We start from the raw sequence: 563,265 nt of genomic DNA, 5'->3' as shown, positions 1-563,265 counted from the left end.
TTTCATTGCATCAGCCCTCAAGTATGGTCAACTCCTTGCGCCTAGTCGAAGGCAAATTTAGTGTGAATTTGGCCAAAACTTTTTGTTCTGGCCATTCTGTTATTGGCGGAAATTAGTCAGTTTCATCGCGTTTCGCCACATATGCTAATCGATTCTATCGATCGATCATTAAAAATATTTTGAAATTTTAACAGCGTTAAAAGGTCAATAATGTACAAAATAAATAATTAATAACTATCAAATGTAATCATAATGTACACTATATTAAGAACTCATATTTCATGAAATATGATGCATTGAAAGGAATGATTGATTGCATTGAAAGAATTGATTTTATACGAGTATCAATAGCTGTTTTCTCGATGTAGGTATTTAAATAGATACTTATTAATATGAGGTAATAATCTACTTTTGTTTAACCGTTCTACGTTGATTACCAACTACAAAATATCATTTCAATGCCTACGATTCCATTCGAAAAGAACCTCAGAAAAATTAATTAAGGAATAGGAGCATGATATTAGTAAAATAAATTGCAGTGGAAGGGGTTAATTTGGTCACGTTATGCGTCGGATTGCGCTGTATTTTCCGCCGTTTGAATAGTGGACGATACGAAAGGTTTTATTTACTCCTATTCATAACGTTCCACCATAACTCGCCAGATACAGTTGAACTATGACGTGCATTTTTCAACGAACTTCGGTGGCGGTGGAGTGAACAGGTTTGGCGAACCGAAGTTTTTGAGGCACTGATAGACATTTGCTTGCCAAGTGTTACCCTTATTTGTGTCATTCCTCTATTTTATGACCTGCTTTCTCAATTTTACTTGGCAATCATTCATAAGCCGCATTTGAATTTATTATCAACGTGATCTCACAATGTTTCGCACGCTTTCTGTTTACTCAATCCTATATCCACTCTTCTAAAGCGGTAGTCTGGCATTTTCTTTCAAGAAATGTGTATTTTGACTACGCGTCATTTTCACAGGTTTCTTGATTTTCTTCAAATTTCTTGTCTCTTAACTTTATATTTCTGCTATCTTCTTGTGTGAGGAGTGTGAAAGTCTCGAATTTTTAAGGAAACCTACGAAGCTACCATATGCGTTGGTAGGAATCATGTCTCAAGTAGAACACAGCATTGAATTACGAAGTCGATGGATCCAAGGTGTTGGAATTTTTCATGTGGGTGGTGGAAGTAAAACTGGGAGTATTTTTAATTCATTCCCAACGATGAATGGTTAATGTGCATGGGCGTACCCAGCGAGGGGCAGGTGGGGGTAGCTGCCCCCCCCCCCCTAGAAGCAAAAATCGCAAATGTCTTAAAGGAAAATAATGTATTTTCAAGCAAATAATTTTAAAAACTAATAAAGAACTGTTACAGTTTCCTTAAAATGTTGATTTTATTCACTTTTTCCATGCTTAAATCTTACCTATAACTTGAACAAGCATGGCTTGCCTTCCCCCCCCCCCCCCCCCCCTAGTTTTGATCCTGGGTACGCCCTTGTTAATGTGTAGAAATTTATTTCCCCTTTAATTGTATTAATTATTCTTGTGTTACGCGCATGAAAGATACGGAAGGGATTTACTTCATTTATTTCATTGACCGCGAACAAATTCATATTTGTGCTGAGTAATCATTCTAGAGAAATAGGTTTAAACCTTCCACTGAGGACCGCCCAGAGACATTTGGGGACCTGAGGCAATCTCTGGTCCTTTTCCCCCTCCCCCGCCTCTAACAGCTGTGGGAAAGTTTATTGGGGTCCCCCAAGGGCTCCTTCGAAGTGGCAACCTGGGGCCAAGTGCCCCTCTTGTTCCCTCACGCCTTTCTCCCCTTTGCAGGTCCTGGTTCTCCCTGCTTGTTAGGATTCGGGAATTTTTTGGTGCGAAAAATTCATTTTTAGATTCAATGTCTGCGTGAAAATGTTCTGCCCAAAATTTAATAGCCAATAATTAAGGTAGGCAATTTTAGTTGCATTGTATTCAGGATAAAATGCACTCGAATTCCGACGTGGTCAAACTAATGGTTACATATGTAATATAAGCGATTGTGGTTCGAAAAGTCCCGTTTTTCACCTCGGAAAGGGAGTAAACCAATATGGCACCGATGATGCGTAGGGCAATGGTAGACTTAAGGATTGAAGTAAACCCTACGTATATATTCCTTTCCTTTAAATGTAAATGCAATCATTTCGAATACGGCTCCACTAACGAGGCTTTTATAAGGCACATACGGAACGTAAGAAACGCATTTGATCTTCTGTGGAAAATTTCTTTTGGGACCGAGTTATGAGTAGCGAAAATGTAATATGCTATCATAGAAATCTTATGGGGCTTCCCCGAGGGTGGACGATTTAATTTTAAGAGTGCCAAAATGCGCTGAAAACGCGAGTTTTGTAAGCATATTAAATGCTGCGGAAGTGACCGAGTCATGACCATCCAATGCGGTCATCCGTGATGTTGCGTAAATTGGTATGTTCAGCACGTAAATATTATTTGGATTATGGATTACCTTTAATAAAAGTAATCCGATAAACGTAAAGGTTTTTCTGTACTGTCAGGAAACCCGTCCTCACTTGGAACAATCGTATATGATCGTTTTAGTTGTACAATAGAGAGCTATTTAAAACCGTTCACCCTTTTATAAATTCATAAATTTCAGTGAGTGATTTCCTTAATTTTAGTTCCCTCAGTTCTGAACTGGACTCTATCCAGATTTATTTTATTTGGGACTAATTATTTTACTACCTAAGCAATAATCATATGGTAACTGATTCGTCCTCATATGCCACGCACCGCAAATTCTGTATCAGTTTCTTAGATATCCATGTTTTTATCAATTATTATGTTACGGACCACCTATGATGGTGGTCCGTAAGCTGATAACTTTGAAAATAGTTATCAGCTTGAATGGAAAGAAAGGAAGAAACCATGATTTAACAGCTTGGAATCATATATTTAGGGATTGCGGGGAACCATGACTATAAATAAAAGAGCTTATGGAGTATATACCGAAGTCATGGATTAAAAGCTTTTTCTCGCTTCAAAATTACTTCAAAGTATAACGGTCTATTTATTGAAATCATATCCGTAACATCTTTTTAATTACAGTGTGTGAATATTTTCAGTGGTCTGCATATTATATCAGCGATTAAAGTTTTCATCAATTCCTCCGATAAGATTTAATTTTAAGAAAGAATTTTAAGCTTCCAATAATCAGGTAACGGTAGATTAATTTAAACTATTTTTATATTTTAGTAATCCAAACAAAATCTCTCTATTCCGCATTATAATTTCAGGGATTAACTTTTCTCATTTTATTTACATGTTTTTCATCTTATTTTTCTCTTTATTTTTCTGCTTCTATTTGGCATGGCATGGACGAGTAATTCCTTACCCTTATTGGGCTCTCTGCGTGCTCCAAATTGCGGATTATCTGGTGGAAAAATATGACGCCCAGTTGCTGAATTTTACGCTGATCGACCTCCTTTAGAAGATAGAATGGAAATGGCAACTTGATAAAAATGGATCGTTCAGTCGCTAAACTTATTACAGCCGGATCATGAACGGTTCAAGCAACCAGCTGGATAAGGATATATCCTAAAGAAGAAAATGAACGGTTACGAACAAGATACGCTCCCGGAGACTGTGTGCGCGGTTGAATTTCGCCCTCTCCTCTTTCCCTTAAGCTAACGGCAGATATTCAATCATCTGCCGCGCATCAATTTTTCGAGCGTTAAAAGTTTTATCAGCTCGCGGTTTTGCAACAGCCGTCCGTATGCTTCGGACGCAGCGCGGCTATCTGCAGGCTGCCTGCGGCGGTGGGCGTCGTGATTGGCACTGGCCATCATGGGAAGGTTATAGTGCGCTCAAAAGCCCGTTTTAGTGGTGCGGTGGAAGAAACCGCGTAGCAGCGCCGTGGAAACCGAGCTTCATCAAATCGAAGGAAAATTGGTGCGGGAATCATTGGGCTGTAGGTGATAAATTAGCTTCTGTCGCGCAATTTTGTCATCATTGTGCGCTGGTGCGAAATTTCTCAAATCGTGACTGCGGTTACTTCAAACCATCTATTCAACCCATCTTTTTCATCGGGCCCGGATTTTGTTTTGTCTCGCCGCTATCGTTCAGCCTAATTTTAAACTTAACTTCGGATGTATGAATGTGAGAATCCGGTTGCGAAAGACATATCTCAACTGCTCTTCTGCCTCAATAATTAGATCACGAGTATAGTTACTGGCATATTCATGCTGGCAATCGTAGCGCGATAACTATAAAGATTGCAATAAAGCAGTCATTCTTGGCGTGTTCTAAGTGTAAAAGCGTTTGAAAAGCACCTATTTTTTTATTGGTTCCAACAAGAGACCACTTCAAAATTACTTAACCAGCGTTCGTGTACACTAGAGGCTGTCTTGGTACGTTTGCAAGGTTAAAAAGAGGGAAATAGTGGCACCGGCTTTTGTTAAGGCCGTTTTACACGGGGCACGTACTTGCACAATCTGACGTGTGTACGAAGGCGCAGTCAAAATTGCGTCGTGTAAAGCGGTGAATTGCTAGAACACATGCGAGAATGCGTGGACGTGAGATGGCAAAATAGCCGCTGTTCTAATTTCGTTCATGCATTCGCGCAATTCCACCTCATTTTAGAAATTAATGCAGTTCTAACCTGCGCAGTGCTGTGCCCCGTGTAAATCGGCCTTTTCACCATGCGTTTGATTCCCCTTTACTTCTGATAAATTTTGAAGGATTTCCGAAAAATTGTCGTAAATTACAAATAATTTAGGCGAAATGAAAAAAATGTAATCTTTCTCAAGTTTTCCTATTTCGTATTTCAACCGAAAAAATAATCGTTCCTCATCAAGATAGGAGAGAAAGCTTTCGTTTGCTTCCTTAATTCGACACAACCCGTCCTAACCGTTTAGTTGGCCAAGATGTATGATTAATGGTGTATTGATCCCTCCTCCTTCGTCTTTGTTTTGCGCGGACGATGGTGCAATGCTCTAATGGAGATAGCCCCCGGCTCATGGGGCGGGAGGTTCTTTTTTGCTCTACGGGTCTGCGTCCTCTTACAAGATGCGTGCCCTAGAAAAATCCCATCAAACATTTCCCCCACCACGACCGTCGTCACCGAAGGACATCTTGCCCAAAAGGATGGGAGGGATGACCACGCTGGTGGGTGTCGGGGAAAACCGTGGCTGGCTGGACGTGTATCCTGGAATGCGAGCTATGAGGAGAGGCTTATGAAAGGGGTAAGTGTGGGGGATGGGGGTGGGGTGCTTTCGCCTCCCGGATAGAACCAACTCCTCCTCCCTCACATCCTCTTACGGCGCCGCGATCTTAACGCGTGCGTTGCGCAACTCGACTGTTTCGCTCCATTCGAGTTACGGCTTAAACGCGGTGGGAAAGAGAATTTTTATTCTCGGCGCAACAAGGTGAGGTAGCGAGGAAGAAGGATAAAAAAATCTCGCTAGGATTCAAAACCTGATGGTTGGCCAACGTCTCGTCTCGAGAGAGTTCCCCCATTCTTTCAACGCCCAACTTAATTCCCAGCCATTGTCTGAATATTTTTTTCCTTCTCCCTCTGGAAGCCTCACCCCCTACCTCTGTCCCTCACCTTACGCACGCTGCCGCGAGGAATATGTTATCTTCATCCCCTCTCGCCTTATCGCCAAGTGTCCAGAAAGAAAATGAAGAAAAAATATCGTACCCACTGTGGGGCTGGTGAGAGAGACTCACCAGCGTGCGTAATGACGGAGAGCGCACCGTCGCTTTTCTTATGTTCGCGCACAGCTTACTATTACGGCAGATCGAGGGCGCGGACGCGGTTTGTAACGCTGATGACGCCGCTGTGGGAAGGGGGGGGGGGGGCTGTAGTAATGAAAAGCGGAGCTAGTCTCTCCTGGGAGAAAAGTGTGTAGGCTGTCGCCTCCGTGCGCGTAACAATATTTGGTCGTACATGAGAACTCGAAAGTGGCGCCGCCTAAAACAGTAGCGCGCCCTGGAATGCTGTTCGGCGTATTTGTATACTGGCGCTCGTGCCCCATGGATTAAGAAGGGGTCAGCCGAATCCTTATTAGGTCCCACGTCGAATTTCTCTTCAATGCCTTTCTCAATGAGTTTGGATAATGCAAGCACTGGGGAATGTTCGCTGTTGAAGTGCTGTAGAACTTTGACAGTGGTCAACTGTGAGTGAAATAGTATGAGAGGAGTTGATAGATACTCATGGTAATCGTGTTTAATAGCAGGAAAATCAAGAAAAATGGATACATAGTAATGTTATTTTGTCGCAGAGATGGGAGAAAAGGAGAAGTGGGGAGCGATTCCTCAACGAAGTTTAATGGGCGATGGTTAGCAATGGTCTGTGGCGGATCCAGATTAGGGACAAGGGGGGGGGTTAACCTACTAGCCAAGCTAACCTAACTAACCTACTAGCTAAGCTAACCTACTTGGCTAAGTGGGGGTTAACCTACCAGCTGTAGTGGGAGTCCGAAAAAAACTACAATTCCATCTAGTGTAAATTGGATACCCAAGGGGCAGGCTGTAGCCTCCTTAGCCCCTCCCATAGATCAACCCTTGGCAATGGTCACTAATAAGTTGAAGTTATATGGTTCGCAGTAAATTCTACAGCTGACACCGAAAGGGTGACGATGGGGTAAAATTATCACTGAGGACCGTGACGTAGTATATGCATGAACCATTATATAAGATTATAAGGCTAATCAAATGAAATGATACCCAAAGATATCGAACTGCCCACTCAATTTCATAAACTCTTCTACACGTGTATTGGCTTGGTACCTGATGATGATTACAAGCCAATCAAAACACGTGTAGTAGAGTTTTTGAACTTAAAATTAAGTGGGTAGTTCGATATATTTGTGTGTAATTTAATATGCTGTTCCGTGATATCTCTCCTGAAAAAGTTGATTTCAAGGCTAACCAAGAAAAATCTGAAAGTGACAAAAACTTTCAAATTACCGAGGCTGAAAGGGATTAACAGGGGTGAAATGGAATTGATGAATTTATAGTTCCTACAATCGAAACACATTGAGTTACAACATCAAAATACTGTCATAACTGACAAAATAACTTCGTTTTCTCCACGGGCTTATTTTTTTGGTACAACATGTTTCAACCTCAAGAGGTCATTTTCAATAACTTTTTTGTACTTGAAAATGACCTTTTGAGGTTGAAACATGTTGTACCAAAGCAATCTTCGTTTCAATTGACAAAATGACTTCGTTTTCTCCCACGGATTTCCGTGGAAGAAAACGAAGTCATTTTGTCAATTGTGAACTTCAACCTCCACAAAGTTGAGCCGGAAATCATTGGATCAAAATAATTTATTCAATCCGAACTTCAAAGCCATCTCGAGTGCACGGCTTTGTTTATGGGAATGAAAAGGGGCGAAACTGATATTTTGTCATTGTACTGAAATCTCAAAGCATGCTTAGGACCCGGCTTCAAACTCAGGCATAAGGGAATGAAGGAGACGTGACATTCATCTTGCGACATCGCGACAAAATATTAATCGCAAAACCATCTCCAGGATCCGGGTTCGAATGCTACAGAGGAGGCACGACAACAGAAACGGAACCCATGGCGGGCCCGAGGGGATACACTCCAGGGGATAGGCTCATACGTCAGAGACTTCTATTCCCGGGCATCGAGGAGGATGTAGGGAGAAGAGAAGAAAAATGGTCGGAGGAGCCGCTCAGTGATTCCAAGTAGAAAAAAGCTGGTCGAAAGTGTTTTTTTTTTACTTTTTCCTCGGAATTTCTGATAGTATTATTCGTATTCTGCACTCTATGGCCTATGATGTTGGCTATTACTATGGCATTTCGTTGATCAATGTAGCCGGTGGAACTCGGCAAACATGGTTTCTGCGTGATAAAAACGCCTTTCGCGTTAAATCACTCATTTTTAGAGAAGTTCACCCTCATCAAAAATAGCTTTCAGGCAATTTATGGACATTAAAAAAATATAGAGCATAAATGGGCATACATATAGAGCATAATAGAGCATTCATTCGTGTAAAAATACTGATGATTTGGTTTACTTCCATTATTTTATAATTAGAAAGAAAACTATTTAAGCTTTATGCTATTTTTAATTGAATTTTGAAGTATAAGTAGCAATATCGTTTTGGTCGCCGCCGAGTCCCCTGGAGATTTTGACATGAACTGAAAGCGTTGTCAATGGAAAAAGAAAAATCTTCGTTTACAGAGACTTTTACCTAGATAGGCGGCTCGATACTCGAATTTTGGCATTGTGACAAAATATCAGTTGCGAAATGTAACAAATGGGTACACCTGTGTTCAAAAGCAGGCTCATGCAGACGCCGGGTTTCTCTCCATCCTTTTGCCATTCACTCTTTCCTCACAAGCACGCCCTTCTATATTCGATGGGGTAAATGGCCTCAGTTGACGGATACCTACACGAGAAGCCAACAAGCAATACGTACGTACACGCATACTCAAAATAATTCGCGCAATTCAGTACGTACACGCTTGCTAAAAAAACTTACGCAATTCACAAATTTACATCGGTAGATAAGATCGCGCAAGACCTTTTAAAACGATTTTTCCCGGTACATTCTCCCCACGGTCCATCATTTGTTTACGCTCACCCCCATCAGTCACGCATTTCCGTTTTTATTAACTGTGATATCTATCTGTAGCACAGAGTATACAGAGAGGAACGAGGGCGCCCTCAGCTGCAATCGCGTAATGCGCTTCCGGCAATGTTGTAAGCGCGTTAATGATCTGAAGACTCGAGTGTTCTAACGTGGTTTGAAGGGTTGAAGGCTTGAAATTTAGAATCTTCTTCGTATTTCGAAGTGAGAATCGCATAAAAATTTCATTATTTGGTGAGAACTAATTACGATGGCGGATAATGAAAGGCGAGGAGGATACTCTTGGTGTTCTGCAATTAATTGTAAAAATAATTCCGGAATGCCCAACAGCGAACTAAGTTTTTTCCGTTTCCCAAAAGATCCTGCAAGGTAAGCTTGAAATTATTTATGATATCAATATTATTTATGTTCTCATAATTGTATTTAAATGCCTGATATAGGTATGGTAACGATTGAGAGAAGTGTTCTACTTAAGATTATGACCACGTTTTTTTTACAGAAGTAAGTAGTGGGTTAACCGGTCTAGTCGGAAAGATTTGGAGGACAGAAGTCCATCTTATTTATGTAAGAATTGCGAATTATGTAGCGTGAATTTGGAAGATTGTATTTTCTTAATATTTTTAAAGAGCAGATTACCTAGTTATGCGGTGCCGACGAAATTGAATGTCCCCAACATCGCCGCCTCTTGTTGGATCTTAGAGGAAACCGATAAATGTTACAGATATTGTGGCCTCATTGGCAACACCAATGGAAGGTAAGACACATATTCTTACTGATTTTCTACTACCTTAATGTTGAAATAGTGACCCAAGTCGTTGGATAATATATTTTTCCACTCGTTCTCCTTGTTTTGTTAGAAAAGGTGATGGAATGTGTTTGTGTAAATTATTTATCAATGATTTAGGACACTTTTATCTTCATTACTTCCTTGCGCTTCATTATGTTAGATATTGAATGATAATTCATGTTTTCTTACCTCATGTGCGCCTTGAATCAGTAAACATAACCTCGTCGGTCGGAGAGTAACAAGTATAATTTACTTCTATTGTGAATGAAAATCGCTGTCATTGAATACTAATGGGAATGATTCAAGTATTTAAGTTGCCTAATTGCTATACGTACCGAAAATGTATTCATGAATAGTGGCGCTGTTTAAATGAAAAACGGATATTTTCCGAATTGTAGTTATTCGAGAAATTTTCCTTGACAAGTGAAAAAACGTAAACAAGCAACGAGACATTTCCTTTTCAATGAAAACATTTCTTTTGATTAATTATAGAGAATCAATGTAATGAAACTGCTCCGATTGATTTGAACATCTCCACCACTTCACCACCAGGAATCAGTGTGTCTGAATAGGAATTGCAACGCTTGAGGAAGTTACTCAACAAGAAAAGAGTGGAAATTCAACGCTTAAAGAGGCATAATGAGGTCCTGAAGTAGCAGCTGAAGGACTTGAAGGGCAAGGGGTCGTTGGAGTCTCTTTGTGACAAGTATCTGTAAAGATGAAGGGGTTTGTTAAACTTTTTGATTAGAATAATAAATCGAAAAATATGCACCAAATTAAAACAGTGGCATCAGGCTTTTACTTTTTGAGTCCAAAGTTTCTTTGAGTAATTCCTCCTCTTACGCCAAGGACCTTACGCCGAATTAGGATAGTACTTACAAACCTGCCTGTAATTACTGGAATTTCTGACTTGTTTTAAGTAACTTCTCTGCAAAAATGACCGAATTGGGGGACTTTAGTAAGCACTGTGTTATTTGTATTTACGAAATGACATTGAATCCACATTTCAACTACACTATAACTAAGGATGCAGTTATAGAGGCTGTCAAAAGAGGTGAAGAGGGAAGTGTGACTGCTACTAATGCTGCTCTTGTATTGATGGTCTGAGGTATAATCAGTGAATGGAAGCAGGCTATTGGCTACTACTTCATGAAGAATTCTGGCCAGTCAGAGGCTTTGAAATGTATTCATTTTGATGCAATTGAAGAACTAACCTCTATTGGTATGGATGTCCACTGTGTGATGTCTGATATGGATACAAATATCCAACAGTTAAATAAAATGTTAGGTGTCGGTCCCAGCCACCCATTCTTCACAGTCAACTGGAAGGAAATTTTTTAAATTTATGATGTCCCCCACTTACTTAAATCCCTCCGCATTAATGCTATGTCCTATAATTTTCACTTTAATTGCATGATTACTTCGTGGGATGATATTGTTCAATTGTACATATCATCATGATAAACATCAAAGTTTGAGGTTAGCTGGTACTGTACTCTGTGTCCGTAGTATCTATATTATACTGTAAGCAACACATCAAAGGTCCAGTGGCTGTGCGGTGGCTACAAATTCAAACCGCACATAATAATATTTATCCCTTTTGGCTTCTGTCCAATGTTATGTCGTAACTCGTATGTAAACCGTAGAGCCAATGCACTATTGCTGTACCGAATTGAGTCTTCGTTAGATCACAGTATCCGTGTAGCAGGAATTCACGTAGAAACTTAGGAATATATAGTAGTTCCCGTTTTCTATTAAATTAGTAAGCTTTATCCATAAAACTAAAACATAGCATGAGTTGAAATGTACGCAATCGCGCGCAACTAGAGGCAAATTGCGATGCGGAATTAGACCGCAGTTGAAGCCTATTTCATTGAGTATTTCCATGAATATCGATAAGGAATCGCATTTAATTTTTAAAATAATAATTAATCACTTGATATCATTTTATACGTGTATATTTCATGGGTATAATCATCTCAATCACCTCGTTCATCGCATCATAGTCATCTGCTTCCATGGTTTTCAGCAACTATGAACTGCGCTATCCTTATTCCTCACGATTTTCTGAATCGCATCGGAATTTTCCCATTTCAGTAATGTATTCCTCGATTTTTGTTTTTTGGGGGTTCATATAGGTCACTTATCAGAAAAAACAGCAAGAAATTATAATGAAAGTAAAACTATAATAGAAAGCTATTCTATCTTCTCAGATCCTCCACTTTCTCCGTCATGTGGCAAATGAAAATTTCAACACGATAATATTTTCTCAGTTATTAAGTGAGTTTATGTTTAAGAATAGTCTGAAATGAGACGTATAAGTAAGGTGAACTATGTATGAGAGAAATATCTGATCACAGTGGGAATCGATGTCCTTCGAGAGCCCGCAAGGATCACTTCCTAGAAGCCCGGTCATAATCTCGGTGGATTTTCACCGAGACCACCAAAGAAGGGGTGGAGTTCCGGGAAGGAAGAAGGAATTCGGTAACGTAGCCGAGATAAGCAAGTTGCATCCCCGAGGGAAAGGATTGGGACGTAAGGACAAGGAGGGGAAAAATTGACCCTCCCGAGGCATTGGGAAGGTGGCTCGACCGTTCTGGCGAAACCCAGATTTGTTTTCTGGAGATAAATGTTGTCATTTATTAAACAATATGCCTTTGATTATTCTTTCGCTTAGATAAAATCACTATATGAATAATTAGTTATTGTTTTTATTTCTAATTGTTGCAACTTTATCGCTTTAAGTAAGTTCATCCGTCCTACTTGCAACACATCTAAGGTTTCTTGATGGGCCTCTGGTCGACCCAAGTTTGCGAATCCTATCTTTATTTCCCTTAGTAAGTTATTTTGCACAGAAAATATTTATGTATTGGGACGTAGTGGCGGATCTAAGTTTGAACAAAAGAAGGCACACCATGAAAAGTAAAATTTTTTATCTTTATAATGTCGATTTGTCCGTGTTGAGCGTTTTCATAATGTCGACGTGTTTAGCTAAATTGATACCCCGTTGCTGTTGCGCACATTCGTGATTATTTTTCCGGTTTCGCTTCCAAGGTATCAAAACTGTGGTACCAGATGCGTGAAAAATGGGTGCTAAGTTTAACCCGAATTTGTGCTTTAATTTGTTATTGCAGGTCAATGTGCTCAAAATTTACAAATAAATATATATATCCAAAGGGTTATACCGACATAGAGTGGATTTTGTAAACAAAAGTAACTTTTAACTCAATCCAGGTTAAAATATTCCTACACCACCGTCAGCGCGACCGGCGCCGGCGGTAAGTAAAGCTGAAGCTCGGCTCTGTAATTAAGCGTTAATTTTTTTGTTGATAATTTCACATCATTGCTACAATGTAACGAAATAATTGCGAAAAGTAGTACCCTATAAATATTTCGATTGCACGTAGCGTAAGTTTATCGAAATAACAGGCTAACAGATGGGTTTTAGCCCCTTTCTAGATCCAATTCTAAGTCCTTCCCCATGCATTTTTTCCTTTTCCTATTATGTAGTCTAGTCCTTCCCCATGTGGATTTGCCACCGCTGTGACGCCCAGTTACATACATGTCCTCAACTATTTAATAGGTGTGGGAGGCCGACTCGTTGACCGCGCGATGAAGTGAGCGAAGAAAGGGAGTCGGAGGAGACGAGCTAATTAGATCTTCCGGTCAGAGCAGCGCCGCTCTACCTGCGAAAAAAAATTGGAGCGTTAATCGGCGCACGTAGGATCCTTTCACGCGATGGAGTCAGCGGTGGGAGCCGTGGGCACTCGCCGGCGGGAGCAAGGGGCGGGAGGGGAAGAGGCCGGATCCGGAGTGGGTGAAAGTGTTTGCCTCGCCCCACCTCCCTCCCAGAAAAGAGATAACGGAATTCTTCCCTCTGTCTCAGAGTGATATTTTTTTGTTTCTTTCTTTTTTGAAACTCGCCGGTGAATTTTGAACGTCTCGTCTCGCATGCTTGATGAGGTACGGAGAGATCTTGACTGAGGAATCATACAAAATAAAAATAATTTTTTTATAAACAACGTTTTAGTGAATAGTGAAAGAAAAGGCACACAAAAATTTTATATGAGCCCAGGGCTGGCTCTAGACATATTTTCAGTCTAAGCGAACGAATTCTGTCCTATTCCCCTCAAAAATTACCTGAGAGGTCGTAGGGGCTCTCTTTAGGTACATTTTAAAATAAATACCGATACTTTATATATGGGTATCCAATGAACAATATATTCTTACATCTACAATAATTTTTGAAGTAAATCATCCCGCAACCTTTAATCTCCTTGTTTGATTAATACTGATATTAGACTGAGCGCTTAGACTATTGCTTGGTGCCCTACGCAGCCACGTACCTTGCTTACCTCTTTAACAGGTCCTGTATGAGCCTGAGAGAATCTCTAAATTATTTGCTTCACATACAACGTAAAGCGTTGGACGCATGTTTCACTATAACATTCAATTTGTTAACAAATTGGTTGTTATGTCTCTCTATCATTCTCGCTCCTTTATACGATCGCAGCGCTGCCATCGGATTTTGGTGGCTATTTTATAGACCAATCTCTGTATATAATATTAAATGCTGAGTAACAATCAAGATACAGTTAAAATCATATCAAAAGTGTTAGACTATTGCTTTTTCATCTGATCGTGAGATAACCTTATAATGTCAGCTTCATAGCTAATCGGAAAATGGGTTAAAATTAAGTGGCAAGATTTGATCCGGTCAAGATGACAAACAACGAAGCGAGTTTACGAAAACGTTATAAAAATAACTCAAATTTCGGATTTGGCGACGATAGTGCGGTGATCATTAGATGATGTTGCAGCTCGAACGATTTAAATTAATGCATTCGATATCTATAAATATCTTCACTCCAGAGGAATATGCTTTGGGGGGATGGGATGGACACCCCCCAGGCATTCGGGAGTCAGGGAAAATTTTTGAAAACTGACATACCTGGAAATACATTTTACAGCATTTTGGCGCTAAAGATTTTACTTTAAGCGGATGCAGTTAACATGTCAAAATTAGACAATAGCATTAATATTTTTTTTATTCCTATGAGGCTTTGGGGGGTATCTATCCCCTCATCTCCCAATAGTTACACCACTGCTTCACTCTATATTTATTGAAATATTGCAGAATTTAAAGTTTTAAACGTTGAGGCAACTTAAAATATTGAAGGGGAGGAGGGATTAATGTGATGATAAGCCTTGAAAAGAGAATTATGAAAGCAACGAGATTTAGTTTATAAACGAAGCTAAAGAACTAAACTAAGGTTGAAGTACACCACGTAAACGAATACAAAACCTACATGAAGAGATATATTTCAGTGTAGGACTTCGATTTTTAGAATTATGACTACGGCAATTCAAATTAGGTACGAGATTTTTACCCACCTTGCATACTCGACGAGGTATTGAGAGTCCATTGGAGGCATAGGTTGAAAATCGGTTTTAGGTACTTTCATCCGTGGAGAAGATTGTGCGGTGATCTGCGGAAGATGTGGCAGCTCGATTTCAAACAAGTTTTACTGCAACCAAATACTACAAATAACTTCTCTCGATGATTATTAAAATATTGCTTAATTTAAAATTTCATTCAGCGAAACATCGTAACATATCAGGAGGGGAGAAGGGTTGGGAATAAATCCTGCGGTTGTCGACTAAGGGGAAAGGAGGGGGTTAAAAACGTTACTGAAGAAAAGTACGTACTTTTTACGCCTAGACGAGAGAAGTCGAAAAGTATTGGAATGTTTTGAATTACTAAAAATAATGGAGATTAACAATAGTTGAAATGAATTGAAACAAATAAAACCCCTGCAATATATGAGATATTTAATTCCTGCGTCAGACTACAATATTTCGAATTTCGGCTACGATATTTTGATCTTGAGAAATTTGGGAGTCTCGCATGCTTGATGAGGTATAGAGTCCTCGGTTTAAAAGATAAAAATAAAATTACGGCTATAGAAACGATATTGCGGTGATCAGCGGAAGGTGTGGTAGCCAGCATGGGCTTGTATGAGATGAGATCCGACAAGACAAAGCTCGTCCCTCTTACGCGCGTCAAAAGTCTTCACTCTTCGGATTTTTCCCGTTCGGAGATGATGCAACGCACTCCTCCCCCGCCTTGTCGTTAACCCTTTTCGAGCTTTTAAAAGGCTTTCTCCGCCATTTGGGAGTTCCGCTTCTCATGCGAATCCGAATGTGTTGCGGTACAGGTCTCATTACAGCTCCTGCGAAAATCCGGGGTTCTCTTCGTAAAGGGGATAAAAGATGGTCACTTCGCGCCTTTTCAATTCACGCGAAATCATGATTGTGTAATACTTAATTACACTGGAAACATACGCTATCAAGCGAATTTATCCAGCATATTCAATCGTTATATTCAGAAATTGATTGTAAATGGAATAAATTATATATTATTATATTATTATATTATTATAAAAATCGTTGTACTCAGATTACTTAAAATGGTCAGTTCACTTTGGCTTTTCATAAGTTGGACGTAATATTGTCGCATATTCCTGAAAATGAGAGGTTGTAGACAAATTTGATGAATAATCGCAAACTTATGAGATTACATTTGGCCTCAACTTTTTCGGAAACGAATAGGTATTTCTTCAGCATTACTTGATGTTGCTTCAGTGTCGTAGAAAATAAATGCTTAAGATGAAATCCTCACTGTTCTCCTTCAACAGTTTAAAGCTTGATACCTGATTAGATGATGAATTGGATTTAAATGTATGGTTTGGTTTCAAGTTTAACGGAGGAATTTAAGAAAAAATGAATCAATAAGTTGACATACTGTGAGATGCAGATTATGATTACCCTCTGATGTACTGGTACTTACAAGGCTTCAAAGTAGCATAGTTTACTTACTGCTTTTTTTCTGAATAGCTGTAGTAATTCTTGGTTGCCTACTATCTGCAATTCACTTGGAACCACAGTGTGTTGTTTCAGCTATGTATCAATTTTATTACCAGAAAGTAGATTGAATAAATGAAGGTATCACTGCAGTTTTTTAATATCTATTTATAAAGAAATATATACTATAGTTCTCATCAATATTAGGAATGTTAAGGCGAAGTATGTATTAGAACTGCATAGGCTTTGATCTAATGATCTATGTATTGCTGTGTTGAAAATTCTCAAAATATATATTTCAATCTTTTATTCTTTGATCTAATCGCTTCATTATTTTCTTTTATAAGTATTAAGATATTTATAATTTCATTGCTTTACCTAGTTTAATAATTAAGTCTTTTGCATGATGTTTGGGATATCCTGACTTACTTTGCATCGCAGTTCTCTTATTGTAAGTGTGGTTGGCAACAAATTGAAGTTCTATTTTGCATTCTTCAAATACGTATCCCACGCGTTTCTTCCTCATAACATTTTTTTCCTCTTAATGTTTTATTTATTTTTAATTGCAAGTATCAACATCCTTAAACACTTCCAGATCATTAATTCGTAAGAGCATGATGGTGTGCATAGCCATAAAGTATATTCCTGCACCACGAAGCAGGCGGCATGAGAATTTCTGGAAACAGTAACAACCGATTCAAAGCCGAAATCTGTGAACTTGCTTCAAAATAATGGAAAATTAATACAAAAACAGGGATGAAAAAAATCATCTCTTTAAAAATATTTACCAATTTTGGCGCAAATATAATTCATTTGCAGAATATGTAATGAAAAGCTAAAAAAAAGAAATAAAGGTCTCTCGATCCGTGTCAGCGTGTAAACGCGTGCTGCGTCGTGACTGCCTCTCATGTCAGAGCTCTGCGAGACAATGAAGACGGACACATCTGTGCGGAAGTTCTCGTCGATTCGCTTTTGTTTATTGTTACAGCACCCCGGAAGGATAGGTATGTATGAGTGCGTTTTCGGAGGGACCAGCGTGATGATGGAGTTGATGGAGGAATAGGAGGAGGAGGAGGGGCGAATGTGCCAGGGAAAGGATTGTGCCGATTGGTTGGCGGGGGGGGGGAGAAGTAGAGGGGAAGAGGGGTATGGGAAGGAGGGAGGCGAGAAGGGGTAGAGCAGGTGGAGGAGGCGAGAGAGAGAAAGGGGGTCATATTTTGACCCAGTTCTCATCGGACGGAGAGAGAGAAAGACGCAGCGAGAAAGCTCGTGGAAACGGAAGCTGCAGATGCCTCTTCCTTTTGTGTCTTTCCCCCTCCTTTATTCTCTCCCTCTCTCTCTGTCTCGTTCTTCGTTCGCCGTTTTGTGTCAAAATCCTTGCCTCGTAATCCGAAGGTAGCGGGTTCGGGCTCGAGTGGCTATTTTTTTTTACCAAATCCTAGTTCGTAGACGTTCGTGCGTAGACTATTCCCTCATGGTAAAAGCTAACCTCAGACAAATTTATTAATATTATTTCTTAGTGACGACTCCGTCGTTTTTTTTATTGCGATAGCTTACGCTGGCCTCACATAAAATGCCTCATTATTTTTTATTTCTAATTTAACTGGTATCCGGTAAATGCACCACAATAGGAAGCCTTCTGCCGCTCTCTTTTTGACTTGCTCATCAATTTGGAGAGGTAATTCAGTACGGAAATGACTTGCGTCGTTTGGGTTTTCTGAATGTTGAGGGAGGAGTTATTTACTGCAGCGAGCGAAGGATGGAAAAGTTATGGCGTCTAGATGAGTTCACTATTTAGAAAAGGCACAAATTGGTCTGCAACATTTCCTTTCACCCAAGTGGCGCTCTCAACTTGTAACCTAAATATCTCATTGGAAACTACGGCGACAGCCAACATTCGAACCCGGAACTGTGACTTCAAGGTCCATTTCTCCCATTCCTTCATTTATTTACAGGACTAAGCAACTGCCAACATTTGAGCGAGGAAGTGTGACTTCAAGGTCCATTTCTTTCTGATAGGCACATTCCAGAATTTCCCGGAGTTTTTCCCGGCGATATCTCATTTCATTACAGGAGGGTTGCCCTCTCATTCCTTACTCATATATTCCTCATCTTCTCAGCTTAATACCCAATTAATTTCCCCTTCGAAATTCCCTCTTTTCGCCCTCCTTTCCCGAGTTCCTCTTTTCCCTCCATCTCCTCTGTCTGCTTTTAAGTCCGACAAAGCACTCCGAGGAGGCTTTCTGTCTGCTGAAGCATCGCATCCGAAGGTTGGGGAGGGAGAGGTAGGCATCTTCTTCTTTTCTTCCTCTCCTCCGCCGCACCTTCTCCGACCAAAAACTCCCCGCTTAAACTCACGCACACTAACCCACTCGCACACTCCACAGTGAAACGGCTGACTTGCCGGCGAGTTCAGTCGGTGACTGGGACGTCGACTCTGCGCGGTTTATATTCCCCCCCTCCTCCCTCCCCTTTTTCACCAGGCCCCCTTCGGGCCGGACGCGTTCCGAAGCCTCTTAGCAGGTATTCCCTTCTTCCCCCCTTCTCCTTTCTTTTCCCTTCTGCTTGCTTCTTCCGACTCTCGCCCCCACTCCGCGGCGAACACACCGTGTGTCTCAGAGGGGAGAGTGAAGTTTTTTTTTCTCTCACTCGTGGGAAGTCAGCGACGCGAGGGACGGACAGTCAGTCAGTCTTCTGACAGACATCGGCGCGAGAGGACGAGCAAGGAAGCGTCTCTTACTGAGCAAAGGTGTATTTGCACGTGTGCTTTTGAAGAGGAGAGCTCGAGACCGGTGTTTGCGGAATTGTTTCCGGAACTTGGAAAGAAGATATTATTCAGTTCCGTGATAGTCTCGCGGTGTTGGTGATTTTAAGTCGGTTGGTGGTCCACTTTGGTGTTCGGCGGTGAATCTCCTTTGTTTTGGGCCTGTACTTGCGCAGTGATGTTGTGACTCAGGGACAGGTTTTGATAACGGCAATTGTCTCAGTGATTGTGATTTTCCTCTATAATTTTGGTGGCAAAAGAAGAATTCCACTGTCCCATAGAGAATTTGGATTACTTCTGTGAAGGATATTCCATAACCGGTAAGAGTTTTCCTACTTTTACTTCCTATGATTATTTACGATGAAATGACTGATGTGTAAGTGAAAATAATTAGTCAACTGTAGCATAAACAATTTTTCATAGCATTTTTTTAACAAGTTATCATATCAGTGTTCAATTGTTTGAGCTCTAAAACTCAGTGGATCAGTTTCTCGAGTGTATCTCAGAGCCAAAATAGTCATTCTATTCCGTATGAAATGACACAAGAGGTGTAAAATACAAGGAAAATCAATGCCTCAAAAATTATTAATTTTGCTGATGCTACGGTTTACTCTTATTTTGCTTTGAAATACAGGTGTTTGGTTGCATGGTATCGTGATAACTTCTTAAACTTTGTTAACGTCTCTTAGAAATCATGTCATACTTCTGGAATTATGATGCAATGTCATGGGTGCAAGATGCATTAGAGCAAGTAACACGAATATATATTAGGAAACACAGGTTTTAATGTAATGTTCTGACCGGCAATATTACTGTTCGTGGTGGGCAAAAGATTTTTTCCTCATCATCCTCGGCTCGTCCCATGCATTGGGAACGCGGAACATGAATGAATCACACGACGAGCGTTCGTGGTGGCCTGCGGCGTGCATACGAAAAGCCGCTCCTGCTATCTGGCCGGCGATAAGCGGTCACTTGGTTGCGGGAGGTCGACTTTGACCAGTTTGCCTGTTTTCTTGCCGGTCGAGACTGTGGCCATACAGACCCAGCTGCATCTTGGAACGAAACGTAAACATTTGTTTTGATATGATGTCTTTGTCATACTCGGAATTTGAAATGAGGCTGTGATAATAATTGAATTGCCTATGTCACGAAAATATTTGTGAAACACCGTCTTTACTGAGTGATTATGATGTGGATATTCTACGCATCATGGTAATATCATTCGTCCCAATCTCGGTGACTGCGTAGTAAAGTCCTCGCCTCCCAAGCCGAAGCTCGCGGGTTCGATTTCCGCATGGGTAGGCCACGCTTGACGTATTTCCTATTCACGGGGCTTGTATGCCTGTGATCGACTGATTTTTTTGTCGATCTCCCGGTGCGTGGGGTTAGTCGTGCTCTTTTCCGTCTAATGAAGATTGAGAAGGAGTAAAAATATAAATCGTATGCAGATTTAAAAAAAACTGTTATTATCTGTTCATGTTGTATTTGATGGTCAAGTCGTGTCATCCATGCCTTCATACCAAGATCGGAATGAAGGCATGGATGAGTGTATTCGAAAATATTAAATATCAGGAAAGTTTCTTTTGAAATAAAGCATAGTTATTGTAATTTATCAAAGGACTGCTTGGTCTTACGTTGCAAGAGCTTGAATGAGCTCATGCATGGTCAATCATTAATGTATCATGTGACCACTGCGTGTTTGAAATCATAGAAATTAAGTCATAAATTAACTTTGTTAATTTTATTAAAAAATTGCGCGATAATTAGCACACTAATGTTATATTCTCTAATTCTTCAACTAACCAATTGGTATCGTTCAATTACCGAGAAACTTCAACGGGACGATGGTTTTCGGTTCACTTTTTTTATCAGGAATGCTTCTTCGGAAAATTTTGATTGTGCTATAAGTTAGATTATATTGAATTTACTTTATTGACTCGATGTGCATGGGTTGATACAAAATCAGTCGTTTCGAAATCGTTTATAAGAAAAATGGAAACTTAGAAGTCGATCATTAAGACATATCTTGTTGACTCATGTTTTTACGGGTTCTTCTTTGTGGAATCACTGCGAAACATGAGCCATTACTGGGTAATTGCGTACCTTCTGGAAAATATTTGATTTATCCTACTCTACGTTAGGATTAATATAAAAAATGTAACATTTTGTTTCCTTTTATTTTATACGACTTTCAAATCGAGTCTGACCATTTTTCCTGTCGCGCAGATTTGGTTGTTATTTGTAATTTTTGCATTACTTTCAAAATTGTAATAAGTTTGCATGCAGTAGAAGGAATTATTGACCCGTGATTCAGTTCGTAGACCGAGCTTTTGAGAAGAGTGGGCCAAAAGTCGAGGGAAAGATGAATGTCACTAGTGCTATTGTATAATTTTATCTCGCTCACTTTACGTATCCCCTTTTTTCGCGATCATATTCTTTTAAGAGAATTCTTGGAAAAATTCATGCTAAATTAAGCTTTTTTTTTATGAATTCTCAGTAAAAAAAATTCATTAGAATATGCAGTAGAAGTTGAATTTAGAAGCTGTCCCCTACTTTCGAGCTGGAGACTTCAACGCTCGGCGGAGTCATGGATTTAATGAAGCTCCGTTCCCAACGACTTAGCGTGGCGAAAATTGCATTATTATGAGTTAAATCTTTAGCTAATATATTCCTTGAATCAGAGCATGAACGACCCATCAATCGCGACACCTATTTTAGAAGATTTCAATAGTGATTATGTCTCTATGTTGACAATGCTGGATAAAAATTTGAGTATATCTCAACTAATGGTTATTCCAAGTGGAGTAATGCCATTTCAAGTTGTTATGAAGCAACACACACTATTTATGAGTTTTTATACAACCATGCCAACTCAATTTATGTTAAGTTGGTGTGAAAAAGGCGAAAGATTTAAAATTTAATCGCTCAAGCTTTTTATCACTCGATGATTTTTCGGGTATAATGTAAGGGATACCGAAAACACCCCCACTGCGTGTCCATTATTTTTAGGGAATACGTCAATGATGCGGGACATTATATTTCTCCCATCATATATAACCGTCGCGTTTTCCAACCATGAAAAAGTATTTTAAATCCATGTTGCTATGTGCAGTGCACGGTTGCAAATCTGAAGTGTTGCTCAGATGAATCCTAGTCATGGGCGTGAAAAAAGATCATGCAACGCAAGCTGATTCAGTTTTGGCCCACGCAGAAAATGTGTGGTTGGAGGCATTTCTATTTAAAATATTCAAATCGTAGGTTTTTTAACATAATGTAAACCCCAATTTGAAAATTTGTAAATAGCTATAAATTATCGAATGTGGTTACTATGGTGGACTTATTTTCATTAAAAATGGCATTTTCATATCTATTACGCCATTTTATAAAAATTGACAAAAAATGAAAAGGGACTCAGATGAAATTTTACTAATAAAATGGTCTATTTTTTCTATTAATTTTTATAATCATTGCCACATTTTTTATTTTAGTTTGTTTAGATTTTCTCCTTTCTCTGTGGATATACATTTTGTTCTATCGGTGGAGAGGTCTTAGTTTTAATATTATAATCCTAGCCTTAAAGCTCTGTTCCCGGGAAATCGTCCATAGTTGAATTTATTGCCATATTTTGACTTCAGACAATGATGCTTTGCTGGAAATTGTTTTTTACGAGAGTAATACACAGACGTTTTCCTTAATCGTCCATAGATTCAATTAATGCTTACTCGAAAATTTTAATACATGCACCCTTTCATAATTCGAAATATAAGTTCATGCTAGGCATTTGTTATAATTTCAGTCGCAAGATTTTGACCACCATGATATTCTTGCTTGTTTCAAACAGGATAACTGATTTCCACTTGAGAGAGGGTTTCCGTTTAAGTTGATTGACGATTTTAATATCTCATGAAATAATCTAAAGTTTAATTTTGCAGCAAGACAAAGGGCTTTTCATAGCATAATAAAATCAATAAATAAATATAATATATAAAATAAATAAATAACACAGGCAATATAAGTCCAATAAACGAGTGTGGTTTTATTTGACGATTGATTCGCGCCAAGAAAAGTTGATTAGGTAAACGAGACGAAGTTAGGGGTGTGGCGAGGATACTGGTTTCACTTAGTTAATTACAATTTTAAAAATTTACGGCAGCTGCTGTCAATTTTAGCTTCCATAATTCAAAATGATATAAAATATCCTTTTCTGGATTAATATAAAAATGAAAAGTGTCAAAAACGTTAAAATAATTATATTGGCATTTTATGATAATTTTAGTTAAGATAAATGTACATAGTGCACGTGGTATGCAGTGATATAAGCTTCATTAGAATATAACGCTGCACAAACAAAGTCTGTATGTTTTTCAATGATTGGGCAATGAAGTGCAGCTAACGATTGGGATTTTGAGTAAGATATAATCGACGCAGTAAGAAAGGTTTGAGCTGGAATAGTCCTAACCCTAATACCGGATTAATATTGGTGTATTTTCCTGAGTTTCGTTACTACGATGCAGTGCAAGTCAAGGAACATAGGTAGCATATAGTCCTACAGCAACACCAGGTTTAGCATTTATTCTGTTGGCTCAAAAGTATCTTCATAACTGCCTCAAACATTCCAGAAAAATCAATCTTGCAATTCGTTTATAGCAGATATAACAAAATGCTTCTTGGGAATTTTTAAAGGATTTGTGATGGCAAGTTTCTTTACCTTTCAGACTACTATTGTCAGAATCAAATAAACGAATGCATCTTTCGTGAAGCGATTATTAAAGAAGTGAAATACATGAATTTTAGAAACACACATATAACTATTTCTAGTTGTGATTGCTAATTGTACAGGAATTTTTTATACCATTTCAAATTTCATCCTTAATTGCAGCAATAGATCTTGATTGAGGATAAACGTTGATTGAAAAGCAAAATTCTTTTTCGGAAAATATAAGTGTCTGCTTTAAAATATTTCATCTGCCTATACCGTGTTGATTCAATTTAATCGAGTTATTCTGTGCAATGATAGCACTAAGCGCCGTTTTTTTACCTTAAGAACCCCTAATGCTACCAATATGCAAATCAGCTATTTTACAGAAATATATATTACTTCAGTATTACGACGCCAATAAAGGCTTTACACATTGACAAAAAATATTATTTCCGCTTTGAACAAAACTTTCCCATCATTTTTGAAAATTTTACAAAAACAAAAGACTAAGGTGTATTTATAATCATAGATAGTGAATGTTTTTTCCAAAAGTAATTTACTCGCGCGCCTTCTTCGTTGAATTAATCGCAACTCATTTTCCATTAGATCACTTACTTCTTTGCTGACGTAAGATGATTATTAGAAAACTCTGATAACTAGTTACATTTACTGATATTTTTGTCCCAGAAAAATGTGTTATGGTTTACCAATTTTATGGTGAGATATTATTAATCAATTATTATGCAATCATGTATCACTATTAAATATTTTTTCTAATATAGGAGTATACATTCGCAAATGCAGCCACCTTTTGTCTTTTTTTGCTTTTCTGGGTGAATATACCATTTATTTAGCCGTAGTTCACAACATACTTGTTATAACATATTTTATAATGGCTTGAATCCCTAGTCATAAACCCTTCACACTGCGTTATGATATTTTACGAGGTACCTTTATTGAAATAATTCCTTGCCTGATTTATTGCATGGGGGAAATGGTCCAGTGTAATTTTGAACGCTTGTGTGCGTCTTTAAATGAATGAACAGATACATACAGCAGCCTTTAATAGCCCATTCAGACTAGCTTCCAAATTGTATTAATTTGTCTTTACGAAACATTACACTTCGTGGATTGTACCCGCAGATGACTTGACTTTCTGACTTTGGTAGTTTTTTATTTTAAAGGACAAAGAAAACAATGTGGCGAGCCTCCAGTTCCTATCGCATATTTGATTTATTGAAAATGAATCCATTATTACAGTATTTGTGTTAACTTGGACTCCCGAAATATTTGTCTTTATTTAAATGCTGCACATATCACTCAGTCAGTGCTTCAATCCTGTTTTTTCAGATAGGTAAAGGTTAAGACTAAGAATTAGCCAAAGGTGAGTGATATTAACACTTTCAGGGTAGTTCCTTTTCCTTAGCCGCCTGGCACTTGGAGGATTTTTCAGGGGAATGTAGGAGGTATTCACACTGAAAGGTTCGGTAGAAAAAAATTCATTGAATTTTTGCATTTGATTGAATGGAAATTGTGAAGGTTCTAACATGTAGCTCCTTCATTCAGGGATTTGAACGCGTAGCATATGTAGAACCCATCCCTACCATTTTTAGATTTGTGCGCTTATTTTCTTATTTTCCGGGCGTAAACTTAGCGCACTGGTGGTTTTCTTAACTCCTCCACACTTTATAGAGAAATCATTAGTATTTGTGTCTATATACACGAAAACAAACTCTCAGTAAAAGATTCTTTTTGCGGAATTTACGTTGTCACATTGTCATGGGGTGCCATCTTAAGCGGTGAGGGTGTGATGTGTAATCAATGGGATGCCATACATACCAGATATAGGATTAAAGAAAAGATTCAGGTATTTAATATGTATCGGGACATTAAAAACTCATCCAGGCATGCTTCGTGTACATTATATTGTTCCATTATCTTTCAAAAGGAATATAGACGAAAGGCTGGCGAGTAAGAAACGTAAACAGGCGCACTTCAGTCTTAAAGTGAAGAGTTTACCTCCACCCTCCTCCCGATAGGGTGACGCCCCAGCCACTCATAATTCATTAACGACTGCTAGTTCTGGTATACACACACGAACTTCCTCATTATGTTCCTGATTTTGAAGAATTTGAAACATATGGAAGCAGTTTTGAGTAGAATTTTAAGTTAGTGAATTATTCATTGGACCCAATCGATTCTTCTATGTCTCTGTATTCTGTATTCAGTAATGTGTGGCGACATGAGTGGTAAATTTTTACTTGTTTTGAATTGAGAATGCTCACACTTACTCAAATGAGTGCAGGCCTCACTTTCTGGGGCTAAGAGCTACAAATTTCTATTCAGCGTCAATGCAACGCTTTTCGTGCGGAGGCTGAATTAAAAGCACCCTGTAAAAATGTACGGTGACCTGAATTAACACGTATGATGCATCATAAATTTCTGTTAACAGAAGATGTTAGGTTAATTGGTGATCCATGCTTTTTCATATCGGGTGGAAGGTGTGGTTATTGCACCCCACATCCTATCATTCCTCTAGCATAATGGAAATGATACAGTGTGAACAAATATATCGTAGTTGAACCTTTTCACAACTGATTGGTATCGCTTGTATACAAATGCTATTTTATTTCATTGATAACTTAAATATTCTCTGTTACGAGAGACCATTATTCAGCGCTAAAAATCCTCCCACGTTGCCTTTCTTCCGGGCCTTTCGGCAGGGAAGGCTGCATGCAGCTCCTGTTAAACCTTTATGAAGCTGCTAGGATCACTCGACTTTACCATTGTAAAATATCTTACCCAATCAGATTAATTTTCGCTCTTTTTTCTTTAGATCATCTGAATTATCTGATTATTCCATTTTACTGTAAACAAAACTGTAGCGATAACCCGGTAAAGAGGGCTGCTGTCGTTCATTTTTGACAGCGGAAAATAAAAAAAATCCTTTAGTATCTAAAACCATGGATAATACAGTCATGTAGAGTAATTTATTGATATTTCATATATTTTTGAGGATTATAATGCAGGTTTTTGCATTGAAGTGTAATATTTTTGCTATTTTTTAAAATATTTTCAAAATATTCTATGGGTGTATGAAAAGGTACGCCTTGGATTTAAAGTGCTGAAAATAATTTTTGACTCACGACGCTCTTAGGAGCTTCAGCTTTCTTTCCAGTCTTATAATAGAAGCAAAATGATGAAATTTCCTGTTTTTTATTTCCCTTCCTATAGACCCACCATTTCGAGGGATTTTCTCGACCGTGAAGATGGACGGGCGGCACTAACTGGAACGACTAATTACCCGCTGACCAGAATGCTGGGATTCACCTGAAACGAGAGGGATAAGGAGATCATACCATGCTCCAAAAACGACCATCCCCCACCGCCCCCCTCCCGCCCCTCGTCCTCCTCCTCGCACTATTCGTCTGCCCACCCTCCCTACTCGCCACCCCCCTCTCCCTCTCACACTCAAACCTCGCCTATGGCAATGGCACCTGCGACGAGCGGGACTCGTGCTCTTCGGGCACCAAGTCGCTCGACTGGCGGGACCGCAACTGCCTTTGCGATGCCACCTGCAGGACGTACGACGACTGCTGCCCGGATTCCAGGTACAAGCCCAGCAAGAGCGTCGTCGGGCAGTTCTCCTGCACGCCGATGCGCCACCTCGGCGGGGTTTACATGAAGTCATCCTGCCCTCCTGGAACCAGTGCAGAGGTCAGGAGGAGGTGCGAGGAGAAGGGGGGAGCGGACAAGAGGGACGTCGTGTCGATACGCATGCCTGTGACGTCACTCGTGACCAACGTGACGTACTCCAACGCCCACTGCGCCCTCTGCAACGGAGACTTGAACGGCCGAGCCCCGGATGACTTCGTTGTCTGGACTCCTAGGTTAGAATGCCCCTCGATCCAGCATTTCCCTTTCGGCTCCACCACCGAGCCTCCGATGCCCTCCAAGTGGCTCCCCATCTTTGACGAATTCCGGGGCGTCTGGGGTGTGATGGAGAAGGGTAGATTCCACGCATGCACCGCGGACCCCATGGCTCCTCCCATTGCTGCGTCCCTCGTGCGGAGGTGTCGACTGGGTGTGGTGAGCTCCTGCGAACCCGATTGGCCAGACGACTCCGTTGGACTGCGGATGGCCATCAAGAGACGCTGCGGCGCCCCTGGGTCCACAGCCCACGTCTTCCTCGGAGCAAAGACCTACCGTAACGCCGCCTGCGCCGTCTGCAACCGGGTGCCCGTCCACGAGCTGTCCTGTGCCCCACCCCTGACGAGGTCCCTGGGAGCGGCGGCCAAAGACTTCAATCCCGTCGCCTTTTCAGTCCTCTTCGACTTCGGTATCCCCCAGGGCGAGTATTTCCAGGGCGGGAGGGGAGGCGTGGATCCCGGGCCCCTGTCTGCTAGGCTGACGGCTCACGGTTGCCCCGACGAGACCCCGCTCTTTGATCCCTTCCTCAGGCGGTGTCGTGACCTTCTCTGTCCCGAGATGGGACAGCGATGGGTTCGTAATAGGTGTGTAGAGGTCGGGAGGGGTTACGAGGAGGATGAGGTGGACACTACGAAGGACGAGCCTTCCTCAGGAGTAGTTAGGGTCGTTGGTCTGGGAGGCAAAGCCAAGGAGCGTCCGAAGGGAAAGAACTTTACTACAGTGCACCTGCACCCATCTTCGGCAGCCATTGCGATGGGATATCTCACTATAATTGGAGTCGCAGCATCGGCTTTGTTCTTGATCATACATCTCGTGGCTTTTGCACTACTGAAAGAGCTACGCACGGCCTCCGGCCGTAATCTGGCGTCCCTCTGCGTTGCACTGCTGATTGCTTACTCGGCTTTCTTTGCGGGAACTTTTAACACCACTCCTATAGGCTCGACGGACGTGTCCAGGGGCTGCTTAGCGGCAGCTACATTAGCTCTCTTTGGACTACTGTCCGCATTTTGCTGGTCTTCCACTCTAGCTTTCGATGTGTGGAGAACGTTGAGACGTGCCACTGTGCATTTGCACGCTCCCAGCGATTCCGTCGGGGGCTCCGGAGGAAAACGAAGGTTTGCCCTCTACTCCATATTTTCCTGGGCCATACCGGCGGCCATCGCTGCCATCGCACTATCCCTAGACATCCGTACTGGAGGCCAGGCCTGCATATATTCCGTCACCGCATCAGTCTCCTATCGCTCCGAAGGAAACATGTCAATTGGGCTCCCTACCACTCTCCCCCTTACTTCTGTCACCCCCAAAGACGTCGCGAACGAGCACTGTCCCCTCTCTCCCGTGCTGACCATCTTGACCCCGTCCTTCGGCCTGCATCCTAGCGGCGCCTGCTGGTTCGGTAGACGATCCTCCCTTCTCATACTTTTCGCGGCTCCCTTGGGCATCACCACGGTCGCCAACGCGCTGCTCTTCATCCTCAGCGCCCGCACCATTTCCCAGGCCACATTCAGGCAGTCCATGGCCCCCACCTCGGCCGCCCCCGTCAAGCACGGCCCTCCGCAGGCGGTGCGCTCTTTCCGCCTTCACCTGAGGCTGGCCCTACTCTCCGGGCTGTCGTGGTCCGCGGGTCTCCTGGCCGGGTGGCTGGACATCCCTCCCCTTTGGCTCGTGGCCGTCCTCCTCACGTCCCTCCACGGCGTCTTCCTCACGGTCGCCTTCACGTGCACCAGCCGCGTCAAGAGGGCGATGAGGAGGTTCCTGTCGAGGTGCAGGAAGAGGAGTAGCTTCCAGGGGAGCGGCTCTACGGGAAGCAAGGGTCCGCTCACGCCGGCATCTCCCGCGTCGCCCGCCTCGTGGTCCTCGACCTCCTCCAACGGGGAAAGCAATGTCACCAGGAAGTCCGACATATCATCGGCTGCGGCGAGGCAAAGGACTCAATCCGTGGATACCCTGTATTGAAGGATCGATGTGTTAATCAGTTGAAATTCACCTCGCTTGATCGATTGTTGGATAGTGAAGTGGGTTTTGAATCAACGGATACCGCCTTAATTCTTAAGGCCTCATTAATTGCAAAGCGAGTGCATAGTTGCTCAAGTTTAGAGGTGTTTACTGGTTGATGTTTTATGCATGAAGCCTATTACTATAACAATAATGCCACATGCAGATTCAATAATTTTATTGAAGTCACTTTCAGATACATTACTTAGTGTGATATTTGCAATAAACTGTGGCATGACGTATGCGAATTATATTCTGTGTTTTTGTTTGCATGGAATACGTATTTTCTTTTTAAATTGTGCTCAATCTGTATTGTATGAGAATAAGAGCAACGAAATCGTGTCGGTTTATATTTAAACCGTACAGTTTTCATATTACCATGTTATTTCTACTTGCATGCAAAGTAATGCAAAGTCATCTATGCTAGGTTATTGTATCGCCAAGCATTTTGAAGTACTTTTTGTCCCCAAAAATATATGCTTCAATCTTTTTGTGTTTTGTATATAAAAATTTGATAGTTTTTTGTGTTCGAATGTAAATATAGCATTATATCTATGCCTTACCATATCTGTAAAAAATAGAGCTGTGATTATGAATCAAATGTACGTTGTTTATCGAAAATACTTCCAGTTTTAAAGCTTTTTATTCTAGAACATTTATTCAGTAATGCAGCGAAAGAAGTTTGTATGTGTCAGACAACGATAGTTTAACCAAAGAGGTAGATGAGGAAAAGTTATTTCTCTTGGTCCCCCCTTTTAATTGAATTACTCCATCTCTATTTTGGTATGAATTCTATTTTGTTCACTTCGTTACCATTTTGACAATCTTATTTTTGATTGAATGAAAGCTTTCAATGCCGGGAGAGGACTGGAGTGTTTTCTTTGAGCTAATAAAAATAAAATTAGATACAATATAATGAAAAGTTTAAATTTCCATTTTTTATGTAAAAATCCAGGTTTTTATGTTACCATTTTCATTGAAAAATTGTATTTATATTTTGCAATAAAAATAATCCAAACTTAATTTTTATTATGCCTTTGTCTTCGAGGTTCCTTACATGTAGTTGGACGTCTTCAGGAAATAATTATTAAGGCTCATTGTTCGCTTCACTTGACCGAAAAAATAGCGTTCCTAGTTGTAGCATTAGTTACTAACTTGAAGTGAGTTGTGTCTTATGCTTAATATATCCAACCCTGTTGAATATTTTTCAAAGAAAATCCCCCGTGGATGTCAGCTCATATCGTATGTAATTAGATCGACTGAGAGGCACGTTTATTGTACAGTCACCATAAAAACATTTTAAATTCTTGTCCATCCTATTATGCGTGTCTTTATTTTAAATAATTATTATACATTTTCCTCTTTTCTGTGTTCTTATAGATAATTAATGGCTCATTTTACATGTACCATTTTGAGTAATTCTGTATACATTTTAGAAAGTGACAGTCTTGAATGGTTTTAATAGAAGATCACCCAGGGACAACAGTTCGAGGTCGTATGAAATTCAGCAGTCTTGCTGATCTGAACTACAAGAAATAAAAGAATTTTCGGTATAGTATTCACCTCATACGTTGCTCAACATCATTGAAATTCATTGTTTATTTTTTTCGTTGGTTAATATTCATTTATTTCAAACGCGATTCAACTTTTGAGTAGCAATTTTTACTGCGCGGCGATGGAGACAGTGCCGAGAACGAGAATAAAATTATTTGAAAGAACTTTTCTGATTGTACTGTACGAATGAAATATTCTATCCGCATAAATGATGATATTATAATATTAGTAATCCTTATTGAAGTCAGCATAGTCTCAATTCTTAAAATCATAACAAAATTCAGGTAATAGGACGAGAAACGTAATGCCACAAATGCATTTAATTTCCTTGAACGTAGCCGCCAAAATGTTTACCAGGCACAATTAACTTCATAGTACGGTTTGTGTGGCGGGGTCAAAAGTGAATTCATTGAAAATTTATGAAGTTTATTGAAGATATTAAGGGAATAAAATTTGATATTTTGTGGAAAGGGACTGCTTAGTAACTTCTTCAGAAATTGGTGATAAGTTACAAGAAACACTCATTTCAATTTTCGTTTTGGAGACAGTTTTGCTGGAATAGGTAACCCAGAAATAGGCCGTAATAGACAAAATGTTTTATAAGATATGATACACTGCATACATAGTTATCGATCTTTCATTTCGAAAAAGAGCGTTGCCGAGGCCTTGAAGTTTTGTTTAGACAACTTTTCCTCGTTAAACGGTCGTGTATTTCCAACAAGTCAGCCCAAACGTGGCGATCTCTTGTATAAGTTTTTACGATCATTTTTTCAAGACATGGATCAACAAAAGGCGTAAGAATGAATGAGATCTCTAGTCACGCAAGTTTCTTTAAGGAAAGAGTTTTCCAAAAGACATCCATGTAGAGTTCATCGCCCTTTTTTTCCATTAATGGTGGATAAAACTATGTCAGCACCAAAATACTGCGTGGTACGCACTGACCGGCGCAAGGGTATACGCTGCGCGTCCGAATGCCAGAATGTCGGAAACTATTGGTAGAACAATAAAAAGGCGAATTCAAGGAAGATTCTTATCAATCGTTATTCTTTTCTCAAGAACAGGTTCTTCAGGATTGTGCAATCACAAAAGTTGGACGAAACCGCTTAGGCAGGGAACCGTTACCTTATAATCGACGAGGCTTTCTAACTCACTGCTACCTGGTCGTGAGCAAATTAATGTTTCTTCTATCAAAAATCAATGGTCCCAAAAAAGAAAGTAAATTTGTTTCCTTGACGATTTTTTTACGGTTTGGCTTGTCGTATTGCGCCATTTTTTTGAAACCCCATTATGAATTTTCACGCTTCTACCTCCGTTTGTATTAAATAATTATTTTTCTGGCTCATTGACTTGAATATGACCACAGGGGACCTATCAAAACAAGTGGAAGGTTGTATCTTACTCTGAAACCTGAATTTATAGAATTTTTTTATTTCGAAAATGAAGAGGATGAAATGCTAGCGCTTTCATTTCCTGTCATTTGCTTTTTGGAAGAAGAAGTCACGGATAGGAAGAGCTGTGTCGAAATAGAAAACGTGCATGTGATTCGCTTTTTCATGTCTAAGATTACTAAAAAACATCATAAAACTTGATGTTGGCTCTGCCAAGCACACTAACTGGTGCCTAACGGTTGCAATAATGCGGAATTGCATGAACTGAGGGGATGTATAACAGAATCGTCGACTTTCTACGCACCTCTTCATCTCTCGACTTCGTAAGTACATCATTCTATTGCTCATTAACAACCGGAGATACTCCTTTGTATCTGCAAAACGCATTAAAAAATTCAGACTTTCGTGAACGAAAGTTATTCAGACCTTACACTGTTGACTTTGGTAGTTACTTTGCCTTTTACTCGCTAAAATATATGTAAATTTTTCTCTCTCGTATTAAAATCACGAAATTTTCGTGAGAAAAAAAATCCATCCATAATGCATCCATAACCTTTGAAATATTAAAAAGATGGTGCCCCAACAGAGAATGGTGACCAATATTTATAATTAAAAAATATGATGCATCGCTTTTAAATGTACTTGAACAAACAACCACTCTTCCTGAGACAATTTTAAGCATACATGTAGTTTTCCCAAATTCATGCAAGAGGTCACCTGGTTAAAAATATTTTTTTTTTAAACATGGGACTTCTTTTATTGATAATGATTCTCTGTAGACGTTTACGCACTTCATTATGGCATATCAATGATACATTTTTTAAATTTTTTTCTCCTGCAACATCTATGCCTGATGTTTGTCGTATGGAAGGGCAACATTTTATCGGAGGTAAGTATGTAGCCTGTTGGCTCATGGTCGAGAAGTGGCTAATTTGGACCTCATCATCCTTCATTTGCAGGAAATCTCAAATTTCTCTGAAATTAACCTCGCCTTTTGGTTGAAGTTTATTTTGGTGTAGGGAAATCGTTGCTCTAACTACTTCAAGTTTTTCGAAAATGGCACTAAAATGACTTTTCCGTATTTCAAATTTTGTGGTTTGCCATTCACTTTTCTACTTAAACATTTCAATTATATTCACACTATAGTTATTCTGTATTTAGAAGAATTACGCACAGTTCCTCTCTTTTTCAATGTGAATTATAAAACAAACTATTAGGTGTCCTGTGGCTCTTGAAAAAGTTTGGTCGTTCTATTTAATTTGAACCGCTGCACAGTGGGCGGAAATCGGAAAAAGCAGGACAAAATTACAAAATGGCTTTTTTTGAGTTATAAACTTGAAACTTCGCAGGTATACTTAAAAATGATTGAAATTTATTGATATGTACTTCATTTGACATAGATCCTACCCGTTACTGAGATACAGAGGCTCAAACGTGAGCAAATTTCCATAAAAACGACCGTCTTCAATTTTCTCTGAAAATCTTCCAAAGTAAGTGAATGGTGAAGTTATGGGTGGATTCTTGCCGAATAAAAAACCACGTAATCTGTTAGCATGGTTTTTTTTCTTAAATTTTCCGTAATCTTAAAGAATACAGTCCATAAATTCTTACCGTGCAGTAACAAAATGGCGGATACTGTTTTTCGACGAAGTTTTACATTTAGGTAGAGTTTCAAATAGGTTTTCGGCAAGGTCGCGCAGAGTAACTTATATGAGAGCATTGTTTGAAGATTTCTTGAGGTCTTTATGCAAATTCGTCGTCGGAAATTACATTGATTTTTCGATCGCGCGGCAGGGTTCCTCTCCGCGCGTCGGGAATTGGATTAGCCGCGCCGCGGTAAGGTTATTGAAGCTGTATGGGTTTTAACGCTCAACATTCACCGTTTTTATGTTTTGCTTCAAGACACCGATTCTCAAATGGTCTATGGTGAAGACAGTGGAGGTTTTTCATGCGATGTACTTGCACGTTTCATCGAAGTTCATTTCGTTATCTTTGGATACGATCGAAGACCACGCTTCTATTAACAGCGTTCAAACCTCGACAAAGTGAGTTGTTTTCCTGGGACTCACACAAAAAGACCTACCAGAAAGATACCAGCTGAGACCCTCATACCTTCTTCAATCACCGATCCCTGACCCTCAGGATTCTAATTTCGAAAACGGTCGTTTTATGACACCCTGGAGCGGAGCCCTTGGCCGTCTTAACGGAGGTATTTCCATGGAAACTTCTAGCTTTGCCATCTTCCACTCAGTATTAAGTAGAAATTTTCTAAGTGTAATTACTTTTCATTGGTTTATATAGTTGTTCCAAGCCTTTATGGGGATTTATGCAAGTGATTATGTTAACTAAATTAACGCTCAACAAAACCTGTTTCACATCACTCGTTGTCGAGAGTTAAAAAATAAAACTTTGCAGAAATTTCATCCCATGGATACTATATTAAATTTTATGCCGATCGCAGTTAAGCCCTTAAAATACCCTATGTTCAAGGGTATCTTTCTCAATATAATATCAGCCAAAGGGTAGAACATCAAATGGAGTCAAGCTCTGGAGAACTTCAAATAATAGCTATTGACCGGCAAAGGATCAATTTCTCAATGCAGATTTATTCAACTAAAGGTGGTTAGCTTAAATAGCCTTTAACGTGTAGTAATGATAGTGACTGACAGGAGAACTCTATTCTGAGATAATTCTAAGATATTGTTATTCTCTTTATTGTTGCGGGAGGCTTTCGATGTATTCTTAAATATCTCAGGATACTTACCTGCGATGACATTTAAGAAATATAGGTTTGAGTTGTGCTAAAATTTATTCAAATTCAAACTTTCCAATTTTTTCCAGATATTAAAATTTTTTGCTTGTTCACTTCTTTAAATTTGGTAGTGGATATCCGTGGAGAATCTCTTCTTATGTATTTCCGATCATATACCTCCTTGGCGGTTCCTTTAGGCAGTACTAAATCAACTGTTTTTAAATTTTACAGTATATAGTAGCCGTGCATTTACAAGTTTAGGTAGTGAGTAGGCATTCATATCTAAGATATGCTCGTCCTGGATTTATGGCGAAAAAATATTTACCATCTTAGTTCTCAAGCCAGAACCCGGAAAAAGAAAAGTTTTACGCTCAAAATTGTTCAAGCGTAAGGCATTGTAGAAAGCCGAGTACATCCGTGTGTATATCCTCGTGTTTTTTTAAACTGGTTTTTTAAACTCATTTTTTCTGTTGAATTAAACGTAAGAGACGCAATCGCTGAAACGTCTTAATAAAAATGCATAACAGTGAAAGTTGTTCTCAATGGTAGTAGTTCGTAATTACCGAACCCAGTCGCTTCAAGTAGCTCTCAAATTCCCTCTCTTGCACCCCTGATAAACTCCACTGTTATGAACCGCTGCGCCTTTCGTGCCCGACGGCTAACATTCTCCCATTTCAAGGGAAACTTACTGTATATTCCGAAGTTTTCGCGAGAATATATCGGTAGAGGAGGCGTAAATTTTGTTATGCTATAAGTAAAATTTAAAATTTATCGCAGGTAAAGCATAATTATATGTAACGAGGAAGTTCTAAAAAGAGATATATGAAAATGAACTTTGTTTTTCAACATAAATATTTATGTGGAAAAACAAAGTTCATTTTCATTCAACATGAGTAAATTCCACAAAGTGACGCCTCAAACCTCCAGCTTCTAAGAAGAGCGGGAGAAAAGAGAAGTCTTCTAAAAACCTTAAGCAGAAGACGGGAAGACTTAGTTGGCCACATTTTGAGGCTTGATGGCCTGATGAAGACAATCGTTGAAGGGCAAGAGGAAGGGAAGAAGGGCAAGGGACGGCCCTGAATGAGTTACATAGGACAGGTTGTAAAGGATGTAAAAGAGAAGAAATGCGTAGGTGTGAAAAGATAAGCTGATAGAAGAATTGAGTGGAGAGCTGCGTCAAAGCAATCTTGGGATCGTTGAATAATGATGATGATTAGTAAAATTGGAAATTGCAATATTTCCACTGGATTTTATTTTTACACGACGCGTTGTTTGTTGTTAAAAACAACATTATCAAGTGCCATGTTATTGTAACAACGAAACGCTTCGTGTTAAAATAAAATCCAGTGGAAATATTGCGATGTCTAATTTTGCTAATATCAAGAACTTCCACCACATCGTGGCTCATATCATACAAGATATTTGTTATGCTAGCTGCCGTTTCAGGAAATAAGCTGCGGTTTTTTTCATATTTATTTGCAATTTTACAGAAAATTTCAAAGGAGGATGTTTTCGGATTTCTGTGAATGCTAAAAGAAAAACAGAGAACAGAAAATCGATATCGAGAACAATTGTGTCTATGCTTCATGATAATAATTTCCCTACTGTAAATACTCCTTGGCAATAGATATGATATGCTGATTTCCGTAGTGTGGTAATTTTAAAGACATTTCCGTGGAAATTTTGATTTAAATTTACTACTTTAATGTAATGCAGAACTGCTGGTATAGTTTTGTCACCACTAAGCACCTTCCCCAGCCTAGAATTCTAGTTAGTTTTTTGGGTGATTGATGGATGGCTTCTTTAAGTTTGCAGTGAATGTGCTCTACCATGAGAAATGGTGCTTTTTTGCTTCCTTTTATTCATGAGATGTTGAAAAAATCGTGGCGTGACTACATGTGCGACCTACAATTGACTCCAGCTGAGAATAAACTATGATGAATTTACATTAAGTGGTAAATCGTTGATATAGGGAGAATTCGATCTTGTTTTTCAATTTTAATACACCCTCACACTGTAATTGAGCCGAATTTTTGTCTTATTGATGATAGTACGTATTAGATTGTAACCCGCCTTGACTTGAAGTGCATAGTGGCTGTTCTAAGAACCTCCGGCGGGATATGTCTCCAGATGAAAGTATCTTTTGATACGCACCCTATTTTCCAAGAGAATTTTTCTCCCGTTATTAGCCAATTAATTGCTAATCATGGCATAACTTGACATAAAATCATTTACATAACAAATGCTTTGTGGGTGACATTCCAAAAAATTTAGTAAAAACGCGGGGAAAAATGTAAAAACATTATTCATGTAGTGTACAAGTGTAAATGAATTATCATGCGAAACTTATATCTACATAATACCCTGCGAGCCACCTCTTGGGCGTTTGGCAGGAGGTGATCAATCAGCAGGGGCGCCGACTTATAAAAAATATTGGGGGGCCCATATCGGGGTCTTGCCTTGGGAAGAGTTTATATTCAAAGTGTGTCGCAGCACCGTAACACTATCATAATTCACACCACTTGTTTTCAGTTAACCTGCTTACTGTCTTATAATTATTTGTTTTAGCACATTGTTGAATGTGTTTTAAAAGGTAACTATCGTCAAACATGGGAAATAAAAAATACCAATATATTTTTGTGATTTCACCAAGCATAATATAACTTATTATTATCTTGAATTATTGAGGGGGCTCCGCCCCCCCTAACGAAACTTTGAGGGGGCTCGGGCCCCCTCAGGTCCATGGAGTCGGCGCCACTGTCAATCAGCAGCATGTAGCATTTGATAGGATTCCCATATGCACACCACGCGGTCAGAAAAACGTTACGCATAATAACAAATTATACGACCACATTCATGCAAAGGCCAACTACTCACGAAAGTAATCTGCAAAAAAACCTATAACACAAAAAACATGCTATTATAAATAATAAGAAAGTTTAGAAACATACATTAATGCATTCAAAAGTTAGTAAGCTACAATACAAGTCATCTAATCTATTTGTGAGTTCTAACGCTGCCGTTATAGTCTCTTATTGATCGTGGAAAAAACGACATACTGAATCTATCTGTTCTACTGTCTATCACTCTTATTTAAGTCATATGATCTGATTTATCGTAGTATGTTGGCGTTCGTAAGATATGATTACTCTTATGCTCTTACTTCATCGGAAAATACACTGCTCTTGAATTATCTAATACGTTTAGTCTATTTTTCAATGTACGGTCTGACAGAGAATCCCATCCGAATTTATCTAAAAGGTCAGTCACACTGACAAGACTATCGTATCGATTTTCCACGTTCCTGTCGGATCTTCTCTGCACGCGTTCTATGTTTTTGAGCGTATTTCATGAGGATCCCACTGGCAGCGTATTCTAAGCGAAGTCAAACGAGGGAGAAGTAGCTAATTTCTCTCACTTTGTCGTCGCACTTTCCTAGTATTCTGTTAACAAAACCCAATTTACGATTAGCTTGACCTGTTATTTCCCGAATATGTTTATTCCACGATAGACCATCATTGAGTCTAACACCTAGACATTTTACGGACTCCACAGTGTCTAATTGGGTACCCTGAATGATATAGCTAAACTTATTGCTTAATTACTGCACGTTACTACCGGTTAGGTATACTACCGGTTAAGGTAGGTTTACATGGAAGACGAAACATCAATTTCACCAAGCACCCTCGTCGTTCTCAAGATTACGTTGTTTATATACCAATGCATAACCCCGATTCAATTTATCCAATAACCCCGGTGTTCTCCTCTCCGGTACCCATTCACCTAAAAAGTTGTGGAATATCCTGGATTTGCCACTTTTTTTTACCACTTATTGAAAACAGTTAAGAAGGGCTAAAAGGGTCTGAAGTTGGGAGCTTAGAAATCATCAGTTAATACGAAAAACTTTATTTATCTTGTATGTTTAATTCAGTACAAACTCTTGTTGAACTCCCACTACTGAAAGTTTGAAGTCCAGTCAGCATTTAAATTCACCCATATTACTTTGTATTCATTAATAACTCCATTATTATTCACAAATGACGAAGCTTATTGTTCGATCAATAACATTTACTTACATGCATTGAAATTAACTCTTCTAAAAATAAACAATGGAAAGTAACCTCTCATTAAATGAGAAATATTCCAATCATATATGTTGGATAGCCATGCTTCAGCAACACGATACAGTATTGTTAACAGGCAGAGTGTAGTCAGAAATCGTACCTTTTTACGCAATATTACGGGAAATTGCCAACATGTCAAACGTGTCCAAATTTTTTGTATCTCGGAAATGACTAGGGTTCACCGCTAAATTGAATTTCTTTTCCCTCTATTACCGTGGGATTCCTATTTCCTAGCCGCAATTTTCATCGGATGTTACTTAATGCGCAGTGCAGTCTTTCCTCTCGATGGGTGGATTTCTCCGGTGAAAGTGTCGCTAAAAGCTTCCATCTTCAAGAGAATTAGCGGATGATCACGACTGCGTAGCGGAGAGGACTCATGTGATTTCGGAGGATAAAGATTTTGAGGAAATCAGGAGGAAGAAAGTTGGGGCGAGAGGCGAGATCTCCATTGCGGCGAGCAGAGGTAATAACGAACCATCTCGGAATACATATTTTTTTAAATGTGCGTATGAATGAGGGAGGGAAACGGACTCGGAAGCGCATAATCAAGAGCGATTACTCAGATGAAACAATCGCCCGCCAGCTCTCGCTATTTCGGATGGATGCGCTCCGGTAGCGACACTCGACTTGTCCCGACCGAGCGATAATTAAGGTTTCGCGTAACGGTTTCGGGAAGGTCGTTCGTTCGCCGGAGGACGGGGCGGGAACGAAAGAAACGTCGCACATTGTCCTCTGGGCGTTTGACATCCCCGTGCCAAATGCCTCCTTCTCACTTTCGAAGGCGCTAAAAGGGAAAGGGAAGGCGAGGATGAGTGATGGGACGTTGCGCGAGAGGTGTCGCGCCTCTTCAAGGATCTATCTGCTCCTATGTATACAATTGGCAATCTTCAGGCGTTAGCTGTAATCAGAGACCACGACGGAGTTTTTATTTTTTTTTAAGTCTTCTCAGTTTGAAATTCGGATGGGCTTTCTCCTCGTTAAGAAAATCTTTTGCTAAATTGCCAGCAGAAAAAAAAAATAAATGGGACTAAATGCTGTGGAGCCGTTCGTTGAATTCATTCACCCGAAGGACCTTTGCCGGTGGAGAGAAACTTTGAAACGTACACTGTTGTTTGTACATGTATGAATGACGCATGTGGAATCACCAATCACTTTCCTCTCCTTGGCAGGCTTTTTTCTGGGACTAATTTAGTAAATTATAATGAAATAATTTATTATAGAAATAATCCAATTGCAACCATTCTCAATGCATAATGGCAAGTCTAATTTTTTGAATCACCAAAGCGTCTCATTTTAAACAAAACCTATATTAGTCTAAATTTAACGGCAAAATAATAAATGGAACATCAGTGAATGGTCGAATGACAATGTACAATGGTTGTTGATTTGAATGAATATTCTGGAATTTTGCCCTATAGCGTTTGAAGAGAGCAAAATACCAAGAAATAAGAAGTTTAATCTTCGTAGTGACTAAAAATGCCTGTAACTTCATCTGAACCTATACCTTCGATATACTGGGAAATAACAGCGCATTTAAAGAGTTTCCGCCATTTATAAGTTTCAGTGATTTAGTGAATCTTCGTATCCACGATCTCTCATAAAAAGTAAAAAAGAGAAAACGTAATCATAAAAAATATGTTCATTATTTGTTTGCCACAGTCAATGAAGTCGTCGTCAGTAACTCAGGCGTTACTTCCATCATGAGAGAAACTTTGCACGGAGAGGGATGGGGCAGAGGAAATTGAAATAAACCCTTCATATTTAAACATGCCTTTTTCCATCAAATTTGTCGTTAAGTTATCCAATTTCAGTAACTATCATAATCTATTAGGCACTTCAAATATACCAGAAACGATTTTACGTGAAGATTTGTATTCAGGAGCATTTATCGATGTTTTTTTATTTCTTTCGAAGAAATTTCTGATCGAAATGTATTCTTTTGCCATGATGTACCTACCTAATGCGAAATTTTGTTTATTTTTAACTCAAGATTATAATTAAGGTGAGAAACATTCAGCAGGAGGCGGGAATTCCATGTAAAACGGATTAGACATGGCTCCTCTCAAAAAATTGGATCTCATAAATATGATATTGAAAATGAAAAATTGAGTCCATCGAACTTGCATCATCAGCAGTAATCAGCATGCTGTTTCGTGTCTCCGCTGTTCCAAACCTGTTTAGAATCATGTGCAAAGTTTTAAATCAATGAAGTCATTTCAATTAGTAATCAATTTAAACTATGTTTTAAATTAATAATTACATTAAACTCAATGTCAGTTAATCAAGTTCTAGGGCCAAACACATTCTTCATTACGCATATCAGATTTTTGCATCGATATTTTTGTTATTCTACATTGCAATTGAAACAATGGCTTTTGTTCATGTAATATTTGAAGGTTTCAACTACAGTAAGAAGCATTGCTGGTTCTAATATTGAGAGTTTCATTCCTGATTTATTATATCATGTGAAAAGTTCAACCTTGGTCAAGAAAAAGACAATAGATAGCAATATTTATTCTGAAACAATTGGTGAGTAATTAGCATGCATCAAGATTAAGGAACATATGGCACGTATTTGGAGATAAAATTTGGAAATTACAGGGGTGCATTGTGGATCGAAATAAAATTATGTAGATAATAAGGAAGTAATTCATATCATGAGATAAAAACTTGAAGTGAAAGCAGATTTTTTTTAAAGGAAAGAATTTCGAATGTTTAAAATGAGCTTCTTTCTTTGCGTGAAGAGCGGTGAAGATATCCTGTATATTTTCGGCCAATGTACCACTCTAATCACTGGGTTTCTCTTTAAGATTTCGGATTTTGAAAGTCGAAAAGTTATTCCGCAAGATTGCTATCAGTTAAACGAACAAGGATCCATCTATCCTCGAAATTATATCCGCTTAAATATTTAAGCGTTCATTCTCTACTTCTCGAATATAGCCATTTATTTAATTTGGCTGTGAGAATTTTTTACCTATCCATCCAGCCTCAGTCCGAACGATGTGTGCGGTGAGGAAACGTGAAAACCCATTACCGAGTGTGAGTATTGATTTCACGGACATTCGCGTTTTTTCGGGAATTTGAAGAGCGTACCTACTCACCTCCATTCTAAGGCTTACGTGGAAACTCTGGGAAATGGCTGGTTGGCTCCAATTGGAGAAAGTCCGTATCGATGTCTTTACGCAACACCTTTTGGAAGACGTCAACAGGAACGATGAGTCTTCGAATGCAAGGTCGTTCACGAATTGAAATTACATCCTATCAAGGGTTAGAAGCGCCGCAAGGTCGAAGAATTGATTTTCGAGAACTTTTTCCAAATGTACTTCGGACGAAAAAGTGCAAGCAATTACCAATGTTCCTCTACTAGATTTACATACTCTTACTTCAAGTTAAAAATAAAGATATCTATGTATCGTTTTTACTATAATGCTGAATTTGCTTTATATTTTATTTACACTGCGGTGGAGTATGATAGCAATCGAACAAGACTAGCCAATATAGTTCAGCAACTCCGAATAGTTTATCAAACCTTTTGTGAGCGTTGAAGCATTCGACATCCTCATAACTGATGAAGAAAGAATAAAAAAACGATGCATTTGCGCATTATGCTTAGATATTAAACCTCAAATACGATAAAATTTAGACGAAATTGCATTACAATCTATACAACCTGCCTTTCGGGGCAGGTGTGTGTTGTACTTAGACATTTCTCAGTCCTTAACAGTTGAATATCATATTTTCTCAGATTTGGGTAACCATTGATCAGAAATATATTAGATGAGAATTTAAAATGTTCCTGTACTTGAATTCGCATTACCCGATTTACCATAGCCTTGCTAAGCTCGCAAGTTCAGGAACTCGCGAATTGCGATGCAGCTGCAATTTTACTCGTAGCAAAAAGTTTATTAAAATTGTCCACTGCATCAATAGGACCACTCACCCATCCCATCTAAGTCCGTGCCCATTCCTGATCACCTTTCATAACGTGATGCTGTATTTAATTACGTCTATTTCATCCACTCTTTATGGTCTGTGAGGGAGCTCCGTTCTTTCCCTCGACCAAGTTCAAGCATTAGCGAAGTTCTGATGGTCATATATGATCAGATATCATCCGTGGATAATTTGGTCCGCGAGGCTTCTCTGTAAACTGCGCCTTAAAAAAAACGTCCTTAGTCGCATTGATCGCATGGGATATCTGTGTGGCCAATTCGTCTACGCGGTCATCTCTGAGCTTCAATGCAAATTCTAATGAAAATCAGCTCGTATTCGTGCCCAATCTCTTTCTTGCGAATCACGAGGGATCTCTGTAAAAGGACATGAAGAATTCGAGGACATGGTGGGATGATGGAAAAAAACCTCCTGCTTTTGGGTTTCTTTTGGGCTGTTATTATGAATTCTCAAGCCTCATTATTCTGCCTGATCCAAAGTCTTACGTTTTCAAAGAGGTTGAAAACTAATTTAGTAACCTTGCATGGCTATTGTGATTCGTTACGGAGGTGGAGATGGATTATTTAATATTCCAAGGTCGATTTCGTTCGGCTGACATCCGAAGTTTTTGTATATGGCCCGCGAAGGAGATTTGTAATTCTGAAAAGAATGCATCATTAAAGAGATAAAAAAAGGATATAGAAATAAATTAATGAACAATGTCGTACATACATTTTTAACAAAATTTTCAGTCGCATGCAAGAATGCTTGCATCAATAGATCGATTTGCCGTTGACTGAAGGATATACCGTAATGGATTACTAAACATTTTACATAAACAAAAAAATTTTAATAATTTTTAATTTGAAAAATTTCGTTTTAAACTATAGTGTTCTTAAATTCGGTTATGGTGCGTTTGGTGGGGCCATGGACCAGGTAGTCCCAAGATGGGCGTGGCATACCCTCCGTAAGGTCCTTAATGCCGAACCCTTTCCTCGACGCGTTCACCCTCGCTGGCCCATCTCTTGGACCCTCCCAGCGGGGGACCTCCCTCCCGAAAAGTGACCGCTATGACGGCAATTTGGAAATCAATCAATCAATCCAATAATCAGAAAATGATTGTTTGCATTGTACTCCTGCAATCGTGCGATCAAGTACGTCTTTCAACTGTGTTTCTGGGATGAAAAATAACGATTTTGTTAACTTTGCTAAACACGTGGCTGCGGACCACCGGAAAATGGCAACAGCGCTTTGGAATGGGCAAGGTAGCGGGCTGTTTGAATGAGTTACGAGCATTATTTGGCCATATGGTACCGCTCATTTGCACGCCTAGGCTTCATTTAACTTTATTATTGCTTCTTGAAACGCGGGGAAAGCATTCACAGATAAATCTTAAACCGATCAAAATCAGCTCTTTTAAAAATGAAAACTTTACGTTCTTCTTTAAAATTTTCAGCGGTATTTTGAGAAAGCTTTGCAGTTACTACCCTTTGGTCACCCATTCCTTCGAGTGTGCTCACGTTTATTACCTGATGAGGTATATTTGTCGCCAATAAATCGAGAATATTTTCTCCTCGGCTGCGTTCGGATGCCATTTAAGACAATGAATTTTGTGTAAAGGTGCCTCGCAAATTAGTTTATCACTCCCACCAGGAATGAAGCTATGCGTCTCCAATCTTCAGAAGGTACGTTGAAATCTCGTCCTACAATTGAGTTTCTTTCAGGATACTTGGATGCTATGCTGTTTATTTGGGTTTCAAAATTCAACATAAATGCTATATCTGAGTTGGTGGTCTGGAATACGATTTTGAGTAGGTAACTAATTGAGTACCACACAGATTCAACGCTGGTCTCAGTTACGGTTACCCCTTGGCTAACGATTAAATTCTTTACAGCTATAAATACTTCACCTCCAGCTAGATTAGTTGTATATATTAGATAAACGGTGAACGAATTCGTTATTATGCGTCACGATCTTTGTACCATTTGATGTGCATGTGGGAATCCTGTTGCATACTGCATGCTGGTGATTGATAACCCCTAGCCAAACACCCTAGAGGTGGCTCGCTGGGTATTATGTATAGATGTATCCAAATGACTTAAATTTACTGATATCTTATATTCCCTGCCTTTGAAATAATGACTGTAGAACTTTTTTTCTCCAGTAGAACTTTTGCCTTCGGGGCCCCATGGTCAGGCACCTAGATTAGCGCAAAGCAATGCGGCTCGCGAATTTTGAACTTGCTTTTTAGAACTATATTTTCATTCGATCGAAATCTCACCAGGATCCGGGCAACATTGGTTAGTATCAATGTAATGTATTGATACTATTGTACTGTACCAATTAATGCTCAGAATATCGGTAAAGACTATTACTTAAAGTTCATTATGCCAATGGAAAATTAAGTAAAGTTTTGAGTAATCATTAAGACCAGCTAATTTTTTTGTTACCTGCTCGAAACCCAAGCTAGTCCTGACCGACCGTCATTATATAGGCTGAGAGTCCAGATCGGAATTTCCGATATCGCCTTCATTCCTGCGACCCTCCCTGTACAATGTAAATTGCACGACCATTCTGGATGGTCATTAATGGGGTGCATTTTTTTAGTGCTTTAGAGTCCATATCTACCAAGAACTTTGCCGCAATGGCTGAAAGAGGACTGAGTATTAGATGGGTGCATTTATGTATGACAAATTAAAAAATTACACGTCAGTGCGATAGTTAACGTATTCTCAAGAAATGTTTCTTTCCTTCCTCTGGAGAAAATACGTAAAGAGACTCGCAATCACCGTCTAAAATTCACACAGCCTAACCACCTCTAGGGTGTTTGGCAGGTTTGTCCATGGCCCCACCAAACGCACCTTAACCTTAAATTCGTGTAACTCCAAAAAAATAGAGCTTCAGAATGTGTTGGTGCAAGTATTTTGTTCGAGACAAGTTGTGCATTCCTAAAATAGTTCTAACGCAATGAAAGTAACAGAAGCAGGCGAAATGTAATGGAATGAAATCCTATAAGTATTAACAGAAAATAGAGATGGCACTTTTCCACAGGTTTATTTAAAGTACGACGCGTTTCAACCGTTAGGTCGTTATCAAGTACAATGTACAAAGTCATTGTACAAAGTACAAAGTCATTGTACAAAGTACAAAGTCATTGTACCTACCTGACCTAACGGTTGAAACGCGTCGTACTTTAAATAAACCTGTGGAAAAGTTCCATCTCTATTTTCTTTTGATACTTTAATGCTAATGTAATGCTGATATTTGGTATGTTGATAATCGTACATAAAATTAATTCATTTAGAGATCTCACGGGTTTTGAGATGAGTGAGCCCAAGGGTACAATCACTGCACCCAGCCAATAATGGAAACCAATGCGCACCGCTGGAAACCCGAGTGCACACAACAGTAAATATTTCGGGAAACTTAATCGGTGGCCTTTCTTAATTTTTCTTTCTTAGAGGCAGGCTTTCAGGTTCTGCTGCGTCTTGAAATTCTTGGCTCGAGCTACGCTACGTTGCCGATCGCCAGACATGTCTTTGGGAAAGCCTCTGTTCTGTACGACTGGGTCTAAGCATATCTACATCAACACCCCATAATACCCCGCAAGCCGCCTAAAAGGCGTGTGGCAGGGGGTGTTAGGACACCAGCCGTTTACAACTGAAAAAAAATTAAGTGTTCTAACGTGGTTGGGACTAGCGTTTATTAACGGCCTTTATGGTTCGGGGGAAAAACGAATTTCCATATCTATCCTATTCGGCAAAACTCTTAATTTATCGCTTCTATCAGACCTGGAAATATAGTGTGGCTCTAATATTATGTTCTATGTGTCGCTCTTAAAGATATCCATTCTCAATTGTTCAAGCAATCTAAGCGCGCGTCAATTAGCGCGCGGCCTTCGAGTCTCCAACGGCTCCCAGCATAATTCGCTTAACATCTGGGTAACACTGTCTGTACGCCCGTAGCAGTTTTTGACGAAACGCGCAGCCTTCCTTTGTATTTTATTCAGTTCGCGGATTAAATATTTCTGCACCGGATCCTATACGCTCGCTGCGTATTCAAGGTGCGGCATATATGTATAGCTATAGCATGAAATCTCATATCTTATCATGCCGAGACATTTCTATTAATTTTTTAATGACTCCGATGTTAGAGGTAATATTTTCCGGCTTTTCTCTTGATCTTGAGCTCTTTTTTCTTGAACTCTTCTCGCATCTAAACGGAATGTCCTCAGTATGGCATTCTTTCCGATCAACCACCGCTATCACATTCTGAATGAAAAGTACTCTGAGACACGTCGAAAAATCTTATGTGGTGTGTTTTTTCATATTTACGCCTTAACTGTCACAACCCCGAAATATACTCGTCGGTTGAATATTGAAATTCTGGGTGTTTTTTATGAAGTAGATTAGATTTTTCATTTAAAATCTTACCTCGGTCACATGAAGTTATTTATTTCAAAATTATTAGGTCCAATTTTTAATTAAAAGAGATGCGTATATAAAACTCTATTTAGATGCTCATGAGTGTTTCTATACACCAGGTCAGAAAATGCGCGCAAAATTTGTTTTGACCCATATGGTAAATAGATTGTGATGCTTTTCCATTCATTAGCTTGAGGCTAACGCCCGGGGCTCACAACAACCAGGCCTTAAGCGAACCATAGAGATCGGACTCGCAGATATACCTCATCCGCATATCTGTGGTTGGCATCACACACTTATGGAATGGAGTAGGCCATGCTATCGGTAAGAGGTGTTCGGCTGAGTCATCTTTTCGGCTGAAATAAATTTGGCCGAACGACGGGCTGATCTATATTCAATGTGCTTCACCTGAAGCTGTGTTTCCGGAGTACAATATTTATTGTTCCCATAGTTCTGCTGAGGATAGTGCAGCTTTCATTGTTTCCTTGTTGTATTCAAGTATTCTAATATAGGTACTCGATTGCCCAAATTGCTACTCGTTTGCTTATTTACTCGACTACCTGGAAGAAAAAAAAATAGTTAAGTGCCGGTTTTCATCCTGACGCGGCGTTGTATTCGCTGAGGTAATCAAGTGGTCGTAGAGGCATTGAAAGCCTTCATTGTTGCTACATAACTAGATTTAACTTGGAGTTACTGTGTTGTTGAAAACCAAAAATAGTCTCTTAGTTCACAATAACTTGAATTGGCATAACTCGCCAGAAGATAGTCGGCAGAGGATTTGAGAAAAGCTCGAGCTCGAATTTATCTCTAAATTTGCAAGTGTTAAGGAAAATGATTTATTTTTATCGGGAGATATGAAAACTATATAATTTCTCTAACATTGATTTCGCGAGTGTTGTGCTATGGTTGAAATAATATGCCATTATCGGGTCAAGTCACCCCAAGTTACTTGTTTTGACCTGGGATTTAGTAATCGCTTCTGGTTGGTAGTTATTTTTCTACTCGTTTAGGTATTCGCGTATACGTCAAGGTACAACCAATATTTGAGTAGATTTTATTACCTCTGCTGTAAAAATATAGATGATATGAAATGAATAGTAAGTCGTAATTGCTCGAAATCGTTTTTGAAATACGGCTTCAAAAAGCTCTCATTTATGGACTGATATTCTTATTTTACTCCGTCAATTAATGCCGAATGATCTTGCCTCCATAGATGGTCGAACGTTATTTTCTGAGTTCGGATCCATCAGTGCATGACAGCAAAAACCTGACCTCTTACTGCATCACTGAGCAAGATAAATAAGATCAGGTTTTATACTGTTTTGCGCAACTTCATTTTTTGATTTAATTTGCGAGAAAAGGTTAACGGCGTTCGTGGTGTCGTGCCTTTGAAACGGCGACTGCAGCAAATGAAAAACAAGTTTCATCTACGCAAAAGATTTTCTAAACTAATTTGAGTAAAAATGCACTTTTTGTCGTGAGTTTAATTTCCAAGCCCTTGTTTCTTAGTAAAATTGAAATATATTATAATAATTATTATTTTAATTGTTATGCGTTAATCTGGCTTCATATGATCATCTTCAGAGTAACCAATTATTTGTAGTCACACTGACGCCTATAGCGCTGTAATTGGGAACAATCATGACAGGCTGATGACAAGATATGAGAGTTCTCTTAGTGGGCATAAATTCGAGTATCTAATCAATCAAAGGACATTCAATTTGTTTGGCCTTTTCAAGGAATCTGAGGATATCTTGATATTTATAATCAGCGCTACAAGTAAGCATAGCGGGCTATTTTTCGCACTTGCTAGAATGATTGACCTAGGCCCATAATATGCTGGAATAATTAAGTTGCGTCACTAATTGGCTAAAAAGAACAAGTCCGAAGACAATAAATCCGAATTTCAATTAGAATATTGATGAAAATATTTTCGAAGCCGTATTTTCGATTGCCTTATGCAATCATTAGCGGGAAGGATTACTTTTGTATGTTAGAACGTAGGTTTCCGCGGCGATGGTTTGATCTCTGCATTTCCTCAGGGTTTTCTTCCGCGTTAGCTTGTTTATGGACAACAGTTTCGCCGGCTATCCTGCCAGGGTCTTCTAGTCGATCACAGTGCAGCTCTCATCCAGCCTACAGTATATAAGCGAGGCAGAAACCAACAGCCGACACCTTCGACCTGAAGACGCTGGCCGGATAGCCAGCGACATTGTTGTCCACAAACAAGCTGACACGGAAGAAAACCCTGAAGAAATGCAGATATCAACTTTTGTATGTATTTTCTCTGTATCTCTTAGGGTAGCCTCGGTGGGTTAACCCCTGTTATCCTCCCCGTTAATGATTGCGTAAGACAACCGAAAAACTTGTTTCCGGCATATTTTACCTGATAATTTAATCGACATTTATATTTTCTGTCTCGGTATTATTCTCCAAAACTATGCTGGAATGGCTATTTACACTAAAACAACAGAATTGTTATCGAGTGCGCTGTACATTTTTATTTTATTATTATTACAATTATTTTCGTTGTTTGAAAACTTTTTATATGTTATTTATCCCATTTTACTTACAATTATAAATTGCATACCTTATGATAGAGCAACTCAATTATTTTAACTTGCAAGCATTCAAGATGTGCACTATTTGACGGAATGCACGCATTCAGTCAATAAGCTAGTTATACGCTGTTCAGAGTGCCTGGAGTAATTAATGTTACGACTAATTCAATGCAGTTTTTTGAAATGCTTATCTTAGCTGGTAGTATAGGCTCATGCACATGAGTTTTAATGAGCTCCTGAAATATGTGAATCACTTAATTATTAGATCAAGAAAATGTGGAGGCACGATAAACAAGCATTCTGTTCAGAATTCGCCATTTTAGCGACTAAAGCATTTATACGTAAAATAGAGGAACCACCATTTAAAAAGAACAAAAAAAGTTTGAGCTTTTCATTTGGTGCATCATTGATAACTATGAGTTTAGTAGAATTGACCGGTTGAGAAAAGATTTGGTGGGACGGAATGAAAATTTTGAGGGATTAAAAGATAAAGAAGGTTTTGAGGGAGAATTAATTCTTACTGGATATGAAAGAGAATGATCTTCATTTTCCTCTTAAGAATTTAAATGCCAATTCTACATGCTTCATTGTAACTCTAAAGTCCTCATTTAAGTCCTGATTATGCTGAAATACAGTGAAGCACGTGCACCGGGGAAAGGCTGCAATAACTTTTTCCTTCGAGTCTCCGGTGGACCCCATAAAATTCACGAAAAACGAGTCTAAAGGCCTAATTCACCAATAAATTTTACGATTTAAAAAAAAATATCCTGCCACTCTGATGTGAAACAATGTGGCATGCTATTCAATGACTTACCACGCATACCTACTTCATTCTTTCATCACAGGAGGCGGATGGTCAGCTGCGAGCTGCTGGTAAGGAATGAATGGATGTAAACTCCTAGTTTAAGTGACTCAAACACACCTAAAGTTTCAATTAAATTCTAGATTGGTAGATAATAAACTATAATAGCGAAATTTTTCGTCTATTTCCTTCTTATCCGGTATGATTTATTCTTCAAATTAAATCCAGAGACAACTTTCTTGCTGCCTATGGGGATTTTTTTAGGTATAGAGAAAAGTGCTGTTCTTGCAGATGTCACATTATTTGGCAGAGAACAGTTCAAGAGCATCAAAAATGCACTTATTCAGTACAATATCATTATTTACTGGCGAAAAAGATATTTTTTTGAAGGAAGAAATATAGAGTATTTTTAATTTCCAAATATAAAAAAATCTATTAATCTATGTTAACATTTTTCGCTTTTTAGATATATTGCTGTGTAATCAGTTGATATAATTCCATTTAGGATGTGAGTTAAAATTCCAATTTAATAAGTCTATTTTTCATCGTAACCTTCAGCAAGTTTGAACCTCTTGCGGTTCTCACCCGACATGCATGCACCTAATGGCTCGTGTTAATGGAAGTCACTCCTTCATTGAATAACTCCTCTCGTTTTAATGAATATATGTCAGCGGACACTGTGTCACGTACGCGAGACTTGTAAACGAGACCATCCGAGGAAAGGGATCTGGTATTAGTATAACGCCTTGTCCCGGGGAAATTTTAATAACTTTCGCGTCTTAAGATAGTCGCGACAGCCCGCCTTGTTCGAGGTCCCAGTGCATACATCACCCGAGGCGACACTTTCCCCTCCCACTCTGACCGCTACTGACCTTGTTAACAGGAATAGTGGCTCGCTCACTGCCAGCTCGTCCTCCGCAGTACCCTCAATTTCTACGCTCCGCATGGATATCATAGCCCACAGACACATATCCTCCTCCTTCTACCGCTCTAAAGATAAAGGTTTTTGATTTGTTCTCCAAGGTATCCGTCGCGCATGAAATTTAGGTTCCGCGGGCGCGGGTTCGCTCATTAAGGCTGTAAGGCGGCGGCGGCGGCGCCCAAGGTCGCGGGGAACATTCCCGGCGCTGAAGAGGCGCCTTTTCGGCCGGGACGGTAGAGGTGGTTTCGATTAAATTTGACAACTCGAATGATGGGTGGCCCATTTAGCGGAATGCGTAGGCGGTCGCCACTTTTCCCACAACTCTTGTTTTCTGCCCATCGCTCAAACGCGGGTCAAGAAGTCACGTACGAAATTCACCGGACGATACCCTCAAAGTCTTGGTTGCATAACCGGCAGCAACTCTCCGAAGGCACCCTGTTAAAGACGGGTATCCGAAACCCATCAAAGATTCCACATGTGCTCGGCATGTTATTCAAGTATCGTATCCATGTTGGTATAATCTTCATGTATTTTCCAATTCGAAAACACGAGATCTTAAATTTACTCGCTTAGTGCTTAAACCCGACGGTTGGTTTCTATGGGTTAGGGTAGAGATGACCACGAAATAAACCACAGGCGTGTGCATTCACATATTCAGGGGCCATTTCCTCTTTTAATCCAACTCTCTATTCTTTTAAGTCATGTAGGTTTCCGAAGGATTTAACCGGGATTAATCCCGGGACCTTTCGGTCAACAGCTTTACCCATCAGATTATCACGCTCCCCCTTGACAAAGCAAATGAAATATATTTTTAATCGTCGGTAAAACTTTAAGAAATACCATTTATTCTCTCAGCCATAAGGATTATTTTCCATTTCAAAACCCGAAATCAATGGTTGTGGTAGGGTCGGGTCAGTCAATGGTGTCCTACGAGAAGACCATAGCGCAGACGAAAGAAAACGAAATCGTGTCGCGCGTCTGGAAAGTAATCTTCAGCGTGGTATGCAACAGGATGAATGGGTAGAAGGGTTTGAAAGGTTTTTGAAAGGCTCCTAACTTAACGAATGCGTGCGTCAGAGGCTACCTTCAAAGTTTTTATCTTAGCGACCTTGGGAGCGATTTACTGCCGAAATCCTAAGTGATAGCATGTAAAAGCCACATTTTGGAGGGGCTTTAACAAACGTTGGGGGGGGGGGAGGGGGGGGGGGTTAATCCTCTCTTATGTGCCTAGGTGATAAGAGGACGAAGTGTTTTCACACTCTTTAGATATATATATATATATATATATATACACAGTAGATTCCGGTTAATTGGGACATATCGGGACTTGTGCACTTTGCCCCAATTAAGCGGCTGCCCCAATTAGACGAACTCTCTTGTACATGGACATAAAAAACTTTGAAATGGAAGAAAGAAGACTAAAGAATGTTTATAATGCAACATACGTTTAATAAACTATTAATTTGATTAATAAATCAGCGAGTTTAGTTAATTTATTATCATTTTTAAGAATTATAACATTTTTGTTTAAAATATTTTTCACAGCCTCGGGCGACGCTAAATGAATGTCTTTTACTAAGTCCTATTAAAGAGTCCTATCCTCTTGCGGATAGTATAACAACAAGAGCTTTCAAAATAGGGCAAGAATAGGAACACTTGTGATAAAATAAGAGTAAATCAAAGGAGGAAAAAAAAATAGTATTCTGAAATCAAAAAACTTTAATTTGGTCACGAGTATAGAGTCTATGTCGCCGACTCATGGGCCGGCATGCTGCCCCAATTAAGCGGAAAATACTCTGGGATATTCCTCTATTGGGTTCTGTTCTTCAAGATCTGCCCCAATTAAGCGGCTGCCCCAAATAACCGGTGGACCCATTAAGCGGCATCTACTGTATATATATACTTATTTATAGACACACTTGCTTAGTTTTTATTCATCCCCCAGATGGAGAAATAGAGGAAGAGAGAGGAGATAAAAAAACAAACTTATTGAGCTAATTTGGAGGAACTCTCTTTTTTCTACTCACATAATGTACACATCGGCAGCAGTTAGCAGCGAAAATAGGTACACTTTTGGAGGGGGGGGGCGGAATTAATATAAGATTTGTTTAATTAATTTTAAGTAAAAACTGCGTATAATATTTAATATGAAAAGTGTGAAATAAAAAAGCAAGGAAGGTCGATCGTACTATTAGATGCATGGGGAGTAAAAGTTTGCTATAAGCAGCGGGCGGTAGACAACTTCAAAGCTGAAAATTTTCTTCTTTTCGGGGCAGGAGGGTGAGAGAGGGGGAAGGGATCCCTTATACATGCCCCTTGTCAGTGGCGCAGTGGGCCCTTTTCGCTCTGTAGCGTTAAGGTGTTTTTCCCCGTCACTCCCTTCCGCTCCTATCCTTTCCCAGAGGCGTCGGCGGGCTCCCATCGCGGCGGTGCCTCTATCCTTTTTCCTTCCTCTCCAGCCCCTCCCCGGGTGATCGGGCGTATAAGCCTCGGGCTTGGGTCCCGGCCCCGGTGTGTTGTATCCTAGAGAGGGTTCACCTAGAACCCTCATGATTCTTGTCAGTGGCGCAGCAAGGGGAAGGTTTGGGGGATAAAACTCCCCCCCAGAACTCAGTGAAATTTTTAAGTTTAGTTCATTTTACTTAAATGGATTGATATTACTAATAGAATAGTGTAAGGATTAATAAAATATCCCTCAGAAAGCCGTAAAACTCACCATTTTGAACCATTTATCTTAAAATTCCGCAATTTATTAATCTCGCACCTAACAATTAATTAATTTATCTCGCAATTTATTAATCTCGCTGTTATCCTGGTATCCTGATGGGTATTCCATTCCCCCACACACACCGGTATCAGTTGCACCTAAACCCACCCAGCCTTGATTCCTAGCTGCGCCCCTACCTATGGTAGCCATTGTGCAAATCCCGATGAAAAAAACCATGGTGACTACAAATGACTTCTTTTTCGTCAAGTAGGTATAGGAATTTCTACAAAACTCATCAGGATTCTCATTTAAATGATGAAGTGCTTTTTAATTTCGCCATATTTTGTGCCGTTACTCTCTCGAAATCGTGTATATATCTAAGTTTCGCCGTCTCGGCTGGAGATTCATCCGTCTTTGAGTTTCTAAAAACCCGGAAATCCCAGCGATCTCTCCGAATCTGACGAAATTCCTCGTGTGCGTAAGTGAATTCCCGCACTGCGAGAGGAGACTGGGAAAATCTTTAATTATTTTTGTGGAAAATTTCTCCGCTAAGAGTTCATAGAGACTGCTCGAAAGTCGAGCCATGGGTTTGAATTATCACCATGTAATTAAAAAAAGTATTTATTTTATCAAATATTTATATAGGTTACTGAAAATGCATTTCGTCAGTTAAGTACCAGAATTTTTGGATGATCCTTGGAGTAACTCGTTATAGGTAATTATTAGTTTTTGGAAATTGTTCAATTGAGTGGATTGGTTAAAACTAATTGGTATCACTTAAAATATAAATTGGAGAGACAGATCATAAGCATCGAAAAATGGCTCAGACTGTACAATTGAAGTTCGCTGACAAGGTCGTCCTGACGGGTATATCGAGAAGTCGGTAAGGTTGACTTAAGGACGAGTCTGGTGTATGAGTTTGATTTGACAGGATTGATTAAAAAATAACCTTTCTGATTTTAACTCATTATTCAGTAGGTTCGAGGTTTTATGAACATTAAACTGTTTTATTCGTCAATATAGGAATGACATATTAGGAGACGATGGATCTTGCTCTATACTTCGGTTAACAATTTACTAGTCACAGAAAATATAAATGTAAAAAGAAAGGAAAATATTGGAGGCTTATGTCAATGCAAGTTCTTAGAGTGAAACGCAACTCCATGAATCTGCGTCGTGCGATCTATGAAATTAACTTGTTCCTCCTGATTGCCTAAATTGGCATTTAATCATGAGGAAGAATTTAAAGTTAATTACTGTGGAACAAAGTCTTCATATGATGCAAACCTTTGGGTGGTTAAGAGTTCTCAATTTTTTTCCGCTGTATAACGCGGGGAATACGTAAACTTTAAAGGCGATAGAAAATCCAACAGATGTAAGCAGAGGTAGAAATCAAGGTACAATAAGAAGGGCCGGATCAATGGGCCCAAGGGGGACCAAGAGGACCGGGCCCTGAGCTACTCACCAACCCAGGGCCACCCACCAAGCATGAGCCTTCCACTAGTATAGAGATAAATCCAACAAAATCGAAGAAAAAACATCATGTATAAGGGGATTAGAAGTGAAGCTGTTTTTTTGTTAAATGTAGTCGTCAACGTGGCATCAACGCCGAATTTGCAGCACAAAAATCAAGGAAAGTGCCTGGATTGTAATACATTAGTTATATGTATGTATGTAGCCAGTACATTTGTCGAAAATTAAACAGGGGGTCTCCCACCAAAACGGGTCCCGGGCCACCCACTTCCTAAATCCGTCCCTGACAATAAAACCTGAATCACACGATAGTTTGTTCCATCCCTCCCAGCGATCACTCGAGGGTTCACTTTTCGCGACCGGCAAAGTGATCGCTCGAGTGATCAGTTTTCTGAATCACACGGTCCCTCCCGCCGTCGCCTTTCGCATCATTTCCGATTTCACAGCTCGTTGTCATAGGACCCGCATCACGAAAATATATAGCGAGTTTACGTTTACCTATGTCGTTCCCACGATTGTCAAACGTTGCGCTGCCATCGCTACATACTGGCATGCGTTCTGATTGGCTGATATGGTGTTTCAGTGTCGGTTTCAGCGACGAAAAAAGCGACCAGACGAGTGATGAAAAAATTGATGCCAATCCTCATCATTGGAGTGACCGCGAAAAACAATTGCGTGCGACGATTATTTCCGAGTGATCACTCGAGTAATTGCTGGAGTGAGCACTCGAAAATGACGAAAAAAATCATCGAGTGATTCAGGTTTAAGCTAAGCTCAGCGGCTCTTTTTCCCCAGGATAAGTTCATATTTTTTCTGATTCAATCGTGGCAATGCAGTGCTGCATTTTCCCCAAAACCGCTGGGGCTCGATTCACCAGCTGATATGTTTTCACGAGGTTGCAAATAACGATTGACCAGAGGCATCGTCATTTTATTCACCAATGGCGAGATTTACTACTTTGCAATGCGTAGTCCAGTTATCCAATTTGATTTACGCTGGAGTCACTTGCCTCGGATCATGAACATCGTTAGAGCAGTTTTTTGTGCAGTTTTCGAGTCAGTGTGGTTCAATTACGAGGCGCATTTCCCCTCGGATCTCAGTCTGAAACTCAAGTAACGCCAATCTTTCATGTCATTTGTGTGCGGGAACTTTCTAACGTGGAAATTGTTTTGCTGCAATTGAATAGATAGTCACATATTTCTGTTGGCATGGATAGCGAAACGGAAGATGATTTATGACGTTAAGACATCCTTCGATGAAGTTCGCGAATGTGTAGCAAAAAGTGACCTCAATTTTCAAATGGATCTTCGCATCAATGCGACGACTTGTGCATATTTGGGTATTATTTGTTGTTCTCCTTTACTTTGGGAATAACTTCCTATCGAAATCGAGAGAGGCAATGACCTAAAATAAAATCCCAGATGGCTATTACTTCCACAGCAATGCATGGCAATCGTTAAGTGTCAAACTTTGAGTTACTGTCACGCTGCCTAATTTTGTTCAACCACAGAGATATTTTCCGTGTACGCTATTCAAAATGACATTCAAACGACTGCAATCCATGCGCAGCTGTCTAGACGATTCGTAAAATACAAATGGTTGATGGAGAGGGAATTGGAGAAGGCAAGATGTACTTTTCCTTTAGCTCTGGTTCTATTCCGAAAATAACCTGACGCAGTGCTCAGGAAAAGAATTTTAATGGTTTTGTCGTATCTTTTGCCTTCAATGAAGCAACTTCACATGAGTGAAAGACTATGAGGCATTTACGACACAAGAGCTTTAAATACCTGCCACCATGCCTATTTATTGGCTCCTTAGTACAAAAAGCATTGTCGAGCGAGAGTGAAATCACATAGGCATAAATCAACGCGATCGAATATTTTCAATGAATTTCAAGGCCGAAATCCTTTTGTTATCAATTTCCTGTGTCCGAAATTCATTCTGCTGGAATTGGTGTTGTAAAATAATCAGAATAATTGCACCGCAATTTAATTTTATGGAAGTGAACCACTCCACCTTTTCAATACATTTAAAGTTTAAAAAAAAAAAAAAAATACAGCTCACTTTCTTGCAGTACCATGACCTCGATTTTGAAATATATTTTCACGGGATTCAATCAATTGGATTCTGGATCACTAATCATCATCACAGGTTAACAGTCGTAAGATTGGTTTGACGCAGTTATCCACTCAATTCTACTATCAGATAATCTTTTCACACCTACGTTATTCTTCTCTTTCTCATCCTTATTTTCCTGTTCCAAATATTTTGTTGGAGGTCTTTCTTTTCCATTATCGCCATCTACTTGTCCCTCGACGATTGTATTCATCGGGCCGTCATACATCAAGATATGACCAATAAGGTTGTGCCATCTTCTATTCACAGTTTTCATGAAGCTTCTCTACTCTCCTACTCTTCTTAGGACTTCCTCATTTCTAACTCGTTCGATCATTTGATCTTAATTATTCTTATTAAATTTTAAAGGCTGCGAAATTCTCACTTTTCAATTTTTTTCCTAAGAAATTGCTATTTTCAACTAAATTTTATCTGGCTGTTAAGAGCTAGAATAGAGTCAAACCCCATTTCCAGCCATTCAATTTCTGAAAATTTTCCGGGGAAAGGCCTCCAACTCTCTCGGAAATCCCAGTCTGCCCCTGTTGGGGGGATAGATTAATTTGGCGGGGTGTTGTATTTCAGTTAAGGACCTATTCACATGGAAATAATTTGCATGAGATGGATGTCATAGATTAATGCAAGGGCTTTAGGAATAGATAATAGAAGTTTTAACTGAAGGCTGTAGGAGGATTGGGGGAATGATTATTAAGGAGGAAAACTACTGCACTGAGAATACTGGATGAGACGTGGAACGTACGATCATTGATGGAAGTGAATGATGGGTCTCACAACTTCCTTGAAATTTTAATTTTTTTCTGGTATTTAAGTTTTGCGCCGTTGCATAGTCATAAAACAGCAAAGTATCAAGGACAGCGGTGGTCTGGGGTGATTGATTTTAGGAAATTCCATGCCTGGAAATTGATGTTGACGCTATGCAGGCTTTTTCAAAGCTAGATAAAAGGCAATAAAAATAAGAATTTCGTGATAAATACCATGAAAATTGAGAAATTCACACCTTTTAAAATTTAAGAAAGTATTATGGTTCTCTCATCTATTTAGTGAATTATTTTATTTAAACTTCACCTAAATAAAAATGACCTCTGTATAACCTTTTCGAATAACGCTTTCAAAAAAGCATCAGATTCTCATTTATTTTCTGCTTCACCTTTATTTCATTTATTTTCTAATGTAATATTTTTACGCCGTGTATGTTGTAAATTCAGCAACTAATGAAAACGTAGAATTTTATAATTGCGAAAAAGCATTGGTTCTATAATCTGAGTCATTTTTTATGTCGCCTTTCGTATATGCTTTACGATAAACGCGAGCAGGCACGAAGCTAGGAATTAAGGCTAGGGGAGTTTTTAGGAACAACTGATACTGGGAGGTATTGAATTCGGGAGGTGCGGGTGCTCTCCCCCAGAAAAAGTTTTAGGAGAAATGGTTTAAAATGGCGATTTTTACGGCTTTCTGAGGGATATTTTATCAATCCTTACACTATTCTAATAGTAATATTTATCCAATTAAGTAAAATGGATTAAAGTTGAAAATTTCTCTGAGTTTTGGGGGATTTACCCCCCCTCGCTGCGCCACTGGACGCGATTGTAGTGAGGGTCCCCTGAGCTTGGGGCCCTAGGCGGGCCATGTTTCATTTCATTTCACCTGGGAATCACTGTTGTTATTGCGAGCATTTGAGTGTTTTCTTAAGCTATACATTTGTTGAAAACATTAATCTCCAAAATAGACTTGGAAATGTTCCTTTACTGAATACGTATACCAAAATTCCGAATGCATGATCTTAGGTTTTCCCGGCGTATCAGGTGCAGAAAAGTTTTTCGGGTTTTCCACCGGTTGATGTTTGTCCATGTCTCCCGACGTTTCGAGCAGCGACTTGCTGATCATCCTCAGGAGATATTCCGAATGCCGTTCTTCGAAATTTGTCCTGTATATATGCAGTGTATATATACTCAATCGGTGGTAAACATCAACCTATAACAGCAAAATATAACATCAACCGGTGGAAAATCCGATATAATTTTCTGCGCATAAAACTCCGAATTCCAAAATTTCACGCTGTTTGTCTTTCGTATAGCTACCCCGCAATATTTGCATTCGATTTCCATTTGCATTTTCTGCCCCAAATCGCAGAGTTCGATCGGTAGTCCGGAGGGCGCTGCTGGAGAGCGTTGAAAAGGGCGTGCATTCGCGGCGGATCCATCGGTGGCTTGGAATCGCCAGATGCGCTTCAGCGAGAGAAAGACTCCGCTGACCCAAATCTCGGCCACCCATCTGCCTTGCCTGCCTCCCCCGATAAAACGAAACGGCGCGATTCTCGGGAGAGAGGTATCTGGAGCGGAGAGTTCCGCGCACAACAAGATAAAAGCGAGTATTCCCTCCGAATTGGCCCGTTCAATTATTCCATTCCACCCACAGCCGTGAGCGCGGGACAAATTTCATTCATAAGCATACGGAGCGATCAATACGGAGCACGCGCGCGAATCACGTCGCTTTAATTCCCTCCCGACGCCACGTGTGAACTCGTGAATGCTTTCCCATTATCATTCGTGAGGAGTCATTATCATGTTCAGGCTGTGAGTCTTTTTCCATTAAGGCAGGCACGTGGCCAATAATTCGTTCACGTTCTTTTTACTGGAGAAATGAAAAATTCATCCTTCATCAAGTCACAAAAGCGAACATATTCCATTGACCCGTAGACTACTATCGTGAGCAATCGCAGCAATTGCAAAATCACGAGTTTATTGACGAACTTCTTTTTTAACTAATGTTAATAAACGTTGGGATCGCTCAGAACAGAATATATTATGGGCAGTTTATGGTAGAATATGATAGATACATCTCTTTACTGTCGTACGCATTACTGTGGAGAAACTTGGAGACATCTCTGTGCGTCATGAAGCACGAACAGTTCCTTCCAGGATAAATACCAAAAAAAAGGGGAGCCGGATGGGTTCCAGAATTCTTGTATCTTCCAGCAAATGGCGCGTCAGCTGTTGAATGAAAAAGTATGATTTAAGCATAATTTGATAATATATATAAGAATATATTTTCTTATGGGATATAATAATGGAAATTCAAGCCCTCTAATTTAATCTGATAATCTAAGCCCCTTGAAATTTCTTTTTGAATACTTACAATGAATGGCTGTATCTTGCAAGAGGCATATTAGCTCAGAAAATGTGTATATGACGCATTGAAGATGTACCCGTAATCATCACATACTGGTATCTTGACTCTGGTTCTCTCACTGGATGTTTTAGAAATTTTGAAACCTCATTTCAAAAGTTTAAATCATTCCACTAACAGTATTATTAAAATAGGACATTGCAATATTTCCACTGAGTCTTATTATTACACAACGCGTTTCGTCGTTACACACGACATTATCAAGTGTCACACTTTGACACACACACAAACGTCATTGTCGAGTATTACACTTGATAATGTCGTTTTTAACGACGAAACGCGTTGTGTAATGATAAAACTCAGTGGAAATATTGCAATGTCTTATTTTAATAATATTAAGAACTTCCACCATATCGTGCCCAACATCATACAAGACATTCCACTAACTTTTGTGAAATTATGAAATGGATTCGATTGCCATGCATTTTGAGAGTAAAGAATGCACAGTGTATAAGTAATTTTTTACGGGGGGGATTCTACTGTTTCTACCCTAGACCATAAAATCATCGATTGGTTCGTGCGCTGATTAAGTGAGTTAATTAGAGTCATCAATAAATCGAATTGAAAGAATACAATCATTGTATTACATTGATGAAATTACTTCAGTTAACTTTAAGAAACAGAGCATAGGATAACGCATAAATATATTCATACTTGTCCAATACCAGTAACGCATGACTGTTTTCATCTCATAGAGTAAATAATAAGTTTTCCGCTGATATCATTATGAAGAAGTTAATTTATTCAATACTTTGTTCCGAGGGGCCTAAGTAGAGTAGGCGCAACCGTAATAAGCAAGCTAGTTTGAAGCACACCGTTAATCATGCAGGAGCTCGTCATTTGAAAATGAAATCCATTTCGCGGCGGCAGCCAAAGTGCGTGACTTAATTCGTTCAAAACACATTGCATCCCCTCCGCCTCACCCCTTTCCTCTCGTCGTTAGCGTCGCGTCGACTGCAGGGGGGAGCGTAATGAGGGCGGCGCCGCGACGACCCGCCCCTCTCTTTGCAACCCGTGACGTCACGCATCCAGTTGCACGAATCGGGTCATCCCAGTGTTCGATCTTGGATGAGGGGGTGGTCTTTACAACGCGGGGGGTGGGAAGCGTTTAACCCGCTTTTGCATCAATACCGCTTGGATGTCACCCCTTCAGTTTCACATTCTGTAAACCTGCTCGTCGGATATTTCACGCTACTCCCGAAATAGAACTGCGTGTTAGTAGTCAATAATTACATTTTTTAAAGAGAAATTTTACCTCTTCGTATACTGAAATTAGCTGTTTAGGTAATCGATCTCAACCTAATGTGGGAAAAACACATTTGGTACAACCCTGAAGAAGCTAGGATTCGTCAAACGTGGTGCGGGAAAGTTTTCGGATGAAAAAGCGAACAAAAGGTTTCATTTCAATTTTTTTCCGGCCTCACCATAATGCAGATTGAGCAAAAGGGATGTGGCGCTGGAAGACTTCAACCGTGAACTCAATAAACTACCTCACTGCATTTCTGGGTCCTACATAGACGATAAATTATGGGAGATATAGTACCGAACGGATAGGCTTAGGCGCTCGTTTCCCCCCCAATAATGAAGAGTTTAAATAAACGCGGGGTGGGACACAGTACGCGCATCTCCGTTTCTATTTTTTTGTCCTCTATTTTTGCTAAGGGCTGGTGTCCTAATACTCCCGCCACCCGCCTATTGAGACGGCTTGCGGGGTATTATGTGTAGATGTAGGCATAGATAGTATATTTGCATTTGAGGGAGTAGGTCGGTCTAATAATCTCACATGATGACCAATCGCATCATTTTTGTTGCACATATCAAATTTGTGTGATAATGGAATACATTAAAATTGTGGCTAATATTATATCCTATTTTATCGAGGTTCATCTGATTATTTTGCATGCGACTTCTACGGAAATTTCATCTCCTTAAATGACAATCATCTTCGTAATGCAAAATTACGTGATTTCTTAACCCTTAACCATGAGCGTACCCAGCGAGGGGCAGGAGGGCGCAGCTGCCCCTCCTAGAAGCAAAAATCGCAATTGTCTTTAAGAAAAATAATATTTTTTCAAGCAAATAATTTTAAAAACTAATAAAGAGCTGTTACAGTTTCCTTAAAATGTTGGTTTCATTCACTTTTTCCATGATGAAGTCTTACCTATAAGTTGAACAACCATAGCTTGCCCCTCCCTAGTTTTGATCCTGGGTACGCCCTTGCCCTTAACTACATGAATTTCTAAATACATAAAATTTTATTTATAAAATATATCCAGAAACGCTTCAATTACTACAGTTTAAAAACGTTTTCTGTTTTTTTTTTTTTAATTTTTAAAAAGGCATTTTAATATGCATCACATCTGATACATCATGGTAGTAGATAACTTTGACATTTTATGGATATGTATCACATATTTGGCAATGTTCCTCAAAAAGTTTTCATTTCCAATGTTCATTGAAAACTTCACATTGGCGCCCGCGCCTTTACTAATTATGTATTATATTAAGATATCACTCGGGTAAATCCTCTTACTTGTTTCTCATACGGGGAGCTGACTTTCTCCAGCATAATTAGAAGCTGATCAACTATGGTACCTAATGACTGCTTTGAGAACAACATAGCATAACGACAGGATGCATTATATCTGATACACCATGCGTTAGAGAGGAAGAAGTGTGCCCTTCAGAAATAACCCGCACTGAGTGTAGTGTGTCATATATGATACAAAGTGCTTTGAAGGGTTATTACAACTGTAATATTCAAGCTTCAGAATGCTTGAGTAGTTTTAGGAGGATAACAAAGAAGAATTGAATAATGGACATTCCGAACGGAGTGGAACGGACATCTCTTGGAACGATGAATAAAAATCATGGATTTGAATTTTATTATCGTATTATTTCCGTGCTGGCAGTGAAGTTGCCTGAGAGAGAAAACTTGATGGACATATTCAGTCTGTCTCTTCTGAGAAAAATAATGAACAGAAAGCGAATGGGAATTATTTAAAATGAATATGGAACATGTCAAAACAAGGAGATAGCGCGACTTTGAGGTTCTGGAGGCGCAGACGAAAATATGAAGGCAGAGGCATTGTGCTACCCGAAAAGAGAAACAGTGGAGAAATTCTGCGCGTGTACTAATTGCATTCATGAGTCTTCAAGTAAAATCAGAATGATATAGAAGAGAAGATGGAAACCTTTCCACACCCATGGGCCGCATCTTCATACTGCTAAGGCCACGTGGGACGAATATATAAGTATTTTCCCTAGATATTTTCATAAAATTATAATTTATGGACATAACTAGAGAAGTAACTACTCTCAAAAAGTAATCACATTATCGAAAGTACATGATGATTGATTTCTTTTACCTTATTATTTCGATGTACATAAAATTGCTGTGATTAAATTTCGAGGAAGCCAAGATAATTGCGAGAGAAAGGAGACATTAACCAAGACTGTTTAGGGAGCCTTTTGACGAGCAAAAAACGCCATATAATTTCAAAAGAGAATATGAATACCCCTATCGGGAAATTTTAAAACTACTAATAGATGTTCCGAACAAAAAAAACTCAGTGACAGGATAAGGCAGTAATTTCACGCATTTTGTGGCTGAGACATGTTATATGAGATAAAAAAAAGACTCATTATTTTTCGCCGGAAGACGTTAGCACGAGAGCTGTCAAAACTGTTGGTTAAACAAAGAAATCTGCTGTCGCAACCCTTAAAGCCTGATATGTCATCCCAGTACTACCGCGGAAACCAGAGGTTGAATACAAATATTATACATGTGCGATCCGCGGGTTGCTCACCCCTGGTTTAGTAAACGACATTTCAATCGATGGTCACCACAAAGATATTTTAACTATTCATAACTTGTTTCTGTGAAGGAAACACTCTTATGTGGATGGACGTAATTATACGTTCGTATTTACCTTTTTTGAACTTCCACTGAGGACTAAAATAACCACTACCCTCATTATACGTGATTAAAGACGAGTGGAGTGGCCCTGGTGGCCATGGACGCTATCGGAATAAAGGAAAGTAAACAAATAATGTACAAGTCGATGACATATAGGCGTAAAAAATAAATAAATGAACTGTTTAAAATTATCAATAAAACAGGTGCTCAAAAATATTGCATTTCAGACGATTGTGCCCGTTTTTTCAAGTTTTTCTAAGTTCTAAACAAATAGAACTTGACATTAATGTATGTATTGGATGATAAAATACCCACCTTGACGGGAATATTACACTATCTCCTCAATAAAGAGAAGATGGTGAATCTGAGAGGAACATTTCCTGTTTAGGATTTTAAATAGACGATAACAGCAGAACAAACGCATTGACAAGTAAAATAGGTATATGTGGTTAGGTAGTAAAAATTGGCCTAAATCTCGCCATAAATTATTCTTAATTTACTCAAAACATAAAATTAGTATCTTGAGCAAAATAAAAATAGGCATTTTAAGCAATGCCCTCAGATAAACAATAAAGTAGCGCCGTATATTAGTTTAATGAATCATGCGCATGGGCGTGGCCGCAGCATGCAGCGATACTCCGCCGTGTATATTATTCGTTTATTTTTAAGTATAAAATATCATGGAACGTCCTTCTTTGAAAAAAAAACTAACTTAATCCTACATTGATCATCGATCCATCCCCCTAGTTATCGATCCATCTCCATTTCTGAGCACTATTAGCTACAGTACTTGCATCAGATAGAGATAGTCAAACCTGAAGGGATGAAATTGCCAAACTGATTTTGACGAATATTCCAGAAGTGTCCTGACAGGCACTATTGCCTTTCGTCACGTCTTCGTTATACACTCTGCATCTGGGCCAAAGCAATCTGTAAGGTGGCATTTCGCAGTTCCGTCAGGGTTAAATCTTAAGTTGCCGAGTATCCCTTCCTCCGACTGGAATGAGGATCCAAATACGCCTCTGATTCAAGCACCAGCGTGGAAATGAAGTTACCTCAATACATGTTCCCATCGCGTTTGACTCCCCCGAAAGTCCGTCTCAAAGCATTATGTTGTGGGTTTCTCACTGGGGAGGTTGTTAACGGTAGCGGACCAAGTTTAAATATTTATATTAAAACCACGCGCATTAATTTAATGATCTCCAAAGTGCTATTCTCCCACGCGCCAAATTTCGTGGAAAGTTGTCCAACGTCTTCTCATAACATGGCGCGGAACAACGAACGAAGCATTCATATTCAAGTGATATTTTTTTGTACAAGGGGAGGATATTTGCACTACTTTGAAGAGGACTCATGTGAAAAGAAATACCTCTACATTCAAGCCGCTTAGTTGGATGTGTGGCGAGAGGAGTGCGGACGTCAACTATTAAATCATGAGGGAATGCAAAAAAATACGCGTACGCGTTGCAAGTGATATAACTGCCTAATTTCGACCTTTCATTTATTAAAGTCCTTCCTTTGCGAGGGAAAAATCAGTTTCCATAATTCGTTAGGCAACATATTTCTCTTATTTCATTCTTACTTTTACGAGTACTTACTTGTATTTGTCAGAGTCACCATCTAACGAACATGGAAGTACGGCGGGTTTCCAAGGTACCGTTCATAGCGCCGTTATGAAAGATATCTATTTGCCCAATCTAATTTATCAATCGATCAAAGCCTTTTGTGTCGCCTCAGATCACCTCCTAACTCCCGACCAAATTCGTGCAAAAGCTAGAAAACAAACAAAAATTCAGTACAAGAAAACAAACCCGGAGTCGAGAAATTTCGGAAAAAATTAATTTCTTCCATCTGGGCAACCTAGAAAAAGATGCGTGAACATGGTAGCATGGTCCAATTTTTCGAGGACTTTAGGGGACAAATTTAATCGCATTGGTGGGAATTCTGCTCGGAGCATCGCAATTATTTAGAAAGGTAAATCGAGGAAAAGGGCGTGTCTCCAGCTACTCGCCTGGGAAGTGGGTTAGCGTCAGACTATCCGTCCGTTTGCTTCCATGGGGACTCTTTTTGGGGGGGAGAAAAGTCTCTCAAAGGCAGGATACGCGACATTAGAGGATTTTTAACACTTTCTCCGGCCGCTTAATAACATTCGGACCGTGAACAGGATTTGGGGAAGAGCATGGGAACGGGTCGGCTGAGGCGATGCTCCGACGGCTTCGTCGTCGTCGTCATCTCCTTTTGTCCAGCTGCAATGCTTTCCCTCACGCCTTTATTATCTTTCACTTTCCGATTTGGGCCGAGCTATTCCCGGCGAGCGGAAGTGAAACACTTGAAGAAGATACGTCGGGCCCTCCAGGCGCTGCCATGTAAATATTTTATCTGGAGAGAGTTTGCATTCGAAGATCGACACCTCCCGTAAATGGCTTCGGAGCAGTCTATCTTTTGAATTGCACTGTAGGTGTGTGCATGGAAGTTCCCACACTTTCAGTTGTGCGGTTGATATTTCGATAAAAACTTTTCTGAATGTCTCATACAAAAAGCAATAAAATCGGCAATCATTGAATTATCTTAGTTTTTTATCTCCTGTCTTTGTACTTGCTATATTAGGAGGCTAGTTTCGTTGCTAATGGAGGTCCTTGGATACAATATATATTTGAAAAATTCAAATTATGATTCAAATAAGTATTGCGATCATCGCGAACGAGATAAATTAAGATAAAAAGAAATTGAAATAAAAAATAACTATGCAAAACACAGTTCACACAATTCCTAGTGATTAGGTATTTTGTTGATGGTGTGAGGCGTTACTTTGTGGAATTAGTTCATATTGAATGAAAATTAAACTTTGTTTTTCCACATAAATCTATATAACCATAAATCTTTACAATAAAGGTTTATGATTATATAGATGATCCACATAAATATTTATTATAAAAAAGCAAAGTTTAATTTTCATTAAATCAGGTATTTTGTTTCATTAGTAATGCATTCACTGAAAATATCGATTATAATTCGCTCTTCCTTGTAATCAAAATCTTTATGTGCTATAGGTTTTCAGCTCTGATCTTGTGGATGATTTCGATATTCAATATTCCAAATCAGGAATGTATGGTTTAAATATTGGGTTTTGAACTAGTCACTATCGTAATTTTCGTCAGTAAAAATATATTTTATAAAAAATATTAAAAAATAATTATCCTGAACGTAATTTCTGTTGTTCTCCAATCTTCCGAAGATTAGTAATGAATAAGACATCAAGTGAGACAGAGAAAAAGTGACTCGCGCTCTTATTGTCTCGCAAAAAAGATGTTTCGGTGCGGAAAATGTTCCATGGGACAAAAGAATGACTGAAAATGCCTTCATTTGAAGTGGTTTTCGGTTGGCTGGTCGGAGCCGATCACAAGGAAAAAAATTATAGCAAAAAAATATGATTCTAAAAATCATCATATTTTCAAGGTAAAAAATTAAAAGCGAAATTATTTGAAGTCGGTGACGATGAAAATGACATTTAAATTCTACTGATGTTTATCATGCCTCAGTGTATTGAGTTTCCTTATGAGAATTTAAAGTGTTTAATGAGAGCGGCTTTTAATAATAATTGTGCCCTTGGTGCCCTCGTGCCAAACACCAGTGGACCCGTGTGGACTGACTCACCATTCTCTTTTTTAACTCCAACTGAATTGTTTAGCCCTCAACACTCTTGTGCTGCGTCAATTTTTTCCTCGATTGGCTCGATCCATCGTTTTACTAATCTAGGAAACCAATTGTTCATTAGAACAATCAACTATCTGATTTATTAAAAACCTTAGTAAAATTACCTCTTAGTCTCTGACTTGTCATTGAAGGCCTGTTGAAATCATCCACCACCTTTTTGTTTTATAAGATGATCATTTTCATTTTATTACTTAGATGATCTAATAAGTTAATGTTTTATCCAAAAGAATTGAAATACATATACTGTTAGTAGAGTATCAAAAGTATGGAAATATCTTTTTCTGCCATTCCGTATATGCTCCATTAATATTGCACCTGTAGTGATAAATGAGGCATCATTTTAAACTTTGAATTACCGACTTCTGACGAAAAATATAATTTTAAATTTCACTATTCACCCATTAATTTGAATTAAAGTTTCGATTTTTCCATGTCGATTATCCACTCGATTTATACCGACTCCATACATTTTTTTAATTCTAAATAAAAAAAAAGGTTTAAAACCCGTTAAATCCATAACTAAACCAAAGAAACGTAATATGAGCAGGCGAAAATATAAAAAAATAATTCTAAGACAATGAAAAATGTTTAACGTTCTCTAAAAGAGGCATCATGTGTAAGGATCTTTTAAGATAAGGTGTATCACGAATAAATAAAAATATCGATTTGAAAGTATTTAAGAATTAACGGGACTGGGCATCAAAAAATGAAAATAGTAAGATGTGCAGATAGAGATTGTACTTGGATGAATGGTATACAATTGTTATGTATAAGAGTGATAGACTCGTTTTTTCGCATGGACTGTAGTATGCAACATTTTATATAGTACGCAGTTTCCATGATAATTATATTTGAAACTAATAACCAAATACTTACAGACGACAATAATGCTACTTCTAATATTGTTTTTAAAGAAGTTTTGTGAGTTGTGGGCCATTATTCGGTAACAGACGTCATGATTACTCCTACTGGCACCAAACTCTGTTACCAGTATTTTATTCATATATATATTGCGCATTTTTGCAAGAAACAAGTATAAAGAAAGTGCTTTATGGTACACCTTCTTCTCTTTTTAAAACCCAATTACACCCTTTCCTTATCATACTTATTCCTTGATACCAGGAAAGTTGGATATTTTCGCACGGGTTACCTAATAATGTAAGTAAGACACAAAGAATGGTAAAATTCATTGGGTTATGCGAATAATTGGGAGGAAAATACGATGGAAATGGTGAAAGATACAAAAGGATAGAGGGACAAGGGATAAAAAAGGATCAAAATTTGAAAGAACCAGCACCCATTTCGGTTCGGTGCTGAGTGAGCGCCTGGGATGATTTAAAAAAAATTAAGCAATAAAATTGAAATATCTTTCAAATATACCTACTTCATCCTAATTTCTTGGATGAATAAATATTTTTAGTTGCCACAGAGTAGCATATTAAATCTAGTGTATGCCATAATAACACCAGCCGTTAAACATTATTTTCAAAATATTATAGATAATATAATGTTTTTTTTTCTACCGCGGATACCATTTCTTAAAGTTTGCTAAAAGTTTGAGTGCTGGGAATCGCAAAAGTGATAGTAATATCCGAGATTTCAACTATACTTTCAGGCTCTTGTATGCATGTAACTAAGGTCACGATGATGCAAAAAGACGTTAAATAACCTCAAATTTTCGTTCACTTGGTGTCCTTCCTTATAATCGGTAGGAATGGCTTTTCGCAATTTTTATCGGTGTAATTTTATACGAACGTCAGAAAATTCCTAATACGATAAAAAAAATGCAAATATGTGCCAACAATGGAGAAGAATTTGTTTTCGGATCATGTGTAGGGAAAGGTATAGAGAGGTGTGAATTAATGTAATTCAAGGATTTCACATGGTAATAAAAACCTTTCACTTTTAATTTTTCACGAATACGGATGTCATACTCTGTAGGCCTTGGATTTTTATATGACGCAATCGCATTTGCATGCCGCCAAATGGAAATGGCGGTCATTAGCTTTTGTGGAATGTGTAACAGAATCAAAACACTATTTTGTTTCACAAATGATGTTTCGTCGATGAAATTCTACGTAAAAAGTGAGTCTCTTAATTGTCGTGTAAAATAGGCATTAAAGTTTCATGATCATGTTAGGAGGTTGGTTCATTATAAAGGAAGGGAACGGCGGAATGATCTTCTACAAAAACGCAAAAGTTAACATGAATGTGATGGTTAAAACCTTGGACAGCATATGATTAAAAAGTTACCCAGTGTCTTCTGTCTTAGAAATTCAACTTTATTTGTCTCTCAACGCGTAGGTATTTGTTGATCAATCTCGCTTCCTTAGGAATTTAGCCTTACTTCCTTATTTCATTTTTTTACCCCTTTCTCTGGAAATGTTTTGTTCCAGATTTCAGCATCTAGCAAAAATGGTTTCACATTTTAAAAATAAAATCGTACTCTTGGATAGAATTTATACTCCAACCGAACATTTTCTGCTGAAAATTTCTGAAATATCACAGGTTTGTCGGCCACGTAGGTTTTTCAGTAAGAATGTATGAATTTTCTAATGCTGAGGCAGAAAATTCGAGAAAATGTTGATGATTGATATCGATTGATGAAATTACATTGCACTTCGGACTGAAGACTACCGGGTTCCAACCTGGGTAAAGATTTGAACACTCACGAAATCCATAAAAAAATTCGTGGTAGATTAGCCGAGGAATTGGAACTTGCTCCTTATTCTAAGCTTGTTATGATACATTCTAAAAGCTTATTATAATTGAGCTTTTCCCTTGCCTATTAAAACCAACCTTCGGGTTGATAAACTGGGTAGAGCTTGGGAGAGGGTTAGAACTTTGGCTTTTTTCTATTTTTTTGTCGACCGTTGATTATAGATAACCATTGCCAAAGTCCGTATGATCCTTAGAAATTAAAAATGAAACTCAATAAAAGATTAAACTCAATAAATTAATGGTCAAACGTAAGATATTATTTTTTATTCCCTCTGTTATAAATATTATTATAAATATATTTTTCTATCTTCTAATAACATACTAATTTCATCTAAAATCTACTTTTATCACTATAAAAACCGAATGCAAATGCAAATGCAAAATGGATGGTTGCAGTTCTAGGAACTAAATAGTGTAGTTATCCGTTTAAGACTTTAAATATGAGGACATGATTAAAATTTGACCAGATTTTTGACACCTTGTGCTCAAATGGTGTTTCTTTAAACTGTTTGTGGAGGAGAGATAGTTGGGAAGTGTTTCCAAGGAAGACAAAGAGTGGGATGCGTCAATGAAATCATGACGATTGTCCATGTAAAGAATATCTGAGTCTTGATACTTCACGTGTTTTCTCGTCGCACTTGCTTTCTCGAGTTATATCTCGCGCGGGCTCGGTAGCTGTGTCCTCAGCATGAACGCTCCCCTTGTTTGCTTATCTCTTGCACCACGGCGCTTCCTCCACCCAACACCGCCCCATGGCTTCCGCGGTGTATAGTCGGATGATTCCTCGCGGTCTAATTTCTACATACCGAGTCGCTCATGAACTTTCATCTTTTCTCGCCCGAGTATTTTCCCGGTTCCGTATTCATTATCATGTTTGATTCTTTCAACACTGATGTAGTTTGATTAAAAAAGGCTAAGTCATCCATTCATTGATAGTCTTGTCCCTTTTGCTGTGTATGGAATTTCTCTAATCTGTGATCTAACATGCATAAGCATTTTATCAGTTACTTTGATCGAATACGTTGATAGTTAACTGAATAAATCTTCAATGGTAAACTACATATTGGTGTCTCTAATTCCAATACTTATGGAATGAAACAACACTTCATAATTGTGGCATGATTTGCAACGAATAATCACTCATATTGCATATTGACATTATTATTATGTTACACAGTTGATTGCAGTGTCTAGGATATTGTGTCATCTCGTGAGGTATTTCATACGCCAGATTCGCCACATTTAAATGACTTTAATGAATAAGGTATTGATAGATTTATCTTAGCCGATATCAAATTCAAATTTTTTCGTACCTCCTTATCTTTTGAACGGTATTCCTGAGTTATTTCAGGATCCTGTCGTAAATCCTGTCGTCAGAATCCTGTAAAGTTCTTAATGTTCACTTCTACGTTGTTTCGGAAATTTTAATTTTTTTATCAGCGAGCACAATGCATTTCTGGGTGCCATTACTCAGGCCCTAACGAAGAATATTTTAAATAGATGAGTAGGGGAAGGAGAGGACAGAAAATGACCCAGGAATGGGGTGCACAGCTAAGGAAGATTTCAATACTGGATAATTTGGAGATTATTTTGGTCACTTGGCGACGATAAAATAATCTTAGCTAACTGTCGGTCTAGTTATACTAGTTAAGTTATTTCCTTTTCTTTTCCAATGGAAGGGTTTCCCACAATAGGCTAGGAAAAGTTTTGTATAGTTATCGATTACCCTCTAAATTTTGCGTTTTTGCTCTCCCCCTGGTTAACTGAAGCAACTCTCTGTGGTTGAAAGTAGTGTTCTTGTGTATTTATCAATGTAAGTACTTTTCTTTCTCATGTGAATCAAGGTCAACTTTGCGATTTTTCTATCCTTCCTTTACATATGCAGTATCATTTATATTGCCCTCTTTTTAACTGTGTACCTTGACTTTAAAAAAAGTTCCATCTTCAATGTTTAATTCAATATTTATTTATTACGGTATAGATTTTTAACGGTTTGTTGATTTCGTTCAGTAGACTTTCACTTGTTATGGGTCATATTAAGGCCTTCTCTGATGACCTATAGATCTTCATTGAAGCCTACTGACCCGACTCTATATATATATACTGCATCAGGGTGATATCACAAGAGCGCAGGTGTTCGAAGGTTTTATTCTGGGGAGACTTCCCCCAAAGAACCTCCGTCAAGGCCGTGCCCTAACACCGGAATGAACGCATAGGAGAGAAAGCCCGGAACAATTTCGACTCTATTGAGCGCGTTCGTAATGACGATGGGTGAGAGTTGATTACTTTAATTGCCTAGGTCAGGTTATGCGAGGGTGACGACTTGAACAATGTCATTCTCTCGACCGCAATGTTTTTTTTGTGCCCGTGTTACATTAGAAATGGTATTAATTTTCACTCAAATTCTAGAGGATAAAATGACGACAGGTAAAGAATAGGAGATATTAAAATGAACAATTGTAGTTACCATGGGCGTATTTCCCATAATTTCAGGCATGGTTTTTAAAGCAAGTCGACTCAATTATATACTGTGTGCATCATATCACTGACTTGGAATCTCATCTTTTATTCCTGAAATGTGCATAGTAGCGTTACACCGGAAATGCAATGCCCATGGGGAGATAGCCGGTAGAAGTTGCCCTATAAATATTAATTTTGAGGGAAAATTTGGGATAGAGTTGGAAGACACTAAATTATAGTCATAAAACCATATTTTTAAGGGTTAGATGCGTCATCATCATCGTTGGGGGTGGGTGCTCCTCCTCTAGTGTATGGTAGTGTGTGGTAGATCGTGCGAAACAGTATTTCAAGCTTATCTGTTACTTTTAGTCAATAAAATCGAATTATTTTCCAAATGAGGCGCCTGTAACTACCTCAAAAGTCCCCTCCTTCCGCCAAAACTACCCCTGGGCAACCCAAAATACAGGAGTAGCTGTCACACAGTACAACAGTCTATGGTTTTCATCAAACGGCTAACCCTTCGTTTTACTATTTACCACTCATGTCAAATTTAACCTCATGAGAACTGATGTTCTTTCCTCTTTCCTGATAATAATAGATGAGGCAGGTTGCTATGCAATCAACCAAAAAATTGAATATTGGGGTTTCGTATAATACTTATCCCCGAACAAGCTCATATATACACAGGAGAATAATGTAGGCTCATTAATGGGAGAGGTTTTCTTTGTAGCAGATATACTCAAATAATAGGTGAAAAAAACCTAAATGCCCTACTTATGAAATATTAGATGTGGAAAGGGAAACAAAGCCCTCGAAACAATAAACCCCTTGAAAGCTTTGGAGCTTTGTGTACGTGCGCATTGGGAAAAGAAAATAACTAATAAGGGGGGGAGAGAAATACTGTGGCATAAATACGCATTCTAGAAATCCTTGGAATCCCACTTTACTGCGGCGAAATGAGGCCACCCTCGGGGAATTTGACCCCTTTCCTGCCCCCTGACTGGGAGAGAGAGAGAGCACCGAGCCCCGGGAAACATTTTGGTCGTCGACCCAGTTTGGGTCGTCCACGTGCACCACAGCAGCAGCAGCACCAGCGAACCCTTTTGCGCAGCATCCGCGACCTCGGGGACCCCTCCTCACCCCTCTCCTCCCGTCCCTGAGTCCAGGGTTTTGGTTTGCGGATGTTATTTCTCGGAAAGGAAAAGGGGGGAGGAAGCTTATCAGTGGGAGGTTTTGATGCAGCGAGGGGTGTGTGGGGGGATTTGTTTTTTTTTTTTTGAATAGGTTAAGGAGAGGATTATGCTGGGAGAGGGATAGTATTAAGATGGGAGGGGCCTAGGATAAGGAAAGCTAGGAGAGGGAAGGGAGAGGTTTTACTTGAGAGGCATAGGGTGATATTACGTATTTTTTTAAAGGAGATTTGTATGAAAACCGTTGAAATTGTCTTGATGCCAGACGTCTCTAAAACGAACTCAATTCTTTAATTATTTAAGTTCAGCGTAATCTTTAAAGTAAGAAAGTAACACAATCGGTATCGTTTGCCATATAATTATGACAATCCATTTAACAAGATATATGATGGGGTGAGAAGTTAAGGGGTACACGTTAATTTTTCTACACACAGACACAGAAATTGATAGAAGAAAGATACAAACAACTTGATTGGCCTAAGGAAACGAGTGAGTCTTTATTCTCTACTGACATCGAGTGGAAAATCAAAGGCACTACTAAATATCTCGTTGATCTCGTTTGTATTAGTTTCCTAATTTATGTTCCTAACTCTCTCAAGCAAAAAATCACTAGTAACACTTGGCTTCTCACCCTCTCTCATAACAAATTCGTTCATCCAGCGTAAACAATAGGGGAGGAACAGTAATGGGATAGGACTGAGGGGGAGTGGATTGAGATAGGACCGAGAAAGGATTAGGATAGGACAAGGGAGTGAGAGCATTAGTTTAGGAGAGGGGGAGAGCTAGTATTGGGGGAGAAGGGGATAGTTGAAGGATCGGATGAGGATAGGGGAGGGAGTTGAGTGGGAGAGAGTGAGGGTGGATTGTTTATGTGATGAAGAGGATGGAGAGGATCCCAGCTCTTGCGGCGGCCTTGACACACTTTCCGGCCCCGACCTGCTGCAGGGTTCCCTCCCCTGACCTCCGCATGCTGCGAGGCCTCGAGCCCTGGCCGTCGCAACTGAGCAGGATGAGCAGAGGACGTGAACTTGGGCGCATGTATCGATCAGCTGACTTGGACAATCCAATCCACATGACTCCGCACACTCTGAAGTCAGCTTCTCGAGGAAGCGGTCGAGTAGCACCGGGTCGCTCTCTGTATCCTCGAATTTCAGGAAAAAAAGTAAGGAGAGTGCGACAAGGGTCCGTCTTCTACCTTCTTTGGTGATTAAACCTCCTTCTGAGTGAATAAATAAAGGTGTCAACCCCGCCAACTACTCAAAGTCATCGTGGCGAGGATTGTTTACGGGAAGCTTCGTGGGAAAGAAGTTGCGCAGGGTCGCGTTTTATGACCTCGAAAAAAGTGAGAGTACGACAAGGGTACGTCTGTTGCCCTCTGCGGTGATACATCTACTACCTTCTGTGGCCGAGTCGCCGTCGTCGACCCATAAGCCTTTGAGGGAGGATTTTTTTAGGAAACTTCGTAGGGAACATTGCACAGGGTTGCACTCTTGGGTGTTGGAATAAAAGTGATCGAGTACGACAGTCCTCTGCCCATTTTGGTGCTTAAACTACATTCTGAGCGCAGAAATTCGGGTGTTACCTCGCGACTACCTCAAAGGCCGTGAGATTCTTTAAGGACACCGAGGCAAGGTTATGGGAAAGAGTTCCCCCCAGGATGCTTAGCAGGAAGGAGCGAATCCCTGTCGCGTCGCGTTGTGCGTGCGGTACTCGGTCCTCGCTCTCGTCGACATTATCATAATTATCGCCGCCGTCATCTTAGCAGCGGGGAGGCGTCGACGCGAGTGGAGACCGCCCGCGGCCTGCCGCCGCCATCGTAAAAACATCCTCCGAGGCAGGGGTCGGAAAGAGGTGGGGGGCGGAACACCCCCTGACTCATCATCAACGGACTGAAAACATATATATATATGGATCGATTTTAATTTTTTTCGCCCGGACAACACGTGACGTAGGCCCGTGAGGAACTCACGAAAAAGTGTAAAACCACCTCACCAACCCAGGACTCGCGCGGACTCTTTGATACCCTTATTACGTACACGCGGAGGGGATTTCGGGGCAGGAGGGGAGTAGGATACGCCCCTGGAGGGGAGTAAGTTGGAAGTGAGTTCGTATAAAGGGAGGGGGGAAGGAACGATAGGGGAGGGGGTTTTGATGGAGGGGGAGCAACTGTTCGGGAGCGTTGTGTGAGCAAGGGGAGTGGAGGGGGGAAGGGGGTTTGCGAGAAGGGATTGCGTGGCAGAGGGAAGGGGGGGGGGAGAGAGGGAACAGGGAACGAACCCGTGTTTCGGGCGTTCGCCGCTAAGAGGACGCACGGCGTCGAAAAACCCTGCTCCTGGCAGACGTAGAGTGGGAAGGAGCGGTGCCGAGCGTCTCCCCAGGTTACGACGCCCCCTGGATACGGAGCCGAGAGATACGAAGATAGAGAGAGAGCATCGCATCTCCGGGATATATAGTACACATCCGCCGCCGGTGACGCCTTATCCTGGACAAAAAAATACCCTCCCCTCCCGTATCCTGCCCTCCCTCTCTCCCCCCTGGACCCTGTATCCATCTCTCTCTCGACATCCCTCCAGCCGATCAACATTGCCCCCAGAGTGTAAACCGACCCGAACCGCGACAGACCCTGGGTCTCACGATAGACCCCTGTGGCCATTGTCCTTAGTAGGAACCAGCTTCCGTCTAGGACTAGGGAAGCGGGTCACAATTCTTGGCCACTTATCGATCTATTCTCTCATTGAAAGGCGGCTGGGAAGGAGTCGGGATTTTTTTCACAGTTCGGGTGCATGGCCACATCTTGTGGCCGGTAGCACAGGGGCGGTTTCCTATCGGCAAAGCGGATACTATTCCGTTTAAATCTAGCCCCGACGCCAGACCGCACTCCAGATTTTGACGCGATTCGCCGCCTGAAAGTGACAAAATAGCGCTGATAACATTGGTAAATAATCCTTCACGTACGTGGGAAGTTAACCTGATAACTCCGCGAAAATCCCGTGTGGGTGAATGTTTGCTGTGGATTCGTGAGGGTGGTGGACCGGTAATGTTGACGTTCGTCCCAGGCCGTAACGGGCGTGAGTGAGATCAGCCGGTGTCCGTGATTACGTTCTGCATCACACGGGGGGCGCGTGAATGAACGGGGAAGAGAGATAGGGAGAGAATGAGCGAGTGTTTCTACTCGTAGTTCCTTGTTTTGTTTTTTAACGAGAAAGGGCGCTGCGAGGTGGTATTTTAAGTGAGTGCATCTGTGGGTGAGAATTACTCAAAAATCATAAGGGAATCTGGGTATTGCTCCGACAACACGACAACCACGACGTGGTTGATTCGTTTTATGCTGCGAGTATAACCCTGAGTGTGTGTGTTTTTGAGTGAGTGTCTCTGTGTACGGAACTCGTCCACCTTTTGTTTTCTTGGTCATTAAAAGTGAGAAGAACAATAAAAAAATACGAGAAGGCCTTCTTCCCTTTCCCTCCCTTGTTCGATCAGGACTCCTTCTCGCTTGCCGAGACAATGGCTTCCAATTTGTACCGAGCGAAATGCTCCTTCCGTCCGAGCGACGGGGGCCTAACCGTCGCACCGGCCATAATGACCCGATCCACGCCTTCGTCCCCTTGTGCGTCCGTCAGGGGTCGGGTCATAGTGGAGTCAGCCTCGCCGCCTCCTTCGCCGTCCGCAGCCGCGCAAGGAAATTCACAGTGCAGCGGCGGCAACGGCACGGCCTCCGCCGGCAAAAAGCCGCTGGCCTCCCCGTGTCGCCATCTGCCCATGCCGAGCGATAAGCTGGAGAAGGCGAGCTCGGAGCCGTCCCTCAAAAAGGCTGCCAAGAGGACCGAGGGAGGAGGAGGAGGTGGTTCCGCCAACAACCGCAAGAGCACGCCACTGGACACTCTCCTCTCGTTCGAGGAGGGAGATTTGTTCGAGGTAAAAATAATTGATGTACATTTCAATGAGGTCCTTTGCTTTTGTATTCAACCCCTTTCCCCTTTTCTCCTCGTACGTGTTTCTATGGTTTTTTTCCCTCCACTCAGACGTTGATGGTTCATTTTGAGATGGAATGCATAATTAATAATGACCCTGGAAATGGGTCGCCTTGTAATGAATGATATTTTTCTCTCTGAAAGTATAATTGCGAGCTTCCCTGTCGCTTGCGGGCTAGTTTTGCATAGTATCAAGGCCGTTTCTGAAGCATGGAAGGATTGAAGAAGCATATTAAGGGCCAATGAAACTATATTTTTTGCTGAGATTTTCATCTGTGAGATCGGAAGACAAAGACCCTACCCACCAATCGCTTTTGTTTTCCCTGTCAACAAGTGGAGCTCCTAAATCTCCTTATGATGTGCATTGCGTGTTTAGCATTGCCTGAGCTCTTTTTTTTACCCGTTGAATAACTTTGTAGCTTTCAATGTGCTTTATATGTGCTTATTTTTTAAATTTTTTTTGCTCGCTCGCTTGCTTAGGTGTTGAGCAAGGACGGCCGAATTTGGTGGGCTTGCAGAGCCCTTGGAGCAAATGATGCTGTGGGATATGTTCCGGCAAAATGCTTGCAGGTACGAAAAATACGATATGTTTGATTATCATTGTAAACGGCCTGCACCTTGAATTAAACATCTCGGCCGGGGCATTAACCATATGTTTCAGTTTGATGTAATGATGATAAGAGCATAATTTACGATACTTTTCACAGTATCATAACTTATTCTTACGTTATACTGTAGTTTAATTAACTATTTGTTGCTTAAAAATGGAGGCTTGGTGACTCAGGCGTATTATCTCACGACTTGTTGTGTTACTTAAGCGTGTATGTTGTTGACTTATCAAAACTTGATATCTTGCCATTGGCTTTTCATGCAAGTTTCAATTCTTTTTGATGATTGATTCAATTTAAAAATTTTACTATGGTAAGTCAAATGCATGCATCTATGTTTAATTAACTTTGTCTAAAATCTCATTAAATTTTTGGGGATTTTAATTAAAAAAATACTTGAACAAAAAGCAACAAATCTTCTCTTGCACTTCTTTCAAATAGGAACGTGTTTCAAAGGATGAATATTTATACCGTTTTCTTTCGTTCATTTCCAGCCAGCTCCACCGGAGGATTCAGAAGAAAAGAAAACGGTGAGAGGTTTTCACTGTTGCTTTCAGCTAATGCCATTATATCGAACAGAAAGGTTATGTTTAGAACTAATGACACGTCTTGATAAAAATGATCGGGGTGCAATCATTGATGTTACATTTACTCCGGTTATTGAGAGATATATTTTCATAAATGCGAATATTTCATCCTAAAAGAATTCGTAACAATAACATCCTTCTGTGCGCCTTTCTGAATTCCTGAAAGCCAATGATCATAAAAGCACTTCGTTGCTTTCAATGCATAATTTTATGAAAACCGACTGTAATACCTTGGTAGAAGTACACAGTGCCGAAACAACGGTCTGTTTTCATTTTACCTAGCTATGATTAAAACTAAGCGGCTATTTAACAACGAGTTAAATGAGGAGAAAATATTTTCACTGCGTGCCAAGCCGAAATTCATGAAATTTCTTTAAAACATAGCGCCATTAACTGTAATTTATTGTACCGATAGTTACGAAACTGTCAAAAGATACCGATGTAGGCAACGAAATTCCTCTGCCACCAAAGATATGCAGGAGATGCTTCATCTAGCTAAGAATGAATTCCTCGTGAGATTTTGGGGTCGTTCTTGAGAATTTTCTTCCCAATGAAGTTTAATTGTGTTCCCACGAGCATTAAATGGTGGAGCGAATCAATAGAAATAGCGCATTTCCTTTCGTCAATCGAGGAAGACGGAAATTTCTCCGATGATTTTGTAGTTGTTCCGTGCACTATCCGGGAATGAAACATGAAATCAACAACACAGCACCGTGATGTCTGCGAGAGGCACAACCCATTCGGATAAAGGTAAATCAAAGAGGGTACAACTTCCTCTCTGCGGGAACTCCGCTCACCTCCTCCCGGTAATGTCTGGAATGAGTTTTCGAGGAAGGGGTAAATGCAATGTGCTCGGGAGTGTGACATTTCCGCTTTTGTATGTTTTTTGTCCGACCCTTCTAATTGCGGGGTTTGAAGAGGCGCACGTGACCACGACTACCGTTGGATGGTTCTGCCCTTCCAATCTCCCTCCCTCACCCCCATGCATCCTTCGAAGGAGACTTCCTCCGAGGTTTATTTCAACTCTCTCAGTCATGAAAAGCATCCCGGTACTCATTTTGTTTTTGTGAAGTTTTGGAGCCACTTCACATTTTTAAGTCGAGTCGACTTTTCTGAGAAATGCAAGAAAAGTCCAACATCTTCTTCTCCGTGCGGGGTTCATGCATGCAGGTACTCTCGGACCACGCGCCCAAAAAAAAACGAGATTCTCCCCCCGCGCTGTTTGAGTCTTGCGAAATGAAGACGCCTCTTCTAACAAGTTCCCGAGTTTGAGAGAGTAAGTTCACCCTCTTGCCTTGCGAATTTTAATTAACGCGAAATGATGCGAGAAATTAATTTCCCGGAGATGAGCAATCGTTACCATATTTGAGCCTAAGGCAATCCGAGACGAGTGGAGTGAATGGAGGAATTAGGGAGAATACCTTTTCCCCACGTTCTTACGGGGTTATGTCGTAACCGCCGAAGGAAAAAAATAATTAATTATCTACGCCATTGATTCCCATAACGTTTCCAAATTGAATTTTGGTTCGATACCAAGAATCCTATTGTAGGAGTTAGAAAAATTTATTCTCAGGAGGTACGGTAGATATTGTAATCAGTGGCAACATTCTAGCAGTATTGTTAACTTTCGTAAAGTTAATGACTACTTCTGTTGCTATAAATACAATAAAGCACCTCCTTCATTTTTATTCTCTCCTCAAAAATAGCTTAATAAAGCTCGTTAAGATTAGTGTAGTTTTACGAATTTTATCTGCTGTAAATATAACTTAATAATAAAATCTCTGGCTACAAAGTAAATGCGGAAAAAAACTTTTTCCATCTACGGTAATTCAATTCCTCATTTGACACAATTTGGAAATAAATGTGAAATCGAGGGAAAAATGCAGTATTATTAAAAGAAATGTGAACAAGCAAAAAGAAAAATATGGCGATTACTTCTCATATTTGTTTCTTTAAAATGGCAGCGAGACAGTCAATACCTTGGACGTTCCTATTCCTAAAGGTACATTTAATTCGCTACTCAGTAATTCAGCAATACGTACGCAATCTACTGGATTCCCTACTCCGAACATTTGATGTTAATAGTGGCAATAATTGGCTGTACAAATTAGTTTTGCTCATAGGATATAAGATGGATATTTTGGATCAAAATAAACTGGATGTTAGCTGACAGGAACCCGGTGGTGGAGTAAGCCACCGGCAAAGCCGCGAGTGGACGACGAGTGCTAATGAGAATCTTAATATGGCATCCGAGAATTGATCAAGGTTGTCTATGGAAAATTTCGGTCTGTGCTGGTATAAGGACTCTATCTCTGAGGTTAGGAAGCTGTTTAATTATTCTATTAACGAGCAAATTATTTTTCCCTTCTGCTTTTCATTAAATTCTTCAACCCCTATTTCCCTGGACAAGTTTGAGAACACCTCCTGCCGTGTGCTCCTGTGGTGTTTTATGGGGTGAGGTATGGATGTGAATGAGTTCATTACCTTGGTAGTTCTCCGTGGATCTGCCTTCGGTTTCAGCATTAAAAGAGGGATAAAACCAGGAGTAGAAATAATGCGATAGAATCGAATGAAAAGATATAACCTTTTTTAATGAGTGCACATTTTCTGCACTACATCGAGACACTCGTGGAAAAACTTACTTTCCGTAGTTTTAAAAGGAATCTGGAGTCTGAAATATTTTTTGGGATGATGAGGTATTAAGGGGTGATGGAGAAGGGGGATTATCTAGTCTAGGTGACGCAATGTTAAAAATCTATCATCATTTTCTTTAATTGCCGGGAGTTGTTTTACTATTACCGTTCTTTTTCCCATATTTTCTCACTGTACAAGTTCCCTCCATAGCTTTGATTTTCCTTCGGACAAAATTTCTGTGTATGGGTAAAAATTAAGTTTAAAAAATTTGAAAATTACCGCACGCATGAATTGAAATTAAATTAAATTTATATAATTTTCTCGACACTTTTCCTTGTGTTATCAGGATTTTTTTAGGCGACTGAATCAACACGCCTCATCGCGAAGGGAAAATTTTTCGGGGAAGGAGTGAAACAACCCCTCCCATCTTAACCTGGGTTCCACTATAGCTACCTAGGTGGCTATGGTTCCACCCCCGCCGGGATCTGTGTCTTACTCGATAATATGCATTTCCACTGAAAAAAGGCTGAAAAACTGCTTTTAAAATTTTCTTCGTGGAAAAATTCTTCATCGCTCCTCCGGTTTATATTCTTTCATTCCTTTTATTACTATTCTTCAGAGCCAAGGTTTATCTCAGTCAGGTATCAATTAATGAAAAATTACCCAAATAACACGTATGCCTAGGGTGTTGCTAAGGAGGTAGTAGTCCTCCCAAAATATGGTATTCTTTTAACGCTGTGCTTTTCAAATCTATTGGAAAGGGCGATAGGGATGATTGGGTGTCCTACTGGAGTTTCTAATTTATATCCTGTCATCGACGGTGATAAGATTTGTGGTAATACTAACATTTTTCTCTCCTAATTCCAGTGAGGTAAATGCAAATCAGTGTAAAGAAAGATCTGAGGTTTTCACGGCGTATGCTGTTGTTGAAGTTTATTCGGGATTGCCACCGGATAAGGTTCTCCATCTCTGCCGACGTTTCGATGGCCGAGTCGTCCATCGTCATCAGGGCTTCTGACCCTGATGACGATGGACGACTCGGCCATCGAAACGTCGGCAGAGATGGAGAACCTTATCCGGTGGCAATCCCGAATAAACTTCAACAATGCAAATCAGTGTGTTGCGATCTTTGAGTTTCCAATTCGGTGTCATTTAAGTGCATGTATGATTTATTCAAAATCAAATATGTTTTAAGTTCCTTGGGATTCTTCGTAGCCTTTCATGAATTATTTTCTGGATTTAGTTTTCAGCATGGTGAATTTAGTACAAGGATGAAAAAGTACACAATATGTCCCCATCAACTCTTCCTTTTCATTTTCCATAACCTAGAGGCAGTTCTTGATAGGAATAAAGTTGGTAAGGAAAATATAAAGGCATGTAGTGTTCATTCTCAGCATCCGAAACTTTCTAATTCCCTCCAATTTCAACAGGCATTTAACTCGTTGAAAAAGTTCTAAAAGATTTCGCCAGAGGCCTCTGCGGCGAACCCCTTTAGTAGTGGCATCTGGCGGCGAACGTTGTAACTAGTTCGGAACTACGACGTTGTGTGCGCCTCGCCGTCTGCTCTCACATTCGCATCACATTGTTTGGGACGTATCGAAGCCGTTCAAAGGTAGTGTTGTGCATCCCAGCTGTAGCTGCCGGCACGCGTTGCAAGGCGAGTGAGTTTCTCAACGGTTTTGTGCATTGACGGATTGACTAAATTTTACCTCCTCAAGTCTTCTGCAGCTCTCGGAGGTAGCCATCGATCCTAACCGGTGAGTAATTTTGTCATTTTTACTAAAATTCACCCTAATCTTTCATCGGCGTTTTCCGCAGGTGAAGTTACATGCAGTATGGGTTGTTGAGCTGTCCTCCTGAGCGAATTGGAAGTATAAGGCTCTTTCTGTTTTGCTTGGTCATTCATGACCTTTAAGTTAAGATTATGGTAATTATTTAAGGCGATCTCTTAATTAGACTGTCGATATTATACGTGCATTATCGCTTTTATGGGATCGAGAGTGATATTCGTGATGTTGTGGTAAATATATTTCGAAAAGCCATGCCTGAGGTATTCTTGCATAAGCACTTGAAGTTCTATCTGTATGGATCACTCGGTTGATAGTTGGGAATGTTTATTTGCCGCCAGAATCCACTAGGAGTTATCTAGCGCATGTGCCTGTGCGAATGTTTCTGTCATGCCGATTTACAATCTGAAGGGCTCTAAAATAAAAAAAAATATTTCTCTGTTCTTAATTGATGATCGAATGTTTTCTTATGCCAATTTTTATTGAGAGTATGATTAAAATCCTATTTTGTGTGTTTGACGTTCTCTTTTCATATTTGAAGGTCTAGTTTCACTTTCACCTTTTTTGGGAGTTGAGCATTCTCTTGTTATATATGTTGTTTACAGTTCAGAAGCATACTTTAATCGTGGGTAGTTTTCTTATTATACTGTCGTACGTATAAGAACAGATTCCATAGTGCAGCATTGTTTTTTCATTGCTTATCGTCCACCTGTCATTTCCTAAGTCTTTTCCATCGTGCGTGTCTTTGTGGCGGACCCTTATATCGAATTACTGGCGTCAAGTAACAGTAAATAAATCTCGAAGGAAGCGCATAATGTGTTACTACTTCAAACCATTATAATCGTGGAAGAAGAAAGCAAGAATTTGGAAAGTAATATTTTCACCCACCTAGTGTACCAAACCAATTAGTGCTCTTACCTTCTCAGGGTGGACGTGAAATCACTCGTTCCAAATTTCCACTTGCAAATTGTGTTTGTGGGAATGGGAGTAATTCATTTCTGGAGGAACAGTGCGAGACTGAATGCGCGAACCGCCTAATTGCTTTGAGTAATGTTACCTTTCTTTCTCGTGTATTTGGACGAGGGAAAATGGTTTGTATAATTTAGGGAGCTGCATGAGTTGACTGGTTTTTCAGTCCATCCGACGACAGAATGTAGCAAAATATCCCATCTTTCAGTGGCTTAGGTACTTAATGTCTATATGCTAGTTTAGCGAGCTGCCGGAAAAGAAGGTTCTGTGTGCTTGGAATGGAATTTGGCGTCTGCCCGGGCCACTGCGCCGGCGTATGACACCTGTTAAGGCTGAGGAGGAAAGTTCTTTGCCGATTCAGGTCGATACATATTAACTCTTTATGTTTGAGTAGTGTGCGTGTGATGTTGTAGGGTTGGAACGATTTGTAAATCACCTCATAGTGCGTAAAGTTGATACGGCAGTTCTTTCGTTCCGGCGTCTAGCATTATTTGTCAACTGTCTATTTGCTAGTGAGAGCGATGTGATAGGTTAGATCGTCATAGGAGCATTATTGTGCGAATCGTGGTGTTAATGCTTTGTATGATGAGTTTCCACTTCTCTGCCAGTAAAATGGGGACCGTTATCGAAGGGAACGTTTCGGTTCTTTGTACACGATTATTAATAATTTATCAGTTCAAGATCGTCGTGTGAGATCCACTCGAGTTGTAAGATATAGTCATAGGAAGTGGATCAGTGGCGTAACTATGGGGGGGGGGGAAGAGGGGGACAGATCCCCCCAAAGCCTCAGAGAAATATTAAAAAATTATTTAAAACTGTTGTCTAGTTTTGACATTTAATACCTGCGTCTGCTTTAAGTTAATTTTTTGTGTGAAAATGATGTGAAATGTATTTCCAGGCATGTTATTTTTCAAAACTTTTCCCAACGGGGGTGTGGGATCGCCACCCCAGGTTATCCCATTTCCCCCCCCCCTCAAAGAATAGTCCTAGTTACGCCACTGAAGTGGATCCTTCTTCTCCTTTGATAGGGTTACCTGAATTTATTTCAAGAATTGCATTCGTATTATATTGGGGACGGTTGTCCATTTGAATACCAACTAGGATTGCAATATTACAATGTTAATACTACCGATATTTGGAAGTATAGATCCCCTTTTTTTGACTTCACGTTAAAAATCAAGTCGTACATGATGAAGCGGAAGAATATTTGTGGGGTCGTTCTGTCAAGGTTCTTCTCGAGGTCCAATGGCAACCGCCTTATTTGATTTATTCCACCCTGATTGGAAAGTTAATTGATTTTTTATGACGGAGACTGCTATTTATGCGCGGCTCCATATAATTGATATTCAATTCGTAGTTATAGGGCCTCGTATCAATTATTTCTGATCCGTCGATAGGGTCGTCAGTATTCTGATCATGCCGTTTGACTAAGAATGTATTAGTTTATATTTTAGAATTGCTGCTGTCCCGAATTGGATTGTACTATAATTTTTTTCATTCGCAAAGTAGAATGTTCTCTCTTATCTCATGTTAGAAATGAAAATAAATACCATCGTGTTTCGAATAGGGTGGTTTCCTATTATTTTTTTACTGTCTAAATCGAAAGATTATTACTCCTGGAGTACGTATTTCACGCTTTTAGATTTTTAAATGACGATATCTATTTTTCGCGATTAAATGAAAAGTGAAAAATTTCAAGCGCGCGAAAACTCGACGCGTAAGTATGAATGCCGGGAAATCTCTCCGTGTGACGTATTTCTGGTTCCCACTGCCGCCCTGTGAGGTGACCTTGAGGCGAGTTGAGCGCTGATACGACGCAGGCTGCTAGCGGGTAGCTGAGTACCCTGCTGGCTGGTAGCGCTTGGCTTAAATAAGGATTATTAATAACTTATCAAATGAAGAAAACTTTCTGACCTTAGCCAGTTTCAATAAGTGATTATTAAGACATGTTTCCCTGAGCTCTGCGCCTCATGCATGCATTGGTAACCTCAGGCGATGTATAACTCCTATCTTCTCGTATAGAAACAAGGTCCCTGTGATGTCACGTGGAGTGGCATCGCATGGGCGCCAATCTGGCCCTTTTCAAATGAGGATAAAAGTGGACCATTGCCATTCGTCTAAACCGGTATTTTTTAAACGAAATGATTTGTATATTAAGAATACACTAATGGTGGGTAACGAATCGCAATCAATGCCTTTCGTTTTCTTTGATGAAGGAAACTACTCTATTCTCGATTTCTTTTGTCCCAGCTCTTGGTTTGTCTGAATTTGCCTTCCCTGAGTTGCGCAATTTTCCTCTTCTCCTGCACGTTCTTGCAATATTTACGAGCGCGAGTTTCGTCATTGTCGATCCTTTGGCTTTTCATACGAGTCGCAATTTACGTAACTGCTTACTTGTCTTCGGTGGGAGGGAAAAAATGCCGCTCAAGGTCACTTCCCGTGCATGCTAAGGACGACAATGAAAACGTTTGCTCCACATCCATCTTGCATCTTCGACTTAATAAATGACCCCCAGGAACTTGTGATTGTTCCGAGACAATGACGCAGAAGGCTCAGCGACCCCTTCTTTCCCATTTTCCTCATCAGAGAGAATTAATGCTGACACGGTCTCATGCAGGAAAAAGTCTATTATGTTATTTTTATTTTTATTGGATCATCTATTGTTTTTTTTAGCTATACCTCTGATTTATTATCACATTTTCGTAATTAATGTTTCGTTGGTAAATCAAAGTTAGGGAACTGGACTTCAAGGTCTCAACGCGTGATCAGGGGTCCCATTCCCCGAAATATTTTGAAGACATGGTATTAAGGGAACCCCCTTTGAATGATTCTGCCCGAGAATTCTCCTGGCTATGGCCCTGAATTACTTCAGTATCCTCCGGTGTTTCTTTTTGGTCTTGCTCAAATAATAAATCCTCAATGTGTTTTTGGAGTATATGTCCTCCAAATATAATTAGTGACACTCTCTGGCGATAGTTTCTTCCATGGCATAGCTATAGTGAAAGTAAAGCGTAAGTATTTATCTCAGTTTTGTGGTGGGTTGATCGAAGATTTGATCATAGTCCACTTTGGCGAAATCCACCGGAAACTGACGTATTCTTTGATACTATTTTTTATGATCACTGAAATTTCGGCTCCAATTTATTTTTATTGTCGGCTTCTAAATTTTAAGTTATTTTAATGAACTATCGGCGTCAACGTCCGAGATCCGAAACACTTTCTCCTCGACTGAAGATCGCTTCATTTCTTTGGAATCGCTGGAACTCGTTGAGTTCGATTCAAATCTCTCGTTGGGAAATCCTTTCCATATAAGATGACGCTCTGATCGGGTGGTTCCATGTCGTATAAAATAGGTAGTTCTTTAAGGCACGTGTATGTCTACGCTCTCTGATTCTGCGAATAGCATTATTTTGCATCCCGTATTTGTCGATCTTTTCAAAGCTCTGTTAAATATCAACAGTTTAAAATCCTGGTCTACATGTACTCATTACAGTTGGTGTGTGTTTTTAGTTCATGAGCATCATTGCTAAGAAAGATTGGTATAAGTTTTCTTGACGTCATGTTAGTCAAAAGTTCAGTTCATTGCTTTCCTATTTTTTCAACGTTTTATTCTGTGAGTCAGCTATGCAGTTTCAAGTACGCGATGGAAGCATGTCGGAAAAGGTATCAGTTGATAAGTATTCAGGAGCCTCTGTGTTCATTTTTGTCTGCATGTCGAGTCGAATTTCTTGCATCCACTGGCGGAGAAAGTTCAGATGAAGATAGGTACACACTGGTGTCCCAAGGTCTCTTTATCCTTCCTTTTCTTTTCTGGTGATGATCTACGCACCTGGGAGAGCGTTAAATGTTATGCATCACTTCATTCTCTCCGACGTTTTGCCACTCCATCGTTCGTTATCAATGGGGATGTGTATTTGGAAATTTATGATCTTGGCTTTCAGCCATGCGATGCAATCACACAAGGAATGCCTCTGAATACTATCTATGCTTCAGTCAAGACTAGTTCCGCGCCGCTGAAGACTTCGCCTTCTTCGCGAGTTTCTTAAGATTTATTGGTGTCATTAATCATGGCGTGGTGTTTTACGTGCGTTGTCCATTCTTTAAGGTCTTTGATGCCCCAAGCTCTTCAGTTTCTAGTCATTTGAAGAAAACTTAGCTGCTCCTCAATTCTTGCTTATGAGGAATGTATGTATACAGCCTGGAGAGATAACTTAACCCTTCTCGGAAAAAGAGGCATTTCTCAAGAGCTTGTATAACATGTATTTTTATACTTTTGATATTGTTAGTATGTTATATATCATGCTTCTACTATTGATCTTTCAAAATCAATCAAGAATCAAATCACATTGGCTCATCATCTATAAAAGACTAGTAGGTGCCTGACTGACCATAGCTGCAAATAAGTAAAGGCCTAAGTTATTCGGTACGACTACTTACCCAGGTATTGTCATTTTCATGCTTTAAATTTATTTATATCTTTGTCAACCTTTCATTCATAATATTATGCTCCTTTGCCGCTGGTATATCTTAAATTTTTCATTTTATCGCAATATTTTCATCACCTTTTCTTCATAGTATTCACTAATTTTTACTTTTAAACCGCATATTTTGACATCGCGGGCGTGTTATTTCTCTTTGGCTTGCTTTCTCGCCGCACTTCATGGACTTACTTACGACATGGCATTCGTGTTGCGCTTTCCGAGAGAAGTTCTACATTTCGGTGCAAGAAAGGAAACGGAAAGATTCTCTACCCTCTTTCGAGAGCTCCTTATCGTGGTATGGACACAGTCGTAAGCTGTGAGTTTGGCTCGTCGCCGTCGGAATTCCCTGCTTCCTGTGCTCTCTTCGCCACCTTGCCTCGGCCTGCTGAAAGGGATCGGAAAAGTACTCTCACCCACCCATCCTTGTTTACTTCCTTACCCCCGGGGACGGTTGGAACGGTTTTTTCAGGGACGACCCTCTTTCTGGGAAATTCTCGTTAAAAGTGGATGAATGTTTCCGACAGATGTATCGGGCCGGCTTGAGAAGGAAAAGAGAGGAAAAGTGGAAAACCGTGGCGGAAGGAGGTGGGAAGAGGGAAGGGGTGGTGCCCACTGTGAAGGAAGGCTCTCCATTGGGGAGTGCAGGGCGATGATAGGGATGGTAATGGAAGGGAGGATAAGGGCAGGGTCCAAGCGGTGAGTCCTGCCTCCATTCTGTTGGAGATTCGAATGACTGGAACCATTCCTTTTGAAAGGACTGAAGATTTCATTAAAAAATTCGTCAAATATTTCCTGTAAAAATTTACCTGAAATGTATTCTCACCAATAATCCATTCGCTTCAGGAATAATGAATATTGGTCGAGGTGCGCCGCTGGCTGAACGCTGGGGATGGGAATAATATATATTTAAGTGTGAGAAAAAATATTTGGTATACTTAGTTTGAGTCATTTAGCTCCTAACTTACTATTTCTTTTAACTCTCACGATTTACAGCCCTCTATTAGAGTGCACGATCACCCAAATTCACTGTATCAGCTATGCTTTCTTAAATACTGGGAAAACTCTAATTAATTATTGAAGGCAACGTGAACGGTTACGCCTATGTGATAAAAACCTGGATTTTGGGTTGATTAGAGTATTGCGTGAATAGATAAAAATAATATCATGCTGATTAATTAAATATTATCGCATTTTTAGCTGAAAAACGATGTGCGTAGTATTTATTTTGCAAACCATTTGGCGTCCAATCCTTGATTAATTAGTTTAGAGGTTAAGAGAACTCTCAATAGTATGCATTTGCAGAATGCATTCCTCTCCTGATGTATAGATCAGAGTTATCCCTATGCGTAAATGCCGCGTGATTATCATGCTTTATTAGTTATTCTAAAAATTCTTCATTATTGCTACTTATACTGAGCCATGGGAATTTTAGTTGTTCTTGTTGGTCACTCTCCGCTTTAGAGGAACGCACGCATAACTTACCGTACACCCCTCACATAATAACACCTTTTCTCGCCCTTCAAACTTCCTTCCTAATTTCCTCCGCCAGGTGTTTGTCGTTCTCTGCGAGGCAGGGTTGTCTCTCCTTCTTGGCCCTCGACGCTGCTAAGGGGAGGGGAGTTGGGGGTTGGAGGAAGTGAGGTATGGGGAGGGTACCTACCCCTTGGTGGCAGAGGGAAGTCGAAGGTTTTGAGGGATGAAGAGGAAAGGGGGGAAGCTTTGTGATGTTACCGAACCAGCGCTCGAAAAAAAGAAGGAACCGGCCTGCTAGTAGGTGGTAGTTTGGAGGAGTCGGTGGTAGTAGGAATGTTTTCTTTTTTGTGTGTGCGTTCCCTCTCCTTAATTTTCGTGAGAAATACCTGCGACCTCGTCCGAGGCCGCGCCTGCCCTGTTAAATGCACCTGCCCAAAGGAATGCTTGCTTCAAAGACGGATCAAAAGAGGGGATCTTCATTCTTGCATTCAAGTTTTTCCTCCTTCTCGTTCCATTCAACTTTTCTGTTCCTCCACTGCGAGCTTCGCCGGGCAAAAATATTTTTGTGGTGTGTATTTTAGGACAAAAGATCGCTATGCTCAATTTCCAAACAAATGACTTCAGTTTTGCCAGTTCTCTCGTTCACATTACAAGTATGCGTCCATACACGAACGGGAAGTGTTGTGCTCGACTACTTGGCGCTAAAAAAATTGAGGAAAATGGAGGTTAATCCCTGAGCATGACTCTGAGGGGTCGCGAAACTTCATTATAAATTAATATTGCAGTAGGTTTCTAGTCCCGGATTTAGTACTATACGTACATTTAAATTAATTAGTGATAATGTTAATGCCCGCTGGAATTCCATGTGCCTATTTTTCAGTTTTTATTTATTTTCTACAGTTTCCTCGTTTTTCAGGGATCGTTTGGTCATGTGATTGACTTGTGGCAAAACATTTTTCCAAAATTTTGAGGAAATAATCAGCGTTCCTTGTTAAATGCATTGGCGTAAAACTGTCCGGTCAATTGCTCATTTAGTGTGGTGGCTATGATTAATTTAATTTAATTTGAAAAAAAAAACAATTAAATTTTTATCCCTCCCACGTCGGCTCAAGACAAACCTTTCGGCGCTTTTGCTACCCTTAGGTTTTCGAGCGTATTTGTACAGGTTGTCTTTCAAAGCTGATGATGTAATGATGTCCCAAGCCTTAGTCTTGAAAGGTGAATTTCCACCGTTTTCACCACTAAATATCGTTATGCATATCTTATGGCCGCCGTACACATTAATTGGTGATATACTTCGGAAAAATAATGTACGTGTAACGATTATATTTAGATTTTTAGCCTATTGCGGTCTCTATTACGCTTATTTTTTCCCTCGCGGTAGCTTAGCGGAAGAATGCAGAGGAGGCAAAAGTTTCTCAAAGCCGGCCAACACATTTCTTTCCGTAGTCTCAGCAAGTCTGATAATACTGCTTCGACTTTTTTTATAGGGCTGAGACGGCAACAAACTGGAGATAAATACGGGGTTATATCTTGGACAGTCCCTTCTGCTAGGCTTCAGTCTCCCCTGGTTTGGCGTTTATTCAGGTGCCCCAACGAGATAAGGTCCAGCCCTCTGAGAGATCAAGGCGATGTCTGATTTTAATACCTTCTTTGTTTCGTCTTATTCGAGCCAGAGTGTTCCGTTGGAGCATGTACTGATGCATGGGTTACCGCGACAGTGTTGTCAACGATTACACTCTATGTAGAATGAGAACTTTATCCTTGACTTTTGAGTGAGAATGTGCTTTGTGTAATCAAGCCCTAAAAAGAAATTTAATGTTCATCAGTCCTTTTAATTAATATTTTTATTATTCTCGTTAGTTACTAATTAAAGCTTCACTCTTCATCATTCAGTGGAGTATTATACGATGACTATTTTAGGATTTGCTCTTCGTTGTTAATGGTTAAGGATTTTTAGAATAGGCATTCTAGCTTCTGGTTTGACGCAGATCTCCAATCGATTCTACCTTAGGTTAGCTATTTCACATTTTCTTTTAGATCCCTGATAACCTGTCTTGTATGGCTATTCCTTTTCTTAACGTCCTCTTGTCCTCCTACAATTTTCTTCATCAGAACACAATGCCTTATAATGTGACCGATTTAGTTTCCCATCTGCTTCATTAGGTTTTTTGGAGACTTCTTTTTCCTCCACACTTCTCCGCCTATCGTAATTGCTCCTATCTTTCTATCGATTTCATTTTAATTTATTTAACTTCATATTATTACATAGTTGTCAGAAAAAACGTATCATTCGCTTGATTTTGTGTGGTTTTATGCCAATAGCGAAAGTGTCTCTCATTGGAAAAGGGGCGGGGGAAATTTTTCCACCACGGCCTACAGATTTAATAATACTTATGTGTGAACTCTGTCTGTCTGTACCAAGTTTCAGCCTCCCATTCAACTCGGTCCTTTTTATTGAGCAATGGTGTGAGAAAATACCGTTTCTATTACCAAACTCTTCGCTTTTCCCCTCCGTCGTCTCATCCCTCTGAATCGTTCTAGTCGGTCGGGTTTATAAAACCGATTGTACCGCCTCCGGTATCCCGTTGTTGTCCTTAATCTATCCGACCCTCCGTTCGGGCGGGCGGGGTTCATCGAACTTGTCACACCGGGGACTGACTGACTGTCACCGAGGGAGGATCCTCGCTGGAATGTACGCTTCGCCACCGCTACCGCGTTTGTTCCACTCTAGCGGAAAAATGGTCTCGGTCCGATGTTGCAGCCTGTCAGCGGGATGCAATCTTTGCGAGCGTGGCTTATCGGGGAGGATTGGGTACCCTTTTGATGATGTAAAGGTATAGTGTGATGTTTTCGTTGGACTCCAATCGCAGATATGACTATTTTGTCATAGAATTATTGATTTATTTGTATTCAGTATGCATTCATCTAGCAGTCTATTTCCCTTGTTTTATGGAATTTTATTTTTTCGTAAGTTTTTAGCAATTTTTGCATTTCATAATATATATTTTGTGAGCATATAAGTATTAAAAGCTTACATAGAATTTCTACTGAAAAAAATCGGAGAATATTGGGGACGCCGTTGAATATCTGGTTCAATGCGATGGCGCTTGACCCTTTTAGCTGACCTTTTGACCAATAGGCTGCTTTTAAACAGTTATGATTTATTGCTTCTTTTCTGTCAGAATTTATTTTCCCAACACACCTTACCATGTTGTAAGAAATTTTTATTTTTCATTTTATTTGAAGTTTTATTGATTTTCGCCAAGTTATAATATCTTGTTAGCTTATCTATTTTGAGAATACTTAGCCCTATAACTGAAAATATTGCTAAAGATGGGGTACATCTTAGAAGATTTGGTTGATGTGAAGGATCCGCGGGACTTAAACCGTAATAGTATAATGTTTTAATCAGAATTATTTCCTGGATCATTATTTCTATTATGTGAGAATGTATTTGTCAAATTCTTCCCATGCTTTTAGGAATTGCTATAATTTTATTTGAACTCATGGCAGTTTAGCTCAACGATATGTTATATTATTGATCGGATTGAAATAACGAAGTCCGCGATCCGCGTGATGGGTATGCCTGGCTAGCCGCGTCTATAGTGTTTGTTCTCATGTTGTTTATATCATTTGGACGTTTTAGTTCCATTTCATTTATTGATTAGGAAGAGGGATAACAATCAGGACTATGATTAAATTTATTTTTGAGCATTTCATTTGGTAACGTTTTCCATTTCCAATAACGTTGATGTTGGAGTTTCAATGTTTGCTTCAGCTTTTGGTGATTGAGCAGACACCTTGAGCGCTCCTGTCCATTATTTGCTCTTGCTTGACGCATGTTGTTCTCTTGCCGTTCGTATTCTTCTGCTCGGTAACCATCTTCGTCTAGCTACTGCTAATTGTGCGTATATAGCGAAAGTCATCGTCGAGAGCGGGAGGGAGCTTGTCTCACCGCCAAGGAATTTCCGCGCCTTTCTCGAGACTGACCTACCCGTTCGGTGACCATGGCCAATCCATTTTAAGAGTTCGCGCGTTTTTTTTTCGTTCTTTGATGGCCCTCCCATCGGACGAGCAATTAGGAACTGGTTCGATGAATTCCTTGGCTCAGACTAGTAGATTCTCTCCCCACCCGTCATTTTCCAGTTAACCTCGTTGCCTTCTGACGAAAGTAAAACTTTATATCCCTGCTTATTCGAGTATGAACAGTATTTTTTTGGGAACAGGTTCCCTCAAGGGATATAGTCTCCTTGGCCGCTCGTTAAAAACGCTTGAGTAGTGTGCCACATGATATCTTGCATTAATTCACATAATGTATGCTTATAGTAGCAGGAAGAAGGATGGCCTGCGCTGAGCGGTGAATCCCTTCCGTAGAAGAGGCGCTGCCTTGACAGTTTTTCTTTCTTTAAAAAATGTAATATCGATCACCCTATTGATAAAATAAGTCAGGAGCTTTATTATTTGCATCAAATTTAAAGCGTAATTAACAGAAATAATCCATATCATACATTTTTCATAGTTAACAAATAGTTAATAAATATTTTTTCCGCGTCAGTGTACTATGGTAAATGTTAATGAAATAGTCCTTTTCAGCGGAAAGATTATCCCTTCCTTAGGTCGGAGTTGACTTTGTTTTGCTGATGTTTTAGTACCAGCAAATTCTTACCTATTTGGCTTTGAATCTTCATTATTGTATATTAAAAGAAGAGGATATTTTAATTTTCTAGTGAATCTAAGTAGTATCGTCCACGGCTTGAGTAAACGGTTTTTTTTCAATCAAAATTATTTGACTCCGAGAAACTATTGGAAAAAATAGCCTTCTCTTGATGCATGTTTTTCCTGCGCGCGATTATTTTTTCCTGAAGTTCAAGGTTCAAAGATAGTGACTTCAATTTGAAACGGAAAGTAGGTAGTATTTTTCACCATGGTGCCGGCAACACTGCTGTTGCTGCGACTTACAGACCTCTAGGACTGACCTATCGCTATTAGATATTCATTTCCATATGTATTTTGGTGAAAGTGCGTTGGAAATGCCTGCAGCCGAGAGAGGAAGTGTCGTCGTTGAACCGACGGGAGAGAGACAAAGAATGCGGGAAGTCGCGTGTGGATGCGTAAATGAATCGATTCGTCTCGGTCTTAGATTGTTGCCTATTCATGAGAAAAATGGAAGAGGGTTCCCATGGCAACGTTGCCATGGTTTCGCCATGCTTGGCCCGTAGCAACCCAAATAAAAGGGGCTACCCACTTGATACACTACGGTCCACGTAGAGCGTACTCATTGCTTTGTGTAATCGCTTTCCATGGTAACCTTAGGTGAGATTTCATAAAGTAAAAATATGTATTATATGTGGCCCATTCATCATTTTACGGGACTCTATTTATTTTTTTATTAATTTTAATTTCATTTCGGAGAGGATATAATACTTTCCCAGAGGCTATTTTAGGCAGTTATCACAACAGAAACGTTAATTTACGAAACAGAAATCCTTTTTCCTGCAATTTTTACCTGATAACTTTAGATAGGTCTATTTCCGCTCCCTACTTTAATTCAATTGACTGCTATTTTCTTGTTGTATTTAAGTGATTTATTGGGATAAAGTCTCTTAAAAACGCTTCGTGAAATATTGAGGATCTCAATATCCCTATTGTGGATGTTTTCCATTAGACCTATAAGAGCACAAAAAAGGACTCCTTGCACTTATATTCGACTATAGACGTAAATAGATTTAGCACTTTATACGCTTTTCCGTCGAGGCAGTTGGTCCCAAAATCAACGCGGCCCACTGACGTCACGTCGTTTTTTATTTTTACCAGAATAGTTGCTCGCGGTTGCGCATGCCTAGCCCGATTCATGAGGAGTGTGACGCTAGTGGCCCAAGGGAAGCTTTTCACGAGGCGTCATGAATATGTTTTTTCGCTGGAACCAAGTTATTGTCCCCAGCATGACCCTGCCGGTGCGCCATTTCCCTCATGGCGACTGCCCGCGATGCATCCGTTCAAGAGACCACTAGCCCTAGGGCACCTATCGTCTGACCAAGAACCCCACAAACGTTTTTTTAGCCACTGTGCAATAAATTAATATCTGTTGAAAGCTGCTTGGTTCGAATATAAAAAGGCAAAATTGTTAAAGGGAATTTTTTCCGAATTTCCGAGCAGGTTTATTAGTTTTCCAGGCAGGTTTAATTAATTTTTGAATATCTAAAATTGGAATAAGAGTGAATTTGTTGAGCGAGAATTTCTAATAATATAATTTTCAAAAGCGGGTAACATGAGCGAATGCAGCTGGAGCCCTGAAGTTTAAAATAAAAAAATTGACGAATTTCGGGATCAAATGCCTATAAGGGAGACCAAGCCATATGAACTACAGCTGCATCCCTGGTATATAACGACCAATTTACCTTCCAGCATCATGTGGAGGAAATTTATTGATTATTCGATGAATGTGTAGCTTGGATTGTATGTATGATGTAGTATTCATCAATGAAGTATGGATTCACCATATGTGCGAATTGATTATTTTATTAATATCGAAAACCTGCATACCACCCAAAGCCTCCCCGAAGCAAAATACCTGGCTACGAGTCGGCCCTCTTCGAAGGTTGTGGAGGGAATGAAAATGGTTCGCTTGCGATGAGATGAGTGGTTTGGGAGGGAGGAGAGGAGGTAGGGAAGGGGTGAGGTGGGTAGGCATTTTCTTATTCGGGGGAGTCACTTTCGCGAGTCCTTTCTCTCTTTCCCGGCGCGGCGTGGAAAGTTGACTATTGAACACCTGTCCCCGTGGGGGGAGTCCGTCTTCGGCGAGATGGGTTTCTCTCGGCCGGTGGGAGCGACGACGCCGCTGGAATTTTCAAGCCCTTTAGTCCCGTCCATCCGATGGATGCCGGAATTTTCGGGTTTGATTGGAATGCATTGAACTGTGAGCGGCGACTCACCGTCTAATGGGCCGCATCGGCAACTCTCCTCCTCCTCCCGAGTTTTCTACTCACCGTCATTTATTTGAAATTCGAATAGTCATGCAGTCACCATTATCTATTTAAGCAAAACCTTTTCTATGGGGATAAACCACACGTAATGTTGATTATTTTGCATATTCTTATACTAAGAGCTTACCGGGGGAAAATGCAAGTATGGAAAATTCCACTGTTAACTTGATAGTATCTAACGACTTGATCGTTGGATTATTCTTCCTCATAGGGTAATCCTCCAAAGTTGTTAGAATAGCAATGGCTGATGCCTGGTTTCGCTGATGGTAGGACCCTCCCGCCTTGTCACGGTGCGGGATTCCTCGTCCCTTCCCTTCCTTACCTATCCCGTCCCAGGAGGCGTCGTCGGGCTCCTATCGCGGCGGCGCCTACTTCCTTTCTCCTTCCTGTCCTCCCCCTTCTGGGTGCAGAGGTGAAAAGCTAGCGCTTACAGACCCTGCCCCGGGAGTGTATCCTCGCGAGCCCGCCCTAGGGTTTCGATCCGTTTGTTAACTTGATAGTGGGCATTATTTACTTACAAGTGCATTTTTTGAACTCCTTTGATTATTTTGTAGTGAAATCGCCATTTATTGGTCAATTCCTTTGGATGATCCTATTTCCTACTTTTCTTTTAAAAATGTGCAATCTTTAGTGAGGTATTTTATTAATTTATCAAAACGGCCCGCTCAGTAATATCGTAAAAGTTAGCGCCATGAACCGTTATCTCTAATTTTTCTCGTCGGACTTAGTAATCAGTTTCTAACCCCCTTATAATTACTTATGTTTTATTATATTTTCTGTGAGCTGTCTCATATCTTCCCTGATGAGAACCTGTCGTTTTAAACAACTCGTGTTATTATTCTACATGTCTATAAGATCAGAAATCTCATCATTTCCAATTTTGCTTCGTGAAAAAAATCATGTGTAATTCTCTTTACTTTTCCGAGATACCGGTTTGTAGACTGCATTCCACGCATGTGGAAAAGATAATGTTATATATACATATTGAATTCTAAAACCACCCGCGAGCTGCGAATAATGTCACTTAAAAATACCCCTTCTTTCAGAATTCCGTCCATCGTCCTGAATAAAGTAATTTCTACTTGGGAAATAAAATTTTTTTTAATTGAAAGGGGTCTAAAGTCTTCTTACCTGAACTGCTTTATTCACATGTAAGCAGGGAATAAATATCCTTCTTTTCGTATGTAAATATTCACGCCATTTTCAGTCGTAGACGTGGTCAAGGATATGGAGCTGTAGTCTCTAGGCTCTTCATGCATTCGAGAGATTAGTATTGGCCATAATAACTCGTTTTTACTTGCTTCTATGTTGATTACATTTATTTTCAATTCATGAAGCAACTTTGAAGAAACAGTGGAGAGGTAATTTTGATTTCTGTTTGTTGTGATTGTAAATTTATGAATAATTGGCGGGCTAATGTTTGTTTTTTTAACATGCTGTTATGCGATACCTTAATTATATATAGAAGAAAAGATTGTGTATAGAAGAAAACGTTGTGACAAATTTGGATCCTCAATGACGAAATTGCTCTTTTATCAGGGCTATTTTTTCTATTTCCTGACAAAATAATATTCAAACCACAATTTGAGTTTGTTATCGGCATTTTATTTCTCTATTTCTGTTTCAGACGTATTTTAGGACGGTAGAGGAAAGAGGGTGTCGTGTTGTAGTCTGTCCTCTCGGGTGCCAATTTGCAAATCTGTAATTCGATTCTACCGAACGCCTGATCATGTGGTTCAGTGATCTCCGCCTTTGTCATCATCGGCGACGCTGCGAAATGTTGTCGCCCACGCTAATCACACTTGGCCTCCCGGAGCCTTTGGCTGAGTCCCTGGCGGTATCCCTTCGTAGGGCCCCACCGACTCCTTCTTCCCCTCGCCCTCACTGCCATTCCTCCATTCATTACACGCCCCCCCCCCCCCTTGGCGTCTCTCCCCTCCCTCATTCCCCCTCCATCTCTGCCGGAGTTTTGATTCCACCCTCAGTTGGCTGTAGCGCACCCCTTTCGCAATCAAACGGGACAGGGCGCATGGCATCCACCCCACGTTGTATATCATCCCTGGCAGTCTCTTCGTCATGCTTCGGTGGTCATCCTTCTTCGTTCCTGCTCCTCTCTGTTCATTCCAAAACCATCTCTCATCAATCCAGGAATCGGCGAAACTTCTTTGAATTATGTACATTTCCGATAAGTTTTATTTTTTTGGGAGTTTGCGGTCGTAATTGATGCTCATATGTGGTATTTTGTATTGCTTAAATTAAAAAATACATTTTAATGATGCATATAATTTCATACTGTTTTGGTTTTAAATTCGTGTTGTTGGTATATTTCCATTATTATTTTTATAGATTCGAGGAAATAATGATTCATTATTCGGTTTATCTGTAGGTCATTTACGCTGAATATAATTATTTTAATATTTTTTTTCTAGGTCAGTATGATCAAGATAATCAAAATCATGTGACAATTGAATTGATTCCGTATTTGTGATATTTCATTTGTGAGATTTCGTCTGTTCAATCGCAAGCCTCCAAAATATTTATAGTCCGATTGTCCCGTTATTTTTTATGAAATGAGTTGTTTACCTCTCATATATGTCCGCCCACTTCCGTCAAATGATTTCTTTTATCGTATCATACTACCAACAGCTTTCAATGACGAACAGACACCCTCGTTCTTAGTGAGTAGTTACTCCTAACTCTTCCAATTACAACTCCCTTCGCGTCCGCTGGTTTCCCGCCATCATGCTCGGTAGGTATTTTCCCCTCCTTTACCTTTTCCCCTAAACGCGAACATTGCAAGCCCTTTCCTCAATACGACTCGCTCGTGTTTCTCTCAATCTTTGCATCCTGCCTACTTTCTCATGCCTCCGGGCCAGCCAAGTCACGTCACATCGCTATTTTCCGCGGGTCCTCTTTCCCACGGGGTTGAAGGTGAACCGTCCCTCCGGAATACTGTGCTGTGATTTCCGTGCAGACTCCCACTTTCCACTCCCTCCTTTGCTCCCCGACATCACTTCCTCAATATCCATCTTACCACGCGGTCGCTCTCCCCCAGTGATTCTCTCCTTACCCTTCAATCTCTCTCTCTCACCCACGTTTTCATCCCATTCCACCTTTTCTTTTCTCGTCCCTGTTGCCGTTTCTCTTTCTATGCCTCGGAACCTTTACCTACCCTACCCGCCTTCCATCGTAATCACTTTCATCTTTCTCGTTTGTGCCTTTCCCTGGGATTTATTTTTTTCGTTTCATCTGACGAACCGCTTCCCCCTATCCTAATGATTCTAATTCGTGCCCACCGATCATTATTTCATCCTCTGCCCGCCTCCTATCCGCCCCACCCTCGGGTTTTCCATCTCTCCCCTTCTACCCACCCGTGTGCGAACCCTTTGCCGCGATACCCTCCTTTTTTCCCCCTCGGCAAATCTCTCCCTCCATTCCCATGTCTCTGTGCAAACTCCCGTCCTTTTCCATGTTCTCTGCGGTCCATCATTTACTCGCACCCATCCCTAAAGCACTCACTTTCACGTTCCTCGTATATATATTTTTTTCTCTTTTTCCCTTGATAACTACCACTTACTTCCTGCAGATAGCCTTTTGTCATGTCTGGGTTTGAATAAGGAACACACCAAATTTTAAAAAACAATTTATGCGAACTTTAATCTTGTGCAAGATCTTTTGCATTAATTTTTTTCCTGGCCATAAATCCAATTCTTTCCTAGTTATACAGCTACTGTTGTAGTCGTCAGATTTTTATAATTTTTAATATAATTTTCTTGCTTCTATTTTCAATATTTTTTCTTACACGTCTTATTATTCCCTTATTACCAAAAAATCTCCAATAAAAGTTGGACTGGTGCTTTACTTAAGTTAATTGAGAATTTTCGTTGATAAATGACCTTATATCGTGGTCATTTGTGGGCTAATTGTCGAAGCACTCTCTGAATCTAGGCAATGCGTGGATGTGGTGTATCATGTTTGCGGTTGGTACCTGTAAGAGCTAAGCGATTCCATCGTCTCCTCATACCTTTCATCCTGAACCATTATGACACGTTTGCTTTGTTGCAAAAATTGAATCTCCCTTCATCTGTTTTCGAGTTGTACTAATTTATTTTTCTTTTGTCCATCCTATCATTCCATCCTGAGTCACTCACAAGTTCACGTATCAAATTAGTTTATAACTCTCTTGAACTACTTATTTACGACTGTTTGAAATTACCTATTCGCCTTAACACGAGCTCCATTTACCTTTTCCAGGAAAATATTTCGCCAACTGATATCTTTTCTTCTACCCCTTTCTCTTCAAAGTTACGTGTTGACCTTCTCTCGATCACCTTCACCCGGAAAGTTTTAATTCAGTTTCATAAAAATATTGGGGTTCGTGTGCCTTTCTTCCGCGTTGACCGATATCACGTTAACCTGTATCGTCATCGTTTGTTTTTGTTTTTCTCTATACCGTTATGCACCATTCTAAATGTTTAGAGTCGCTTAACTTGGACTGGTATTCCCGCGTCGCTTTTGTGTTCGATTTCTTCTTTTTTATTTCGTATTCTGTTTGTACCAATTTATCTCGCTCCACATTCCATTTTTATGTGTGCGTGCATTTTCCCATTATATTCGATCTTTGGATTTAATTATTTTTTTTATCCCTTTCCCCTGGAATCGCATCGTGGCATTTTGAATTGATGCAAATGAGACTGCTTGTTTTCCTTGGTCGGTTGCCGTGTTTGTCGAACGTGAGCGCTTTAGTTTCCTCGCTCCGCGTCCGCAGTAAATTGCGAGTCGATTGGGAGCGCCATAGTGGACGACTAACCCGATTGCGGCCTAGGGAATGGAGGCAAAAAAAATCAGCGGTTTGCCCTCTGCGAGGGGGACGAGTGACGTATTCAAATGCACTCTCCGGATTATGCGCGGTAGAGATAAGGGTTTAGAGCTGGTGGGATTAAATTGCGAAGTAAGTACTATAGGGTTGCCAGCCCTGGGTCGTAGTGGAATACTTCGAGATTTCAATGAATTCATTGCGTGTGGTTTATGAGTTGAAAGCGTTTAAAAAAGACACCGACTGTTACGTTTGACCCATTTATAAACTTTCTTTTAACCTCGTTTTACGAGCAATATTTTGGCGACTTATTTGTAACTAAGCTTGTTTTAATTGATTTTTTTTCCTGAAATCGGTTCTCTCTTGCTGAGGATTGTTTCCCGTTACATTTGGCAGTCGTATATTAGTTATTGCACTTATCATGCATTTGATCAACTTGCAACTGCTTTTGGTAATCAATACGGGGCAGTGCGAGATGTATTATTCATTTAGATATCGTTTGAATCGATCGAGCCGATTCGTGTAGCGGTTAATTTTTTGAGAATCATAGAGAACGAATTTTTATGATGGAATCGGAGATGAAATGAGGAACACGCCTCTATACTTCTTTCTCAAGGAAAAATTTTCGGTTTTATTTCATTTTGTCTGTTTCTCACATGTTTAATGTAGAAAACCTTACTTCCTGGAGTTGGAACTCAAAATATTTTTGATCTTTCTATAGTTCTAATTTTATTTATTCCGTCACATTTAGTTAGTCTCTTCGAAATCTATCCCTCTGTTATTGGATTTTTTCTTGAAAAAAAAACAGACCAAGTAGGCATTATTAGGCGCTCATTGATTTTTGATGGTAGTCTCTGTAGCAATAGTAGTAAATTTAAAAACGCCCACGTCGCCCCATCGTATTGGTCTGCTGTGGATTTTGTTCAACGCTTTCTTTCTGTGTTAAACTTATTAGCGAAGCTCTTTCCTATCAAAATATATGGCTAAATTCCCTAATGTTTTAATTATGATTTGAATACTCGCTTAAGATCTCTCAGATAGTTCTCATGGAGGATGTACCGTCACAATTTTCTATGCATTAGAGTGTGTTGCTTGCTTGATTCTATGAATGGTGGTATTTGTAGGAGAGAATTTTATGTTTATTATAATGTCAACACTCTAGAAAAATAATTAGTTTATATTGACACCTCTAGAGTATGCAAAGACGTACCTGCCTTCGCCTTGAAATTCACTTCGAATAACCTGCGGACGTTCTTACTCAAATTTAATTTCACTGAAGTACAGATCGTTAAGTAGGGAACTCGTTGGAGGACTGTTGACTGATTTTCGGTCCATTTGTCACCCATGCCAATGATTTTATCTGTCGTCTTGCCTAACTTGGCGATTCTCCCTTCGCATGCGCGCATCTAGATGGGCGTGATCTTCGTTGCGAACACGTTTCCCTCGTCCTCCTCTAATTCCCAGAACTCGTCCCTCGACCGTCTGCGATTGACAGCTCACTTGCTTAAGACGACAAGCCTTTTGTCCCCTTCCCCTGCCACTTCCACGGCGTTCACCTGTTTGCTCGGGCCATTTGTGATGCATTGGCCTGTCGCGGGGGTCGAGGAGGCTGGATTTCGTATTCCGCGCGGAGTGCGCCGGAAAAGTCGTGCTGCAAATGCCAAAAGGCACCTTCCTCCTCTGCACATCCGCAATACCTTCCGTCTCCTTCCGCCTTCGAGTCGAAATCTCCCGCGGTAGCGCTCGGAATTGGGCCGTTCACTATTCAATTTTTAAAACTTTAACTATGGAATTTGCATTTTCTGTAGATGGAAGCGTGATGCTGAGAGAAAATTTTTTCCTAAGTTATCTAGTACTCTTATACTCTGAAATATTTATATCCTTGTCCAAAGGCGTTCGATAGTGAAATTTTTACACGAATTTGATTAATAAATTGTATTACTTAAGAAATTTTATTGACATTGTTAAATTTCCTTTCTACTACGGACCACAGGACTGGATAACTGTTGTGCCCGCACTATTTGATATTTAGAATGTGCTTGGAAGTGGGATATTTTTACCCCAAATTTAAGAATTACAATCGCATCATATGATAATCATAAGAATATGTATTTATTAGTGTAGTAACAGCTAATTAGGTAGTATGTGTTTCGAATATTTCGTAATAAAAATCAAACGATGGTGTTAAATGTTCATTTCCTATTTTGCTTTTTCCGCTTAAAAGTTTCCTAGAACCGCACGTCATTGTTTTCGGAATTTAATTAACGACCAATGGCGTTGCATATTAGATGAACTTGAATGCGTTAGCGTAAGTAATTAGCTTTAGATGCCAACTTCGCTTAATTGAAACGAAAGTGATCACATAAAGCATGTGGGTGTGATGTTTAATGTAATAGTTTTCATTCAAGGACCGCAGAAATTTGTTTCTCGCGCTCGACGAGTGGTTCAGCATGCTTACAATAAAGCGTCTTGAAAATCCACACAGTCGTAGGTGATCTAATGTTATTCTCCCAGTGTATTCAGCAGAGCTCTCAGGTGTTCTAATGACGCCTTCAAAGTAAGATTTCTTCATCGGGACGTCATCGTTTTTCTTATGAAAAACTCATTTTCTTTTTGTGAAGTGCTGGTAATTTTTCTCCTATTTTTGTCAGTTCTTATATCGTATCATAATATTCATGAAAACGGGACATTGAGGCTCAAAAACATCTCGGAGTATTCCAAAACCGATATTTATGATGATAATGTATGTTTACATGTTTTTTTTTAAGAATTTAATTTGCGTTGGACTGCATTCCATGGAGATAAATCTTTCTATTGTTAGGATCGCGAAATTTTGACTCAAGTAGATACTTCTTGGGGTTAGAAGGTAAATGCTTAAAATAAATTTTGTCCTCGATTAGATAATTAAAGATTAACCTTGTTTATTCTCTGTCAACGTTGTATTAATTTGATTTGAAGTCCATATCCCTCGTCGTATGCGTTTTGGCTGATCTGAAGTATTGTGATACAACCAGGAGGATATTAAGTGTTTCGGTATACAAAACTTTCTTTTATCTTTGGAATAGTAAGTATTTGCAAAAATAGCACGTTGAAACTTGCTCCGGTCAAATCTCTTACACCTTCACGACAATGCCTACTCTGGCGTTCGTGTGGTCTCTTTTCGCTCCTAAGGATTTGGGCATGAGTGGCAAGAAGATCACTTTTCTCGGGAGTGAGCGTTTTAATGCATTCACGAACGAGCGCGATTTGTCTCAGTGGACGGATGTCCGTCAGCCAATTCGAAATCCCTCGACTTCTCCTTCTTGGGAGTGGAGGGTGGTGGTGAGGAAGGTGAGTGGAGGAGGACTCGTGGTAAGTGGTGCATTCCCTTAATGAGCGAGAGAGAGGTTCATTAGGCCTCCCACTAAGTGCGGAGTGAGTGGAGGACGGAGACGATTGGGAACCATCTCTTTTCCCCGCGCCTTTAATTGCAGTCTCAAATGAAGTCCCTCTCAAGTCTTTGCATTGATAGACCCAGGTTTAGATGGAGACGTTCGTTAGCCTGCGTGCATATATTTCTTTTGGTATCGCGCTTGGATTCAAGGGCTCACCGTTTTGGTTTCCCGCGATTGTCCGTCGATTTCGTCGCGGTGGATGGCTTAGGTGCTGTTCTTTAAAATTTTAATTTACTTGCAGGCGGGTAAGTTGATTCCTTTTTTGGCTCCTCCTTGTCTCGCACGGGCTATTTAGTTTGACTTTACTGTTTGGCATAATCAATTTTGTAGTTTGTTATAGACTACAATTCTAAGAATAACTGTAATATACAAACAATAGCTGCGACATAAGGAGGGCACGCGATCACTAAAAAACAGTAATTTTCATAATAAATTTGTAAATGTTTGGTGGCGGTGTCCTAAACTTTGAGTAAGTAGTGAATGGAATGTCTCATATGCCTATTTTTTTACTAAGCTGAAATCCATTCTCATTTTTATTACAAATATATTTTGTAAATACTTAAATCTAGTGTTATTTAATAACGGATAAGTGGCATTGGTTACTTCGGAGTAGGGTTAGGTCCCTCCTTAATCATAACCTTCTCTTCAGGAAAGCGATAGTATTTTCTCCTTCTTTCAAATTTTAATTTACTTAATCAGAAAAATTTCTTTGATTTCATTGGATCAATAAAGCTTGGAAAAAATTGTTGGCTTATGTATAGAGACGGTGTTGTAAGGCATTCTATTTAAAAGTATTTAGAAGACACTTTATGAGGTATTTCGGAGGCTAGATATCAAATAAAATAGGCATTGATAGTAAAACTTTTTCATTTCTTAGTATTTTCAGAATAAAGCACCTAGAAAAGATATGAGGATTTGAGAAGTTCTGAGAAGGCGGTACCATTTTTCCCAAGGTGAGAGGCTGCTGATAGGAATATTGTCTAATTGTAAGAGTACTTACGTAGGAAGGGTACTTTTTCGGAAAGGCAGCCTAATATGGGATGAGGTTATGGATGAGGATGGCAGTGGGATGGATGAAGGCGATGGGAAATAAAATGGGTTGAGGTTGTACTTGATTTGATAATGGGAGGAGGTGCCAAGTAAATTGCAGAGGTGTGAAAGGGGGAGTGAGGGACTCGTGCACTGAAAGGAAAGAAATACCGAAGATCGATCGATAGGGAAGGATGGTAGGTGAGCATTGAAAGGTGACAGAGAGAGAATATGGGTTCAATAAATGTGGATAAAGTTCGTGAATGTGATGAGGTAATTAGACTAACAGATTAAGGCTGCAATACAGCCTTGTTGTGATTATATTTGCTTGTGAAGATTTAGGGAAGAACTCATCAGGGTTTCAGTCAAGATCATGTTTTTTTTTGGTTCGACTCAGAGAGCTTAGAGTGATTGACCCTTTGTATACTGATTATGGGTGCTTGAAAGTCGCACATTTTAAATTTACCCTGTCTGTGTAAACGGAAATTTATTCGGTAACTGTAACTCGTTTCGGCTAATTCCAAAGAGTTGAGTTATCTGCCGTTTGCAATTAAAAATCGCTTTCGTTCCACGGGAGTTTTTCCCCTTTCCGTCGGCCCTAAATTCAATTCCAGTTTTCCATTTCCATCGCCATGGCTTCGTTTGTCGTCACCTCTCGTTCACTTCGTTCGTTTGTGTGTGCACGGTGGAAAGATCCGAGGAACAGATAGAAACAGAGCGTAAACAGTCACGCTGCGCCCACTCTTGCTTGTGTACGTATATTCCCGGGGGACGTCAAAACGTATATATACAAACGTATGTATACCACTTGCATAATGCATGCGTGCTCACCTTTCGTGAGCGTGATAAAGTGCGCAGGAGACGGGATAATGTCTGCGTTTCTGTTTTCTTTATCCCTCTCCGTTTTACTTTTTTACGTGGGTCGTGCCTTCAAGGCCTCGTCTCCTTTGACTTTTAATAGTTGGCAGAGGGCTCAGGGCTTTTGTTTTGTGACGTTCACTTTTGGAGCGAGGGGAATAAGGGTATACAACGATGGGGTGGAGTAAAAGGGGATAAGAAGGGTTTCTCCATCCCCATCTTTGCATTGCCTTTATATATGTATATCGTGGGGTGAAGCGGAAATAGGGTGGGGGCTGCAGGCTTAGGATAACGGAAGGAGAGAGGCGGAAATGAAGCCGTTCATAGATTGGAAAAGTAGCCGAGGGAAACTAATTATGTTGAAATATTGTCTTCATAGTCGACTAAGCATTTTTTGAACTGATTACGATAAAATATAAGCATTCTGGACGCCCATTATTGCGAAAATTGTTTTTTTTTAAATGGTTTGTAATAAATTAATGATTTGGTATTCATCCGCGGAAAATATTGCGGGTGGTAATGAAACGCCACGTTTTTTGACTGCGATTCCTCAGCTGAAGTTAATACAATTCGAGTTGTGTAGCAGTTTTTACTTTCAATTCGATTATTCCGCTACATAGACAATCGCAGGTCGAGGCATTGTAAAAATTGGATGATTTTACTAAGCTAAATCAATGTTTTTCAGTTGTCCTTGGATGATAACCATTCGTTGATGCTGTTGAGATTGCATCCTCTGTTTTAACGATGCAGTCTCACAAAACTATAATGCGAAGTTAATGCATGAAAATGAAATGAACAATTTTCTTGTACTTATTGGCTCAGTCTTCCACCGACGTAATCACTTGGATCCTGCTGGTTAGGTTGCAGATTATATAGGTCATTCATTCCCGGTTGTCTCAGGGGTGATCATTAAGCAGTGCAGTTGTTGATGATAAAACAATCTCTACGGCACTTTTTTCTATAATCGCATTTTTTGTAAGCTTGCTTCAAGCTTGCAAATAAATGTGCTAATATTTAAGTTTGCATCAAGCTTAATCTACGTCAAGTTTCAATTTTCTGTCATTTCCCGGAATACCACATTGACAATTCGAATAATCTTTTATTTTTGATTTCTTAATCACCTTATTTATGGATTCCATCTTCAAATGCCGTAAAATCATGATTTGCTATCCTTATTTGCTACAGCGTATTAATGTAAGTACCTAACGATTTCATTTATTGTAACCCTTAACGAATTCCCGTAGTTTCACTGTTCCCCTCAGGAGAGGAAATGATTTGAGTCACTTGAGGAGATAAACAATGGAGGAAAGAAGAACATTTTTGTGCCAGATAAAAGAAAGGGAGGAAGGAGTCAACTTTACGGATAGAATGTTTGTTCGGTCCTTTTTGCATCCTAGAACAGGCAATTTCTTCTATTAGCTCTTGCTCTAGCTAAGTAGCTCTTGGTGGAAGTCGGACCCCACCCAGAGTATTAATTTCATTTTCTTCCTTTGATACCATGCTGTTTGCTTTCATCTATGTTCTTCGTTAATCCTTGGGAAAGGATTGGGACCCCAGATGTGTGCTTGGGAAGAGAGTAGAGCTTTTCGTGATTCCGGAAACGTTAAGTCTGTACAACACAAAGGGATGCGTTTGTCGTCGGGGCGGGTGAGTTGAGTGACTGGAGGCGATCCTCTACGTAAAGCGCTTGCACTTTCTCCCTCTCTCCACCCCCTCTCCGTTTCACGAATGCACCCCCCACACTGAAATTCACCCCTCCCAAAGCGATTACTCCCTTGCCCCACAGCCGAACCCACCCCTTCTACTATAGGTACACCCTCCCTTTAAAACAGCCTTGCGCATCCACCCCAACTAAACCACTCTTGTTTTCGTCGGAACTGGGAGGGTTGGATGGGAGGATGCAGGGCGAGCTATGGGGTGGATTTTAAAACCCTCTCTCTCCTTGGGGTTGATGTGATGAGCACGAAATCATCCCCCTTCCCCCTCAGCAGTTGGGGGAGAAGTGGTGTGGTATAGGTGTGGGTGGGGTGCCCAGGGGGATGAGCCGCGTGACGTGTGGGTCATTGGGGAATGTGAATTTGTTGGGTGGAGGGGGAAATTATTGTGTGGGGCGGGTTGGTTGGTCGGCGGAAGTACGACACGAGGCACTTCCGTGGCGGCGGCGGCGCTTCTCTGCTCGCCTCACCCCACAACCCCCGACCCCCATCGTGCACCGCTTCTCAAACCCTTCCCTCCACCCTCAGATCCTTAACCCCTTTCCGTTACAACCCCCTCCCTCCCCGATGTCAGTGGGCACGCAGTGCTAAAAACGTTCCCTACGCTGCCATGCGTCGATGGTGAAGTATTGATCGCCAAGCATGGACATTTTATGGGATAGAGGAAGCTAGTGAACGTACAGTGCACCGCATCAATATTTCAGGGCATGTTTTAACTGCTGTCGAATAATAAAAGAGGGGATCTTTGTAGGGGTGCACGTATTAAAGTGTCGTATCATGCTAAGGATAGATATCAGAGGAATAAACGGAAGAGAGGAGAGGAAGGTGAATCTTAATGGGAATTTTCGTGGGCAAAAAATTTCAATTTTTATTCCGAGTTACCTACTGTCTAACAAAATGATATGATAAAGATCGAGTTTGAAGGTATACATTCTGTTGAAACGTGAGAGGAGGCAGATTATTTAAAGAGAGTACAACTGGGGAAGCTGTTGAATAATTATAAATTAATAACATGGAATTAAATGACTAAATTTTGATCATTTTCTGAAAATTGTTGTAAAAATTGAGAGTGAAAAGTTTTTCTAGTCATTTCGTCTTTTAGCCTGGGTTTTAACAAAAGGAAAGCTCTTTACGCTCGTAAATGGTTGTATTTATCGTGTGTTTGAGTATATACTCTCATTAAAGATTTCTCATTAAAGATAATTTTTCCTTGTGAATAATATATGCAGGAATCCCTCTCGGGCTCTTCACCATGTTAATTCAACCGTATTCAGCCGAAGCGTTGGCCAAAAGTACTGAATTAACCCGAAGGACCCGAGAAGAATTCTTGAATGGATTTCAACTTTCTGCATGAAAATGCTTGTTTTTTCCTTGTAATGGCTGTGGTGGTCATATTTATGCTTGAGATGGATGTAACACGTTAGTGAGAAATAAGTATGCCTGCATGCGAACTCTCTCTCCCCATCTCTTTTCACGCCGGGCATCAAGTAGAACACTCTCCGGCTCGAGGAGAGCAATAATTTTGTAATTCAGAAGCGCTTGTGGTAAAATGGGTGGATTGAAAGCGTCGCGGATGCCTGAGGTATGTGGCGGAGAGGAGGAATCACTTGCAGTTGCGGTCGGAGTCGTAGTTAGTAGGTCGCGCTATCATTCATACGCATCTCGTCGATTGAGGCGAGGCATAGCCAGCACTTTGCTCGCGGCGAGATTGTCTTGCGGGTCTTCACCATTTACATTCGCTCTTCTTTGTGATAATGTAACTGCATTAGTGGCGGATATCTGTGCATTGAATGACTCTATTCTCTATTCCTATGATAGACTGTGGCCGTAAATTGATTTAACCGCCGCTATTCTCTTCCAGCTGCGATTTGTCGTCGAAATAGAAATCTCTCGTGGTGAACTTTTTGTGCCTTCTTCGCACCACCGCCAATCGATGCAATGACTGCCACCTTCGAGTTTTACGATCAGTAAACGGTGTTCGAGAATATCGGCTATTACTGGTATTCACGTAAAAATGTGTGTAGTTATTTATTTTTCACTACTTTGGGAGGAAAATTTATTGTATTTGTCTTTTGCCCTTTAAGCTCAGGACCGTATGTTTTCAACGTTGTGGCAATTTTATTCGCAAGAATTCATGGCAATCAGAAGAAATGATATTTTTTTGATATGCGAACGAAAGGTCATGTGGTCTGTTATTTTGATCACAATCTTGTAAATATTTCAATCAGTATTCACTGTGGGAAATGGGATTTAAAATGAATAAAAGCAAAAACTGAAAAAAAACTGCCCTTACAGACTTAGACTTACACTCTCTGGCAGGGAATCGTGAATTAAAACTAGCTATCGCTTCAGCCTTTTTATAATAATGTCGTCTCTGCAATATAGACGATCTCGTAGCCTTTTGCCGTATCGGCATCCACTTATTTTTTGGCTCAATTTTTTCGCTTCTCATAATTTCAAATACTTTGGAATTGACGGTATTCATTCCTAAAGTTAGGGATCGATGAGATGTGGTACTTTTTGTGTAGAATGAAGTCAGAAAAAGTGTCTCTAAATTTCTCATGCGGTTGAACAAAGTGCAGAGTGAATCAAGTCTTCATTTCGTAAAAGATATAATTTATAAGAGGCAGTATTAGTGGCCATTTGGTTTTAAATGAATTCCGAATAAGATTTAATTATATCGAATTGGTTATTTGTTGAACTCTTCAGTCATGTCGCGTATCCTGTCTGTGAATTATCGCGGAAAAATTTGTGGCTATTCATCCTCGAACTGTTTTGAGGTTGTAAGTAATTGGCTATGTGTACGGCTAGTATCACATCGACGTCAGGTTTCTTTTGAAGAGTCGAGGAATAAAGATTATGGAAAGTTCGTTCATCGACTCGTCATCGCTTTTACGTGGATGACCTGACCTGGTTGGTAAACCGAGTAGAATCATACCGTACGATACGCCGGCGTGCGGCCGCGGAACTTTCATTGTTAAATTATTCGCTCATACATTTGCAGGCATTACCTTTTTCCCCGCCTCCTTTCCTTCACCCTCCTACCTGTCTTTCTTTGTCACCTTCTCCATCTCGCGCAGATTACTAGTCTTTTTCAGCGCGGATATAATTTCCACGCCACCTCATGACCGCGAGATAATGGCTCTTTCTGGGCCACTCGGTTTCACTCGAATTTCCATGCGGGCGCTCAGTCACGCGTGGTGCGCCACTAGCGCCATCCAAGCGTCGACGACGAACGAGGGAAGGAGGGAGGTGAAAAAAAGTGAGAACTCCACCCCGCCTGCCCCCCCCCCCCCCCCAATGGCCATCCTGCCATATCACACGGACTGCCCCCTGGTGCAGTCTCCTCGGGATATGACGGTGCACCTCCCCACCCCTGGGTGTGATGCACGCAGGGCCGTCACTCACCCTCCCTCACCACGCCTTCACCCCCCCCTATGCACATCTTTCGCCGTGCTCTGTTTGCCCCGGCCCTCCTCCTCCCGTCAGTGTGGCGTAGGACTCGGCAGCAAGTCATTCGAGTCAGCTGAAGGGAATGAGGGGACTGACTGTTTATCTCTCTCTCGGAACGATTTTTCTCTATTCGGAAGATGCAGTGCCCGAGATTTTTCGTGTAGGCTGTTAGAGGAGCGAAAGGGCTTAAAGTAGGTCTGGATTCACGAAAAACGCCTTGCATAGAGGATAAAATAAATTATTGAGTTGTGTGTGCGGTAGAAATTAACTGCCTGCAGGAAAGGAATAAGTGTGACTATCAGGAAAGAATAAAGTGGTATGGTATTTGGAGGAGGCGACCAACAGCTGAGGTCATTTTGGTAGGTAAGGATGGGTGGAGAGAAACCCGGCGTCTGCATCAGCCTGCTCTTAACAATAGGCACCTAGAGTACCACGGCTTAACGTCACATCCGACGGACGGAGTGTTGCGCATAAAATGTCCTTCACACAACTTTCAAGCGGGGATCAGGCAGTCTAAAATTTTCTACCACCGCTGACATTTGACCCGAACCCACGGGGTGGGAAGCCATCGCTCTGGCCACCACACCAACCCGAACTCAGGAAAGAAAAAACATTGCCAGTTCATCAATTATTAATTCACTCACAACCTCTAAGCGGATCTGGCTAGAAGATAATGCACTGTATCGAAACCTGTCGCGGGTGAATGTATTATTATGGAACTAGCAAAGTTTTATTCTTTCTTGATAGTCATGAGGGATTTCCATCAAGTTACGCCTTAAACCATAAGGTTGTACATTAAGGATTTATTGCATGTTAGCATAGCCTCGCCAACCGATTTGGATGCCTATATCTTCATTTTCAAAAGCATTAAGTATGAGATCTTTTTTGATGTTATGCAGAAAATACTTGAGACCGCCAAATGGTCTATTCTTAATGTTTACAAGAATTTTATGAAACGCAGGGTAAGAAAGTTGGTCCTGGTATTGATTCATCGATGCGTTCTCTTCCCTCGCTTCCATTATTTTTCTAATTTTCAATCAGTCTATCGTTGCTGTCCATATCTTTTTTCCATCAACCCAAGTTTGTAAGTTCCTCCTTCCTCAATTGCTATCTCATACATCTTACTCCAGAATCGAGATTTTTGGTAGCTAGTATTTGTGCTATCCCGTTCATATTAGGGTATTTTGCGGAATTATCTTCGCAGCGCTATGCTACAAGCTTCAGACGTTGAACTGCAGGCTACTTGGTGTCTCTGTTTGTCATACAGTGCTGGCCATTACTCTTGTCGAGCTTCTCTCCTCCAATTCGTCGTTTTTCATGTATTCCTTTCCCCCTCTTTTTCCTAAAGAGGACGAATGACCTCAGACATAGCTTTCTTTCTTTAATAGCGTGCTAACTTATTCATTGTCAGTCACGAAGCGATGAGGAAGAGGGGCGTTTTTTCATATCAACAATAAATGGCAGTACTTTTCCACTGGAATATTTTACTGAAAAGTGTTCTTCGGTATGCTGTCATGTGTTACCAAAATAAAGCTAAACGTGAAAAAAACGATGGTTAGGAATATTTTTTCGGGTACGATACGCAATTACGGAAAGATTGTATTCCTGCGAAAAAATTATGCGGCATATTCTCAGAACTTTGACGAAGTACCATTATAAGCTTTAACGTATAAGAACATGATGGTTATCGTATGACAAGGGATCATATAATGGAGGTAACGGGGGGGGGGGTGATATTCTGGAGTATGGTATAAATGACCTGGATTGCATTGCGGAAGTGATTGCTGGATATAATGTATGGGAAAAGGTCTGCGATTTATTGAGGACTAAGGGTAAATGAGGTTATTTCGTTAGTACTTGATTTTACATGTATTATTCGATGCAAACTTTATGTCTTAATACGAAATTAAAATTTCCAAATGAGTTGGGTATCGTAGCAACTGATGGGGATGCAGAGTAAAGGAATTGTTCCTGCACGAATGGCCAGTTTGAAATGTCACGTTTGGAACGGCTGCGATATTAGCTCCGTTTTTGGGTTGTCGAGGGGTGATGATGGGGGAGGGAGAATGAAGTGGTGATGAACCATCCGCTTGCTCGCCCAACAAAAGAGGCGATCGAGAAGAGCAAGGAAAAAGTACGTCTCTCGGGGGGTGGTGTCTCGCTCAAATACCATGTATTGCCATTACATATAGTGGAATGACTGCGGAATATAAGCGAAGAGCATTTGCTTGCTAGTTAGAATATGTAGTTGGTAACCATTATTAGGTCACAAATATATAAGGGTCTCCTTGTGTTGGTTTTCTGGAGGATGATGCAATGGAAGCTCTGTTTATTTCGAGGGTCTACTCCGTGTATATCTATTTTCTGAGACGACAGTTTCTCTGGCATTATAGTCTGCTTCGTCAGGTCTGTGGTGAGGTTCTTTAGAACGCCGGCTACAAAACGAGTGAATATGTTCTCCTAGAAAATGTAAATACGCGGAGTGTAACCTGGAAGAAACAGTGTTTCAAACTAAGGGGATATCACTCGGCTTGGAAATATCATTAATTAAGATAAGTTCAACTTTCTCTTCATACATGGTTAAAACTTTAGGAACCATTCTCTAACGTTAGCCCTAACAGCCATGGAGAGCAAAAAAAATCGATTTCATGATTTATGGGCAATTATTGATGTAATTGGTGAGGAGTTTCGCTTATTGATCTGGGGCATAATAAGTCAAGTTACGCCGAGTTAAGTGGTTGCTAACGGGGCGTAAAGAGGTGGGGGGGTGGGAGGATGAGGGGGATGATTGCTGCTGTCTGGCAGCCAAAACCGAATCTTCGTAGCGTGTCCTCGGGGAATCTGATGGTGTATGGGAGGGAAGCGGAGCTCGAACCCGTGACCCCGTGGTTGTCGTGAGTACAATGCAAGGAAGAGGGGTTGCATGGGGGAGGTTATCCTGTGGAGAGGTCTTGTGTTGGGGGTGCTATGGGGAGGGAAGGCAATCGTATTGTGCTGCTGCGAGCGGACGTGTTTCCGAGTGAAAGGGTTAGGCGTCGCTCAGAGGCGTAAAGGGCGGTTGTGGAGTCGTCTGGGAGGGAGGGTTTCCGAAATGGCGCACTCATTGTTTCGTTTGTTTTTTAAAATTCGGTTCATGGAAAAAAAATATCTTTCCCAGTGAGTTTTATTTGAAAATGCATTCGGAAGGGGTCATTCGGAGAGAACTTATTGGCGGTGGTGTGGTTCGGATAAAAGGAAGGCAAGCGCTCTGTTTTTCTTTTTTTGCGAACGGTTGCGTTTCGGCGCTTTAATTTTTTTCCCCAAAAAGAATATTAGCGTTGAATTGATATGAACTGCGAGGGATGCGCGTTGTAAAGACACTGAAGTGGTGGAGAAAACCCGTTGAGTTTCCGTACATGATATTACGGCCCATGTTATAGGGTGATAATATTTTTTGCTTATTTTTGCTACATCCATTCGAAGCTTGACATGGAATTCTTTCTTGCTTCATGAGCATTTAGAGCAGGCCATGACTGTGGTATTCTTATTTTGATGGCACATATATCTGGCAAAAATTGTTCTCCCTTGAAATGTTAATAGTCTGGAGCCTGGTAGTTAGTTTCTTTTGCTTGAAATTTTCATGTTTCCCTACGCTTACGGAACCCTATTCGTTAGCTTATTGTAATGATGTATCATTTAATACATTATATTTGGTATGAGTGTCATATCCTAATTCAAGCCATGATTCTTCTGGGTAGCAATTTGGGATAAGCAGTTTCTATGTATCACCATGGGGCTTCATAAATTGTTTCAGTGTTTTAATTCTATAAATAAATGTAAGATCTCGTAAGGTTTCTATTCAGGGAGAGAAGTTGAAGTAATGGTTCTGGTAGCTTTGAAGATGTTCAGTGAAAGTTATTTGTATGAATACTTATGTGATTGAAGCTGTGCTATTAAGTAATTCATGGCATCAATTCACGAAATTAAGCTGTAAAATATTGGCTGTGGCTGTGCTGAATATTAATTGAATATTGCTTAACTTATTTCTTCTTTGGTAGCAATAATGTTAACTTCAGAATATTCCTCGGCATTCTCTGGCTAGATTTTCGGGAAGTACATCCGTCAGAGGCACTGTAGTCAAGGACCAATTACCACTTCCCTACTTGCGACTGTTTCCGACTGGAAACAGCGAATCGGAAGCAAGTCAAGGCCGGAACGTTTCCAAGTTTAATGATGGAATCTCGCTCTTTTGTATTGAAGGAGAGTGAAAGGAGACTAACGCCGCGGCATCTCTCCGGCATTACTTCGCTCCAATACCGCTGCGGCGGCGCCCCTAATTGAATGCTTTTCACTGGAACCCCTCGCGGATTTCGCACTCGTTTGCCTTCTAGATTAGGAAGTTTTTCGCCCGCAAACCAATCCACTCCCTACCCCTTTTTGCCACGCAGGGTGCAGTGACTTGTTCGAAATTGAAGAGGCATGCATGCTTTCGATTGCATGAGATCGATGAAATCTCAATGGTTTCATCATCATCATCATCACTGGTCAACAATCCTAGGATTGGTTTGACGCAGCTCTCCACTCAGTTCTCCTATCAGCTAATCTTTTCACACCTACTTATTTCTTCTCTTTCACATCTCTCTTTACTTGTTCCATATATTTTGTTCGAGGTCTTCCTTTTCCATTGTTGCCTTCCACTTGTCCTTCGACGATTGTCTTCATCAGGCCATCATGTCTCAAAATGTGGCCTATAAGGTTGTTCCGTCTTCTTATTAAGGTTTTCATGAGGCTTCTCTTCTCTCCTACCCTTCTTAGGACTTCCTCGTTACTAACTCGGTCGATCCATTTGATTTTCATCATTCTTCTGTAGCACCACATTTCAAAGGCCTCTATCCTTGCTTTCTCCGCTGCGGTCATTGTCCATGCCTCACTTCCGTATAGGAGCATACTCCAGATGTAGGTTCTTATAAATTGTTTCTTTACTTCCATATTTAAGTTTCCCGCTGTAAGCAGGTCTCTCTTTTGGTGGAATGCTCTCTTCGCCTGGGCTATTCTGCTGATAATTTCTTTCTTGCTTCTCCCGTCACTAGTTATCTTATTATCCCGTTAGTTAGTTAGTTATCCGGTCAATGGTTTGTATCTATCATATTCTGTGGTCACCTACTTTGCTTCCTTTATATTTTTCCGTTTTCGGTAATGATGTAGGTTGCTCGAACTTTCTCTAAAGTGATAATAGCGGGGGTATAATTTCTTTTCATTTTTTCCCCACAGTCAATCGGACTTTGGGAAATGACACTTAGAGAACTATTTTTCCCCCCTTTTTCTGGCTTAAGATTATAAAGTATTTCCTGTAAGTCGTGCTACCTACTTGCTTTTTTCTATTTCCGACATTAACGGCAGAAATCTATTCGTGAGCACATTGAAGTCTTGTTCAATTGTTAGGTTCATGATGCCAAGCAATTTTTTGTAATTCATAAATACAGCATATTTGGTGACATTTTACAGTTTGCTTTTCATTTTCAAGTCCAGTGTTAATTGTCAATTTAGGATTATTTTTTGCAATTTTTCGGTTTAAATGAATGATGGAGGAATTAGTTTGGTTTTAATTTTAAGTGCTATTTAGAGAATTACGAATTTATTCTAGTTGAGTATGCTTTATGTTTAAGTTATTCATTAGTGCAAAATTGTGTTACATCCGAATTTCAAAAATTTATGAACATATTATTTGTGAACTGTTCCCGACATATTTGTTAGAAATTTTATGTGTAGGTGAACTAGCCACAATATTAATGAAGCAACACAATTTTTTTACCTAAATTAGGGCATCGTCGATTCGAATTATTTTTATCGAATTTTCGATAATTTCCTGAAAGGTAACGCAAGTAACGGAGCGGTTATAATCCGAATCTTGATTTCTTATTTTGAGGAGAGGTGGTCGAAGAAGTCTGATAGTGAAATGTACAGTCCTGAGTGTTAACTCCGGAAGCAAATAATGTCAAGTTAGAATGAGCAATTACTACCAGCATCACGGAACGATCGTAAGCATTTGTAGTTAAGTTCGCGTGAATCTCATTTCGAATGGTTTAAGCTAGGAAATGTGTTTTAAAATCCACACACTCTCTCTCTCTCGGTGTGAGGAAAACAAGTGAAAACGCCAGTCGTGTAGCTCGCGGGCTCATTACGAGTGTGTCCTGTGTTGTTCGAACGGGGGACTCCTGTGTGCACGGCCTTGGGGGAGAGGGGGACATGGCGTCGTCGCCGGTCAAGTTCCGTGGTCGTAATCACGCTCGCTCAGCTTGCTCATTATATTTCACTCCCTCACTCGCCGCTGCCGACGTCGCTTGTCCTTTTTGTGGGGAAGGTACAAGAAGGGTTGGCGCCACGAGTGGGTGAGGAAGGAAGCTGAAATGCATCGAGACTGTCTGGAGCAAAGCGGGCGGAGACGGCGACGAAAGGTTTTCCTCCAGACAGCCGGGTTGATGGGAGGGCAACAGTTTTAGCTCTGCGGCAGGCAAGAGAGAAAAATGCGAGGATAACTGGGTCATTTCGCATCGCGAGAGTGTGCATCATCAAAACGTTCTCGACGGCTCCCCAAGCCACTTCACCCGTCTCTTTCTCACTGCAGTTTCCTCTTCCCTCTTTCCTATCCTTCGCCTCTCTCCGAAATCACTTGAAAGCCTTCAGGGCGCCACCGGGACTAATTTCGCCAGACGAGCGTCGCGCGCGGAGCCTTTTTCCAATTGCTCCCTCTCCGCTGTAAATTCGACGCCAATTTCATCCCTCTCTACGTTCCGAACGTCCTCTTCAAAACTGCCCCTATCCGCCGGCTCATCCTTTCTCAGGACTTCCCTCTTCCTTCCTTCCCCTGACGACGTTTGCGTTCCTCTATGGTGTCTGAGGAAGGATCGGGATGGTCACCATTCTCTTCCTAATTGGGATGATATCCATTCGATGATGACTCGCCCACTTTGGGTAAATTTTTTAGACCCGGAAATCAGATTTGCGTTGGTATTCATCGTATTATCCACCCAATCCCCCATTAAATTGCTCTCAGGAGACCGTTCATTGGGGCGATGTCGATTGAATTGTGGGGAGGATAAATAGAGTTTGAGTTTTTGGTAAATTTAGAGAATGCTACTTCATATATGTCTATGGAATATTTAGGGAAGCTCGGACACCGTAATCTTTTCTTTCCTTTTAGAATCAAGATGCGAATCTGTGGCTAATTCGTGACGGGTCAAATTTTTATGTTTTCACTCCAGTGAGATACTAATTACAATTCGATTAGATAATTATAAGCTTCTGCTGGGAATTATATGAGCTTTAAAAATGAATCGAGTTTCTTAACTTTTCGATCTGCGATGACTTATAGTGTGAAAGTATAGTGTGTTAGTTGCGGCTGAAACTTGGATAACTTTACTTTATTACTCATCGCTTTCGGGTTCGATTTTTCATTTATTTTTGGAATGTTAGGTACAATTGCGGTAAAATCTTGTTACAGGCCGTCTATTTTAAGGAAGTCTAAAAGAGCTAAGGCGAATGAGGATGGATAGCGTGTGATATACATGGCTAGCTTACTGAGGACCTCATTGCACGGCCTTGCCTGCCTTGGTCATCATTTCCTGATTTAATAGTAACGTTTCATATCCCTGGCATGATGCTATTCATCAAGTTATCATATTCTATCTGATATTTGTGTTACTAAGACTAGGAAAGTAAAACTAAAAGTAGGAGACAGAAAACTGTCAAAAATATAACATTTGCAACTTAACCATTTAGATATCAATGCGCTCCCTGTGTGATAGACCCTTAACAAGTAATGAGGAAAATTAACCAGTGCCTTTTTTATTTTGGTTTTGGTTTCCATGCCATCCATGGTGGTACACCTTTTTTCTAAGACGAGTGGTATCTTTACGGTAGGAAAAGGAAAATATTACTTCTAAAGTACTGTATTTTAATGCCTTAAAATCTGGCATGTGTTCATAGCAAAATGGCCCACTCAATACTAATGAGAGAATATTTAATGAAAAAATGTATAATTGTAGTTTCCTTCTGCCCGTCTGGTTATTAAGCATGCCTGCAATATGTTAGCAAATTAATTGGGGTGAAGAGCCTTTGGGTGCTTGAAATAAAAATGAATGTACGTTTTGTAGTTATAAGACATCAAATGGCAGTATATACATCGTAGCCTTTTATATAAAATTTTTAAAGCAATTGAACTATTCTTCTCATTATTTTTGTAAAGAAAATTTCGAATCGAATGGGATTGCGTCACAGAAAGGCGACTCAGGTAAATCGCATTTATTGGTTTATCTTCTCTGTCACGTCACAGCGAAGGATTATAAGCGGAAGCTTTCTGAAGGTTTATATTAATGAGTCCAATCAAATTAGTCCGCGATATGCTCTTTGAGAGCGGATTCAGAAAAGAAGGGATGAGCTTTAGCATTCATTTCGAGAGTGAGGCAAAAATCTAGATTGTGGGAAACATCTCTCTCTCCTCGTAAATCTGTCTTCCATAGTCCACAAATTCTTTTCAAAAATTTTGGAAGCCGAAAAGGACGGACTCGAAAGAATTCATTCTATTCTATGGGGAAGGTTCTTTTTTTTCCAGGTCTTCAATGCGGAAAGATTTGCTTCCCCCTTTTATCCCTTATATTCTCGCTCATTCTAACTTCACTCGAGAGGAAGATGACGACTTTTGCTTGTACCACTTCCTTTTTTTCCGATTTTTTTTTAAATTTCAAGTGTTGTTATTTTTTTGAGGACGTAACCACAGTTTTCTTGAATGCTGGCTTTTCATTGCCATTACCGAGGTGTGGTGGTCCGCATTTGCATGGAGTTTCCAAGCTGGCGTTGTTTTTATCGCCATTTTTCTCCGTAAAGAGCGAAATTAATCGGAGAAAGGAGTGATAAAAAATGGGCGTTGGGGAATATCGAGTGAATAAGGAGGAGAGATTACAGAAAAAGGGCTGGAATCGAGACAAGGGTTGGCTCTTTGTCCAGTTGTGGATCGGGATGGGAAGGGGAGGCCTTTTCGATTGGGGGGTGGGAGTGGAGGGGAGTTGGGGATGTCGCATGCGTAACAATGCCACGGCCAGGGTTGTTCCCTTTATTTTCTCCTCTTCACCCCCTTCATCCCTTCCTCTTGTACTCAGTATCTTTGTTCTTCCTCTTCCATCTTTTCCAATTCCATATTCTCTCCGCCCATATGGATTGTATTGATCCTTTCCAGGGTTGTCATGCCAATGGATAGCTTCTTTTTTTTAAGACTTCCATTCTTTCACATTATTGAGATTTCGAATCGTTTCCTCGTTTTCCATCCGTGATGCATATAAGCTCTTTGATGATTATTTTGCGTGTTTTTTCTCTTGTGGAAAAAATATCTCTTCCGAGAAAATGTACAAACACACTCATTTGTCGTTCAGGTTGTGGGCGCATAGTTGTTGCTGAGGTTATTTCTTACGTTTTATAGCGTGATAAACTAAAGCTTTGTCTCTCCACACACTGCTTTACGAGGAGTGTTTACAGAAATGTAACCTGAGCTATATTTTTGTCTTTGAATCTGAGAACTCATATTTTGTTTGTCAGCGTCGAAAATATTATTTTAATTTAAGTAGAATTGTATTTTCTAAATGAAATTTATATTTTTCTCGTCACAGTGGAAAAGCTCCTTGATTTCATTTTTTAAGCTCTTTCATTTTATGTTCATTGATACGAAATTCAAAGCATAAATCGTTGAATTTTTTTCCCATTCAAAAATCTTTAAATTTACTCTTTTTCCTGTGGTTGTTCCGTAATTCACAAAGATGTGATTATATTTCTTTGAATACCCAAATATTTTATCTTCAGAGAAACATCGGAGGCGAGAAACATCTCATTATGTAGCTGTGGTACACGTTTACGCGACTCCTTTGCATTTTTAAATCAGTGAATTGCTTATTCTCTCTGCTTCTTCTTCTCTGAATATCGACTTTGTTTGAATAACCGTCTTAAATTTCAGAATATTTTGCAAATCACGTCACGGATCCGTATTCATCATTATCAGCGTTTTATATTTTTTAATTCTGGTAAAACATGAAGGGTTTTTCATCCTAACCACTTTCAACATATTCGGATGCGTAAGTTGTTTCCTGTTACCTTGGAGCGTACTTTTAATTGAAAATTTAAAGGTGCTAGTTACCGAAACTTCATAATTCACTGTTATATTCTCACGGACCTATGCCGCATTGACGAGTATTTTCGAAATTCACAAAGTGGTTGCCCCTTTATCAATAAAGCATGTTGATATTCCTGCAGTAATTTGTGTGCTTAGGGATTCTAGAAAATTTCTTTCAAACGTCGTTGACTGCAGTTGATGTGGTAGAATGATTTATCCGTCTCCAACTTCTCGCATTATCACTTGTTCTTTCGTAATAATGTACATATTCCAGATTTACTTCGAAAATTCATTCGTCTTAATTTATATTGGTTCAAATTTTTAATACTAAGCTAGAAATACCTTATATTTACAATTTTTTATAGAATTATAAATGGTGCACTTGTTCATTTCCCATATTGTGGAAGTGGTGCATTCTTCGTGAGTGGATATCAACGGCATTTTTCAAAATGTTGCATTGAAATCTACTCAGTGGTGTCATTGGTCATGTTTCAGAAATTAACTTGCCAAACTATCATGACGTTAGAATCGCTTTTTTCCTTTGGATGTGTTACGTTTGTTAATAACGAAAAGGGCCCTAAGATAAGAAATTTTGGAAAGATAGGTTGGCGTATGTGAGGATGGGGAGTGTATTCTATGTGCCATCTCGGAAGAGGGTTGGGTGGGGTATGCTATGTATACGTGCTATCAAACATGAGAATTTTCCGCGTATTCCATGTTTCCCATCCTCGGCTATTCCTTACTGGCTAGGATTTTGGGTAGGAAAGGCATTGGAGTAAGATATCCAAGACGTTTTTGGCCAGTTCTGATTAGCTGCTTGTGTTCTACATCTATGTAATACCCTGCGAGCCTCCTCCCTAGTGTTAAGCTGAATGAATACTCATCAAATATTGTTATTGCGAGAATTATACTTTTATCTTATAATTGCACTGATATGAATTAATTTTCACTAACTATTTTTATTTTTTATGTTCATTATTTACTTTCAATTTATTATCGTCGTTGCAGCCGCATACTTTTGTAAGTAACTTACTTTACTTACTTGATCGATGTAACATTGCTCTTACATTTTATCTTTCGCAATATTGTGCAGATATTGTGGGAAACCGAGTTAGGCTTCTAGAGTTGAAATATACGTATAAGTACAGGGATTACATCTTTCGCGCCTACTTTTTTTTCTTGTTGAAAATTTCATTTAGATTTAATGACTCCACGAGTCTGTGTCTGAACTCGGATGCAACGATGAGTGACTTTTAACGAACGGGAAATATCTCATGTCGAGAGAGACTCGGAGTACGGGCAAAAATTATTTTCGTGCCAATAACCGCATCACGTAATGATCTCATTTACACTCTTGGGATAGCAGTGGATGCGAAGTCGTAATTTCCTGGACTCAGTCAGCGATCATTCTGACGACACTGCTACTTGAAATCGAAATGAATATGAGCAAAATTCCTAGTGAAGAATTAATCTGATATAATTATTTTGCTTTAGTTAAGTCAAAATAAATATACTGAATTTAATGCGTTAAAATTATGGGTTATATCAGCGTATCATTTTATTATTCAGAGTCATATTTTTTCCATAGAAAAATTATTTTCCGTTCAATTATGGAAACATTTCTGAACTTCTTAATATAATGAAAGAAGGACTTCGTTTCGTGAAAATCCTCACTGACTCTTAAACGTAAACTTTATACATGAGATGAATCCTATGTAATAATGAGGTATTTCTTCGGTGAAGTTTACTGCAATTCGTGTAAGTTTGTCGGCAGTTATATTTATTGTGTATCTATACATTGAGTTGAATTCCATTGCCTTCAAATTCTTATGCGGACTGCGCATATCTCACCTTTAATTTCACTATCAAAAATTTCAATATTGTTATCAATTAAAAGTAAAGTATTATGATGTAGTACTTGTTGGGAGAGGACCGTAACCGTATCCATGTCATAGTTATGTGCATTTTAATTATAATGATATATTATTCATTAGGCTTTAAGTTATTGACGGACAATGAACACGAACATTTTGAATCTAAGGCTACTTATTCCTGGTGCAATGGAAATAGTCATGTAATGTAAGATAGCGAACGTAATATTTTCTGAAAAATCTAGTAAAAATGCGCTGAATATCGGTTCGGTTGTTGTAGTTTTGGTTTTTCTCACCGCCAGTGCAAAAAAGGAAATTTCTTGCCTTATTGGGTGATGTATTCGACGCAATTGGTCCATTACTCTTTGAAATGTCGAGTATTGCGAGTAATTCCTCATTCATTACATTTTGGCAATGCCTATGTCTTATATCTATATATAATTTGATTTCAACTTACTAAAACTCGTATTATGTAAGGGAAAATGTCAAATAACGGAGAATTGATTTCTTTGTATCGAAAATGATTAAGCCATTATATCTGCAACTTTTCATAAAAAGTTACGTTTCTAGTACGTTAATTCTCTGACGCTGGTAGTAGATTATTTCTTTCAGTTCTCTGAAGCAGCTTCAGGATCTACTTCATAGATACACATTTGTATACTAACATTAATATATGTTTGTTTTATTACAAACATTGATTACGGTTTCGCGCTTTCCAATCTGGACGGGATATTCTCATCGTGAAAATATTTAGTGGGAATGTGCTCAGACTTCGCCCGTATTTTATCCGGCATTGTACTCTCCAACTAGACCAAATCCCTGTTCTTTAGGTTCAACAGTTCGTAAACCCTCTCGGCGCGAATAACTTTGGATTTAGTGGGGATACAGTTTCAAAGCCTTCATTGTCTCATCCATTTCATAATACGTAACTTAGGGGAAAATCTTGACGGTATGCGTTCTTTTCTTTTTCCGGAGATGGCAATCTCGTGGGAACTCGTCTCCTAAATTATGTAGAAGGCGCAGAGAGGGGAGGGAGAGGTGTGGAGACATTATAAACACACACGCACACACTTTCAAGTGATGACGCAAGCGTGGACCAGTGGGTCGCAGTTTCCCCGTCCACCCGGCAACCCCTTTTAGCCCTCCATCCATCCGTTCCCCGAACTGCCAACACGCTCGACCATTCAAACCCCTTCCTCCCTCGCCCCTTTTCCCTCTACTTCATCTCGGACACATTTCGTCATCTCCCGCGCTATATGAAAGGCGCCCTTTCAGAAGGGAAGACGCGCCTTCTCCTTCACCACCGCCATATTCCTCTCGGGGGAGTGTCAATGTGCAAACACTTCCCTTCTGGTCGTGTCCTCCCACTCTCCGTGCGCCTGTTCATTTCTCCAAGGACCTTTTATGGCTTTAAGACGGAGATAAGAGCGCGCGGAGAAAAGAGAACTCATCTGGAACGAGCGAATAAACGTCGACCTAATTGAATTTTTTTCTTTCTTTCTCCGACCGGACGTCTGCGTAGGTAATGGATGCAGCCAGGCTGCTGGATTCTCTCATGATTGAAGTTTTCTCGGACACCAAATACGGCGCAGTATGGGGTTTGGTGCTCCAAGGCTGGAAGTCCAATGACTTCATAGTGTATTCTTTCCTTTTTGAGAATATTAATGACATATTTGTCTTCGTATCAGCCATAGGAACAGCTCTTCATTGAAAAGACTTCTTCAATGTGATTGCCGAGTTTTTATTGCGTAGACGTCCAATAAGTTTATCGCTTCATCCGGCTAGACAACTTCGTAAGTGGAAGCTTTGAGGTGTACTAATGATTTCTCTTTTTTCCATGTATGTTAATTAATAAATTCTGTCACACACTTGATTGCATTACTCCCGGTTTCATAGGCGCTGCTGAAAATCACATCCTCCTTTTCTTTTTGTTCATCATTGAATGTTGCCGTGTGAAATATTTTTAGAATCCATTACTGCTGATGTCAAGTACGCTAAAGATATATTTATGTGAAAATGTAGTGCTTTTCTTGTATCTCAGTTTATTTTTACGAAAAAGGATTGTTTTTTTTAATTAAAACATGCGTAGAATCTAGAGTTATCGACGGTTTATATATTTGAATGCCACCTGTAAATTTAATTGGCAATGCGTATGAGTGCAAATCAGTTTTTTTCGGCGAATATTGGTAACTAATTCTTTTAAGATCTCCTGCAGGGATTTTTTATGAATTGTTTGTACAGTGAAAATATTGTATGAGTCGCACTCAGAAGCTTTGGCGCGAATATGAACTTTCTTTTGGTGGAGGACCCATGATGTCTTATTTCGTAGCATTCCATGGGATGAAACTAGGGATTATAGAAAAGAAAAACTTCTTTGAGCGAATTTTAGATTATATTTGCGGATTTATATAAAGTTTTATTTCTCATTTAAGTCCTCCACAATTGATCCAGTAAAGGGAAAATGTTGACGCTGTTTGCTTTTTAATCATTGAATGGTGTGAGAGAATGACTGAGGGAAGAATGGGTTTTTGTTCCGTTGAAAGATGCTGAAAATGGTTTTACCATTGTGCTGTTCACGGCTTATTGCCAAATTTGTTGGAAGATTTTTATCGTTGCCTCGGATGGAAACCCGCCTTCATTATCACTTCAATCTATTTGGTTGAATTTGTCCTGAATCTGCTCATTTTTCCTTTTGGTTGTTTCTAAATAGCATACTATTATTTAAGTTTTCACATTGCCTCCTCTGCTTTTTATATACTTAATAGTTATAAATGTTAAGAGAAATAGAAGTCAATTTCAACACGTATGTTAAGTTTGACTAATGACGTTATTTAAGGCAAGTTATTGCATATAAATTGTAATAATTTACAATGACGACTCCAAAGTATGACAATAATTTTTCGTGTTTACTTTAAAATCATGATTTATTTGATTCTATCTTTATCAATTTTTGCGGAAGTATTCATCACATTTTAAACAGAATTTATGCTTATTTTTATATTCCTAATTTTGTTATTATATATTATTTATTATGAATAAGTTTATGCATTGATCGTTTTTAGTTTCAATCCATGCGTCCAAGCTATGTAAACATTTCACGAAGAACATGTTTATTCCAAGATCTAAAATTAAAGTCGAGATTTTTAAATAAATCATACCGAATTATTTATTCCGGCAGTCTTTCAAATTTTCGTATTGTAGGTGTGCTTTAAGGACAAGGTGTTGTGTGTCTTTCGTTTAATTCTGACCCGGACAGTGTGGGCGTAGGTGAAACCTCGAAACAGTCTCATTGGAAAAACAATAGCTGCGAGGCAGAGGGAAAACAATTTCAAATATCACTGACCTCCTTAACATTTGTCATGAAAAAAAGCAGTTTCCCTGCGAATGATTTTACTACTAGGCTTTTTCTTTTAAGTCTTGGCAGCGGTAACCGGTGACTCGAACGTGACTAGACCTCCGTTTCCTTAGAAATAACTCAATTTCCGTGCAGAGGAAAGCGTTTCGCCCTTATTCACTTTTTCTCCGCCCATGCCTGTGTTGCCCGGAGTTCGTAAACCCTTTGTGTGGCTAGAGTTCTTCTTCGTGCGGTGGGACGGAGGAATATAAATGTAGCAACGTCAGCGTTGCACTGGCTGGCGATCTTGGTCTGACTCGGCGTTCTCCGCAGGGTTGTGCCCACGGCCGTGGCGACGGTGGAAGGAGAGGGTCATTTTCGTTTCCGGAGCACGTTCAAATTTCCATACGCGAGATGTGGTTGCCGTAATATCTCGAGATCCATTATCCTCGTTCGAATTCCTTGATAGGGAAGTTTGAGTCATAATTATCTTCTGTGTGTTCCGAGAGGGTGAAATAGTTTGATTATATCTGGTATTTTATTGAGCAGATTTCTAAAAAATGCGCTGACGGAGTTTTGTATATTATTTATTACTAAAGGTGGATTAAAATGCTCATTTTGACGAACCATTCATTTTCATCCTGTTCAGTAAAAAAGTTCTAAATTTATGTTCTTGACGAACATTCAAGTCATGTTATTCATGTATCATATTTTACATTTTATTTCCTCTCCCGTTTAGCCTCTGCTTGAAAGAACGATAAGGTTTGATGGAATTCCTATATTTCACTATGACACCCGGTAAATTAATCTACTTTATAGAAGTATTTTTGTATTGAGCCTTGCCAATTAGAAAAATCTGTTCCTATCGCTCCAAATAGCATATGCGATTCTTCTGGGTGATACTCACAAGTTGTCAGTGATCTCCCGCGTTCTTTCCCAGGGCCCATGTACTCTAATCTTAGCATAGGAGTGTATATTTTGCCCACAATGATCCATACAGGGTATATTGGTCACTTAAAGTGGCATGTTGATCACTCTCCAGTCTTCGGGATCCGGAATATGTGGAAACCAGAGCATATTTTATTCGCGCTCAGGAAATTGGCTGCCCTCATAGTATCATTTTTCCCCAGTCCACGAGTGAGTCCAACTCATATTTTGGCTATTCTCAATACATTGATCGCTCGTTCCATCTCCTCCTCTCAATATCAACTAGTTTCGCGCCAAATAAAGAGTATCCATGGAGAATGAGTAGTATTAGATGCTCGTAATATTCGTTTCCTTTTGTGATTGATCAATATCACTGACGATTTTAACTTACCCTGCAACGATGCTTGATTTGATTAAGATTAATTAATTTTCCCCAACTCTGTAAACGTCATTTTTGAACATCATTTATTTTACATGATGTATTTGCTTGATTAGATTGTTGATAAAATATCATTATTTAGATTTTATTCTCGGATAAATGGGAAATACAGAGGACATTCATGCGAAAATCCTGTGGTGTGAAATAGGCTTCTCAATGGTTTCTATGAATGGGTTATGGGTTAAGAGGCGATTACTTAGGCATACCGCCTCCCAGTTCTTTTCTTGACGTTGAACTACAACATGGAACGTTTTTGCTTTGGCTTACCCTTAACGCGCGGTACTCCCTTCCTTCTTTGAGGCTACTAGTGCGGGGACCTTCTTCTTCGTTCTTTGGTCATGCCCTTCTCTCTTCTCGGTAACCTATCCTCTTCGGAATATTCCCGCAATTCCCCGTGGACCTTGACGTTCGCTCCAATCACCTCAACCGTGGTTTACTTAACTTCTGCCTCATTATAAATTTAGCCCCCCAACGTCGGCTTCTTGGTGGGTTTCCCCTAAATCTCTCCCTCCCGTGTTCCCTGTCACGACTTCATGGTTATCGCAGGAACGAGGTGGCTTTTTAAGGTCGTGTGGCAGAGCAAGCATGTGATCTCGGTGGTCAGCGGTCAGGGTGGTGGGGAACTGACCCGGTTCGACCGAGGGTTGGTTCTGCGGTGGCGAAGGCGTGGAGGCCAAGGGGTCCTATTGGGGGTTGGACGGCCTGGTCTCAGGGGGGTTAGTTCCTTCGTGGTCTGTTTATTTGGGGAAGAAGACCTGCAACAGAGGACACTTATGGAGTGAAAAGTGGATTGCTTGATGGGGAAGAGTATGTATGTTGTCGCGAACCGCATGGAATGGGAGGGAATGAAACCTGCCTGCATATCATTATAAATACATTAGCTGTGATACTAATACATTTTACCTCCACTGCAAAAACGCTCAGCAACCGCCCACCGAATCAAATCCCCTTATCTCGTAGCCCAACAATTCGAATCCGCTCAGCTGGCAGTGTCCGAAGCATAAACGCTCATCTCATATTCTCAAAGCTTGGAGGTGAGCGTTTATGCTCCGGACACTGCCAGCCGAGCGGATTCGTATTGTTTGGCTACTTGATTAGCGGATTTGATTTGGTGGCTATTGTTGAGCGTATTTGCAGTGGAGGTATCGATTACTCTGTGCGATAGTAATTCAATTTCATAATTTCTGGTATGACGGTGGAATATCTCTCGTGAAATTGATTTTAATCAAGAACTAGAGAGAAGATTGGAAAAGGTTTTCTGATTTTTCTTGGATTCCCAACCCACCTGCTGAGATGGAAACTTGGCATTCGAGCCGCCAAACTACGCTGTTTTTCCATTTTCTCGTAACTATTGGCCTCATTTTTAGCTCAATTGCCGAATCTTTAAGGAAAATTTCGAATCTACTAAAGACTTGCGTGAAATGCCTTTGATTTTGTGGCTTTAGTCGTTGCATGAGTGTGGGAAAATGAGGTCTAGTAACAGTGTTGTAAGAGAATCAGGAAGTTAGTAATGAGTAAAAACTTGAATCCGATGGCAATGTAGATGTCATTAACCGTCCCATTTTGGTAATGAATTGTTCGAAACTGGTATTGAATCTCTTGAAAATGCCAGTCTGTTTATTGTAGAGAATTATGATAGTATTAACCTTTTGAGCGACATGAAGCTGTCATCTATCGGAAGGTTATTTTGGTGACGCCTGTCAGCGGCGCAGCGAGGGGGGGTTTTGGGGGATAAACCCCCCCCCCCAGAGCTCAGAGAATTTTATAAGTTTAATCCATTTTACTTAATTGGACTGATAATACTAATATGATAGTGTAAGGATTAATAAAATATCCCTCTTAAAGCCGTAAACTCACCATTTTGAACCATTTATCTTCAAATTCCGCAATTTATTAATCTCGCACCTACCGCTTATCCTGGTTAGTATTCCATACCCCCACACACCCCGGTATTAGTTGCACCTAAACCCCGCCCCCCCCCCCCAGCCTTAATTCCTAGCTGCGCCCCTGACGCCTGTATTCTCTTATGCTCATCATTCTCAGCTATATTTGAGCTCATTATCCTCTTTTCATCTGTCAGACTAACGAAAAACGGCCTTATGATTATTACTCGTCACGAAAACTCGCTGCAATTGTCAAGGTTCAAACCCTGACCGTCGGAACGAGAACTCTTAATCCTTGCGGCCAAATCGAAGGCCATGTGTTTTATTCATAATTTTCGGAGTATGGGGTGAGTTCAGAGGGAAGGTCATGGGGTTCGTGATTCCCTTAACTTCCCTTATATCAGTGCCAGGGAGATATTAGGCACTAAACAACTGACAGTAAGTGTCAGCCGTGGTGTGGAATTTAAGCAAGCCTCTTTCGTTTCCTGGGATTCCTCATCCTTAGAGGATTCTTATTTGGAGTTAAAAGAAGGCTTCACCCAGGTTTTTACCTTGTACTCTTTGACCAGTAGCCAACCGCTCCACCCGTTAAACCACCACGCGGCCCTCTGATCACTAGGGGAGGGCAAATTCTATGTGAATAAAGTGTTCAAACTTTGTTGTGATGTGGCTAAAAAGTTATCCAATAAATTGCCGGATGAATGCTATTCCAATACCTCAGTGTAATCCAGAATGCTGGCCAGTAATGTTTTTAACACGCAGGGCATGCACTAAACCCAAAATTTTCTGCGTAGAGCTAATTATTTCTTAATCTTCTTCTTCTATTTTTTTTCTTTAACTTTTCCCTTTAGGAATCGCCCCTCCTAATTAGTCGCCTCGAAGTCATTCAATCCTGGGCATCCCTTTCACTCAAACCCTTCTTTCTCAAATAATTCTCCACACAGTCCATCCATCTTCTCTTTGGTCTTCCCCTCTTTCTCTTCCCTTCAACCTGAAAATCTCGAATTATTTTCCCCTCATACTCCTCAACCCTTCTTAATATAATATGACCGAACCTTAGCATCTTTTCCTCGCACCTTTCTTGGGATCTCAACGACTCCTGCCGTAATCCTTAACGTCGTATTCGTAATCCTATCTCTTCCTGTTTTCCCATCATCCACCTCAGCATTATCATCTCTGCCTCATTCATTTTATTTTCGTTAGCTTTCTTAGCAGGCCAGACTTCACTTCCATATATCAGTGCTGGCCGCACAGCGGTTTTATATACTTTTCCCTTGATCCTTCTCTCAATCCTACGGTCACGCAACATCCCTGCTACTTTTTTCCAGTTTCTTCACCCTGCTTGGATTCTGTTGTTCACCTCTCTTTCCAGCCCCCCATTCTCAGATGGATAAGAGCCAAAGTATTTAAATTCTCTTTACTTTGTTCAGCCTCTCTCGTTTATAACTTCATATCCCCGATGTTGCCTTTTCCTCCAAACCACATGTACTTAGTCTTCAACCTGCTAATCTTGAGCTTTCCACCTTCAGTCGCAGCCCTCTATTTATCCAGTTTTTCCCTGACAATCTCTTTGACTTTTCACACCGACACAATATTGTCCGCAAAAAACATTGACCACGGGGCATGCTCCTTCGCCTCCTCTACGAGGACATCTTTGAACAGGTTGAACAGATAAGTGCTGAGACATGACCCCTGGTGAGAGTCCTATCGTCACTGAAAATCGCTCCCTCTCCCTCGCATTTGATTAAACTCGGGTGTGTGCTCCCTCGCACATATCCATGTATATCCTACGTACTTCTCGGGTACTCCTTTCTTTCTCATTCACCACCATATTATTCTCCTAGGAACTGTATCGAATGCCTTTTCCTAATCTGTGCATATGAGATGTAGTTCTTTTTTCCTCTCTCCGTGCTTTTCCAACGGCTGACGCAAGCATAGATAGCATCTGTACTCCTTTTCCCTAGCATATGACCAAACTGTTCGTTCGCTACAGCTTTCCGTAATCTCTTTTCAATTAGTTTTATCCCGCTGTAGTTATTACATTTCTGGATGTCACCCTTTTCCTTATGCAAAGGCACCAGCAGATTTTCTTTCCGTGAGTCGGGGATGATATCGTCGCATTCTTCCCCTAGGGCATTCCATTCTTCAAATGCGATTCTTTCAGGTCCCACTGCTTCTCCTTTCTTCATTTTCCGAAGTTCCCCCGCAACTTCTTCCCTGCTTATTCCTGATGTTACATTTCCTCTCGTCACTCCACTACCTTGATCTGTCGATTGTATATCTTCATTCGACAATGTATAAAAATGCTCCATCCACCTTCTTTTGATGTCATCTTCTTCTGGAAACACATTTCCAGCTGTATTCTTAATCTGATGAATGTGGATGAAATCTGTAGAACTTTAAATGTTTGTCCCTTACTCCGGCCATGCTGTTAAATCGCGTGGGAACTTTTGATGTTCCTTATCTGTCGTAGAGCTCATCCACAGCTCAGCTCGCCTTAGCTTCCGCCACAGCCCCCTTTGCTTCCCTCATTGCTTGTTTATATGCTTCCATATCCTCTTGCCTTTCCTATTTATTCCGTTCTACTTTACTGTCTTCTTATCCTTGACTATTTTCTGCACTTCCTCATTACACCACCATTCTTTCTTGTTTTTTTGGTGAATGCTTGAATGAAAGGTTTTTTTAACGGAGAGCTAAAATTAATTTATAAAGGATTTGAAGATATATATCAAAGACCCTCATCAAATACTTTCCTGCGTCATATTCTGTGTGGGCTAAGCATTAGGAAATCGAGAAACTCGTGCAGAACGAACTCTACTTGTGTTACATTGGAAAGGGACAGAAAATAAGAACGCCTGAAATGTACATTAAAATAATATTCGTTTTTAATTGATGGATACTCTAAAGTATTAAATACATCAACTTATCATCTCAACATAAATTCTGCAGCATCCGCCTCTGCGTGGGCAAGGCGTGAGGAAGTCGGAGATGACGTTGGTGGCCGTGGTGCCAGCTGGATTTAGCCGTTGACCAAGAAGAGCGAGCGGGAGAGAGAGAGAGAAGCACGGCCGTGCCGAATCGATCTGCTGGCCTGTTTCGATCGAGCCGTGGGAGGAAAGCGCGCGCGTTTGGGGAGAAAATATAGGGGGATGGAAGGGGCGGGAGTGGTGTGGGAGGAGAGGGGGAACCAACCATCCAACCCATGGTTGGTGGGGGTGAGTTTCGGTGTGTTGGCGTCACTAGAGACCACCGATGAACACGCCCTCTACCCTGGGTCTCTTTAGGAAGGGGATTTTAGGGGAGGAGTAGGGTAAGAGTGGGGACTTTTCCTGCGTGCTTGCGTTTCTTCAATGCGTTTCCCGCCGTGATTCACCGGGTCCGTCGACCCTGATGTAGGGTGGGGGACCTCAGTTAAAAGACATAATTTGGAATTTCGTCGTTCCGCGCGCAGCATGTAACCGACGAGGAGACTGATCATTATATATTAGTTCCAAAGGTACTCCGCTGATTTGTGTGGAATCGAGTATTTTCGTAGAATTATCCAATTAGGCAGGCTTCATTTCTTAATTGAGAGGGGAAAAATTGAATCTGGTGTTACTATTTACACTGGATATTTTGTATGCTAGCCTGGAATAATATGAAAGTTTTGTTGAAGATATAAGAAGAGGCTTGAGACAAATTGTCGGATAAAATCTTGATAGGTTGAGTGAGCGTTAGCTTTGTTCGTCACATCCCATTTGCAGACAGGTTTTTACTTGAATATCATTTTTTGGAGTCAGTGGTTGTACTTGTACTCGATTCAAGTTTACGGAATATTACTGAATGGGGAGAGGTAATAAAGGGTCTTCGGATATCAAAGTTCTTTGATTTTGAAAAAAAATTGATAAATTACTCGGCCTCTCATTTATAAACATGTTGTAGTCCAATATTTATATTTCAGAACGAATGTTTCTTGGCTTTGTCCCGACTATTACTTTTGGAGGCTCAAGTGTTCTTTTAACTTCTCTCAGAATATCCCAGAATCATCAAGTTTTCGCATCTATCCAACTTTCTGATTTCATTCGTGACCTTTTCTTCGTTTCTCTCTCTCCTTTCGCACACACTATTTCTCTGCGGTTACCAATTGAGAAATCTCATGCGTGCTTTTCAACTTCCCTCAAAACTATGCATTTTATCACGTTCAGTGCTGGGTGGTGTCGAAATCAGTGCCTCATCAACCGATCATTTATGGGGCAGAAGGTGTTGACTCGTTGAATTCAAATTTTTCCACGGTTCAAGGCACATGGTGGGTGGCCGTCTGCTGAATAGCTAGTTTTGACGGACTTCCAATTTAAATTCCAACTTTTCCTATAGCTGCCCTATTCTACGTGTTCCGTGGTTCTAAGTCGCTTCGCCCCTCTTTACTGCCCCCCTATCTCCCGTCTCTTTCTCTCTATTATCCCAGCGGAGAGTCCCTAGAATGAGCGCCCTCTATCCCGGGGTGTTCGTGCGGTTGCCTTTAGTCACGACGGTGTCCGCTTCCCTCGATTTTTTCCGTCTCAAATCCGTTTTCCAGTGCGTTTTTTTCCTCTCTCTCTCTCTCATTTTCGTCTTCTTCCCTTCAGGCGACTAATCTCGATCGAATACGTGCCTCATCCACCTTTTTTTCTGAGCGCTGATATTTCGGTTCCTTAAAATCTTTCGCGGAGTCCACCTGCTTCGCCCGGTCCATTTTTCATCTTTAATGATCCCGACCCCGTAACATTTCTTTCCGTATCCCTGCGTGTGAGGGCTTTCGTGCCTCGATGCCACGCCTTAGTACTCGTATTTTTTATCGTCTACCTTAAGAACATGTTAGTGGAATTTTGGTCCATTTCCACGATTCTTTGAGTGCGAGAGAGAAATTAATGATGGCTAACCAATGGTTTTATTGCCTCTGGGAACATAATGAAGATTGGAACTAGCAGAGACATGGATATTTTTAGTAAATCTTCTAGAGCCTATGGTGTTGTACGAAGTTGATCGGGGCCTAGTCCTTTTTCTATTTTGTTATATTGTGTTATCTTCAGGTTGAAACCAAAGAAGTAAGGTCATTAGTGAAAATCCGTATTATGCGAATGGAAAGCTTTGAATTATAAAGGGTATTGCAATAATAATTAAAATTAACTTAAAAGTCTCCGAGAAACATCCAAGACATTTTACATTTAATTCCGATATCTTGTGGAACCTAAAACTTGATTTTCACCGCAGTGACACTGAAGAGCAGCCTTATCAAAATCATGTTCGATCGAATTTATGATTTTTTCGGCTAAAACGTTTGATGTAATTCTCTTAAGAGGACGTGTCACTCCCGCTCAATATTTTATTTTTTCTTGACGGATCATGCTATCATCTTGAAGCTTTTCGCACGTACGAAGTATACCCTCGATAAAATTATGTCTCAAAGTTGAAGTTTACTCGAATGTTTCCTCATATGCACATTTTCTCTATTTGAGGTACGGGAAAAAGATGAAAAGGGCTGTTTTTATGCGCCGTAAAAATATCAAGGTGATAAAATAACTTGTGAACGAGTAGTTGGTCCAAATATAAACAGCATACCTCGGAGTATGGCTTCGAAAAACACGAAGTATGACCGATCGAGAAGAAGGGATGCGTCCTTTTGTATTTTAATGTAGGTTTATTAGCAATGGCTGGATCATGGATCAAATCTGTGTCCTTTTAATATGGCCATATGTGTGCTTAATGTGTATATACCTATTCTAATGTTTGCTTTTTCACAAAATGAATAGTAGAGACGCCAAAATAATAGCAGTGACGCCATTTTCACTGTGCGCGCGAATCTATTTCTTGATGAGTAAAAATTAAGTTTGGTTTTTGGGTGCAGGTGTACAAGTCTGGAATTGGTCGTTATTGCGTGCTTTTTTGTCACCCATGATTAAGCTTGTTGAGAGCCGTAAATATGGTGGAAAAACACACTCCCGTTATTGCTGCCTCCGAGGATAATCTGTACTTTATTGCCATATTTTGGTGCTCGAGAGCGACGGAAAATTACTATATAGCTTGCTTGCCGCAAATCAGTACCTCTGAATCACGTCTGTTCTGTTTTGCTGTGAAATTTTTTTCCCTTTCTCTATTGATGAATATGAAGCGTTTAATTTTTGTGAAAAGGAATACCCTTTGAGGGCTTAATATAAGCTGGACCGTTTTACATCGAGCACTTGAAGTCACCTCATTGAGTACTTGGTTTTTTTGTATTCATATTTTAGAGCATCATATGATTACTTCATACTTCTCCTGTATAATTTCAACTGTTGTTGATGTGTCTTTAAGTTACAGTTGGATGTAATGTGCATTTTCGTATCACTTATTCGGCTTTTTTAATATGCTTGAAAGGAACATCCATCATTTTACTTCCGGAGATACTTCCGCAGATTCTTAGTGGCAATTACACCAGATTTCATTCACGTCTTTCATCACCACATTAAGTTAGGTATGTATTTTGCTTTTTGTGATTTATAAGTGGGGCTTATCTTGAGTTAATGGGTCTCGAAATCAATGATGCGTTACTGTCCTACTTGTGTCAATCATTTAATGACACCGAACGCGGTTTTGATCCGGGATCTCCGTTGTGATCCAGTTCTCATTTAATTTGGATCTCTCTCTCTAGCCTCGAGTATGATTTGGGCAATTCATTGCTTGATTATACACTAAGAAGTAAATAAGGTTTTATAATTTGTTTGACGAGGTTCTAAAATATTTTTGAACAAATCCGGTAGCAAAACTCTTGTTTGAAGTATGATCTCAAGGAAAATTAAACTTTTCCTGAATATTGGTGGGAGATAGGAAACTAATAATATGATTATTCCGAATTTATTTCAACTATTTTCATTAATAAAACAATAGTTGGAAGACAAATTTTTTTTATAATGTTATCTTCACAGTGTGGTTGAAAGTAGAGAAATAAGGTGATTTGTGAAAATCCGTATTGTGCGAATGGAAAGCATGGAGTTATAATGTTAAATATAATGTTATAATAATAAAGAGAGTAATAATAATTAAAATTAACTAAAAAAATTGCTTTTGCGCAATGAACGTGGTTGAATTTAAATCAGTAATGTTAGGTCAGTACAGCGAGATGTTGAGTTTATTTCAGTGCTTTATAAGAATCTTTTGTTCCTATAAATTACATCTTAAAACGATATTTAATATACTAATTGTGCACTTGGAAGTTGATAATCATCTTAAAACTGGTACTTACGTTTGAATATTAACTTTTTTTAATGGTTGTCATTCATGAAGCCTATAACGATATAAATATATGACTTGTTGAAGAATTAGACAATTTTAGGAATCATTTACTTAACATTAATTGTATTTTTCCCATAAAAGTAGTGCGTGGCAACAGGGTTGATCTAAGTAGCCATTCTTAAGATTATAAAAGAGAAGCAAACAAAACATTTGGTTTTTCTTTCGGTGGTTACTCACAAAAATATACCACGTATGTCCTCAATCTCTTCACACTTCCGATATAATTTGTTGAAAATTAATTTATGAACTGAAAAATGTCTTATTGTTAGTATACGAAGTATAAAGTACGTATATGATTGTATTTAATGATATCGTTAAAATTTTGATAAATACCGAGCACTGTCAAGATTCTGTTAAATTTCTTCGAAATTCTATTAAATTTGTTGTTGCTGTGTAGCTAATGATACGTTTTGTAGCTATTTGGCTTATTCTGTCTATAAAAATGTATGCACCTCGTTGGTGACTTTGGTTTTTTGGGTGATTCTATTTTCTTAATTTTCGGAGACTTAAACCATAGAGTAAGGATAGTAGAGTAAGTATAATAGAATATTCTTACTCTATGCTTAAACTTAGCCTATTTTGAGCCCATTCACATTTCGTACTTTCGTAAAAACCTTGAGCTATTTGCGAGTTATTTTGTTAATTTACCTGTAAATATTTTATTTTTCGTTGTATTATCTCTCCAGTCCAAGCAGTTTTTTTTCTCCGCTCGACTTTGCCGCCTTTCCCGTGCGAAATAAAATTTTAATGCTTTCTCCGCTGCCATGAAAGCTCTCTTCGAGTGCGTCATCGGCGGCTGTTGGGCGTCCAGCGGTAGCGAGCGACTGCTTTCTTCTGACGCCCCAGCCAAGTTCAAGGGCGGAATTATACGAGGCGCTCACGTTCATGCGCGCGCGCTCCATGAGACCTTGCAATATTTTCCCAATAAATCCAACAGTGAAACATGTGTTCCTTCGCGTGTATTCGATTGATTTTTCGCTGCTGTCGTTGAATGCCCACTATTGCTTCGTAAATCTTATCTCTTTTTATCTTATACTCTTTGCGGTCGGTCTATTCGCTGTTTAATGCTCAGAAATGTTGGTTGAATTTTTTCCGTACTATTTTTATCTGAATTTAGTATTTCCGCTCTATGGATTTGCTCCTGTCCTTTGATGTAACAGAAAAAAATCCTAGTGTTAATAGCATTCTTTTCCTTATAAATTATTCTTAAATAATGAGTGCTGTATGAAAGTTGAATGTGTAATATTGACGATTAAATTGAAGTGATTTGAGGTAAAAGTAAGAATAAAGGAAGCAACGAATTAACAGGAAGACAAGAGGAGTAGGAGAGTTGTATGCCGCGTCTTGAGACATGGTGGTCTGATGAAGACAATTTTCGAGGGACAAGAAGATGGAAAGTAGAGGGAAAATGAAGGCCTCGAATGAAACATATAGAAAAGGTAAATAAGGATGTGAACGATAATAAATAAGTAGGTGTAAAAGATTAGCTGATAGGTCAGTTGATCGGAGAGCTGCGTCAAACTAAGCTTAGGATTGTTGATTGGCGAATATGATGTATCGATTGTATTCATAGATGTTAATAACTCCTCCCTTGATCTTGATTGTTAGTTCTCACTTTTTTCCGTGCCATTTAAGCTTTTAGGAGTTTTGGAAAGCTATGCGGTCGTTGAAGAGTTTATCGTAAGTTCAAGAGCATGCTTAGCTTATATTAACATCTACCAATGGTGAAATATTGGGGGAAGGTTTAGAAATTTTTCGGTGATCTAGCCAATGCCATGCAGAATTTGCCAGTATTTTAAAGCAGTAGGCACGGTCGTAGGCGGCAGAAGTTGTGTCGTTGGGGTAGAAGATTTATTCATCGGGTCGATCCCACTCGAAGGCGAAGGGGTAGGTACCTACTGCCTACTTGTCTTCGGGATTCTTTCCCTTCCCACCAGAGGGCATTGAATGAGGAAGTGAATGCGTCCTCCACTCTCTTTTCCCGCTGCAATCGGCGGAATGTCTTTCAAGTCTCCCCTCTCTCCGCCATGAGTGGCTTCAGCAATCTCGTCATTGTGACTTTTTTCCTCGAGAGACGAGACTAGTGAAGAGGAGGAGTAACGGTGATCTTCCTTTCCTCATTCTTTCAAGAATTTGGAGGAAGAGAGAAAGAGAGAGAGTGAGGAGAAGATCATGCTGCTCTTTCCAAGGGGGGAATGGAAATGGTTGCCACTCGGTATAGTGCGAAAGAAAAAAAAAGTGAACACGGCGACGCGTCGGCCTGGATGGTGACTCAGTGTGACGCCTCGGGAGCGCGCATCTTTTGTCACTGGGTCAAAGCACGAGCGACGCGCGTAACATTCGTTCGTGGCCTTTTTTTTCTCTTCTCTTCGGTTTCTTTTTTTCAGACCGCGCGTCGCGTGTCCCTCTTGGGCATTTTTCCGCTGGCGTTTTGCCTTTCTTTTCACCTCATGCCTACATATCAGCGGTGCAGCCAGTTTTCGGCGTTAAACCTTCCCCCGACTGCTAAGTAGACTTTTGAGCAGTGTAATTATTGAAATGAGGTTCTGTCGAAGATTTGAACCTGTATTATCTTAAATATTAATATTTTTAAATAGCAATACATCTTTTATGAAGTCAGTATGTCGTGCAATGAAGTGCAGCCATTAATTGTCTTTGGTAAAAATACCATAATGCAGAAAAATTCGGTTGCCAACTAAAGTTAAGAAAAATTTCAACCCAGTCAATATTGGCAACCTAGTCTTTGGTATATTAAGATCTATTCTACTTCCTGTAGATAATTACCAACTCAGTTGAATAGTCGGTGTCACAGTTATTTTCCCCAACTCTAATGTACTTTCTGACTTCCTGGAAATATATCCTCTTTAATATTTACCTATCTTTTAAATATACTTACTACTAAAACTCACTTGTTACAACTTCCTGTCGGCGAAAAAATACTTCACGGCGACTCACATTGATCAATGTGGATCGCCGTGAGATGTAAATGTACGTAAGATGTAAGTACTGCAGAGCGTCTTCCGCTATCAAGACTTCCTTTATGGGGTGGGCGGACATTCCACTAATCATGAGGCACCCATGTAACCATACTTACTGCCGATTTTTCACCAATGTATCGAGACCTGCCAATCTGCTAGGTGACCGGACCTGTCAGAAGTGATTTTGGGAGACCTATTATCAGGAGACCAGTCCCGCAGATTCTTGGGAAAAAATGCCGGTGCTGGTGACCTCAGAGGAAATATATGTTACCCTGAGCTGGCGACGAAGAGAGTGAACGTGGGGGCAAGGGCCGTGTATATGGTGCTGGATGTGGACGAACGGGCGTGTCCTTTCTTGGGTCCCCCGAGGCTCGAGAAGTCAGGCTTTCCCAGAGGCTGGAACTTTCCCTCCTTGAACACAGTGGTGAGGAAAAGGACGAGCAGCTCGAGTCGACGCGACGACGGGTGGGGGAAAGTGAGATGGCAGAGGGACTGGGGAGGGGTGAGGGCGGGAAAGGATTTTGGTTAAAGATTTATAAAGGGCCGTAGGAGGAGAAAAACTTGGGGGGAAAGGATTGAGAGAGGTAATGCATTTCGGAAGGGGCTCAGTTGGAGGCATTACGCTGAAGATTTTATCTCTCAAACATTTCTTCGATGGCTTGAACATTCTTAATATCTTCCCCCCCCCCCCTCAATTCGCTACGTCCTTGAGTAGCGAGGAAAGAGGTGGGGGCTTTTGGGTGGGGTTGGGAGTCATGACATTTGTTCACTCTACAAGTGGATGTTTTGGTTCATTTTGATGATTCGGGTTCATGGGAATCCATGCATGGCAATGGTTCGGTTCGTCGAATCGTTCATAATGAGAGAGAAATGGTGACTCATTATTCAGCGGATAAAATCGAACCAATTTAACCGAGCGAATTCGTCTATTGCCTTAACGGTCATTGTATTGACTATTGATATCTTTTGACTTATTTCATTTTCATGAAGCTAAAAAAAATTGACCACCATTAATCTCATCCTTCCACTTCCCATGTGTGTTGTGAACATTCACTATCAAGGCTGGGGAAAGTAATTTATCTTTTTTGCCTGTGAAATTTTCGAAATGTTATTCACGGAACATATGGCGCACTTTCAACTGGGACGGTTCGTAAAATATTCTGTTCATTAATTCACTCCCTTCTTCTACTCTCCTTTTTTTACTGCTCGCCAGCCGAAGGCTACTCTTTGCTTTCGATTATGCGTGGTCGTATCTCTGTCTTTGATCAAGCTGTGAATACATGTGTTTGCTTGCATCTTTCTTAGCTAGGGGGCACGGGGGAAGTTACTTTCCCTCTCTGACCCATTACTTACGATATATCCAGTTGAACTCTCGTGGACCAGGGATCACAGAATAGTGAAACTTCTCCGAAAGCGGTGTGGAGCGGTTTCCGTTGGAAGATTGTAGGAAGTGATGGGGAAAACAATTGGCGAAAAAACTACCTCCCTTGAGTGAATCTAATGTTTTCATTGAACGCGTAATTTGTATTATTGGCAAGCCTGTAAAGTAATGGAGGCAAAAGATTTAACAACTTTTTCAGAACTGTATGACGCAGTAAAATCTCTCGCGTCAAAAATAATAATAATGATTGTTAAACGCATTGTGCACTCTAAGAAACCAATATGGTTATTATGCAAGGCGTATAACTCTTTCTTAAATGATTTAGAATGCTCTTTACGTATATTTTGTAAAATTCCCTGAGTGAGTTTAGCCAATAATGAATCTTCATATTTCCATTTGGTGATACTTCTTCGAACTTGGATTTGTACTACGCAGTTTACTGTCATACCGTAAATCGTGCGCTCGAGTAAGTTTCACTGTTGGATAAGTGGTGTTTGTTAGTGACATGAAGGCATTAATTGCTTAAAATGGGGATACTCTAGTTTTCCGATAGTCCCATATGACCGCGTTCATGAATTCACGGAGCCTACGGCTGTGTGGCTCTGTGCTTCCGAGGGAGATGAATTACCTGGAAGAAGTGAACCTTAAAGTTTTCTGCTCGTAACTTTTCTAGCAGCTACCACTTTTTTATCCGATTGGCTTTTATTGTTATATGTTTGCCTCACAGGCGGTTTTTATCAGTTACAATAAGCTTATTTATTTTTATATCACCTCAGTTTTTTTCCAATTAAAATCTTTCATCCGTTCTAACGAGAAATATATATCTCATGCCTCGTAATATTCGCGGATTCGATGAGGAAGGTGTTCGAGGGAGAACATTTTAATAACGTTTTTATAAACTTTATAAAAACTTTTCGCTTTGTTGTTAGTCATCTTGCCCAGGTTTAATCTAGCAACTTAAGTGTTACCCACTCTCCGATTACCTATCGAACTGATATTTTCAGAATAACTCAGAACCAGAGGATACTTTAATATTCTAGCACTTTTACTATGATTTTAACTGTATCTCAATTGTTAATCAGAATTACGGAAATTATTTTTTTAATGACCACCAAAATCCAATGGCAGCGTTGCGATCATGAGAAAGGGAACGAGAATGAGAAAGAGTCATAACAACAAATTTGTCAACGTAATTTCCTTGAAAAACTGATAGAACAAAAATTTACAGCATTATTTTTAGTTCGCGATAAAAAAGTTGTCTTTTTATTAAAATTTATTTTAATTTTGTATTATTAAGATGCGTCCTTCAATTCCTATGCACATCAAGTGCTTTGACTGGGGATTCCTATGTGCTTCACGCATGCCCGCGTACCATATCCGCGGCCGTTACCTCGCGAAGCCTGTGACACTCACTTTCCAAGGAAGTTGGGAGAAGTGAACCCTCTATACATAATTACTCTCCATCTCCCGCCGTCCTTTTTAGACTCCGAGGATGTGTGTGTGGCGTGACTTTCGTTTTTCTCGTGTCATTGTTGCTCGTGTGGCATCGGGAAATGGAAGGTATGGGGTAAGGATGGATGATGGCACTGAAGGGGAAGGAAAGTTAACAAAGCAGGGAAGGAGAAATGGTAAGAGAATAGGCTTGAGAGAGAGAGAGAAATGAATTAAAGAGGAACGTGAGGAGGAAAGTGGAAGGATAATGGAAGCAAGAGTGCAAAAGAAAGTAAAGCCCGAAAGTAAAGTCCACGATCACGTTAACTTTGCGTTACTTGATTTATAATGAACCTGACAAATCAGTGACTTATTCCTTTGATCTCAACCCAAAACACGAATTAATTGTGGGATCTTTGATGGAAGACGTGGGACAGATTTCATATCTCTCAATGGACAGAACCATCTTCCTTGCTATTGGTCAACTTTGGTCAACACAATAAATTTTAGTTCTTCTCGAATAATGACAGTGTTAGTCGAATTGCGATGAGTCACTTTGAACAAACAGACCCTCTTTTTTAGTTAATAATTCTATAGTTAAGCCAAGTTAAGTCATGTTTTAGTATACCGGGACGAGCCACGGTTATAACTTTTACGGGAGTCACCCACATCGTGCGAAAATTCCACAAAGGAAAAAAACATTCGCCTTGACCAGGATTCGATCCCGGATCCCCCGATTTCCGGTCGAGTGCTTTAACCAGTTAAACTACCAGGGCGTCATTCCACCCTGCAGATATTTTTGGACACAACATATTAAGTTGTCGTGGGCAAAATTCTATACTAGTTTTTCATTTTCGCTTAAAAAGGCGCCATAACCCTCGACCATTTCTTTGGCCATTTTAGTAATGCATTAGTCATTTATAAGTTACATTATCATCTCGAATTTTCCAATGCATGTCCAGTTGACCTTTTCTTGGTATGTTCCTGTAACTCAAATATGAAAAAATTGCACCCTAGAAGATATTGGGATAGAATTTACAATCGTGGGATGGATTGAAATATTGAAAAGGGCCCATTTGATATGTCCTGAAAATCTCAATACGATTCCATGGTAACGATAAGTTATGTCGAGTTAAGTCGTTGTGAGCAAGGCTCAAAAAGTGTAAGGAGAGAGTCGGAAGAGGGTAAGGAGAGGAGGAGGATATGATGGTGTTGAGCACGAATTACGCTCCCCCCCTCTCTCCAGCCTTCTCCAACTCCTTTCCCATCTCCTCCTCCTCCTTCCTGGCAGAAGTGGTTGCGAATTAGGGAGAGTGAGAGAGATGGGTTATGTGCGAATGTATGTGTGCGAGCGAGAGCACTTTTTTCAAGGTATGCACGCGTGTGGGTGAGTTTGTGTTCGTGAGTTTCTTTATTCCTTTTGTTTTTTCGTCATTTTTTTGTTTTAATTTTTCCTCGGATCGATGTTGCTCCGCTCGCACTCCGGCGGGCCTTCCCCCCGAGTGCAAGGGTTCAGCGCTCGCCAGGGTTTGGCTCTCTCTCTCTCTCTCTAACGCCAGGGTTGGGGGTTTTTACTCCCAGCGATCATTTTTTTCTCTCCCCTCCCTCTTTTCATTATTTCAGGGCCCCGACCTCCCTCACCAGCGTCAGCGTCTATCCTCTCCTTTCCCTCTCACAGGGACCGTCCTTCTTGCTTTCTCCTTACGAGTTTACCCCGAATATACTACAAGATATACCTCCCCCAAGTTTCCTTACAGTTTAAGGTTTACGATTGACGTTCGTTTGCATTATTATTAATTATCATGTTAATGTAGTTCCACATAGATACGAGATGTTGTAATTTTGGACTTGCCTTAGCCTACATGCTTGCAAACTCACGCACTTTCTTGAGACTTTTTTTTTCATCTTCCAGGCTTTCATTTTATTCTTTTGATCAGCCCTAACTCCTCCTCCCATCGAATATTTCCTCGTATTGATATTATTTATTCGTCTTTGCGTAGAATATTCTCCTTATGACTTATCATCCTTTCATCTAAATATAAGGCAATTGTAATTTTCAAAGGAAAAATTTTGTATAAAAATTGTAAAATTTTACCTAGTATTTATTTTGGTTGTGTCACCTATATTCTCTTTTATTTATTTGAGTGGTTTATGTGTAAATTGACCTAACGAAATCTGATCAGTGGCCCACGAAGCTAAGAGTGCGGCTTCTTCATTCTTGTTTGCTTTATGTGAATGTTTGAAATGTCATATTTTTCGCTATACTAATACGATATTATTTTGTTTTTGCCGCGACATAAAATTGTTCCTCTTTAAATTCTCACTCTAGACTAAAGTACCTAATGCTAAAATTGATAACAATTATTTACGCAAAAATTAGCATTCGCGAAATCCAATGCGTAGAGAGTAAGTAATTGTGTCGATATTGCAATTATTTTGTAAATTCCCTCATCGGGCTGTAGGAAGTGTTGTATTTGTTTTTTTTTGTTATTTTAATAATTTATCAATCCGTAGACGAGCTGCATGATAGCTTAATGGTCAACACCGCAGTGAGTCAAAGGTATCCTCCCAATTAAGACCAATTTTTAATGAAATCCTGGACATATTTTCCATTCCTATTCATTTTCCACCCACGCTTTTTCGTCTCCCTCATCTCTCTTGTCTTTGAGACAACTCCAGGCTGAGCGTGCGGACCGAGCTAAAAGGGAGAGAGGGAGGAACGGAAGTAAAAGGAAAAGGGTGAAGAGGATGGTGGAGGGAGTTGGTTGGTTTTCGATGGCGGGGTGGTTATGCTGGAGCGGAGGAGGAGGGGATGAGCTGGTTGGGAGTGCGATGGAGTCGGGTTGGTTTGCAGGGGTTGGTTGGATGGCTGTTGCCACCACCTCGACATATCGATTCCACCGGAGAGAAGGTATAAAATGCGTTCTGGGTGAAGGGAGAGAGGGAGAGAAAGAGAGGGGGGAGGAAGGAGGAGAGGAGGGAGGGTTTGCTGTCGGAAGAGAGGAGGGGGCAATGAGGAAGGAGGGAAATGCGAAGAAGAGACGATAAACGGAGGAAGAGGAGCAGGACGCTGTTGAGGGCGTGAAGCGTGTTGCTACCTGTTTAATCCAGTGCTTGTTGCTCTCTAGATGCCGAAAGGACATGCTTTTCTCGTCTTGCGGTAGGTAGTGGTAGATATGCCTTCGTTTACGGAGTGGATAGGTGTATAATTTTTTTTCGAAATTAGAAGAATTTCATATCCAGGGCTTTTTTTGAGTTGAAAGATTTCCAGCTGAGCTTACCTCTAGCATTCCGAACCGGATGGTCCTCTGTGATATTGGTTGATGATTTTGTTTCTTTTTTTCCAGCTTTCCCGCATTATTTTCAGCTTCTTTCCTCATCATAAACTTATGAATCTCGTCTTTGTTCTTCGAAAACTTACTAATAATAAATTTACTCTTCGTTGACTGTTTTCTTACGTTTTGTTCGCTGCAACTCATTAGGGCCTATAATCGTCGTAGCCTACAGACAGCTTGTAATATATGTGATAAAAAGTGAAAATGTGACCATCAGACTGAAATATACATATCATATTTGTCAATAGAGCAAATAGGTCAGGTTTTCCATTGAATCTCACTTTCTTCTTTGGTTAGTTATAATAATTAAATAAAAAGCCTAGACAAGTGAATGTTGCCGGTTGATCATATTTTTTTCTGGCTCATCAGTAGTTGTAGAATTCTGAAATATTCGAATCATTCGCGGATCATTGAGGTTAATTTCGTTTATCATAATTACTGCCAGTTGCTATGGAAGGCTAAAAGTGGCGAAAAAATTTTCTCGAGTTAATTCCGGACAAATCAAACGAAATCGGAGTCGCTTTTATTCCCATTTTCCCCGAACACCCATCTTCATTTTCGATCCTATAAAATCTACCCCTCGCTCTTTCCCCCGTAAAGTCTTCCCCTTTTGCCGGCGAGAGAGAATCGCGGCGTTAAAGGCCTCGGCTCGCGCACTAATCATCATTTCGTTTTTCCTCCCTTTCATCCCCTTTCCCGCGCACGCTGCGAGGGACCTCTTTATATTTCCCTGTCGCCACATTTGACGGGATCGCTTCCCACGCCCGAAATATTTCTCGCGGCGACCCCGCCCTCTCCCTCCGCCACCTCCAGCCGTCTGGGACTAGGGTACTGCGGTAGAAAATGTGCGTGAGACATCCCCCTTCCTCAAGCGTCGTCTCCTGGACTCTCTCGTCCCTTCTGTTATGTATCTGCGGATCGTCTCGCCATATTCCTCTCTCACTCCATTCCCTAGGGGTCGAGTATTTCTCTGCTTTGTTCGATAGTGCATGCGCGCGTGTTCGTAGGCAGATGACTTTTTTAGTAAGGGAGCGGAAGTGTTGAACTTTCACTGCAGGATGGGTGGGTGTGGGGAAGAGTGGCAGACATTCAGATTGCTGATCAAATGGCTGTCCTGAATGATATTATTTATTTTATTTTTGTATCATTTTGTGTGGAGAGGGGAAGGGACGGAACCTTGCAGTGGGGGATGTTTCAGTGTCTGTATTTTGTGTGACACGAGCGCGGGGAAATGCGGGACATATTTTACATCGAAATTTAAAAATTTTTGGATTCCCCTTGATGTTCAAATTTATGTTTATTGCAATTTGTATTAAGGAATATATTGCTAGATCAGATAATGCTCTACTTTTTTGTATTTGCTCTAAATTTTGTTTTTGGATGAAAAACAGGTCTTCCCTGATATTACATCCAATTTTACTGCCAAAAACTGTCTTCAAGTATAGAGAGGCCTTATAGATCTAAATTTTACACCGTAAAAGCTATTCAGTAAACCTATTATACAATCAAATGAACAGAACTCTTTTTTGTAAATTTTAGGTTTATCTTCAAATCTATCTAATAATATTTGATAATAAATTTTACCCCATAGTGTACTGCTTAAATTAAAAATTACTTAAAAAATAATATATCGATTAAATCAATTTAATGGTTTTTGAAAACCTTTGTTTATAACACTTATACGTGAATACTTACAGATTTTTAATTAATCAAAAATTAAAGTTAATTTTTTCTATAAATTTAATGGATAGAAGTAATATTTTGCTATGTGCGGGTTCCACGATGCTATGCATTAAAATTTTGCTTCCAAAGCTGTAGAAGTTTTGCATTGTACTTGTATAATTTAAATTTCAGTTTCTTGAGAAAAGCAATTTTTTCTTACAGCTTGCTTTACTAATTCCTTTATAACAATAATTGCGCTTGGATTTGGTCAAGTTGTGAATCGATGTAATTCAATTCTAATTTATTTTTGCTTTGAATCAATCTGAAGTAACTTTGAATTTTAATTCATATGGTATTTGCCGTGGTTTTTATGCTTATTATTGGACTTGAATTAGGTGTGAAAAGGTAAGCTGATTGGAGAATTGAGTGGAGAGCTGAGTCAAACTAATCTTAGAATTGTTAACCGGTGATGATGATGATTGTAATTGAATTCGAGAGTACCCGCCTATTTTTGAAAATGGTTGTGAATAGCTATTGGAAAGAAAAATTGGGAACAAAATTTTTGCATTCAAATACCACAGTTTGGATGGAAGAAGTGTTGAAATATAGAAATCTGTGGCGAATCGGTGGCTATTTAACGTTTATTTACCAGGAGGATAACATTGCCTTTGATGCTCGCAGTTTCATGGAGCTTTATCGTTCCCTATATAATGATGCTTACATTGAGGCGGATTGAGAATCTGGTAGCACACGATACCTATGCCATTTCAGTCAGCTCTTATGATTCAATCCTAGTAAGTAACTTTATCAAGCAGTAAATTTGTTATTCGCTGAGCGCTCAGCGAGCATATTTTTTTAGTTGTCCTACTGGTTAGACCAGTCGGTATCGTGCTCACCTACTGACCTCGGGATACAGTATTATCATATTGCCCGCCATGATTGCTTACAAAGTGGATAATACTTCGGTTGGAATTGAATTCGTATGGATCATTGGTACTAGTTTTTCTCGTTTCACTAGTTTTACCATAGAAGATAATAGAAAAAATCTCTTTCCTCACAAAATATCACGTCGGCTCTTCGACATTTTTAGCTCTTCCGTCTATAGAATATTCACGGAAAGAATATTTTTCAAGAACTCGTTCGAAAAGTGAGGAATAAACTAGTTTAACGGCGGTACGATGAGTTTTCCGGTCAGCAACTTCTCTCCCCCCTTTGAGGCCTGTGGTTTGTTGTTTTTTTCTGCTCTCGTTGGTGGAAAGTGAAGCGCCCTATACCGCACGCACCCGAGTGGACGTATTAATAAGCGGAGATGGGATGCCGCAAGAGTGTTTCCTCCTTCCTTCTCGATTTCAATCTGGGTTTCCAATTCAACGAGAACATCGACGCGTTCCTTAGAGAGAACACGATCCGACCTTTTGTTTGCGCGTGGATGTTGAGAATCGCGGCGAAAATGTGATGACGGGCGTGAATCCAGAAAGCTACTCAGCGATCAAGTTTTTGTTACGTGGGGGGCGAGAGGAAACTGTTGATTGAGTTCATAAATCTCAAGCTTAGGATCATTCATCATCATCTCGGAGAGAGGATCTTCGACAAAGGAATGGAGTTGGCGATTGTATCTCGGATTTTATGTTGTGGTCTAGGGAGAATTTGTTCAAAATTATTTCTCTTTTCGTACTATGTCTATTTTCTATCTCTTTCATTCAACGTCTATACTTGATTTTCAATGTTTTTTTCTCTATCACAGTCATGGGTTTTATGGTGAAAACAATTATTTTTTTATGCGTTTGTTACCCTTGGTTGGTGTCAAAATTATGTGCCACTCCTTTATAAATAATTATTGCAAGTCATTAATGAATTTTGTGGAAAGAGTGATATATGCATTATAAAGAAATATGAAGGCAATGAATGAGCGATGGAGGACTTAATTTGTATTTCCTTGGATTATCTCAAAACTCGAACGGTTTCTCAGCAAGAATAACATTTTGCCTTCAGAGGCTATTTTGTCAAATGTTTTCCTCAAGTATGCGATGCTGGTTTTTTTCCCGACAGGTGATTAGGTAAGCTCACACCTCTTACTGAGTATCGGACATGTTTTTTTCACTTGTTTCGACTTATTCGCTTATATCTGCGCTCCTTGAAGCAGCTGAGCGAATGAAATCTACTTAGTGGATTGTGAAATTGGGTTCAGCAAATGAAATTACATTTGTAAAAATTTTCAAGCTCTCTCCTATTCTACTCTGGGTTTCCTGCTAACTGCATGCAATTCCTAAAAGTTGTTCCGTCTTCCTTGAAAGCCTCACTCTTTGTTTTAATTTAGAAGATAGGATTCTTCGCTATTCAATACTTGGCTTCCAATTCTCCGGTTTCTTAGTTATGGATATCGCGGCTAGGTCGGTAAAGGATTTCTCCTAGGTGTAATGTACCTAAATAGTTATATTCGTAAAAATTGATATATTTATGAGCAGCGAAGATATTACCCATGGCACGTATAAAACCGAATTGAAGAAATTTAAACTGGGGCAAGCGGGGTTACATACAAACCGATTACTCTACTTATTTACACTGAAAATGCACAATTTCCTTATTATTCCAAATGAAACATGACCCGAAATAATAAAAATATTGAAAATTTTGGCATTTTTGTATTGCTTAACATGATTTTAAGGCAAAACTTGATGAATCCGTATCAAAATATGCTGGTGACATGACCTATATTTCTACCTTGTGACATTCCCTCATTGGGATAAATTATTGATGGAATTATCAATTATTACGTTGAATATATAAAAATATTTGCTAAGTGCAATTAACGGCAAAAAATGCAAATCATATTGTCACTAGGTTACCTCACACAAGTGTGATGTCATTGTAGGTTTTCATTTGTTTCTTCTGCAATTTATAAACCACACAGCCCTTCTTTTAGGATCGGAAGGAAGACGAAAAAATCTTACTCCTTTTTTCGTGGAATTGGAGCAATGCGGAGCACTCAATTTTTAAAAATTCACACGCTCTATGTAAACACAATATTAACAACAGACAGGCGGGAACCAAGATGGTCAAACCGTAATGCACTATGGGAGCGTGAAATGACCTGTCCTCACGGACCTTGTATCGCGGGGATGAATGGTGTCGCCATCTAACGAGTATAAATTTGGATTTTTGAGGGACTCTAAATTGTTTATTATATTCCTTTTCATGCTTAATGATGTGAGGTATCTCTATGCTCAAGTGTAATCTTGGTTTTTGTTTAATTCGTTTTTTGGTGATACAGTCGTAAATTATAGTGTTTGGTGGAATGTTAGTCTATTCATGGTGGCTGGATTAGTTTAAAAAAATTAATTTTCAGTTTCACTCAAGTTCCAGTTTGTCTGTTCACGCAACTAATATTTTTTTCCTTTTCAGGTGAGTCAAGAATTATTGTGACTTGTTGTTCATACGGTTTGAAGCTCTGTCAATCATGTGAGTATAAAACTATATTCAAATTCCAGAACAGGTATGTGTTTTGAACGTATTTCAAGTCTTCAAATGTGTTCGTAGAATGATGTTGCCTAGTATATGTTTGTGTATTGCTTTCGCTGATTTTCCCGTTCGGCTCATCAATATCAGAAATGAATCTATTCAGCGGAAATGAGCCGCTCACTCTCGGCAGTTTTACATGCGGAACGTTGTCCTGATTTTTATGGGCGTTTGCAACTTTTCCCGCAACCGAGCAGAACTCCTTTGCCTCTTGCCGTGTTATTGTTTTGAGAATCGCGCCTGCGCCGTGGACGATTCTTTTGTTCGCTCAACGAAAGACGAGCCTCCAAGTGTGACATTAAGAAGTGCCATTTTTATGGGTTGACTGATGCCAAGCAGAAATCAAAAATTTTGTTCCTCCTTGGCGTTCTTTTGCGGAGATTGTTTTCCACGGGGCCGCCTCAAGGAAATTTTATGTACAGGCAACCGTCACAAATGTCCTCAATTTCCTCTAATTGTCTTCGAAAATGTATTCATTCGAGGCGGATTGAGATCCTAGTTTCGTTGGAGACTGTTGGCTATCCTCCAGGCTGCTTGGTTTTATAAAATTCCTCTTTTTTTAGATTAATAAAAAGTACGAATCGCTCATAAATTAGTCTTGAAAATGATAAAGATCCTCTTTTTCTGTTTTACAACAAATCAGACACATATATTAGTATATCTCCGTGGTAAATTTTTTAACAAAAAAAACAAATGTTGATTTTCATGGTCATAAATAACAAAGTTACTGTGGTAAACGGTAATGGAGTTCTCTATTTTCTCCTTTTCTTAAAAAAGTTTCGTGGCTGAATCAAAACAAGTCTATGCAATGAGTAATATAGTTTTTTTGGCTAAGTAATGCCTCGCAGAGGTGACAATTCTAACGATGATTATGTATCGTAGTGTATTTCGAATCCCAGTAAGGACACATTTTCATCCTATGATTTTCTACTCACACAATATTCCAAATCACCGTTGTCTTTGTCCAGTTTGCGTTGTGTTCCTATCCCTGATATTTCCCCTACTGTCAATTTATTATGACTTATTCTGTTAGCCTTATGGCGTTGGCAGATAAATTAGAGATCAAGTGGACGGAGAGGGTGGGAAACAGGAAGGTGTATCGATCAATGTGATAATAGAAGGGGAACGAAAGGAACTGTGGAGCATCTTATTACTACAGAGGAGGACGCGATGAATAGGCCATGCCTCAAGAGAGCAATTACGTGAGAAACTTAAATAGAGAGAAATATTGGAGAAAAATCCTCATATGGAGAAAATAAATTATTAATTGGCCCATTAAGAGAAAGAAGCAAATTAGGGAAATAGATGAAAACAAATGAAAACTTAAAATCTTAAAAAGCTTTGGAAAGTAGGGCTGTGTTATACCAATCTTTGGATTGCAGTACTTTGAGAAGTATTTCATATACAGGTGTTTTAAGTAAAATCTAATCGGAACTCTATTCCTGATGAACGACCCGTATATTATATATATTGAGAGTAGGTGTATATTGATTTGGCAGCCGTCCGATGCCTAAAAAAATGACTTTGTGTGAATGAGTGAATGCATGCATGTAAACAAGGTTTCCTTCTCAAAGGATTCGGAGGAAATGCACTCGTCTGGCTGTAATCTGTGTGAGTGAATCCTTTGGCATGTGTCCGCGTCCCAATTCCCGCGATGATCGATCCCCTCGAGTGATCCTCAAAACGCTTCGATCACGTATCTAGGGCAACCGAGTGAAAAGACTGCGGGAGGGAGATCCCCTGAGCCAGCACCACCCCCCCCTTTCGCCTTCCTCCCTTCCTTCCGCCCACTCCCCTCCCCTCCAACTAATCTCATCTTCTCATTCTGGGAATATACTATGTTGAAGGGGAAGGGGGCAACCCCTTCTCATTTTCTTTTGACTGCCGGGTTGCATGGAGGACCACATCCCTCTCTCGTCGTGTTTCATCCCCACTTCACAAGGGCGACGCCTCCTTAGCCCTTCTATTGTGTGTGCTCTTCCTCCTGCCTGCCAAACCTACCCCCTTCAAGCCGCTCTTCACACGCGCGACGATTTTGCGGGTTTCTGTGCGGAGTAAGGGTGCGAGACGCGAGTAAATAGCACGATGAGATTCCTAGCCTCACTTCGTGCCTTCCCTTCCTTCTCCTCTTGAAGTCCTCTTGCCCCAGTGAAAGAAGAAAAAAAAGAAGCGAGCGGTGCGGGCTAGGGTGGCGGAAAGGCCCCTTTCAGCGCGGATCACGCGAGCCGTCTTGCGACCTTCCACCCACACGTGCATAGCCCTCCTCGCGGGTCACGGAAGCGGGGCACCAGCTCCCTCTGCGCACACGCCCGTTCCTCCCCTCAACCCTGTGCAGTGCACCTGAGTTGTGAGCCTCGGAATGCCTCCTACAGTCCCACCGCCGTAGCAGTGGCGCTACCAGATGAGTGTGGATTTGGGTGCTAGAGCCTCTCCAGTTTGAGCATGGGTTTTTAATTTCAATCTTCTATATTGTTTCTACTGTATAGATACCTTTTTCTCAACTTATACGCAACCAAACTCTACAAATGATGTACCAAAATGCACAGAATTTATCAGAGAACATGCGACGACATTCCTTACTTCCTAGATATTGCTACTGTTTCCTAAAATTGGTTTTTAAATAATAAAAAAACAATAAAAAACTGTAAATATTCCTGACGTTAACGGCGCACAAACTGATACATTTGTTCATTTGCAACAATATCTCGCATTCATTAAATAATTTTTATCAAAATGCGGCTGATTCCACATTCAAGTCTCCTGTTGATACGTAAGTATGAGTCATCATGTGCGTTTAACAGAGGATAGTGTAATTACTTCCAATGTTGTGTTTAAAGAGGTCCTCTGACCTCAATTTGTACATGAACATTCCAATTAAATTTGTACATAAGGCCCAGCCTTTTTTTCTACATTTTAAAATTAGAAACGCGCCCATCCCTCTGTGGACCTGCATTGCAAAGAGCGGGGGAAGCCCGCAGGGAGCGGGCGCAGCACGCTCGTCATACTAAATGCGGTTGAATCGTGGAAAATATCAGCGTTCCAGTATTTGCTCAATGCGAATCAAAAATTGTATCGATATAATTGGCATAATCAACCTTTTATAATACTAATTTTTATATCGCAATGTATTATTTAAAGATAAAATACGTTTGGAGATAAGTGATCATGATAGAATAAGCATCTCTAAAAGGCATCCCCAGAATTTATTGTAGCTGCGACATTTATTCGATCTTACAGCGTCATGTAGCATGTATTGCTACATAACGAATTGAATGGTAGCAAGTCCTAATCAGGAATTCGCTTGCTTCCTCTTGTCTCAAACCTCTTCTGTAAAAGTGCAAGTGAAGTCTAGTCCCTTTTAATATTTTGAATTGCCTTGCCGATGGGATAAATAATTGATTCGTTTTCTCCACTCATTAAGCATTTTTCGACAATTTTTGGAAAGTCATGTCGGTACGTAATAAAATTAGAAAAAATAATCTGTGGAATTTACCCCATTGGAAAGCAACGTATTCCTAATAAATTTGGTCGGCTGGAAATATAATTGGAAGATAATCATGGAAAAAAGTTATTATATTCAAGGAGAGATGGAAATAAGAATGAAATATGGCACAGCGCGGTGTTGCATGTGGTATCCTAAACCGATAGATGGACTACTGCAAAGCGAGGCCACTTGGAATGGTTTTTCAGGTCACAATGTGGGCAGGAACGTTGAACGTTTCCATAGCATGCATATTTCTCGTGACCCGAAGACTTCACCCTTTCTGGGTAACCTTGGTTGACGTGGGGAAGGTTGGAACGCTGCTGGGAGACGCGGAGAAAATCACGAAAGCTTTTATTCCCGTCGGGACTGGAAACAATAAGCCGCGATGGAACATGCAGATCTCCTTTTAGTCTAATCGAGATATATGTTGGGCACGCGGAAAAAGGGTTAACTTAATCCCTCTTAACTTAATAGAATGAAAAAAAGCATTGTATAAAATCAATAAATCATCGGATTTCCGCGAAGCTCCCTTTGTCGGCCTTTGTCACGAATGCTACACGCGATAAAAATTTATGACGCAGATGCTCACTCTTATTTACCCCACACAATTTTGACGTCACATTTCGGGCACTCTATTAATCTGTATCCTCTAAATCCAGGATTAGAGGAATGCCTTAAAATATTTTAGTCGCATTCCGTCTACTATTTCTTCGCTTGACTCTTGGGAATGTTGATAAAAGATTATTGGTCATATGTTTACTTGGTTTCGTGTTTGATGAATACGATATTTTGTTTGGATGACCCCTTGTATATTACTCATATAATCAAATATATTTATTTGATGGCCAATAGTCCCTCTTAATAATTAGTCCCTCTTTCCAGAGCGTGTTAGAGTATTTTTGAGCGAGTTAAATAATTGAAGCACTTATGGTACACGCGGCGGAAACACTAAAATGGAAGAAGGGTTGCATTTTTCCCCTTTCTGTAGAATGGGAAAGCACAATTTAAAGGCAGTAATTTATCATTGGATTTCTTTGATTATTTTATTATTAAAGTTCAAAACTTTATATTGCTCGAGATTGAGTTTAAAATATTCCTTTTTTGTTGACATTTGTAATTTTCAGTTGTGTTTTGTCTCTGTTGGTTGGTTACCAAGATTGTTTATTGATCTGTATTTGTTAACAATCCTTATGTGTGTGAAGTTAAAATACGGTACTACTAAAACTTTTAAAATATGAAGAGTTATTGCATTTAATTCATTTACAACTACCAGTGCTTTCCAATAAAATACCAACAGAGGTTATGGGCCCAGCACGCTTCCACTGCAAGGATATCCAACTTGGAAATTTAAGCTGAAGGCGTATTTAATAGATCAAAACTTGTGGCATGCTGTTGATGGATACCCAAATGATGATCATACTGATGCTGCTTCAAAGTCCAGGAAGGATGAGCGTGCCCTAGCTAAGATTTGTTTGTGCGTGGACGATTCCGCTATCATACATGTAAGAAGATGCAAAACAGCTGCTGAAGCATGGAAAGTTCTTGCCGATGCATATGAAGATAAGGGTTTTGCCCGGAGACTTAACCTTCAAAAGACTTTGTACCGGTTATCCCTCGGAGATTATACGTCCATTGAAGAGTACCTAACTGCCGTAATGGATACCGCTCAGAAGCTTGCTGATATTGGGAAGGAGATTCCTGATGAGGATTTAGTTGCTATTTTGCTTGGAGGTCTTCCTTCACATTACGACCCCCTAGTAATGGCACTCGAGAATTCAGGAGTTGAAGTAACGGTGAACATGGTGAAAACTAAACTCTTAAATGAAATGTCCAAAAATGATGGTGCAACTGAGACTGCATTTGCATCCAATGCGTCTCGAACTATTCCGAAGAAAAAGAAGTTCCCGAAACGCAACAACTCTCAAGATGGTATCGTCTGCTATGAATGCAACCAACCCGGCCATAAAAAACCAGACTGTCCAAACAAGACCAAGAAAACGGCACAGACATCGAGTTCAACCCACAAGCAGCTACACAAGAAACAATACACTTTATTCTCGGATTTAGGTGTTGGTGGTTGTGCTCAAAGCAATAAAAATGATTGGTTTGTGGATTCCGGGGCAACTGCCCATATGACTCCTCATAAAGATATTCTGTTCAATGTTAAAAGTAACTCTGGTTTGGAGATTGTGTGTGCTGATAAACGTAAGTTGCAGAGTGACAGAATAGGTGATGTCATGATTCACAAAAGTAATAACAACAACAGTATTAGTAGTATTTCTGAAGTTGTTCATGTGCCTAATCTTGCTACAAATCTTATATCTGTGTCAAAATGTGTTTCAAAAGGTTTTGTTGTAGTATTTACGAAAGAAGGTGCTAAATTTTTTCATGATAATGATTGTAGTATTTCAGGGAATGTTTTAATGACTGCTCTTCCCAGTAACGGGTTATATAAGATAGAGTCACAGGTAGCAGAAAAGTCCCTGGCTGCTACAACTAACCCTTCTCAGCAAACTCTTTGGCATTGGAGGTTGGGACATCTCTGCCGCTATGGTATGAATCTACTGAGAAATGGATTAGCTGATGGAGTTGATTACGCCCCTGAGGAAAATAGAACTGTATGTACTGCATGTCTAGAAGGGAAACAGAGTCGAGAACCTTTTCTTAAAATCAAAAGTAAAAGGGCGACTAAATGCCTAGAGTTGATTCATTCTGACCTCTGTGGACCATTCAGTGTAAAATCATTAGAAGGAAATAAGTATTTACTTGTATTTATAGACGATTACTCTAGAATGATATTTACCTATTTCATTAAAACAAAAGATCAAGTTAGAGTAAAGTTTCAAGAGTTTAAAAACCTCATGGAAAAGCAAACTGGCCAGAAAATTAAAATTTTACGATCAGATAATGGTTCTGAGTATGTTAATAGGGAATTCTCAGATTATCTTAAGTCAGAAGGAATTATTCACCAGACTTCCATACCCCGTACTCCTCAGCAAAATGGTGTTGCTGAAAGGGGAAACAGAAGCATTGTGGAGAAGGCTCGTTCCATGTTGCATAGTGCCAGACTACCTAAGTCATTTTGGGAAGAAGCTGTGAGAACTGCTACGTATCTCAAGAATAAATCACCTCATAGATCCGTTACAGGAATGACTCCAGAAGAAAAATGGACAGGTGAGCGTCCCAACTTGACACACTTAAGAGTATTTGGCTGCCGAGCTTTTGTACATATTCCAAAGGAGGAACGCAAGAAGTGGGATAGCAAAAGCAAGGAACATATATTTGTAGGATATAGTGAGAATAAGAAAGCTTACAAATTTAGGGATCTTTCTAATTATATGAAGGTAGTCCATGCTAGAGATGTTGTGTTTTTAGAAAATAATTTTTCCGGTGAGAGCAGTACTGATGCTCAAATTCCTTTGGATTCTTACAATGAAAATGCAGATTCAACAAAAGATGAAGCTGCGGCTGCTGTTAAAATTTTTTTGGATTCTCCTTGTGAAAATGCAGACTCAACAGAAGATAAAGCTGGGACTAATGTTCAAGAAACTGCTAAGAGTCCTAGATATCCTCAAAGGGTACGTAACAAGAAACAATTTCCTGATCATGTTGTTTTACAAGCAAAAAATTTCTTTGACAAAGAACCTACCACATTTGAAGAGGCTATGCAAAGTGAAGACAAAGAGCATTGGATGAAAGCAATGATGGAGGAATTAGAGTGTCTTAGAAAAAATGAAACTTGGAAGCTAGTGCGAGTTGCAAATAAAAGTGTAATACCATGTAAATGGGTTTACAAATTGAAAAGAGACAATGGTGGTAAGATCATCAAGTACAAAGCTCGTTTAGTTGCTAAAGGTTTTGCTCAAACTCATGGTATAGACTTTGAAGAAACTTTTTCTCCGGTAGTCAGAGGTTCAACTATCCGTTTGCTGTTGGCTATGGCAGCAGAACTGAATCTTGATGTTGAACATCTGGATGTCGAAACTGCTTTTTTAAATGCCACTTTAGATGAAACCATCTATATGACACAACCAGAAGGTTTCATAGCTGTAGGTGAAGAGAAGAAGGTTTGTCTATTACAGAAGTCTATTTATGGACTCAAGCAGGCTAGTCGTGCTTGGAACAAAACAGTTCACAAGTTATTGTATGAGATAGGGTATATTAAATCAAAACATGAACCCTGTGTCTACTTTAAACATATTGGAACTAAAATAGTTATTATTACATTATATGTTGATGATTTCTTTATATTCTCCAATGATGAGAAAGAAAAGAAGAAATTGAAGGAAGAATTGAAGAAGAGATTTGTCATTAAGGATCTTGGCAAGATCAAACATGCCCTGGGAATGACTTTTACAAGAGATGAGAAGAGGGGAGTATTCAAGATAGACCAGAAACAATACATTAAAGATGCTTTAAAGAGTTTTGGCATGGAAGATTGTAAGATTGTTTCGACCCCAGTTGACGTTAGTCAAATGAAAGAGAAGGGTAAGGATATCATAGATGTCCCGTACCAGTCATTAATTGGAACTCTCATGTATCTCTCCGTCAACACGCGGCCAGATATTTCCTTCATTACTAGCTATCTCTCCCAGTTTAATAAGAAGCATACAGATATACACTGGAAGATGGCCAAGCGGGTACTTCGTTATCTAAAAGGTACTATGGAAATGGGACTCACATACAAATGCACTGGGAAGCCTATTTTTGGTTTTTCTGATGCAGATTTTGCAAATGATCTAAATGATAGGCATTCATACTCTGGATATGTTTTCACTTGTGCAGGTGGACCAGTCTCCTGGAGTAGTAGAAAACAAAAATGTGTTGCCCAATCGTCTTGTGAGGCAGAATATATTGCTCTTTACGAGGCTACTAGAGAGGCTATTCATCTAAAACATCTTATTTCCGAATTATTTCAGGAACAAGAAATTATTACTATTTTTGAGGACAATCAGAGCGCTCTCAAGTTAGCAGAAAATCCTGTTTTCCATGATAGAATGAAGCATGTAGATGTGAAATACCATTTTGTTAGAGAACAAGTAGAAAACGGTAATATAAACGTAGATTTTCTCTCCACTGAGGAAATGACAGCTGACATACTTACCAAGGGCTTAAATCGTATAAAACATGAAAAATGTATGAGAGGTTTAGGCATGGTTTAAAAATAATTTTTAAAAAAATTTGTAATTCATTTGATGGAAATGCTAAAGAGCTGTTTCAGCACATCTTCAATTACGGGGGGGTGTTGACATTTGTAATTTTCAGTTGTGTTTTGTCTCTGTTGGTTGGTTACCAAGATTGTTTATTGATCTGTATTTGTTAACAATCCTTATGTGTGTGAAGTTAAAATACGGTACTACTAAAACTTTTAAAATATGAAGAGTTATTGCATTTAATTCATTTACAACTACCAGTGCTTTCCAATAAAATACCAACATTTTTAACCGATAAAAAAGGAAAAGACCAAGTCTTCCCTAAAAGGCCTCTTCTCGATGGTTTGATCCAGCAGTGAGCATTGATATTAATTTTAAGTAATATATTTTGCCTGTGTGTTTGAGCTAGTCCTAATTGCTTTTCATTTCGAAAACCTTAAGCTAAAATATGTATATATTCTGAATGGAAGCATAAATTGAAGTGGGTCGGAATCACCTAATGTCACTAATATTCTTGATCGGCAAATGGCTGCACCCATGTGTTCAATGGACCAGAATCTTACTTTGGCGCTTTGAGCACGACATTGGTGACAGCTTTTACGCCATATTTGCGGTTTATTTGCCTCAAGAAGAATAATTAAGTTCCCCTGACTATGAAACATTCCACTTTAGGGGCTGTGCAGTTATATACAGTTTTTATTTACTTTTTATTTTGTATTTTTATGCTTGTCCGTTTAGTAGTTTATCACCTTATTTCGTGAATAATTAGTTGGAGCCAATCAAGCTTTAACTGCCTGCGATTCGATTAGCGTTTGCGAAAAAATCACTAGGCTGCTGTATATGACCACCTTTTCGTCTTTTTATGACTTTCACTTGAAGGATTTATTTGTAGTCTTATAGACAGGCAATCAGACTGGTTCGCCTTTCCAAGGTCCTCAGGCCAATTACAGTCGCGTCGGTTTTTTTATATTTTTGATCTTGGGAAAGTTCTCATCTCATCAAACTGCTATTTTTTTCTTGCGTTCACTCGGCGCTTACTTTGTTCACAATGTCAAAGTCTAGAAGCAAAGCGGAAATTAAGGTCGTTCGCTGCGATTAAAAATTAAAAATGGGTTCACGAATATATTTGCGGCTAACTGGTACAGCATGCAACTTATTTATTGGTTTAAGGCAAAAATTCGTGAAAAGATCGTGGTCTCATTAAGTTCCGACTTTATGCGGCGGATGTCGAAATTTTCGTGACAATGACGACTTAACTTCCAGAAATAATAACCTTTTCAATGGCATATTTTGAAAGATTCAAGGTGAAGACGTTAATATTTTCTAATTTCGTGGTTCGCGTATTTCGAAATTGCATAGTGCGTGCCTGCTCTCGGGCTCAGTACTTAATCTACTTGCTGAAAATCGGCGAGGGAAGGGGAAGGCTTTACTGCTCCCATGATGATTGGACGGTAGGGGTGATAAACGTCATTAGCTTTCCAAGACCCCATCTGTTTTAGGTATTTCTTATTTTGTATTATTATTTCTATATGGGTAGTTTTATATTTTATCGCCATTAAGTCGGGATCTCCCTCTCTGTGTTTCAAGCCAAAGATTGCTTTTTGATAGGTGGGTGAGGAGCTCGCCCTAACTGTAGTAGATATTTTATGAATAGGGCAGATTCATGGTAGGTTGGACCAGTTATTTCTTTTAGTCATTTGTAACTATCAAAGAGTTTCAAGTCGTAGGGAACAGGCTGGAAAGGGTTTTATGGGGAGGGTGTTCATATGACTTCACCCTCATTTGAACCCGATTCTCAGCGGTTCTTAGCTGGTTGTCCTACCCGCTAGGCTCTCGATGCCTTCTGCATGTACACAGCGTATCAGAAAAACGGAATTAAATAATTTTATTATTATTTCTCCAATTATCACATGTGACAGAATAAAAGTATAGGCGAACTAGCCCATAGTCGGATGAATGTATCCGTCGGTGAGAACGACTGATTGTGCGACGATCGCGTTTGCTGAGAGAGGGAAAACGGGGACAAGAGTGGTGGGAAGGGTGGAGAAATGAGAGGTGTGCTCTCCTCCAATCACGGTCCGAGTGCGCTTTGTAAGAAGCGGGAATATCTGCAAACGGTCCGTTTTCGCTCCTGTTGCCTTTAGTGGACGCGGCGTGACATGAAGAGAGGCGGGAGACGCCTCGCCACGGCACATTGCTAATCCCTCCTCCCTCCTTCGACTCTCGTTTTTCTCATTCTCCCGCTCACCTTCCTATTTCGCCATTAATGGAAATGCTGTGTTGAACTCTTGGGCTGCAGCAAAAAATATAACCATCCTTCTATCGGTGACAAATGGTCGAGGCGTCTACGAGCCTTGCGACCGTCGGAAAGGAAAAGGGACAGGAAAACGGCAACACGTGAAGCATGCCACCTTCCTTTTTTTTCATTACTGCACCCTGCACTTTGGGTCGGCGACAGCGTGTCGCGGAATATTCGTGAATGTGGGAACGCTCGTTGGGCTCATTAACTTGACGTCTGGCGAATGTATTACTTTTTTATTTGCTGATGTTTTTCAGGGTTTGCGAGGATCAAAGCGAATGAAAGTGTCTGCCAGTTTATCAATGGCAGGTGGAAGCACACTTCGATGATATACTACCTCTATCATTGAAGAGTGGAAGTTAGTCTTGAAAAGTAGCGGTTTACTTCCCACATGGTGTTTTTTTTAAATTCATCTGGATCGCTGAAAAACTATTTTTAAATATTTTACCGTTTTAACCACGTTGTCATTTTTATCATGAAATGCAGCGTAAATTAAATTTCTACATATAACGGGCTAAAATTGAATGTTGTCCTCCATTAGTTGCAATTAAAACCTTTTTTTACATTCGCCGCTTTTATCCCAAGCATAGCGAAAAAAATGTTTTCAAGGGAAAACGGTAACGTAATTTTTCCGTGTATCCCTGATTATTCCCTTAAGAACAACGCCAATTGACTTTATAATTACGGAAAAATACTATTGGATCATTCTTAAGAGGCATGCTGGTTTGACAATTCAGTTAGGTCCAATGTTTTCGCTGGTTTCCTTCATCACTATCATGGCAGTCATCAGAAATTGAAGGTCGCGGAGTGAAATGAATACGAATCTAAACTTGGAGGAGGAATAACATATTCGGGTAGGTTTCCACTTGTTTCGTTCGCCGGAAAACGTTATGCGAATAGTTAAGCCTTCATCAGGGTTTGAAATGAAAATGAATGTATAATTTTGATTTGTTAACAAAATAAGGGCTATTAAATGTTTTTACAGTAATTTATAGTGTAATAAAAATGAACAAATTTATGCGTAAATTTGCTAGAGAAGAAATTAGAATTTTGAATTTTGTTGTGTCAAAACGTTTCTTCTTTTTTGTTAATTAAAAAAATTATTTTAATTATTTGTCCCACGTGTCTCGTTCGCCGGAAAACTTTAATTCTTAAGTGAATAAAATTTAATTTGATATTAAATTTTAATTACGATATAACTCCACTTTGAGGTGAAAACTCCCTTAAATTAATAAGTATGTGGGCGAGAGAAAGAGGCAGAAATTAGCAAGGTAAAAAAAAACAGTGAAGAGGTGCAGGGAAATTCCCCTGTGTCATACACTCAGGTCTCGTTCTCGAGGCTGGCGCTCTTTATTGGGAGGCGCTGGTTGCCTCTTGCGGTCGCCAGGTATTCTCCCTACACCACCACCCCCCTCTCTCCCCACCCCGCACAATCCCTCTCAGATTTCTAGGATGTCCGTCGATGGAGATTTCCGAATGGTGGTGAAAGTTGAGTGAGTCTGATTTTATTTTCGAGTGAGTGAAGGAGGGAGAGAGTCTGAGAGGAGAGCTTTATATGTGTGTGCAGGGGAAGGTGTGGGTTCTCCCTTCAGGATGGGAGCCTAGGCAACGGCAGCGGCGCCGTGTTTTGTTGAAAAGGAAGTGAGTAGTGGGTGGGGAAAAGCTGAGCTTACCGGCGATGGGAGATTATGGATTCCTTTCCACTCTCGCCCGCCTAGCTGTGTGGTTCGATTTTTTTTCAAGCGGGTGGACAGGAGAGGCTTTAGATATTTCTCTCTTGTGTGTGTGGCACGTTCTTAATAACCACGCGGAATGGGGTTAATCTGGTTATCAAGAAGGGAAAGGTGGGGGCTTTTAATCTAAGGAGAGGGATTTTCTTAAAGTATTTTCTTGTCGAAAAAAATTTTTACCCTCTTATTCCGAAACAAAAATTTGTCCTCGGTGGCTTAGGTATGAAATTTAAGTTGCAGGGGGATAACATGTTTACCCCTTGATACGAAAAAAGGTCACTGTCTGATTATAAGAGCAGGCCGCATCTCGAAGACCCGTGGGTACCTTTTTGTTGGAAATCTTCATTCATGTATTTCTTTTTTCGTAATTTGGAATAGATGATGGACTAATGAGCATTAAATTGTTAAAATACAAATGAAAATCTGTACACAGCTTCCTAATGCATCATTTTCCAGTTTCTATCGAAGCATGCCAGCAATTATAATGCCACATTTTCTCTGTAGTACTATTTTAGTATTTCACCGCAGCTTCATCAGGAAAATGTGTGTTTATTCATTCAATCTCAGTATATTCTTGATAGATATTCCTGAAGAAATCAGCTTTTTTATTTTTTATCTATGAGCGTATTGTGTCCCTCTGAAAGTGAAGCTACCTTTATCGAATTCGAAATCTTATAATGTACATCGCCTTTGTTCCATTCTTTAAAATTTTTAATGGTATTAATTAATCTGAAATTCATTAGCGTACTCATCTTACAAACCTTGAATGTTGCGTGTCAAAAATATTCCCCTTCGATCATCGTCACTCCCCATTAGTGAGAGAAGCGGTAAAGAGCAAGGTCATGACTCCTGAGTGAACTTTTCTTTCGTGCATGCAATTATCTCCCACCGAGGGAATTGCTCTGAGATGGAGTAAGTGAAGGGCGGCGTAAATGCTCAGACGGCGGGGCTTTATTCATTTGCGATGGTGTTAATATTTCACGGTCACCTTATACCTACCACCATCTCCGCAGATACATGTTTTATGTGGATATGAGATCATCCTAATGGCATAGCCTTAATGAGTAAAAACTTTCATCATTACGTGATAGATCTCCGTGTTCACAGCTGCTGCACATAAATTGATCGACGATCTAACATCTATCTCATTTTAGGTTGTATGTACTCTGTAAATTGCGGGCGATATAATATATAGCCCGGCCGAATCATTGATAGGCTTTCATCATTGATCAATGATAGCCAAATCATTTGATACGAAAATATTCATTTTTAGGAAAGTCAAGAATTTAATGCCGTCGTAGCAAAACAGTTACATTGTGTTTTGATATTATTGAAAAAAAATCTTAAGTAATTTTCTTGACTCTGGGACACGTAGCTATTTATTATTTTAGACCGACTTTTCAGACAATTGGCTTCAACGTGGAAGTTAAAGTATGTCACTTAGTTATTTCAGGGAATTTTATTCAGAGGAGATGCACGACATTCGTTAAAATTTATCAAATGGAAACCATAACGCCACTCTATTGCAGTAAAAAAATATACGTATGTATTACCCTTTGTGGATAAATAAACGGTCTGGTAGACTATTTTACGAATAATGACGAATAAGTTGTATGATATTCGGCACGATGAGTAGGAAGCTCTTGATAATAGTTAAATGAACATTGCAATACTTCTAAAGGATTTATTCGAACACAAAGTGTTTCGTTTTTAAAACAAATTGATGTGATTGCACTTGATAATGTTGTTATAACAACGAAACGCCGTGTTCTAATTAATCTTGTGGAAATATTAGTGTTTCGTTTTAACTAATAAACTGATGAATTCATTTTAATTGACTTTTTCTCCTATATGGTCGGTGAAAACCCCGCAAATGTGCTCTTGACCGCCAGGGAAGTACTTCGGATTCAATTCAAAATCATAAGTGCTTCACTCCTGATGGGTTTTATAGGTGAAAAAAATCTACTGGTATGGGCTTCAGTTGAATCACCGCCATCTCTCCGGCAGTCACGAAACACTTAAACGTCGCATTCTCGTTTTGGAATGATGACCACCGCGTTTTTGTCCACTTTCACGTTTGAGTTACTTTCAATTTCGAATTCGTGCACGAGTTTCTCGTGGCCCGTGCGTAACGATCAGAAAAGGTTTCCTTCGCGCTCTCCTCACTTCTTTTCTTTTATTCGTGGGGATGATATCTCATATTCGGATTTTAAAAGCCTTAATCCGCCTGTCTCCATTCTTCATCACGAGTCGAGATGGTGACAAGGTTTTCAGCCGGAGTGTTTTCCTGAGTCCGCGCATGCGACGGACATCGAGTTTTTATTTATCCGTTTTGTTTTTCGGCCGGACTCGTGATATTTTCCGTTCCCTTGGGATTAATGGTCGGAAGTGAAAGTTGATATTTATGTATATGAGCATGCGTGAATTTTGTTCGTGAGTCCGTTTAAAAAGAATTACAAAAAGAATATGAATCTCTCGGTAGCCGAGAATGGGGAAAGGAAGGAAGGAAGAAAGGTGAGGTGGAGGAAGGGATTGACAACGAGGAGGAGAAGAAACCAAGACAAATAATACTCAGAAAGGAGTCGCGTTTTGTAGGTGAGTGAGGTGGGCTGTGAAATGCCGTCTGGTCTGATCCCGTGAGTGATGGAAAAACTGTGTGGTATCAGGCCCCGCGGCGCCCTGAAGTTCGTGTATGCGATTTAACGCTAGGTTTAGGTCAATCATAGCTATTAAAGCCTATGAATGTACTTATATCTTATGGTTGATACTATCTGCATTAACTTTTTGGCGCATGTTATAACTCGGTTGCGAGTGACCGACGACCGACTCCGGTCGCGAATGATTGACGTGATAAATAGGTATTAAACGACCCAAAAGAATTTTGTCGTTATTCGGTTTGATCCGGTTCATCATTCGATCACACAGATGATCTCAGTCGCGCATGTAGGTCGCTCATACGTACCCATCACAAACTGCCCTTATTTTCTCCCCTTCTCTAGTAAGATCCCTGATTTTCTTCTTCCCAATGTCCTTTTTTCTGCTCAAGTACTTATCTCTTGGCCATCCTCGGGGAACTTTTCTTTCCGTTTGTCCCTCCAGTTGATTTTTTTGCGTTATCAATGTGTCTTATGACATTACCATTCCATCGAGTCCTTCTCTGGCACATGATTATCCTGTTTTCTTTATTTATCCTGCTCTTTGGTCAATCTTCTTGTTTCTCACCGTATCCGTTATATGCAGCGTTCAAATTGAAATATACGTTCAATAATTACATTTCAGGCGAAAAACTGTCTGTCTACAAAATTGGCTAAGCGTGTCCTGGTAATGTGATCGAGACAATCTTGGAATCGTGCAATTATTTTCGATGTACGATACTCTCTCTAAGTCTCTAATGCTTGCCGTGCTTTCTTGGCGGGCAATGTTTTGGCAGTTTGTTCATCCCGGATGACAATGGCGGAGGTTGCCATCGATAGGTTCGCAACAGAAAAAAATACTGATCTGGCTTGAAACCCAAAATAACTTTTAACTAAACGTTTGCTCGTAACTGTATAAAATTACCCTTAAAGTGTAGTATACTTAGCAATGTTGAAAATAGCTGTAGTGAGGGGCATCAATAGAGGAACTTTACATTGAGATAGGGTAATGGCCAAAATTGACCATTAGTATGTCAGCTCCGTCGATATATATTTGATGGCTGCAAATAAATATTAACATCGCCTCTCAGCATGCGTACCTGGTACGAATGAAGGAAGGTGACATAAATTAACGGCATACGAGAAATTAATCCACGTCAGCAAAATTTGCAGACTGGAAACAAAAATCCCACTCACATTTATAGTTGCTTTCTAAGCGTATGCGACACTTACTTAAAAGCTATTTTTAAAAATCATTTTTTTTTTTAAGATATCCGGAAATGATTTTCCTGGCGATAGTATTTTTTTTTCAACGGAATGCAGATTAAGCTCGCGACATTTCCTTTTGAAGTGCAACAAGTGGGAGAGAGAGAGAGAGTGAAGGCCTTCGTTTGCCCTCATCTGAGGAGTCGTGGGAGGTTGAAGACATTCTCTTACTACTCAAAGAAAGTGATTGATTCTGAAGTTACTTGGTGGTGACATTTTCCTTGATTGGTGACTCCTTGTGGATGTCGGAGTCGGGTACATGCATGTTTGCGTAAACATAGCTTCAATATCACTTGAGAGCACAAAGGCAGTGGTTGAATTAGACGGAGAAATCAAATGTTTTGTTGTTGGGACTTCTAGCTAGGGTATATGTCGTGTTCATTGAACGTCGTCTCTCCATCCTCGGTGATGTTGACTTTAGAGAGATTTCTCAGTGTTAAAGTCATTACAGTTTTCGCCCAATGCTGAAGATTCCGATTTTCCGATTGAAACATGTCGTTAATACAGTTGTCGCGACGCCTGGCGACAACCACGTGTCGGTGACGCGGGAGTGAGATCCACACCCACTAAACTGAAGGCTATGGGTTCAAGTTCCGCCTGGGTTGGTTGTTCCCCTCCGAGGCATAGGTGTATTTCATTCTGAATTGTTGATTTTCACAGCCCCTTGTGATAAAAATCCCGAATGGTAGCTGTATTCTGCAGCTAGGATATGAATTAAATAATATTAATAGAATAACTTTTTCTCAATCAGGTAATGGATATCATTCACTCGGTGATTCCGCTCCAATGCTGGTTTCAATGAGTGATGGTGAGTAGAGTTCACCCCAGACTAAGACACAAACGTTTGAAATGTACACATTAAGGGTGAGGGGACCCAGCGTCTTTCTCTGGGACGCCCATCTCATTTAGACGATTTTGAATTGGAGATTTGATTCCTGGATACTTATCTCAGTGGCCAGGTCTACCCGCTTTACATCCATGTTCCCCATGACTTTAGCTTATGACTTTAGTTCATCTCTGTCTTTTGCTTAAGTATGTTTCAACGGACATGTAAGTACCGAATTAAATCCAACCCAGTGCCTTCTTGATAGATTCGTCTTACAGTTATTGATTTTTTATGAAGTCAAATAAAGCTATGACTCATCGCGATTCTAAATCCAATCTCTCTACAAGTGGCTCATCCTACGTGATTCATTATCCTCGAGTCAACATTGCCTTTTGAAAAAAGTCTGCTTTGCTATTTCACTCAAGAGCTGCGTAATTGCGTAAGTAGGTGGACGTGACTGTCGCCCTCAAGACGGTGCTTCTTCCTACGACTGCTCAATCGAACCGTAATCCGGTCAGAAGCACGTGGCAATTTTCAATCTGCATCGATACGTGACTGGTAGTGGATATTTGATAAAAGCAATTATTCCTTTGTATTCCTGTGTATTACTTCTATACATTGTCTCCTTAATCATTACAATTTCGTCTTATAATTCTTTTCATGTAATGGCTGAATTGGCGTAGTTTGGCATAGCTACCTAAATAGTTTTGTTATCTTCAAATGTTGGTCATAAGGATGAAATTCCCGTGACACTTTTTTTACGACTAAACTGTATTAGAAGCAGACGCTCAGCCGGCTTCAGTTCATAATGGCATGCTTCAATTAGGGTCACTCTGTGCGTGCGTTGTGCGGAATAATTTCTTTTTCATCGGTAAACTAAAAAAAACAGGCATTTTCTCTAATGACCATTCTCGTTAAGTGTTTACTCCTTAAAAAGTTATTGTCTTTAAAAAGTAATTATCTGCCCATATATCGTTAATCTATAATTTAAACAGGCAAGCTTCAAATAGAAATGTTTTCTTGGAATTGCAACTTAGGTTGCCGTAGACTAGGATAATCTTTACATATCCAGGAGTCTTAAAATTTTCAATGCAGAATTGTTCTTGCACTTTGAAATTAACAGATGTTGGGTTTCGAACCTCGTAATTTATATGCAGAATGCTTATTTTTAATTATTTTATCCCTGCTAATAATAGCGTTCTAACTATCGCATGGTCTCCCGCCAGACCCGAGGCATCTCCCAAGCCACAACACAGAAATCCTGTAGATGTATGGGAAACATATTGCAAATATGTTTCTCTACGATACCCATAACTGCCAATCGAGGTCTAATGACACCATATTTTATCTTTAACGGCTTGAGTACGTTAGAAGTTCATGTTCCTTGGGGTTTTATAAGGTATACCCGTAATAAAAAAGTTAATGGCTACGTTATCCACTACAAAAACAGGGGGCAACAAAAAATTGAAATATCTTCGGAAATTTCTCGCGGCCATTCGAGTGAGTTCAATTTTCTTTAGTCTTTGATTTATTTTTTTGCGACTCGTAAATCTCAACTCGTGGTGGATGATGAGGCTCTCTCTCTCTCCCGGATAGCCGCTCTCCGACCGCGCTTTTAATTGCTTCCGCGTCCCTGCGTCGCGCAGTTAAAACCCTCAACTGAATTACCCGTCCTACGCTCGTGCGGGACCCTCTCTTCGATCGCACTCTCCCCGGCGCATAACGACGTCTGCCCCAGTAATTGCCGTTCCAGCGTCTCCCTAACCTTAAATATCCCGATACTTACGGACCTACCTCCCCAGCTGATGATGAGCGTTCGTCATTCCATTATCCTATTTATTCTCTCTCCTCATCCTCATCCTTTTGGGTCATGGGTTACACCACAGGCCTCCCCCCCCCCCCTCTTTCTCTCTCTCGCAGAAACCTATTATTCCACCCTGTTTGAATGAGTGAATCTCCTACCGCTACTTCTCTCAACGGCACATAATCGAGAATTCCTGGGGGACAATGTATTGGGAGTGATTATAAAAAATGACTGGCATCTCCTTGATGGCCATAACAAGAAGGCCATATGGTCTCAGTAGGCATCAGCAGTTGAAAATAATTGAAATATTTCGTCGACTAGCCGATAGTGTAATCATTTCATGGTAGCAAGCCCACCTGTTATGTCATGTTTTTTTACATTGTTTTTTGCCCGACAATCATCAGTAATTTTTCAATATCGCGTTGGTTATCTCTGGGGGTGTAAGTCAATGCTGCCAGGGACCTCAAGAAACCGCATCCAAATGTACAATCAAAACTTCCTTTTATTTATTTCTTATATAGCTTTATTTTCGCTGTGGAGTGATTGGATATTCATTAACTATTATCTAAATGGAATAGCTTTACTTCCGCTGTGCTATTTTTCTAGCTTTTGGGATTCTCACTTCGACGGAAAAAGCTGATGAAATACTTACTATGTTGCAAGGTATTAATAAATGCGATCATATTGAGTGCGAGACTTCAGAAAAGTATCCTAGTGTCGCGTCCTTTTTTGGCCTCTCAATCCTGTGTTTCCCTTTCGTCCCCAAGTTACGTGTGTTAAATGTACTTTCACTATCATTTCCTGACAAAGTTCATAATAATGGCGAAAATTGCTCAGATGAACAATGAGACTAGGTTAACTGGTTGCAAACTGTTGTCGGGTTTGCTACCAGGTCTGCTTCTCCATTATTAGTTTCGGAGAGATTTACCCGGCCGCAGACCCGACACCAATTTATCAACATTAAACACCGGGAAAACTTCGTATTTTTTGTCACAACCTATTCTTATCCGGTCCCTTTCAAAGAACCAATGATTATCTTCATTAAACATCAGTAGCGTAATTTATACTTTTAGAAGCGCTATTTTTCATTGTCGATAAAATTAAGCCTTACTAATTACTCTCGGGGATCGAAATGTTTGTGTGTTAATTGGAAATAACGGCACCAAATGATTTTGATTGAATAAATATATCGTCATATTGTCAATGGCAGTCTTTTTTTTATATGTTACGGTGCATTTAGTGTGCTTCCTTAATTTCAATGAATGAATGAATAGTGATGTATTTTCTATTCGTTGGTATCATAGCCTGAGGGATGTAAACTCGTGGGTAAAATGTTTCTTCACGGAGTTGAAGACTTGTGCTCGTGTCATTAATTACCTGCTCTCGAGCGCGTGAAGATGATAGTTCTGCAACGATTCGACTCTTATATCGGCATGTTGCATCTCAAGGTTATCGTTCATTCTACGCCTTTGCCCTCTTCATCGTACGAACAGGTTTCTCCGTCGAATGTTTTGAATGCTGTCACGCGCACCTGCCCCAGATCATGTCTCGTGCTTCTTTCGATGCAGTTCCTTCGGCGAAATAAAGTGCTTGTCGTCATGCTCTCCTGGCCTGCGCCTTGCTCTGCACTCTGCCAGCCATCCAACCGGATCGTGCGGGCTTACGTGATTATTTTTCTTGTGCTACAACTCTGTTAAGTATAATTTTTAATTAGCTGTGGAAGGAAAAAAAACATAGCATTCTTGTCAATAGAGCACATAGCTGTGTGCGGGTCTCCAGTATAAAAAGGTCGAATGAAGAAGAGCAAGTATTCTTTGTCAGTCTTCTGTTTATTACCGTATCGTCTATGTAGGTCACGGAATGCGTAATAGTATGCTTCTTAATGCATTTTTTTCGTGTTAACGCGATCCATCGGGTGATGTACACTCCTGTTCTGGGTGATTCGCATCTGGCTATGGCGGATGAGTGGGAGCTCTGACTTTTTTATGGCATTCACGGACTTAAAGACTTTTTTGAACATCCACATTTGAAGCTTAGCTTTTCATTGAGTCCCTTTTCTCAATTTATGAGTGAAATGATGGCCCCTTTCATAATATATGCTGACTTTGTGGCTGTAACATGAGTGTGAATATTTTATAACATGACTTGAATTTATTCAGGACGTAAATTGTGGTTATTATTATAGCTTAACCTTCCTTTTGATGTGCTGCAGCCTTGCATTTCCCAAGCTAGTTCTATCACTTCCTTCCTTCTCCTTTCTTGCATCCTCTTGTGTCTGTCCGAAGTACTCCTCTTTGTACTTTTCCTTCACTTTTTGCCTCCATTGTATTACTCACGTTACCCACTGGTTATTGTATTAATCAACTTTAATTTCTCATAACAAGGGCTGTCCACCGGGCCCTTTGCTGTGGTGTTCCGCAGTGCACTCTCTTTTCCTATTCTATGTTGTACCTCTGCGTTTCTCACCCTATCAGTGCGATTTGATCGTCAACACCCGCAGCCAGCGCCAAGTGTTGAAGGCTTAAAGTTTTTTCTAGTCAGATTTTCCATTTTTCCAAGTTTCTCATCCGTAGAGGGCCACTGTTCACTTGAATGTAAGGGTTCTTAGAACTTAATTAAAATATTAGCCTGGAGTAAGAACACACAAACTCAACTTTAAATACAAATCTGACAATCAATTTTTATTTTTTTAAATCCATTGCGTAGCAACAATATAAAAATTACTATTTATAAAATTTTAAACTATAAAATAATGAAGTTAGACGTATAAACCATACAATAACGAAGTACGGACGCCGTAAATGTCTTCTCATACTGTTATATTGGTCATTCCATTATACTATTTAGTGCAGTCTCTCCTCCACTTCTTCCTATGGGACGTGGGTTACACCACAGGCCTCCTTCCTCTCAGAAACGTAGTTATTCCACCCTGTTTAATGAGTGAATCTCCCACCGCTGCTCCTCTCAACGTGTCTTTTTTTCGTGTCTCCATTCTGACGCTCTTTTTGCAGAATAGCGGCCTCTTTGCCATAACATCGGACTCAGCTTGGGTTATACGACGCTTTATTTATGTTGTGCTTCTTTCATCCCAGGTAATGGTACTCCCGAGATTCGCTACTTACCCGGCGGATTCCCTACTTGTTCCAAAATCTCTCTTTTTTTGCTCTCTGATTTCTCTATACCGCATACCTTGTGTCTTGGGTTTTTAAAATCAATTTTCACGTTGTATTCCTGAAATACTTCTTCAATTATGTCTCGTTCAGATTACGATTGTTCCAGTAATCGTTGGAACTATCGTGAATTCACACAACGGTGGTTAAAACCTGTGCTGCCCTCTAGTGCTGGCATCTAAAGTGAACGAGAAAGTGACGGTTAGCAAACCTGTTGACGTATGCAGGGTCAAGATATTACTGTGTTCAACGAGTATTTAACGAATACTTTTTCTTCCGCCCATATTCTTCCTTGCTTGGACTAATCCATGAGTAAGAAATAGAGCGAAGGGAGCTTCACGAACTTTTCGTCTTTTTCTTGTCGCTTCCTGTTTCGGTCTCCCAGCGCGTAACCATCGTAAAGTGACAACGTTCGGAACCACGGTAACTATTGTCAGAACATGCATTCAGACTGCTAATTCGGTCAACTATCGTTAGGACGATCGCTCGGACAATCGTAATCTGATCGAGGCATTACATTTATTAAGTTCTGTCGCTTCCAGCTACCATAGCCAAAATACAGCATGTGGATTTTATTTCCAAACACCTCTATTCGATGTTGTCCTGTTTCCTTTGTTGTTTCGTCCATGTACGTATTGAGTTGTGCTGGTGATAGATTACATCCTTGTGGACCACTTTAAAATTTTTGCATCTATATTCCTTCCGTCCTACGTTCATATTTTGGCCACCCAGTCCCGGTAGAGGCGGTAGCCATCTTCTGCCATTGTAGCCCAAGCCTTTTTTGTCCATCATACTGAGCATCTCATTCCAGATTTAAATATCCTTATGTTAAATCGCAAGAATTAAAAATGTGTTTGAAGTACTGATCTGCAAGATTTGTAGTAGAGAGGGTCAATTCTTAGTCGACTAAAGTCACTCTTCATAAAATTAAAACCTTATAGGACTGCTGAAAATTCCCCGTTGGCTATTTTCTTTTCTTATTTTAAAGGTGACTCAGTGAGATGATATTAGGATTGTAATACCCATTTGTAGAATGTAATAGGCCTCAAATTTTTATGTTTAGTTTAAATTTCAGACTGGGGAAAATATAAAGAAAACATGGTTTTAAATTCGATTTAGTTTTAATATAAAAAATTCTTATTTCCTTCAAAAGGAAAAAAAAACTATCCTTTCACTCGCAAGTATTTCTATTAAGCCGGTCATTTTCCTTCTTGGTCCACCGTGGCTACATTTAGCGGCCAAAAAATTAAAATTTCATGTCGCATTAACCGTTGGGCGGAAGGGATGTGCGAAAGGCATCAGCAGTCTAATTCAATAAAAATGGGTCCTTTCCTTCAGCATTTCAATTTCGAGGTGCGAGATGGAATCGTAATTCGAATTCTTTCCATTTCCGGCGCCTCTTCCTCCTCCCTCCCTCCCTCCCTCCATTTCCTCCACTCTCGCTTTTTTTAGCCCTCTGTGGACCTTCTGCCTTCCCTCTTCTCCTTTTCCTCTCTCCACCTGTCCTTGAATCTCTCCAGGTCTTCGCACTTCAAGAAGCTTCCACCGAGCTAACGAAATAAATGTAATTTTCACGAAAATTCCAAAAGAATATCATCCGATTGTTCTCCATCGACTGTGCATGAACATTAGAAAGTCTATCTTTTATATATAAAAAATTGTATTATTTTAAAATCTAAAAGGCAAAAAAATTCCACAGGGGAGAATGGCGCCTCGGTAGCTTAACTGGCTAAAGCACTCGGCCGGAAATCGAGGGATCCGGGTTCGTATCCCGGTCAAGGCAACTGGTTCTTTATCTGTGGATTTTTCGCATAATTTGTGCATTGCGGGTGACTCCCGTAAAGTTATCATCGTGGTAAGTCCCGGTATACTTACATTATAAGAGGCAGGCTTCCGCGGTTAAACTTAATCACTACACTACCTTGGTCATCGGGGTGAGGCCGTGTCTAGTCGTCACTATTCACATACAGGGAGTTACATTGCTGACAGAGATAAAGGGTATCCCGAAGATCGAGTTTGAGAAGTGTTTCAAGAATAGGAAGTCGCGCGGGCGAAAGTGCATAATATCAGAGAGGAGATAACATCTAATAGGCGACATTGAATATTGATAACTCGACGCAGTTTTACCCCGAGGACCATGATAGTGTAGTAATTATTTTAAAATCGTTTTATTTTAATATTTTCATATAGTCGCGCTTGTCATGGCGTATATTAAGTATTGCTTGGGTGAATGTCTAGTTTTGTTACGGAAACTGATACAAGGCACATCGTGACGTAAAGTAAGGAAAATATAAACCTCACACACGTCCCTATTCTGCTTTTCTTTTAGCCATCAGCGCATCCTTAGAGCAATTGAAGTCAAATTGCTTTTATTAATTGAAAATAGAACGGTGGTTGGTCATAAACTCTGTTAGCCTCGGTTTTATTACTTTTCCTCATCAATAGATTAATTTTTATCAGTTTTTCTACCTCAGCCAAGTTTTCAATTGGTTTTGCTTATGCACCCCTAGATTGCTTTGGGAAACCAATGCCATAGATCCATAATACTATATTCTGGGCTGGTCATGTCTCTGTATCGGTATATATTCCTTCTGCACATCTTTCCTAGTCACGCCAACAGGTGAGGTGAGTAAGGCGAGGTGAAGGATAAGAAATAATCTTTTTCTCTTGTCGTCCATCTGTTCAAGTACACGAAATATGCTTGGGTAATAAAATAACTTCCACTCCCTATTGATTAAATTTTTCTTGCTATTTTTACTGAAATGTGCTCCAAAATTAAGTATTCATTATAGTTTACTGAATGTCTTGTGCTAACATTATGCAGGTTAGGTAGGTACCTAACGACTATGCGGAGTGCTCGCTTCGTCGGCAGCCATTTTCTGATTGGTAGATCTAACCATCAGTTATCGCTAATGTGTACGGTACAATAATATGAGAAACTAATTTATAAAGAGGACGCAATAAATCACATTATTTTGGGGTGTTGTCTCAGTTTTATATCCTTAGGGTCTGGTTTACCCTTCCTATGTTGTTTTCTTACTTTTACTCCACCCATTCATAATGTTGCAATCTTAGGATTGTGGGGCTGCCCTCCATTTTTACATTTCATGCCAATTCCCTTTTTTCCTTATTGTTCTTTTTCTCCATATCCTCATCACCATAATCATACACAGTACTCGCTAACTAGCTAGTACTTGCTAGCAGTCTCTTTCCCATGAATATCGTTACAGCGTGGGCTGTTCGACTCCTGATATCTGTCGTGCTATTTCTCTCCGAGTTCTTAGGAGACAGTAAATATTTATCCCCACTGGGAGATTCCTTTTCCTCTCCGTTGTCTCTTCAAAAATTCTGCCTCTTCTTCATATTCGCCTCTTCTCCCTTTCCTGTTATCGTTTCTCACCCCTTATACATTTGCCATTCCATCTTCTTCTATATAGTCGCCTCCCGCTCCTTTCTCCGGGGCAATTTCCTTGCTCTTCCGGGGCCGAGGGAGAAACTCTTTTTCTTGCCGCGAGTCCTCCTTCCTTCGCCCTTCACCTTCCCATCCCTCCTCCCCTTCCCCTCCACCCTCATCCCTCCTCGGAAGGCAGTCACTCCCATCCATCGCCTGTCGGAACCCTTTCCTTCACCCCACTTCGGGAAAACACCTCACATTCGCCACCCAAACCCTTCCCGCAGACCTCATTTCCCTCTGCAACCTGTGCCACCCTCCGCCCGCTATCTCTCATCACCTTAACGCTGAAACTCCCGCGAAGGCGAACCGAGCAGAAGTAAGTGGCCTGATTGGAAAGGCGATCCCCAGGGTACGCCGCGTTCTTCACGCTCCCTGCGCCTGGCCTACTACTCGCTGACTGATGGGGTGGGAAAAGCGATAGTTGCGTTGAACTCTGACCTCCTTCAAGGAGTGCGGTGATGCGCGTTGAATACCTCACGGTTTTCACGCGCATTTGTAGCATCTTAGAGATAATATCAGGACCTCGAAACCTGTAATAAGGATCCCAAGGAAAGGTCTAGTCTATAAGATTAGCTTCAATGGCTGAAGTGAAAATATTTCTCCAGTCTAAGGAATAGCCAAGTAAAATTACTTGGCTCAAGCTTTCTAATCACGGTGCTGGCGCAAATGTTACCCTTTCGTCACGTTCGACCGTCAGAAGCCCCAACTGTCAAGGTTTCCATGCATGCATCTCTTGAGTGTTAGGTTGTTGGGAAGGCGAATATTTCACTATCTTTAGTGTTGTTTCCCTCTCTTTTATGCTTTTTTTTACCAATCACAAGAAATCATTACCTAATAATTTATATTTGCGATTTGCATGAAGTTCGCCTTCCAAATTTCAATGCATTATCTTAGTCCTACCCCTTGTACAATCTATTTGATACCATTTTACTTGCATGCTATTACAGTAATCTTTTACTTCGCATCGGGTATTATCAATCGCCTCCCTCCCTCAATAAATTGGTTCTATAAATTTTCCACCTCCTTTTTCTTATGAAGTTGTGAATTTGATGTCGCACAGCTCTTTTACGAATTATCCGAGTCATTTCACGGATTGGAGCCATACTTCCAGTATTATCATCATTGCGTTGTCAGAATAAATTTGATGTTGTGAGAGCTGAATACCTTTTTAGCCTGTAAAAGTAAGTGCAACAATGTGTTTTTATTAGCCCTTGACGGCAAAAAAATTTCATTGCTATGAAAAGGCATGGCTAAAATTTATTTTCATCTTCTAGGAATGTTTAAGTACCTTCTCTAATCGTTCCAAATTCACTGTCTCTGCGGACTTAATTCGTCGAAGGACCGCGAACCTTTAACCGATTTGTACTGAGCGGGTATTCTGCCAGGATCACTTTTTTCTACCAGCTAGTCTAATTTCCTCGTCCATTTGAATGAATTTAAATCATCTTTCGACCCAAAAACTTGTGTAACTGTTTTGAGTCTTATTTCTTGACATTACGTTTCCTTTAGTGCAAGTCGAGATCGAATGATAACAGAACTATCAATTACACACTAACATGTTATATTTTCTATCCATTCTTCACTAACATTTGTCAGTCGGGCATACCACGACTTAATTACACAACAAGTTATAAGGCCAACGTGTTTCGCCAAGTCAGCTACCCTTGGAATGTCGCAGAAATGCGTTTAACTGCTTGCTGACCTTAATTGTGTCGTGCCGTCTGCGATCCAATGTGATTCGGTTACATCAGCAGCCTTGCAGCGAATTTATGGGAATGAGCTCTTCGCCCCTGGCAATGTCATCGACATTGATCCTTTCGCGTAATGTATCGGTCATACTCATTTGCCGCTCCAAAAATGGAAATACCAACACACCAACGCCCTTGAAGAAATCGTAAGAGGAATAAATCATGTTATGCTCTGCTTAAAAATTATCTTTATGGCATCTATTCCAAAAAAATATCGATTTGTATTTTTTTAACCTCACCATATCATATCCATGTGGCCGTTAGTTGTCTTAAATTGACCTTTGTAAATTTCCTTGCCTACTTTAACACCATTTTATCATATCTTTTGATATTGGGGTGCATTTTAACATGCGTGACAAAGGTTTACCGCGTGCTGCCCTTGCAGTTTCTCATGTAATATTTATTGTATTTCTCGTAGGTGGATGAAAATCTATCTCTTACCTTGGTGAATCATTTACTTATTTTTTATTCGTTAATTCCTCCCACTACCTTCGAATTTTCTTCTACATTTTTAAACGTCTTCTACTTTTTTATTTTGGTGGTAACTTTTGCTGCAAGTATATCATTTTAACTTATTCTGTTCTCATCCTCTTGGCGTGAGAAATTGTAACGTTGTATCATAGCCTTCATATTATTTTATGTCGGTGAACTTGTGAGTGAGCTTGAAATTTTCAAAGAATAGAAGCAGGTGGAGCTTCATGCAACTGCGACCTAATTACATGATATATATCAGAATTTCATTCTCGTTGAGGTATTTTGATGTCAGGGCCGTCCGAGAGAAGGGACTGAAGGGCCCCGGTTGTTCATTCTAGTTTCATTGATTAATGGTTTATTGCCGTGTATACTTGTAACGCGCGAATAACACGATACTACTTACAATTAGTCACATATCTTTAGATGCAAAACGCGGGCGTTTTAGTAGACGTCTATTATTAGACCACGGGTGGTAAAGAGAATGCAAATTCAAAAAAAGACCCATCGAAATATATTGAGCTCATTTATGCGTTTAAATTAGACTAAAATTTTATATTCGTGGAAAGTTTGTGTGGCTGTTTCTACAAACTCAGTGCCCGTCGTTAACTCCAGTAGGCATACCTTTCCTTCTCGAGTCACTCCTTTTCCTTATCGAGCCCCAGGGAATGTTTGCACAATTAATGATCGAATTTACTTTCACCTCCCCATTTTCTTATGTTAAGTCGTGTCTTTAGTAATTTTTAACAGTTTCCCATACACATTGCATCAATATTTTTTCGGTTTCTTGAACAGCGTTACGTTTATGCCCATCATTAAAGGGTGTTGAACTGTGTAACTATGTGGTATGATAAAAGTTTAATTCTTAGCATCATTATAGTAATATCGGAGAAATATTTCTCTAAAACTTCAAACATTTCTATTCCTTTTGCGTGGTATTAATTAGAAAATTCGTAATTGTCAGATTGTCTTTCCCCGGCAATGAAATCATACTTACCTATTTCTGACGTTATAAGGAAATTACTATTAGGTGCGGAAATATCCTAAGCTATGTGCTAATATTTTTTGGATTTTCAAATCCTTCGTACTAGTTAATTATTATAATTATTACCATTATTCCCAATTACCAAGTATCTTTTTTATCAAGTTTATTCTTAGAAACTTATCCGTCCAGCCATTCACCACCTCAATTAAATCGTGGTGATCGGTGGCCTCGGTGCCGTATATCGGATTTTCAGCACCCCTCATCGCCATTCTCAGGTTATTCTGAGTTGAAGTGAGGGCGTTAAAAGCCTCACAAGTTCCTATCTCTTGATGTTGGAATAACAGATCGTGTGTTTCATTTTGCGCTCTTTGGAGTGGAAGCTTACTTTCCGAGTTCTCCGGCTTTCTGGCATCTCTGAGTGAATCAAGAGTAAGGTTATTACTCGAACGAGCAATTTTCTGTCGTTGTCTCCTGCCTGCAATGCACTCTTTTCCGAATGAGATCTCTCAGATGTCAGATAATAGCTACTTCTAAATCAGACGTTATTTTCTTCATTTCGCGGGATTTCCCTTAAACGATTACTTCTCTGTTGCTAATTTACACGCATGCATTTTTTAAATGCCATTAAAATTTGATTATTTCGGAATAATTATAAAGACTGAATAATTTTAATATTTCCAAGTTATGAAAAGATTGCTGCCGATGTCATTCTGAAGTCCTTTGCTTATAAACGCGTCATGTCCATGATGCATTAGCATTTTTAAATTTCGGTATGATAAGGAAAAATATCAAGGTCAGTAAAATAAAATTGTAGGGTGTAATTTTAATGGGTATATAGGGCAATTTTATTTATCCTCCTTACTTTATTTTTATAATCATGAGAATCAATATCATATAGACACGATAAATAGCGTGTTGGATTCGTTCGTAGATTAGATTTTGACATATGCTATCATTTTTTTCTCTTCTGAAAGCCTATTTATATACTTTTTACTTCCCTCATAAAATTCCCCGAGATATTAAGGTGAATGATTTTTTCTTTGTGGATTTTTCGCACAATTTGGTCATGTTCCTTATTTTTGCATATGAGAAAAAGAGGTAATTAGAGAGTATTTTTTAGTGATCAGTGTTTTAATTTAAAATCACGATGCTTGTTATTATTCCTTAATTTTACATTTGGGATGAAAGAAATTAAGAATCTTTTAAAGTGATCGGTTTATTTTACTTAAATCTCAAGATGCGTTTCTTATTCCTTAGTTTTACTTGAGGAATAAAAGAAGTTAAAAACCTTTTATAAAGTGATCGGTTTATTCTTTAAATTTCACGATACATGTTCCTAATCTTTAGTTTTAAGTATGGAAAAAGCAGAAGTTGAGAAGTATTTTTTCAAGGGATTGGTTTTGTTATTTAAATTTCACGATGCTCGTTTTGAGCATATGCTGTCCCCAAGGACGCTGAGAAGCGAAAGTGGTCTTAAAACCTTTTCAGAGAAAGTCTCCATTGCGTTCGATGGTCGGCTTTGAGTGGGGGTGGTGGAGGGGGTGGAAAAGAGGAGAGTGTGGGCGGCGTGTGGCGACGTTTTACGTGGTGACCGAGAGACATCCGTCGAGGGACGGGAAAAAAGGACAACATCACTTTCACGTCCTGAAGAAGAGATTCCCTCCTCCCGCGGGCGTTGGCGCTTTGTACTGAGAGTTGAGTGAGGACCGCTTTGCTCGAGATCTCATCCCTCCTCCTTGCTTTAATCCCCCACACCCGTTCTTTTTCTCAACCCCCTCTCCCCCATCCTCAACCTGCTGTGAAGGTAATCGACCGTTGGGCTGAAAGGCCTTCGGCATCATTGCCGCTTTCGGTTTTACTGTGCAGCAGCGAAAGAGCAAATTCTGGACGTACCGAATTTCGATGAGGGGAGGGGAAGACATCGGTGCGAGTTTACGGGCGGAGTAACGACCGTTTTTTTCTTTCAAATCGCACTCAAGTGGTGAGGAATAAGGGAGGGGTGTGAATGAGACGGTGGAGGCATAGTGCTAGTCTCCGAGTGGAACTCTATTCATGCCGCTTGTCCAGCGTTTTACTTCGCCTTTTAAGGAAGTGATCGGTAAGCCGCGGACCTTGACCGCCTGATCCCAAAAAAAAACAATAGAGTTCAAGCGAGCGAAGAGGTCCCTCCCCACTTTCGTTAAAAACCGCGCGTGCCATCAACCTCCTTCTACTAATACTCGTCCTACCGTGTCAAGAGGTCTCCAAATTTGTTGACTCATCCGAATGCTTTTGTATGGATTCCCTATCTCGTCGTACTTTCACTCACGAAGTCCTCAAGCTATATTTACTCTCAGGAAAGTGACCAGATATATCCTACTTCCCATTTAAGGTGGTTGATTTCTTTCTCCCCATCTTATACTCAATCCTCATAGCTTTTTTTCAATGGTTTACTTTATATAAATATTTGTTTCGCTCTAACTATTTTTAGACTTTTTTTCAATGTTTAATTCACAAGCGTTAACAAGTGTGAGTGATCTTTGTACAACCGAACTCCAGTCGTATAAGTGTAAGGTATGAGTGCAATTTGAGGGTGGTGTTGGATTACCTTCATTCTAATCCTTAAGTAGGCAATAAAATCGTCCGTCAAAACCTCACCTGTACAAGTGTACGTTGCTGTTCCCATTTACTTAATTTTCTGGTTTAGTAAGGCCCCTCCTTAGAGTAGTTGTATTGGCTCAGTCGCCTTGAATTATATATTAAAAAACCATTAATTATCAGATGCAAAAGGGAACTAAAATGAAGTGCCGCAAATCTCAGCCAATAGTGCCAAATTTATTGCCTTTAATGACGTAATGTTAGCCCAGTTATTTTACTTTTTCCGTCACAGTAAATATCTATATTTCTCTTATGCAATATTTACTTATAATTATTTAGCTATCAGGAAATTTAACTCTTTAAAAATATTTCAGTTCTATTTGTAGATCATTCAAATGCTTGCTTGCATATAAATTTTGCATGGCTCTGTGCGTTAATTTCACTTCCGTAGTTTATCCTCGTCATCATAATGTCCAAGTCCATTCAAATATCAACTGTTGGATCTTCACTCTTTAATTGAGTGTATTTACCTTAAACATCGATCTTCAGCGCTTCGTGAATCTCTTGTCTTATCCGAGATCGAGAGAAGTTGCGATGAGCAATGTGATAATCAGTTCAGCCACCAATGCCTATTTCACGGTGTCAAGAACGATCGTGATGTAGAATCATCGTTGTGGGTCAGCGGTTGTCCTTCATGTTTCATCCATTGACGTACCTTGGGCGAATTTCATTGCGGCTTGGTATGAGGATAGACAAATATCTACTACCTTTTTGTTTGTGTATCTTACTCTTATTCTCATAATTCACATGTCCAAGTACAATTAATAGAGTTTTGAGGTGATATAACGCAGAATATATTACAACCAATTTGTTGCAGATTAATTAAGGTTGTGACATTGTGCTCTTTTTTAGTGCTCTCGCTGATTTCAAGTCAGCATCAAGGTAAAAATTATATTTTTGATTGAGGACCCTAGAAACCAAGGGGTACAAGTTCAATTTTATAATTTTGAAGATGATTGCAGATAATGGTCGGCGGTTTACACAATATTGCTGAGGCAGAGGGATAAATAGCCTGAAGCTTGGAGCAAAATGTATTCAGTGCACAAACTGCAAGCGTTGGGATCATTAGACATGTGTCAACTATGAAATCCGCGTACTATGTTACAAGAGCGTGCTGATCCTTTGTATCTGGACAGTCACAAAAATTAACTGGTTTGTATTAACACGCTATAAATCCTAATAATTTAAAGCTTTCCCGTTGCCATAGTTAAATGGTTAGCATTTAAATCAATATTTTACTTTATTTTACATACGTTGAAATATGTTTCTTGATAACTATTAGTTTTATTTTGATGTCGTAAAATCATACTAGTTAAGCTTATTAAAAAAAAGCACATGGGCCAACGTTCCCCAGCCGTTGGTCCAACTTACCCCGATGTTGGGGCAGATCCTGGAATCAGGCAGATCAGAATAAATCCTGGGCACCTGGTATGTGCCCAGGATTTATTTATTTATTTAATTTATGACTCATATATTCAAGTTTAATTATTTCCATCCAGATTCAGAAAGACTGTTCTATAATATAGCAATGATTTCATAAATTTAAAGATTGCATGAATAAACAATATTTAAACATTTAAAAAAATCGGGCTAACGTGCCCCGGTCTCCCCTACTAGTGTATCACAGATAAGTAAGTATATGTGAGATTCTCAGACTCAGTGATTCACTTGTATACCTTTATCACGGCAATACTGTGTGCCCCGCCAACTATGGCCTGCGCTTATCTCCCAAATTATAAAATTGCACTTATACCACTCAATTGGAAAATGTTCGCAACTGTGAAAAACATATTGACCCATATTATTCAATATTCAAATTCTTTATCAAGTATACACCATTCCATCAGTCACGATAGGGATCCATAACTAGTCTTCATTCAGCGGGTATTATTGACAATCACCTATGTAAACTGAAGGGCTGGTTTTAATAGTTGTGATCATAACTCACTACAGACTAGCCACAGACATTCACCCTTTCCGGTCAGCGAGGCCAGTTCTTATCCGCGTGATACCTAGCAATGCGTATGTTTTTCTTTAATATCCGAAGGCATGAATCAAGATTTGAATCTGAGACCCTTCGATCAGTAGCCAAACCTGCTCCAAATATAATTTTTGGTTTTGTTTCAAATATTTGTAGATATCATAAGTGCAAGCTTATAATGCATAGGCTCTGTGGAAACAGAGCAGCTCTAAGTTTGCAGATACGAATACATCTCTGTTTTGGACCTCGGTGCGTGCTTGACCTTGTTGAGGGCGGCGTGCGGGTCTCTGAGCCTCGCTGCGTGAGCTGCTGCTCGCTTGGATGAGTGAGTGGTGGGCATCGCGACGCTTAGGCACGCAGGCTGCTTGCTGTGGCTGCGTCCCCGCTCCGCTTTGGCCGGCCCAAGCGAAGGGACGCGACGCATGTTCCAGCACAGGTGCGCGCCTACGCTCCGTGCGTGACTACGAATGGGTTATGCTGTTTGCATCGGCGGCCGCTGGGGAACGATTGAAACCGATAAGGCCAGCGCGGCTGTGGAAAAGGGATTTGTGTTAGATGAATTCTCCCGGCCAGAGGGCTTGTTTTTGAGCGTTAAAATACCTGGCATGAATGTAAATTTTTGAGCCAAACAAAGCGATGGAAGTTGTTTTATATTTGCATAATAAATTATATCCATATTATATTCAAACCCAATGCCATTTCGGAATCCATTTTGGTATCTCTTAATTCTTTAATGCCTATATCCAAGTTTTCGTGAATTTTCGCCGTAGGAATTACTGTCTCTGTTTAGCGAGATGTTTCAGTGGAACGATATTAGTTTCAATGGAAGAAGAAGATCCGATCGGATAACGCATTTTGAATCCTGGCACAGTGTTTGAGGTCTCTCTTATTTCCATACGTTGGGAATCCCACCATCTGGTAAAGCTGCGGCAGATGCATTTGCCGATGTAGATTAATGTTGGCAAGGGAAAATAAATTAAGAGTAGTAATTCCCTGCTCTAAAAATGACTTTTGAAAGTATTACCTGTGTGTAGTTATCATTTTTGAAAGCGCAAGAAGCAAATGAAGTTGTTTCTGTTTCATTTCTTACTGCTTCGCCTACACCCGTTTCTGTATTGTGGGAGTTAATATAATTTTAACTAAGGTGAATATGTGCTACCCGCGCATCACTTGCCAAGGATATGGTGGCTCAGGGAAATTCACTCCTTTTTCACTGTCTCACTTTGTTCTATGCCATGTTTAACACCTTTTGAATTCGACGGTCTCCTCCTTAACGCGTTGAGAACAGCTGTTGCGCCGACCAAGCGAAAACTTGCGTGCAGCTAATTGCCTGCCTCCAATTTTTTTCTCGGACTCACTGGTTTGGTTTCAATTTATCCAGAAGTGTTCGCGGGTACTTGGCTGTAAATTTTCGGGAAAATTTTTCTGTGAATTTCAATTGAAATGTTAAACTTTCAATGCTGATGTATTCAATAAAAATAAGAGAGAGCTTGTGAGAGAACATGGCAAATTTAAGAATTTTTATTGTGTGAGAGACTTTAATAAGATCCCCGAATATGGGAAGAGAAGATGTGCTCTCAAAGCAAATCACGTACATGATTCAGCGTACTCACATGGTGTATCGTTACAATGAAAATGCTTCGCCGAAAGAAATATTTATAGTCATATTGTGAAGCCATTATTGTATTTTATTATTATTTGACCATTGGAGGAGATGATGGGATTCTTGAGTCATACGTTAATATAAGTCTTATTTAGAATGCAATCATATTTATCTGGGATTGCAAATCCAGTTTTGATCATTGAGCATTTCGCATCCGCAGGAGGGGAGTAGCTTGATTCGAATGGAGTTTTGTGTACACAAAGGACGGCATTGTCAGTGAAAAACTCCTTTGCCTTGATCAGGATAAGATCCCGGACTACTAGCGCGACTGCGGCTATATCTGTCCGGCAGTTCGGAGATTCGGGTTCGTATTCCGGTCAAATCTAATGATTCTTTCCCAGAAAATGTTATCCATCATGTATGTATCATTCAACAACTTAAATGAGTACATATAATATTGACAAATAAGTGATATCTCAAGTGATTTTTATATTAGTTCTAGCGTTCAATCATTAAATGTGACCTGTGCAATTCCATAATAATCCCAGTGTGCTAGACATAGCATTCTAGTTTAAGATAAAAAGCAGTAAATCACATCTTAAGTGACCAAACTTGGGTAGGGTCATTTTGATAGGTAAATCTAAATTAATTGAGGCGAATTAAGGGCGTGTGTTAAGCGATCAGGTGCTGGGTAGGTGGAATGTCGCTAACCGTGGATGCCATATAAGTAGTATAGGCCAAGCGGGAGGGTGAGGCAGGTCGCGATAGGGGAAGGGAGCCTAAAACGGCATCTCATTTATTCAACCGTCGTAAAATAGACGTTCACTTTGCTTACTTGCCAAGACAAATTCAAAGGGAAGAGCCTTGAACTGCAAGAAATTAATTGTCTCTGGTCGAAGGTTAATCGTTGAATACTGACGTCAGCGCTCTCGATTAACTTATGCAGGCGCAGCAACCTCATTATATAAACACTCGATCTCCATCTGTCAACCTAGGCGAAAGCTTGGGGTAGCTGTTCGCATTTCGCTTCGTTATGATAGTTCCTTTATCCCAGTTGGCTTCGCATTGTTGGAATATCGCCTATCCTTTGTTTAGTTGGGCGCGATGGCGGAACTACCTACGACCCCCAGGCGAATATTGATCCTCTGACAATTCATCGGGAATCTTACATATTTAATAAAAAACGAAATGCCTATTTAAATCACTCGCTCTATATACTAAAATTGGCTATGTTCAATTCCCTATAATTTATAATTTTATCTCTCTCTTTATTTTCTATCCCCACCAGCCGCGAGACCCCGAGGCATTCCCCTGGCAACAATCGGGAAGCAGCATTATTGATGTATTTGTGACGTAAACTACTTCTTTACGTTTCACGAAAAACACCTTCAGGGACACCTTTCACCAGTTTAATTTTCGGTTAATGTCTGGGTCTTCCTCCGTCCTTCCTACACGCACGACCATCTCAAGATCAATTAGGCAGTCAAGAGACTAATTACTAGAAATTCAGCATTGTGATATACAAGCAGCGCGTATATCGGAGGAAAAATTTAATTCTTCCTTGCTCTATTCTGGGATTGTTGCCAATTTTATTTATATTATGAGTTATCAAATTTAGTTCTCATTGTAACCATTATTTGCTGTGATCAGAGTTTTAAATGCTGTAAAAGCTGAAGTTGTAAAGAAATGCAATGAATCTGTCACTATTTTTTTATTGCCTGAAAATTTTCAAATTAATCAACTTGAGCATTATTTACTTTTTGCAAAACTGACACTTTTATTTATCAGGTTAAATTTACATTTCGTGTGAGTGTTAACCGTTATTGTTTGTTTACAGCCTTAAAGGTTAACGCTTATTTGTCGGAAAAATTTAACATATTGTTGATTTTTGTTTTTTGTTGATTTCGGCATGATCTGATATGATATGGTAAAAATATATATTCAGCCATCTGATGGCCATATTACTCTAATAGCCTATGAACGTCGCTGCTTCGATTCATGAAAAACATCTAAGCCAAGGGCGGGAATCCATTGATAGCTTTTCGCAGTCACCGTTCACCCTAGAGTGCGCTTCCGCTACTGGTGCTGGCGAAACTGTGCGTGTTCCCTCGCCATACGCTGGCGGCAGCTGCGCGTTGTATCGGTGTCCGAGAATTCGATACGGATCCCCTTCCTCGCGCTGTCACTCCACTCCCTTCCGAACTCGATGGATGACACAACCACTCACTCTGCCCGACTAGTGCATGAGGACCCAGTGGCATATTAGCGGGGGCAATCGCTCTCCAGGGGCGAAGTGGCTAATCAGGGGCTTCAGCGCTGCGGCGAAGTAATGAAGGGGTCCCAAAAGACGAGTTACCTCGTTAATAAAGTAATAGAAAATATTTAATTGGGCGTTTTTTAAGTATCCAAACTGAGTAGTTAAATTTACAATTTCAAGTAACAGTGCGTTCAGATCTCCTAGCCTTGATCTAAACATGCCCACAAACGTTTTCTTGTACGCCTTACTTCTGGTCTTCACTTCTGACCTGAAGACGCCATCAGGATGGCTGGAGAAACTGCCGTCACCCAAGGACAACTCAACGCGGAGGAACGCCCGAAACCCCGTGACTCATATGGCAAAACGCCGCGGATACCTAAGATCTAACTTATTTCAGATTGCTTAGGCTGCATGTGTAGGATGAACATTTGAAAGTGCCAATGAGGTTGAATAAATTATCCCTACCTTTTCGCAGTGATTTACTACCGCATTATTCAGTTCTTTTCCACGTAGCGTTCATCTCAAGGCAACTATTATTGCCGTCATCTAAATATGAAAATATTGTCTGGAATATGTCTCTGGCTGTATTAGCTTTGCATCAGATGAATGCAACGCTTGTTGTAATGCGCTTACTGTTTTTTGAAACATGTCCCTTTATGATGCCAATATCCAATTAGGGATGTTAAATTATTACCCACTGAAAATGCTAAAGCGATTAGAAACCTGTACTTTTTTATTTGATTGTCATTCCGTTGAAGTATGGAACTAATAAATCTACAAATCGTGAATAATATGAACGAACAAGTATAAACAATATTCGGTTGTACTGCTGCGTTGAATGATCTGAACGGGCTTAAAAATGCTGGAGGAACGAAACGCTGGGCATTCATTATAAGTTCATTCCACGCAATATTTCACCTGAAAAAGGTTTATACCAGTGCATCTAATCGCTGCGAAGCAAAATTATCGAAACCTTGCCGTGTATGTGTGCCGGGAATACCCATCGGTTGATGTGTTTTTTCTAGGTTTTATTACGCATGTATCAGACCTCGCTCGAGAATATTGAATGAATTCATCTCGGTTATTTAATGAGGCATTACTAAGTTTGGTCATCAGCCTTGGAATGATTGTCTACATTTTTTCTGCCGTAGCATATGTTGTATTATCAACGATTAGTCACCATGGGGAAGATGAGTGTTGACTTTGGCTGATTCACGGGCTTGGGGCAACGACAAACTCACTTATGAAATTATACGTCGATGTAAATTTTTTCATGCATAATCTTAGCGAAGTTTTGTTTTTTCCCAGTCCTACTTCCATCTGAAGTGGTGGAAAGTGCCATCTGGAAATAATTAGCCTGTACAGATGGGTATGTAAACTTTGTACAAAATGAATAATACCTACTCGATAGTAATTAGCTCTCAATGTTTTGGACTATATTACTGCAGAGAGAAGTTACTGAAAAATTATTTGCTCTGTACGCAAAAATAAAAACTGAAGTCTTGCACATTGATGGTCTTTTAAGGCTAAATTATTGCAGTGTTCCTTTTTTCGAATATTTAATTCTTTTTACATTCTGTTACGTATATCAGGTTTATAATTAATCATACACTAAAATGTTTTCACAAATATCCATTTATTATTTGTAGCGACTTTTGAAAGAAAATAATGACATTTCGAGCCCTTAATTAGATAAAATTATGAGTTAAAGATAATTTGACGCGCTTAGTGATGGGATTTGCATATACTATGATTTTTGTAGCGTAATGTTAAAGAACCTAATCCAGTTCTTATCTGAATATCATTTCTTCAATCCATCCAGGACTTGATGTCATGTTAATCCATGTTTCCTGATTTATAAGCCTTTTCTTTGCCCGTTTCCTCAATTTTTGTTCACTTTCGCAATTATGTCCACTCTATTTTCCTTTATTTCTTCTTAGAACTGTATTCCAGGGTAAATGACCCGAAATATGGCCATGCTCAAGAGTAATTTCCTTTTCGTGAGTTGCACAGTGGTGCTGTTAAATTTCTTCGCCTGTTTTCTTCAATTTCGGAGCTAAACGGAGTGGCACGTACGTGTCCATCGTTTATTTTTTTATGCTTAGCTCTCTCCGTGGGTTGTCACTCTCGCCATTGTATTTTTTTTAATATTACTATTTTTCTCGACGCCTCATCGCATTCCGTTTCGTTTCCCTTGGCATCCGTCCCTGCTTTTGTGTCTTTTTTATCTTCTCTGCCATTTCCGCCTAAACATGCGCGACTCGAAGTGGAATATGCAGGAGTCCCTCCATCTCTCGCCTCCAGGACGTACTCAAAAGGTCGTTTACTCTGGCCATAAATCGCTATTTCATGCAAAAAGTTGTTGGGTAATCCCACAACATGGTTTTTGTTGATATTTGTACCCAACAAGAAACAAGTATGAAGAAAACTATTATGTCCTCTAAACAGAAAGGGATGACTGCTTATTAACAGAAATGAAAAATATAGGTATATGTCCTAAAACGAATAAAAATGGAAATTAAAGACTCTGTAACCGGTTTCCGGTTGGCTAGGCAACCATCATCAGGGAGCAGAATGTGTCTTATCCTCTCCGAAGAGGGTATGATTGGGCAGATTAAAACACGTTATGCTCCCTGATGATGGTTGCCTAGACTAAAAAGCATGTTTCGAAGGCTATAAGTCCTATTTTTATTGGCTTTAGGATATAAACTTCTAATTTTTTATGTCCTCTAAAATACAAGTCTGTTTTTCCAATTAAAATCTGATTTTTTACGAGAGAGGAATATGATTCGTTCTTATGCTGCTTTTCGTAGGGCCTGGATGGTTTGCTATGCCTCTCATTAGTTTGGGATTTGCATCAATTCGACGTTCTTTAAAGGACATTCGGTTGTCTCCAGCGTTATTGCGTGGTATTCGATAATATCGAATGTAAATAAGTAATTTCCAATGTGCCACTATAAAAAAACATATTTGATTTCTACCCAAGTTTCGATTACATTGACGCAAAAGCATTAGGAGACATCAATGACATTTTTTAATGAAAAAATATTTTTTCCGTAAAAATAATTTTTTGTTGCGAAAATTCCACAGAGCAAGAATAATTCGCTTTTGCCGGGATTGACTTTGATTTTCTCTTCGGAATTTTCGTTGAATTTGTGCATTGCTGGTGACTCCGTAATGTAAAGTAAGATAGGACGCTTTCCCGGCGACTATAATCAAAGAATCATCATCCTTCACTGAGAAAGAGTCATCCCTGAGGATGGAACACGACTTAAGTTCCGAGACGTCGCGTCGCGTCGGTAGAATGGAAAGAGATCACCCGGCTGGAAGCCCGAATAGCCTTCTTTGACTCCGTAATGTTATCACCGTACTAGTTTCGGTATTTATAAATTCATTTTTTATTTGTTAATCAGCGAAAAGATTCAATTTGTCCTTGAAAACCGGGTCGAAGGTAAAGTTTCTTTTTAATTTTTGGTAAAATGCACATTATATCTATTCAATTCGATTTATAAGTATACTTTCCCGAATGCCTTTCTCTCGCTCCAGCAATCTAGATTATGAGGTCTATAAAATTGTCGAGTAGTATAAAGATTGAGATGTCGAGGGTTAGGGTGTCCGCGTCTTTATTCCTGTCGGAAGCAGATGTCACTCACTCCTCCAGCCTAGAAGGGCGGGGGCGGGTGGCGCGTCGGGCGGTCGGAATTGGGGCATCAGGGAGGGCGCCAATAATAATCCGAAAGTGGGAATCGCTGTCGGATCTCGGGGGCGCGCAAGGTCAAAGATTTCGCTCTTCGATGGACTCAATTGGGAAATGTGCCAGCCGCTCCCTTAAGTGGTGGGGTGTTTTTATTCCGTGTACTCTCTCTCTCTCCTTCTCTCTCACTCTTGCGATGTCTGCTACAAATGGGTGCCCTCTTCAATTTTTTCATCTTGGTTATTTTTTTAAGAATGGAATTGCGTAATTGAAAAAAAAACTACCAGAAAACTATGATTGCGTATTTTTTTTAAATCCAACCAATTTATTTCAAGTTAATTGAGCATTTTTTGCACAATACTCCTTCGCTAGTTCTTTTCAACGCATGAATGACTTCCTCCATCAATTTATAATATTCCACTATTCTTAATTAAAGGATATAGCGAGGTATGTATTGAAGTGTTAATTGTTGAATTCTATAATATTTATTATATAAGATTTATATAATTGTACTAGGAGACATTTTTTGGACAATGGCATGCTTTTTAATGAAAATTATGTTTTTGTTCTCTTCTTAGCGAAAGGATTTGATTTCTCCTACAAATAAGCTTTAGATAATTTGCCGATTCAGATAATTTCCCTCTTATACGATATTTTGTTGTCTGCCAAGCCTGACGTGTTTCTCCAGAAATCATACCTTCTAAAATAAACTCAAGTATGAGTTCTTTCATTCTTCAGATTACATCTAGAGAAGATTAATAAATATTCAGACATTGTTCCCCTCATTGTAGAGAATATCAGAGAATTTGCAGCAATGAAAAAAATCGATTTAAATAAATGCATTTCTACGAGAACACCATTACAATACATTTCATGTTTGAATGGCTGCTACTTGCCTGGTAAAGTCGTGTTCGGATTAATGAAGAGATTTTCTTCTCGAAAACATTCATTGTCGATCGCTGTGGGAAATTCTCTTTGATGAAAATGTTAAGTATTTAATGGACGAGGTGTTGTTGAATAGTATTCTCATCAAGAAATGGATTTCGACATGAGCAATATGTTTGCGTCACGAAACGTCAAAATAAGTCACCAAAATGTGACATCCGATCCTCTTCCTTTGTGTGTATACATACTGAGCCTGACTTATTCGCACTCATCACGAAAGATGACTCATCCATTCGTCACCCAATCTTTTCTTCTCCTTCCGGCCTTTCCCAATGCGTGGCATTCTTCACTTGACCCCTTGACCTCTTCCCTCGCTGATTTGGTGCCGTGTGGGGAGGAAGGATTTCTCTTGCATTCATGGTTTCTGCCTTTATCTTGATCGCGAAGAAAATGCGCCTACTTCGTGTGCTTTCCTCTGCGGGTTCGCCTGATCATGCATGGATTTTGAAATAAATGTCTGTGGATTATATCGGTACCTATTGCGACAACGTCAAACATAGAATTTAAAGTTGGGATTATTTACTGCTCCTTTGGAGATATTTTAACTGTATCTTGTTTCTTTAATTGACAATTTTTTGTGATGACACAATTTTTCCTATGTTTTTCTTCTAACTTTATTATAAATATCCAATGAGGGTCATTAATATTTGTTTATTCCGTGTTTCATTAAAAGGTGGTGGAAGAGTGATTCTTGTCCAGCATTTAATTCAATAGATTCCAGATTATTAGTATGTAGAAGACAAGACACTTCCTCGCCAGCTATTTACTATTACATAATCTCTTTTTAGCGGAACTCCAACCCACAATTTGAGGGATGATGAAGAGTTGGGACATGCAAGGAAGCTTCTCCTGTTATGGAGGTTTTCTTTCTGGTTGAGATTCAAAATCTATTTCTGATGCCTACATTGAATAGCATTTCCAACGCTCATTCATGAAAATAGTTGATGATTCTTTACCGTTTGTGGGGTGGAAAGGATGGGTACTCGTCTGCTCAGTCATGTGGGGATTTTTAAGGTGGACATCAAGAAGGTTAACATAAATCATGGAGGCCACACTGCTGCAACCGTTTTTTATTCCTGGCAGCTGTCACACATTTTGGCGGGATTAAATTAATTCACGAGATATTCCTCCCTTATTATTGTATGCAGGCGAAAAGTAACTTGCGCATTTGGAAAATAATAAATCGGAGAGATGCTCTTAAGCTATGTAAATAAAAATGTATACAACAACCAACTTTAGAAGAGTCCTCTGAGAATATTACAATTGTGCAGGAATAATCAATATTTAGGTTTTCATAAAAACATGAATCTATTAAAAGCAAAAATGCGTCCACTTCGTTAGGATAGCAGCCATCACAACACCCTGCTTGTATGAAAAATGAATGTGCCGACCTCGCAATGTAGTCGAAATTTTAGCGTAAACATGTATAAGATACACCCGTCATTCGAATACTTTCAACATTTTTGTTTCTCTGCGAACATGATGTTTCCGCAAAAAATGTGGAAATACACCATCAAAAATGTTAGTAAGTGGTAGTAATTCAAGCACGTAATCCACCATGACCGTGTTATTGACCGCACCCATATGGAACTTGTGCGTTTCGGATCCCACGAGGCAGGATACAAATTGATTGTCGTTATCGCTATCGATGTTCGACCTGCGAGTGAGTAATCGTCCCGTTATGGTCGAGGCATTAACGATCCGTGATGATTGGCACGCCATGACCCTCGCCCTGTAATCCACGCATCTTTTCATCATCGGCGCTGTGAGTGTGACTCGAAGATGTTTTTCTGGGAAAAGTTTACAACGGTGTCATAATCAATCAGTACTGCCTCCGTGATTTCCTAATTGGATTGTCGATCCTGCAGTGCCAAATGAGGCTGAGAATCATTTTTCGACGATGCATTAATTGCATCCGCTTGTTTGCCGACGACGACGGATGAGAATCATTTGATTTCATGAATTACAGCGTCACATTTTTTGAAATGTTGAAAACCTAGATCAATTTCTAGGCATTGGGGTGGTAAGGGGTACGATTGGCACACACAAAGCTTCAAACACTTTAAAATTGCTATAAATACTTCTTTAAAAAGAGACGCTAAGTTCTCTACGAGGACTTCCTGGTTACCTGGTTTTCACAGTATTTCGATTAATTAATGGAAACGTTTTCCATATTATGGACTATGTTACGCTAAAAAAAAACTTTATTCGGATGTGAAAAAAGTATAAAAAATTAATGGATACACGTGAAAGATTTTCCAAATAATGCATTCATTTTTATCCGCAGGATTTACTATAATAATGTATGGTTTCACCAATTATTGCCTTGAAAAGGCATAAATATTTGGTTCCGTCCATACATTTTAATGAATACTCTGATTTTTTCTTTGTAATGTGTTAATTCTTCATGCGTGCATGTGAGGGATACACTTGCATGTGATATGGTGAACTGACTTCACCGAACTCTACTTCACATGATGAACCGGCGCGGAGGAAATTCAGGAAACCAAGTTGCCCCATGGATATGCTCTCTTCGGAACGCCGTGCGAGTTTTATCATTTTCACGCATTTTTTCAGTGCCTCGAGAACTTAATGAATGGCGCCCTCTCGAAAATATTATAACGGCGAGCGCGAGCCGCGCGCCAATGAGCACATCGGGCCGTCACGCGTGCCCGGACTCACGCCGCTTTTCCTCCGGATATACATATGAGCGCGGTGGCGAAACTTCGAAGCCCATGGTGTGAAATCAGTTTCATGGCTGCTCCGTAATCATTATGCCTTCCTTTGTGTGTATTCATCCCCCGTGGGCGAGGTACTCGTTCGTGGCTACCGGAAAAATATTGCATCCAATACTTGTGAAAGTTTCTAATGTAAATGTGAGATGCATACGCCGTGCACGTCACTGGGAAATAATCTCATTTTAACGACTTCCTATTATTATTTATAAAAAAAATAAAGTCTGCGTCCTCGTTCAGAAGATTGCATGACACCTGGAGGCGTTGTTATGAACCGCGAAGTGTTATAATGAACTCGTTGATAAATTATTTGTTTCACCCCATGTAATTAAGAGCGCGCTATATCTTTTTTTGTTAACTTGCGTAATAATTTATTTCCTGGTACCAGATGTCTCAATGAGCTTTCATTTGATGCTGGTAATTATTTTTTATATCATCATCATCTCAGCACTATCGAGATTGATTTGACGCAGCTCGCCACTCCCCCTTCCTATAATCTAGCATTTCACAGTGATGTTTTTCTTCTCTTTTACTCCCTCAATAACATTTTTTGTGTGTGAATCTCATCATTTGATCGGTTTAGGAAGCACGCATAACCCGTTTAGTAAATTTACGTTTGTGATTATGCAATGAAAGAATTGTGAACATGCTAAACAATGATTTCACCTCTGGAATGAATCATAAGAGTATATGGCATACTGCGTAGGAAAGTGAAGAGAGTTTTGCATTTCCAGTTCGCAGCGGAAAGATTCGCTCCTTGCATTGAATGGTTTGTGGACGCGTGTTCTGCGAAGGGTCTTGGTGGAGACAATGAAGGGACATGGCGTCTAATTGGGACTCCTCTACTACGGTGGCATATCACTCTCGCTTCTGCAATATGGCGCGGGATTTGATTCGATTGTTGGGTCGCGGGGAGAAGGGAAGAGAGTGAGTTAGTTTTCACTTTCAACTGTCTCGCCACGGCACGGCGGAGTTGCATTGGAGGGGTGTTCACGCAGCGAAACTCCCACGGATATATTGTTGTTATTATTATTCAAGGGAATAGGAAACGGAACCTCTTTTGTTAGCTTTTCCGCCATATGTGTCTGGAATACATTATGAGGGCGAGAATGTGATGGAGTCACGGTTTCTTCCCATGGTAGTCGAGCCATAAGGATCGAGAAACGTTGGATTTCGGATTATTCGGGGTGGGTTACGGATGAGGGTGTCCCAGAAATTCTTTAGGATTTAAATAAGTGATAAATTAATGGTCGTGATTAATTTCTCAGAGCCGTATTATGTTTATTGTTGTTTGTTTTACTCATGGATTTATCCTAATATGAAGGTAAACATGCATCTCAAGTAATATGTCAAATATGCCTGATGTCTTATCCGCTTAGATGATTACTTGTCATTACTCCTAAATCTCATATTATGCATCTTCGCCAACTCTAATTGCCTAAAATCCCCTTGCCTTTCATTGCTTTAGTACTTCGTCTTCTTCGTCCTTGAAAGGAGCTGCGCTATATCGCTTGTATTTCTCGTAAATGTTTTACAATTTGAGCGCTTTCCCTTTCCCTTACTTCAAATGAGCGTTTTGGTGGCAACATATATGCTTAAAAATCTATCGAAAGTAAACTATAATTTCACCTTCATTTGTCTCTCCAATATTCAAGGGAAGGTTAGGCATTATGCTCTAATTACTTATTAATTATGTTGGAGTCATTTATTAAAAAAACAGCTGTGATTCCTGTGCATAATACAGGTATTATAATCAATGGTCAAGTTGGTTTGAAGCAGCTCTCCACTCGATTCTCCTATCAAATTACCTTTTCACAGCTACGTATTTCATCTCTTTCATATACTTTTATACCTGTTCCTTATACATACTTTATCCGAGTTCTTTCTTCTCCGATCTTGCTATCTCCTTGACCCTCGAAGATTGTCTTCATCAGGCCATCATGTCTCAAGATATGGCTGATAAAGTTGTTTCTTGTATAGGTTTTCACGAAATTTTTATTATTCTTAGGACTCCGTCATTACCTACTCGGCTGATTCATTTGATCCTCATCATACTTCTGTAGCACCATATTTCGGAAGCCTCCACCCTTGATTTCCCCGCTGTTGTCATTGCTATTCCTCACTTCTGTGGAGAAGATTATTCCAAATGTAAGTTCGATAAGTATGCACTCGGTGGCTTAAATCTCAGCCGCGATAATACAAATATGTGTATTAAATTAAGTGATGATTATAATCTTGAAGAATACCAGCTTTGTTTCTATCTCGAAGTAGATTATATGCGTAAAAAATTGTTTCGAATGCTACTTTCTCAAGTGGACGGAGGCGATGTGTTAGAGTAGAGTTAGCATTTAGCAGCTCGGATAAATCTCATAACTGTTTCAACATCATCAGTTTCACAGAATCTGGTTCTTCCTTATGTACCATAAATAGTTATTGGGTTGTCACAAGGTGCAATGCTTTAATGCCTCAATGCATTTTGATCGAATGTGGCGAGGATCAACGTAATATGATGTCAGCCTTCGCAGCGAATTGCCATTGGGAAAATTTATGAAGTCACACCTCAGCCTACCTAGTCTGCAGTTGTTACACCCTTGACCTGTTCCGGTTGAAATTTCTACGCCTACACGTTTTGCTTTTACGCAGATATTCGAGTGTATTTCTTCTAGGGTAAAAACGAACACCCTTGGCATGACTTTTACATAGAACATCGCCAAAGCCATGGTTGGATACGATAGATCTTTGATACGTGGCTTATGATTGATGAAACGTCAGTTGCCTAGATTTGAGGCACCTATCAGTCTAAGGCTATGTATAAAATCTTGACACACGACGTGCGCTTTGCTCAAATGGTTGAAGAATTAGAGGTATGTTTTTTGTTCCATGACAAGAGTTAGATATCCTAGTTTTTAAAATTTGTCATATTGAACGCGAAGGTCTCATAACTGGCATGATAACAGCGTAAGCGAGTATTGAGCATTAATAGAGACATTGGTAGTGATAGTTACAGTGTGAAGGAATGATCAAATATCGATCACCGAACCCATCTAAGCTTTTTTTCTCATTCGTGTTCCAAAATAAACTTTTAGAGAAAATAAAATATTATATTCTAATGCAATTTAGTTCAGTCTTATCCCATTTAGCTTAAATGGGTTGGAAGGTAGAAGATACAAAGAGAGAATTTTAGAAGGTTGAATTTCGGAAAATAATAATGATTTGTGTTTGAAATATTCTCAAATAATGCACTTATTATTCATAATTATAAATCGTACTTTTCCACCAAATTTTAATTTTAGTACAACATGTTTCAATGATGTTGAAATTTAGTGGAAAGGTACGAACATCTAATGTTGAATTCAATTCACTTCCACGAAGCGAAGCCTAATGTGGTTAAGCAAATACAAGTATCGGTATCCTCGAAAGCATGAATTAACGACCCTCATCGTTTTCTCTATCTCCGGGCGCGAACGCTTCTCTTGATTACCCCCTCCACCGCTCCTTCCTATCCCCCCCCCCCCATTTCCCCTCCGCAGCCCTCATCCCCATCATCACCTCAGCCAAAACCGTGGAAATCTCATCCGAAACCCATCTCTCGCATGATGAACAAACGTGAGCCCATGCGATCCGGTGTCATCCTCACACCGAAGGTGGGAAAGTCTTTTTTTTCCTGCCCACCCCCCCTTGGTAACATCCGCGGCTTTCAATCGGGCATGTCGGCTGGAGCTGCTTGCTGCTTCTCTTTCGTTACTCGGGGCACAGAACCCCCTGAAGGGGTAGGTGTGCCGTGAGGCGGAGGATGGCTTAGAGGGGAGATTGAGGTAGGGGTACTGTACAAGAGGTGCCTGTTTCATCGAGGGGATTATTCACGGATTTGCCGTGTTCGCTCTCGGCTGCGGTGCGCGCCAAGGTTCGACCGGGTTCCTCGCGAAAGCGTGGCTATGAGCTTTTCGAAAGCAAAAGAAAAAAAAATTAGACCGGACCCCGAGATCTCTACCATACCATTCCCCGCGTTTAAGTTGCCGTTCCGCGCTAACAATGCTTGTCGCCTTTCGGACGGCGTCGTCGAATGAAAAGTGTTTCGGCTCCGTAGTCAGTGGTGCCTGGAAAAGGTAATCGCCCCTAGCTAATAGGAACGAAGCAAAAGACGCGGTTCTAGGAAAAGAAACTTGGGCCGTATTCGATCGGAAATTTTATTTGTGGTTTCATCTCCAGCTCTCAGCCGATCCCGATGCCGAGAAAGTTATGTGCTCGGTATTGGCGGGTCGAAATGTAAGGCTCTGCAAGCGGCACGCGACAAAACATAAAATTTACGATCGCAGGTTTTCCCGGCGTATTTTAGCGTGGAAGGTTATTTGGGATTTCCCCCCGGTCAGGTTCTCTATCACAGCCGATATTTCGATCGCGTTTGCCCTGATGACGATGGACGACTACTTCATCGAAATGTAAGCTGTAATGGAGAACCTGACCCGGTGGAAATCCCGAATAACCTTTCACAATATAAAAATTTATCCTTCAATTCATTCATCTAATGCCTTTTCCGTCATTTCCATGGCAGTTAACATACAACGTGAAATTGAATATGTGTAAATACACTCTTGTATTTCTGTTTCTACCATTTCTGCTAAATTATCGTTGAATCACTTCCTGGCATAGAGACTGTGATACCTCTCAATCATTGATCATTCATCGACTGAAAATTTTCTAAATAGAAATGTGTTAATGAAATATGTTTTTAAAATAATATCCATTGTAATTTTTGATCAACAACAAGTTGAAAAATCTAAAAAATCGGATAAAGAGTGTTATTAGGCTTATGTTGGTTAATTACAACGTAGTTATAATAATACGTAATTCCAATCTCATATATTCACCACGTGTCCCTAGCTATGTGACAGCTAATGGAGATCTTTCATTGCGTAGTTCAAGTAAACATTTTTTGGATAGTGGAATTTAAATTCTCCTAAATCAACTTTGTTTCCCCATTTCATATCTTTGATCCTTTTCTATGACCTAATTCATTGTGAAATGTACGAAAACTTATAGTGAAGCATTAAATCATGGATTAAAAACATTTGCCCTCGGCTCCAGCATCCAATGAGCTTATATCAACAACCTATTAACTTAATAGCGGAGTTGCACGAGAAAGAACGCTTTATTTAACCTTAATTCAGCTCATATGGCGTCTAAATCGAAAGATATCCCATATTCGTTCAAAATACGTCATATTCCAAAGTATATCGCTGCCAACGTGTACCGCAAGATGGGCGTTCTCAATCTGGCCGTTGATACGGCATTACCATAAAAGCACCATTAAGGTAAACGTATGCAAGATTCATTCTTCACTGGAAAGCTGTATGCCTATTTTTTATCTCTTTTTTTCGTGGTGACACGAAGGTCATCCAAACGTTTCTGAGCCTCTGCTCATCGCGTGAATGCAGTGAGATTACGTGGTGCTTTGTTACTACAGCCCATTATATTATATCCCAAAAAAAACCCTCCTCAACACGGTTCCGTTTCTTTGTCTCTCATTTGTTTGTCTGGTCCGCGATAAAAGTCTTTTATTTTTCGAGCGGGGCGATGCTTTCGCGATTCCAGCTCGTATAAAAGATGCTTCGCGCCCGCCCGTTTTTCCCTCGTAATCGTCCTTCGCCTATCTGCCGGCGATCATCTCCGCCAGATGGGCTCTCTCTCTCCCTCCGCCGCTTGTGTCGAGACGCCCGGCGCAGCGTATCACTCTCCGCAGAGGAAACCGTGCCTATCAATCTGCATCTGGAATGAGAGACCACCTCTCAGAACACTTGGCCATCCGCGATTCTCATCTCTGGTAATATCCTTTACGGCGGTTTGGAGGACGAAGACTACACCCTCCCACCACCATGCCAGGTCCCTTGCATAACCTTGGCCCAGCCCTCCTTCCCTCGAGATGGTCGCCCCTCGTGCCCAGACGGACGACCGAGGAACATCGACGGAATTCTGGTTGGTGGCTGGTGGCCAGGTATACTCGAGTGCGTCCCATACGTGAACTGTCAAGAGTCTTCTTTCATGCCAAGAGGGATGAAACCCGAAAGAAATCGATCCGTAGACTGAAAAAATATCGGAAGCCTTGTCAGCGAAAATTATTCTCGAGTCTTACCTCTTTCTGCTCGACACTTGCGTCTCAAAATCAATCGCGTCAGGCGAGAATTTGTGTAAAATTATTTCACCTGATAATTAATTATTTTTTATCATCTGATAATTTAATTATAGATTGATACTGTTTACATTTTTATTCAGTGTTGTTAATGGCGTGGAATTGCGCGAATGCATGAACGAAATTAGAACTGGGGCTATTTTGCCATCTCGCGTCCACGCATTCTCGCATGCCTTCTAACAATTCACAGCTTTACACGACGCAATTTTGACTGCGCCTTCGTACACACGTCAGATTGTGCAAGTACGTGCCTCGTGTAAAACGGCCTTAAGAGCTTCTTAACACACATGCATAAGCAGTTTGTGTTAGGTTTTGAATAAAATTTCTTCGTTTCTATCCATCCAGATAATTCTCTGTAAACCTTTATAAATATCCCTGTCAGGGCCTCCTGTTTTCCCCTTGTTCCCTCACTGCGCCCTTTTTAAAATAACTCGTCCATATTACTCGTAATATTTAATTCAAAACAATGATCAAATAACGACATCAAGATAGTATTTGGAATCCAACTATCATATGTGCTTCTCATTTGTGAATAATTCTTCTTCTGTACGCTTCTTCCATTATTCAAATTACTCTTGCAATTGAGTTCCCATAACTTGAAATAGCGGCGGTATTTTAGAGGTAAAGTTTAAAAAATAAGCAAATACTATTTGAAGTTACCGGAAAACTTTCTTTCACCTACGTATCTCGATAACTCTCTTTATCCTCCTCAGTGAACGTCACATGACCCGCCCGTTTCTGCCTTCCTCTAGTTATTTGGGTCGCCCTTCCTTGGAACTCCACCATATTCGCAATCATTTGCGCTTATGAATAATCTTCATTTACTCGAAAAACCTTCACAATTGGAGTCCCTGCTTTTTGAAGGAGCGGCAATATTTTGAATGAAGGATCATGAAATGAATGGTCGATGTAGGTCGAAGACAATTCGCTCACAAAGGCTAGTCTCGATACCCTATTTATATCCCAATGCACGCCCATTCCCATCTTCCTCTGGTTCCATCGCTCTACCCGTTCTTTTAACTCTTCAGTATTGCTCATAACGTATCCTGTAAATCAACGGCTGGAAATGCTTACGAAGGTGACCTTGGCAATTCAACTATGTAACTATTACCTGCTGAAAATAAGTATTCCTTTATTCAGATGATACGTATAAACCAATTTCCTATTTATTAAGGAAACGAATTTATATTTGTTTTAGTGATCATAAAATTATAATAGAATTGTTTAAGGGGATGAAATTTCCCTTCCGTCGTTGCTTCTCGATATTCGTCTTTGTCTACGAATGTAAACATCCCTACATGCGCTCCCCTCTTTTTCATCTAGTTTCATCGCACAACCCACCGTTTTAGTTCTTCAATATTTCTCAATTTCACCAAGAACGAATGATTGAATATTCCCGGGAAAAGGAGCTTAGAAATCCAACTATGTATCTTCCTGGCGCTTACTTTAAGTTCTTATTCCTTTACTGAGATGTTATTTTGCGACTGATTTCTTATTGTTGCATGAGGAACAGGTATTATTTTTGGGGATATGGGATCATGAAATTACAATCGGGGAGTAGTCTAAGGAATTGAGGAAGGTTTACTCCCGTCGATGCATATCGATTACTCTCTTTATCCACCAGTGCAAACATCCTCATGCCCGCCCCACCCTATTTTCCTACAGTTTCATCGCATCGCCCATCCTTTTTTAACTCTCCGATATCGCTCATAACCCACCCTATAAAACCCGACCTCTCCCACACTTCGCGGAATCCCCATCTTCCAAGCCGCCCCTCAAGTCCATACTACCCCTCCCTCTCTCTCTTTTTGTCTCTCTCGCACACGTAAACAACCCCATCCCCCACAACAGATCACCCCTCCAGCCGCCTCTTCCCATTCCATCCCCCACGTCCATTACCATGGAACTACTACTCATCCTCCCACTGTGGAGACGCGGCGGCCTTCGCTTCCTTTCCTTCCCTCTCCACTGCCCTCTTCCTCAACTCACAGCTCAACCCCTCCTCCCCTCCCTTTCTCTCGCGGGCCAGTCTCGTGCTTCGAGTCCGGGAGGCGCTGCAGTCGCTCGCGTGCGGCCGTGCGGGCTAGTCGTTCGTATCCGTGACTTGTGCTGCGCTGATCGACTCCGCTCCCCGGAGGTTGTTGACGGCTCATCGAAGTGTGTTCGCGTTCCCTCAGCGCCCGAGTTTTTGTTGTTTCCTGTGCGTCCTAGAGGATCTTTCTTCCAGTTGCACCTCAGGTTTTGCGAGTTGTCCAGGCGATTCTCTTCGGCTCCAAGAGGTAGGTGTCATCGAGGAAAAACGATCGCTTTCGCTCTCGGATTTTCTTAGTGTGACAGCGAGATCGCTCGGATTATTTCCCATTTGATCGACTCATTCTCCGTTTGTGAAAGCGCTTTATCTGGTGGTCGATGATCGATTATGTGGGAATAATTCGCTGTGGATACATTTGAACTCTTACCCTCATGAATGAATTAATCTGGCGTTTTCGCAAAATATAAATCCTTTCATGACAATTTTTGACAGTTTAAACATCGTGTGATGGTGACATAATCGCATAAATTAATCGTGAGTAGGAATTACAGTAGTGTCACCTTGTGTTTTTCCGGAGTACTTACGTCTAATTTCTAAAATACCTGAGGTCGAATACCTTGGGTGATAATTTTACATTGGTATCCCTTTTCGATTGCTTTTCGTGCATTAATAATGATCAGTCCGTGATTATTCCTCTCTTTTCTTCAAGTTGTGGTATCTTAATTCAGAAGGTATCATTCCAAAATACTGTGTTGCGGCGTTAATAAGTGATTTGTCGGAATCGCATCTCTGATGTTTCGCCAAGAGCGATTGCTTGGTCTTTGAAGCGGGCGTAGGATTGTTTCTTATTGTGTGCATTTCATCTTCAATCGGTGATTAAGGAACGAGGTTCATTAATCAACCTTTACTTATGTGGTGAATGAGAAGCGGTTCCTTTCTGATACCACATGAATTTACTTCAACGACTAAATTTCGCCGATGTACGTCATTATTAAGTAAATAAAAAAGGGACACAAATAAAAACATGCGGAAATCCTAAGTCACTGCTAATCGCAAAGCAAAATTCTACGAAATCACGCCTGAGACAACGTAATTTTTCACATCCTCTGAATTCCTTAATGGAATCTTAACCGTGAACACCCATTCTCCGATGGGGCTGATGACTCCGTCTTTTTGATACTCGTCTTTCTTTGATAACCTACCGTAATCCAGGTCCAGCTGTCATGCGGGAAACTTGACGTAGGTTCAGGGTGTCATTTTTAGGACCTTTCAGTTCTCGTCGTCGCTCGAAAAAACTTTTATTTCTAAGCGTCTCAGTTTGTTTTACTTGGAGTGATACGATCCAACCGCAGTGCCAAATCATTGTCATGATTTCAGGACAGTTGAACTATCATTTATGAGGGTGTATGTAGCTTTCGATTCTCCCGTATCTTCGACTACCGCCTTTGCTTCCCGTATACCTTTTTCTATCTCGTGTGCATGCTTGCATCCGTGCTTCCCACTGATACAGCGCGCTGTTTCTCCTAGAGGACTTTCCCTTTTCCCTCCGGCGATTTAATAATTACGCGTCTGCGTTGATTGTCGAAGCTGGGTTTATGGATGTTCGAAATTGCGGATTTTAAATACTATTTTTAGCTACAGAGAGATCACTTCCTTCCATTGTACTACAATTGCTTGGATATTTTGGAAGCTGGAAAAAATAAGTATGGTTATCGACTTCATTTTCCATCCAACTTCTGAAATGTTAACATAGAGATAAAAAGAGGAAATTGCTGATATACCAACGCTTACATATAACTGATAAAATTGTGCAGTTAAAAGCTAATTTAAAAAATTTTCGTCAGGATTATCTTAGAATAAAGTGTAATTTCACGCTTCCTGCACCCCTCTATGCCAGGGGTATTTTTTTCGACTGACGGCTACCTCAGAATTGCATTACTTTAAAAAAAATAAAAGGATGGCAGCACTTGTCCACAATATTGTGGAAAACTGCTACCATTTTTTATTTAAATATGTGAAACTTCTACCATATAACACCTGAATCGGTTGAAATTATTGCATTACTTCTTTAAAAGAAGCCAGGGCAAGTAGTAGAATCGCACTTTTATGGATCAATAAAATATTATTGCTATTAATTTGAATTTTACATGAATAACTCGTTATTTGGGGGAATATTCTGCTTTTGCGAATAGAAGGAACCACCATGTCGTTCATTGTAGTATTAAAATGCTAAAATCTATCTCATCCCCTTTTCAATATTATATTAGAATAAATAGTATATTTTAGTACACCTACTTGTGGATGGATTCAAAATACTGAATGGTGGTAATCTTTGCGAGAGAGCTTTCTTTGCTGATCAAGTGAAGTCATCGAAGCATGTGAATAATCTACAGCAGTGTCGTTGTGCCGGCGAGAATCTACCCACTGTATTCTAGAGTTCATTCATAAGCAAGACGTTTTCTGCCGTGGTGTGTGTTTGTCTGTATATATCTTTGGCGTTGTCGTTGGAGACCATTTTATTTATGGATGCTTTGTTACGTCCTCGTGGAAGCTCGAATGTGAACGCTTAAAACGGCGGGGGTTATTGGCAGAAGGAGCACGTCATCATCCGAGAAGAGGACAATGAGTGCACACGTCGAGAATATGGCATCGGTGAAGAGCGAGCGGAGGACAGCATTATGAGAGCCGTCGCCATGACGTCGTTAGGAGAGAGAGAATGAGAGGCTGACACTACCGCGGAAGCACCGACTCGTGAAAATGAGAAATTGGACGCAGAGGGCGTAGTGCGAAAGATTAATAGATGCGGGGCGGAGGTGCGATGCTGCGTTTTATCCTCCTGCGTGGAGCTAATGGATGCATGGATGATCGATAAATGTACGTAAGTAACCTCTTCACGGTAGACGAGACCTAACGGTTATTTTCGCGACGTATTATACTTTTGAGTGTTTAACCTCACATTTCTCCGTAGTTCCGTAAACAAACAGCAACCGCAGTTGTATACAGCCCTGGTTTTTCTCTGTAGTCGTCATTTTATCCCCTTGAAGTATGTTTTCGATATCATTCTAATATTGGCATAGGGTGGAATCCATTATAATTTTATTATCTTGCGATATATACCGATATTGATAGCAAATTCGTCTTTGTGATATTTCCTGCCAGGAAAAACTATAGAGAAAACAGTTAACCATAATGTTATAAAAATTGCTTAAAATTTTTATTTGCATTTTCCCTATCATATTTAATTCTCATATACACCTAAAACGAGTTGGCATGATAAGGATTTTTGGGGTTTCTCGTGCAAGTTTATCGGCTCAATACTCTGGAGTTATGCCTTTCGTTGACAATTCTTTGTGACGAATGATAGTAGATTTTCAATGTCATTTCAAATTAAGTTAATCTAATTATCCGTGGCGCAAATATCGGTAATATCTGTCGATACGTTATTTTATCTTGTGCTCTTTAATGGTCCTTTTCTAATGCGCAATATTTTTAGACTTGCCACAAATGAAACCTAAAGATGAAAACTAAATGATGCCCATCACTACACCATCATGATTACGTGGCAGATACATAAGCTATAAAAGTTTCGTCGTGATGAAATATTATCTCCAAATTCAAGCCAAGAAGATCATTACAAAAAGGGATATATTTTCCAGCAGTACGGCGGAAGATGTTGAATGTCACCATCCTATTTTCTGAAAAGATTGGCAGGAAGTAATAATTCTCCCTATCCATAAATATTCCTAATATGTACGGATTTTTAACTTGTCTATGAGAATGATATAGAAGAATTTATGGTATTTTTTATTATCTTATGATATATACCGACGATGATAGCGAACTCGTCTTTGTGATATTTCCTGTCAGGAAAAACTAGAGAGAAAACAGTTAACTGTACTGTAAAAAACATTTTTATTTGTATTTTTCCCTCTCAAATTTAATTCTCATTTCCCGTTAAAACAAGGTAGCATGATTAGCGTTTTGGGATCTCTCGTACAAATTTATCTACCTTCGTTATAGCCGTTATGACCTGTGGCGAGGTGAGCTAGTGGCCAAAATTGGAGAATTCTCCTTTCGACCTTCCTTTTGTGTTCATAATCCCCCTCTTGAGAGGACTTGAAAGCACCGGTTAATACATATAGCCCCAATTCACTTGGGATATTCTGTCCACTGGGATTAACGGACCTTTCGGGGAGCTTAACGATAAGGTGCTCAGAACACGCCGTTGTGGCAGTTGGTAGACAAGAGGACCTCTCCTTAGGTTATTTGAAGATTTCTCCTGCATTTTCAGCACTCTGCCCGTCAATTTCTTGGGTTGTTGATAGAGATTAAAACTGCCTCAATGCCCAAATCCTTCCTTCACTCAAAGGGATCTTAGTTATATTTTTATCAGATTCAAAAATTATCATAATTTAGATTTTCGTTACATTGCATTATTTTATCCTATTACGTTCACACTGTAAATTTTTTATGTATATTTCGTAATTGATAATAGTTTTCTCAATTTTTATTGTTTGCATTCTTTTAATTAAATTGTGACTTCAGTTGATTTAAAAAATAGTTTTCTCAATTTTTATTGTTTGCATTCTTTTAATTAAATTGTGACTTCAGTTAAAAATATTTTTAGCCCAGCAATAGGGTAGTTTCCTTCATCAAAGAAAACGAAAGGCATTGATTGCGATTCGTTACCCACCATTAGTGTATTCATAATATACAATTTTTTTGTTTTAGAAATCCCAGTGTAGACGAATATTAATGGTCAATTTTAACCTCATTTTAAAAAGGCCAGATTGGCGCCCATGTGATCCTACTCCACGTGACATCACAGGGTACTAGATTCTATACGAGTAGTCAGGAGTTTTACATCGTCTCAGATTACCAATGCATGCATGTCGCGCAGAGCTCAGGGAAACATTTCTTAATAATCACCTATTAAAATTAGCTAAGGCCGGAAAGTTTCCTTCGTTTGATAGGCTATTAATAATCCTTATTTAAGCCAAGCGCTACCTACTAGCAGGGCACTCTGATACTTGCTAGGAGCCTTCATCGTAGCGGCGCTCATAACCTCGCACCAAGGCGGCCTCACATGGCGGCAGCTGGAACCAGAATGACGTCACACGGGCTTTTCCCAGCATTAATACTTAGCCGGCATGTTTTCTCGCGCTTGAAAATTTTCACTTTTCACGTAATCGTGAAAAATAGAATTCGTCATTTTAAAATCTATAAGCGTGAAATACATACTCCAGGAATAATAATCTTTCGATTAAGGCAAAAATAATAATAGGAAACCACCCTATTGTTATGACTTACGTAACGTCTCTATCCTATCGCTTTAACAGACTATGGCTTACATTTACTGGTTGACAAGAAAGCTGTGGTTATGATTTTCAGGCTTTGACCTTCAGATGATGTTGATCATAAGTTGTCCTAAATTTGTAACATGTGATTCAGTAATTGCCACGGAATTAAAAATTCGTGCACTATTGCTATATATTCGTATCTCTCGTCAATTAACATGCATAAACGATTGATGTAGTTTACGTACATTCACAGCGGGCCGCTGGTTCTCAAATGATTAAGAGAAGGGAAATCAACTTATTATAACCCAAAATAATAATGCAGTTATTTTCAAAATGGCTTTCCGAGGTGTAAGTTAGAATCTGGGTTGTAGTTAGAAAAGTCTACTTCTGGCTAATCTCGTTTCCCTGAATTAGAAAACCACAAAACTACTCATCAGAAGATTAAATATATTTATTGATTTTTATTCAATTGTAAGTTTTACGTGCATAAATTGGAACTCAGTTTTACCGTAAAAAATGCTAACTTAGCGCAGTAGTCAACGGATGATGACTTCTCGTGGTCTCATGACTTAGATGTCCGAGCGACGACGTGGTTTTTCCGCTTACCTATTGGGAGGAGAGCGACCGATTCGTCTCTACTCCAAGCGGGAGGTCCTCCTTCCCCCGTGACGCCTCCACTATCTTCGTGCCGTCGCCTCGTCTTCATTCCCCTCGGACCCTCTCGGCAAAGTCCGTAGGCCCACTCCCCCTTCCCTGGACACCACCTCACATGGAGATTACTTTTTACCGATTATGAGGTGACCTGGATGATGCGTGATGTTATTTAAGAGATTGCAAAGAAGGGATAAATCGATATTAATAGGATTTGGCCATACAAATTAAGTATGTAGTCAAAAGGTAGTTAATGTTACTCTATTTATTTTACTCTTTGCATGCGTAAAAAACAAAAATAATGAAAAATGGAATATTTTCATGGTTTTCTTTATATGATGCGTGAGTTGTGATTCTTCCATTTAAAAGGTAGAAAATGCTAAATTTTTAATGAGACCACTCCTGTACGTTAATTTCGTGAAGTAGATGTCGACCGAAGATTTTGCCCGTTCAGCTACGTATGAGATGTCAAAAAAATGAAGCTTTCATGTTTACGAAATAAAAGTTTCATGAATCGGGCTATTCCAGGATTTTATCACTCATATTTATCAATCTGTTCCAGGGTTTGTCAACTGGCTCCATTTTTACTCATTGATTTTATAAATGCGTTTTGATTTTCAACAGTTTCATAAGTTAATATCCCTTTTTAGAAAGATTATCCCTGGCTTAATTTAGAAGGTTAATTTTTACAATAAATGGAAGTGTCTTAAATTAATGTTAAAAATTAATGGATGGTGTCTTAAAAGCTCCCGTGGCACTTGCTGTAAATATGAGAGGACTAAGAGTTTTACCCGTTTGTCTCTGATTATTATTTATTATATTTTACCCACATTATTGTTCTAATAATTCATGTAGGTTTTAATTAAGCTCTCGTGGTTTTTAACAGAACCGCGCACTGCCCGTTGGAGTGTTGGATACGCGTTTTAAAAGGTTGTGACCCCACGTAAGAAGTACAGCTTCGGTCTTGGTTTGAAGTGCATCTTTCAGTCTGAGGGAAGAGCATTAACGTCTCACGGAGATGCTATTCATTACACCTTGTACCGCTTTGGTGACCCCGTTGTGAACTCTTAATGTATAAAACGTATATACTCATACTTAGAAAATCTCTTTAAAAGTCATCGATGCGAAAATTTTTCCTCCTTGGGACTTGTTTTCACTGAGTTTGCTCATCCTTGAAATATTTTTTGCCGTGAAAAATTGTTGAATACAACGAGGAGCGTCCGGGTTAGGGGAAGATGGATCAACAACATTTTCGCGTACTTTATCAGCATCAATTGGTTGGATCGAGTCTGCCATTTAATGCACAATCACTGATGGTGTTGGCTAGATGCAGCCGAAGTGATAAACTAACTAGCGGTTCAAATCATTCCCACCAGGAATGCGATAACAATCACAGAAGTGCGAAAATACTGCTAAGATCGTCTCCATCATCATCAACGTGTTTTCGCTCGACGAATCCCTGACATATTGATATCAATCAATCTCTGGTGCTATCGTGCCAGCGAAACATTCTGTATATTCGTTTGATTAAATGGATCCCTATCTATTGACCTTTCCTTTCCGGTGAAGGATTTTACGAAGATAACATTTGTGGATTCCCCTGACGGCCACGAATTGTGATCACGCCCACCGTGTATTTAAAGGGAGTTTTAATAGTCGTTATTTGCGACGCTGACGGTAGAGAGATCCGGATTTCACGGGGAAATATCGTATAATTAGGACTCCCAATCGAAATATACTTTCGTGGTTGTGTAATACAACGAAGTCATAACTTTAAAGTGCTATTCCTCGCGAGTACATATGTTTTATTGCAAATAGTGAGAATAAATTTTTCGCTCTGCGCTGATCGCCGCTATGCGGGTATTTTTGATAAGCTTTGATTAAAAGGCGAGGGAATTGGCAACATAGACAAACCCCTATGGGACGGACTTGGGCCTCCTCTATGTAGTATACCATGGTAGTACCCTTGGTTCTTAGCGAGTAAAATTATGGAGTGGGTAAATGAGTGCCTCCTAGTGGAAACCTTGCTGAACCAAGACGGGCCAAGCGGTCCGATAAAACGCACTCTATCTTGGAATGATCTTATTGTCCTGCGCTTCCTCTCTTTTTTGTCTTGATGATCTTGAGCGTGCAAGTGAAGTCGCTCAGCTTAAAACGACCCTTTCCCTCCCCCCTTTCCCTCCGGCCCGGAAGCTTGCGTTTAAACTGTGTCCGAGGCGACTTGAGCGCCGCCGGCAAGGAAGTGGAGGTAAATGTTCCCGGAGGAAAGGTGGTTTGGGGATGGGGAGGGAAACAAAAGAACTAGAGGGCCCGAAACAAAAGACTGTCGATGAGATACCGGACTGTTGTGGGCTAACATAATTCGCACTCGAGGTTCCGCTCGTATCGAGGTCAAGAGATGGGGAAAGAAGGAAGGAAAAATAAAAATCATTCTGCTTGATGGCATTTTGTCCGTTGACTCCCATTATGTCTTAAGCGAATCGTGGAGATGTGGGTAGGAATCTGGATTTTTCGCATTCGAGAGACTCATTTCCCTTAAGGTTGAGTTGCCCTTTATTCCGAGTCCAAGAAGCTTTTGGCCGGTGACTAGGTAGTACTATTGTGAAAAAGTTGAGGGCGTGTTTGTCGGCAATTCTCCTCTTAACAGGCTCACGCTATTTAATTACTACAAAAAAACAAGTCCGCTGTTTTTTTCTTTTCAGTTCCTTATTTGAGTAATGCACCCAGCAGTAACCCATCCTATTCCATTTATACAAGAGAACTGTTTCCTGACCTCGATGGAACTGTTTACCTCCCTAATGGCTTGAGATACTCCGTGACTACATTCAAGTGTGCAATATATTATTGCGGTTAATATATTATTCATTGAATGAGCTTCAGGCTTGAGTTATTTCGATCAAATGAGCTGTCATACGTTTTGTATTCTCGAGCGGTGGAAAATCTTTTCCAACGGATGTAGTCGATGGCTGGTGATGGTTCTGTTTGTGAAAGCTCTTTCCCAACACCTACTATAACGCGGAGTTTTCAACTTACATAAATATTTTATCCTTGATTTATGAAAACTTCTAGGAACATTCACAGTCATCCAAAATTTCTTCACGATATGAATTCTTTATCAAAAATGCCAAAAATTCGAGATGACGCTACGGTGGCTGTTGATGAACGGATTGTAGTTCAGAAATTCTCCAGCATTAGCGAGAGCTCAAAATAAGCGAACCTGATTTCATTTGCTTTAAATGTGACTGCTCTATCCCAAATTATTCCCGTCGTACTATTACCCATTAGGGTTTAAGATTGATGCCCCTGTGCTGGTATCACCTACGTTATGAGAATAGCTGTTTTAAAACATCTTGAGAATGGATATCTTTTAGAGCGACACGGAGAACATAATATTAGAGCCCCACTATATTTCCAAGTCCGATAGAAGCGATAAATTAAGAGATGTTTTGCCGAACGGATAGATATGGGAATTCATTTTTCCCCCGAATCATAGAGGACTTTAATAAATACTAGTCCTAACTTCGTTAGAGCACTTCATTTTTATGTGTAAACGGCTGGTGTCCTAACACCCCCTGCCACACGCCTTTTAGGTGGCATGCGGGGTATTATGTATATGTAGACATTTCGGAATCCGTACTGGTCCTTCACCATTATTGTATCGCTCGCAGATGGTCAAAATGTCTTTTCTTTTTGGATTCTAAAAATTTCCTACAACATACAACTATTATAAGGTACACATTAATGCTGAACCATAGTGGAATGCGCTTTAATTTTTTTAAATTCTCTATGCTTCTTTGAAATCAACGGAACAAAACAATTGAATTGAAGGAAACCTTTTGTTATAAGCTGGTTATTATTATTATTTTTATTATTTAATTATTATTATTATTTTTATTGTTATTATTATTTAATTTCTCACAGGATTTTTGGTGTATTCATCATCAAAATGCCAAGTACCTCTCGTGTAGGTATCGGTGATCCATATGATTTAATTGAAGAAAACATTGCCACTAACCTCGAACTGGATGTGACAATAATTTTTATTTACTCATATCCAGTTGTCTTATCATCCGATCTCAAATTACTTAATGGTATTCTTTGGTACAAACATAGCAGTTAATCATTTACTAACTCTACTCTTAGATACTCATTCAAGCTTAATTTCTTCTTTACTATGTAACTCATCCTTCCCATAATGAAGATCGGATATGAAAATGTTGTATTCTGTCTCACGTGCGTGAAGATGGTCGGTGAAATACTACTTTTCGAAAAGTGTTCTTTTATTATATCTGTTACTACATTGTGTGTCGGAAAATAATAATGTTGATACAAAGCGTATTTATGTTATGAGTCATCAAGTTGGTCCTAATTATTTTGTTACTCCTATAGCAGCAACTTTCGTTTCATTTGTTGGAATTCAGTTACGTTATACTGAAATTTAAATTCAATTAATGACATAAATCCGTTTTTCTTACCCGTGGCTTACGAATTCATTGCTCAATCCTCTTTGATGTGAGTTGTCTTTCTGTTTCTAAGTTTAAGACACATTGGTGGCATAATCTTTCTGGCCACCTATAAGCCGATCAAAAATAGTTAAGTTTAAGCCCTCGCGGTTTTGAATGAAACCCCACGAAAGGAAATACGAGTCAAACAACGGTTGTGGTGATGGCTTTGAAAGTCCTGTTTACTGACAGCCGCATTTCGGCCGCAAGTTGGAATTTGATAAAAATTAAATCTTGGCGTTAGAACTGCCAGGTAGTACCATAATGTTCCTTGGTCCTCGCTGAAGACGACTTCCTCATCGCCGAATCGTCGGTCCATCACCCGGAAAACGACCTCTTCTTCGTTTCATCTTGTAGTCCAGTTAAGTAGAGGAACGGGTGGATCCGTTTGCGGTGTGGTCGGCAGAATTTTTTAATTTAAAACTGTATATATTTGCGAGAGGAATGGTGTCCTAGAAAGGCACGGATCTTGTTTCTACGTATTTTCCAAAGTGAGCCAGGGGATGTGTTAAAGTTTTTACGACTTCATCGCGTGGGGAAAAATTGTTGAAAATTACAGTGTTTTAAGGTATAAGTGAATTGACTCGCAGCGAACTTATGATCATGAGAAACGTTCATTAAAATACATCAATAATTAAACAATTGTTGAGTTTTTTAGTCTAATTATTGATACTGATCATAATATCCTTCCATTTCGTGTCGCTTTGGGCACTCAATTCCTTCAATAAAGTTAACATGCTTTAGAGAATATAGATCCTCTCGAATAAGGTTCTAAATAGAGATATTTGCCGCTCTGGGAGACAACATTACGATTGATTAATTCTATGTATCTTTATTGATTGGAGGGCTGGGAGAAATGAGGCTTGTCATCCAAAGATGGCGCTCGCTTTCAAAATCGTAAATCATTAGCTCAAGGAAATAAATTTTTTTTCTCGTATTTAAGGAGTGGGGGACTTCTCCCGCGGTTGCTCTACCCCACCCTTGTTGATCCTCCACTGAAAACGCGTTCGTCGCCCTTCCCCGTTATATTCGCGCCCTTTTATTCAGTGGATTGAGCTGGACGGAGGGTGGATGGGGAGGAGGGGTAGTTGAGGGAGAGGAGGGGTAGTTGAGGGAGAGGAGGGGAGGGTGGGGCGAGGATGGAGAGGGAAATTAAAATAAGACCGTGTCCGATAACCTACCCCAAGGCAGTGGGGGATCGGGCTAAGCGTTTTTTATGATTCCTTCGCTCGCATTCTCTTCCTCTCTCCGGCAGCAGTGGAAGGGACTCACACTTCTTTCTTCTGCCCTCTTTATGTCCCTTGGCATTGAATATCGACACGGGGAGGCCGCCAGGGGTTGAGTGACGCTCGGCGTCGTCGGTCGTCGTACCCGGTTCCCTTTCTCTCTCTTTGCAGCTCAATGGCGTGGCGTGGATCTCTTTGTGTGAATTATTTAAAAGCCATAAGCGTCAATCGTCAATTTGAGGCAATATGATTGCTATGGTCACGCGTCGATTTAGTTGACGACTGCAGCAATACGACAATACGTTTGATGCCTTTAACGTTTACATTTCTCGTCAATTGCTCTCTCGGCGTCGCCGCGCGTGGAAGGAGGGTCAAAGGATTAAAACGTGGCCATAATTGCGAAAATTAGTGATAATCAGTAACCGAGATTTGGGGGTAATTATGAGAATTTTCGTCAATTCACTCCAAAAATAATATTTCATACTCTTTCGAAACTTTTACATGCTTTAAACCTAATTTTAAACTCGTAATGGTTGTCCTAGAATCACCTATCCTCGAGAATTTAAATATCTGTAGTTTTTAAACGTTTATTATTAATACCACTTTTAATCCCGGCTTTAAGACGCCTTAAGATTTCACCACACTGTACTCCCGGAGCAGATGCATAATTTTTTCCCCCAATGAAACCGGAAATTCATGTGATAAGTTAGCTTTAAGTGAGATAGAGGTATTACATAGTAAATAGGTTTTTCTGGTCAAATTTAAAATCAGTACCTCTATCAAACAAAATTTAACTGGGAAAATATATTTTGAATCCTAATAATTAAACTTATAATTGGTCGTAAAAACATTTCATTAAGTTACAACTATATGATCGTTGTAAACATTATTCCATCGAGTGAAATTGAATATGTTGTGCCTGTATTAAAAAAATAATAATTTTGTATCACATAAAAATTCAATCTCACGCTACCTTAAAGTGAATAATTTTTCCTATGTGGACATAAAAACGAAGATAGAATAAACTATGACTCATTAACGACTAAAACATCGGTGAAGTGGAAAATTCTAGAACTACGTGGCAAAGTAATTTTGGCAAATATTGGTTGGTTCCGGGACCCCGTCGAACCACAATTTCACCCTCTCATTATTTGCTCTCCTCACTACAGCTAATTTTTTTTTCCTATCCATCATGAATGATTGTTTCTTATCTTAATCCTCACTCTTCCGCCCTCATTAACGAATGTGTTTTTTGATTTGATGATAAGGCTTTGCCTCTCAGGATGGACGTCCCATGCTTTCCCCCCACACTGCCGAGTCATCCATCCTTCTTGTTTCCCACGTCTGCTCCTCGCTCTGCGAATTTCTCTCTCGCGCGTGCGGCGCAGCAATCGCGGAAACAAACGAGAGGAAGGCAGCGGAATCATCGAGAACCTATCCTGCTGATGCGGCGTCGTCGATGCCTCATTTGCCGCCCTTTTATCGAACTCATTTGCTCCTCGATCGCTCGTTTCCCCGGCTTCGCCTTCGAATGATCGCTGGTGTCTCCGATTCCGAAGCCTCCGTTTTATTCCCTCGCTAATATTTTTTCATCCACCTATCCAAGTCTCGATCATTTCTTCGCCCTCTCCGTTCAGCAATGTTAGAAAATTTTACCTTCTTTTCTTAAGATGAATCTCAAACCAATCACTCGCTTGTCTCTCCCTCCTGATTCCCGATTGTCTTATTATCTTTGTAAAAGTCTTCGAATAATGTAACTTCTGTAATTTCAATGCCGTTATCTCGGGGGATTAGTCTACATTTTTTACTATCTTGGTTCTGTGGCGACTCTCCTTCCTATTCTTTCGTTTCATCTTCTTATTGGTTCCACATATGGACTATTGTTCCCTTGTTTTTTTTCTGACCTAACTGGTGAATTATATCAGAAGTTACAAATATTGTTAAATTCTGTGATTAGATATATATATGACAAATATCCGGGAGCATGTCACCCCTTACTACACGAAGTTGCAATGGTTGAAAACCCAACAGAAAACTAAATTCCTGATATCTGTGTTTGTATATAAAAGCTTGTCATCCAAAACACCTGATTATCTTTATGAAATGATTATATGTCACCAGAGTGAAACTTGTAGAATAGTAAGAACTAGAAGACGTTTTAAAATTCCGAATTGCCGAACTATGGTGTACCAATTGTCAACCTTAAACTCTGCCATAAGGATATGGAATGAAATACCGGACGACATGGTTAACTGTAACACTGTAAATCAATTCAAAATTAAAATGTTTGCTTATTTACTTGAAAAATATAATTGTAGTTAAAATACTATATATCATTAATACTGTAAAATTGTATTTTCACTTCGCTTTGATGTTCACTGCTGAGACTTATTTGTAAAATGTGATATGTTCCATAGGACTATGTCTTAGAACAATAAACTTATTATTATTATATCTGCACAAGAAGTGATCACGCTTTCGATCCCTCACTTTGTCAACATTTTCTGGCGATGAAGTCGTTATAAATCCCAACGATGAGCCACAAACCGCAGTTCGCAACGCGTCTACGATTTTTTACCTTCTACTTACTGCTCTTGGAATCGACAGTTTGTTCACCGTTGAGCGTACTAAGTTGCCCGTATCGGACCCGACCGTTTTCTTCTCGAACTAAGGAAAAAAAAGTTGACTCCGCATGGACACCTTTGCTGCACCTCTCGATTCGTCGGCGGCTAACCTGTTTCCCTTCATCGCCCCGACCCGGGCGACCTTCCCCTGGCTGTATGCACCGGGACGAACTCGCCCGTCTGAAGAGTAGTTTTCTCTCATCCTTTTTTTCCGTCGCGGAGGACGATGGCCAGGTGAGGTTGATTGTGAACGAGATGCGGAGGTGAAGGGAGACGAGCGCATGAGTTTGCTCCTGGGTGATTTACATTTCCTGTACGTACATACATTTTTAATTCCGACGAGCGACGTTGGATGCCGCTCGGCTGCCGGATGGTGCGATTCGCCTCGGACAGATAATGAAGATGAAAAAGAGAGAGGCTGCTTCACTATCTTCTCCACTCTTTTCAAACTCTTTCCCCTTCCTTTCGGAATTTTTCCTCTTAGTTAGTTTTCCGTCCCACCGTGTCAGGTGGACGGAAAGCTAAGTATGGAGGTAAACAGACCGAGAGATAGTTGCATATTGTTGTCCGAGATTATGTATTATTTATGATATTGAAATTTATTGTTTTTTTTTTGGAAATTTCGCGAGAAAAAAAAAGCCATATATTTTTTGTTTTGCCTTAATATTCGTGTTATATAAAAAAATCTTCTCATTACACAAAGTGGTTGTTTGTTAGTATTTTCAATATTAAAAAAATAACAATCGTTTAGTCGTTGTTTGGGTAATTCAAGCACATTTCCTTAGAGAATTTTAATTAAAATGACAGCAAAAATGGCATTTTATATTTTTTAAACACTTTAATGCTGCTTGACGTTTCTGATTTTGGCAGCATCGAATTCCTGAAAACTAACGAACTGTCAAAATTTGAAATAAGTTTGAATTAAGCTCTTCCCTTTTGAAATATTCTAGTTCTAAGGAAATAATTCAGTTATATTTGTTGCATATTTTTTGTGATTTTGGTGATAAAGTCAAAATCTGCGACTATCTTCCGCTCTGAAAGGGAGAGTTGAGTGACTTGCTTGGTCGTGGAGTCATTCCATCGTGTGCGAAGATAGAGGAGACGAGTCAAAAAAAAAGGAGTCGAAAATGGTCACGAATTGACAGAGTTGGAGTTGGGATGGGTTAGTCTTACAGTGTCGCACCCGCTCCACTCATCACTCCCCTGTGTCGAGAGAATCCAGTGTGCGATCCCTCGCATCTTGGCATGCAACCCGCCCCCCCGCTGTGCGCTCTTCTTATTTCTCTCTTGCATCCGTCTCCTCGAACAAATACCTTAGTTACATGGCTGCTGGCAGGAATATGAGCATGGTATGCGAGCATAGTCGAGGAAGAAATGCATCCGTGCCTGCTGCTTTTTTTCGTCGAAAAGAAGCTAGCTGGTGCAGGATTATTCTTGAAGGACATGAGCAAAGAGCTGGTAAGGAGCCTAGCATGGATTGTATAGGTGGCTGTGTGCTTCATATACTTGGACGCTGAAACTTGAGAAAGTAGTGAGGAAGTAGACAAATTGGTCGTATTTGACTGAACAATTTCGAGGAGAGAGAAGATGTAAACATAAAATTAGAGTGATTGGAGACTCGTTTGCCTGGTGTAAAGAGGGTATTGTGGAAGGATTGAAGACTGGGGAAGAATCGAGCCCATACAAGAGGTTATTGGCTGTTAAAGGACGTAATATAGGGAATTACTAGGGGTGATTTTGGAGTGAGGCAAAAGGCTTACTGTATGGTTAAAGTCAGTTTAGACTTACCCTAAACTGTTGATAGGAATAATATTTTTACGCTTTTGAAATACAGAAATAAGAAATTGTGTCTGTAACGATTTAATTTCTTTTTCCTTTAACCTGGGGTGAAAAATTAAACCATAAAATTACGCAATATTCCTCTGAGAAAATTCCCATGAAAATATGTGAAACTAATGATGTCGTTGCTTTCCATGATGTGCTGCGTAGTTTTAATGATGGATTTGTTTTAAAATTAGTCCTGACTGAAGTGAGGAGTGCGAAATATCCTTCCCATCATGTCAGACTGTCATATTCTCCAGCGAAACTCATACTTTGTAAGTTACTGTTCTTTTTGCGCGCAAACCTTGCATCTCGGAAATTACTTCATCTAAGTCCATCTTCGTTCCCGCGTTGTGGCTCGAGGGTTGCATACGGTTCCGGGGGCGATTGTGTTTCTTCGCCTCGTCCATCACTTCCAATTAAAATTTTCCCGCGCCAATGTCCTGCTGCAGCGAATGGCTAGGCGGGATTCTCCGCGTCCTTACTTCCGCCCCCTCCGGCTTACCCCGCTGTTTTTCCACCCCATGGAGATATTCCGCGAGTGGTGACGCGCGTTCATCGCCCCTGTCTCTTCCAACCCCCGCTTCCGTTTTCCACCCCCAATCTCTCCATGCTCCAACCCCAGGCTGAAAATACGACGAGTAAGATCTAGAGGAAATGAGTTAATTAAAATGATTTTACTGCTATGAATTAATTCATGTGCAATCAAATATGTGTTTAACAAGAAGTTATTTATTCCTGGAGCGTACTATTAGCTTAAAATTTCAGCATTTCTTTGCGATTAAATCAGCTGTATCAACTGCCGTACTTCATCGAAAGCTCCTTAGCATATTCTTATGCAAGCGGATTTATTTACTTAATTTGACAGCATAACTGTATTTACCATGCATTCAAATAGAAATGGGGCAATTTTCAAAGCAATACGACTGGATCCGATCATTGTCCTTCTCCTATGATTTCTCTCCAACATTCTCAAGACTCACGGTTCCACCTTATCTCCATATTCCTCTTTCGGAGGGAATATAAAAGGAGGGCTCAGGGTGACCACTTTGATACTCCCTGCTTAAATACCATCATGGACAATGGAAAATATACATTAAATACTTTGAGTAGAATTTATTAAAATCATATGCCTACCCCTCCTCCTTCATGAACATTAAATTCGATAGAAATCAAATTTTTTGTCGATATAGCCTACGTATTAACAAAATTTATCGTCGGAATCAGCAAATTAACCCTATCAGGCAATCCCGTGATCTGAGATTTTGAAATATCTATCTTGGTCACAGGCTCAGTCGTCAAAAGTTTCTCGTGTATAACATGCGCAGCTAATTTTTGTTTTTATCGGCCTCAGAAAGGGGGTGTACGTCATACACGGGAATGGGCGGGTCATTCAAGCATATGCATATTTAATAGTATTCATTTGAAGTTCGCATAACCGCGATGCAAACAACAAGCTCTTGCCGAGAAATTACTTTGTTTCTCCGCCGGTTGCTTCGCCCCGAGTTGCTGTCCTAGCCGTACATCTATCTTGTGTGAATGATGCGCAACCAAGTTTCTGAGGTTGGTGGAAATCATTTGTAAAATCCATGATAAAAAAATCTTAAAAATTACATAAAGTGTTGTAACCATGGTCGGTCGTTGAGTGTTGTATTAAATAGTGTGGAAATTACCATGTGAGTTTTTATCATGGATATAGCAAAATTCCACAAAATCAAGCCTGAAACGATTTTATACGTTTGTAAAAGCAAGTCCGTTCTTTCTTGGAGAACATTATGGATTACATTATATGTTATATAAATGCCGTCTTTTATCCAGCAAATAATACACGTTGTCTCGTGCCGATTTTTTCGAAATAATTATTTTCTACACTCGTTGTCCACAAAGCAAGGTCTTGCAAGAGGTATTGTGGTACTTGAGTAAGGTACCTTGTACGTGCGATAACTTCTCTGAGATTCCACCACCCATCCCTCAAAATACCACCCTCGGCGTTGCACGAAGGTGCTCCCGAGACACCTGAGGAACTCCGGAGTGAGAGGAGGCTGTCTCCCTCTCAGACGCACTCTTGTGGTTCGCGGAGTTCATGCGAGCGCTGTTGTGCAATTGCTCTCACTCTCACGGGATGGGCGAGAATGACGCGTCTGGAACGGAAATGTCTTGCTTCCAGATATAAAAAAGGGCGGAGGGAGGTGTCTTGTATCTTGCGGTGAGACGAGATGGTGACACCGTTTGGAAAGAGTGCTACGAGTAAACGTGTCGATTTCGCGAACACACCGCGATACCGATTGCGATGGTGTACGATAAGGCGGTGCTTTTGAAACGCTACACATTGCGTTCGGAAGCTTATCAATGAGAAATATGTATCTTGTTTTCCGAAAGTGTCGTGCAGATTCACATTCCGATCTGTAGATAATGTTCATCTTTTACGATAGTCTCATTCATGAGTCGGAGTGGTTCCATGGCTCGCACTTTTTTTTGGGCTAAATTACGTCGCCTTCTTTGACGGTCTCCCTCTTAGAAATGTTGAGTAGTCATCGAACTTCAGTTGTCGGGGTATTTCCTATTTCCTGATAAATGAAAGAAAAAATTTACCCACCGTAGGGAATGTGTGTCGTGTTTTAATGTGGACCATTTTTTTGTCTATCTGGAAAAAAATGTATGGCAGCAGTCAACTCTTAATCAAATCCACGGGTTAGTTCAATAACCGCCAATCCATTTTTAATCATCCATGTCCATATTTTCTTTAATGGATTGGAAAACTAATTTTTTCGGTACGGATTTGATTCTGTGGAAATTTCTTGTAAACCATGAATTTTAAACTTTCCTCGTACTCGTTCTAACGGGATAAGGTACAAAGTTCTATCGAGATACAGCATGAAGCTCACACTTGAATAATTTAAATGGGAAATAGCAGGTTAGGTATGGTCAATTGTAATGATTAAGATAGAGTATTTTGGAGATACTTAAGTTGAACATTATCTACCGATTAGTGTAAAATGTTAAAATTAATTCCGCCAGCCAATGTGACTACACTCGATAAGATGAGATGAACCTTTACGTGAAAAGCAGGAGAAGCATTTTGGGGTGCTGAGAGCCACGGATCTTAAGACCTAACACGTGTTTTCGATAGATGTGATATTACATTGTGGTTCGGTCCAGGATTAATGGGCATTCTTTGCATAAATTATTTTGATAAATTTTTTTTATTACTGTTACTATAAAATTTTCTATTCCCCTCGTGTGTAATAGTTTTCATGTGGAAGTTCCTTTCGACTTTGATGATCAGTATAGAGGGCCGCTTCATCTATATATTCCCCGATGACCCGAGTTCTAGCCTTAGTATGCTACTTCTGCTTGCATGTATTCATTGCCGAAAGTTTGTGAGGTAGCGTCTCTCCCGCTCGATCGGGACGATTTCCTAACTTATTAAATTTTCTTCTTTTGTTCTTACGCTGCCATCGTGAAAATTTTAGGTTCATGGAATTGACTCCCAGGTCAATTATCACTTTTATTTCAAATGTGGAAAGTTTATCTCACTTTTTTCTCGGAGTAACATACATGCAATAGGTCAGAAAGTGGATTTAGAATACGACAAGACGAGGGGGAGCAATGCTTCGTCTTAGCACTAGGACGGGAGTTTCTCGCTACCTAGAAGGACGGCTAGGGGTCATTTGACTACAAAAACTTTTTTTTAATAAAACGCCTCGTGTTCAGCCGATATTCAGTTTTCAATTCTTGGTATAGCGTGTCATAAAAATTAAAAAAACAAAATATTATAGTAGAATTTGCGCTAATTTATCAAAATTTAGACCAAAATGAAGAAAGTGAAAAGAATTTCGATATTTAAAAAAATTAATTTGAATTCTGAAAATGGGTGAAATGCCGTCCTTCTAGTGCTAACTACGTGACCTTTCCTCCTCTTAGATCTGTAGATTGACGACTTATTCTTAGAGGTATTTTCGAACTCCTTTTTTAAGTGAAACAATCTGTAGTTAAAAATTCGACGCCCATTTTTACCGGACGATATAACAGGAAACATGATGGCTATTATCAGGCGTGAAACCCTATCTACGGTTCTTATTTTATTTGTGATCTCCCTCATCCTCCATCACTCACTCTTGACCAAGCCCAATGTCTGCGGTTACCCTTGATATTCGTCTCATGTGGCTGCCATATACAGTTAGTGGCGCTTTGGATTTTTTGTGGGTTTGGTATAGTGTGATCCGTTATACGAGTTTCTAGACTGTTATTTTTTGGGATCACATCTCTTCTCCGTTGATGCTCAAGAAAGTGGTTCTTTCAGCCCTAGGTCGCCAATCTCTCGTTCCAAACGCATTAATATACACCATTCGATCGAGTTCTCGTTCTACGCGGCCACTCCGCCTTCTTTCGAACTATATAATTTTACCACTTGCTGACTTGCCTTTATTTTATACCGTGAGACGAGGTGAATGTAAGTGCCAGCCTTGTTATCGGTGATCGTAAAAGTTTATCTAAGCACGAGTGTGACCTTAACCTGCCTGTTGAAGTCCCGTTACCAAGGGCGAGGCGAATAATATATCTGTGCGGGAATAATGCCGATCAAAAACATGCTTTTAATTAATTTTTTCAGAGTGGGAGAAATTTCACCTCGAAAAAAGTTGGATTGTTATACGTACGCTCCCAGCCAAAATTTTATTGGTAGTTGAATCTCGCCTACATTTCCGCATAGGTTGATGCATTGTTAAGGTTTTCCTCTTTCTGCAGAGGTTCATGCGCCGGTGGCTTAGTTTGATGCTAGCTCTACATTTACCTAACCCAATCTAAAGCGTTGAAGCACTGAGTTAAAACCCTAGAAGTTACTGCGGAAGGCCAGGAGAAATTAGCTAGGGAAAAAGGAGGTACAATGATAAATGAAGAGCAAAATTAGTGCATGTCCACAGTAATTTTATTTGGTACGACGCGTTTCAGCGACCTTACTTCGCTATCATCAGGTACAAAATGCATTTTAAATATGCATTTTAAATGCAATAAATTACTGTGGACATGCACTAAGTTTGCTCTTCATTTATCATTGTATCATTATGTTCCACAACATCTCGCCGAACACCGTTGAATAAAAAGGAGGTAATTAACTAAGACTTCATGAAGCTGATTGTGATATTATTTCATGCTTAGAAATTGTGAATCGGCAGGTCTAAGGGTCAGCGATCCTGTCTTTGTGGCAGCGAAATAACCAGGGAGATTCTATGACCATTTGTTTCCGTGTCGATATTACTTTTTATCAAATCGTGAAGACATATGGGCTGGGTTGTGTTATATTTGCGCTTTGATATCACGATAGAGATGGATCAGAGAGATTTATACTGTTCTAGACTTTAATATATATGCCAAGAAGTGTGGTTATTGGCCGTGTATTTCTTTTTAGCCAATATGCCATGGGGGTAGCCAGTTAGGGAAGGAAGGAATCATCGACCGAAATCGTCTATACAGCATATTTATAATGTTATGCATCAATAAGGGGGAGGGGCTATTCTATAGTATCAGATATCCTGTTTTCTCTCCGAGGATGTGTGTAGTAACCCGGAGTAAGGGTATGAAATAATTTTGTATCTTCTGCAAAAGGGTTTTTTTTAAGTTCAGTAAAGTAGTTAGGTCGTTCCTTTTTAGGCTGTAAACTTTAGTGGAATTTGCTGGTTTCCATAAAATTGTGCTTACGTTCGGGAATCGAAATGAAATAGGTATTGGCTATGCTGAAATGATTTACGATTTTTCGATGCACGGATTAATTTACCTTCAAGTGTGGCTAGTAGTAGTTCAAAAACTCTATTTTTTCCCCGAGTTTAATATTTGTGATTTGATTGAGGGACGCAGTAGCGTAGGGGAATGTTTTGGTTTTTTTCGAAGCAACTGAACGTCCGTAGCTTGTTCTAATGACAGGTACTTCACGTCGATCTTATTTCGTTAAATTCACTCATTATTTCATTAGCAGCTCAATTCCCTCAGGGGATGAGTTATTACCTAATCTTGTTAAACGCCCTAAATATTTCCTCTCGTCCCCTGGAAATCTCACCTAACGCATGTACTTTTGTGTGATGACGTGGAGCTAATCGTTGCTGGAATTAAAATCACCGAAACATTTGGTTGTGTTGATTGTTGTCAAATGTTTTCATTTTGCTGGACCACCTCATTTTGCGAAGATAATGGCCAATTTTTTTCTTAGTAATCCTGTCGAAATTATATCTGCACCTCTTTAAATCCGAGATGACTAATTTTAGAAGACGAGGGGCGTGCGCATGAACTCATCTGCGTGTAAAAAAAATCTTTAAAAACGTGGCCGAGTTTCCGAGCATTTATTTCGAGGGAAACCGTTCCAGGTTGGAACAGAACTCGTACAGAATCACGATCCGCTGGATTCCGTCCGTTCGTGCCATTGTTTTTCCGTGTGTGTGTGTTAGTGCTTCTGGCTTGTCCTCTCCTGGCGATATCCTCTTTCTCCTCACCTCCACCTCCCGAGCAAGCGGTCCCGAGTTCAGTTCCCTTCACTCCCACCTCAATCCTCCCTCCTTTCGTTACTTTCCTCGCAATCCGTCCTCTCTCTCATTCCCCACACTACTCCCTCACATTCTCTCTCTCTCTCACTCTCTGTCCAACCCCTCCACCACCACGTGAATGTATGAGCGTAGATATTCTGCTTCGCCTCGTCTCTTACTCGTGTCCTTTTGTCTCTTTCCCTCTCCGCTCGCTCAAGTTTTTGTTGCTCTTCCTCCTTTCTTTTTTCCTCTCGCCTCCCTGCTTCCTCGTCCTTTCTCTCTCTCTCTCTATCTCGCTCTCAACAATCCCACAAACCAAGTAACCGTCGCCCCCGAACAACGGATTATCAACCCCATGCCAAGTATTCCTCTAAGGCGCCTCCTCGCCTCCACAGCTTTTTCCCCTTCTCACACACCCTTATCATTTTTTTCTTCCGGTCATTTTTCCTCTATCCGACTTGTCCCCTCTGAGAAATTCCTCCAGCATCCTCCCTCCCATTTCTTCAAACCACCCTGGTCGCTGCTCCACACGCCTCCTCGCTCTTGTTCCTTAAAGCGGAGTTAATGCGGGGAAAAAAGGAGTGGAAAAAATATTACGGGGCGTTTTAGAGGAAAAAAAATAATCCTCTTCGTGAGGTGGAAGAGAGAATGTGAGGAGAGGGAGATGCTCTCAAGTGCTCCGAGAAACTCTTATTCTCCGCCGAGGTTCGAGGCCGGAGAGTGGAAAAAAATGATGCACCAAGTGTTTTTATTTCATTATTTTTCCTGGACCGAATTTGGTTATTTATGTGAAAGTAGTGCATTAAACAAGGTTCGTAGGTTAGTCTGCTCTGAAATGCATCGCAGCGTAACGTTTCCATTCAGTGTTGCGCGTTATTTATGCCCTTCTTATGTCAGTGTGCCTCTCACCTGACGGGGCTACCTTCCCTTGTCTCCGTACTTTTTTTTGAGATGTTGGGTAAACTCTCCCGAGTCCCTAAGCTGGTTGGCTCGAAAGAGTGGAGATGGAGAGAAATGGGCAGTGACACCTTTTCAGCGATAATTCTCGCTCCAGAGTGTATGATGCTGGGTCTGTCCACTGCATTTCCTCCTCCCCTCCTTTCCGTCTCACCCTCTTAAGCTGTTTGAGGCTGTGAGGATCGATTATTATTATTGTCCATTTTAATAACTATGCCCACACCATACTAAATCCGTGTTGCTTTTGATGTCAGACAATCACAAGTTAGGGTAATCTCATCGTGCAGCAATGGAAACAAAGAAAGAATTACATTTTACATTTTTGTTTTCTTTCTTTCATTTTTTCTTCAAAATATGATTTGAACTGATGTAAGGACTCAACAAAAATTATATTGAAGGGGCGAAATTGGTGTGGTGCTGGCTACAAAACCCGGCTGTCTCAGTAAATTTTCAGGCACTCCCTTGCCTATGCTTCGCGAAGAGCTCTTCAAGAACAGAACTCCTTCCGTCAGGTGTGACGTTTAGTCGTAGTTCCCGTCGCACCTTTCGTGTTGAGCAAGATAGAGCCGTCGCGTCGCCCGGTATCTCTCCACTCTTCTTGTCCCACCCTCCTTAATGGCATAAATGACCTGGCCTGTCGATTCCTTCCTCCAATGCCTACGTACATAAAATATATTTATTTTTTTTTATTTTCTATTCTAGTGGTCGTGAAATATCCTACAATTTTTTGGTACAAATTTCAAGGGTTATGATTTAATCAGAAGATCATTCGTTTGTTATAATTGAAGTATATAATCCTTTATATCATGCTCCATAAGGGCACGTTTCAACTTTGCATCGGATATCTTTTTAAGTATCGTCAAAGTTTGATTTTTTCACTTTTTATTCTTGGACATCAGAGAACAAAACGCATGTGCTAATCTTTACGCACGTCAGCGCGTTTTCAGTGGAAATCTCAAATCGTCCGCGACGGGGAGTGATTGCGTTGCGAAGTCGTGATCACGTTCAATCCCTGTGGCCTCCGTGAGTTCATTTGCCTCTTTCACTTCGTCCTCAATTCCTTCCCGTTGGAAACACATTTACATTCTCGAGGGTTGGTTACTTGCTCTACTAGGTGTTGGTTGACCTAGGGGAAACAACAGGCATTATCCTTACTCTAGGTATTATGCTTACTCGGTCAGTGTGGCACCGTTTTTCGCTCAGGGTGCAAATACTTCATTCTCAACCGCGCGGTAAACGAATGCACGTCACGCTTGCCTCCCGAGATTCTAGGATTTCATTTTTGCCATGGAAATAATGCTGGTGACAGAATTACTTCAGGAGCTACATATCCATATTCCTAAGATATGGAGTTCCTTATATAGTTACATATTGCGCGATTTCTCGGTGAGAAATTATTTTCTCCTCTCTGATTTTATAAAGTGCCGGTCTCGGAATGACGAGATGTAATTTTCTACGAGAATTGTCGTATTAGGAAAAATTTTAGTCTGAAATTCCAATGTGGAAAAATTCCTCGTCGTCACGTAATAATTGATTTTATAAAATTACTTATTCCATAAATATTATTTTCTTCATCGCTGTCTTCGGACCTTCTCCTTCGTCGATTGATATCCTTGCTTTAATTGCTTCAACCAACAATAATTTTTAGTTTGGTATTCCTCTATATATGCTGCACTACTTCTATTTAATGTCAAATCACCTCACAGTACATAATATTTGTAGCTATGGAAACTATAAAATTTCGACCTCGTTCGAATTTATGTTCCATTGATAACAAGTAACCTTCTTTAAAAATTAATTCTACGGTTAGTTTGTTTCTATTTTATCATGAAAAAGTCAATTTACGATACGGTTTAAGCAAAAAGAGACCTTAATTGAAATAAATTGTTGTCTAAGAATAATGAGAAGTTATATATTGAGAGCATGTGATTAATTTTTTTAACCTAAGAAAAAAATGCTTATAGCCTGCAAAGCTCTTTTTCGTCCTTTCAATGGTCATTGTTACTAATTGTCGAGAGAGTGGAATAAAACTTTAGATTGACGAAAGTGTGGCGTTCCTACTGAACCCAAGTTGGTGAAAAAAAGAGGAGCAAAACATTAGGTCATTTCACGGTAGCATGCGAAATACACACGCGCCATCTGCTTCCACGAAAGTCGTCTTCCTGATATGGAAGGGCGAAATTTGAATTTTTGCGGCCCGCTGGCGGTGTAGCGGTCTTCCCTTTGGGCCTCATCCATCCAACGATCCCGTACAGCAGGCAGCAGCAGCTCTGTCATTATGCCCCAGCGAGGCCGTTGCCAAGCGAACTGACTACCACCACCACTGCGGTAGGCATTAGTTCAGGTGCCTCTGTGCTGTCTGTGTTGTGGGGAGAGAGGCGAAGCCATTTTTTTCGCTAATATTTATGATGCGGCCCGGGAGGGAATGGGAGGCAGAGACAATTCGTGGATGGATATGAATGGTGCCGGATGAACGGACTGGAGATGAAATTCTTAAGCCTTGCTCACGGACAGCAACTTAACTCGACTGAAGTTGGCGTAAGTATGGATATGGAAACTCGAAAAGAGCATCTTGTTGGTTTGTAAGTTCTTAAAATGGCGTAAATCGATTTAAAATAGTCATCAGTCGATTAAAATCTTAAATTTATCTTGAAATTAACCATTAACAAGGAAGAGATCCTCTTAAATCTATTTCAAGATTAATTTTCAGTTTATGAAGAGCTTGACAGAATATGTTTTGGCCTCGGTGGCGGCGCGCCGCGGCGGTGATAAGTTCTCGCCTATCATACCGGTAAGGAATGATTTTCTCGGCGTATCAAGTGCGATCAAACGTCGGAATGCATGGAGCCAATCACCTGGAGCTAAACCGAGAATCCTTTCTGCATTTGATCGTCCATTCTTTATTGCAGAAAACCCCGAGGTAAACGCCTCATTGTGCTGTGTTCGGTCATAATTGAGATAAATAAATAAAATGAAACGTTTCTAATTGGTCACGTTCGTGATAAGTCAAGTTGCGCCGAGATAAGTTATTTTGAACTAATTTACGTCATTTTTGAGTGCTACGCCGAGTTGATTCAAGTGAAGTCGTCTCTTAAGTCTGGGAAGTATTGGTCCTTTCCCGTTGTCGGACAGTCATATCACCTCCTGTCCAACAGTTTTTTTTTCCTGCCCTGCCTTCATCCGGATTATGAAGGAGCGAGGAAGGGCTCAGGAATTTGGTATTTCCGTGTGCATGCGAAAAACACCTTGCTGATCCTGTCCGTTGGGACAGGATTGTGGGCTGGGGTGGGCGGTAAGGTAAAAAATAAACATGCGCATGGATGGATATGCGACGTCGTCTGGGGGAGGTCAATGATGGAAAGCGCCATGTGGGTCAGCGGTGATGTCCTTCTTTTGTTATTTGCCCCTACCCCTCTGCCTCTTTACCTAGTGGATGATTTGCTCTGGGAGCTGTCGCTGTCTGGGTTTGCATATTCCACGGAAGGATTTGCGGTCGCCTTTCACTCGCTCCTTTGTTCGTCCCTGATGTCGTGTGGCGAGTTCTTTTCGACGATTGCCAATATTTTGGTGACAGTCGTGCGGGTATTTCTCCAATCCGAACTAAAAGCCATTGCACATAATGGCAAGTGCTGCTCCGTCCTGAATAGAATTGTGTGTCACAAGGCTTGTAAGTCTTGAGTGTCGGTGTTTTTTTTGTAAAATCTTTGAAAAGATGTCTTCTTTTCCTGAGCGCGGACTTGAAGATTCTTGACGGAAATTATCATACTAGTGATTTTCGGGAATGGCTCGAGGCTATCAAAGCTGTGAAATAAGCGTTTTTATATCCTCGTGTAGATAGATTGTTTTTGTATTACTAAATATGCTCTTCCTTATCGATTCAAGTAGATGCCCTTAAGATGGCGTTATTTGCCAGATAAGAGTCTTAGGCACTCATTATCAACTATCCTCTTTGAGGTGACTCCTTTGATTGTGGACTTTTCCTTTTTCCAAACTGATGAAGTGAGAGCTAATGAAAAATATTTTCGCTCTCCGCTTGCCTTTCACAAATCATACATGAAAGGCCTTCGGTATCTGTGTGAAAAGCTCCATGTTGGAAATAAGTAACGTAGGATGTTTTCTCCGAATATTACTGCTGAAGATGCAATTAACTATTGAAACGCGAGTCATGGACCAAATATAGCGAGGATATTTCTCCAAGGTTTTTTTTTCCTTTTCTTCATTCTATTACTGTACTGAATTATAGAATTTACTGTTTTCAGACTCACGTTTGCCTCGAGTGATCCGTTCTTATCGCATTCATCCCTCCAATAGAATTAAAATATCTTGTCAGCGTATACTTACAATTAGTTTTTTACCTCACACAGGTATAAAAATGTTTTTTATGGAATAATTTTGATCTAACTATGCGTTTCATTTTTTGCCTGATAGTCGAGTGAGTTTTCGACCGAGTTTTTAACCGAGACTTGAGCTGAGTACTCGTGTAGTTTTAACTCATCGGTTACCTATCGGGTACCTACCATATGAAGACAATATAGGAATACAAAGCGAGCTTTATATCATAAAGTTTATTTCTTCAATCATTTTATGCTCCAGTATTTAGCCTTCATGTTAAGTGAATTGTTTAATTGGTATTTAACTCTAAAGTACTTATTTGGAGACATTTTTTTATAATTTTGCATTGATTTCCTACATATTTTCATTTCTGATTATCTTTTTCAGGTGAGTCAGTGTCCTGGTGTGTGTGAAAATTGCATCGGAGCGAGTGACCACATGTTTTGGAGAAGCTGTGTGAGTTTTATGGCATTAAGTGATTATTGGAAATAATTGTTTTTCGATTTCATGTACTTGGATGTGTTTTGATCACTCGTGATGCTAAGTTCACTCACTCAAGTTATTCACTCACAAAGCAAAGAACTGCCCTTAATTTTAGTTGAAAAAATTCATAAAATAGCGTATTCATTAGCCCCAAAAGTTAATTATATTTACCAACCACGATGAAATTGCCTGTGTAGGAGAATTAAAGTCTTTTATCTTGGACAGATCTTTTTATTCCGTTCTGAAATACCTACATACCGATTTTATAGTTGCGTGATTACGATCGCAATGTGGTAAAATTACCACAACATCAACTTTTACGACTGAAATAAAAATTTTATGCATGCATGAGATATCTATATTTATTCATTAAATTAGCGATGAATTGAAATGGATACTACTTGATGTTATTAGTGGGATCTCTCGAGGCATCTATTCCTGCTCATGGCTAAGAAATAATAGAAACATATTAAATCTGGGCGTTAATCCGTAAAATAAAATACAGGGTGGTTTTTATGTTAATAAGTCATTTTAGTTGGGAACCCCTGTACAAAGGTATGTGCATCGCGAATGGTCTGCTGTGATATTCTTCTTTACGCTCCAAATCCACATTTCACGAACTATGGCCAAGGTGGCGTGACGCGTGGTGGGCACTTAATTTTTTGCCTCTCTCAATTAATTAACTTCTTCGCTGAAAGTGTGCGAAACGACTTTTTAAGACCCACGAGTACCATAGGCCTTTCCCTTTTGATTTACGAATCCATGCGTTCGTCGCTAGTGGATAGTATTTTTGTTCTAGGATTAATTTTGCACATCTGTCTTAGTCCGAGCAAGAATATTTTCCTGCGTCATGTCACCGCTCCCGCCACGAACGTGTTGTGGTTTTACTACAGATGTCTGTAATGCAATGATGATTCGTAAATTCCAAAATGAACGGGAAATGTCTTTCTAAGCATTGGTCTCTTAAATATCGTTCTGGATTAATTAAACCTATTCGCCTGCGTAGCAAACCTTGCCGAAAAGAAATTTCTCTTGCATGATCATGAAACTACTTTCTATCGTTATCTTACACTCATGAGCTATATTTGATTCCACTTATCGTTTTAATTCTTGCCAATTTATCGCAAGATTTACTTTCCTTTGTGCTCGTAGTTTTGGGGAATATAATAGAAAACTTGGCGTTCAATATGTTACAGTGTTGCGTACAATAGGGTGGTTTCCTATTATTTTTTTACTGCCTAAATCGAAAGATTATTACTCCTGGAGTACGTATTTTACGCTTTTAGATTTTTACATGACGATATCTATTTTTCGCGATTAAATGCAAAGTGAAAATTTTCAAGCGCGCGAAAACGCGGCGCTCAAGTATGAAATATCTCCGTACGTCGTATTTCTGGTTCCCCCTCCCGCCCGGTGAGGTGACCTTGAGGCGAGGCATAGCGCTGATACGTCGCAGGCTGCCAGCGGGTAGCTGAGTACCTTGCTGAATGGTAGCGCTTCGCTTAAAAAAGGTTTATTAATACCTTATCAAACGAAGAAAACTTTCCGACCTTAGCCAGTTTTAGTAGGTGATTATTAAGACATGTTTCCCTGAGCTCTGTGCTTCATGCATGCATTGGTAACCTCAGACGATGTATAACTCCTATCCTCTCGTGTAGAAACTAGGTCCCTGTGACGTCACGTGGAGTGGAATCGCATGGGCGCCAATCTGGCCTTTTTCAAATGAGGATAAAATTTGACCCTTGCCATTCGTCTGAACCGGTATTTCAAAAACCAAATAATTTGTGTATTATGAATACACTAATGGTGGGTAACGAATCGCAATCAATCCTTTCGTTTTCCTTGATGAAGGAAACTACCCTATTGTGCTCAATGTCACAGTTCTCCCTTAGAGAGGGTTTTTTTATTTTATCCATGCTGAGTTTTGGTCAACAGTATGTGTATGAGTGAGACGCATTTGTAATTATGTCGTTGAACGGTCGCCGTCTAGGGCATAACTTATCATCTAGATCGTAATTATGCGTCTCTAAAAACTCCACAGAGAGAAATTCATTTCACTTATACACTAAATTAAATTCATTTCTCTCTCATATTTTACTTCTTTAATTTTCTTCGTGACTGGACATCATTTCATCGCTGCATGTTTCCAGTCTGTTGTGTTTATGAACATAAAGAGAGAGGAGAGAGTTTGTAACAAGCGAGGTCGTCCCTTCTATTTATAAAAGTGAAATAAGATCTTCCAGCAACCTCTGATTTTTCCCTCTCTGCAAGAAGAAAATGATTCGCGAGTGTTGTTCCGCGCGGTTTTACTTTTTTTTTTTGTTGTTGCGAATGTTCTCCGGTGTTTTGGCGCCGTGGATAAGGGACTAAAAACGTGCCCTGAGAGAGACCTCGTCGGCAAATAAACCCTATTTGCACGGATGACTCATGGAGAAGGGGAGAGTGAGGGAGGGAAAGGGCTTTTTCCCACTTCCCCCTCTTCTGGCCACTGCCCTCCGAGCGGCCGGCTTCTCTCTCTCTCTCTCTCTCTCTAATTGAGCATCTCTCGTGGCGCGGTCAGCGGGTCGCCAGCTTTAACGCCCCCCGTCCTCCACGGGTCATCTAGCATATCACCCTGGGTGGGCAGAATCTTCTTTTTGATATAATGGTGACGCAGTGCGCGTCAGTCTCGGCCTCATTTTTTATCCTCCCTCCTAAAGATATCTCTCACTCTCTCTAGGTTATATTTGGCCATCCATAAGCGGCAGTGTTGGGGCGACAGTAACATACGCATCTTTCGTCCCCAAACGCCTCGTTAGCCCACCTGTTTTATCATTCACTTACCCAGGAGTACTCTCGTCTATCCGCATACGCCTCGCATTCGTGGTGCTGAATTCACTGTTTCTCTTTCCGTATGTTTTTTGCGTCTTCTCTGTCATTGATTACGACAATCCAATGCATAGGTTTCCATATACCTGCAAATGTATTTGTTTACGAATAAGTACTTGTTCGTATTTCTTTGTAAGCCAAGCCATGGTTGTAGATAGACCTGATGTGATATTCGCCTTGAAATACTCATTCAATCATGCTATTTTCATGTGCTACAAAGAATTCCTCTGAGCATGGTGATAGTTAATGTGAGAGAAATAAGATAGGCAGATACCCACGCAATTCCATAACAAAATAAACCTCTTTTAATATCCCATTGACTATTCCATTAAGTGGATAAAAAAAACAAACTGATCTAAGGTATCTGTTATGTTTCGTTTGACTTGAAAGCTTAAATACTAGTATTAGAATTAAAATGATAGACAGAATAGACCATATTCGCTCAGTTGATTCAATCTGCCCTTTCAGTGTTTATCCGTGATTGTATCTTTAGTTTTAAGCATTTTATTGTCGATGGTCCTTAAGTCGCTTTTTGCAAAAATCATTTCTTACTCTCGTTCCCTGCTGTAAGCGTCTATTTCTTACTCAAGGCAGTGATGTGAATACGTTTTCTAAATTTAAAATTAAGGAACCAACATTTCAATTTTAGCATGAAGACTTCATGATGATAATGAACGGTTTTTTATTAACGATAGACTTACACTGCCAAATCTAGAAGCATGTTTATGTTCATCTAAAAAATCTGTAATTTGAAATGAAAAATCATACGAAATATGAAATGAATGTTTTCAAACTATGCTTACATCCTGTAAAATATCAATTATAGTGCTTTAAATGTTAAAGTATCCATGATTAGTAACAAATTTTATGTCATTTCATTTTTAGCTACGGGATTTTCTGCCTTTCCAGTTCAATATAGCTTTTACATCATATAAAGGATAAATATATCTTTTTATACACAGGCTGAGTATTTTTCGGAAAATAGGGAAGCAATCATCTTCTGAGATGTATGGGTGCTTGTAAAGTTTTTAGCACATTTTTTTTATTCCGCACACAATTATTTTTTTTATTTTTTACGCGTTTCATTCTTGAGGATTACGTTTTCTAATCAGAACAAGTATGATATTTTTTCGAGGTTTTGGGTAAATGGTGCTCACAGCTTGTGGGAAAACATCGGTCGAGGTAGCGGCTTGCCATTCTGGAAACTTTTAAATATTGACTCTTCGTCGCATCATTTTTAATTCTCAAGAGATTTTCTTAGAGCGCATTGCAAATCTTCTCGAGGGCCCTTGTTCTTTAGAAAAGCAAAAGCCTCCCTCTCTCCCCCGCTCACTCAAGAAATCTCGAAAGAATGAACGAGGGGCGGAGGGCGTAAACTCTCATTCTTTCTTTTTCTCTCCCTCCCAGCCCTTTTCTCTCCCGTCTCACTTTGTTTCCCTCCCCGTTAACTTCGCCTCTCGAGTCTATCTTCTTCTTCTTCTTTTTCGTCCTTTCCACGTCCCTTCCTTTGGGCCCATTTTCGCCTCTCATTCGTCTTCTCTCTCCTCTTCCTCGCGAGGTTTTATCTCCTCCTTGCACTGTTTTTCTTCTCCACACTCGGATTCTTTTTATTCTTCCATTTCTTCCAACCCTTCCGTTCCTTCTCTCTCAGCTCCCCCGTCAGTAAAGGCGTAATCACGGGTTGAAATTTTGGGCTTGACCCCCGATCCCACGCAGTGACAAAATGCGGTTAAAGTCTTCCAGGCTGCGCGGGAAATGAAATGAGGATATAATTTTGTTATATACTGTATTGGTTTTATTTTTGCATTGCTGCGTAAGGTTTAGCGTTCATTATTTTCCTGCCGACATTTTAGCACTTTTGAGTGCTTTAAGGCACTATCTATTCCAGTTATGAATAATAATGATGGAAAATATTTTGAATGGGTCGATAAATGGGAATTGGATAGTGGAAGGTTGGTGAAAATTTGGTGGTCAAATTTCATTTGCAAGGGTAGGTAAATGTATGTCAAGTTGAATAAATTCGTTCAATGACGTGAGCCAATTCTTGCACATCTGCAATGAGTCTAGCCTTCTCTTAGTGCGCGCTTGCATAAAATTAATTAGTCCGAAAGCTTATTTTCTATTTAACATTTTTTCATAGGATTTAAATGGTGTACATAATCTCAAGCGCTGTTGCCGTAATAGTAAAACTTTTTTAAATCAAACATCCCCCACCCCTCATCCCAGAATCATTTTCTGGCTACGCGAGAGCCTCGTCCGTAATGTAACCGCCCTCAATTTTCCCCTCTTGCCGCATTCCGACCGAAGGATTGCATTTTGCCGACGTGAGGTAGATTCCGCCATCGAGTCTGACGTTCTGCATGAAAGGAGGTTTCTCATTTTTCAATTTCTGGCGACTGGCCGCCATAGGAATCACAAAAAGCGTAATCTAGTCCGCAAAATACATAATATTGTCTGTGCAATTGGGACTAGAATAAATTATGGCTACTATTGAGTACTGTTGTTCTTCTAAGGCAAATAAAGATTTTATTAAACTCGATAGGGTGAAAATAATGTAAACATTTGGAAACATTTCATGATTTTGTTCATGTTGGTCATTAGGTTAAAAAATATGGTTGTAGCATTTTTTTAATGTATTAGATACGTAGAAAATAGGAAATCCAAAATGATGACCGATCCAAATATCAGATTAATAGATCTGAGTGTTAGATGTCTTTTACTTGGTAGTTCGCCAATTTAACTATCAGATCACCAATGTGGCTTACTCAGAACAATAATATGAAAAAGTAGTTTAACAAGCCTACCTGAGAGATCATGTAATTTTTAGCTATTCTTCTTAGGTATTCCTATACTTTTTCTGTGATCAATACTTTAGGTAACAGTATTTTTATATCATTGTTAGTATTCTTAGAAAAATAGATTTTCTTTTTCTTAGCTTGACCTCATTTAATTTAATGATTAAATAATTTCTGGAGTGTAGTACCTATAGTAGTAATCTAACTGAAAATCACTTAAATATTGTCCTTTGACGTCTAAGCCTTCGTATGTTTTCAACTAACAGTAATAGTAAGTAACAGTATATCATTGTCGCCATAAGTATGATCTTGGTAATTTTTAGCAAGAAATGAAATCGCCGGCTTACGCACGTGACTACGTGTCCATTCCATCTGGGATGAGGAACAGTGAAATTCATCAATCGACCTTTTACTCTTTTTCCCCTTATCAAAGGTACCCCATCATCATTTTTCCGTGTGGGGGAGCCATACTCACGTACTGTCGCTATCTCGGGAACGCGTGACGCCGAGATGCACGTGACATCTTCCGCGGTTCGCGTGCATACTTTCTGCCTTAGGTCAGGCGTGACGAATGCCTGTCCCTTCGCCATTATTAGCGCCGAGTGCTTCCTCCGTGTCACTTTCTCGACTGTCTTTTGTTGCGTCTCCGTCACTCTCTAAAGATTCAAACTATCACTTCTTGAACTGTGCGTTATGTATACACTTTGAACGAATTAGTTTACTTCATTGGTTTCATTTTGTTGTCAGATCACCGTGTGGTTTATCCAGAACAATAAAATGAAAAAGTGGTTTTACAAGCTTGACTGAGATGTAATTTATAAGTAATGTAACGTTATGTATTTTTTAGTTTGCTTTCTTCAGTATTTATATAATATCTCTGGGATTTATGATTTAGGTGCCTATATCTTCATATCATTGCTATTAATTAAAGAACAACAGACGAGTGTTGCTGTATATGAACGTATTCAAATTGAAAATTACTGAAATATTTATCTTTCATCTCTAAAACTTTTTTCATTCTGTTGCGTCTATTTCACTCTCTATTCATTCAATTTATCAGTTTTTCAACCTTATGTATACTCTTTTATGGGCTGTTTTATATTCAAAAATTTCTGTATGTAAGAATTTGGTGATCTGAAAGACTAATATACTATGTTTAATTCAGTTGATCGAGAAGTAAATAGCAAGATTCTTGACCTAATGCCTGGCGTTTTCGTTTTGGCGAAGAGATGAAATGAAAAGCGCTGAAATTGTGACTAAGCTAATTAAATCCCTCGATATGGTTTACATTGGCCCCTCTGCGAGCTATGATTCATGACTCTCATAAATGAACAATATATCTCACAATTTATTTCTTATCATTCAATAATGAGTGGCGCAAGGACGTGCTTATGAATAGTTTTATTGGTACAGCAGTCGTCTATTACTCTTTGCAGTGGTGATTAACCAATTGTTGACTTAAGAATAAACATGATTTCATATCCTTACATTATGAGTGACATTTTAAAATACTACTTAAGTGGGAATCAGGGGTGAAGTATTTTGTAGTGTCATGAAATGTGGTTTAATATTTATTAAGATATTAATTCTTAGTGTAAATAAGACGAGCTTTTGATCACTTGAGCAATTTTTTTGTCCTGGAATGATGTATCTGCATTGTGTACCGTAGCCCTCTTGAAAACGCATTTACTGTATGGTAAATTTCTTAATTTGGGTTTTTTATAAAATAGTATCTCTCTTGGTTAAATTCACTTTTTTGAATAAATTCCCTTGGTACGCCGTTAGTACTTCTCATTATTTTTTTGCAATACGAATGAATTTGAAGAGGTTTCAATTAATGCAGGAGGAAATCTCGAGGTCTAGTTGAGGACGCGGTTTACTTTTTGACTCACGACGAGATGAAAAGTGCCGCCCTTTAAAAAAATCCCCAGTATAATTTTCATGACTTGGTCGGATGGTCCAGGCTCTGCTGCTGAGGAGGCTTGTTCGTCTTCACAACAGAACCACCGCGCCCCTTTCCTCCACCCCCACCCCCTTGTTCTCTGGCGAGCGGCTAATTATGACTCGACATTTCCCTCCAAGGGACATCCTTCCTTCCACCCTCACTCGTCATCTTGAGGACGTCCTCTCGACCCAATGGGGGAGTGTGACCCAAACCAAGCCTCCCCCTCACCTTTGCAAGACACTCATTCGCAACCCTCACGTGACGCGCACCTATCTAAACAGCCCTTCTCTCCTGCCATCCTCACAATATATCTGTTTACGGCGCCTCATTTTCGCCCTCCTCACTGTCTTCCCCCCTCTTCCATTAAAAAAAAAACTCAAATAATAATCCTTCTTCGTTTCCTCTTCTCATCTCTTCACCTCCACCCCCACACTATTTCCTACAGCATCCTTCCCCTTCGCACGATTCATTTTTTTTCTGTATGTTTTCCCTCAAGAAAGGAATTTCCACTCCGATGGATTTTTATTTTTTTTCTCCTCGTAATTTTTCCTAAGGAATCTTTTTCCTTCTTATTGTTCCGCGTTATTATCATCGCTTTCGCCCTCGCTCTTCTGCGGCTCCAGCGTAATTATTGTCATCGGCGGGCGGCGGTGGTATGCCATATTCGCGATGTGCGGGTGGGAGCGCTCGCTACGGGATATGAGAAAAACGGCGAGAGCGTATTTCCCTAGCCCCCCTTCCCCTCTTCCACAACACCCAACCATCGCTCGTTCAATCGCGTACCTTTGCAGTCATTCCAGTTTTCCGTGGAAGCGTGGCCGTCTTTGATGTTTCTGCATCTCCGTTTTTAATCTATCTTAGTCCGTTTGTCCTCTTTTTTGTGTGTAGGTGTATATCTTCTACCTCTCCACCCCCTTCCCGTCATCCCTCACCTCCCCCATCCCTCTCTCTCTCTCTCTTTCCTCTTTTGTGTGCTGCATGCATTTATTTTCGTTCTCCTCAATCCCTCCCATACTCCTTGTTTCTTTCTCTCTCTCCTCATAAGGAGGTGGCTTTGCAGCTGCATGAGTCAAAATAAATCCTTTTCAACTATATTACTAAAGAAAAGCTTTGCTATCATGCACGCCCACCCTCGAGGTTAAAAAGCAGACTAAGAGTGCGGTGGTTGCGGAGATGTCAATACTTGTAATTTTAAGGTAACACTCATTCCAGCTATATCAGCCTTCCGTGGCGCCAATTTCATGCAAATAACGTGATGTGATTTCAATCACGGCACTCAATTAGCTAACTTTTCAAAAAGTTACTCGGATGCGTGCCTACAATTTATTTTTAGCGTAATTTTCATGGTATATAAAGAATTATATTTGTGTCTTTTCAAAATTATATTTATATTCCAACAGCTATCAACTTTGTTCATTTTCTTCTTCGACTACTACCATTAAATTTCCTTTGTTGACATTGGAATTTTAAATTGTGATGTTAAAAAAAGTTAAGCAGGGAAAGCCAATATTTTTTGGCTATCAGTCGATGAGGCCCAGTGAGAGAAGAGCATATTTTGAAATTTTTATGAAAGTTTCATGCACTTCGTTTGTCGCAACAATTGCTCATTAAATATTTCCTTTATTCCCTTCGCGATCGTTTATCGGGGAGTGTAAGAGGCAAAAGCTGGAAGAGCGGATGGGTCTTGAATGAAAGCGTTGCACACCCGTATCAAAGCGGTGGCCTAGTGATGGATAACGGCCCCCCTTAACCTGTGCCGTATTCACACAACTGTGGCCAAGTCTGGGGTCGGCCCTACATCACAAACAAGGGTCGTTACCTCATGGACCAATTAAAAAATTAAATCTGAATTTAAGTTAGTTTCTCCCTGGCTTTGCCCTCAACTATCCACCCCAATCTTCTGGTTTTACCAATGAGTTGAGTTCGGTCCGTCCCTGCCACGGTTGTTAATATATTGGGAAAGTATGGAATATTTGAGACTCAACGAAATTTCTGCCAGAATCGCAACTTTTTGGAGTTATGAGAAGAATGTAAATAATTATGCATGCACTTACGTACATACTTACATTAGTGAAGTTAATATTTGTTTTTTCCCTTCGTCACCGTTAACTAGAGACGATCGCTGATGGAGGAGATCCCGGGAAATGCTGGAAGGTTGGCTGCCTCACTCCCCGTAGTCCGTCCCTGGCTATCTATTTCAATGTCTATGATGTTTATCCATAACTAGAAGCAATTCCTTAGAGATTTATTTTTCTGCTTGATGCAGTAGCTAATCTTGTGATTCGGTTGTTGTACCATCAACCTAGGTATAGAATTCATGTCCGGTAAATGCTAAATACTTATTGCACAATGGTAAGGTTTAGTGAAACTATAGCGCCTTAAAACTTTAGGGCACTATTTTCTTTTTAAATCTCTATTGGTATCATCTTTGTGACCTAGATGTCATAAACTGTCTTATTATTCATTTTAATATTGGGTAACTTTTATATGCACATTACTTATAGTGTATAGGTATATAAGTACATTACGTGCATATAAAAGTTTCATTGAGTGAATTACCGCGGAAGCTTCCGTACTAATGGAATCATTCCGTAATTTGAGATTAAAATTTTCGCATATTTTGTCCCCCATAACTCATGTTGAGATGGGATTCCAGCTAAACCGTGTCGCTCATTTAAATTATGGATCGCATGAAATAGCTTAACTATGGCCTTTTGTTTAAAATAAGGACATAGAGATGTACTGATCTCGTAAGAAACTGCTCGAACAGTAGTTAGTGAATGATCAATAACCTTGATGTCATAAACCGTCTTATTATTTATTTAAAGATTGGGTAACTTTTATGTGCACGTATACATATACCTATATTGTACATAGGTACATATGTACATTAGAAGGTCCTGGTATTTTGGCTCTAAAGGGGCCTGTAACCAAAGATATTAATCAATTATTTTCTTACTCTTCCCATATCGTTATTCATCTCTCTCTCCTTCGTAATGGAATGCGTTCATGTACACTCTTCTTTCTTTTAACAGCTCCCGTCATCAGGGTATTCCATCCGCTTTTCTCGTGTCGTATACCCTCTATCCCTCACCTCATTCCTTCCCGCCAAGTATTTATGCCCTCATTACCCCCTTCTCCCTCGCTCTCTCCCTTTCATCTCCCTGAAGCCTCAACTTAAAATCCACCCACTCGTAAGTTCTCTTCCTCCGTGATAGTTCCACTTCTGCGCTCTTCCTGCTCGCGCTGGGGATTTTACTGTTACTATTTTTTGCCGCGCCTTTTAGTGTCATTCCTGTACGCTCGTGGAAGGATTTTGTGTATTTACTGAATTCCTTCGCTAAAATTTGGTACTGTTTCGTATGGTATTAATATTTTTTTTGGATTTCCTGGTAACGGGAAGGGCTTAAAATGCAGATGGGTTGTACGTCACTGAATTTAAGTAACCCATACGTTAAGTATTTATGCTTTTAGCAATATTTTCTATGTGAGCTTTAGTTGATGTAATTTTTTTATAATGCGTTGAATTTTTACCCCAATATGCTAGAAATAGGTACTTTTTTATTTTTAAAAAGTCGTAATTAAATACATGAGTGTTAAAACTGCCTCTAAAACGGTTTAGTTATTTATGTTTGGCTTGCGAATGACCATATATCTGAACAAGCTGGTATTGATTTAAATATTTTATTGCTCTAAAAAATAAGTTTTTTTACTGTGAGTTTGTCGTTATAGGAGCTCTGAATGATTTTGGTTATTTTAGAAAGCACTTACACACGCGGTCATCGGTCGTCTTGTGCGTTTAAGTTTCCTCTCCGCCTGTATTGGTAAGGGAAAATAGGATAGTAAGCTAGAATGAGGGATTGATGTTTTTCTGTACATATCAAAAAGTGAAGTTAAAATTTACAATAGGTATGTTGCAGAATGAATAGCTTCAAAAAGTGCTGGCACAAGGCATGGAGAGGAATATCAAATGCGCGTACGACCTTGGCGATGCTCACCTGAATTCCGCGCTGCTCGCCCTTCGATTGTTTCCACTCTCCGCCCCAGTACATGTATTATACGGAAAAAAGCGGAGCATTCCATGCGCTCATTGAAGCATTTCAAAGGTGGAGTTGTATGCATGCGAGCACGTACTTTTATTTTTTTTATTTTTATTTTTTTGGATTCGTCGGTGTGCGAATTCGGTATCTTTGCTCGGGGAAAAGCCCTCTCGAGGCCGGAATTTGCGTTTTCCAATTTTTAGCGTATGCACGTGTATTGCAACTGTAATATCCATTTCGCTTGAATTTTTCCTTCCATCCTTTTTTTCGCCATTACATCCCTTGCCAATCTCTTATTTCGCTCGCGCTTTCCACTGTTTGGTGCTCGCTTCTACCAAGTGGGAATATGTTTAAATGTTATTGTGCAATCATATGTCACTCTTATTATCATTTTAAGTATTCCAAACTTATTTAATTTCTTTCCCTATTACTCGAAACAATTGAAAGTTTCCTCGTTCGCAAATAGCTTTCTTTTTGTCGTTTTTGCTTTTAGCTCCATCGCTTCTTCATTCCGTAATTTTGGGTATTGTACCACGGCGTGGCAAAATTTGTTTCATCGGTCTCCGTTGAGTCAAGAAATATTACCGTACGGTATTAAATTTGAAGGAAATGATGTGGAATACATTTCTTAATTAATTTTAGTCATATTATGTTTATACCTACGTGTTAGTTTAATTCTAATGCGCAAGCATTCTTCTACTTAGGAACCATTGGGTTATCAACTCTATTTCTGAATTCATTTTAACCTGAGTTCAATTTATCTTAAGATTCAGAAAGTTCTGATAAGTTGATTCACGCATTAATTACTTACGTACTGTAACCTCCTTGAGTATGACGTATACTGTATTCATTACTAATTAAAGCTACTGCTATTTTAATGGCGTGCAAGGTCCACCAGAAACCATTGTCGTTAAATTGTAATGCGTACAAGTATATTGGCTTTCTATTTCTTATTTATCGCATCTTTTTTTCATTTTATGCAGCCTGAATCAGTATCGTGCACGTAAAGTTTCTTTGATCCGTCTTATATAAGACCCATTACCGTGACGAAATTAGAATCTACGACCTTTTGAGTGCAAGACCCGAGGTGTCAGCCGCTATCGGGATTGAAGATCTAAAAAAGAAAATCGCGTCCAATACTTGAACAGCGGAGAAAATTCCTCCTCGTGCATCTCAGACCACAATTACACCACGGTAGGTGTTCGTCTTCCTCTTTTTGTCTGCGCAAGGTCTTCAATCGGCACGACACCACATCCGCGCGACCGGGCTCTAAAGGAATCCAACAGGCGGATTCTCAAGGCGGTCTGCGAGGCAGATGGCTGGGAATGGTCGCTCTTTTCTTTTCCTTGATCTTCGGGGGAGGCGTGCTATGTAAACGATCTCTCGGCGGAATCATCCTTGCAGCCGTAAACCTCGCCCTCCAGTTTAAAAAGTGAGATCGATAGCTCTCTTTCTCCCGAAGGAACGTCCCGGAACTTGTTCTTGAGACGCGTTTTCACGGTTCAATGAAAAGAATTGAGACAAATATATATATCCATGCTCTCTCGAAGCGATCAGTCCCTGTTTTTGTCGAAAACCAGAGAATTGTGTCTTTTGGAATGTGATCATTAAAATCATACACTTAGTTGTCGTTCGACCCGAGATGTACACTCGGATCTTCGCCTTTTATCTTTCATCTGCGTTCGCGAAACTATGGAATTTTTCGTATTTTCTTTGATTCCTATGCTTTCTGTGCTTAAGTACTGTTATCATTTGGTAATATTAAGCGCTGTGGATGGTAAACATGGCATTATATCGAATGACGTGTAATAAAACGTTAAAATTACAATCGAAGAGTAATGACTTGAAATAAAATTCGCAATGCGTGAACTGGAGCTTCGGTAAAATGAAACCTTGGTAAATGAGAGTCACAGTTGAAATGGGGAGATTCAATTTATGTAATCGTTTTTGCGAGCCTTTTATATGTAATTTGATCAATTTTGCGTTCATATTTTCATGTATGTTCGTCCGTATATCCGATCTTTCAGCCATTACATCAAGCGATTTAAGTTATTTATTTAAGTCGACGACCGAATAGATCGTGGATACTCCCTTGTCGTTTTCGCAAATTCTAGCGCCAATTTTCTTTCTCTCTCCATTCTCTACTCTTCCCTCACTGCACAAATGATATTAGCTCTCCAAATATTCAATTATAATGATATCGCGTACAGGAGTGTAAGATGCGATCCTTCTCCTGCGACCCTTCGGGATGGAAATAAATGGACATCCATCCCTTGTCCGTCCATCCCTTCTTTTCCCCCGATCCACTGCCCTCTCTCTCTGTGAGCATCATCATCCCCTCGCGGCATTGCACGGCCCCCACCCCCTCCCTCCCGTCGTCTACCAGAAATAGCGCTCCTCGGCGGCACAGTGGATCCGCCCATCCACCGCGCCCTCATGACTCAAAAAAGGGAAGACGCCGAGCGCCGTCCACCCCCGATTCATGACGCCACATGGCGGAGCGTAAACTGTTGACTTTTGGGGGCAATGCTTTTCTGGTCCGGGGGAGGGGCGGGCGGAGATCATCGTCACAGATGCCCTGTTTCTACTACTCTCAGCTTACCCCCGGTTAGTGCCGACTTGGGTGCCTCCTTTTCCCAGTATTTTTTTCGGAGCGAATTATAATTGTTTGCAAAGCGTTGCCAATCTTTATGGACATTACAGATATGTTATTCATTTCCAAATCGATTAATATGTTCCCTCGTAAATTTTGCCAGCAGCATAAGTTTCGATATTGCTCGAAAAAAATTGACAAATTACTGTTTTGCCGAAGGGCGCCATTATTTGCGGGCAAAGAGACGTCGGTTATGATTATAGATGGCATTCGTACCAGAGAATGACAGCTTGAAGTCCATTTTGCACCTATTATGATTCTCTCGGGGGTCCTCTATCTAGTATCTTAGTAATCAACCCGCAACGCACGCTTGTTTGAAAAAATTTCCAAGGAAGTGGTAAAACGAGGACCTCTACAGGTCTACTAGTCTAGTAGACTGCTGAAAAAGGTTGTATAATTGTGGAATCGGAAATCAGCGCAAATTCTGTCAATGAATTTAGATTTGGCAGAATGGTAGAATTAACGGTAGTCATTTGACTAGGGCTCTTCTGACGAACGCTTATGCAGTGCATAATAATATGCTGTTAACTAATTGGGGGATGCATAAAAAAAATTATGCTGCTCAAGTTCATTTCGGGCTACTTGTGTTACTCGGAATGCTGGAGGGGTCAAAATCAATGCTAGGCTCTCTCGGCAATCTCGAAGTAAAGATTTACTGCAAATTTCTGCGAATAGTTCCCACTCAGTGTACGAGGGACTCAAGTTTCTACGGGCGTAATGTGGGAATTTTTTCTGTCATGCATCTCGTTTGTTGAGGAGAGCGATAGCGCCTTTAGAAGTCATCCTTTGTCCACTTCTAGAAAAATCACCACATGCTTGATGAGGGCCTGACATCAATGGTCGTAGCACCTGCAGCCATTCTCTATCGCTCGCACCTCCGTGATTTACGATTCTAGTAATGACATCGGCTTTGATTTCCAAGATAATGGATATGAAATGGCTATGGAACTATGGAAAACTTTAACTTTTTATTAGATTGCGTCAAATTTTAACGACTGTCAAGCAAAATTAATAACCTCAAACCACTTATGCATCTGTGCAGTTACTTGACGGGTATTTGAGATTTAAAAACATAGGCATTAATAACCGTGTATAATGCAGAGCGAAATTGTGCGACAAATTTTCGCGGAAAAAATGTTTACCTATTGCGGAAATTACATGAATGGCTCATGATATATATTTTGTTATATTCCACTCTTAAGATGAGCACATACCCGTCTCGACTATTACCAATCTAGTGACTTATGCATTTATTTTAAAAAGACAATTATTAGTCGAAGAAGGTACTGTGGTCACTAAAGCGTTTAATACGACTAATTTAATTTTCCATCATCTAGTCGTATCCCCCATCATAATCTTAACCCCTGAGGGTCTTAATCGGTGCAAACGAGGCAAGAGGTGCAGTGAAAGTGAACTCACCGTATTTCCTTCGACCACTCTTTCCCACAGCCATCATCTTTTCATCCAACTTTTTTTTCATTTCCCTCTTGCTTTCCAGTGTGAACGGGAACTAGGAGCAGCTGGTGCCCGAGATAATGTGTGCGTTGAGAGAATATGCTTCTCTCACGAAGCACCTCCGATTGTTTGCATTTTCAGAGCGAAGCAAAAATTTTAGCGCATCGGTTCTTTATCGTTAAATCCATAAAATCGAAAAAATTCCTTTTCGGGATGATTTTCCCTTTATCTCATCGTGTAGCCCTGTTGTGTCACATTAATGAATAGAAGTGCATTCTTAGCGTGCAGTTGAGGATAAGGGTAACTAAACTTTCTTCCCTTCCTTCTTGGTTTTTTTCTTGAGTCGTATTTATTAATGTATCTCTCATATGCACACTTATGTTTTACTCAAATATTCCAAGTGAATTTCTCTGTTGAATATTCTCAAAGGGAAGATTTCTGAATAACGAGGGGGGGGGGGTATTTTGAAACAACCCCTTCCTTTTTCCTCTCTGGTTTGAAGGAATAAGTTGAATTATTTTGTTCTTTCGGGAAATATTAAATACCGTGTTTTGAACATGTTAAAGGGATATGCTATGAACATTTTTCTTTAGTTATTCGGATTCAACTGAATCAATAGTCATATTATCAGCTGTGGTGGGTTATGAAATAATTTCTCGCGAATAGATTTACAAGGCATTCAGAATTCGTCGAGAAGCGGGCATTACTACGTCTCTATCGTATGAGCATCACTATACTTGAACTCGCGTGATAGGTGTGGTGGATAGAACGACCATAAAAATTCTCCTCCTCGTCTTTATCAACTTAGAGGAGTGAGAGAGATACCGAGAACGGAAGTGATAGGCGACAAAGACGATCATGGGTGGTGTCGCTATTACAGTGAGGATGGGTGGGTGATGGTTTATCTGTTAAGGCGTGCAGGGATTAAATGATTTGTGCACCCAGGGGCTAGGATTGTTCGAGTAAAGTGGAGGAAGGTTCCACTCCACCATGATCGTGAAGAGAATGTGTACAGCCTTTTCTATTTTCTGATTCTATCGACTTAAACTTACTCGTTTTGGAAGCCCTTCATCTTTCTTTGTTGCGTTATATTTTAATTCAGGGTGATATCTCTACTCATATATTTGGACTCTCACTTCAATTTTGTGTCCTTATTAGGCGTTATTAATTTCGTTGAGTAAATATAACGGTGGAATTGAAACAGTCAAGCCTGCAGAACGTCCAAGTTCTTAGTGAGTGTGTGACATTTGATTTGTATTTCATGACATTTGAAGTGAGTGATATTTTTTTATATTTTTGCTGTAATTTGTTAACTTTTTACGCTGTATAACAAAACGATGTGTTTGGGAATTCAGCCAGCTTAAATCATCCAAGAATGACTTCTCCCAAAATAGCTTTCATAAGTGCAGGTAATATTTTTCTCGCCCTGCAGATAGAAGTCGCAATTGTAAATTCATCATGTCACGATATATCGAAGCTAGATATTTTTTGTGTAAAATTCCATTCACTGAAGCAAAAGTGGATGCAGTTAATTATTTTGTTCATGGAATTAGTGACATTGCGTAACTAATGTATAAAACCATGTATCGTAAAAAATGTACCGAGGCATGTTTATTTGTGAAGCCTAAAGAAATACGATCAAAGCATGGTTATTTGAAAAAGTGTCGAAATAGTTCTTTTACGCTTTCACTATTGACCTATACTGAGCAAGAGAATGGAATGGTTGAAATCTCTCCATAGTTTACTTTTTTATCTCCTTGTTTGATTTTTTTCTGCGGTATAAATTCTTTGGCGGCTAAGAATTCTTCGTTTTTTAATGTGGAAATAATTTCTCACCGCTCTGTAATGTCTTACGCAATGCTCGTTAGAAATTAATTAGTAGGAGGGTTGGGGAATAGTGGGTGTGTCTGCCGCACCACCTCAGTACTTCCGAGTGCGGCCCGCTTTCCCGCTTCTTGCACCTCCCGCTCCCCAAGCCGTGTTCCTCGGACTGATTTTAATTGACACTGACTCTCGAGCGTAAATTGCAACTCCTCTATCGGGATTCTATACTCCGCCCGTCTCGCTTTCAAGGCATTGCGTCCTCATCCGCGTAGGCGCTATTTATATGTTTCTGCGGGTTGAATGATAAGTTATGCAGTCAGAGCGGTAAAGTGCCGGTGTAGAGACTGCTAATTGGAGTTTGGCTCGTCCGTCATCAGTGCATACTTGTGGAATTCATCGGTTGTAGTGATGAAGGGAGTGAGATACATTCTGATTAGTTAATCCACGTACCAGCAATTTATGCACTTAGCAAAATATCGGTTTCAATCCGACACTAACGATGTATAAAAATTAAGAAATATCTTGGTATTTAGATATGGTAAAACGTAACAATATAATAGACCTTCGCAATTATATCTGGTCAATATGAGATTCCAATGAACCCTTTCAGTCAAAATACCATCAAAATGGAAATGACTATTATTTTAGCCTCCCAATGTTCATATTTGTCCATAATTATTGACGTAGACCATAAAATTTACTTCGGAGAAAATAGCCTATCTTTTTGGCAAAGTGTTCATGACATCATCATTAACGTTAAATAGCAAAAAGAATAATTTTCATTAGCGTAGAGAAAAAATATCTGACTGAAAAGACTTGGATAAATATATATTTATATCAATATTGGAATAAATTATGGATTGGTCTTAATTTAATAATAAATATAATTCTCAAAAACTCACGATGACTTAATATCCAATCAAAATGTTTAGTGTTACGCGATCTTATTTCGCTAATGACCTTCTTCGACGCTATAATTATGAATTAGTTTGCTTGTAGGGAGTGATTTGCGACGTGATAGCGGTGAGTTAGCCTCGGTAGAATGAGACCTCCTCCTCTCGATCTCTCCTACGTATTTAAAATTCCCTTCGTTTTCCGTTTTATTTGTTTTGCAACTCTGATTCCTTTACCCTCATCCATAGCCGTCCCCTGCATGCCAGAAAGCGTGGAGGAAGAGCACTCCGTCCCGCTTTCCTTTTTTTCCCTCTGCGGACGAAGCCTCCTCCTCTCTCGGCAAATCTTGCACCATCCTTCCTTGTGCTGCATATCGGCGAGTTTTGCCACCGAGAGCGTTTCCGAAGAGCGATCGCCTACCCTTCCGTTTCCATCATTATTACACCAGAGCCGTTGCCGTGGAAAAACCGATATTTTTTTTTTTAACTGGATGGGCAATGAAATCTCGCTCACTCGCTCAAGTTTAGGGGGATGGGTGCGTAATCCATGGACCAAAAAGGAGAGTAAAGAGAGAAGTGTGAAATGATAAAAGTGATCTTATTTTTTCACCAGATTTCCCCCTCAGGGATAGAAATATTACCTTACACCAGAAAAATCCCTGGAAAGGTACGCGTGTTGGGTAGAAAACGAAGATAATTTCCAAAGTGGTCAATACAGGAGAAGATCTTTATAGAAAGTGTTCTCAATGAAAAATTCGTACGGCAGAAGGGACTACATCATTACTCATCCCGAAACATAGGAAACTCATTGTAACAATTGGGGCCGACGACATCGGGAGAATAGGTACACAATGCTATTTAAAACACTTATTAATAACTGAAATTTTTTTATTAAGTATAGCAATTGTTTGTAAAAAAAAAGATGAGTGGTAGAGGGTTTTGGCAATCGCAAACCCAGATTAATTACGAAAATGATGGCTATTACCATTAAAAAATCCACGAAATTTTCAGTTTTAAGTTAGCGATTTTCATGAAACGAATCTCTTACTCCCTCTGAGGTATTTGTTACATGGAACTTGCTTATTCCGCGATCTCAATTGCATGCACCATTACATAAAAACTTTAGTTCAGATGAATAAGTTCATTGATTCTATGAAGTTATTGCTTTCTGCTTTCCTTTTCCCACAAATTCCTGAGGTTGTGGCGTTTGTAAGGCGTGCCGAATCTCCTCCTATCCTTGCTTTCGCTTTCCTCGGTCGATGTTTGTTATTTTTCGAGTGCGTAACATGAGCAGGTGCATAGCCATATTTTCTTGAGTTCAAAGTCGTGGCTTTTTTCAGATGTTGCAGAACCTTATACCCCTTTTCTAATTAATTGCCTAGTATGCTATCCGCTGATCACTGTCATGCGGTATTCTTGGTTTACGAATTCAACCCATTCACTGAACCAATTCGTTGCCTGAATGCTAGAACTACATTTCTCAAAAGTAATATTTACACTACTAAGATAAATAGTGGACGCAAGAAATGAAGAGAATATTTATTACAGAATATTTTTATAAAGGTTTATTTTCCTTGCCACACTATAGATTTTTTCGACTTAGAATTCACAGAACCTGCAAAATACCTCTTTACTTTAATATAGCCTCGTGCGTTGGTTTTTGTAAATGTAATTCGACGAGGATATTTTTTAAATAAAGGAGTTGTGTGATATATATGTTCGCGTTTATACTACCTGTCTCAGCATCTGACTTAAAAATTTACGATTTTGTCGTTCAAAGATGAAATTTCTGCCACGACGCGACCCGTCCTCGTCATATTTAGAAAGTCTCTTAATGATCCCTAGCCCTTTTTCCTGTGCGTTACTCCCGTCTCCTTCCGCTGCCTTTTATGGCTGCAAGATAGAGATGTCAGCGAATGCCTTCAAGTCGTTTCACTCGACTTCTCGATAGGCTATCTCGTGCCGACGTTAATATCTGACACTCATTTTTTTTATATCTTTGATGAGTCAGTTGCTCCCCGAATTCCATAGCGCTAGTAGCTCACAGTCTCCCTTTCCATTAGATTTTAGTGCTGTTGTTCACCGGGATTGTTGATTATCTATTTCTCCGCCAAGATCTAAATTGGCATATTATATCCCACTTTGTGGATTCGGGTTGTAGTGTAACTCATATAATCCTCTTTTTTATTTTATCTCCTTTTGTTTTAAACTCATCAGGAGGCAGCGTCTGTTATCCTAATGTGAATTTGATTTTATATCTTATAACTCACATACCATGCGGTCAGATTGGAGAAACGTTACAAATTTTTCATTGAAAACAGTTATCTTTTCAGTTCCTTTTTTAAATATCCTTCTTCATCCTCTTTTCTCGCTAACTATTATAGCGTCGTTATTGTTTCTCTGCTTAGATAAACAAGTTAAACGGCCAGCTGCTATTTTATACTATCCATGTGTCTGTTGTTGAATTCAGTGGGGATAAAAAATCTTTTTAAGCGCCATTGTGTAAATGTATACGTTCCATTGTGTTTGTTAGGATGTTTAGATTTGTGAAAAAAGACTTGAGGGATAACAAAGAACGATCGTGAATGATTAATAGATGGTTGTATTTTATTCCAAGCACTAATATTTGCTTCTGAGCTACAAAACCAAACACAAATAAATGCATGGATGTGTCGTTTTGGCTTGTTTTTATTGATTGCTGGGACGACCCGCGGTTGCTAAGGCCATGCGTGCTCCGGGAGGAGAGAGGAAGAATAATAAATAAACGTTCTGGTTTATTGTGGCGCCGGCGGCGCATGGGATGGAATAAGTTTCACCTTGATCCTTCCTCTTCTTTCTCCTCTGCTTCGCTTTCATTGTGGTTCCGGGGGCGCGTTGAGGTATCTGCTCTGAGGAAAGATAAACGAGGGCGTTAGACTTGCCTGCGTGACGTGGCAACCGAAAACTGAAGCCAGCAATGTGACTTATGAGTATCACCTCATGATGGAAGCAACTCACAAAGTGATGGAAGCTTTAAAAGAAAAATATAAAAGGGAGTTTTCAGTCAAGGGTAAAGAGCAGGTAAAAGGTAGAGTTTAATTTGAGTAGATATGAAATTTCACTCGAAATAAAAAACAAACTCACCGCTTCACTTCAAGCATTACTATAGAATTTATCAGTCAATAAACGGTCTTCCCACTTACTGAATGGCTGGGAAAGCATCGTAAGAAAGTTACCTAAATAAATAATTTTTAGTTTTATTTCCATAAAAATTGGCAGATATAGTTAGAATGTACATTCCCAAATTCGTTCAGGTCGACTTTTGACAAAAATCAGCATAGGAAACGAAATGAAGCTTTTGACGTAACGATTAATGTACAATTTTTCGATTAACATTAAATACCTAATGATGCTAAAAATTAAAGTTGAATTTATATGGCTGATAAATTTTTAGATCATTTTGATCGTTTTAAAAGTCAATTTTTGTATTTTTTTTAAACCGTTTATGCCAAGCATGTTGGGGGAGTCTTATGGTCTCGAAAAAGTTGTTTTTAATCTTGACCATTAATGCTGGAACTAAGAATCGCTCTTTCCTCTCCCAACTCCGAGAGAGTCTATGGCTGCGTTTCGTAAGCAGGAACCCCTTTTTCAGTTTTGTCCCCGGAAGCGGCAAGCGAGCAATTGCATTGCCGCCGGCTAAGGGGGGAGCTAGAACTACTCATATCATCCTCGCAACGAGCGAGGTGTGGCCGTCGGGCACGCCGGCGGCGCGAGGGAGACACGCGCCCAAGGAGGGATGGGGTTGGTTATCTGTCCACGCTCGGGTCCATCTAAGGCTCGCAGGGGTGCGACTTCCGCCTCCACTAAGACGCCTTAGCCACGAGAAAATTGCTAGGGTTACGGATAAGGAAGAGGCACGCTTGCCGTTTACGGTTTCTCGAACACGGGAGATTAAAATCATACCGCAGAGCGGTGGATCTTGCTCTGAAGTCTCTGTGAACCCCCACATTTCCTGGCGTCCTATATCGATGTCGATTTTTTTAACCATTTTTAGTAGTCTCGGTATTATAAACAATTGAACCAAAAAACTACCCTTTACGTTGGGGGTTAAGTAGCTTCTCCCTCTCCGTGACTATTATGAATCATAATCATTTATAAGATCGCCACTATTCTTGCCATAATTTATCTCCTCCATTCTATGATAAAAGACTTAAGTGGGGTTATTTTTTGTGAATTGTCATTGTTTAGCTTTTTTTATTGGAATCGCTCATATTAGGTTACATGCACTCCAAGTGGGCTTCCACATTCTGAAAGAGTAAGATTGATATTTCATAATGATGCTACCTAGAATTATCAATTATATAGGTAATTTGTTAGAATTAGCAACGCAAATTCAGTAAATTTCACAGATTCTTCTTGTAAATTTTATGATTTTATGACTTGATGCTGTTGTGTACCATTAAGTGTATATTTTATTAATTACTGTCATTTTTATATGCTCTGTATCCCTATATTCAAATTTCAACTATTTTTTGGCCAAAATTAGGTACTCCATGTGAATACCTTTTAGGGCGCGCGTAAATTTGCAAAAAAATAGTTTTTTCAAATCATCAAATGTAAGTTGTCTTAACAATTGATGTACGTTGTTCTTAGGGCTATCACATTCCATCGATCCCTCGATCTTAAGTGAAAGCTAAATATTTATGCCTCTCATGAGAAATTATGAGTGTCGTGATGTTCCTCCGAAGATCAAGTACCACTCTATCAAGTATCTTTAGAAAGTTACGTTCACAAAGCCGCAATCTCTGCGGAGATGGGTTTCTCATTGAAATCGTCTGTCATTTTACTCCATTTTTACATTTTACGTAGATCAGGTTAGGAGAGTAGTTAATATGTTCTCAGTTCATTGCCTTTTTAATATTGTACACTTTTACTTAGGTTTCTCTTCCGAAAGTACAATGGGAGCTCATTATTGAACGTTAATTATCTGTGTATAATAAATTACTCCTTTTAAAAATTTCCGTAATTTTTTTAAAATCCCAGGTCCGTATGTTTTGGTGTTTTTTTCTCCTGGAAGTGGCGTTTTAAAATTTTTCAATGCAGCGTAGTTCATCATTTTTAATGGTGAGGTATTTGAAAACATGAAAATAATCACTTTTCCCTTCTGAAATGGAAGGATCGAAATGATGCACTTTCTCCATTGTGTTTATCTCGTCGTGTGTGTCTGTGCGCCTTGGTTTTTTTATTCTGGAGCCTCAGACGATGAATTCATTTTTTATGACGACAGGCAGTTGAAATCTCATGCTCGCCCTTTTTCCGGTTTCATTTTTTTTACATCCACATTTCTTCCCGTTAGCAGGGGCAGGTCCATTTTTTACGATAAGTAGGTTTATGGAAAACAATCACCCAATGTTCTCAAACCTCAAGAGTGGTGCAGAGCTGCAGAAAGAAAGAGAGCTAAATGTTTTGCTTTAACGCACGAAAAAACGCAAGTCAGGAGATGGGTCGGGAGTTAAGACGGTCACAAAGTGAAACAAAAGTCACTACCACGATTTGTTGCAGTTAACCAAACGAAGACTGAATTTCTCCCAAACTTCTGTTGCATACCCTTTCAGCTTTTCTAAAGCAATTAAAACTCCTTTTTGCACTTAATTTCGACTCTTTTTTACTTTCGCTTTCACTCAGCAGTTAGTTACCAACAGAGACAAATTGTCTACGAATTTCGGGCTAGCACGCGCTGCTTCTCTCGTTTAATTAAAACGGATGGTCGAGTTATTTCAGGATAAAAAGACTACAAGCGTTAAAAAAATCCTATCTTCTTTCATTTAATAATAACCCTCTTCGGTTTGTTATTGGATTATAATTTGTCCTTACTTTACTTTTGACTTACTAACAAGTGTGCATGAAGTTTTATTTGTACTTCAAATATTTTTTAATTGAATGCCTACCTACTTTTATTTTACTTTTATTATTTGATCTTGTCATTTAATCAACATATGTAATTTGCACCCCATATCATCATGGACCGTTAAATTGCTTTATTTTTTCTCTTTTTTATTGATAAGTCGTTTGTATCCAAATGTTGGGATCATTTTCTCTGTATGTATTGGTTGGAAAATGTCTAGTAAAAATGTATTAGTTTCGTATTTCTGCCAATTTTGAGGAATTGATTCTGGAAGACATATTCATTTATAATTTCTCTTTTAAGTTGCTGTTTTGCTTTGGTTTATTGGCCGTATTAGGTTTATTGAATCATGAAAATGGTTCTCCTTATCCTCTCTCTTACCTCTGCTGTGTGGAGCGAAACATTTTGCGATACGTAGTTTATGAAGTTCATGATAAAACGGCAGCGGTCTCAAAAGTAACAATGAAGAAAATTTAAGACTCACGTTTCCACGGAATTGGCAATTCTTGCAATTCTAATTGGATATTTTGATTGCTCCCTTTGATAGCCGGTTTGAATTATCGGGGCAGCTCGTTTGTTTGGCGCAAATTTTTCTGTCGATTCATTTTCGCATCGTTGTCTTGGGGTGTTTGGCCTCGTTGGCATACTCTTTTCAGCTCGATGCCGCCGCCGCCTTCATTTGTCTTCCGCGTCGTCGTCTTGGCGCTATTGTCACTCCAGCACTCGACGCGACACAGTGACCCAACGAGCGACGTGGATGCAGCGTCTAGTATTAGTCGTGGGTGGCTGGGCGGAAGAGGGTCGGAGGAAGGAAGTGGCATTTGAGACCGTTAATTGGTCCGCCTCCAGTCTAGCCGACTCGAGACTTGTCTTTAGGGCAGCGACGCAGACGGAAGTTGGAAATGGCGAAGGCACGTGATGCCATAAAAATTACCGCGGTTCAAGGGTTGACGTACTTCCCGCTATTGTAAAAATGCTCATTAATATGGAACCCGGTGTAAAGTTTCTTTCTCTCTCTCTCTCTGTATTTTCTTACCGGAATTACTGTTATGATGTTAATCTAGACTGGTGGTTACCGCCTTCTTATCCCCAGATACTACTAGTAGCATAGGCGGATCTAGGGGGGGCACGGGGGCACGCCCCCCCCCCCCCAGACCCTCAAAAAATATGCAAAATTTTTTACGGCCCCGTTATCATTGCGTTCGTTTTGTATTACGGGGTATCCTTGTGCCCCCCCCAGAACAAAATCCTGGCTACGGCCTTGCTTGTGCCCCCCCAGAAAGAAATCCTGGATCCACCCCTGACTAGTAGGTACTTAAATTCATTCCCTGAAAGTATAATGATTGTCCGTGACAAGAATATCAATGTAGGCAATTATATAATTATTAATATCATTCATTTCAATTGTTTTTTTGTGAAATAATTATCAATTTTGAATAAATTAGAGGAATTGAGGCTGCCATAAGATTACAATGGGAAAATGCGTTCGTTGTTCATTTTTCAAGCATATTCTTAGTGGAACCGTGAAGGCCGATTATATTTCAATCGAACAGACAATGAAGGTAAGCTCTCTCCCCGCATTTATATATCTTTATATCATAATCTTGACGATGCGAGAGGTGTCCCGAATCTTGATTGTATTTATAACGGTGTAAAAGTTTGCTAACTTGCTAACGTGTTTTTGGTGTACATACATATTGATAGTCGTGATTAATCGGTCAGCTTATGAGGAAATTCTCTCTAGATTAATAGCTGCGAGTTTCCATAACCACCCAGTGCTTTTAAAAACGTTCTTTCGTTATGACCATTTTTTCCTCATAGTGCAACAGATTTCCTCCTACTCAGCAGCGTAGTTGTCTTCATTTCAGAATTTCACAATTCTGGCCATACTTATAGTTAGTTAAACCGCTGAACATACGACGACAGATCTCTTCTTTTTATAAATCAGGCCTGTGATCAATGTGCTGAGGTACTATAATATCTGGGGAAACTGTCTTGTGCTATAAATCACTGACTGGATATATTAAAAATATTTCTACAGTGAAGGGAATATAGATTTTTTTCTGATTTTCGAAATAATAATAATTTCTTGGTTTTCATTGAGATGAATACGTCATATACATGTTGCAGTTTTTAGATCCTTTCTAAAATCTTCCGTAGATACATCCCTCTCGTCCATATAAGGGTTTCTAATGTTTTAGACGGTAACTGCTCAAATTGGATCATTAGAGAAGGCCCATTAACATGAAAAGCAGCTCATGTGACCTTTATTTATGTTTTGAAAAATTTCAACGGTTTACATGCTTCTCCTTTGTTTGAATAAGCACTCGCTACAGTACCCACAAATCTCTTCGTTCACGCTAGAATGCCTTCGTATTACTGAATGCAAGACCGTCGCCCAACGCCACCACTGAGATGGAAAGGATATTGCGACAAGAAAACGGAATGTATTATGTTGAAGGAAGAGAGAAAAAACAAATTACTTCCCGTGAATGCTTATCAACTTTCTAGGTAGGCGAGCTGGTCAAGGGATATCAGCGTAAAAATGGTTACATCACCGAGGAGAGTCCAATTTATGAGTTCCTGGGCTTAATTACTTGCGCGAATCATCTCCCTGATCGGTGAGTCACTTCGCGAATGTAATATTACGAGATTGCCCAATTCATAACGCCGCAGAAATTTAATTCTTTTGCTCATGTTTTCCATTGTTAGGCAAGGAAAAAAGGGTAGCAGTATTGAATGCCAATTCAGTATCACTACTCTATCTTCATCTAATTTTTCGAATCTCTGTAATAAAAAGCATGTTTTCAGTATAGAATGGTTAGTTAACTTATGGGAGGTATTTGATTTATATCCTGAGAAATTTTTATCACATAAAAATCGTTGTTAAATAGACAACGGAATTCATCTTTACAGAAACACGATGACATACCAAGGTTCGTCAGATCAGAAGCAATACTCATGTATGTATTAAACCGCTGTTTTTTTCCCGAAAATATCTAATTGGATGCATTTCATATTTAAATATTTATTTTTGCAATCTGTAGATGGGCATAATCTTGTATCATGTACCCGTTTCTAATTCATTGCTTTCATTCCTCCCGTTAATCATCTATTTACGGTATTTCGGGCGGCTCAATTATATACATAGCCTCTAATTTTATTATAGGTACTGGTCGTTTCATTATAAGTACTTCTTTAAAGCTCTTAGTGAGTTTTTTAAACATATTTAAGAGATTTTCCTTAAAATTAATTCAGTTGCTCGAAAATACAGCAAGCAGTACACTTTTTGAGTAATTTAATACTTCAGCACATCAATGGAGGGTAAATATTTATGAGGAATGGAGAAGCAGTTTGACGCAAGAGATAGTTTTAATGGCCTTGCTGCTTCCGGATATAACATGATATTTGATTTCTTGCGAAAATTTGAAGGAAAGGTAAACGAGATAACATATGAGATTTCACTTGTTCGCTGAGCCTGAAATTTAAGCGGACGGAAATACCGTATACGCTTCATGATCATTATTTCGGCTTCCGAGTGCTGTTGGGCGTGATACATCATATCTCAGGCCGTACTATTTAAATCACCTCTCACTTTGCTCACCGTTGAGTTTAGAGCGGCGGAACCCTTCCAGTGGAGGCGGAGAGAACCCTTCCCCTACTGCCTTCTTACTCCTCATCCATTCCGTTCATAATCTTCCTGGATGATGCTCTATGTATTGCATAACCTCCATAATCCGTGGCTATCTATCCGTCTGTCTGCCTGTTCTGCTTCGAGGTGGGGAAACTCGGCAAGCGCAATTTTCTCTCGACCGAGACGACGGATATAAGGCCTCAACGGCGGAAACATTTTGTCATGCAAGAAAGGACTATTGTTCCCGCGATGTTGTCTGCACAATGGACATGATAGTGCTGGGCGCGGGAGAAAACTAGGAAGTTTTTCTGTTTTCCGAAGGCTGTTTGATCTTTTCCTCGCGAGGTGAATCAAGTTTTTTTTTTTGGTACCATCAAATTATCTCGCACGCTCATTCTCAAATCTCGTCGTTCTGTCTCTCGACGACGGCGGCGGAAATATTTTATAGCCATTTAACTAATTGCTTTTGATATTGATCATTAATGATGTTAAGGCTTTAAATACGCGAGAAATTTTTGCTTGTATTTTCGACTGTGTCACAAGGAATAGCAAAATGCTAAAATACCTACAGCTTCTTAATATCCGTTTTATTTAAGAAAAAATCTCTCTCATCAGGGAAAATGCGAGTATTTACTTTTTGTTTTCCTTTTAGGAAATGACATGTCTTTTTTTTACCTCGTCTTTCTTGACACTCGGAGTTAAACCTGAATTCAGAGCGCTCTTAACGTAAATTGTTTAGAGAATATTGCAATACTAATTTCCGTAGACTGCATTAGAAGTATTTTTCAGTGTTTTGAATTTGCTCCGATATTCATTACACTTTACGTGGTACGCGTTTCGCATACAAATTAATATTTCCAAATTTTTCAAGTCGATTTTCGGTCCTGAAGCAATTTTTAAGCCCTGGTGTTTTGTCAGTGTTTCCGATGTGCTTCAATTCAAAAACCGATTTCCATAGATTTCCTCTTTGCTAAAAGGGCTTTTAATTCATTCCATTTATTGGTAAAATTGCTTTGGTAAATTGTTTATTATATATCAGTTTTTGTATGTAACCACTACTGAAGTACTTCGTCACTTTAAATTTAAATCATTAATAATCCTCTCTTAGGTGCCCACCCTTTGCCTCGTTCAGAACTTTTTCGATCGGCAAGGTATGAGCTAGAACGTATGAGAGAATATTATAACCTTCCCTACTCCTCTCCCCCTCCAGTTACTGCCGTCCTGGTCTTTATCGGATCCCAACCTTTGAAAGTGTTGAAAGTCAGGTGATGATGAGATTACTGCGGAGAGGCCCGAGGGAGCCGTGGAGGTTAGGTCAGGGACGAAGGACGCCTCTAAAATCGAAGAGTAGTGGTGGTGGTGGTTAACGCCGTTGATGCAGACTTAACGGTAGGCTGCTCCGAGCTCGTCCTTGGGCGAGACTACCATTATACAATTCCGACCCTTCCGTAACCTAAAAGTCTCCTTCGCCCTCCTCTCCCTACCCTCTTCATTCGCTCCATCACGAAAGGTCAGTCCATTACCCTCAAAACTCCCCTCTCCCCCTTCCCACACCAACAACCCTTCCTTTGTCGTGTTGGCTACACCCACTCGTCTTCAGAACGCTTCCAACCCTTTCATAAGGTCATGTTTATTTTCTGGCCCCACCATTTAGCACCGCATATAGGTATTATCATGCACGAGTATTATCGCCTTAGGTATTATGATATTGATAGGGTGAAAAATAGGCATATATTATAGAGTGAAATGTGTCCGGTCTCCCCCATAGTGAGGAAATATTTTAGATTTTAAGCAGTCTACCGCCCGCCACGTAGAGCTATCGTACCAGTACACTTTTTTTATGCCACGCTGTACTTCTATTAGTACCATCATACTTTTTTCTTTTTTTATAAATTTCACATTTATTTAATCGTAGCCTATTATGGGCGCCACTATTTGACATTATTTAATCTATCCCTGAATTGAACTTGCTTCCTCCATTGCCAAGACTAAAATCTATATACACTATTGATGAAAAAATCATGACACTTATCAATCAACCTATCCTTATTAATCACGTAGAAAAAGAATTACCTTTACGATGTTGCTTGGAAGCAGTATTATTATTTTCTGATGTAACGGCAAGATTAGTGACAAATTCCGAAGAAGGTTCCCTTATTATTGCTATAGGGGTTAGATGGAAGATGGGACTTTCTAGTCCGAATCTCGCTCAATAAAGACGTATTGTTGTTATTATTATTTATCTCTGAGATGCCTTTTTTTGTCATAGATTAATAAGTTGATAGTGAAGGAGCATATAAATTTGTTTGTAGGCGATTCAATCTATCAGGAAAAGTTTTAGAAGTAGGGTGGAGTGAGAAAGGTAGGATTCCCTGAGCATGATCTAGATGATGGAGACGTATTTTTGTGTGTGCTGTGTTCTGCGGTGGTTGGGCGTGTGTGGTCGAGGAGGTACTCGATGATGATATTTGCGGTGGCCCTCTCCTGGCCCTCCGCATCTGCAGTCTCCTCTCTCGCCCACACCCAATGCCTCGCTTCTTTTTTTTATTCTCTCTCTCTCTCGAAACCACAATGCCCTCGACGTGGAAGTGGTGGCAGCAGGGGCGCGGTCGGGTGGCTGCGACCCAGTCTCCTATTTGAACCGCTCCGCCCAAAATACCGCAACCACTCACTTCATATACGCGCTCGGAGCCGTTTGCCGAGGCGAATTTTCAAAATATATTTGCCGCGCAAATTGTTCTTCACGCGAGAATTGGTTCGGAGAAAACGCCTCTAATTGAGCGATTCTCGTTTATTTTCTTTTTGTTCTTTCGAATCGAACCGTTTTTGTGTGTGTGTGTTTCGAGTGTGGAGGGAAAAATGCATCGGCCTCGTGACCCAGTTCCTTTTAATCATTGTTTTGGTAATGATCGCGTTTGCGTGCGAAGCGAATGACGCCGCTTTGACGCGCTCTCCTGGTGCGCTATGTGTGCTTGTACCAACAGGTTCGGTGGCGTGAAAATGAGATCCGGCGTACATATTAAGCGAAGAGAAATTGCCAGCCCGCCTACCTAACCTTTCCTTATAACTCTCAGCGAATACGTACCCAGTTCTCTGGGTTTATCGTTTAATCTTTGCGTTTCCGGAACTGAGGTAATTTCATATTTTTTATGATTCATGCGCTTTCCATGCGTACAGAAATGGAAGGCAAGATAACGACGTTCCAAGATAAAATGGCAGTATCCGGAAATGGAGGAAAACAATTTCGTAATTCTTTTGTCCGTAATCTTGAGAATGGGAGCCAGTTCAGCGCTAGATTGAAACGTCCTGGGTTCAAGTGCCGGATGAAGCCAAAATCCTAGAAGTGCGAGGTGGTATAGATAGATAGATAGATAGATAGATAGAAAAATATTTATTGCTCAGGATAAAATTCCGTAAGATCAAAAATAATATTAAATTATATAAATAAATTTCATTTTTATAGCACATATTAATTACAATATAAATGATTACAATGATATTCCATTTCATGACATAACCGTTCATAGCAAATGCATGAAATATAGTAAAAAAAACGTCAAATTGAGTTATTTTCCAAGCTGGATTTCATACAAACGCAAACCAAAAGTCACATATTCTTAACTAAACAAAAAAAAACGCTACAGCAAAAATATGAACCATCATAACCAGAACACAAATTAAAAAAAAATAAGAGCAACTTATGCTATTATCGAGATAGTAAATAATCATAATATTTTAATTAAAAGGTTTTGACAGATTTGCAATTTTTGACATCAGTTGGTATCTCATTCCAAATCCGACAAGCGGTAACGAGAAAAGATTTACTGGAAACGATTGACTCCTCTGTCCGGATTGCGTGATATTCACACGCTTGCGATTTAGTCTGAGGTGAGCACTACCTTAACCGATCAAAACCAACGCACTAGTTCACTCACTGCCCAATAGTCTTCTTTGCTACTACGTAAAATGGGTAAATTTAGTCTAACTTTTAGAGTGTTGCTGAAAATGTCATCGTGCTGGTTGTTGCCGAGGTTAGCCTATATTCCGCGTGGTGGGCGCACTATGGACTTATTTCCTCAAAAACAATGGGAGTTGTGTATGAAAATTTATGTGTGTCATTCAATATTTTTATGGAAATAGTTGCGCAACAGCAGTTAACCTGCTAGATTTAGTCCATTCACACTAATTGGACTTCAATAATATCCCATACCCTTGCATTTTTTGCTATTATTACATCATACGCAAGCAAATTATTTATTTTATTACTTTAGAAAGTCATTTTTATCGAAGACTTTTAATATATTACATTTTTTTATCACTTCAGTGCATATTTTTTTCATCCTATGTGCTTCGAGACCAATATTGAGATGCGCTGATTTTTTTAATAAAAAAAAACGGGAAATCTTCATTTTGTACAATCCGCAGCATGAGCTAGAGCTGTACTTATCTTAAATGGCAGTTAAGCTTTCCAACTTCAATACTGATAGAGTCCATACAATCGCCGTCTACGAAAGAATCTGCCCGTAATCTAATTTGTTTGGTTGCAATCGAAAGTGAGATAATTTTATATCTATCCTAGAGTTTTGCGAGTGATTTTAACTCAAGCACACAATCAATCACAATGAATCACAGTGAATATTACACTCGTTTCACAACGAGAGAGATGTGGAGAATCTTGCCCGGTGTGAAACTCGTGAAATATTCACTGCCATTGTTATCCGGGGAAAAAAACAGTCATTATTTAATTAGTGCTTTTAATCGTTTCCAATTATGATAATATAGATAATAAGTTATATAATTATCTATCGTAAAAAATGGCGAAATAATGACATATTTTTAGCTTTGTTATGACATCATCAACATTTTCAATGGAAGTGGGTTACTTTCATCTACACTTAATACGTCATTGTTTTCTTCCATGTCATTACAAAAATTATATGCGTTCTTCTCTTGAGATAATATCTGATATGAGAGTACGATGGATTTAGGGAGAAAATACATTGCTTGTCAATTTTCAAGCGGCGAAAAAAGGAAAATATTTAAGCGAGACATTGGTATTAATAAACACAAAATTAATTGAATACGGGTCGTTAATCAATGGGGAAGTAACATAATAATAACATGGAAAAATACCTTTTTAGTAGTATGTGTCTCATAATTTTCCACGTGCCGTTTAGCACTTGAATTCAAAAGAATTCAAAATACCTGGTGGTCTGGCTGCGTAGCTGCCATTATTTTGGGCGCTTGAAATTTTCAACAAAATTGTCCACAGAAAGTAATACAGGCCGAAAATTTTCAACTGGATGCAAAAGAGACATTCATAATTCATGAATTAAACGATTTTGTAATTTTCCTTTATTTCTATTGCACCTTTCATAATGGGAAATTTTTAGCCAAAAGAGATTTTCTCATTGTGAGCTGCTGTTTTTGACCAGAACTGTACTAGCAGATTATGTCCAAAATCCGCCCATAATATGGCCGTATGCTACCTCAGTCAGAATGCCGTGTGAATATATTATTTTTTCTGGTTTTCAGCCGTAAGCTTTAATTGATATTCCTTTTTAATGCTGCGTAAACGTAGAATTTTTTGCAGGTCAAATTTATTCATGCACTGTTTATTAACGCTTTTTGTGCTGTGCCAATTACCAAAGATGCAATCATTGCAATTCCCTTCATTCTCTCCTATGCGCTTTATGGAGAGAGGGAGATATAGCTGTTCATTCTCGCGCTTTAGGACTATCGCATTAAGTAATTTTTCCTATCGTACCATATTTTACGTTATCTCCTCGAGTGGATACTCCATGAGGCCTAATTTTTTCCAACTTATTGCTAGGCGTTGTTGTAATCTCTTCCGCTCAGCTGCGGAGCACGTCATGTCGCAAGTAGGCGCCAGGAGATCAGAATCTGCTAATTGTCCTAGATATACCTCTGCACGTACGGCTCTTATAGCAATGAGCTTTCCGTTGTACTACACTGCATCTTTGCATCCTGTGCTGTTGAATTCCATCCTGGACGTTTTTATCTCTATACCCGTCCACGACTCCCTACCTTCTCTCCTCCTCCGCTTTCCTCTTCCTCCTCTCGTCCTGTTTCCACGCTGTGTATACCTGCTCATGTTCTTGCGAGTATAGGGTTCATGTACATATAGTGTATGCTCACGTTGCTCTAGTCTGACACTCGCATGCACATACCTGCTCTTATCATTAGCTGCCTCCACTCGAGATACATCTTCAACCGTTCCTGCCATCTTTTTAATCCCCCTGGGAATGAGACCTTTCCCTTCCTATGCATATTCCTCCTCCCTCCGTCTAATTCGCCATTTTGTCATTACGTGTCTTTCAACTGCCCTGCCGCCTTCATTTCTGACGATGACATCCTCCCGATTCCCCAACCCCTTCCACTCCCACGCGGAATGGTATGGTTCGGCCGACCTCCATCACTGCCTTAACATTCGTTTTACTTTTTGGCTGAAACTTTTCCCCTTTGTAACATTCCGAGTCTGCTTCATTTGCACCCGCTGTATTTTTTTCTTCTCGTACACGTCGCGCGCAATTTTTGAACGAAGCTGCCTTCTCGTTTGTCTTGTTTATGTAATTTTCACTTTGCGTGACTTTTACCATCCAAAGTAAGTACCTACCTATCAGAGTACCAATTGTTCGAATTTATTGCTTGAAAATACTGGTTATACAGGTTTCATTCTGCGATGATGAAAATCAATATTAGGCCCTAAGTATGCTTGAATTGACCAATTTTTAGTAACAGGCGGTTTATTTCGTAATAAAATTTAGAAATTACTTTATATCTGCCAATGTTTTTACTCTTAAACTTTTTTCCTTCGACCTCAATCTGTTCAAAGATTTTATGTCATTGTGAAGAGGCTAACCTCTTGATGGTTGAAATTAAACTAAATCAAGTTAAATGAAGAAGTTTGGGAAATATAAGCGTTGTTTTTTTATCCATTTCAATCTGTACGTAGTTTATTTCCTATGATAGTCTAACGAGTGTAATAGCAAGGCTTCCAGGGTACGATGGCTCTCCTAACTTAGGCGGGTGCGTGCGTGTCTCGTGGAGATTAGCGTCAAGCACTCTCATGGAATGAGGTCAGGGAAATATCGGTCATGCCCGACATAGCTAAACCTCTGCAATTTTCATGTCAGGCTGTAAGTTGCAAAAATGATGTATTTAACGACGAATTTTTCTATTCTATTAGGTTAATGCTTACAATCCTGACCATTAATAAAGAGGTATTTTCCATAACTTCCATTTGAAATTTGTCAAATAGTCTGTTTTTTTTTATTTTTCAAGTAAGCCTCTCCGTCTCTCTTGATCGAAATCTGAATTACTTCAAGGGAAAGTGTATCTATTTTAGATCTAATGATGATATTAATAATTTCAGTCATAACCTTCATTCCTAAAACTGGTGATCTCATCACTCCATAATACAGGAATACCCGGAAGGAAATAGTTTCTTCATTTAGTTACATATATTTTTCCTTCTAGGTCTGTAAGCGGGAAATCCCTTGATGTACAAGTAGAAAGTGAGAGTAGTTGATTAAGATTCTCGTGTGAAGACTCACGCGGCTGTGTGAAAAATTTTGCACTCCTATAATGAAAAGCTTCAACGTAATATCCAGATTATGAGTAACCTTCTACGTACCTATGGCTTCTCTAACATTGAATATCCGTTGGGGAATTAAAATTTCCAATAATTATATGTGTTGTTGGTGCGTATCATTTCTTCCTTTTTTTAATATTAGTATGTCGTAGCGCATTTAGGTATTGGAATTGTTTTTTGGGTGGACTTGCCTCTGAGGTTTTTTCTTCGGCGATGGTGATGGCTTTTCGTGAGGCGAACTAAGCGCCAAAGCCACGGAGGGACGAAACGGTTGAGAACGCGCCTGCTCGAGTGTGCTTTCCTTGAGAAGATTCGCGAGATTTCGCCCGGAAAATGTCTCCGCAACTGAGGAGGCCGTCTGCTTGCGTGTGTGCCTTCTCCCTCTCTCTCTCCATCCCCTTTCATCAGCTCCATTTCCTTCCCCTAGTGCGTGTTTCTTCAGAGCGCTTCTCGGCAAACAAATCTTTTCAATGTGCCCTCGCCATGCGTCCACCACGTCGCGTCCTTTGCATATTCAAAAAAGAAAAAAAAAAACCTTGGAAAGAGTCCTCCGCCGTCTTCCTTTCATTCTTCGTCCTCTGCGTCAACCGCAAAGATCCGTCCCCCCCTCATCTGCCACCTTCCTACTTTCTGTCCCTCTCTCCATACCTTCTTTTTTCGTATTTATCGCCCACCTTTCTCTAAGCTCCTGTGCTTCCCTTAGTCGTCCGCTGGATAGTAGATAGGTAGACTAACCTTTGTCCAAAAAAAAGTATATTTAATTCATTTGCGCATTAAATTGATGAATTCGGGTCGTACTGTTTGAAAATGTTTTTATATTCATAATTAAAGAAGAAAATTAATATTCTCCACTGAAATTTAGTGTTCAACCGCCAAACTTTAAGTTATAAATCTAGTTTGTTTCATTGCCTGTTTTATGTAGAAAAATCAATTAATGTTTCGTTTTATTAGGACTCATTCCTCAAATATATGAATCTTTCTCTTACCGAGACGAGATTCGGAACGTCGGCCGTTGATAGTTTGATCCGGTGGAGAACCCCGGAAGAATTCCTTAAAACAGTTCGAAGGGAAAGCGTATGGTCTTATGAGCCTCGATAATTTGGAATTCTAATTAATAGATAGTTTGGTTATGTGTTATTCCATGTTTTAATTTTCTAGGGAGGGCACGAGTCCTGTGGTCCAATTTTCGGTACAATTCCATGGCACACATCAGCCAGTTCTTTGGCTCTGCGTTTTGATAACTCTACGTTATAAGCTTTCTCTCCGTCGTTTGCGTCCTCCTCCGATTTCTCATGAGAATGTGACCTGCAATGGCCACATAGCGTCAGGAAAAAACCGTCAAAATACGTGGGGTACACCCAAAAATCGTCACCAACACCATAGATGCGTCAACAGTTCATGTTGCAATAAGGTTATGGGCATAATATTCAATCTATCTTGCGTTTGTAAGTGAGCGTCCTATTCACTTCCCGGCTTTCTCCTTCCCTGATTATCTGCCTCATCATTCGTTGACACGTCTTTGAGGAAAGGAATTCCCTGTTGAGAGGGACGGCTGCGCCTTGGAAGAAAGAGGGAGAAAACGTTAAAATTGAAATCCGGGTGTGTAAACGGACGCGAGTTTCCCTTGCCACTAACATAAGGTGCAAGGTAGGCGCAGTATGTCGGCACTTGAGCTATTCGCCATTCAGGAAGCGTGCTTGTGTGCTTTCTTTGGTACACTTTTTCTCAGTGAAGTCGCCAGAAATACAATGGTATAAATGTCTTCCTGTAGCTGCCTCTTTGGCGGCAAATACCAGAAAACCAGTATATATTTCCTCGAGGAATTGTTTCAAAACTTGGAGGCACCTGAGAATAGTGAATTTTTGCTCAAAATTTGGGAAGCCAGAGTAGGATTGCTGTCTACCCTTTGAAATTTGCTTCGGAATTTCAATTTTGTGTGGCTTATTCGAGTTCTATGGCTTCCTCGCACTTCTACAATCGGGTAACTTAACCTTCCCTTTCTTGAATAAGTTTCAGTATGGTCCTTTCACGTTTGATTTATATTTCTTTTTCAATTATCTCCGTATTTTCACATACTTCTTCCTTAACGTCAACGGTCGTAAGAAACTAGTATTCAAGGTTAAGTTGGAATTTTTGCCGTTTTTAAATTACCTATCCTCAAAGAGGACTGCCTCTCCTTTAAAACGTGCATTTTCTCACAATTTGAATAATGATGGGATTCTGAGGGTACTGTGCATGGAACTGATCGATAATAATTCCTCCTCTCCTCTGCACGAGATGATGTTATGATGATTTATTCCAAGTTGCCACGGAAATTGCTTCCCTGAGCTCAATGCAAACTCTTGCCGAGGCATTAGTCATACGCAATTACTCATTCCGTTCTCTTTCATGTTCGAATTCTGATTTTCTGCCCTTCTCTCAAGATGCTTGTTGAGATGTATGCCTTCGTCTGACTTGAAGGCATGTTTTGAAGATCAAGGTCAAAACTGCAGTAGCTGAGAACTCAACCAATTTGCCATCGCTTCTGAAATCATTCCGTTGAAAATTCATCGACGTGAGGGCTACGGATTGTTGGCCTAACGCGTACCTACTTTGGGTTCTGTCGAGTTTAGATGCAAAGTATGAAGTTTAATGAGCTGGATATTTCCCGAAAGCTTCGTTGTAGTTTCGGGTGTGCCTATGACAAGTATAATGCGCTACGAATTTTCTATCATTGCTAACCCAGTGAGTGTGACGTAAATCAGCTTTGTAGTCGTCGTTTTTTTTTCGTTTTTTATCTATCTTTCTCGAGACATTTTAGAGTACTTCAAATTAACTTTTTAAATGCATACATAAAGGCGCGCAGTGTGTGCCTAGCAATTATTTGAACCTTGTATATTGCGGTGATTTCTCGTCTAAATTAGGTATTCTTTTTCGTTGAGTGCGTGCTATGAAGTATTATGAGGGATACTTCTTCTGTTAGCTATTTCAGAGCATAACGATGCTGACGTCTGTAACTACCAGATCCCAATATCTTGGCTGAGTTCGAATACATCTCCATTTGAGGTCGTTAAAACGTCACAATGAGGATGACTTCCAATCTTTCAGAGTAGTTTTTGGCACATTTGCATTCATACGATCACAATCTCTCGATCCAGGGACATTTGCATTGTATTTATCTCGTTGGGATTAAAAATGAACAACGGAGCCATCTAGTATTAAAAACCATTGCTACATACACATTTCACTTGATAGACATTTTTTCTCTAAATATCACATTCATCTTCCACTCTTTATGCATGAAGCGATGTCTTTTCATTACCTGAATTCTTTTCATCCACTGGGAAAATAATGCAGTCCCCCGCAACCTTTTTTCATTATGTCCACACCTCGTTATTCCTCTGCTCCTATTCTCATTAGATGATGCCCATCTCACTACTGGTCGTTGGACCAGTGCAGAGCCCGAGGGCAGCGATCATCTTTACAGCCCCAGCCACCCAACTCCGCTTCTTCCCCGTTACCCACCCATCTCGAGCACTTAGGCCAGAGCGCGCGCGCGCTTACGATAAATGGCGAGGAGAGCACCGACCTGAGCGAACCTCTCCTCCCTCCCTTATCCTCTCCCTCAAAATCCCCCTTTCCACCATTATCTAAATCCCCCTTTAGCCGCGCTTCCATTTCCTCCAGGCGGTGAAGTACCATTCCATCGTAAACACAAGTTGCGCACTACTTCCTTGTGGAATCATGTCTTTTTTTAAATTGGACATGCACATTCTTACCATGATAACATTCATACGATCACAATCTCTCGATCCGCTTCGTATCCTCCTCTTTTTGGAAACGTATAATTATTACCCGATTATCTGAATATTCTTCGATAGTGATCAATGGCGATGGGTCGATGAGAGTTGTAGAATCCGCGATTTTTGAAATTCTGGCCATAGAATCGGAATCGATTAGTGTGGCCACATCATTTTTACAGTATTGTTGCTTCTTGAAGATAAATTTCTGTCGTTGGCATCATTGAGGTGCTCTGAATTTCAGCTTCATAAATAATGGATTGTTATGAACTTTTGCTAAAGTCACAATTTATTGTAACCATGAAAAATGGGTGAAATAATGAATTAATATTAAAAGATTCAACTGTGTATGATTTCGTACCATAATTTACTACCTAATAGTGACCAAAGATGGCGTTTTTATAATTGTGCTTGAGTTTCCCGAAGATATATATCTTTCATATTTTAACAGTTAATGACTAATAATGATGTATCTTCCCGTGAAAAGATCCGTGGACTTATAGGGAGAGCGCCAGGATACGGATTGTAGCGTCTTAAACCCGTCAAAATTAGGCGAAGCCGAAGTACTGGTAGTAGAAGAAGTGGAAAAATGATTTAATGTTATTTAATAATTTCCATTGCGCCTTGATAAATACAGGTGGCCTTACGTAGGGATCTAGTCCCCTTTGTTGTGGTAGTTTCAAATCCTCTTTCGATAGGGCAACTTTTGCCCTCACCCACACAACCAATCACCAATTATCTCATCAACTCAATCAAGGTTCAAATACTGAGTGGATTTCTTAGCGTTCTCCTCTGAAGCATATCTTCTCATAACTAACCCTTATATCTTCCGTTCCTTTCCCTCATAAAGTGCTCTCCAAGTCACCCCTCGTAGCGCTGGCATTCTTCCCCGAATGGAATTTATTCAAAGAAAAAATAGCTTAGTGAGCACTTGCATTGTTATTGCCTAGTCTGTTGTCGCATAGTACCCTCGTGGAGGTTATCGGTTGTGCTTCAAGGGGCGGAAGACTCAAATTGAAGACAAACTGAAAGAAGTTTCACATCTTTTGCGACGTTGCATTGTGGGGAAGTTGATTTCGAAATCTTTCCCGGCTGATACGCGAGTTTCCCCTCGCTATGCAGTTTATGACTATCTTTAATTTTTTCAGGAGAGTTGCCAAATTATCATTTTATAACCTGTTTTCAAGATGGGTCCGAAATTATACTTGAGCATCGCGCGGGGAAGATATTCCTCTGTTTAATTGCACCTTGCTTCCCAAGCACAGGCATTTTATCATCATTTTATGGCCTTTCTTTTACATTATTTCTCAAGATGCGAGCGTTGAAATGATGCGTGAAATGGACGTAGGCTACTTATCTCGCTAATAATAAAGTCAAGAATTAAGTGCCGTAAAAAAAGTATATTGCCAGGTGTAACATGCATTATTCTTGTTTATACCCTACTATCTACTGATATTATTTTGCGATTCTCGGTATGAGTCTCGATTAAATTCTCAAATGGTTGTAGCTAGTTAACAGCTCTTTTTTTTTTAAGTCGAATCGCCGCTCGCTCTCGAGATAGAATAAATAAGAAAAATGCAGAAAATAGATGGGTTTGGTTCATCGCTCGGTGTTTTTTCCATAACTTTCGGCGCGGAGCTAATCTGAATATTTCGGGAGTAAACATTTTTGCATGAGAAGTCATTAAAAATGATTGAGATGAAGTTTTTCTCTGTCGCTTGGCTCCAACGTGGAAGTCCCGGGGCGATTTACAAGAGACGGCAGTGCGTGGGAAAGAAATTTATCTGGGGAGGTTGGAAGGGAGGCAGTGGAAGGATAAGGTCCTTTGCTTATTATTATTCGCCTTCTTTCGCGATCTCAGCGGTCGACCCAGCCAGTCTCCTCTCGCTTGCTTGCTTGCACACAGCCATTGTGTTTCGGAAACGGAGGGACAAAAGTCTTGACTACTTAAGAAGGCGGCCACTCGAAGCGATGAGGAGAGTGGGTTGTGATCCGACAAGGGGGTTTCTGCTTCCCTTCTCAATGCTCTTAATACGTTTCCTCCTCTCGATGTGGCTCCAGAATTCTTCCCTCTTCAGAGCCCCACCCGACCACCCTTTCCCTCCTGGCACGGAGCCCTACCCCGACTCCGCAGATGGGGGTAGGTCTCAAACGCCCGATGCCAATTCTTCGTGGTCTGCACTCCTCGCTGGCACTCGATATAAATTTCCCATTCATCTAAGGTCTCTAGTTACCTCTGCCGCAGCACCTGCCTGCTAACTTGAAAACAGGATTCACAAAGAACAGACAAATAACTATGGCCTAACAAGGGTATCGTAAGCGTCTCCATTTTGTGCGAAATTTGGGCTCATGCGTCAAATTAATTGAATTTAGAGAAAATAAACCTCTTGGTATCTTCTGGGATTGGTAGCAGAAAGCTGACTTTCGTTCATTCCTACCTCATCCATCTCCATACTTAACTCTCCTCGTTCATGTCCTTACTTTTGTTATCCTGAATATTCAATGGTTGCATTGATAGAAGCTGAGAAAACAGTTGTGCTGAAGTATAAATTCCACTAAAAATGTTCTAGAGAGCCACGTGGTATGTTAATTAAAACAAATAAATAAGAATTGATGGCATGGAGCTTTTCCCTACTAATTTTTTTAAGGAAATAATCGAATAAAGATAGACTTAATGTTTTCTCCTCTATAGTTTCTCAATCCCTGCAACCAAAATTGGTGTTCATTGCATTTTGGGGTCTTGTTGATTTTATACCCTGTTTCTCAGTTCATCTCCTGAGTCATTTTTCATCTACTGGAGATTTATGTCTCAGAACTTCCGCAATTTTTTAAACTTTTATCATCCACAGGCTACTGGATAGGCATATCTTTACCGTGGGTATTGCATCACCCTCTTCACCGCAATTAGAGATTACTTGTGACTTCTTTGAATGGACGTCATTATCTTCTATTCTCCCTCCATTTCTCCGCATTTAACTGGCCAGGAAATATCGGGGGCGAGTTTTCTTTCTTTTTTATTGGCAGAGTTTAAGTGTATTGAGAGAGGGAAGTTCAGACGAGCGAGGGAATGTTCCTGCTCCGTGCGAGAATGTCCCCACCTTCCTCTCTATCTTCAGGGTACTTCCGCTTGCCTCCCCACTGCATTGTCGCCACCGTGGGAGTGGGGCGGACCCTTGCATCGGCAGCTGTAATCCTTGGGTGGGGTGACGCTGAGCATTCGCGAATTTCGTCCTCCCCATCGGCAAGTCTACCATGGTGATCCCCGCTAATTTATCCCTATTCTTCACTTTTATCGCCGCCGAGGAAGCTTGCATATCAAGACAACATCTCTAGTGGCTCAAGCCTGTAAATTTGCAAAAATTCTTTCCGTGGGTTCTCTCCCAAGTGAGTACTCTTTCCTTTTAAATTTTTGCGCCCTATGCTTACAGTATTTTCGTATATGCACTGGACTTGAAGATGGCGTTTATCGCTCAACTTTACCCTGAACTTTTGTTTGTTATTTCTAATTATTGAATGATACTTCTTCGTCAGTTATCTTGAATCCTGTTTGAGTTGTTGTAATTCGCATGTTAGTGGCATCATACAAGTTCGTGTAAAAACATATCTCTTTAAACGCTCGCGTTACTTAAACCTGCCTGTAAATCTGCCTAAATTTTTATTTAAGAGCTTTAAAATGCACTAACATATGTTACACCTTTGACATCCATTTGGGTCGCAGCCACAAAACCTGAATTTTTGAACTTCCACAGGAAAGGTTACCTCAGCCTTTGCACAATCTAATATCAGAATGATATAAAAAGATGACCCTGAATTTTATACTATCTCGCATATAGTCGTCAACTTGATCTTTCGTGACGATGAATAACCTGTAAACAGTATTTATTTTTCATCCTTTCCAGTAAGAAATTAATTCGTTTTCTTGACCCTTGCAAATAAAAGGAAAGTCAATGGTTCAATCATCGGGTATAGTTTGGGTGAAAATAGGAAATATTGTAATCGGTATGAGAATGGAGCGGATGGATTGACTACACCGCGAGGACCAAGTTGAATTATTGTTGAGACTTTCAAATGGGTGCCGGTTTTTCGTCAGTGTGCAGTGCCAAATGAACGTACGCAATTTGCCTGGTCCCCCAAGGGTCTTGCCGTTTCTTGAGAGTGGGGTTAGAGGGTGGGTGAAAGGATCCTCAAATTTTCATAATTCAAACTAGGGAATAATACTTGAGGCTAGCAGTTGATAAGGAATTAATTTGACCGGATCCTTTACCTGCAGTGCAGTGTTATGGAATCGATGCCCTCTGCATCCTTGGAAGGTAGCTATCTATAGATCATTACGATTTCATTGCGGATTCCGTCAAGGTCGGGGTGTGGTAGGGCGTGTGACGGAATTCTTTCCCGATTCCCTATGCTTAAACGTTGCATTTTAAGGTTTGATGGTATTGAAATTGTTTGCGCTTTGTTTGTTGACCATGTCTATTTTATTGTTTATTGGGTCCCGATTTCCTATATTGTTTTGCCTATGCCCTTAGGAGGACGTATAAATATACCGAAGCGTTGGCGAAGGCGTTATCATTTCAATAGGGAGTAACCCATGGACACGCGAATATTTTTTTTAAATTTTGGTTTGGATAATTAATTTTGTACGTAATCGATTTCCATGTCGTAAAGTTTCAATGAGAGGGCTTGTTTCTCTTAGAAACTCAACCGACAGTGGCTACACTACCCTGAATATCGATGTTGTTCGTGTAACTCAAGTTTCCAGCATTGCTGCTATCTACTGATAACTTCTGCAAGAGTTGGTTCCGCGAGTATATAAAATTAAGATGAGCATGGCATGGCATCAAGTCATGGCATAACATCAAATATAATTATATAGGGGTAGGAATGTATGAAAGGTCAAGGGCAATTTTGGGAACTCTTTATGTTTGGCCGAGGGTTAATTTGAAAATGTGGCTACCGATACGAATTGTAATTGAAGAATTGGTGTCAACAAAAGCCGTTCTGATACTTGCGGATAGATCATTCCGAGCGCATTGCAGATCCCTTCAAGGTCGGCGTGTGGTAGGGCGTGTGGTGGAATGTATCCACTCCCGTCATCCGCTTTAACAAGAATTCTCCCGGGTCCCTGCAGAGCGCTCCCTCGTTCTCACTCCACTGCCTGCCGCCGCGACTGAAGGCTTGTGTCAAGGGAATCAATTGAATCGAATGATTTTTTGTTCTCATTTTTTCGCCTCTTTTTTTAACTTTGGATCGGGGATTTCCCTTCCAAATAAAGCACAATGTGTTCATCGTGGCATCCGCCCCTGTCACTGCCATCTTTTTTACCGAACGGAGCGGATGCTCTCGCCGAAGTTATGAATGAAAATTGGTCCGTTGGATATATTCCGTAACTGGTTCGAATCACGGAGTTCCTGTATAGAGATCATCGTTAAGCAAGCATGGAAAATTCGATGAAAGTGGTGGTGATCCTTAGCACAATCTAGGATTAGGTTGCTATAAGAGGACCAACTAAATTATCTGGAATTACTTTGCGATTTCATGCACATGCGTAACAATTTGAGGTTAACAGATAGTTTTATTTTTGGATTTTGCCTATTAACGGAAATAAAACGCGGTTGCCATGTCTTTTTTAGTTTTATTGTGAGGACTTTTTTCCTTTCCGAAACTCAACCTACACTGAATTTAAGCTCTTGAACCGAGGCTAAAAGTTCAAATTATAATTGAATGATTGATGTCACCGAAAGAAAGTTCAACCTTAAAGGGGTATAATATGGTCCCCTTAAAATTAGTATCTTAAATTCTCAAGAGCTTTCGACACGTTTCCTCTTTACGCCATCAAAAAACCCCATCGATTTGAAAAATCGCCCACAACCCTATTACTTTCCAAAGTAATTCAATTGAAATCGATGAAAAACTAAGACACAAAACCTTTTATTCGAAATTATTGCAGTGTGGTGTGCTTGCTATCAATTAAGTTAATGCATTAAGTGATAAGAATAGTCTTACTCACACCTTCATTCTTTTCAGCTTGGTTGCTCGTATTCTTACTTCCAACCGATATTATTGCGTGTTATTTCCTGTAAGTGACGAAACCCCCCATTGAATTAGCTTAGCGGCTACTTTTGCCGGAACGACATTCATTTGAAGAAAGCGAATCGAATTCTTGCGGGTGCAGCTGTTGAAATGCGAGCTTCCTATTCACCATCCTGTATATTCATGTTTGATTTCATAATCTACTCCTAAGAGGAAAGTTAAATAAGGGCTCACGGTTTGTTAGCCTTCGTGAGACGTGTTGTGAACTCAAATGACGTCAGCAGTTACATTTACATTCTTACTCCTTTGCCATTGTCACTCGTTGTTGTTCCAAGACCGTATGACCCGTGAATGAAATAACTTAGGCAGGCGGGAAATAAACTATAGCCAGTTGCTCCATGTTGAATAATCGACTAATCAATATAATTTGAAGTTACAATTTTCACGGTTTTTCTTATTTTAAGTTTGCGAGGCAAGCTAAATTCGGTGCATAATTTTATTTCGGTGGATTATGTAACCTACCAATATGGAGACTGTATTAGTGCAAAATAGGCATGCCTGTATATGTTTTTAATTCAATGAAACGTTTTTATAATTTTCTTGGTTGTTTTTATCACAAAATGTGTACAAATTCCCTTTTATGTAATAGTACTTTAAATTTCAATGTCATCACGCAGTCCTTACAGCATATAGAAAGCATTCAAATTAAAACGTTTTGCTTTTGTGGAATCTTAATTTATTTATACGTCTTAAATAAACCAAATCAGCGATTCAATCGACCTCTCATGTGATGTGTATTGAAATTATTCTTCTAGTGAATACTAAGGGGAAGATAGGCAGGGTGATAGAAATACATCATCATTGAGTTGGAGGGCTGGTTTCAGACTGCCCAGTTACTTGATTTAAAGCGGAACGTCTTATCTGTAATTTTCAAGTCGCGCATGCACTTGCGACCCGATGGTGTGATTTATTCATAATCAATAACCTCATTAAACAGTGGCCTCTTGCGAGATGAAGTGAGTGGTTGGGTGGAAGTGGAGAAAACGAGTTGAGGCTGCTGACGAGGAGGGCGAAATTGAATTAAGGATGCCGTCGGAGGAAAAGTTTTCGGTTTTGCGCCATCGTGTTTCCACCTCGGTGCCCAGACGACGTGACCGGAGTGGGCGGCCTTGCTCTCTTGTTTTAGAAATTCCCCCCCCCCCCCCCCCCCCCCCCCCCCCCCGCACCCGGGGGCAGATGGCTTTCAGCGTTGCTTTCATGGGAGTGTGGGGCAGAAGGGTAAAACGGGGGTTGGACAAGAGAGCAAACTCTGCCCCCCCCCCCCCTCCAACATCCCGCACTCTTTACCCTCACAAAGTGCTCCTCCCTTATCTGCAGCTGGTATAGATAAAAGAAAGCCAGCAACAATGGGTGTCATGGAGAAGACAAGCATTACGCCTCTATGTTTACATTGATGGCCTCTGATGTTAGTGTAGTGGCATTATCACGTGGTAAAGAAGATTAAGAATGGAGAGTTCAATTTCTCCGGAATTTACGCCTGGATTTTCGGCAGCAATGTCAAATGCTGAGAGATTGCGAGAGGATTCGACCTAGAATTATATGGCTAATCACTCGGATATTTAAATTGAATATTGTGACAGCGTTACATTTTCGGAGTCTGCTGTTGGGGTAATAATATGATCATGTAGATTATTGACGAAAATTTAGATCAGAGAACTCTATTGCTCGGAGTAAACACCTGCATTTTCGTCAGCTTTCTCCCGGTTTTAGATTTACATGAATCTCTTATCATGCGAGGATTCGCGTAGGAATTCTTTGACTCTGTTATTACCGTGGCTTTTGCTATTGGCGGAGAAGCTTGATCGCTAGCTGGATAAGTTAAGAATAATGTGAACAGTGCAATAATGTAAGCCAAGAATAACATTGATTTGCAGAAATGTTTCGCCGGCATTTTCCTCATTCAAAATATTTGAATGTGTATTTGTGTAAATTGCAAAAAATGAAATGCATGAAACAAGTATTGTGTACTCAGTCTCACGCACGAGTAAAAATACACACATAAGGTGCGTACTCTGTTGAAATTGCGCTTAAATGTGAATAAATTAATATATTTAATGCTTTATCATCTGCCTTAATATCGACAAAGCATTGCGAATGTTGTTTATAGAGTAGAAAGTAGTGTATATAAATCAGATTATCTCCTATCCCCACCCCACGGTGTGCTTATATGAACACATTTCGTAATTCGGAATTACACCAATCAATTTAGTTCCGATTGTGTTTTCCCCAGAGCAGATCTCAATATAATATTAATTACTTAGTTTTTGACAGATGTCACGCATTTCGCGCCACATTTTCACCTCATTCATTAGGTGCAATGTTGGGAGCGACTTGTATCACGTGGAAATTATTGTCACCGCAATGATAGGAAAGATGTAGCGAAGGTGACTCTGCTACAAGCCTATCTCTCTCAACATTCCCTTTTTCCAATCCAATAAGCGATTACCTCCTCTCTGCTCTTTTCATCCGCTTAATTGAGGCAGAACATCCTTATTTGAGTTGCTTACGGTTGGGAGCTTGAATGCGGGCACAAATATGCGCCGTCGACCGTCGTAGATGTTTGTTCATCCATTACTACCCCTCTGTTAGCTCTGTCAGATATAGCAAAGTTATAATCAGGGTTATTTAGCAAAATCAAATGTTTTTTCCCCAATACATTTATTCGATAGTAGAATATTCCTGATAATAGCCGGTGATTGTGATGATAGGTATTAGTATTAATGGTGATTTAGAAAAACTATTGTGATAAACGTAGAGGAATATAGGCAATCCTGAGCTCCATAATTTTTAAATTAATTAAATTTAAATGAAAAATGTGGTGCTCGGGATTTTTTAAATAATTGAATTTAAAAATTATGGTGCTCAGTGGAGATATGGTGCGTTATTAATAGTACTATCGCTGTGAGGCTGTGTTACTATTAAGTATAAGTTCATGTTGTGCACTCATGAGCAATGGATTATTGATGTTCAAATTCAGGATAAAATAATAAAATCATACCAAGCCGTTAGAAATTACTATCCGATCTTCTCCCACTTTCCCATGCTGTTGCTCACCTTGAATTGTATTTATCGTGGTATTTCCTGCTATCGCCTTTAGCTTTGTCCAAATTCGCTAGCAATCTAATCGGTCTGCCTGCTAAACTTATTTTCTAGGTATCTAAAAAGATATATCTGATTGTCTCGAGTATTGATGGTCGGCATTTGAATCGTCAATTTTTTTATCAAGTTGCTTCACCTAATATATAAAGTTTGAAAAAAATTAAAAAAGCTAGGAAGATGGCTTATAAATACGTCAAGGCGTGCGAAGTTATCTGACTATAGACATGTGATTTTCCATTATAATCGATTCGGTGGTATTTTTTTGTAAGATAAACGTCATTATTCCAATAATTAATTTCATTATTGTATCATGTTGAGAAATAAAATTAGGAGTTGATGAAGTCGCCCAAAATATTTAGCTTTTTGCTCCCGTATTTTGTATCATTTTTTATTTTCTAACTTACTTTTTGCATGAAAAATAAATAAAAAAGCATTCTCGCCTGACTGAAAGCAATATAAATCATTATGAGTTATCTCTTCTGAGAACATATCTCCTGCTCTCTAACAAAATACCCAGCTCTTCCTTGCGATGAGGCCTGCGTTAATTGAAAGCGGCGAAACTGTCTGTCATGTAAGATGTAATAGCACAAGACGTAGCCTTTAAGATGAAATATGTTAGTAAATTGTTGATAATGTTATGTGAGTTTGACGGTAAGAATAAATATGAGCGCAATTTTAAATTTAAATAAAAAAAGATAAATATCATCAAATTTTGTGGAGGCTATAGAATTTATGTAACTATATGTTAATGAGCCCCCTTCGCCATCCGAAATCATCTTTGTTTTGTTGATTAAATTAATGACGCCCTTATCCAGCAGTGGTCGATGTATGTTTCATTACTTTTTGTCTGCAACTACGTATGCGTGAATTGCTTTAAGTTTCGACAAAGACTCCCTTTTGTTTTCGGAAAGCCTTTTCGGCGGACTCTTATTCATCACGTCTGCAGTTGCTTCCTCCTCAGGAAATAGTATTGTGTGTCTTGTATTTTATATAATTTTCCTATTAGAAATGTATTTATTTTCGCGCTTGAAATTAATGCTGAAATTTATTTAATTAATCTGTTGTGACAGTTCAACGGGATCCACCGCTTTTGATCAGCACGTTAAGCCTATCAATAACATAAAAAATATGAGCAAGTCTTCGCGCGGGCGAACTAAGACAAAAGCATTAATATCTTGAGCTCGATCTATCTTCCCGGAAGGTGAGAATAGGAAAAAGCCCTTTATTTTTTCCTCACATATGTGTACCCCTTAATATGACGTCAGTACGTGAATACAATAATTATGAGGCGTAACATTTTAAAGTATTCATAGTCCCTTATTGGGTAGCGTGTGGATTTTATAGAATCACATTTCCGTGGACTCTTCAGTATTCTTCACTTGGTGAATTGTTTTTTTTTCTATTTTTGAATTTATGACGTGAGATGCGGAAATGGGATATTTTGAGTCCGTTCGCTTCCAGATTCGCTTTCGTTGCGAAACAGCAGCATATGAAAAAGGGAAAAGCTGTAAAATCATCGGACGGGCAGTTTCTTGGTATTGTGGTTATTTTTGGTGCTGATCGCATGACATAAATGCTGCTGACGCCATCCGTTAACCATTTCCCATCTTGAAGAGCAGCGCCTGCGGATTAACCTGGAGAGTGTTTAGCCTTGGAACTAATCTGAAGGTCCTCCTCTCCCGCGCAGCAGCTCGCTTTTTATGACAAGCGGTTTTATCGTCGAAAATGATGCTCTCTTATAAAAACTCTCTTCCTGTTTTTTGAACCTGTCCTCTCATCCTATTGTTTCCGTTGGACTTTTTTATTCTTCACAGGGATTATTACTCACCCCATCCTCATAATTCTAGAGGTCTTTTTAGGATGAGCTAGTCGTTAAAAAGCTTTTCTCGAGTGAATAAAAGTGAAAGGCTTTTCGTGAGTCGTAACGACGTGGAATCAAAAGCTCATCGGGACCTGCCGCAACAGTAATGATAGTGGAAGTCGTCCGCTGGGAATATGCGTCAATACGGCCAGAATGGAAAAGGAAGACCTCGAATTAAATATATGGAACGGGTAAGGAAGGATGTGAAAGACAAAAAAATTCCTAGGTGTGAAAAGAATATTTAATATGAGAATTGAGTGGAGAGCTGAGTCAAACCAATCTTCGGATTGTTGACCAGTGATGATGACGTCGAGTTTATCACGGAAACGTTACCGTCAGGTCTTCAGAGTTCTTTTTGAATATACCTAATATGATAAGCAATATACTAAGGCTTCCCCTGCCGAGCACGATCAGTATTTGGCTCAAGGGGACTGCATAAGGGAGGCCCAATTCCATCTCATTGAAGGCTGATTTCTATTGCCTTTTTGGTAGCATTTCTATCGGTTTAAAAAAAATATCCGCGGCACGGTCATGGGTGCAATGCGATCCACATTTATCCAGTATTTGGCAGTATAGTGTTTTTTATATTGTAATTAATAGCTTTGATAAATAATGAATTTGAAAGATCATATAATCATGTGTATAAATTTAAGTTTAAACCGCTAATTATACCTTATTTTCCCGTGAAACTCGGATCAATTTGTCCGGCAGCGACGCTAGTGGCGACTTTTGGAAACCCATTTAAATGCGCGGTGGTTGACAACACATACAGCGGCTGAATTGAGGATCCTCTTCTTTAATATTCGTGATCTGGCTGTAAACAGCATAGATGGCTATAACCCCGACGCTGATTCTGGTGTCCACTGTCACTGGTGCGAAAAAGACCTGTTAAGAGGAGAGATCACTCCCTATCCATCATTCGTTTTTTTACATTTTTTGCGCATTCCGAGTTCCTTGTATTGGAGCTTGGCAGCCCAGTGAGTAGACTGCGTGACTGCTAACCGAAGTGTCCCGGCTTCAAATCCCGGGTTATCCTTCGAGGATTTTCAAAAGGATTCACCCGGAATTGGAACCCAGGACCCTTCTGCAGCACGGAAGCTGAGCGCAAAGGTTTGTTTTGGGAGATCCCAGGGAAGGAAACAGTTCCCCAGACCTGTGTTTGAAATACACACATCTCGAGCCCTAGACTCCGAATAGTTAAAAACTTGTACTATCGTCTTAAGATTTTCAGGGTCTGTAGAGTAAATCGTTGTATGTATTAACCTGTATTTCAATTTAAAAAAATTACCTTCGAGAAAGTACCGAGGGAAAGTTTTCTTATTTTTTATGCAAAAAACTTCCGATTGAGGTCTACCTAAAATACCTTGGAAACTTCAGTATTATCCCGTAAATTTTAAATTGGTAGCGAGTCTCGATAAGAGACCGTTTGGGCGGGAGCGACGGGTCATCGTAAACGCCAGTTTCCCAAGTATTCTAACTTGTTGGGTTTGAGAACTCCAGTGTTTCGTTGGCTGATCCGCCAATTTAATTGGTCTGAAATATTCCTTACAAGTGTTCCGACCGTAAAGTCTTCTTCGGTGGTACTCCTCAAATTATTTTTTGATGGTTATTTCTATTTTCTGCGAAAAAAAGTCGGAACTTAACAATTATGATAGATTATCGAGGCATCCGTTTTTTTCCTCGGATTTTTTTAACCTAAGGGTCTGTGCGAGTTACTGATATCTCTAACAACTAAATTTTTACTGCTCTTCATTTGTTTGGAGCAATTCGTATTAAATTATTCATTATTTAAGTAATTTTATGTACATAGCCGTAAAGGAATTTCAAATTTATCTGGACATTTGATCGTCGACGTTTTGTGGCTGATAGATCTACCGGAAGATGGTAGATTGACAAAGTGCCTCATAAAGTATTTCGCTGATTTTTCATACCTATTGTTATATTTTTATCCTTCATGCGGATAACAAAGTGCATATATAGACGACTCTATGATGATGAATAGTTCTGCGTCCGTTGTCAGCCCCCCAACTTCACATTCCAACCCGTTTCCACCGTCCCCATTCCTCCCTATGGCAGCTTCGTCTCCTGGGCCTTTAAATACGCCAGGGCGTGACTGAAATCCAAATTTGCCGGTTATTTGGCGCCCTCCTCTTCGCCGATCTTGGTTCCATCCAAACTTTCCCCTCGCTCACTTGCTCAGCACCACGCATCCACCCCTCTAACCCCCACCCTCCTCCTCACCGCATGGTTCTTACGTCAATAACTGTTCCATCCCCATCTACTTGCAGAGAATTTTGGGAAGCGCCGTGCGGTATAGACTACGTCTCGACGCCGAGGTGATAATAATATACACGCCCTTCTACTTCCTCGATCGGTTCCATTGTTGCTGATTAATGTCCTAGGGGACGGAAGCGTGAATAGAGCATTTGATGAATTGACTAACAATTACGTCAATACCACTCTCTGTGTTTTATGCTTCCTTTAAGTTAGTAACTCATGATTTTTTCAATTATATATTGGGTTTATTTCCATCCGGCCATGTACTTCCTTTGTGAATTGGGCGGCCTTTGTCTTTCTCTGTAAAATATTCCGTGTAATCCCCTCTTAACGATTAGAATGCGTGTTTTTAATTACATGCTTCTTGTTTCATAAATTTTCGTGTAGGTTTGTTTCATTTCTGCGGGATACATCATTTATATTCTTCAAAGTCAGTGAGTTTTTACTGGTAAATTCTTGTTCCTCCAAAAATCTGACGATTTACCATTACATTTTTTTAAATTTCGTATCTGCTCATCGTACTATCGATGAAATTCTTTGCTGAGCTAGCATGTAATGATAGTAACCTGGCTTAATTGACCTACACGAAACTTAAAGATGATTTCTGATAACTATTTGGTAAATTCGTATCCAATCCCTTTTGGCTATTCCAAGTCGGACCTTACTTTTGGTGTTAAATGATGACTTGCTTTTCATGCATTTTACTCAGATTTTTTTAGTCCACATCACTCATAGATGTTTTCCAAGATAGAAAGTGAACATAATATGTAGGTATTTTTAATTCTAAGTGATTAATTTTTGTAAAAATGCGCGCAGCTGATAAGTTAGTTGTGTAATGAGGATGAATGATTTTGCATTCCTCAATCTACAATGTAGATACTACATAGTATCTTACGTATCACTTTTCTTTATCTATACCGCATTTAAGGCCTTAACAGAGAGGGAATTCAACGAACAATCATGTGGAACGATCACAGACACTCATGCCCTGGGAAATTCACCCAGGCGAGCTCGAACCCGCGGTCTTCGGCGTCAGGCGAGTACTTTACCCCGCCGCCCCCGCTTTGCTGCTTTTAACGAAGTTAATTCCCCATCTGTGTCATGTCGCTAACCCAACGCTGGCTACTGTTTCTTCGCTAATGTGCGGAGGTGTGAAGGACTCTGGTAATTATCTCCTTGTTTTCGAGATGGTCACCGAGCAAATGCAAAGAGGGAATGCTAATACGAACGGGCAAAACGGAACCCGTGTTGTTCTGTCGAGAGACACGAACTCGAAATATCTGTTGCGTAATGAAATCGAGTGTACCTCACCATCATTGGTCCTCCCTACTATGGTAAGTAAACATGTAAATCCTCCAAGTTAATGATTGGGAAAATCAGCACAAAAATTCAATGATTAAAACTTATACTAAATCTCTGGAAAATTTGAGTGACTACTTAAAGCTATAAGTTACAGTTTGAAAGTAGTCACCCATTTAATTTGAAAAATGATAATGCAGTCTTAATCTTTCTGATACTTTTAGATAGTGCTATCATAAGCCAAATGCTTGCAAGTTATAGAAGGCGTATATTTCGTCTTTATGCTTAGAATTTTGGCCTTTATTTTCATTGTATTAATGGCACACGGATGAGCTTCATGTGAAAATTAGAAAAAAAAACTTTGTATTACATTGGCCTGTTTTGCAAACTTTAGTTTCCCAAATTCGGACAGGTCGATATTCACCTTTAATCAACAAGTAAAACTAACTGAAGTTTGTCACCTTCAGTTAAGGGATGACTTGAACGATTGAAATTTAACGCTTCAAAATATTATGGCTTAGATTAAATCATTAAATTTAAGAATCCAAATTTTTTATCATTAATCCAATTATAGCTCTGTCTAGTCGTGTCTAATCATTATCGCTTATTATGTATATCCTTTAATGTTAATTCTAACACTTCTTTCAAAATAAAAAAAGCACATTTATGCATGAAATTCTTCGTAAAAATATTAATCTTGTTATTATTTTTGTGAAGGATTCGTGTTCTTATCCGCTTGTTGTGTTAAACTGTTTTTGTAGTGCTATATTTTTCTAATTCTATTAGGCGTTGAAATGCGTCTAATGAATTAAATATACTGTGAAATAGTATCTCATGTTATTCCTCAATAAATGTAACCTTTCTTTGCAAAGTAAATCCTTTGGATTTCAAACTGATAGTGAATCACATTTTAAATCGGAATTCTTGTCTTCCAAGGAATCTCAGAAATTCTGTGTACCAAGTTCTCCATCCCGTAATTGTGGTGCCAAGCTATCAGCAACCGTCGAAGTACGTTGGAATATCCGACGTAATGCAGTTTTTTTCGATAGATAAGAAGATTCCTTAATTTGTGACCATATATGGGAAGATAATTTCTATTAGAAAATAATGCTATCAATTTGTAAAGAAACTTTGGTATTGCCATCGCCTACGAGAAATGTTTTTACGATAAGATAGACTAGTTTCATTGATGGTAGTGGAGAAAAATCCCATTACATGTTATAAGATGATGAATTTTATCTGTTGGATTTTTATCATCAAGGCGATACGGTATCTGATCACGATGTCACGTGACTTCGAAGCACCTGCTGTATCACTGTATCTTTGAGAAGTGGCTAGTATTATTTCTGACTTGCTTTCTTCCACAAGATATCCGCAGCAAAAATGGAAACTTGCTACGAATGGGAAGTCTATTGGGTAAATGCACATTTCATTTTTCTCTTATATTGAAGCATTTATAGCTATCGCAAACATTTGAGTCGTAATCGGAGTTCCAGAATGGATTAGACTTAATCTTTGCATATTTTCTCGCGTAATATAACTTATTCTTTAAGGTGATTGAAGCAGTGATTTACGTGAAGGCGTGAGTTAACTTCACAGCAATTTGGGATGAACAGTTTTTAAAAATACACCTGGGGCTACTATAATCGATGAACGGATATTGTTTGGAATATTAATTACTAATGGTGAAGAGTTGAAGTGATAGCTTTTGTAACTTTGAAGATATATTGTGAAAGTTTTTTGTTTAAGAATTTCTGAGTGGATATGCGCATTTATGGAACCCACGCTTCCAATTAGTTGCTCTGAGTGAAAACTTTCTTATGAGTTTCAATATCTGACAGGAAATAATGACGATTTTAAAATTTATCGTTTGCTACTTTTTTATTACTAAAATTAATTTCGGGTACGTAATTGGGTATTTTAAAGCGAACGTGACTCCAGAGCATAATGGTACTGTGTTCTGCGTATGATATTTCTGAGAAATATTCAATGACCTCCCGGAGTATCTATGCCAGATTTGAGAGCACTTTTCTTCGCACAGCATCCTTCGACTTTTCACTGTTGCAAAGGACTTCGGTAATCAGTCAGAGTGGAAGATAATTTTTTGTTATTCAATGGAGACTTTTCTTACGTGGAGCGCAATAGCTAATTCATTTTGACTTTGACGTTGTCAAAAATTTCTCTCTTTATGCACCATCGATTAATTTATCACAAACTGCACCCATGTGAGTTGTTTTATGCGTTGCTTTCCTTCGTATTGCTTAGTTTAACCTTGCAATATTTTCAGTTTTTTCGATCAGATTTATATTCTCAGGTTTGACTTTTGGCCGCAATATTCTTGCGTAGGAAACGAAGTAAATTTTTGGCATTAATTTCTCGAATGAAATAGTTATGAATCCCCTGGTCTGGCTACCAGGGAAAATTTCTCCTCTTCCTATTTTCCACTGTTTTTTTCTAAGAACCGCGATGGTAACTACATCCAGGTCATCTCGCACCAATTATGATACTTTAGCTCAACTTTTCAATTACCAGCTCTGTTATCATTATCAAGGAATGTATTGGACGTTTGTGATGTTTCATTGCGTAAACTAAAAAAATATTGACTTGCATCAACTTTCTTACACTGTAATACGCGATTTTCTCAGCTACCGTCGAGCCGTCCTCCTGCCAAACAGGTTACCTGCCAGGTTTTCTTTTAACTTTAATGATACCATTTTATGAGTTGTCTTCCATTGAATAAATTACACATTCCATACTCTTATGAGATATCTTCGTCTTGCTCTATTGCAACATCCATCGAAGGAGGACATTGGAAATCAATTTGTTCGAGTAGTCTAGTCTAGTTTTAATGGTCTACCCATGCATTTTTAGTGCAACCTAATCCGAAAGGGTTAGGTGGTGGAGTGAATCGATTCTTTGTGACGTGGCCATCCGACTGTGGTTGAAGGTCCACACGGTGCGTGCGTGAGGTCTTCCTTTTGTGTCCGGAGCCCTTAAACGCGTCGTTTGCCTCCTCTCCTCATTTTCTACCCTTCTCTTTTCGCGCCGCCGACATATTGGTGCTCCCGTGTGCAATGGGCCGAGCGCGAGTTTGTTTGTGTGTGGGTAACCATGGCGGCAGGGCGTCGCTATGCAATTTCCGTCGCACGCGCCTCTCTCGCAGTGAATATATGTATGTAAGTGGGCGGCGGCTTCGGACATTGGCCCTTCCATCATCCTCCTTCTATCTCTCTCTCTCTCTCTCTCTTTCGGATTCATTGACTCTGACCTTTTCATTTTGACCCCCGCCGCGCGCTCTGAAAGGCCACCTCGGTTCAGCGAGAATCCTTTTATTTATTTTTTTTCACATTTTTTCCCCTGATTTATTTTTCCTCTCCTTTTTTTCCGAAGAAAAAAAGACCGCAGCGTTGAAGCCGGCCCCTTGCATGTGAGAGTGTGAGGGTTTGTCAGGCGTTGACGTGCCGTGCCCCCATCTCCTCCTCCTCTCCTTCCCCCAAGTCAGGGAGGGAAGCGACGAGGGGTTTCTCTCCCTCCCCACCCCCGCAAGTTCCTTAGACCGTGAAATATGGGTCAGTCGTTAAATGCGTAGAATGCTGGAGTTTGATACTTCATTTTCCGGGCAAATGAACGCGACAACAAACGAGATTTTCATCCACGGGAGCTTGATACTCCTCAGAATAATTTCAGTGTATTCTGTCAGCGCTTGAGGGCATAATATCCTTGGCGTTGAAAAAGGAAGAGTATTATATTAATTTAAAAACATTATTGAAACGTACTTTAAAATTCGGAGGCAAAAAGAAATATTTGTCACGAAGGCTATCTAACTAACGAATTTTTCCACTTTATCAGGGAATGCAAAGGGTTTTAATGTCCATGAATGGATTCCAAAGAATGGCTAACCGCTCGATTTGAAATTTATGGGAAAGGTCAGAGTAACGCCTAACGCTTAGTTTACCGACAGAATTCCTTTCTCTTTGTTGCCGGATCGGCTACTTTCGCCTGGATCGCCAAGGTGATATGCCTCGCGAAAGGGCGTAGTCTCTTGGCATTACATGAAATGAAAACTGGGGCCGGCGATCTCATTATGTGGGCTGCGGCTTGTAAAAATGATCTTTTTCGCTCTATCGTCATTGAAGCTGAAATAAGTTATTCACCCCGGTAGACTTTGATATTGCTTTGTGCATTCTGCTAAGAATTACAGAGAAAGGTTAAGATATCGTGTCACTCTTTTTTTACTCATTACCGGAATTACGTTGGACATGGTCCAATTCGGATTCAGGCTTAGGTTTTTGTGTTTATGTTTGTAAAGTCTCCGTTTGTATCCGTGAATACCACTTACTGAAGTGGGCGTGGTTACAATGGTTGCCTCATTGTTGTATGAACGTTTGCAGTTGTTTCTTAAGCACCCCAAAGACATTGCTTTCAATTTTCTTGCTCAACATACTTCCGCAATTCAAGCAGTAATTCCATAACAATGTGTATTACTTTCGCTGGTTACACCGCTAATGCCTTGACAGCAAATTCGTCAGTGATCCTCATGGCATCTTCAGGCCACCTTCGATCTGTAGACGGCGGGATGATCATTGGTGAAATTGCTGTCAGCAACGAATCAAGACGCGGTATAACCCGAGAAATGGAAAATCATCATTCATTCCGAGGAAACTGAAGAAGCAACTGCATTATTTCAAACAGAAATATATATGTTACATTTGTGACTTTAAGCTTTTATTGCATGAGGAAACTGGCATGATCTAAAAGCTGGATCAAGCTTCTTTACGAATGATCAGTTGATTAGTAAATACAAATGCATAGCCTGGCCGCGGCTTAACTTCTCTATTCATTTCCCCTTTTATGTTTTTCGAGCATTTGTAGAGCCCGGCTAAGGGCTTGGGTCAATTTTTTGCGCTGCTTATTAAGGGAAGGGTAATCAGAGAAACCCGATATCTCGAGTTGCAGATTTCAAATTTCACAACATCCTGTGCGTTTGGAACCGTATCAGCCCATTTTTTCCATACCAGTGAAAATGTGGGGATGCTCTTTCCCTCATCACACGTTCTGCGTGTAATTTGAGAAGTGTCACCTGGCCTGGGGTGCGTGTTCTCGCAACTGCTAATTCCCCACCAGAAGTCTTTGATTAGCCAGCGTTGAACGCTCCGGACTAGATCACCGTCGCATCGTTGCATAAAAGGATCACAAGTGGAAGATAAATGAAATATAGACTGGAGAACAGAGAGATTTTAGTTATTTTGTTACTCTGGCAATTGGACACAGTGAAAGTTGCGCAATTCATGATTTATTAATTTTTTGTTCAAATTAACTTCGTCAAATCGTTATTGTTCTTTGGAGGTGTTGTGATTTTGTTTGATGGCGCATTAGCCGTTAGCACTCTCATCTCGCAATTCGGTTCGCAGATAGTGCCTACATTCTCTCCTTTGTATCTTTCGTTCTTAATGATTAAGTATATAGTATAAGAAAATGCAACTTTGCACAGATTTAGTATACTCTATATGGAAAACTCGTATTTCAAGTGGATATAAATGGAATGTCATGACAGATCAGCGCAAGGATTTCTCCTCGACCTAACTCTTTTTGCCGTTTCACTGATTTTAACTATATTCGTCCATTCCCAGTCTGTCCATTTTTTTAACACGTAGAAATTATTCCAGTCAATAAATAACTTGAAATACATCTTTAGAAAATTATATAGGCTGCGATTTATCCCTACGGCTTGGTAATTTTGGTTACTTGTTTTTTATTTATCTTAAGACATCCTATTATTGTAACAGCCGCTGGCTGTGTCAGTTGAATGTTTAAAAGAGAAAATTATTCCCTAATATATATTCCGTTGATTCGATTAATTGACCTTCTGTGATGTTTATCTCCCCTGAAAATAAACCGTTTTGGATCGCATCGCTCAGTTATCTTGTGAGTTAAAGATTTTGTATTCCACTCTTGTTTTTCTTAATCCGCTGTGTGGAAAATGAGTGTGTTTCAGGCTTCGAGCTAATCCGAGAATCCTGTTTATTTGGTATAATTATATCAAATTTGGTGGTCAGTTTCGGATCCAGTGAATGAAAAACTGTACGCAAAGCGTTTTATACCATATTGTTTCGCAAAGAAAAAAAAGCACTACAATCACGTAAAGTCACACCTAAACAACCCGTTATTATACTTACGGTAATGATTTTTGGATAATATTTCCACAATTTCGTGTTTTAAGCGGCTGTGAAAGTTCGAGTGGGCACATATTGTGTTTATGTGACCCCTTTGCCCTTCCATAGCAGCCAGCATAAGACCCTCCAAATGCTTCCTCACCACTTGCCCCTTTAACCTGTTTTGCCTGCAGCGGCCGGCCCATCATTCCCATCCGCCCCCCGTTGCCTCCTACTCGAAACGTTCGCTCGTCCCCGTTCGTTGCTTTCGCGTGTCCTTTGGCGCGGGTGTCTCGTGGGTGGATGGCTTGCGGTCGTGTTGTCGCGCGTGCCGAGGGCACATAGTCCTCCTCCTCCGAAAACGTGCTCAATGACGTTGGCGTCAGTGACCTACACTCTCCCCGGCGTCATTGAAGACTGCATCCCTCGGGCCGCTGCGAGCGCACAGAATACTCGCCTCTCCCCACCCCGCACAAATGCGTTACCTGAATGATGTGAGCAGTTAATAGCCGTCCTTTTCGATTGGGAAATCAATTAGGGTTGTATCCTGTTTGGCTGTACAATGTGATGGATAAAAACGTATACGCTTTACTGTCGGCCCATTTTTAGTTGACCGCACGAAAGCTGCAATGGCTGTTTTCAGAAAGTTTGCACGATTTCAGATTTTCAATAATTTCTAATGCGCGATTTAATTAAATGTGTTACATTCCTTCCCAATTCGGGAAGTATATTCGGGGTTCAAACTGTGGAAGGAGGGGAAGAGCAATATTTTTATGGAGGAAAAAGTATTTTAATAATCACAATGGCAACAAATTTGCGTTTATTAACATACCAAATTTTGTAGCATCCGACAAGGGCCAGCATATCAGCCTACCGGCATTGTGAGGTTTGGGATAATCATTCAATGGAAGTACTTTTGAAACTACAATTGAAAAATGAAATATATTCTTAATTTTTTATAGTGGTATATAGTGATAATTTAAAAGGAAATGATTGAATTATCTATGTTTTCATCTCTTTCATTTTAAGTCATACTGCTCTTGTCTTCGGTTAATGTATCGAGTTGAGTCTAGAGGTAATAAAAGTAAATGATAATAAATAAAATGTAATATGGTGACGATAAATAAAAGGTAATGAAAGTAAAATGATAGTAATCACGATTTCTATCTGGCCGATTCAAAAAAATTCCTCTCGTGCATGACAGTCATCGACAGCATATGATAAGGTCGATGTCTCTCCCGCCAAGTCATTGGAAATGAACTAAGATGCCATTGGAAAACAAATCGTAGAAAATCCGTCATGAATTTCGGGATATATATTTTTTCTTTGAGGGAAGTTTTAATGCTCTTTATGCGAGGAGTGGTTTTTGTTATTTTTGGATTTATTTGATCACCCGATTGGGCGCTCTTCGTTCTCCTGCTTCCGGTGCTACCTTCAGCCGTGTATCACCCGTGGCATGAAGAGTGGCGCAGCGGCGGAAGACGTCACGCGGCGCCTCCATGACGTCTTACATTATTCATTCCTCGGCGCAAACTGATGGCCGCCATCCCTCTACCATCGGTGGCATATGTCAGTTTGGAGTGAGATTTCTAACCCGTTGCGATGGATCTCAATTATCGTATCGATTGTATATTTGTCGTAAAGGTGTTGAATAATCAGTGTTGTTCCGAGGTTCTACTTAATAGCTTAAATATAAGTACTTGATTTTAATTGCAATGTTGCCGGTTTAAACTTTATATTCCCGTGACTTCCTGAAGTATAAAAATCAGCATTACTTATCCTTCTTACAATCAGTAAAAAAAATTGTCTTGCCCTGTTTATATATTTTATTACGTGTGTTGGCATAGTATATTGGTAATTTCCTTTATAAAAAATAGGTTAAGTTGGAAAGTTTACCATCTTTCAATTCCCCCTAGTTTGAGACTCTGAAGGCAACAGTGGTATGGGATATCGGTAGGAGTTTATAGCTATCGTAATTGAAGAATTGCCATTTCTTAATGGCCTTTATATGATGCTACTATTTTTTACAATCCCAATGACATGCGAGAAATAAGATAACTTCAAAAAGAAGACATAGTGGTAGAATTTATCTAAATAACCATTTCCCATTGTATTTTACCCCTGTAGGTCTATAAATTCTCCCGAATATATGTCCCTTATCTTTGAAGGCCAAAAAGCAAAGTCTTCAATTCTCTCGTCAATCCTCAAGGGCGTTGCGATGTATTGCTTGCTGCTAGCGGAGAGATTTTCAGAAAAAATATTTCTTTATCGGTCACATTGCAGTACGGAACAAAAAGTATTTAAGGAGCGGCACTTATTTCTGGATTTGTATCCCTCTGCACGAGTGGCAGGAGTTCAGCTCTCCGAAATATTTTTTTCTCCTCAGTTTCTTTGCGAATCGTCTGGAATTCCTCCATTACCATCCATCTACCACTTGGCTCCGCCATCCCCTCCTCATTATCCTCGATTCCCTTACACATTTTACTCGACGAGGCACCACTTTCTACCACTCAGTCGGTCTCTCATGGGAGGGAAAGTTTTGCGCGTCGTTCATTGCTCGTGACCGCTAAAATAGCTGGGTTACAAAAAGAAAAAGCTGTCGCTAGGCATTTTTCAAGATCACGGAGAATACAAGTGAGGTGAAAACGACGTTCTTGATCACGAATTCGGCAGAGACCGCCGCAGACCGCTCCGAAACCTATTTCTTCTCTATTCTAAGATTTTTTAAGCGGCTTGAGGGAACGTATCTTTCATTGTTTTGTGATGCACTAATGTGATAATGATTGTGCTACGGTGCCGATGAAAATAACGTTTTTCGATGTTAATGCGTTACACGATGGAAAGCATGAATGTGTGGTGACCGAAATAGTTTGAATGTAGAAAAAAATAAGAAATTGAAGTTGGTACTTGTCTTTTCCAGAATAGTATATTATAATTTTATAATGCTCTGCTCGCCGATTGACGAAGTATGGTTCTCAGTGCATAAGTATCGTCTATTTTCAGTGTAATTATGTGTATTATTGGCATATGTTTTAATTATAATTACTAATTATTACCATTATTCAATCAATAAGTTTTTGCTCGCATAAATGAAAGCACATGTTTATACATTTATTTTTTGTGCAAGGTGATATTAAATATGTGATTTTCAACTCAGATTTGTTAACATTAATTATGAAAAATCTTTAAAATGTAGTTGTATAATAATAACTTTTGTAGTGAGATATACTGCATGTGATAACATAGTATTGTCTACCATTTTCTGAATACGTGATATATTAATACTCATATGAGTAAAACATCACTATAATTTTATTGGGAGTAATTTGGATTTTTTCCAAAGGACGTGATTTCTCTGTCGAAATTCATTCGAAGTGTTGCCGGCAATGCATATCCAAGTATCTTTCGTCGTACTTTTATGGAAATATAGATTTCTTCCTTGTCTTTAAAATTATAACGTGGCTGTCACAACATAAGTTTTCCCCTCAGAATTTCTGTTGGAGGTCAAAGAGAAATCTGCCGTTAACCTTCAAATATTCCAGGACAGTGTGGTCTAAACTTTTTTTATTATTTCTCAATACGCAAAATACATCCAAACCCGCGAGAGAGGGAGTAATTAAGGAGATAATTTTGGTAGCGAAGAGGGAAGAAAACAATTGGCTCCGTGGATGCGATAAATATAGAATCGGCTTAATATCTCGCTTTGAAAGAGATGATGTAAAAAAATTTCTATCGCTGAAATATCCCGCTGATTTTTTTTCTTGACTTCTGTGTTGTTAAGTATGTCCAAATGTTTGTTATATTTTTTACGTATGATTGGAGCCCTGAGATTTTAACCAATTATTTTCGGTTATTCTTCGTTGTAATTAATGGATATTTTTATGTAAGCGTAAGGTTTCGGAATTTTACTATTGCTCTGTCTTGTCATAATTATTTTTATGTTTAATAGTTTTGTTTATTATAAAGCAAAGAACTACTCGTAGTATCCACGCTAGAAAAGGCAATAATACTATCTACCAAAATTGTAATTACTCCTTTTGTCATTGCTAGCCTTACCCAGAAAAAAAAACACTTTTGACAACGATTTTAAATAATGTTAAGTAATTAAAAAATCATGCGTTATTTACTCGCTTGAGAGACAAATTTAAAACCTCCTTCTTTCTTTCGTATTTGTTAAGAGTCGTTGAAATAGGTGGTCCAGTGCGCTCCTATGAAGGACACCGTCCCGAGGATGTGAGTGGATCGTGCATCTATTGTTGTGCTCTCTCTGACCCACCTCTCCCCCCTTCCACCTTTTTCCCAATCAATACCCTTCATCACTTTCTCCATCAACCATTCTTACTCGCTTTTAATGACTAATTCGTGGCTTAGCTACGCCTCCTTTTCCTGTCCATGGTATCGTGTACCATCTTCCACACCATCGGAAACGCTATTCTTCCGCTCTCTGGTCGAGCCTGAAGTGCATTCTTCCGTGACATTCGGGTTGCTTGTCTCTCAGTACGGAACGACACGATGACTCTCTAGAGTTGAGGTAAAACCACCTCCTCTTCATGATTAATGTGATTCATTGGTAGGTCCAACACTATCGGTCTTCCGTACACTATTCTATTCTACACTAATTCAGCGGTTATATTTTATGCTCTTTACGCTGGCGAAGAAAATAAATTTTCTCCCGTGTCAGTCAGCTATCAGCATACATTCCCTCCTCACCCAAATCCACATGCTGTCATGTTGTGTGCAATAATTATGTTCCTTGTCATTGTATTTGGTAATACACCGCGATTCGACTCGAGGTCGTTTGGGAGGGAGAAGTTTTCTTTCCCATGCATGACGCTGTGCAGTAAATTGCTATGAAAAATAATTCTCACTCTGTGCTTTCGGGTGAATTTTTAGCTTCCACTCATATTTAGCTTTTTTTTTTAGTTCGGTTTAAGTCTGTATTAATAGTAGCTTTAACATACTGCCAAACAAAAGCTCTGAAAAATGTATAAATTTAAACGTTTCTGGATGGTTGTGGTAAAATTACAAGAACAATTCTGTCATGACGTCTTTCACTCTTAGTCGCGCAAATTTTTTACGCTCTTCCTGAATCACACCTCTAAATCAATCCTTCCCTTTCTTGTCTATGATTTTAATATTTTCTGTGGTTCTCCGCAGTTTATTTTTAAACGTTGAATCCGTGTATAAAATCATTTGGTTTGAATTACTACAATGAAAATTCGTTTGTTTTCACTACGTTCGAGTTCAGCTGTCCTTGCGATCGGGACCTTTGTCTGTTTTCGGAGCTTAAAGTTATAAATTGCCATTCAGATTAAAAGCGGGCGGGTAAGCTTGCGTTCGCTCGCTAAGTGGACCCTTAGCGTATTGGCTTATGGCGAGGCCAGGCGTTTAGGTTTGGAGAAAACGCTGGGATTTCGCATTTAATTTCAGGAACGTCTGATTTTTTTCATCGGGGAAAGTTGGTTAAATCGACGATGCTGGGTTGAGAGGCCACAGCTGCAGTTGAGTGTGAAAAGAAGTATTTCGTGTCTTCAATGCTGCAGAACCGAGACTCTCATCCGTGAAGCATGACTCTGGATAAGTAGCAGCATTATTTCCGTCGCTTGCTGGTGGGACGATCTCGAATTTTAATGGAGCTCGTGCGCTTTTTTCTTACTTTTTTGGAAATTCAATGCTGTGCTGCAATCTCGAGCGTGCATTAGCCACCCACCTCAGGCCACGACGCCTGAAATGCATTTTCATAAATCCCTGCAGTAGTTTTAAAAAAAAGAAACGAGTTTTTTTTCGGGAACAGGAGCATATTAATGAGGTGGTTTTTTTCTTCTACGATGACTTTTCTTGAAAGGAAATTTCACTTGTATTTCGTGCCTTCTTTCCTTGCCCATCGCGCCCGTAATTAGTCGTGGCAGGGAAGCAAAGAAAAAAAATCGAAGGTAGGACCGCGAGAGAATTGGGACAGCCGCCTCAAGGTGTGTGTGTGTATGTGCACTCTAAGGTTCCTCATTTTAGGAGTGGCTGTTTCTCGCCTCGCCCAAGACTCTCAAGTGCTCCTCGCGTGGTTTTCGAGATTCCCTCGTTTGGAGAGTGGCACCTCAACCCTTCCTCATCCGTTCACCACCCATGTCACTCGCAAATCCTTGGGATAAGTTTTTCCCCAAGTCTCTCGTCCTGTCCACGGGACAAAAATCACCCGGTGACAACTTCTCGAGTGGAGATCAACGGAAGTCGAGGCGTTTGAGTGAATACGCGGACTATTATTTTAGTTTTTTGTGTTTGATAATACTTCGTAATGCTCCGTTAAATGAACTGTTAAATGAATGCTCCGTTTGTTAGCTCCGTTAAATGAACAGAATTTTATAACTAGTGCGAAACAATGAATAAATTAGCAATAATTTTCCTAAAAACTTTCTTCACAGAGTTAAAACTCGCAGCCATTTTCTCATTCCACCTTTTTATATGTGATAGTTCGCATTTTTTTTTCGCGCAGATTTAATACATCAAGCAGACGGTCACATGAAGTTTGATTTCAACGTCTTGTAGTGTTGAATCTCAATCCATGTTGTCCTATATTGGTGAGGTAAACTCGTCGTCGTCACGTTTCCTCAGTTAAGAAAAAATAAATCGCACTCGGATTAGAGCATTATTTTTCATTTAACACTACGATATGTTTGGTTTTTATTTGGTTGTTATTTTTGTTTGGTAAATTTGGTAGTTAAGCATTCTTAAATATGATTTTTAGATGAATGTAATAAAAATTAATAATGTAATTTACATAGTTTTTATTCCATGGTATTACGTTATTGACTCGGAACATGATATGATTCCTAAAATTTGATTCCATTTCCAATTTCCCCGCTGAGTACACATCAAATGCTTGGAATTGCCGTGAATCTCGTGTTCACCCACTGCTGTTTTAGTACCCTCATAACAGCTTCAGGGGTTAGTTGAGACTTGTACCGCGCACCGAATATTTAAGCTTTTTTATATGTCGAAACAGGATATTCAAACCCTTTCCTTAACACAATGAAAGAAATATTAATGTTGGGGTATATGATTCGTAACCTATCATTGCATTATTTCATACTTTGCACCACACGGACGAGGGTATAATCCTTTTATTTTCAGAAATGCCAATCATTATACGCTTTATTATCGTTATGGAATGGAGGGTTGCTTCTGGCTTAATTTGGTGAAATTCTGTACATATTAGTAACTAAAAGTTCCTGGAAATTTGACAAAAATGCTTCCAATAAAGTTTGCACACCTGAAAAAGTAAAATTATATTGAAACCGATTGTGAAAGGAAAATTTAAGTAAACCTTTGGAAATTTTCCAGTATCTTTAATTCAAAACCGAAATTGAAGGAGCCATTGATAAAGTCACCCTTAATTTTTTATGTCAAACTCAGAAAGTGTAGGGGTTAAGCTTGAATTTTTTGTTTCTACATCTAATTTCAGAGTTAGCTGCTATAAACTTAATCTGTCGAAGGTACAAAATATATCAAGTTAATTTTGGTGCTGTCCAAAATATTTATTTAATCAATCTTCGAATTATGAGTTCAGTTGGTTTTATTATGTTCCATTATTGTATCCAACTTCAATTCAAGAGTTCAATTGGAGAGGAAACTTGTAGTTTATTGCGTATGTAGCTTGGCTGAAGACCACCGTGGTCGTGAATGAGCTCATCATTTCTTTATTCTTCTGGTTTCAGGAGGAGGTTGGTGGAGGGCAGAGGAAGTCCTGGTGGTCTGCGGAGGGTGACTCCAAGGAGGGCGACCCGGAGTCGAACCACTTGCGGGCACTCAAGGAGCTGCGCGTCCGGGTGGGAGAGTTGCATCCAGGTAAGACACACCTACGTCCCCAGCTTCCTTCCTCTTATTATGGCGCGTCAATACCTACTACCGCAGAGGACGCTGACCTACATTGCGGCCATGTTTCAAGTGATTAGAGAATTTCCTAGATTTTTTCGGAATTATCTTTTTTAGAATTTCTGATCGTTTATAATGTCTGCACTTTTTATGAAAGCCGCGTATGATGTCCGTTATTTTTAACTGTCAAAATGCCATTTATATGGATTTACTGAGATAAATATAGTATGTCAAGTTTACGTTTTACAATAGTATTTCGCTTCTCACCCCGTGGGCTCGGGTTCAAATCCCGGCGGGGGCAGAGAATATTTCAGAGACTGCCCGATCCCTGCTTGAATGTTGTGTGGAGAACATTTCAAGCGCAACACTCCGTCCGTCGGATGGGACGTTAAGCCTTGGTCCCCTTGGCGCCTTTCGTTAGGAGCACACTAATGCCGACACCGGGTTTCTCTCCACCCTTCCTTACCTACCCTTCTCTCAAGTCGTAAATGAGCCCACCTGTCGGTCGCCTCCTCCATGCACCATACCAAACTAAAATAGTATTTCAATGGTACTAAGAAAAATGAAAGTGCCAGGTTTAGGTCCCAAATTCGTGACAAGAATCAGGAGGAACTCCGATGAATAGTCTGAAGGATCAAGATATTTTCTTTGAATGTTATGTAAGGTATTCATGGCACACATTTTTATTCCATATCTGTCATATTTTAAGGACGCCGAATATCATGAAGTCAAATTGTCCATAGTATAGGCGATATGAGAAAAGAGAGTTAAGTGGAAATTAAATCTCCTATACATTTCTCTCTGCTTGACGTACCTAATACTGACAAATACGCCGCTAATGTTAAAGTGCATTCGATGCTCTATGGTGAATTATTTCGGATAAGTAAATTTATCCGAAATAAGTCACCATCGAAAATCGAAAGTAAACTTATCCGAAATGTATTTCATTCCAAATGTACAGGGCTGTTGTACTTGGGGGGTTAAATGGACGTGTTGCTATGGAATGTAAATGTTGGACTAATCTTTCTACACCGAATACCAACTTAGTAATCATTTAACTTTCGGAAAATTTTTGACGGATGTAATTTCGTGAAATTTACATGACGTGGTCTTTCTTATTAGTTCTATCATCACCAAATTTTTGAAAATCGTCCTGCACTAAAAACTCCTTGCGGTTGTGGAATTCCAAATTTTTCTCCGGGAAATTGATATTTCAAGGTGCTTAGGCGTAGCTGTTCTGCAAAAATGCCAAAAATTAGTAGGATACTTTCTACGTATCTAGCATGTAGCATGTTTTGATAGAGCGTGACAGGCTGACTTAAAAATGAAAGCGTTTCGGTTTCCGTTACGTTTTGGACGGGCACGTGAATGGCTTCATCAGAGGTTTTTCCCCATATAGTCAATTCACAGGCGTTATATTGCGTGATATATCCATAATTTGCTAACTAATTGTGATTTTCGAATTTTTGACATGTGCCACTAAAAAATTCATAAGGTGTTGAGATTAGCCGCCATCAGAGATCACTGCTGAACCTATGGCTCTCTAATGTAGGTTCTGATAATTCCTCAATGTTGTGGCATTTAGTTTTGCGCTTTCTATGGTGTAATGTAATATTATTCTCCTCCGGGCAAATTAAGTTGCATTTAATTTCTAACCTAGGAGTTTAAAAATATGGAAGTGGCAAAAGCTTGCTGGTAATTTCCTTACTTACATCAAGATTCCTTATATTTGAAGGGCGGCCATTTTTTCTCTTCGTAACTAAGGTGCCGTGACACCTCTTCATTCTACAAATATTCTTATACATGAGCAAAAAAAAGAGTAATGTGCGTTTAGGCGAAGCGATAGATGCTTGTAGTTTATTAATTAATTCATAATTTAGTTAAACTTTACCCCTGATGATTATGCTATTAATTATATTATTATTACACTAAAACGGAATTAAATTAATACTACGGCACCGCTAAGCGGACGTTAGAAGCATCCTTTATTTTTTTTTAATGTCAAATATTTATGTGTTATTAGTGTTAGTGAAGCAATTCAAAAAGGGCTAAAAGCCATCTAGTTTTCTGCCCCATTCAAAGGTTTGGCTCCACGCATGGGTACAAGGATTCAATGATATCTCACCACTGTGCCCCCCGAATAAGGCTAAGCATCAAATTCAAATCTCTTCAATTTTTTTCGGAATAGAGCGTCGAGTGTACTCCCTCCTTGAGAGTCCACCCTTTGAAATTCACTCCAAATAAATCCAAATTCATTCCTAATAAATCTCCCTTCCGAAATATTTTACTGTCTTTGGCCTCGAAGTTGTGGTGGTGGAAGTATTTATTATAATTGAATAATAATTAATAATATTATTATTATTTATAAAATTATTATTATTATAATGATAATTAATATATAATGATAATAATTATCGAAAAATGCATATTTTAGCATCTTTTAAGAGCACAACGGGATAAAATAGGCTGTAAAAGGCGCCCTGATCACTCTTCCCTAAAAAAAGCATCATCAATGCTTTTTTGAAATACTGATTTAAATAATTACAATTTACCGAAATTCATTTCGGAAAGCAATTGTTCAGTCCGCTTAGAATGATCTGATTCCGTTCACCTACCCACTGCATGGAAAATTTCATTCACCCGAAACAATTGGATAAGTGAATGGGGGTCAAGTTCGGCGGCTGGGTCAAGATGACCTCGATTGGTCCCCTGGATCGTGATTCACCGCGGTTGTCGGAAAAATAACATTTCCCGCTACGTAATCGCCTCCGTCCCTTCCTCTGCCGCTTTGGTTCTGCTGATTCACCCGAGGTCGGTCGTGTCGACGACGCGAAGGAGACAGTAGTGCGCTCGCGCCCCGGCAGCGTGCGTTGGCCTCTCTCGCGGCGACAGCGAGAGTGTTCACTCTTATGTATACACGTCGCGAGTGTAACAGACTGTGCATTCACATTTGGGATTGATAAAGTGCATCTTAAGGAGACGATTCTTCGATCATGTAAGTAAACGAATCCTACCATAAAGACACACATCCCTGTTTACTTTCGTGGTATTTGGTGCCGACCAACAAAGACTCGGATAAGTGATTTCACACAGTTGCTATTTAGGTATCAAGGATGCCATTATTAGATTAGCCAAGGTAACTATGTTGTCTGTCTATCAGGGTATTTTGTGGTAGTCCAGTAGTTAGAGCTTGGCTGTTGATCGAAGGGTCCCAGGTTCAAATTCTGTGTATGGCCGTAGAAAACCCCCAAATGAAATCCTCGATGTGCATGGCGGCCAAAGGAAAGGAACCCTGCGTATGTCTGAACCCTGTATGTCTCCTGCACCTGTGGCTTAATCTAGAGTGAGCTCTGCCCTCACCTATCCAAACAAACATTGAGGTTGAATTACTTTGTGAGCCATCAGTCATATTTTGAGTAAAGTTTTGATCTGGATATATTTTTTAAATCAATTTTCCTTTATTCCAACTCTGGAACATTCAATTTTAATTTCATAGAAATGCAGAAGTCCGCGAAGTGCGAGATGGCGTAGTGGTACTGTCCCTCTACCCTAAACATGCGACATTCACACGCGCGTATGGAAACGCGGCTATGTATGGAAAACTATTATAGGATGTATTTAGTGCAATTGTGATTTAACACCTTGGGTACCATGCTGTGAGCGTGCGTCGTTAATGTACCGGGGCTAGCTCCTCATAAAAAACATCAGACGTTACGCGTGATGTTGGGACCAATATTTTAGGAGAGAAATGTATCTAGTCTTCAATTATAGCTGAGACAAAGTGATAAATTGTTGGACGTACCATGTACAATCTTGATTACGGCTGTTAAATTATCTTTTGTTGTGGAGAGCGTACGAAGGCAAGTGACCTCGTGAAAAACGTGTCATACGAGAAGAGAACGGGAGGGGGATTAGTGGAGGCGTAGAACAATAGTGTCGCGATAGATGGGGATTAGAACGGCGGCCCGTTTGTTTACTGTGTCCATGGTAATTATCTTCAAAAACACCGCCTTGCTTTTGGTGTGCTCTTTGGCACTGTTTTCGCTTTTACGGTGAGGACGAGGGTTGTATTTTTACTGGCTCAGATTTTTCGCTTTTGTTTTTACCATCTGTCTAATTATATTGCGCCTAGATTCTTTCAGATATGTATTGCCTACCGTTATTTTTTGCAGTGAATCATGCTATATGCTACCAGGTTCCCGTTATGTCTTTATCGCAATACGTATAGCTTAAAAGGCAGTATGACTATCTAGTTTTACCCCAAATTAATTTTTACAACTGTTGTGCTGCAATTATATTATTGCTATCGTTTTTATCATATCATTGTCTGATTGGAAAAATTTATTGTTATAGAATCAAAAATACCTTTTACCGGAGTAACTTAAGTGGCATCACAAGTGTTAGGTAGAGACTTGGAAATTATGTCTTAAAATGAACTTTTCCTAACTCTGTTTAACTGTGTGCTAATCCTGCCATCTCAATCATCAAACTTTCCCGCCTTCAACTGTGAACAACTAATCGGCATTGGGAATTGTTATTCTACGCTAATTATGGATTATGAAGGGTAGTGTGTCAAGGAAAGAAGCGCGCCTGAAGCCATTTAAGGGAACGGCAATGGCTTCATTCTCGTCATTTACCCGGCCTGCGAAAACTTGTGCAAAGTGGAGTCACACACTCTTCCTTCATGCTTGCCTCCATCATCATCATCATAGTCCTTTCGCTTGTGTTTTTTTCCTTCATTTCTCGGCAAGACACTCCAAGATGTTAACCGTACGAAACCACGCGACGCGATCCTTCGCGGAACCACGTTTGACGTCACTCTGAATACGTCACCACCTCGTCCGTTTTTTTTTTACCCTTCTCTCGTTTACAACCTCCTCGCGTTGCGCAACACGTATCCCTCACCCCCCTCCTCTTCCGCTTATTTCCCCCCGCCTAATCTTCGTGCTCAGCCTCGCCGTCCCTTTATCGCCAGAGAAGAGACCGCTCGGTTTTTGCCGCACTGGATGTGTGGAGGCTCGAAATCCCACGAGCAGCGATTGAAAAAAAATCATCTCTTCTCCTGCGTGTTTTACTCGCCAGAAAAGTACGGAGAATTGAATCCATGAATTTCAAATAGAGTAACTCCATTCAACAAAGTTTTTAGACCAACACATTTTTGTGCGTCTATTAATTACGTCATGTGATTTGACGATTTTTGGACCATTCCCTCCCCCTCAGTGAGACATCGTGAGATTTGGCTCGACCCCCTCCCTCTAATCTCACGCGAGATTGTTCAAAATGCGTATTTTCAGTGTAAATACGGGAATCTATGCTTCATTGCGTTGAATTTATTTTTAAAAAATGTGTTTAATTTCTTCCAATAGAAGAACACAATTCGAAATGTGGTGCTTCCGAAGAATGATGAAGATAAAATGGATTGACTGTGTAAGTAATGAGGAAGTGCTTAGAAGAGTGGGAGAAAAGAGAAACCTCCTAAAAACCTTATGCAGAGGATGGGACAACTTAGTTGGCCACATTTTGAGGCACGATGGTCTGATGAAGACAATCGTTGAAGGACTAGTGGAAGGGAAGAAGTGCAAGGGACGGCCCCGAATGAGTTACATAGGACAGGTTACAAAAAAAGTAAATGACAAGAAATACGTCGTTATGAAAAAGTTAGCGGATAGGAGAGAGGAATGGAGAGCTGCGTCAAACCAATCTTAGCATTATTGACTAATGATGATGATGCGAGAAACACGTTTTGCACAATGCAACCCAGTTTTCTCGCAATTTCACGCTATTCCTTGCGGAGAATGAATTGCGTGATATCTTGATGATATGATGTGAGGCACGGTGTGGTGGAAGTTCTTAATATTAGTAACATTTTACTTTGCAATATTTCCACTGAGTTTTATTTTGGGACTACGCGTTTCGTTGTTACACTCCCACCACCTTACACCACCACCCTTCAAGCACCAACACCTATGTGAGGAAGAACTCTTAAGACTTATGTTACACTTGATAATGTTGTTTGTAACAACGAAACGCGTAGTGTAAAAATAAAACTCAGTGGAAATATTGCAAAGTACAATTTTACTAAAATTAGGTGATACTTGTCAAGACTCTCCCCCACGTGAGGTTGGGTGAGAATCGGCTTGAACTCCTCATTTACCAAAACGTAATCAATGGATGCCCCCTTTTCTGTACATATTCATAGTCATCGAGTACATCACTACGAATTTCCACCATGAATTTATATGTTCCTATATTTTTACTCACTCGCAGGAGAACATTGAAGCAACTGAAGCAACAGCTCCAGTTGCTCCAAAGATAAGCATGAAAACTGTCCATTCCTGCCATGTGGACTTGTGCCGATTCATGGCTTCAATATCTCTGCCATCTGATACAGCTTAAATCATTGAACGTGTTTGGGTCGCATGCAGACGGTCTCAGATGATAATATTCATGTCTTATATCATCTTATGGCCTAATTTCGTGACACCATTCCAAAATCGCTCCTAATGCAGTAACGAGGCTGTAAATACCAGTTTGGACTCGGTTATGCAATTTACATCTTTCACCATAATTATCTAAATGGCGGTTCTCATGATTTTAAATACGAGGGCATATGTTAAAAGGGGTATCCTGGTGAATTTATTTCATCAGTCTTCACGAGCGCATTGACTAATCCAAGATTAGTGCTGAAGAACGCTAGTATTTTGAGTTCCGGCAGTTGTTCAAAGATTTTGAGGTCTATTTACGAATATGTCGTTCCTAAATCCTTACAAAAGAACTTTTCCCTAAGTTTCTACCGCCAGCGGAAAAATTCCAAGGCTCTGGGCCCAGAGGTCGTTGTGGAGCTGTAGGTGTTGGGCGGGCTCACATACCAGTAATGTTCCTTGTCGCGCTATCTGACAACATGGGTCTCTGGCACTTTAAAAAGTTACCGAAGGATTTTATTCATTTTTTCTGAGAATAGGCTTGTAACAATTTCCTGCCAATTCTTCATTGATCTTCTAAGCAATGCTTCCGTTTCTATTTAATGTAACCCTTTATTCGATCTTCCTCAGTTACCTATGATGTCATTTATCTTTCGATAGTAATCAGTGAGCTGCCGTGAGAAACTGATTCACTTTTTAACTTTGCACCGCTAAATACTTTGTTTAGATAATTTATCGTATCAAAGCTCAGGGTTAGCACTCGTGCTTTAAGCATGGAATTTGCATGGAGTAATTTCCTTTAATTCGTATTGTTTTAGATTTATTTGAGGTGATAATACTGAAGTACCCTGAATTAAACTGATATTTTTCCTCTTTTGATCATTATAATATCAGATAATCCGATGTACTCCACTTTACTGGAAATGTTTTTTTCCCGTCGTTACGGTGGATAGTTTTAATTTGTGATTTTTCTTACCACCGATGGAAAACTTCATTCTTCTTTTGAAAAACTTAATGTTTCTTGCCTCATAATTTTCATTTAAAAGTAGTAGAGAATATTGGAAATAAAAAGAAAAAATTTTCTTAGGTTCACTTATCTTACAAAGTTTTATTCCTTTTATTTCCAACATGGAGAGGTTTCATATAGTCAAGCCTGAAGTTATCAGTTACAGTAGAGAATATGTTTACTAAATGTTTTTTTTCGCTACAATGTTAATTTCTTCCGAGTACAGTCCATTCTAACTCTATCCGAACTTTCTTCGTTTTCAACAAGTTTTCCGGTTACATCACTAGTTGCTTCCGGCGCCGTTATCTATTGGCTTCCCCGCAGCCTACGGCCGGCAGCTCACGTGCATCGCCTAGCCGAAAATGACTCGAGTCGCCGAAAAACTTGCCTGCCTTGTTAAATTTCGTTCCTGATGTGAGTTTTATAATCCTCTCACAATTTTGGTTTTGTTCGTCTCCTTATCTTATAGTCTTGTATGTATGCTGTTTCCTCAAATGCCGCATCTTTATTTTTCGCCGCTGTAAAAGCCTGCATTAAAAGGAATACGTTGAACCCAAACATTATTTAAGCGTGTGATGATCTATTAAAGACTTAAGTTTCGTGAAGCTATATTTTTTTAGCTATTGAGTAACAGTGAAGATAAATTTGAGGTCTTGTATCATATTCGTTTTGTTTTGATACCTTTTGCTTATCTCTTGGTGATAAATCTCATTGTTTTTGTTAGTGTATCGAGAGAGGGCTGACGAATTTATTTCCATTTCATGTGTATTGTTCGTTTAATGGAACAAGATAATTCTTTCTAATCGGTCGACAGATGTAACCAATTCGTCGATTAGCCCTCCATTATGTTCAGTTATTTGATATCATACCATTTGGTATTCTTTCGATACTTTTTGAAAATTTGGACACAAATTAAGCAATTCTGCATCTAGTTAGGATTGCCTCAATACTTTTATTGCAAAGGAGTTTTCTTTGTATGATAATTTTATGCAGACACCCACTTTAAAATTGGATATTCCATGTGTTCAAAAACACTCACTGTGGTTGAAGTGTATAATAACTTAGAAGTACGAATTGAAGTACGAATTTTGCAAATTTGACTGAAAGAATCGATTCTCGCATAATCAGTGTGCGGTGTCGTATCACATTATTAATGTCATATCACACATGTCATTCAACGTGCCTACAATGTCATCAATTCGTCGTATTTTCAACAATTTTGTGACATTTGTGTTCTACGTCCTGGTTTACCTTTGTATTTTTTTAAACATTGTTTTTCTTTACCTCTGGTATACAAGCCCAATGAATTGAAGTGGAATGGCCCTCTAATGGTATTGGAATCGCCAAGAATGTGATTCGGCAATAAGGGACTGAACTGGGATCCGAGGACTAGAAATTTATTTTGGGCTGTTGCATATATTTCATTGTGTAGTTACTCAATATTTTTATTATCACCTTGCGAATAGCTAAGTTCTTCCAAGTACGCGCTAAGGGTGATGAATCCATCAATTTTTGCGGGAGTTGTTTGGCCATTGAAACCGGTTGAAAAGTAACTGGCACATAAAAACTATTCAAGACCAAAGACTTTAATGGGAGAGAAAATACGTGGAATCTCCTCGTATTTTACGCTTCTTATATTCCTCGGACATATTATTTCCCCTCTCTATCTTCGAAATGTATTTCCGTGCGTCAACGAAAGGAGGAGTTGTCCGCGCGGATGTCCTCATGACGCAATGATAAATTTAACGCGATTTTTATTTCCTATCCCCCCTAAACATGGTTGGGAGCGCGGGTGTGTGCGCGGCGCACCGTGGTGCCTATTTCCTAAAAGCTAAGGCCAAAATGAGAGAAAAAGTATGTTTTAAACTGTACGACTTTTGATATGCATAGTTAGAAGAGGTTGCTGATATTATTCCATTGTTGAATTGGAAAAAAAAACGAAACGAGTGCAACAAACTTATATTTACGAATAATAGAATTTAATTTAAATGTATTCAAAGAGCATTTTTTGGGAATACGTAATTGCCATCTTCAAAGTTAGTGAGTGTTCCTCTCTGGTCGAAACACAGCTGATATTTTTTAATGGATTTTTTTTCATATTTTGTTGTAGAATAAAAATATCGAGTGCTAATTACTCCAGTAAAACAGGCTTTTTACTTCATTGAATATGTCTGCTGAAAATTGGACTTTCGGACTTATCCGGAATAAACAAGTAGAGCTTTTTCACCGCTATGATGAAGTATATGAACAAAAACTGCTGTCGGTATTTTGACCCAGTCTGAGTCAAGGCCGTAGCAAGCGGGGGTTCTGCGGGTTTTACCCGCCGAAACGTTTTGGAGATAGGCCTTACCAGTTTCCCCTGCAGATTCTCCCCTCTACCCTACCCCCGAATTGTACCCCTTCCATGAAAGAATACCGTTCGCTCACTCACAAGTATGACCCCAACATATACTGGGTAATGGTCCAGCTACCGGTGAACCTCCTCTATAAATAGAATATAAACCACCTCTTTAGCGGTTTTGGTTGTGCGTTCAATGTTCACTAAGAAGACAAATGGCAAATCAATTTTAAAGGGACCAGTATTACCTTTCCAGTGTAAAGAATACCCCTCCTCCGTCTCCGAAATTATATTTTGGCCTGAACTTTGCTCTAATTCTCAGTTTTGACCCCCGTTTCGGGATTTAGCCCTACTGTGCAGCGGTTGGGGAACGGTTTTTTTTTCGCGGTTACCGAGAGAACTCACTCGGGCGAATTGAGGGGAATCATCGTGACGTGTGCACTCACTTTCAACATGTTTTCCTCCTCGTCTTTCCCACCCGCCCCGCCCCGCCGCCCTCTCCTGGCGCCACCGTGCACTGCAGAGCGAGAGTGGTCTCTAGACGGGAGCTTTTGGAGTGTAAATGGTTTTTGAGGGGGTGCGCATCTGTTGAGGGAAGTGTTGTTGAGTGGGAGGGGTTGTTTCTCGGGTCGTGGGAAAGCCCGACGCCGGAAGTTGGCCTGAGTATCCAAAGGAGTCGGGAAAGGAGTCCGTCGCCCTCTCGTCTGCTTCCAACCTCCTACGACTCCAATGCGTGGAGCAAGAGGGGGTGGAAGAAATCAGCATTAATGAAATTGACTCGGAAGGGGAGGTGGTCGAAGTAATCTTGACGTCATTCTGTTGGCATCATTCATATGTAAGCTATTGTCGATTTTTCCCTCCGGGCTGAAAGTCCACAGTTGCGGTCGATCTATTTGAAAAGTAAGGAGGAAGTCGACTTTAGTCCTTCCGTGACTACTTCCTGCGTACTTTTTATTTGAATGTCTTTGACTTTGGTCGTTTATAAGTAAGAATTTCGCCCGTATTTTTAATGTCAAAGGCTATCCTAATGAAATTCATACAATTATATTCATACAAATTATATCTTCTCGACATGCGAAACAGCCTTGAATATTCAGCTCCACTTTTCGATAATCTCGCTGGTAATTGCTCTTCTGGCTGAATCATCATTTCCTTAATAACGATGGCTAAGCCGGCCATCAAAAGGGTTCAGTCAAATATCTTGGCTCTTGGCCTATTCCAAGCAGATATGGAAATTGCATTTTATCTATCCGCCGGGAAAGCATCAATTTCTATGTCGATGTGAATAAAAATGATGATTATGATGTAATAACGAAAAAGCAAATTTCCTAAAACCGTGTGCCAAGATTGGTTCATAGTTTTCATCGTCATTAGTCTTATTTATGTAATTTATTTACGCGTTTTGGATTTCTGTTTGATAGGCTTGATAATTCTAAATTTCATGTAGTTTGATGATGGGTTTTAATGACCAGCGCATGCTACTATAAATAATGCTAAAAATAAACGTTCTTCGCACTCCAAGATTCACAGGAAAGAACTCAAAAGAGCATCTCGAAGCGTTATTCTGATACTCCATCAAACATTGAGTTCTTGCATATTAATTTCCCTATTTATCGCTTCTTGTTTTCTGTAGTCATTTATGGTCCATTTTTATGTTTTACGGGTATATTTTAACATCCATCAATCATTTAGTTGCAGAAGTAATGTCGAAATGTACCTGAAGTTCATGAATTGTATACCCGAGTAACAAAGTTGTCGGCTCTCAGATATTTGCCTCTTAAGATGTGTCATCGTCTTATCAATTGTATTTTCCTCCCTATCCGGCAACCTTTTCCTCTCCCCGAATACCTGCGCAATAGTTTGTCCACTCCTCCGATTCACCGCATTTCTCCCTCTCAATCAAACATCTCGACAGCTTCGTCTCTTATCTCGTCGGTGATGTGCTCAGTTTCCAGCAAGACTTTTTAACGTCTGACCCCGACTCATCTACTCACTCACTTGTGAGAATCGTGATAATTTTTTTTCGTTTCCCTCATAAGTTAGTGGAAAAACGTGGGATCACAAAACTGGTACTCTTCTGTACTTAAGTCCCAAATTCCAAGAGTTGAAAGTGTTGTACTGGCAGTGTTTCCAGGAAATATAAATTAAATTCTGTGTGTAGAAGTCATAATTCACGGTCCTACCAATTTCACCCACTGCGCTACGGTTAGGGACCGAACTATTAATCCTACCCCTTCCTCGCGTTACTTCCTTTCCCAGAACAACGATTTAATTTGAAAATGTTGGTAAACATTTAAATTGGTGGAAATGAAACAAGTACATTAATTCCGTGCTTCCAAGGCACCCCTTGTGAACTCAAATATTACGCTGCCTTTTTTTTTTATAGAATATACGATTCCGAGAAGTAGACGACGTGTGTAAAAAATTCAACTTCCCTTTCCACGAGAGGGAAAACGTTCATTCGACGCGAACATAATTAAGCGTTGCATGAACTCTTGAAAAAGATGTCACAGAAAACAAAGGAACGCCGCTACACATCGCCCCAGCCACCCTGTTCCACTTGTGTGTGAAACACCAGCCGTGACTATAGCGTTGAAAATAGCTTCCCCCCCCCCCCCTCGATTGTGTGGGATGGAAGGGATGATAAGTGGAGGGGGTGAGGGACAGAGGGTACAATTTGTGGCCAGACAAGCGGCCTGGGGAGGGTGGGGCTGTGCACTACCCTAGTGTGACCCCTTCCAACGGGGTTAAGTGACCCTTCCTGCCAGCTGGGCGCTCGGAGAGATGAGGTGGATGTCTGGACCAGCAGAAGCCAGGATTCCCAGTATTCCTCTTCGTATTTATTATCTCCATGTCCGTCCTCCGAACCAGATATTCCTTTTGTGCGAGAACAATCGCGACACCCCTCCCCACCATTGGCTTTACTGCAATGAGCTGGCTATGAGGGGTAGTGCTCTCAAACCATCAGGAATGGAGGGCCCCTCAGAGGCTTGAAAGAAATTTTTATTCAGTCTTGAGTAATGAAAAAAATGTATTCGGGAAATTGTGTTGAAAATTAGATAATTTTCCTCGGCTAATGGCTTACGTAATTAACTTTGTCCATGGAAAAAATTTCTGTTTGTTTTTTGTGTCTGTATATGATAGAAAAGTAGATTATAACTACAATATGACTGCAGTTTTTTTTAATAAGCAGAAAGGGTGAGTCATACTTTAGAAATACTTAAGAAAGTGAGACTTAAGAATCGTGATAAAACCGAAAGCTAGGAATGTCACCATACTATTTAAAGAAGTAAGGGATCTTATGCTAGAGATGATATCAATATTCGTTAGTTGAAAGAACATGCCGCTGCGATAGCTTAAAGTGCTTGGGAGAAGCCTCAGTTTAAAATTGTATACATTTGATTTTTTATTTAAAGTATATCGGGAATAGGCACGGTGATAACTTTTGCGGAGTCACCCGCAATACATAAATTGTGCCAAAATTCTGCAGAGAAAAAATCATTCGCCTTGAACGGGATTATCCCGATCAAGGCGAATGATTTTTTTCTCTGTGGAATTTTCGCACAATTTGAATTTTTCACATCGCGTGTGCTATTATTTTGCGTTTGAACATTATCTGGTGTCATCGTAGCGAGAGACATTCATGAAAACAATATGCATGTTTGAATTGTGTTATAACGGAGAAAATCCGTTTGTGCATTCAAAAACTTTTGGGATTCGGGGCTGTGGATCGGGAGGATCAGATCGGGCTCCTCTTCCTATATCTGCCCCAGAGTCTCCCAGGAGCTAACCCACTGCTTCGCACCCCCCTCCTTTTGGGTGACTGGTGCCACACTCATTTCTGTCGGGTGGCGGCCCCGCTGGGAATTGTTGGATTAGGGTGTGGGAAGGTGTCTCCGCCCATGGAAGTGCATTTGCTTCTGCTTCGAAAGGAGTTCGGAAAACGTTCCCTCTCCCCTTCATCCTACCTCCCCGTAATGTCAGCCCCAACACATCCTTTGTTGGCCTATTGTGTTTATTGCCGAGTTTCGCGCGTCGACTGCATAGGGGAGTGACGTGTTCATTTTCGACCCCGCCGAGTTACGGAGTCGTGAAAAAAATCGAAAGTCGGGAAGGGGAGAGAAGTCGGCAGAAGAAATTATCGAGCTATTCACCAACTTATAAAAAAAATACGTTGCCTGTCCATGAGTTATAAAAACTATTGATCCAGTGCAACGCAAGGCACAATATTGCCCAACCCAAATACACGTCCGAACGAGTATTTAAAATGCATCATAATATTCATGCATTGCATGAAATTTAAAGCCACCAATCTCATGAACGCATGGGTATATGCAAACTGGCAAACTCTACTTACTCTAATGAGATTGAGTAAAAAAAAAGCAGCTTGAAGATTTATAATTTCGTACCCCATGTGATACAGACTGAATTTGATAGTCAATGCCTCTTGAAAATCGTTATTCTATACCAGAGCCTTTCGAGTAAATTCATACTAGAGCGCTTTCGTTGGAAGTTAGGTCGTTAAAAGCTATTTTCAACTTCATTTTTGTTATGCAAATGGAAAAATATTAAAATAATTACTGACTTAGAAGACTGACATTTCTACTTCTTTTTGATCATTAAATTTAATGGAAATGCAATTTCCAGTCGAAATCAACAAAGTGAAAACAAACACTATCCTTGTAGCTAGCCTATCAGACACACATTGTCTCTCGGATATCCATTTCTAACTTGGTCCCTTGTACAGTTGCCGAATTTTCATCGTCTTCATATCTACTCTTACTCACAGCCGAACGACTGGCTGTAACTCGCACTTTTGGAGGCCATATTTCATTTAATTTTTTACTGTGAATGTACGTAAAATTTAAACGCCTCTATTTAAATATGGCGTTTAACTTATATTCCGTTAACGCTTAACCACATCAGGTGAATTGGTAAGATGTATTGCTCACGATGACTAATTATAGCTTCGGTATTATTAGGTGATGAATATCCTAAAAGATGACTTGTAGAAAACCGTTTTTCGTCGGGAATTCCTTGATTGGAAATGGACTAGGCAGATGTCACTATACCATTTATCACGCGTTCTGAAAATAGCTGATATATCATGTGATTTAATATATACAATGGTCAGATCTCTTTTATGTTAATCTTGAACAGAGTGATTAAAATGTGGAACATTTTCAGAATTAAGAATAATGACTGTTCCTGCCAATTGCGTTTTTTTACCATCCAGTTGGCTGAATATTCAAGTTTATTATCGAAAATTAGCAGGTACCGACTCAAGGCCGCATGCACTCCTTCCCGCTACGAAATTTTTCGGAACGCTCGAAGAATATCTCGGTCACTCGCTTAATGCCGAAGATGTTGTATCTTGATACATTATTTACTTAGAATAAGGGTTGGAATCACCTGCTTGGATGTTCTACCTTTTCCCATAGGTCCTAAAAAAGGTAACTTTCCTTACTGGTTAAATTATCAGGTTATACTTCAATAAGCGTGATACTGATCTTTCCGTGATGTAGGGCGGGAATTCAATATTTTCCGACGGCATAAGATAAATAATAGGTTAAATAAGCGTGATAACAATTTCATACCTTAATTAAATTTCCTTCTCCTTGTGCAAATTTCTTTCTAAAGGGCGCGTCTTACCTGAAAATACCTAGTTCTAACTAACCATTATATCTAGAGTAACTATGATTTTCACGTTCAATTACCACAATGTATTGTGGTAATTGTAAGTGGATTTCATACTAAATTATTTTGCCTGTGAATGGTCATTCATGAACTCTGGCTTCGGGAAATTTTTTACAATTCGAAGAAAATTGCTGTATTTGAGCTTAAAATGAAACCCGGATTAATTTCATCCAGATCCTTATATATTTTCCAAGGGAGTCGTTTTAGCCTTTCCTTACCACTCGTTGAATCGGCCTCTGCATAGTATTTCGTTCGAGAGAAAAGGAGAGAGAGAAAATCAAAATCCTGCTGCTCACCCTTCATGATTCACTCACTCCGGTGGCGCCGCTGTTTACTGGAAAAAAATGCGACAACGGTGAGGTATGAAAGCGATAGGGTGGGGGGAGAAATAGGCCTTTGGGGGAGGTAGGCGCGCGCCCGCCGACCTCAACGCTTCAACGAGCATCGAACTGCGCACAAGGGCGACCGTGAAATGTCATTCACTCGTCTCTCAGAGGGATGAGTGTGTGTGCAGTGTCTATCCTGGGTTTGGCCGAATAATTGAGGTGATCGACGCGAAGAGCGCATGCATACGGCTTCCAAGTGTCGTGGGATTTTCCAATAAACTGCCGATAGATTCAGTCCCGCAAAACCTACGTGCGTGAATACAGTAGATTGATTTCTATGGCAGGGAACGTTGATCCCTCAACAAAAATATTTCCTTCCGTTATTCACGAGAAAAATGCCTACTATTATTGGATCTTCTTGCTATCAGTATCGCTGAAAATCAATGAAATGGTCCCTTTTAAAAATGCAGGATACTGTATTTGGCATTCGTTCTTTCTCCAATGCTGGAGGGGTATATAGATCTGTGATCGGATTTCAATGAAAGCGATTCGATGCTTTCCGTTGGTGATGAACTGTCTAGTGCCATTTTTTTTCTAATTTGAGTTCATTCTTCGTTCGTTGCAATTTTAAGTGTATACTCTGTTAGTGATTCGATTCTCTCCATATTTTAATATACTTTGAAATAACTTTCATAGATTAATTAGGCTCCATAAGAGGATGGATATATTCAGTGGCGGATCTAGGATAGGGACGAGGGGGGGGGGGGTTAAAAATTCCAGCAGTAGTGGGGGTTGGAAAAAATTACCTTTCTATCTAGTGTAAATTGGATACCTAAAGGTATCCAATTCATATCCGTAGCCCCCCATAGATCCGCCACTGGATATATTTATTCTTAATTTTATTTTTATTCATATCAGTTCTTTTAAATTCCGCATTATTGCGATCAATTAAATAATTCGGTTGTATTTTAATTTTCTTAAATCTGACTTCCACTTAACGTCAACCTTTCAACTATTATTCTGTATTTATTAAATTGATCGATTTTGTTCAATAATTTTCATTGGTCCGCAAATCGGCCATCTTCACGGTAGGGTAAAATGATATTATTATCACGATGGTGAATTACTGCTTCATCTTGTGATAGTGCCTGAAGGTATGTTAGAATCTAAAAACTATTATTTTGTGACCAGAAAAATAAACGCGCCGTAACCTCTCTTAATCTATCCAATTTCTTTTATTTATCTACATATCTACTTTTATTTACTTTATATTTTATTTATATATCTAATCTAATTTTTTTTATTTCGCTCAAGAACGGATAATTACGTCATATTTATCATCAATTAACATCCATTATTTTTAAACATAAATACAATGTTTAACTGAAATATTAATCTTAAAATGCTTTCAATTGTGTTGGAGATAGTTCAATTAAGTAGCATCGTAAACTTTCAAGACGTATCTGAACATAAAGAGAATACGGCAGTCAACAATAGAAGTACAACAATCGTGTTTTTTTTACTTGAAAGTCACATCTAGCTTACAATTAGTTTTATTTTCCTTTACTTTCTATCAGTAAATATTTCTTAGATTTCAGCTGAGGGCAAACAACATAGGTACTCCAAATAAGCTGAATTACTGATGAGAGTTTTCGTTGTGACGTCATTTTGGGCTCCACGCAGTGCCTGACCCCTAGACTCGATGACTAAGCTCTCGGGACGTCAATGTATCTCATTCCATCTGAATGAGAGAGGGCAGCCTCCAGCCCGATGTCTCCGTATGCCGAGTTGTGTGTTCACGTCCGTCAGTGTCCTTACGTTTACCGAAAACTCCGGGAGCCCATATTATTTTGCCCTTCACGCCGCGAGGGCCTGCCCGTCGTTCCAACAGAGGAAAAAAATGCAGTCATTCATCTTTTCTTCGGCAGTCTCGGATGACGTCTCGTTAAAGCTGCCTTTTATTTTTCTTCCGTCGTGAGGTGTCACGTTCCATTGGATTCTCGGCGTCAATATGCGCGTCTCATTCACGAGTATATGCATTATTTTTTCCGTCTCCTTGCGGAAAGAGAAGTCTTCTTTTTCTGTATGAAAGTTGCTCCATTTTTTTATTCTGGGAATGTAAAGTCAATTAATCATGTCCTGCCCTTCATTGTTTCAATTTGAGGATACTTTTTGTCGTGTTCTTTCGGGAAGGGGATGGAAAGCAAATGAGCATTTTTCGTGTGGCACCAAAAAAACATTGTTTTTCTCCCATGTTTGAGTACATTAGCATATGACAGAGATCATTGTTGATTTTGACGTTAACCATCCGCGTCAATAAACTCTCAGTACCTAAAGGCAGCCAGTGAAAAAGGAATAAAGCTCGGTATTCCCACCGGATGGGGTTTTAGGTAATTGGTGCCAGCGTTTCGACGGATGAGTCTGCCATCGTCTCCAGAGATAGAATGTGGAGCCAAATTCTTTTCGGTATTTTATTTATTTTTCAGTGATGTCATTACTCGCGTAACGCGCTTACGAGCGAACATACCATGCAATTGAACACCATTTTGAAAAATTTTCAGCAGAAATACTGCAGTTAAGATGCAAAACAAAGCTTTTCAATGGACTGAGGAAAATTTTACATTAGGTGTTGTCATGATGTTTCCTCCTCAAAAGCTAATTACTGTGCTTTCATGACTTACCCACTTTGTATTTTCTTCTTTCGAATCTTGAAACTAACATGTGAATTGATCCACTACGGTTTTTCTTGGCACGTGCATTGTTTATTTATTTTAGGTGGTGGCGAATTATTTCCATTCTTTCATTAACTATCCACAGTTAATCTTATTGGTAACGGTCGTTATTCGCAGTGACATCATGGCAAAATTAGTATTGACGGAACGCCCTTAACTTTTTTTAGAAGTGAAATATTACTCTGTGTGTTTTTTATTACAATTTATTATTTAAATTTTATTAGAATTATTTGTTTTGGTTACAAATGTATATATTAGAATTTTTGTGGCAAAAATTGATAAAAATAATACTTACTTGACTATTATGCCTTTTGTTAACCAGTGCCGGAACGGCGTTCTGGCGCGTTCCGGCGCCATGACAGCACTGGTTATTCCTGAAGCTTTCGACGACCTTTGGAGGGTGAAATTCAACCTCTTGATTTGAATTTTCGTCTTTTATTAAGTAGGGAATGGAGAGCCATAACTTCATCTCTTTGTCACTGCCTCTTTGTCATCCCTCCCTCTTATTTTGAACGCGCCGCACCGCCCGCATCTCTGCTCTGTTCGACCAGCGACCTCACGTGATGCTCCAGTCAACCCGTGCCCCCGGATCATCTCCATCAATCCTCCCCTGGACACATTTCTTCCTAATCCACATGCTGCCATCTCCCGTCGTGAAACAAGCATCCACTCGTATTGATTGTGTTATGCATTTTTCGTAGCTTAGGAACATGACATCATTTTCCTAGAACTTCAAAGTGAGCTTAGGCATTCATCAGTACAGCATTTATGATTTTTAAATTAATTAATAAAAATGTATTAATTGTCCAGGGGACCATAAGAGCTAAGCAATATACATTTTTTGAGCAAAAAATAGAATAATTAACAATTTGGTACTAAGATATTGAAAAATTAAATATAAATAAATGCAATTTTCACAATGAAAAAGCTAAAAGTTAAGTATTTTGGTAATTAATTTTCAAAATTCATCTGCATACATTTTTAAAAAGTTTATTATGAACTGTACTAAAATAGTGTTATTAAATGTACCAACAACACTACTACAAGTAATCACTACAATATACAAAATAATAACAACATTTTGTGGTCAGCAATTAACATAAGTATAATTATATTTCATCTTAAAAATAGCAACAGAAAAATTTTTAAAGTGATTTTGGGCAGGGTGTTGCAGAGATGACATGCAGTAACCATAAAAGAATTTTGGTACTTCTTTTTGCGATGACTAGGAATATAAAGATAGCCAGGACCAGTTGGCAGTATGAGGTATCACGAAACGTAAAACTTTAATGGAAACTCAGTTCCAACGATTGCTACCTGTTCATGTACGTATGTGGAAGTCAACTCTTGCTGCACATCCTGCTGAAAAATACTCGTAACTAGTCTGAACTTTATCTGGTTGTAAGGTTTTGTAAGAATTCTCACTAATTTTTTATTCATGTCTAGGCAGATTTATAAAGTGAATTAAAATACATTTTGAAACAATTACCTTATTGCTGTTAGTAAACATTATCTGTGTTCCTTGATGCTATCTCTAAACTCTCGATCAGTTTAGCTATGCAGCTGATCGATGCATCTTCTGCACAAACGCTCAACAATCGCCCACCGAATCAAATTCGCTGATCTAGGAGCTCGACAATACGAATGCGCTCGGCTTTTCAGCATCGCCCACCTCCATTTCTAATTGATTGATTCGGTTGGGGATTGTTGAGCGTTTGTGCAGTGGAGGTATCGTCATGTCAGGATCGTTTTATTTCAAGTTGATTAAGTCTTCCTCTTACCTGTCTTTTTAATAAATTTTAATTTTCTTCATATGAAGTCCCTTCGTTATTAGGCGATGCTTAAAAATTTGCGGCTGATAAAGCATTCTTGCTATCAATGTGATGTGGTCTTGCGAAAAGATGTTTTATTCGACGGTTTGGAATAGTTCTGTCGCTAGATGCATAACACTTGTGGATGTTAGCCGTATGTGTCCTCGTTCTCCCCATTCCTGAAATTCCCTGCCTCAGCATTCTATTCTCTTGTTTGCTGCTACCTGCTATTTTGAGGCGCGCAATTTCAATGCCTAAGCACATCCCTTGGTAGTTATCTTGTAATAGCGAGTTAATCCGAAATATTTTAACGTGATCAGATCTATTTTGACGGAAAAATAGAGTGCGAAGCAGTATTTGTGGTTGCAACTTGTGTGTGAACAGTATAATCAGATGCACTCATTATCTCAACCCAGGTAGGCCACGGAAACTAAGACGGAAACGGAAATGATTATTTTGTTATCTTCTCTTCAGTTTCACTGCGGAAACGCTCTGACGTGAGATACGGATGTGGTGGGTCTTTTGTCATATGAGAGATGACATTTCTCATAACATTTTCCTTATGAAAACTAAAGTAGTTAAATACATATCTTTTCTTCGACTCTTTTGAAATCGATGTCTCTCATCTTGTACCACTGGTATTGAATATTCCAACGGCAATGACTGGAGGAAAATGAGCTGCGTAGCGGAAAGAAATCAATCCTCCTCTTTATTTTCCTTAGCCACTCAAAAAAGTATTCCCTCTAAAACTGTAAAAAAAACCTCGCCGATAAAAACTCACATCCTTTTGAAGGTGAATATTGGTGTTTATATTTGAGAATATATAGGGTATAGTGGTGCATATTTTATGTATAGACTCCTTCTCGGCAAAGTATTGACTTGTAAATTGTATATTACGTCGACGCAGTATTTTTCTTTATTATAATTCAAAGATTTCGATGAAGAAGCTCCTGGTATCTGAGCACATTACTCCCTCACGGCTGGTTGTGTTTTTTCTCCAACTCGTTGACACTTTTTTAGTTTTATCAAAATATTTGAATTTTATAAAAATGTATCGTGTTGGAGTTGCTATGGTGTATCGGTGTATAGTATATATGGGCCTTATCGAAATGTGCCTGTATCTCAAATACATGTATTGATATAACATTTGAGAAAATTCTGAGAAAAAATTTTTAAATATAAAATACGGGCAAATGTCGATGAAGGGTCAACTCAGCATGCTCTGAATATCTGCAGGTGTGGACTTGCGTTTTCAATGAGAAATTCTTCACGAAAATGACCGGCCAAGTGTGAGTGATACGTCCTCTTAATGAAATGCATCACTTCCCCTCTTCCGGTCTTTTTTTTATTTCTGACGCATAACATGATTTTTAAAAAACTACGCTATTACCTTTACACCTTAAGATTATATTGAGTGGTCTTTTTTCAGTAATCAGACGTATCTCACGCATAAATCTACCTATGAGAAAAACTAAATGTTATATTCCGTTTTTTTAGTTACGGATGGAAATTAACAAGGTTCTAATTAATATATCTTGATGTTATCAAAAGTTTTGAATAAGTAATACTAAAGGATATATTTCCCGTGGCTCTTCTTTCTGCGAAACTTGTGAAACGATAGGAATGTCCTGGCCCTGGCGTTTGATATGGGATTCAGGGTGGAGTGGACGGGAATAACTGCGCGCCCGTCTCCTGGCGCCCGCCCCCCTCCGGATGGACGCCACCTTTGTCTTTATCGGAGTGCTCAGACGGCGGCGGCATGCCCGCCTGGGCGCCACGCCCACCTGTCCCTCCACCTTCTCCTCCTCCTCCCTTGACCTTTCCACTAACGACCATCGCCTTTTTCCTTCAGCTCATTTTCCCCAAAATAGAAAAAAAGGTCCCCAGTTTTTAGGTTTTTTGGTGTGGATGAATTTCCAGAAAAAAACAAAGCAGAAGATGTGTAGAAGGTCTCTCTCTCTGTCTAGGACCACGTTCATGGGCGCAGTCTACCATGACTTTTTTTAAGCGTAAAATCCCTTTTGATATTCGCCTTTTAGAATTAGTGACTGTACCTTGATGTACACTTCTTGTTTTATAGCAGAAATTTAGTTGATTCCTCTATCTATGTTACTCGTTCGACGCGTTGTGTTGCAAATGTAGAAATTTATATGTAAATGTGATAGCAAAAACCTATTTTAAAAGTCGCATTTATTGTCCGTCTTGCGTATGTTTATCGGTCAAAGATTTTGGAATGGGAAATATTCGGAACCGTAATTCGAAGAGAGATAGTTCGCTTCTTGGTCTTTACTTTCTCATATATTTTTAATGATGCACTGATGAAAGAATTTTCGATATTTCGGGCGTGCGACGGAAATGCATTTATATTGACATTATTATTATATTTCGTTAATATTACTTTATCATTTTATTCTACGATCATCAGATTCGTTTTAATCGCAACGATTCCATATTTTATTTGCTGCATGCTCTTTCGTAAAAGCTCTCCGCTGCTCTGGTTTGTTTTAGTTTATCCAATGCCCATTTACGATGTATAACCTGCTGATAGAAGTTACTGGAATCTAAATTCTTGGAAAAGCCAGAGGAGTTAAAGAGACGTTATTCGATTTCTCGTTCACGATAGTGATTAAGGACGCGTATTTGCTTCCGCTGATGATTTGAATACACTGTAAGAGAAGAGAATACCTTTCTCCAAGAATATGAAATTTCATTATAAATATTTCCTCTCTTCACCTATTAGCATTATTTATGCCTTTACCCCGTTTTTTCATATTTTTGTCCACCAATTAAGCTTTAGTGTGGGCTGCGAAGCAGGAATGGTTCGCGAGATTTATGACGCCAAGTTGCGATAGTAAAACTAAATTGATAAACCAGCTTTCTAATTTAGTCGTATCAGCTATGAATTTCGCAATTTTCAACTTCAACTGCATTGACAGTTTACAGTAATGACCACAATTCAGCTTATTAACCCTTTCTTACTCAGAGCTTATTCTGGGAGAAATCGACTTTCAAGATTGTTTATTCTGAAAACTTGAAAATTTTTCATTCAATCATAGTTATCGTGGCAGCTAAATATTTCATCACTAAAATTTACACGACAAAATAATGGGTAGTTTAGATATTTACGAAATAGAGCAGAAAGTTTAACCGTTTTTGAAGTTGCTCAGAAGCAGCATTGGGTTTCTGTATAAAGGGTTAATAGTTGTACGCTTCGTCTTATTCTCTTCATTTTCGCCATTGTTTGTTGTCAGGCATATTTTTCTTATCGATTATCGATTTCGATTTCGAACTCGATTTTTTCATTCGCTTGTCTTAGTCGTGATAGGATCACATTTGAGCGTTCTACATTCTTTTTTTTCAATTGTGGCAGAGCAATACCCTTGCTTTGCGATCTTATAATGCGCTTCCATCAATCATGCCGCGGAGATGTGAAATTCTCCCTCAGACGAGGAAGCGTTTCGTTGGGAGTCAGTACTCGGCGTGTGTCTGAGGCTTGAAGGAATGGCGACTCAAAAGGTGCGAAGCGAATTAAAAAGATGGATATGGAATGCGAAAAAAATTCGATGCCTCAGGTCGTAAACTTTATCTGGACTCCTCACCAACTCAGTTTAATTCATTAAATTATTGTCTAAATAAAATGTTATTGTTCCCATTATTCGCTTCTATGACGGTGAACTTTTCCTCTTCTTCCTCGAATGTTCACTCATTGATTTGGTGTATTTTTTTTGAGCGAGATTGGGGCTTTCAGTTCGACATTACTACTATTGCATTTACGTATCAACGCAGCTAGCTTTAGATAAATGAGAGGTCAAAGGATTTTTTTGCAAAACAATTGGAATAAATTGTATTTCTCAGTTTCAGCTCATCCCACCATTATGGATGTTATCATGTTTATTTTCATTTTCATTCGTTTCATTAGGTCAGTTGTCATAGGCTTTGTCTTTCCTTCGTCATCATTAACAGAGCAGTTTTTCGTAAAACTAAGGAGTGTTTTACGCTTCTTATAATGCTCCCCTTGCGAATCACTAAATTAATGATTGGGAGCTAAATTAGTCTTTTCGATGTAATGCAGTGCGGAAGAAAGTTAAGTTACTCTTTGATGAAGGGAAGTATCGATGGCTAAGTTCTAACAATACTTATATCAAAATTTGGCCGGTCTGAGTTAATACTGCTAATACTGTTAATAAAAAATAAAATTCAAGCAAAAAACAATTCTTTGTTTGCAAATGTATGCTTCTTTTTCAGTTTTATGTATTTTTGGTTTTTAATTTCAATGAAAACTATGTACAATTTTAAAAATTAATCGTTTATTTCCTCCCCTGAAAAATTGCTATTTTGGAGGTACGTGTAGTTAGAACTTGGCTATCGACATGTATATCCCTAATGTGCTCCGCGACGATACTTACTTGAAGGGATATCGTCCCTTTGTTACACATCTTTCAACCCCTGGGTAGTGCAAAGTCTTGTTTAAGGAAACTTCCGTTACTCGGGACGAGGGCATCCCCATGACAGACACGTAGGTAATACATGCTTGGCAGGCTATCGTGTTTCTCCAGGAATTTGTCGTAGCGTGCGGAAAGGAACGGAGTGGTGTCCAATCCTCGTCCACGGAATAATGATGAGGGTCAAGTTCAGCCACAATGCATGAGCAAACATTCCTTTACACGCAAGTTTATAGTGTCAATGACTTCAATCATGCCTTGAATAACTCAAAACACGTGGAGGATAAGCCTCTATTCATATCATTTGAACAATTCAGTGTGAGGTATGCGAGGTGAAAAAAATTCGTTAAGCGTAATATTCATGCATTACTCTAGACGATGCGGATGCCGACGATACGATAGTGTGAAGAACTTTTACGGAGAGAGATATCGAAACACATTCCAAGCTCACAATGAATGGCTATAGTGATTAGCTGCGTATTTTGTTGTTGCATGGTCATAAATTGCCGATTTCGATTTGCTATTATTAAATTTTTGTGGAATGTAAATTGCATTCCATTATTTTAACCGTAAATGCGGGAAAATATTATTTCTGGTGTCTATTTTATAAAATGGACTCTACAACCCTGAGAGAATCATGAGCTAATAGGAGACTTGGGTTAGATTTTCATGAGGATTGCTGAGAATTTCATCAAACCCTTTTGAAAACTTAATGAAGGTGACAGTGAAGGATTTGTATAGCATTTGTTAACCCTGTGGCAATGCTGACATTGAATACCTCTGGGATTGCCGTGAGGAATTTCGTTTAAACGCCCGGTCCAGTCAAACGATTATTCCTTTTTGTAATTGTAATATTGACTATATGTAATTTTTATGCATTTTCTGTTGACAGTTCAATGCCTGTATTGCAGGTATGCCTACCAAAATTGCTGAACTGAAAAGCATGCATCATATTTTTCCACGGCACTCCGTTGTCTATACAGTATAATGAAGAAAAATACTACAATTATCTACGTATCCAATGCCTCAGAAACTCAGTTTTTAACTTCGTCTCAAATTTTAGAGCATCAGCTATAGAAATTTAACCCCATGAAGTTGATACGATGATAAAATCGTGCTTCAATTATTCAATGTTTGACCTTCGGATGGAGGATCATGTGGGTAGCCACATACTAGGGATTTTGAGTAAAGAAGAGGGAGCTGCCATAAAGCCATCGATTTCCTTTAAAATGAAACAACCCATAGTTCAAATGTTTGAAAACAAAATCTGGAGTCCAATTTCAGTTCGTAGCCTTGAGCGCATAACTTCATCGTTAGCGATCGACCAAAATTTTCTTTTGTAGACCCCTGGAGAATATCACACGGCGGAACAATTTTCACTCACAATATCACAATGTGGAACAATTTTCCCTCGAGGCATATGTCTCTGTAACGGCGTGGTTCGCATGCTTATTTTTTTATTTCGTGCATTTTACCTCGCGATCAGAACTTTCCATCCTTCGTGTTTTGATCATTCGAATGTGTTGGTATTAAATTTTGAAGAAACCCCAGGACGTAAAATCATGATTACACGCTTTGGTGAAGACAAAATCTATTTCATCTTCTAACATTTCACATCTCGGTTATATGTGTTTTCTACTGGAAGCAGAACCCTATGGCTAGGGTGTGGCATGGCATATGAATAGGGTGGTTTCCTATTTTTTTATTGCCTAAATCGAAATATTATCACTCTTGGAGTACGTATTTCACTCTTTTAGATTTTTAAATGACGATGTCTATTTTTCACGATTAAATGAAAAGTGAAAATTTTCAAGCGCGCGAAAACGCGACGGCTAAGTACGAATGCTGGGAAAAGCCCTGGTGACGTCATTTTGGTTCCAGCTGCCGCTTGGTCCACCGAGGCCACCTTGGTGCGATGCTATGAGCGCTTCTAACAATAAGATGCAGGCTGCTAGCAGGTAGCGCTTGGCTTAAATAAGGATTATTAATACCCTATCAAACGAAGAAAACTTTCGGACCGTAGGCAATTTTAATAGGTGATTATTAAGAGACGTTTCCCTGGGCTCTGTGCCTCATGCATGCATTGGTAATCTCAGACAATGTAAAACTCCTATTTACTCGTATAGAATCTAGGTCCCTGTGGCGTCATGTGGAGTGGCATCGCATGGCCGCCAATCTGGCTTTTTTCAAATGAGGTTTTAATTTACCATTAACGTTCGTCTAAATTGGGATTTCTAAAACCAAATAATTATATATCATGAATGCAATAATGGTGGGTAACGAATCGCAATCAATACCTTTCGTTTTCTTTGATGAAGGAAACTACCCTATTCAATGGACGCTCAATTCCTCTTACTCTTCAATACGGCTATTCGCATTGGTAAAGATCCTTGTCTAGGAAATTGAAAGCATTGCTTATCATTACTTAACTTGATGTAATTAGGCGTGACGTGGTTGGGATTAGTCCGAGAAATATGTGGCTCTTAATTATAACCAAAAGCAAAGAAGATAACACACTCCATAGAATTTCCCAAAAAACTGTTGAAATCCCTCAATTTTATGATTGAAATGCCGTCCAACCAGTGATATGTGGAATTTTGACTCATTTCCTGGACTATAAAATCCAATTTATGCCAATTGAAGTTGCTGTGAATGTGGCAAAGTTAGTTGACAACGAGGTGCAGAGTTAATTATTTTGGTTTGGTCACTTTTTCCCGCTTTTTTCAATAACCTTGTTCTTTATCTCAGCAGATGCTCTTTCTTCCTGCTATTCATCTCCTGAAAGCACTTCATGTCGTCATTGTACATACGATACCATGTAAAGGAAGTGAAGTGATGGTCAAGATATGCATTACTAAATGATCAGTAAGGATGCATGTATGATGACAGCAACCAAGATAACTAGGCCTAAAATATTCGCATTGTGGTGCTAAGGAATGGTAAAGATGATCAAATGGATCGATCGATGAGTTATAAGTGAGGGATCCAATAAAATAAATGTCTCTTTAGTAACTATCCAACTTTGTTACTTTCACTCTTTCAATGAATCTACGGAGTCCCTAAGTTTGTTTTAGTATGTATCTATTAAGCATATTAAACTACATGTTATAAGAGCAATGATTGAGTGATTATGACGTTGAGTAAAATCTTCGCCAACTGTAAGTACATTTCACTATAAATTAATATTTTCAGCTGTATTAATGCTATTATTCATTTGAGACTGTCGGACCTTATGTGAACAATCTTTCTAATCTCTGCAAAATTACCCTAGCAAATTTCCAGAAGTAAAACCACTATCGTCAATCAATATTTATGTGAAATGCTGTTGGGCCTGGCGAAATATATTTTAAATGATATTACTTACTTTAATAGGCTCTAGTGCGTATCTTTCCTAACTTGTTTTGGATGAAGTTTTCAGTCCTGTATTTGAGTTGCTGTTAATCGGTATCGCTTCAACAGCACAAGACACTAAATTGGGTAAACAATAGCCTTTCAAAAGCTTTCTCATCATTCGTAATGAGGCTCTGATGGGTCGTTGCCCGTGTTATATCATAAACACGTTTGCAGTCGACAATTCTTTCAGATGTATAAATTGTGAGTGAGGGAAAAAGGTTTCTCGGACGCAAGGTATACTTCTTATGGTTTCCACTCCCCCTTCTGTGAGTGGATAGGCTGAATCTTATGCAGAATGAATGGCCACGTCGTTGAAAAAAACTAGGCCAGGCAAGATTTACAGTGACATCAACTACCGCACCCGCTACAATAATTTGCCTCCCTCTCTTTGATTTTACGTTTCAAAGAATGCTCGATCTTCGACTCATCGAGCTGAGGCAAGCTTTAAGAAAAAACCGTTTGCTCATGTATTTATTTTCTATTTTCGATTCAGTCGCAACTAACTGATCCATGAAAAAGTTACGTCGTCGACGCATAATCGTCTTCTCTCGAGCATTAGCGGCGGTCCATGTGGTTTTTCCAATCCCATTTCTCGATGCTGTGTGTGGTGGTGTCTCGTTTTTGGGGCTTCTCACCAAACGGGCCTCGGACGTCGTTACCTGTTGTCTCCAGTCCGCGTCGCGGAGGCCAAACGCGAGGGTGGAAAAATTCCCCCCCTTGGAGCGAGCGAGAAAAAAGGGAGGGCCGCGATTGGGACCGCGGAGAGTAGGTGCACACAAGAAGCCGCGCAAGCGGTTAAGGGGCGGGTGTAGCCCCCGAAGCCCGCCCCTGCGCCGTCCTTTTGCCGTCGGCATCATTTTCGTCCCGAGTTCCAGCGGACATAGGTGTTTCGCCATGTATCAGCGGCACAACGTGTATCAAAGGCCCGTCCACAAGCCCACTCGGGGCATCTTGGAGAAGATGAGTGTCTTCGAAAGGGTTGACCCCGGTGGTTTCGAAGACGTCGACCGTGGAAGAGGCGAAGGTGAGAGGCCGAATGTTTGTATCGCCGCCGGCCTTTATTTTGTTTCCCTCTCTAGCTTTCCGGCGCCGCAGAAAAATATCTTATGAATGTGCAAGGCCGTAGGGAGCGTGTGGAGGACTAAGGAATCTAACCCTCCCAAAATGTTAGAAAGGTGTAACTCCTAAAAACTCCTCAAAATGAATCCCCTTCCAAGTAAGCTCTTCCCCTCCCCCAATTCCCCGAATGTGTTTGGCTACGACCATGAGAATGTGCGATTGAGCCACGTCCCAAAGCAAGTTTTTCCGCTTGAGTGTATACGAAGATATGTGGATAAGGGTATTCAAGCACCTGGTAGGAGATGAAGATGTTTGTAGATGAGGAATTCGCACGAGTATAGTCAGCGAATCTTAGTGTAACCCACTTTATATTTCCCTGCTCTTCATCGAAGATGAGACTCATGCGCATCTTAGATCAGTGTGTGAATATTAATGAGATCCGAGCTATTGGCACTTATTCCTCTTGTTCAGACGCGGTTTGCAGAGGCGTAATCCGGGGGTGGCAGTTGTCACCCCTTACTCGTTCACCCCTAAATGTTGTGATCGCCTAAGTTTGTTTTTACATCCCTGATGTGTACGTGAATACTTTCCCACCTTAAAATTATGTGATGAATTGACTAATATTGAACTTTCCAGGGTAAACGTATTATTTATTATAATTATAGTGAATTATTTTTGGCCCAAAAATACTGCGAAAATACTTTAAAAGTTACTGTTAAATTGACTAACTTTTAAAACGACCTTAAATTAAGAAAATAATTTTGGTGAAGACCCAAGGAACCCGCTGTTCATTGGGATATCTCAGACCACGAGTTCTCGTCACAAGGTCAAAATTGGAGTTGCGCCCATGGCGGCTTTTAAAATTATTTTGTGGAAATATGACTGGCTATTCAGGATTCGCCGCGCAGTATTTTCCCGATTTTTTTTTATTTCCAGCGAGGCTTCAGTTGTGATGAGCATGGTGGTGAAGGACAGTCCAAATTAAGACCTGCCCCACATTCATAAATCGATAAGAGCTAGCAAGTGATGGAGAACTGCCTCTCTAAACTTGTGCACTGAACACTTTCAAGCAGTGAAAGCCATGTGGAGGTCTAATATAATCATGATTGTGACGAGTGCGTTGTCTGGGTAAAGCATCATTCATTTCCTTATTTAATTTGATAGCTGTAGCCCCTGTGTTTTCAAGTTGTCGTCCGAATATTAGTTAATCCTGAGGCGTTATCTATCTTTAAGGTTTTGTTGTTAATATTTCCATTAAGATCTGTTGTTTTAAATATGTCCTTCAATTTTCCCCACTCATCAGTTTAAACATTAAATTGAATGGCGGAGATTATTCCATTTTTTTCTATCAGCTGCATGAAGGACCAACCTAACCAAAGAATGATTAATAAAATTGTGTTGTAAATTAGATCGTAATTTTTACACGCCTGCGGGTTGCATCTCCCGAAAACATATAATGGCCACGTAGCGTGCTAATATCTGTATTTTTACTCCAATTGTTAATAAATAGTACCTAACTGTCTTAAGGAGGCTACCGTGGTGATCAGATTGATGATTTTTTTCCGGGTTAATTCCACGTCGACTCATATTTGGTGGACGACAGTTTCGAGCGCGTCGACGCGGAATGAATCCGGTAAAAAATAATGGCTACCTAAATGTGCCGAATTTTAGGAATAACAAAATATCCTCATGAACTTTTTCAACCTTATTCGTGCTTATTTTGTAAATCGGTAATAGTTGTGCGGGTCATCGGGGTGAGCTTAGATGACCACCGAGAGCGAGTGAGGCCTGAGGGCGGTTTATTCCCGGCCCCCGTCAGGATCCGGGAATTTGTTCGGGGGAGGGGTCCAAAACCACGGGGGAAATTTTTTTAAAAACAGGGTACTAGGTATAGGGTTTTAAACTAATTTTAGCTCTTTTCATCATCGAAAAACTTCATTTATTAAAGAAATATTTTGAAAATTCTTGATTTTTCAATATTTATTTTCTATTATGAAGGAAAATAATTGTTTTTATACATATATTTCGGGTGTGGAGGGTCCGGTACCCCCCGGACCCTCCCCCTTGCCAAGCCACTGGCCCCCGTGCAGATTGCAGTGAGAAAGGTCCCTTGGTTCCTCGTATGTCTCTTAGCGGCCCTGTAGTCGATGGGTATTACACATTGTGTTATCAATACCGTTGAGGAAAAGTTTCTTCCCGGCACATCACGACGCTCGGATGCGGGGTTATTTTACGGAAGTATGTTTGCACTTCCAGGAATTAGCAATATGTTGCCCACTTACTCCTTTTACGAACTCCGGGAACGAGAGCGTTTATGAGGCAAATAGGGGATTCAGAGAAAATAAATGTATTGTGTATTGTTTTCATCTGAATTAAGTGAGGCTGATCCAAGGTGACGGAAAGTAACTTACCTACGCTATACCCAATGTTTCCATTTAGTTTAAGCGCTATTCCTACTAAGGATCGAGTGTACCGGAAAGGAGTCATTTAATGGCGAGAAGATTCTGTCTTGAAGCATCTAACCTACGTGTTCAAAAAAGTTTTTTAGTAGCTTGAAGGTGGGGATCGGTTATACTACGCCTACAAACTTAACGCTGAGAGGAAAGGTAAAAATGGAAATGGTAATATCATTTGCGTTGATATTAGTGGGGTTATAATATTTTAAAAGCATGATCAGAGCTGTGAAATATTTTATTTGTCAGCAAATAGATTGGCGAATGGAAAATATTAATTTTAAAATAGGTGATGTGTATCTCTCCCACCGGAACTTCTTCTGATTTTCTCAGAAGTTTCTCGTTTATTTATCCAAAGATTTGGTTTATTAATGTTAAATGTTATTATGTAGATAGTTGCTTAGCGACATGAGTGTATATTTTGGAATGCAGTGCAAGGAAAATCAAAATTGTTGTGTGAAATTTTTATAATTTAATGCTAATTGTAATATATTTTTTTCTTAACCTCGTTTGCATAAAAAAATAATTTCACACTTGAAAAGATGGCATACTGAGCTACTTTGAATACCAGAATAAATATTTGGAAAGCATTTGACTGGAACTGTTGGCACATTTTGCTTTCAAAAGATTGCATTGCAAAGCAACCTGTAATTCAGCCAGAATTTTTCTCCTAATTTAAATTATACTTGAAAAACATGTAAACTTGATTGACGAGATACAAAATGGTATTGCAGAAATATTTGTTTGGGACTGATAAAGATGAAAAATATTTTTCTTATCTTCTGAAATTCTTGAAATTAATTTCAATCTTTTTTACAGATTTTCTGTATCCGACTATGATACCAGAGCCTGACTATTGTGACAACACATCCCAGCAACAGGAGAACAACCGAAAGAATATTGCCCAGCTACAAGGTGGAGGTGTTCATTTGGGACTGACTAAGGGCTCTAACAGAAATAAAGGAGGTTCATCGGCAATTACCATGGACCAAGATGGCCTCATCCTACCTCGCAAACCTCAAAACCCATGTCTTGACTCAGTTGATCATAAAAACCTGCACAGAGAGCTCCTCTTCAACCAAAAGATGTAAGTTTCCAGAGCCATATACCAGAAGACACATTTTAATCCTACTATGCCCCCACCCAAAATCATACTTCCCTATCATTACATTTTTATTTGTTTATATAACCAATTGAATATGATCCTTAATGATTTTGGGGTAAATTTACTACATTGACTTGCATAAGAAGTGCACAGGTATGAGAGGCACCCACCACTTTTAAGCCTTTAAGTTTGAGATGAACATATTTGGCCTGTTATCTTAATCTTATTGCAAGAATTTGGAGATTATTTTGTGGTTTTTCTACTATTCTATCCAGTCAAGTCTCATAATTACATGGTTGTATCATTCGCTAAGGACTCTTACAGAAACAAAGGGCTAAGTGGATTGCAGTGCAAGACGAATCAAAATTGTTGTGTCAACTTTTGTATAATTTGGTGTTAATTATAAAATATTTTTTTCTTAACCTGGTGGTTTGCATAATGTCACTAAATAAATGTGTGTAAATATTTTTCCTTTCCAGAGGAAAAAGTGTCCTGAACCAAAAGAGTGAGCTTCAGCGTGCAATGGAGCGCCAGAGAGAGCAACAAGCTCGACGGGAGCAGGAGCAACAGCGTGTTAGCAGTAGGACGCCCTTTCAAAGGGTCATAGAAGAGAGAGCAAAGAAACTGGAAGAAACGGTTAGTAAGGCTTAATATTAAATTTTTAAAATATTTTAGGCACTGGTGATAGCATTCAGTAAACAGAGGTAGCTGTCAGGCATTAGGAATAATTACAAGGACCCCCAAGTATTTGGGTTTTGTGTGGATTTATTAGCAAAAGCTTAAGAGTAACATCAAAGTAAAGGGCCATGTAATTGAGTGAGTGGAATAGTCTATGTAGGTAGCATTTACAGGAAAATGGACATAGCAGGAATACCATGTTGAGGGTAATTTTTTCAAAGGCAGTTTTTATTTAAAGGATATAGGTGATATGTAAAAGGTTTCTCAATTGATTAAGCACCTGACATGGAGCGTATACTATTATTCTACAGAGCAGAGAGTGGGCTTTGAAGAAGGAAAATGAGAATGCACGTGATATTTGTATGAAGGAGAATAGGAAAGGTGAAATGGATGGAGAAGAAAGTGGAATGAGGAAGTTTTAGACTTAAGTAATGGTTGCTGAGGAGGGGAAATATTAGCATTTGCTTAGAATTACTTCCTTCTGAAAGATTACCATAAGATTAGCATTTGGAACTATGTGGACAAAGTTTAATCTCTATGTTCTGTGGAATAACATTCTAATAGCTATGTGTTGGCTTTCTTGGCTAACTGATGAAGTTTTTGGCTTGCAGTCTTGTGGCTGAATTATCATCAAATCTCTATATTCATGCTTCACACTATTGCTATTACTTAAATTATTCAAGCACTCATACAAATTGTCTGATTCCTGACATTTGTATTCTACCTGTTAAAGTTTTTCCTGTTTTGGGTTGCCATTTATAATTAAAAATTAATAAATATTGTTCTATTTTATAGTTAAAGCAGGCATATGTCTGTAACTATGTCACAATTACTATTTAAAATTAAATTTTACAGTAGAAAATGAACAATTTTTCAATGATAATTATCTACGTGCTTGGTTAGTTCACTTTTGCAGTAAGCCATTCACTTCAAACTGCTCATCATATTAGGTAATGCTACTGTTCTTCTATTTCTCTGTTCATAGAATATCTCTACCTATAAATGAAGCTTGAGATTTCCTTATTGGAGTCTTAAAATTAGGAATCCAGTTTTTGGGGTGTAAAATGGCACTTATTTGGTTCATTTGATGGGACACATTGAAGAGTCGCTCCTTATAGTGCAAATGATCTCCAATCAGATGTGCCCTACAAAATTGATGGTTTCGCAAAATGTCGTCTGGGAGAGTCATCCTTATGAGAAGAAAGGCCTTATGATGACGACTACCCAGGATCCTCAGGAAATTTTTTAATCGCTCACCGAGCAGTTCTAATCTTTGACCTGTCTATTGTACAGTTCCCTTCACTTGTGGCCACGTGGTACTTTTTCCAAGTAGTACGACTCACGACAAAATATTGTTTCGGATCAAGCATCATGTAGTAGTGTTGGCAGATTAAATATAGCTGCTGCATATGTACTGCATGTGTTACAAATTTATATTCCATGGTGATTCTTTCCTCCTTGAAGCACAACTGAGTAATCTTAGGTGAGTGGCCCGAAGCCATTTCTTGCACTTAACTTATAATGAATCAATTGGCAAAATTTTGAAGAATATGAAGAGGTCTAGGCTATAATCATCAACTAGATAAATACCCGGGCCGAGAACTTTCATGGGAGTAGTTAAAGAATTGAGTCCTACATTATAGAAACAGCTCAGAATCGAACAGCAGTGGAGCAGTGAATTAGATCTGGAGGAAATGTAAAAACTTAAATTCTGTGATGAGTATAAGCATGGCACTTAAATTTTTAAGTGTAGTTTGTGTTGTCAGTATGAATGAGGAAAGCATTTATGAGTCATCTCCCACTGGATGGCATAACCAATCAAGGTAGCTGACTTGTAGCTCAGTGGCGTACTATTTTGCACAAATTTGACTTGCATAGCAGTACATAGAACTCTAGTCCTAAAGGGTGGCATGTTGCCTGGCTTCATACAAGCTACCTCACCATCTGCCAGAACTTGCATTCTATTTACCTCTATGTAAGTCATATTTGTTCAAAAGCATTTACATATAAGTATTCTGGGATTTCAAAGATATTTGTGTTAATTTAGGAATTTAAAAAATACTTTTATTTTGCAATAATGAGCTTTTCTGTTTTCTTACAGTTGGAAAAAGAAGATGATAAGGCAAACCTTCCTGAGCCTGAATTCATCAAAGTTCATGCCAAGCTGAGAGCCAGAATGGACTCAAAATGAGGATAGGGCTTGCAGCCACCCATGTTCACGCAAAGATATTAGTGGGTGGGGGATGAGAGCAATGAATGTCCCTATCCTGATTGTGCAACTATGCATCAAAGACTTTTTGTGCCTTCCCTCTCCCCCTCTCCGTCTTGTAATTCCCTGGGACCATCGCAGATGTAGTGCCTTGGCACGCCCAGGTTGAGCACTAAGGTGCATCCACCCACATCTAGATATACACCGCAAGATAGGTGACGAATTGAGGGGTTGGTTTGCATGACTAGATGACAGTTACTTCCCCCCTCAGAAAGTGTTCATTAATAGCGTTTGGGGTCAAGAGGGACCAAGTAAATTGGAATACCTACTGATTGGAGATAAAATGAGAGCTCGTCAGCGAGGACTGTGAATTACATCTAGTCAGGAACTCTTATTGGTTCATTGATGATAAGTTACTCTGACCCCAATCTAGCAATGTGGAATATCTGATTTATGTGCCTCAGTCACCTGGTTTGGGAGATTAGATCCCCAATTATGTTACAGTTGGAAATAATCATGCATATACCATTTCTTTGCATTAGTGAAGGATTTTCCTGACTTCATTCATGATGATTGTACATACTAATGACTTAAGTTTTGTTAAAATTTGCATCATTCCTATTCTCTGTTGAAGTATGTATATATGAATGGATATTTTAAATAGATGAAAAGTTTGGCATGTAATCTTCTAAATGCCAATGATAAGTTTCAGACCTATTTAAAATGTTAACTGTTTTACTTGGATACCTTGCTGACAGTCATTGCATTTAGTTATTAATTCAAAGAAGCATTGAGAACTATTTTTCATGACTTGTGTTCAAAACAAAGCAATGTAAACCTAATGCACTGATAAAATGTGATGTTTCTTTATAGAAGTTGAAAGTGACCTGTGTGAGATCTTTTTTAATGTAATGACAGTTATGTACCTAAACACCTGTATATTTTGTGTATTTAGCATAGTAATGAAAATATGACATTTGAAGTAATTATCTATGTTTTTTTGAATCCTATAAGCTAGAACAATGTACCTCGAAGTTTGCAAAATATTTTCATTGTCATTGGCTAGGCCCTCAGAAAGATAAGGCAATCCCTTGGGATCAACTTAAGGCTGGATGGCAAAATTTGGTGGAACTTGGTGACAGGAAACTTTATAAAAATACACTGTTGTATGTTCCACAGAAGTTGGAATAACCGACCCAGGTTTCGACAATACACTATGTCACTTTCAAACTTCATTCACCGGGCAGTACTTTGATTCCTCTCTCTTGGGCCCTTAGCCTGGGAATTTTTCCTCCCCTGTATAGTCTACACTTAGATCTACCAAAGACTGAAATGGTTTTCCCTATGCTGGGAATTATTTTTGGACTTTTTTTGGTGGAGCAAATAGGCAGTAAAATTTTATGACTGTAATGTTAACTCTTTTAGTGCGGCAGGCCGTTATATGTATCGGCTTTTGCAACTCGGGCAAAAAGTGCAGTAGGACGATATATCGGCTGGTACGTACTCCATTATTTAATTTGCTATAACTTATTTCAGTAAAAGTAAAAATATTTTTACAATATTAACCAGTTTAACCTCATCAATTTCAAAAAAACCATGCCTGGATATGTAATATATTAGCTTTGTATCGGTATTTTACCTAGTTGCTACATTTTATGAAAATATCCTCTGCATTTCTCGCCAGTACCCTAGAAAGAAGGATATCACTGAGAGGGTTAATGTGTACTTACACATATATACGTATAAAAAGAGAGATTTCCATATTGGCCACATTTGACAGTTGTGTTTACACTTAATGAGTGCGTGTAGATTTATCTCCTGAAATATTGGATGCATGCATACTTTTGTATCATTGAACCTAGATAAATTAATATAATTTGATGTGAGGGGAAATAAATGGATAGAAGCACAAAACTCAAAATTGAAAAGGACAATATTGATATGGAAGATTAAATCCATGAATCAGAGGGTAAAAATGCAACACTGTCTTAGTCAGGCTAATTTTTTTCCCATTTGATGTGTGGCTTCTACCATCATCCACATCACTATCATCTTTGTCCATTTTGTATTCTCTCTCCCTATCCCTTTCTTTTCCTTATGTCAAGTTACATTGATTTATACGCGCTCTTATGGTGACGTATGAATACATGAGTTACATGATGATACATACATACTTTAAAGGGATGCATATACAGGTTGAGATTGATTGCTCACCTATCAAAAACCCGATGAATCAATCCATCAGCTTTTAATCTTCAGTTTCAAAGAAAAAAATATCTTTTGAATTCCAAGAAATCTTGTCTTGTAATACAATTCCTTCTCCTTTTTCTAGTGCTTAATAATTTGTGGACCTTGTAACTTATTGCTCAATTAAATTTGTGTAATGTTGATGAAAGCTTGTTCCTCTCTCTGTGTATTCTCACTCATGTTTCTAATTTTTAATGTATTATACTTTCATATTGACAACCCCAATAGTGCATTTACGCTGGCCTCTCCAATAACTTAAATTTTGTTCTCTGCACCATTAGAACTTCCCTATTATCTTCATTGAACTCTCATTTAAATTGAGATCTGTATTGATTAATTTCTATGGTTTCAATTGAATTTTAAAGCAAATCTTTATTTTAAAATGCAAGGAAATGAAGCCCACATCAATAGCTAGGTAATATATAAGATAGATAAATGTCAAGCTATGGATTAAGGATCAGTGGAGGTGGTCAGCCGCCTCCCTTCTAGATTCTTGAAAAATTGAAAAGATGGTAATCTCTGAAGTGGTTCCTTAATGAAAGTTCCAAAAGGATGAATTTAATCCTCCTCTGAACTACTTCCTGATTTTACGAAAAGTCCTAAATATTGTGGTTTTGGCATTTGATAGAATTATTTATAAATTTATTTCAGAAACACAAGTATAGTGCCTTATTGGGCAGAGTGATGGGGTCCACGCTGAAGGGTCCTGGTTTCATATTCTGATGAAGCTTTCAGACAGCCCTACTAGAATCCTCCCAGTGTGATTTTCCATAGTGGGTCTTCCTAAAATTAAATCACAGGAGACCAATGGAAAGAAACTTGTTCTGGGTTTTGTTACCCTGAATTTGATCAACTTCAGGCTGAGGAGCAAGGTTCATGGAGAGCCTTACCCTCACCTATCCTCACTGTGTGTTGAGTCATTGAGCAAGTAAAGCATGAGAATAACTATAGTAAGTCTAAGATAAATACTACATTACGAGGAAGAGGGTTGATGTTGAGTCGAATGAAATGTTAGTAAGAATTTCATTGAAATTGGTTGTCAAATAGCTATCCAGTATGACCATTATACAATAGTAACGAAAAGGTGATACTTAGGTTGAAAAATGAATGCAAGTGTTAGCTTGAGGGAATTGAAACCCTAGAATTCAATGTCTCTAAAATAAAGTTCACTTGGTATGTTCCTCACTTAACCCTTTCGCGCCAGACGTCGGGTGGAGCCGACAAGCTTTTTCATGTGCAGAACACCTGACGTCGGGTATAGCTGTCGCGAATTTTTCAACACAGATGACCGGACGTCGGCTCTGGCCGACGCGAGGGAAGGGAAGTGACCGCTGAGGCAGCAATTGTCCGATGCATTCAGGCCCAGCCTGTGACCCAGCTTAGCGAGTCCTTAGGGCCACTCCTAGGCAATAAAACCCGACCCTCCCACTCATTTATGACCATCCTCACCACAGGAATCCCTTGCATAGTAGTTACGTTTTCAATAGTTTTTTCAGTGATATGTTTTATTGCATACTGCTATGTTTTTACACTTTGAAATGAATTCTTCGTTTTGTTCTGTGCCCTAGCAATTTTTAAACGGAATTGTATCGTTAAAAATAACGGACTTCCAGACTTATAGTCTTATTACCTTATATTTACTAACTTTGTTGTTATTAACGCTAGAAACCCGTTTAAAATTCCACAGTGCTTAAAAAAAAAACGTTAGTAATTCTTTGAGAGAGTAAATCATTTAAAATCAACTACAACGTTTGGTTGAAAAAAACATTGGTAACGCAATAAGTTGGCCGTGGATTCGTGCTATGATAGGGTTAGAGGGTGAAGTCAGTGGGCGGGGTAAGGGTTGAGCTGAGCCCCAAATCTGGCAATACCCAGGCAACTCACCCCCAAAAAAGAGCTCCGTACAGAGAGGTTTAAAATATTCTTATGCTACTCGTAGCACGAAAACGTTTTTCTATTGTAGGCGCCGGCAGGAAAGGGTTAATATTTATGTATCATCATCAACCATGGTTTTGATATTGTTGTATCACTACCAAGGTCAAGTGCAAAGTGAATTTTATTTCCCCTCATCATAGTTCCTCAGAAGTAAGCTGGAAAAGTGAAACAGTGCTTAAGGGCTGAAACAGGCATTTGACCAGAAATTTACCTCGGGTGGAGCTTGGATGGTGTTCAGATTACATAATCTTATATTTTGTCTTTAATTTCCACACTTCAAAAAACTATACATTTCATCAATTCAGCGACATATTTTTTTACATTTGCTGAAAGTTTGATTCATTGTTGGTCAATGTGAGTTAGATTATGAAATTTAACTTAATCATAAAATGGAGTTACCGAGGAGTATCAAAAACTCTTTCCGAGTGTTTATTATTGTCTGATTGAATGGGGGAAAAATTATCAATATAGTTCTTCAGAGGTGGCAGTCATTATTGTAATAATGTAACTACATAAAATAGAGTCAAAGGACAGGTGCCCCAGAGCTAATGGTCGCCTTGGTGGGTAAATGTGATGATAGTTCGGAGCATGAGTCAAACTACATCCTGAAGGTTAATGATGGATTTTGAAGTCAACCATCACTATTGCTGTGAGTAGTCAAGATGAGAAATTTCAACAAGCAGACCATTGGATTTTGAATTGGCTACTACATGCTTTAATGAACAATGATCTCACCTCCCCAAAAATCAGGGATTTCTCTATTCATTTTTTTCGGCGAAGCCATTCTGGGAAGTGTGTGGGGAAAGCTGGCCATGGCACAGCCACAGGGTGTTCTCCTTCCTCCCTAGCCAGCCAAGCCAGCCTGATGTGTTTCCGGGGGAGGACCTCTGAGGAATGGCAAAGCAGGCCGCGGTGTAGCCAGGAGTCCCCAATGGGAAGAGTAATACCGACATTGATCGAAGTCTATAACCATTATAACTCCCTTTATCCCCGTATAACCCCCTAAAATCATCTACCTCCTCCTCCTCCCCCCTCTTCCCCTGGCCACACCATGGCAGCACCCATCCCTCCGTGACCAGCTTCGCTGGCCCCAGGGGATATAGGATGAGGAATGGCAAAACTGTTTCAAGGAGTTCAGCATAGCTGCAGGGCGGTACCCTTCACCTCTGTGTGGCAAAGCCGCTTCTGAGGGCTTTAGATGGCGACACAAGTGCATATTCCCCTATATAAACATAGCATCACAGTGGACCTCTTCATCAATTTCCATGACACAAAGTTTCTTGCCTGCTCTCAAAAGTAGTTTAATTATGGATTAATAAGGAGGCCATTGAGACCTGACTCTATAAAAGGAATTTCAACTGATAACTTAGCCTTTCACTCCATGGCTTTTGGGAGATAGATTATTGAAAATCCATTTGCCAGCTTGTCATCCCGTCTGTTCTCTTGACTATACACAGCAATAGCAATTGCTTGCTTTATTCTGATTTTATTGATAGCCTTGTGAATAGAGCCTGAATCAGCCTCATATACATGTGCAGCAATGGAATAGCTATCCTATTAGGAGACCTAAGGAGACTTCCTGAATATACTTTGTGAGGTAAAAAATAAATCTTACTCCGACAAGATATATGAGTGCTACATTCTGTTAGTACATTGTTACCTGGTGGAATTTGAGTGCTTAAAAATTCTGAATTGGAGTTTCCCCTTGCCATTGATTGTATTATCTTTGCCATGACTCCTGTTACATCTCATTTTTCTTCTATTAAAATTTGGCTGAAATTAGCTGTGTTGAACTATTAGGATTGATTTTTGCCTTCATTTTTCTTTATTTCTTTCCTCTAGGCATGTTCTTGTAATTTTTCCTCTTTTTCTGCCTTCCGTCATCCATGGTCGTTATCACTTTTCTCATAATCTTCATTGTTTAATTTTGAATTATTCCTCATTCATTACCTTTCCCCATTTTTTTCTGCAGAGTGCATGTGGATTTTGATTTCTGCCTCCAATAGGGCTTTTCTCATCATTAGCCTCTACCTGCATTATCATCACTGAGTCAAAGACCCTCTTTGCTATCGTGACCACACGTCCGGATTAGTCCAGACATGTCCTCCTTTTTTAGATGTTTGTCTGGTGTCTGAGCAAATTTTTTTTTAAATAGGAAAATGTCCTCCTTTTTGTAAATCATGATTTTATATATATTATATAATCAATCTGTTATTAGTTACTCAATACTTCTCAAAATTTCAGAATATTTCCTCAGCATGCCAGGGCACAACACAAATGCAGAAGGATATCATCTATTATTTCATCTCAATGGACTTGTGAGAGAAACAAATTAAACTTTGCCTCAGTAAAAATTTTTAAAAAGAGTTCTGTTAAAAATTCAATTAGATGGAAAAAATTCAAAGAAGAATCACAGAAGAATATCCAAAACCATAGTGTTAGTAAATTTTTATTGTTCTTAATTATGAAATTGATGTTATTTTTCAAATGCCCCCTTTTCTCCCTTTATCCTACTTTTTCATAGTGAGCTGTTCTTTTATTCACCTCATGTCATCTGGTCGTCATACTCTTTGCAAGAGAGCTAATCAGGTGCAGATTGTAAGGTCAGTATGTGTTCCCTTAGTTTGCTACGTTTTCAGTGCTGTGAGGTTATACGATTCCTCTCAATGAAATGTTGGTGCTCCCACAGAAAACTACAAGCAGGGGGATTCAAGGGTACAAATTCCCCAGAATCTATTGGAGATATGGTCTAGAGGTTGGCCAATGGTAGATAAATTGTTTTAGGTGTGCATTGAGTGCCACCTCTTGGATGTGACACTGCTAGTTGTGGCAGTGAAATTTTTGTTTTAACTGTAAAACAGAAAGTAATTTTGTTAAAAAGGAAGTTTTTTTCATTTTTAATGTTTTCCTTTTCAAAATACACTGGTCCTATTCAAAACACAAAAGTAGTTGGTACAATCATTTCCCAAAATTTTCCATGAGTCAGAGGGTTGCAACCCCGCCCCTGTTGCATCCCCCTTTCAGTGCTGATGGTCTGGAGTGCATCTGAAACTACACCCATGAAACATATCCCTCTCAAAATTTTTCTAGCATACAGCCTCACAAATGATTATTATGCAAAAGTAGGTGGTAGTGGGTATAAAAATATCACCTCTGACCTTGTGAGTGTTGTCTCATGCATGTATCTAAAATAAATTAATTTTTAAATATTTGCATTGGTATAATGAAAATTTAAAATCTAAATCTCAACACAATACCGTTTCTTTTCCCCCTTGGAACAAGAAAACAATATTTTGATTCTTTGAAGCCTCTGTGTGTAGGTGAGGTAGTACATTTTTTCACCGCTCCTATAGCCACATGTTAATGTATAAAGGGGCTTTCAGTATCTTAAATTGATTTCAAGGTAATCACACCTGAGTTTTCATTGCCGTGTCATTGATGTCAGTCACTTTGAATGAGGTGTTTGTAGTGAATTACATTTAACCAGTACAGCAAAGGTCAACTTTAGTCGTCCAAACCCATATTGAAGGGTTATAAATGTGTTTTTCCAACTGGACTTCAGTTTAATGCAACTTTACAGTGAGACTTCAGGCAATGCATGTACTTCATCCTGTTTAACACTGAAAAATGTGGGCATAGCTGGTGTTGAGTCCAAAAATTTGGTAAATGGACTGGGTGATTGATATATGCTGAAACTAATATTGCAACAAAGGAATATTACATTGTAGTCAACCACAAGTGAAAATTATGCAACAGAAATAACTCAGATTTTGTATGCAATGTGAAGTTGGGTCTTCAAAATTTTTTGAGTGGTTTACCTACCTTACCTAACATTGTGGAAATGTAAAAAGTAGGTACTGCAAACAATTATAGCACCAGATTCAAGAGAAAGATTCCAACTCAGTCATTGAATTTTTTCTGATTTTAATAATCGTAATAGGGAAATGACGAGTTAAGTTTATATAAGGTGAGGTGGGGTAAGTGCGACCCCCCTTAAGGAAGGTCATATTTCCGTTCTCAAAGCAGGTGGCGGTCGTGCAACATATTCCACACATAGTAATGAAACCAGAGCCAACGACTTTGTAATACTTATACCTTAATTTCTCGTTCCACATGCTTAGGAAATATACCCGTCCGTTCATCTCGTAGTCTTAGTTGGTTGTGAGGAGACTCTACACCGTAGTTCCCTCTGAATCAACGCATCGGAGGTGTTAGGTAAGAACTATATCTTATTTTCTCTTCTACATGGATTGGTTTTCCTTGCTTTACTTTGAATTTTGAAACTCGGGTCATTATATTTAGTTTAGATGGGGGGGGTCGCACTTTCCCCGTCGTAACCATCTATTCCTTCCTTCCGGGGCAAGTGCGACCCCGTTGCCTGGGGTAAGTGCGACCCCCTATCATACTTACCCCAGGTACGAGGTTGTAGTATGGATTAAATTTTAGTTTCTGTGTAATAGTTCTTGTGTTAAACTTTTAGTTTCTGTGTGGCAATTCTTGCGTAAAACTTTCTTGTGTAAATGTTGCAAAACACCGAGGTTTATAAAACTAGGTGTTTTAATTAGAGTCCTCACATCAACTAATATTTTGAAGGTTTATCTGATAAAGATAGCTTTCTTAAGTATGTTAATTTATTAAAATAGGACACTGGATAGCATATCTTCTGACGAGGAGATTGTAGATGACATGGTATTAATGCCTGAAACAAGATAGCATGAGTCGAAAAAGCTTAACAAATATGGTGACTTACATTCAAAGTGGAGATTGAATTCTGGCTAGATTCAACAGCAAAAAGTCAGTTGCTCACTATGTAGGGAAAATTCTGAAGATTAATGAATCAGGTGATCCCGTGGTTTGCTTTCTGAGGACATGTTTTGGAACTGAAATAAGTTTCACCTATCCAGGGAATGAGGATTCCAGCGAAATACCTAGGGAAGGTGTTGTAAAAATATTACCCAAGCCCTCTGTCAGCCATCGAGGAAAGTTAACGTTTTGCCTATCTTTCTCGGAGTACAACTGAAAATAAACAAATAAATATTCGAAATTCAATTGGTTGAAGACCATGAATTTTTCTTCATCTTGCTTTTTATATTAATAACGTAAGTTACATTAGAGAGGCAATTCTTTGTTCACTACAATCTAGTTTGTATTCAGATTTGTTGTCATATGCAAGATTTATACTTTTTTATTATTTTTATTTATTCAGCTTTTATTCAAACTAGCTATTTTAAATACACTTTTGAATTAATGTATGACAGTTGAATACTGTTACTATCATTAAAAAAACACATTTAACAACAATTCCATACTGTGCCATAATTAACCAAAATACGCAAAAAAAATCTACTTACATTACCCAAGATAAAAGTTGATTTCTCAAGAGTTGAACATAATTTGGTACTTTAAAAAGCAATCTACAGCTGAATTTCTGGGCAAATCGCACTTACCCCATGTGCCGCGTAATGTATAAATATACTGCACATCAGCCATGGAATGCACTTGCCCCATGCACGGGGTAAGTGCGACCCCTCGACAAGATTGTAAGAAAAAAATTATAAAAATTACCACTTTTCAGAGAGAGGATTTTTAATCTAATTTTCCTTTTCAGTGATTCACATATATATTATACATTGAATCTCATAATTTTAGCTAGCCTATAAAATTTTCCTAAGCTAGTTAAAATTGATGTATGCTATTTAGGGGTCGCACTTACCCCACCTTACCTTAGTTACATTCAACTTTCATTTTAAGAAATCAGGACATCTGATTAAAACTACCAAGACCAAGTTAATGTAAGTGTGATTTTCAAACCGTAAATAAAAGGTTGCCTTATAGGGCTTCATGATGACTTATATAAACTCATAGCCATTATGAAATTACAAGCAGTTAGAAGTGAATGAAAACAGTCTCTGGCATTACTTTATGTAACCATGGTAAAGTAAAGAAAATTTTTATTTGTATTTTCCAACCAATTGCTACCCTGTTAATGGCATAAGTATCAAAACTGTGGTAAGTATAAATAAGGTGTAAATGTGGAACATACGAGGCGAAGTTTTTTTTCCTACATATGTCATCCACATTTAGGGATATCAGGCAACCAAGTCCAAGTCCAAGTATATTTCTCGTTGTTGTTTTCCGCAGTTCCCAGCTTTGCAGCTGTCTCCTGGGCGTTTCGTTTAGTAATGTTGCAGGCAGATTAGTTGATCACGTTTTACAGATTAAAAGAGTCATGGCATAATAATACTGGACAGGGAATTAGGGGATAGGGATATGGGAAGGGTTGAGGGCACATTTGGGGAGGCGGTGTTTTGGTTTCAGCGGAGGTTCGTAGTCCCAAAGATTTTTTAACAGTGCATTATTTGTTTTATCAAATGTAAGGGCAAATTTTTCTAGAGCAGACTTTCAAAATACTCTTATGGTGATGAGAACTTGTTGAAAACAGAGCTTGATTTTGATATTTAGTCATGAAATATCAATAGATAGAGAGAAATAATATATTCCTAAAAATAGGATTAATAGTACAGGGGTGAGGAGTCATATTTTTTGTTTTGCATGAAATCGACATTAACTACTCACTTGGTGCTGAGGCAGATACATATGGGGGGCTCAGGGGGTGCGTGCCCATCCCTTGCGGGGCTGTTTGCATTGCGTAACATTGCAGAACCACAGTAATTTTTTTAAAACCTAAGATGGGATTGCCTTGTATATCTGTATTATAAGTTTAAGTAAAAAGATATATAAACCATACATATGAAAGATGTATAAACCATAATAACCATCGGATTTTGATGGGGCCAGTTTTAAAACGGTAAGAAAATTAATACAATTATTCGTTTGGAGTTTCAGTGCGACGGATTAAATAGTTTAAAAAATATGTTATGCTATGTGGCTGACAAAATCAAATTTCAATTGTCATACTCAAAATTATGTATAGAAACCATAATTACCGATGGATTTTATCGGGAGACATTTTAAAACGTTTATAAAATTAAAAAAAAAATTAGTGTGGAGTTTCAGTGCGACAGAATTAATAGTTTCAAAAATATCCTATGTTTTCTGCCTGACAGTTTGCAAAGACTCAATTTTCTAAATCAACATTATGTCATATAAACAATAATAACCAACGGATTTTGAAGGGACTACTTTTAAAACGATAAGAAAATTAAGACAATTATTCGTGACGAGTTTCAGTGCGACGGATTTAATAGTTCAAAAAATATGTTATCCTTTGTGGCTGACAAATTCAAATTTTCACTTGTCATACTCAAAAATATGTATAAAATCCATAATTACCGAGGGATTTTAACCGAGGGATTCTTAAACTTTGCATGTGACTTAATTATTTGTCATCACGGCAAAAGTAAAGGTAGCTCAAGATATATTTCGCCCCCCCCCCCCCCCCCCCCACCAAGTCAGTATCAGCACAGCCACCTAGAGGTATCAGCATCTTAACATGAGTGCCTGAATAAAACATCAAGGGAATATGACTACACTTAAAACCCTGTTTAATGCCCTACATAGAAGTTAATGCGTAAATTTTAGAAATATCTAACTCTTACTAGGAGGGTAAAAGAGTTTCTACGGCTAATGTTTTATGTATTCTTACTTGTGATATCACGTATGCTCATTTTGAATTTTGTCGCTTTACCGTTTCCTTTTAGTTTGTAGTTGACCTACAAGATGGCCACGTACGTTTCGCCCATAGCGTTAACAGCTCAGCGCTGATTTTACATCGATGATTATTATTTTGGGTGAGTATTGCCAAAAGTCATCACGAAGGAGAATTTCCAGACATTTTTTTTCTTCTGGTTGTATCTAAAACTTTTTATTAACCTCCATTCTTCTTAATAAATGGTGACTTTTATTATCATTTCTCATTTGTTTTTAAATACAGATTGCTGTGCGTTGGTGAACGAGTCAGCTGGTAGAGAATTGTGAAGAGGAAATTTGCTTGGCAATGTGAAGTCATTGCGAATATTGCTCCGGAATTAAACTAAAATGGAACATGTGAAAGAAGTACGTATATTTTTAATATTATATTTTAGTTGAAATGTATCGATTTAGGAATTTATTTTCGATTCTGTCCAATGTTGTTTACTTCATATTTACATCATGGTTTTGCCAGAATAGTCCATCTCAATGTTTAAATAAGCTTTATACTATGGTGAAATAGCCTAATAATCATCTTGAAAGATCAATTTTGCGAAAGGTTATAGTTATTGTGCATGTTTACTTCATGTACTTATACATTTGTTGTTTAAATTGATGCCCTTTTGATCTCTTGTTCTTGTTTCACGATTGGCCTAGTCGCGTTACCTTGGCCCACAGTTTTCCCAACCCACGCATTCATACCAACCCACAAGAGCACAGTCTCTCGCCGCGACCCTGTGACATGAACGACGGTATTTTGACAGACGGTACTAGTTTGTAATATTTATCATTACTCTTTTATGCGTCCATTCATCTCGCTGCTTTTTTGATATATGGCAGACAAGACATCAATACTTAGTACTATATACAGATATTCTGCGAATCGTACCTGATTTACAAGTTACAGGACCTACAATACTTAATATTTTCTTGCCGCGACGCTTTGACTTGACCGACGGTATGAGTTTATAATATTCATCATTACTCTGTTATGCGTCCATTCATCTCGCTGCTTTTTTCATATATGGCAGACAAGACATCAATAATTAGTACTATATACAGATATTCTGCGAATCGTCCCTGATTTATAAGTTACATGACCTGCAATACATAGTAATTTCTCGCCGCGAAGTTGAGACTCGCCGGAAGGTATACCAGTTTAAAAATCATCATTACTCTGTTATGCGTCCATTCATCTCGCTGTTTTTTTCAAATATGGCAGACAAGACATCAATACTTAGTACTATATACAGATATTCTGCAAATCGTCCCTGATTTACAAGTTAAAGGACCTACAATACTTAAAATTTTCTCGCCGCGACGCTTTGACTTGACCGACGGTATGACTTTATAATATTCATCATTACTCTGTTATGCGTCCATTCATCTCGCTCCTTTTGTGATATGTGGCAGACAAGACATCAATACGTAGTACTATAGAAAGATAGTGCGCGAATCGTCCCTGATTTATAAGTTACAAGACCTGCAATACGTAGTATTTTTTCGCCGCGAAGCTGAGACTCGCCGGAAGGTATTCCTGTTAAAAAATCATCATTACTCTGTTATGCGTCCATTCATCTCGCTGCTTTTTTCTTATATGGCAGACAAGACATCAATACTTAGTACTATATACAGATATTCTGCGAATCGTCCCTGATTTACAAGTTAAAGGACCTAAAATACTTAAAATTTTCTCGCCGCGACGCTTTGACTTGACCGACGGTATGACTTTATAATATTCATCATTACTCTGTTATGCGTCCATTCATCTCGCTCCTTTTGTGATATGTGGCAGACAAGACATCAATACGTAGTACCATAGAAAGATAGTCCGCGAATCGTCCCTGATTTATAAGTTACAAGACCTGCAATACATAGTAATTTCTCGCTGCGAAGCTGAGACTCGCCGGAAGGTATACCTGTTTAAAAATCATCATTACTCTGTTATGCGTCCATTCATCTCGCTGCTTTTTTCATATATGGTAGACAAGACATCAATACTTAGTACTTTACTCTGATATTCCGCGAATCGTCCCTGATTTATAAGTTACAAGACCTGCAATACGTAGTATTTTTTCGCCACGAAGCTGAGACTCGCCGGAAGGTATACCTGTTTAAAAATCATCATTACTCTGTTATGCGTCCATTCATCTCGCTGCTTTTTTCATATATGGCAGACAAGACATCAATACTTAGTACTATACTCTGATAATCCGCGAATCGTCCCTGATTTATAAGTTACATGACCTGCAATACATAGTAATTTCTCGCCGCGAAGTTGAGACTCGCCGGAAGGTATACCAGTTTAAAAATCATCATTACTCTGTTATGCGTCCATTCATCTCGCTGGTTTTTTCATATATGGCAGACAAGACATCAATACTTAGTACTATATACAGATATTCTGCAAATCGTCCCTGATTTACAAGTTAAAGGACCTACAAAACTTAAAATTTTCTCGCCGCGACGCTTTGACTTGACCGACGGTATGACTTTATAATATTCATCATTACTCTGTTATGCGTCCATTCATCTCGCTCCTTTTGTGATATGTGGCAGACAAGACATCAATACGTAGTACTATAGAAAGATAGTGCGCGAATCGTCCCTGATTTATAAGTTACAAGACCTGCAATACGTAGTATTTTTTCGCCGCGAAGCTGAGACTCGCCGGAAGGTATTCCTGTTAAAAAATCATCATTACTCTGTTATGCGTCCATTCATCTCGCTGCTTTTTTCTTATATGGCAGACAAGACATCAATACTTAGTACTATATACAGATATTCTGCGAATCGTCCCTGATTTACAAGTTAAAGGACCTAAAATACTTAAAATTTTCTCGCCGCGACGCTTTGACTTGACCGACGGTATGACTTTATAATATTCATCATTACTCTGTTATGCGTCCATTCATCTCGCTCCTTTTGTGATATGTGGCAGACAAGACATCAATACGTAGTACCATAGAAAGATAGTCCGCGAATCGTCCCTGATTTATAAGTTACAAGACCTGCAATACATAGTAATTTCTCGCTGCGAAGCTGAGACTCGCCGGAAGGTATACCTGTTTAAAAATCATCATTACTCTGTTATGCGTCCATTCATCTCGCTGCTTTTTTCATATATGGTAGACAAGACATCAATACTTAGTACTTTACTCTGATATTCCGCGAATCGTCCCTGATTTATAAGTTACAAGACCTGCAATACGTAGTATTTTTTCGCCACGAAGCTGAGACTCGCCGGAAGGTATACCTGTTTAAAAATCATCATTACTCTGTTATGCGTCCATTCATCTCGCTGCTTTTTTCATATATGGCAGACAAGACATCAATACTATATAGTACTAAGTAGGTACAGATATTCTGCGAATCGTCCCTGATTTACAAGTTAAAGGACCTAAAATACTTAAAATTTTCTCGCCGCGACGCTTTGACTTGACCGACGGTATGACTTTATAATATTCATCATTACTCTGTTATGCGTCCATTCATCTCTTTCCTTTTGTGATATGTGGCACACAAGACATGAATACGTAGTACCATAGAAAGATAGTCCGCGAATCGTCCCTGATTTATAAGTTACAAGACCTGCAATACGTAGTATTTTCTCGCCGCGAAGCTGAGACTCGCCGGAAGGTATGCCTGTTTAAAAATCATCATTACTCTGTTATGCGTCCATTCATCTCGCTGCTTTTTTCATATATGGCAGACAAGACATCAATACTTAGTACTATACTCTGATATTCCGCGAATCGTCCCTGATTTATAAGTTACATGACCTGCAATACATAGTAATTTCTCGCCGCGAAGTTGAGACTCGCCGGAAGGTATACCAGTTTAAAAATCATCATTACTCTGTTATGCGTCCATTCATCTCGCTGGTTTTTTCATATATGGCAGACAAGACATCAATACTTAGTACTATATACAGATATTCTGCAAATCGTCCCTGATTTACAAGTTAAAGGACCTACAATACTTAAAATTTTCTCGCCGCGACGCTTTGACTTGACCGACGGTATGACTTTATAATATTCATCATTACTCTGTTATGCGTCCATTCATCTCGCTCCTTTTGTGATATGTGGCAGACAAGACATCAATACGTAGTACTATAGAAAGATAGTGCGCGAATCGTCCCTGATTTATAAGTTACAAGACCTGCAATACGTAGTATTTTTTCGCCGCGAAGCTGAGACTCGCCGGAAGGTATTCCTGTTAAAAAATCATCATTACTCTGTTATGCGTCCATTCATCTCGCTGCTTTTTTCTTATATGGCAGACAAGACATCAATACTTAGTACTATATACAGATATTCTGCGAATCGTCCCTGATTTACAAGTTAAAGGACCTAAAATACTTAAAATTTTCTCGCCGCGACGCTTTGACTTGACCGACGGTATGACTTTATAATATTCATTTTACTCTGTTATGCGTCCATTCATCTCGCTCCTTTTGTGATATGTGGCAGACAAGACATCAATACGTAGTACCATAGAAAGATAGTCCGCGAATCGTCCCTGATTTATAAGTTACAAGACCTGCAATACATAGTAATTTCTCGCTGCGAAGCTGAGACTCGCCGGAAGGTATACCTGTTTAAAAATCATCATTACTCTGTTATGCGTCCATTCATCTCGCTGGTTTTTTCATATATGGCAGACAAGACATCAATACTTAGTACTATATACAGATATTCTGCAAATCGTCCCTGATTTACAAGTTAAAGGACCTACAATACTTAAAATTTTCTCGCCGCGACGCTTTGACTTGACCGACGGTATGACTTTATAATATTCATCATTACTCTGTTATGCGTCCATTCATCTCGCTCCTTTTGTGATATGTGGCAGACAAGACATCAATACGTAGTACTATAGAAAGATAGTGCGCGAATCGTCCCCTATTTATAAGTTACAAGACCTGCAATACGTAGTATTTTTTCGCCGCGAAGCTGAGACTCGCCGGAAGGTATTCCTGTTAAAAAATCATCATTACTCTGTTATGCGTCCATTCATCTCGCTGCTTTTTTCTTATATGGCAGACAAGACATCAATACTTAGTACTATATACAGATATTCTGCGAATCGTCCCTGATTTACAAGTTAAAGGACCTAAAATACTTAAAAGTTTCTCGCCGCGACGCTTTGACTTGACCGACGGTATGACTTTATAATATTCATCATTACTCTGTTATGCGTCCATTCATCTCGCTCCTTTTGTGATATGTGGCAGACAAGACATCAATACGTAGTACCATAGAAAGATAGTCCGCGAATCGTCCCTGATTTATAAGTTACAAGACCTGCAATACATAGTAATTTCTCGCTGCGAAGCTGAGACTCGCCGGAAGGTATACCTGTTTAAAAATCATCATTACTCTGTTATGCGTCCATTCATCTCGCTGCTTTTTTCATATATGGTAGACAAGACATCAATACTTAGTACTTTACTCTGATATTCCGCGAATCGTCCCTGATTTATAAGTTACAAGACCTGCAATACGTAGTATTTTTTCGCCACGAAGCTGAGACTCGCCGGAAGGTATACCTGTTTAAAAATCATCATTACTCTGTTATGCGTCCATTCATCTCGCTGCTTTTTTCATATATGGCAGACAAGACATCAATACTATATAGTACTAAGTAGGTACAGATATTCTGCGAATCGTCCCTGATTTACAAGTTAAAGGACCTAAAATACTTAAAATTTTCTCGCCGCGACGCTTTGACTTGACCGACGGTATGACTTTATAATATTCATCATTACTCTGTTATGCGTCCATTCATCTCTTTCCTTTTGTGATATGTGGCACACAAGACATGAATACGTAGTACCATAGAAAGATAGTCCGCGAATCGTCCCTGATTTATAAGTTACAAGACCTGCAATACGTAGTATTTTCTCGCCGCGAAGCTGAGACTCGCCGGAAGGTATGCCTGTTTAAAAATCATCATTACTCTGTTATGCGTCCATTCATCTCGCTGCTTTTTTCATATATGGCAGACAAGACATCAATACTTAGTACTATACTCTGATATTCCGCGAATCGTCCCTGATTTATAAGTTACATGACCTGCAATACATAGTAATTTCTCGCCGCGAAGTTGAGACTCGCCGGAAGGTATACCAGTTTAAAAATCATCATTACTCTGTTATGCGTCCATTCATCTCGCTGGTTTTTTCATATATGGCAGACAAGACATCAATACTTAGTACTATATACAGATATTCTGCAAATCGTCCCTGATTTACAAGTTAAAGGACCTACAATACTTAAAATTTTCTCGCCGCGACGCTTTGACTTGACCGACGGTATGACTTTATAATATTCATCATTACTCTGTTATGCGTCCATTCATCTCGCTCCTTTTGTGATATGTGGCAGACAAGACATCAATACGTAGTTCCATAGAAAGATAGTTCGCGAATCGTCCCTGATTTATATGTTACAAGACCTGCAATACGTAGTATTTTCTCGCCGCGAAGCTGAGACTCGCCGGAAGGTATACCTGTTTAAAAATCATCATTACTCTGTTATGCGTCCATTCATCTCGCTGCTTTTTTGATATATGGTAGACATGACATCAATACTTAGTACTATATACAGATATTCTGCGAATCGTCCCTGATTTATAAGTTACAAGACCTGCAATACGTAGTATTTTTTCGCCGCGAAGCTGAGACTCGCCGGAAGGTATACCTGTTTAAAAATCATCATTACTCTGTTATGCGTCCATTCATCTCGCTGTTTTTTTCATATATGGTAGACAAGACATCAATACTTAGTACTATACTCTGATATTCAGCGAATCGTCCCTGATTTATAAGTTACAAGACCTGCAATACGTAGTATTTTAGATAGATATATTAGTGGGTTGAAAAATAAACGGGTAAGTTCAAAACTTTTCACAGACAAAGATTCTTCCAGAAATGAGAATAGAGAAGTAGAGAGAAAAATCAGCGTTTCAGGTATTACATTTATGCACGAGAAGCGTCAGTCGAGCAACACGTTCAAAGGCAGTCAAGGCTCAAGTCATTTTGATAGTGTGTCAATAAGACATGCATTTCCATTTATCAGCGGTATAGAGCCTGTGAATAGTCTATTCGACAAAAGCAAATCAGAATTATTCCCGAATCGCAATATTACTACTTCCGAAGTTTTAATCGTGGCTGTGGTTAATTGCCGTAGTTTAAGAAATAAGATTCCCGAATTCCACCATTTAATTCATAGTACGAAGTGTAACGTCATTTTTGGAACAGAAAGTTGGCTAACAGATGATGATTCAGACAATGAGATCTTCCCAAAATCGTTCACTATTTATCGGAAAGATAGAATTAATCGAGTTGGGGGCGGAGTTTTTATAGCTGTAAAGAATTCAATCGTCAGCCAAGCGATAACCGTAACTGAGACCAGCGTTGAATCTGTGTGGTGTTTAATTAAATGTCCAAAATTCAAAACTATTTTATTATGTTCGTATTACAGACCACCTAACTCAGATATAACGTCAATGTTGGATTTTCAAAATCAAATAAACAGCGTAGCATCCAAGTATCCTGAAAGAAACTTGATTGTGGGTGGAGATTTCAACGTACCTTCTATAGATTGGGAGACTTATAGCTTCATTCCTGGTGGGAGGGATAAAGTGATCTGCGAGGCTTTATTACACACTTTCACATCTAATTCATTGTTTCAAATAGCATCCGCACCGAACAGAGGAGAAAATATTCTTGATTTATTAGCGACAAATATACCACATCAGGTAATAAACGTTGGCACTGTCGAAGGAATAAGTGACCATAGGGTAGTAACTGCAAAGTTTTCTCTAAATACCGCTGTAAACTTTAAAAAAGAGCGTAAAGTTTTCATTTTTAAAAGAGCTAATTTTGATGGGTTTAAGAGTCATATGAAAAATGCTTTCCCCGAGTTTCAAGAATCAGTATTAAAGTTAAATGTAGAAAATACTTGGAAAGCTTTTCTTTCGCTCGTAACTTCGGGAATAAATAGCTACATCCCTAGTAAAATAGTAAAAGAAGGCAGCGAACCGAGATGGTACGACGCGGAAGTGAGAAAATCATTGAGGCGACAGAGAGCGTGTCATGCTAAAATGAAAAAAGTCTGCACGGATTTATCCGCTAATGAACGCGAGCTAATAATTAAAAAATATAGGATGACTAAAGCCGCCACGAAGGAAGCGTTCAGGAATGCGTTCACGAATTTTAAAAGAAAAACACTAGTAGAGCAGTTACAGGATAACCCAAAAGCATTTTGGTCATATGTTAGGGAAGTTCAAGGTAAACGATCTACCGTATGTTCGCTGAGAAACGACAATGGAGATGTGTTGACAAGCAGTTACGATAAAGCCAATTTATTAAATTCCTACTTTAAGAGCGTTTTCACGGAGCCTTCCGAAAACTCACCCGAGACCGATGACAATCCCTGTCTACGTAAGATGCCAGCTATTGACATTAGTACGCTCGGAATAGAAAATATATTGAAATCGCTTAGTCCAAATAAATCACCTGGTCCAGACGAAATCCCTTCTCGCGTATATAAAGAACTAGCCACAGAACATGCCCCCTACTTGCAGTTAATATTCAGTAAATCCATCAAGCAACTCGAAGTACCTAATGACTGGAAAATCGCTAATGTAACGCCTATATTTAAAAGTGGAGACAAGGAACAGCCATCTAATTACAGGCCGATATCTTTAACGTCCATCTCTTGCAAAGTCCTTGAACACATCGTAGTCAGCTCGGTAATGAAACACCTAGACACGCAAAACTTATTAATGGGAAATCAACATGGATTCAGGAAAAGCAGATCGTGCGAAACTCAGTTAGCGCTTTTCGCCCACGATATTTTAGTCTCCGGGGAAGACAACATTCCAGTAGACGCGATTTTTCTTGATTTCAAAAAGGCATTTGATAAAGTACCCCACGGAAAGTTAATAATAAAACTGAAATCTTATGGTCTAGACGAAGATGTCATTTCCTGGATTAGAGAATTTTTGAGCGACCGCGTCCAAAGAGTAGTATTAGACGGTGCAGTCTCCAATGAGGTTAGAGTGACTTCTGGCGTTCCTCAGGGTAGTGTCATTGGCCCACTCCTATTCCTTCTTTATATAAACGACATTGGCGAAGTAGTGCAGAGTAAGTTACGATTATTTGCAGACGACGCTGTAGTTTACAGAGAAATTCGTTCCAGCAAAGGTATAGATGAACTAACGAATGACCTTGCTGCTATCCAAGCTTGGTGCGATGCTTGGCAGTTAGAATTAAATTTGGAAAAATGCGTCGTTATGAATTTCTGGAGAAAGAATAACTCCCTACAGCGTAACTATATCATTTGGGGCACCCAGTTAAAGACAGTTGAATCCGTGAAATATCTAGGGGTTAGACTCAATAATGATCTATCGTGGAATAAACATATTCGGGAAATAACCGGTCAAGCTAATCGTAAAATGGGTTTTGTTAAAAGAATATTACGAAAGTGCGACGACAAAGTGAGAGAAATTAGCTACTTTTCCCTCGTTAGACCACATTTGGAATACGCTGCAAGTGTTTGGGACCCTCATGAAAAAGGCTTAATAACAGAGTTAGAACGCGTGCAAAGAAGAGCTGCCAGGTATGTGAAAGGTCGTTACGATAGTCTTGTTAGTGTTACTGACCTCTTAAATAAACTCGGATGGGAATCTCTGTCGGACCGTAGATTGAAAAATAGACTAAACCTTTTAGATAAATTCAAGAGCAGTGTCTTTTCTGACGAAGTTAACCATATCTTGCGGACGCCAACGTACTACGGAAGATCAGATCATATAAATAAAATAAGAGAGATAGATTGCAGAACAGACAGATTCCGACTGTCATTTCTTCCACGATCAATAAGAGATTTTATTGGCAGCAATAGAACTCGTCATAATAATCATTTAAAATAAACCTAAAATTTTCCACTCCGTTTTCAGTAACATGGATTTGTATTTTAAATTATGAATAAATTTTTCGAGCATTCCTCTAAAATTTGCGACACAGCATTTTTATAAACTTTCCCCAGGAAATGCGATTATATGCAGAGAATTCAACCTGAGAGGAAGTAAAGAAAACCTTTGTAAGAAACAGTTACAAAAAAAATATGACTGCCATGGATCGCGATTTTTCGTATCTGCGGAAATGCGACCATTGCAAACACTCTATTCCAGGAAGATATTAATGCACACACTGGTTAATGGTCACTGAGACACATCACCGTAAATCCTCCCTTATGGGGTTGAAAAAGAGTGGGATTCATTTCCAGGAATCCATTACCTAATGCCCGAATCGTCCACGCCAGGACGAAAGAAGATCCATTAACTGTTGTTCCTATGCACTAGCAAATACTCCCTTTCACCTCATGCAACCCCACCCTCGTTATCCCGTCCGGTCCTCACGTATTTCTTCCTATGCTGGTCAAGGACACTTCGAGAATGGGATAGGTGGGGGAGGAGCGGCCTAACGATGAGGGGATTCCTCAGGAGTTCTCTCTCATTGTCAATTTTCAAGCCTTATCTCTGAGCTTTTTGTGCGTCATTCGCCGCCAACTTCTTTACCAAGAGGAGCTCAAGGAACATATTCCCATCGTACACGCCCCATCACGGAAGCACGGAAGGGTCACCACGGGGCGTTTCGCTTACTGCCCCCATGGAGTGATGGAAGGCTAGGGAGAGGCTATTGTTAAAGACGAAGTATGCCTGAAAGAACATACCCTTTTCAGGAAAAAGACCCATGGCTAAGATAGCATAACGATCACGGAAATACCCAAAGAAAGTAGAAGTTATCGTATAATGGACCTAAAACAAGAAAATAAGGGACAATTCGCGGAATGTCTGTGTATGGTACCAAGTTCTTCTGTCTTCATTTATGTCGAGAAATAACAAGGCATTGTAGGTCCTACATCTAGAATATATGGGACAATTCGCATAATATACCTATGCAGTAACGGAGTAATGATAAATATTATAAACTAATACCGTCGGTCAAGTTACAGCGTCACGGCGAGAACTTACTACGTATTGCAGGTCTTGTAACATGTAAATCAGGAACGATTCGCGGAATATCTGTATACAGTACTAAGTATTAATGTCTTGTCTGACATATTTGAAAAAAGCAGCGAGATGAATGGACGCATAACAGAGTAATGATGATTTTTAAACAGGTATACCTTCCGCCGAGTCTCAGCTTCGCGGCGAGAAAATACTATGTATTGCAGGTCATGTAACTTATAAATCAGGGACGATTCATGGAATATCAGAATATAGTACTAAGTATTAATGTCTTGTCTGCCATATATGAAAAAAGCAGCGAGATGAATGGACGCATAACAGAGTAATGATGATTTTTAAACAGGTATACCTTCCGGCGAGTCTCAGCTTCGCGGCGAGAAATTACTATGTATTGTAGGTCATGTAACTTATAAATCAGGGACGATTCGCGGAATATCAGAGTATAGTACTAAGTATTAATGTCTTGTCTAACATATATGAAAAAAGCAGCGAGATAATTGGACGCATAACAGAGTAATGATGATTTTTAAACTGGTATACCTTCCGGCGAGTCTCAACTTCGCGGCGAGAAATTACTATGTATTGCAGGTCATGTAACTTATAAATCAGGGACGATTCGCGGAAAATCAGAGTATAGTACTAAGTATTGATGTCTTGTCTGCCATATATGAAAAAAGCAGCGAGATGAATGGACGCATAACAGAGTAATGATGATTTTTAAACAGGTATACCTTCCGGCGAGTCTCAGCTTCGCGGCGAAAAAATACTACGTATTGCAGGTCTTGTAACTTATAAATCAGGGACGATTCGCGGAATATCAGAGTATAGTACTAAGTATTGATGTCATGTCTACCATATATCAAAAAAACAGCGAGATGAATGGACGCATAACAGAGTAATGATGATTTTTAAACCTTCCGGCGAGTCTCAGCTTCGCGGCGAAAAAATACTACGTATTGCAGGTCTTGTAACTTATAAATCAGGGACGATTCGCGGAATATCAGAGTATAGTACTAAGTAATGATGTCTTGTCTACCATATATGAAAAAACCAGCGAGATGATTGGACGCATAACAGAGTAATGATGATTTTTAAACAGGTATACCTTCCGGCGAGTCTCAGCTTCGCGGCGAAAAAATACTACGTATTGCAGGTCTTGTTACTTAAAAATCAGGGACGATTCGCGGAATATCAGAGTATAGTACTAAGTAATGATGTCTTGTCTACCATATATGAAAAAATCAGCGAGATGAATGGACGCATAACAGAGTAATGATGATTTTTAAACAGGTATACCTTCCGGCGAGTCTCAGCTTCGCGGCGAGAAATTACTATGTATTGCAGGTCATGTTACTTATAAATCATGGACGATTCGCGGAATATCAGAGTATAGTACTAAGTATTGATGTCATGTCTACCATATATCAAAAAAACAGCGAGATGAATGGACGCATAACAGAGAAATGATGATTTTTAAACAGGTATACCTTCCGGCGAGTCTCAGCTTCGCGGCGAAAAAATACTACGTATTGCAGGTCATGTAACTTATAAATCAGGGACGATTCGCGGAATATCAGAGTATTGTACTAAGTATTGATGTCTTGTCTGCCATATATGAAAACAGCAGCGAGATGAATGGACGCATAACAGAGTAATGATGATTTTTAAACAGGTATACCTTCCGGCGAGTCTCAGCTTCGCGGCGATAAAATACTACGTATTTCAGGTCTTGTAACTTATAAATCAGGGACGATTCGCGGAATATCAGAGTAAAGTACTAAGTATTGATGTCTTGTCTACCATATATCAAAAAAGCAGTGAGATGAATGGACGCATAACAGAGTAATGATGATTTTTTAACAGGTATACCTTCCGGCGCGTCTCAGCTTCGCGGCGAGAAAATACTACGTATTGCAGGTCTTGTAACTTATGAATCAGGGACGATTCGCGCACTATCTTTCTATGGTACTACGTATTGATGTCTTGTCTGCCACATATCACAAAAGGACCGAGATGAATGGACGCATAACAGAGTAATGATGAATATTATAAAGTCATACCGTCGGTCAAGTCAAAGCGTCGCGGCGAGAAAATTTTAAGTATTGTAGGTCCTTTAACTTGTAAATCAGGGACGATTCGCAGAATATCTGTATACAGTACTAAGTATTGATGTCTTGTCTGCCATATATGAAAAAAGCAGCGATATGAATGGACGCATAACAGAGTAATGATGATTTTTAAACTGGTATACCTTCCGGCGAGTCTCAACTTCGCGGCGAGAAATTACTACGTATTGCAGGTCATGTAACTTATAAATCAGGGACGATTCGCGGAACATCAGAGTATTGTACTAAGTATTGATGTCTTGTCTGCCATATATGAAAAAAGGAGCGAGATGAATGGACGCATAACAGAGTAATGATGATTTTTAAACAGGTATACCTTCCGGCGAGTCTCAGCTTCGCGGCGAAAAAATACTACGTATTGCAGGTTTTGTAACTTATAAATTAGGGACGATTCGCGGACTATCTTTCTATGGTACTACGTATTAATGTCTTGTCTGCCACATATCACAAAAGGAGCGAGATGAATGGACGCATAACAGAGTAATGATGAATATTATAAAGTCATACCGTCGGTCAAGTCAAAGCGTCGCGGCGAGAAAATTTTAAGTATTGTAGGTCCTTTAACTTGTAAATCAGGGACGATTCGCGGAATATCAGAGTATAGTACTAAGTATTGATGTCTTGTCTACCATATATGAATAAGCAGCGACATGAATGGACGCATATCAGAGTAATGATGATTTTTAAACAGGTATACCTTCCGGCGAGTCTCAGCTTCGCGGCGAAAAAATACTACGTATTGCAGGTCTTGTTACTTATAAATCAGGGACGATTCGCGGAATATCAGAGTATAGTATTAAGTATTGATGTCTTGTCTACCATATATTAAAAAATCAGCGAGATGAATGGACGCATAACAGAGTAATGATGATTTTTAAACAGGTATACCTTCCGGCGAGTCTCAGCTTCGCGGCGAGAAATTACTATGTATTGCAGGTCATGTAACTTATAAATCATGGACGATTCGCGGAATATCAGAGTATAGTACTAAGTATTGATGTCTTGTCTGCCATATATGAAAAAAGCAGCGAGATGAATGGACGCATAACAGAGTAATGATGATTTTTAAACAGGTATACCTTCCGGCGAGTCTCAGCTTCGCGGCGAAAAAATACTACGTATATCAGGTCTTGTTACTTATAAATCAGGGACGATTCGCGGAAAATCAGAGTATAGTACTAAGTATTGATGTCTTGTCTGCCATATATGAAAAAAGCAGCGAGATGAATGGACGCATAACAGAGTAATGATGATTTTTAAACAGGTATACCTTCCGGCGAGTCTCAGCTTTGCGGCGAAAAAATACTACGTATTGCAGGTCTTGTAACTTATAAATCAGGGACGATTCGCGGAATATCAGAGTATAGTACTAAGTATTGATGTCATGTCTACCATATATCAAAAAAACAGCGAGATGAATGGACGCATAACAGAGTAATGATGATTTTTAAACCTTCCGGCGAGTCTCAGCTTCGCGGCGAAAAAATACTACGTATTGCAGGTCTTGTAACTTATAAATCAGGGACGATTCGCGGAATATCAGAGTATAGTACTAAGTATTGATGTCTTGTCTACCATATATGAAAAAACCAGCGAGATGATTGGACGCATAACAGAGTAATGATGATTTTTAAACAGGTATACCTTCCGGCGAGTCTCAACTTCGCGGCGAGAAATTACTATGTATTGCAGGTCATGTAACTTATAAATCAGGGACGATTCGCGGAATATCAGAGTATAGTACTAAGTATTGATGTCTTGTCTGCCATATATAAAAAAAGCAGCGAGATGAATGGACGCATAACAGAGTAATGATGATTTTTAAACAGGTATACCTTCCGGCGAGTCTCAGCTTCGCGGCGAAAAAATACTACGTATTGCAGGTCTTGTAACTTATAAATTAGGGACGATTCGCGGAATATCAGAGTAAAGTACTAAGTATTGATGTCATGTCTACCATATATCAAAAAAGCAGCGGGATGAATGGACGCATAACAGAGTAATGATGATGTTTAAAAAGATATACTTTCCGGCGAGTCTCAGCTTCGCGGCGAAAAAATACTACGTATTGCAGGTCTTGTAACTTATAAATCAGGGACGATTTGCGGACTATCATTCTATGGTACTACGTACTGATGTCTTGTGTGCCACATATCCCAAAAGGAGCGAGATGAATGGACGCATAACGGAGTAATGATGAATATTATAAAGTCATACCGTCGGTCAAGTCAAAGCGTCGCGGCCAGAAAATATTAAGTATTGTAGGTCCTTCAACTTGTAAATCAGGGACGATTCGCAGAATATCTGTATATAGTACTAAGTATTGATGTCTTGTCTGCCATATATGAAAAAAGCAGCGAGATGAATGGACGCATAACAGAGTATTGATGATTTTTAAACGAGTATACCTTCCGGCGAGTCTCAACTTCGCGGCGAGAAATTACTATGTATTGCAGGTCATGTAACTTATAAATCAGGGACGATTCGCGGAATATCAGAGTATAGTACTAAGTATTGATGTCTTGTCTGCCATATATAAAAAAAGCAGCGAGATGAATGGACGCATAACAGAGTAATGATGATTTTTAAACAGGTATACCTTCCGGCGAGTCTCAGCTTCGCGGCGAAAAAATACTACGTATTGCAGGTCTTGTAACTTATAAATTAGGGACGATTCGCGGAATATCAGAGTATAGTACTAAGTATTGATGTCATGTCTACCATATATCAAAAAAGCAGCGGGATGAATGGACGCATAACAGAGTAATGATGATGTTTAAACAGATATACTTTCCGGCGAGTCTCAGCTTCGCGGCGAAAAAATACTACGTATTGCAGGTCTTGTAACTTATAAATCAGGGACGATTTGCGGACTATCATTCTATGGTACTACGTACTGATGTCTTGTGTGCCACATATCCCAAAAGGAGCGAGATGAATGGACGCATAACGGAGTAATGATGAATATTATAAAGTCATATCGTCGGTCAAGTCAAAGCGTCGTGGCCAGAAAATATTAAGTATTGTAGGTCCTTCAACTTGTAAATCAGGGACGATTCGCAGAATATCTGTATATAGTACCTAGTATTGATGTCTTTTCTGCCATATATGAAAAAAGCAGCGAGATGAATGGACGCATTACAGAGTAATGATGAATATTATAAACTCATACCGTCGGTCAAGTCAAAGCGTCGCGGCGAGAAAATTTTAAGTATTTTAGGTCCTTTAACTTGTAAATCAGGGACGATTCGCAGAATATCTGTATATAGTACTAAGTATTGATGTCTTGTCTGCCATACATGAAAAAAGCAGCGAGATGAATGGACGCATAACAGAGTAATGATGATTTTTAAACAGGTATACCTTCCGGCGAGTCTCAGCTTCGCGGCGAGAAATTACTATGTATTGCAGGTCTTGTAACTTATAAATCAGGGACGATTCGCGGACTATCTTTCTATGGTACTACGTATTGATGTCTTGTCTGCTATATATGAAAAAAGCAGCGAGATGAATGGACGCATAACAGAGTAATGATGATTTTTAAACAGGTATACCTTCCGGCGAGTCTCAGCTTCGCGGCGAAAAAATACTACGTATTGCAGGTCTTGTAACTTATAAATCAGGGACGATTCGCGGAATATCAGAGTATAATACTAAGTATTGATGTCTTGTCTACCATATATGAAAAAAGCAGCGAGATGAATGGACGCATAATAGAGTAATGATGATTTTTAAACAGGTATACCTTCCGGCGAGTCTCAGCTTCGCGGCGAAAAAATACTACGTATTGCAGGTCTTGTAACTTATAAATCAGGGACGATTCGCGGAATATCAGAGTATAATACTAAGTATTGATGTCTTGTCTACCATATATGAAAAAAGCAGCGAGATGAATGGACGCATAATAGAGTAATGATGATTTTTAAACAGGTATACCTTCCGGCGAGTCTCAGCTTCGCGGCGAAAAAATACTACGTATTGCAGGTCTTGTAACTTATAAATCAGGGACGATTTGCGGACTATCATTCTATGGTACTACGTACTGATGTCTTGTGTGCCACATATCCCAAAAGGAGCGAGATGAATGGACGCATAACGGAGTAATGATGAATATTATAAAGTCATATCGTCGGTCAAGTCAAAGCGTCGTGGCCAGAAAATATTAAGTATTGTAGGTCCTTCAACTTGTAAATCAGGGACGATTCGCAGAATATCTGTATATAGTACCTAGTATTGATGTCTTTTCTGCCATATATGAAAAAAGCAGCGAGATGAATGGACGCATTACAGAGTAATGATGAATATTATAAACTCATACCGTCGGTCAAGTCAAAGCGTCGCGGCGAGAAAATTTTAAGTATTTTAGGTCCTTTAACTTGTAAATCAGGGACGATTCGCAGAATATCTGTATATAGTACTAAGTATTGATGTCTTGTCTGCCATACATGAAAAAAGCAGCGAGATGAATGGACGCATAACAGAGTAATGATGATTTTTAAACAGGTATACCTTCCGGCGAGTCTCAGCTTCGCGGCGAGAAATTACTATGTATTGCAGGTCTTGTAACTTTTAAATCAGGGACGATTCGCGGACTATCTTTCTATGGTACTACGTATTGATGTCTTGTCTGCTATATATGAAAAAAGCAGCGAGATGAATGGACGCATAACAGAGTAATGATGATTTTTAAACAGGTATACCTTCCGGCGAGTCTCAGCTTCGCGGCGAAAAAATACTACGTATTGCAGGTCTTGTAACTTATAAATCAGGGACGATTCGCGGAATATCAGAGTATAATACTAAGTATTGATGTCTTGTCTACCATATATGAAAAAAGCAGCGAGATGAATGGACGCATAATAGAGTAATGATGATTTTTAAACAGGTATACCTTCCGGCGAGTCTCAGCTTCGCGGCGAAAAAATACTACGTATTGCAGGTCTTGTAACTTATAAATCAGGGACGATTCGCGGAATATCAGAGTATAATACTAAGTATTGATGTCTTGTCTACCATATATGAAAAAAGCAGCGAGATGAATGGACGCATAATAGAGTAATGATGATTTTTAAACAGGTATACCTTCCGGCGAGTCTCAGCTTCGCGGCGAAAAAATACTACGTATTGCAGGTCTTGTAACTTATAAATCAGGGACGATTCGCGGAATATCAGAGTAAAGTACTAAGTATTGATGTCTTGTCTACCATATATCAAAAAAGCAGCGAGATGAATGGAAGCATAACAGAGTAATGATGAATATTATCAACTCATACCGTCGGTCAAGTCAAAGCGTCGCAGCGAGAAAATATTAAGTATTGTACGTCCTGTAACTTGTAAATCAGGGACGATTCGCAGAATATCTGTGTGTAGTACTAAGTATTGATGTCTTCTCTGACATATATCAAAAAACCAAAGAGATGAATGGACGCATAACAGAGTAATGATGATTTTTAAACAGGTATGCCTTCCGGCGAGTCTCAGCTTCGCGGCGAGAAATTACTACGTATTGCAGGTCTTGTAACTTTTAAATCAGGGACGAATCGCGGAATATCTGTATATAGTACTAAGTAATGATGTCTTGTTTGCCATATTTAAAAAAACCAGCGATGTCAATGGACGCATTTGTGAGTTATGGTAAATATAGTACAGTGATACCGTGACCTGAGTATTAAGCTAAATGTTGGCATCACTGCAGATTGTTGGGATAAAACTGTGGGCCAAGGTAACACAAGTGATTGGCCTTCGGTGAGGTACTTTCTGTTGTTATAGGGATTGAATGAACCGTTTTAGTGAATTATGAGGATCTATTGTGATGAATTACCATGTTTAGAGTAATTTATTGTTGAGAAACTTACGCTGAATGTTTCCCGGCTGAAATTTATTAATTTTTGAATGCTATGTTTAGACCTAAGTCAGTAAAAGAAGTTGACTATTTTTTTACATAATACGATTAGAATTGTCTCATCTTTTTTATATTGGAATCAATCCAGACTTGCAACCCCATAATTTTGTAATGGCCATGTAGGGGTTAATTTTTCCCAGGTAAATTTGAGTGTATTATTTTTGTAAACAAACCTTGCTTACAATTACTCTTCGTATATGCCTGTGATTTGATGCCAACTTAACATAAGGGTACCTTTGAGCTGAATAGAGCATGTTATGGTATTTATATTCTTAATTTTACAAAAGAATCGATTTATTCTTGCAGGTGCGACTATTTGGATTCATGGTCCGGTGATATTCGACAGTCCAATGAAGTAAGAGAATGACAGGTGTGATTCTTATCATTTTTTAACTCCCATTTATTGGAGCAGAATAGTCATCACAATGGCTTCTATGTTTAGCTAGTCTTTTTGTATTGTTTGTGATTGTTTGCTCGAGTGTATGATTGATTAATCGTAGCATAGACCCGTCATCGTGTGTGTTTGTGACCTGTCAGCATGAGACACAGCAAAAATAGATCATGTATAATCCGTGAACTTTTGGCCACCGAATTGACCATCCTGGCCGAAGAACTTCTCGCTTCCTGAAGTGTACATCCGTCGTCTTTTGGATCTTTCACCGGAGCAACCTGAGAAAATACTCGCATTTCGTTCCAAATTGTTGAATCATCAATAAATCATCGGTAGACCCAAGCGCACCGCGACGTCATCCTTTTGGGGAAAAACGGCCCCCCGCCCGATTATTTGTGAGCTTCCTCCTCGCCTCATCGCGTTCTCATGCTCGCGCCGTGAGGCGTGGTGTCCGTTGCCTCCTCCTCCTCCAATCCGTGGAAAAGAGAGCCGATTTGCCGTGTCCTGGGCGAAAAGGCAATGGACCAGGGGGATGGCACCGCACCAACATCCCTGCCCACGAGCGCATCCGGCTGCGACCTCGGAGCGGGCGTGGGGCTCGCTAAGCGGGAGGAAGATGGACTCGGGGGCGGTGCGGCTTCGTCGTCGGGAGGGAGGGGGGGCAGGGGAGACACGGGAGAGGTGGAGCATCGCAGGTGCTTCCGATCGAACCCCAACGTGGAGACCATCACCACTGATTTTGGGGCGATGTCCTTCACGATGCCCGCCTACGTCAAAGAGGCCATGCAGGTAAGAAAAATCTCTCATTATCATCTTTATCTCAAATTGTTCTTCATTATCTGTTACATATACTGCGGGATTGACGTATGGCCAGACCTGCGTAGCTACTCTGGGCGCAAAGAGCATTGGGGAGTCTCTTGCCTCCTCGGTTAGAATTATTCACACCCTGCGAACCATCTCAAGCTTATGTGAGTTTGGGAAAACGCTAAGAAGCCTGGAATATACCCCCTGAGTAAGAGCAGTCCGGAATGCGTTTAGTCATCTTTTATTATATCTTGTATTATTTTGGCTATTATGCTAAGGGAGACAAATTTTGGAGTGAGGATGACAGCCCCCCCAGGCTCCCGGTAGAACCTACCCGAAGTCCCGCCACCCTCAGGCAAGAGCTTCACTCACATGAATCCTACCCTGACTACATTAAGTCGATACATCCGTAGTCAGGTGTTTCCGACCTTAGTGGGAGGTATTAGGACCAGTTCCGGATTAGCATTCTTAGGTGCTTGCAGGCAGTTTAAGCAACCGTGGCCATCAAAGGGAGGGGGCGAGAGAAACCAGTGTTTAGTTTTTTACGAAAAATATTATTTTCGGAATTAAACTAGGTAGAGCATAATTTTATTTCGTCTTTTCGTAAATTGTTTACACTACGTGAGAAGGCGAAAGGAAAGTCGATCGGCAAACATTCTTCTTAGGCCCCCAAAGTCATGGAGCCCATGAGTTGCTGCCTACTCGGCCTATTCACAATTTGGCCCTGATTGGAATAGGAGTAGGTGATAGAGAGGAAGGCACATCTTCACAGTTGGACAGGGCGTGCCGTGTGACAGCTAAGGAGCGTGGATTCCGACGGACTTCGGCGTACTTAAGTGTTGGTTGACACGGTGCTGGCTTGTTCTTCCCTCATCATTGAATGTTCCGGCAGGGAAGGGGTTGCGCTCAGAATATCACATAACTTCGTGGATTCAATCCTATCTCCTTCCTACCGCCCAGCCGAGTGGGTAATCCTCCCTTCTCCTCGTCTTTCCTCAGTACCTACATGCATCATTCGTCGTCTTTCATTGAGTGCATTACCCCCTCTCTCACCGCCGACCTTCCGTTGTAGAGTGCCCTCGGACTCGCATGAGATTTAGTTCAAGAGCAGTGCATTGAGGTAGAGAGGAAATAAACGGATACAATTTTTGCTTTGTCATCCGCACATCACTGGCGAAAGTGGCTGCGTGACTTAACATTCTCCGCAAATCGGGATGATCGTCTCCTTAAGCGCTTATGCATTTTGAATCTCTGTAGTTGCTCTAGTGGTTTGCATTCTGCTGTTGGTCGAGTGGAGGCTTAAATGGAATGACGGAGTTCCCCTCATTTTGGATGTTTACAAAGTTAATTCCATCTTCTTTTTCTAAAACATTTGTGCGTAAATTTTACCTGTTTTCGCTGTTGTTAGCTCATTTCTGTCTTTTCAAATGTAGCGTATTGGAAATTTACGATTATATGGTAAACATGCGTCAGTGAGGACCCTCAGATTCAGCCAATATAATTCCTTGTTGGGCGTGTAATCGTGGGGCTTCGAAGAAAACGTACTGCTGCGTTGGATTAATCAATTTCTAATGGGCGCATTCTTACTGGGGAATTACTCAAGACGCATTTTTTTTGTGATCCGGGGATTGAGATTTTGGAAGCTAGAATGAATACATATCAATTAATTGGAAGAACATACCGTTGTTAACTTTAAATCACCCCGTAACTTGGATGTATATTTTGTAAATTCTCAAGTTCGCGCTCACAAGTTACAATTTCATTGAATTCTGCGCCTTTTTTGCGTCACACGTTAACTTGGACGTTTTTTACTGTTTATTTTTGTGAAAGTCTTCCCGATCGACTCACGTCATGCCCAATTATGTCCCTAGTGGTCAAGGTTATTAGCCCATGACCTTGGATGGGCTTTTAATAGTCCGTCTTCGTGGTTGTAACCATTATTTTTTACGGTATGTTATTTTTCTACTTCATGTATAAGTGGTGAATATAATTAATTACTTCCCCCTTGTAGAATTACTTGCCATTGCTTTCATCGCACTTGTAGATAGCTACTGTTTGTCCTATTAAAATAGCGTCGTCCTTCGACTTATTTCAGTTGAATGGTTAAGTAGATGTATTATTTTTATTTTAGGTTGCCTGCTAGGTTGACTATTCGAATTTGGCGAAAAATTTATTTGCCATTTTTTGCACCTTGTTATGTCAAATAGACGTGTTGCCACCGATTCATATGTGAAAAAAATCTCAGCGTTTTATCTTGTGCTTCGTTTGTGAGTATCTGAAAATAAATCGCATTAATTTTAATGATATCGTACTTTCCGTCCATCATGGTAATCTATTTTTGGCTCCTTATGATAAACAAAGGATTGGATCACTTTTGTGAATGAAGTAGACGTCAACTGCTGCTCTTCGTCCGAAACTTGTTCTCCGACGCTCGTTCCGCGCCGTCAGACTGCGATGAGAATCGCCTCACCGTGACTATGCGAAAAAGTTTCGGTCAGTGAAAGGAAGTTTCAAGGAGCTTCTCTCGTTTTTAAGTTGCTCCGGGCTCCAGGAAGTTCACGGGGAACGTATTTTCATTCGTATTGATCGCCTACACCTATCAAGTCGATCTTGTTAACGCTGCTAAGCCGGAAAAGATGTTCCCGATTCGTGGGCAGCGTTACCGTCTTTATAATCTGTGACGATATATTACCTCACGCGTATCTTATGAGAGAATGATAAGATGGGAAGCACGCATAAATAGTGAGAAGTTTTATTGGAAGTTTGCAGTAATTAGAGCAGGTGGAAGTGGGAATCAGCTATGGCATTATCTGTCGGAACCTTCCGCTGCTGTTTCCCCGCCACAAATGCAGTGCATAAGCCACCGTATTCGCCCATTGGATGATTTTGCCTTGTCAGTAAACACCTGTTTGTATAAAATTTATGTGTTAAATTAAAGATTAATTCGAGGCCTAAGGCAGGAAGGGGCACAGGAGACTAAGAACTTTCAACCCTTTCCCCTGAAATTTTTTGGAGTAGTCGTGGGTGAGCTAACCCCAAATGCACCCGCTCCCAATTAAATCCCTCCCCATTAGTGAAGCGTAAGTGAATTTAAAAAAACCTACGAAATAGTTCTAGAAACGACCGTGAAGAATCTATTCCATAAGGATACTATTCGAGTGTTTTTACGAGTAATATAACTCGTAAATTTAATTAACGTGCCTTTTTAAAAGTTTCAGAAATATTTTCAAGAGTGTGTCAATTGTTCCCCATTTTCTGTACACTTTGGATACGTTTCCCGGACTTGAATTGATTATATTTTGCCCAGAATGTTCCTAAAAATTTGTCATTTAATGACATTCTCATTTTTGACGAGGAAACGATGAACGCTATTAATAGAATGGATTCCAGCTTTGTGCCCTGGAGTTGCCGTAGCAACCGTCATTATGGATCATCCTGCTTCACAGTCTCGAATGTCGGTCAATACCCAATCAGTACATAGTACATGCATTTCCCTCATTTCTTTTGGTCGTATTTATCGAAAGTATCAACGATTCTGCGAAAATTTATATCTTCACCTTGATTGCTTTGATCTAAATTGTAGATACAACTTCTTTTGTGTCGCTAGGCTTTGTTCGATGAGTGCCTACCCAATTATATCCTTGGAATCGCTTGCAGATGTCTCGTGTCTTAAGTATTGACCACTGGACGTTTGCCATATTGTTGCTTCCCTCGATAAGGTAGGTATTCCTTATCAAAGAAAGGAATAAGTTGGTGTTTATATTGGGTCATCGAGATAATCATTAGAAAGTTCCAGACAGATTTTCTAGAAGCCGATGTCACGGCCTTCCCTGGTTTCCTCAGAAAGTTAATGATGTTAATCCAGTGTTACTGGTTTACGTTTTTCCTCTCTCTTAGATTTTGGTGTGAAGGAATGAACGACTTCGCTTCTCAAGTGACTTCAAAAAGGTACCGGGAAAAGTCTTGGGGGATTTTATAGCTAACCCATCGTCATCTTGAATGCTTGAAATGTGCCTTGAAATTATTTTGAAAGTTTTCATGGAAGCTATATGTATTATTGCTTGAAACGTAATGATGATCCGCTGCCGTGACTTCAACGTTTTGGCACTCACATATGTTTTTCCGTATTCATTTTAACTCCATATTTTTCATTAATGATACTGGCTGTTGTGCTAAATATGCTTGTTATTATCTTGATTTATGTGCCCGTGGTGAGTATACTTCGCGAGTAGTCGATGTTGGGTATGTCAAGTTTGTGAGTGGCTTTTGCCGTTTGTTCTGAGCAATTTTTCACTCCTATAATATTACAGATTTTTTAAAAAGCCCGCGCTGATATTTTCTCATACATCTTAGAGTTGGGGTTAGGGAGGGGCAATTGAATCTATGAACTTATGTCAAAGAGGTTTTAAAGGCTCAGACCGAAAGTATTGGTAACTATCGTGAGCTAGTCGTCAGGCAGTAGCGGATCCAGGATAGGGACAAGGGTGGGAATAAGCATTTAGTAAACTCCCAGAAGTATTGCGGGTCCGAACAAAAATTACCAGACTATCAAGAGTAAATTGGATGTCCAAGGGGGGCTATAGCCCCCTTCGCCCCCCCCCCCCAATAGATCCTCCACTGTCGTCGGGTATTACTTAGTTCGCTCGCGTGTGGGTATAATCAGTTTCTCTTCTATCATGAATTTTTTTTGTATAGATGTCGACTTAAAATCATTTTTCTAACAGATCAATCAGCTTTTCTTGGCATCAGAATTCCTTTAGCTACATCGTGAACTTCGCGACAATAATATTAGTAATAATCGCTCTTATTCCACGTTATTGTTTTCTTTCATTTCAATCTGTAAGAATTTTTGTTAGACGTTTTGGGTCCACTGCATAGAGGAGTGTGATATGTTTTTATTTTTGTCACTTAATTTTTCGCAGCTTACTTTTCAAGTTACAGTGGCCATTAAAGTTTATTTTGTCTTTGCTAGACTTAAAAATCAATACCCGAGCTAAAGTATTTTTTTAAACAGATTAGTAAAAAATGAACTAATAGTCGTGAGCATGCCAATATGAGCGGATTATAATGTTTTAAAAATGCTGAAAATATAAGCAATGGTAAAAATTTACATTTAACTTTCATTTACAATAGGTACAAATAATCATAATAAAACGTATATATTATTGTGAAATTCTATATCATATATAACAGCCCATTCGTGACCTTTTTACAAAGATTGTGTTTAAACTTTTCTTCCTTCCCTTCTTAATTCTTCCTCCCTTCTGCGTTTGCGACCTTATGTTGCCCTAGTGTACTCCTTCACCTGGTTCACCAAGGCTTATCATTCAAAGCAAGTGCCATTAGGTTTCGTTCTTGCCAAATTTTCCTATTTTTTGGCGATTGATATGATTTTTGAAACCTCAAAGTTTTTTTGCAAATGCAGTAAAAATAGAACCCGCCACGTTTTCGCAACATCTAACATGACCTACCTGTGGTCTTGCCATGTTTTCCCCCAAGAAAATATATCATGGCTTACAGATTCTCTTCGGGAAAGCATCGACCCAATTTGTTCCTATCTGGTCATCACCGGTATTTTTAAATAGCCTTGTGACGGAGTCGGCGGCAAAATATAGTGGAACCCTCGGTCACTGTGTAATTCATTATTCATTCATCACCTGAGGAATGAGTTTCCAGACGAGAATTTTTTCCCTGATTTTAATAATCCGGGGATATACCAGGCATGTTCTTTGCGTGAATAATGTGATGTATGATAATTGCTTATCCTTCCGTTGTGATTTTCGTTAACCTTTACCTTTTGGGAGTGATTACTGTTAGTGTTGTCCTTCGACTAATTCTAGTTTACTTAAGAATAATTTTGTCTCGAAAGAGTTGCTACTTACGTAGATGTTTCATTTCTACGTTGTCTAGACCTTTTAGTTTAGTTTTACAGTGTGGCGTATAATTTCTTACTTTTAATGCAAATTAAATACGAAAGAGTCATTTATATTCATGTGATCAGTGGCACGTATAACCTTATGGAGTCGATTTCTTTTTGTGTCAGAAATGGCTTCATAGTAACTTGCGTTAGAGCTTCTTATGGTTGGGAAATCACACCGTTAGGATTCGGTTGGTGGTCCTAATAGGAGTAATAACTTAGTAATGGAAGTTCATTGATCAAGTGATTACCTGCTGGGAATCGGTGAATGGGCGTCTTCTACCCGCTAATGTTTGTCCTGCTCGTTTGTAAACGGCGTTTGGCGTGTTACCAGTTTGCTTTCTTTTTTCACGCCTTCGATACGGTTAAGTAATTTTTAGCATGCCGCTTCGGATAGTGTTTTGAAACTTTGACGCAATCTTCTCCGCTTTTAGTGGGTTCATTTGTAGCCGTTTTAGTAGCCTACTGAGCTTCTCAGTGAGAATACTTGTCTTATGTCTGTGGAAGCATCTTAGTTTACGGGCGATTTTTTTTGCACGGCCAGAAATTCTAGTTTATCCGTTTATGTTTCTAATTCTAGTTTATGAGATTTTTAGCAGCATCTTAAGATTGGAATTTGACGCCGCAATAAGAGACTTGCGAAAGAGTAAGGCCCCAGAAATAGATGATATTCCGGAAGAGCTAATTAAAAATGCAGGAGAGATGGTTTTCACTTATATGTATCAAACTATCTGCGATATGTACTCAACAGGAGATTTACCTAGTGACTTCGAGAAGAACATCATCACTCCTACATCCTAAGAAGAGAGCAGAGAAGTACGAAGATTTTACGCCCGTAAGCCTGACGATACATGCGCCGAAGATACTTACAATAATCATCTACGGAGGAATAGAATTAAGAGCAGAAGAATTCCTGGATGAGGACCAATTCGGATTCAGGTAAAGCAAAGGCACAAGAGAAACAATTTTGGCTCTGGAGGCCTGAATACACGATACATTGACACGTACGAATGCATGAACCAAATTAGAACTGATACTGTTTTCTGTACATGTTTTAGAGCAAGTTGGGTGGTTACAAGTTAAGGTGCATTTTCGCGTTTATTCTCACGTTCATTAATTTAGACATGAACTCGTACGGGTTAATGTATCGTGTAATTCAATGCTAAGAATTCTGAAAGCAATCGTAGTGATCTACAATGCTCGTAGAATTGTTCACAGTTTGTATAAAAACCAAGTAGCTGTGATAAAATGTGACCACAACGGTGCAGAAGTAAGAATATAAAAAGGAGTGAGACATGGGTGTGTACTGTCCCCCGTAATTTTTAATATTCACATCGAGAAAATCATTAATGAAATCAAGGGGAAGGTTTTGGGTGTCAATATCCGCGGGGAAAAAATAGTATGCTGCGATTTGCTGACGGAATAGCAGTCATAGCCGAGACAGATAATAATTAGAAGAAGACTTTGACAAATATGGGAAGGACAGGGGCCCAGATATCAGTTGAAAATCAACAAAAAGAAGACTAATATGTTGGTATGCACCAAAAGAGAGGAGGCAAGGACAAACATTTAACTATGAAAACAAAAACTTGAAGAGGTGAAAAAATTGCTTACCTAGCAAGCCGAATTACCAACCATGTACGAAGGAATTAAGAATTAGTAGAATAGCGCAGGCAAAAAGGGCCTTCTTCGGAAATATACAGCTAAGAATACAAGCATAGAAGTAAGGAAACAATTCATCAGATGCTACATATTGAGCATGTTTCTCTACGGTAGTGAGACTTGGACATTGACTGCAACAGAGGAGCTAAGAGTAAAATCATTCGAAACGTGGTGATACCGAAGAATGATGAAGATAAGATGGATCGACCGAGTAAGTAACGAGGAAGTGCTAAGAAGAGTGGGAGTAAAGAGAAGTCTTCCAAAATCCTTAAGAAGGAGACGGGACAAAATAGTTGTCCACATTGTGAGGTATGATGGGTTGATGAAAAAATAATGGTGGAAGTTGAATTGCGTGTAATAAAAATTATTGTAAAGGACTGGTAAAAAGGAAGAAGGACAAGGAACGGCACATAATAAGTTGGGTGTAAAAGACAAGAAATAGGTCGCTATGAAAAGGCTAGCGGATATAATAGAGCAATGGAGAGCTGCGTCAACCCAGTATTAGAATTGCTGATTAATGATGATGATTAGATTTTCATGCGAGAAACCCTCCCAAAACTTCATTCAATAATACTTGAATAAGTGCGTGGAAATTCCGTAAAATTGGAAGCATTTTTCGAAGGAATTTGTTTCGTAAAAGAACGCATTGCAGATATTCTTTTGTCATGTATCTCCAGTCTTTAGAATTTTAGGACTCTGATGAGAGTGGAATGTTTCTGTTGAAGTAGGAATCCTAACGTATTTATTATGTTTTATTGGAGAATACTTAAAATTTTACGCGAGGAAGGCGGAATAACTTAAGAATAAAATTATAGAATGGAAAAAAGTATGAAAAGACATGAAAGTAATAGCGAAAAGATTCTTGTCCTCGCTTGTTTCTTAATCGATCGTGATTAATTTAAATTTAGCGAAAATGAGCATAATTCCCAATTGAATAGAAGATATGTATGACAATGCATTCAAGGGCATATAGCTAAGAATAGAAAATATTAGAATTGTACGCAAAAAAAATTAAAAAGGTTTTTAAAATTTTATGGACCGTTTTCATTATTTATTTGTATTCAGTTAAGAGAGTGAGGCGAGTTTTTCCTCTGGATATATCGTATTTATTGTATTATTACCCTTAAATTGCGATAAATCATTTCTTCTCTGACACCGCGTTCCAAATTCATTAATTCACGAGGTAATTTTACCGAAGTTCACGGTACTCTGTAGACTTTAGGCTCTCGCTGGATGGATAGAATACCTCCCTTGAGTTGAAATCTTTGATGGACGACGAGTATCTCACACGTATAACCATGAACCTCGGTAAAATTGCTATGTAAACTATTGAATCTGAATATCGAAGTGGTCTGCACCGTGTCCCTAACACCTGATCCGCGGTTCCACCATTGGCGAATACAGTTGAGGGGCGCGGGGGGCGCCTCCCCCCCTTGCGGGTCCGCCAGTTTTGCCGAATATTGCAAAACCACAATTGTTACATTTTTATATCATAAGATGGTATTGTCTTTTACATGCGTATAATCACTAAAAATAAAATATTCTTATACTCTGCTTGTGACTTCATCAATTTTTATTACGATAAAAATAAAGGTAACTCAAGATATATTTTTCGACCCCCCTTGAGTTTTTTCTGTATCCGCTACTGGGTTCCACGACCAGTTCAAGGGATTTTTACCGTGGAAATTGATTAGTGTTCCTCCGAAGTACAAGCGGAAAGCTTGATGCTAATCTTGGATTTAATAAGTTTCGGCGCATTCGCCCATTTCACCACCCTGTGTAATTAAAAGTTAGTGAAGTGTAACCATGCGGGTTTTTTTTCTAAGGAATTCCTTTTCCCTACTCATGTCGGAGTGACAGGCGCAAATCAATAAATGCTTACTTCGAACGACGTCATCTACCTTTCAATCCCCTGTTAGTCGTCAAAGGGATTACAGAAAATTGGTTGGGTAAATTTTTCGCGGAACAGAAGAAAAATGCCACAAGAAATAAAAACGTCACAAAACACAGATCGGGAGGTAAAGACATACGATTAGGAATTAAAGAGCAATCACCAACTCGTGCTCGAGTTTCCTCGATCTCGTCAGCCAATCACTTCCTCGGTTATCCGCTTTATTTCCTCCTGATTCCTGCTTCGATAAGCCCTCATATAAAACTAATTCGTTTCCCGAGGTAATTTCTCTCACTTACATGTCATCCAACAATTACCTTAACCAATATAACATTAGACATTAAAACTTTAAGGAGGTAAAATCATGCAAGTTTTTCTGTCAAACCTTTCGTCGGTGTTCTTAATCAAAGGATTTTTCCTACTTAGCCTTTTAATGTGCCTATAACGTTAGTAGAATTGTTTCGTCCTTTCGAATTTCACTCTTTATTGTTCAGTATGATACACGAGAAAGCCCCATTTTAAAGACCGTCATTCCTTTCACAATTCACTTAAATACTTCAAGTTATAGATGGGGAAATTTGGCCATTGCACTCATAATCAGTATAACCTATTGTTTATTCTATGGTTCGGATGCACATTTGCGACGGAATATTTCTTCCAGAATATCCGCATTCGGCATTCGTGAGGATTTTAATTCGTAAAATAATTATAATGGCCATCTGAAATAGCCACCTGTTCACGCGCAACCATAGCGGCATGTGGTAAAATGATATTTATTATAGTGTTCTTTCAATGGTATTTTGGGTTGTGGGACAAGAATGCCACAAGGATAAGTTCTAAAGGGACAATCGAGTAAAGAGTGTAAGTACAACTTACATTAATAAGTCTCGTTCTTTGGGGATTAAATTTTACGATTTAGGTACGTATTTTGTCCATTCGGCTAAAATTATAAAAACCAATCATCTAATTTATAGTGATGGAGAAATCGAAAATTGATTTTTAATGGTAAAAGATCGATAAAATCGAGATAGAGCCTTGATAATCGAGTTTCGGTCCAAACTCGATTTTTCAACTTTGATCTTGACCATTTCGTTTGATCTCAGCAGCGTCATTACCGGCCTATGATAACGTCATGCGTCCCATGTGAAAGACGTTTCTCCTAGACCGGTAAATTGGAAATGCACGCTATGGATCATCAAGGAGACGTATGAATCATTTAATCTTTCTTAAAAAATTAAGAGAAGCCTAATGGTCCCAGGTGGCGATCCCATAACTTAAATGTGCTTGCATTTGTAAATTTATACTACCAATAATTCAAGCATATAATATATTTTAAGTAAATAGATTTTTTCCACCAGTTTTGAGTGTTTTTCGAATTATTAATAAACATCTTTTTGTATAACTATTCCATTTTTCATCGCATACATTTTTCAATCACAACTAATATAGTAAATGATACTTATCTCTTTGTTTTCCCAATATGAGGTTTTTTATTACAACATTATATTAACGTTCTCCATTCGAAAAGCAGGTATAAAATGATAGCAAGAGTGAGTGCATTTCGCGTATATATTTTAACCGTTACGTATAAAATAATCAACGTCGCTTAAAAAAAATTCTTGAATTATGTTTTAATTTCAACCCGAAGAAATATTATAGATGAAAGCCTTCTTAGTCAACGATGACGCATGAATAAACCTTTGTAGGGGACTCACTCAAATGGAATTCAGTTTCACTGAGGTCAATAACCAGAACTTGGGTAAAATTACTGTGAGGCTTCGTAATATATTTGGTTTGGGAAGCACCATCTATCCTTATTATCAGCCTCGGTGCACCGTACCTGCCTTGCACAAGAGAAAGGAGTTGAGAAAAAGATGCTGAATCATGCGGACAAAGTATCTACCACAGAAAAGGCCGACGGTAATAGGTGAAAGTTTGTGAACTGGACCCTTTGAAATTACTTTTACTTGCACCCTAATTCTGTTCACCATGAAAAAGGTTGCTACAAAACTTTCTCCGATTATTACCTTAAGGAGGCAAGAGGTAAAACTTTTTGTACGCTAAATTAAGCCTGCGCTGTTGAAATGAATATGTCGACATGATAACTTCGTAAAGATAGAAGAACATTTAAACGCATGATAACCTCATTGAACTGTTTTCTATACGAAGACACTTTTAGGAGCAAAAGTGAAGCTATTGTCCGTAAAAAAAAACGACGCGGTGAAATGCAGCCGCAGCAAAAAAAAAAAATTTGTGGTAGTTACCAACGGGCATTCCCTACATTTCTTGCGTCTCCAAAATAGGCTCCTTTAAATTCCCGACAAGCTTAAAAGGGCGTTTCTTAACCACATACCTCATTTCCTTGTTCTTGTCCGATCCTTTTTCGCAACTTCCGCCAACCTCAGACTCACGCTTTGCTACTTGTATTAGTATTACTGCTACGAATTCATAATTTTCAATCTCTTGCCTTTTAATAATTCGAATGGAATAGTGCCAAACGTGAAGAGAACTGTGTTAAATAGGATTTCTACCGATAATTAACTAAAGTTGTTTCCCACTGGAGGATATTGTAGAATTTCACGCAGTAATAATATGGAAAACGCACTAGAGTATTTAAAATGTCACCTAGTCCTTATAAAGACAAAAAATGGCCAGCAATTAGTATCACAAGAGGTAGCTAAAACGCGCGCCGCACTTATGAAATTGATGATAGCAATCAGAAAGAGTGACAAACCACTTACTTAGTAGGACACTTATTGTCGTTAAGGTACAATAAAAACGTGCTTAAAAATGTACTTTATTGAGAATAGACAATAGTTTTAGGACTCACTACTACTAGTAGGTGATATTACTTCAAATTTAGAAATGCCGGAGCGACTACACCGTGATGTTACGTGGGTTTCGATATATTAAAACGACCACCCGTCGTGCCAGCTCCCTTTTAAAATGGCTATCCCTAACAGTGTCCAATGAACTGTAGATTATTTAATGGTATTCACATTCAACCCAGGCGCCTCAAGATACTCTTCAGAAGTTCTGAGATGATGGGGAGATTCAGAACTTGATAAGTCGTTTAAATAGATAATTTTCTAAACGGATGGCGTTTCATCATAGATCAAACTATAACGACTTGTTTAAATGTTTTCGAAGGAAATCATATAAATAATGGCTAGAAAATTAAGGGAAGGTCGTTGGGAATGGAGGTAGGTGGAGAGAAACTCGACGTTGCCATTAGTAAAATATAAAAAAGAAATAAGGACGGACGTGTAGGAAAGTAAGGTAGAGTTAAATGTAGCAAAAATTAATATAATTCTAAATTTATTCCTGCTCGCCAATAATTCCAGGAAGTCCAATTCTTCGGAAGATTTCGAGATCCACACAAAAACCACTCCCAGCTATTTTCTTGTTTGTCATGACGGTGAAAGTAAGATCCATACGGAAAGTCCCTAAGGCACATTTTTCTGATAAAGGCAAGCAAAATTTACTGTGGTCAGAATGGTACGCAATTCTTAGGTTCATTACCTTATATCCTACGCGTGTACTTAAAGGAATTCACGTATTAGAGAAATTCAAAATTTTCATTTTTTTTCTAACATAGCCCTGAAGAAGCCCCAAAGTTTTTAAAATAAAACGAAACGTTGGCTGCTAACTTTTAATTTATTGACCTAAACTCCAGGAAATATCATTTTATATATTTAAATGCAGGGACATTGCAATCACGCATCAGCATATATTTCCCAAAAATTAAGGATATTCAAAAGCATTAGATTTAGGCCCATATTGGAGAATTTACATCTCAACAATATCTATCCTAGCGTGATGTACTTGTACCTCATGATTACAGGCATTCTAAAAGAGTCAACGGAGTAACGTCTTAAATAGAAGAACTCAATTTCTATCTCAAACCCAACGGTTCATGAGGTGAGACATCAACGTGAGTCCGCAGATAGCAAGACTGGAGGTTTAATTGACGAACAATTGATGATACTGCCAGGAAAACGGAATATTCCGTGCCACTAGATGAGATTAGATAATCTAGAATAACTAATTCAGCGCGACCCGATTAAAGAAAACGGAACTCCTATTTAATAGTAAATGAGTTTTTTTAGTGAAGATCTTGTGTTGAAAAAATAAAATGCCATTATTGCCAACGATTCAAAAAATTTAATAACCTTCGTGAGGGCTTGAAAGTAGACTGGAATTTTGACACAATATTCTAGTTTCTTTTGTTATTTATTAGTATTTTTATTGTCCTCTAAATTATTTGAAAACGTTGTTATTGCCCTATATATTTCTTGCATCTCAACATTATTACCATTTTCATTTCAAGCCCTAAATAAGTATGAAAAAATAAATTTTCCTCAAAGTTGGCAAAAGTTTCATTGTAATTTTTGTCTACACTAGACCTACGCTACGAAAAATCTCATTTACCACTGAGAAGGGAACTCTGATAAATACTCATATTTCTTATGAACATTAGAACCCTTCAAATGGACGGAAGTCCGTCAATGAGGAAAACCTGGTATCGCAAGCCCAGAAAATTAGGATCGAGCATGATTTCACGAGTCTCAAGTGATGAAGAGCATGGCTGTTGATTATTCGATTTTCGAATCAGAACCTTACCAAAAATCTACAGGATAATGTGGTACCTGAAGTCCGCGAACAGAAGGGAATAAATATTTCCACAATCATGTAGGAAAGAAAAAGGCGTAATCCGTAGGTACCCAAAAAATATTTTCAGGGAAAGAGATCATCAGTACATCGGATTGGACGAATATCAGACCATCATCGTTGAAAGCAATCACGTTGTCATTGATTGAAGCGATTCTGACGGAGACAATTCAGCACTTGATAATGTAAGAGGTGAAGTTGTTTGTCTGTGTCTGTGAAGCGATTTTGGCGTAATGAATAGTCTGTTTTCGTAGAGAGGACAGCATATTGTACACATTGAATCAGGATTGGCTTCCAATTCTCTCGTGGAAAGCGAGGGAAGTGAAAAGCTTCGTAGCACCACCATGACTGCACTAGAGCATAACTTAAACCATAACTTAAAATCGCCCAAAACCCTTCCACGTCTCTTTTCATGGAAGTATCATTGCACTTCATAAAAACAAAGCGTAAAGGGCTAACGACGATTCGATACCTCGAGGCGTACTACGGAAGAATATTATTTTAAGCGATGGAATTAGGATATTTATAACATTTTCTAAGCCTAATGCAATGCATCTAAGGAGAAATTGTTTTGGATTGATATGTGTAAGACTGTTCTCCTCCGATTATGAGTGAAACTGACTGGTTATTTATTAATCCGTTGCGATGAACCTATAATTCATTCATGTATTAAAATTGCATGATGTATGAACCTGGGAAATAAGAGGAGTGGCCATTTTTATCTTCTTCTAAAAATGGCCGGAGTTTTCGTTTTAGAATTATCTGATCATAATTTTTATCCGAAGCTTGGGTAACTGCAGCCGCCCTACGTTTTTTTGTCATCCGTTGTACTCTTCTTTGTACCTCTCTTGCAGCTCTCTTTCTTTGTTACGATAATCACCTGATTATAACTGAGATTCTTGGGCTATTCCCATTTTTTACTTACTTTCTTACACGATACAAAAATCAGAGGCAAGTGAACAGCAAGTTATGATTAAAAAAACGTGGAAACATATTTACCGCGCATTATGTAGGCTTGAACTCGTTTGTCCTCTTCCTGCGTTGCTTCTGTTAATTATAGAATGATCAATAATTATGGATGTGATCTCACATAATGATGTCCTTAAATCTTCTCTAATACTCTTCATTTCGTAATTTTTTAGTTCCGTGGTTGCGGCAAAGCTTTGTACTCACTGAACAGGAATTATGTGGTCTTGCTCTCTGTTTGCCCTCATTCATGCCTAGTCATTCACCCTAAAGAATGGTAGAAAAAATAACCTTGAATTTAGTATTCTCGCAAGTCAGACCTGTGAATTAATTCTGTTGTTTTCATCTCGCTAATTTCTGGAGTTCCGAACAACATAAGACATGTTGCACAACTTATTCTATTGTATGCGACAGAATGACTTTCCATTTACATTCATTCATATTTATGCGATCCTATGTAAGATATACTGCAGACCTCCATTTCTCATTTTCCCTAGCTAGTTACCTTAGTCACTGATGTTCTTCCATTTGCCCTTCTTTATCGTTACTAATCCTTTTGTCCTCTTTGGGGGAATTTACGCTCCTTTATGTATCCCACGTAAGTATTGTGTCTTTTTGTGGGATAAATAGAATTAAGTGGACTGTTTACGGTACGTTATAATCCTGCGTTTAATAGAGGGTAATATCACTCTACAACAATAGAGGAACTCATAAAACTTTTCCGTAGCTTCTCGTTGGGGCAGGTAGTAGCCAGACACAGCCGTTGGGCAGGGTCGGTGGTAGAGCTGCCTTCACGTGGCTTCAAAATGATCGGTGTGGTTAAAAGAATCGAAGTCAGCGTTGTTTGTCTACTTGGTGATGAGTGTATCGATGAGATATCAATTAACTCATCGGTCAGGTGTCGAACACAAGGCGGTATGACTGAAGCGCTTCTGTCAGGAGGCCAACGCAGCCGTGTCGCTGGCGGACGAAAAAAAGTGAATAGCAATAAATTCTAATAGGGTAATTGAATATTCGACACTAATGATATATCCTATGCACTGGGTCCTCTGGCGCACGATGCTCCACATATCCATTTCTTTCCTTGTCCACCACCTTTTTTTCTCACCCTGTCCGGCCATTTTTTTCTTTGCTAATCTACACGATACCCTGCTATCAGACTCTTAGGTGTGTGGCAGGGGGTGAGTTTTACCAAATTTTCTGTACATTACTTATTGAATTGTTATAGATTGAAAAACATTAATGCATCCACGTGCCGTGGAGGCCATTTTTCTACGCGCACGTACTATGAGATAGACCGTAATAACATTGACGCATTGAAGCTAATTTGGGATGAAGTGTTTGAAGGCTCTACGTCCACGGGAATAAATCTCTCAGCGTTGCTCTATTTTCACCATGTTGAATTTCGCTTGCTTTAGTACTGTTAAAATGAAAATTTCAAGGGAAACTTGAGTTAATAATAAAGACGGGAATCATATGAATCGAAAAGGTTAATTTTCTTTGGGGTTTTGATCTCAATTTTGTCCGTGAAGGCATCAAATCATAATTCCGATTTTGATTGGAGCCTTATTTCTTGAAACAAATGAACGGCAAAATGTTTAAAAAGCGATTGTACAATAAGTAGTGTTAGGGTAATAAAAGAGCGTAAGTTGCACGCCTGCCATAGATGATTAAATTTTCTATTTTTCCGCTGTAAATGCGAAAATGATTTTGCAGATTAGAGCATTTAAGTTTTTATCTACGGAATATTCCTACTCCATAGAAATCTAAAATAAATTTGTCTAGTTTTAATTCATTCCTCGCAGTATTCGTAAAGCTCTATATATATTTTTTTTTTAAACCCTATACTCTTTATTTTGTATTTACTACTTTTAGAAAAAATTGTGGCCTTCTGTGGTGTATGAATCTTTTAGTGTTAATTTCTCTTTGCCCCATTGTTGTTTTATGCCGCAAAAACGTGGTGTGAACTTAGGTGTTCTTATAGTTATGTCCTTTGATAACCCCGCACGCGTTTCATAACGCGCACAAGTTTAATTTTTCATCAAGCCGAAAACTGGAAGAGGTGGATGAATTTTGTTATTTGGGAAGCAGAATAACTAGCGATGTGAAACGCAAGAAATATATTATCAGCAAAATAGGCCAGGCTTAGCAAGCATTCCACCAAAAGAAAGATCTACATAAAGCAGAAAATTTAAAGATAGAAGTAAGGAAACAATTTGTCAGAACTTACGTTTGGAATAGTTATGCTTCTCTATAGAAGTGAGGCATGGACAGTGATAGCCTCGGAGAAATGAAGTGTAGAGACCTTCGAAATTTGGTGTCACAGAAGAAAGATGAGGATCAAATGGATCGAACGAGTTAGTATTGAGGGAGTCCTAAGAAGAGTAGGATAAAAGAGAAGCCTTATGTAAACCTCGACAGGAGGACAGAACAAGCTTTTAGGCCGTACTTATCTTATGGAACGTATAGTTATTAATGTGCTCTAAAAGATCCACCCCGTGAAGCACTACCAACAAGCATGATGACGTGTAGTTTTTGCTCATGAATTTCTATCATCATTTTGGTTTGTGTCATGGACCAGAAGGGAGAATGATATCTATACGCTTTTGTTTGTGCTCTCATGCTGTCGATGCAATGAGCTTGGTATTATAACTTGTATAATTTGTTGGGGTTGGCAAGAATGCTCTGAATTTATGCTTTGTTTTCTACTCTCCGATGAACGTTATCATTCTACTTATTCCTTCGTGCTGTAGTTTTGTAGTTACTGACACTTGAAGAATGAGGATAAATGTGGTGGATGATAATTGCAACTAGAATAATTGGTAGTTATGCGGTGGAAGTGACTGCTGTCAATATATTGCATCATTTTTCTAATTAAAGCATAGGCGCCGTTTGTATCCAGAATTAATCTGCTGTAATTTAAACTAACGTAGCAGTGCCGCACTGAGTAAAATATTTATCGCTTCGTTGCATCGAGTTGTTATTTTTATTAATTTGGCCCTGTGTACCTTTTGGTCTATTCATATATTTTGTTCCAATTGAAGATATACCGAAATCTCGGCCAAATCGTATGTTTTTTTTCGCAGCGAATTTTATACACTGGCATAAATAAGAAAAATTTAAATCTTGGAAACAAAGAGATTCCTGGGGCCTGGCGATTTACCTGCCTGGCGATTTACCAGCTTTGGTGTTTGGACCTGTCAATGGGCAGAATACGATGACTGTTGTCACATGGTTGTCGTGTTTAGCGCCGTCAGTGGCTAGCTGGACCGGAAAGGCTGGTAGAGGTGATGACTCGTAATCTCAGGAGTTGGAATGGCCCATTGAGGAAAAGCATGAGGAAGCCGCAAGTTCAAGCGAGATGTGTGACCACTACTACTTCCTTTTTCACAGTTCCATTATTTTCCTCAGAGATGTTAAAATTATTTCATTTAAAATCTCTGTGAAGTAACATCATAGCGATACAGAAGCTCTTGCCTCATTCTCCTGATGTCTCAGTCTGATAGTTTATATTAACAAGAGCAATTTTCATTTCTGCGAATGGGACAATGATTGAATTGGCTAAACCCGAGTTCACGTGATAGGTCTGATGGCTTTGATTGACCAATTACGAGGAATTAGTTTTGTTTTCATAATATTGGTTTCCATTAAAAGTTAGTTTATTTATATTATATTCAATGCTCACGAAGAAGGGGAAGTATGAGAAATTCACTGAAATCTGAAATCGCGAGTATTTCCGTTGTTAGCTTTCATACACAAACTCCCCTATAATAATCTATCTAATCCCTAATAATCTTTTGTGTTAGCAACCCTACCATTTTTATTCCTCAGGGGTGCCTATTTTCCTCTTTTTTTATGTTAACGTAAGTTTGTGAAGATGGAGAAAATAAAACAATTTTAAAGTTAGGCGTAACCCGGTAGCGTCACATTTGCTCTCGCCAATACTTTAATTATGATTTTCATCTATTTTATTCATTAGTTTTCTGCCTCGTTAGAGTCTATTTATTGAAATCAATCACGAAGTAGTGCGAGAACTTCAATCATATTTATTATTTTAATTCGCAGACTTATTGTTAGTAATTTCTACCATTTTTAGGTTCCTGTCGTTATTTTCTTGTCGCTCGTTAACCATTATTAACTGTCATAGTAATTCATATTTCTTTATTTCAAGTTATGTTGCAATTTTTTGTACGCCTTACATTCCGCGGTAGTTTTTCCGTGCATTTTTTTTCCTTTGTTTTTCGTTCTTGGAAATCGGAAACCAATGCCCGATATAGGCTAGGTTCTCATGTTTATACACCCTGTGCTCGTGTATTAGGTTCCATGAGCCTTGCATTTCATTTTTCCTCGTTCGAACTCCGGCTCTAGTAGATATCATTTATTTGATTTGTAAGCCTTCTTTCATTTCCATGTGAATAGGCTTCGAGTGTTTGCATTACTACCTTCGGGTGGGTTATTGACCTGCGTAATCGGCTCCTGCCCGCACGAGTAGGCCAATTTCGTGTAGCACCACGTATATATTTCGAATATAAAGGCATTCGCAGGGGTTATGGAGGAATTAGGGGCTGCAATAAACCAATCCAAGGCTTTAAAAACTAATATTACAAATAGTGGTGCATTGATGGCAGAGCGAAGAAATACTTATATTAAAATTTAGTGCCCCTTTTCTGGAGATCAACCCTCATCTCTGTAGAATAGATGCCTGTCTTTTTTATGATTGTTGTCGCTTTTACCCGTAACTCTTCAGTGTAATTTTTTTCTGATGGTTGTGAGAATTTTATGAATCTGAAAAAATATCGGAAAGTTCAAAATAATTTACATTTAAATTGCTCTATGTTGCGGACTAGGTTTCCGAATTTGTCATTTTTATTTAATTTAGTTGAATTTTATCTATTGTTTTCCATATTGCATATTGAATATTTTGTCGTTATAGCTAATGAATTAATTTTGATGACTAGTGAGGTCTTTTGTAATGTAGGCATCTAATTTCGTGGCTTGTAACTTTTGTTAATTTGCCTTATAAAAACCGTCCTGTCGGTAACTTCTTAGGACCTTGGCCGCAGTTCCATCGTTTCATCTTGCTGACTGAAGAAATGGTCTAGCATGGTCAGGAAATCCTCCTATTACCTAGCCGTTGGAGAAATGGGACACTTGCCTCACACTAATGCATCAACGAAAGGCCCAATGTCATCTCAATGAAGTTACTCATATCAAAGCTGTCAATTTAAGCTGGATATAGATACCTGCCTTCAGTCTTTTGTTGGCAAATACGCCTTGAAGCGGGCTTTGTTTACTATCAACTTATCGAGAACACAGTTATTTTTCAGTTTCTGAAAGCATAGTTCCTCAAAATGACCTCCAATACGATCTGCGTTATCATTTCTGCCGCACTGGCCAAATATGTTCTGTCATCCTCTCGCTCCTTGATAAGCAGGCGATTTCGCCCTGGCTCCGTGCGCGGCATTGCATACGCATGAAGCAAGGCGGGGCAGTCAGGTGACTCTTTAATGACGAGCTGTAACCGACGGCACGGAGATACGTCGCGGCGCACATGTGAAAGGTTTCGTCACGTCCCGATGATAGTGCTTGCCTTTGCTTATGCGATTATCTATTCGCATACTTTCCTTTGGTCCATCGATTCATTTGTGGACGGGAAAAGGTTTGCCATTTTGAAACTTTCGTTTCGTAATTTTTTTTGGACGCATTACTTCCCTCGATGTGATGCCACGGATTTCTTTTCAGGAAAAAAAGGCGCGCATATTTCCGTTTCATTGAATGACTTGCTGTTTATGTTCTTTTTTTGGGAGAGGAAGGTGACCGGACTCTTTTCAGAATGAGCGGGACTGGTTGAAACTTTTGTTTTGTTTTCCTGATTAAGTTATCGGCCTCCTTTTAGGATTTTTGACAGCTATTTTGATAACGCCTAGTGTTGGGTTTCCGGGTCCAGATGTACTCAAACGCCATTCAGCGATATTTTTGGGAAGGAGTTCCGCTTTGCTGGGCAATGCTAATTATTCGGGTGAAGCTAAAACTGAATTACTATGAGTCGTCCGTCCCGCTCTTCAAAATTTTGAAATTGCTCCCTCTCAAACCCTTTCATGAGTGTTAAGTACGTTGACTCTTTTGTATATACTCTTTCACCCTTAACGGGGCCCAAATTTTCACTGTTCTGGAGAAGTTACGTACAGGTTGGGCCAAAATTCTACAACTCATTACCATATGAGTACAAATGGGCGGCAAATATACTTATTTTTCTTAAAAATATCTCAAAAAATGACTGTTTACTTGTCCTGATATTGAAGAAATACTTTGTTTTAATCAAATTTTATTTCATTATTAATATTATATTTAGTCAAAGATGATATATTTTTTAATGTTGGTACATGTCCTTTGTTTCAATTTATAAAGCAATGCATGGAAGCTCCTTACATTTTGTATTTTCCTTTATTTGCTAATAATTTGGAGTTTTAAACATTATTATACAATAGTTTTCCCTTCTTTCTGGTTTGGATAGGTATTGTACGGATGAAGTTGATGCTTTATGGGGGTTCAGCTATAAGGAATTTCTTTTTAATCTATTAGTGATAGTAATTCCACCTGCGGAATTATCATGCTGAGTCAATGCATACATTCAATAATATAGAAATCACAAAAATTTATGTCCTAGGAGTGGTGAAACTATTCTAGCGCGATTCGAACTCGCGAGCTTTTAGGTTGGCAGGCAGAAATGTTACCTCTGCCGCAACCAAGACTGCAAAATTGCATCTTGACCGGCTATCGAACCGCGGATTTAACACATTATAGGCAGCTGCTAAGGCCACTTAGCTTGTAATATTCATGGTAGAATAAATTGTATTTTATTTTATCATAGAGCAATTTGAACTAGCAAGCCACGTTTCGCTGACAAGAGATATTCGCGATTATACCCAACTGAATCTCATCGTTCGAATGTATAATAAAATGTATTCTGTGTACAAGTGTTATATACCTTATTCATTTTCTATTCTTTGCTAAAATTAATTCAACTACGAAAATGAGGAACTTCATTTTATAATTGTAATGGAGTAATGCCAGAATCTATTTCAACATATATTTTCTTATCGCTCTTGGGTTATTTACATTAGCCGTTCCTGCTGATTGTGCTCAAGAGAAAGCTCACTGTACTCGCAGCCGGAGGAACCCTTTTTGTACCAATCTTTCGTGTGCATTAAATTTCTGTTTGACGAATGACTTGCATTTTTTTGCGCTCCCATCTGTGTGCTCCGATGGGCCGCTAATTGCTCTATGCGTACGAGAAAAAAAGGTAGCATCAGCTCTTCTCTTTCCCCGCTCCCGCCCTTGTGCCCCAAATGCCCACCGTGGTGAATTCTTCCTCTTTTCCTTGTCTCGTATCTTTGCTGTCACCGTGACTCATCGATTATGATACTCAAGGTTTTTCCTTCACCGCGTGCGCGCGCGCTGCCTTCGGACGTTACGGTATGCGAGAGCGGGCGTGACATTATCCTCGCGCTCTCCAACGAATCATTCGTCGACTTTTTCCGGGAAAACGATTCCATGCCGTCTGGCAGAGAATGTCATGGAACGTCTCGACTGATTCTTTCGGAAATCGAAGATTGGATTGCATCCCCGGTGTTAATTGCTCATTTCACGATATCATCGTCTCTCTCGTCCAATTTACTGCGGAGCGTAATCGATGCGAGCGATTATGCGTGTTTCGCGGGAGATCAAGGTGGAAAAAATATGTATACATAGTTACCAAACTATTCTTCTTTTTTTGCAGTAGCTAAGCGACAACGCGGGACAGTTATTTTAAGGCATATGGAATAAAGTTTTGGTGTAGAACAACGGTGGCAATTAAGTTATTGGTTTAGAATTTTAGGTTGGAACCTTATTTCGTATGGACCCTCTTCGGTTGTCTACTATTAGGCCTGAGGTCGTATCTCCGATAGTGCTTATTTATTCTCTCCGTCTAAAACGGAACAAAGGCTTTTACAAATTGGACACGGCTAGAAGGCTTTGCTTTACTTTTGACGGGCTGGGTGTGCGAAATGCTTGTTGTTTCTTCATTTCATTCGTAAATCCGCCTTGAATAAATTATAGTAGTCGTTAAATTGTTTCGCACCCGTTCGCTCCTCGCCGTTCATATTTCCACAAGTGATTTGTTAATTGATTTTTAATGTTCGCCGATAAAATGGAATAACTGTAGAACCCCTTATATTTCCAAAAGGACCAAATATTTCGTATTCCTTCGTTTGCACTTGCGTGGCCATGTTTCAGCGGAATGCACCATCCTCTTGTGTTATGCACTACTAGGAAAAGCCCTGCAGCCTTTAATTCATGTATGTCAAGTATTTATTTTTTTGCGATCTTTCAAGGTGCACTTTTCCTTTCACTTCCTCGACCGAAATTTTCAAATAATGTATTCTCGTGTCATGTAATTGATTACCGACAAGTCGAACGGGGTAGCCCAAACACTTTTGGGGACCTGTACTGAGGAAATGTTCTCCATTCTTTTCCCCCGCCTTTCCTCTCGCTAAGAAAATCCCCACCTCAGTCAGTGTGTCCTAGGGCTCGCTGAAATTTGGGTCCAGGGACAAACTGCTTTCTTTGTCCCTCCCTTCTTGACTCCTCGTATCAGTGGCCCAGACTTAAGAGGACTAAGTTATCGGCGAAATTCATCGGCACCCAGGCTTCGGAAGGCTTGCGGGATTAGTTGTAAAATTTTCTCTCACCTTGCCCAGAAATTTTATAATTTGTAAATAAATCATGTACGAAATGTATGTTTTGATTCAATGTTGAAAATCAAACCCTCCAGACAAATGAGCCTTGCATGTTTGCCGGCACAAAGTCATAAATTTATTTCGGGGGGGTTTAAATGCGCATTAACCGCCCCCTTTTAATTGCTTAATTTAAACTAATTGTAATTCGTGCAAAGGCCGCTTAAAAATACGCACAATTTTGGTGATAAAACAAATTTTTCCTACAAATGCTCTTTCGCTTACCATTCATAATATTTGGGTAATGTGGAAAAATGTCGAAAGGAGGGATGCATTAGATCCTGCCCGGCTACGTGCCTGCATGTGAGTCTCGCCTTCCCCCAACCTAGGTTGCCCCGTCGGGGATGGGAAGATGGAATCGACGCAATCGTTTGCACTGATTACAGGCCCCCGGGCGTGTTAATCTGGCATTCAGCGTGCTTTATTATATTTTTCTTCTTAATCATTCCGCAAGAACAACGCCGTCCTACACATTCGTTACTCTGTAACTCTCTTTGCCGCAAGTCGACCGACAGACCAGAAACTTCTTGCTGCCGACTCTTATCTCCTATCCTTATGTGGGTAAACTTTTCTCGGTATTCCCACCAGGTTAAAAAATCCATTTCTGCCGATGTTTTGCATCCCGAGTCGGAGCCAGAAACGTTGGCAAAAATGGAGTTTTTAATCCGGTGGGAATCCCGAAAGAATTTACCCGCATTTCGCCGATAAAGCATCAAATCTTATCCCACCAATAATGTCTACATTATGGTCTATCTTTCTACCCCTTAATTCTAGAACGAAGCACGGTTGCCCTTCAGTCATTCATACCACAACGTGGTCATATGTTTTATCAAATCATGACTTGTTTACTCTAGTGAATTCAGAATACACTTAGTAACTGATGAAATATGCACCGAACACGACTACATTATGTTTTCAAATCAACTTTTTAATGAAAATTATTATTTTGAGATTTTTTTACTACCGAGATAAATTTTTATTCAATCAAAAACGTAATGTTGTCCTCTTTTGTTTATATTTCCAAAGTTTTTTAAAGTGGTAGATTCTGGATTCCTGAAGGTAAGCCTAAACGTTTGGTATGTTTGAAAAAGAAAATACTCCTTGTGGTATAACTCATTTCCTCAGCAGCCGTGTCCAGTCCTAGGTGCTGAGAGATGAGAAGGATAGGTCATAGGGTAGATTAAGAGCCCATCGTTCAACTTAAGATATACTGGGACTTACTTGCCGAACAATTATAACTCCGCTTAATCTAAGTGTTATCAAAACCATCTAGGCTTGCAAAATCTCACCCCTTAAAAATCACTTGAAATTGTATCGTTGGCATTGTGGGTCTTCATGTGAATGCCCGCAGCGCCTCTTTGCCCGTGGTATTTCCCTCTGTCCACGTCGCCAGACCGTCACTGGAGAGTTCTTTCCCTCTGCAACCTGTTTCCTGTTTTTGAATGTCGAAGTTTCCTCATTCATTCAGGGACCATTTCCAGGTGTCTAGTCATGTTGTTTGCTTTTCCCTAACTGTAATTCCCTCAAGTCTGTATGATTCTCGAACGCCATCATAGTATCTCGTTTGCCATAAAAGTTATGAAACGTCATTCAGCATATTCACCTGGAGGTCTCGAAGTGTATCTTAGGCTTTTTATTTTTGGCTCCGCGAAAGTTAACCGCCTAATCCGAATTTTTGGCATTTTCCTGGAGCCGGGCGTGCTAGTTTGAACTGGATTTTCCCGGCTTCCGGACCATTCCAGACCGTAGACTGACAGTGTATCTTTCTGGGTTTCCCGGAGCGGTGATCAATTATCATTTGTATCTTTGTGAGTAACGGATGGGATGGTTAGCTCACGGAATCTAGGCATTAATGTATAAATGTTTTTCAAATCCATGTCATTGGATCTGCGACAAATACCGCTCTATCCTTAGTAATCGTTAATTTATATTTCGCAAAGTCGAAAATTCCAGTGAGTTATTTACGTCAAAACTTTGACTGAGTAAGAACAACTGTTGCTTATATCGTTGTCATGTGATATAACTGATAAGTATATTACTGTCAGTGAAGGTTAACATTATAGTTCAAAGGTACACTTACCTCCGAATAATTGAAAACAAATGACCCTACCACTTACCATTTAAACCGTAGTCTTACGTTTCGAGCTCATGCGACTGTCACCTAATCAACTACAACATGATTTTATGTAGTCAAACCACAGGTATTTGCCATACTTCAAACTTGTATGTGAACACCTGCTTTGGAAAAGATCTATTAATTTTATCCGCGTGAAATAAATGTTGATACACATTTTATTTTGTCTCTTTGGGGTCGTTCACTCTGCCTCGAAATCGCAATTCATGGAAATATTTCGCCAGAGGAAAGGGAAATATAAATTACGGCGTAACAATATTCCTTATCAAGCCATTCTCTTGTACCTACTATAAAGATCGTTTTACACGGGGCACCTAATTGCGCAGGTTAGAACTGCATTAATTTCTCCTAATGGCGTGGATTCGCGCGAATGCACGAACGAAATTAGAACGGGCTATTTTGCCATCTCACATCCACGCATTCTCGCAGGTGTTCTAGCAATTCACCACTCTGCACGACGCAATTTTGTCTGCGCCTTCGTACACATGTCAGATTGTGCAAGCACGAGCTTCATGTAAAACGGCCTATAATATAAGTGAATACCTAAGACGCTACCCACTATTAATGAATCGGTTACGTCATTAGAGTTCTGGCTCATTTACTCGTTCAGGGAGAACCGTTTTTTCGTTTCAGAAAGAAGTAAAAATTGTGTGAACTAAATTATTTAAATTATCACTCAGTAGGAAATGGAAATATTTCGCCAGAGGAAGTAGCCTGAAGAATCCGACTGCCGCCGAAATTGCCATCTGTTGAATGTACCGAAATGTACCCACCACCCCCGAAGTTTTTTCAACTTCATATTATGTGCGGCCAACTTAATTCCAATTAAGTCTCTTTTGGCTTCAGTTATTGCAGTGGTTTAGATTTAGACGTGTAAACAAAAAATACAGTTTTAATTAAAATGCATTGAGCTATCGAATGAAAAACTTGCCGGCCAAGTACCTACATATACATTGATTTTTCTGGACGTACTTATTGAGCTTTTCCTTTTTTTCTTTCTCAATTTTTTCCACATCTTTCATTGCAGCGTATGCTTTGTTCCAAAGCGTTTCGGTCATCTTTTTAAGCCTACTTTGGCGTTAAAGTTGATGGGCGTTACCCATCACCCTGCTATGTTTAAACATGAAGCCATTTAAATTAACTTGAATAGAAAAGATTGTTAATACGGTCATCATTACGTTCGTTTTGTTTTGTGTATTTTGGAGGCTCGGTCATTTTATTTCATATTTTTAACTTTCATATGAAAATAAAGAGAATATTTCATACGGTAATGTTGCATGTTGTTTTTAATCTCAAATTAGAAAAGACCATTTGCCTGTCAGGATCTGCCCTTTTCCTAAATCCTAATGAGTTACTTAGTTAATCCTAAGGTTAATTGAGTTTAGGATTATGTTAAATCACAGCGTGATCCTAATTTTTTTTTGGAAAACATATTGTGTTTGGCATTATTGTCATAATGAATTTTCACCTTAGTTTTTTGTAGTTAGTCTGTTAAATCAAAGTGTAATATTTTCTTGTCTGATAATCGAAGTGTGATGAATGTAAAAATTCTGAATATTTAAAAAGTTGTATTCTTATGGGCCTGGTGCTCATAAAAATAAATGAAATTATTATTATTAAATAAAGGATTTTTTTTGGAAATAAGGTGGATTGAATGAATGCTGCTTTTACAGTGCTGGTTACATTTTCATTTGTGTTAAAGTCTGTTTGGTCTGGAATGTTAGTCTTTCTGGAATTAAAGAATTCTGTTTTATTTAACATGATGGATTATTTTAAGGAGGGAAGATATTTGGGAAGGTCTTTTATGCAAGATGCTCCATTTCTTTCATGCATTAGGATTTTTTTTTAAATTATCATTTGTAAACAATTATTTCTTGCTACATTTAGTGACCAGAATTTATTCCAATGCATAATACCTATATTGCTTCCTTCTCAACAGATGATGTTCATGATGCGTAGCCACCATATGCTGACGGATGTCATTCTGGAAGTAGGAACTGAATTATTCCATGCACACAAGGTTGTACTTGCTGCTGCTTCACCATATTTCAAGGTATGCTCTATATTATTTAGATCCACAACTACTCCTCATTTTTTTAATGTGATGATGTAAGGGCGTGGCAGATTTAGGGGGGGGGTGTACAGTTGTCATATGTTCCCTCCCCCCTGATGCTTAAAAAATAGACAAATTTTTTAATGCGGTTTTCTATACTTTCGTTTTGCTTTGTGTATTACGGAGCCTCAATATTTTAATTTTTAATTATATATTAATAACTTTCTTACCCCCCCCCCCCCCCCTCAGAAACAAATCCTGGATCCGCCCCTGGATGCAAGCATGGCATAACTTAAAGCCTTCTGTTGCTGCTTACTCTCACCAAAAGTTGACTATCAATGTAACTTTTGTAGGGTAGTTGATAGGACTTAAATGGTAGTATACATGTATAGCCCTTTAATTTTATATGTAATTTAATCCTTTTTTATGGGCTCCGTTGGAAAATGTATAGCACACAAAATAATATCATTCAAACTTGTTCTATACATTGGTAGACGTGAAATTGAATACTTGTGACCTGGAGGCCTGTATTCTGCACTTATTAGTGGCCTCTTGCCTCCTTTGGTAGCATTCTTAGAGAAATTCAATTTAATTTTCAAATTTTATTATTGACAGTTTGATGTAGTTCCTGCCTACCACCATGAATAAATTAATAAAAAAATCACATTGGAGCGATTTTAATAGAATGAGTTGTCTTCTTGCCCTCTTATTAAATTTGTAGACTATTTCGTGGAGTATAAGAGGTTATGTCTTGTCTTCAAGAAGTAATTTTTCTGGTATCTGTGTGCAATATTTTATTGTTTCTCATTCTCATTCTTCTTATCCTTTTCATTGTATTTAATCAATTCTCAAATGCTGGTTAACAAAATATTTAGAATTCTAATTTTTAGAAACCTCTCTTTTTAATTATGGTACAAATACCGTTATCATCGTACTCTTTAATCATCATGTGTTATTTTTTGTGTACAATATTGCCTTTTTAAACAAATCTTTCGTATCTTTCATTCTACATAATTAAAAAAATAATTTTTCTTGCAAAAAAGGATTTAATATTGCATCTCTTTCATAATGGCATCACTGTATAATTTTTAATTTCTTCATAGTCTCTTATCATTTCTGAATGGCCTCATTTGTGGTTATGCACTTGTTCTTTGTACAATTAATTCTATTTGAGGGATCCTTCTTTGTTCTTAGGCTATGTTCACTGGAGGTCTCAGGGAATGTGAAATGAAAAGAGTTAAACTTCAGGGAGTTTGTCCTTCAACTATGGCTCACCTCATGCACTTCATGTACACCGGCTCAATAAAAGTCACAGAAGTGACTGTGTGTCAACTTCTTCCTGCGGCAACAATGTTTCAGGTAAGTCCAGTTATTTCAAAATTTTCCTTAGGTTAGTGTTCATAATTCCTTTCCTTCAGTGCTCTATCTACCATTTTTTTTAGATCTGTTCATGTTCTAAGAAGTAAATTTATTTTTTTAGGTGACCCATGTCATAGAAGCCTGCTCAGCTTTTTTGGAAAGGCAGTTGGATCCATCAAATGCGATTGGCATTGGTAATTTTGCTCAGCAGCATGGATGCCATGAACTTTATAGGAAAGCCAACCAATTTATTGAGCAGCATTTTACTCAGGTATTAATTTTTTCCTTCAGTGTATAATCTTTCTACCCCATGTAACCATGCATATCTCACGAACAGTGCATTTTGAGGGTGTCGTTGAACCAGTAAAAATAGTTGGCTTAATACAATGATACTAAATGTTCTGTATTGTGTTCCCACATTATTTTTCAATGGCATGGCATTTTATTTTGCAGATCTGCCAAGAAGAGGAATTTTTACAACTGTCTGCTTGTCAGCTGGTTGCGTTGATAAAACGTGATGAGCTCAATGTTCAGGAAGAGAGGGAAGTCTACAATGCTGTTTTGAAGTGGGTAAAGTATTCAGAGGAAGAGCGAACGCCAAAAATGGAGCATATTTTATGTGCAGTCAGGTGTCAATACCTCACACCTTCATTCCTGAAAGATCAAATGAGGAACTGTGAAGTATTAAAGCGTCTTCCATCCTGCAGGGAATATTTGGCTAGGATATTCAAGGCAAGTCCTACAGATATATTCTTAGAGTATGACATAAATCTCATCACATATTTTCTTATACATCAGATTAAAATCTGTGTTTTTATTACCCTGGATCATGCTATTATCTGATTAATCTGTGTTTTTTTTCTTATGTTGCTCAGGACCTGACTCTTCATAAAAGGCCTTGTGTAAGGGAACGAACACCAACCACCCCTAGAGTAATCTATTTAGCTGGAGGGTATTTACGCCATAGTCTAGATGCATTTGAAGGGTTTAGTGCTGAGGATGGACGCTGGAGGTCGCTAGCTAGGTTACCAGTTCCACGCTCAGGTCTAGGAGGTGCTTTCCTTAAGGGTGCATTCTATGCTGTTGGTGGTCGGAACAATTCTCCTGGTGCAAATCATGATTCTGATTGGGTTGATCGCTATTCTCCAGCCACTGACTCATGGTCACCTTGTTGGTGAGTTTTCTTTTTAACCTGAGGCTACAGCAATTTTTTCTCATATGGTTCAAAAATTATTTACAGTTTTTGATGCATCCTTATTTTTTCTCATTTACATGCACATTAAAACATGCTTATTATGTATTAATTTCAACAGTAGTATCACTCCATTACCTAACCCCTTGACACATCCTCTCTATAATTGTATTCCACGTTTTATACAAGACTTTAATTTTTGTCCCTATGAAAGAGAAAAGCCTAGTTTTTGTGATTGTTACTTTCAGGGAATCATTGCTTATGAAGATCAGTTATGAGTTCAACAATATGTCTTTTTAAAGTCAAACTGTATTTAGTGGGCCTTGTATAATGAGTGTAGCATCTGCAAACTTACTTTTTCTGATATGTTACCCCAAAATGTTTCATTCAAGCAGGAAAGATTTAACCTGAGGATGATTATTGAACTCCTTGAACCACGTGTCACCCACGGATGATGACCCAAATTTACATTTAGTAGGGACCCTCTGTCAAAAAAAATGTGAATGTGTCCCAGAGAACCTGAATCTACACAATTTGCTTCCTTTGCTTGGTTATATTCATATTGCCTACACTCCCATGGAGTTCTAAAATTATTCTGAAACAAAACTTTGTGTGATGCATGGTATAAGCATTCCTGTTTTTTTTGGGTTTGTGCTGTTACCTACTGAAATGGGAGGTGTTTTACCTAGGGATGTGTGAGTCTTTGAAAATGCGAGTCAAGTCGAGTAATTGGTAATCAACTTGATTGTTTCGAGTTGCATTACGATAGTCAAGTCTAGTAGTTTCACAGAGCTGTCGAGACCAGTAAATTCCAAAATTAGACGACAGGAAGTGCTATCATGTAATGAAATTGTTTTTAAAGTCGATACGTCATTCTAATGCCTTGGCTCGGGAATTTAGCATGCCGTATATGTAGCAGTCAACCACTATAGTCGTCAACTTGTGTGCCAAATAATTTTTCATCTGTTGCGACAGCCTTCAGTCTTCTGACCCAGTGGTATATTCAGAGTAATCCAAGTGGATCACTCATACTTTGTTATGTGATACTTTTGTATCCTATCTTACTTTCTTTATTCAAGCGCCGAGAGAATAGGTAAAAGTTGTTAAGATTTCTTAACCCTTTCCTGCCAGCACCTACAATAGGAAAACGTTTTTGTGCTACAAGTAGCATGAGAATATTTTAAACCTCTCCCTACAGACCTCTTTTTTGGGGGTTAGTTACCTTAGTATTTTCGTCCCTCAGATTTGGGACCCAGTGCAATCGGGCATCCGTCCCTTACCCCGGCCACTGGTCAAGACCCTCTAACCCTATCATAGCATGAATCCATGGTCAACTTAATACATTACCAGTGTTTTTTTTTCAACCAAACATTGTAGTTGATTTTGAATGATTTACTTTTCTAAAAGAATAACAAACTTTTTTTTTAAGCATTGTGGAATTTTAAACGGGTTTCTAGTGTTAATAACAAAAAAGTTAGTAAATACAAGGTAATGAAGCTATAAGTCCGGAAGTCTGTTATTTTTAACACTAATATTTCGTTTAAAAATTACTTGGGGACAGAACAAAACAAAGAACTCATTTCAAACTATAAAAACATTGTATGTAGTATGCAATAAAATATATCACTGAAAAACTGCTATACCCGACGTCAGGTGTTATGCATTTGAAAATGCCCGTCAGCTCCTCCCAATATGCGGCACGAAAGGGTTAAAGAAAGAAAAATATGTAGCCTTAAGGTTTTTGACAGACAACAGTGGCGCAGCGAGGGGGGGGTTTTGGGGGTTAAAAATCCCCCCAAAGGTCGAAGAAATATTTAAGTTTCATCCATTTTACTTAATTGGATTGACATTACTAATAGAATAGTGTAAGGATTAATAAAATATCCCTCAGAAAGCCGTAAAACTCACAATTTTGAACAGTTTATCTTAAAATTCTACAATTTATTAATCTCGCACCTTCCGCTTATCCTGGTGGGTATTCTGTACCCCCACACACCCCGGTATTAGTTGCAGCTAAATCCCTCCCAGCCTTAATTCCTAGCTGTGCCCCTGAAGTCAACAACGATCGATGACGCAAGAAGGAAATAGTCAGTAGAAGCCCAGGCAAACAGAGTATTCTTAAAAAAAATAGTTTTCTTGTAGGTGAAAATATAAGAGTTTAAGTTAGAAAGCACTTTATCAGGGCATACATTTGAAGCATGCTTTTCATAATAGTGAGGCATGGGCCATGACAGGAATAGAGAAATCAAGGTTGGAAGCTTTCTAGATGTGGTAATATAGAAGAATGATGATCAAATGGATAATTCATGCAGGTAATGAGTCTAAACACTTAATTCCTGGCTGCGCCCCTGACAGACAATGCTGGTTTTTCCCGATTTTGGCACAATTACCATCAACGTTCCTTATTATCGTTTCCTTTTTACATAAGGCTAAGGATTCAAAATAGAAAATTCATAAGCAGATTGGAACATTGAGAATATATTGGAGGATGCAATGTTGTATTGCCTGGTCCAGAAATTACAATACATACTTGACTCGATACTTGTGAGTAGTTTTCAACTTGACTCAATTTTTGACTCAAGATGAAAAAGTGCTACTTAGACATCCCTAGTTTTACCATTTCCATACAGATGTTTATCTGTGCTCACTGATGTGTGCTCTTGCCTTTATTTATTTAATTTCTGGCTGAAAATTCATATAAAATGTGCTTAAGTTCACCAATTTAAATTAAAATTTGTTGCAATATTGGCCCGTCAATGTACTAAATAATAAAAATACAGGTGTTCAGTTTCAGTTGATGTAAAAGTGTCTCAGTGAAAAGCAAGATAACAAAAATTGCTGATTCCCTTTACTTAACATGTACTAAGTCTTGCAAGTTAAATTTTCCATTACGATTCAATCTTAGAATATGATTCTAATTGATTTCCTCATTTAAATTTCTTTTAAAATTTAACAGCCCGATGTCAGTGCCTCGGAATCGAGTTGGAGTGGCTGTTATGGATAGTCTTCTCTATGCTGTCGGTGGCTCTGCTGGGAGTGAATTTCATGCCAGTGTAGAAAGGTATTTTTACATCTCTCTTTTATTAACCATGTTAACATTATCTCTGTGAGGTTACATAATTGCTGCATATGGATTCATCATTATTTTTATAGCTTTGTTACTCTTTTCTTTTTATGATGAAGTTCAATATACTTTTCATTCCTATGGAATACTGCCTTGGTGGCAGCATTTTATACGTATAATTGACCCTTATACATACCTTAAAGTTATTTTATGTTGTATGTATGTACATTTTATATCAATACATATATGTGATACAGCCTTGCAGTAATCTGACATTAATGGTAGTCTGGTTAAGACAGGGACTCAACTTTGTGTTTTCCACTGATTTATTATAGTAAAATACTACCAGTTGTGGTTGTTACACCATCATCGGGTAAACTTACCACTGGAATGGAGTCTATTGAGCCATGGTATTTATATGTGAGGGAGGGATGGGATGGGGTATCAGGGGAGAGTAGGCTTAAGGTGTGGGTCAAGTGGTGGAGGTTGAGGATTCAGGCTTGGGTGAGTATTGTGGAATGGGTGTGGGATCGATAGCTGTGGGGTAATCTTATACTTAGTACTGGTAACCTCACATCAACTAAAGTAATTTCCTCAGCTACAGATTTTTCAATACATGGTTAGAATTAGTTTTCCTTATTTGGTATACAGATGTGTGTCTTTTCTATTCTCATATAATTTGTATAAAGTTTTTGACTACTTGACATGCTATATTGGAAAAATTAATCTTAGTAAGTTATGTAAGGAAATACGATCAATTTGGACTCATGCTTGAGGTAGGTAGATGGAGAGAGTAGGGGTAAAAAAAACTTGATTCCTAAATTAATTTTTTTTTAAATATAAAGGCAAATCATATTTTTTTGTGTACATTTCCAGTAATCTGGAGTAATTTATAATTTGCCTTTGTCAGTATTGCTTCGTTGTCATAACACAGGGATTGCATTTTATGGTGTCTCTAGATCATGAAATATGTATTTATATTATTTTTAGCTAATGTAAGTGATAATTTTGTAGTTTTTCATCGTTAGTTAAGGTAGCATTGTGTTAAACTATTTTGAAGCTTAAGTGGCCATTAGTGACTAAGGGTCCTTAATTAATATGTTTTGAAATACCGAGAGAAATTCTAAGTACAAATGTAGAGTTCCTAAATTCTGGTAATATGTATAACCCAAAAGCTTTGATCACCAATGCATGATTTCTTCTATATACATAGTACTGTCAATATGTATTCTTCATCTTAGGTACCTATTTGGTCATGCATTTAGAAGTATGTCTCATTAACGTTGATGCTTCTACAATTAACTCTTAAGAAATTCTTTCAACAAATTTTTCAGTGTGGCAAAAAAATATCTCACTATCAATATTGCTAGATACCACGGTAGTGATAATAGTGAGTTGTGAATCACGTAGTGAAAATACAAAATATGCCTCGTGTAATTCTGAAAAAATCTAAATCTTGCTGTTAACTAAATTGCCAATCGCAAATCCTATTAAATTTTCAGCATGCTCACATAAAACACTATTAAGTCAGAATTTCATTCATTAGGTGCATAGGTGGATTTCAGGCGATGGCTATGGGACACCTGCTCCCCTCGGACACTTAAAAAATAGACAAGATTTTTAATACAAATATTAATATAATTTATATTTTAATATAAAAGTTTTAAATATTTCCTTATAAATTACTTTTATAAAAAAATTAAGAGTACATCTCGTAGCTGAATCGTTGCTTGTAGATTTTTATCCCAAATATGGGAGGACCTTTTGCCTGACAGTGACCTTCCCCCCCAGGAAATTCCTGGATCCGCCCTTGATTAGGTGGACCTGTTATCACTTTTTGATCATTAAACTTTGTTAGTACATATTTAATGTGACTTTAGTCTAGGAGAGGGAAAGGATGAAAAAATTTAATTATGTGCAATCATAAGTTATGTATTTTATTTCATACATCATCTAATGAATATAGCTATTTTTGTAAGCTTAGTAAAACTTTTCCTTCCCTTTCCTCAATTCTCTTGCACATCTATTCTTTGTGTATCGCAGGTACGATCCAGATGAGGATAGGTGGCAGCCTGTTAGCCCGATGAAAGTACCTAGACTTGGTGTTGGTGTCGCAGTTGTTAATAGATTGTTGTATGCTGTTGGAGGGTTTGATGGAACTAGACGGCTTGCCAGTGCAGAATGCTACCATCCTGAAAATGATGAATGGAATTCTATTGCATCTATGAACACTCAAAGAAGTGGGGCAGGTAATGTAATTTTTTGGCTTTTTTTATTGCAACTCTTGCGTATGTTATGTAGTTTTTTTATGTAAGAGTATGTTCCATGCCATTAATTTAATTTCAATTGTACACATTTTCATGTTAATCAAAGCCAATGCAGTTTCTTTATTAGAATTCTCTTTCTGAGCACTTTTATGGCTTTTTGGCTGTGATTTTTTTCAACTTTAATTTATTTTCCTATTTGGAGTCCCTGTTGTCTAAATGTTACACATACGTGTACTCAAATTATTTATATTTTAGTAACAATGTTTTTTATGATTAATGTTATGGAAAATATTTATATTACTGCACTTTTCAGGTATGGCTGCTTTAAATCAGTATATTTATGTTGTTGGAGGCTATGATGGTAAATATCAGCTTTCTAGTGTGGAACGTTATGATACTGAACAAAATATTTGGGAATTCGTGTCTTCCATAAAGGTGGCTCGATCTGCTCTCAGTGTGACAGTTTTAGATGGAAAATTATATGCCATGGGTAAGTGCCTAACTTTTTTTCATATTTTCTCTCACTAAATTTTCTAGAGTTAGACTAAGAATTAGGTACATTCATTGAGGTGGTTACTGTCAATGGAGATTTTATATCCACATGTGTTTGCAATTAAATAATTAAATCACAAGGATAGAGGAAAGTTGTTTTAGCATAATTTTTCTTTTTTAAATCTGCATCATTTGTCGGAATTGTAATTTTAAATGCAGTAGACTCTCGTTGATACGAACAATGTTATTACAAAGTTCTCGTTTTTATGAAGCAAATCATTGGTCTTGACGAAAAGGCTAATCCCATCTATAGTGAAAAAACATTATTACAAAATGTTTGTCGTTATAAAATTACAAACCTCAGACCTGGTCACAGTAGTTATTAAATGAATTTTATTTTGAAGTTTCTCGGATAAACAATGGCGTTTAGGGGGGTATACACCACACTACATTATAATCATTTCGCTAAGTTAAGGTTTTCTTTGTGCACTTTGCCCAATAGCATCAATTATGGTTCTTTCTTTAATAGGAGATATTTCAGTATCCATGCAACATCATATAATAAGCTTCATTCTTGTGGAATAATGGTGACCCACTAATTACCACGGGTAAATAGGCTGTACAGTAAGTCCTCTTCTTGTGAACACTCCATTTACAAACTTTCAAAGGTACGAATATTCATAATATTCAAGCGTGCCAGAAATTTCAAATTTGGTGCCTTTGGAGTTGGCTGATGCGGCATGGTGTGGCGTAGAGGAACTCATACTTTGGGCACAGTCTGAACAAAGTATCAATTAATCTGTTGTGACGTCAGAAATCGTTCAGTGTTTTGCCCATTCTTCTTTCCTGCGGACAGCAAATTTTTTTCACCTCCAGCTGCGTCGCATGCATAGCTGGATCACTTCACAATCGTGAGTGAATGCAAAATTGCAATGCACTGTTGCATTCTGCATGATAACCACACTTTTTGATGCCTTGCATAGATTTATCAACTTACAAACTAGGTCTTGTAACGCATCTTGTTCATATGTCAAGGACATACAATTAGTGTATTAGTGCATAATTTAATGGTGTATATCATACACATGACTCTGAAGCTATTCTGGAGTGTGACTAGAAGTATAGGAAATTGAAGAGAAAAGGAATTTGGCAAGGTATATTTTTGTGATGATTCCTGAATGAAACTCTCTTACGAAGTTAGTTATTACAAACCTCCGGTTTTTCGGTCCCGGGAACTTAGTAATAACGAGAGTTTGCTATATGCATTTAACATTCATCATCTTGGTTGTGTGAACTAAGAAAGAATCCGTTGTGAGATCAAGTTACTGTGTCGAAATTTTTGCTCTAATTAGATTGGTAAATTTATTTTGTATATTTTCAGTTAGTAAAGTATTTTTTGCATATAAAGAGCGGTATGTATGTTGGTAGATTGAAACATGTCAAAAGTGACCAGCAATGGCCACGAAACATTAGGAAACAAACAAGAAATGTAAACAAGGCACACCCGAAAAACATCATCAACAGATGTAATGACCCGCAAAAGCTTCAATGAAGGAATACAGTGTGTCCTCGTTTAACGTCGTCCCGTTTAACGTTGTTTCACGATAACGTTGTCCAAAAATTGAAACCCTTCATCATTTAACGTCGTTATTGCTTCGCGATAACGTTGTTCAAATAAATGCGCGACGAAAAAAAATGAATGGCGAATAGGACGCAAGCGCATATGATGTACAGTAAATATTGCTATATTAATGCGATTGATAATTTTCGTTCGACAGAAAAGGTTGGCGTGGGTAGCGTATGTTAAATATGCATCTGAGCGAATAATTATCGCCTCATTTACCCATTATCCGTATATTTTTCTGGTGCCAACCGAAAAAAATGTCCACGAAGAAGAGTGGCTATCCTGGTGATTCTTCAGACGTGAAGAAAAAACGGCGATATTAGAACAAAAACTTGGTATTATTAAAATAATTGAACAAGGTGCAACTGCTGGTGAGATCGGTCGAGTTTTAGGTTTGCAGGTCGAATTTTTACAATTAAAATTTCTTCTGTTACTGAAAATATCGATGTTTCGCCATTAAAATACTTTCTTTTTAGTTTTTATGCTTCATTTAATAATGCCCTCTTCCCAGCCTTTTCGTTATGAAAATTCGTTTCGAATGAACCGTTATCATGCTGAAGTGAATATAATCGGTAATGAATGTTTCTCGCGATTTCCGCCGGGTTACAGAATTCATATCATCACGAAAATTGACTCGCCCTTCATCCTCATGCTTCCGAGTGTCGGATTCAGATTTTATTCATTTTGGCCTGATTCAGGTGTCTCCCGATTGGTCACGAAGTCTGCTTAAAGTTACGGCTCCGATAATTGGCCTCCTTGGATTCTCGCCCGGGAAATTCTGGATTCTTTACGAAGAAATGGATTGTTAGGAACCAATTTTAATTTTTTACATTGTTTCTTATGGGAAATGCTGCATCGTTTAACGTTGTTTCGCTTAACGTCGAGTTTTTCAGGAACGAATCAACAACGTTAAACGAGGACTCACTGTACTAGTAAATGAAATTTACAATAAACGGAAAAATAATGACACGAGGTCTCAGGTGTTGTGAATGAAAGCACACACAAAGTTATGTATAGTAGACGGTAGAGCTCAGACACCGGCTGCCAAAGCTCCAGCAATGGTAGGGGGTGTGCAAAATTGCCCTGAAGTTAACTGTGTGAGGGAAGTTTTATGAAAAGTACATCGCCTAGCAGGTGGTAGCTGTGGCTGCCAATGACACTTCTTGGATTAGCGTGCTTATTTCCCCTTCTTTCCCCTCTCCTGCCTTTCTTGTTTTTGAAGTGGTGGAGTTGGGATCTTCGCTTGTGGAGGCTACTAGAATATATTTAATCGTGAAAACTATTTAAATTCCTGAATATTCAAAATTATGTGCAAATTGGCATTCCCAAACATTCTGTAAAAATAAAGATGAAGTGACCTCGTTCTATCTTCACTTCAACGAGACCCCCACTGGGTGAAAGTGTAATCACAAAGGTTCTTTGTCTCTCTCAGGGAAGCATATGAGTTTAGTGTATGACATATGTATGCTGTACATAATTTTAAGGACTGTTAATTCTTCAAATATTTTTTCAATACGATCTCTAATTGTAGGAGGATATGATGGCCAAACATTTTTGTCTGTTGTTGAGGTGTATGACCCTGTGCGGGATGAATGGACAGAAGGGCTACCTTTGACTTGTGGACGATCTGGTCATGCATCTGCGGTCTCTTATCACCAGTGTCTCATTCATGCTGATCAAGAGAATGCCTCTGCATCTGGTATAATGTCAAAGACTTGTAAATGAGTTCAGTGTCAAAATATGGAATGTTTGGTGTTACCCTGTTTGTCTGTTGGACATATTTGAGATGACATTACATAGTAGCTGTTGTGCTTCGATTGATGTTCGTCAAGATTGTTGTGCAATTGTGCGATATAAGAATGAAATCGTGAATGTATGTTCTATCTCTAAGAAATGATCAACGGATTCCTGCCAAACATTTGCTTCCTCCTAGTCTACTATTGAAAAACTTTTTTATATTGTATAGTGAAAATGACCAATCATATCTACAGATTATTTTATTTTTACACCAGTGATGAAATATGTGCCAATGTACAATAATTCACTCATTAATCATCGCTCTTAATATGAAAATCATTTTAAACAACCAAACTTCATTCATACTGTTCTTTGTTTTTACTGAGAAGTCCATAAGATGATACTTCCTGTATTGAATTCTGTAAATATTTGTATTGAGCCCTCACTATCTGATAAAAAGTATCGGAATCCAACCAAATCTATGGTATAATATTTGATGGTGTGCTAATCATACATTTAGTTTGTATGAAGAATTTTAGTTCATGGAAAGGATGTAACAAACAACTCGGTAGTTTGAACTTCAAATTTTAAAATGAGAAAATGCTGATCATTATAAGTAATGATGGCATATTTCATATTCGAGAAGTAGCATTTGTCATTGTTAAAAGATGTGTTATTGTAAATCATATAGGAAAAGTGAGTAATCATAAAAATCATTTACATGCCCATTACTTCAATTGCTGTTATATAGTTCACCTTTTAGCCCAGTACCATTATATCATGTGTTTTATTGTAAATGGACCACAAACATTGGCATTAACCTTTCGTAATCATGCATGCATGATTTTACATAGTGCACAATAAGATGTGAAACTGGATCCCTAAAAACTATTTGGCTGTGATATTTGTTTGGGACCAGGGTAACTACAGTTGCTGTATTTTCAGTCTTGTTTTTGTTTCACATTTGAAATAAATATAGTTCAAGGACTTGTGAATCACTAATTCTTTGTTACCTTAGTTTTTTAAGCATGTTCCTATTTTATATTGATTGTTATGGATAAGAAAGATTATTATGCTAAATTAGACCAAACTTGGTATTTTGTACCTTTGTCTTTAGTGTCGTCATATAGTTACAATGCACTTGTGTCATTATCAATAGGGGATGAGGTTTAGTTGTTGTAATTACCAGCTTTTAAAACCTATTTTTATGCACAATAGGTGGATAAAAAATCATTTTTTTCCTAATCAATCTGCAGCCGCAGTTTTAAGTTAGCTGGTGGTCCTTATGAACCACATTTTTTTTCACTTGATCAAACCATATCTTCTGGTTGCACTTTTAATCAAGAAGATTAAATATGTAATAGTGTAATGACATATATGTCGTAATATGTACAAGCAATAGTGCGTTGAATTCAGAGAACGATTTTTAGTTTGCAAAATTTGGTAAAAAATACCAATAGTATAAAGAAAATTTTTTCTTAGTGTTATGAATATCTATTCAACAAACTGCACAGCCAGGAATTAAGGCTTGGGGGGGTTTAGGTGCAACTACCTAATACCGGGGTGTGAGATGGTGTGGGATACCCACCAGGATAAGTGATAGGTGCGAGATTAATAAATTATGGAATTTTAAAATAAACTGTTCAAAATGGTGAGTTTTACAGCTTTCTGAGGGATATTTTATTAATCCTTACACTATTCTATAAGTAATATCAATCCTTTTAAGTAAAATGGATTAAATTTAAATATTTCTCTGAGCTCTGGGTTTTAACCCCCAAACCCCCCCCTTGCTGCGCCACTGCCCCCCCCTTGCTGCGCCACTGCCCCCCCCCTATCTCCACTCCCTCCAAAGATCATTTATGACCATTTCCTTGTCTGGTTGGGAGTGTTATTCCTTTTGCCACCGTGCACCAAATTTTGCAGTTAAGTTGGTTTCTCTGTACCTATTTTTAGATCTTCATAAACCCATGTGTATGTATTTCATCTTCATAAATGGCTATTTAAATTGGGACTTGATGGTTTCTTAAATAATTGCTATAGAATTTTACTTCTTCTGTTTTTCATCTGTATTGTTCAGTTTATTTCATTTGCTATTTACAATTGGAAACTTAGCTGTAATTGGAAGGAATTGACCAGTTGCTGATTTTACTTTTCATGAAGGATTGAGAATTGGAAAAATCAAATACTTAAGTTTCTGTCTAACTTTAACGTTGAGTATAATGATATATGGACCCTAAGTATGCAAGAGTGTGAAGCCTATTGCCTCTACAGCTGGCAACATGGAGCAAGTTCATCTCTGAGTCAGAATGAGCTTTGATAAAATTTCATACTTGATGCCTCTGGCCAGGTAATCTTGGTCCCTTATCAAAATGAATATCAGATCAATTGCACTGTAGGGAAATTGCTGTTTCTATGGAAAAAGTTAAAGACCTGTTGGGAAAAGATATAGAATAAATTGAATGGATCTAGAATAATAAATGTTGAGGCTATGTGCCTAATAGGCCACTATAAGCATAAACACTTGAGTACTAATTCCTTCTGCAACAGCTAAGTTTCTGGCGGGAGTGATATAGTGATGCCCACTAGGAGAAGAATTTCAGGACTGCTGGCAGCCACTGCAACTAGAGGCCGGCAATGTCCACTTTTGGGTGCCTCTAGTGGCCCACTGTAAGCCTGGCCCTTTTGTATTGAGTGTTATCCTGGTGCTTTTTGGTTCATATATATTTTTGCAAGCAGGAAAGTTATGCTACTTTTTTGATAATAGGTGCTATAGAATGCCTGTTGTAAGAGTGCCTGCTTGCCTTTCTTGCATTAGCTCGGTTTCACTCTTGGGTTAACAGCAGATCCGGATGCAGTGTCACATTTAGGTTTAGCTCTAATATCCGACACCCCTTACACCTTGCCACATCTTGGCGTGGGACCCAGTCATCATGGGAAGTTGCACGTGTAATGTAAAATGTTGCTGCCATTTCTGGCCAATGGGAAGATGCCGAGAGGGTCACGAGAAGTGGCTTGGAGGGTGGAGGGACTGGAGGATTTTTTTTTTTTAAGTGTTAAACCAGACATCCAACTTGCTATCTTACGGTGCCTTCTCCGAACCTGGCCCTTCTATTAAGTTCAATGCCCACCCTGTTTCATTATTGTAATCAACAGTTGCAAATCAGCATATTGAGCTCCATATCTGGCTCCCATTTCAAGCAAGATAGACTGGTTGGAAATTTGTGATAGGAAATGGATTCAATTAGAGGAAGCCAGTGGTTGCCCTCACAAAAGCCTCAGGTAACTTTTGTTTTTATGGTGTAAATATTAGAGATGTGCGAATAGTATCCGCGAATACTCGAATACCTCGAATATTAGAAAGTATTCGATATTCGAGGTTTCGAATAATTATGCGAAAAGTGCCGCCTCGAATACCTCGAATACTTTGAATTTCGCGTCATACACTGTCGCACGCACGTCGTTGGTAGTTGACTCGGAAAAATGTAGAGAACTGTAGTCATTTAGTGCTCGCAGCGCCGTTTTACGCAAGTTGACGAATTACATCAAATTCGTGGATTTTAGCGGTGAAAAGAGTTCGAAGAGGGGAACCGAAAATGGTCGGGCGAAAAAATCCGAAAATCCCCGATTCACCCCACCAGGAGAACCTCAGTGCCGTGGGATAGCAACCTTAGGGCATTTCCCACGATCCGCTATCCCCCTCCATTCAGCACTTGCCTCAACCACTCTGACGCTTTCCTCTTCTCCGAAATCAAACAAAAGGTCCCAGCTCTCGCAGGGATCGCATTACGAAGACCCCTGCTTCGTAAAAAATATCGAGTTACGAGAACAATAAAAACGTGTTTCACGCCCTCCCCCCTTTTTTCACCCACTGACCTTTTTCTGGCTACCTGCTTCGAAGTTCCCCATTTCTGGAGGTCAACAGCTGTGTGAGTACCGTGGGATACTTACATTAGCGCATCTCCCAAGATCCGATATCCCTCTCCATTCAACACTAGCCCCCTTTCTGAGGCTTTTCTCTTCTTCGAAATAAAAAAAAGGTCACAGCTCGCGCAGGGATCATATTACGAAGACCTTAGCTTCGAAAAAATACCAAGTCACACGAGAACAATAGAAACGTGTTTCCGGCCCTCCCTTTTCTCCCCCACTGACCTTTTTTTCCTACCAGCTTCGAAGTTCCCCATTTCTGTGGAGGTCAACCGCTGCATGAGTCATCTATTAGCACAAAAGGTGTCTAAGAATGACTTTCGTCAATTGATGTTACACCTTTATTGAGTTGAAATATTAGTAATGTTCGCGTGATTTCGAAAAGAATAAGACCAAACACGACGTATTTCTGAGTTTATTTAAGCATTTTACGCAAAGAAATAAATGTCAAAATACGACGTAGACAGCATTCTGGCGAAACTCGATATGAGCAGCAGAGCTTCTCGGAAGTTGCGGTATTTTTTTCCGAAAATATATATCAAGTTACAATTTATGAGTGGTGCTATAAATGTTTATTGTTACAGTCCCAGACAAAGGGATATTTTCTCAGAATATTTGGTTTCTCCCTGATAGCAATTCCAATTCATCTTCTCATCTCGTGAGAACTCCCAAAGATGGACTGAAAATAATTGAAGAAAATCCGGTGGAAAAGAGCTTGTATTTTGCAAAATGCCACAGATTGTCAGCTAGCACTTGGCAGCAAGAGTGGGGGTAAAGCGATGTTAGTTGAATAAATAATATGCCCAATTGTTTCCATAAAATTAAAATATTCATTAATCAGCTAAATATCCTGTTCGAATCATTTAAAGGAAATCAAAATTACTCCCCAAAATCTTGTGTTGCCTGCTGCATAGGCAGCCGAGTCAAACATACCAGATTTCATCATTTAGTATTCGAGGTATTCGAAATTCGAGGTATTCGAATATTCGAGCAATGATTTAATATTCGAATTCGATATTCGAATTCGAGAAATCTGCTATTCGACCCATCTCTAGTAAATATGTTAGTTCAATATGTAAATAAAAAATTCTAGTTTTGTAATTTAGATTTTATTGTAAACTATTGTTCCAGCTGTCTGCATTTTCTGTTTGTTTTTCATAGAGGGGGTAATGGGAACAGGGAAAATGAATAAATGTCCTCAGTCTTGCATTGGGGAACATGCAGCTGTCAGGAATTCGTAGCACTAAAAAGGCAGGTTGGGCTCTTGAAATATAGGAAGTTTCAATAATAGGGTGGTTTCCAATAATTTTTTATTGCCTAAATCGAAAGATTAATACAGGAGTAATAATTATTACTCCTGGAGTACTTATTTCACCTAAAATCTTTTAGATTTTTAAATAACTATATCTATTTTTTGTGATTAAATAAAAAGTGAAATTTTCAAGGGTGCGAAAACCCGACGCGATGATGAATGCTGGTAAAAGCCCATGTGAAGTCATTCTGGTTCCGGCTGCTGATGTGTGAGGCCACCTTGGTGCAAGGCTATCAACGCCGCTACAATGCAGGCTGGTAGCAGGTAGCGCTTGCCTTAAATAAGGATTATTAATACCCTGTCAAACAAAGTAAACTTTCTGACCTTAGCCAGTTTTAATAAGTGATTATTAAGACGTTTCCCTGAACTCTGTGCCTCATGCATGCATTGGTAAACTCAGACGATGTAAAACTCCTATCTACTCGTATAGAAACTAGGTCCCTGTGACGTCATGTGGAGTGGCATCACATGGGCGCCAATCTGGCCTTTTTCGAATGAGGTTAAAATTGACGGTTGCCATTCGTCTAAACTGGGATTTCTATAACGAAATAATTTGTATATTATGAAAACAGTAATGGTGGGTAACGAATCGCAATCAATGCCTTTCGTTTTCTTCGATGAAGGAAACTATCCTAATCCTTTCAAATCTTGATGGATATATGCTGCCATTCATTCATTAGGGTGCATTTTGAGGTGGAATATTCAATTCCTATCCATCTAGGTATTTAACCAGGTTTGGAATACTGACTAAATAATCGATATTTAAATTGTTGCACACTATGCAGAGCAACCATTCTTCTTGATTGATTGAATTATTAAAAATTACTATTTATTCCTTAGAATCATATGATTAATGCATGCATGCATTAATGAATTATATAATATTCAATGCATAATTGCAATGGCTAATTAGGCTTATTACATACTGAAAGTTTCAATGTTTCTTTCCAAATAATGATGGGTATCTCCTGATATGAATTTATAGGCAGCATTAGAGTAGTCATATAAAACTCACCTGGATTAAAATCTCATTCTAAAGTTTTACATGCAGGGTTCATTGAGTACATGTTCAAGTTTGGCGCGTTTTTCGCCTGTCAGCGACTTCCTCTCGGAAGCTTATAAAGTCATAAGTAGTACCCATTTAAAAAATTGTATTAGATTGTACGCTATTTTTGCTTTTGATATTTTTTATGATTGCTAATATTTTGAACTCACTAAAATAATATTTTTATAAGCTAATAACTGTGAATAGAATCTATAACTTTTGTTTTGACTAATAAGTAACCCTTGATTTTCGAACTTTTGAACAGAGGAAAGTGTCAACAAGAGAATTGCTTTGATTGATTTTGGAAATCAATGAAGTAAGTAATTGAAGTTTTTGATGTTTTTATATGTTTACAATTGTGATATTTAATCTTAATGTCTAAGTTATCGTATTTCGTAATATGTACGCAGTAATGTTATTATATCACCATTTTATTTCTACCGAGTAGATTTTACTTTCGTATCTTTACCAGATTGAATTTCCTGAGACTTATGTCGTTTTGATTGTATTTTATTTTCAGAATGGACAGAAGAAATCCACCTTCAGCCACCAATTGTGCCGCGAGCCCAGACAGAGCTAGGTAAACATATTTGTTTTTTCACGTCTAGGTACGTAAGTTACGGATGGCATTTGACCCTATTTTGTGGCTTTTAGCCTCGTACCATGCTTATAATTAACGCCAATTATCACCTGCCATATGCAGCTGCTATAAGTCCTTCATTCACCTTTCTGTCCGTTTTCTTTGCTTTGATAAGTATGCTCATCTGCCCAATGTATACCTCATTTTGCCTGTTTTGATAAAGCGTTCTTCATAGAAGGCCAATTGCTTCCCGGGTACGTTTTTTCACGTGTTCAATTCGACTTCACCCATATGCTCCTCTGATTTTCATTATACTCTGTCAAAAATCGTCCGTGTGAATATATTTCATGCATGTGATTTCATGCTGATGGTCCTAATTGTTAGTACAAATAGGTGGTTATTTGGTAAAGTCAATTTGATTGGGATCTGGTTGGGCCAATGCCTCATCTACACCTTTAATTCTAATGAAGCTAGCCTGCCTTAGCATTTTAAATTTACACTATGGTATCGTTTAAAAAACATGCAATCCTGGCCAATTATCATGAGTAGTACCTGGTAGGATATTTCATGAAACTCAAGGAAATTCCGTGAATTTGAGCATACTTAAATGAAAATTGAGTGGTGTAGAGTAAAGAATGGTATTCAAGAAATTTGCTTTTAGTAATATGCATAGTAAACTACAGCACTTCTCTTTTTTTAATATCCCCGAAATCAAAATTTGTACCACCATAATGAAATTCTGGTAATTACTCATTAGAATGTTTTAAGATGACTTTTCTTGCAAAATATGTATTCACATGAACCTCTCTTACATTCCTCTATCATTTTTTTTTAACTACATGTTGGTGGGTCAATAACTCTATTAAATTAAATCAATGTTCAAGAAGCAGAATAGCTATTTTAACCCTTTTGCTGCTATGAACGTATCTGCTACATTCACCCGGTAGACTGCGGCAAACACAGCTCCTACATTTGCTATGGTCATCCCTCTCCATGTTTCCAGACTTTCTCTTTTTCCTGGAATGCTATTGCCATCCATGACAATCAATGAGGAGGAGAAACCGAGGCAGGATGTATTCCCAAAAAAGAATAAGTTTAAGAATATACATTAGGCATATAATGTAGGCAAAAATAGATGATGACATAATTCTGCTTTTATGTAAACTGAAAGTAAAATACTTCTTTTACCTGAAATTGAAAAGCCATAATTTAGCCCATTGAATTTCAAGAGCTGGTCCTCAATGTAGAGTACAGGCATTATTTTCCTCCAGCATTAGTTGGAAAAATTTTAGCTAGATTTTTCAAAAACTAGTTTTCTTAGGGCTAACTGACCTGCAAACAAAGTTTGTATTAAAAAATATCATATCTATATCTATATACTGTTTGGAAACATTATCTAATCTCATATTTTGTTATCTAGGATAAATATGAATGGAAGCCAATTAGAGACCCTTCAATCTTTGAACAAAACTATTCTGTTTAATACCTTAGGTTTGTATTATAATTTTTCATTATGAAAATTACCTGATCATTTAAAATTATTGGCATTAATTAATTTATCTGGTGTATCTTTTGTGCAAATGACAGATGGTCAATGCAAGATGAATGAAGTTGATAACATGATGTTACATGTCTCAGACAGTGATAAAACATTAAACAAAACTGAAGAAGAACATCATACATGTAAAAACAAATCTGAAAATTATTCCTCTCCCATGTTAAATGAAGAATTTGACTGTGGTAGAATCAGCCCAATACAAGCTGAGGATGTGCATCCAATTAATGATGACTTTCACAATAGTGCAATGGGACTGGAAAAGAATAAGGAAACGGAAATAATTGAGTTTAGACAAGAAACGGGTCCACATCAGGGCCCATCATGTTCTTCAGGTCTTCTCGATAACCACTCTTCTTACAATATTCTCGGACAATATCATAAATTTGCGTTTCAAGGTGCAGATCAATGTTCTAATAGGAAAGAGTCTATATTGTGTAGTTATAAAGTTGATTCTGATGACAAAATATCTATTCCCACTACCCACAAGGACCACAAAAACTCTGCTGAAGATATTTGTAAAATAGCCTCTCAAAATGCAGTCAAGAGACCCACTCAATTCTCCTATGGTGTATCAATATTTGATAAAAATATCTCAAACCTGGAGCTAATGGAGTCTCATTCTATGTTACGGCATGTAAAGAATAGCAGGGAAACTGAAATGACTGACCCTGACAGGGAAACTAAAAGTAGATTGGGCATCATTAGTGACAAAGAGTGCAAACCTTCTGTAATTGGAGAAGGTATGTTATATTTTGGTGGCTCAGAGCCTTTGGAAAGAAATTTTCTTGCAGGGGTCTCATGGAAAACAGGAAAGGAAATATCCACTCTTGGAGAAAATCTAATGCCATATCACAGTCCTACTGTTCAATCCATTGCTGATAATCTGCATCAGAGGTGGTTAAAAAATGTCAAGAAAGTGAATTTGCCTAATGAGTCAGCATATGAGAAACAATTGGAAAATCAAGGAACTGAGTCTGTGCCAATTTTAATGAATAATCTGAGAAAATCAGGCTGCCCTGACTTGCAAAGAAGTCTACCACACCACACTCATTCATCACCAGTAGCAAAAGAGGATAAGTATTTATGCAAAATGGAAAAAGGTGTTGAAGAGAGAGTATGTACCAGAGAAAGTTCTCAGGTTGGTAGGATGTCAACAATGGAGATACTCCCCAATAGGGAAAGTATGGAATCAGATCAGAAAGGAAATTGCTCTGGACTCGATAATGGGAAGAAGGCAGAACAAATTGGTCACTGCTATAATATGGTTGAAACTACTAACTTTAATCAGGAGATGAACGATAAAGTTAGTGATGGAATAAAAGCTGTGGAAGAGTTGAATGTACTAGGAGAAAAAGCAATGGAGAAAAGTATTCCATTGAATTATTTTAGAAAGATGGAAAATGTTGCTATGGAAGTACCATGCATTCATAGCAAGGCTGGAAAGCAACAATTTGTAAAGGAAAATCATAATGAGATAAAGAGTGATGGCCAATTTCCTCCTATCCAGTACAATTCTGATATTTTGAGTGGAAAAGACTGTGGTGAAGAGATGGAAAATGTCTCAAAAATTTTAGAGAAAAATGAGGCTGGTGCTGCGGAGCCACCAAAAATATATTTGAAAGATGATATCGATATGGATGTCTCAATGAAAGACAATGATTTGAAAAATGAAATTGAGAGTCTTGTGGATGGTATCATGGCAAAAAAAGAAGCTGAATTGTTTGCAATCGAATGCTCCTTTATGAAAAGAAGTGATGAAACATTTGAGAAAAATTATGAAGAGCACAGAGGTGAACCGGAGGACATGGCAGCTAGAGTGAATTCAAATGAAGAAGTTGTGAAAAAAATTGGGCCAGTCTTGATCCATCTTGGGATGAAAGATCATGAAGGAGAGGAAAAATCCTCAAAAGAGAAAGAAGTCAGGCATCAAGGTATCCTGGAAAGAAGTGATGAAGTATCAAGTGGAGAAAAAACAGAAATGGGTGGTATTTTAGTTGTAAATCAGCCAAGAAAAAGTAATTGTGAAAGAATTGAGTTATCTATGGGAAGCCAAAGAGATGAGCATTCTGAGGAATCTCCTGGAAAAAGTTCTAATGTCAATATGCGTGAACCCAATAAGGATGTAGAAGCCTATCAGTTTGAGAATATGGAAATATTAGTTGGCCAAGTAAATGAGCAGTTATTAAGTGATGAAGAAATGAAGGCTCAAGTTTGGGAAGAGATTGATAGAAAGTCTCTCAATATCCCTTTATCTTCCGGTGAAAATTATTGCTCTAATGAATTGAAGGCGACATTTGTCTCAGTACTCCCTGAAAATGCAAATGATATGTGCGTAAAAAAGGATACTGTGACTAGTGCATCTATGAAGCAAAAGGAGGCCTATCTTGGGGAATGTATTGGGGTAATAGACACTGAAAATAGTATCCCTGAAAATACAAAGACACCTTATGTTGTTATGATATTGGCTGATAAAGGTCCCTCTAAAAATTTCATTGAAACAGTTTCAGGAGATAAAGACACTCTTGACAAAACTGTTTTGCCTGATACATATTCCCTGCAGAGGTTGGTACCCAAGAAAGTGGAAATAAACACTAATCGTTGTGGTGCTGAGGTTTTTGAGGCAATTGGAAATGAATTTTCAACAAAGACTGCCACTGGGCCAAATGACGAAGAGGATAATAGAAATCACCTACCTGTGCATGATGTTGAAAGAGTTGCCCCTGTCAAAGAGAAAATCGTTTTGATGCAGAAGGAAAGCCGTTTTAATGAGACCCAATTCATAAGCGAGAAAGGTGAAATCATCTCTGAAATGGCAGGTGTTGATAAATGCTCTGTAGACAATACCAGCAATTTTAATGCAGAGGGCTTCAAAATTACTGGGCATGAAAATTGTATTGATAACCAGAAATCAGATGCCCATATTAATGATAATAATGATGGAGAGGTTATTGAAACTAAAAATATGGGTGGTGATGCAAATAGCAGTCTCTCCAAATCACAAGTTTCTTCACATGGTGTGGATACCCTTAAACCTAATATGGAAAATAAAATTCCGGGTGAAAAAGATGGTGTCATGTTGATGAGTAGCTCTGTAAATTTTGATTGTGTGAAGAATGATGTTAAATTCTGCAATGAAAATTTAGAAAACAATAGAAAGGAAAGCGTCAGATCTCAGGCTGTCAATGAAATCTGCAGGGAATTTGATTGTGGTAAATCCATTTTAATGGATGAGTTACAAGTGGAGGAGTGTAATGAAAAGCTAGGTCAAACTACTTCAATAAATCGGCAACCAGATGAATTACCTGTCCAAATTTCCTGTGCGAAGGAAAATAATTTTGGTGAAGAAAAGGAAATCAATAACGATACATTTAGCTTGAATAGATCACAAGAAGTAAAATCTGCCCTCAGCCAGTATTACCATGATGATGGAAAAGTTAGTGGAAAAAATGATGCAGAAAATGAATTAATTGTTCCATTAAATCTTTATGCAAATGAATTTTCTCGGAATGATACTCTGGGATCGGATAAAATGGATATTAATGGGGTTCAAAAGATGAATGTGGACCATGAAGGCAGTTGGTTTTCACCTCAAAAAAAGAAGGATTATTTGATTTCTGGTATTGAGCTTATCAGAGATTATTCAGTGGATGACTCTCAATTTTTAGAGGATCCGAATGGGATTGAACTCTCATTAGAGGGTGATAGAGCTGAGGATGATGTACGGGAAGAAATTCAAAATATTGAGGAAAATTTGAAGCCCACCCCTTGTTTTATGTCTCCAGAATTTTCTGTAGCTGGAAAATTTCTTCATGCTCAGCCAACTTGTTTAATTTTAGAGGAAGTAAATGGAGATGATGATAATTTAAATCATGCATCTGCCTCAGAGCTATGTTTTAATGCCAAATATGAGAATGTTGAAAGTGATGATATAATCAGAAACCAATCTACCTTTGGGCCTTTGAGTTCTCCTCAGGATGTTAAATTATTGAGTGAATCACCTGTCATGAGTTTTTCAGATGCCAGTAATTTTGAATGTGATGAAGACCACATAACTGGCTCAGGGGAAAATTCAGGATCATCACCATCATCAGCTTTTTATAATAAGGGTAACTTTATATCACATCCATTGAATGGTCCCAATCATGATAAGTTTGATTGTGTTGATTGTTCACCCAAGCAAAATGGTTTCGGTTCTCTTAATGCTATTCAAGACAAAGGTAATGCCATAAGTCTTACAAAGGATACATATGCAGAGGAAGATAAGGCTGAATATGGCACTAAAAATGAAGGTGATAATGCAAATTTTGTGCATGAAAATGGAAGCTTAAGGAATAGCCATCCTCAGGAGCTTGATATACATCCTGTTAAAAAATATACTGCAGACAATTTATCGGATGCAGTGACAAAATCGTTTGTGAATTTTGAAAGAAAGCTAATAGATGATGAAGATCATCAGGTTGTACCAGATGGAACTGAAGAGATTCCAGTGGAAGGAGATCAGATGCCAACTAAAGATGAAATATCACTTGTAAAGTCAAAAACAGCCGAGAGTGATACAAATGGGATGATCAAGAACAGTGGTATTTCCGATGGCTCCACATTTTCTCTGGATATGTACATAGAAAATGTTCTCGATAAGCACCTGCCCCCTGAAAATAAATCTTACTGTGAATGCTCACAATTTGTTGACACAGGTTGTCAAACTCAGCTATGTGGACTCCTGAATATTATTCATTCTTGTGATTGCTTGGCTAGTACTTTGCTCCCTGTAAGCAATTTGGAGCACTCAAAATTTTCTGGAAGAAAAAGAGAACTTCAAGCTTTAAATTTAGAGACTTTGGTCCCTAAGAAGAAAAAAATGAAACCATTTAGTGAAGATATCACAAATGAAATTCTCATAAATGACATCTTTCCAAAGTGTGATGATGACTTGGGAAAGAAACATATATTTAATCATAAGAAACAATCTTCATATTTATGTATTGAGAATGACTCAGTTGCAGAAAATGTTGTTGAAAATATTGGATTGGAGACTTCTTCAAAAAATGTTGCTCAACTTGCAAAAATATCATCTGAAAATGATTGGGAAGAGGTTTGTGATGCATATGATGGAGTGGGGAAGAAAGAACATGTCGACCAAAAAGTTCCTCATGTGGAAGTCTTACATACAGGTACTTTATGTAAAATTAAAGTTATATAATTTATTTACCTAAAACTTCCTTAAAATACGGAGTAAATAAATGACATCTTTACCTAAAACTCTTCCCCAGACACCACAAAAATCTTTGAAATTTTTTCTTTGCACAAATGAATTGATTTTAAATGGAAATCAATTTTGTAATGTGAACTTTTGAAACTAATGATCGAGCTCAAATATGGATAAAGAAATAAAAGGCAGTCATATATTTGTCCCTATATTTTAGGATTACATGTAAGTGTCATAGGGGAGGGGAGAAGATAATGGAGATCATGCATTGTTTTAAGGGAGGTTGCTTGATGAATTAAAGAAAAGAATTGTGTGAGGGGGAATGGGAGTGTAGGTTTAAGCACTAGAAGTTGTGTGCTGGCTTTCACATGAATTTATTGTAATAGGTGGCTTACCTATTACAATGATGATAATATGAGGGAGCCTCAAAACTGGTAATATTCATAGAACACTGAATTTTTGCGATAAGTATTTCAATACCAGGAAAAAATATTATTCTGTGCTCAAGTTGTTTTATCATGTAGAAGTATTGAGTCACTGTTTTTAATCTTAGTTTTTGGTATTTGTGTCATTATTTTCTGGTGCTGATTTTGATGATAATTGAAGAAGTGCTTTTTCTTCCAATAATTTCTATGCTTAGAAGAAAGGGCACCTGAGTCAAGTGGAAGTATTCAAGATATTGATCCTGAATGTCTCTCTTCATATCCAAAGAAAAATTATGGTGTGTCTAAAATTCTTAGGCTTGGCCTGTCCAAACGGGCTAAGCTGCCTCGTCTTCACCAAAAGAATTAAGGGCTGGCATATACTTTTCTTCAAAAAGGAATGTGTTTGTTTTTATTCTTTATTGAGAAGCTGTTTTCAGTGTTTCATCTTTGCAAAAATTGTGTAAATTGTTGAAGTTTTTGTGATGAAATAGTTTTATTTCATGAATCTCTCTTAATTCAGAGAATAAGTGCATTTGTTGTGGCTTAGGTTATTATAACTTGAAAATTTTGTTTAAATGTATATCTATTATTTTAAAGATATTTCTCAAACTGTGATTAGTGAAAAGTAATTATTACTTTCTTTTGTTATTTTTCATGTACCATGAGTGTTAGTTGTTCTTTGTTAGTTCTGTTATCTTAAATGGATTGATTGCATTAAATTTAGTCTTTTCTCTTGCATATGGAAATGTATGCATACCTATTATGTGTTGATCAATAAAGTTAATTAAGGGAATGCTGTGATGTTTGACAATCTTTACTGCATTTAAGGACTAATTCCCAAAATGAAACCCATGAAATTTCATCATTAGGTGGTACTATGTGTGCACTAACGACATATTGGCTCAAAATTTATAGAAGTCGTGGGTGTTCAATTCTGAATTTTAAATCATCATTTACAGAATTTTATTTAATTATTTCTTTTATGATGAGCACTTAACCTTATCTTATGCATATTGATTCTTTGAAATATTTTAGATGCAGAAAGTTATTTTTTCACAGAAGGGATTCATTGCTAGATATTATATCATATTTGCTGTGTCAATGAGTTTTTATGAAAATACATTTATCTTTGATTCTCTTTCATCACCTTGTGGTATCAATTTACTTGATTTTGAAAAGATATTGAAAATATCTGTTGGTTAAAAAAGAAACAGCATTTTCAAGCTATTTTCCTGCCATTTTTCTTCTTTAAAGTAGAAAATGTTGCAAATCAGTGCCAAACATCCGGTCATCTCTGGATTTGTCAATGGCCAAGCCAAACCAGAATGAAAAATATTAAGAAGACTTAGGAAAAGGTCAGAAAATGGATACAGGTGAGGGCATGATGGCAGTTTTTCCATTTGTAGCAGAAGAAACGACGTAAAAAGAAACAAGCCACAAGTTTCTGTCTCGGAGAATCTCTGTTGGTGGAAATATGATTCCCAGTGCCCATCCCTGCCAATCTCCTCCACAGTAGACAGCCATGGTGTTTTGGTAGGCCAGTCATAGACGCTAGCGAGTTCTTGTTTGTCTTCTCTCAGTCACACTCGGCAGCTCTTGTTAGAATAGGGTATTCAACATTTGCCACCCTGTTGCGAGGCAACACCAGATGGTAATCTGAAAAACGCCATTGGCTCTGTGTACTCAGTGACAAAAAATCGTGCAATGCATCTTTCTTACATATGTAACATTCAAAAGTCATCTCCGGGCATACAAGCATCATTTCCTCATTACTGTGAATCATCAATAGGTACCATGATTGGTTCTTACTTAGCATAAACAAAGTTGATGGTTAGAGCCTGGGATCAAAGCAATGATGTTTTGGTTTGTCAAAATGCCTGTAAGTTTTGAAATTATCCTGGAATCGTGAATTTGGTTAATCAATTGTTGATGCACGAAATATATCCTGATATGATCTGTGGAATAATAATGTGAACATAAATGGAGAACGGCACACGGCACACATGACGCTACAACTGTACATTAGGTGAAGAAATTCCTTGGAGGAAAAGTCATTTACCTTTTCCAGGACTCGAACGAGGAACTCCCAAGTTTGCCATAGTGTGTATTTAATGACTTAATTCTTCAGCCATTATGGTTTCAACTGTTTCGTTACTAGCCTCAGAAAAAATACTTTTTCTCTTTTCTTTGGAGAGGGTAATTACCGCCCTTGATCTGCTGCTGATTTCCAAAACTCATTAGGTATGGAGAGGTCATATTAAGGTGGTGGTGTGAGTTGAGGAATATACTCTAGGGGCCTGACTAATATCGCCGTAGGAATGGTGATTCTGCTGAAATTCAACTCCCTAGTTGGCCATACCAGGGAGAACACTTAAATGCGAGTCATCCATCCTAGGAATTTAATGTTAAGCTGTTGGCCGCTTACCTTTTTTTATCATCTGGTAAGACCTTCGCTAGACTTTCTTCTTTTCACTTTATCTTTCTCGTATCCTAAGACCTATTCTACTGGTAGGAGCTGCCGCTTCATGTGGAACAGATGTCAAAAATGCCGGTGCTGTTTGGAAGACGATGATTTCGAGCGGTCAGTTGAGCTTTCGTCTCCGAGTGTGTTGGTTCACAGCCTTCGTTTATAGAGAGAGAGCGTAGAAGTTGCGCCACTGTGACCGTTCAATTTTTGAGTACTCGTACGATTTGCTTTTTAACAGGCATCTTTGACTGAAACCGATTCATTCTGCTCAGTCTTCCTCAATCTACGTCTTCAAAACTGCCGCCTGTTGGAGACCAGTTCTCCGTTCTCATACCATTCATATCAATCGCTCGCATCGGCTCGCCCGTGACGTAGCTCATCTCTATCTCTTGAGTAAGTAACCTCTCCCTGAGGAGAAGGGTTTCTCATTCTTTCGCCGCTCGAGGTTTGCAGCGATGGCCATGCACCGAGTAGGCGGAAGGACTTTGGTCCTCCAAAGTCTGAGGGCTTTCAGGGTTTTTGGGAAACGCAGCTGTTCCGTGGTGTCTCAATCCTCGTCGGCCTTTGAAAAATTATTTCCGAAACGTGCAGAATTCCAGTCGCGCCACATAGGACCTCGAGAACATGATCAAATTGAAATGCTGGACCTCCTTGGATTCAAAGTGAGTTGCTTATACTTGATGGAAAAATAATGTTTGTGTATGTCATGTGGGAATAGATGGGATGGGATAGATAGGAACCCCTTAATACATTTTAAATAATTGCAGACTCTGGACGAGATGACCGATCATGCCGTTCCGGATAACATCAGGCTCAAGCGGGATCTGAATATTGATGAACCCCTGGGTAAGTGTGCATATTTTTTTAAATTTTTTTATTCGACTGGTGACAGTGTGTAAAAATTTCCCATGCCGAAGAATAGCGCTAATGCGTTTGCAATAGGTGGGCATGGGGGTGAGTCTGAACATGAGTACTGATCTCACTCTCAAATGTGTTCCTTTCCATGAAGTTTTTTTTTGCTCTTGGTTTATATGCGCTGTTTCTCTTGTGTCTAGGTAATCTTCGAGTGTCACTCTTTAAAATGCGACGTGCTGTTTTCCCGTTATCATGGGAGTGGTGTCAAAATGCGAAAATTGTGGTTTGTTTTGCGTACGTTGTATTGCCTTTCTCTCGGGCTTTTAGGCATAAAAATATCCCGGAGGCAAATTGAACGGTTTTGGCCACTGTTGACGCACTCCTTTTTGCCGTCCCGAAGAGCACCGTCGCGGACGGAAGGTCAAACCGCCTCCGGGGTGGAAGCATTTCCCACGCGCTCTCTGGGCGGTCCTGGTTTCTGCGGATGTCTCCGCGGCGTTAGATATTTTTTCTATTCTGCCTAGTTTGTGTTAGCCATTAAATTTTACTTCGACTCTTTTCTTTTTAACCTTTCCTCCCCTGAGGAAAATGGTGGTTTTAGCAATCGAGGGTAGCTGACCTTTCCCTGGGCATTCAAGGCCTTTGGTTTTACCTGAGCCATAGGAGATTTGTATTTTGGGGATACGTGGAACTTTTTAACCCACCAGTTCTCGCTGATAGTTTTTTTTTCTAAAATTTGTATGAGAGAACAGTTTGTGCTCGCAGTGAACGCTGGAAACGGTTTCAAGCATTTATGTACCATTATAACATAATTCGCTCATGAAGGCACTTCTTTTCACGAACAATTGGTCTACTTACCGCCTCCTTAACTCCCACTAACCTCCTTAAATCCCTACCCTCCTCAACAGCACGTAATGTCCCTGTAGAAATACACTAAGGGGTAGTCACTCATCATCGTCCAAATATTTAGCAGGAGTTCAATATGAAATGCTTGTTGAAGCTGAAACTTCAATTCCGTGAAACCCTTTTAATAAACTGGTAGGGGCAATTTCATTCACCCAAAACGAAGAAAACCCAAAAAGGAGGCAGTTTTTCTTGGCTTTTCGCCTTTAGGAGGAGATGGTTGAGAGAAGGGGGGGAAGAGAATTGTGACCCGCCTCCCTTTATTGTCTCGTAGAGGAAAGTCTTACAGTTGATGGGAATTATAGTTTTAATAAGATGTTGATCCTTTATTTTATTATATTGCGTTTCCGAAACTAATCAAGAGTAAAGCTACCCTTGTTCCTACCCGACGTTTCAAAGTCATTGAAAAGTTGTTGGATAATAATCCAGTCATGCTTCCTCTTTCGAGACGCTGTTTTTTACAAATTATTCATAGATTTTGTAATCCTATTGGAGATGATTAATTGCAGATGAAGGAGTAGCGGAACCGCCAGAAAAAAAATATTTCTCGAACCGCTTAACTTAAGCATTCTTTTATTTAGTTTTCTTGAGCCTATATTTCTGTAATTTCGGTACTGAGGCCGAGTAATTCTTAAAAATAGTCCTATCCTCGTCTCCGCGCCTGTGTTGTGGGATTTCCTTGTCCATAATACTCCCCTCTTCTTTACAAACTTAGCAAATGACGGCCATACGTATAAAATATATTCTTTTTATAATACACAGGGATGTTTATTTCTCATTGTAGGCATCAGTGGTTACTGTGGATAACATTGAATGTTAACGAGAGGATTCACTTCAAGTGCCTGATAACCTTTGATAATTCTCATGGACGCTTGTAAGTTTGGTTTGTTCACATTGAAAATATGATGTCTAAAAGTTGGAGATGATTGAAGGAAACAGCTTCTATTTGCAAGTATTCGTAATGATTCTTTCCTCCTCCGAAATCTGGCGTACTAATTTTTATAGCTTTGATTTATTAAGGACACACTTTATGATGTCCCGTAGTGTTACGAAACATCGAGCGATCTCTGGGTTTGTGTACGTCGCTGCCGCCTGTTGGATGGCAGCAGAAATGAAAACTGTGTAAAGGTCATCTTCTTGGCGGGGGGGAATCCGTGTTGAGGTCAGCTCGAAGATTGTTTCACATCTCTGATAAGGGGGCACTGACAGATTGGCTTTGTGACCCGATCTAGATAGATGGATGAAAAGGAATAGTCGATGCAGCCATTCGCTCGCGAGAAATTTTATTCTTGTCGGCTATTTTATTCCTCTACATGGATTTGCGGCGATATTACTTTTCCCAACAATCCTCCTGGCACATCGTGGTTGAAATGTTGTCTGTTTTTCTTTGATAGGTCGATAGTTACTGATGCAATTCATATACACGCCAACAATGGGAACATTCGCAAGGAGAAAGAGCATTTTTTGCTCTACATTTCGAGCCCATATAATTTTCCTGCGTCGCATTCATTCCTAAAAATTTAGATCACTTTACAATGGGCGTAATCAGCATTTTTATTGGAGCAGCAGGACCCAAGTGTAATCATCGATTGACCGTGTCCAGCATGTGAGCAACGTACATTTTATTGGGGCTGCTGCCCTCTCCCCTGTAACGACGCTTGCGTCACCTCCTTGATTTATCTGCTCCTTGGCTTCAGTGCGAAATTTTGCTTGATTCCGATGGTGAATATCCACTTCTTAAATATATATTTTTATTTCCATAGGGGAATGATGTGTAGGTCAGTGATGTCAACTCCTATCACGGGGAAGTGTTGGTGGCTTGAAGATATTGAAGCACTCGGGAAAAAGTAGGAAAATTCATATTCGCGTCCAGGCCAAAGTAAATGGATTGACGCCTCGGTAGCTCAACTGGCTAAAGCACTCGGCCGGAAATCGAAGGATCCGGGTTCGGATCCCTAGGCGAATGAGTTTCCTTCTGTTGAATTTCGCAAAAATTTTCTATACCTACCTCCTTGGATACTAAATTTACTACTTCAGGATAGTTACATTAGCACATTTATGGTCAAAATTCTTTGCTATAAATATTTTGACTAAAGGAACACCTTAATTTCGAAAAATGGACTCGATATGGTTCACTTACAAACGCATACAAGGGAAGTTTATCAAGTGACACCACCAGATCTCGTTCAAAAATTTGCTAGGGGATAGGAAATGGTTACCCATGAGGAGTAGTTTTTTCAGCCGCCAACGCTCAATACTTTTCGAGATATGTATTAGCGACGGTAAGTATGTGCTAGGAAAACGCCTGAATGCGTGCAACCCGCAGCACAACTCCTTGATACACAGTGATATTCCTTGGGTGTTCTTTCGTATCACCTAGCAAAATTTGAACAAGATCCGGCGGTGAAATTCGAAGGACTTCCCTTTTCAGTTTTCCTACTGCAGGATGAAAAACAGCGAACATAGGTTTTTCTTGATGACACGTAGTCGCGCATTTCTTTCACTAAATTCAGTCCTCGGCTTCAAGTTATCAGCGATAATCTTCAATGAATTACATTACAAGAGAGGTGGTAAAAACGAATAGTACCTAACGACTTTTGTATTGTAAAAAAATAAATGATTTGCTAGGAATTCCGAAATAAAAAAGATTTTAATCCATGGTTTAGTAAAGCGTTGAGTTTTCCTAAGAAAAATTCTGCAACATTCACTCAAATTTCAATTAAAGAGTGAAACATGAGCATTGGTTTCTTATCCCCAGCTTATTACGTTCGGAGCCATCAGAAATTTCTGGTGTTTCGATAGGGAAGTGTAAAAAATATCTTAAATTAAAAAATGTGCCTTTGTCATTAAAAATAGCATCAATGATTCGCAATATGCTGGCACATGTTACACAGCAATGTATACTTATTGGTCAATTTGTTCATCATGTCTCACTAGTTTTTGATCTTGCCAAATTTTATCCAACATTCGCCGAAGAAAATATTACAAAAATTGGTCATGAATGGAAAAAAGCATTACTGCAATAAGTGTGATATAGAGACCATACGTAGCTTGAAAAACTTAACTCTCCACTTGAAGTCATGAAATCCCATACAGCCGAAAGCCTTTAACTAAGTCAACCTGACGGAATTTTGGTATGAACAGTTTTTATGAACATTTTTGAGGCTGTTGGAGATGTTGCTTTATTTTTTTCTGTGGATAGATCATTTACGTTCGTACATATATATTTATGGGAAAAGTGATGGCCATTATGGGTTTGAAAATGTGCAGTGAAGAATCTGACGTAGACCCAGAGAAAATTCAAGACGCAGGCTCTAAGTAATTCAATACGAAAATGTAGGGGGACAAAAAATTAGTCTTTTGTTTTTTTATGGAGTTATATATTAATATTTTTCCGGTAAGAGACAACCTACTGTCAACTTTTTTCGTGATGTATGTTAAATCCTGGTTTGGTCGCAATCAACGATTTGGAGATTAATGGTTAAAAACATTTTGTAATCCGTGATGTAACATATTGCGATTCAAATTCTTCCTCATAGTAGAAACTTAAGGAACTTTCCTATCCTATCTGTTATTTCTTGCATTAATAGAGCTGTAAAATTAGAAGGCAAGGTAATAAAAAGTATATCAAAACGAATAAAATCCAATAATTAATGCTGCATGAGACTAACTGAACGTACCCTTGTAGATTCCAACATGCAATCATTTAAATGACGGGGAACCCAATAACTAGGAAGAAACAGCTCCGTCGACAAAAAAAGTGTGCCGCTTAAGTTTTTATTATTATTTGATAGCTATATTAACATTAAATCCTCGGATTGAAAAACGTATTTACATTAAAAAGTAGTCCTAGTTCGTCCTGGTAGTGCAAAAGCCGAATGATTCCATAATATTCGTCGATAAAATGTTTCGTATTTTATAAACAATTGAATTTTTTCCTATTAAATGTCGAGCAACTTCAACTAATAGCAGTTACAAGGTATTTTAACTGGAGAGTATTTTTACATGAAATGACTTCATTCCCTCTATCTTTTTATTGGTTCTTTAATATAAAGAGTCCCCGAGAATTACTTTTTCGAAACAGCGGATAGTGAGATTTGACATGTGATTTTACGGGCGTCGCATTTCTCGTTGAATGCAACAATGTTACTGTATATTTCAATATATTTTATTTAAAAACTTATCCTCGGAAAAGGTCATTCCTCAGTTATAGTCCGCAGGAATGATAAAAATATAAATAATTAGAAAACATGCCTTTCGTGGTGAAAATGAAGCTCAGTAAAGGAAAAAATTATAAACGTTTTATATGTAAAAAGATGTTTTATTCTACATTTAAAATCGTCCGTATGAAAAAACTTTTTTCCCCTACTAGTAATTACGAACTGAGAGAAAAGGGTTTGTGGTCGATCGCCCCCTAAGATTCTTAGGTTAAACAAAAAATTGTAATAATGAATGTAGTTTTTATTTCAATAGTTTGATTTGCAATTCTCTCATGTTTAGCGTGCGCTATTCATGCCTATTAAAATTTTTCTTAGGACAACTAAAAAAAAAACACTCGCGTTTTGTTGAGAGGTGTGCATGCCTTCCAGGCGCGTTAAAATCTTGAAATGCTATCGAATACAACTTTAACTGATTTTAGGCTGATGACTCATCAGAATATCTTTTTCAACCTGCAAACTGCTCTAAATAGGCTTGAACGACCTCTGCGACATTGGAGACGTTCTCGTCGGCCTACTCATTAGCCTGCAAATGGATTACCACTTTTTGTTTTTCATATCATGGTAAATGCACCGATGACCAAAGATTCTTTCGGAGAATTCCTTTGCTATGGGTTATAGGTTGTGAGAAGCTTGTTCAGCTATGGACTGCTTATAGGAGTATTCGTTAAGGCTGCCAAACCGTTCTCTGAGCTCCTTTGTGCTATCGAGGTAAAGATGTGTGCCCTTCGTTCGTGAGCTGAACTGTATTCCGTTTGGCAACTCATTCAAGGGACGAATAGTTATCCTCTCTATATGCTACCTTGGTTTAGATGCTGGTCCGTTTGTGATCATCGAATTTCCATTTTGATTTCAGTTAGATAGCGAATGCTTTAGTGGCTGCACTAATCGGATCCGCGTTTCTTACACGCTTGAATCCATGACGTCCTCTGCTGCTCCTTATTATGCTATTGAAACATTCTCATAATCCCCGAGTGGAATTAACAGTTGCTTGGTACCTCGTCTCATTAGCATTACGCCGTGGAATCTGGAGCTGAGTCATTGTATCGTTCATCTCTAAGATTTGGGCAATAGTTTCATATTTATATGAAAATCGACCGCGTGTTGAATTTTACCTGCTTCCTTTTACGGACTTAAAACTGTAATTTCATTGAAGAGTACGCATAAAAAATTCTGACTTTCTCTCTATAAATGTGTGTGTGTCTATGTGTCGTTGCTCCTACAGAGTTAAAAAAAAACAAGTAGTTCGTTATCTTGTTGCCGTATTCGTATTCTCTTGTGTTGTGAAGTGAGGCCATTGCTAGGTTAACTTCTCTCTGCTTCATCTTTCTTCCCAAGTGTTAATAGATCAGGACGTGTTTTATTTGTTAGATTTCGAGTTAAACGAGGATGTAGTGACGGTCATTAATACATATTTCTGGGGGCCCGAATCCCTTCGGCCCTCTCTCTTACATTTACCCTTGAGGGGACTTAGAGCGTTCCACATTTAGTTGACAGTATGGGCTCTTATGGAGAATCATTTCCCATGTTAATCTCCATAAGGCCAGGGGCGCGGTGTTGTCAATAACAGCACGAAAATTAATGTTGCGTTATGCACTGATTAAAAATTGCATTATAATGTAGAATGAGATGCTGCATTCATTGGTGCCAATAGTTTTTCGATAAAAATTATTACAAAAGCTATACAAATAATTTCCTTAAATTTCCGTCAGAAACGTGTATTCTTTTACTTTATCTTCTTCTCGTAATTTCTGCCTGACCGTTGTTTGTATTGAATTGAATCTTCTGCACAAAATTCTTCACACAATTTTCTCTTTGAAGATCTTCACTAATTGTACAAATATTGAGTTAAAATGTTGTTATGCCGACGTAACACCTTTTAGGACAAGAAAATTTTGATTTTTGCAAGGTAAAAAGTAGTCGCTTACTAACTTACGTTTCTTACGTCGTAGGTCCCTATATGCTGCGTATCAAATATGAAGAAAACTACAAAGTTATTTTTGGTGAAAAAATAATTAACTAACATCAATTCTGAAGCGAGTTGCAATGTTTTGATCTTAAGAAAAAATATTACGGCGCCGCTGGGCCAGGCTTCTTGCTTTTTCTTGCGCGCAGAGGGAAAATTCTCGGGCGGAAAAGTAGTTTTTTGTCAATGCATACTATGAAATGTATTTATCTATTCATTTGATACCCTAAACAGAGAATACTTATGCGTCGTAACAGCAGTGTTTTTATCTGAATACATGGATACACGAAAGAAAGCAATCGGCTGGGAAATAAGACGCTTTCGCCTTGGGTGTTTCGGTCCCATCGCGGAAACCAAGAAAGAGAATCTCATAGTCTGTGCGAAACTTTACCCCATCCAGTGCACGCCTTTTACAAAAGGGGGCCTGGGTTTTTTCTGAGTTCCTTTCATAGGGTACCATAAAACGTGCACCAGAATCCACCCTAGCCGAAGGGGCCGTCGAAAGAATTAATGAAGGCGTTCAGTTTATCATCGCATTTTTTTGGAGAGAACAAGTGTTGTGTGATCTGCAGAATTTGAGAATTGTGAAATGTGTTTTACCCTTACCTATGCTGTAACACGGCCAATCAATATGTCCGATACAAAGAATAGGAGAAAAGGTGAGAAGCTCATAAGCCGCGAAAGACAGTTGGTGCTCAAAGTCTTCTCGTACTTAATTAAGGAAATCTCTCAGCATTAGTGAGGCCTGCCGAGAAGCTTCGAAGGCTACTACGTGCTAGGAGTCCACTATTTACACAGTGAGAAAGGAAAGCTCCCGTGGTCCATTGGTAACTCCTTCAAAAACTAAAGAAATTAGACAGCCTTACAAAAATTCGAGAGCAGTGATTTTCGACGATTTTATGAGATTGGGAATTAGAAGGAAGGTACCTGAATCCTTCGTGAAAAATATTCCTCCGACTTTAAAATCCATTAAAACTCGGTAAATAATGGATAGTGACCTCCCAGATTACAAAAGGACTAGACTATATCGTCTCCTTTTGGACATAGGCTTCGTGTACGAACGAAGGGGGAAAAGAAGCATCCTTACTGAAAGGGATGATATTATTCGTTTGGCGGCACAATTATTTAAGGCAGCTAAAAAAATATCGTCGCGAACACAGGACGAGTGTATTCACAGGCGAAATTTGGATTAATGATGGACAAATAGTGAACATTAGTTTGCGAAACAAACAATTAGAAAATCCGCGTCAAGTTTTCCTTGCTGGGCTAAATACTGGGCTTGGCCCCCACTTCCCGAGGAGAAAGATTTGCAATTTTACATGCAGGAACGGAAAATGGGTTCATAAAAGGAGCATCGCATGTGTTTCTGTGCAAAAAGAACTCAATGGATGAGCATGAAGAAGTGGGTGGCGAGTGTTTCGAGAGATGGTTTGAGCACTCACTTTTTGCAAACTTACCCGAAGGATCAATTATAGTGGTTGATAATGCCTCTTATTACTCAAGGAAATTGGATTCCTTGCCTACGACAAGGTGGAGGAAAGAGAACATTAAGGAAATAAGCTTTGAAGAAGTCAGCTTGAAAAGAGATCTGTAATTTACAATAAACCAAGTACGAGAAAATTTTGAAAAATTAAAGATTGATGATGTTTTATACAACATCGCCATTCATGTAATACTAGCCAGAGCCAAAAAAATATTGCATAATATGGAAGGAACAGAAATTTTGTCTCATTCAGGAGTGGCGATAATTTTTATTATCCTTCAATTTATTGTTATTTTTTACATTACAGATTATTCATTATTCAGCTTGTGTAATGAATAAGTACATACATAAAATAAAAAAACACTTTTCCTTTTATATTGCAGCAAAGGTATTATAATTTACGCTAAAAATACCTTAATTTACGCCGTCTTTTGTGCGATCCCTAACTCCTTTTTGAACTAAACCATTTTGGCGCTCGCTATATTATGTGTGGTTGCATACGCTGTTAGGATGCCTACCGGCGGAGCGGAAGCTTGGCAACACTGTTATCCATAAGGCCCGTACTGTCAACTAAATGTGGAACGCTCTATACTTTTAAAATTATCAACTCTAGACATTAAGTTGGCCCCAATGCTTTCGGTGACGAGATGAGATCGTGTCTGTTTGGAATATTCGTAAAATTCAATGGTGCGATTTCGGACCAAAGGGTTTTCTACTCCATATCTCTCGCGCACTCTGGCTAATTACGTGAACGAATCCCCAACTTCCTCCTTGCCTCGTTATATACTCCAACCTTGCCCTATCGTATGACATGCGTGCCTTTTTTTTCACCCCGCCTAATCTATTATTCTCCACTTGGCATTCACGTTTCTCTGTTTCCCCCCCGTGTCGTTGTTCTATACCTGTTAATAGAGTCGTCCTCCTACGGTTTTTCCGTATCTCCGTCGTTTTCCGCCTTCTCACAGTCTCTTCCTTACTTCTGTTTCCCACCCCTTCCTCAAACTCATCAATCCCTCCTCCACCTCTTCCTCAAATGTATAAATGTGAAGGTCTCATGTACATTCTCGATAAGTTGTTCGACACTCCGTGGCGCACTGCGGAGGGGGGTCTTATCCATCTCAGAATATAATAATAATTTATTACTCCTACATTTTGTTTTTACATCTGAATTAAAAAAACAAGAGAAGGATTTTTAGGTGGTCTCCAAGGTCATAGGACCAGAATTGAGCCACCGTCAAATAACAAAATGTATGACAATAAAAACATAATAATGCAGTAAATAATATATGAGTGTTTTTATAGGGGAGACAGCGCTTACAAGCGCATAGGTTTCCAGCGACGAAGAGGATTTTCCTCCCAGTTTCCCCCACCCCTCCTATTAACTCCCCGCTCGCTTGAATATATCGGCCAGCAACAACGGCGTGAATGAACTGCCCGGTGAATTCTTGTGCCATGCCAGATGATGGCTCTGTGAGCCGAAACGTATCAAACTCATTAAAATAGTTGTGGAATAGTGCAATTATAATTTTAATAATGTTATTTTAATAATTATGTGAACTTTGACTCAACTTATCTGAGTCTTTTTATTACACCTTTCTTATAGGCATAACGATAGACGCGAGTACTGTAGCTCAGGGATGCCGACTTACAAAAAAATATTGGGGGGGAGGGGAAACTGGGGATCTTGCCACGGGAATTTTTATAAGTAGTGAGTGTTAAGTTTTATAAGCATTTTAGAAGAGTTACATGATCAACATTAGAACCCTGATAACTCGAATCTCGATATCTAGACAAATCGACAAGCCTGACACATTTTTCCTCACACTCATAGCGAGTTTTTGAGGGGGTGCGGGCCCCCTCAACCCCCATGGAGTCGGCGCCACTGTTGTGCCCCCCCCCCCTAAGCTCGGGGCCCTTTCACCGATTTACCTCTAAATGCTAGTTACTGTTCAGATTTGTTATATCAAAACGAACTGTGGAGAGCCGAAACTGTGGAGGCATGGGGCATTAAACGTGGAACAGATGCATCTAATGACTTAGGTAATTTAGAGAGAAGGAGCGAGTGTGTGGTGGTCGTCGAAATCTTACGTTGTGTAACGCATGGGCTAATGTTAGGGGGAAAAGATGGGATCGAAAAATGGAAAACACTTACCTTACGTAATACTAGCATAACGCTAAAGCGACTTACAGTTGCCTCATTTGTGTACTAATGCTCTTGAGGGGGAATTTTCAAATCGGGTCCTGTTTTCTAGAAATTGAATTCGAGTGGTCCTATATCTTTCTCTTATTAGACGTATCTCCATTCAGTTCATTGAATGAGTCATCGCAAGCATATCCCCTGGCAATGTTGAGTAAATATCTGGTTGTGATTAAGAATGTCGGGCCATCACTTTCTTTCCCGTCGTCACGGCCCTGCTTTTGTATTGGGTTTTGTACCGTTTATTGTATCTTATCTGACTTTGCATCGACTAGCTACGACTGCATTCGCTCTTTGATATTTTAGGATCCCCTTTCTTCTCTTACCAATCACCATTATCTTATGTATATTTGGTCATCTAACCGCCTTACGTTTATCACAGTGGGCTAGAATTCACGTTTGCAAATCACCTCTTTTGTCCATTTCTTCACCGTCCATACATTCGTAATTTCGTGTTTGCTTGTTGATGCCCCTGGTCATTGTTTATACTCCTTATCCACTGCGTTTGGTTGGTGAAATAGGGGATGAGCTAGGGACAACTTCAGAGAACGCATCACTCCTTCTCGTCCTCTTTGGTGACTAATTACTTTCTCAAAACACGGCATCGTCTTACAGAACAAAACATCGTCTTGAACTTATGTAGGTAGATGGGGGAGACGTTCCTGTACATTTGCCGGTATCTCAAATGTAAAATATACAGCCGAGGAAACACAGAGGTAAATTTTTCAAAGTTAACTTAGGCAATTAACAAAGTTAATTAAAAAGCAAGGTAATTCCGAAAAGGATATACTTTGTGTACGCTGAAAATTTCAAAATGAAACGAGTAACTGGAAAAGACCGGTCGAGTGAGAGTGATGCGTGCGCTTTTTGTAAATACAATGCATCAGCCGTGATTGTGGGTAGTTAGGTAACCTTTAATGGCGCAATTTTTCTCTCATAAATGGCGACAATTACTGCTTAAATTAATTTTCCTAAGCTACCTTAATTTAAAGGGTAGCCGCAATGATAATGAACAATTATCTTTTTCCGTCATTTTTGACTGTCGCATTTTCCGTCCATAAATACGTGTGGGCATACGTAAATTATCTAGAGCCAATCAGCTCTCAAATGAAAATATTTTATCGCCAGTTAATGTAATTACAAACAATTTCGTTGTAAAATTTTGCATAGGTGAACCCGAAAGTGACGCAGGTGGTTGTATTATGTAGTTGGTGGTAACTTGCGCTATCATTTACCCATACATTGAAAAGTTAATGGCCCATCGACTTATTTATGGAAATTAAAGCGTCATTCAGGCATAGATTTAGAATTATGTCCAAACAGAGGGGGAACAAATATCCAACAACTGCGTGCGTGCGTGTACTTGCCCATGTTGAGACGGGGAATCGATGTTTAACGCCGCATTCGAAGGAATTCTAACTATATATCGATCGATTCCCATTCAACTCTCCGATCTGATGGCTTAGCTCGGCGTGACGAAGTTTTTCGTTTTACGAGGAAGGTGGGGGTTGGCGAGTTGGCTTAGCCGGGAAGCGGGAACCGTTTCTCAGCGGTCCACGGGTTAGAGGGGAGAGGGGAGGCAGAGCCAAAAATCGAAAATCCTGGGAAATTAAAACACGTGTTTACTGAATGTATATGCCCCCATAGCGAGTGATGTCTTCAAGAGATGAGTTCATGTTAATTTTTCCTAATCCGGTGTTTGGGCACCTGCGTTACGCATTTGTGAATATATCTGTCAATTGGTCGTAGCTTTATTCAGAAACAGATTGGTGCAATGAGAGACGCAAATTTACTATTAAAAATTATAGTCTCTTGTAAGTAAATGTTATATCGTGCTTCTTAATAAATGTCCCCCCTTCCCAAGGGATGAATTACGTCATTGGGTGGGGGCGCACTAGTTCTATAATGCAAAAATTATAAATAATGGGACTACAGAGAGAATCGAAGTGTATTTTCCTTGGATAATTTTTATAGTAAAATTTCACCTAATGCATGCGTTATTATCGCTAAATTATGCTTTATTCTGAAGGGTGTGTGTGTGTGTGCTCGTTGAATATTTAATTTCGAAGAAATGCCAGAAAAGTAGCCAAAATTTCTATTTCACTGTTCTTTTATTTTGATTAATGCTTACATACGTAATTTGATTTTAAGATAAACAGTGTACCTGTGAAATTTTTCCTCCTTTTCACCTAAAATTTTCGTCCAAGTATGTAAAATACTTACAACTTAATCCTTTTCGAAGTTCACCTGGATCAGTTATGCTCTACTCCACTTCTCGCTTCCTTACCCATTTGTATTGGGACCCGTTTTTGGTCCAAAATACAACAGTATTCATGTTCAATATTCTAACCTAAGTTTTTATGAAAATACACTGATGACTCCCCGAACGCGGGTGTTACGATACACTGTGATATAGCTGTTGAGCGAATCCACGTGCAAGGAAGAGATAAGGGTGCTCTGGAATCAGGATCGTCTCTGAATATGACTGTAATTGACTGTCTAATGGCTACAATAATTGTATGTAATTAACAAGTAGAACATGACCATTTAGATTCATAGTGCATTGAAGACCCTCCTACAAACACCTGGCGTGGTGGAGTTACGGAATATCGAGAGACGTTAGGTATGTGGCACGAGGGGGTGGTTCTATATCGTTTGGGAAACTTTTAGGCGTATTTTTAATTTGTTGATGTTATTACTCCCATATATCCCATTATAAGGAGCCATAATAGGGACAGAATTATAATTGACGCTAAAAGGGGGGGGGGGGGAATGAACATTATTTGTTCGGGAAGCATTCAAGTTTACTTCTAGAGCTAAATTGGCTGCATTCAGAGGTGGCTGTTTCAGGACGTTTCACCGAGTATTTTGCAGTTGCGAAAGAAATTACGGATGTGAATTCATGGTCAGTTTTCTGGATGGATTGTCGCTTTCAAAAGTTGTTCCCCATGACCACCACGAAAAACTACGTTTTCCGCTGCGCTCGAAATTCGTGTATTCCATCTATACCTTGAAAGGGCCAGTTTGACTTACTCTGCGTAGATCAAATACTCAGATATTTCTATCTATTCCTCGCGTATTGGGTAATTCGCTGGAAAACTTTAAAATATTCTCAGCTTTCTTGGAAGGTGGAATGCTTTGGCCGTGGGAGGGGGTTAGCGAGGGACATCTCTCTCTGAAGTCATTCGTGTAGTCCGTGATATCGCAGAACACACCCATTCCGATCGCGCGGTCAAGTCCGATTTTGACCGCTGGCATAGGAGAGTAAGTTGGCGCAGCCAGTGTGCGGTAGAGCTGTGTCCGCACCCATTAGAGTAGCGAGTTAGGGGAGTCCGGCGGTCCGAACCCCTCTTCCTCGCCGAAATATAAAAACACAATTACTTTCCTTGATTATGTAAGAAAACAAAATAATGAAAAATCATGAATTTACAAAAGATTTCTTTAAAAAATGAAGTTTTTTTTCGACTGCGAAAATTGTTAAAATTATTGTAAAACCCTCTACTTGGTACCCTGTTTTAAAAATTTCCCCATTCTTTTGATACAGTCGGAGTAAATGCATCGTTTTCCGATGGAATATGCCCGGTTTCTCATTCTATTTATTATTGGGAATTATTATCATAAAATCAGGTTCAATATGGAAATAAATGGATTAAACACTCCAAATCCCCTTACTTAGCAGTTAAAATGGAATTCGATGGCCTCTCTCGACGAAATCTGCGGAGGAATTGGTTGCTTCAATTTAAACGTATCTCTTGGGTGTATTCCGGACAGGGGTTCCTTAGAATGCCAAAATTCCCTTACTAGATGGTGATGGATTTCATTGATCACTCTTAAAATCCCTTATATATACATACAGCCCTTGAGGTATTGCTGTATTATAATGTGCAAATGTAAATTCATTGGCTAAAGCGAAATTATAAGGCTTTACTTCCGTGACGTGTGATGCGTTGGCCTTTATTATTTAAGTCTCACTCCCGGTAAATGAAAGATAAAAATGTGTAATGTGGGTTGCATACTATGCCGGATAAATCATCAATGCCAGGTCACATTTGTATGAAAGTTGAGTTCAAGGAAAAGGGGTCAAGGAACACTATAACTACCTTTGATAGCAAATTTTTACGGATTTCTTGACCTTTGACTACTACGACTATACTACTTATTGCCTCTGCTGTCACTGAGGTTTTGAAACTGTTACGTATTTACTAAGCATGATTATTTTTTTAATTTTCACTCTATTTATTTTCCACCGACTGGCTCTGCTAGCAAATTTTGTGCGACTCAAACAATTAATCAGCATTAATTTGTATTCATAGTTGTGAGTTCTTTCAGATTGTATTCAATCTTTGAATATATGTTTGATTAATCACCGTTTTTAATTCGTTGTGGGGAACTTAAATTTAAATGACAGATCTCAGCTTCATTGTTCATAGATTCGTCGGTATTTTTTATCGAAGATATCAAAGAATCTTCTGAGTTTTTGTTATTACCAGGGCTTCACACTTAGCTCAATGAACCTCGGTAAATTGGGATGGGAATCAAGGAACCTGAATAGCATAGTGGCCTGTGCTGTGGTCCAGAAAGCCACAGGTCTGTGGTTTGATTCGTGGTCCAGGGGAATTTGCTTCCATGGCAATTATTCTGAATATTTTCAAAACCAAAATGTTCTCATAGTATTTTGCTGTTAATGGTTGTTTACCCTAGGTATGGTTATGAGGTCATGCTAGCCATATCATTTGTTACCTAAAGAAGAAAATAACGAAAATTTGAAAATTTGTAAATTTGAAATTAAGTCCTATAATTCAATCTGTGGATTAATTAAGACTTTGGTAATGTGGACCATCCAGCTGGATTAAATATATTAGAAGCTTCACCAAGTAATTCTTTGGAGGCTAGACATTTTAAACTCAAACTATCTAATAACAACATATGAATGATCATAGATTCAATCTGTAGTGGACAATTTACCAAAACAAGCAAATAATCAAAGATTATAGAATGATCTCACATCGATTAAACCGTCGATTTTAATAATGGCTCTTAATACTTCCTGTTTAATTATTTCATGCCTAGATGAAATTGCCATCCCTTCTGAGATGTGTTCGAATTGTTTGATTTTTTTAGCATGGACAAAAAGAAAGGATGGAACTGAAAGGTATTCAATTGTATAAATTTTTTAAAGATAATATTTTATTATTATTTTCAGTTGAGTCTGCTCTTTTAAAAAGGATTAGAGCAATCGGGAGGGAGAACAAAATGTGGCGCAGCTACATTGGAATGGGTTATCACAACTGCCATGTACCTCATTCCATTATGAGGAACATGTTTGAGAATCCTGGATGGTAATATGGAATTCATTTTTCATGGAATCAATTTTCTTGAAACATTTAAAATGTGTCAGTAGTGAGATGCATCAGTCTTTTCCACTTAATGTTTCAGGACTACTCAATATACTCCATATCAGCCTGAAGTAGCACAAGGAAGACTGGAGGGTTTGCTAAATTTTCAAACAATGGTCTGTGATTTAACTGGGATGGAAGTTGCCAATGCATCTCTTTTGGATGAAGGAACTGCAGCTGCGGAAGCCATGAGTCTCTGTTATAGGTATAGTATTTTCATATTTCATCTATACAACATATGTATTAAGAGTTCATTTTTTTAGCCATTTTACTTCCTTGTCTATTTGTATTGCCTTATTGTATGTAATTTGTGGCAAGGCTTTTGATTTTGCTTAAAATATATTCGTACCTTGCAGGTAAAGGACACTTGTATGTCCATTTTCATGATTTTTCAGGAGGGCAGTTTTCTTAAATTTAACCTGTCCTTACGAGAAGGTTTGGTAACAAGTTTACAACATTTTTTATCACAATGCTATTGGTATAGTAACCTAACCTTCTATAGTAATTAATGGTTAATTTTTTTAAATCTTAAAACTGCTCTCCTTCACCTCCATGGTACAGGTATAAAATCCCAAAACCATTGCTTAAGTACGTTAAGAGTGAACCGGTGTATTATTTTAGTCAATTATTTATATTGAATTGTAATTTTTTGGATGTATTCTTCGTACAATTTCAGTACCAAATATTTACTCTGGTACATATTTTGAGAGACAGGTCAATTCCCTAAGCTTTTGCTATTTAGGTTTATTTATTCTATTTACTTTTATTATCTGGTTTTACTTGGTCTGATAAATTTTCATTTTGTACCTCTAGGCATAACAAAAGAAGAAGGATTGTACTTTCCACTAAGCTCCATCCACAAACAATAAGTATTGTTCAAACGAGAGCAGAGGCACAAGGACTCGATGTTGTCATGACAGATCTTGCTAATGATAATGTTGATGCCATCCTGGAAAACAGGGATGTGTCTGGTATACTTTTCCAGTATCCTGACACAGATGGATGTATCAAAGACTTTTCAGAACTCTCAGCAAAGGCTCATGAAAATGGGGTAATTATTTTAGAAATTTTCTTTGGATCCTTTGTGTGGATCATGTTTTTTAACTGCTAATTTTTCCTTTGGATATCAAGACATTAGTTGTGTGTGCCACTGATCTACTGGCACTTACAATTATTCGACCTCCTAGTGAATTCGATGTTGATATTGCTGTGGGGTCGACTCAGAGATTTGGAGTTCCTTTAGGATATGGAGGGCCTCATGCTGGTTTCTTTGCCTGCCATCAATCCCTGGTGAGGCTCATGCCAGGAAGAATGATCGGCGTGACTAGGTAGGATTGTCATTTATTATTATTATAAAATTTGATCAACCATAGTTAAATTACAATATGTGGGAGAGGCACACAATTTTTCGTTGTACATAATTGTGACATGTTTTATGTACTATTCAACCATATTATTCTCAACTTATTGTAAGTTCGTTACACTCTTCCTACTAATATTTTAGACTTTTCCATAAGCATTATATTCATTTGTCCTCCTTCTTCCACGGCAGTATCTTCCTGTATTATACTTTGAATACGTAGCATTTTTCATCATTTTTATCAATAGGGCATTGCTGTATCGAAGTTGAAGTGAATGAAGTGGGTATTCTATTAATCCCTTAACTCGACTTCAAGGGCTGAAATTTTCCTCTTGGATGTGAAACAGTTGACTAAAATGGATTTGGATGTATTATGAAGTATCCAAAATAATAAGTGTGTGTATAGTTAATGATATACGGTATTTACTTTTTTGTCAGTTCACTTTTTCTTGAGTTTGGATCTAGCAGCTCTTAATTTGACTGCCTTGTTTCACCCTCTTTGGGTCAATCACCCAAACTTAGGTGAGAGTGACATACATAGTGACATAGTGGCATGGCTTTAAATTATAGTTCATCTTAAATTACATATGGTAAATTGCCTTCTGCCTGTCTTATCTTCTTCAATTCAATGCTTTTCATATCACACACCCACATAGGTATATATTTATATACATATGTACACCAGTCGTCCATTCACACAATGCCATAACTGTAATCAGTCAATATAAATTCACAGAATAGGAAAGAAAGGGATAGGAGCACATAATATAAGAATTAATAATTGGGAGAAGACAGAGTTGCTGTTGTTGATGGAAAAAGCCAGAAATTAGAGGGTAATATTGCATCGAACTGGGACTCGATCCCAGAACTTTTTGCTTGCTGAGCGAACTCTATGCCAGTTGTGCTAAAATGCTTAGATTCACCATGATATTGGCTGGGGGGGGGAGGGGGGGGGGGGTTGAATTTTGATTTTATTATCAATAGCTCTTTTCCACCAAATATGTATTTCATTATAGTTTGTAACATAAGTAAAGGTAAGCATATAACTTAAGATAATTTAGGCACAAAAATGGATATTCTTAGTAGGTAATGAGCCCTAATAGATTAGTATGGACTGAATAAATTATGGTAGTGCTATTTTACTTTTCTGAAGACATTTTTGATATTTTAAGAGTTAATTTTCTTGTTTTAAATGTTATGATCACTAATAGTTTTACATGAAAATTTATGAATTTCTTTTAGAGATTCAGGTGGACATGATGCTTATCGCCTGGCCCTACAAACTCGAGAGCAGCATATTCGCCGAGATAAAGCCACTAGTAACATCTGTACAGCTCAAGCATTATTGGCAAATATGGCTGCTATGTATGCAGTTTACCATGGTCCCAAAGGCTTGAAAAGGATTGCCTCAAGAATCCATAATCAGGCTCTTGTGTTGGCTACAGGTAAGGAAGATTCTTTGTTCAGAAGTAAAATATTGTGAAATAATTTGATTGAAAAGCTTTTGAAGTTATATTTTGGATCATTGTTACTATGAAATTTGACGTAAAAGAGTAATAATAATTTTTTTTCAAAAATAAAAATGCAAGTTGGTACTTATTGGGTTAAATACTATTTTTGTTAACTTAAATCATTCATAAATTATCAAGTCTTAAGAAAATTTTATGCTTTTTTTGAAATTACTGCAAAAATTTAGTTTCCGACTTTTTCAGCTGAAGTTCATTTTTCCATTTTTTGCATGCCTTTTTGAGTGTGGATGTCAAGAGAGTATAAGTGAAGTCCTCTGGTCAAATCCCCCGAGTATGTAATTGTGAGAAATATTTACCTTGTTACATTGGTGTATCGCACTCAGTACAGTATCCATCCCTGCTTCCCTGTGGTTCTATTTGACCATCATTTTTATAGGTGATGTTACAGGCTATTTTCATTTTTGTATGGCTGAAATCACAAATTAAGGGATGGGTGACTACAGGGGTGCAGCGAAGAATTAAGCCCAGGGGGGTTTTAGGTGCAACTAATACTTGGGGGTAAGGGGGTATTGCATACCCGTCAGGGTAAGCAGGAGTTGCGGGGGTCACTCCTCGAAAAATTTTTCAAGGGTAATGGTTCAAAATGGCGAGTTTTACGGCTTTTTGTGGTATGTTTGATCAATCCTAACACTATGCTAGTAATAATAATCCAATCAAGTAACATGGATTAAACTTAAAAATTTCTCTGAGCTCTGGGGGGGGTTTTATCCCCCAAAACCCCCCCCTCGCTGCTGGGTGACTAAACCTCATTTACATGTGAATGATTTTGATTATGAAGAGCTTTGAAATGGTTTTATTGTAATTGAACTTAGGACCATCCATTTGCTACTGCAGCACACTATCCATTATGTCACTATATGTCTATAATAACTACAGTGGAACCTCGTTAAAGCGAGTACGGGCTATAGCGACACCCCCGCTATTACGAGAGATAGCCGATGCACCGTCAATTGACCCTATAATAAGCGTGTTAAAAAATTCGTTTTTACGAGACCCTTTCGGTGTTGGCTTTCGCCATAGCGAGGGTTTCACCGCCGGAAAAACTTACACCAAGACTCTTTAACCTCTGTAATTGCTAGCGATCTGTTAGAAATGAAGTTAATGGAGTGCTCAGTCTCAAATTTATGTGGTAAACTGTCGTTCGATAAATATAATGATTGACGAAACAATGCTTTGCATGATTTTTTATTAAGTGCTGTGCTTATAAATTCTTTCAATATTTAGTCGTTATTTGAGTACGGAAATTTAGTGATGCAAAAAAACATCGCCTTTCGTCTGGATATATGCTCACGTTTATCGGATAGATGTTTCTCTGTCGCCGCACCACTCCTGTTCCTGTGTATCTGTTCGCAACAGGTATATTGACTATTATTTGCTCCACCTCCGGTAAAGCGACAATTCGCTATAGCGAGTGTTTATTAGTGCACCGTGGGGTGTCGTTATATCGAGGTTGCACTGTATGCTACTCTTTAAAACTTGGCATTATAATACATATGAAGTTTTGGGTTGCTGTTTAGACTGTTTAGTATGAACCTAAAATTCTTGTGCTAAGGTTTTATCTCTTTTAGGAATCAGAGAAGCTGGGAATGATGTGAAGGAAGATCTTTTCTTTGATACATTGTGTGTTGTCCCTGCCATGCAACAAAGTGAAATTCAGCTACGAGCTCGCCAAAAAGAAATTAATCTACGATATTTTACTGATGAAAGGGTAAGCAACAGTGAAAATTCATTGAATAACAAAGTGAATCTTAGTAATAGATTAATCCCTGCCAAATGTGTTCTCCTGGTTGTACGATAATTCAAGATTAAATTCTTTGGAAATTCATATTTTGCGAAATTGAATCTACTCGAGGAATAAAATAAATTATCATAGCATTATCTTGTTCTTTAAAAGAGAACATAGTAATCCTCTAGTAACCCTAACAGTGCCGGGATTGGTATCATACTCCTCATGTCTCTCGCAAAATGTGCAAAGAGTGAGCACTCCTCCCACAAGTCAAGATTCAATTTATTTTACCATTATAATTTTTTTATTATTATTACTGAACTCATATACTGTTAAAAAATCAGCCAATAATATATTGAAAATCGCCTCATGTATTTAAGTTTTCCTTGAGTATTTGAATGCTTTACCTTCACATGTTTTTGAGACAATTTTTTTCCTTAACTACTGCAAAATCAGCAAAAATACCTCCACAATTTTAGTGTAGTACCTAGAAAATTAGTTAGCACTCCAGGGGCCAAAAAATCACTAGCATTTATCAATAAGAATATATTGAATTATACCTGCCTATGATTACGATTTACCTAAAAATCAAATTTATCAAGGCTGGATATTGTAGAGTGATAGATTGTGGTTTGCAGAGTGTCCAAGAAAACATAAGTTCCTTAGTTCACTTCCCAATTCTCATGAATATTGCATTTTAATCTGAATTATTTCCTCATTCATGAGATATATTTGTATTACTCTGGAACATTTTTAGGACCATAGCCATTTGCAAAATGTACTACTTTTCATCCTGCTTTCTGGGAAAATTGCCAGGAGACCAAAGACTTAAAAATTTATGCTTCATTTGGACCATTAGATTATTAACTATTGTTGTAGTGATTTCAGAAATAAGTACACCTAAGCACTTTTAATTTTCCATGTTGTCTTTCCTGCATGAAAAGAATCTTTTCTATATTTCTAATGCTCTAGCATCCCATTAAAATAAATCATTGTCAAATGAATGTGTATCCTCATGCTAATTTTCTGTCATTACTAGACTGCTCCTGACTCTGCTGACCTGGCCTAACTTGATTTATACCCTTATCTCACCCCTCATCACTGTTGCCCAACCATTGCCTGCTGAACTACACCTATCAGACTTGTTTCTCCCGCCTTCTTCTATTCATTGTCTCCCCTATTCCACCGTATTACATCAACACCTCATAAGACATAGGCACATGTGTAATTAATATGGGAACTTACTGTGGTCACCTTGAGAATGATTGTTAACTTTTGAAACCTAGATTGTTTCCTTTTTGATTCGATTAGGAAAAAAATCCCCTAAACCAGGTATCAAACTACATATAGGATATTGGCTTTCTGGGCCACTGAGCAAACCATAATGCTATTCAGGTTCCTCATATTCCCATGGTAAGTTTACCAACACTCATGGTACTAGGTATAGACTTTGGGGAGGATATATTTTTTGAGTATTTTGCATTAGCATTGATTGATGTTTGAAGTCATATCAAGGATGGTTTATTGGTTAGAAATCTGTTAAAAGTGGAAAATTTTGCTATTTTTTTTATTGATAGCTATGTACTATGTTTACCTGTTGTGTGGAATCAAAATTAACTTTGCTCCTACATTTTCCAATGCAAACATGATTGTCAAGCTTAAAAATGTTCACAGAATATAGATTTAATTGAAAAAAAAATTGTGACTGTAAATTACTCATTTTCTCATTTTCCAGGTTGGAATATCACTGGATGAAACTGTCACCACCAGTGACATTGATGACATATTGTGGGTTTTTGGATACATTGGAAAGTCTGAACAGGTAATGCAATCTACCATTTACTACTAAGTGCACTTCTATGAAAAATGATGATATACCTAGGTCGATCATTTTTCTCCTCCTCTGTTTGTCAATCTGAACATTGCTTGACACTTTCCATTCCTTATCTTTCCACCTCTCTTTTCATTTCCTAATAGCTCCTGCATCCTTCATTATTTGGTGAATTTATGGGAGTTGTGGTCTTCCTGTGCAGTGGCGCAGCGAGGGGGGGGGGTAATTTTGGGGGCTAAAACCCCCTCCAGAGCTAGGAGAAATTTTTAAGTTTAATCCATTTTACTTAATTGGATTGTTATTACTAATAGAATAGCGTAAGGATTAATAAAATGTCCCTCAGAAAGCAGTAAAACTCACCATTTATCTTGAAATTCCCCAATTTAATAATCTCGCACCTATCGTTATCCTGGTGGGTATACCATACCCCCACACACCCCGGTATTAGTTGCACCTAAACCTACCCCAGCCTTTATTCCTGGATGCGCCCCTGTTCCTGTGGGCCTTTGTACCATGTTAAATTGTACAATACGTACAGTATTTTACAGTGCATACTCTCTTTCTTGTTTGTCTTTGGCCTTTTGGGTAAAATCTTGCAACTCAAATTTTGACCACATCCTGATTAACTAAGGTGCTAAAGTTTTCAGGATAGCTCAGAACTGGACGACAATGCCATGTTCTTACACTTTTACCATGATCGGAACTGTGTCTCAAGTAATGTTCAGAAATAAAAATTAAATATGGAGTTCCAAAAGTTAGCCACCAAAATGCAATGGAGGTGCTGCTATCATTATACATAGGTATAATGAATTTTCTTTTCCTTTTTTAGCTAGTTGAAAGGTGTGGACTTGATATGATTCAGAGTAAAAGCATTAAATCATCTCCTTTCCTGAGGACGTCCCACTATTTGTCTCATCCAGTTTTCAACAGTCACCACTCTGAGAGTCGAATTGTTCGTTACATGAAGAGCCTGGAAAATAAAGACATCTCCTTGGTGCATTCAATGATTCCTTTGGTAAGAGCAAACTTTTCACTAGAGAAAATCAAGTAAAAATTAGAAAGATTCTGTGGGTGGAATGTTATTCTCATCATATGTGTGATTTTTCAGTGGTGTGGCCTTATGGGTAATATAAAAACTGAATGAATGGAACTTTAAAATTAAACATCTGGGAAAACATTTTTATGGCAGTGGGAACTGGCAGTGGGAACTATGCCTATGTATTGTGCATGTTTTTGGGGATTAGGTTAAAAAATATCCTGTATGTGTCTATGCTCATACTGATATGCAAAATGAATAGTTTGAATTTCTCTTGCCACAAATTGGACATTTGAGTAATGTGGCATCTGGGAACTAATTCTTTCATGAAATGAGAGGTTTGGTAAAAAAAATGTTGCATACTACAGCATGTTTTTGGTCATTTTGAAAAACTTGCTCCCTTGCTTTGTAAGACGTACGGGATATGCATAAAATTTGGTATAAACAAAATAATATGCCTTTAATTTTTATCGCATGATTGATATGTTTTCATCATGTTGTAGGGATCTTGTACAATGAAATTAACTAGCACTACAGAGATGATGGGTTGCAGTTTTCCTGAATTTACTGAGCTCCATCCATTTGTTCCTCTTGAACAATCAATTGGCTACCTTCAGTTGTTTCGTGAATTGGAAGAAGATTTATGTGAAATTACAGGATATGATAGAATATCCTTCCAACCAAACAGGCAAGGAATTATTTTTTCTGTTTCATAAATGGTATGCTTCCATTGAATTAGTAACTACCTATCTGTTAATATAAATAAAAATTAATTATTCACTTCTTAATACAGTGGAGCTCAAGGAGAATATGCAGGATTAAGAGCCATAAAATCATACCTGGAAGCACGGGATGAAGGTCATAGAAACATCTGTCTTATACCAACCTCGGCTCATGGTACTAATCCTGCTTCAGCCCAGATGGCTGGAATGAAAGTTGAGCCCATAAATGTTGCTCGAGATGGGAGTATTGACATGAAGCACCTGCAAGCAAAAGTAAGATAATGTTTGTTGGCTGTATAAAAATAACTCGGAGTGAGATTTTATCTGAATGCAATGATTGATTCTAAAACTATTTGCAGGTGGAGAAGCATAAGAAGAATTTGGCTTGCTTAATGATCACTTACCCTTCCACTAATGGTGTATTTGAGGAAACTATTGGAGATGTTTGTCAGATGGTTCATGACAATGGAGGGCAGGTAAAGTTGTTTTTTTTTTATTATTTCGAAGTAGGTCAGCATATTTACATATTTAGTTGTGCAAATTTTTTATATTTATATATTTAAATCCCAAGGTGTATTTGGATGGGGCCAATATGAATGCACAAGTTGGATTATGTCGACCTGGAGATTATGGATCCGATGTTTCTCACCTCAATCTTCACAAAACATTTTGCATTCCTCATGGCGGAGGTGGACCTGGAATGGGACCAATTGGAGTGTAAGTGGATAAATGTTACAAATATTCTTTAGTGATGAGATGAAACTTAAAAAGTGGCAGCAGCATTATCCGATAGGAAAAGCAACCAATATGAGTAAACTCGGATGATCTGCTATCTTTTTGGTTCACCTTGAACCCCACTCATATTACCTTGTATGTGGCTCACCAGGTAGAAGTTGTGGTGTGTTGTCTGTACATTAGGATAACAACATGAAGCAACCAACTTCCAAATGTAGTTGTGAGCAAATGAAAGGTATCTCATACTACATAATATGTGCTCATCATTATTTGTAAATCATTTTACCTTCTTTATCCTCCATGCAATCTACCGATAAAACATAGATAGGCATTTACTGGGTAGATGAGTTGTAACTGGGCCAATGAAAATTGTGTTCTGGTAAAATTGTGTAAAAATGGTCATTCAAGGTTGCTTGATATAGTTTTTGTTTTCTATGGGATGAATATGGTATCAGTACATGAATAATGATGCCAAAACGAAAATACGTATCCAAAAAAATAATGAAAAGCATCATGAAAAGTTGGAAATCAAGCAATGAATTTGTTGAATTTAGCCTTGTTTATTTTAAAAAGAATAATTGATAAATTGCAATTGCTATATTTTATGTTTTCAACTCTTTGTATGTATGTATTTGAAACTTTGGAATAGGTCATGTATTGATTAATTGATCTGAGATGGTAGTACTTATTATTTGCTGACAGAATTTTATGTGAAATGGCATGTTCTTTAGCCACTGGCATCAAAAGCACTGTTGTTTAAGATAAATTTATATTTGTAAGTTGTAACGTCAATTTTCCATTGTGATATTTTGAATCCTTTAATGAGAAATATTCAAATACCTGCATTATTTTTCCATTCCACCCCATTTTTCTATCAAAATTTTTATGATGTACTATAATTATCATAGAAAAATTTTTAATGATGATATTCATGCTGTATAATTACAGTGAAACCTCGATATAACGACACCCCACGGTGCACTAATAAACACTCGCTATATCGAATTGTCGCTTTACCGGAGGTGGAGCAAATAATAGCCACTATACCTGTTGCAAACAGATATACAGGAACAGGAGTGGTGCGGCGACAGATAAACATCTATCCGATAAACGTAAGCATAAATCCAGACGAAAGGCGATGTTTCTTTGCATCACTAAATGTCCTTACTCAAATAACGACTAACTATTCAAACAATTAATTAGCGCCGCACTGAATAAAAATCATGCAGAGCATTGTTTCGTCAATCATTATATTTATCGAACGACAGTTTACCACATAAATTTGAGACTGAGCACTCCATTAACTTCATTTCTAACAGATCGCTAGCAATTACAGGGGTTAAGGAGTCTTCATGAAAGTCTTCCGGCGGTTAAACCCTCGCTATGGCGAGAGCCAACACCGAAAGGGTCTCGTAAAAACGAATTTTTTAACACGCTTATTATAGGGTCAATTGACGGTGCATCGGCTATCTCTCGTAATAGCGGGTGTGTCGCTATAGCCCGTACTCGCTTTAACGAGGTTCCACTGTAGTTTCTTCAGAACCCATATATGAAGGTTTATTTTTGTATCATTTTTTAGGAAAGATCATCTGGCTCCATTCCTGCCAAGTCATCCAGTGATTAATCCAATGGCTGATTTGGGAAGAGCAGCTAAATCATTTGGCGTTGTGAGTGCTGCGCCATTTGGATCCTCTGCTATTCTTCCTATATCATGGGCTTACATTAAGGTGGAATAGATTTTTACTTAGTATTGTTATTTAGTATCTGGCTTTTCTATTGAAATTATGTCCTCATGTGACTATTTTTTTCTTTAACACCTGTGTCTGATAGTATTCCTACCTCATTTTTAGGAATTGAAGTTTGAAATATTTTCAGATACACACATCAAAGAATATGAATTAAGCCTTGTTTATGATTAACACACCATTCTCTCCTTGATTTAATTTATGTTTTTCTATATTTTTTTATCAGGCAATAATTATTGAATTTTCCCTGCATAACTGTTTCTCGTCTTGGAAACTTTCTCAATAAAATCATTAAATTGTTCAATTTTTAGATGACTAGTTTCACTTACTCAAAATGAAGTTGTTTTTCTTTATCTAAATATTTTTTTTGCTGCAGATGATGGGACCTAGAGGTCTGCGAAAAGCTACACAAGTTGCCATATTAAATGCAAACTATATGAGTCGTAGACTGGAAGGTCACTATCCTACACTGTATAAAGGAAGGGATGGTCTTGTGGCTCATGAGTTCATTCTAGATGTGCGAGATCTCAAAAAAACTGCCAACATTGAAGCTGTGGATATTGCAAAGCGATTAATGGATTATGGTTAGTTTGAAGAATTTATGTTTTGAAAAAAACTTGTAACTTTTCATTTTGCTCTTTTTTTAAATTCCTAAGTATAAATATGAATACTTATGCTGAAAAAGGAAAAATTTTCTTCTACAGGTTTTCATGCACCTACTATGTCATGGCCCGTTCAGGGTACCCTAATGGTTGAGCCAACAGAATCAGAAGACAAAGCAGAATTGGATCGTTTTTGTGATGCCATGATCAGTGAGTAGTTTTTTTTAGTCGGGCTACTTTACTAAAACCCAGATACGTTAGGCACTGAAAACTTTTATTGAAAGTTATTAGTACATACATGATTATTTCTGGGACGTATCTCATGGCACCACTGAATTGGTATGTTGCTTATAACAACTTACACGGAATGCCACCCAATTCTCAGTAGCTGTGATTCTTGTTTACCTACTGTAGATTAATCACAATGAAATTTGAATGAATTAACGTAAATAATTGGTTTTAATAAAAGCTGTTGCTCTATTGTAAACCAAAAGGTAATAGGTTCAATATACCCTGGGACATGGGCATACCCAGCGAGGGGCAAGAGGGGGCAGCTGCCCTCCCCAGAAGCAAAAATTGCAAATGTCTTTAAGGAAAATAATATTTTTCAAGCAAATAATTTTAAAAAGTAATAAAGAGCTGTTACAGTTTCCTTAAAATGGTATTTTCATTCACCTTTTCCACGCTTAAGTCTTACTTGAACAACCATGGCTTGCCCCCCTCCCCCCTGTAGTTCTGATCCTGGTATGCCCTTACCCTGGGTAGAGGCTACTGAACCTTTACAGTTTTATCATTATTGTTTTAGTAGAGTATTTGAATAATTTGTTCAATCTAAGCCTAACTAATTGCTCTTTAGGCTTTTGTTTAGGAAATAATGTTTTCTAATTTTGCACATCAGGCATTAGGCAAGAAATTAAAAGCATAGAGGAAGGAAAAATGGATATCCGTACAAATCCATTGAAGATGGCTCCTCATACTCAGGAATGTGTCATATCGTCTGAATGGAATAGACCCTACTCTCGAGAGCAAGCAGCATTCCCAGCGGTGAGTATGAAAAAGTCAAATATTTACTTCAGGTCATGATAATTTATTAGATACCTTTGTCCATGTATCCTCCTTGTAATGTGGAGGCCAAGTGAGAATGTTTGCTGATGAAACTAAGAAAATTTAGCTATTTATTACCAATATTTGCATCTGACTGTCACCTTAAAACTGCCAATGAAGTCCTTCTTTTACCATCAGAGCAAACTTGATTTATTCATTTTTAGCCCTTTCTTCAATTTTCAGCATAAAATGGTGATTCCAAATCATTTTTTCGGTCTGTAGCTGCCAAAAATAATTCATAATTGTCTCTCTATTACCTTTTAAGATTCCTATGAATATTTATGGGTATGGTAAATTTAATTTTTCATTTATTAATTGACTAAAAATTAAGTAGGTAATCGGTTAAATTAATCAAATGCAAGTAACACTGCACACAAATTTATTAGGCATCCTTCTTTAATTAGTGTTATGTGTTGCCGGCCTCGGTGGCGCCGGGGTAAAGTCCCCGGCTGCTAACCTAGAGGTTGCGGGTTCGAATCCCGCCTGGGTGGTATGATCACCATCCAGGGCATGGATGTATGTGATTGTCAAACAAGATAGGTAATTGTAAGAGGGGACTATCTAGTCCTAAATTCGCTTGTGAAATAAAGACAACATTATTATTATTATTATTAATAATATGTTTACAAGTAGCTTCATATGATAAATTTTCCAAATAACTTATCATTGCTTATTTTCTTTTTCATGTGCAATGGTTCATTACAATGGGTTTGAACAATTTTGTGCACACAGCTGTTTGTTCGACCTGAGAACAAGGTGTGGCCTCGAGTTGGAAGGATTGACGATATTTACGGGGATAAACATCTTGTTTGCACTTGTCCTCCTATTTTACCAGCTGACTGAAAACCTTCTCTCCTCATGACATGTACAGATAATTTTTTTCTAATTGCTCATTCATGTGAATATTTCTGTCCTAGTCAGTACTCATCACTTCATCAGCTAATTGGCAAGTAACCATTTTACGTAAATTTCACCTAATCCATTGCCTTACTGCCAGTGAATTTTCATCTTTGCAGATCATCAGATTTCATTTTCATTGAAGCATTTTAATTTTGTGTAGTTGATACTTTGAAATAAATTTTTATGAAAGTATTTTTCCCATGATTAATTAATTCCGTTCTAGCAATTTCTCCGGTCACTGCCATGCTCAAACTCAGAAAAACCCAATTTTTTCATATTGAAAAAATCTATACATATTTGCCTACACTTAAGACTCCCTTTGGAACTGTGCAGCATATTTACATTAATAGAGGTGAAAAATCAAATTCCAAAATTTTCTATTGCTCACACCTGTGGACCCTAAACTTTTTAAGAAGCCTCTATTTTTTTTTTTCTAAGCATCCTCAGAATTTTAACGAAGAATGGAATCTCCAAAATTGAAGGACTTTTCTGCACAAGAGGCCACTTGAATGATATCTGCCAAGAGGAGAAAACTGGCGTCAGCAGGGAAATGACAAAGTGATCAAAGAATAGCTCTCATCAGTATAAGATGGCTTTTTCCCATTTGTGAAAATCTTTAACTGGTATTGGAAAATAGTCTGTGTTGTGCAGTGCATTTACCAATGGAGCTGAAATCAGTCTGGCTGGCTCAGCCTGAGTTGTTGAATAAATTGGTCCAACCAGGCCAGTCTGAGAGTGGCCCGAGTGTGCTAACCTTTGAAACCAGTCCGAAAACTCAGCTTGGGCTGGAGCCCATCTGAGTGGTAATTCATCAAGCCAATCCAGCTCAGTGTCAGTTATGCGGTGCAATTCTTCTTTGTCATATAATGGCCAATTTCTTTCTCAAAAACACTGTTGCTTGTTTGGCACACAGTTTTCACTCTAAATGAGACAAATGTTCAAATATTGCTAGCTCATTTGAAAGTATGTAATTTATCCAATCATCTTTACTGTCACTCCTGACTTGATTAGGCGTTTACATCTTATGCTTCGGTGAAGAATTCTCTAGAAAGAATTTTCTATTTAAAAAGATATGAACCAAGAAAATTCCTTAGGAATGGCAAATAATCTTTACCAGTGTTCACTCGTTCTTGGAACCATACCCGAAATGGATTTAAATATTCCATCGACAGGGTCTATATATAATCACTAGGGATGGTTGGATCAGATACCTCGTATCCAAATATCTGCGGATAATGCCTGTCACCACATCCGAATTCGCTAAAGATATGGAATCTAAATCCAAAATGTTAAATTAGGAAATGCTTCATTGAATGCTGCATCCCATAAGAGGGAGTGGAAAGAGTTCTTATCCTCTCCTCGCATGCACTGTTGCACTGCGATGCATGCCATCCTCATGAAACATTTTGTTTAAAATATCTAACGGGGTTATGCAACAGAAATTCAGCCATGGAAAATTTTCAGGCAAAATACAAGAGGCACATAGTGTGAATCTTCCCAAGAGATTGAATAACCATTGGAGGGAATCTCAGTGCCATGGGATTATATGTAAGCACGTCAAAAGAAACTACATTGCAGATTTCACAAATCCATCCTCAGCCCTCCATGCCTCTGACATTTTTTTTTCTTCCGGCGAAACCACAGACCATAAATCATTAGCTTTAAAGGAAAATATGCATAAAGTTGCACTGGAACAGTTTCATCCTTATCCCATCTCACCAACTAACCTTTTTTGGCCTACCAGATTCAATTCTCCCTGTTTCTGGAGGCTAAATGCTAGGTGTGTCACTTATTGGGCCCAAAGATGTCTCTTTAGGTTTCTGCAATTGGATAATACACACAAAATTAAAAAAAGAATGAGGCCAAACGTGATGCATTTCTGACAGGATTAAAGCTCTAGTTGATTGACACAAAGCTTCCTATTTACGAGGCTATACCAGTATTCAACACAGTCCAAACAGCACAGTTTTCCAAGAACCAAGTGCAGCATGAGCACACTCAAACAAGACGAAATGGACTGGAAATGTGAATTGCATACATCACAAAGCCCACCTGCTTTTGCTTTGAAGGCAACGACGCAAAGTGAGTGGAAATTGAAAAAAGCTAGTCAACAATAACTGTGGTCTTAAAGATAGCTAGATTAATGAAAATTTTAGCATGTCGTGTATTTTGAAGATGAAATAAAACTTATTTAGGATGATTTATTCCAAAATATTGTTTGAGAGGACGGTGAAAGTATAAACTAAGGTTAAGTGATGCGGGAAGCATAGTTACTGGGGGCAAGTCAGAGGGCAAGATGGAATTGGTAACAATGATGACCCTATCAAATGGCTGCTAAAAGGAAAAGATGATTAAAAATTACTAACGGGTATTTAAGCTTGAAATTTTGGTCACTGAAGCGTAATAATATAAAAAATACTATAAAGAAATATTTATAATTCTAATTGCTCTAAAGCAATGGCTTAAACTCCTATTCTGATTGTGAGTCAGAGGATGAAGACTCCTCATCTCCCAAAATATTTTCTGCTATCACCAGATGAATTTTCTTGTCCTCTGCTAATATTTTACTTTACGGTGAACCCCCGCAGAATAGGAAATAAAAGGATCTGGTGAAAGCAGAAGCCTTTGGAAAAGGTCATTGTTTGTGGCAATCCTAAATCCTGGACGCTTTTCTGGTATGTCTTTCACAATATCTTATATCCTTGTGCAGGGCTTCCACTGTAGTGATGGCATAAACAACTTTTTGTGGAGCTGTCGCACTGCTCATAGCACACTCCAGAGAGCTGCTTGCACAGCGCAACTCAGCAAAGCATTTCTGGATTGAGAGGACGGGGAAGAGGGGAGTGAAAGAAAGGGAAGATGGTAAGGGGGGGATTTCTGAATGAACATTTAAAATGCAACATTTCCTAGATCACAATTTGAAAAATTGATTGCAAACCAATCATGTATTGCATCGCAAATGCATGCACGTATAGCATATGAATCGGCACCTTTGACCTAAATCTCAACTTTTCTCAAACAGAATTTGAACACATCTTCCAATTTCCAGACAGATATTTTAGCATTTAACCCTATGAGACGCGTTCCTTCTAGGTGAATGTATTTTAAGCTGAAAGTGGCAGTATACCTGACCAGCTGTTGGTAGATTTGGCTTAAATCCTGGCAAGTGAAATGATTTTCTCTCTCTGATTTGCAAACTTTAGTTGAAATATCTTTGCACAATAAGCAAGTAGGTGTGTGTTAAGGCATTTGTATTTTCTTTCTCTTCAGAATTTAGTATTGATGTGTATTTTTTTGTTATCATCCAATTTGATTTTAAAATGATTTAACACGTTGACCGCCATGATGTTTTTAGTAGATATGTCCTCTGACGCCATTAGTGTTTTTCATTCCGTTAACTATTCCCGGATCATAAAACATTAAATGTGATTTTGTACTTTACTTTAAAATAAATATTTATATTCTGACGCCACAACGATCATATCCGATTTGTTAGCAAGAGATTCTGGTCACTCCGGCGTCAGAAATCCACTTCGAAACAGTCGCTCGTAGGCCGGTCAGTATGACCGGCGTGGCGTGACAGGAGCCACTCGACTCCGGTCATTATGACCGGCATGGCGGTCAACGTGTTAAATAATTCTCATCACAATATTGCTATAGCCCCTCCACTGGGTGTCATCTTGCTCTAAGTGGCTTCCTGAAGGTTTTCATTTTTGAAAGTGTGACGATTTTTATGGTTTGGTTAATGTAGCTTTATGATTATATATGTAATATGCCAAAGCAAAGTCCTTATTTTTCCAGTCTCTCTGAGGCTCATGATGACTTCTATAGTATCAAGATGACTAAAAGGAGAGAGGATCAGTGAAATGCTTCAAGGATCCTGTGGTGGTAGGGTTGAACATATCCTTAACCTGAACTTTTTAGTTAGTCATAATATCATTTGTTTATGCTGGGTTAATGAAATAGTGTTGCTTCAACTGTGAAGTATCCAGCCAATAGAATCAGTAAATACAAGTTTAGGATACCCCTATTATTGTAATCCATCCTCAACTGCTCATCTTTTTAAAAATGATGACATGCGTAGTTCTAACTAAAAAATTCCAGATGTTGCTAATCATTTACATAAGGAAGTAGGAAATCAGGAAATAATATATTTTCACTGTGTAAATTATTTGATAGTTCTTAGACAGAAATTTACGAGTATTTGATTTTGAAATTTTCCTTGAAGACATCAGCTTGGTAAGAAAATTTTTTAAAGATTTCTTGAGTGTTATCTTCATATTTGATATCATATTATTATCATTTGAAATGACTTCTTCACATGCAGTTCTCTCCATAGTTTCCGGGTTCGCTGCATCGAAGTTGATCAGGGCCACAGAGAAGAAAATGAAGGAAGAGAAGGAGATTGTGGGGACATCAAAACCAAAATTTGTCTCTCCCTTTCATTGCTGGCACCATGGAATATATCGGGAGAGTTCTACAAAGACATGGCATAACACAGAGATATAGTGCTATGGAGAAGATTAGCCACGTTCTTTCTAAATGAACTGACTTGCAATATGAGTAGAGATCCGTGAAACTTGCGAGACGCGATATAGCACGAAATCAGTACAGAAAAACGAAATTTTGCGCTTTTTGCGATTTTAGGTGAATTAACGAAAAAATCACATCGAATGAGTCAAAATCTATTGAAGCCTAAACCTTCATTGTTTAACGCTGCTGTCGTTCATTCGATATATCTCATTACGATTCCAAGGTCAATTGGCTTATTTTGTCCCACGCATACTGAATTCTCGTAATATCGTGCACTGTAGTGATGTCTCCGCCGGAATTTGCCGTTAAATTATTCACAGCCTCTTTCTTCGCTTCACATTTATCAACCCTAAAATTCTCGGAAATGTATAGAATGACGTGCTTTCTCTTCTGAAGAATTAGATATTCTGAATCAATAAAGTGCTGAAAGAAATTTAACGCGGCCGTGAAAGATCGTAAATATAAGCTCACGCGTCAATGCCGAGCAGTAATTCTGGTGACTCTCTGACACAGTAAACAGCGTTATTGGGTAACTTATTGCAGGAAAAACTTAAGCGTGGATCTTACTTAACAATGTTGTCGACTTAAACAAGGCCGCTGGCTGGGAACGGAAGCCTGCTTTCAGACGAGACGACTTTCCGTCAGCCACCGTTCATGGCACACGGTGTGCCGAGCGGGTCGTCTCGTCTGAAAGTGGCCTGAATCTCACATTGTCGTAACATGAACGGAGGCTGGCAAAAAGTCGTATCGTCAGAAAGCGGCCTCAATGTAGCAATGCCTGCATTGCTCGCTGTAGACGGCGCACGTCCCGGTGACCACGACGGCCATCGATAGCGCTGTGCCATCAAAGGCTTTTCTCGTATGAAAAAATCCATAAAGACCTATTGTTATTTGAAAGCATGAAGCGCTAGCAGTTGGGGGAAGGGAAGGAAGGAACAGAAGGGATAGAAGGAGAAGGAATGCTAATTATTAGCAGACAGATCATCGGAGCTCCACTGAGCTTCAAGAAAAAAAAAACATTTTAATACATTCCCGGTTCAAGTCCGATTGTGTTTAGTTATGCATGCTTCTTTCACGGCCTTTATTGACCGATTGGCAACAGTTGTAATCAATGCTAAGAGATTTTGTTGCACTTACCTTCCCTCGGCACTTAAAGTATTACTGTGTAAATTTTAGGATAGAAGACTTGAATCTCAAAGACACAAGACCTTGTTGAAGCACATCAATTGCGATACACATAAACGTGTGAAAGAAAGGGGACCTGCAAAACGACAGCTATCATTTGAACAGACAGCTACTCAGCCGAAGTGAAAGAGGCGAAAGAGGAGTTTGTTGTTCCCACTACAGAAACATTTATAAATGCTGGAATTAGTGTAAAGGTACTTAATAATCCAAAAATTTGGGAAAGTCTCTCGATGTACATAGATGAAGGGTACTGGTGATTTGCCATCTGCCGATCATATTCACCAAGAATACATTCTAATAATACAGAAAAAGAAGTAGGAAGAGCTTTAATATTGTGTTATTGGTCTTAATTAATAAAGAGAAACTGAAAACAAAATTCAGTGCTATTCAGTCAATTTTTGCTCTAGTCTTCCTCACAAATACTATCAAGTGAAGTGGTCATGGTGCACCTTTTCTTGCTCGCTCTATGATATTAATGCTTGAACCATTGAAATATGTAGTACCACCTAGAACCATTTCCTTCATTTGGATTTATCAGAAATTTTGTACTGTTGAAATTGTATTTAATGTTATGTAAAATGCAAATGCAAAAGTATGAGCAATAGTGAAATGTGCACCAAAAAAAAAAAAAAAAAAAGAAATATGCAAAAATAATAACACCGCTAATATTTTCTATAACACCGAAATCACATAGTTTTAAAACGAATTTTAGCAAAAAATAAAACCACTTTCACGGATCTATAAGTATGAGGGAGTGTACAATTCCTTGCTGCTGCAGCCAAAATCACATCAGGCAAACTAAAAGAGCTATCTTCGTCCAAACAAACACCAGAGAGCTCTCATTAATAAACATTATGGGCATTCAGCAGTGGCAGAACATGTATTCACCAATCCTGGGCATCAAATTATAATTGAAAAATGCTTTAGTCCTTGCCGAAAACAAACATTACTTCCCTCGCATCATTCGAGAGGCGATTGAATATGAAAACCTAGAACAAAATTTCAATAGAGATGATTGGCATAGACTGGATACAATCTGGAAAAGACTAATTTGCAAAAGCATGCCCAAATCGAGGTCCTCGATGCTGATTGGTCAAGCCATAGGTAGGCCACCCTGAGGATGATATACATATACAGAGGGCCATTTCCATCTATCGGCATTCAGACCTGATCTGGAGATGTGGCCTGCATAGGGCTCAAAATGTTATCTGAAATCAACTTTGACGCAGCTAACCCAGAAACTATGGAGAGAACAGCAATCCAGCACAGTGTAAACCTCGAGCAGACACTTCTTTATATATATTCAATTAAGATTCAATTTTGTTTACTTATGCCCAAGATCTTGGTTTCATTATTTATATGCAAAAGTGAACCATGTTACTATGTATGTTTGTTGCAGCATTGCATTGATTTTCAATCATATTACTTTGAATCTGCATACTGGGAAGTCAAAAATAAATAAGTTGTACTGTTAACACCTTGTAAGCAATCTGTGGTGTTCAACTTGAGAAGGGATTCTTAGGATATTACAACACCTATTTTCAGATAAAATAAATGGTCAACCATACCTTTTCATTAAATAAAGCTGAAATGCATATTGTTTCATTGCAGACCTCAAATAGAATGAAAATACAGGAATACTCATCTATTTATGGTCAAACTTTGTATAAATACATTTACCAACATAGGGTTCAGAGCAGACTAATTATCAATGAAAATCTGAGCTGTTTAGTCATTTGCTTCAAATTTCATGATATTACATAACTAAATGCTATATCATATGACACTTCATGTAACATACACTGATGACTACATATTATAATTCATTAAAATCACAGCAGTTTCATCACATCCATTTGACGTTTGATAAAAATTATACGGGAAAATAAATAAAAATGGAAACAAGAATCACACTATATCACTCTTTTTATTTACAATTTTACAATTCTGCGATGAGGTCTCTCCCAGAGAATAGCCAGTCAATTAGGAGAAGGCCCACCGTTTGTACTGTCACAAAAGTAGAATTGTTTAGGTAATAAGTAGGGAGCGATTTTTATAATAGGTATTTGGTTATACGTGCCAAAGGGTTAACTCTCTTTAATGACTAGTTACAAACACAATGGGATGAAATTCTTCATTATAATTTACCAACATTTGGCGAAATATTAACAAATATAAAATAAACAAGTATTAAAATGGCACCCATCACCAACTTTTGTGCTATTTGGCTTAGGTATTACGCTTTAAAAACATTTGGAGCAAAGGCACATTATAGGTCATTTTGTTGGATTGAACTTAGAAAGTGATATGGCATGTTTATTAAGCTGCTTTGAGATATGTTTCAAAATAATAAACCAATGTAAGTCAGTCCATATTTGAGGAAAATTTCTTTCCATTACTTAAATTTAGAGAATTTAAAGAAATATCAACATAAAGGACACTGAAATACTTTGGACCACATGAAAAGACCATTCAATTTTCTTCAAATATGACATTTAAAACATACCTAGCAGCTTATATTCCACGATTCTTAACCCAAAAATAACATGCAATTTTGACAAATTTTGAACTCGTTTTGAGAGCCAGACTTAAATTAGATCAGTGCTGGTCCTCATGCAGTGAATAGAAAACATTGTGGTTGCTTTCAGGTGATAAAGAGAGCTTCATTGAAGAGCATTTGGATTAGGGAACAGAAAGTATGAAAACGTACAGAACAATTGTATTGTGAGAACAATTCATTGCAATGAAAATATAGGGGATTGACAGTGACATAAATTGGAACTATCCATTACTAGGAAGTCATGCCTTAACAGAGTATTAGGAAGATCATTTGATTAGTTTTTTTGATAGTCAAAAATGCAGCGTTGACCTCCAGACTCAATATGGATGCCTAGGGAATGATCAGGCATGGGAATATCCTCCCCTTAGCAACAGCAGCAGCAACATCAGATGGGCAGTCTTTTTCTCTCTCTCTCTCTTCATTTTCACTTGCTCCCTCTCTAATTTTCTCTCTTGCTCTCTAACACCTGTGTCTTTTGATTCACTGCTGGAATTTCCCAGGGAAATAATGACTGGAGAAGAGGAAGGGTGAGCTAACATCCATCTTTTTTCCTACAAGTTATCTTCCCCCAGTCACTTAAAAAAAGGGGGGGATCAAATTCACTTCCCTCTTGTCCTCCCCTCCGCAAGGGTCTCACCTCCTTCCTCCACAGGAACCCTAACTGTCTCAAAAGAGGCAGCGCACTTGCTCTCGAGACCCGAATCATGATTGTTTGCAGCTAGGAAACTTCTTGGCTCCTATACACGACATGGGACGGCGCCATCTTTTCTTCCCACTGGCAGATACACCTTTTCGACTGCTTTGGGGGCATTCAATGCTTTCCCAGTCTCCACTTGCCAAATGTCTCCCTCCTGGACATAGAAAAATAGTAAAATGAGGAGTGAGGCAAACCTATAATGATATAATTTAGCAAAAGGTTTTTTCCTATCAAAGGAAGGCATTTCCTCATGATGAGATGTAAAAATGTACAAGTAATAATGATATCTACCTTTAAAAAGACAAGACAGAAATAAAATTTGTTACATGCTTACCATTAAACTATCATTTACAAGAATGTATATCTGCATAAATATAAGGAGTCCAACAAAGCCTAGTATAAAAAAATTGAGCTCGGCAATAAGAGTAGCTAAGCATATAATATAATAGTAATAAGTAAAAAAAGCTTATAAAAGGCATATTACATTGCTAATCCCACCAAAAATGCTAGAATGCATTAATTTTAAATGGGAATGCTTGCCTGCTTTAATGAAAAAATTCTTCATAATTAGACTAATTATTTATTACTATACTTATATGTGTACATATATGTACATGCATTTTTGGTTGAACATGCTTAATCATTTTTATGTACATATGTACCACTATTCACTTTGACTTCCTCAAAAGTCTCTCTGGGTATCTTAAGTTTTGATGTAAAATCTTCATTAATTATTTCTTAACTTATATTTTTCAACACAAGACTTTCAATTAAAATCTCTTACCTACCCACAGTAGTTTAATACCTCTATACTTATCCTCAATCGATATATTTTCAACTCCTTCTACATAGGCAGCTAAGAATATAAGGCACATATTCATTCTAATTCTGAACTAAAAATATTAAAATGGCGTAAAAATGAACCTCGACCCCATTTTACTTTTCCTGCCTTAAGTTGAAAATTCATCATTGATTAGTAACTGTTAAGGAACCCTCATTTGCTGAAAAAGTAACACTTATAACAGATAAATAGTATATACCGTCTACTTCTATTAACACTCACCAAAACCTATTTTCGTACCACTAACAAGAATCAATTTGTTTAATAATTATTTCCTAGCCAACATTTATAGACATCAAGGTATAAAAAATGCTCCAACTAAATCATCAGAGATATAGATTCTTACACATATGACTGTTTCAATATTGATCATCCTCATCCGGAATCTAGCAATATGTACTCTCGACTATGTACATTTTCAAAAATTATAGATAAAATAATACTAGGTCTGTTTTCAAGTGTTGAGAACATGTCAAAGAAAGACTTATTCCATAAACTGATTAAAGCAAATTTCTATAAACATATCAAACTGGAGTTTGGCTATTAACATTCCCAAGACTGACCCCCACTAAAATTTTCAGAAAACAGAAGAAGCTAGTTACAGGAATAAAAAAAGCCTGAAGCCAAAAAGCATGGTCAAGCAGAAACTCCATGAACAGTCCATCTTTAGCATAGCATTCATTTCACACCCCTCTAATTATGCCTTTTAAGTAATATAGTAAAAAAGGATAGCTATTTTCACCAGGGAAAAATTAATATTTACCGTATGTGATATTACAGCAAAGTACCTTCCTTGAAAATTATCAGATATGTATCTTTAAGTCACACTAATTTAGCCCTTAGCATCCTTTTCAGCAATTAAAAAATGGGGAATTAATAGCCTTCAGCTAATATATGCTAGGTAGTATTTTTTGTACGTACTGCACATCCAGTGATCATTCCTCTTAACTATGATTTTTTTAATTCCTTAATCACTGCATTACTTTTATTTAAGGAAACAAATGGATAATACAAAGTTTCTGAAAGTGACGCAAAAAGAAAACATGGGCTTCTCATTGGAGATAATTGGGGTGAGTTCAATAGCAACTTTAAAATGTGGAGTTATTTCCTCCTTCTGATTTAAGAAATTTTCATCAGGGACAGGAATACCTAACCCAAACCCAACCCCAATGACAGAGGTGCACTCCTTCCAAAACCTTAATTACCCCACCCATTTATTTCTCAATAACAAGCCTTTTACCCTACGTTCCAACCCTGATCACCAACAAAATCCAATTTCTTTCCACAAAAATCAGAATCCTAAGTATTAAGGGAGATATATCACTTACTAAACGAAAAAGGAATTTAACTCTACTAATTTTTGGAAAATGCTAAGAGGATTGTAATGCTACAGAATTTTATCTTTTCTATGCGATTATAAAGGGTGCAAAATCCAAAAAATTGGACTTGCTTTCCCAACATATTGATATAGCAGCATCAGAAAAATGCTAAGGATTTCTACAAAAAATATACATATCAACTGTAAGAGATGGATGAAGTCATCCCTTTCTCTAAAAAAGTCAGCATCTCTGACAGTTGATGAAATTCTAGCTGTGACATGGATGTAATATATGGATATAGAAGAACTCATAAATGTATAGATAGTTGCCAATCTAAATAAAAATACCTTAAGAAAGAGATTAGTCTAACTGTGGCAGATTCACATAATAGTCCTCTCGCAGACTATTTTAGCAAGGCTAATTGGATATAATATACCCTATTCAGGGAAGAGGTGGGTATTTGGTAGATACAATGGCATTTAAGAATTTCAGCAGAAAGCATATAAAACCTGAGTTGGATTTAAAAAGATATAAAAAAGGCTAAAAAGTTGAAAAAGACAATTTTGCTTACCAAATGTTATCATGCGCAGTGAAGATAAACTGTCTATCAACCTCTTTATTAAGTGACTTGTTTTTGGAGCATGAGACATAAGTTCTATAAATGAAATCAGAGTCAGGCTGATAATTCATAAATTTCCATGGTAAAGAACATGATTCGATATGTGAAGAGCCAATTCTAATGGGATTAAAAACCCATTCATAACTACATACTTCATCAGTAATTTATCTAAGCATGCCCTGGGTTTAAATGAACCTTCATTTCACCACTGTTTATCAAATTTCAGTTCACTCTCACCTGACATTAAAATGTTACAACACAGCCCAGGCCAAGATCGTATAAATTACTATGGAAATAATTTACAGAATGTCAAATCCCAAAGGCATTGCTTCATCAAAGTTAGACCTCAAACCTTGCATTCTACATTATTAGTACCTTTAACCATTGAAAGAATACATCACAATGAGTATGTAACGTTACATCTAAAATCAATTGCAAACACTATATATTGTGCACATTATGAAAAGCATAATGCCTATGTTAACAGCATGCCAGCAAAAAGTCACCAGAAAGACAGACTACAGTTAAAGCGTAAGATTTTTGTTCTTTCCAGGCTATAATGGATTGGCTGATTTTTAAAGGATTTTTTCCTAACTCCAAAATTTTCATTAGCCCCTCTCCAAAAATGCCAATTCTTGACAACCTGATGTAACCAGGAATGAAATGTAATAATTGCAGAGAAAGTCATTCTATTACAAGAGGGTTATAGTTTGAGCTGAGAGTCTATACATTAAGATTTATCTTTGTATACTGTTCTTAACCAAAATGACCTTCTTGTTGTACTTTTGTTTTTTGTAATTGTAACTCATTACAACAAGTTGTATATTTTGTTTGTGATGTAACTGACTTGATCTTTTTTATGTAATTGTACTTTTTGACGACTCCATGCAAATGTATTTTGCCCACGGATAATAAACCTTATTATTATTATTATTAAAAAATATCATAAACAAACCCACCACTTAATTCACCAGATAGCATAGCTGCAAGTGTTGGGAGAATTAGCCTAAGATAGTTATAGGAATAATGATCTAATTGTCAAGACAAAGGCCCTTTCACTAAGTAAGAGTCACTAAAAATTAAATTTGCATTGAGAATTTTTCAGCATGACATAATCAATGCATGCACCCTGAAGTTAAATTATCCGAGGTTGAAGTGAAAACCTAAAAAATGAGTAGGTTTGATAGACTAGGTATCTTTACCAAATCATTGTAAGCTTTCAATTCTTTTACTAAGCTCCAAAATTCTCTTTTAATCTAATCCACACAAATAAGTTGGAATGACTACAATTAATCAATAAAAACTTAAATGAAATACAGAAGTTTTTAGTCAATTATTTGTGGATTTTAAAAAGAAAACTTCAAGCAAGTACTACATATGTCTTTCCATGGACCGTTTTTAATTTCAAATTTTATGTGCACCTCTTAGCCGCCAAAATTCCTAACATTTGTTTCAACTATGTAGTCTTTTCTCTGGTTATAACTTGAACATGGAAATCCAATGAGTGGTAGAAGCAAAACTCCAATGGTTCTTCTTCAACACCAGCCGTGCAAAATCTGACCAACACAAGAAAGGAACTAGAAGACAAAAACTTATCAGAGAACTTTCTTATCTTATAGGATATTTCTTACGATCCTTTCAATCAAGTTGACTTGTAATGTAAGTAGTAGCAATTAGACACCATTTTTTTGCTGCCAAGAAAAAAATCTTGATTATGAGTGTCATTGACATTCCAGTATGCAATGAAATACTTAAAGAGAAAAGAAAATTGTTCATCTGCTAGGAAGAGAAATATTTTAATTTTATCCACAATAATACAAAGAGTACTTGTAATCAAATGTTTAGACATGAACTGCAATAAGTACCTGGATTTTTAGGAAACTAAATAGAAGGGTTAAAATACTTGGCCTGAGATTGAAAAACTTGATGCAACACAAAAGACCAGCACCTTATCTTATATGATCTTGAAGAATAGTGTATGAGATTCAAACTTCTTTCTTGACATGCACTTATTTCACATGACTTTCCAATTTACTTCATGGATAAATTCTTTCATTTGCAGCGTTCAAAGTATCACAGACATGACAGTATCTCAAGAAGAATCTTTAGGGATATGTACCAGTTTACATAAGAATTTTATAATTTAGTCCTTCACTCTAAAGCTGTAAATATAAAATGACAGCAAGGGTAATGTAACTAATATAAATATTGAGTATGGACACCATGCATAAAAATGCATAGTTGCTTCAAGTAACAGTATTTTGAGAGTAGGCAATGATATGATTAATTCCTAAAACTGGTAAGTAGATCAAACTCAAACTAAAGGTGATAGGATAATCGTCGGATTAGTCCTGCAACAGATTCAACTGATAACAAAATATAAATTGTGGTAGCAGACATTTCAATAATTTCGGACACATGGGACATTGTGCTGGTTAAAATTTCACTATCTAACTAAGTCAATGAAAACAAATGTATATTTTCTGTATAATAATTAATTCAAACAATAATGATGGCAATTCCTTATGGAAATATTTGAAAACAAGTACATATTATATTTGCATGCATCATTGAACATTCATCATCAAAGGATTATATGGAGTAAAGGTGGGATATCACTCTATGGAACGGTAACTACAGCACGATTAGGAATCTTCCATAATAAGTCAACCTCTCCAAAGAAATAAAATCTGAACTTTTGCACATAATTCATACAGGATACACACGCCAAGGTTTTAAGTCTGAGCAGCTAAACTTACGAAGAAACATGAGATATTTTCTTTTTTCCTAAAATGCATAATATTATGCAAAACATTTCTTCATGCATGCAACATTCCACAAACAGCAACAACACCAGTCAATAACTCGAATTTTTGAGAAAGCCACCACAAACACTGAACTTCACCAATGTTATACTGGGAAAATATTATTCACTCAGCATGCAAGTGATTTCTTTTAAGCTTGGCCTCAGAAGAAAAATGAAATGAATTTGGAAAACCAACCATGTTGATGAGGTGCATTTTGCTGTGCAGGGTCCAAACTTCTATACATAATTTCCTCTTCAAACTCCTCAGTACCTCGAAGGGATGCTTCCTCCCTGTAGTGAAACTGATGCAAGTATGGAAGCACAGTCATTGAGTGTAATTCATCCCCTCTAAGAGGTGGAACTGGCACCCACTCTAATGACCTTGGTGGTTTCCTGGTAAACCAACTGAAAGACAAAGAGGTTTAGAATGGCAAATAATAGCCGATGGCAAAAAAGGCAGCAGAAAAAGCGTAGGAATAGTAAATTTTGATACCCATAAGGTCAATCATTCTTCCAATGATATCACTCTACTCAATTAGTGGAATAAATATTCACTCTGAAATAAGAGCATCAAAATATCTTCGTTGCATTCTGGACACGTTTCTTTTTCTGAAACATTAATATTGCTGTTGTACATACATAAACATTTAGCATAACATGCCAATCAGGGCTTATCTTTCAGGGCCAGAGATTAACTTTAATGCGAGAGATATTTTTTCCAAACAGATTGGTTACAGATTTTTTTCCATAAAGAATAACACCTTTAATTAATAATAAGTTGAACAGAACTTGTGCAGTCTTTCAACTTACACATATGTTTTTTTGTATCCTCATTCAATTAGGTGAACGGCAAGAAACCGAACACCTTCAGCCACGCACCTTGCAGTTGAACTTAAAAGAATCACTCACATATAAAAACCTCCGCTAAATCTTTAATCAGGAATTTGCCAACTAGTAAGAGGACCAGTGATAGCAAAGGCAACCTGTTGGTTGTGCGGTGCAACACCCAAGGAGTTGCTTTTGTCTTGATCCCAGAGGGAGGGAGAGGGAGGAAGGGAGAACTGAGAGAATATCGTACTCTTAATAAAATGAATGGTAAAAAATTTAATTAGAAAATGAATGCATTCTATACCATACCACAAAGCTTGTACATCTGGATAAGTAGGACGTAAGGGAGGATTATTCCATGGTATTTGGATAAATATATGACAAATTTGATTCCAAGATGAACCACTTCTACCTCACAATTAGCTACCGTTAGGGAAAAGTAATTTCAAAATTAACACTCAACTAAGTATATGAACTAGGAGTTGAATACTTAATAATTCAGTGTATTAATGATGACAGATGCACACACACTTTGGTAATTTTCCACACTTTAATCAAATCTACACTGACCTAAATTTCAACAGGCAATCATCATTTTCAAGCCCTCTTGCCTTAAAAATGACGGTCACCCGTTGAAACCTATGTAAATGTAAGTTTGATTCAAGTTTAGAAAATTACAAACACTTGCAGGGTCTTTAATCACTTTGAATGGTAAATTCCACCAAATAAAACCTCTCTCTAATGTTTTTATCAGAGTAATAACATGAGAATTTAAAATTTTAAAAACATGAAGTTCATAGGCAGCCACATATATTTGTTCACTCAAAGCTACAGCATTTGAGTTGATGCCAAATGGAAGAAATCAAAAAAGCTTTAGACTCGGAGGTAGAATATACCAACAGAAGTGGCAGAGAATTTCAGAGACTGCCCGATCCCTGCTTGAATGTTGTGTGGAGTATACTTCAAGCGCAACACTCCGTCCGTCGGATGGGACGTTAAGCCGTGGTCCCCTTGGCGCCTTTCGTTAAGAGCAGGCTAATGCCGACGCCGGGTTTCTCTCCACCCTTCCTTCCACACCCTCCCCTCATGGCGCAAATGACCTCAGCTGTCGGTCGCCTCCTCCAAATACCATACCATACCAACAGAATAATGTAAAGCTGGAAACAACAGCTTATATTTTCCAATAATTAATATTAAATAAAATTAATGATAAAATGGGCCTTCACTGCCAATGACACCAAAGGGGCTGTTGACAAATAAATGAGAAGACAGCAAATAAAGCTAAATATTTAACATAAGAAATAACACTTACAGGTGATGGCGTATCTGGTGCAATGAAAATCTTTCACTAGGATCCTTTATAAGCATTCCTTTAAGAAGAGATCGTAAGAGTTCGTCCTCTAATTCTTCGGGTATAGTAAAATCTCCTTTACCAATTTTTTCATATAAACGGTAAATATTATCACCTTCAAAAGGATATTTACCAGTGGTGATGTTGTAACTGAAATTTGGAACATAATTATTAAATTGTGATCACTTAATGCTCATTCCGAAAATTATTTTTACAATTTGCAATGCATAGAGGAGTATTTCTCGTTTTAGCTACCTACAGCAAACACTCAAATATTATGACCCATTTTTGTTCATCACTAATTTTTTGCATGACTTCTCGTAAGTTAATGCTAATCCTCAGTATCACATGAAGAACACGTATAACCACACTGATTCTTTATAGGTCATTATTTGATACTGTTAAACAGCACAATTCTCCACAATGCAGAGCATAAAATCAACACACACTTTTCCATTAAAAGAGGGTGGTATCTCCACATTCATGCATTATTTCAAAATGAAATCTTACAGCGTCACTCCACTGCTCCAAATGTCCACTTTGAAACCCGAGAAAGACTCAAGACCATTTGCTATCTCCGGGGCCTGAAATGCAGGTGATCCCTGACCCGTGTGGCACGTATCATCTTCAGCAAACATGTCCAGCATCTAAAAATTAGCGCATAAATAGAAACGAGAAATCTGTATAGTAACTTTTATGCAATAAATGAAGTAAAATAAACTTCAAATTGGTGAGAATGTATAACCAGTAATTGATTCTTAACGCAGATTAGTAACAGTTGCAAATCAAAAGACTGCAGGAATTACAAGAAAACATTATAAAAAAATAATATGATAATAGAGGGAAGAGTTAAAAATAAATATAAGTAAGATTACATTTAACTATTATGGGAGAATATTCATGAAAGTTTAGCTAAAAAACATGCAAAAATAGAATTTCAAAACTACAAAAATAATGATTCTTGAATGGTGATTACATATCCAACGACAAAATATTTTTGGAATAATAATTCATGGACATTAGACAGAGATGTACTATGGCAATATTCCAAATTTCACCAATTAAAGTTCAAAACATACATTGACGAAGTAAGTACTACCTCTGCAACTCCAAGATCTGAGATCTTCAAAGTTCCATCCAGGCTGAGTAATAAATTTCCAGGTTTTATGTCTTTATGGACAACACCTTGGCTGTGCAGGTACTCTAGGCCATCAACTAATTGACAGAAGTAACTGTGGGCATCAAAATTCGTTGTAGTGAGAAATATATTTACCTACGCAAAAGATGTCATCGATAAAGATAAAAGGTAGCAAAGTTGGCATGGGTTTAGAACATTAAAGGAAACTACGTAATGAACATCAAGTTAACAACAATAAATGGCTACCTGAAGAGATCAAATACACCTCATCAGTAAATATGATTGCAATTTTGCAGCACAATTAAAGACGAAATATAAATAAACTCCAGAGCAAACAACAACTCATTTTCCCAGCCACAATGTAAAAGTTGAGCGCAACAACAATCATCACTCACCCATGGGCTTGCCATATAGGTAACTTTTTGTGGGGAGTACTTTCAAGCATTTCTTGCAAAACACCAACACAATATTCCAGCACCATATACATCTTCTGCTTCTCCTCATTGTTAAACACATCAACCAACCCAATAACATTCCTATGCCTTAACCTTTTAAGCAGCTGGATTTCCCTAAGGATTAAATTGGACCAAAATTAATGTTTATGACGTCAAAGTTACGCAAGAAATAAAAGATAAAAGCACTATGATAAAAACCATTATTTCCTGGGCAAATGATAAAATACCTTTGGACATTCTGCTCGCCATTTGGAATCCTTCTCAGTTTCTTCCTTTTCAAGATTTTAACAGCTCTTCTACAGAGTGTTTCCGAATCCAATAATTCTTTAACTTTACCGTAGCTTCCTTCTCCAAGTAGGTCTCCCATAACATACTTCCCTATTATTTTGCATCTATTCTTTTTAGCTTGATATATAATTTGATCAGAATTTACTCTGTGGAAAAACATCCCCTCCGAATCGTCATCGTGCAACCAAGCCACTGGCTCCAAATCACTAAAAATTCCTGTGGCAGCTACATCTTCGTCCAATTTATATTCTTCATATACTGATGTATCCTGTTCCATTTCTTGGGGATGTACTAATGACAACCCTGATCTATCACAATACCGGTATATTGACAACCATCTTGCTTCGATCCACTATTCTCTTTTCTCTCCCAGCCAGCAGCCAGTTTCCCAGATATGAAATAATTGACGAGCGATTGTGCAGAAGTGTTGTATAAGAATGGCGGACGACGGAGAGACAGCTGTATTGGAAGTTTCTACAGAAATTAAGCCTGCCCCTTTATTGAGTCAAAATAGTGGAGAAAATGATTCTATATCTCGATGGAGTAATTCTGTTGAAGGATCTGTTGTGAGTTTATCTAGGATTTTATCATAAATACTTAAATTGCCGAGTAGTTGGTTTGGCTGAAGTCATAGGACGATTTTTATAAGAATAGTAAGTTAAAAATGCATTCGATTTCAGGTCGCCTCACCTTCTATTGAAAGTTTTTCAACATTACCGGAACAAGAAGTTTCCGAGTTTGGCTTAGATACCAGAGATTTACAAGTCCGAGTTGACAATCCACAGAAACATCTCAATACTTTGGAAACGTTTATCACGTTTCGAATAACCACCCGGGTGAGTGTTTTTGGGTGATGGAACCCGATTAGTAAGATTATGGTTGTTCATAATGTTCTGAGTGGTAAATGGCTGACTGTAGTTTTATTATATCGGTGCATCGTTTGAAATAGTCGGGATATTTAAATGAGGCCTCTATTGATGATGATAATGAGTCATTTATTTTTTGAGTCAGTGTGTTCGTATATTCACTTCAGAAATGTTTCCTCGAGGGTTTCTTTGAGTGTCACGTGACGGCATAATTGCCTAAAATAAAACTTCATTGTTTCTGGAAACATGAAGTGATACTTAGCCATCTCTGGCTAACCACCCATGTGTGTGCCACCGAATAACACATGAAGTTATGGAATTATTGTATGCGATTTCGAGGGTTCGGTTTACCAATTGATTGCCTATTAATGGTAGTTATAATTTCAATCGTGCTTGAATTGATCACTTCTTTGCACCACCTCTGGGAGACCTTACCTAGTTTCACGTACCCAATCTAGCTTATCTGCCGGAATGAAATATTGTGGTTAAGGTGTCCCACCTCTATCAATGGGTTTTAGGAACCCAGAAAAGGTTGAGGAACGCGGGAAAACTGAAACTTTTATTTGTGGACATTTTAGTGATGATATTACGATATTTTCCTCCAACCCCCGTTATAGGAGGGCTTGACAATGAGGTTTTAAGCATGAGTAACCTGGTCTGGGTTCTTGTCAGTAATTAATGACCTAAGTCTTCTAACGACGTGACATTTTTCAAGACCATTACTTTTGTGCAGAATGGTATTTTGGAGGTGGGAGCAGGAATCTAAGGTCACTTTCACCTTAAAGGAAGGTTAGGAAAGGAATGATGAAGAATAATCTTGCTTGGGCATTAACCTGAAAAGTGACGGTGGCCTAATGTCTCCTCTGATGAAGCGCTGTAATAAAGGTGCCCTTTAAGTGCCACTGACGTAGGTATTGAGCTTTCCCTGAAAAATCTCTACTACAATTGCAGTTTGAACGCGGGCCCTCAGAATGGGAAGCCAACACTTTAGCCTTAAACCAATCCCCATCAATTCTTGGCTCCCATACTTCTCCTGGGCTGCAAGTATGTGTTTCCCCTCGTAAGATAGTGATCTTGTGTTGGAGGTCTGATGAGTGAAGCTGGTTAATTGTGAACTGTTCTATTGTGGGTAGCAATGAGATTTGGAGTGCATGCAGGTTGCATCATGGTGCACTGGGTGTCTGAGGGATCTCTTCCATCTTAGTGATTTGGACCTCGAGGAGGGAGATTCCTTCTTTGATTTCCTTCTCTATTATGAATCAAATTGCATCATGAAGGAGGTAGTATGCCAAAAAAACACAACCCCCCTTTTGTGCCCACACTGCAAGTATCATTCATACATTAAAGTTATTTCTTGGGCTTCTGGTATTATTAGCTCTTATCTCCAAATTTTATATCATTTGGTTTGGGGTGAAATAAGAATGAGGAACTGCAGAGAATTTTGCCAAATATGAAATGACCTAGCTAGGCCTCATCTTTAATTTGACTCCTCAGTTCAGTTGTACATGCATGTAATCCTGAGAACATACAACATCAACCAGATGGACAGCTCTTCCTCCTCGAAATATTTAGAGAAACATATTATTAAATACAAATTCCCCAAAAAGAGGGTCATTGCTTGCTGCCTACAGACAGCAGTGTAGAAAATGGTCCAATATGTGCACATATATGTATATTTATACAGACTGTCCCACTACTCTTGTGTCATTTTTGACCTCTTATTTTAGTAACTTTGCCTCAAGCAATATTCATAAAAATTGGCATATTTATGGGGAAAGGTCCAAGTTTTGTTGAGAGTTGGCAAAATTTTACAATTTTGACCTTTTGACCTCATAATGCGAGTCTAAATCAAAATTTTGAATTTGACTTATGGGGTTTCAATGTTAAAAAAATTGAGATAGAAAAAAGTCAGAATTTCATTGACCAAGATGTCAATTCTTAGGTTTTTGGACACAAGATAACCAAAAATAATACTTTTATGTATGAAAATTCAACCGATGACCCAGTGAGGTCATAGGGGTGACAAAAAGAATGCGCGGATAATCCGCAACCCGGATAAACCACAGCCGGGTAATTTGGGTCTGCTGTACACACATGTATCAATCCTTAATAAATGAACTTCATAATTGAAGCAAATTCACCTTGTCCAAACCGCCAGAAATTTTGATGACGATGTATTTTTATTTTATTGTTAAAAGAGTGAAATTTCTGTATGCATATTCTGAATTTTGAGGTGTAGCCAGAAAGACTGAAATACACTTTGCCGGCCTCGGTGGTGGCGGGGTAACGTTCTCGCTTGCCAAACAAGAGGTCGCAGGTTCGAGTCCCGCCTGGGTAGGTTTCCCCGGTCCAGGGCATGGTCGCTTGTGTACGTTTACTTGTTACATTTGTTGAACACCCCGGTGTAAAATGGCCAATAAGAGCTGTATCCGGTGGTATGAGAATAAAAAAAAAAAAAAAAAAAAAACTCGGTAATGCCTGAATTAAAAACTTTCTGCGAATTTTGTGGTAATCTTATATAATAATCTTATTAACAATTATTATAATTAGATAATCTTATTAAATGATGTTAAAATCAATGGAATTCTGAATCATCAGGTGTAAATTTTATTCTTTTAGCACTATTATTTACAGAGGTACAGCCTGGTAACACATGGTAACGCTAGGCGTTTGAGGGGTCAAGCAATAAAAATTTAAAAACTTTTCGAAAAACACATTTTAATGCCAAAAATGTTAAACTTTTATTATTTTTTGCAAAATACATTCATTTTCATCCGAAAGTATGCTAAAATATCAATGATATAAAAATAATTATTAAATACCAGTGATTTTAAAATATAGTGGAACTTCGATCTATCATTGTTCAGGGGGATGGATGAAAAAAACGATGAATGCGGGAAAACGATCAATGCAGGACTATTGGGCTAGGTTGCCTATGTCCCAGGAAACGCATGATTTTGGCGCATAATTATGATATTTATTTATGAATTCAATCAAGATGTTAGCTAATCACAAGTATATTAGTACCTTATCGAAACACTTAGGTCATATTGTTAATTCGACTAATATCTTTTTCAAATATCTTAAAGGAACCTTCCTAAAAAATGTTTGCACTCCATCTCGGCATTTGCACTACTATTATGGATTTCTGTGTGATGTAAAATTTCTTATCCATCAAACGCCATTTCCAGAACACGTATTCACGAGAGCAATTTGCATATTATGCCTAAAACAACTGCTTTGGTTGTGTGATTGGTTGTGAGATGGATCACAAAGGCCAAAAATAGTCTACTATTTGAAATGTTTCTTTCTAATACATATATTTTTCCTATAATTGAGGAAATATGTAAAGTTTGAACAATGTGGCATTAATTGTAAGCAGCACGCCCACCTGATCCTTGGTTTCATCCCACCTATTATTTTCACCAGGTAGCTTGCTCTACCCACACCCCTGCTGTCATGTGCTAGTGGACAGACCGAGGCGTTCTGCAATATTCACGTGCTTCTAGCCCGGAATCTTTTCTTCATCTTCAAATTATTTTCAGTCCATCTTTTTAAGTTCTCACTTGTTTCTTCGGAAGGTCCATGGGTCCGAAGACGAATAAAAATAAAACCAATAAAAATGAAACCTGACTTTAATAAACCCACACCAAAAAAAAACTCGCAAGTTTGAAGTCAACCCACCCTGGAAAGTACAGAAACACTCTTACGAGGTGAAGTTCGGGACTGATGCTATCACGTACGGCGTGTGCAGCGCATACTGCAGAGTGTGAAGGATGACCATATGACTGCGCCACGAAATTTTATATCCTAAAGATAAGGCAACTTACCCATTATTTTCTGATTAGCGTAGCACCAGATGAGCAGATGAATTCGGAGGAGCTAGTAAAGAGAAACAAAATATCCTGAGAAGATATCCCTTTGTCAGTAACACTGACAAGTACGTGAGACTTAAAAGTATACAACAGACTCGTTTTAACGAAGTTCACGGGACCTAAAAACTTGTGGTTCGTTATAACGAAGTTCGTATGAACGTTTCATTTAGGAATCGTCGAAGAAAAGTATACTATAAAAGCGATTAAATTACACGCAAATATACATGAACAGGAAAATTCGCTTTAGTTTCTCAATCGCGTAAATCATGTTTATTATATACTGTTTTTATTTCGACGATTCCTAAAAGAAACTTTCGTACGAACTTCGTTATTACGAATCTCCGGTTTTTCGGTCCCGTGAGCTTCGTAATAAAGGAAGTCTACTGTAGTGAATTGATAACTGATAATAACCTGATATCCTGTTTTTGGAAAAAATGCCTCATCAACTGCCGAGAAACTCGGATAAGAGGACATCGAGTTTCGCCAAAAATCACCTTAGTATTTTTCCAACTAATTCCTTGCTAAAAATGTTTATATAACATTAGAAATACATCATGTTTGTTCCCGTTCTTTTTTAAATTACGTGCACATTACTTAGTAGTAATGTGCACGTCCACTTCCCCTTGATTCCCAAGCAGTAGGTATTCCTCCGCCGTACTACCTATATAAGTCTTGATCTCCAGGTGTGGCTGGTTCGGAGGCTGATTCAGTAGGCTGATTCGGTTGGCTGATTTCGGAGGGCAGATTTCAGAGAGCAGAGTTCGGAGACAAGAGTTCCGAGACTTAGAGTCTCCAAGTCTTTGAGTCGAAGGGCCTTTGCGCAAAAAAACCTTACAGCGAAAAGTCCTTAGCAGGAGAAGTTCTGCGGATAAGTTCGGAGGAATTAGGAGGAATTTCTGGAGGGGGGGGGGTACCAAAAAATTTTGGGTGGGGGTATACTAAAAATGCCACAAATGTGGGAACGATAGATCAGGGTTCCATTACAGAATTTATGTATCAATAATGCACAGAGCAAAAATAACGTGATTTTAGCACTTCATTCGATGCCACTCATAGAAAGGAGCAAAGCTGTCAATGCATAACTCTGCATTGCATTTGAAGCATTTTGTTCTTATTCTACTGGTTCAGTTTTCCGTTGCACACCATGGCCGCTGCTGTTTGGATTTTATCAGGTGGTTGTGCCTGTTGAACTTATTTCGTCAGGAACTGTGGAAAGAAGGTAAACGGATTCAGTGTAATATGTTCTTTGAAACATGGATCAATTGCTAATCTATTTCTTTAGCCAATCACCCCATTCCAACCACACTTCCTCTCAATTATTGTGCATGTCCTGGAGATTTTGGGGGATCCTTGTATCCAGGTGTGACTGCACCATGAGAACTCAAGCTGAGTTATGTTTTTTCAGGATTTCCACATCAGTATCTATGCGGAAAGCATCTTTTCATCCAGAATCCAAGTAAAAATGTGCCATGATCATTTCTTTGCCCTCACACTACCTTTCCAAATTCTTTATAGAAGCTTTTCACTTCCCTAGGTTTTACTAAGTAGCTATCTGAGCTATTGAGGCACCACACTTTTTAGCTAAACCCTAATTGACCTCCCCCGCATGAATCGCTAACAGCCACATCTTCCAAAATGGGATATTACTGACTCATTGAAATGCAATCACTGTTTTTCTCTGAAATATCAGCCGAATCTTTCTTTTGCCATGTCCATAAAAGGGCGAATTTTCCACATCTTTCCTGATTTATCCATAGTGGTGTTTTCACAGCAATGAATAAATCTTCTAATTTGTAGAAATCTGTCACGTCTCATATCATGTTATACACCAGATGTGATTTAATGTGTTTTTTGTGGACAACATTTTAAGAAATCAATGCTCTATTAAGAAGTAGGTTTGTCACTTTGAATGTTGTTGATTTTATTTAAAAACTCTTTATATTCCATTTTATCATTTTTATTTTTATGAACAACTAACTTTGTAATATAAAATTTTATTTCTGATCTAATGCCTTTATTTTATTCTTAACAGACCTCCCGTGCCGAGTATGAAGAAACAGAATATGTTGTGAGAAGACGTTATAATGATTTTGTTTGGCTGAGGCAAAAACTAGTTGAAGATTTTCCTACTCATTTAATTCCAGTAAGTGTATTTATGTGATGAAAACAGGTTTTTGTCATTACTTCTCTACAATAGAGTTACCACTGACAATAATATGATTTCTTTTATAACTGGCAAGGGTTATTTGCTAGTTATAAATCATTCAAGTTTTGCTGAATTTACTTAAAATTTGTCAACTCTTAAATTATTCACGAACCTATTTTGTTGTTTGCTCAAGTCAAATGCCCGCTGAAGTTTTTCACATAATTTTTCTGAGTAATTATCTTTTTTTCATGTGTAAGTGATTGTGTTAGCTTCTTTATTTAGAGGTCTTGATGTTATTCAAGTGATATTTTCATATTTGATTTTTGACTTGCTAAAAAAGTTGGTCACTTGAATTTGGAAAGTTTATTTTTACCTCTACTATTCAAGCCTGCCTTATAAAATTTTCTGTCGTGGTTTTATTAATGTATTCTTGTCTTCATTCTTTATCATCATTTAATCATGCCATTTTGTAATTTGCAGCCACTTCCTGAGAAACATTCACTACTTGGGCAGTTAGATCGTTACTCAAGGGATTTTGTGTACGCAAGAATGGCTTTGCTTCATCGATTTCTGAATCGGGTGGCAGATCATCCTGTACTGAGTTGCCATCACTCAGTTCGCTCCTTCTTGACTGCCAAACCCTCTGTAAGTCTCATATATTTTTCTGTGCTTGTTTTTTTTTCATTGCATTTTCAATGCAGGCTACTTCAGTGTAAAATGATAACGTATAAAATGAGTGTTATTATGCTGTACTTACATTTCAATTCTACTACGTGAACTGCTGTATGATTCAAATTTTCTGCCGTATGAAAAAAATCCCCTGCACCCGGAATTGAACTGCAGACGTTTATTTCTACTGTGGAAAAACCATTGATGAGCTTATCGGCCCACTCACATCGACCATCGCACCCTCCAGATTTCTTTATTCATATGGCAATTTTATTTGCATTGAAATCAATTAACTTCAGCTCAATGGACGGTTCATGGTTCAAGGTTTTTTTTTTCGCAACAATAAATGGGAATGGTATCATATTAGTATTAATTAAGGACATGCGTTTGTCCTCTAGAATTCTGCCTTCTTTTGCTAGGTATGTATTCTCATTGTTAGGGTTAAATTTTTGAAATGATTGTATTGCATTGTCATCCCTTTGCTGACTTTTAAATTTTTAAGCTTAAGTTGCCTTTGATGCTTATCAAGGGTAATATTAAAATTGAGGGGGCTTCTCCTACCATACGTGTGTCTACCATTTTACACTTTACACTTGCTGACTCCATGCATGATTATATTAATTTTCTGTGTCATACACATTTAATGTATGCAACTGGATCTAATTTTTAAATACTTTTTATTAATAAAAAAAAATGTTTCATGAAGCTAATGAGTTATGTAATATTTTTATTTCAGTAGATATCTGTATCTTAATTCAACATTCATGTGTAAAATTTGTGCTGTGTATGTTAATTAGCACATATTTCATTTTGAATCCATAAATTTTGCTAAATTTCACATGGTATCATTGTTTTTGTAGGAATTTTCTATTATTAGGAAAACCAAGAGACAGGATGGATCAGGGGGTGGAGGATTTCTTGGTCGTTTCTCAGATTCCATTCATAATATTGCTAATGTGTACTTGGCTCGAGAACGTGCACCTCCGGAGTTTGAACGTGTGAGTGAATATGTGGCAAGTCTAGGGGATAAATTAGCCAATGTGGACAAAGTTGGAGCTCGTATCCACAAGGAAAGGTTAGGTATGTATCAATAGGGGAAAAGTTGTGTAGTATTGCGTTTATTAGTGCATATTTATTATCTTAGTCCATTCCCTGTTGAGTTGGTGCTTTTATCCCTTTCCTTTGGCCTTTCCCGGTTGTCATGTATTTGTGGTCAACCATTTCCTTATGTAATGGATTTGCTAAATCATGTGTTGCTTTAGCCTGAACATATATTTAAGGGGAAACAAATTATTTATTTTACATTTTTTAAATGAAATTATTTCATCAATATTATGCTTCCAGCTAAAAATTCTGTGGCAATGGTTTAACAAAAGAAGTATGATTAAAAAATATCGGTAGAGTTGTGGTAGAATTTTTAGGTGTACAACGAAACATAAGGAATGGATTTATAACGTTAAATTTGCAAGTACATAGTAACACCAAAAGCTCTGTGTTTATTATTCCACTGCATCAAAAATCAACAGACTGTAGAAGCATGCCATGATTGTAGCTCTCATTGTGACAAAGGGTGTTGATAACATTTTCTCTTGGAATGCAAAATGGCACAGTGACCCAAGAATATGCTTTCTCGGATTTACAGAACCTCTTAGGTTTGCTTAGGTGTAGCTTAGCAGCTTCTATACGTATAAAAACTATCTGTTTGCTTTTGTGTAGAAGGATTCAAATCATGTTAAAGCATTCTTTGTTCCCCTGTGTAGAATAATGTTCGACGTCCCAACATGTCATTTGGAGCAAAAGGGGGAATAGAGGGACTTGGGTTTTTTCTCTTCTGTATTTGTTTTCAGGATCCTTTTAATATTTTTATATCTTCAAACATTTAGCACCTCCAAGTAATGTCTGATAAAAATTCAGTGTATATTTCAAGTTTGTTTCATATAAGCTGGATTTACTGGATTTTTCATGTTGATGTACATATTATGAATACATATGTACTTCTGGAAAAAATTTAATTCTGCTAGCAAGTTGTAGCTTGGATATGGTGATGTGGTTGAACCTTATTTCAGATGATGTAGATACAAGTCCAATTGGTTGAAGGTTGAAGTCGTCGTAATTGGGTCAGTGCCTGCTACCATCTTCATTCCTGTCTAAAGAATAATTGAAAAATAAGAAAAAGTTTACCTGTCAACCCAATGCCACATAGCCTGGGAATTAAAACATTCCTTGGAATCTTTTTATGGATAATATGTAATGAATTTGTGTGTGTTTTCCCTGAAAATTTGGTTAAGAGATTTATGAGTAAATACTTTTATATTTCTTTGTGTGACATGCTCAGTCTGCATTTTTACCCTCTGTTTTCTGGGTTGTTCCATCAGCCACTGCATGGTTATCTTTGTCCATTTTGAGTTGTGCTCCTGCCCCTTTCTTTTCCCTGCTGTGAATGAATATTGTATGTTTATGTGTGAGTACATTTATAGGATCACTGCATGGATTATTTTCTTCAAGTTTGTATTTATTTTTCAATTGAGGAATTTGTATTTTAACCTTTTTTCAAGTGATAAATTGAATTTTTATGGTCATGAGTCAGATTTCATATGAGGGTTAAGGCAAAGTTTGGAATTCCTTTTTAGTATACCTTGTGTAGTGCACAAAAGATATACATATGTATCTTTATGGGTGTAGCTTTAATTATCTAGCATCCATTAATTACATGAGGTGATTTTGGCAATTTTTGGACCCTCCCTTCCTCCTTAATGAGATATCATGAGATTTAGCTCAACCCCCACCCTCTAATCTCACGTGAGATTGTTTATAATGTGTATTTTCAGTGTAAATATGTTGATATATGCTTTATTGTGTTGGATTTGTATTTTAAAAAACAATTTAAAAAATTATATATATTTGAGATTACTAAGATTGGAATTTCACACTGTCTCTTGCAGTAAAAAAATTACGTGATACTTGCTAGGACCCCCCTTTTCCCCCACGTGAGATTTGGTGAGAATCGGCTTGAATACCTCCCTCCCATATGCCTCACAAAATGTATGAATGCCTCCTTAGTCTTTGATTATTTTTATGTTTTGAAAATTCTAGTGATCTCTTGTAATATCCTTGCATTTTCCTTAACGTGGGGTAGAACACCTAAATGGATTGCAGCAACTTCACCCCATTTTAAGTCTCTGGTCAGCATCTGAAGCAGAACCTGATACCAGCCATTGTGAGGCAGGTTCAAAAGTTGGTGGTCTTGGGGTTGCCATATCGGCTGTGGCAGCTGCTGTTGAGAAGGCTGCAAAAGCAGAGCGTTCTGCCACTGCCGCCCATTCAACACTTGTGGCAAGGCCTTTGAGAGAATACCTTCTATACATTGAGGTAAGTTTATTTTAGTTATATTCTTCATAAATTCAGGTTTATTTACTTGAACTATTAACTTTTTATGTAGTGTCTTATGTAAACTGAGGTAAATTTACCTTTATCATGAAAATTGGAAGTGAAATTTTTTTAAGGATTTGCACAGAAAATAATGAATTCTAAGTTTTTTCTTTTGTGAAAATTTTGATGTAAGGATGAGACATTTATTAAAATCCCATTTTGGAGTACACAAGGGTAGTTGGAAAATGCTCTGCCATTTATACCAAAACAGAAACCATTATATTTTTGTACTTTCACATGTCATACTGCATATTGCTGCCAGCTATAAAAAATTGTTCCTTGCAAATGCGAGTGAGTGAAAAATTAGCATTTAGTATCGTGGTCCATCCAGATAAATTTTCCATATGAGCCTCTTATCTTCTTAATAGGCTTGAAACTTTTTATTTTCATACTCTTTAATCACTCATGTTTGATATGTGGCACGATGTGGTAGAAATTCTTAATACTGATTAAGTAAGACGCAATATCACTTGTGGAAATAAATTAAGTCGAAAATACAGCAATTTATAATTTATTCATTCAAGTCCTTAATCACTTTTAATATTTTGTGCTCAAAAGATTTTCATATCTATTGTTAATGAATGACCTCAAGTTGCAAATTGTTTCCTCTACTTAAAGGCAGTGAGAGAGGCTCTTGCAAGAAGGGATGCGGTGCAGGCCTCTTATGAAGCTTACGTCGATGAGCTGAAGAGGAAACGAACTGAGCGCGTGGCACTCCAGCAGCAGGTGGGGGATTTGAGTGGAGATTTGGGTGAGACCCAAGGGGGATGCGCTCCTCCTGGTCGTACTGGGGCTCCATTCCAACTGGGATCTGGCCTGTGGAAGAGCGCTGGGGAAGCAAGAGAAGAGAAGCTTCGGCGCTTGAGCACAACCATACCGGAATTGGTCCAGCAAGTTGAGGTATGTGTGACCATGATAGGTCTTGTCCAGTGTAGTTTATGGGTAGGGAACCCATTCAATAACCCTGCTATGTAGATGGACAATAACTGTGTAAATTGAACATGCTTGCAGTGCATCAGAATCTCTTTTCCATGGTTCAGACTGCGGTGCTACTCACTGGTGGGCCATGGATACATTCAGCGTGAAAGTAAACGGGATCACCTATTTTACTGGTGATGGCAGAAATAGCAACTACAAATACACATGTACAATGTTTATTTCTCAATTCACCAAACATGAAAGCACATTAAATATGATACACATAACTCCCCTGATTAAATCACTTAGCACAACTCAATTGAAAGGCTACCAGGTGATATTTTTCTCATGCTAAATGGTTTCACATGCTAAATGATCGATAATTATGTGATTTTATGAAAAAATAGATCTTGTGCCTCTTTCAAATTGTATGGAAATGAAAGAAAAATGGAAAGTAAATATGACAATGGGAATTTTGGGCTTCATGTTGCACCTTCAGATATTAAGAGTGCTTTATGATTATCCCCTCATAAAGAATCCCCTCATTGAGAATGCATGTTATATGTACTTCTACTTGCTGAACTCAGAGCATCCTCTGCACTTCCGTTTGACCTTAATATAAGCTACTGGTGAAATGTTGAAGAAATTGTTTCTTGATCAAATATCTAAGCCTTGTCTCCATAGTCATTTTCTTTTTAATTTGAATTTTTATTGATTAACAAATTATGGAAATCATTTTATTTTTCTGTAGGATTATCAAGATAAAATGGAGTGTGCCAATGAAAACTTGCGAGCTGATCTAGAGCGTTGGCATCTAGAAAAGAAAGATGATCTCAAGCAGCTATTTATTGGATTGGCCAAGCAGCAAATACAGCTTTATCAAGAGGTTAGCTTACATTGGTTCGCTGGTATAATTTTTGCATGTGTGATATTTTCCCTTTTTGTTTCCCTTGGGAGATGAATTTAAGCATATCTCACAAGTCAGGAGCAATTTTAAGTTCCCAGATATATTTATATCCCCTCTTTCTTGTTATCTTGAATGAAAGTTGTAATAAAAAATTTAACAGCCTTAGTAAATACAGTAATACCTCCATACAATGCATTTGTGTCGGCCGGAAAATCCATGGCGTCACTCTAGGAGTGTTGTTGTATGGAGGTGATATGAGGGTTGCATTTTTGCAGGAGCATCCAAGTGTTGTGTGTGCTTTAAGATTTTAAGAAGCAAATTGAGTAAATCTTTCAATCTTGCTTCATTCATCTTAAAAACCTGAAAAAACGATGGTAAACAACTTTTTTTATTTATCGTCAAATACTGGTGCTATCACAGGGTCATTTTCAATGTGTGTATTTTTAATTGAAATTGTTATTTTTTTATCATCTATCCTGCTCTACACCTCATCACTTACCTTATTTAAGGTCTGGAATTAAAGAAATGCCAAAATTGATGCACTGAGGATTACATACCTATTTTTAAAGAACTTCATAATGTTGCTGTCTAGTTGATATTATTCTTGGAGTGCAATAGTTCATATCGATATCGATTATCACTTTATGCAGAAATTTTGCATGGAAGAGCACATATTGCCCTATAGACTCAAATGCATTGTTGGAACCCCTTTGTAATACCAGTACATATTTATGTTCAGGACCGGTATATATCATGTTCCGTTTAACAACAAATGAAGTTAGGTGGGGTGAGTTAGTTACCTCAAGTAAAAATGTGGCAGTGCACTGAGGTCACAGTGGCAATCACAGATGACGATGCCTTCACAGAAGCTGCACTTGATCTTTGGTACACCCGTTCTTTTGTGCCAAAATGCAGTATGCCAAGTCATGCTGTTTATGTGATACTGAGAATGTATTTCGTAATAATTTCAATTTGATTTATCTCTGTAAGATGAAATCATTATAGCCATAGTGCCTTGGCTTATTGCTCAATCATATTTAATTAAAGCGCAAATTTGGGTCGCAGGAAACACCTACCACGTACGTATTCCTTCTTTGAAATCTCTAGAGAAGATTCACACTATATAACTGTCATGTTCTGCCTTAAAATTTTCCATGGCTGAAATTCTATTGCAATACTTCTACTAGAGCTTTTTAACAAAATAGTTCCTGAGTACAACAAGCATTGCAGTACTACGGTGTATGCGAAGAGAGGTTTGGAACTCTTTTTACTCCATCTTATAGGACATTGCATTCACGAAAGCATTGATTTAAAATTTCAGATTCAGATTCAATTTCTTTGATGAATTCGGATCGGAAGTATAAGGTGAAGCGGATTATCCATGGATATTTGGATCTGGGGTATCCGATCTGACCATCCCTAGTAAGCATCATAAGGTTAAGACTACTAGTGAATACCTACTTATCTCCGAGCACCATACATATTGTGTAAATTTAGCTGAAAAATGCCACGTGGATTTTTAGTATTGAAAGTGGAAATTTTGATAAAAAGTCCAGGCAATCCACTCCTAGTTGCCGTTCATCCAGTAATGCAGAGCAGAGCAATAGACTGTGCCGCATGGAGGGAAGCAACAGTCAGAGCCGTACATAGCAAAGTAATAGACAGCCATGCAGAGCGGAGCTTTGGCTTCCCTTGCAGGTTTCTTATGATTGGAACCATCAGAGTTGACTATGGCCTTCACCAAGCCAGAGCATCAAGGCGAGAGAGTTCCAGACTGGAGAGTCATGTTCACTGCTTGTGCCGTATTTGCGAAGTGAATTAAAGCAGCCCATGAAAGTTCTAGGATTAAGTTAATCAACGTTTTCAATGGCATACAGGAAATAAAAATGTGTGACAGTGTTGCTACCATCGTCAGAATGAAAGATATGAGTTATTGTCTTATGCCTTGGCCTTTCCCATTTAATTATCTAGCCCTCAACTGCTTTCATTACTTTTTTGGGAATTAGGTATACCTTTTAGCCCTTACAGTTGATTTGGTAAAGAAATGCCTCCAGCAATGGTAATGAACCTGATGCCTAGTGGTATTGCCTGTGTTTCAGCATAAATCAAATTGTCTTCTAAAGCTACCAGAAGTGACATGGGAGATCTGCGAGATATGGTAGCTAAATCAGTTTGAGCTTGTGGGCTGAGTTCCAATAGGATCTAGTTCTGGTTTTAAATACTAGTCAGCCATGTGAAAGCATTCACTGACAAATGGAGAATTGAACCACGGACCTTTGCCTTTCTTGGCTACTGTACAGACTACTACGCTATCCAGGTTTCTTGATTTCCATGGCAATTTCACCTAGGTTCATGGTGCTAGATGTTGGGCCCTTGTGGTCCTTCAAGGATGGTAATGCAAGAGAATATGGGAAGAAGAAAGCCACTGCCAAGGGTGCAGTAGCGGATACAGGAAAAACTCAAGGGGAGAGGGGCACAAAAGATATCTTGAGCTACCTTTAATTTTGTCGTATTTAAAAATAATTAAGTCATATGCAAAGTTTAAAAAAGTTTTATTTAAACAGATAATACGCATATACAAGGCAGTGCCATCGAATGATACAAAAAAGTCACAGCTGTGGTTCTGTAATGTTAAACAATGTGGGCGCTCCCGTAAGGGGGGGCGCGCACCCCCTGTGCCCCCATATATATCTGCTATTGCAAGGGTAAACCTCATCCAGTCTTAGCTCTGTGCTTGGTGGTGAATGAATTAAGTCTCATGGCAATTAATGTAAACTAAGATTGGTCTGGTGGATTCAGTTCAGGTTAGTAAATGAACCAGTCCAAATAGACTGCTCTATAATTAGCAGGCTTAGTCAGTACCAGTTTCTAAACTCAGCCAGGACTGACAATGCTTCTTTGAATGGTAAATGCATTGAGCTGATCTACCTCAGTTGTGATTTGCAGTCCTTCTTTGTCTCCTGATGATGCAAATAAATAAAATACAATTAATGTTAGGTACTGTTGATTGATTTATACTAGTGGAAAGACACACTGCAAAATATGGAAGGGAGGTAGGCAAATGGAAGATTTGATTGTTAAAGATTGATACATTAAACTTTCATCTGTGATTTATCCTGCATTTCTTTTTATTTTTCAGTTTCTCAATGCTTGGGAGGAAGCTCTGCCTATTATCAAGGTAGGGCCAGCATCTGCGTCAGGGGATGGTGGTTCTGGATTAGAGTCCACTTCAGCAGAATTTGTAGATCCTCCATCTCAAATCAGCAGCTGACTCCATCGCTAGATCTATTGGATTGGCTGTATGTGTATGTGGTGTATTTCTATCTATTGTACTATGCTTCAAGACAATATCCGTCACAAATTAAGTTTCAATCTCTATGCATTCGCGATTATATCTCTATTTTCTTATACTCTTAAAGTAGGTGTTTCGAAGTTACGTTTATGTGTAGTTAACTCGGACAATTAAGGTGTTATAATGACTTAACACTTTGATTTTCATTAATATTTCATTGCATATTCTGATGGAGAAATTTATTATTGTTTGTGGGATTTATTTATTTATCATTGAATAATTTTGTTAATTTATTTATTTGGTATTAATTTTTTTTGTATGTTTCTCACGGAACTTTAAAAGGTGAGGATGTTATGATTTATTCCTTTTAGCTTAAATGTGTTGTATTATTACATAGCTGGAGAGCTATTGTGAGAGTTAAGATGAAACTCAGGGTTTTGATGATTAATTCCATCGACAGTAGTCATTTTCTTGTTGTCTAAATATATTTTTTTTGATGGTGGAATATCTCAAATAATTCTCGATTCTTTAAGTCACTTTTATTTAAGCATCTCTGATTCTGATGTTTTCCCATTATGTATTCATTCCTGATTTCAATAGTTCCTTGAGTTTGAGAATATTCATGATTTTCCTGTGTTATCCATACAGTTTGTATTTCCACATTATCCACTTTTTGCACCCGATTTCGCTAGTTGTACGCTTTAAGCTGTTATGGAAAAGCCTTATGACTTTGTTTGTGGGAAGATAATAACCAAAAATTTTTCTGCTTGGTCAATATGACATTCCATCGCAGAATTATCGTATTTTACTGTGAAAAATAAATGTATCAAAATGTTTAAATGTGCTGTGAAAAAGTTCATATTTTTATGAAGTGCAATTCTGAATCAATAATGAGGAGCTTAAATCTTTTTGAGATCTGGAGTTTATATTATGTATTTTGGATTTGGTAGTTGAGAGTATATGGCTTGGAAAAGTGTACTTATATTTATTTTCACTGATAGTATCTACTAAGCTTGTAGTTGTTAAATGTAAATTATATCCTGTCATCTATGAGAAGAATGGCTTTTTGGTAAGCTGTTACTTGATAAACCCATCTTTTACGAGAAGCAAAAGTAGATTCTTTTACAAGGAATGCATACAGCTTTTCTCTTGCTACGGTAGTGCTCATGAATGAAGTTTATGAATTCATAAATGGTTTGATTTGGAATATTGCTAGGGGTGGATTTATTCGTCCGATTTTGTACCCAGATATTTATCTCTCAGATTATAATCTCATGCCATAGTGTTTTTATCAACAAATTTGAAAGTCTTGTCTTTATGGCTGTACTGATAATAAAGTCATAAATTACTTTTGCTATGCATAAAATATTATATCATCTCAGGTTTACTGTGTCTGATATTCAACTTCAATGATGTTTTGAACAGTATTTATTACCAAAATTGGTCGATCTCACATTTTTTTATGTGAAGGAAGATTTTAGTGGCATTTGGATACATTTCATCACATTATGTGTGATCTTTTCTGCTAGTTTTTCAGATTAAGTATAGTTAAATACAGTTCTGAGTACATATTCGAATAGCTTTCATAGGGGTACATTTTGATATATAATGCTGGTTTATTACTATTGCCGAATTGGAGCAAATAATAAATAATACCACTGCCAGGTATGTTAACTGAAGTTTGTTAGAGACCTAATGGTATTGGACTTTTCTGATTGTGATATGAAGTTATGCCGTTAAGGGTGCCAGACCCCTAAAAGCTATTAATTTTTTCCTTTGAAGATCTTTGTAGCAGTCATGGCTATTAATTTTTGAACTTAAACAGACTTGCCTGCATTCTCATCCCTTATTTTTTCCAACTATTGTTGAATATGGTTAAATTTCCTTAAAACCACCTGTCATCATTTGGGTTGTTTTCATTAATGCATCATGCCCAAAATGATGTACTTGCCCTGGGTAATTTATTGTTAATAAAAACTGGTTATCTCATAATATGTTTGAGAGGACTTGACTTGAAAGAACTATTCAAAGGAAAGGAAATTTATATCTGACCAAGAATATTTAATAGTAATAGAGAGAGCTATGTGGAGGGACAGAATATTGTTTAATATGTATTGTGACTACTGACATTAGGAGCATTATTAGTTAGGTAATGAAAATGCTTATGCCAGGTGCACTTGAATCTCAGTGATAATTTCTTCAAGTGATGAGCTCAAAGGTTTTGGTAATATGTTGATAATTTGCTTTAAATGCCAAATATCTCTATTCCAGTGCATCTATTATGAATCTGATGTTGAAAATGTGGCGTGAAATAATCTTTGCTTGTGTGAAAAAATGTCATTGTAAAACTACCCAACAAATCATTCCAGTCTTGCTTCATTCAATGCTTGTAATGTAATCTCTGTCATATTGTATGTACATCCTGTATTTATATTTGTTTTATTTATACATTCCACCACGCAAATATGTTGATCGTGTTTTCTGAAAATGTCTTAAAAGTGCAATACAGGGAAAACTTATGCATTAATTCTCAGTAGTTTTTTTTTCAATTCCCCATTTATTTAAATTTAATTTGAAATTAAGCTCATTATCATATATTTTCATGCCATATTCTGCCAATAAGGAAAAATTGGGTACTTATCACTTACAAAGATCCAATGACAATGAGGACTTGAATAATTCGTTTTTATTAAAATTAGAGGTGTGAAATTTGTACAGTTAAATTTAGATGCATTGATTGTGAGCAATTGGAAATTTGAATGGAGTCAAGTTGAATAATGAAACAAACAAAATAAAATAGCGAGAGAATTATTCTGTCTCGATACAATATTTAACATAGGTACGTCCGAAATAATAAGAAAATAGATAGTAAATAGATGCCTTAGAAGTGTTAGACTCAACAGATTAATCTGGGCACTCCCTAACTCACTCACACTCACCCACCCGTGTAACATAACCGTTACAAATTGCGGAAGAAACTGTGATTAACAGAACCCCACTAAAGGTAAAAAAAATAAACTGAAAAATCTTTAGTTACACACGCAGAAAACATTGTCAACAACCTCCCCAAGCTGGCAAGCACATTTATCACACAACAAGCCACATACCTTAAAAAGAAACAGGGTAATAGGAATACAAAATCGGGAGACAATGTTGTTGAGCATTTGAGTCAAGTCTCACAATCAGTGCACCACACCAGAGAGTTTTAAAGAGATGACTGTTCCTGTGGAAGTCCAAAATGCAAGAGAGCGAACCATGCTGCACATCCTGCTGTCAACAGGGTCCTGGACAGGTTCCCAAAGCGCATGTGCTTTACTACTGCTCTGTCATCTGCTACAATAGCCCGCTTCCGATATACGCCTTAACTTTCACTGCTGATTGACTGGCTGGCAGGCAGAATAGTGGGAGACTCAAACTGGCCAAGTCCAAGTCTTAATCATAGCCAGGCAGCATTTCCGTGTAAAAGATGTAGTAGCTCTCTCTCTTTCCTTCTCTCTCCCTCTCCGTCTCTCTCTCTCTTAGGGCAAGGGAAAAAGGAGAATTTCACGTGGCTTGTTCCTCCCAATTATACCCTCGAAAAGTTAACACAAAAAAATATTAATCATAGTTTCCTCTGTCACAATAAAAAAATTCTTTCATAAATAGAATACAGGCAGGCACACTTAAATATAGACAGTAGAATACAGGCAGTGATATCTAAATACAGAACAAAAATTAAAACAAATGCAGTTTTCCACAAATATTAATTAATATAGCTTTATTGCTCTTGCATTCTGGACTTCGCTTTTTTTCAAACAAGCTTTACACCATTACAGTAGATGACATAATGTGCTATGCTAACTTTTTTCAGGCCATCTTAAGATGCAGTTAGTAAGTAATGCTACATAATGATTAGATAAATGTTGCAATCAACTCAGTAATATTTTATAGGTTTACTTTTATCCTTACGGGAGTGAGCTACTAACCCTTCTCCAATCTAAGATGGTAATGCAAAATTAACATTTTAAAAATGAGCTGCCATTCTAGATATTATTTCTTTTCTATTACTCCCACAGCTATAGTTAAAAAAAATATTTTGAAACATTTATTTAGAGCATTTTTAGCTCCCAAAAAGAGGGAATTTTGCAAAATGCCAGATCTATAGCAGTTTCAATTGCTCCTTCATACTAATGAGAGTTCCCTATGTTTTGGGGATTAATGTAAGTGCAAATATTCCACTGGGGAATATACATTTGTTTGAACTTAGATCTAAATAAAAAATCCTTAGACTTATTCCAAATAGTCTTACCATGCAAGTCTCTATGGTATCGTCTTGGTCAGTGGAGGGTTTAACTGGCTTAAAAAGACAATATGATGTATGTTTCTGACAGTAGTGTAGCCAGGAATTTTTCTCAGGGGAGTCGATGGGAATCTTTTTGAAAAGAGGGTACTAATTAGAAGGTTTCAAACTAATTTTAACACTTTTCATGATCGAAAAAAATCTTAATTTTCCAAAGGAATTTTTTCTAAAGTCATGATTTTTCAATACAGTAGACTTCCGGTTATCCGGCTGCGGGTTATCCGGGTTGCGGATTATCCGTGCATGATTTTTCACTCTCGCTCAATGTTTTGCGCGATATTTATTTAAAAAATCGGACGCATAACCATCGGAATTACGGCATTAATGCTAGGATACACCGGTCTTATTACTTCCGTTAGAATCCCCTTCGTAAAACGGAAGGTGTCACGCGCTAGCTGCATTCACTGGAGCTCCGTGTTCCTGTTTTCTAAGCCTCACAGTGCGCGACCGTGCTCCTTGATCACGGATACACGTCGCGCAGCAGTTGCAACCCGGGCAACTTGTGCGAGACGCGACTGCGTGGCGTGGTGCCTGACAGTGTAGTTTCCGACGTCGAGCAGTGGTTTTGAAGCATTCGTGCATAAGCACTTTTCCGTATCCGTGATCACACAACAACGGATGTGTGGTTTTCGAAACCAGGCCTTACATGGAGTATTAATAGTACTAATAAAACCATATTATCGCCGCTAAAAAGATCGCGAACTGGCGAAGAATGCTCTCAATTAGTCTGGGAAGCGCTCTTTAATAACAGAATAACTGCATAAATAATAAAATGTTGTTTGTTTTACGTAAATTATGAACATTATACGACATTTAAGTGAAAGTTTCCGTGTTTTTCGATTATTCGTACCTTCTCTCCCCATCATTAGACCGGATGATCGGGAGTGTAGTGTATTTTGTTTTCTTTTAATATGAAGCAAAGTGCATAATTTGTTTTCACATTTGGGGGGGGGGGGTTAGGACCTCGTCCACCCTCGCTACGCCCCTGGTTGCTGAACATACAGGGCTGTGAGGCTGCGCATCCATGTGAATAATATTACGGTCCTGAAGCTTAAGCTTGACTTTGAACGTATTAAATTGTTCTATCATCAAAATCTTGGAAGTATGTTACCACAAACCTGCCCGCAGTATACCCTTACAGAATCACCCTCAAAGGTACACATACTGGGGGAATGCAGTGGAGGAAAAAGGAATAAAAGGAGAAATCTAGCGATAGTTTAGCATCAAATATTGTACACAGTGGCGCCGACTCCATGGGGCCTGAGGGGGCCCGAGCCCCCCCAAAAATTCGTTACAGATGTGAGGAAAAAATGTGTAAGGCTTGCCGATTTTCCCCGGAGTGTCCAGATATCGAGATTCGAGTGATCAGGGTTCTAATGTTGATCATATGACTCTTCTAAAATGCTTAAAAACTTAAAATTCACTGCTTATAAAATTTCCCGGGGCAAGGTTCCCGGTTTGGGCCCCCCCAATATTTTTTGTAAGTCGGCACCCTTGATTGTACATACGGTGGGCATAAATGTTTTGGCCTAGACCGGGACATCTTAGTACTGAGGGGGAGGTTGGGGTTCTTATGAAGCCTGAGAAACCAATGGAATTGGGTTTTTAAAATCCAAAAAAGGGATGGCGCAGCATTGCTGCCATTCCTGATACGTTGTTCGGCTCCAAGCTGACGGTGTTCTTTGACATTGACGTGATTTGATTATTCTACATTGAAGTTGCTAAGATACTTTTCCCGTCTGAACTCTTATAGCCATGCTGGGTTACGATTTCTGTTATAAACTGCCATAATATTATGAAAACATAATTCCCATAATTTTTGGCCAAAACTGGGACATTGTAGAGACTTTTTCGTAACCTACCGGGACGCTCTCAAAACAGTGTAAACTAGGACTATCCCCGTCAAACTGTGACTTATGGCCACTTAATTGTAAATCATTTGAGTTCAAATCCTGTCCAATGGAAATGACTCTTACGCTGTGGACTTTATGAAAATTGTGGCCTCTTTCTTGTGACTCTATAAAGGTTTGTTGCTTTCCAAGGTTATATGATCCACAAAATGTCTATTTGGGAACATCCGTATATTCAAAGATGAGACATAGCCTCTGGATTGTGGTGTAATCCCTTCAAGCCGGCTACCTCATTTCTAGCCAAATTAGTGGTAATAGCCCTTAGGGTTTGACATTTTTTCTGGGTAGTGTATGTCGGCTTTCTCGGTCACTGTGCTTCAAGTCCTCTTATTCTTTTCCTGCAAGTCGAACAACCCCTCATCTCGTCATCAGACAAAGAAGTCACATGTGCTGACTAGTTTAATTTGACCCTTAACATTTGGAACATAACATGTAGGGTTTGACTGCTCGCGATCACTGTTGACATAGAATTTGCGAACGTTTTTCTCACTGATCCCTTTGAACCAGCTCCATTAAACTTTTGAGTACCAAAATCGAATGGATATTCATTTATGTCGCCATGGGAAAGCCTGCTGCTGCCCTCTTTCTATTGGTTCCTTTTCCCCATATTTACTGGAATTTTCAACTGCACTGCATCAGTTTCCTATCAAGGAGAACCATAGTCCGAAGCAATTCTCTCGCGATTAGCTGAACGGCCAGCTACGTTAAAAAGACAATTTACTTAACTCTACTTTAACTAAGTTCTGATGTTTGTTTTCGTATTTTCAATTTAGATCTATAACCTCAGGAACGAGTGACAGCGCGCAATTATTTTTGAAATTTGCTTGCACGTTTCGACGAAAGACTTTCCTCCGGCTATTTTGATTGATAAACTTCACGAATGCTATCAATTGGTGATGAGCAGGTCCTGATGCACACGCTTCAGGGTTCTTTATAAAAGGGTGGTGATTTATTTGATTCAAACTCGTCTTACACCTCCTTCGAGGTTCTACTAGGAGTATGACCTCAATGATGATATTCCGTGCTTGGAAAGGGGAAAAAATCGTGGTAAATTCGAATTATTTGTCAAACTACGCATAAAATTAGTGAGTGATACATCCGTGCAATCGAAGAAGCAAAATAGCCTTAGTGAATCGGCAAAATGAACTCGCCCACAACTTTTGATCCCGAGGAACGGCTGCCATAACATCCTTGACTCCAGGACAGCGCAAGGGTCGGATCGTCAAAAGTCTGCCCGAGCAAGGTACTGTGAGGATCTTTCCATATATTTTTGTGAACTATTTTTGGCACCCAGAAGGAGGAGGTGGTATTTTCTTGCTGATATAGTATGCGATTGATTCCAGTGGCGCCGACTCCATGGGGCCTGAGGGGTCCCGAGCCCCCCCAAACATTCGTTATGGGGGGGAGGAAAAGATGTGTCAGGCTTGTCAATTTTCCTCGGAGTGTCGAGGTATCGAGAGTCGAGTTTTCATGGTTCTAATTTTGATCATATGGCTCTCCTAAAATGCTTAAAAAACTTAAAAACTCACTATTTAAAAAATTTCCCGGGGCAAGACCCCAGTATTGCCCCCCCCCAATATTTTTATTAGTCGGCAGCCCGGATTGATTCTTAAAATACTTTATTTACACGTTTAAAAATTGTTTTTTAATCGAATTAGTTTTTTGCTTGCTTTAAGAATTTTGCTGGAAATAGTTACGAAGACTAAGTTACTAAAGTTAACTTTTCATGAGCATTGAATATTTCCCATGGAAACATTATAAAGGCAGAGTGAATCAGGCTGACGGCAAAAATTACTAGCGTTTGAGAAGGGAGAAGAAAGGGAAGAAGTGGTAGATATGGTTCGAGGCAATTCTCCAGTCCCATTTCTCAAGCCGTCACCGAGGCGGCACGGCGCGCCGCGGCGTTCTCAGCGTTTCAACCCTCGCGCCATTAAACTATCCCTCGCTCCCGTGCGCTGCAAGGCACCAATGCATCCAATGATGATCGAGTTGAATCCGTAGAACTTCTATGTTATTTTGGATTGTGGCGCGGTCGAAAGATAGCGGCTCTTATTCGGATTTTATTTTTTAGGGACGATGAATTTGAAATGATTAGGGATGTACCCACCTAGAATATACCAAATCCTAGAAAGTAAATGCAACTACCTCTCTCACACTGTAATGCCTGATTTTTTTTGCCTAGATGCGTGTGATTTTCCATCGAAATGTAAGATAAAAGAAGCTGTGTAATATCACGCACAGTTTTTCAATTGTGTCTTCATCAACTCCGAGTTATTGTTCGTCATCACTCACTCTACAACCAGTCTAGGGGTGGATTAGTAATGCCCTTACCGCTCCCTTCTCCTCTAGTTCGTAAGGAAACGGAGACGTGGGAATAATCAAGGAGGCTTTCTGATGAAAGATTTTATTTTGCCATTTCAATATAAAATATTTGCGTGTTTCCGACATGTGTTTTCATGTTGCATCTGATCATGGGCGAAGTTTAGAGTCTTATGTTGGGGGGGGGGGGGGGCAGCAATCCTGCCGGGGGTTTAGGGGCTATGGAACGCTCCCCTGTGAAATGGGAAAATTTGTTTGTATTAGCCCCTGAAAACAACATTTTAAGCACTATCGAAGATTAAAATTTATCTAATAAACTTAAGATGTTCTTGTTTTCATTGTTTATGAATGTACAGGTTTCATATTTTTTTCGGAAAAATTACAGTTTAAGTTGGGGGTGGGGGAGGGTGCGGTAGGCTCCCCTTCGTCCCCCCCCAACTCCGCCCATGCACCCTATAACTATCTTTTCGAAGGTTGCTAATGTCGCAAATATGTCTCGCATATATATTCCAAATTTTCTTATTCATGATTTTTTCCATCGCTACGATTGTGATTAAAGTTTTCATCGCTTCCGTTTTATGTTAAGTGTTGTAAGTTTTTCATTATTTGCAATGGTTGTCTCCGAGTAATCTGTTTCTCTTGCTTTTAGCCTTTTTGTGAACGATTTGCTGGGTTGCTTGGGGACCCTAGGGATATTATCGTTGATTTCATGAGAAGACATCATACTTCTGCAGGTTCCCCTTTCGAATTTCTTTCAGAACTCACATTTCTTATCAGATTATATCCGCATTCGATAATTTTTATTGATTTACATCTTTATAAATTAGTAATCCGATAATTTTAATTAATCAGTATAATATCACCCTTTCATTTCTATCTCCATCAAATATTCATCGCTGAGGGAATATTTCATACTCTCTGGAATTATCCCTTTCTATCGAATTATGTACACTCATATGCCGTGATGAACATTAACATGCGGTTCCTTTGATTTGAAAATTTCCTTTTTTAAAAAGGTTTTCTTTCTAAATCGCCGCCAGGCGTATTTCTTACGCAGTTCTTTCACTGTATTCTTCAGCATATCTTGAGTTGCTATCCGTTTGATCACTGATTGCACTATCCTCTTATCCTTTTCCCCTTCTTGCCACCGGATTAAGTAATATCATTAGTAATTTCGGAGTTGTGCGCATTTCCGCTTAAATAGGATAAGTGCAGCAGGTAAAATTATGGCCGAATGAATTTAATTAAAAAAATGTTATTGCATGCATTGCAGTGTATATGATTTCAGTGAAAGTATATTTCTCGCAGTTTTATAGTACTTTGATGGAAGAGTGGAAAATATATATTTGACATTCTCTTGGCGGAAGAGAGACGGTTTCTGATGAGAATTCGCTTGCTACACAAAACATTTCTGCTCTCGCAATAAAATTAAGTCCAGTGAAGCAATAATGCTGGGGATACCACCCTTAATGGATTTTATCCGCTATTTTTCGCCTTCGTTGCGTAAAACGAAAGTGTATGTTTATTATTGTTGTTTATTCAACCGGCATGTTGGGATGGAAATGTTTTTCCTGAAGCAAGCATCTCGGGCGCAGCGCGGAAAAGCGTCTGCGATTGGAAAAAGGGTTTATAATTATCATCATCATCATTGGTCAACAATCCTAAGATTGGTTTGACGCAGCTCTCCACTGAACTCTCCTATCAGTTAATCTTATCACACCTACGAATTTATTTTCTTTCACATCCTTCTTTACTGGTTTCATATATTTAGGATGACCAGACGTACGGATTAATCCAGACGTGTCCTCCTTTTTAGGTGTTCTTACGGTGTCCGGGCAGATTTATTTTAAGTGTCGGAAAATGTCCTCCTTTTTGGTCATAGTGATTATATACATTCATCATCTGTTGATAGCTATTCAAAATTTCTCAAAATTTCTGAATATCTCTTCTGCATACCAGGGCACAATGCAAACTCAGAAAAAGCACTTCCTCTTATTTCATCTCACTGGACTGATGAGAGAAACAAATTAAACATTGCCTCAGTGATGGGACTCATAATAGCCAATAATAATTTCAAACTATATTCTTGAACGAAATTTTATAGTTTTCAGTCATAAATGTCAATATTGCTGGAAAATTAGATCCACAGATAAATATATTTAAGCGTAGTGCTAATGAACTTTTATTGTAATTAATTATGAAATTTTCGTTACTTTTCTGGTCAGCCCACATACATTCCATTCGAAGTCTTCCTTTTCCGTTCTTGACATCTACCGGTCCCTTGAAGACATGGGCGGATTAAGAGGGCGGTCACGAGTGCAAGTGCCCCCCCCCCAGACCCTTAAAAAATAGGCAAGATTTTTAATACGGTCCTGTTATCATTGCGTTCGTTTTGTTTCGTATCTTACGGGATACCCTTGTGCCCTCCCAGAACAAATCCTGAATCCAGCCTTGCTTGACGATTGTCTTCACCAGGCCATCATGTCTCAAGATATGTATGACCTATAAGGTTGTTCAATCTTCTTGCAAAGTTTTCTGATGCAAGATTTTATTTCACCAATATACATTACTTGCATGTATTCGACATGTGCATTCATGTTGCATCTGATAACTATCTTTCCGAAGGTTGCTAATGTCGCAAAAATGTCTCGAATATATTCCACATTTTCTTATTCATTGTTTTCCGTTTCATCATTTGCATAATTGCATTTATTAATTTCTTCATTGGTAATGATATTTGAAATATATTTACGTGAAAAATAGAAACGACATTGCGCCTTCCGCAAGGACGTAGCCAGAATAATTTCTGTAGAGGTTTTGGAGGGCAGACTTAATTTCTGTGTAGGGGTGGGGGTGAACTTGTGACTATCTTCCAACATTTCTGCCACTTCCACTCGCTATGGTCTTTGCATACCTTTATCTCTTGGAGCATTCTCTGGCTATTTTCCGACATCGCTCTCCTTGTATCATTGCAGCTCTTTGGATTTTTGGATTCCACGGGGGATAAAATATCTGCCAGATTGTTATAAAATTTTTCCTTGCAAATGCTTTTTTTTCTGCTTCAGAAACGTCTGAATAAAAGCCGGAGGGAATGTCCAGCAATAGCTGTAAAATATAACTAGAAATTTTGTCATAAATTCAACAGACCAGGGTAGATGATTTTTCGAAAAGCGCTTTTATTAATTAGAATCGCTCGAGTCTTCTTTTTTTTCTTGAATTTTAAATGCACGGTTTTATTTTAGCTGGTAGTTGTGCTGCAGTAGTTTTTTTCGTCCACCTTTACTCCAAGCGTATAGCATCTCATTGTGCAATATGCAGCCATCTCTCATGGTTTTTCGTCTGATTTCCCTATTGTTGAACAATACATATTGTACATTACTCTGTCTCCCTCCTATAACTCTCTATGAATATTCAATATTCTTGGTCACGGGCGCAGCTAGGAATTAAGGCTAGGGGGCGTTTTAGGCACAACTAATACTGGGGTGTGGAATACCCGCCAGGGTAAGCGAAGGTGCTGGGGCAATCCTTCAGAAAAAAATCAAGATAAATGGTTCGAAATGGTGAGTTTGACGGCTTTCGGAGGGGTATTTTATTAATATTTACTCTATTCTGTTAGTAATATTAATCTAATTAAGTAAAATGGATTAAACTTTAAAAAATTCTGAGATCTGGGGGGGTTATCCCTAAAAACCCCCTCCTCGCTGCGCTACTGCTTGGTCAATTCCTTTGAATAGTTCTTTCAAGTCAAGCCCTTCCTAGCATATTACAAGATTACAAGCTGTTACCGGGAGCTTCGTTCTCACTGAATTTTGCCCGTCAATATCCATTTAGGAGATTCACGCGTAAAGTTTGATTGGAAGATTTCCGAGCGCAGTCGAGTCAGTGGCGGCTACAGATGGAGAGGCGCCCCCCCTCCCCCTTGCGGGTCCGCCCGTATTGCCAAAAATTGTGGAACCACAATAGGGTGATTTCCAATATTTTTTATTGCCTAAATCGAAAGATTATTACTCCTGGAGTACGTATTTCACGCTTTTAGGGTTTTAAATGACCATACCTATTTTTTGCGATTAAATGAAAAGGGAAAAATTTCAAACGCGACGGCTAAGCATGAATGCTGGGAAAAGCACATGTGACGTCATTCTGGCCCCGGCTGCCGCCGTTTGAGGCCACCTTTGTGCGAGGCTATAAGCGCCGCTTCGATGCAGTCTGGTAGAAGGTAGCAGAGTACTACCCAGCTTGTTGGTAGCGGTTGACTTAAATAAGTATTATTAATGCCCTATCAAACGAAGGAAACTTTCCGACCTTAGGTAATTTTAATATTGGTTGATTATATTATTATTAAGGTGATTATTAAGAGATGTTTCCCTGAGCTCTGTGCCTCATGCATGCGTTGGTAATCTCAGACGATGTAAAACTACTATCTACTCGTATAGAATGTAGGTCCCTGTGACGTCACGTGGAGTGGCCTCGCATGGGCGCTTCTGGCCTTTTTCAAATGAGGTTAAAATTGACCATTGCCATTCGTCTAAACTGGGATATCTAAAACAAAAAAAATTGTATATTATGAATACACTAATGTTGGGTAACGAATCGCAATTATTACCTTTAGTTTTCTTTGATGAAGGAAACTACCCTATTGTAACTTTTTCTATATCATAAGATGGCATTGTCTTTTGTGTGAATAATCACTTAAATTAAAATTTTCTTATACTCTGCCTGTGACTTGATTATTTTTATTACGATAAAGGAAAAGGCAACTCAATACACCTTTTGAGCCCCCCTCTTTAGTTTTTTTCTGTATCCGCTACTGAGTCAAGTTTTGTTTTTCTGCAGCGAAATTGTAAGACCTGGGATATATTTTTTCAACTGGCATACGAATTATATTTTTTCTTTTTTATTGGAGCCGCTTTCTTTGCTATCATTTCGCGGGATTTTCACTCGTGTGTTTCTCATGTCTAGAAATATTATCTGAAATCGCTCATTACGTCAGTGATGTCTGCTGTCGTAATGACTAAGTTCACTGGAGCGTTCACCCGCACCGCTGCTGACTCATCGCTGAATTCGCGGTGAAATGCTTTCCTTGAAACTCCACAGACGCCTCGTCTTCTTTCAAAGCAAACTTACAGTTGCAATGCAGCGTTTTCTAATAAAAATATTTTACTTTGTGGTTATAATAAGCAAACAATTTCAAGGATATATTTCACAAAGTTGCATGCATACTTTATTATGTATTATATATACATATTTAGAAATTTTTTGCTATTTATTTTGAGCTACTTCATGATGGAAGTAAAAATTTCGTGCACTCGGACTTGGAATGGCAATCATTAAAAATTTTCGTTCAATGAAAGATTTATCACGACAAAAATATCTGCCCCACGAATATTGCATGCTGTTTACGCAGATCATCTTTATTCCCGATTCGTTTGCAATAAGGGAAGGCGAATGTCGCCGCCCTCTTTTCATAAGTTGGTGACGTCACGAAAATTCAGGTTCATTGACTCGGTCGAGGTGACCTTTTCGCTGAGGAAAGAAATCTCTCTCAAAAGCATAAACTAAAACGATCCACGCGAGGACCATGCTCAAGGCAGAGAGTAGTGATTGAGAAGCGGTGAACAGCTCGGCATGAGTTCGTGACGTCATCAACTTATCTTCGGAAATATTACGGTCGTCGATTTTTCGCCGCGAATAGTTTGATGAGTAGGAAGAAAACGAATAAATATGGACATATGTATATATATTTCGAACTCCATCATTATCGACAATAATATAATATTGGCACATATCTAATTTTATTGTAAATTTGCTAGGTCCTTTGTTAAATAATTTTGGAATGCAACTCAAAACATTTACTGCTAAATTCTTCAATAATCATGTTACTTGACTTACTTCTCCTGACAAACCAAGCTGGCAAGCTTTCCCAGCACAAACGGAGCACCTGGAAATCCGCTCAAATCGTCATTATCTACAGCAGGCAATGCATTTTGCCGGCAAAGATGAGACCTAAAGCGAAGCATAAGTTCAATTATATATAAAATAAAAATAGTGTCGGTCTAAAAATAAGATTTCAGACAATTATGCTGCTTTGTAGGAGACTTTGAAGCTTTAAGTACCTGTTGTTGTATGCATGTTGAAAATTATGCGGAAACAAAAAGTCGAAGCCTGAATTAGTTTGCTTAGTTGATAAAGGACGCATCGGATGCAAGTTTTTATTTCAATTTTAATTTCACTCTGTCTCCGTTTTTTACTACACTGCAATACTTGCTGATTTAAGAACACCGCCGACGAGGAGGTTGTATAGTAGTGAGTACCTATTACTAGTAGTAGTAACTTTACGTTATCAACTGTAAGTGCGGAAATATAAGAGAAATTTTTATAATCAATGATTTGTTTTGATCTGGGCCCTGCCCTATTAAGAAAAGCCTCCAAATAATGGTACCGCGAAAATCGCATGGTGTTTATGTAATGCATCTTTATTTTTAAATTATACAATTCAAAACATAAAGACATGCAGATGGCGATATTTCAGCGGTTACCCTTGATTGTCACGTAATTTCCGGCGCCCTTGTTGTTTTTACCAATTTTATTTCCCTCATCATCATCATTCTATCTTATAAATAAATGAGACCGAATGATTTTCGAAAGTTCGTACTACTCAAGAAGTCCAATTCATTTAATATTCTCATTCATATTCAGTAATCAGTAATATTCTCATTTCATCACATTTTTATGAAATAGATTTAGAAGTTCTGAGCATGATCACGAGTACAAATGCTCGTTTCGCAATATTCAAGGAAAAATTTGCCGATCGAGAAAACGATTTATTAGGTTCATTATATTTGACCAAGTACTACGGCGAGTCAGCCGTCGCGGCTATGGACTTCCTTTCCCTGATCGAAATCATCATTTGCCAAGGAACGGTCACCTTGAATATTCCCAAGGCCGCCAAGGTCGGCGCACTGAACTGACGATGCGTGCTTTCGCGAGAGCGGTTGGGACGCGGTCGGCTACAACGATCGCAAAATTGCCAGGGAAGTATCTCCGCCAAAACAATTCGAAGTCAGTTCAACATTTTTTTGTACACTCTTTGATTTTAATCCAATCTCCGATACTTAAAAGGTCTCCGATTCGGAAAGGCAATAAAGAGTAAATAAACATTTAAAAACTTTAAATTTCATACAAATATCTTCCTAATGATGACGCGCTATTTAGCTAATTTAGCTGTAAATGTGACATTTATTATCTCATGGAATTTCGGCATTAACTAAGTTTTTAGTAATATTTAGTGTTGTTTATTTTATGGTAAACTCCCTTAAGGATTTTCTTTATAGTTTTTCCAAGAAGGCCTTGCAAAAATAGGGGAATAATTGGTAGTGTGCATAAAATAATAGTTGATGGTGAGGTTATTTTGATTTTATTGGGCTTCGCCGAGCGGAATCGGCGTCCCCGTAAAGAAACGGAAAACTTGGAAATTAAATGAGAGGGAAAACTGATATTCCTTAACGGGGAGCTTCGATACACTTTAGCAGAGGGAGGAGCGTTCAGCTTGTTTAATGAAGTTTACGACTGTATTTCACAATCATCAAGAGTTGCTATAAGGGGAAGATGACCCACAGTGTTGATCATTTGCGCCGTGAGGAAAGGGTGGAGAGAAACCAGAAAGAAAGAACGGAGAAAAACCCTGCGTTTGACAAGACTGTCCTTAAAAAGAGTTCCTTGGGGACCATGACTCAACATCACAACCAAATATGGAGCACAGTTTATTTATCAATTTCAGATTGATGGCTTGGTTAAAAGTTTTGAAATTCTTTTGTGGTTAACGCTTCGGGACACATACATTTAAAGGTTATGTCGGGTTTATTTATTGCTTATTTATCGTGATAAATAGTCCTATTCATCTTAGATTCCGGAGAAATTCTAACTCTGCATTTATTTGATTTGAAATCACCAATTTTGTCGTGTATTCTAAACTTATTGGGAAGGTATGGTTTCAAGCAGATACCTCGGCGCTGAAACAAATTTCAGTTTCAGGACGTGGGTTTAAACGCAACGGTGCAGTTCAAAGTGCATTTCAGAAAGGTCTTCTATGTTTTGTTTTGTTTAAATGTGAAATATTTTTAACAAAAAAGCCGAAAAATATGAGAGGGGTAAAAATAAAAAAAGCTTTCCCAGGCATTGTGGTGAAATTAACATGAATATACTAAGGTAGCGTTTTACTAAGAGAGTTAATTAGTTATTATGCACCTCTAAAAATACTCATTATGGAAGTTATATAGACACTAGGCCAAAAGAATTTCAGCTAATGGGTGATTAAAAAGTAGTTGAAATATCGTGGCTGAAAACTTTTGTGGGTCTCATCTTAGTGTTCGTCTAATCGATTTCTTCTTGGTTTATTGCATCCCAAGCACCGATCAATGGAATTTTTTTCTTTGATTATGTTTTCATAAAGACTAAAAGAAAAATTAGTATTTTGGCCAGCTCTTTACGATTACTGTCGTCTGTGCGTCGCAGAAGCCAAATCTCCGTACGAGTTTCGACGGAAGACAACTGGTTCTTATCGTTACCTAAGATACGTTAAATGCTAATTTTTACGGGAAGAGTTTCATTAACTTGCTCTTTTAATTGTTCTGGTCAACTTCAATGCTAATTATTCAATGATAACATAAGTGCCTACCAATGTATTTCTCTGCCTGTATCGATCTTTAGCTTATATTGACATCGTGTGTCAAACCGGACGTTGGTTTGGAAAGGTGAAGGTATATACCATTGCGTTATCACGAAGTTATCTTCATATTAAGGTCAAAGTACCTCTCCCTCTATTAGTGCGAAGTTTTCGCTAGCTTAAAATTGCAACGCGAGGACAAAGGTGGGGCTCCTCAGGGATTTGAACCTGGTATCTTCCGATTGCCATACATGTCCTTGAAAGAGGGAAATGCAGCTGTGCGATTAATGAAAGCGTGTTGATATGGATCCCCTCGTGGTTTCTTACCTCAGCGATAACGATACGTAGGTTTTGAATTGAGAACAACACATTTTTAAAAGAAATGAGTAAAATTTTTGCCGCCATTACGAAATAAATTTAAAAATGAAAAATCGGGGCTTGTATTGTCACATGAAGGTAGTCAGACTGGACACCAAATGCCATTCGATAAAATCTGGCCGATGTAGTTGTATATACATGATGATATCTATGTAGTTGTATATTATCTCTGATATGGCATATCGGAAAGTGATCGCATTAATTTTCCATGCACCCTAATGATGTTAAATTTTATGCAATTTATTTTGATCTCCTTGAGGAAGAAAGCAAGCATAAATTTATTTCTTGTGTATGAGGCGCTAATATAATACTACTAGAAACATCAGCGAAGTGAAAACCTAGGGAACAAGCAATGTAACTTTAATTAGATAATCGTAAATGATGAATGGAAATGTATGTTTCAGAATATGTTTAATTTCAAGAGGATATCATTATCATCTTCATTAGTTTATTTATTGTCGTATGCATCTCAGATTGAGTTGCGAAATAACTTATCTAATCGGGAAATCTTGAAAAATCCAGAACTCTTAAAAAAATCCAGAAGATTTTTCTCCGTTTTCAATCCACTGGCTCTATACTCTTTCGAAGGAAATAGTCGTAATTCGATTTTTATATTGATATGTGAACGAATAAATAAATGAATATGATTTGATGAAATAGCAGACATCCCGAGTTCCAGCCATCATGCGGAACACTTCGAAGGCAACCCCTTTATTACCTAAGTGAGTAGCCCGTTTATAGCTATCGTTAACCTCCAAAGCTTTTCTTAGACCTCAAGGTTGCACTGCCCACGAGTCACCCAGCCAACCCTCCCTTTTAATGGTTCGCTTTGTATTCGAAATCCTGTTCGTATGGCCCTTGCGAAACGTATTCCCCATTCAAGATCCGAGGCTATTAAAGCATCCTGTTTTAATTTAAATCGCGCCAATTTACCGGTGTTGTTACATGAACAAACGCCGAGAGAAAATGTATATCTCCCCCTGAGAGTGGTTATTTAAGGTGAGATTTGGTGTAACCGTTGGATAATAAATTTTCGGCAAAGTCACGCAAAATAACTTACATCAGAGCATTATTTGAAGGTTTATGGAGGTTCATATGCAGTTAACTTTGAAATAAGTTTGCGACGCTGGATATTAAATTGATTTTTCGATCGTGCGGCAGGATTCGTCTCCTCGCGTCGGGAGCTGGATTAGCCGCGACGTGGTAAAGTTATTAGAACTGTATGGATTTTAACGCTCAGTATTCACCGTTTTTAAGCTGTACAAGACATCGATTCTCAAATGGTCTGGGTGATGAAGAAAACGGAAGATTTTCAGCCGAGGTAATTGCACGTTTCATTGGAGTTAATTTAGTTTCCTTTGGATTCGATCGGGGAACATGCTTTTATTAAAGGTATTCAAACCTCAAAAAAGTGAGTTACTTTCCTGAGACTAGTACATAAAGACCTCTTACAAAGATAACAGTTGAGATCTACGTACCTTCTTCACTTTTCGATCCCTAACCCCCAGGATTCTAATGCGAAAAAGGTCGTTTCATGACACCGTGGAGCGACGCCTGTGACGTGTTTATCGTGGTATTTCCGGGAAAACTTCTCGCTGTTTAAAAATGTGCATCATTCTCTCACTTTCACAAATTCTGAGCTTTCAGGAGAACTGAACTATTCATCACCTCAGCCAAAGTAGAACTGCTTTAAAGCTTGTTTTATACGGGACAAGGCGTTCGTTAAGCTGCATCATTTTATCAATCGTGGGTGCAATAATTTAATAGAGCAGTGGCTATTTTTCCACCTACCGTTTATGCATTTACTCATACGTTCAGTCCACTTCCGTCTTAAAACGATGGACTTTAGAATGCACCTCCGCCCATCTTGCATCGAGTTTTACAATGCGTGCCTTGTGTCAAATGGACTTAAGGGAGATTCAATTTGCAGATTTACGCACTGGATCGTACCTCGTAACATTGTCCATGCCGGCAGAAAGAATTTTCTCACTCTTCACTCAATTGGTGATTCAACTTTTAAATTGATATGGATAAAGGAGGGTAGAGGTCAACCCAGAATAAGCCACAGGTAGATGTACATTTCTCACTAGTGGTAGAGTCAAATTTTGAAATATTCACGCATTAATATTTCACCCTCCACACATTCTTGATCTATGTGCCAATTCAATTCCATTTATTAAAAATATTAATAAAGGTACAGGGTTAGAGCTAAAAACTTTCCGTACACAGTAGGTGTTAATCTGGTTCAGCCCTGTTCCAGGCAGAGATGTGTAGTAATTAAATTCGTATTAAATATTTTCCACGGCACCGTTAAAAACTGGATGGTTATCCTTAGAAAATAATGAAACCTTAGTTTTTCCAGCAGGCTGGGAAGGTATCTATATCCGGCCGTGTCAATATTCACCAAAATGAAAACTAATATAACTAAATTTAGTTAAATATGCTCAGTAAGTGCATTATTTTAACGATAAATAGTTGTATAAAAACGCTTATAAAGAGTAACGATTCCATTCAATAATTTAAGAGAATTAAACTTGCCGTAACGACCACCACTATTCAATGGCCACCTTTATTCGCGGCCACTTATCCCTGACGTACTTTCTCGTAAAGCAATGTGTGGATTGGGTTTCTGTGGTGGTGAGAGCATTGGTATCTCACTACGGACTCAAATACCTGCGGTGGAAGAGGCTTTTGTTTTTCATAGGTTGCCCAATTTATAATTGAGTGCCGTGTCAGGGCAAACTTAAGTTCAGCGCTCCCTCCGTCGCATGGGACGTTAAGCCGTGGTCGCCTTGGCGCTTAGGTAAGGCCCTTTATACCAGGGTTGCTATTATGCAACGTCAACTTTGAGGATCAGCCATCCAAAAAGATTATAAAAATTCAGCTCTATTGCAAAATTAGTTCGTCATTTAAAACAGATTTAATATCAATGAGTGAAAATCTAAGGGACTGTTTTGTCCGTTATGGACTCCCTAATGTCATAATCACCGACAATGGCTATCAGTTTACATCCCTTGAGTTTAATCAATTCTGTGAAACCAATGAAATAGTAAATTTATGTAGCAAATTAAATGGTCATGATGATGCTACCATGATTGTAATAATTGAGTTAAAAATTCACACATTTTTAAAATAAGTATACAATATTTATTTTTCCTAGAAGTAACATTGTGCTGGGAAGGATAATGCCGTCTCGGTAACCGGTGCGAAAAATATCGCACTTTCACAATATCAGGGAAGAAGTATGTTAAGGAAACGTTATGTGGTTTAGTTGTAGATTTAACGGGTTTAAAACCTTTTTTTTTTTAAGTTTAGAATAAGAAAAAAATGAGTGGAGTCGATATACCTCGAGCAAATTATCGAATAGTGAAATTTGAGATTGAGATTGTTTTTTTCGTCAGAAGCCGGCGATTGAACGTTTAAAATGATACCTCATTTAATCACTGCAGCTGCAGTATTAACGCTCCATATACGGAATGAGAGAAAAAGACCTTTCTGAAATAATATATATGATGCTAGGTTTCTCTCCTTCCATTTCTTTCCCCGTGGCGTCCCCTGTCGGTCCCGCCGCCTCCAAATACTAAGTATACCATACCGGTAAGCAATGCATTTTCCAAACATTTTTCAGCAGGCACCATCTTCAACTGCCATTGACTATATGTTTCTCTTCCAACGGCCAATTCTTATGAAACCATCCCCAACCAGACCTTTGCTTTCAAAATAATACTTTGGAACGTCGAACAGCGGGTTGAAATTGAAAAAAGCTGGCCAAAAATCAAAATATTGACTTTTTTATTTCGCACCGGGAGTAGTATATCATTATTTTAGAATTTCTAGGACATGTTAAACTGAATCAAACATTTTTTCTGAAGAGTTTGTTTCATTTTTATAGCTAGCCATAAATCAATAAAAATCTACGAAATCTTGAGTGCGCGTTTTTTACGAAAAAGTTCTATGTTTGTTCCCCAGGCAATGTAATACAATTAATAATTCGGAATTTTTGAGCATATTTGTTGATAGTACTATTCATTTAATTAATTAAAAGCGAACTTTTTTTTGGAGTAAATTGTTTTTTATTAACTTTGTGATTTGTTTAAAATATAACCGTTTTTGTTAACTTTTTCCCTAATGCTAGGATGAAAGTAGTTACCGCCGCTTGCCGCTCCTGAGATATTTACACTAGGAGTTAGACTGAAGTCTATATTATCAGATGGAAAAGAAAAATCGTACTCCAAATTGCTCCCCTCGGATTTTTTTGAGGCAAAGCAAAATGATCTCAGGTGGTTGTCGCGTCCAGTGACCCGCAATACAAGGGGTAGGAACTCGGTAACTTAGCGTGACATGTATAGCAATCCGTTTGAGAGAATGCATTTTCCCTAAATATTGAGTGCATTGCATTCAACTACTTGTTATTTGCGGTGTATGTATGGTATGTAACCTCTTCTAATGGGATTTACCCCTGATTCTTTGTGCGCAAGCTGCCTGCGTACGGCAAAAAACTTAAACGTAAACAGTGCGCGCTCCCCAAGCACTTTGTCCTTGGCGGCTACCCCTTCATGCACCCAGATTCGTTCTTTTAATACGAACAAATATTTCCATTCTACAAAATGTGTTTTCCCAAAATATGCCGTCCATGCGATTGGCTCGCTCATTTGTAACATTAATAAACAGAGCACAACATTAGTCTCCCTTCAGTATTACTTGCTGAAGAGTGTGCCGAAGGACGTTCTCAGAGAAGGTCCCAAGATCTGAATACAACGGAAGTGACTCGCTAAGATTGACATAGGGTGATCTTGGAAAATAGAGGAGGTCCACGAAGCAGAAGAAACCATTCGCATTGGAGGTTTTACACAAAAAACCTTATTTTGAAAGTAGATGAATAATTAAAAACGTTGCTTGCGGCCTTCATTCAAAAAACGTTTTTTTCATCAATATTTTCGAAAGTGGGATGAGTGTTTCAGAATGAATAATAGATATCTGATAACTTGTCGGCTCAGTGGGTTTTATTAATAATTAGTTAGGATGTTATTATTGCGTGATTTGGTAAACTTTTGTAATCGATGATCGTAATAGAGTGCCATATACAATCCTCATCGAGGAATGACTGGGGATATAATTACCCACTTCTCAGTAATTTTGAGAGCTGTATCGATTGGACTTTGAGTAAATGATACGGTTTCCTCAGCTTACTGCCTTAAAACAAGTAAACTGTATGTAAAACTTTATCCATGGTATCACTTGTCACCAACTATTCACAAAGCGTTAATACATGGAGCGGAATTTGTGAAAAATGTCATACTTCCTATTGGGCAGCTTTCCGAAGAGGCGTTGGAAGCTCGCCACAAGGATATAAGAAGATATCGTGAAAAATACACCAGGAAAGTTTATAGAATTGCCACGAACCATGAACTTTTCCATACGCTTATGCTTAGATAAGATCCTTTTATTTCTTGCTCTGTGTGTGTTCCCCGTAAAGTAAAAAATTACCAGAGGTGAAAAATCTTCTAATTTATAACGAAAATATTTTAGAATATGAGAAGTCTTCATTCTCTAACTCAGATAGGATATAAAATGGCACGCCCTTGTTTTTGAGCAAGTAGCAATAAAAATATTTGTAGATGGTATTCTTCAATGACCAATATTTATAGTTTAAAAGACTCAATAGCAATTTTCAATCATCACTTACTTTATGAAAAGCTATTACATACCGGTAAAACGGGGTGAATAGAAACAATTTTCAACTTTGGTTTGAAATTTTGCATATTTGTAGTTGTTCCATATAAACAATTTTTTGCCCAAACACAGGTCTCTGTTAGACCTATTTGTTTATAGTATTTAATTTTTAAAATTTTATTTGATTTAAAAGAAAAAAAAATTAAAACATGGTGTTTCTATTCACCCCGCAAATGGGGGTGAATAGAAACAGTGCTTCAATTTCATGTTTTTTTCTATTGAAACGAATCGGGGGTGAATGGAAACAGTTAAATATGGTATTTTAAATTTGTAATGGATAAATACAAATTTATTTCTCAACATAATGATTTAATTCAGTACATAAACAAAAGAAGTTACATAACTGTAAGTAAACAAATTGAATAGGTAGGCAAATACCGTATTTAACTAGATTAAATTATGATAAATAAATTGTGAGATCAGACCGGTCATCTTTGAAAAATTTTTCTTGCGGGGTGAATAAAACACTAAAAATGATTTGCTTCTATTCACCCCATAAATTCTGAAAACCTAACCTAAAAATATGAATAATTTTTGAAATAATATTGTTAAAGTTGAAGCTTAAAATACGCCTGAATCTTTTATATGAATAATTAAACTATGTTTTTTACAGCTATTTACTCATAAGAACACTACGTATTCTGACTTACCTGGAAAGTTCAAAGTGGATAAAAAAACAAGAATCACGTGGTAAAATTCAACATGAAAAACAAACAGGAACCAGTGCTGCCAACCAAACATACCATTATTTCACTTTCAGCCAAAAGTGTACCAACCTAAAAAAAATAATGGTTGCCGCTATTTACCCATAGTTATGTAGGAAATAGATTATACATAAAAAAAAAGAAGTTTCGTTTCTATTCACCCCAATGTTTCTTTTCACCCCGTTCTACGGTAGCTAAATCGCTGTTAACAATGGGAGAAATTTTATCTTTCCCTTGATACTCCCGCGTCAAAATTTCGAGTTTCCCCTGGCAACAAGGGTTCCCGCATAAAGTTAAAACTACCTCCTAGGACTACATCATCCTAAATAAGTTTCATTGTTTCCTTAAAATAGATAATTCGCAAAAAGTTGCATTAATATAGTAATATTTAAGCCTATAGCGATTTTTGGCCGGTTTTTTTCGATTTCAGCCCACTGTGCGTTGTTTGGGAATTGTTTTCTTCTTGTGTTGAAATTTTACTTTCTAAAGAGCGTCAAAATGCAATTTTAAGGTGCTCGAATTAAAAATTAAAATACGCCGGCCCTTCCTTGACCTGCAAAGAGTACTGCTTCACCCATATTCCTGGCAATGGTATTTTTGCGTTGCGAATTATGCTTAGGAATTTGAAAGCTCTATCCATGTATTCGTCCCAGTCGTAGGGAAAAATTGATGAATGGCTCATTTGGTTATTATTCATTCTTGAAACATTAAGCTGTCAACTGCGTAAGCGTCTACTTGTCTAAATTTTTAACTATTAATCTTATTCTTCAATCCCAAATATGGACCAAAGGGTACTGTATTTAAATCCCTGGTGTTTCATAACAAAAATCCTTGCTCTGTGAGGTGGCACGGCAAAGGAACTAGCGTCCACTCTACGCTCGCGAATTTCACTAGTCTGCAGTCTAGTCCTGAGAGGGCTTTACCCTCACCTGTGAAAATCAACTTTGATGAGATAAAGCACTGAGTGATTACTTCCAGCAAATGAGGTCAGAAATATTTCTCTGAAAAATTCAATAAATACTCGCTGACAGGCTTGGGCGGGGGAACTTTTTATAGCTTAGGAAGAAATAAAACGCTGTTTCCAGCACTGTCCACAACCGGTTTCGCCATTATTAAGAGGTTAATAACGATTGAGGAAAGCGATTGCTCTCCGAAACCGGTTGAAGACAAGCAAACCGCGAGAAAAACTAAAAATTTCATTTCCTCCCATGCCATTTCACTCAACAGTGGGATATTTTGGCTTCTTTAGCTACCAAGAGTCAAGGAAGATTACGTTTTAAAATTTCGTTGTCCATAAAGACATAACTAAACTACTGACTACTTATTACTTCGTCACTTCAAAAGCGATTTATTTTCTTCCGAGGAACGCTACCCTTACACTCGTGCACAATAAACACGCTTCTTTACGCGACCGGACTAATATACTGTCCCCAAGAAAATTTGTGGCATTGATTAGGTAACGATCTAGGGATTGACGAGGAACCTTCAGTAAGTGCTCCTCACCATATTTTTCATACTTTGTTTGCAGGGGCGGATCCAGGATTTCTTTCTGGGGGACAAGCAAGGCCGTATCCAGGATTTTGTTCTGGGGGGGGGGGGGCACAAGGATACCCCGTAATACAAAACGAACGCAATGATAACGGGACCGTATTAAAAATCGTGCATATTTTTAACCCCTCTAACCCAGAGCTGTTTCTGGTAGAATTCAAATTTCAGGATTTTTCATTTTGAAAAATTTAAAATTATACGCTCAATGATAACTATCCTGGCAGCTAAATATTTCGTCGTTAAAATATACACTACAAAATAATATTTAGTTTAGATATCTCCTAAATAAAGCTGAAAGTTTGAACATTTTTGATGTTGCTTAGAAGCATCATTGGGTTATAAAGGGTTAAGGGTCTGGGGGGGGCACGTGCCCCCGTTCCCCCCCCCCCCCTAGATCCGCCTATGTTTGTTTGTGTACTGTCCTAAATGGAAAATTGAACCGTGTGGAATCTCCAGTGGTCTCGTGGCTTTGAGCCGAATATTGTAATTTAATGTCAATTTGGAATATCATCGGAAATTGCTCTCTTCTAGTGTTGAAATATTACGTTCTAAAGAGCAAAAAAACAATTTCAAGAAGCTCGAATAAAAAAGGAAAACAGTCCTTGGAATGCAAAAAGTACTGCTTCACCCATAATCCTAGCCATGGCATTTATGCGCCAAATTATGAATGAAAAATTTGAAACTATATCCTGGTTATCATTCCAGTTTTAGGGAAAAATTAATGAATGGCTTATTTGATTATTATTGATTATTCCCGAATACCTTACTTCTTTCACCTCTCCTAAGCAGTTTTCAGCCTAAGAGAATATTGAGCCGGCGAGGTTATGCTTGCGATGTCCTTTGCCTATGGAATTTATCATATGCCTCGATTGAATTAAAATGCCCCCAGATACTCGCTGCAGCTGATTTGGAGGGGGTGTTCCCTTCCTTGGCGCGGTTGTAGAAGGAATGGCGAGGCAGGGTCGGCTATGCATCCATTCCACGGGCAGTTGCTTTGTCCAACATGGGAATTTCATTTTTTCGGTAACACATTACGTTGGCCTTTTCCGTCAGGCATTTCCCCTCTCTTTCCCCTCAGTTTCACTATCTTGCCCCTCCCACGTATTTATCTGCTCCAATTCAGTGTATCTAGAGGTCATTGTGACTTTCCCGTCGACTGAACGTGTTTCATGAAGTTCTCTCGTAATCTCATGAAATTATTACTACTCTTTCTTAAAAAATATGTTCTCTTTTTCACCCATTCGTGGAATTAAAAGGATTGATGTATTTTTTTCAATTCCCCTTTACGTTACTTGGCTACTCGCATACAAACTCGATGGCTCATAATTTCTATTCCGAAATTAGTTTCTCTCCGCCTCTACAATTTTCTAGCCAGTTTCTACCAGTAGTAAATGCTACGTATAATTAAATTTCTTTTATCGGATATTACAGATGCTGTTAATCCTACCTCAATGAAGCCTCCTACTTTATTTCTCTTCTTGCCTGGGGTCAACCGTATCTCGAGGAAAGGACTTATATCCTTCTCAATGCAAATTAAAAAGTGTTCTGCCAATGATCTCATACGTCTCTCTATCAAAGCTGATAAGTATTTCTTCAAACCCAACTGTATTAAAATCGTAATCAATCAAATCTGCTGGTCGAGTGTCTTATTCTCTCAGAAGAAAGTTTCCCCTTTTATCCGTTGGGTATTTTTAGAAGAATGAAAAATTATATACGTCTTCGATCTAATTTCCCTTCTGTTCTGAGGAGCGCACATCACGTATTAAAAAATTCAAGAATTCAGTGGCCGCAGTAAGGTTTGGAACTCAGGAACTACGACAGAAAATATTTTTGAGCACCTCCTCTACTAAGAAAACGTTAAAAAACAACTACAGACAAACAATACTAGTTGATAAAAATGATAGGACACATCTACGTAGGACGGCGAAGATGATGACGAGGACAGTGACAACAGTTTGACGTTGAATAAAGCTGGATCAGAGTGGAATAATAATCCTCGGCTGCATGGCTGCACGCTGACATTGGCCCCCTACAGATATTGTATTTACCATTGTGAGGGCAATGCGTATTTTCGGAAGTGATAATACACAAGTGCAAGTGCACTCTCGACTTGGGCTGCCGAAAGAGGGGCAAGATAAGACTATGATCTGCAAGTTTTTGAGGATAAGGGCTTTACATTTTTGAGTGTTCTTGTTTATTTTTTGTTGGCTGTCAGATTTTTTTGGGTTTTTCACCTTTTTCTTTCACTCACTTCGGCGCCTTTATGGCCTTAATGCAGTTATTTTGAGTGCTGAGTTTTTCGACCCAGATAAAACGTTTTCATTGGCAAACACGATGTTTTAAATTTCAGGGAAAATTTTCAACCGTTTAGTCGTATCTCGATTGTTTCATGCCGAAACGCTGCCTCAAAGGTGCACGCCCCCCGTCTCCCTGCCGCCAGGCGCGCCGCGCGTTTCTTGACTTGCATGGCAATCTTTAGTCCCGCGGATATTCCCTCCTTCCCCTTACATGCTGGCAGAGTGGATCTAGAGTGAGTGATAACGGCAAGGCGGGGGCCATATGATTAATTTGTAAATGCTATTTTATAAAAAGTTTACTTTAAGCGAAAAGAGGGATAAAAACTAGGATTTTCACGAGGTTAATACGTTGAAGCAACTGTATGGCATCTCGTTACTTTTCGTGTCTGACAATCTAAGTCGACATTTTAAAGTCGAAGTTGAGACCACGAGTTTTTAAATCGGATCGTTTTGAAAAAATAAGCACCGGCGTAATGCCGTACTGTGTATACATGATGAATAACCTTAAAAGGCCTTCCTTGCCGCGAGAAATAGTGGTTGTCGCTATCAAAAAAGAGACCAATATTATTATCCTATGCCATCGGATCTCAAGTCTAACTTGTTCTCCGTATGTACATCCCCTCTCCTTAGTTAACAGACGCTTAGCTGGGAATTTGTTTAAGAGAAAGATAGATAGGCTTACTTGCAATAGCGGCAGCTAATCACCCATTTCCGTGGCGTGCCGTAATTGAACAAATCCCATTGGAACTTCAAACAATTCCGAGAATACTCACCAGAATCGCACACGTGAATTTTTGCTTGAATATAGTTTTAATGCAAATCATTTCATGTTCATGAACGCCGTATTCACTCGGTACCAAATATTTTTGGAAAGAGTAATTTCCGAAGATAGTGAAGCTCCTTCTTTCTACCTACGATTCTTCTCAGATTTATGGATTGCAAGTAAAGCGTAAGGCTGGTAATGCCAAATATTAAAGTCCCGGTGACACTCTAAAAGGGAGAAATTGGTTTACACCGGCAAGTTATATCTGAGAAATCGCAAGAGCCTTCCGCGTTCACGTTGCAGAAACGTTCTCTGTCTTAGGTAGTAACGGAGGACCATGCAAGGAAATTGAATTGTGCGTATTAATTTTCAAAATTCCGCCATTGGTTTTTCATTGAAATCGTTAAGCCAGCGAAAAATAATTAAATATTCGACGACGAAATTAAACCTTCGTTATGAGCATTGAACATGCATTTAGCTTCGAGCGGACAGGAGGCGCGAGCGGTCTACCACCCCTCACCCCCTCGCCAAAATGTGACGCTGCCATGCGTCTAGGTTGGTTAGGGTCCCCCACCCACACCCTCCAAATGGTCCATTTGAGGCTGAAATGGACAGAAGGTTCGTCCATGAAGTTTGCATCGTGGCAGATTATAACGGTAAAAGTTATAAAATTATGCATTCTTAGATATTTGACGCGCGTCTACGCATAAGGTCACGTCGCTGGTGCTTAGCTTGGAGGTCGCAAATTTTTGGGGCCTTATTTGTAGTCGATTTTACCACTTCTTTTAATGGGACAGGTTTCCCCAAAAATCGTTTAACCAGTCTGCCCTTGTGCACACTGCATAGTGGTTGAGGGATTACTATCAAGCGCATTCTGGCCCAGGTAGACAATTAAATGTTCATCTACCTGTGTCATAATAATAATAAGATACTGTCTCAGGGGTAACCCCTCTCAAGTTACCTTCTCTTTCCTCCCTCCAAAAATATTTTTTATCTACGAATCCCCTCCGAAGGAATTTCGCACTGCTAACAGCATACAGTAAGTATATATATACTTATTCTATGGTCCGACACACTACCCAACTTAACTCCTGTTTACGTGGATATATACTTACTCTATGCTAACAAACAGTTCAGATGTGTGCTACTGAAGTTAAGCTGGTAACACACACCAACTATGGCTTTATATAAGTATCTCGGGATAATAATAGCATTTGCGAACGATGCGATCTTGATAATTTAAGATAGTAGGTTCGCGAATACACGATCCAAAGCAAATTCTTCTCAAAAAATTTTTAAAAATTACCAATATTGACGACACCCGTCTAGATTACAAAAAAAGGGTATCTTCTTAGATAAGTACTGCCGCAATTGAGATTTTCAAAGGCAATTCTGGAAATTATTAGTTGAAGACTTGAAAATCATAATGGTGCAATTGCCATTTAAATTTTTTTATCATCTGAAATATGAGTAGCATATATTAGCCAAGTCCATCGACAATCAAAAGGATTTATGTGCAGATTACAACCTTCTAGATCATAAAGTCCCTACTCGATGTATAGGATTAACTCCAGAGAATAGGCAAAAAACCAAGATAACCAACAGATGAAGATATCAACTAAATTAAAGTAATTTGGCATTGTTAATTATTGAACAGCCTTATGAATTGCCGGTCTTAAGTTGGGAATCTCATTTTTTTTGTCGTCAGTCGGTGAGCTACAATTAAAAGACTATCTATTGAAATTTCTATGAAAATGGAATATCCCTCGTTTCTCCCATCAAACTCGCCCCGCAGGCATGAAAAGATTGCCCAACGCATAATGAGATAATGAATATATTTATACAGCAGTCAAATTGTTCGACTCTTCGCTGTGCGTCGCTACGGGGATCGATGCACGCCACCGGACGATATCGCGCGCTCTCTAAAACAAGGCCGTAGCGGAGGAGAGGAAGGGGCTTACGGGTTCGAACCCCTCAAAAAATTTTGGGTGATACGAGCAAGGTCTTAAGTGTATTCCTTATAACTGAACCCCCCAAAAATGTGCCTCCCGTGAATTTTTTATGGCAATTTTCTTATTCTAAAACGGTTGGGGATATGCCAAAAGTAATCTCATTTTTGTCCTGAGAGCCTTGAACTATTATCTTTATTAAGGTAAGAATTAAAAGGTTTTCAATTTTGTTTTTTGTACATACATTTGAGGTTTACATTTTAGACCTTGAAAGGAAAATTGTTACCGACATCATGCCTCAGATCAGAACAATGATTTCTCATTAGATGGTTATCATTAATATTTTACGCACAACCTAAAATTTCGAAAAGAATAAGCTGCATAATAATGCCTACCTAGGTGCCTCATATTGTTATTATTTTCTCGGAGTGATGTGCAGTGATCGGCAAATGTTGCCGAATCTTATCGCGTTGTGCATTTGATAACTGTACAAATCGACTTATATCTACCAGTAGTGATTAGAGAATACATAAGTCTCTTTGGAGGGGGGTAAGATCAATTTAAGGCCGCAATAATTAAAGTATTCTACCGGTTAAGGAAGGTTTACATTGAACACTGTCCCCCCTTCCATGTTGGACTTTCCCATTCATTCTGTCTATAAATGCTATTCTCTCCCCCCCCCCCCTTACTCTGCTCCCTAGTATCTAGCTCTTACGTGGTTTATCACTGCTCCTCCTCGCTCAGTACTCTCCCCGAATCATATCTCCTCCATATCTCTCCCAGAACCTTCCTCTCCTTGCTTTCTATGTCCATCCATTCCGTTGCTCCTCCTCCTCTCCGTCTTTTTTCACTTCTCCATTCTATCTTACGACCACGTATCGAATGCCTTCATTCAGGCCCAGAACTATGTATGGCGGGACAAGAGGGGCACGGGCGGCAGATTCCGGTGGGTGGCAAAATTTGAAAAGTTTATTAGAGAAAGTTATTTAATTTTTCCAAGTACATTATCGAGCAAATTTTATTAATTTATGAATTATAAAACAATAATATTAATAAAACCTCTTGATAGTATATACAAGGTGTGTAATTTCAACTACTGCATAAATAAAAATAGCTTACGGGGGAATTATATTTTGGCTGTGGGGGAGGGGGAGGGAGGGGGGATTAGGGAAGGAAGGCGACATACTAATCTTTGCCCCCCTGACAAAACTTCTAGTTCTGGCCCTGCTTATATCCTCTCCCTGCTTCCTAAGCATCCAATTTACAATACCGTAAGGACCTATTCTCGAGATCAAAATCTTTTCTAAGCATTTATTTTTACTTCCACGTAAAAATTACTGGCTATGGGCTATGACCTTGTCGCGGTGGAAAGCTTGCACCAAAGCCGCAGTGGCGGGGGTGATTCTCAATTACTCCCGTTCGGATCACCCACACCAGATAAGTCGAAGGGTGGGTGCGCAGCGAGGGGCGGTTTTGGGGGATAAAACCCCCTCCAGAGCTCTGAGAAATTTTTAAGTTTAATCATAGAGTAAGTACATATACTTACTCTATGGTTTAATCCATTTTACTTATTTGGATCAGTATTACCATAAAGTAAGTATATACTTACTCTATGGTATTACCTACTTATAGAATAGTGTTAGGATTAATCAAATATCCCTCATAAAGCCGTAAAACTCGCCATTATGAACCATTATTCTTAAAATTTTTATGCAGGAGGGCCCCCGTAACCGTATGCAATACCCCCACACCCTTAATTCTTAGCTGCGCCCCTGGAAGGATTTGAGGCCGAAATAAGGTAATTCACGTGATGGTATCACTTAAAATTTTTGTAGCAATTGTCGTGGGATACCCTCCTATTTTTTTCCCTTATAACATGGAGTAATGAGCAAGTCTAGGTTCCAAAGCTTTTAAATGCTGACGAAAAATCAACACAAGTCTAATTTTTTCCACCAGATTGGCCATATTTTTCTTGCTGAAGAGAAAGATAAGTTGAAAACATTTAATTATTGTTTCAGTTACGTGCTCATTTTCTGTAGATCAGGATGACTCGTTATGGAGGCCCCAAGGTTATCTTTGTCGCAAATAGGCAACCCGCATAGCACATAATGCTCGTAACTGAATTAATTCTGAACGCGTTTTTCTCGTCGATGCCGTAGAAGTAATTGAATCTTATATTCGAGCCAAGTCGGGAAGAAAGTTAATTGATTATGCTATAATTGGATCTTAAGCTCAGCGTAGCATGAAAATCAGTGGAAATAGGAAATCACGCAATTATAGGAAATCTGGTAACTTCTCTATCCTTTTTGCCTCGGCTTGTCATTATGTAGGCATCACTTTTGGGGCATTGGCCAAGTAAATTATTCAAATTTACAATGAAAATATTGGACAGTATTATAAATCTTATCTTTTCCCTTCAGGTAATACGTGTTAATTAATAATTTGGACATGCGTTTTCATGAAGGGCATAGCAATGTAAGAGGGTGAAAAGTCCCCCCGGATTTTTCCCATACTTAGGCATCTGATGTGGGATCAAAAAGGACAAACATTTCGAGATATTTCGAGCTAGAAAGCATATTTTTAATGCAGTTAGCGGCATTTGAAAGCCTCTTCAATGGGGCAAATGTCCAATTGTTTTCAAGGATTTTCAGTGGGACAAGGAGAAATGGCGTCCATTTGAAAATTTCTAACTCGTGTTTTCTTAGAATATTTTTGAGAGGGCCACAAAGAAAAAGCATTTTTCGAGAGCGATTTTGAATACCTTTCAGCTAATCTATTCGATAAAAAATAGGTGGTGGAACATCGCAAAAAAATTAGAATAAGAGTTTTTGGCCATTTTTTGCTTTTTTTTCTATGCTCTGACTCTCCATAACAAGTTTCATGCCATCTTAAATATGTTTTGTCCTATATAGGCGCCATTTCTCCTAGTGCCACTGTAAAAATCTTGAAAACAATTGGACATTTGCTCCATTGCAAAGGTTTTCAAATTCCGCAAACAGGATCAAAAAATATGCTTTGTAGTTCGAAATATCTCAAAAACAGTAAAAATTGAATTTGCATGCTTGCCAGCCCTGGTGGGCCTTCAGCGAGCTGGAAGTAGACGAAATCGGATGCTTTAAGTACGGGAAAAATTCAGGAGGGAGGACTTTTCAACCTCTTATACAGCTATGCCCTTTGCATCTTCTTAATAATCTGGAATGGCTGCGAGCAGAGGAAGATTTTTATTATATAAAACTGGCTAAGAGTATGACTCCATCAAAACTGTGGGAACCTAAAATTAGAAAAGGAAAAAGTCAATTTGTTCCATATATGTATGTGAGAATTTACATTAAAACTGAGGGAACTGTAAGGCTTATGATAAACACAAATAATCCAGTTAGAAAAACAACCCCTCTAAACCTGACTGGAATATGTTAAATAGCAGAAACTTTCAAGACTTCGTACTGAATGTCAGTTTAAAACAGTTTATAATTGAAAGTGGAGAAGGTGACAGCCTCGAATTTTATCAACAGAAAAAAAATCAAAATGTCCCTGGTAGTATTTAGGCGCATTATTTTTCAAGTTATCAGTCTAGAGCCACAATGCAGGGATATAGTTCACATGTTGAAAAAAATGACGAAACTTCATACAGCCCGCAATAATAACTATTTTTAGTGACTTGGATTCATACATACCAGATGGTAGAAAGCTCATGGAAGATCATCAACAGAATCTGATGTTAGGCTTCACTGTCCATGTCGTTTTGGCCATTACGGTGAAGGCATGTCACAACCGAGCATTCATTTTGGTGTGCAAGATCTTCACTGTACACCACAGACTTTCACTATTTATCACCAAATGAAGGGGTTGTATGAAGGTGGTTGTCCGCAGGATGGTCAGAAAAAGTGGTCCAAGGAAGGAAAATCTTTGAAATAATTTTAATAATGTACACATTCCAACAGTGAACAAAGTTGGTTGGTGCGTATGCACATAAAAAGTGTCTAAAGACAAAAATCAGTCATTAAGCTTTGAGAGCATTCACCAAGAATTGTTACACCTGTTTTAGTATTCCACTTGTGACTGTGGCAATAGTCCACTCAACAAATGAAAAATATTATAATCACAAAATTTATGCAGTCATAGGGCCAAGACTCATAAGAAACCCATAAATTTATCAGACTCCTGGGAAGTTAGTCAGGATCTCATGGCCTTAAGGTCCCTTTATTACGATTTTTTGTGAATAGCTCAAAAACTATGACTGCGATAGCAAAAAAATTGAGACAAAACTAAAATATTTAAATTAAATAAACAAGAAGAGTCCTAATTTTCTGTAGCAGTTGTAGTCAACCAGAGGCAGAAGATGTGGAATTAGCAATTGTTAGAGAATGGTATTCAATCAACATTTACCTGTAAAATTAGGGGATCCCAGTAGAAATCTAGGTGAAGGCAAATGATATTTCCCCAGTGGATATTTCCCACTTTGTATGCCAGTGGGCAACTCTGTTAAGGTTAAACTGTAGATAGAGTCAGGGGCGCTAAGAATTAAGGCTAGGGGGGGTTTTAGGCACAACTAATACTTGGTGGTATGGGGGTATTGCATATCCGCCAGGGTAAGCAGGAGTTGCGGGGGCCCTCCTCCAGAAAAAACTTTAAGAATAATGGCTCAAAATGGCGAGTTTTACGGCTTTCTGAGGGATATTTGATTAGTCTGATTAGATGATTTGATTGAGTTACACTATGTTATAAGTAATACTGATCCAATTACGTAAAATGGATTAAACTTAAAAATTTCTCTGAGCTCTGGGGGGGGGGGGGTTTATCCCCTAAAACGCTGCGCCCTGGTTTTATCCCCTCGCTGCGCCACTGGTTAGAGTGTCTTTTTCTACATTTGGTCTTCATCAAACAGTTCAAAGTTCAGCTTTAGCTTTGGAAATGTAGGCCAACGTGTATATGTACACCCTGCGTAGTATTATTGTATGCCAGGTTGCATATAGCACTTACATCTCTGCTAGATGCCATACATAATGCCACACTGGTAAAAACCTCACTATGTAAGACACAAATATGCACTTTGGAGGAATGACCTTTTCTGATAAGGTGCTCACAAGGTTAAGTAAGTTCTAAACATAGCACCCTGAGGAAGTCTTGTAAATCTCTAGGAAATTTCATTAAAATATTTTGCATGCTGATGATTTTGGGTGCAAATGTTTGTCAGGCACATTCAGGATTTGTTGACCCTAGGTACCCTGAAAAACTGTGGGCCTCCAGGATTCCTTTAAACCTATATGGATTGTGCGACTTTATACATAGGGCCAAGCCTCTTAGGCAAGCTAGGAGAATAGGAGATGAGCGTTTATGCTCCGGACACTGCCAGCTGGGCGGATTCATATTGTTGGGCTATCAGATGAGCGGATTTGATTCGGTGGGCGATTGTTGAGCATTTTTGCAGTGGAGGTATCGCATTCGTCTCCATGATGACCACTGTATTTCCTTCATCAGCCTTTTGAATGATTGATTATACTTCTGGTAGTAAAATTATGTTTTATTGGCAACAATGCAGCATACTCTTGAGAAAATCTTTTTTGAAGCTTTGCTCTTGAAACAGTTGGGAGTTATTGGGCAATCATTGTTTCTCTGTCGTTTCCTCTTCCTCAAGGGCAACTTAGAAGTCATCGAGAAGATTTTTAATGTCTTTCAGAAAAACTTGATTGTGTGGAACATATTAAAAACCTTACCCTAAACTCTTACATCCTCGAAAAGGGAAATCATCAATCAGATACTGGGGTAGTTCCTCCAGAAGAATTGCAGTCCAAAATAATCAATGTCCTTAAACAATGGCATGAAAAAGCTTAGACCAAGAATTTTCAATCTTTCTGGTCACAACTTCAACCCAAACAAATTTTCTCTTTTAAAGAAAGGTTTAAAATGCATTCCTCACATTCCCACTTCAGTGAAATGCTAAAAATCTTACTGTTGACACCACAGTTGCCCTTCAGAAAGAGGAAATGGCAGTGAAACATTTAGCTGCCCAAGAACTTCAGACTGTTTCCAAACTGAAGCATCAAAAAATTGAATTTTCTCGTGTGTGCAGCACTGATATGAATAAAATACAACAAATTCAAAAAATATCGTTATTCAAAATTAGGCAAGGGAAATTTGAAGGTCATCATCAGTTAGTCATTGTCAGTGGCCAAAAATGTAGTGTGCTAGCTCTTTCCAAGAGGTGATGTTAAGTAGCTAACAGTAAACAACTCATGCCACACATCAGGATTTTATGCTTATATCCTACATGCCTGAATGACACTTTGCTAAATCTCCTAATAAAATTGTTTAATCAATCATGAATCCTTGAATGGCAGAGACAAAGCAATATATCACAGATAGTACTGAGTTATGGCATAGAGTAAGTACATATGTTACTTACTCTATGGTTATGGTCATAGGAAAATAAACCTTTGTGAGGTAAGAAACCCAAAATATGCGCACTTGCAATCGTAGCACCATACTTAAGGGAGTATGGGAAGATTCGAAACTTAGACTAGTACTAGATAAATGTACATATTTAAACTGTACCATATAGGATCAGCAGATATTAAATGTTTGAGATTTCTTCAGTAGATTAGTAGTTGTATGATAAAAGGGTATTAGATACATTTAAGATATTACATAAATTCAATTATCAGAGATGGAGTAACAATACTTTTTCCTGTAACTCTGAAAAGTTAAACACAAAAAGGTAATTCCATTAGTTATATACAGACCAATTTAAACCGAGTAGGAGCCATTTACTAAAGTGCCACAATGCATAATTGCATCATTTGAAGACCTTATGGATATACAAATTTACTTTGGTACCACCATTTAAAATAAATCTACATATGCAAACTTCAGACTAATTAAGTTTAGTAAATTTAGATAATTAGTGAAGAAAGCCCAGGTCACAAGAATGCTTTTTCATCACGTAACAATTTTTAAATAGTATAGGATAGAATTTCAGTTTGATCAGGTATTCTTTAAAGAGTTTCACTTTTCTAGTTGTTTATGTAACAGAAGACAAAACTTGAATCCACTTTAATCAGAGACAGAAATGTGGTCGAAATGAAGTACAGGGCAGATAAAAAAAAACAATAATGAGGCAAAAGTAGGTACATGTTTTGGTGGAGAATTCGATGGCACTGCTTTGGGAGCCCACAACATTTTATTTTATTGGATAATTAAGAAAATAGCAAAAGAGAGAACAGCTCATATACTATCATACCACTTGCAACATGGTTGTAGTAGAGGCAACAATCATAAATGTGGCCAGAATCGTGAAATGCACACATCGAGCTTTCTCAGTTACTTAACTGTATGTTGGATTAAGAGTCTTCTCTAGGCTTTCACCCTAACATTCTCTAATTCTCCCTGCCCTATGCTTAACCCATCAAATGTCTATTTTCTGTTCAGGCTTTCCACTTCATTGGGATGGAGATTCAACTTGCCACAAAACAAATGGAAAGTCTTCTAAATTGGTAGATTATGATGGGAAATTAAATCTTCCCCTGCAACAACCCATTCTCAAAAATTTACCCCATCATTTCTGAATTCAATGAAATTTTCATACCTTTAAAGATAAGCAAATGCATTTTTTCCTAAAAAAAAGTTCTGCCCCTGCTATTTACATTTTCATAGAGAGTCATCATTGAAATATCATTTGACCAAAACCATCAAGCATAATAAATACATGTAATGTTAAAAAATATACTTTGATTTTGCATTTTAAGGCAACTACTATAAATGAAAATTACAACCCACATGCATGGTAATTAATATGAATATTAATAGGAACCTTAGTTCTATATCCAGGGGTTAGAAATACATGCATATTTTGAGTATATTGTGTACACACAATAAAAATGTGTAAAAAAGGAAACAATTGAGCATTTCTTGAATGAAATTTAATGGTCTTGCTATAGGCCTATTCAACCATACATTTTTGAACATTTACACTTTCTCATACACTCATCATGAAAAACAGAATGATATGAAGAAACAAGAACACGAACATATTTCACGTAGAATTACAGCGGACATAAAATATTTGAAATACAATTTAATTTCAAATGCTATGCCAGTTGATAAGATTTCCAGACAAGGAAAGAGTCATGGTAGCTGTTTCCTCATCAAATTTAATTAAAACAATAACTTACACGGACAAATAAAAGCTCTGTATGAGCAGCAATTGTAGTAGATGGAAAAAATTCATCCTTATAATGCCCAGATCACAATATCATCCGCCATAAATAAACATGGCAACTCGACTGGGCAAATACTTTTGCCTGCACAGCTTATCCAACTATGCAGTAAAATAAAAAAAGTCAGAAACCGCACAGAAACACAGCGTTGGGGATCTGATCGATCAGTTCATTTGGAGGAAGTGTATCTCTGCACAATATCCACAGTTATATCTCTTGCCTTGAGATTCGTTCAAGTCAAAAGTAATCCAAAGGATATCTCATATATAAATACAGGAGACACAAAACTCTGACATACAATTTAATTCAATTTCAAATGCAACGCTAGTGTATTAAAATTGTCAGGTGAGGTTTACAATTGATTCAGCTAAATCCTCAGTAATTTAAATGAAACAATAACTTACAAAACAAATAACAGCTCTTCGTGAGCTACAATGGGACTGGATGGGAAAAATTCATCCATACATTGCCCATATGAGAAGCAATTTCATAATAATCATTCATCAAGTCATACATATGGCAATTGCAGCTGGGCAAATAGTTTCCCCTGAGTAGCTAAATTAGCTACACAGCAAAATCTGAAAAAATCTTGAGAAATGAGAAACCATCCAAAATTGTACAGAAAAAGCAAAATAGAACTGACTAAACAGTTCAAAAGCTGACAAAGACATCCCTGCACAATTACCAGAGCCATCTCATGCCTTGAGATTCTTAGAAGTTATGAAGAGATGCTCCTTCTCTCTGAGAATGGCCAATGACATCACTGGAAATTGCTCATGCGTAGTCATCAAAAACTAGAGCAACCATATTGTCCACATCCACTATTTTCTTCAAGGAAATACCTACAAAGAAATGATAAAAATGTTATGATTGAGAGTAAAATATTATGAATTTGCAATTTTTCAAGTAGTCCTGATAATAATAGATTTCACTGCAGTTACAAAAATGCCACCCGGGCAGCAGTAGCCTTTTCATTAGCAAAAAAAAAAGAATCCACTTGCAATATAATATGCCTTTGAAACTGCTGAGGCAAGGTTTATTAGTACAACTGAGATAGTAATGACACCGGACGGAAAAAGAATTATAAGAGGGAAAACATGTAAAAACGGGTAACTTAATGGATTTGTCTCTAATTTTGTTTCACAATCTTGATACGCAAATGGTTGTTTGACAGGATTCAGGTGTAAGAAATGTTTCTGCTACATGGCAAAAAGAAGCTTTCCATATTCTGTCCAAATGAATAAGAAAGTTGGTCCAGAACAGCTTATGGGCATCTATTCTGGATAAGGGGTGGGAATAAAAAGCAGTTGCTATTCCACAGGTCATTATTATGTTGACCCGTATTCTGAATGAAGTTGAAACATAAATTTATTTGGAATACAGCCATGCTATTTCTGGCGCCAGCTATTTGGAAGCTCCACCACTTCCAGTATGAAAATCTTTCCGAACAATTTTCTTATCCAACAAGAAAGCACAGAAACAACAAAGAAAGACAGCTGAAAACATACATGGCATAATGTATTTCAATTTCATTTAAAGCTACATACATATATGTAACTATTATTTCATTCAGTGAAAACATATGTCAGTGAATTAACACAAGCTTAGAATAATTAAGAATTGACCTGAGAACCTGCATTGGGGCTCTTGAGGGGACAGCTGCTTTCCTAACCACCTGCTAAAGCCAGCCAGTATGAGCTATCATTAACGAAGTTGTTACACAAATCTCATTTTAGTCAGCCATCATTCACTGATTCACTCATACATTTTTTAGATAAGAACATGGCTATTGATTTTTTTCGTCATGCATTTAATAGTTTTGGGTAGACTTTCAAAGTCTAGAGAAACCTCAAATGAGGCTAAAATAAGATTTACGCAATATCTCAGCAATTTTCTAACATAGGAACATCTAGGGTATGGCTTAATTTGAATGGACTCCTATTATAATAGATTTCAATGAATTTTCTCAACATATACCTGTGAATCTATACTGATTCCTATCAAACTTCATCCACTTTCATATACAGCCATTGAATTTGTATGGAAACACTAATGTAAATTTCAAAACTTAAATTCACAAGGATTTTTCACTTTAAATTAAATGCTCCTGGATTTAGGTATTCAGGCTTCTCGGTTAAAGGAATCAAGTCATTTGTATGCAATTCATAATTTCACTGTGGGAAAATGCTAAAGAAAATGAAAAAAATTCCCAAACATGGCCATTTTATTGACAACTCACCTCTTAATTCACTCTGATTTGAGAGAGTTCGAACGCCGTGCTGTGACAGTGGTGGTGGAATGAGACGGCGCAGTTGAAGACTATCTGTCCGAGCTGGGTGCCATCGAGGGCCTTCACTATTAGCCTTCATTCCTTCACTCCCTCCATTGTATGCCCCACTCCACATTTCATTCCAAAAGTCTACATCACTACGATCAGCGGCTTCATTGCCTCGGGCAGTTCCTCCGCTAGCCTCAGTCTCTATTACCTCTCTCAACTCATCTGCATCCACAACCTGATATCTGCCACTGTCAAGATTCCAAACAAATCGGACACTTGTCTGGTATTTACTCCGCTGGACACTACTCACTGGATACCTGAAACAATCAGCAAGGTTTGATAAGAGAAAGTTATTCATGAAGCCGGTTATGGATAAGAAGAAAAAGGATTTCCATTCATTCACAAATGGATTGGCTGATGATATGACCAACTCACATAGGGAGTAACATAATTATGACACCAAAAAGAGGAGGCCTACCTCTGACTCTTGGCTAAGCCTTTTGTTTTCACTGCTGCCTGAATGAGCATTGCTGCCACAGCTATCACATCGCCTGAGATTGGACAGACCTGAATATAAAAAAAATCATGTAACTAAAGAAATAGCAATGTGCCTTTAACTGGTGAAAAGCATACGAAGAAAAAATATTACAACAATAAATAATTTCTATAGAGGAAAGAATGCATTACATGGAATAAATTATGATATAAGTGCAGAGAAAAAAGAGAAAATTAGCGTAGAAATGGAGATAAGCTAAAAACAGAATTGAGCAGAGATGTGCCTGTAATCAACCTTGGGATTGATAACCATAACTATGCTTAGGTTTCAACAATTTGCTACTATGATAATAATGGCCATTTGGCATTCATCCACATCAAGATGGTCATCTAATCTAAGACAATTCCACAGACCATCTGCTGTAAATTCAAGGAACACACTCATAATTAGTAGAATTTCCAGAGATACTGATATTACCATTGTGCATTGCTAGAAAGCAAGAAAGTCATAGTATTCAACTATCTGTATTCACTTCACCTCACACACTTTTATTTAAGGTTTTTAATGGAAAAACTTAATATTTTGGAAATGTTTCCCATACTTACAGAGCAGAGATGTGATATTGAGGAGAGCTTCCAAAATTAAATATCATATAAAAGCTAATCAAAGAAGTAACTTTTCATTGAGAATTTGCCTTGGTACGATTTAAAAAATGTAAGAAAATACTCACTGCCACAATCTCTACATCGTAGTCATTGCAGAACCAATACTTTTTTCCTGCATCGGCACACAACTTTTGAGCTACTTCATGACAAAACTGCTCCACATCCAATGTCATCTGATGCACCAACACACTAGGGGCCCGCTGCAAACACAAAAAAAGTGAACAATGTTAAGACCTTATGCGCAGAGAAGAGTGCTCAACGTCATACAAAAATATCATTTCGCTAATCACAAAGATAACTCAGGAATAATGTAATGGCATGCACATATGAAGCACCCAAAATCCACAATAAGTGTACACTTACCAATTTTTCAACTTTGGCACTAGACACCATCTGCATTTGAGCATAACCTGAGCCATGTACATCTAATGGAAGGGCACTGTGATAACCAGTACTGCTACTGAGATCATCATCTATGACAAAAAGAATGAAAATAAGACCCAAGAGAAAATACATAATATTTATAGCAAATGGAATAAGTATATATGCTACAATAGTTGAAGGTTTATTTCATGCTAATAATCATCAACATTTTGATTTCTAAAATGTATAAGGCTTTATTAAGAGAGAAAACAGCCAGTAAATAGATTTACCTTCAATGTCGGTAATGACTGATATTAGTTCATCATCCACTTCAAGGTACCACCTTTTATACTGCACTGAGCAACCCGTAGATGAGGCTATTCCCGACTAAGGATATTTAGAAGTAGAGAAAGAATAAAATTATTTTCATGGTATGCCCAAAGAAAAATGGAAAAATATTAATGAACTGATTCAACTCCAGGTTACTGAGAAATTCCTTCCAAAAAATCTGAGAACATTTTAATATATACGAAGGAAATATTTGAAAGCATTAATTTTTTTCCAACTATGCTAAAATACTTATAAATTTAAGGAAAAGATCGACAAAAAGTTTTTATGGAGTTATTGAAGAATTTCAGCAAAAATGATGCACTTCAAGCACAACAAATAACCTTAAAATGAAACAAATTAATACACTAAGTTTATACATAATGGAGAAAGAAACTAAAAAATGATTCATGGGATGAAGAAAGGATGAATTAAACATAGATGGACCATCAAAGTTCTCTGTTTCAAAAATATCAATGAGGAAGAAAGGAGAAACTGAAACGCACTTGGCAGTGACTTTGGATGGGAGCTTGAACTGGAGCAGGAGAGGTAGAGGTTGGCACTGGAGTTCCACAAGCCAGCAGCCCAACTCTCACCACAGCCTGAGGGGCAGGCTTCCTATCTCCGGCTCCCAAGCCAGCTGCCTCCCTCACATGATGGACATTAGTCACAGCAGCTGAGGTATTCCTGTTCAGGGGCCTCAACACCACTTGGGAGGCTGTCTCTCCACCACCCGAGCCAGCCAATTCCTGCACAGGTGGCAGGTGAGCATGAGGGGGGGAGGCTGTGGCTGCCACTGAGGGCGGTGGGGTTGGAGAGGCGGCAGAGCATGGGGAGGCGGGGGACGGGGCCCGGCCCCCTCCCCTCCCCCCACTCAGCTCTCCACGGGCCGACGACCCCCGCATCACCCAAAAAGGAACAACATTCTCTGCATCTTCATCATCACAGAATTCATACTTCTTGTCGGCCAAGCGACGGCGACGAAACACACTCAGTTTCTCACATGCTCCGCCACCCCATGAGTCAGACTCGTCCGTGAATTCGTACGCACGCTCTGCAGCCATGCGTCTTGACCTCACCCCCCCACCCACAGATTCATCGCCAGTCGATGGGTAGGATAGGAAAGTGACTGGTGATGCTGGGGTGTCTCCACATGTGATGCTCAATTCACGCCGTGCATCCGCCAAGTCTGACACCTCTCTCCTTCCTCCGAGTTCTGTTTCCTCACCACATCCCCAGACCTCAACAAATCCCCTCTTGACTGGAGGGCGATGCCCCATGGCACCCTCCTCACTGTTGCTCTCTTCATGGCCATCCCAGCTTCCCCAGCAGGCCCACTCCACCTCCACCTCATCGGGACGGCACCAACGACGCATCATTTCACCCAAACGAGTTCTACGATTACTCCCACTCCTACATCGTACTTTTCCCTCATCACCCTCTGGACACTCTTTGATTCTCAAGGGGGCAGTGAGACATGGCCTCGGACACGTAGTCCTCACTGGCTGAGATGCAGCACGACCCGCTGGCCTCTTGCAGATCCCTCCCTTTTCTCCTTCAAGCACCCAGGGATCTTCCTCCTCTTCAGTCTCCTCATCGTCTTCCTGCCCTTCGGCTGGCATGGCCTCAGTCTCTGTCTCAGTTTTATGGCTTGCTCCCCCATTCCAATTACTGGTTTGAGGTCCACCTCCAACGCTCTTCCCTCCAGGAACGTTCTCCATTCTGACATGCAGAGCATGGAGGAAGTTTCCTGTGTTTATGACAACAGTGCCCTCATGTCGCATGCTGATTCGTGGCTCAAATTTGGGAAAAGGCGGCACCACATCAAAAGTTGTGTGGACGGTTAGGCCATGGCGAAGGCAGCTGAAGCGGACACAACTATCCCAGCTGGCAGCCAAGTCTAATCATTCAAAAGAAAAGTTGAAAGATATTGCTTAGTTAAGGAATATTATACTATTGACTTCTTATGATAATAAAAACTTATTTCAGATGGTACGATAACTAACAAAAATCTTAGATACTGCTAGGAATAGAGACTGATGTCATTGCAAAGATCATGATCACTTAAATTACACAATTCACAAATAGTTTGAGTAAATCAATATCTATCAAATGCCACAAAATTTAAAGAAATATTGGAATCAGTAAAAGAAACAATCTTAATGGTAATCAGCTTCCATATTAAACATTAAATGGCTTCCAAAAAATATTTCCTGCCAAAATGCATGATTATATTTCATTTGATATAATTTGTGTTTCACATTAAACTAGTTAAAGTATACTATTGAGAACAGAATATTCATAGCCAAGCCATGCATACCATATGGTATGACGATGCAGCAACATATATTTCTACTTTCTGTGCGCTAACATAACATCACACAACATATGACTTAGTACAAGTCCAAGCATGCTATCTGGCAAGGTCAATTACTCTCTGACATGGGCATTAATGAAAGTTCCAAACAATGGGAAACTTATAAAATAAATACTGAGGAATTGTTTGACACTGAAAATGTACGTACCTTCATCCTCATAGGAAGCAGCAACCTTTAAGCAGTCTGGACAGTTATGCATAGATGGCACTGTAGTTATTGTGAGGTAGCAGTGTGCTGACTGATTTAGTGATCTTTCAAGTGGATCATCGCTGAAATAAGACGTTTAAGAAGTTGGTCAGCTGAAGGATGAACAAATGTACTATGCACAAATCGGACACTTACGATAGTCATTAAATTATTTACCTGCAACCATAAATGAGGACATGTTTGGTGTCTGTAGGCCATTGACTGATAGAGATGAATACATTGTGGCCAACACCAGCATCACTGAATAGAGTAACTTCAGCAACTTTACGTGAGCGTTGTGATGGCACAAACGTCCACCAGTGCAGTCTGTACCTATACACCATGTCAAATGAATTGTCTGGTTCCACTGTGTGTGTGTATGACATAAGGAATTGGCCACATCTTGATAATCCCATAAAAACATGGCTGAAACGAAAAAGAGAAGGCATAATTTGATGAATTCAGTTTTATTTGATGTCAAGCACATAAAAGATACGTATAAGTACTTATAGTTAACACACTGCTTAAGAGAATTTCATTAATATATATTCTTCAAGGCAAAAAAAGAAATGCTTTGAGAATGATTCTCCAACGCATATTTTTGCGACATAAAAATAACAAATACGTTCACTCAAGAAAAAATAATAATTATTCAATGAACTAATCTCATCCATTATTTAACAGCAACCTTGTAATGGACAATATAAATGCAATTCACTCAATCACCCACATAATGATAAAAAATGTATCCCATATGCTAAATAGAAACATGGACTGATGCACTAGGAATGACATACATGGGGATTTAAGTCTCTCAGTCAATGCAAACTTATTTGCTATCCTTTATACCATGCCTGATGACAAAAGCTAATATGCTAATTTTATGCTTCACCTACAGGTCGTTGTCATTATTCAGACCATGCTTGCAAAAAAATTACCTTTACTCCCAACCAACTATGAACCCAAAAAAAATTAATTTAGCAATAGCAATGGATTTTACTTTTTAATGATAAAATGAGTTCAGGATCACATTCAATGCTGACTGCCACAGTGTAAAGGTTAATGATACTCATTTCATGAGCACTAGCATTTAAAAAATGGTCTTAAAGCATAAGTATTATTTACTTCTTCGATATGTAACTTGATTTAGTATTATTATAGACACATATTGTGATCCGTCCATAACATTCTCGAAATAAACTCACTAAAGTATAGCATCAATATCAAGGAATGACACTGACATAAAAACGTAACACGTAAAGTCAATAAAATAAATACTTCACTGAATTAGAATCGTCATTTAAAATGAAATTAATCAAAATATAAATTAGTATTTACAAAACAGTTATCCACCTGGATAGTGAATTTTTCCAGGAAATCATGTACTTTTATCCATGAAAATTAGCTTATCTAGATTTCCCTCACACTATGGAATCTTCTTGAGTCCTCATAAGAAAAGTGAAATTTAAGCATACAAAGCTAGGAAGATTCATTGGTCCAGCCATCTATCCATCAGATATCTGCTGCATAAAATCCTACAGTCTTTACCATTCTGGGATTGAAGTTTAGATTTAAAGTAGCATAAGGTGATTAATTCCTGATATGCAATGAATTCAATTGAGCACAACGTTGTCCAATGAACATCCCTCTATAGCACCCATGGTGAATGATCAGACCTAAAATGTTCAAGGCAGCTACAGGATATGAGAAATTTATTCTTCAAAACAATTAAGGAAAATGTTCAAAAAAAAAAAAAGGAAAATGCTCATGGGTCTACAATTAAAAGGAGTTCCACCGAGCAACAGGCATGTCCTGCATTCTCAGCCATGGGAATGAGGAGCGAAAACAATAAAGACTTCCATGACGATGAATTAGAACCGAAATAAGCAAGCAGCAACATAAGTAAAATCCCCAGCAAACAATTATGTGACACTTATTTACCTAATGAATTGCTAATTACATTTTCAGAATTGACTATGCAAATAACCATTTGCAGCACTTTTTCAAAACCAAAACTACACTTTCAAGGATTAATTTAGAGAGCAAAACATTAATGTGAGTATTGCAGGACATACATTAAGAGTATTAAATAAAAAAATATTGATCCATTGATCGAAACATATCCTTGCTGGTCAGGGGTATATCCATACCCCTGACCATCAAGGGTAGATTACAGACAGTCACAAATGCTCATTGGCCAGGCAAAAAAAACGTCATCAATAAGGTTGATCGAAGATTTAAGTACTGGCTACATCGTGAGTTGGGTAATTTAACTGCAGAACCTCCAATTAGAGTTGTCAGTCAGGGTAAATGATCAGCCAAATTTGTCAAAACACTGCATTTTCTGTGAAGACTGAGTGGTTTTATATTTATAGGTGCATTTAGTCAATAATAGTATGTAAAACAGAAAATGTGGTAAGAGAAAATTACCTCATTCTTATACTACCACCTCAAGCTATGTCCACCAACCAACAATGATTTGGTCATTTAAGACTGGAATGATTTTTGTATGCATACATGTTGGTAATACCATGCGATCATTCCAGTCTGAAATGACCAAAGAATTGTTTGGTAGGTGAGGATAGCTTAAGGTGGTAGTACGAGAAAGAGTTAATGAATATAAAAAATAAGTATGTTAATATGGATGAGGGTTATGCAGTGCACTGAAAAGAAAGCAAACCAGGAAAGATAAAAAAGAATACAACTGATAACTCATAGTATAGAGAAAATATGCACTTCAAGTGAATTGATCCCCAGAAGCCAGTTTGGCTGGTTATAGTTAGGCACAGATGAGGAAGATGCTATAAAACACATGCCATTGTGAGAATCTAGTATCAGCACCTAAAATAATGCCTCAACCTTTCTCTCCATCATAACCCTGAGAGCAATGGTCACACATTTGGCTTTCGCTTAGATTTCTGGAATCAAGTACTTAGTCATGTAGGCTCAATACACATAATATCTATAGATTCCTTGAAGAAAGGGATATTGATAAATCATTGAACAGAGAACAAAAGTTTTTACTTCATACAGATTCAATACATAACTGCTATAGGCATGAGAGCCCAGTAAATGAAGGCTCCATGGCCAACCATTGCTTATTGTGGAATCTCAAATTGTATTTTATTAATAATCAAAAGTGATACATATCGCTTATGCACAAGGTTTATATTGTGATATCACCATTTTAAATATGAATCAAATATATCCCAGAGGATATCTATAATAATGGGATCAAAAATGCTGTGACTGCTGTAAGAAGACATAAAAGATAATGGAAAATATGTGACTAGGGAGAAAAATCAAGAAACACAAATGTCAGCAGAGTAAACATTTGTTTTTCCTAACAAATAAATGACTGCAGGAATATAGAGACAACTTCGTCCTCTGTTACACGTTTTTGATCACAAAAATGCACTACCTGGTGTACAATGTGCAATGTACATATAAAACCAGATATTACTAGAACAGACCTAAGAAGAGAGTCAACAAATAGGGCCTTAATCCAGTCTCAACAGATACCCCTGATTTTAAGAAAAAAAAGGAAGCTTTCATATAATTTCTTATACATAGAAATTATATGGAATTAACAACTGTACTCAGTAATATCTATCAAGATTTATTGTAAGAATACTAAACTGATAACAGAATATAAAATATGTGAATCAACACTATTTCCAGGTTTGCTGTGTCACTCTGGAATTTCCTTACTTTATGAATTGAATCACTTCAGCTATATCACACATGAGACTAAATGTAACAAAATTTAGTGTTAAGATAGCTTGTAAAATGCTTGGTAAAAGAAATATATGGATAATGACAATGGAGACCTAAGCAATGATGATTCAAAGTCAAAGACTCATAGGTGATACACCAGAGATGTGACACAGAAAACTGTTAGGGAAAATACATTGAGGAATGGAAGCTATGGATCGTCATCATGGACTTGATTGATACAAGAAATAATATAATCTTACAATGGACAAAATGACTAATTAATATTCCTGATAAGAGATTGGAATGCAATTTGCCAATATCTTTAGCCTTAAAAATTAAAGATGATTAAAATTTCGAGATAAAACAAAGTATTCATCCCAACAAATCTGGTAACAAAAACATGAAGATACCACCATACCACAAAATCTTCAGAAACCATTTCTCAGCCACACGACGTAAATTACAGAAAATAAAAAAACAGAGGACTTCCAGCAACTTAAGTAATGAGATGTTACTGAGAGGCCCTCTCTTACTAGTTGGGTCCCTCAATATTTATATTTTGTTACAAAGCTTAAAATCTTCTCATAGCAAGCAGGTTTTTCCCTCAATGAAACTGAATGCACAAAAATATAACTATCCCAAATTAAAAACTTGAAGTATAGAGCGAAACTGTCAAATAAACATGTAAAGTATAAACATAACAGCACCAATTACACCATTTCATCGTTCACCACCATGGATGGAAAAATCGAAAATTACATCGACATCTTTTTCGTACGGATTCATAATTTCTCGTAGACGGAGCCATATGCAAACCAATATCTAACGATACTTACCCAGCAATTAGAGCAGATTCAGGAACAACTTCTCCTAAGTTGAACGCAAGTCGGTGAGGTAAACGACTAAACAGAGGCTGATTTGCAGCTCGCACGAAAGGACCATATGATCCTTGTATCTGCCAAGCAAAAGACAATACCACAAAATATTATTCAGTGCTCATAAAATAAAGAAAAACTAAATTAGGAATACTAAGCAGTTACTAAGCATAGTATAGACTTTGTGTTACGGAAGCTTTAAAAATACAAGGAAGACCATAAGACGAGTACTTCCATTCACGTAAAAATATAAAAATCTTGAAATTTTCCGCACATAACGGAGCGAAAAACAGTGAGAATTCACACCATTAAATGAAATACATAATTTAGCAGCCCGGCCGATAACTATCCTCGCGTTTCCGACTGATTGCTATCGTTTGACATATTCAACGGCTACCCAGACTATGGAAATTGAAACGTTTCCGATTCATCAAACTTCGAAGCCTCCGTCTCACAAATACTATAAATGAGTTCAAAATATATATATCTACCTCTCTCTGGTACAATTTCTGGAGTAAATGCGATTTCCTTTTCTTATTACAATTAATAGTTTTTCTTTTCGGTGAGTCGCAAACCTCCATGTTCGGCGACTTTGTTGCGCCTTACGGACTTCACCTTCGTCTGCTCAAGAATCAAGATGCAGAAACAAAAGACTAACGAAATCATGGAATGCAATTGTTGTATGTGTGTTTTTTGTGTTATTGTGCAGATAAAATCGGCTGCATCTCCTTAATCAATGAATTATAGTTTTATACAAATCTCAGTTTCATATATTGTAGTTTCGCTTCTCCTGCGAAATGCTTTACTAGGGAATTTTATGCGTTATCTTTTGATGAGAATAGCAGAAATCATGTTACACAGTTTGTTTAAATATTACTGCTCTCCGATACTGTTTCGCGGATACAGCCGATTAGCTTTTCGATATTTTAGCATCTTATGGAGCTTGGATTTCAGTTATGCCTGAATTGCTAATAGTTTTGGCTATTTACAGAACCACGTAGTTCTAGCCCCTTCCATGGTTCTGGAGAGGTTTTTGGGAGTGCACCCTTCCATGGTGCATCACAATTTATTAGTGCAATGGCTCTCCCATCTCTCACATCAGGCATTATCAAATAATACAAGAATTTTGTTCATACCAAATCTTCTTCTTCATTAATAGAAGTTGTCATCAAAGTAGTAACGCCAAATTAAGATAAAGTCATTTGGCCGTTACAAAATTTTATTTTTAATATCTAATAAACCACATATGGTTAGTTGTGATTGGCATAATATGATAATATTACTTTAATTGATACGATTTATGTAAAAACATACATTCCTTGCCATTATTATATCAAAAGATATTAATATAGTATTTGCAGTTGGCGCCTCCAAATACCGTCGTGCCACCTACAGCCGGAGCTCAACACTATCACCCAGGAGCAAGAGTTTCGAGTGGGGCCGCGCTAGCGTCGAACACGGCGTGTAGGGGAAGTTGGTAAGGGTGTGTGGGAGTAAGGGTATGGAAATGTGTACTAAACTAAGAATTACACATCGGAATTTTGAAAGGCTTTCGGAGTGAAACCGTGTTGTCAAAGTCCCACCCTTGAATTGGTCCCTATTTGACCAGGCGTTTTCATAAGCGAAGAAAATTTTGGCGGCGCTGTTACATCATAACAGCATTATTCTCTCGTCGTCGTGCGATAACCTTAACGCCAGTTGGAGCGCGGAAACGGTGGAGTTTCAAAGACAAAGCAGTCGATGACCTTTCCATCAGTAGACGGGACTCGAGTGCGTGTTTGGTGCAGGTGAAGTTTCATGACTCGAAAAGTGACGGTGTTTCCGCTAAGAGTGAGTGTAGGCGACCAAACCACTCGCTAGGAGCAGAGAAGAGCCCTGGTGGCCTCCCCTCCCCGCAATCTACATTCCCTGATCGATCAAAGTGTTGGCTGGCGGGTTGCGTGGAGAGGGTTGGGGCAAGAGCAGAGAAGGGAGGGGCGACGGAAGAGGGGAAAAGGAGTGGGGGCAGTGTGGGGGTTGGCAGAGGGCACGGCCAGGGAAAGGAAGACCACCCCACCAGTGTCTCGTGAACCATCCAGCGACACTTTGCGCGACAAGGGAAAAACGCTGCTAGAGGCCCCTTTCGGCCTGAAACACTTTTCGTGCACAGTGAACTTACACTTCTCCTTTGTTACTTTTTTTACATTCGTTTTTTTTTTCAACGTTTCCGTCCCGGGAGCACACGAAGAGGATAAAAACACAAGGATTGAAAGAGGATTTTCTTACCACCTCAAGGAGGCTGCGAGGAACCTGCCGTATTGGATATTCGAGTGATTTTTTTGTTGCTACTCTTTTGCCCATCACTTCCCTCCTCTGCACCCAAGTCGTGCACACAAGGAGTCGACTGGATGGGGGAGACGAGGAGGAGTGTTGACCAGTGAGAGTGTATTTGTTTCGCCGTCGGATATATATCCCTTCCTCCCTCCATTTGCGAACGAGGAGGAGGAGGCATACCTACGCACGCAAAGTGAACACGCCCCCTTTACTACTCTGTTGTTGTAGCCTTCTCTTCCGAAAGTCTTCCCTACACTTTGAGCCGTCCGTGTTTTGAACGCACGTGAGTTCACGGAAGAAAGCAAGCAAGCAAGCAGTTGGAAGGCGTCCGCCGTGCAGACGGCGCCGCTTGAACCCGCATTCGGAGTCGGGATGCCCCGAGGCGCCGGGGTGGCCTGCGCAGCGCCGCGGGCGTCGCGCCGGCTGCCCTCCTGCCCCGCCGCCCCTCGCCGCTCGACGCTGCAACCCGCGACCGCCGATTCCGTCGTTCACAGCGTGTAGACTGCTCCTCGGCCTCTCTTGCCGATTAGCCGGGATGAGAGCAAAGCGGTATGTGCCACCATCACTTTTATAAAAACGATGTTCTTCTCAAATAAATTGCCATGTTTCTACTGCCTGCTAGACTGCGGTTAACTGGGGTTGTTTCGTAAATTTCTCCAGGTATGGCATGGTTGTAAAGATAGAGTATGGATTGTATACTTGAGCCATTGGGATAAAAGCAAAACGGTACATGCAACCATAATTTTTGCTGAAATAATGTTTTTCTGTGAAATGTATAGAAGCTTCGATGGGAAACAACAACGAGGTGGCTTTTACCCGAATGCTCAAATACCATGAATGGTGTGTGGAAGTTATAAACAATGCGTGGGACATCGGGTTGGGGAGCTACTCTTGCGTGTTCGTAATAACTCCACACGTTGCGCGTTCGACTAGTTAATTGTCGATTAAGCGTCACTGTGGGGAGGAAATTATTTGTTGTAAATATCTTAGTATTACTTCATTTTGATGCGATCGAATTATAAGCATTTAAAACTATCTTTACAAAGCGGGTCCTCTTCATTCCGCGAAATAGCGTACCGATTGTTAGTTGTTGGCTCTCTTGGCTAATAGCTAAATGTTTGGGGCTCGCAGTCTAATGGCTCCATGGTTTTCCTCGCCCTATGTTCATGGATAGACATTTGGAGGAAGAAACCAAAAGTTAAGATTATTTTCGTCATGACGGAAGAGCTTGTATGGAAACCCGGAGTCGAACAGGGAATGTTAGGTAAGGACCCCAAGGCGACCCCGGCTAATCATCCAACTCGACTTGCAGAGCGCTGTACTTGTAGTGGCCTGCTCACGGAATCCGGGGTAGAATATTCGGGTCCGTTGCATAACTGTCTTCGGTACGGCAGTTTATTTGGCAGAGGAGATGGGCTGCTAAGGTAATTTGCGCCATACGGCAAGGCGAATAGATGCCCAGCGTCTGTGTTCCCTTTGCTCTCTATAGAAGGTATCTCAGCTTATCGTCCATCCGACGCGGACGGAGTGCTGTAATCTGGATGCCCTTCACACGGGGGATCCAAGTGAAGACGTCGGTAATGCCATTTAGTGCGGGTTTTTAATGGTCTGGTTAGCGTTAATCATATAAGATACAGCCGCAATCTCAACCTTAGAATGGTTGAGAGTTACAATAACTTTGAATTGGTTGGAATAACAGTCAGTTCAACTTTTGACCATAAATTCGCCCAATTAAATAATTCACAAAGTAAAGCCTGAAACCATCGAGTTTTGCCCTGATTTTCATTACATTAAATTTTTAAGTAGACATGATACCGTGGGTAAATTCTTCTCGGGATTCCCACCAGGTTAAATTATTCATATCAGGCTAATATGGATAGTATAATTATTCGCCGGGAAAGCATAAAATCATATTTCAAACGTTATGCCCTAAGTGCTTACCAAGTGCACACGCCTGTCGTTTCAGGCGACCAAGGCATGTCATGGCAACCATAATTCAGTAACTTACTATAGTTACGTAACGCCTTTGGGTGCTGGGTTTGAGGAGGTTGCTTCTGCAAAAACCTCCGCCTCTGACTTCGATTTGAACCAAGGCTCTCTACATGGGTACTGACCAAAAGCGTTGCGAGGGGGAAGGTCCGAGTGTGCGGACCCCCCCCCCCCCGAAATAAAAAAATAATTACTTTCCTTCATAAATTAGATAAAAATATTGTCAAATCACGAATTTACAACAGATTTATTTGAAAAATGATTTTTTAGACAATGAAAAGTGTTAAAATTAGTTTAAAACCCTCTACTTATTGTTAGTACCGTGTTTTACAAAAACTCACCCCTCTGGTTTTGGACCCCCCCACCGAACGAAATTCCTGGCTACCCCACTGGTACTGACGCACTCGTTTCCACACTTACTTCATTGAAACCTTTTCACTCTCCATTCGTACCCTTGCCACCTCTCTTACAGATCCGCTGGAAACGCATTCGTTCTCCCCTGTATTTTTGTGAGCTAAAAGCGAGAGTGTTGGAGCTGAAAGCTTCGGAACAGCACGTTTCAGATCAAATCCACGATTTGCCGTCGGGGACGGATTTCGGGACGGAAATTGCTTTTGAGGCAAGCGGTGATTCGCAATCTCCAGCAGATTGATCCCCGCGCCCTCCATATGATAACTATCTGGATTATTACTCCACGTGGATTTTTGTTCCAATAGGAATTGGTTATTTTTGCTCGCGGCCGAACCTTGCTTTGACGATAAAATGTTCTACATGGAACACTACCGGACAAATTCGGTCCGTTCGTATCGCCTGAGATCATCCATCATTCACTCTGGATTCTTAGCATTGCGAATTTTCTATTTTTTGGATTGGAGTGGTGCTTTTGAACTTCATATACATGTCATTTGGATGGGTTGACTATTTGGACACAGTCTGAGTAATTCTTTGCGAGGCCCACCTGATTAGGATGATGATCTAACCACCATTGAAGTTACACTCCCTCATCATCATCACTGGTCAGCAATCCTAAGATTGGTTTCACGCAGCTCTCCATACAGTTCTCCTATTAGCTAATCTTTTCACACGTACGTATGTATTCTTTTTCACATCCTTCTTTGCCTGATCCATATATTTTGTTCGAGGTCTTCCTTTTCCGTTCTTGCCATCCATTTACTCCTCGACGATTGTCTTCATCAGGCCATTATGTATCAAGATGTGGCCTATATGGTCGTTCCGTCTTCTCATTAATGTTATCATGAGGCTTCTCTTTTCTCCAATTCTTCTAAGGACTTCCTCATTACTAACTCGGGCGATCCATTTGATTCTCTTCATTCTTCCGTAGCACCACATTTTGAAGGCCTCCATCCTTGCTTTCTTCGCTGCTGTCATTATCCATACCTCACTTCCATATAGGGTCATGCTCCAAATGTAGGTTCTTATAAATTGTTTCTTCACTTCCATATTGAAGTTTCCTGCTGCAAGCAGGTTTCGCTTTTGGTGGAATGCTCTCTTCGCTTAGGCTATTCTGCTGATAATTTCTTTCGTGCTTCTCCCGTCGCCAGTGATCATACTTCCCAAATAACAGAATTTACACTCTACTGAAATAATAAATACTCTACATTTAATGTACTGAATGGTCTTAGTGAGTTGAAGGGTCGCTTAATATCATTTAAGGATACAATGATATTTTAAGGACTAGAATTATTTCCAGTAGTAAGCATGGTAATTTGGTATTTTGTTACGTTTTTCATTAATCGATGTACTCAGCTTTTTATAATGCAAATTTTTGACATATTAAGCTCATTAGTCTTAATTTATATTGACCTTATTAATGTTTCAAATCTGGATCCTAGTGGTTATATAATATCAACTGTTTTACTTCGTATTTATTTTCGCATTCTTTCGGTCGCATAGTTTCCTAATTCAATACAACCTAGTACGTTGGCAGGGTGATTATTTTTTACATATTTGAATAATGTGGCGGGAATATTTGATTGCTATCGTATAATTAAGTATTCGGCAATTGCCAACATCTCCTAGGCTTTTTCGGCCTGATTAATCCAGGACATTTTTTTTCACTTTTGTGGGTGTAGCTCCTTCCTTTTACCAGTTTAACAAAGGTTTCTTTGCTGGTGGAAATAATAATTTGGTTCGCATCAATGATGCGCATGCTACATTTTGAAGCAATAATGTGTACAGAATCTCCTATTATATTAGAAAGCTGAGTAATATCGTAACTTTCCCAGGTTTTCTTATATTTCACATCCATTGTAATTATTTATCTGTATCGCCACTGCTATCGTTTGGCTTTACTGGGTAAATTCAAATTCGAACGATTTAGTGATACTACGCCGGGTGCGAATAGAACCACGTGACTGGAAAATGGGCGAAGGAATGATTCAGTCTGTCTCTTTTTCTGTGGTTTTATTTCTTAAGTTTCACTACTCCAGGAACAAAATTTTGGATTTATGTTTTTTTTAGCGGTGTAACATTCTTCAATCATTGTTACTGTCAGAAATGGATAGAACTTAATCATAGTGAAAACTTTGGTTGCAGTTATATTTGTAGATAATTATTTTATACTGTCATGTTATTTATATTTAAATTGTTTTCATTTCGAGAAAGCGCTTTTCGTTATTTTGCTTCAGAGTAGCATCGTACACAACGCCGCTGAATGTAGAATCTCATGGTTTAGTGGAAATGACTCGGACACATTTCCTCATGGAGGAATAAATGCGGACCACAAATTATAGATTACGCAATCCCGAGATAGCCTGAATTTTCTTAGTGTATACCTACGTCGAAGTTTTTTTTTACTCTGCGTCTTTCCTTGAACATCTCATCAGCCATATAATATTTACGTATTGATTAATTTTAATCGGAGAAAAATTTCTCGGGTCTTTCTGTATTCAATTCACATGTTAATCTGAACTCATCGCTATATTTGTGGAATCTCCTTTATTTCCTCTCCGGTGCATGTAAATTAAACTAATATCCTGCCTGCACGAAGACCGTATTTTTTCCCTGCTCATCAAACTTATTTAATTTGAAATGCCGTTATGAGCCTTGAAAAACTTAGCATATTATTGTAGTACGTATTAATTACGTATGATTTTTCATGGCTAATGATTCATTCTAGTGACTTTCATAATGCTCTCGTTCTATCGGCTGTATTAGTCTGAGGTTTCCTTTTTATCACGGCCTTGAATGATTCTAGCACAACTTTTATATGCTTAAATTATCTTTAATATAATAAAAATTAATATCCCTTTGTAGAGAGATTTTAAAACGGAATTATGAACACATTGGCTCCCAGATTACTATAAGTGTTGTGTGTAACGGTCTTGCAATTACGCATTTGAATGAAGAATAAAATTAGAATAAAATTTATTAAGGTATCATGTGGCATTTTCTAGTGTCATATAAAAGTCGCCGGTTGAAAAAATATCTTAATTTAAAACATAAAATAGAAATTCCCTTATGTATTAGTGGAATAATACCTCTATTTTAGCTTGATCCCATATTCATCTTCTGTGATCATCGGTCTTTATGTTTGGCTTTATGCGTTAATTTGTCGGCGTTTCTTTGGTATTCTCGGGCTGATGCTTTTATTTTGGGTTATTGTTATCGGGAGTTAATTCTTCCATGCCTTCATTGTTTTTGCTTGTGTTGTATCTTCATAACTAATGCATGGTGTTTTGCGATAGCGTTAATTTCCTTAACAGGCATTATATATTGTTTCTTTTCGCTATTCTAATTGCCACCGTGAATTCCATGAAGAGAACACTCTGAGTTAATATTTTTTCATATTATTTTCAGGTTATAAATCACGTACTTACCAATTTAATCATAAAATGAATATTTTTGGAATTATAAACCGTATTTTTATCTTCAGTGGCCAAAAAACCCATAGGCGAGAGAGAATCAAGCTTCATTGGTTGCATTAATGTTTCTCTTCGTTTCGTAACGAAGACACCTTATCGAATCGGGAAAAATTGACAGGAATATTTTCCAGAAAAGGCTTTTCTTTGTGATTATTCTCTTATAAGTGCCTATGCAAGGATGAAAAATATCTCTCCTGTTTGTTTTACTGAAGCTGCAAGGGATGTCGAGTTATTGCTAGCTCACTGATTGAACAGTTATTTCATTTTTCAGCATTAGTGGGAATAAGGTGAGAATGAATATCGCAGGGCGTAATTCTGCGTGATGGGTTAAAATATTTTAAAAACTATTTTACTTCTCGTGAATTCTTGCAAAATTCTCTCATTCGCGAATGAAATGTTGCGAATTACTGTGGCACCTAAAAATTTAACTGTTTATCTAACATCTCATCGCTGCTATGTCTCTTCTAATCGTCATGGTGACTTTCCAATGATCGTGTTAAGCGTCAAGTTATGCGAGATTTGTGTGATAACATGTAAAAAAGGCAAATTATAAAATGCGTATCTATATTTTCTTACATTTTTGCCTAAATCGTTATTGCTACTTTTCCAGTGTCAGGGGGTTCTCTGATGTGTATTTTTAAGTTTATTAAAATTACACATTAGTTGTTCAAAAATATGCCACCAATTCAATTTTTCTCGCTTTAAATTTCCCCAATTTTAACTACAATTTCCACCGTATTGATCCGATTTGGACTTCTGGGGTTGTTATTTTCTTCCCATGAAGCGAAATCCTAAAAATGCCGTTTTTCTTGAATGGATAATCAGCTCAGATAATGTCGCCGATCGCGCCAGCGGCGACGCCTATTTCCGTAATTGACTCCAGTTGCATTGCCTCTCGAATCCCTTTGCTGAGGAGATGATTGGAAGGGATAAGGGGGCGGCTGGCTTCGGATCCGGGATGTACGGAAGAATTGGGGCGGAACGATACTTCAATCGTCGAGGAAGCCCTGGCCATTAAACTGGAGAGGAGCGAAGAGTGTAGTAGCATGGTGGAGAATCATTTGCTCTGTTCTGCCGCCCCTGTTCTCGGGAGAAAAAAGTGGCGAATTTTGCCAGGCCCCTGTCCCGAGTCCGGAGTGCATTATCCGTAGAGAAATTTTACGTAGCCGTTTCTCTTCTTGATCTTGATATGGGTTAAATTATTCTTATGCACCCTCGCGATTTTTTTTTCACATTAATTTTCGAAGATGATTGGAATTTCAATATGTTGGTTTTTTTAGGTATCTGTTCCAAACATTTTGTCGCGAAATATAGTTGCAAAAGCTTGTTTTTTTCAGTTTCTTTCTAATGGGTTGATATGTAATTATTATTGCATTATTGACTTCGCACACAAAACCTCCCGGTATTTTTCCGGTAATTTATATTTTTATCCAGTTAGTCATGAAAATCAATTAGCTACAGTGCCTTACAATTGTTAACAATTTCATTTTAATAAATATCTGATGTTAGTTCTTACTGGCGAATATTCGTTATTAGCATCATACAGAAATAATTTTCTCAATCCCCGATTAAATCATGTGTTATTTTCCATTACTAATGTCCAAATTTTGCCTATCTACTGATGCATATAACGATGTTACGAGCATTAGAGACTTTCATATTAAGTTCCTGCGATTCTCTCGGAGATATAGGAAGGGAGTGTATCGATTTTTCAATAATTATTAACAGCTAAGATTTCGGTAGTTGCAGGCGAGACAAATCGCGTATTTGACATTCTTGTCATACTTTCGAGTGACGGTTGAAGGAAATGTGCAATGGCACTGAGTTTATTTACCAGCTCTGCACTGGTAATTTTTATTTTTCGGCTTTTAGAAATATGAGAGGAAGAAAACTGGGTAAATGCATTCATAGGTGAGGATATCAGGAAGTACCAAGGTAAAGAATCTTGTCTTTAATATTCTTAACTAATGCCTGTATTGAAATTGTTTCTTCGGAGTACGAACGCGGAGATGTGATACTTTGATATACAAGTTACTATCTCAAAAATCACTCAAGATTTTACGTATTCTTTTCATAGAGTCGCTATTTTAAAAGAAAATCAAGGGAAGGCGAAAGCTGGATCAAATTAATTCTCGTGTTTCTCAGATTTTTTTAGTGATTTTTATTTAGTAGAATAAAATATTTTTGTTTTTGTGTGTTATTTGTTTCATTTTGTACGCTTTTTGTCGAGTAATTTCGTGAGTAAATATATTTTAACCATAAAAATATCGACTATAATAGCAATAATAAGAATAGGTTTATTCAATTTCCTTGGCGATTTTAGTCTCATCTGGAAGTTTAATAAAAATATGGCTTGCCTTTGGCAGTTATATTATTATCACTCTCACCTTATCTGTTAAGATTGGAAAGATAATTCCCGCAAATGACCGCATGCAACCCAAAAATACGTCGAGTTAGCCGAGGTTGCGTGAACCCTCGGAGAAATTAAAATTGGATTAATGCGAGGCCCAGGCCAAGAGGGATGGTTTGGGAAGCGGAATATTCGCCACTTATTTCCAGATTAACACAGAGTGATTTAATTTGTACTATCGACCAGGCACTTAGAGTTACGAGCGAGGAAAAAGGAAGTTTGTATTTGTATTTGAGACGGTTATGCAAGCAAACATATAATGGAACGTTTTGCATTCTTTTACAGAGGAGCTTGTAGGCAAACAAAACATTGAATTGAGCAAGAAAATATAATTTTTTTTTGTAGACTCTCTTCATTTTAAATTGTATTCGACCTCTCTCTTTTTCTCTGTTTTGCATGACACGGATATTCATGTAGTATTCAGAAAGAAATATAATAGGGAAGTGCACTAGTGTTTCAAATGCATCAAACACATTTTTTAAATTAGAGTTCAGAATAACATAATGTCGTAAAACCACAGTTTAAATCCTAATAGTGAATACTTGATTCGAGATGACCGTCTGAAATATGGAAAAATTCAAAGGCCGCGAAAACGGGTGTCCATGTTGAATATTGGCCGTGACGTCACAAGGCAGTAGCAGAAGGCAGCTTCTACACCGTTTAGTTCTACCACTATTATTGCATAGAAAAATTACAGAATTTTAGGGTATCCGTTTTTTGCTGTCATAAAATATCTTCAGAATATATATGTGGCTGCTTCTCTTTTGAGTAAACGACTTCATCATTGCGTAATATATTAATATTCATTTACGTGTCAACTTCAAGTTTGGAAAGAGTAGTACGAATAGCACATTGAATCTTTAATAAATGCATGATGGCATTTATTTTTCGCTGGGTATATTTTGGCACAATGCCGTTTATCATGCCAAAACTTTTTTGTAAGAACCGAGTCAAACTATTAAACCTATTTCAGACGTTTGCTGCAAGACTTATTCGTTGCGTATGTATTCACGCCGGCCGGAACGTTCGCCCTTCGCAACTAGAATCATGGGATGTTAGCCTTATTTCCGAGCTGGCTGGTTGTTGCAATGGTTCGCTGTCCAGGATGGGTTCAAGAAAAGGTAATCTTGGTTGGGAGAAGGAAAATTCCAACGATTTATAAATGGTATACCAAACTTTGATGTATTTATGGTTACTGAATTTTTGAATAAGGAGGACAGGTTCAACGCTCCATAGAAATGCGAGACGTTAAGGCTAACAAGGGGAGACCTCGTACCTTGCTGCATCTTTTTCAATTAGGGCGTTAGTTAGGCTGTAATTAATTAATTTTCATGCGTTACTTTTTACAAGTTATATATATAAATCCAAAATATCCACCATTACCTAATGGGTCGGTTAGGGTAGTGGTAGCGTACACGATTGTAAGGAAAGATCTCACCCTAAGGATCGTGGTTCAAGACTACGTCATGGCATTATTTTTTGTTGTCTTCATTGTGATCATACGGCATCAAGTTTATCATTAATTATAAGTGCAGCAATCATTGGCATGAGACAATTTTTTAATCATCATTATGGCGTTTAGGTATTTGAGCACTGTCTTTACAAACGCAGAGATACGATGACTACAAGGGTTGGTGTGCGCTAAAATGTTAATTTTTTCTTTGCTTATACTGACCAACTTCCACATTAAAAATGAAAACCACTCTTGCAAGAGCACATACCATTAAAGGCTCGCGGCAAGCAACAATATGCGTACAGACATAATTAATAAGAACAAAAAACGAATATAAAATGCCATATATCTCGAACACTTAATTCACATTACTCCAAAGGGAGTTTACTTACTCAGTACCTAGTACTCAGTACCTACCAGTTTACCTCAGTAGCAGTGCTAAAAGAACCATTCCGAAGTATAATTTCAATTAACAAATAGGATGAAATAAAAGTTGATAACTCTGGACCGGGCGCGCTGGCGTATAAAATACGTCAATATTTGAAAACCAAGGATTTCAACATTGTACGTACATTCTGGGCTAGAATGGTCTCGTGTATTCCTACAATGTACTTTGACTGCCTATATTGCGAGTTTTCAAAGTTCGAGGTATTGTAGCTAATTTTTTAGATCAGCAAGATGAACCCGTCACCAGTGGAGTACAAATTACGCCGCGCGACCTGCCGTGTACCTTTATATCTGTATCACCTATAAATGTACTAATTTCAACAAATAAAGATTAACTTTAACTGAAATCGTTTGTTATCATATATGCACATATCATGGGCAAAGTACGCATTTTGCCCGGTCGTGTAAAAAAAACAGTCGCGCCATAATTCTTTAACCAAACTACTTTCAGTTTATAAATTACGTAGGTCTACGCGGAAGATGCTATATTTTGACTCAACACTCTTTCTGATGTGACTGAGGTACCTATTAAGTAAATTATTATAATATAAATATCAATTTGATCTTACAATACCTTCAAATGATCTTCAAAACAGAATATCATCGATAGGTAAGAGTCACGAGCAGCCTTGAACCATTTATTCCGTATAGCTTGTGCTTAAGGCACGGGAATGAATATCTTCTCCAGGCTTTTGTTTCGACGTCGAGATGAAATTTGGAACAAAAAATTATTTATAATTCTATTTTGAATTCATATTTTCGGTACTAGACGACATTTTTAGGAAGCAAACTCCACCGATTCCCGGAAACTCTCGCCGCGCTAAAGAAGGCGACGGAATACAGCGATACTCCACTGGTGACTACTGCCTTGTGACGTCACATCTCAATCAAGATGGAGGCACTGTGTTTCAGCGCAACATGAAATTTTCCGACTTTCAAAACGTTTTAAAGTGCATACCCCAGATGCAGAAAATAAAAGTGACTATACTAATGTTTCTTTTTTAGGCTAATTTTTCAAATTCAGCAATAAAAAAAAATTAGTGCACTTCCCTATTAGACAGGTATCTATTGATACAAAAGTTGTTTAATTTAAATTTAATTTTAAATTTTGTATATTCGCAAAAATTTTGATGGCGAGTAAGAAATAATTTTTCCTTATTCGTGCTATTACGAGGTCGATGTTACTATGTGTATGGCTCTGGATAAAATATACATAGAACTTGCTTTATCGTAAATATGTGTTAAGGGGACAGAAAATTGCCACCATGCCGGTCTCCATGAAGTTTAGTTTTCAATGTCATGAAATATGTCATCCTCCAAAGTGGAAAATATCCGTCGAAATTCTTCAAAAAATATATCTGAAATTTAACTATTCTGCTCATATTTAGATAAGGTGAAACTGCTGACATTTTAAAACCATTTTCCTGCTTATATTGTTGTAATTGACCCTGCGGAAGACTAAAGTTATTCAACTAATTTATTTCGCGAATCTAGATGCACGACTCTCAAGTTAAGTTTTGAAAATAATGAAGTAATCAGGGGCTCAAATTTACGAGAAAAGGGCACTGTTATTGTGTATCCTTTTCATTTTAAGAAGTGGCCAGTTTTTGATTAAGTGTGATGGAATTTGTTAACGCGTTTATTAATCTTTTATAGGGGTGTTTTTGTTTTGTCAAAATTGTAGAAGTTTTTGATGTAAATAATCACGATCAGCGTTGCGGAACTGTTTCTAAGTAGATTGAGATAATAAATATTCATGTTTCCTCTGGATTAGTATGTAGTAGTTGATGCTTCATCGGAAGGAATTTTCTCCTGAAAACGGAATTCGTGCCATTAAAAAAATGCTCGTCTAATTTTATTTCATTGCTTGAAGTTCAGGAAAAGTTTTTGTTTGGAATATATTTGGGATATTAAATCTGAAAATGCTCATTTCTAAAACTGTCTTTGAAGCAATCCTTATTTTTGCCTAGGAAAGTTAGACGATTAAATGTAGATTTGAAAACATGCAGTTGTTTGGAAAGTAATTCTCGATTTGAAGTCAAATGACGTTAGTTACACGGTAATGGGGCTACAGCCGTCTCAATAGCCGAATATTAGTGTCCAATAAAGGATAAAATCATTAAATTATCCTTTTTATTTACCCTAATTTTGATTTTTCAACTAGATGGGCGCTATTTACGATTTAAAGTCTTATTCTTAACCGATCCGCGTGAAAATAATTAGTTTTGAATCACGTAGCGGCATTCATTCTTCTGATAACTGCCAGTTTCTCTTATTCTTGGAGTGCAGTATCATTGGAAACAACACTTGCGGCGTTGGTAACCCTAACTGTGACGCGTGAGAAGGGCAGAGAGCTGGCGGGGAAAGAAATGAGTGCTTGGTGAGACTGAGTGCAATTCGCAGTGCGTGGAGAGTGGTGCGGTCGAGGGGTTGTCGGAACATGCGAACACACACTAAGTGCAGCTACTCCCTGCTCCACTGAACACTCTGTGTTCCTCCCACGCAACACAATCCCACACCTCTTGACGCCTATTTCGTCTTTTTTTTTTAACTCCAGGGGGGCAACCTTTCTCGGCAACCTGGAAAGTCAGAGAATTTCACTATGCCTGAGAAACCATGGGGTGTAAGAAATTATGATGAATGATTGAAAATCATGGTGAGCGTGGTAGCCCAGAGGTTAGAGCACTTAGCTGCTATTTGAACGGCCCTGGATTCAAATCTCTAATACAGCCTACTAAACCCCAAAAGTGCGAGGTGGTCCAAGGTAAGGCCCCCTTTCCTGAATGTGTGTAATTCGCACGTACGCGGCTTAGTTCGGGGTGAGCTCTACCCTCACATAACCATACTAATCTTCGGGTTGAGTCACTGAGTGAGGGAAATCATGCGATGAAATTTTCTCGGACTTCCGACCGGGTTAGGCTCTCCATTACTGCCGACGTTTCGATGCCTTTCAACTTTTCCATCGTCCTCGGCATTGGTTGATGTCGAGGGTTCTGGTGGCGAGTTTATTTTCTGCCTTGGGTGGTGAGATTGGTTGTGATTGAAGGAGTCATGTATGAATTTTCCCAGGGTTATTAAAATGGTATTCCATGTTTTGTTCATATTTAGTCCTCGGTCTCTGTAGAAGCTGTTGCTAGCCCTGAGGGTGATAGAAAAGTATCCCATCGAAGCGTTGACACAGATGGTGGGCCTAAGCCAGTCTGACGCTCAAGAAAAATTCTTCGCTCGAATGCAACGGGAAAGCATCAAATACATCTACAGTACAGTACTGTATGTAATAGCAAAATCGTCTTTAAAAAGGACTCAACTTTGTTCGCAGTCACGCTCAACGGTGCAAAGATATTTACGAAGAAATTTTAAGGATGGAATTCACCGTGACAACTTAATTTGGCTGGGATTAGAATCCATATCTCTCAATTGCTAGTCAGATTTTGGTTGTGTTTCTGGCAGCATACCTGTACGGAACATTGGAGAACGGGGTTCAGGTCACGGCTCAGCTAAATGTTTTTTTCGTGGTGGATTTCATCCTTTGCGCAAATAAAACCATCTTCGAGGTAAAAGTAAAAATTTCTTTTTCCTTATACTCTTACTTATAGGAAAATATTTGAATATTTGATCATCCCATTGTTAACAGATCATTCATATGATGCCAGATTGCTGTTAGAATAAATTTCATCATTTTCTTCTGCCAACTCTGCCTTGGGACCAATGTTTTATCGACTCTCAATAATATCATAACCATCTGCAATGTTGAATGTTCTGTATAATTTAAAAAACACCGATTTGGAAAAATGTGGATTTAGTCTGTAATGTATGAATAAGTTGTAAAGTTTTAGTTAGATCTTTGAGGAACCACTTTGATATTTCACGTCATCTCGCGACTCGAATCACAAAGAATTTTGCCAACGAATGATGAATTGATCTCTCACCTTAACATTTGCGATTAAGATATGCGCCATCATTTTATCAGGTAACTCTGATAAATTACCACGCATGGCGAGCTAAAGAATGCATTTAACGATTCTTGAGTTATGGCAAGCATCGCTTATGTAAGGAATAGAATAATTTTTTTAATTAAACGACACGTTTCCGGACAGCGCTTCGTAGTAATATAGTGAAGGATTGGATTTCATCTATCATCATATGGTTATGGATCCTCCCGGTTTCTCACGCTTAACCATGCCCTGGAATATGAATTCGAGGGTTTCGAATTCATGGTGAATTCATATAAACTATACTATTATATTGATATAATTTTAAGGATGGTTTTTTGGATTTAAATGGAACATAAAATCATGCTTCATTTCGTAGAATTGAAGAATTTACTTCTTCGTTGAATCAAACGCCAACCTTACCTTTCCCGGTACAGGTAATTCTTTAATTTGTCTCCGGATTGATTTCGATGTTATTTTTGTGCTAATGCGATTGAATTGAAGAGAATTCATTCTTGAGAGAAGATGAATGAATCCCTTTGAGCTCGGTTTCTTTCTCTCTCACAACGATTTAGACATTAGGTATTGGCGTAGATTGGACTTAGTAATCATTTGTCATCAACAATCCTAATAGTATTGTTTCGACGCATCTCTCCACTCCATCATAATATCAGTTAATATTTTCTCACAAAATTATTTTATCTTCCTCATCCGAATATCATAATTTTTCATACATTTCATTCTTTCCCGTTCCTTCCTTCCTTTTGTTCCCCCAAGATTGCCTTCAATAGGCCATCATGCCTCCAGATAGGACAGATAAAGTTCTTCTTAAAGTTTCTATATGGTTCCTCTTCTCTCCTGCTGTTCTTAGAACTTACTCAACGACAAAAACTACGAATGGTACTTTCAACACTTTAACTCCAAACTCAACAACCGACCATGGTTTCAACATATTATGTCATTTTTAAGATGCCTTTTCCAACTTTTACCCTGAAAATGACATAATATGTTGAAACCATGGTCGGTTTTTGAGTTTGGAATTAAAGTGCGGAAATTACCACTTGCAGTTATTATCATGAATATGTCGAACTTCAACCAACCAACAAAAGCAGATTCTATGACAATTTTTTATTGGTACGAGTGGGGTCACTGGCGTGTGTGACAGCTTTGCAAACCTTGCTGTGCGTACTTGAGACCAACGCGGAAATGTTCTTTTGGCAAATTTGCGAGGCGACTGAGTGAGCTGGTGCGTGTGCGTGTTTTTTTTTGTTTTCTGGCCAAATTTCTCGTATTTTATTCCCTGACTTACTTTTTATCCTACCATCTGTTCGATCCTTTCCTTCCCAATTCCGTTACTTGCCCGGCAATTAGAAAATTTTCCCGGCCTTGGGAAGTTTATTTATTTCTGCTAGCTTCTTATGCTCTTATAATCAATATACATTCGAGCCATTTGGCCCGCATCTGTCTCCTTCTCAAATATTCCCAGAAACATCGACATGCTCTTACTTTATATCAATATACACTATTTTCTCGAAACGTAAATTCGACGTACCATTAGCGGCCAAGGGATTAAGGAGGGGTAGGAGAGGCTGAGGAAGAGCTGGTGAGACGGGGGTAATAAACGGAGACGGGGGCGGGAAATGCATCGCACGTCCCGGCGGCGAGGGGAGAAATGGACGCGCCTCGCAGTGGTCCTTGTGACGATACGCCTTCGCGGCCGCCCGCCCGCGCGCCCCTTGATTACTCCGCTCCCCTGAGGAGGGCGCCTGCGCCGCTCCCTCCTCCGCACCCTCTCCCTCCGCCTCGACCTTTCCCTTCCCCCCGCAAGGGCACGTCCACTCGGGCGGTTGTTAACCCTGGAGGAATGGGAACGGCGTAAAGAGACGCGGGTGGGAGGGGGAATGCGTGGGGGGTGGGAGGGGGGTTGTGCGGAGGGGAGACGCTCCCAACCACCCTCCCCCTCCACCTCACCTCCGCCGTCGTGAGGAGGGGCGGGTATGTGAGAGGAGTAGTGCATTTAGCGTCGGCTTTGCAAGTTACTCCTCCAACCACCGCCCCCTCGCCGTCGAGTTCCTCCACACTCTTTCTCTTCCGCGTTCTCCCTGTACTAGTCTCACTCTCCTCCTCTTCGTGGTATCTATTCTCTTCATGTTCTCCCTCTCTCTCCATGTTTTTCCTCCATGATGGAATGCATTGCACCTGTCGCTTCCTTGGACGGACGAAAATACCCGTGAACTTTCCTTCCCCGATTATAAATAATCAACCTTTTTATTATACTAACACCTCGTGGTGTATATCGAGTTTCACAGGGAAAGGTAAAATCCCTGACTGCTAATTCAAAGGTCTTAGGTGTACTCCTCCTTCGATAATATCTCCTGCTTCCTATAGAATTGGTGTTGGTGGATGTTTATGTGTTCACCATAACAATGATAATGGGAATATTTTTGTACGGATAATTTGATAGATAAATCATTTCCGTTACTTTTAAATTTACTGTAATAGTTTTATTGATAGTATGGTAAATGAATGATATTCATTCTATTACGACCTAGAACTGGGTGAACTTCAACCAAATATATCAAAACTAATCTTCGATTCGAAACATTTGAGGCAATGAGTACCATTTTCCCCTGAATGCCACCGGGGAGCATATTGCGTCGGCTTCTCCAGACCTTCCACTTATCTCCAACCGTTGCCTCTCGCTTCCGTATTCCTCCACTAATTCTATTCCGCGATCTCTCTTACTAGGGCTCTTTCTCTCCTATGCTTATTCTCATGCAGTATCTTTCCCAGTGAATTCCTTGCGAAAATAAACATGCAATTCCTTTTCCAGATTATGAATAATCGACTTCCTGATTATATTAACACCTAATTGTGCATTTCTAGTTTTCAGGGAAATGAAGCCCCCGCTACTTATTTTAAAATCACATGTTCGTCTCTGCTTTGACGGCATCTCCTACCACCTATAGAATGTGTGTTTTTGTATGTTTATAACTATTTCCTCGCTTGTTTACACAATCCAAAATATTGTGTTATTATTAGTGCAAAGGAATTGAATTCACTCATTATTTAGAATTAGATAGAGGCCTTCGAAATGTGATGCTACAGAAGAATGATGAAGATCAAATGGATCGACCGAGTTAGTGACGAGGAAGTCCTAAGAAGAGTAGGTGAGAAGAGAAGCCTCATGAAAACCTTAACAAGAATACGGAACAACCTTATAGGTCACATCTTGAGACATGATGGCCTGATGAAGACAATCGTCGAGGGACAAGTGCAAGGCATGAACGGAAAAGGAAGACCTCGAACAAAATATATGGAAAAAATGAAGAAGGATGTGAAAGAGAAGAAATACGAAAAGATTAGCTGATAGGGGAACTGTATGGAGAGCTGCGTCAAACCAATCCTAGGATTGTTGACCAGTGATGATGATGATTTAGAACTGGCTAGTCCAGCCACACCTATTACATCTATCCTTCG

The 563,265-nt window shown here is 38.9% G+C and overlaps 8 protein-coding genes across 13 annotated transcripts; 6 read left to right on the top strand and 2 right to left on the bottom strand.

Moving 5' to 3' along the window:
- Nucleotides 1-18,780: 18,780 nt before the first annotated feature.
- LOC124157799 lies at nucleotides 18,781-30,676 on the top strand. Its single transcript, XM_046532821.1, has 2 exons — nucleotides 18,781-19,363; nucleotides 26,977-30,676. Exon 2 carries the CDS (start codon nucleotides 27,103-27,105, stop codon nucleotides 29,626-29,628), a length of 2,526 nt encoding a protein of 841 aa, XP_046388777.1. The 5' UTR covers nucleotides 18,781-19,363; nucleotides 26,977-27,102; the 3' UTR covers nucleotides 29,629-30,676.
- A 47,278-nt stretch (nucleotides 30,677-77,954) lies between these two features.
- LOC124157785 lies at nucleotides 77,955-340,794 on the top strand. 2 transcript variants are annotated; one of them, XM_046532803.1, is made up of 7 exons: nucleotides 77,955-79,540; nucleotides 80,077-80,166; nucleotides 80,699-80,734; nucleotides 303,980-304,109; nucleotides 336,635-336,902; nucleotides 337,400-337,556; nucleotides 339,700-340,794. In XM_046532803.1, the coding sequence occupies exons 1-7, from the start codon at nucleotides 79,130-79,132 to the stop codon at nucleotides 339,787-339,789; spliced, it is 1,182 nt and encodes a 393-aa protein (XP_046388759.1). In that variant the 5' UTR covers nucleotides 77,955-79,129; the 3' UTR covers nucleotides 339,790-340,794. The 2 variants fall into 2 exon arrangements, with proteins under 2 accessions (XP_046388759.1, XP_046388768.1); XM_046532812.1 differs by lacking the exon at nucleotides 80,077-80,166 and having other exon boundaries at nucleotides 77,959-79,540.
- Nucleotides 340,795-351,885: 11,091 nt separating this feature from the next.
- LOC124157778 (kelch-like ECH-associated protein 1B) lies at nucleotides 351,886-412,698 on the top strand. Its single transcript, XM_046532790.1, has 11 exons — nucleotides 351,886-352,005; nucleotides 371,017-371,890; nucleotides 399,863-399,976; nucleotides 401,171-401,335; nucleotides 401,457-401,606; nucleotides 401,789-402,067; nucleotides 402,211-402,509; nucleotides 405,484-405,588; nucleotides 407,635-407,840; nucleotides 408,172-408,348; nucleotides 411,506-412,698. Exons 2-11 carry the CDS (start codon nucleotides 371,621-371,623, stop codon nucleotides 411,697-411,699), a joined length of 1,959 nt encoding a protein of 652 aa, XP_046388746.1. The 5' UTR covers nucleotides 351,886-352,005; nucleotides 371,017-371,620; the 3' UTR covers nucleotides 411,700-412,698.
- A 5,515-nt stretch (nucleotides 412,699-418,213) lies between these two features.
- Nucleotides 418,214-426,554, top strand: LOC124157754. Of its 2 annotated transcripts, none has more exons than XM_046532766.1 (5): nucleotides 418,214-418,308; nucleotides 418,513-418,572; nucleotides 419,993-420,063; nucleotides 420,160-425,301; nucleotides 425,980-426,554. In XM_046532766.1, exons 1-5 carry the CDS (start codon nucleotides 418,304-418,306, stop codon nucleotides 426,126-426,128), a joined length of 5,427 nt encoding a protein of 1,808 aa, XP_046388722.1. In that variant the 5' UTR covers nucleotides 418,214-418,303; the 3' UTR covers nucleotides 426,129-426,554. The 2 variants fall into 2 exon arrangements, with proteins under 2 accessions (XP_046388722.1, XP_046388714.1); XM_046532758.1 differs by having other exon boundaries at nucleotides 425,977-426,554.
- A 2,055-nt stretch (nucleotides 426,555-428,609) lies between these two features.
- On the top strand, nucleotides 428,610-458,727 carry LOC124157769 (glycine dehydrogenase (decarboxylating), mitochondrial). The gene is made up of 19 exons (XM_046532777.1): nucleotides 428,610-428,890; nucleotides 428,996-429,074; nucleotides 445,053-445,188; nucleotides 445,286-445,450; nucleotides 446,059-446,296; nucleotides 446,377-446,573; nucleotides 447,848-448,050; nucleotides 449,703-449,842; nucleotides 451,596-451,682; nucleotides 452,521-452,706; nucleotides 453,231-453,415; nucleotides 453,521-453,722; nucleotides 453,809-453,925; nucleotides 454,021-454,166; nucleotides 455,764-455,911; nucleotides 456,306-456,513; nucleotides 456,634-456,741; nucleotides 457,430-457,575; nucleotides 458,368-458,727. Exons 1-19 carry the CDS (start codon nucleotides 428,684-428,686, stop codon nucleotides 458,476-458,478), a joined length of 3,009 nt encoding a protein of 1,002 aa, XP_046388733.1. The 5' UTR covers nucleotides 428,610-428,683; the 3' UTR covers nucleotides 458,479-458,727.
- Nucleotides 458,728-466,161: 7,434 nt separating this feature from the next.
- Nucleotides 466,162-477,450, bottom strand: LOC124157739 (serine/threonine-protein kinase stk11). 4 transcript variants are annotated; one of them, XM_046532723.1, is made up of 8 exons: nucleotides 477,095-477,450; nucleotides 476,808-476,981; nucleotides 476,374-476,506; nucleotides 475,785-475,921; nucleotides 475,236-475,424; nucleotides 473,292-473,500; nucleotides 470,242-470,325; nucleotides 466,162-467,664 (listed from the first exon to the last, which is right to left on the bottom strand). In XM_046532723.1, the coding sequence occupies exons 1-8, from the start codon at nucleotides 477,430-477,432 to the stop codon at nucleotides 467,516-467,518; spliced, it is 1,413 nt and encodes a 470-aa protein (XP_046388679.1). In that variant the 5' UTR covers nucleotides 477,433-477,450; the 3' UTR covers nucleotides 466,162-467,515. The 4 variants fall into 4 exon arrangements, 3 of the variants coding, with proteins under 3 accessions (XP_046388679.1, XP_046388689.1, XP_046388698.1); XR_006864648.1 differs by lacking the exons at nucleotides 466,162-467,664; nucleotides 470,242-470,325 and adding exons at nucleotides 471,599-471,845; nucleotides 472,238-472,451; XM_046532733.1 differs by lacking the exon at nucleotides 470,242-470,325.
- A 120-nt stretch (nucleotides 477,451-477,570) lies between these two features.
- Nucleotides 477,571-495,784, top strand: LOC124157730 (sorting nexin-7-like). The gene is made up of 9 exons (XM_046532710.1): nucleotides 477,571-477,721; nucleotides 477,836-477,991; nucleotides 483,929-484,039; nucleotides 484,523-484,687; nucleotides 485,572-485,791; nucleotides 487,848-488,080; nucleotides 488,759-489,040; nucleotides 489,810-489,944; nucleotides 493,105-495,784. The coding sequence occupies exons 1-9, from the start codon at nucleotides 477,593-477,595 to the stop codon at nucleotides 493,234-493,236; spliced, it is 1,563 nt and encodes a 520-aa protein (XP_046388666.1). The 5' UTR covers nucleotides 477,571-477,592; the 3' UTR covers nucleotides 493,237-495,784.
- Nucleotides 495,785-531,759: 35,975 nt separating this feature from the next.
- Nucleotides 531,760-543,976, bottom strand: LOC124157721 (DDB1- and CUL4-associated factor 15). Its single transcript, XM_046532699.1, has 11 exons — nucleotides 543,849-543,976; nucleotides 543,319-543,437; nucleotides 538,943-539,191; nucleotides 538,727-538,848; nucleotides 536,708-538,101; nucleotides 536,165-536,261; nucleotides 535,875-535,984; nucleotides 535,577-535,711; nucleotides 534,829-534,917; nucleotides 534,312-534,667; nucleotides 531,760-532,914 (listed from the first exon to the last, which is right to left on the bottom strand). The coding sequence occupies exons 1-11, from the start codon at nucleotides 543,936-543,938 to the stop codon at nucleotides 532,847-532,849; spliced, it is 2,829 nt and encodes a 942-aa protein (XP_046388655.1). The 5' UTR covers nucleotides 543,939-543,976; the 3' UTR covers nucleotides 531,760-532,846.
- Between the last annotated feature and the right edge of the window lie 19,289 nt (nucleotides 543,977-563,265).

Source organism: Ischnura elegans, chromosome 1 (genome assembly GCF_921293095.1).
Source record: "Ischnura elegans chromosome 1, ioIscEleg1.1, whole genome shotgun sequence".
NCBI classification, from domain to species: Eukaryota; Metazoa; Arthropoda; class Insecta; order Odonata; family Coenagrionidae; genus Ischnura; species Ischnura elegans.
The sequence above is the reverse complement of the archived record's forward strand: the minus strand, read 5'-3'. Positions and strand labels throughout refer to the sequence as shown.

What these genes read in the sequence shown, in the direction of transcription:
- LOC124157739 (XM_046532723.1), bottom strand. Translation starts at nt 477,432, where the DNA reads ATGGAACAGGATACATCAGTATATGAAGAATATAAATTGGACGAAGAT. An exon ending in CCTATATGGCAAGCCCATGG is followed by an intron (nt 476,507 to 476,807) that starts GTGAGTGATGAT and finishes TGATGCCCACAG; the next exon opens with TTACTTCTGTCAATTAGTTG. An exon ending in AAATGCACCTCATCAACATG is followed by an intron (nt 470,326 to 473,291) that starts GTTGGTTTTCCA and finishes TTTCATTTATAG; the next exon opens with AACTTATGTCTCATGCTCCA.
- LOC124157799 (XM_046532821.1), top strand. Translation starts at nt 27,103, where the DNA reads ATGCTCCAAAAACGACCATCCCCCACCGCCCCCCTCCCGCCCCTCGTC.
- LOC124157730 (XM_046532710.1), top strand. Translation starts at nt 477,593, where the DNA reads ATGGCGGACGACGGAGAGACAGCTGTATTGGAAGTTTCTACAGAAATT. An exon ending in TTCCTACTCATTTAATTCCA is followed by an intron (nt 484,040 to 484,522) that starts GTAAGTGTATTT and finishes TGTAATTTGCAG; the next exon opens with CCACTTCCTGAGAAACATTC. An exon ending in AATTGGTCCAGCAAGTTGAG is followed by an intron (nt 489,041 to 489,809) that starts GTATGTGTGACC and finishes ATTTTTCTGTAG; the next exon opens with GATTATCAAGATAAAATGGA.
- LOC124157721 (XM_046532699.1), bottom strand. Translation starts at nt 543,938, where the DNA reads ATGGAGGTTTGCGACTCACCGAAAAGAAAAACTATTAATTGTAATAAG. An exon ending in AGTCATTACCGACATTGAAG is followed by an intron (nt 535,985 to 536,164) that starts GTAAATCTATTT and finishes TTTTTGTCATAG; the next exon opens with ATGATGATCTCAGTAGCAGT. An exon ending in GGCTTAGCCAAGAGTCAGAG is followed by an intron (nt 534,668 to 534,828) that starts GTAGGCCTCCTC and finishes TGATTGTTTCAG; the next exon opens with GTATCCAGTGAGTAGTGTCC.
- LOC124157785 (XM_046532803.1), top strand. Translation starts at nt 79,130, where the DNA reads ATGGCTTCCAATTTGTACCGAGCGAAATGCTCCTTCCGTCCGAGCGAC. An exon ending in ATTCAGAAGAAAAGAAAACG is followed by an intron (nt 80,735 to 303,979) that starts GTGAGAGGTTTT and finishes TTCTGGTTTCAG; the next exon opens with GAGGAGGTTGGTGGAGGGCA. An exon ending in CAAAGAAACTGGAAGAAACG is followed by an intron (nt 337,557 to 339,699) that starts GTTAGTAAGGCT and finishes GTTTTCTTACAG; the next exon opens with TTGGAAAAAGAAGATGATAA.
- LOC124157754 (XM_046532758.1), top strand. An exon ending in TATTCTGTTTAATACCTTAG is followed by an intron (nt 420,064 to 420,159) that starts GTTTGTATTATA and finishes TGCAAATGACAG; the next exon opens with ATGGTCAATGCAAGATGAAT. An exon ending in TGTGGAAGTCTTACATACAG is followed by an intron (nt 425,302 to 425,976) that starts GTACTTTATGTA and finishes TTCTATGCTTAG; the next exon opens with AAGAAAGGGCACCTGAGTCA.
- LOC124157769 (XM_046532777.1), top strand. Translation starts at nt 428,684, where the DNA reads ATGGCCATGCACCGAGTAGGCGGAAGGACTTTGGTCCTCCAAAGTCTG. An exon ending in GGCTCTTGTGTTGGCTACAG is followed by an intron (nt 448,051 to 449,702) that starts GTAAGGAAGATT and finishes TATCTCTTTTAG; the next exon opens with GAATCAGAGAAGCTGGGAAT. An exon ending in TATCATGGGCTTACATTAAG is followed by an intron (nt 455,912 to 456,305) that starts GTGGAATAGATT and finishes TTTTTGCTGCAG; the next exon opens with ATGATGGGACCTAGAGGTCT.
- LOC124157778 (XM_046532790.1), top strand. Translation starts at nt 371,621, where the DNA reads ATGGACCAGGGGGATGGCACCGCACCAACATCCCTGCCCACGAGCGCA. An exon ending in ACGTCAAAGAGGCCATGCAG is followed by an intron (nt 371,891 to 399,862) that starts GTAAGAAAAATC and finishes CCTTCTCAACAG; the next exon opens with ATGATGTTCATGATGCGTAG. An exon ending in CTGCGGCAACAATGTTTCAG is followed by an intron (nt 401,336 to 401,456) that starts GTAAGTCCAGTT and finishes TTATTTTTTTAG; the next exon opens with GTGACCCATGTCATAGAAGC.